General features: G+C 44.6%; 1 protein-coding gene across 11 annotated transcripts; it reads left to right on the forward strand.

The window, feature by feature from the left end:
• Positions 1 to 30,572: 30,572 nt before the first annotated feature.
• On the forward strand, positions 30,573 to 450,384 carry DCX (doublecortin). 11 transcript variants are annotated; one of them, XM_069612597.1, is made up of 9 exons: positions 30,573 to 30,654; positions 39,175 to 39,558; positions 109,334 to 109,674; positions 255,794 to 255,896; positions 315,542 to 315,655; positions 361,482 to 361,538; positions 375,127 to 375,177; positions 414,568 to 414,662; positions 448,537 to 448,982. In XM_069612597.1, exons 2-9 carry the CDS (start codon positions 39,195 to 39,197, stop codon positions 448,591 to 448,593), a joined length of 1,182 nt encoding a protein of 393 aa, XP_069468698.1. In that variant the 5' UTR covers positions 30,573 to 30,654; positions 39,175 to 39,194; the 3' UTR covers positions 448,594 to 448,982. The 11 variants fall into 11 exon arrangements, with proteins under 11 accessions (XP_069468698.1, XP_069468697.1, XP_069468699.1 ...); XM_069612596.1 differs by having other exon boundaries at positions 255,794 to 255,902; positions 448,537 to 448,732; XM_069612598.1 differs by having other exon boundaries at positions 255,794 to 255,902; positions 375,133 to 375,177; positions 448,537 to 448,732.
• The last annotated feature ends 126,332 nt before the right edge of the window (positions 450,385 to 576,716 follow it).

Here is a 576,716-nt window from a genome sequence, read left to right on the forward strand (position 1 = left end):
TTTATTTATTCAATGTTATCCTATGTACTGCACGGCCCTCTCCAGTTTCCCCCCACACTTTTCCCCTTCTCCCTACCCAGCATTTGCATAATCTCAATGTCACCTGGCCTAGTAGGATCGTTATCTCTGTCTTCCTTCTGTTTCACCTCCCTTGCCTCATCGCACTTTGAAACACTTGTGTATAGGAGCGTTATAAATGCCGTATCATATCATATCGACCTCTATCAAATATGTTAATCTCAAATTTGGGATTTATGTCCCTTCGAGCTCAACTTTTGCACATATGGTTGCTTGATGTTGAAGGCTAAAACATCTCATACCTGCCCACTACTAGGTATCCTGGGTTCGAGATATGATATGCACATGGCAGGGAAAACTGCCCCTGCTCAAGTTAAATTATTCTACGGTCTGTGTGGAGGGATGGGTTGGTTCCCAGATTTTGACCAATGCTCCAATTTTGAAACTTTCTAGGGAGCTTTTATGCGCCAGCTGGCTAAACATGAATGGCTTTGCAACTATGATCACCTCTCCTCCCTAAACAGTTACCAAAGCGTTGTGCGAGTGGTACACCGGTATATGAAACCCAAACTGTATCTGGAGCTTTGTCTACGACTGCGTATTAACCAACTGCAAGTGCTGACTACATGTGGCCCCAAAATGAACTTTCTCCCTGAAGCTAGATACTGTAGGATGTGTAGAATTGAGGCCAATTTGGAGTCTGCTAAGCATGTCCTTTCGAAATGCCCAAGATGGGGAACCCTTTACATGATAGCATTGGGACATCTTCTCTATAACTTGAATGCTATTAAGAGTGAGGAGTATTGGGTGCTCTGAGTAAATGCGGCCTCTATGCCTGTCCTCTTTGCCTTATATAAGGTCTGGAGGAGTATTTTCCCCTGCCTCTGTTAGTTTGGTGCAGGGAGGTTAAATGGCTATGGCTGAGGGTTCAGGTGTTTCAGTGCGTTTTCCTTAAATTAAACGGTTCCCGGTTAATAGTGGGTGAAATAATGCTGTGTGTACCTCTGTAGTAGCATCTATAACAGGGGAAGTTTATCTGCTGAAGATAAATACAAATTTGTTTCCGCTCAGTGTGGGACTCTGATTTTCCTCTGCGGCAGCTAGATGAATTGTAAACCACAAATGTAATTTGAAATGTAGATAGGTAAAATGAAGATAGGTAAAGGGTTTTAAGTTTTCATTTTTTTTTTGGTTCTAGTTTTCTTTTTAATTTCTTTTAGATTGAGTATTGTGATAATATGTATTTTGTCTGAAGGAATTTTTGCTAATTGTGTGAATATTCATATTTGTGTTAATAATAATAATAACTCTATTGATTGTAAAGGTTCAGTTTTGAACTATTATACAATTAAATTAAATAAATAAAATATTTATCTGGGATTGCTTTCAATAGTTTGGAGGGATAGTTAGTTTGATCGCTTTTATCTATTCCTTCCCATTGAACGCTTCTTTCTCTTCACTTGTGTAGGTTGGGCTGGCTCTGGTTCTGCTGTGGGTGTATTTGCTATTTCTAGGTGGGCATCAGGAACCACTAAGATAGATGAACGCAAGGTCGCTAATGAGCATGTTCCTCTCCATGATGGTGGGAGATGCATGTATGCCCGCTGGCTGCAGGCCCAGAAGATGTCCATGAGAGTGGCTGTGCCTCTTCTGAGATCAGGAATGAACAGTGTCTTGTTGCACTTGCTGTTGGTTCATACAGGAACAGTCGCATGTCCTCAGAAACAAAACTCATATTCGTCTGCTGCTTGCACTTTTACTGGAGTTTCTTTTCTATCAATCCACGTTAATTTTAACAGATATGTTAACCATGTGGTGAGACAGTTCTTGTTTATGTTCCAGATGATCTCTTGATCAACTCCCACCAATCCCCGTGTTGCACGGCTTACTACTTCCTCCTCCCATCTGTTAGATATGAACAACACTCTGTCCATTTTCAGCAAAGGGCATGCCTTGCACTGAGGATCTTTATCATCTTTTGCACATTTTTCCTCATCTTTGTCCATCAATACAACTTGTACTCCGTGCCCTTGGAACATGCTCTGTACCCTACACAGTGCTAAATGGACTAATTTCTGGATATCTAGGGGTGGCATCTCAGGGTGGCATTTATTGGGGTACTAACATTTTGGGTGCCCCTGATGCATGCGGGATGAGAGAGCAAAAACACAACAGCTCCAAATTGATCTCTGCTTCCCCACTGAGCGCATCTGACTGTACCATAAACTACTTAATTCTGGATGGTGTACATCAGTCATTGTGTTAAATACTTCCCCGTTATATTGGTCATATTCCTTCCCTTCTTCAACACCTTTTTTGACTAATGGCTTCCATTGCCATGTAATTGTATTAAGAATCTGGATTATTTTTATATTTACTAACTCATTTTGAAAGCATCATTTTGAACAGTACCATATACAAAACTTTCATCTTCTGTACACCCTATGATGTACCCCCTTTATATGTTCCTACCATGTAAACTGACTTAGAGAATATATGCTTAACCGTAACATAAATCCTAAACATATGTACAATATAGACATTATTACATGATGCTAGTGATGAGAAATCTGCAGGGGTGAGAAGAATGAGACAACAATGCAATATTCATATAATTTCTCATGTTGCACTATATCAAAACAAGCACTTTGTACCACTGGAAAAATATGGTCCTAAAAGGAAAACACATCATTTAGTTGAACTTTTATTTACACAGGATGACAAGAGCTAGTGACTTTATTCAGATGGGCACTGCGAATCTAGCAAAGGGATACCAGTATGGGGAGCCTACTGAACATCACAACGGTGTACCAATACTGCAACTCCTTAACTTTTACAGAAGACGGCATGGTGTAGACCACACTGTAAGGTCTGTTGAAGTACGGCTCACTCCATCTGTGGACAAAATTGAAAATGTAGATGGTGTCTCCAGGCAGCAGATGTAGTGGTGGTGAACTTGCCGTTTCTGTCACTGTGCTATCTTTCACTTATGCTCTTCTTGGCACTATCTGTCAAGAAAGAACTTTATGCATTTTGTTAACTGATGCAAAAATCCTGTAAATTCGTATCCTAAAACAGCCGCAGCCCTGTAAGCATCAGATGCACTGCGTGTAGGCGAAAATGGTATGTGCATTCTCCTCCCTGTCACTTTTACATGAGGTGAGAGGTAATGGTCCTTGTAGGGCTACGTCCTCAAACTGAACTAGCTCCATCCCCATTCCCATTGAGCTCTATGGGGGCTCGAATGGGAAAGGGGAATGGTTCCCGGAATGGGGAATTACCGGGTCCTCCAAGGTTGGAATGACCCGGTAAATCCCCATTCCGGGAACCCGGACCCGGTATGCGGTAAGAGGGTAGCCATGGTGCTAAAAGCACCATGGCTACCTCCTACCTCGTAATGAGGCCCTGAGTCTTACAATTGTGATGGATATAATACATCTACAATCACTATCGTTTTGCATAGCATGTTTTTATTTAGATTTTTACTAAATAATGTCATCTTTGCTTATCATATTGTTTGTTGACTTTTCACGTCATATCTCCACAAGTAGATTTATTTTGTAATTTATGAAAGTCAAAAATTCACAATAAATTGCAACGTGTTATATGATGAGAACTGGAAAACTATGTGTATAGGAGTCCAGACATTGCACCCTGTTCTCAAAACTGATCTTCACAACTTAACCACCAGAATGTGTGATCTTGGACAACTCATTTAATTTCATACTGATTAATCTGTCAGTCCCTAATATTTGAAAATGTTCAGCCCTTAAAATCCCACTCATTGTTTAATGAGTTATATTGGTATTTCATATATAGAATGATTGACCATTGTTATATAGCAAACCACCATTTATTTATTGGCTCCCTTATGGCAGCACCATTTGAAAATCATGACCCTCTTCTAATCTCAGTCTCTGTTCAGGAACATGCACATTCCTGGTAGCTTCTAATCTGTATTTTCTATCTATGCTGTGGTATGTGTACCTTTCTCATTGCTTCCAATCTGTCTCCAATATTCATGCTTCAGCACGTGTACATTTTGTGAGGCTACTAATCTGACTTATGTGTCTATGCTAGAGAATGTGTACCTTTTTAATATGATGACTGATCTATACCCTGCATCTGTACTACAGCCCATAGAGATTTCTTGTGGCTGCTTTTAAGTTGTGTTGCGTGTGTGGGATGTTTTTACCCATACATCCAAGCCCTACCATAAAACTGTGCCTTACGGGCATTGAAAACATCATGATGGCCAGAACTCCCCAGAGAGTGCACAGGGAAAACATGAAGAATAGGCTGCCACCCATTTTTGCCTATGTTGTGAGCACAGGAGGGCACTGCCTAAAACCACCATTGGGCTACACACACAGTAGCCTGGAACCATTGGGAATGGCAAAGCTGATTGCCAAAAGCAACCCAGAACTGTGGGGAATTCATTTACTTAATGTCAAAAATGGATGCAATACTGGTGCTCACCACTATCAGAAAGCCGGCGTTTTAAAACCACCAGACTTTTGTGTAAAACTGAACAAATGAACCCAAACCAGGCCAAGGAAAGACTTGCTAAGAGGTGGATACAATGTAAAACTATATTCTGAAATGACTTGAAGGGAGTAATTGTTTAATGTATATATAAAAAATAGCTGGGGATGGCTGCAGTTTAAGTGAATTTTGGTTCAAAGCCACTAAAATCGAAATGTTTAGAATAAATGAGTGACCTACTTGTGAGTGTCACATAGGTTGCAATTGTTTAAATGTCATAGTCTTGAACTTAGAATCAGCATTCTAGCTGCATGTGCAAAAATTGTCAGTTTGATTTGAATGTAGAAAACTGGGAACTAAAGTGACATTTAGCTGAATTCTGCCTGACAACTACCCCCGACAGGAGTTGAACTGGCTCAACAACTCTTCCTAGGCGGGGCTGCATTCTTCTGCCCCTGGCAAAAGGAGATGACACCTCTCTGATTGGATTAGGGGAGGAGCACCTGGGGAATGCAGGAAGTTCAACAAAGCCCTGTCCTGAACTCAGGCAAATGTTATATTGGGGGGGTCGTAAAATGGCTTCCTCTTGGGAGAAACTGGGAGGGGCAGTGCCGGTGAGAGCAAGCTGAGCTTGGGGGAAGTGGATAAACCATTAATTCCACCATGTGCTTTGGAAAACCACACCCCTTTGGGGCCAGAGCATGATTTTAAAAAAGATGGATAATTCACAGTGCGGACTTGTCAAAATTATATAAATAACATAATCATTCTTGTGATTTTTCTGTGCACATTTTAAGAGGTGTTAGGACCCTGTGGTATGTTCTTGGGGATAGTAGCGGAAAAAAACATTGTTACGTCAAATGTATGCATGTCAAAAATCAGACACTTTATCATCTGAAACCCATATCGCTGGGGCACATTTGTGTAAAATCTGGAAAGGTTTAGAGGTCGTTATCTGGATGAAAAGGGGAAGAATTCTGTCATAAGTGGACACGACATCGTACAAAGACAGGGATCAGATGGTTTGTTGCTACGGAAAATATGTTAACTGGACCTATAATATTAGAAAAATGGTACATAGATAAATATGTATTTGGGTCAGAAATAGATTTGTGTGCAATTTGACAAGGGGAGGTTCCTCTGACCATAAACCCTACAGCATCACTCTGACACTCCATTTCTTTCCCCCAATCAAGGGAGAGAGGAAAGCTTGGCCAATGATAAGTGAGAGGGGCAGGCTTAGCTAGGCCCAGGCACACACCCATTTTCAAAACACATAAAAAGGAACATTGAAACCCAGGTAGAGACATTCACTTTCCACTTTCTTGCGGGACGCTTTGCCGGGAGACTTCAGACTTAACATCCAGAGATCCAGGCTTCAAATCCATCAATCTCCAGAGACCAGAAATTAACTCAAGAATTTGTAGCAGAGAGGCCTGAATCCACAAGCTGAATCCTCTTCAGCAGGCATCAAAACCAACCAAACTATTCAACAGCCGGGCGAGCTGTTTGAATTCGTTGCCAAGAACTTTTGCAAGAACCTGTAGCAGTATCCAGAAAGCAGTGCTGTATCCAGAACCAGAGAGAACCAGAGACCAGATCGATGTGAAGAACTGCTAGCAGAAGTCCAGCCAATCCTGACCCGATCGGTGACGAAGTCGCATTCCTGTCCAAAATCTAGTGTGAGTACCCAGCTAGCACTGTGCCAAAACCAATCGCTTAGTTTAAAATAATCTAATCCAAACTATTTTAGCCTATTAGAACTGCCTCCTAGAATCGTGTCATTCTGTCATCTTTAAAACTGAAAACTGCCATCTGTCATTCTGAGCTTTAAAATTTCAAATCCGAAAAAACTACCTTTACTAAATCGGCCGTATCTCCGGAACCGTTTGTGCGAGTAGCGAGTTTTAACTGTCATCTTAAAGCTAAGATTCTAAGATTTGCAACGAGCCTAGACTTCCTACTCCTTATAGTGCCTCCGTAATTGCGCTCGACGCACGAGACTAAATTTGCCGCGATTTGACATTTTGCTTAATTTCAGCCACGTGTAAAAATATTTGTCCTTGCTTTCCTTGCTGAAATTCGTGTGCAACCTGACAATCATTCATAGAGCATTGCTAAAGTGATCCTGAATTAGTTTAAGTATCTCTCACTCACCCTGAACCTCCTATAGGGAATTAAAAGCAATTTGAGTATATTTTTCACTTCATTGCCACCACATTTAAAAGGATTTTACCTGTGTTTAAAACTCCTACCTGTTTTCCTCTAAGCTTGCTAGGGGGGAAATGAATTATATTTGATTGCATTCCTGAGAACTGTGTGCTTTCCTCCCATCTCTTTACCTTGCATAGAGGGGGGGTGAATTGTCAAAGAAAAGTGATTACATTGTCTTTTGTTGAAGTCATATCAAGTTTATTTTCTGTACGGCATTTTCATTCATCATTGCATTGTCCTTGAAGCCATAAAAGCATTCTCAGCTACTTTATCCTGTCTATATCAACTTCTAAGCCATTATAAAGAGTGTACCACTATAACATTATCCACTGTTGATCACTATCATCTTCACAAGTGTGCTATCAATTATCAATTTATTTATAAAACTGTGATAGATATATATTGTTTAATTTTCAAATAAACCTTTTAATTTGCAAAACAAACCTACTTCTTGGCTCAGTGGGGTCAGGGGGATTCTAAGAGAGGGGTGTTATATAAGGGTTGTCATCCAGAGTAAACGAACTGGACATAAAAATATATCAATAAGGGTTTCCCTCAGCATCCCAGACTAGGCATTGACTTAGCTGTAGTGTTGAATTGAATCCGCTTACTCGTAGCCGGAGATTCTGGATTAGATTTACCACTTGTGCAGCTTAATACAGTGTGCCAACTGACTGGATACACATGTCCGGTTAGATCACCACGCTGTGTTACGCTGTAAAGCACTCCTCAAAGGAACGCTCTAAGGAAACGGTCTGTTTTGCAAAATAAAATACAAACTTCTGTAAGTCAGGAAGGAAATCAATCTCCAGAATGACGACCTTGGTAGATATGAAGATAGCTAGGGAGCACCTCTTACATAAACTGTTTGTGAGAGGTGAATGGTCTGAACAGGACCAACATGTATGGGTGCAGGTGATCACACAACAGGTCACTACAACTGGGTCAGATATGTGGAGAGATCAGGGTCCCTTACATGTGGCCCTGAGTGACCTATATATGGCTCCTAAGGCCAAAGATGAACAAAATAAGATTGCCAGGATAGCAGCATATTTGTATCTATATATGGGAGCCATGCAGGACAAATGTGCTGAAGGCCAAGATCTGGCAAATAGGCAACAGATGGCGTTAGAAAAGGCCCAATTTGACCTGGTCTCTTCTGAGCAGAGGCTGCACAGAAGCCAGGAGTCATAAAACGAGAGTAGACAATACATCATTAAAATGAAGGAGGATATGGATATCCTACAACAGGAAAAGGCTGACCAGGATACCAGAATTCTGGCTTTACAGAAGGAGCACCAAGACAGTTTGGACTCCTTACTGCAGAGCCAGAAAAGGCTGGAGCAACAGATAGATTTCAACAGGGCATCCACAAAGCAGGTAGCCATCCTGCAAAGCCAATTGGATAGAGAAAAAGAGGAGAGCAATACATTGATTTTGAAAGACCTGGACACCCAGACAGAATTTCAGGAAGAGCGCCAGAAAGCTGCTGCCTTTCAAAGGCAGAGGGACGACCTGGCGGCACAGATGCAGGCTCTTAGTCAGGAAAGGGACACCTTAGGCCAGGAAGTCTGCCAATTAAAAGAAAAAATTGAAGAAAATCACCTGGTCCTCCAGGGGTTGGGTGACCTCCAAAAAGAGCATCACAACTTGCTAGAGCACACCAGGAGGGTGGAAGATGCTCTGGCAAGAAAGGAACAGGCCAGTAGGGATGGGACTCAGGAGGCAACCCTCCTGCAGCAGAGACTGGCCCAGTACTCCAGGACCAATCAGGAGGCACAGAGAGAAAATGAGGCTATCTGTCAGCACAATGATAGGCTCCAGCAACAGGTAGCCATGCAGGAGAGACTGATAGAGTCTAGTAAGGCCTTAACTGAGGAACTGAAAGCGCAGGCTCTTGCATTGCATCAGGGAACAGGGGCTAATAGAGATGAGGTTCGCTGGGAAAGGGAAACGCCTGAGCATAACCTCAGGAGCCCTAGTACCAGAGGCCTTCATCTCTCCCAGTGCCTGGACTCTGCCACCCCCATGTCCCCTGGTGCACATGAGCACAGGGCCATAGGGATGGCAGATTACTATCCAGCCAAAAGGATGGGGCTCATAGGCCAGTACCACCTAGGAATGGATGGGCGGGCATCTGGGTATGGGCACCTAACTACAGTGCAATTTAGTGGGGAACCCCAGGAGAGTAGGCCCACTAAGGGCATCCTGAAAACCTCTGCCCAGTTAGGTCAGTGGGGGGTGTACCCATTAAATCCTGGTAGCAAGGAGGGATCTGAAGACTCCTCTGAGCGTCACAGGACACAGGAGACCAGGTCCCCAAATTCTGCCAGCTATTCCCAGGCTCGCATAATCCAGGAAAACCTGGAATATCAGACGGGCACCTCTGGGAGCAGTGCTTCTGAATCAGAGGATGAATGGACCAGGGTTGCCCGAACCAAAAAGGCCAATAAGGTGAAAAGGGCCTTGCTTAAGGACCCCTTAAAACAGATTAAGGCAATCAGGAGTGTCATCACACCTTATCATAAGAACGTCAAGTATTCTGTTTGGGAACACTTGGAGCTCTATGAGCAAATGATGGAGACTTTCCATTTGAAGGACAGCAGTAGCTGCATCCAGTACGTCAAATTGACATTCTCCCCTGAATACTCCAGTTTCTTTGCGGGGCTGGAGGACCAAAACCATTCAAGATGGTCCACATATAGGGCGGCCATCTTGAAACATTTTTCTGTACATAGAAATCCCCAAGAGACTCGCAAGGCAGCCTACAATTTGCAATGTGGGGCGGATCAGGCCCCACAAGAATTTGTGCAAGAATTGAAGCGTGCCTTTGCGCAGACCACCAGAAGGGTGCGCACGGACAGCAGAGAATTCATCAACATATTTTTCTATGCTCTTCCCAAGTACATAATGACCCAGCTCGTGAGAAATTTTCACGAGAAAAGATCTTTAGACTGGGTCATTGAGCAAGCCACCCGGATCTATGAGGTGCAGAAGCCCATAGAAAATAAAAGTAATGCGCAGAAAAAACCCAAAACCAACAGCACCCCTGCTGCTGCCAAGGTGGCAGAGGTAAAGGTTGCCCCCGTTTTAGATTTGGAGATGGGGGGGGCCTAAAAACCTGCCTGCGCCAAATAATTCACAGCCTAGAAGGCCCTCGGGCCAGTCATAGACAGGGAGTCGAGGAGGTAGTCCCACAAATGGGGTCCCTCGCTCCCCTGATTATGTAAGTCCCTGCTACAAGGGAAACCGACCCATCCTGGGTTATGTGTGGACTCCTCCAGCCCAAGGGGGGGGAATCCAGCCAAGTGCCTAACCCGGGGAACTTCCCTCCTAACTTCCCCCAGGAGGGCAGAAATTTACCATATCCTGGGCAGAACTTTTTCCCCAGGTATCCACCCAATTTCCAACCCCAAAACCATCCATCCTTCTTTCCCCAATTCCCTGAGCACAGACAACCTAATCCGGGAGAGGGGAGGCCAAGGGTGGAGGGGTACCCAAATCTTCCCAACCCAGGGTATTACCAGAGAAGGGATAGCTACCCTTCCCGGGATCAGCCCAGGGGAGAAAACCGGACCCCGTATCAGCCTGAGCGGGTTTCCCAGTTAGAGCACCAGGTTCAGAACATGGCAAAGGATTTGGGCCGCATGCTGAGGGCCCAACAGAACCCTCAGATGGGCATGCCGGCACAGAATGCCCCAAACTCTTGGCCTGGTGCTCCAGAACAATGACGGGGGCAGCACCCCGATAACCCACCGGTTCCCAGGGAGAAGGCACAAGAGGAAGGGGGGTGTAAAGCCTTGGAGGAAGCTTCCTTCCCAACTTGTAAACAGCCCCTGGAAAACCAGGAACCGGAAACAAAATCTCCTACCCCTGAAAGTCTGCCACCCAAGGAGCAGAGAGGAGGTAGGAGAAACAAAGGACCCAAACAGACCCACTTTGTGGAGGAGGTACAGGTCTTCCAATTTGAGGGAGAGGGATCCTCGGAAGATCCTGGGAATAGGATCTTCTCCTTCAGAGATGGGGGAACTCCTCCCAAGGAAAAATGGGTCCCAAGGGATTCCAACCTAGACTGGGTAGATGTGGGGATTGAGCTGTCACCACCCATCATTCTATCCCAGAACCAGCAAACCAAAAACCCCTGGTTCAAACCCATCCTGGTGACTGCCTCCCAAAAGGCAGGGGCGGCCCAGAACCGGAACCAGGGGAGCCTAAAACCGAATCAATAGACTGGGTGGATGTGGGGATTTTGCTGTCGCCGCCCATTATTCTATCCCAGAACCAACAATACCAAAACCCCATGGGTCAAACCCATGCTGATGGCTGCCTCCAAAAAGGGGGGGGCGGGCAGCCCAGAACCCGAAACCATTTCCAGTTGCCAACGTTTTCTTTCAGATTCCCCAGGCTCTCCACAGAATTCTGCCCAAATCTCTTCTCTCGCCATGTCAAAAACCAGAAAGTTAGCCCAAAAATGTGCATTATCTGTGCCCCCTTGAGGAGAAGGAGGGAAGATACTATGCCTCGGTACAAGTACAGGGGCAGGGTACATTTTTGGCACTGGTGGACACTGGATCCCAAGCTACCCTTCTGTCCAATAGGGCCTTTGATTAACTGAATTCAGGTAGGGGGGAGAAGTACCAAATTCCCCTCACCTCTCTTCCTGGACAACTGCAGAACTTTGACGGGAAGGAAATTCCGGTCGAGGGGACTGCAGACTTGGACATTAAAATTGGGCGACACAAGGTGAAACACCCGGTCATAGTAGTAATTCCAGAGGGCACCCCTTGTTTACTAGGGAATGACCTCCTAAGAAGGTTGTCACCCCTAATAGATTGTGTAAACACGGTCCTCTGGACCCAGACTAGCCGACCAATAAAATTAAAACAGAGTGTCAACCATGTTAGTTTAAACGGCACCTGCCACATGGTTGAACAAAAATCTGACCAAGTAGAATTTCACTTCCAGAACAACCAAATTCCAGACGTGACAGTAATAGCAGTAGGACAACAGACTGGTGATGGGGGGTTCTCTCTATTTCTGAAAATCAACCTCCTTCCAGTTTAAGGTGGTATTCCACACTGGAAGTAAATACTCTGAAATTCTTTACCAATCCACAATCTGACACTACCACGCCTATAGTCCAGAAAGATGTGAAATCAGCTCAGAACCTGGCTGATATTCAGCAAATTGGAGAGCAGTTGTTCATCCCTGTTCAGTTAAATGATGGGAAGGACTCTGTTCTCGCTCGAATGTGTGTGAACAACGGTAGGAGCTTCATCAGCAAAGCCATGTTCCGCCAACTACCAAAAGATCCAGCCATTCCCACATTCAAACTGATAGACAAATGGGAAATGGACCTGGAAGCACCTAATTCCAAACATCTCCTGCCAAGCAGGTGTATGCTCAAAATCTCCATTGGCAACAAGAGCATAGTCCATAATTGTTGGGTCGTGCGAGACATCACTGCCGCCCTTTACTTAGGCGGTGACATTCTCAATCGCTTTGCCATTAGTTTGGACCTAATAAACGTCAAAGCTTGGTCCCGATTAGCGGATAATCCCATGGGCTTTCTTGATCCAGAAAAAGCATTTAGGTCAGCTCAATTGCTACCTTATGCAGTTGAAATTCAGATTAAAGAGGAAGTCACCATCCCAGAAAGGACCCGACAATTCTCCCTGGAAGTGAAAGTTAAAAGAGGAGAAAAATTGAAAAACCCTGATGCCTATATTCATCTAAATGCTTCTCTCCAACAGCAAGGGTTAGGGGTAAACCCAACACCATTAGTCAACATAGAACATGACACCATTCCAATAGAGGTGGATAACAGCGACTTAAAGAGTATTACTCTAGCCACAGGCACCATTATTGGAATGGCAGTTGATGACCAACATTTCTCCATTGATTGACAGTGACAGTGAGGACAATACAACACCAGACAGGATTTTCACCCGGCATGGGGGTAACTTCCTGGTGCACACTTCTTGCCCTTATGGTAAGGAAGATGTGACTTGTGACTTTAGGAGGGATGAGGAGATTTTCCAGGTCCATGAGGGCTGCCTTTCCCACCTGAAGCCTCCGGTCCAAATCAGCACTCTGACAAGGGTCTTCTCCACCCAGCTGGAGGAGGCCGCTGAGATAGCCAAACCAGAAGTCTTTCCAGGCTTCAGGCAGATGGTGGAAGAGAGAGTCAACCTAGCTGATGCCTGCGTGACTCTGGAACAGAAGCAAAAGTTGAAACAAGTTTTCTTGGATTTCCAAGATCTCTTTGCAGTAGACTCATATGACTGTGGTCGCACCGACATCCACACCAAAACAATTCCCACGGACCCTGGAATGACTCCAGTGTTTGTGAAGCCATATCGTTTGCCTCTCGCATCCATGGAGTCCCTTACTGAAATAATTAAGAACCTTGAGTCCCGGGGAATAATCCGTCCAGTACACAGCACCTTCAATAATCCGGTGCTGGGAATATTGAAGTCAAACGGCCAGTGGAGACTCTGCGCCGACCTTAGGGAGCGCAACAAATGGGTCCATACTTCCCGTGGGCCTCTCCCCTACATTGACCAAGGGCTGGCCCAGATTCAGGGGTCACAGGTATTCACTGCAATAGACCTGACCAATGGATACTGGACCGTGTCTGTCAGTAGGGAGGACCAATACAAACTGGCTTTTACCTTTGGGGGCCAGCAGTACACATGGACCCGGACTCCCTTTGGAGACCTCAACTCCGGCAATGAATTCAACATTTTCCTACATAAGGCCATGCCCGACCTGGGTGCGAGGGGTAACCTGGCTTATGTAGATGATGTCCTCGTCAAAAGTTCTTCTGTGGAAGAACACATAGCGGAGATCCGTTATGTTCTGACGCAGTTGAGGGCCGCCGGAGCAAAACTTTCCTTTCCGAAAGCACAGTGGTGTAGAACCCGTGTTAATTTCTTGGGGCATGAGATTACTCCTCAGGGTCTCTGTCCCCAAGAAAAGAAAGTGGAAGTACTTCAGAAACTGAAGGATCCCACAACTCTGCGGGAACTAAGGAGCCTCCTTGGACTGACTAATTACAGCAGAAAGTTCATTGAGGGCTACGCAGAGATCACCAGACCCCTGATTCATCTTTTGAAGGGGGGGTCAAGTGGGAATGGGGTCCAGAACAATCCGAGGTAGTAAGACAACTCAAGAGAAGCCTCTCACAAGCGCCTTGCCTAGCTAACCCTGTCAGAAACAAGGAGTTCTTCCTGGAGACAGGGTTTTCTAATACGTGCTTGACGGCAGTATTATACCAAAAGCGTGACAAGGTCAATAAAGTAATCTCCTATGCGAGCAAAACTTTATTCTCTGGAGGAAAAATTCAACGATTGTGAGAAGGCACTCCTGGCAACGATGTGGGCATTGAAGAATTACCGCCCGTTTATCAAGGGGGAACACATCATAGTGGAGACTCCACACCAGCCTCTGCAATATCTCCAAAGTGACAGAATCCGGGCCGGAAATGTGAGTAATTCCCGAATTACTTCCTGGTTTCTGTCAATGCAAGGCTTTCCTGTGGAGGTCAGATATGGCCAAAACAAGAAGAGTCCCCTCGCGCAAGGTCTGGCTGACTTGCATGATTGTGCCAGAGAAAACTGTCTCGAGGACGAAAGTCTAAAAATCAAGCACAACATGGAGGCATACCTTAATTCCCCACACAAAGGGCCTCATTACACGGAAGGCGGTGGTCCAGGGTGCTATTAGCTTACCCTGTCAGAAACAGCTATTAGCACCCTGGACCATGCCGGTAAATTACCGGCACCGCCTTGGCGGAAAGGGGATTTACCGCCCCATTCCAAGGTTGGTGGGGCGGTAAATCCCCCTTCCGCCATTGCCCTTCCCCATTCCCATTTCTGCCCCATAGGGCTCTATGGGAATGGGGAAGGCGCTAATTACGGCACCGCAATTTTGCGGTGCCGTAATTAGCTCCGAGGTCCCTTAGCGGGTTGGTTTTTAACGCCTGCAAAAAGCAGGCGTTAAAACACCAACCCGCTAAGGGACCTCGTAGTAAGGCGGTAATGGTTAACGGCCACCGTTACCATTAACGGTGGCCGTTAACCATTACCGCCTTCCGTGTAATGAGGCCCAAAGTCTTTGAAGAAGACAAGTGTGAGGGAATGTCCACTGTCTATGTGGATGGATGCTCTTACCATGTTGACAACAACGGGGAGAAAGAACTGGTGGCTGGTGTAGGAAATGCATGGGTGAAGGAGTTTCCAGAACCCTCCGCTGGGTACAAAATTGGTCCCCGAAGTAGTCAGGTGGCAGAATTGATGGCTGTGCATCAAGCCATCCTCACTGCTGTCCAACATCAACTCCACGAACTGGTCATAATCACAGATTCGGATTATGTACGGAACGGGTTAGTGGAGCACCTGGTTAATTGGAAAACCAGAGGCATGTTATGTGCTAATAACAAACCTTTGAAACATGGGAAGTTAATTAAAAACATTGATGACCTGGTCTCCTCGAATGGGGTGACCATCTACTGGAAAAAGATCAAGGGTCATTCCAAAGTAGAGGGACCAGGCAAAACTGGAAATGACTTAGCTGATCAGCTGGCCACAACTGGGGCCATCCAAGGGGATCTAATAGAAATAGAGTCCCTGTGGGGGAAATCCAGGTCCCTGCTATCACTAGATCCCAGACAAATGCTCACAATGATCTTTCAACTGCACAATGGAGTAAGGAGACCCCTGATGCTGATTTGATTACAGCTCAGAAGGGGGATCCAATAATTGGTAAATTTTACCAACACATTGAGGACCCTGAGAACTTTCCCCTGACGGATACCGATTACATTGGGTAAGAGGACCTAAGAGTGTTGATGAAATGTCCAAAAAGGTTCCAAATCCAAGACGGTTTGTTGGTAAGGAAATCCCAAGCTGGCCATGATCAGTGGGTGGTCCCTACCTCATTCCGAAGCCTGATGTTAAGTCACGCCCATGATGCGGCCACTGCCGGTCATAGTGGGTTTCACACAACACTGGAAATCTTAAGAGAGGTTGCATACTGGCCACACATGGGGCAGGACCTCGACCAATACTTGAAGGGGTGTCTTGTGTGTGCAAAATTTCAGCCATCATCCCTCACATGCCGGGCGCCTCTCCAAAAGAGGGGGATTACACTGCCATGGTCAGATTTGCAAATCGACTTCGTAGGCCCTGTAATTCGCTTGTCTAAAGGAAACAAGTACATGTTGACCGTCACATGCTTGTTTACCAAGTGGGTGGAATGTCTCCCGGCCCCAAATTGCAAGGCAGAAACAGCAACTGCCCTGATGATTAACCACATCTTTTCCCGTTTTGGTCTACCTCAAAGGATTGAGTCAGACAGAGGTAGCCATTTCACCAGCGAGGTAATGACAAAGACGTGGGAGATACTGGGGGTCAAAAGGAAGCTACATATTGCTTACAGGCCAGCTTCTTCTGGAGCAGTAGAGAGATACAACCGAACCATTGTGAGCATCTTAAAAAAGTTTGTGGCAGATTCTGGGCCAAGCTGGGATATCCGATTACCTCTGGTCCTAATGGCCATCAGATCTACCCCTTCATCCGCAACTAAAATGTCACCATTTGAGTTGATGACCGGACGCAAGATGGTGCTTCCCCAGCATTTGCTCTACAGGACCCAAGAGCAGACACTGATAAATACCTCCACAACTCATGAGTATGTGGAGAATTTAAGGAAACACCTCCAGCATGCTTGTGCCTATGCTCAGCGGAATCTAGAAAGATCAGCTGATAGCATGAAAACCCACTACGACCTGAAGACCACCAGGAAGGAATATACTGTGGGAGACCGGGTCTATCTATACAATTTCCAAAGGAACCAGGCCAAACAGCGAAAATGTTTGCCTACGTGGAAGGGACCGTTTGAAATTATAGACAAAATCTCCTCTGTAGCCTATAAGATCTGCATCCCAAAAGGTAGTCTGGCGGAAGGGGAAGACAAGTGGGTACATATAAATCAGCTAAAGTGTTGCCATCCCAGGCACACTCTGCAGCAACTGGAGGAGTCCTCTGCAATACCAGAGGGGACCGCTCCAGATTAATTCAGTTCCAACCTAAAATATCCCACAGATAGTCTCTAAAATATTATGAATCTTAGCGGAGATCCTTTATGTTCTGACGCAGTTGAGGGCCGCCGGAGCAAAACTTTCCTTTCAGAAAGCACAGTGGTGTAGAACCCGTGTTAATTTCTTGGGGCATGAGATTACTCCTCAGGGTCTCTGTCCCCAAGAAAAGAAAGTGGAAGTACTTCAGAAACTGAAGGATCCCACAACTCTGCGGGAACTAAGGAGCCTCCTTGGACTGACTAATTACAGCAGAAAGTTCATTGAGGGCTACGCAGAGATCGCCAGACCCCTGATTCATCTTTTGAAGGGGGGGTCAAGTGGGAATGGGGTCCAGAACAATCCGAGGTAGTAAGACAACTCAAGAGAAGCCTCTCACAAGCGCCTTGCCTAGCTAACCCTGTCAGAAACAAGGAGTTCTTCCTGGAGACAGGGTTTTCTAATACGTGCTTGACGGCAGTATTATACCAAAAGCGTGACAAGGTCAATAAAGTAATCTCCTATGCGAGCAAAACTTTATTCTCTGGAGGAAAAATTCAACGATTGTGAGAAGGCAAAAAGGAAACAAGTACATGTTGACCGTCACATCCCAAAAGGTAGTCTGGCGGAAGGGGAAGACAAGTGGGTACATATAAATCAGCTAAAGTGTTGCCATCCCAGGCACACTCTGCAGCAACTGGAGGAGTCCTCTGCAATACCAGAGGGGACCGCTCCAGATTAATTCAGTTCCAACCTAAAATATCCCACAGATAGTCTCTAAAATATTATGAATCTTGTAAAAATGCTTCCTGTTCTATCTTGGTTTTTAAAACAAGACTGAAAAATGTAACCGGATGTATAAAATGTATGTGTTCGCCACACCATTAATAGTGGTGGAGAAATGTCTATGAATAGGTATTGCCGCTCTTGCTTTATCATCCTAGGAGAGATGAAACCACAGAGACTGACCAAGGAGAACGGCCCAGAGACCGGGAGCAAAGATCCGAGGGTCCCGGGGTACTTCCAAATGTTCCCATCAGAACAGGCGAGGAGAACCGATCGATCCAACCGGATGGAGGAAAAGATGCTGAACTGTGCCATCTACGGAACTGGAAGAAGATGAGGCGAACATCCCAGATCTTGCAAGTTCCATCAGTGAAAGTTCAGAATGGCCATCGCAAGAGGGGGGGCTTGTGGGATGTTTTTACCCATGCATCCAAGCCCTACCATAAAACTGTGCATTACGGGCATTGAAAACATCATGATGGCCAGAACTCCCCAGAGAGTGCACAGGGAAATCATGAAGAATAGGCTGCCACCCATTTTTGCCTATGTTGTGAGCACAGGAGGGCACTGCCTAAAACCACCATTGGGCTACACACACAGTAGCCTGAAACCATTGGGAATGGCAATGCTGATTGCCAAAAGCAACCCAGAACTGTGGGGAATTCATTTTCTTAATGTCAAAAATGGATGCAATACTGGTGCTCACCACTATCAGAAAGCCGGCGTTTTAAAACCACCAGACTTTTGTGTAAAACTGAACAAATGAACCCAAACCAGTCCAAGGAAAGACTTGCTAAGAGGTGGATACAATGTAAAACTATATTCTGAAATCACTTGAAGGAAGTAATTGTTTAATGTATATATAAAAAAAATAGCTGGGGATATCAGCAGCTTAAGTGAATTTGGGTTTAAAGCCACTAAAATCGAAATGTTTAGAATAAATGAGTGACCTACTTGTGAGTATCACATAGGTTGCAATTGTTTAAATGTCATAGTTTTTAACTTAAAATGAGCATTCTAGCTGCATGTGCAAAAATTGTCAGTTTGATTTGAATGTAGAAAACTGGGAACTAAAGTGACATTTAGCTGAATTCTGCCTGACAACTACCCCCAACAGGAGTTGAACTGGCTCAACAACTCTTCCCAGACCTGGCTGCATTCTGCTGCCCCTGCCAAAATGAGATGACACCTCTCTGATTGGATTAGGGGAGGAGCACCTGGGGACTGCAGGAAGTTGAACAAAGCCCTGTCCTGGACTCAGGCAAATGTTATATTGGGGGGTCGTAAAATGGCTTCCTCTTGGGAGAAACTGGGAGGGGCAGTGCCGGTGAGAGCAAGCTGAGCTTGGGGGAAGTGGATAAACCAGAAATTCCACCATGTGCTTGGGAAAACCACACCCCTTTGGGGCCAGAGCATGATTTTAAAAAAGATGGATAATTCACAGTGCGGACTTGTCAAAATTATATAAATAACATAATCATTCTTGTGATTTTTCTGTGCACATTTTAAGAGCTGTTAGGACACTGTGGTATGTTCTTGGGGATAGTAGCAGAAAAAAAGGTTGTTACACCAAATGTATGCATGTTAAAAATCTGACACTTTATCATCTGAAACCCATATCCCTGGTGCACATTTGTGTAAAATCTGGAAGGGTTTAGAGGTCGTTATCTGGATGAAAAGGGGAAGAATTCTGTCATAAGTGGACACGACATCGTACAAAGACAGGGATCGGATGGTTTGGTGCTACAGAAAATATGTTAACTGGTCCTATAATATTAGAAAAATGGTACATAGATAAATATGTATTTGGGTCAGAAATAGATGTGTGTGCAATTTGACAAGGGGAGGGTTCCTCTGACCATAAAACCTACAGCATCACTCTGACGCTCCATTTCTTTCCCCCAATCAAGGGAGAGAGGAAAGTTTGACCAATGATAAGTGAGAGGGGCAGGCTTAGCTAGGCCCAGGCACACACCCATTTTCAAAACACATAAAAAGGAACATTGAAACCCAGGTAGAGACATTCACGTTCCACTTTCTTGCGGGACGCTTTGCCGGGAGACTTCAGACTTCACATCCAGAGATCCAGACTTCAAATCCATCAATCTCCAGAGACCAGAAATTAACTCCAGAATTTGTAGCAGAGAGGCCTGAATCCACAAGCTGAATCCTCTTCAGCAGGCCTCAAAACCAACCAAACTATTCAACAGCCGGGCGAGCTGTTTGAATTCTTTGCCAAGAACTTTTGCAAGAACCTGTAGCAGTATCCAGAAAGCAGTGCTGTATCCGGAACCAGAGAGAACCAGAGACCATATCGCTGTGAAGAACCGGTAGCGGATGTCCTGCCAATCCTGACCCGATCGGTGACGAAGTCGCATTCCTGTCCAAAATCTAGTTTGAGTACCCAGCTAGCACTGTGCCAAAACCAATCTCTTAGTTTAAAATAATCTAATCCAAACTATTTTAGCCTATTAGAACTGCCTCCTAGAATCGTGTCATTCTGTCATCTTTAAAACTGAAAACTGTCATCTGTCATTCTAAGCTTTAAAATTTCAAATCCGAAAAACTACCTTTACTAAATCGGCCGTATCTCCGGAACCGTTTGTGCTAGGGGCAAGTCATCTTAAAGCTAAGATTCTAAGCTTTCCAACGAGCCTAGAACCAACTTCCTACTCCTTACAGTGCCTCCGTAATTGTGCTCGACGCACGCGACTAAATTTGCTGCGATTTGACATTTTGCTTAATTTCAGCCATGTGTAAAAATATTTGTCCTTGCTTTCCTTGCTGAAATTCGTGTGCAACCTGACAATCTTTCATAGAGCATTGCTAAAGTGATCCTGAATTAGTTTAAGTATCTCTCACTCACCCTGAACCTCCTATAGGGAATTAAAAGCAATTTGAGTATATTTTTCACTTCATTGCCACCACATTTAAAAGGATTTTGCCTGTGTTTAAAACTCCTACCTGTTTTCCTCTAAGCTTGCTAGGGGGGAACTGATTTATATTTGATTGCATTCCTGAGACCTGTGTGCTTTCCTCCCATCTCTCTACCTTGCATAGAGGGGGGGGTGAATTGTCAAAGAAAAGTGATTACATTGTCTTTTGTTGAAGACATATCACGTTTATTTTCTGTACGGCATTTTCATTCATCATTGCATTGTCCTTGAAGCCATAAAAACATTCTCAGCTACTTTATCCTCTCTATATCAACTTCTAAGCCATTAAAAAGAGTGTACCACTATAACATTATCCATTGTTGATCACTATCATCTTCACAAGTGTGCTATCAATTATCAATTTATTTATAAAAGTGTGATAGATATATATTGTTTAATTTTCAAATAAACCTTTTAATTTGCAAAACAAACCTACTTCTTGGCTCAGTGGGGTCAAGGGGATTCTAAGAGAGGGGTGTTATATAAGGGTTGTCATCCAGAGTAAACGAACTGGACATAAAAATATATCAATAAGGGTTTCCCTCAGCATCCCAGACTAGGCATTGACTTAGCTGTAGTGTTGAATTGAATTCGCTTACACGTGTGTGTTTAGTCTAGAACACAAGTACCTCATTGTGAACTTCTAATGTTGCCCTTGAAATGCCAATTGGTGGTTATTCACCATGTTTATTCTAATCTCTTCCAGGGCAAGATGTAAAGCTATGGGTTGTGCGTGTGATGGCGGGGTGTAGACTGCACCCAGGGATTCTTGAGGTTTCTTGATTTTTTTTTACTTCACAGGGGTGCACATGTGTCTATGCCCATGGCCTCAAAATCCGACAAGATGAAGCTGAAGAATAACATTGCTTGTCAAATGTGAGGGAGCAAGTGATCACATATCATAGGATTATATAGGAATATAGCCCACAACTGAGGGCTGTACTCGTTGCTGTAAGCCTTCTCCAGGGGTTATAGGTTTGAGATACAGTCAAGCATGAATAATAATGTGTATAACATAGAGTGGACTATATAGTCCTTGGCTGAAGTGCTTGTAATGCTGTCAGAAGATTTAATTGTATCTATTTATTTAATGAAAAGTACAGGCACATGAATGTTTGCAAAACATTTAAACATTGATTCACAGAGCAGAGAACCATTGTCCTTAACAATAGGTGAGAGGATGGGGATATAAGACCAGATGATGCAGTGGAAGTGGAAACATGATCTAGGGTCAAAGACAGTATAGATATAGAAACAGGACAGTGGAGGAAGTGCTAAGTTTCAGGATGAAGGGGTGCAGGAAAAGTGCCAGTGGTTGTTGTAGAGAGCTAGGAGAGAGGAGAACAGGGAGATGTGGTGCCGTAGAATGGTATGAGAATTGTTCTACAGAAAGGAGGAGAGCTAGGAGGTTGGATTTAAATGTAGATAGAGTGGGAGTGGTGCAGAGAAGGAGAGGAAGAGGATTCCAAGTAAGGGAGCGAGGAGAGGATGAGAGCAGAAATAAGCAGGAGTGCGAGGGGCACCAGTGGTGACAAGGAGAGGAGCCGAGGATGATCATAGGGAGCAACGGAGAGAGAAGGGCATGAGATGGGCCGATAGGTAGGGTGGGGCAAGTCTGTGTATAGTTTTGCAGATGATGAGAATGAGTTTAAACTTTGCCCTCTGTCGCATAGATAACCAGGCTAACTGACGACGGGCTAAGAATTTGGAGGTGAAGTGGGTATGGTTGAAGAGTGTACAAACAAAGTTGAGGTCTTTGTCAAGAGATGAAAAAGTATAGTTGGGAAGGCCATAGAGTAGACTGCCACAGTAGTCAGATCGACAGAGTGGTAAAGAGGAGATTAGGTGCTTAGCAGTGTTGAAGGAAACATTGCTTCTTTTTCGGATGTTGATCAGATTAAGTCTGGCCGTAGGTGCAGATTTGGAGATGAGCAGAGAGGAGTTGTGAGACGGGTCAAAGACGACACCAAGGCTGCAAGCAGAAGAAGATTAGGGAAGGTAGTCAGGAGAGAAGAATAGAAGAGGGGGAGAGGAAGAGATAGGCTGTTTGGATGGGAAGAAGAGAACTTCAGGATTAGTGGAGTTGGGCATGAGCACATGGGATGCCAACCAGTATTTGATGGGGCAGGGACAGACATTGGGCCTCATTACGAGGTTGGAGGTAGCCATGGCGCTATTAGCACCATGGCTGCCTCCAAACTCGTTCCGACTCCGCCCTGGTGAATGGAGCAATTACCGGTCCATTCCAAGGTTGGCGGGACCGGTAATTCCCCATTCACCAGGGCCATTCCCCATTCCCATTTGAGCCCCCATAGGGCTCAATGAGAATGCGGAAGGCGCTAATAACGGTACTGCAAATTGAGGTACCCTTATTAGCTCTAGAGTCCCTTTGCGGGTCCCGTCCTTAACGCCTGAAAAAACCAGGCATTAAGGAAGGACCCACAAAGGGAACTCGTATTAGGGCGGTAAGAGATTACCGGCATCGGTGCCAGTAATCCCTTACCGCCCACCTCGTAATGAGGCCCATTGCTTTACCTTAGGTCGTCAGACAAGGTGGGCAAGGAGAAGAATATCTGAGTGTCATCAGCAAAGAGTTGATATGAGAAGCCATAGGAGGAGAGCAAGGTGCCAAGAGCAGAGGTATGGAGAGTGAAGGGAAGTGGACCCAGGACTGACCCTTGGGAAACATCAACATTAAGGGTGGGTGAGAGGGGAAGTAAGACTGTTCCAGGAAAGCTGAAAGTGGCTAGGGGTGAGATATGAAGGACTCTATGTGATCACTGCACCACTCGTAACTGCGCCGATGAAAATGTCGATGCCATTTACTGTGCAGTGCAGTGATCAAATAGATCACATTACCCATGTCCCCCGGACCGCATTCCCCTACCCAACCCCAACCCCACCCCTCTTACCTTTATGATGGCACACTTCTGTGTGTGCCGCTGAGTCCCCGCTATCTCTGTGGCGCTCTTAAGTGGGTTGGAGCTGACGTGCAGAGTTATTTATTTATTTTAACTTTCTTGTCCCCCGCTTACCATAACGCCCCTGAAACTACCGCTCTGCCCCAGTAATGGGAGTCAGTATTTTGTGCTTCTCCAAAGTCGCAGTAACTGCAGGGGCGCAGTACTGTGGGTGGCATTTTTGTATATTTCCCACAAAATGTATATGGGCTGCTGTTCCAAAATGCTGATGTTTCTTCTCTTACCCTCTCTGTTTTACCAATAATATACTTCATTTCATCAGTCACACAACCTCCGATATACTCTACAATCTGATTTCCAAGCTCTGCACTCTACTGAGTCAGCTCTCCTCAATGTTAGCAAGTGCATCTCTTCTTTTTTTTTTTTTAACTTTGGTTTTATTGGTAATTTTTCAGAAAAAGAAACAATGACAACACCGGGAGCAATATGAATATCACATTTAACATCATCATCAAACCCCTGTGGTCTCCTTCCCCTCTCTCCCCCCTCTCCTCCCTCCTCATCTCCACCCCTCCCCCAGATTAGTGTCCCATCGAAAAACCAATCGCAGGAGTCATCATCAGTACTCGTAGTTCGGTGCCTTGGAGCTGTGCCATGTGTTCCCGTAAATGCTGGCCTAGACAGATCCGCTGTCTCCCGGGCCGTGGGTTACACCATTGTCCTTGAGTGGCACTCTCTGGGCTCCATCGCCCTCACGCCCCATGTTGTTCACATAATGTCAGTGAGCATCCCACCCCCATGCCTGGTAAACCCCATACCAATTTGCCTGGAAGGTGCTCGATTCATTGTTTACCATGGCCGTCAGTTTGTCCATGAGGACCATGTTCTTAAGTTTTTTTAGCCAGTCTTCCTTAGAGGGGGTCTCTGGGCTTTTCCACCTTTGCGCTAGGGCCACTCTTCCTGCTTGCAACATGGTCTCCCACATTCTTGGGTACCTATATGTTTCCGCCTCCTCCGGTGGGAGGCCCAACAACATCGTCAATGGATTGAGTGGGAGTAGTTCCTCGGTGACCTACGCCATCCATCCCCGTACCTTCTCCCAGAACCCCTGTACCTTAGGGCAGAACCACCACATGTGACCCCTTGTTCCCACTTGGCCACATCCTCTTGGGGAGCCTCCGGGAGGTCACCCGGCTGGAGTTGGGCTATCTTTTCCCTCAGGGACTTTTCCTGGGCCTCCCTCTCCCTCTTTTTCTGGGCTCCCATTCTAATGAGGACACCGCGTAAGGTCGCCTTAAAGGCATCCCACAGCACGTGTGTGCCCACCTCGCCATTGTCGTTCAACTCGAAGTACTCCGAGATGGCATCCTGCACTTCCTGTGCTAGAACTTCGTCCTTCAGCAGGGAGTCATTACATTTCCATCGTCCTCTACTGCCACTCCGCCATCCCCCTACTATGGTGGTATGGACCAAGTCGTGGTCGGACCAAGGAACCAGGTCAACCCTGTGGCCAGAGACATGTGGAAGAAGGGGTTCGTCTACCAGGATGTAGTCTATACGGGAGTATGATGTGTTGATTGATGAGTAGTATGTGAAGGAGGGGAGCCCTGTCCTGGGAGTCGGAATGGTGTCCACCAGGCCCAGCTCCGCGTTGACCCTCTGGAATGTACGGGCCATGGTTTCATCTGCAGCCCTAGTGGGCTGGGGCCCCAAGCATTTTCTATCCGCGGTTGGGTCTAGGACCATATTGAAATCCCCCCCACCACCAACATCCCGTGAACAAACAATTTCAATCTGTCCTTCACTCCCTCCCAGAATTGCGCCTGGCCTTCATTGGGGCCGTACACAACTGCCAGAGTCACAGGGGAGCCCAGCAAAGAGCCCTTTTCCAGCAGATATCGACCCTCTGGGCCCTTCACCGTGGCTTCCACTTCAAAGCAAACATCCCTTGCTAGCAGTATGGCTACCCCCCTTTTCTTGGTTCTGTGGGATGTGCTGGCTGAGGACCTCCCCGAGTCCGCCCCCTCACAATTTTGGTTTCTTCCCCTGAGCCCAGTGTGTTTCCTGAAGAAAGAGCAGGTCAAGCTTTGCCCTCCTGAATTCCCTGCAGAGTAAAGATCTCTTGGTTGGGGTGTTCAACCCCTGCACATTAAGAGAACCCACGCCCAGGGCAGGCAGATCATCAGCCATTGTCTAGGATCAACATCTTACTGGATAGCTGACTCATGGCACTTTTCCTTTCCAGCTCCTTTTGTGTTATAACCTGATCTCCCTTGCCCCCTCCCCCCGCCCCCCAGGTGGGCCTTAAACCTGTCCCCAACTGCCCCCTGGTCCCTCCTCCGAACTGAATACCCCCAACTATTCCTTCAACCCCCAACCCCCACCCCGGCGTCCAGCCAAATAGTTCCACCATTGCTGGTAATTGGCCGGACCACCAGCCTACCGACTCCGGCTGGGCTAATGTCGGAAATCACTCCTCCTTGAGCCCTCCCTTTTCCCCCCGCCCCCTCACCAAGCCCCCTCCCCCAGGTAACCGACATACTTGCTGTTCTGGGTGGCCCCTTACGTCCTTGGACCCCGTGGTCCTGGAAGTCAACTCGTCTTTGAGCCAGGCCTGACGTTGTGACCGTGAACTAAGTTCTTTGCCCGGTTTCCCCGAACCCTTTTTCACTTCCAGATTGGTGTTTCAGCTACCAGACTACCCCAGGCCCGACCGGCCCGCTCCTCCGTGTCCGGGGTCGGCGTCCTCCCTGTCCGTCGTCGGGGACGGCAGGTTCAGTTTCTTAAATTTCCGTGGACCTGTCTTCTTTCTCCTCTCTCCTTGTGCCCTGCATTCCCTAGCTCCTTCCGCTGCGAATCCCGTGGGTTCGCTTCGCGGGGACGGGTCCGACACATACTCTTGGATGGTTCCACTTATGTCCTCCTCTGTAATCAGGGTCGACCGTTGACCCTCGTACTCGAACGAGAGGGAGAAGGGGTACCCCCATCTATAGCGCACCCCCTTCTCTTTTAGCATTTGTGTTAGAGGGCGGCACATCCTGCGTTTGGCCAGCGTATATGAAGAGAGGTCCTGGAAAATGGACACTTGTGCATTGTTATAGGTTATCTCCCGTGTCTTTCTGGCCTCCTCCAGAACCTTCGCTTTCTCAGTGTAATAATGAAAGCGGACCAGAATTGGCCGGGGGCCCCCAGCTCTGCCCCCCGCTCTGTGGACCCGATCAAACGTTGGTTCGGTCGTCATCTCGTCCGAGAAAAGGAGGGTGATGATGTCCCTCACCACCCGGTTCAATTCTCTTTCCGTTTCTCCCTCCGACTCTGGCACCCCAAAGATTCTGAGGTTGTTCCTCCGTTCCCTATTTTCAAAGTCGTCCATTTGCCCGGCCCTCTCTTTGTCTCTTTTTTCTAGAGCAGCTATTCTCAGGGAAATGTCCATCTCTTGTGTCGTTGCTGAGGCCTGGTTGGTCTCCAGCTGCAACAGTCTGTCCTCGACCTTGTCCACCCTACAGTCCATGTTCTCCATTTTCTGGGCAATGTCCGCCCGCATGTCGCTGATCTCCTGCAGGACCGAGGCAAAGCCCTTTTCCATTGTAAGGGTGGGCGGGGGCGAGGTCTCTGGCTGGGACATTCTAGTCGTCCGATCCAGGCCGCTAATCTCCCTTCTGGCGTCCTGGTATCGGTACTCCTGGGGGGTTTGGCGCCAGCTCATCCGATATCCCTTTCTCTCCCTCTGGCCAGTGGTCCTCGGGGGCCAATAGCGATGACCCTGCTTGGAGACTGCCCTCTCTCCTTTGGGCAAACCCGCTCCGTGGGGATCTATCTTTGAGCTGGCACACGCCCCACCGGCCTCCGGTGGGGACCTCATACTCTCTACACGCCCTTTTCCCGCTGCTTGTGGTCGTCTGTCCCTGTGGTGGGGAGGTGGCGACGATGTGTATCAAATTGTGATAGGATGAGGGTCCAGGCTAGGCCCCCGGGGAAGGGGGGGCGCAGCGCCCACGGCGTGCTGGTTAGGTACTATCGGCCATGTTTTCTTCAGAGTTCGTCTCCAGGCAGGCACTCGCCCTGGGAAGGAGCCCAGGGGCCACCACCTGTATAAGTCTCTCACCTTCCTCACCAGCCGTGTCCCGCTATTGTCTGCTGTACACCGCTCTGATGGCCCTCGCCAGGGTCCGTTGGACGGGGCCTCTGCGCCCCTGTTGTTCGACTCCATGTTGTTCGGGAGCTCGGGTCAAGCGGGCTTCCTCTCCTCTGGCGGGTCCGGGACCGCGGCTCGAGTCGCCTCCGCCTGGTGCTTCCGCTCCGTGCTGGTACCGTCCTCATGTGCCGCGGGGCCCGGACGGTGGAGTCCCCGCCGGAGCGCCGGCGTGCTCTGTGACCAGGGTAGGGTGGAGAGGTCAGGAGCGCTTGCAGGCCTCTATGGCTACTGCGTACCACGACTCCCCGTGCAGCTCCGGAGGTGGGCGGGGCCTCTCGTGGATTCTCGCGTTGGGCTGCGAGGCCTCATTCTTGGACATCCAAGGGTCTTTCGGCGTCGCTCTTTCACCCGGTGGGGTCCCCCGGGGTTCACCGCCACTGAGAACCGCAGATGTTTCGTGGGGAGATCGCGGGGGGGGCGCAATCCCTCAACACGGCCCAGTTTCGGCGGGAGCAGCGTCTTCAGGCAGCCATCGCCTGTGCGCCCCCTGGTGGCCTCAAGTGCATCTCTTCTGCTCCTCATGCTAACTGTTCATGTATCCTTGTTCTTCACAACCTCTCTGCCGCCTTCGATACCATCAACCGTTCTGACCTTCTCTCAACTTAATCTATCCTAGGCATCATGGACGAGACCCTCTCTTTGTTTACTTCATATGAAAATATAGCGCAGTTAGGGGTAGCGCATTGACTATAATGACACGCCAAACACACTAGTCTTTGGTAACACACATAACACTCTGTGTAATAAAGTCTATTTATCTGCTAGGCAGTCTTTATCTCTAGTAGTGCTTGGAGGAAACATTCAATTAATTGTCGAATCAGGTGAATTTTGAGTGTTTGTGATCCTGTGAAGTTCCCAATCTTTTCAGGGGATTTATCCGGGAATCTTTCAGGTCACCAAGGGGTAACAATGGTAGCCCTGTAATGGGGTTCTGGCTGCCGCCATCTCCCACAGGACTCTTAGACATGCTGTACTAGGTCTTGGAGGGCTTCTGCATGGCTCCCGGCATGCTCAACTTTTTTTAATTGCCAGCATTCTTTCACTGGAAATAGAAATAACATGTATATTATTCTCGAGATGCTCCCAACGGTGGCATCATTGGGGCTAGTGGAGAGTAGGTGTGAGCAAAGGGATGTTTTAGGCGGCGTAGGAGGGGTTTGTTCAGGGGTCACTAAAGTTTTAGCTCAGTGATCTTTAAAAATGTGCAGCCACTTTTGGGGACGTTTGTTCAGCCTTAGTCTCTAGACACTGATGGCATTGAATAAAGGTGCGCATGGGCTAAACCAGGAGTGCACAACTGATTTTGCTGGAGGGCCGAATATACCCTCCAAGTCCTATACAGGGGTCCACAGTAACCATGGGAATAAGCGGTTGGTAGGGTTATCGGTGTGATGATTTGAGTGATAAAATCTTGGGTTTTAAGAATGACTTTTTATTTATTACTTTTTTACTGTAACACATGATACTTTGCCTTTTAATACCATTCACACGTTCATTTATTTGCATTACGCGACTGAAATTATGTTTTAAATGGAAGTAAAACTGCACATGTCATGATGCAAAGTCAGAAAATGGACCACCGATGGCTCCAAACCTGATATGACATACTTAGTGACTGGCGACTTCAAGCCAGGCAACACTTCATCATTAAACTCATGTGCCCTGGAGGGCCTTAAAGAATGCCCTGATGGGCCACATTTGGCCCCTGGGCCACAGGGTGTGCACCCTTGGGCTAGACAGTGATAGAATAGAAGGTTGCCCAGGTCAATACCAGTGATTATGATTAATACAAAACCTTCCATCAACACTTTTTTGTTTGATTTTGTCTCCTTGCATGAGGGTGTGTAGTTTAGCGAGGGGTACCTTTCTCGCATGGCCAAAGGGATCCACGGTTCATGTCACTGATGAGGCCCAACGAGGATGAAACAAGTATGGAGTTGCTTATTTTTCTATGCCAAGGGTACGTGGCCTAGTAGTTTAGCCTGGGGCAGGGCAAAGACTGATGTGGCTACTGTGTAGATGGTTTCCACCTGTAATGGCACAGATTGGCTAAGAAAACAATCCGATGGTATTACCGTATACCAGAACCTTTCCGCACCGACAAAGTACAATGGGACTCCATGAAATGGGGATTTACCGCCATTACCGGCACTCATAATCCAGATGTAATTCTGCCATAGTGAGCGCCGGTAACAGTATTACCATTTGCCGGTATCCTAGTGGTATCACCGCCAAGATACCAGCATACTTGCAATGAGGCCCAATATCACTTCAGGTTGCTCCGAGCAATTCCAGTAGTTATGATTACTGTAGTTCAAAACCTTCCACCCATCACTTTTGGCGTTTAGTCAATGTTTCTAAGCACACTTGCAGGGTCTGGTAATGCATAGTACTGGTTTCTGCACAGCAGATTTGCATATTTTGGTAATTATACGAGCAAAACTGTGTAAGGGAAATAAGCATTTTTTAGATCTGCCTGCTGCCATGTGAAGTACGCTTGCACAGAAGGCTTGGGGATTTTGCATTCAATATTACGCTGCTTTAAACATCAGATACTATGCACAGTTGTAACAAAGGCAAATGTGCAGAAGGCCTTCTGCCTATTAAAACCCTTTAATCCTAAATTGTGTGCACAGGACTGGCCATGCCTTTCGTGCCGCAAAAGTCGTTCTGAAATACTCATGTTTAAAGAACAAGAAAGGCACAATGAGAGCGTGTGTGTGTGTGAGAGAGAGACATTTTAATAGGGCGTGACTCATGCTCTTATCTGTTCCCTTCAGTATGACTGGTCAGTGCAACAACTGTAAATCACAGGCGTGAGGTAATCGCTCCATCGCCGAGGGCGAGGCACTCACTGGTGTCTTCACACTCATGCTGGCAGCTGGCCCGCCGGCGCTAGGACCCGGGAGACACCGCGCGCACCCTGGCAGGATTTTCTCGCTTGGAGCACGGACAACAAAGGCAGATTGAGCCTGGTTCCCTTTCTGTGCGCATCTCCTCCTCCCCGAAAGCAGCAAACCGGTGAGTACCGCTGGGCGGAGGGTGCCCAGGCACGCGCCAGGCTGTGCGCCCCCATCAGCACAGTGCCAGGTGCCTCACTGAAGGGGGAACACGAGATTGGGGCGAGCATTAGAATGCAGTCCGAGGAAGAGATAGCCTGCCACAAACAGGGGTTCAGCTGTCAGACCACCCCCTTCACAGGTTCATAGACAAAGCCACATCTAGGTGGGATGGATGGTGGTGTCTGACAGACAGGTCTTAACTCCTAAACTGCATGTTTCGTTCAATTATCCAATGCGTTTTACCGTCGTGGTTCGCAGAATTGCGACTAAAATGGGCGTTTGAATGCTCAATGAACGCCCGCTTATTGCATCTTGGACTGTGCCCCCAATTCTAATCCTACTGACCAAAATTGGGGTGGATAGGGTGCAATAGACGCCTTTTATCTTGATTTCGGGGGTGCCTGCGCGGTGCAGAACAATGAAAGGTGGGCTTGCCCTGCACGCTGCTTTCCCGCACACTCACTCCCTTGCTCGCAGTGCTGGCGGTGCGTGCGCGACGCCCGGCGCTCATTTCCATACACTGCCTGCTCAGTGACAGCCCGGTCAATTAAATGACTTCTCCGGGGCCGGCGAACGTTCATTTCCTCTCGCTGCTGGCTATCCCCAAATTATACATGAATCATGAGACCCCGTACCGGGTGCGTGCAGGAACCCCCCACCCCTGTGCGTGCATGTATGTGTGCTGCCACCTCTGTGAAAGGCTGGGTGGGGAGGGGTTTGGGTGGTGGCGTGCACGGAGGGTGCTGTTTCGGGTGGCGAGGCCATTGTACGAGAGATTGTCGCAGAACCCCTGGCACCCCTTCCCCCCATGGCTCTTAAGAAATGACACAGGGTTATTATAATGTCTCAATGCAATGAGTAGGTTCGGTTTTATTCCAATGTGCACTCTGGACTGACGGGGGCTGAATAGATAATTCGTGTCATAAAATGGTCATTTGGCACCAGTTTGCGCGTTTTTGCTTTCCTTGACGTGTGTTTGCGATGAGAGTAACATGAAAATGTTCCCCATTTGTGAATCCAGTTCTACATTGTGAAATCTGTATAAAAAAAAAAACATTAGCACTGATTTTTTTTTTTTACTGAGTTGCATATAGTTGTCACCAGTGCGCATTATTCATAGTACCCAATCTGATTTGCGGTGTGTAGCCTGCTTGGTCTCCTGAAACCGGCTCCCCCGTTGCACGTGCACTATGGAAAGCCGAGAACATGTGCCTGTATATAATGAGGTGCTTTATATCTGAAAATAAAGGCAGCCTTCCCGGGAATGTGCTGCGCCGGTCCTTGTGACGCCCGTCGGGGGCTTGTCCACGTCGCCATGTGTGGCAATGAACGCCCCGCGGTCCTGCTGAATGACTTGGCGGTGGGGGGGTGGGGCGTTTCGCGGGAGAGCACAGCGTCCCCGCAGCTACAGACTCCCAGGGCCACCTCCCTTTCTCCCCGCTGTGCGCAGTCATTGTGGGGGTGCGAGACTGACTGACTGACACATGTGAACGCGCGCGTGGCACTCAGACATTCCCAGCCAGCCCATGTGCCCCATCCATGGTATCGGCCTGGGTCCTCCTGCGTCAGGTGGCACGGGCTGCTTTGCTGTCGGCCCGCACGCCTTTTCTTTGTGTGGTGGGGGTGTTTGCTGCAGCTGGCACGCAGTACAACAGGCGCAGCAGCGCATGGAGGGTGGGCAGGTCGCGCCACCCCACCTCGCCCCCCCCCAGGAATTAGGGTGGTTGATCGACTGCCTTATGGTATAGGGAACATGGAAAATGTCCACAGGAGCGAAGGCAGCCATCTTCTCAGCTTTTTCCTTTTAGGAATGGGAAACAGATAGATATTGTCCAAATGTCCATCTAGGTTTGCCCTCGTCGAGCCAAGAAGGTTTCCAATTGCACTGACCCCTTTTCATAACCCTGGTTTACACGACTACCTAATCTATGGTGTAAACTGAAGTGTTATCCTGCCAGGCTCGGACTGGCCTATAGGGCAATAGGGCAATGCCCGAACCAAAACGGCAACATTCTAGTGTGCTCCAGTTTTTGGGGGTCAAAGTGGCCCACCTTTTTGGCCCATGTGGGCCAGTTTGATAAGTGTATTCACCATGCAACTAGTAGTTTTGACCATTGTTGCTGAATAAATATTCTTTAAAATGCACAATTTGCATCACATTTCACCAACAACATCCCCCTTGGGTACTACACAAAAAGTCTGTCACAAAAGGAATGAATTGCCATTTGCAACTTGGGGCCGCTTTTTCAATAGTGCCTGAGACAGATGTGTGCCCCAGTCTAACCCTGGATATGCATGAAGCGTTTTGCCAGGCAGAGCAGGTGCATCTCAACTCTTTCCCTACTCTTGGGTTTCCTAGCGACAATGCACTCTCTCCCTACTCTTGGGTTTCCTAGCGACAATGCACTCTCTCCCTACTCTTGGGTTCCCTAGTGGCAATGCACTCTCTCTCTACTCTTGGGTTTCCTAGTGGCAATGCACTCTCTCTGTACTCTTGGGTTTCCTAGTGGCAATGCACTCTCTCCCTACTCTTGGGTTTCCTAGTGGTAATGCACTCTCTCTCTACACTTGGGTTTCCTAGTGACAATGCACTCTCTCCCTCCTCTTGGGTTTCCTAGCGACAATGCACTCTCTCCCTACTCTTGGGTTCCCTAGTGGCAATGCACTCGCTCCCTACTCTTGGGTTTCCTAGTGGCAATGCACTCTCTCTCTACTCTTGGGTTTCCTAATGGCAATGCACTCTCTCCCTACTCTTGGGTTTCCTAGTGGTAATGCACTCTCTCTCTACTCTTGGGTTTCCTAGTGACAATGCACTCTCTCCCTCCTCTTGGGTTTCCTAGTGGCAATGCACTCTCTCTCTACTGTTGGGTTTCCTAGTGGCAATGCACTCTCTCCCTACTCTTGGGTTTCCTAGTGGCAATGCACTCTCTCCCTACTCTTGGGTTTCCTAGTGGCAATGCACTCTTTCTCTACTCTTGGGTTTCCTAGTGGCAATGCACTCTCTCCCTCCTCTTGGGTTTCCTAGTGGCAATGCACTCTCTCTCTACTCTTGGGTTTCCTAGTGGCAATGCACTCTCTCTCTACTCTTGGGTTTCCTAGTGACAATGCACTCTCGCCCTACTCTTGGGTTTCCTAGTGGCAATGCTCTCTCACCCTACTCTTGGGTTCCCTAATGACAATGCACATAATTGCCAGGGGCTGGCACTGAAATGTGGTACGTTGTCACCTATATGCATGCTAGAAGGATATGCTGCTTCTACATGGCACTCACTGCACCTATGTGTAAGAAGGGCTGCTGTTGCCCTTCTGTCAAGCAATGTGCATTGTGGTCCGTGTAGTACTGATTATCAATCAGGGAATAAGGGCCATTTAGTAAGCATGCGACCAATGTCTTGTTGGGACCCCTTATTCTGAGAACTGCTTGCGCCCACTTGCAGCAAGCGTTTAAAGTGGCGACTAAGGCGCTTTGTGCTACGGTATCATGCATTTTACAACATCGTGGTGCACGTAGGTAGTGAGATTTGTCGATATTAGTTCGCGCACGTGATGGATCCCCATAAGTGACTGGTTATGTGTCCTTCCCCAAAACACCTGTGTTGTCAGTTTTTGTGTGTGGTATGTCTCTAAACTTTGCATACTGTGGCTCTCCTGATATTTTGAACTGCACCCCCCATTATCCCTTACCATTGAACATGCTGGCAATGGCTGATTGGAGTTGTAGTCCAAAATATCTGGAGATCCAAAGGTTGCAGACCACAGCTTTGAGCTAATGGTGTGATGTACACTAGTCCGTTGCCCTCAGGCGGCCCTTCTTTGGGTGCCAATTCATGCTGTGTGCTACGTGTGAGGTGCGGTGACAAGGTTTGGTGCTGACAGCTTTCAGTATGTGCTGACACAATGCCCTTTCTGTCAGACTGTGGTCTGTCAAAACTGGGTTGCCCTCAATGTAGACCCTCAAAATGGGCTTGGGTTGCACGTTTGTGTGTGCACCATTCGGGTATTAATTGTGTTAATAGAGTTGAGTATACCGTTTCATATCAAGAGTTTTGATACATGTATGTATATGGTTTGGTATGTGTAGCCATATTGAGGGTTTGCGATTCTACATGTTCTGGACAATCACTCATTTGTCTCTATGGTCGTCTTGTGGACCTGTGCAATCCCGTGAGTTGTCCTATTGTGTGGGGGGCAGTTACCAACCTTTGCATCCATTGCTTAAAGCGTCCTTAGCTACAGATGACTGCATGCATTAGTGTTTCATTGGCACCAGGAAATGATGCGGACGGTCCCACGCTTAAGTCATTTTGGCTTAGGGAGAGATGGGATATGCACCAAACCATTCCAGTCCATAAACATTTTCAAATATTTGTATTTTTTTGCCAAAATATTCTGGCCCTGTAGTTTACCAATAGAGATTACAGCCCCAGGTCAACTCCCTTCCCCTGTAAGTTTCCGTTGGGTTCAGAAAGGATCTTTAAAAACCAGTGTGGACTGAAGAGTCAGATGTTATGACCACATGTCTTTGAAGGAGCACGCGCACGCGCACCCAAGCCCTGAGATCTGTCAATGGCTGGGGTGAGAAGTCATGCATTCTACCACCAGTGGTGAGAAGTCATGCATTCTACCACCAGGGATCCCCTAGGTTAGAGTTGGGAAGCAATGTTGCTGTCAACACCAGCTTGGTGGTAGCAACCACCCCACCAGGCCTGCATCATTGGCAAGATGATGGTTGGAATAACTACTACCGATGGGGACACTGCTGTATCCGCATTATTATTACTACTTCTGGTCCAGCACCTCTATCGCAAGTCAGGGCTGGACTGGGAACTAAAAGAGGCCCTGGAAATAATTACTGGGGACCAAAAGAGGCCCTGGAAATAAAGTTCAAAGTGGCCCCATATGACACATTTTCAGCAAGCCCAATGCTTTTCCTATGAGAAAATTTGGAAATACCACAGAAAAGAGGCCCAGGGTGCAGAGGCCCACCGGGAAATCTCCAGAGTTCCCTATAGGCCAGTCCACCCCTGTCGCAAGTTAGTAATCGCTATAACATAATTCCTCATTTGCAGCACGCCGGGGCAGGCTGCCGAACGTCCGACCCCTGGGGACACTTAGTACCAATGGAAGAGCATGCAAGCTCTAAAGACAATACAATTAGGCTACTGTATTACACGTAAATACTTCTTTTCGGTGTAAAAACCATAAAGTAAAAAATGCATATTAAAACACAGTCATACATTCCTAATCCATTCTCAAGCTAAAAAGGTAATTCATTTTTCAGTAAACATCATACATCAATTAGATAAAATCAGATTCAAATGAAACAGATTTTTAGCATCTTAACTAGTGGAAAGCAAGCGCGCAACCTCTCAAAGTTAAATAAAAAGAGAACAAGCAGTCTATTCAACGTACTTTTGATAGGGGATCACAATTACTGCCACACGCCTCCCTCTTCCCCAATATCTTCATTCTTACCAATCAAGCCTTATGGGTGTAACGGGCTACTGGGAATACAACCTGATGCGCAGTTGAACCCTTGAAGAACTTTACTGCTTCAGCGGTGGAATGTACCCAAGACTCCCGGAGCAATGGTCTTAAAGAATGACCTCTCGGTACTCTCAACCTTCCACAAAAAAACAAGAAATGCAAAAAAGTTTCCATAGTGGAATCACATAGGGGGCATATACCTGATCCCCCCTGACCCAAGATTTAGAAAAACTGGGTAGAGGGTAATGTTCCCACCCTAAATCGGACATGCAGAGCTCTTTCAGATACTGGGCACATATAACCAAGACAACCCTCAAAGCCATAATCTGCCTTCCCCTGTACATTACCACATGCTCCTGTGGTGGCCACGTGGCGGTGTGGTGGCGGTGTGGTGGCTTTGCAGTATCAGAATTAATTATAATTCAGGCTTCCAGTGTTCCATTTTTATACATAAATACAGACGGAAATCAATGTGCTTTCTGTCTGTATTTATTTATAAAAATTGAAAGACAGGTCTTTCTGTCTGGTTCTCTATGATGTCACTCATACATCGCAGGCCAATCACATTGCAGGTTGGCAGCCCGGAGAGTGTAAATGGTGTATACAGATAGCATTAAAGTTCTTCACATTGCTGACAGCATATATCTTAAGACAGCAGCAGTCACAGGAGCAACCATTTGTTGGTATGGAAACAATTGAGTTAGCATTTCTTTCCTATATGGCTGCATGTGTGCTTAGAATAAATGCAGAAAAATACTGGTTGTGAATTATCTTTTTATATGACAAAAAATAAATGTGGATAAATACTGACGGAAATGGCAGAAAAATAAATACCATGAAACCGGAAGCCTTAAATATAATATGCTATTTCGACAACCTCCAAGCACAGAATGAAGACCAATGCATCTTAATCACAGGAGCACTACTTTGGAAGGACAGAGCCAGTTTAACATGGAGTTGTCCACAGCTAAACCAGATACTTTAACCTGGCTGCCAAGAAACATATTTGTAGGAGTCAGAACAGGCATCCCAACCAAACACTGTCTCTCCTGGAACAGGCAAGCAGTACAAATTGTCCAGGGAGAAGGTAAGATATGTTTAGTTGAAGGAAGTGTATTTTAATTTGAAAAGATTTAGCTCGTAAATCAAGCATGGCCTAACTAGCGCAGATACCTGATTCATTGCAACGCCACAGTGCTTCCTCACTTTCTGGCTGCTGAAATGTGTGCGCCATAAATCACGGGAGAGGAATCTTCCCTTCCCAAAAGAATCCATTAACCTTTGCAGAGCCATTTGGGAATCTTTGTAAAGTGCCAGCTGACATGGAGGCCTCTGGAGAATTTGAACGCAAATCAGGATCTCTGTCATAACGCCAAGCCAAGAGAGCCAAGTGGAGCTATAGACCGGATCAGTGGTAGTTAGGTTTGGCTCACAAAGGCCTATGTTGATCTCAGAATGGTATAGACTTTGTTTTATGAAGCAGACTATGTACCATACAGAGTTCAGACTGGGTGTGATGGTCATCTTTGGAAATTGAAGGACTGCACTGCTGAGGGTGCTGACCTCACACTATTGGGGTGGGCAATTTCCTGTTGTTTCTCAGTGAAACATCAAACTGCAATAAAATACTGATATGCAAGAAAAATGTTCATATCTTTTCAATGTTTGTTTTCTCTCAGGATCTTCCTTCATATGCAGTATCTAATCTTTTTTCTATGATGCAAAACTGCCCACAGTTGTCTTTTACTGCACATTTTCACCCACATTTCCACAAGAAAATGCATGCGGTAGGTTTGGGTGAGGCAATATGGGTTGGTGAAAGGGTAGGGGGTGGGCGTATTAGTGTGTGTGAAGTTTCTCACCTACAATTTGTTGCAAGAAATCAGTAAAAACTTAGCAGCAAAAAATATGTAGTGAAAATGTGGGCAGTAAAAATGCAAAGAACCTCACATAGCTAAGTACTCAAAATGTCAATATTTCGCATTGGTCGTCTGCTTAATGTGACATGTAGTGAGACGGGGAACACAAGGAAGGAAATTGTCAGGGTATCGCCTCCTATGGTGACTTTCTCAATACTGTCTGAATACTCCCTCAGGTGCATAATCCAATGTCAAAACTATATACCAGGGTCTTTGGTTTGTTATCAATGCCAACAAGAAAGCTGTCTTTAAGAAATGAGGCATTGGTTCTTGAATTTCTTTCTTGGATTCTTTGTGAACCACTAATAAACACCTTGTTTCTGTAAAAGCTGTATATCATGAACGTTGAAATAATTACACCTGGAAACTTCCAGCTCATTAGAACTCTTTGTATTCATGTGGCGATCACTTGGTATTATAATTTTAAGGTAGGAGATGTTCACGTTTGGGGCAATGTATCTTAGTGAAATTTAATCGTTTGATGCTATTTGGTACCACATATCGTTTAAAAAAAAGTTAATTAACTTAACAGCCAGAGTATGCATAAACAATTTCACTGATGTGCATTGTGAACAGAGGATAGCACCGGGGCAATGTGCTGGACCATGCAGAACAACAGAGGTTTGAATCCCGGATCTGTGCTTAGAAACCGAACTCAGGTTTGGTATTAGGCATCTTATAAAAAAACGATTAAATTAAATGATTTCATATTCTGTTTGTGGATACACCAAATTTCTTTAGAGACCTGCAGCTCTGCAGATGTTTGGGAACACGACTTACGCGATCACCAACTCTTCATCAGGCTTGCTAGAGTTTATGGAAGTTGTGGATTGAAACCTCTGTGGAGCCAAAGGTTGCAGACCCCTGATCTAGGACATATTTATTTATTTGCATTTGTATAGCACACTTACAGCCCAGAGGAATCAAAGCACATACCGACTGCATCACTGATACAGAATGTGCAGTTTGGTGCATCAATGACCACACCATACCCCATTCTCCATATTCACTGCAATAGATGTCCACGCTCCAATGCAGAGATGTTGAAAACTCTTTTTGAATTTCTTTTTTAGGTCTTTGGTGGTCACCAGACATGGAACTGGACTTTTCTCACTTTGATGAAAGGGACAAGTCCTCCCGAAGCACGCGAGCCTCACGCATGAATGGCTTGCCAAGCCCCACCCATAGTGCCCACTGTAGCTTCTATCGGACCAGGACCTTGCAGGCACTGAGCAATGAGAAGAAAGCCAAGAAGGTCCGCTTCTATCGCAACGGAGACCGGTACTTCAAGGGGATCGTGTATGCAGTGTCGTCTGACCGCTTCCGAAGCTTTGATGCCTTGCTGGCGGATCTGACCAGGTCTCTGTCCGATAACATTAACCTGCCTCAGGGAGTTCGCTACATCTACACCATCGATGGCATGAACAAGATTTGCAGTATGGATGAACTGGAAGAAGGTAATAACTCTCTACGGAATAACCAATCAGTGAGCGGTATTAGTACAATTGCAAACTTCTCCTTAATCATTCACACTATCCTCTCATTCTACACTTGCAGGCATTTCTCACACCAATGATTGTATTGGCACACACAAAATGTATAAAGTGCAACTGCTTCTTGGAAAGGGTGATGCCTTTTCAGTAATCTTCCCTTACCCATAGGGGCACCCCGGGACTGTTCTGTTTATTTTCTGAAGTTCCATGTAGGATATCTATATGGTCTGAACTACTGTTGTGCTCTCCTATTAGGTAGGCCCTTCTCTGGTACTCCCCCACACACCTATACAAAGTATCTTCTGGGTTTCTGTTGTAAGGCAAGTACTGTACATTTGGAATATAGTGTCAGGGAACCCATGGCCAGCAACCAATCACACCGGGTAGCCTCTCTAATTCTACTTGGTAAAAGATTAACAAATCCATCTTTGCCAACAGAATTGATGGCCTGGTTGCTTGCAGGCATCACATATTGTGTTCCCACCAAAGTAGAGATTGTCGATTGGCATCAATCCTTTTAATGGTTATCCCTGCAGTATTCCAGCAAATGTTATGTGCTACTGTTTTCCGATGTTGTGTAGTATTGCATGCCAGAGAACACGGTAAAAGCTGGGTAGTCTGTATGCACCTCAATCAATGTTACTTTCATTTGGAGCAGTTCTTGATTGGGAATAGTAGGCAAAATGCTCCGAGGAGGCAGTGACTGAATTCGATTTAAGTTTTATAGCCCCGTTCTAGGGCCATAATGGGAGTTATGGGCCCTGTGGATCTACTTAAAGGCACAAACACATTGAGGGATTTGCTTAAGGGTTACATGCCCATATAGGCAGGTTTGATATTACAACTGACATATTCTCTTCCTCTTACATGACAAAGACAAAAAGAGTCACAAGGGCATAATTGGTGGATGCAAGTCACGCCTTCCAATTTCTACATTACAGGTGGTTATGGTTCGCTACTTCCTGGGGTTAATTCCCACTCAGCATTGGTGTAGGGGCCTGAGGAAAGTATACAAACTCTGCCTTTGGGGAATTGGCAGCATGTAGCTGTGCACAGGGCTGTTTATGACACATAAATCTGCCTGGGCAGTCATAGGGACTGACTGAAGATACACTCAATACTGGTAGTTGGCTTGGAATGTGGCAATCCAAACAATCTGCGGGATACACCAGTTCATATAGCCCGCAGATCATCCAATTAGAACTCTTTATGTATTTTCCAAGAACTATAATTGAGCTGTACATACGCGGTCTACGGACTGTACAGGGCCTTGAAGAGCGATTTATAGCGCCAAGCACAGCAAAAGCATTTAGCAAGCCTAAAGGTCACATAATACCTGGTATGGATTGAGGGTGGGGTTTATAAAGATATTGTAACCTGCATCAATATTTAATACTATATTGTATGGTTACTCACTGTGTGGACTTTTGATGTTTTGGACTTCAACTCCCATGGTCTCTAGCCAGCATAGGCACTGGTGAAGGATCCTGGTTCCTGTTGTCAAAAACATCTGGAAGGTCACATAATGAGTATACTGAGGGTATATAGTATATATATAAGTATTAGCACCAAAAGCTACCTGAGCCATCACAGAGAATTGGCTAGGTGTATTTAAGTGACGCTGGTAGACTTAGATTTGAATTGTGTTGGGGTAACCGTGTCCCTGGTGCACTGAAGACAATTACCTTTTATAACTAAACTCTGAATGATTAAAGTGCAAATTCGGTTGGTTGCAGCGTCCTTGGCAAAGACCCGTGCCCAAGACCCTGATGAAGTTATAATTTTTAAAAGACCACTGTGACCCTGCGCCTAACCAATAATATCATGAGAACATGTGTTTTATATAAGAGTCATACTATATAACTTTGCTAAGTAAATCTGTATTGAATATACATCATCCATTAGTCAAATGCTATTACAGAGGTGTACCCCAACATGAGCGTCAACTAGAACAAGCAAACCATGCATTATAGTGCAAATCTCCCTTCTTGGTTACTTGACCTACAAGCTATTATCTACAAGCTGACATGTGTTTCGACCACAGGTGGTTTTCATGGCTGCACATCCAAATACAAGCACAATTGATACAAAAGTGAATTGAGCGGCTCTGTAGGTAAGCTCTGCCACTGAAATTATTGCATCTTGATCTCCTCACAAGCCTTAAAGATGTGTTTCGTTGGTCTTTATTTTATTAAGAGACATCCTTAGATTCTCCAAGCAGATCATGGTTTAGGCTTTGTCAACCCTACCTGTCTTAGTAGCCCGCTAGACATGGCCGTCTTCAAGCCGTAGGTGCTATACATGGTGGGTGAACTCCCTGACCTGTCCCAGAAGGTGGAAGGTGCCTCAGCAAGTAAACACACACAGTGAACCCATTCACAGACTTCTCCTTTAAAAACCAACTCTAAACCTCAATGCCAGTCAAAACATTTGGATAATCATTGTTCCCAATCTCATCTTGTGTTTGTTCACTAGCATGTCACTAGCATGTCACTAGCATGTTTATTCACCAAAGCTTTCTTTCTAGATAGACATTGATTTGCATCACTTGTACCCTGTTTGATCCTTGAATATGTTACTTTTTACACATTTACAGGCTATTGCGAAGTTTGCCTTCAAACTAATAATACGCTTGACTTTCAAGAGGTTTCAAATTCCAAATGCAATCATTAATTTGAAACAATTACATGTTTTAATTTGGGTCATAGTTTACCAAAACCAGTACAATGGGAAAAAATGCATTTGTAAAGATGGTGCATAGGAATACTCTGTCCCAAGAATGGGGGAGAAGGAGCAAGAGATTTGACTTGCACATAGTTGGTATCATCAGGCTGCAGCTCTCGGTACTGGACAACTCGCCCAGAGGCCCAGGAATGTCTTGTCACTACTGTGAGTACCTGGATACCAGTTGTTCTCAGGGGTACTGGAGGAGAATTCCATATGAACGAACTAAAATTCACTGTGTGGTCTTCACAGAATTGGCCCTGTATTTCTCCTTTGGTTGACTAAGAAGGTGGGTGTCCAAGGTCTCGGTTATCTTTTAAGGTGAGGAACCCACGATAGGGTTACCATAGACACGGGCATGAGCGGAAGATCTAATTTGTAGAAGCCATTATATCTTGTAAAGGTCTTCATTGTGGGCAGTCATTCTACCTCCAATTGCAAGTACAGGGGACTAAGACATTGGCCTCATTGATGGATCACCAGTTTCTGGATAACAAGCTTTGCCATTTTGACCTCAGTACTCTCATATTAAAGTCGTAAATTATTATGTTTTCATCTGTCTGCTGATAAAGCAGCCATCATCTTAACCCAAGTAACGTTTTGATAGTTTAAACAGAAAAGGTGCTGACATTTAGTATTTGAACATCCATTTGTAGAACATTTGGTTAGAACACTTCAGAGCATAGCATGTGTATTGGTTACGATTCATCCACAAGTGTAATCCTTGTCTGCTTCTATCTTAAGCTTCGATTCTAGGAGGGCTGGTGGTCAATTTCCTGACTGCTCATAATAGCACAGAGCTACAAGTATATGTCCACATAACCGAAATTAACGCACCTATCTCCCACTATAAATGAACTTCAAACTGTCCATTGGCCAACTAAGCACTATCCAGTTGGATGCTTTGATTTAACTAGCCGCTTATGTATGAAAAGCAACTTGAGTTCTAAAATATTTGGTAACTCGCCCGCAGATCTGTTAAAACCGTTGATAAATGCTCTAGTGGGCTTGTGATGGCACTGCCTTTTGGCAAACACTCATTATGGTTTATCAGTAGATGCTGAAATGCCAAAGTCAGAGTGGGTAGTGGTTTTGGGTGGCAACAATCATTTGGAAGATTCCCTTAAAATACAGACAAGCTAACCTTCCCAAAATCAGCCAATCCCAACAATGAATATGTGGGATGTAACACTTACTATTTTCACTCTGGATGTGTATACCAGCCAAGGCGTTCAAAATGCAAGAGCCACCTGCATTTGCTTTAGTTCTGAGCAATCTAAAGGTTATAGTGCACTGCATGTCTCCTTCTTCCACTTACCTGTGCTCGGACAGTGACACGGCATCCACTCTTAGCCTTGTAGCCCATAGTTGCAAGCTATGCCATTTTATTGAAGTCCCAAATCCATTGTTAAAAGTCCTTGATTCGTTTGGGCTGTTAATTTAGTCTAGTGAGTCTTTGACAGGTGGTAAAGCCTGCTGCTGCAGACTTTCAGCATGTCTTTCATAGTTAATCTGATATGGTGAAAATCGTTAGCAATGTGATTGCTTGCCAAATAATTCCTGACCAAATATCCTGTCTCATGGTTGAGCATCTCTGTCCCCATGTTAAAGAGTAGCGTTCAGAGCAATAACCGTCAAATTAATGGAACTGAAACCACCCTTCCGGTGCCGCCTGAAAAAGAAAGGGGCTTCTTGTTTGCTAAAAGTCTTGCAATGAATATTGCAGATAGTTTTGTCATGTGTGCAAATCACAGAGGAGTGATAAGAAGGCACTTTGTGATTGCAGACTACAGAAAGGCAGTGACATTTCTGATAGCAGACACACCAGAGCCCTCATGCCATGTGTAGACACAATAGACAACCAATGGGATTGCACTCAAAATCTCCAAAGGAGCACTTACGAGACTTGTGTATCAGTTTTGAAATATTTAGCTAAAACTAGTTTGGATGTTGATTGAGTGAGTAACTACAATAGTTGCAGATGGGTTTAAGAATCTTGCCTGGTGCCCCAAGTGCTAGTTTTCTTAATATGATCCTACTCCTATTGGCCTTCACTGCACATTTCCCCCTTCTTCCTGATTCAACTTTCTCACTCATCAGTTTGCCAGTCTGTCAAGGCCAGAATAATGTGATCCTCTGTCATTAAGGCAGCCATATTTGACTAGTGATGATGTCTGTTATTTCCAGTCCACAGCTGATGTTATGTGGAGATCAGACCAGTATATTATGGTATCTATTGTCCATGCACTTAAGGATTGGTGTACTTAATTTCCCCACTCTATGCTATTGTTTTTTTTTATATTTAAAAGAGCAATTATTTAAGCGAACATGCAACAGCACAGTTTTGAAAATAGGTCACTGTAATTAGGCTAAGTAGTATTTTGTGTTTTAAGATTTCAGAATACCCAAGGTCCCTTTTAGGGCTTCTCAAATGAGACAACCTGGCTGTTTAAAAGGAAGAGAAGTCTGACATGTACTACGTGTGAACAGATAGCATTTTATAAAGTATAGAAAGCAAGTATGTTAGTAACATTTAACTTTGTCAAGTAGATGAAAGATGTGGATGTCTTAATTTCTGAGATTGTCTGTCAGCAGACACTTAGACCCATTAACTCTGGGACAAGGTAAGAGAAATTCAAATTACACAGCTTTGCAAGATGTGTATTTCCAATGTTATTATTTACTCTTTTATGTGTTACTAGACAGCAAAGAAATCATTTGACTTTATAGACCAAGGGAGGGTCTGGGGATAATGACCCATCCCCGGGGTCAGTAATGCTGATAGTTAATGGAGTTACATAATACAAAAGAGAGTTTTGATTGTGATGAATAAATGTATATCGACAAACTATTTATACATTTCATTTAATGAATATGGAACTAGCACAAATAAACATTACACATTGTGTCTTTCATTGCAGTATGTTAGTTCAGGGGAATTGCACTGCACATTCTCTCCTGCCTTGCACACAGCTGAAGACAATTATATTGTGCTGCTTGATGGGCTGTTGCTCAATTGAGAATTTTTGGAATGAAAACTATGGGGGTCATTACTGTTTTGTCGGTCCGGAAAGAATTGCTGGTAAAATTGCTGGTAAGACCAGCAATTTTACCAGACCGACAAAACACAGGTTTTGAGGTAAATCAGGCCCCTATCAGCAAATAAATGCCAGAATTCCCGGCACCGGTATTAGCAGTGCCGATAATCCTGGCAATCCGCTCCATGGAGTCCACTGGGACTCCATGGAATCGGCATTTACTGCCATTACCGGCACCTACAGCATGATGTGATATGATATAAAAGACCTAGAACATCCAAGTAATACTGGTATATCAGGCGCCGGTAACATAAGTGCAGTTTGCCGGTATCCCGCCGGAATGACCAGCGGGATACTGGCAAACTTGTAATAAGGGCCTACACCTGAGAGTGCGAAGTTCATTCTGAGCATTCGAATTGGCTACAATGGAATCTGTATGCTAATAATTCTTAAAGACTGTGCTAAGTATTAAAATGCAATAGAGGGAATAAACATGTAACACCTGATATATTGAACTTTGCAAACAGAAAACAGAAGATAACAATGTTTAGTCAATCAATATTGTTTCCAAGCAATATGATGTCTGGCTACTCAGAAATACAGAATTTCTGGGAAAAAGGCAATCCTTAATTCAGCCATCCAGGATTTTGTAGCTATAAATAATCTTCAAAGGAGATTGCTGCCTTGCACATTGACAGTCATGTCGTAGGCGATCTTTTGTCCTTTGTCAAATAGCCTGACAGGGTGAGGTCAGCCAGAAAGGAAGCATGGAAAAACACGTAGACGCGTAAAACAAGAGACAGTTGGAAAACATTTCAAGGATAGAGCAGGACAAATTGTATCAGATTTAAGTATTCTTGTCAGAGTCCCAAACACATATCCCTTTCTTCCAAGATTTCTGCTGAGTGTTAGTTTCAGGATTTTTGTGCCCTCATTACCCTTGAGCAAGCTCGTCCTTTTTGAATATACTTGCATAATGGCCTGGCACTTAATTTAAATCCCAACATTTTTAGTTGTATTTCCACCCCTACAAATATATACATTACTTTACTGGGGTAGACCTCTAAGATCACCCCAATGCAGGGAAACAAATAAGAAACAGGTGTGAATATCATAATTGTCTAGACGATATGGAAAATGAACATTATGGCATTATATTTACAGAAGTAATACTGGCATGACAAATAACTAAATACAAACACAGTGTCTACGGCGTTGAAGGCAAGCGTCCCCAAACAGCACGATCCTCCCCGCAATGAGAGACAATGAAGGACTCTCCCAAAATGGGAATAAGGCCAAGACAGAGTGCGGGTGAGCGTAAATGGGAGTTTATCAATCAGAATTGGGCATGCAAAGAACTCTGCAAACTCCGAGAGCGCTCTGTCTGACAATAGCAAAGACAGGCGTATATATTTACAAAAAACGTCATCAAAACCTACATACTATAGGGGGCACAAGTTCATTGGGATTGGGTGGCGACGACTAACTATAGGTGCTGCTGTGATGTGGTTGGCTTTGGCTGGAAGACGTCACTGGGCGCCCTCGTGGGTTGGGCTGGGCCTGGCCGGGTGGCGGAGTTCATCCAGGCGGTGTTGTGGGGCCGTCGTGACCAGTGGCAGAGATGAATGCCTCTTCCTGACTTATTAGCCCTATGCCATGCACACCGCAGTCATTCAAACATTTCTAGTACTATCTTCTTCAGTAAATCTTACAATAGGTTATGCAACAGGTTAATGCAACACAGGAGGAATGCACCTTGTGAGGGGACTGGAGGCAATACGTCAGGGCATGGTTACCAGTGTCCTGTTGACCGGGGCCATAGGTCGAGGGGCTAAGATTCAGGGCCTGGCACGGGCGGTACATGTCTTTCTGCCTTGTTAGAGGTTGTTATGGATGTTCCGCTGTGTGTTGTCAAGGTGTTGGGCGTCTTTATTGCACAGGGCCATAAGTCTGAGGTGGTCTGGTGGGCTGTGAGGTTTACGAGGGGGGCGCGTACGTTCAGGCAGGGGTTTACTGCTGTGCTGTAAATAATGCAGGTGGCGGGTGGTGGCCTTGGGCGCTACAGAGGGGGTTACAAGTCTTTGAAGCTCCAGGCTAGTTTGGGGGAGGTAAAGCAGCGCGGCGCGGTCTCTGCTCTCGTGCCTTTGGCAGTCTTCACAGGGTGGGAGGGGGAATGGCCTTGCAAATATTTCACAAAGGTATCTCCCTCGTGTGTTGCTGAATACAAATAAAAGGCATTGCAAATATTTGAACACTTTCTATAATACTTATTTAAAATCACGACAAAACATGCTTTTAACCTTTGCTGGGTGCGTTTTGATTATACCTAGATCGAGCATTATATTTGTACATTACACTCTAGCAGCTACAGTGTTTCAGTTACATGCATATACATTCGCGGTAAATGAGGTAGTGGTTAGATCAGTGGGGTACACGAAAAACGATCCGCCACCGTTTGTGACGGTGGCGGCATATGAGAGGCTCAGACATTCACACATGATACGTGCACTCTCGCGCATTCTGTAATGAGTTCATAGTATAGTTGCATCCGCTTTCTCGTGTACTCTAGCAGCATTAGCTTTAGTTATGGCGCGAGCCCATGGGGTGTAAGTATCTCAGCAATACGTGTAACAAGTAGATTCTTGGTGTGTTCCTTTGTTATTAGCATCCAACTGCAATGGTGTGTGTTCATTGTTGCTTATATCATGGGGGCATGATCTCTTTTAGTTATGCCTCTTACAGGCTCATATAATGTAAGGGATTATATGAGAGGAAAGCATCCCTTGCAAGTAGTTTAAACATGAATATACGAGGATTGTCGGGCCTGTGACGCCTAAGCTTGCTGGCCGGGTCATGCTGGGAGCGAGGATACGATACACTACGAAAGGTGACTGTTACAATGTTAGTACATTACACTGGCTCATGTCCTTCTGGTTCGTGGGAACGGGCTCGCAGCGGATCTACCAGGGTGCTGCGGCAACAGAGATGTTCTCCAAGGGTGGGGGCCGCGCTACAGCGCACTGAGCTCAAACCATTTTTACTGGGCAGAGAATGGTTTCTGGGCCTAACTAAATTTGTGTTGTGATCAATAGATGTGGGCATTCGATACGTGCGGACAATTAATACGTGCGGGCAATGTCTCCAGTGGGCGCGCCCTCCATCACCTGGGCCCGGGTGGCACGAGGAGACGCCCAAGAGAGCCACAGTCCTCACCTGGGGAGAAAGTGCAGGCGAGGGGGGTCGTCTTGGACCAGTCCTCCCCTACATTTCCCCCCTTTCGTTACTTAAGTAACGAATTCTTTAAATCTTCTATTCTCCTACATTCTGCCTCGTCCATCACTGCCTCATCCCATGCCGGAGTTCCTTTGATGGGCATCCATGCTCTGCACACTGCTCTTAAGCTCTCACCTCTCCGGGCATATTCATCTGGGGTACATGTTAGATATATGCACCCACCATCTGCTTCTAAATCTACCCAAACTTCCTCATACCATTCTAGTATACGAGGCTCTTTGATGGTGGTGTGCCACAACTTATCTACAATATCTTTATCGTGGTATGTGGGCACCAGTTGGTACCTGGGTGAATTATCTATTCCTGTTTGTACTTGTGCTTCTTGCATTGTTTTCATTGTACCGTGTGAATTGCCCATTGTCACCATCATCATTGCACCGTTTGGTACTGCGTTAGCACAGACTCGAAGACCCACCTGGCACAGGCAAAAAAGTAGAAGGAGGAACACAACAGCTGGTATTAAAAATTTCACAGTTGTTCCAAGCCATGAGGGAACCCAGGAGAAGATGTTGTCAAACCAGGTGCTCGCTTCTGCTCCACCTTCCATTTTCATTTTTTCTCCTAGGTTGTGGACTGCTTCGATTACATGGGACAGGGAGCCATTCTCTGCGTCTTCGGAAGGTACGAAAGTGCAGCAGGCACTTCCTATTTTTCGGCAAACACCACCGTCCATCGCTGTCAACAGGTCCAGGACATACCTGTTCTGCATTGTCATTAGTTGTAAAGCCCTTAGTTCGACTCTGATGATATTGAATCCTTCTTCAGTGTCGTTTGCCAGCTGAATCAGTTCCCAGCGTGTTATCTGAAGCCATTTTGCATTTGCCCTTGCTTGGACACTTGAGACTAGTGAGGCAAAGAATGTTTCTGCTGAGCTGAATAATCGATATTTGTCTGGGATCTGGGCCAATAGTTCTGATGATGCTTTTGATATGTAATTTGATGCTCGTCTTTTGCGGGCCAGCACTTTTCCCTTGCTTCCAGAAGACAGGACGTATATTTGTGACTCTGCAGTGGGTTGAGCCACACTCTGCGTGCGTCCCGGTGTCCTTTTGCTCCCATCGATGTGGCTTTCTGGTATCACCATCAGTGCCGAGTGTAGAGTGGCCATTGAGCAGCTGCCACTCCATGACTGGGGGAGGTGTAGGTATGCTTGTTTGCCGCACACCCAGTACGTGTCCATGAGGGCCGCAGTCCCTTTCTTTAAGTCTGGGATGGTGAGGGTCTTGTTGCAGTTCTTGTTTGCTCCCATGGGGGTTCTCCCTTCCCCTTTAAAGCACAGGTTATAGTCCATTTCGCTCTGTAGTTTGAATGGCTTTTCAATGGCAGTTACCCAAGTTAGCTTCGAGATGTGTTCTCTCCATACCGGTGTACACGTTTCCTCTATCCACTGTAATTTATCCGGCGCCACACCTCTTAGTGCTTCCGCTTTGCACAGCACTTCTTCATCCTTCTGCTTATTGTCAGAAAAAAGTGTCCCTTCTATCACAAAAAATGGTTCTTTCAAACATACCACTCCTGTCGTTTTTGGGTAACAGGTCTTCTCGTTCTGCAGCATTCGAAAAGTCACTTCATGTGCCTGGAAGGTGTTCTTAATCCTGCACAGCGTGAGATGAAGGAGACATTGGGCATCCACGATAGGCAACTCTTTGGGTAGCAATACTTTGGGTGTACCTGATGCATGGGGGATGAGGGAACAGACATAACAGCTTTCGTTTGTAGTCTGTTTAGCTGTGGCACTCATGTCTGCATACCACTTATTTGTTTGGTGGGGGTGTCGTGGGTCTTCCATCTTATCTAGACCTAGCCCATAATACTCATCGTACTTCTTCCTCCCTGTTTCTCTCTTTCGTCTGATGTTCTTGTTACTTATGTACTTTCCACCCCCCGGAGCAGCGGGCAAACCAGACCCCCCTTTCTCATTCCCGCCCCCCTGGGCCCATTCATCATATAGTATTTCGTGCATTTCTAGTAGTTTTTCGTTTTCTTTCCTGACGCTATCTGGCAGATTGTTTTTTGGAATGTGGGCAAGTTTGCTGGTGGGGGTGTCATACAACCATGATATGGCAGACGGGTTTCGATCGTTGAGACTATGGGCATTGTAACTGGATACCCCTGGTGGAGGTACTGTGTTGTTCTGCATTTCACCATGTGGTTTTTCTCTTTGTGTGGTTACAATACTTGATGGTGTGGTATGATACCCCCAGACAAGTTTAGTTCCGTCCCATATCAAAAAATCACCTTCCCTGGTATTGACATCCGCAGTTGTATTGGGCCCGGTGGTACTGTTACTTGGTCCAGTAGTGTTATTACTCCCTCCCCCCTCGTACATCTCGATAGAGATGAACGCTATAAACCAATATGTAACCAAGCCAAACATCATCATAAAAAACAATGTGATGCATACTGATAATCCACACTCATACGAATATCTACATCTTTCATATACTAATTCTCTCATTCTACTAATTCTATCCGTTGCAGGCTGCCCGTTAGATGCCATGGAAGCTCCTGTTTGAAATATAAAAGTGCATTAAGTGCATGCATGTAAACGTTTTGCTGGCACCATCTGTGCCAATACATTTGACGGGGAATGGAAGCGGGTGGGGGTGCGGGGGAGGGGTGTTCACAGACAAGGGTATATACAAGTTATAATATTACTATTTCACTAATTATACATCACTCACCTAGATAAAAAAAAAGAAATCTCACGTACACACTCTTACTCTCTTTTTTTTTTTTTTTTTTGATATTCTTGTCAGGCATTATTTTCATTCAATCTCAGTGCTGACATTATTCCATTCAGGTCCAGCGGTAATACACACTCACACTCACGCAAGCAGATATTTAGACATCTTACTCATTTGCATCGTTTGCTGTTGTCTGTGCCTCCTCGTCTATTTCCTCGTGTACATTGCTGTATGCTTTGCGGACATCGGTTAAGTGCACCCAATATCTCAAACCCTTCACCTTTACGGCTGTGGGTGTGCAAAATATTACTTCGTATGGGCCATGAAATCGTGGTGCATTCCACCGACGCACGAAGCTTCTGACATAAATTGAATCACCTGGCATTAACTGTAGCTGTTGCTCTGGCTCCGTGACAGATCCTGTTACATTTCCCTCTTCTCTAGTGAAGGGTGGGGACAGTTGCTTTGATATTGCGCGCGCTGCCCTTGTTAATTTTCTTAGGTAGTCTGTGAACTCTTCCCCCAATATTGCGGCGCTTCTGTGAGCATCTGAGTGTTCACGCAGTGGAGAGTGTGCTGTGTTCATTCGTCTCCCAGTCACGATCTCGTGTGGGGACAAGTGGTGGTCTTTACTTGGTTGATTTCTCAACTCAAATAGGGCCAGGGGTAAGCAGTAAATCCAATTTTTCTTTAATGAGAAGCATAGTTTTGATAATCTGCCCTTTAATAGGCCGTTCATCTTTTCCACTACGCCATTACTTTGTGGATGATAAATCGAACATAATTTATGTGTGATACCCAATAACGTGGTAACTTCCTTGAAAAGTTCATTCACAAAGTGAGAGCCGTTGTCTGAGCGTATTACGTCACAGATTCCCCAGCGCGGGAACACTTCCCTTACTAGGAACTTGGCGGCGCTTTTTGCATCAGGTCGCGCACATGGTCCCGCTTCCACCCACCTTGAAAATGGGCACACTACCACGATCATGTACCGCGAGCCATTACACCTTTCCCCCATGTCTGCATAATCTATATGCAGTTCTCTGAAGGGGCCAATGGGTTTGGGAATTGTTCCCCGGAGTGTGCGTAATGTCATTCCTGAGTTGTATATTTGGCATGTTGTACATTCCATTGTCAATCGAGACACATGTTCCTGGAGACAGGGCACAAACCATTCTTCCTGTATCTCTGCTGCGATGTGCTGCTTAGTGTTGTGTGCGGGGAAGTGTAACTGTTGAAATGCAACTTCTAGCAATTGCAGTGGCATTACCACTTTCCCTGAGTTATTTTGCCGCCATAGTAGGTCTGTCCCTGATTGGCTGCATCCCCGTTTTGTCCATGTTAGTTTTTCTTCTGCACTAGCTTCTTCCTGTAATTCTAGTATTTGTGATAGGGACATCATGTTATATCCTTCTGACAGTTCTTTAGTTGTTGTGTTCTTGATCATGAACTCACCGGTGTCGTATTTCTGAAAATAGGAAGCCTCCTTGGCGGCAGCGTCTGCTGCCGCGTTCCCTAAAGACACAACATCTGAGTTGGAGGTATGGGCCTGGCACTTCACTATTGCTACGGCAGTAGGGTTTTGTAGGGCCTCTATTAATTCTTTTAACAATTCTGCATGTTGTACTGGTGTTCCATCTGCCCTTCTGAAACCCCTACGGCCCCATCTTGCTAGACCTCCATGTACGGTCGTTGTCATGTAAGCTGAGTCTGTGTATATTGTGACTGCACAGCCCTTTGCTGCGTGTAGTGCTTCTATGAGCGCAACCAGTTCTGCTGCCTGTGCAGAGTAATGCGACGGGAGGCGGTACTGTACTAATGTCTCAAACTCTCCTTCCTCTAATCTCACTACCGCCATGCCAACGTGTTTTTCTCCCGTGTCCATATCAATTGATGCGGACCCATCCACAAAGTACACTTCCCCCTCGCTGAGAGCGTTTTCACACACCACTGTGCCCTCCCCTCCTTCTCCTGTGTAGGTTGCGCAGTCGTGATTTTGCATGTCTTCTACTGTGCACGCTTCTGTAATGAATGTGGCGGGGTTCACTGTTTTACATCTCACTATGTGAATGTTGGCGCTGGACAATATGATTTCGTATGCTGTTGCCCGCTGTGTAGTCAGTGTGCTTTTTGATTTTCAAGTATTGCAAATAATGAGTGCTCCACAAACAATGTCACAGGGCATCCCATTACTATTGTGGCACTTTTTTCAATCGCAAATGCGGCTGCTGCGAGCGATTGTTCGCACGCGAAATGACCCTGCATCACGGCATCTAAAGTACCACTATAGTAAGCTAGGGGCTTGTGTCCTAAGGATGTCTTTTGTGTCAACACCGCTGTCATAAGTGTTCCTTTGCAATGGGAAAATAGGTAAAATTCGTGTCCATAATCAGGGTTTGCTAGTACTGGAGCGCTTGAAATTAGTTCTTTCAGTGTTTTGAACGATGTGTGCATTTCATCTGACCATTTTATTTTTACATTCTCCTGTTGTGCTTCTTTCAGTGCTTGTAGGAGGGGCCGGGTGTATGCTGCATAGTCTAGTATCCATGCTCGGCAGTAATTGCACATCCCCAAAAATTTCTGCATATCTTTTACTGTTGTGGGTTCTCCTACCGATCTTATTGCCTCTACCCTGTCGGGAATTATTCTTTTTCCATCTTTCGATATGAGCTGTCCCAGGTATAGGACCTCAGGCAGACAATACTGTAGCTTCTCCTTGTCTACTTTGTATCCTTTGTTGGCCAGTAAAGTCAGGAGCGTTGTTGAATCTTTTCTACACGTTTCTTTGTCTTGTGCACACACCAATAAATCGTCCACATACTGAATAATCGTACTCTCTACTGATAGGTTCCCCAAGTCTTCATGCAATATGCGATTGAATATGCTCGGGCTCTCACAGTATCCCTGTGGCAGTCTGCAATGTTCATTTCTTTTTCCCCCCAGTGTGAACGCTGTAAGGTATCTGCTCTCTTCAGCCAGAGGTATTGAGAAAAATGCGTTTTTCAAGTCCACCACTGTAAAATGTGATGCTGTTTTTGGGATACTGCATAGTATGGATGCAGGGTTCGGGACTAGAGGGAACTCTTTTTGTATTACATCATTGAGGGGGCGTAAATCCTGTATCATCCGCCAAGATCCCCCCTTTGCTTTTTTGATTGGATAAATACATGTGTTACATGGGGAGTTTGAAGGCACTATTATTCCTTGTACTAGTAGTGCATTTATCGTCTCTTTTATCCCTTCTTCAGCTTCACGGGACAATGGATACTGTTTAACTCTTGGTAAGATAGCTCCTTGTTTTAGGGTTATTCTCACAGGTTGTACTCCATGCAACAGTCCTACATCATGTGGGCCTGTTGTCCATAAATTGTTTGGTACTAGCCTCATGTCGTCATCAAAAAATGACGGTGGTGTTCCTACCACTGCCATCAATTGGACGGGGATTTCTCTGGCTTGGATCAAAATGTCACAGGGCATCGCTATTTCCATTACTATCTCACCATCTACTTCTGTGTCTGAGAAGAGATCCTCATCTGTTACCTCGCGTAGGGCAAGGTTGGCGTTTGTACACAGTACGGTGCGCCACTCACATCCTTCTCTGTCCATTCCAATCACAGCGATCCGTTTCGTTGATACCTGCACAGCGTGCAAATCCAACGACACCACCGATCCTGGTGTTGCATTCGGACACACTATGGGGCGGAAGAGGAATTCTGCTGGAATCCTCCAATCCATGTTTTTTAGTTCTGGGACTATGAGGGCCAAAGTCTTTAGCCCTGCAATAAACATCTCTTCCTTTTGTGGCAGCCCTCGTATCTCCTGTGTGGTCGTGTGTGCTTGCACTACCAACATTGCGCGCAAGGGACATATCCCGGGTGTAGAACACACTATTCCTCCTTCGGTAAATGATATGGTCATGTTAAGTTTACTCATAAGATCCCTCCCCAGCAAATTTATCGGGGACTGTTCATAATACAATAAGGGTGCTTTTACGGTTTTGCCCCCTATGGTCACATCCAAAGCTTCTGTATAAGGAACTTCAATTACAGCCCCAGAGAACCCCTGCGTCTCTAACTTCCTGTTAGATAACGGGAATCGGCCCTCTCTGACACATGATTTCTCCGCTCCCGAATCAACCATGAATATAAATTGCCTGTCTCCTATCTGCGCCCCCACCAATGGTTCCTCTGCTGCACTGTGGGTGGTAGATAGAACTGGACACGCAAGTGTTCTCTGTGGGCTGTCCTATGCGGGGTGTCTCATGGCCCCCCCTTCATTAAATACGTTACCTGAGACCACTGACATGCCGTTATAAGGTGCTGGTGCGGGGGCTCCGTTAGCTGCTGTCGCGAAAGGGTTGCCTGGTGTATATTGCATGCTGTCGTTGTTAGGCATGTTTTGTGGGTGGTTCTGTGTTCTGTATTGGGGTCCCTGTTGCTGGCTCGTATTACCCTGGCTTGGGTCTCTCAGTTGCTGCTGTCCCATCGGAAGGCCATATGGGCTTCCCGGATGGGGATGGCCATACTGTTCCACCTCCTGGAACCCGTTGTTTTGTCTACTTCTGCACTCCCTGGAGTAATGTCCCCATCGCCCACAGTTCCAGCAACTCCCCTGGGGGCCCCGGGGACCCTGCCATCCACTTCCTCCCATTCCTCCGTACCCCTGTGGTCCACCTCCTCTTCTACTCCTGTACCCACCTCGTCCCCCTCGAGGGGTCCACTCTTGCCACTGCAGACCTCCACCCTGCTCTTGCTCGTTCCACTGCCGCTGTCCTGTTCCTGCCCAATTAGTTGCCATCCTTCCTTGTATCGCTATCAGCCCCTCCTCTTCCTCATCTCCCTCCCTACTGTGTGGGAGTGCGGCTACTGCTGCTGCAACCTTCACTAACTTTGACTGTACTAACTTCGCCTCGTCTGCCAATCTTTTCTGCGCCACCTCCTTCTCCCTCTCCTTTATTCTTTTACAATGGTGTACTATTATGCTTTGAATTTCTGGCCATCCCTTTGCTTCAATACCTGCTATCTTGTCAAGTGCCTTCTGCACTTCCTTTGGGAGCCCTCTTTTTATAATGAAGTAAAATAAAGATGTTGATTGATACCAGGGCGTGCCCGTTTCTGCTCTCCACATCTCTTGGACCCGAAAAATGTAATCCATAGCCTCTTCCCCATCATTCATTGCACACTGCATCACTGACTGTAAGTCTGGTGTGTCTGGGAATGTTTCGCGTAAGGCGTCCCACACCCTGGCACGCACCGTGTTAAAGGATGCCCCATCATGGCGGTCGCACTCTAACGTTACTCCCGGGAAACCGGCTTTAACCCATACCCTCTCGGCCTGGTCACCTACCGCTGATACCAGTAGATTTTTCACATCTCCTATGGCTAGGGGTACCCCGGCAGTATGTTTCTCGAAGGCGTATATCCACTTACTTGCCCCTCCTGACAACGGGGGCAGTAACTTCAATAAATTTGCCTTATCCATCTGTGCCCACGGGATATAGTTAGGCCTCCCTCCTCCCCTGTGTATTAATGGGAGCTGTAGTTTTCCTTTTGTCGTCCCGTCCGGACCTGGTTGATCTGGTGCTGTCCCTAGTGATGCCATTTTTCCCACTCTGTTCCTTAGTCGCCCCGTCCACTCATCGTCCAGGGTTCTCAGTGAACACGTCCCTTCCCCTCCTTCGCTTCCCCCTCCTATCGCCATACTCAACCTGTCACTTTCTTCTACCTCGTCCCTTATGTCACACAGCAATTCCTCTCTAATTCCCCCCGCCTTTCTTCGCTTGCGCTATCTCCCTCTCCGGGTCCTACTTCTATTATTCGCGTCGGTTCTTCCTCAATTCTGAACAAAATCTCGCCTTTTTTCCACCCCTCTTCGGGCTTTCTATTTTCGCCTAGAGCTCTCGACGTGCGCCCTGATCTAGGTGCATCTAGTGCTGTCCGTTCACATATGTCTTTTATCCTCGAGAGCTCATCCTTTGCTATCGTCAGTCTTGATTCTAAATCATCTGTGAGCTTCTCTATGTCCACCCTTTGTGTACCCCCCTGGCCTCGCTCCCTTGTACTTTCATAAGGTGGGGGTGCAGTGGGCCGGTGGGGTGTGGTAGTTGTCGGGGGAGGTACATACGTTGGGTCACTGTATCCTTCTGCGGGTACAGGTTTCTTTAATATCGGGTATAAACTTATTACCTCCACTGGTGGTGTGACACCTGGCAATTCTTTGGTATCTTTCTGCAATATCAGTGGATTGTCTGTAGTAGATGGGAGATCAGGATTTGGTGCTGGCGCTTTAGGGGGTGGCACCTCTTTGAATAACCGCCAAAGATCTAATATTTCCCTCCTATTCTGCAGCTGTTTCCCTCGGTACTTCAAGAAAATGCATGTCATCACCATATCTAGGACGCTTTTGTCAAATGACCCTCCCTCTGGCCATATCTGAGGTAGCCCCTCTCCTTTCAGCTCGGTTACCCATTGGTCGTGGTATTTCTTGATCCGCTCCGCGTGCCCTGGAAGGCTTTTACAAATATGTGATAATGGTGTTTCAGGCCCCATCTTTGTGTGCTCCCCTGGTGCTTATGTGTCTCTGTATCTCTACACCTCCAATGGTACTATAGTATAGATATTACTTTTTGTATTCTGCTCCACTTCCAGTGTTATGCTCGCTTGGGCTCTCCCTCCCTTAATTATTCGATACAAAAACTGTCTGTACACAATTTCTACTTTGTTCTCTTCGGGGGACACATACAAGAGCAATCCATCATTTATTTTGACACTATTAACCCAGAAATCAAAGGGTACCCACTCACGTCACTTTCTCAGCGTTGCTTCAAAAAGAGTTTTTATCCGGTCACACTTACCATAACCATTCGACAATTATACATTTATAGCCGTTTTACACATTCGTAACATCAAAGTCGTCCCTTGACACATACGAGGTGCACACACCTCTTGGTAACACTCCGTACACCAGTCACGCTGCCCTCCCTTTCCTCCCTAGCCGGCTGTCCCTGTCTATCTTGCTCAGCACATGTGCATATATTTATAGGTTTTAACCTTCTCTCTCCCCCCCTAGTAGGACCCTTGTTCTCTTATTTTTCTCCCAAGTTTGTGCTAATTCCGTTGTTATTCTCCCCCTGCCCCTAAAGAAAAAGAAAAAGAAGTAGTAGCGATCACTAATATATTCTCAGTGCCCCCTTTTGCTGAACACTTTTATCTTGTATTTCACTTCGTCATATATTCCCAGCACTAGTCAATATAGCACTATGCGGCGCCGCCTTCCACCCCCTTTCGGAGCTAGGTTCCCGTCACTTCTATCTCTTTTTTCACCTCGTAATCCTAATGGCCATATGCAAAGAAAAAGAAAGAAAATTTTAGAGTAATCCTTAGTATATCTTCGTACCCCCTTCTCGTTCCCTGTCCTACCCTTCTCTCCCCACTCCCTTTACAATCGCTCACACTCAGTACTCACGTGCCCGTCTTGAACCGATAGTCTCCGAAACTGGGTCCGTCCAGGCAGTGTCACCGGTAACTCAACGGTCAGCCCCTGGCTCCGGCGAGCGGCACTCAAAGGGGATTTTTTTCCAATCGGGATCCCGTACCCTTTCTCATTGAGTGCGCACTTCTTAGTGTGCCGGTCGCCGTTGGCGGGCAGCCTCCCGGAGCCGGCTCACCGTGCGTATCCCTTTTCGACCGGAGATTCTCGTGCCAAACGGGGACGGTTATAAGGAGTTTAGGAATAAAATCACGCTATCGGGGTCACCACTGAAGGCAAGCGTCCCCAAACAGCACGATCCTCCCCGCAATGAGAGACAATGAAGGACTCTCCCAAAATGGGAATAAGGCCAAGACAGAGTGCGGGTGAGCGTAAATGGGAGTTTATCAATCAGAATTGGGCATGCAAAGAACTCTGCAAACTCCGAGAGCGCTCTGTCTGACAATAGCAAAGACAGGCGTATATATTTACAAAAAACGTCATCAAAACCTACATACTATAGGGGGCACAAGTTCATTGGGATTGGGTGGCGACGACTAACTATAGGTGCTGCTGTGATGTGGTTGGCTTTGGCTGGAAGACGTCACTGGGCGCCCTCGTGGGTTGGGCTGGGCCTGGCCGGGTGGCGGAGTTCATCCAGGCGGTGTTGTGGGGCCGTCGTGACCAGTGGCAGAGATGAATGCCTCTTCCTGACTTATTAGCCCTATGCCATGCACACCGCAGTCATTCAAACATTTCTAGTACTATCTTCTTCAGTAAATCTTACAATAGGTTATGCAACAGGTTAATGCAACACAGGAGGAATGCACCTTGTGAGGGGACTGGAGGCAATACGTCAGGGCATGGTTACCAGTGTCCTGTTGACCGGGGCCATAGGTCGAGGGGCTAAGATTCAGGGCCTGGCACGGGCGGTACATGTCTTTCTGCCTTGTTAGAGGTTGTTATGGATGTTCCGCTGTGTGTTGTCAAGGTGTTGGGCGTCTTTATTGCACAGGGCCATAAGTCTGAGGTGGTCTGGTGGGCTGTGAGGTTTACGAGGGGGGCGCGTACGTTCAGGCAGGGGTTTACTGCTGTGCTGTAAATAATGCAGGTGGCGGGTGGTGGCCTTGGGCGCTACAGAGGGGGTTACAAGTCTTTGAAGCTCCAGGCTAGTTTGGGGGAGGTAAAGCAGCGCGGCGCGGTCTCTGCTCTCGTGCCTTTGGCAGTCTTCACAGGGTGGGAGGGGGAATGGCCTTGCAAATATTTCACAAAGGTATCTCCCTCGTGTGTTGCTGAATACAAATAAAAGGCATTGCAAATATTTGAACACTTTCTATAATACTTATTTAAAATCACGACAAAACATGCTTTTAACCTTTGCTGGGTGCGTTTTGATTATACCTAGATCGAGCATTATATTTGTACATTACACTCTAGCAGCTACAGTGTTTCAGTTACATGCATATACATTCGCGGTAAATGAGGTAGTGGTTAGATCAGTGGGGTACACGAAAAACGATCCGCCACCGTTTGTGACGGTGGCGGCATATGAGAGGCTCAGACATTCACACATGATACGTGCACTCTCGCGCATTCTGTAATGAGTTCATAGTATAGTTGCATCCGCTTTCTCGTGTACTCTAGCAGCATTAGCTTTAGTTATGGCGCGAGCCCATGGGGTGTAAGTATCTCAGCAATACGTGTAACAAGTAGATTCTTGGTGTGTTCCTTTGTTATTAGCATCCAACTGCAATGGTGTGTGTTCATTGTTGCTTATATCATGGGGGCATGATCTCTTTTAGTTATGCCTCTTACAGGCTCATATAATGTAAGGGATTATATGAGAGGAAAGCATCCCTTGCAAGTAGTTTAAACATGAATATACGAGGATTGTCGGGCCTGTGACGCCTAAGCTTGCTGGCCGGGTCATGCTGGGAGCGAGGATACGATACACTACGGAAGGTGACTGTTACAATGTTAGTACATTACACTGGCTCATGTCCTTCTGGTTCGTGGGAACGGGCTCGCAGCGGATCTACCAGGGTGCTGCGGCAACAGAGATGTTCTCCAAGGGTGGGGGCCGCGCTACAGCGCACTGAGCTCACACCATTTTTACTGGGCAGAGAATGGTTTCTGGGCCTAACTAAATTTGTGTTGTGATCAATAGATGTGGGCATTCGATACGTGCGGGCAATGTCTCCAGTGGGCGCGCCCTCCATCACCTGGGCCCGGGTGGCACGAGGAGACGCCCAAGAGAGCCACAGTCCTCACCTGGGGAGAAAGTGCAGGCGAGGGGGGTCGTCTTGGACCAGTCCTCCCCTACAGCGTGCACCCTCTTACTTCATGTCCGAGAGGTAGTGAATAGCAATAACTTTTACAATACAGAAAGTCAAGCATTAACCCATACAGGTTGGCTGATGGTAACTTCCTGTGTGGGAGATGGCAAATTCTCCGAGGTGCAGGAAGAATTCTTGCACACAGGGGAGGTGAGATGCCCAGGTTCTTGGTACATTGTCTCATAACGTTCTCCTGTCTCTGAGGATCAGCGAGGAATCATTCTCGCACCAGCAGCCACTTTATAGATGTTGAGGTGATACATACTTTTCTCTGTTTCTAAGAGGCTCATCTTGCGGCCGCAGAGCAGTGGGAGAGGGGAGGGCAAAGAAGCCTACCTCAAGGTTAAGAAAGTATATTTCCAGTTGAGTCCAATGACTTCCCTTTGGCAAGTGGAAATATGGTGACCACAAAGCAAACCCCTGTCTGCTCCAGAATGCAAGGGCTGATAGTACTGCCTCATACCCATTTTCCCCACTGTACGAGATCTTGTACATCCCACCACACACCCACCTTACAACATTGTCACTTCCTACCCATTCCCAAATGGTCTGGCCCAAATGATTCAGCCACTTCTAATGGGGGCCTCTGTACCTTCCTCCCCATAAACCTGCTCCCCTGCCCGCCTGCCTACATTCCCTTTCCTCCCTGCAGATTTACAACATACCCCATTACCTGCATGTATGTCCGTAACTCCTCTTTGGTCCATTCTCCTTAATCATCCATCCCTGCGGCAAACATAGAGAGGGGACTTAACACTCTCCACTTCCAGGATGTCTTTGGACAGTCTTTTCGGTGACTGCCCATCTCCCTATTCCAATTTGATGAGTCAGATTTCAACTAAGGTATGTAAATCTGAAATAAACCCACAGTGATCACATGCCTTCACCTGCTTCCATATGGAGTCATTGTTAAAGATTACTCAAGTAAGGTGCTCCTCTTTGGGTTGAGAGTTGTATGATGCGTTGCAACTAAGACCTCTTTTTTGATGCCAACTGCAGTGTATCCAAAGGGTCTGATTCACAGAGCATTTTCCAATGGGGTTGCCCCATTATAAAACATTTCTGTGAATCAGGCCCAATGTCTAGTTGGCACATCAAAGCCCAGGCAAAGCAGGCAGCCAACCAACTATGCAATGTGCCTATTCCTACCCCATTTCTGGGTGTAAAGATGGTGCAAACCGGTGGCTCAGGTGGCATTGCCCTTCGTGGATTCGACATCTAACTAGGTGGACCTTTAATGTTGCAGGAAAGGAATAGTTATTGGGAAAGTCACCAGCAAGGCCTGTGCTGAATCGATTATGTGTGCCAGGGCATAAACCAATGTTATTACCATTCATGAACCCACAGCATCTGAAAGGCTACCATATGGGACCCTGCACCACTGATCTGTTCATGCTACTCAAATGCATACTTCCCCAGTTTGTGTGAGCCATGCAAGGGCATGTGTGTTTGTGTGTGTGCACGTGTGTGTGTGTGTGTGTGTGTGAATATGAATGAGTGTGTGATTGTTTTATGACTGTTCACAGGCTCATTCATCTCCCCCTCACACACTCCCCAACATACACTAATCAGCTCACTGTCAAAGAGAGAGTCCTATTTGAGATAAGTTTAATTCAGCCTGTCTTCTGATTTTCTGAAATGACTAAGGGGAAGGCTTTATGGCAGGGATAAGCCATTTGTGATCCCTTGCCTGCCTCTGTTATCAACTGGCAACTGGAATATCCAGGGATGGTCTACCGGTAGACTCAGCTCATCTCCTGGTCATCCACCATCATCGCCATTTTATGCAGGCTTTGTCTGGCAAGGCCAGCCATATCCGTTCTCCATTCTAGAAATAGTGACATCAGATTTTGCCTCTGTTATCAACTGGCAACTGGAATATCCAGGGATGGTCTACCGGTAGACTCAGCTCATCTCCTGGTCATCCACCATCATCGCCATCTTATGCAGGCTTTGTCTGGCAAGGCCAGCCATATCCGTTCTCCATTCTAGAAATAGTGACATCAGATTTTCCATTTAGCTGCACTCCAAAGGCCTGACAAAATGGAGGAATCCATGCAAGCCAACTGGTACATCCACAATCACCGGACATGCATCTAAGACACAAGAGGGGAGGCAGCCATTCTGGTCCATGTTGCCCGTTCTGCCCAAGAAACCTATTTACGAAATACTCCACAATTGCCTTGAAATTCACAATTATAAATAGAAATATTTTACTCATTATCATGATTTCAATTGGATACCTCAGGATAAACTGAAAATGCGGAATTAGGATCAATCTGATAAGATTGCTAAATGTTTTTTTTATTTAATTATTCATTATCTTTTTTAGAGCCGCCATAGCTGGCTATTTGAAATGCAAGGCATACATGTAACAAGACAATACATAGTTAAGAAAATGTCATCAAATTAAAATTCATCATGATAGTCATACATATTAGTCATAAAGTGCAATGTGAAAATGTGCAATAGTTCTAATCATGCATTCCACCACAATCGGACCCTGCCTATGTGTGTTGCAATGCACACAGTGCAATACTTATACAGTTATTCAAAACACATTATGTAAAAAACCTTAAATACAAATTCTATAAATTGTAAAAAAAAAAAAACTTTTCATTGATGTGACAACAACCATCATCACACATGTAGCACAACTAGATATCTTGCACATCTCTAATTCCTTTATCAGGGGCTATTTCCATATTTCCATATTTCCATATTTGTATTTACTGAATGCACATATATAGGATCACAAGCATTAGATGGCTGCTACAGACAATCCAGTAAAAGTGTGCTACTTTACAAAGAGGCCTTATTTACAGCACCATATTCTCATCGCCCTTGATAGATGAAAGCACATATTAGGTATGGCTAGCAAGCACCTGATTCACAGCGATGCCGGAGATACACTTGAATAACTATGCACAGTGAAAGCGTAACTTAAGCATGGGTCTAACCAGGTTGGTAGATGGTGGGATGAACCAATCAGTTCACTCCATTCGCACCTATTCCATAGGAGAGGACCTGCCTTGCAATGATCCAGGCACAGAGGAAACCAAGCTCACAGAATGTAGCAGATTCACAAGAGTAGGTCCAGCAATGTCTTCAATTATCCCTGATCCATATCTGGTCCATGAGTTCAGTGTGCATTTCAGTATGGAACTACCCTAGATGCAGTCCTCATGACCAGATACATGCATCATACAGTATATTATGCAATGGTGAGTTATGTTAATGGTTTTTATGTAGTTCAGATGCCGCCCATAAATACATCTAGATGCTGACACCGTTGAAGAGGCAACTCATAAACATGTTGAGGGACCTAGGTGTTTATGTATTCCCTAGGTCTTTTGGGCTTCACGAAACCTTGCACTGTTCCCAGAGGCTATTCCAAAGGATGGCAATGTCCATTGAAATTGCTCATCCACCAAATTGTCTACGTCTGGTCTTAAGGATTTTACGTTTTCTGTAAATGCTGACAAAACAGGTGACTTTAAAATATATATATGTTCCAATTATTTGTCTATAATATTGTTCTTTATATATGGGTGATTGACAATTAAGGCTGGACGAACTTCCGCAAAAGTGTCCCGTGAATGTTTGCATGTCAGAGAGCCAAAGGTTCTGTTTCCTGCGGTCACTTTTGGGAGTTCGGAACCGGCCTCCACCACATACTAGAAGCACCACAATGTCTCCCTCCTCCCACCACTCCTTTCCATTGCTTTACTCTTCCGGAGCACCCCAATAATAACATACACGTTTTTCTATTTCCAGTGCAAGTGCCCCAGAATTAGAAGAATGTCCCACTGCCCTGCAGGCTCCTGGCATGGCCCCAAGAGGGACATGGGGCATAGATTGGAACCCTATGGCGGATGGAGGCAATCTGCCCTCCTGGAAGCACTTCACGGTTACCCCTGAGTGACCTAGACCATACCCAGGAGTAGCCCTGGAAGAGTGTGAGATGTACAAAGGAGCAAAAACACCCGAAATGTGGCTGAACCAGTGAGATTCATCCCCTGATCAATTTTCTCACAGAAATATAACCCATCAATAAGATGCTGAACAGCATCTTAGCATGAACTGGTTGCATTGTGGCATCTTTCACAAAAGCAAAATGTACTCTGCACAACATGTACCTTTTTGCTAAGTCTCTATGCAAAATGTACATTTTTGCTAAGTCAAAAAGAATTTGTATAGTATGCTCATTTCCAATATGTTACACATGAAAACGTTAATGAATATGCAAAAATATGCATGCTGTACTCTTGGACAGGCTCAAATGCATACATGGTCCAATCTGTTAAAAAAACATTGTATGCATGAATTTTCCTTAATGCCTTCTTGCCATGCCTCCTTTGCCCCTATTCTTCTGTGCCCGATCAGTACCATAGATTCAAGCTAAACCTGAAACCAGTAGACCTCCACTTGTGATTTGAACTTTTCCACTATAGAATAAGTGAAGTCTCTGGGGCTTCTTTGCAGTCTCTAGGTGCTGAGGTAGGTCACCAACTCCTATGCAGGAGGAGCACCAGGAGCTGCTTCTGCTCTGTCACTGTGGAGCCCTCTCCTTCGCATCTACCACTTCCGGCAGCTTCCGCGGTTCACGCTTCAAGACTCGCGAGAACTCAACATTGCTGAGTCTCACAGGTACTTCTACATACCTCACCTTGATAACCCGACAAATGTTTTATTTCATCATATAGTCATTATACTTCACTGGTCTTCTATGCTCTACCTTGGATGGTCCTGCCCCTTTTGCACTCACCAACCAGCATGTGGATTGCTTCAAACGTCACTTCCGGCAGCTCAGACCCAGTCTTACATTCTCTGTGGGGTACCCTCTGTGCCTTCGACTCTGGTTCCCCTGCTGCCTCATGGTCATGGTGTTCTCGAGTGCTTATCCCCTCTCGTGCTTGGCTGATGCCTCTTAAACATTGCCACGCATTCCATGTTCCATGTGCAGCCATCTTTGATGCGGACATGGCTGGTTCCTCTGTGTACTACTTTGATTGGCCAACTGAGCATGGATCCCGTCAGTTGATCTTTGAGCGGCAATCGACTTTTTTATCCAGTCCCGCTCGCTGATCTCGACTTTGGGCCGCTCTCCACTGATCGTTCCATTTCTTCATCTGGGCCTTGCTGTTCTTTATTCTCCATTCTACATCTTCCATATTCACATCTTCATCTTCCCTTATGCTAGCCAACCATGGAGGTAAAAGCATTGACGGAAGGGTGACACTTGGGTGACGCCATTGGGGGTCAAGCGGTGAGCTGCAATGGCTTCTTTGACCATTTTCAGAGGATCCATTCTGGATGCTGTGGCCAGCTGTATTGCTCCTTTGATAAACCGGTGTGCTCTTTCTACCAGCCCATTGGCCTGGGGGTGGTAGAGCGCGGGCTTTCACAAACCTTTCCTTTATGGCTTTGAATGCTTCCTTCTGCCCCTGTGACCATGTAAACATGACTCCTTTCTTGGGCAGATCTCTCTACATTTTGGTGACTTCTGAGAAGTTGGGAAGAAACTTTGCGTAATATTCAGAAATCCCCAAACCGGATGTTAACTTATCCTTGTTGGCAGGTTCTGGAGCTTTTACAATGGCCTGTACAAGGTTTTGCTTGGGACTGATCCTTGACAGGATATCCTGTACCCTAGGTATTCCACTTCCTTGGCCCTTAGCACGCATTTATCGAACCTTAGCTTCACCCCTGCATCTTGTAACTTGTTGAGGACTTTTCTTAGTGCGATATTGTGCGTACGCTCATCTTCAGCATAAACCAGTATATCGTCTTGGAAATACGAGATGTTTCCCATGTCCCGCAGCAACGAATACATCATCTGCTGGAATGCAGATGCCGCTGATGATAGACCGAATGGCATCCTGGTGAACTGATAGGTGCTGAACGGGCCAATGAATGCCCTTAGGGGCATATATTATTTATGCAAATGTATTTGGTGATAAGAATCCCTCATGTCCAGCTTGGAAAATACTTTGGCCTCCTTCATCACTAGTATCAGTTAATTTGTGCTGGGGTGAGAATAGCTGTCAGTAATGACCTCTAAATTGAGGCTGCGGAGGTCTATGCATGATCTCAAATCCTCTGGATTCTGTTTTTTTATTAGCACCACTGGACTTAACCACTCCAATGCTTCGACCTCTTCAATGGTGCCATTTATTCGAGTTTCGAATATAGCAGGTTTATAGCTGTTGCTGGCTCCGGACGCACCTTGTGCTTTATGGGGACTGCGTCTGTTTTTACCATTAGCTTGTGCAGGTAATTCTTGATTCTTCCCGGCCCTTTGGAAAACAACTTGGGGAAATCTTCTTTCAACACCGGCACCCCTCTTGCATTGATCGCTGGGATCCAGCTTACTCTTCAGTCTGACTTGATTGTTCCACCCCAGGACTGCTGGACCTTCTTTGGCCAAATAAACTCTGGTCCTGTTTTCCCTCCCTTTAAACTCTACGATGATGTTGATATATCCCAACAAACTTACTGAGGTGCCTCCAAATATGGTGGGCTTGTGTTGGTGCTGAGTACTTCCACTTTGTCGCTTCCCACCATCTCTTTATACGCTTGGATGGGTAATATTATTCGATCAGAGACTGAAACAGCCATCACTCTCTTTTCCATCCCATCCACCGTGATGACACAATGGGGCTTTTCTCTTCTGCGAGCTGTTGAACATTATGACTGTGGGTCTTCCTTCTTCTTCGGACGACTGTCTCCTCACCTTCTTCCACATGTACGGAAGTTCTTTCTCCATGATAAACTCATCTTGCAGTTTCCTGCTATTCGTGTGTACCATAAGCATGTCACAAATCATACTTTCAGCATTATTCCCAAAATTGCAAGGGCCGCCAACTCACGTAACTTTGTGACATAGTCACCCACTGGTTCAGAAAACCGTAGAACCTAATCCTATGTAGTACAGTGTTTTCCTTGCTGGCGATCTTCTTACAATCCTCATGAAAGCTTTCATGTACACATCATCATTCTCCCCCACCACAACTTTGGGCGTAAGACTTGCAAACACTCTTCGTCCCTCTACTCCCAATGCATTTAGGAGCATTGATCTGTGCCTCACAGCTGTGCAGTCTGCGCCTCCCAGCGCATCAACATATTTCGTAAATAGGGGGTCCCATAGAGGCCATCGGAATCGTAGGCCTACCTGGAGTTTGCAGAAAAGGCTGGGGTGGGATCGCACCTTTCATGGTGGGTCGCAGGGTTTCCGGCACTTCTTGTCGCCAATTATGTTGTATAATACTCAGGTCTTGTGCTGAGATGTACCCTTTTCTTTAATGGTGTGAACTTATAGTGACATATATACATACAATTACAGGAGGCAGTTAACTTCACTGCCTGATATTGTCCAAGTCGCTGGGGCTTCTTTGTAGTCTCTGGGTGCTGAGGTAGGTCGCCAGCTCCTATGCAGGAGGAGCGTCTGGAGCTGATTCTGCTCCATCGCTCTGGAGCCCTGTCCTTCGTGGCTACCGCTTTCGGCAGCTTCTGCGCTTCTCGCTTGGCATTAACAAGTCTTGCAAGTAGTTCTACACACCTGATTTGAGTGGTGAAGAAATGTAGCAAGTTAGTGTGTGGATACAAAACAGGTAAAGTGCGCGTTATGGGTCAATGGGATAAACACAGAGATTAGGGCATTACAATACTACGATTTGCGTTTATCACGTTATAGTCCTCTAGTTGTGACATCACATCTCAGGGTTTATCGTCTATTCTGTGGCATTTGATTTAGCCAGTGCTTATTTTGTGGGAGTGTTTGCCAGTGCTGAGCCCTGGCACATATTTTTTAGCCCAAGCACTTATTGTCTCAGACTCACTTTAATTATGAAGTGGTAATAGTCAGTGCATCCATCAAGCATAATGAGCAGAAGCCAGGTGTAGTGTAACCACAAATGCCAACACTGTGGGGAGCAGCTATGGGTGGTGGAGCAGTGGTGGGGACTGGCCATCCGCCATGTCACAGGAGTGCTACAAATTATTTGGGGCCTGGAACTTATTTTTTTTTACAAATTAAGCACTGACAGCTGACATTAGTTGTTGGCCAGACGGGATGCTCACTGGTGACAGCTGTAGTGTCCGGGTCCAGGCTGAGGACAAGCACACATTAACTAGTGGACAACTGCACGTTCCAAAAACAAACGACAGCCTTTCTTAACACTTAGGGCGTCAACTGAGAACATGCCCAATCCAACAACAGGGAACACTCAAGAGCAGGATTTATTTATTGGTAGAAAGAGTAAGATTTCCATTTGCCAACTTGAGTTGCATCATCGAGGAAGATAGCCTAGGAAAGAGAAAGTAACCGAACACACATGGGTAATATCAATGTGATAAGAAAGAGGAGTGTCCCCAATCCCTAAAAGCGGAGGTTGATAGGCACACTACGGAATCTTTCAAAAGGAGAGTCCCCTCTGTCATTTTTGTATTGTATAGTTTCACTAGCCCTATCAAGTATATTTCCATGACACTGTAAGCCACCTCAGCGTATTGTGGCGCTATTAAGTATTTAGCCTACAAAGAGATTCCGATTGACTAATAATTCCCGTTTAGGGTGATTTGCTCGAATACATTTGCTCAAAGGAGAATTCATCGAATGTTTGGCTGTTGACAGGTTTATTTTAACGCATATATATGGAGGGAGAGACCCCCCCTCAGCCTCCCCTTAGTCCTCTTACATTAATTATTTTCTTAAACCCACCCCCACATATAAATGTGCCAAAATCCATTGCAATAAATGTGACAGATTTTCCTTCAACGCAATGTATTGCGATAATACCTTCCATTCCCATGATTTTTGCATAATATAGCGAAGCCTTCAATATTTATCAATGGTTTTCGTACTATACTCTACTTATGACCTCACCATTGAACTTGACTAGAACAACAACACCACAATTCACCAGTGATCTGCAATTAGAGGCCTGGGCAGAGTGCTCAGCCAATCAAAGTGTTTGGAATGCAGGCTGTATTAACCAGTACAAGTCCATACCTGGAGTAGACTCAGTGCCACACGTCCCTGCCTCTTGCCACCATTCCCGAGCATGCCTTGCCCAGCAGCCACCCGCACACCCTTCAGCATCGTGATCCCAGGATGCAAGTCCTTATCCAATTAAAACAAACTTGCCTGAGCTACCTGTGATGCTGCTTGGATGTGCTGAAGTCCTTCATCTGTGTTGATGAAGTCACCTTAATCAACACAGAACGCAAACATAAACAGAATGCTGCGGCATTGCAGATGCCCCAGGTATGTTTTTTTTAAATGTGTTTGATTGCAAAAACTATTTGTGCCCGGGCCTTGGGTTTAGGGTTCCATTGATGAAAATACCGGGGGTGACAGCCTAACCTTGCCACTAACGGCATCTCCAGCCGCGTTAAAGGACTTTGACTTTGCTCGGTGGCTTAACGTGGGTGGCAGGACATTACCGTGAAGATCGGACCACTGTTCTGGTAATTTTTCCCTCATCGATTGTTGGAGAGAAATAGTGCCAATGCAGTTCCCACAAGATGACCTCTGTTTAGGGAAGGAGCGCAAGACTTTGTGAAGCAAATGCGCATAGAAGACAAATAATGGAAAGAGGATTAAAAGAAAAGGGTATCGCCCACTTTTACAATCTTTTTTACCAAATATTTTACTACTTTTGGACTGCAAATGTACAGATGCTAAGTTTCGGTAAGGTGTATAGAAAGGGGGCGGCTGGAAGGCCGGTGCGGGGTGCCCCTGTTTTTTGGTGGTAGAAAATGTGGTAAAATCTCACAAGAAATTTGGGCGAAATATAATTCGGCAAAAATACATCGGGAAATCATCATAGATCCAAGAAAGGGGGTAATGCTGGAACACGTAGAGTGCCAGAAAAAGGAACACAAATATCCGAGGTCATAAAAACGATAATTGCACAAATAGACAAAAAGGAGAGCAGAGAAGATGAAAAGACACACAGAAAGAAGATCAAAGTCAATTGTGCAAGAAGTTAGACACAGGAAGGGAGATCATCAGAGAACGATTAAATAGAGGGAAGAAAGATCGGATAGTAAAAGGGGAGACAGAGAAGCAGTAAAAGGTGAATGCCACAGGGTGAAAAAAATGAGGTGAAAGAAAGTGTCAGCAGGGCTTCAGTAGAGACAGGATGTACAGGATATGAAATGCCCTTTAATCTAGTGTAGGTCAGATGAGATGCTGCAAGTCACCTAGGAGATCTTATCCCTTTAAAGGCACTTGACCTGTGGCCTAAAGCTGTATATGGCCACAGACCTGTTTGGTGACTTACAATATCTTTACAACGCACAACTGGTGGCTATTTACCCTGTATCTAATTTACCTTCGGGGTACATGATTGTGTATACATTCTATGGGTGGGTTCTGATAGCATGACCATAAACCCCAAGGCGAAGGTACGCCTTACAAGCCCTGGAAGACATATATTCCGAAATAATCCGCAACCCAGTGGATAGCTTGTTTACGAACAGATCGCGTGGGGGCACCTAACCTCTTTATATTGCGCCTGTTTCATACCGAATGCTCTGGTTAGCTGCACTGCAAGCAGATCCCTTTGTGATGTCCCCTGGGGTGCCAGTGTGCTGCTGCCAGTCCAGTCAGGAAGTTGAGGGCATGGCTCTTAAGGGTCCGTCTGCCAGCATTGACTGGGCCATCTGCTCTGCACTGGGAGGCAGCGGAAGCCGCGCCTTCTGCCAGTCACTGTCTTCAGCATCCCTGCTTGCAGCCTGGTGAGGCGTGGAGGACCGGAGATATGGCACAGGACAGCCACCAAAGCTTGCAATACACAGCCAGGATGCCTTCCTTCTCCACGATGCTGTCATGTGCTCACAGTTACAAAGTAACGTGGCAAACGATCAGTCTGCTTCGCCTCGTCTTTCAAGTCTGCTTATTTAAGAAAACAAAAAATCCATCGGTGTCGCCATGGTTTCGAGCCCTGCGCATTAGTTCAAAATCATACATTGTCGCTTCATGAACATAGTTTTCAAAACTCATGGCAGGCACCTCTCCAGGATCCAGGCAGTGACGTTCACATTATACCCACACTGGAGATCATCAGTCTGTCCTCTCCGTGGTTGGAGAATTGAAGTATGTTCACCAAACACTATCAAATTTATGGTGCGTATAAACATATGTATGACAAACGTTTTCTGTCTGAAATGTGAGTTGAATACTCAATTTCAGCTAAGAAGTAAACACGACACAGTGCCACCCAGTAGCCATCGCTGGAAGTTCACCTCCAGCTCTGAAATACCGAGCAATGCATTATGGGTATGTACATTGGCTCAAAATTATACATTTTTGCTTCATGTAAAATGCGTCTTTGTCCTATAGCATATTGTTATTTTTAGAGATACCGTTTCCACCTCAAGACTGAAGTTCTCAAAGATGCAGGGAACTACACATGTGTTTCATCCTCATTGGGGATCGTCAGTGCTGCGCCATCCTTGTGATGGCATCTTTGGGGCATGTTTAGCAAGCACCATCAATGTTATGGTGAGTTTAAATAATGTATAGTGCTGGACTGGAGGTGAAATTCCAGTGATGGCTAACGGGTGGCACTATGCCATGCGTGCTTGCGGGCTGAAATGGCACACTCTTTTGCAAATCCATCATAACTTTGTTTGTGTTTTGTAAACTTGGCAGATAAGAGGGAGAGCCTCGATGAATCTGAATCTCCCCGAACACAAACCACAGAACTTTACAGTGATTCCTTCTCTGAGTGGGGAAGCAAGGGAGCCGAAGCCGGACCGCAGGCATTTGACAAAATGTCATCCGTCTCCTAATTAATTTGGGCCGCAGGTTTGGCATTGACTGCAGGTTGGCAAGCAGGCTGTCATAGCAGTATAGAAATCCCATAACGAAGGTGAGCGGTTACTAAAGCGTGCATGAAATTGGCAATCAGAAAATAATGTTAGCAAACTCATTAAACAAAAACACCTTTGCTCCAAATGTATATATTGTGGCGACGCAGTCAGTTACCACCTGCCCTTCACTTCCTAGGTCAACATGCGTGCCCCTAGGCGAATCCTCAATGAGCGGCTTTCCCCTAACATTAAATGGGTTGTGGTAGCCTCAAAACAGAACAGACTTGCCAAATTATGCCCTCATAACTGGAATTCTGAGAATCGAGCTAGCGCCCGAAAGGCCTTTGCCTCGAACCTGACCATGTGAACTTCCGAACAGCCCTGTAGATGCCCTTGTTTGCTGCCAGAACCTGGTTCCTCATCTCTTTCTCTCTTACCCTCTCCTTCTTTCTACATAGCTTGAGGAGAACCATCTTCAGTTCTGGAAGCACCTCAAGACCTTCCTCTTTGCTTCTGCCTTCACTCTTCTACTCCCCTGCTGATCTTTGTCTGCTTGGCATCGGGCACCTGGCAACCCTCTGATTTCAGGCCCAGATCTCTGCCCACCAAGCTGCACACCCGCACGGCCTCCTGGCAACCCTTGCATTTGGGTCTGTATCTGCAACCCTACAGTCCCCTTCCTGCACTTATTAGACACTCGTCTGTGCCTTATTCTTGCGCTCAGCGGTGTTGCTAGGTCTGGAAAAGACCAGGGGCTAAGCTGATGTTGGAACTGTCGGGACTGGGGGCTAGCTAGCCTTTTGGTTGTAGCTCCTGAGATTCTATCCGGGGCTACAACCAAATGACCAGGGGCTATAGCCCTCTTAGCCCCCCCTAGCAACGCCTCTGCTTGCGCTTACAACCTGCTGGCCACACTACTTTTTGTTTCTTATCACCTGTTCAGCACTTTCCACTAATCCCCCGCCCCTTGCACCTTCCCCCTTCCCTCTCACCTGCACTCCAGCATTCTCAATGTCACAGGGCCTAGTAAGATCGTTGTTTTGTCCTCCCTTGATCCCCTCCCTTGCCGAGTCGCACTCTGAAACACTTGTGTATGGGCGCGATACAAATAAAATATCATATCATATCATATGAAACCAGCACTATTTAAAATCAATACATAAACAGGAAATAGATTTTCAGATCTAAGGCAATCCCTTTGAGGTACATGAAAAAAAAACTAAAAGCCACATCCTCTGAAATGATACAATCTCTTATTGAGCACTAAAATCTGAAAACTATAAGCACCATGACATACATGTATTGTATTTATTTTATTTCTAAAATGTATAGAGTGCAGCCAGACCCAAAGGTAATGGTCCGCTGCAGAGTTAAAAACACATGTAGAATAAACAAGCCTCAACACAACTCCAGTGAGAAAGGAAACAAAGCAGCATAACTCATTATTGAAGATAAGCAGGAGAAAATGAATACGCCTTAAGAGCTTTGCGAAGGGTCATACGATAAGGAAGGAGACGGGCTGCTGATGCAGAATAAGCTTGGATAGAGTCGTCGGTAGACTTAAGATGAGGTATACAACGACAGGGAATCCAGCTACTGGAATTCTCCATATTTCTGTTGTTTAGGCATTAGCCGGATTGGATGCTGATTTTTGCCAAGGCACTGGGCTGGAGGTCCACACAGAATTATGATTTTGAAACATTATGAGCCCTGAGGATGTGCTGTAGGCACGAAACATGTGCAGGTTGATCTAGCAGCACACTGCACGTAAAGATCACTTCGGATAAGTAACACTGTGTCATGTCTTGATGACATGAATACATGTGTGAGCACCTCTGAATCACAAGCCTGATTCTCTTTGTTGTGTTGGCCTGCCCCAGGAGAAGTGGCAGACACTTCAAAATCCAGTAGCAGATTGTTGGCTATCCCGCATAAACAATCTATAATCTCACGTTTAAACTCAAGGGCTGCATGGCATCGCTCAGCTGCCTCCTACCTGTGGCCTTTGTTTAGAAGAGGGAATGGTTCATCTCCAAGGAATTCTGGACCACCTGCAGACCTTCATGCTCCTGCAGCTTGATAAGCAGGCTGGCCGAGAACCTCAGCCTTAGAAGTAGTGTAACAGGCCTTGAATGCTGCACCCACGTGAAGGGAGAGTCAATGAAGTGAAATACATATGAGGCCAATGTTCTCAAAATTTCGAGTGTCTGAATAATACAGACTCCAAAGGGGCATTCAAGTATGCTGACAAGACTAATTAAAAGGCATTACCACCGTCCAGGTGAAATAGAACAAGTGGTTGGACCGTGCAACAAAAATCTAAGAGAGGGAACAAGAAGGTATAATCTTTCTAAGAAGAGTCATCGGAAACACGGAAGGATTTGGGTAAATGAGAAATATCCAATTTGAAATATTAATTTGACTCTAGAGTGAAACTGAGAGACTTCACAGAGGACACTAGGTTAGGAAGAATCCAAAAAGTGGAGAGCTGAGACAAACACAGTTAGAAAAGTGTACTTTAGTGAAAAAAGGAGGAGAAGGGACCAAGGGAAATCCAGTCTCAAGAGTTTTAGGAGGCTTACATTTTAAGGAAAAAAGAGGACGCCTCAATGGCTAAGCGGCAGTTCCGCAAACGGAGGATGTGCGCTGGCGAGAACGTCCTGAGATAGAGCTGGGTGCCATCATCGTACTGGTATACTTCGAGGCACAACCTGGCGAGTAGATTTCCCAGAGGGCCTATGCAAATCTCAAACAACATGGGAGACAGAGGGATCCCTGAGTAACCCCGCAATGCATGGGTACGGACTTGACGCAGCCCAGCCCACCTGCACAACCTGAGAACAATTGCTAAGAAATTATGTGAACCAGGCCGGGAATGGCCCAGCCAAACTCTGGTGGCGGAATAAAATGTTTATCTAATGCTCATGGCATTCTTTGACACCTCCATTATCCAGTATACACAAATCAAAAGCCAAGGCAAGGGCATCTGGAAAAGAGGGAAACTGAGGTTAAACCGGGCAATACAAGATACATATTAACAAATCAAACCCTTGTTTCCTATATTGTGACATATAGCTGGTAACTGAACAGGTTATCAAGCATTTCCTTTATTCCGTTACTATCAACAACGTTATGTTACTAATAACAAACACCTTGAATTATGTAAAAAGTGACTCTCTGTTCATGGAGTATATTTATTAAGGTAGTGGGGGTCATTGTATCGCTGCACCATGTTGTTGAAAACAACACGGTTTTGGGAGGATAGCTCTGGGGCAACATGCTCGCCATGGCAGCAAGACAACATGAAGCAACACAGGTTCGATCCTCGGGTCCGCGCTTAGAAACATTTGAGTATTAAGCCCCTCATGAATTTACAATTAAGGAAATGCTTGGTTAACTGTTCAGTTCCCTGTATGTGCAAACACACTGATATGAGGCCTATATGATTGTAATAGACAGGCAACATTGGCTGCCAGGGTTCTATTTACTTTCATACATCTGAAATACACAAAGCATTGGACACCATCTGTAGGATAACAGTATCGGTACTATATCAACGCCGTAGTCCCTCGATAAACCATGTAGGGAGAGGCGATGGGCACATTGATCTGCTGAGCCTTTTTCCTGAATTTTAGAATTCACACTTAATGCCCCTTAGGATGACAGTATCTGCACGACATGACTTTCAGCCAGACCCTTCTCACAAATGGCGGCTCTATCAGAAATGCTTCACACAATGTCCTGCATTGCGGATACAAGCTCGCTTTTCATCTCTTTTTTATCAAATCAAATGGGCGTGGACGCTGCCCAGCCGCAGACAAGCAGACATATTTCCATCAGTGCCAATCCCTGCAGCGGAAAATAGGACTGGCTGGAATATTTGGGCAGAGTGATATGTGGTGTCTGAAAACAGAAACATTGTGCAAAGTTAGGCGGAAAATAACTTGCACTTAAAAGTTAAAACAGCTCAGCTCAAAACGAAGAAAGGAAAGATAAGTCAATGCAGCCAATCAGCTTGCTCGGAGTGTGAGCAAGCTACCTTTCATCCTCTTCAGCCTTTGTCTTCATGACAAAATAGGTAAACAAGGAAAACATTACTGGCTAGGAGCAGTGGGATACAGGTCAAGTAAGGTGATGAAACCGAGTTAGAAGAGTACTTGAGGATGAGTCATATTCAAATGTTCAGGAAGTATATAGCTTCACACATGCAAATAGGAAAGTGTAAAGGAGGAGGTGCTCAGGCCAGATGGGCGGGTAGGATTTGTGTGCGCCCTACTAGGGAAGCTGGTTATTTATGTGGAAAGATATTTGTGCTGGAAACAACCAGTGTTACTGTCAGAGGTTCATGTGGAATTGAGCACGTCACATACCTTATTGTGTGTGTGGGCGGTAGTTCTGGAAAATTCTCTGGAGACAGCGTCTCTTTGCGTACTTCGCTAGAGAAGAAGTTAACGTAGGGTCTCCTGAGTGTGGAAAGGCTCTGGTCAGGTGGTGCTTTTTCATCAACCACTATTTGAAGCCAGTTGCCATGTTTAGGCCCCGGTAGATGCAGAACTGGCCATGGCAGGGACTGATCAATGTACAGCCAGCTTGTGGCTAGTTTGGCTCATGGTGGAACACCCATGAACGGTCCTTCATCCATTACATGAAGTTGCCTTTGAGGTCAGCAGAGCACAGTCAAGGATTAGCCACATTGTGGTTGGTTGGTTAGTTGTTTTTCAACAGTTTGAGCAGAACTGACCAGGGATGTGAAGAGAGACAAGACAGGAATCAGGACAAGGCAGAGCTACACATGCTGTGCTGCATGACAGATGCATGTATTGCACCCATCACATAAAAGAAACTGCATTTCTGAACTGCCCCTTTGAACTGACACACAACATTTTTTTAGCACCCAGGTCAGGCGCTGCAGCCAATCAGCTTGCTCGGAGTGTGAGCAAGCTACCTTTCATCCTCTTCAGCCTCATCCTCCTGAGATGTGGGTTGCCTCTCTTAGAGTGAGGTCACGATCAGCATGGTTGCATCAATAGGTGCCACTGATTGAGGTGTTGGCAGTGCTATCTGGTTTCCTAGCTAAGGTTTCTGCTCAGTCTATGCTGCCCCTTTGTTTTGTACCCTTGCTACTTCCCCCCTGTGGTGCGTGGAGGCGTGCATCTGTGTCGGGCCTTTCATTTCCTCCGGGTCGGTGCTCTCCTATCAGCTTCTGTTGGTCTGTCACCCCCTCCCCAAGCGTGTGGATGGATCTAAGTGAACAAAGAAGGGCATGTTTGGAAGATCATTAATCCGCACCCCCCCTCCAGAAGAGGCCTGGAGCTGGCCGGGTGTAACAGGCTTGACCTAGTGGTTATGAACGTGCTATTAGCTGCCAATGCCATGGCTGGGTCTGGTTGTTTTCCCTGTAGTGGCAATACTGTCCGTGGTTCTAGTGGTCATAATGCTGCTGGTGGCTGCCAAGTCTGGGAGTGGGGGGAAGGTCCCCCCAAGTTCCATTGGCACACACCAACATAGTCTTTAGCTTTAATGCTTAACACCACACAGATAATACACTTCTTGTTAGTGTGATACTAGTGGTTGTGGACACAGATATGGCAAAGGGCCAGGTCCTTGTAAAATGGAGCTGCTCGAAGCTCTCTGGGCTCTAACTGCTAGGTAAGCCAATCAGGGTCAGACTGGTCTTATGTCCTCCACTTGCTGCTGCTGCTAATGGACTTTTCTCTGTTCAATGCCATACTCTACTTCCACTGATGATGCATCCTATAGCAGCCACGTGATTACTCTGCAGAGATTAAAGGTCTTGTATACAAGTAGCGGATATAGTCAGACATGCTGGTCAGGAAGACCAGCCAGCAGAGTCTCAGACAATACTGCTGGGTAGAAAATTGGAACCTTCAGTTGTACAAGAGGCAGAGCATACCTACTCCCCCCAGTGTTGTGATCTCTAATGGGAGTCAATGATTGTCCATGTTGTGCACTTGACACTCTATTTTGGATACCACGGCAGAGATACATGCTTTGATATGTATGATATTCAATGTGTCTCGGGAGGATAGCTCAGCGGCAATGTGCTCGCCTTGGAAGCAAGACCACACAGAGCAACACAGGTTCGATCCCCGGAACCACGCTTAGAAACCTCTGGGAATTAAGCGTGTTATAAATAACCTATCATATCATATGATTTACACTTAGGCTCTAAAACACAGGTATTCCGATTGTGGCTCACCAGGTGTTTTGTACTAATACTGTGCATTAGCCCTATCCAGAACAGTCAGTGGTGAAGGGTCATGGAAGTTGTAGTGCAAGACATCTGGAAGACAACAAATTGAGTACTGATTCTCTAGAACAGACTTCTGCAACCGTTGGATCTCCAAATGTGTTGGACGAGCTGGGAGGCGAAGCTGGCCTCCCCAGAATGCCCACACAAAAGGTCTCGGCCAGTTTTTGCTGGCGATGTGGCATGACCACCACCACATCGGGCCTTCCCCCTTTGGCCCTTTCCTTCAACTTCATTGCAAGGTAAGCCCTCCTCGCAGCTATCATCATATGCATCGGCTCCGAAATACTGTTGTAGTGTTCACTTTGTCTTCTGCCATATTCTGACTGTACTTTCCTACTGATTGTTCTTTACCAAACTTTTTTAACTTTGCCCACCTCCCACGTCAGATGGTTTGCACCCTTCCCACCACTACCTCACCTGATCCCGCATCGAACTTACCCTACCCAACCTTACATACTACATGCCTCATTTGTCCCACTCTAAGCGGTTGTTGTTATGCATCCTAACCTTGCCTGAAAAACACTGGTCTCAACCATTCAGCCCTTTGCTACTCTGATCCCTACTTAACTACTTACACGCTGGTCTCAATTTGTAGCTTGGCGATGTATTTGTTCACCTACTTGTCTTTACCTACATGATCAGTCTCTGCATTTGTCTCACAGCCCGTGCTGTATACCGTACTTATCATGTCTACAACTTGCTGGATTTGACTTGCAACTCTGTGCTGTATACTGTACTTATCATGTCTACAACCTGTTGGATTTGACTCACAGTCCGTGCTGTGAACTTAAATCATTGTATCTGGAACATGCTTGATTTGGAATGAAACTAGCGCCTAGATGCCCGAGGGTTTTGTCCGTTGTTATAAATGTAAAAATAAATAAATAAATACTACAACTCCCATCGGTCCGAGCCAGCGAAGTCAATGGTGGTGCAGTTTAGAACAGCTGAAGATCTCTGTAGCAAGTCCATGCTCTATCTGTTACAGGGGTCTGCAACCTGCAGCTCTCCAGATGTTTGGAAATACAACTTCCGGTGATCCTTCGCCATTGACTACGATGGGAATTGTAGTCCACAACATCTGAAGTGCCAAAGGATGCAGACCCCTGGTTCTAAAGCATCGCCTCGCTCCAGATCTGACATCCTAATCACCGTCCCCCCCCCACCCTCTAAGCACCTTCTAAACATCCCAGAACCTTCTATCATGGCCAGGGGCAACATTGGGATGATCGGGCGTGATTGCACGAGCAGGCATGTGTGCCAGGCTAATCCAATGCAGCAAGAGGAAGTGCCCTCTGCCCTCTGAGCGCGAGGCATATACAGTAAGACACAAATGCGTCAGGTATGTACAGTGTGCATGCTACAAGCACACAGTGTCTCTCTAGAACAACTAATTCACGCGAAACCACCTTCCACAAAGATGAATAAGGGCATTGGGCACTGCTTGGGCGATAGGGGGTAGGCAGTGCGTGTGTTAACGCTTCCAGTCCCATTTCCGCAGGAGCAGGTGGTCGCTGGTGCTACTACATTTCTTCTCCTCTTCTCTTCCCCTCCCCCACACCCGCCTCGGCCTCATCCCTCCCTCCCGCTTCCTTACCAGTGTGACAACAGCCTTGGAAAGCAGTGCTGCTGTGGACTGTCAGAGTGGGGGATAGGAGGGTGGGGTGTGCAAGGATTATATCTTTTTTTTTTTTTTTTACAAAGGTGACATTCAAATAATATTTCAGTGGTGGGGGAGAAGCGTCTGCTGGGGAAGCATTGTCATTTAAAAGACATTAGTCAATTACCGGACTCTTAGGCGCTGTCATGGAAACAAGAAGTGGGCTATGTTGGCGGAAAAACGCGCGGCCGCCGGATACATGCGCGGCGCCGCGTGTGCAGCTTTTTACTCAGAGCCATTTTGGAATTAAAAGCTGTAGCCTACTGTAAGGGGCTTTGTTTAAAAAGGGGGCTGCACCCATTCTGTTTTCCACATACAGAATTCTGAAGAACCATGGATTATTTATTTTATTTTTTCATTTCCAGGAGCGCGCATAATGGCGTCGAGAATAAAAAAAAAGAACAAAGTAAGCATGAGATTTATGTCTGCAGCGTGAAGATATTTTCTAACAAACGGACACTGCCGAGGCCTGCACGTTTGCTAGGAATAGAAACTGGCGAGGGTTTCATTGTCCAAACTATCCGCCTGCCAACATGTACAGTAGGGCTAAGAATAGCGCTGCATTGGCTGAACTCTGGAGGCACGGGCTGCACCTGGAAACAGAGCCCAGCCGTGTTTGATATTCGCCATGGTTACTCACACAAGGCATATGCCTTCCCACCAGCACTAACACTGAGCAGGCCACCAAGCGCCCCGGCAGGTACCCTTACTCCGAAACCAGAGCCTGCGGAGGCAGTGTCAGGGGGGCCTAAACCCAGAGAAAACGTCACAGGCCCAGCGTTTAAGCGGGATTTACTTTGAAGCAGCCGTTAATATTGCAATAAAAAAAGCACCATCGGCGCCTGCCGAGTGCACGCAGTTGTTCTTTCTGTCGGGTGCTTCCGCTGCCAACTGTTCTGAACTTGTTGGGCTTCTAGCCAGGGTCAGGGATGGGGAGTTGGGGGCGGGGGGGAGAACACCTCCATATGTGGAATGATTCATTCCTATGAAAGCCTTCAAGTTGAACGTGTAAACGGAGAGTGCAGCGGGTAATGTGTGCTATAGAGCAAATGGATGCTGTAGCCGTGTAAACAGTTTCAAGGAAGCGCTATAATTCATCTATCAATGAAGGAAAGTGTCATAATATATATGGTACTGTTACTGAACAGTGACACTTCATCTCTCAGAAATGCATTGATCTGTTTATGGGCCTAATGGGGAAACCTCTGATGCCGGTTGAAGCCCTACACCAAGGGTCTGCAATTTGCGGCTCTCCAGATGTATTGGACTACGACTCCCATGAATCCTCCCGGTTGACTATGCCCTTGTAGAGCTAAAAGAAGTTGTTGTGCAAAACATCTGGCGAGATAAAGGTTTGCAGACTCCTGCCCTAGATAATTTGGGTCATTTAAGCAGGGGCCGTAGTAACCATCGATATTCTACTTGCACCTACGAGTAGGCATAAGAAGAAAGGATAGCCCCAGAAAAAAAACTGTTCCTCTATGTGCATAACCACACTGAAGACCAGCTTGACCAGCCTATAAATCTGTTTCTGGTCTACAGAAACAAGACTAAAATATTACTGTCGACAGTGTGGATGTATAGTTTATGCAGTCACATTCCAGAGCCTAATGAAGGCATTCAATGATCTATCTGATAATGCAGACAATAATGTGTTACACAGCACGGTTCGGTTTCTTTGCTTCGGTTTAGTACACTAACTTGTACCGTAACACCTTCATTCAGTCCCAATGTTGCTTGATTTGACACTTAACCTCTTCTTCGAAAGGATTTCCTCCGTAAAATGGGTTTGAGTAAAATATTGTGCACATAAACTCTAATATTGTATCCAGCTGTCTCATTTAAATATTGCAGTACATAAATATATATGAGCGGGTGGTCTTCGACCAGATAACAATGTACCTTGAGGATAATGGCCTTGGAGATCCACTGCAATCTGGCTTCCATAGTAAACACTCCACTGAGACTGCACTCATTCATGTCTTCACCTTACTCTCTAATGCTTTCTATTTTAAAATCTCTTCTATACTCATCCTTTTGGAACTTTTTGCTGCTTTTGACACTGTCAGTCACTCCCCTCTACTCCTCACTCCCCAGGATATTGGGTTTCGGAAATCTGCTGTTTCCTGGATGGCCTCCTACATGGAAGGTCATCCTATAAAATCTCTTGGAATTTGCAAACCTCTGACCGTTCCTTCATCCTGTCGTTGTCCCCCAAGTATCGGTTCTTGGAGCTCTGTTCTTCACCTTATGTACCTCTGCCCTATGAAGACTTATCTCATCCTTTGGCTTACACTAACACCTTTTTGGTGATGACACTCAAAACATTTCTCCTTTCCCTCCTTCACCACAGCCATCTTGGAACAGTCTCAGTGCAATTCGTCACTGGATAGCTCTTCGCTTCCTCATGCGGAACTCTTCAAAAACAGAAGTCATCTTTCTCCCAGATTCCAGTGCCACCTGCCCCTCACCTATGCGGCATACGCTAACAGGAACAAAGCCCGCTTTGAAGTAGTAAAGCATTGTACCAAACACTCACCTTACACCGAGGTACCGGCAACTCAGGAAAAGTGTGACAGAATCAATACATTTTTTATTGAAAATATAGACAAAATCCGAGAGAACATTAAATCAACCTGTCACAGCATTAGAGTCCCCTACACCCGGCATACACACTGCCCCTCTGGACCAAATTCACTTTTTTCTCTCCTCGGGATCTCTGAAAAATGACAGCCTCACTCAGACCTACTTTTTACTCTAACAGTATAGTTCCAGACTCCATCATTAAACAATTGACAGGCCCGGCACTCAATGCACGTCCCAGCATCACCTATGCCTCCCTCACAGAAGGATCATTCACAGACACCCTCAAGACTGTTCTCATATGACCTCTTTTGAACAAAACAACCCTAGATCCAGAAGACCTGGCCAACCATAGGCCCTTTACGAAGCTCCAGTTTATTGGCAAAATCCTGGAAAAAGTAATTGTGTAACAACTAGGGGTCAGAATCCAACAACTCCACCTCCTAAATGACTATCAGTCAGAGTTCACCTCAAAATGTAGCATCATGACAGCCTCCATCCAGGTCCCGGAAGATGCTCTCCAAGTCATGGATAAGATGACTCGTGCCTCCTCGTCCTCCTTGACCTCTTGGCTGCACTTGACACGATTGGCCCCTGCATCCTTCTCTCCCTCCTTGCGTACAGGATGGGATTCTCTGGCACTGTCCTCAATTGGTTTACCTCCTACCTCTCAGGCAGACACTAGTCTATCCAGATCAATTTTTTGCATCCTTACTGCCTCCAGGTCTCCTGCGGTGTCCCCTCAAGTCTCCATCCTCGAACAAATCCTTTTTAACCTTTATTTAGAGCCTCTGGGTACTCTCCTCAAAGATGCCAATATAGGCATCCAACAATACGCAGACGATACTCAATTGTACATGAGAGTCAATAGGGCACAGGACATCATTCAGCTCTGAGATTACCTAGCCATCATCCAGTCCTGGATGTCGACTGCCTTCCTCAAACTAAACCCATTCAAGACTGAATGCCTCCTCATCAGTCTTTTCCAACAATGGCTCGATGATATGCGCGGTTACCAGTCATTTGGTCGACAACCAAATGGTCGAATGACCATTTGGTCGACACCAAATGGTCGAAATCCAAATGGTCGATTTTATTTTTTTTAACATTTTTTTTTTGTTTACATTTTTTTTTTTGGAGGTTTCCCCCCCAACCCCCCTTTTTATATACAAATTTTTTTTTAACCAAACAAAACGAAAAAAAATATATAAATAAATAAAAAAAAATTTCGACCATTTTTTTTCGACCATTTGGTTTCGACCAAATGGTAATTCGATCTTTTTTTTTCGCCGAAATGAGCGGACACCGATATGCGCCTAGAAGGATTTGATCCACAATTCTCAGACTCAGCAAAATCCTTAGGATTCACCATTGAAAGCAATCGTCCTTCCAGAAACACATAGCCAAGAAGGCTAAAATAGCCTGGTTCAGAATCTCTACCCTTTGAAAAATCAAACCCTTCATCCCACCGCAGGACTTCCAGCCTGTAGTGCAGGCCCTTGTGATCTCGCACATCGATGGGGCAAATGATTTCCCAACAGAGCTCCTAGCTGCTCACTTGGCTCTCCTAAAAGCAGGCCACAACGCTGCAGCACGTCTCATTACAGGAACAGGGAAATTTGACCGAATTACCCCCATCCTACGGAATTTACATTGGCTTCTACTCTAAGCCAGGATACTGTTCAGGACTGCATGTATCATCTAGAAAGCAGCCACGAGTTGCACACCAGTGTACATGGCACAAACAATATTTCTCTTGACATGCGCCCACCCTCTGGGACTCTATCCCGGTATCGGCTCAGAATGCCCCAAAAATTCTCCAATTTTGCAAATCTCTTAAAACAGGACTCTTTCAACAACAATACCTGACCAAGTACTAATTCCAATGGTTGCACATACGGATACCCAGATCTCACAGTACTGCACTACTGTGAAAAGATGCTGCTCTCGAGCTAGGTCAGCGCTTTAAACAATAAAATAAAAATAGAAAAATACTCTAACAATGAATGGTCTTGCTTTGCAGTACCGATATGATTGTATCTCAGTTTACTCACAATCTCATTTGCTCTGATCCTCCACTGCACTCAACCTCACTGTCCCATACACACACCATGCCTCCACTCGCTTCTGCTCTTTCTCCCTACTCTCCTCTCCCCACTAGAGATGCTGCCCATAACAATCAAAGGATCTCTTCAAAGCTTGGATTAAACCTCACTTACTTGCTAAAGAGGAAGTTCCCCCTGCCCTCTTCCCCATTATCCTACTTGACCCCAACAATGCCTCCAGTGATGCTTAATAATGTAAGTTTGTAAATTTAATTAGTACTCTTCTTTAGTTTGAAGCACTTGCCCCCTTAGGTTAATGTTACCTTTGTAAGGCACCTGCTTTTTTGTATCCATTTTGTTTCTGTTTGTTTTGCTTGTCCCTGGTATATATCCTCATTTTATACACTTTCATAAACTGGCTCACTACTTGTTCTTATCTTTATGCTATTGTACAGGCGGGCTACGTGGGAATGCTTCCGCCATCTGTAAATGTGTTACTATAATTGATCAAAATTGACATCCCTGTTCTTCAAATAAATACAAATAAAAAATATTTGCGCCATCTGTACTTTTAAGATGGTGCCTGAAACAGTCACTTTAGACCAAGATTTGAGGTGGTCAAGTTTTTGTAAAATGGTATTGCAAGGTGGGACACATTATTTTGTGAACTTGTTGATCTAATGTGTATCGGTTACACCGAAGCTGCAGCTCCTAAGTCTCAGGCAAATCTCAATACGAGTCTTCCTACTGTAAGAGTCATATTGAGCGTGATCTAGATACTGAGCAGACCAGTTTTTAAAAGTAGGACATTTATACAAATCCTGTTACAAATCATCCTCCTGTTTTTTCCCTTCCGATGTCCCTTGCCCCCCTTGCACACCACCTTTATCGTTTCCCTATTTTTTTTACAGGGAAACTAAATGCTCTTACAATGAATTGCTAGCCCCATATGAATCTTGTTGACAAAAGAGCCTCCATTTTTCCTAAATTTTAAGTTAGATCTTGATTGGTAAGAAAACATTGTAGCAATGCTTACGTTTAGAGGCTGCCCATTTCTAGTTGATATTTCTATCCTCTTCTGTATTTACTTGCAGAGTGACTTTATTCCTGTGAAACTTGTGAGTATTGAATTACATTCCCAATACACTAAAATGATTCACTTTAATGGATTGTATCTTAGAGGTATTATATTTTGTGAATATACGCAAACAGTGTTTTCAGTCCTGAAGAAGACTTGGCCATTAATGAAGGGCCTATCAGCCTGATCCCTAAATTGGCAGGTGTAAAGATGTTTGTAATTGTGTAACAAAACCAAATTGTGATGGGGAACTGGTTTGAACACGTGATGTAAATGGCCATAGTTGACATTTATAGATTATGTTCTGTAATCTGGTCTGATTTTTCTGTGAGATGGTACATTGTTTTGTTTTAAGCAAATATGTGTACTATTTTATCTTTCTTGTTTGTGTCTAAGTATGTTCACTCTAGGGTTAATTATGTGAAATAATTTCATTTAACTCGCAACAAATGTATATATTACAGGTTTTTTTTATTTTATATAAAAAAAATGATATTTTCTATTTGGGTGTCATTGAAAAAACACTGCCTTGAATGTGTGCTATGTTAATTATGATATACGTGAGACTTAAATTGTGTACCTTTGGGAACTACGCAGCAGCAACACACCCGCCATCGTTCAACTCACACTGCAGAAATATTAATCCACATCATTCACTCCGTTTTCAGCTCACGAGCGCACAGGGATGATATCACACAAGCATTGCTAAGGAACACCGATGCATAACATAGAAAACACATTACAACACATTCATCCCCGTACAGAACAACGAGGGAGAAAGTAGAAAACACACTAATGTAATTTACAAAGTCAAAGAGCAAAACACAAAGACTCAAGAGATCAGTTAAAAACGCTCATGCGCATGACCTGGCAAGGCTGAAACACTCACCCACACATACGGAGGTATACACTTGCTTCCCATATCTCGCACCCACTCACTGGAACGCCCTACCTCCCGCAAATCCATGAAAACCATCCTCTTCACATAAGGTGCGTCGCATCAGTTGAATACCTATCATGTGTCCCACTGCATAAGCTGTAATGTAATGACCAATTGTACCAGTCGGAATATCAGTATTATGCCTTGTAGTATTCATAGTGTGCCATTGAATGCTACTATTCCTGTGCCCTTGTAACTAAGCTCTTGCAAGTAACAGCGCCTCAATGCTCTTGGGCTGCTTGCGCGCTATATAAATATAAATAAATAAATAAATAAATACAGGCCCAGACATTTGCACAAGAATGCCCACATCTGCCCTTTAACATATGTAAAGAACTGCATCCTCAAACTCACATATGTGCACATAGTCATACAGACACAATTTCACTGAGGCATACACACACTCACATATCCATGTATTGACACACAGGCTTAAATAGGGTTCAAGTTCAAATAGAGGGTTTCACACCTCAACTGGCATCATCAGTGAATTCACTTAGGTTTATCGTGTATAGCAATATAGCCTGCCGCCAAAATATCAATAAATAGGAGCATGCCTTTTCTTTCAGATTTGGACTTCTGGATCATAGTTCCGGCCCTTTCACACCTGGACAGTCGTAATGCCATCCTCAGTGTGGTCGATACCACACAACTTGCTCCTGCCAAAGGTGCTGTGGTGAACTGGACTCAGCACACCACAGCACGCTTAATAAACATAAACAAATTATTTCTCCAAACTTAAGGCAATTACATTGGCTGGCCATGCATTTGTATTTGTATTTCTTTATTTATAACGCGCAGACCATCAGGCCCGGGGGCATCAGGGCGCAATTTGTACAGGGTTGCAAGAAAAGAACATACAGGCAGATAGATTACAATAAAAGTATACCAATACAACATAATAACAATCTTAATAATTACATATATTACACATGGTACAGTGTCCCTAGGCTCTGCAGAGGAAGTATCCCTGAGGTAGTTGGGAAGGTAGCAGACCGGAAATCGTGCTGGGGAACAGGCAGGCTGAGTAAGTAGGACAGATGTCTAACACAACTATTGCTGGTCAAAGAGCCAAGATTTGGTTTTATTCTTGAAGGTGTTGAAGGAGTCTTCAGCTCTGATGGCAGCGGGGAGGGTGTTCCAAAGTTTGGAGGCTAGGACAGGGAAGCTAGTGCCTCCCGCTTTTTGGAGCTTAAACCTAGGGATAGTAAGGCAGTGAGTCTGAGCAGTTCTTAGTGGACAGGCAGTGGAGTGGCACGAAAGCCGACTGCAGAGATAGATCGGAGCCTTGTTGGCTAGGCATTTGTGCGTGAGGGCAAGCGTTTTTAGGGAAATTCTCTGCTTCACGGGTAACCACTTTAGGCTAGTTCTGGCTTCTGAGATGTGGTGTTTACGAGGGATGTTCAGGGCCGCTCGAATTGCATTGTTCTGGGTGGTTTGGAGTTTGGACAGGTTTTCTTGGCTGGTGCCTAAGTATAGAGCACTGCAGTAATCTATTTTTGCCATGATAAGTGTTCTCGCTAGTGTGACGCTATTGTGGGTGGTGAGGAATGGTCTGCAGGCTGAAATGAGTTTGCACGTGTAGGCAGAGGTGGACCTGACTGCATTAGTTTGTCTTGACAAGGATAAGGTGGAATCCAGGTAAAAGCCTAATGTTTTAGTGTCTTTCGAGACTTGTATGGAGTTGCCGTCTATGATGAATGACTGATAGGATGGCTCAAGTTTGCTCAGGCGTTGTGATGTACCCAGGATAAGTAGCTCCGTCTTATCGTCGTTCAGACATAGCTGGTGCTGGGCCATCCAGGCTTGGATGACCAAGTAGACGTCATTGAGGGCCTTGGTGTCAGCAAGATAATCACCAGAGATGGGAATGAGTATCTGGGTGTCGTCCGCATAGTTGGTGTAGGAGACACCCAGATAATCAAGCACATCAAAGAGTGGTTTCGTAAAGATATTGTAAAGAGTAGGTGACACGCAAGAACCCTGAGCAACACCGCAATGAATAGGGGAGGGATCTGCGGCAGCGGAAGGTGCAAAGACCCTCATCGATCTGTTGCTCAGGAAGGATTTGATCCAGGCCGCTGCGGAGGGAGAGAAGTTGGCAGCAGAGTGGAGGTGCCTGCAAAGGATCTGGTGGTTAACCAAATCAAATGCGGCGGAAAGGTCGAGGAGTAATAGCATTGCTAATTTGCCCTTGTCCTTCAGGACTTCGATCTGGGTTTTTAGGTCTAATAGAGCTGTTTCGGTCCCATGTCTGGGCCGAAATCCGGATTGTCGTAGACCTAACAGATTGTTTGATTCAAGGTAGTTTTGGATCTGCAGGTAAGCTGCACGGTCCAGTATCTTCAGCAGAAATGGTACTGTAGTAATAGGTCGGAAGTTCGTGGGTATGCTTGGGTCAAGGGAAGGTTTTTTTAATAGCGGGATCACCCAGGCGTCTTTAAGGTTGTCCGGGACAATACCTGTTTCAAAGGATGAGTTAATGAAGGCTGTAATGAATGGGGCTGTCATGGGCGGAGTCCTTAATGATGGGAGCTGGGCACGGGTCACCTTGGCAGTTGGATGGTTTCATCCTGAGGATGATGTTTTCTACTTCGGTGACAGTGAGCGGTGCGAAGGTGAAAGGTTTGATGTTAGTAGAGTTGGAGAGGGTGGGCCTAGTAGGGGAGAGTGAGCGGTTGTCATGCCTCAGGCAGTCCTGCTTTTCTTTTCTTTTAGATTGGAGCATAGAGATTTTGTTTAGGAGGGCTGCTTGAATGTTAGCACACCATTTGCTGTCTTTTGTGCAAGTGTCTGGGGGGAGACTGGGGTTTCGAGCTCTTTTAGGACTCTAAAGAGTTCCTTGGAATTAGAGTCGGCTTGCATGATACGATTATTAAGCGATTCATTTTTAGCAATGATGATGGCGTCTTTATAAGTGAGGGAGGCGAGGAGGAAGCCGTCTTTATGCTCATCAGATGGGTGGCTTTTCCAACGGTTTTCCGCGCAGCGTTTGGCTTTGCGGAGGATTCTTAGCTGTGGAGTGAACCATGAGTTGAGATGTGCTCGTGGTTTAGCCTTCCTAGGTTTGATTGGTGCTATAGTGTCAATAGCCGTGAGCATCGTTTGGTTGTAGATGTCTGCTAGGGAGGTGGGATCACAGCAGGCGTTGGTCGCCGCATTAAGAGAATGGAGTAACAGTGGGAGGAGTTGTTCTCTTGTTATATTTTCTTTATTGCGGGTGGGGAGGGCTGGGGCCCTCCCCACCCAGCCAGAATACAGTCCAATACAGCATGCATCACATCAAGGGCCGTGAACACCCAGACACTAGCCTGCCTCGCTAGAAAAGCCTCCAGTAAACTCATCTAAGAGCTGCACATTCTCTGGGATTGAGACCAAATTGGTCTGCAAGTTGAAAACAGAATTAGGCACTTGTGTATTATGCCTGTAGGAGAGATTGTGAGCTAAAGAATGTTTGGAGCATATGCTGTGTATAGTGTAGTACATGGGTACTGACATTTAGTATTGGGGACAACAAGGGGGGTGACATTGGGAACAAACAGCTAGTATAGGAGTGAATTCAGTGGGCTAGATCTGTCAGGCCACAGGCTCTGAGCATACTGTGAAGTGCAGCAGGTGCACAAACATCGCTGACTGATCCCAGCAATATACCGCAACATTGAGAGCTAACACCTGTGCTTTGCAAGGCAGAGCATGCAGCGCATTGAGCCTTCAGAATAAACGTGCATTGTCTTGAGCAGAAAGAGATGAAGGAAGAATAAAAAACATTGTGAGGAGGTGTTATGCCAAATACTGTCCAGAGATCATTTAAGCCTGGGCTGGAAAGTTAGACGAGTGGAAGGGGGCAGGACAGGTGGTATGACAGATGACAGCTGACGCTGTGAAAGAGGCTGGAAAATGATGAAGAAAACATGATAACATAGGTTAAGAGACAGTTCCCACTGAAAACCTTAAAAGAGGCAGTAACGAGGAAGAAGGGCTTCTGATGGGCTTGCTGGTGGTTCCTGGTTGATCCTTCGGGCTTTCTGTGGTTTTCCTGGGTTCTGCTAGTTCTTTCGGGGCTGCTGGCTGGCTGAAAGGAGGAGCAATCCTGCATAGCTTTCTCTGGAGACTGGTGTAGCTGTGGAACAGAGTTCAGCATTTCGAATCTGGGGCAGTGTCCTGGCAGAGATGGGCTGATCGCACTTGGTGGCAAAAGGGCCTGATGAGTTAAGGGTGAGCCGATCATTACGAAAAAAGGGCCTAGTGTGAGTATATAAATAGGTCCACAGTCAATTAGGACTCCCTTTTGCAGGGTATTATGATTGGCAAAGTGTCGGACTGGGCACAGAAGGCAAAACCTTTTTAAACCTTCTGGTACCAAAGGATTAACAAAGGAGCCAAAATCCAAAGTATTATCTGGTGGTTCTTTCATGCACACAGAGGGGAGTCACAATGTCATAATCTTGATACCAACCCAAAATTATCTAAGGGTTAGGGGAGAACTGACACTGATCATAATGCAAAGTTTGGATTTGTTAGGTCACTAACGCCCAGCTCTTAGTTTAAAGTAATCAATCCTATAAGTGATAGCTTAATTGGATGTATTTAATTGGTTCTAGACCAAAGTGAAATAGCAAAATTCTTTTTTTTACAAAATATGATTATTTATGAAGTGTCGCGAAGTACAATTAGCTACAGAAAGTACCAACATACTCCATTTGCAGGCACATGCTATTGTTTCTCCCTTCCCTTGGCTTTCTCATGGCACAGTTAGAGTATGGATGTGAGTGTTATACTATCATGAGTGTGGTTCAATTGTTACAAGGATTCAATTGGTACAATCCTTTCTAACTGCAACACAAATACATTTGCCCAATCTTTCTCAAGGGTTCATCAATTGCCATTTATACATACACGTTTACATACATAGTTGTACATTCTGTTTTGAGCAACTAGGTTCCAAAACATTTGAAAACAGTATATCTATAGTATTCAGGTTGACGACTGATGAAAAGTCAATCTTATCATTATCAGTTTCTATTCCAAAGGGTTGTTATCCCTTCGCTCCTTATGGTGCTTCTTAGTAGGGTTGCCACATGGTCCCAATGTTGTGGATTCACCACGGTTTCTTCAAATGTTTTTATTGCTCATCCTGAGGATCTCCTTCATGTTTGTTTGTTTTATTCATTTATAATGTGCACCAGCCCCGAAGGTAATAGGGCGCAGCAGTACAGGATATGCGAGGCATAGGTTACGTCGTTACATAGTTATAGTAATATGTAGTTCCTTTTTAATTTCCTTCTTAAGGATAGGTCTTGTATTAGATGCTAGAAGCCTTGTCTGGCTGGTTTTCCTTCAGGATGGCGGTGTTCTGCTGATTGCCCCTCCTCTCTTCTTCAGCTTGTATTCATAATGCATTTGCTTTCATATCCAAAGTGCCAGTTAGGATGTTTCAGGTTAGAGGGAAACCCTTTATGTTTAAAGTGCTATGCTGTAATGCTTATTGATGTACAGTGTGTTTCCCTGTTTTCTCACATGTGCTAAATTTAATGATTATTGATGCAGCGTGTGTTTTTCTGACAGATAATAACTGAATATATACATAAAAGAGTCTAACTGTGAACGTGTGTGGTGGTTACTTATTGTGTCTGGATTGTCTCTGGGTTGCACATAGAGTTAAAAAGTGCATATACAATAAAATGCACAGTACTAGGTCTGTAGATGTCTAGCTGAGATCCTGTGGTAAAGCTGTGGTAAAAAGAGAAGTGTCTGGATTTCCCTTACATGCCCAAGCCAATTGCATCAATATCCCAGTTTCAATTACAACCTCTCTGATACTCCTTCAGTTCAGGAAAGGGCTAAAGACTTTGCTCATTAAGGAATTCCTTGGAGAAATCGCACATCCCTTACTTTCCAACTGTGGGAAACCATCCTCTGACCAATGCTACAGGTCCAACCTACTGCCATTCTATATGTTGGATGTGAAACCCTCCTTTGTTCATTGTATAGCACTCTGTTGCTCCTCAGCTAGGGTTACACTTTGTTAAACACATAGATACATCTTGGGGTGTAGAACCAGTGAATAGTTGATTGGTGTATGGATTAGTTTACTAAGTATTCAGTGCTCTTGCTTGCAGAACAGGGCAAGTAGTGCAGGAATTGGCTGCTATTATACAGGCCAGGGTGACTCCTTTGCAGAGAGTAAACACAATTTAACATGTCAGTTAAAGGGGGAAAATGGGGTGCATGCAGTGGCTCAAATAAGTTGACTCGGGGGGAACGTCAAGGTTCAGGATCCACCCAGCAGCAAATCTGGATTGGGGTAGAAGGCCATGTCTGATAGTTATGTTGGAGTTGGCCCATGGACAAACTCAAAATTACCCCCACAATGCTGTCAGCCCATGTACCTGACTCTAAAATGGCCAATGTGCAGGGCTTGGACTTAGGTAGTAAACTGTATACTAGACAGGTATTTAGCTAATTACTTTGTCAAACACTAGAACAGTTCATATTCATACACTGATGCCACAGAGGCAAACCCTACGTTTGCATAATGAGGAGTTCCCTGCCCAAGCACAAATAAAATGCAAAAATGCAAACAATGTTCTACTCCATACTAAGGATCCAAGATTGTTTTAAACTGACAAGAGATCCATACGAGAGTGAAATATCTCTCTTGTAAACCTAAACATGCTGACCAGCCCATTGAATGGTCCCTGATGTTATGTTTGCTGGGGGCTACCAGGAAGATGAACCCAATATGGCGGAAACCTTTGAATTTTAGCCTGTTAATAGCCAAAGAGCAATCTTGATGCAGTGGAAAAGTACTGCCCCACCAACAAAAGCGGAATGGGACAGAGACATGATTTGGACAAGTGATACGGAAGAACTATATGTAGACTCAGTACTGCCCACCTCCAGGCCTAGGAATATATGGGCAAGGTACAAACAATACCTAATAGACAAATCAGAAGCTGATGATCACAATTAATATAGTCATAATGTATGTTTATGTTATTGATCTCTGAATGTACTGTGTTATATATCCGTTTCTTTGTGTGCAACAATAAATAAATGGTTAAAAAAAACATGGGAGTACGTCTTAATAGCTGTGCCCTGTTATTCTTTTTTTCAAGCATCATTAGTTTAATGAAATTGCCATTATTTTGGCAGAATGGACATGAGCTGTGGCCTAATTTATGTAAAGATATACCAAGCTACTCCTCAATATCATATTATACCACCTGTTTTCTTTGTGATTTGTAGTGAAGTTTCAGAAACAATAGCAATAACGCCTGTTTAATCTGAGTGCCTAGCGGGGATACAGAGTGATAGGAAGATGGACGAAGATGGAGCCATTTTAAGATTGCAGCCACAGGTCAATGTCTGCACATAATTACTAAAGAGAGTCAGCTTTGTAGCTCTCAGTAAGCACATTTCAGATTGCAAGTGAGTCACTGGGACTGCCTTAAAATTCAAGAGTAAATTTTGACTCTCAACGGATAGAGTAGGTAGTGAGGAGCTGGGTCATGAATGCTCTTTGAGAGAATAGTCGGTATGAATTAGCTGCTCTTATTTAATAACATGGGTAGAAGTTTTGCCCATGGTCAATTTATATAATTAGGCATTTATTATAACTTGTGTGCATAAAAAGTTGTGTGTAATGAAGTAGATTTTCCATATAGTTAACAATATTTCTCATTGGATTCCTTGAAAAATAATATAATTTCTGTACAATGCAATGTGATTCAATGCAGAAATAGAGGCCTTTACTGCTTAATCACATTATTATTCATATTAGTGAATTAAGAGTATTATGATAACTGGAAGTAGTAGCACTCAACAGTAGTAGTAGTATAGTTATCATTATTGTTTTAGAGCAAGCGTCTGCAACAGCTCTCCAGATTTCTAGACCTCATGATCCCTCAGAATGTACTATGTTGACTGGGGCTGATGCGACTTGTAGTATAAAACATTTGTAGAGACAGAGTTTCAGACCTTTGTCATAATTGACGTGTTGCCTGTTTCTTCATTCCCTTATATTGAATCTTCAGAAACAGGGTGTCTTTTGTTCAATCCCTCTCGTTTCTCAATCTTTGTTCAACCATGGTTAATTTCACCATCCTCACTTGGAATTTTCCCTTGCCCATGAGGTGACGTCCCTGCCCTTCATTCACGAAGGAACCTCTCAGTTAACTACCCATGTGTCTAAATTAGCTGACACATATGAATATGAACCATTCTAAATTTGCCACATGGAACCCCTCTTTCCCCATTTCTGACATTTACTCTGTTGTCCATGCTTTGGTTATTTCTAGGTTGCACAGTGGCACACCAATATTCCTTTTTGCTTCAATCTAGTCTTGTCTGTGATTCATATGGTAACACATAGGTCCCTCGCCCCTGTTCCACAGATAGGCCAAGAAGCAGGCTGCTGTGCAGAAATAATGTATATTTATTAATGAATAGGAAAATGTATATTTGTACAAAATCACAAATCATGCCTCTTCACTCGTGACCCAAGTCTTTTATTTCCTATTAGTCACTTTTTACACAAATTGAAAACACTAGTTGGTTCAGGATAACGCAGATCACAAACTCTTTATCACCACAACATGTATAGTCAAAACACGTTGTCTGGGGGTTCATTTATAATAGCATGTAACACCTTGAAACATGACAAGATCATAAGCTTTACACTCTACTTTATATGACGTTTAATTTAAATAATATGCAATCCTTTTCTATTGATAAAATCAATTTCACACATGCAGTGCTCTGTCTTTTTAATCGCCCTGCACATTTGGAAATGCTAGTAGTTTTGTTTAACTTAATCACATGTAGAAAGAATGTTGACTGGTACTGCACTCTTAGCAATGCTGGCAGTCTTATAGCACAACAAACCTTTCAGAACAAACACTTTTTATTTATATTTGAAACCCTTTTTCTTTCGCCACTATGCAAGGCAAAATTTCCCTTCTTTCAGAAGTCACTTTCTCCCTTTCAGTTGAAGGTATGCTTTTAAATCATTGACGCCACACTGTTTAACTTTGGAAGACCCGGTTTTGTACCAGCACAGAAAAACCTAGTATTCAGTTGATCATTTGGAACCCGTCTGCTTTAAGGCAGGGTTCATAGGGAATGGGAAGCAGCAGGGAATTTCGTTTTTAATGCACCCCTCCCTTTAGGGAATATTGAGGTGGGCAAACATAAATCGGAGTACCCAATTTCTTTACAGGCTATGGGCCTCATCACAAGGATGGTGCTAAGGGATTACCGGCACCGGTAAGGGCACCGGCGCCGGTAATCCCGTAGCGCCATACTACGAGGTCCCTCAGTGGGTCCCGTCCTTAACGTGTGGCCAGACCAAACATTAAGGAAGGGACCCGCTGAGGGACTTCAGGGCAAATAACGGTACCGCTAATATGGGGGCTCACATGGGAATGGGGAAGGGCCTTGGTGAATGGGGAATTACCGCCCTGCCAACCTTGGAATGGGGCGGTAACTCCCCCATTCACCAAGGCGGACTCGGTAAAATACCGGCGGCAACCATGGCGCTAATAGCGCCATGGTTACCGCCGTCCGTGTAATGAGGCCCAATATACACTGGAAGAAATGTTGTTAATTTCAACAAAATCACCCTTTGTAATTTGGCTATGTGGGAATTAATTCTATTATTGTTTAGTACTAATATTAAAGATCTACTTTGTGTACCCACCCAATTAATAATAATGGGAAAACTATTCAATCAAACTGATCCCCACCAGACTTGATTTGGTTGTCACATTTACTTACATAAATATTTCTGTGTTTGCGCTCAGGAAAAAGGACATCAAGGCTCAGGCTCTCTTTTAGGTACAGGACAGGGACTATCAGAATCCAACATCAGTCATGGCTCCAGGGTCAATCCCTCTATTTTGCCTCTGCTTGGTCAAAGATACCAGCCTCTGTCCCCTCTCCCGATTTCCTCCAGCAATCATATCGGCAGTTTGAAACCACACCATTTCAGGCTTTCTACCCAATTTCCATTGTGCATCTCCCTACATCACCTAAACCACATCACAAAAATGTTTACATTTTGAGATGCCATCTTATTGACTCTTGATAGGGATTGGACAACTATTTTCCGTCCCTTTACTCAAGGCAGAGCATCCTTTCTTTGAATGGCCCAGGCAGTTGCCAAGCCAGCATTATGTGAGGGATAAGGCCACCTACCTGAATTTACATGTTTACTCATTTCAATTTTGCACTTTAAACCTCTAAAGTGGCAAACATTTTTAATTTACAGTTAAGCATAAAAATATATATACATGACTGAAACCATCTGCCCATATGGGAACTAATGAAACGAGTCCCATGAAGGCACAGAGTTACAGGTTCAAACAAGGGTTTTTCTTTATTTATTGAAGACTTATAACAGTTATCAACCCAGAACTTTCTATACAAATAATATAATTTAATAAGCTATCATCACCCAAAATCTCTGCTTCATGACATTTTATCGGAAGTCATAACCACATTTCAGTTTGTAATTCTTGTTTATGAGAGTTTCATCAACATATAGACCTGTTCATCAGCTTTTTAATGATAACTGAACCATTATTGTGTGACTTATGGGAAAATTAATAAAATATGATTGTCCTTCTAAACTAATGGCAATCTCTAAACATATATGTTGATTTAGACTTCTATTGCACATTAGGTTTCGTTTCCCCACTCAACATGAGATCTGGACATACGCTTTCATCATTGGTCTTGCCTGCAATTAATCCATTAGCATTCTTTCTCCCAGAGCTAATGGATCATTTGTTGCTTATCTTTGAGAGCACACACCAACCCACCATAAATTCCTTCTTGGTCAATGCTGTGGCTTCAAAAGATGTTAGACATCAATTTTAGATAGAAGATAGGGGAAGGTCACTGTTGGAGTGTTCAGAACAGAAACTGAAGCTATTTCTCCTGAATAGAAAACAAAGCCATTTCTCCTGAACAGAAACTGATGACAATTGTCCTGAAGAGAAACTCACAATTTTGCATGTTACAATTTATTTTACACAGGAGGCCTTTTAATACTTCACCTCAAATCATATGCAGATTTCTCCTCTGCCATGCCATCAAGGTTCATCTTAAATTATACTTAATATCAAACCAGCACAGGCACTGGACTTTCACGGTAAACAGTTCCCTTCATTGCCAGATGCAAATGCTCTATCTTCGTGAATTGTGTCTTTTTTATTTTTTATACAATATTGAAAGGAAGGACCCTGATTTGAATTCTTTGTCATTCACACACATTTTAAACACTTAATTTTAGTCTTCCTTCTCACACTTTCTTTCAAACCAGTTGTGACAAGCCATCCATGTCCTTAATATAAATCTTTAATTGTACTTCTGGGGTGTCGTTTCATTTTCCATATTCCTGGTTTCAATCTGCAGAATGCACACATTTTACATGGTCTCTCTATTTTATTAAAATGAACAGCGTTTTCCTGTTTTGCAGTTTAAAAATTAATTTCTGGCCTTTCAGTCTGCCAGTCAAAATTGTGTTTTCATGTTTCCAATACAGTATTTCTGCATTTTTAGGCCCTGTAAGAGGATTCAATTCAACACTACAGCTAAGTCAATGCCTAGTCTGGGATACTGAATGGAAACCCTTATTGATATATCTTTACGTCCAGTTCATGCGTTCTGGATGACTACCCCTATATAACACCCCTCTCTTGGAATCCCCCTGACCCCACTGAGCCAAGAAGTAATTCTGTTTTGCAAGTTAAAAGGTTTATTTGAGAATTTAAACAATATATATATATATATATATATCACACTTTATTATAAATTAATAATTGAATATCACACTGAATCTGAGCAGTAATCAATAATGGATAGTCTGGCACTAGCACACTTGTGAATAAGAATAGAAGAATAAGGTGGTAGAGAATGCTTTATATAAGTTCAGATGGATGTAATGTTGAATGAAATGCAATACAGAAAATACTCAATATGATTTCAACAAAACAATGTAATCACTTTTCTCTGGCAATCCCCTCCCCCCTTTATGCAATGCAAGGAAACGGAAGGAAAGCACACAGTTCTCAGAAATGCAATCAAATGTAATTCAGTTCACCCCAGCAAGCTTAGACTACAGAAGTTTGAAACACAGGCCCAAAATGCTTTTATATGTGCTGGCAATGAAGTGAAAAATATGCTAAAATGCTTTTAATTCCCTCTAGAGGTTCAGGGTGAGTGGTATCTAGTTAATATTAGTCCAGGCTCACTCTAGCAATGATTCAGGGATGGTTCTTAAGAGGCAAACGAATTTTTAGCAAGGAAAGCAAGGAAGCTGCTGTTTTCACACGTGGAGAAATTTGCAAATTGCGGTAAAATTCGCGAGTGCGTTTTCCGCGATTGCCGCAAAAGTATAGGGAACAGGAATGCGGTTCCAGGTTCGTTGAAAAGCCAAGATTCCCAGCTTTCAGAGGAAAGTTGCTGCAAGTCTCTAAGACAAACGGTCACAGAGATATGAGCGATATGGTAAAGGTTGTTTTTCAGATTTGAAATTTTAAAGTTTAAAACGACAGGTTACAGCGTGCAGCTAAAAATGACAGGTGACAGTTAGGAGACAGTTCTGGTTAGATTAAAATAGATTGAATTATATTATTTTAACTAAGAGATTGGTTCTGCACAGTTCTGCTAGGTACTCACAATATATTTAGAAATAGAATGGGCCTCGCCACGGATCTGGTCAGGTTTTCTTCACTCGCCACGGACGGTCTCTGTGCACAGCGTCTGGGTCAGCTCTACTCTGCTGGTCTGGTCTGGGTCTTTGGTTCTGATCAGGTCTGTGGGTCCGGATACAGCGGTCTCCGGTTCAGCTGGTCTCTCTCTGGATACAACACTGCTCTCTGGCAAATGGCAAGAGTTCTTGCAAAGAATTCAAACAACTCGCCTGGCTGTGAATAGTGGCAATGATTTGAGGCCTGCTAAAGAGGGATTTAGCTTGTAGTTGACCTCTCTGCTACAAATTCTGAAGTAAAGTCTTGGTCTCTGAAGGTGGATAGATTGAAGTCTCTATGTTGGCTCTCTGGAGGTTGATGTTGTATGGATTTTCCCGGCAGAGCGTCCCGCAGCAGATGGAATTGAATGTCCCTATCTGTCCTGACTGTCTGCTTTTATGTGTTTTGAAAATGGGTGGAGAGGCTAGCTTCCTAGGCCCTACCCCTCTCCACTTGTCATTGGCCACTTCATCCTCTTCCCCTTGATTGGGGGAATGAAATGAAGTGTCATCATGATGAGGTCTGTTTATGGTACAGAGAACCCACCCCTGTCAAATTACACACAATCTATATTTTGACCCAAAAGACATATTTGCACAGGTACACATTTGTTTAAAATTACATGCACCCATCACATATCACAGGAGGTATACCCTGTCCAAATCTGCTCTTCCTGGGAGCTTGCATTGAGAAATGGCAACATATTTCACTTTTTAACTGCTTTCGCAATATCAGACATTAACCCAAATTTACACACATGTGCGCAAGGAGTATGGACATTAAGTGATGAAGTGTCAGATTTTTAACATGCATACATTTTAAGTAATACCCTCTTAACTGCTAGTTTGCCCCCAGATCATGCCATCGGTTCTAAAAACCTCTTAAAATGTGGGCAGAAAAATCACAAGAATTATGGTATCATTTAAATAATTATGACAAGTCCGTACTATGAGTTATTCATCTTTTTCTAAAACCATATTCTGGCTACAGGGGTGTGGTTTCCCCCCAGCACAAGGTTGAATTTCTGGTTTTTCCAGTTCTGCCAAGCCAGCTTGCTCTCACAGGCAGTGCTCCTCCCCTTTCCTTCCAGGAGGAAGCCACTTTTACGGCCCCCATAATAAAACATTTGCCTGAGTCAGGACAGGGCTTTGTTCAATTTCCTGCAGAGCCCTGGTAATTCAATCAGAGAAGTGTCATATCCCTTTTGGTGGGAGCAGCAAAAGGCAGCTAGGCCTGGGAACACAGCTGTTGTGCAAGTCTCAACTCCTGTCGGGGGTAGCTGGTGGGCAGAATTCAGTTCCTTAAGCCAGGCCCCAGCTAATGTCACTTTTAGTTACCCAGTTTTCTGCATTCAAATAAAACTAACCATTTTTTTTACATATGGAGCTAAAATGCTGATTCTAAGTTTAAAACTATGACATTTAAACAATTGCAACCTATGTGACACTCAAAAGTAGGTCACTCATTTCTTTTAAACATTTAGATTTTTAGTGTCTTTCAGTCCAAATTTACTTAAACTGCTGAAATCCACAGCTTAGCCAGTCTTGTTATAAACCTTCAAGTCACTTCAGAATATAACTTTACATTGTATCCACCTCTCAGTAAGTCTTTCTTCGGCCTGCTTTGGGTTCATTTATTCAGTTTTACACAAAAAAAAAGTCTGGTGTTGTTTTAAAACGCCGGCTTTCGGATAGTGGTGAGTACTGGTAATGCACCCATTTTTGGGATTTAAGAAAATGAATTCCCCACAATTCTAGGTTGCTTTTGGCAATCAGCATTGCCATTCCCAATGGTTTCAGACTACTGTGTGGGTAGTCCAATGGTGGTTTTAGGCAGTGCCCTTCTGTGCCCATAACATCGGCAAAAATGAGTGGCAGCCTATTCTTCATGCATTTCCCTGTGCATTTTCTGGGAAGCTCTGGCCATCATGTTTTCCATGTCAGTACTGCATAGTTTTGAGGTAGGGCTTGGATGCATGGGTAAAAACATCCCACAGCCCAACGTAGCCAAATGCAATTTCCATTTTTGCTGTGGCCTGTATTTGAACCCCACAATAGAGGTTTGATCACAGCACCCCTATTCCTTCAGCTCTGGAATGGTGGCTCCCTTTTATTTTTTGTATCCAATTGAAGCTTGCCTTCTTCTGGCACATCTGGTCTCCCTGGCAGAGAACCTTCAGATCACTGATGGTTCTAGTATCACTCACACCAAGGTTATCTACAGACAGTAAATTACTAAATGTAGATTAACCCCATTCTCTTACCAGGCCCTCTGTGCTGCTTCTGTGGCCCTTTGGAAATTCCTTTTCATGGACATTAGGTCTTACATTTTTTATTTTGTATGTGTTGTCTTGATTTGATTTTTTATGCCATTTTGTACCATCGCCTTTGACCCCTTCAGGTAGGGTACATTGATAAAATAATATATAAATAAAGTAATAAATAATAATAATATTAACAACAATAAAAATGATATCAGTAAATGCAATATTAATTAAACTAGTTACAATACTGTGAGGAGTCAGGAATTAAACTTGGACACAAGTTAGCCAGGTGTTTGGTTAAATATTTTTGCTGAAAAGAAAAAGGGGTTGGGAAAATGCCTTTAACCCTGGGAGGTTTGGAAAAGTGTTCACAAAAAGAAGAAAAACTGTCTTTCGACATACAAGTTCTGCAAGGGAATGGATCCTTGATCCAGAGGAGGGCTCCCTTCCCCTGGATTCTCCTTGATCCTCTGAAGATTCACTTTCAACAGTTCCTTGTGCCTTTTTTGGCTCACAACATTATATTTGAAGTTCACATCCAACAGTTCATTGTGCCTTTCTTGGTTCACAACAACATATATCTGAAGTTCACATTCAACAGTTCCTTATGCCTTTCTTGGTCCACAACAATGTTGACATAAGAACCTTGTCATGGCTTTGTAATTGAATCTCTCATGAACATCTGGTACATGCAATCCTTTCCTCGTCCTGATGCTCCTTCTCAGGACCTCTTTTACAAAACAACAGAGTTCTTTACTCTTATTAAACAACACAATTCTAATTTCCTGGTATATTCCCCAGCCAGGACTTTCTAGGTTCATACTCTTGTGATGGTTGCTGGTGTACTCTCCTGCCAGGACTGCTTAGGTTCACATGGGCTTCCTGCCCTTTCCCATAGTTGCACACTCACTTTATTTGCAAATACATCTTTTGGATACATATTCCGGTCTTGGGTTTTCCTTTCTTCACACATTTTGCATTCATCTTCTTCTAGGGGCTTTATTTACAATGTGCTTCCCCTTCTAATACCAAATAAATGTTCTCTGTCTCTCATTTGTTGGTGATTCATTCTGTTGCTTTTGGCATACCCCTTCTTCTTTCCAGTACGTTGGCCATTCAGGGACATGAAGTCTGGGGTCTGGAATTTGTTTGAATGTCTTGAAAGGACATTTTCAGTAGTCTTAAATGGAAAATGATTCTTGGAAAAATGGTAAGTGGAATGTGAAAGAGTGATCACCCTTTTCTGCAATGGAAAACGAGTCGGCGTATAACAATAATCTGTGAGGTTATTAGCTATAGGAGGGTTCTTTTCATAAGAAAATGGGGGATACCATGTTTCCCCCAATGAAGCAATGACATCTTCCCGGAGGTCGTCTCCCCCCGTATGATCCTTCCTCATACAGTCAACCCCAGGGTCAAGATCAGGTAGCAGCTGCTGCCCCCTAGCCACATGGGAAGAGGTCACCACTAGGAAATCAGTGATGCCTCCATCAGGTGAATCGCAATAGCTAGATCAAAACCAGAGTTTTATTGATCACCTTACTGGAGGTTGTGTGTCTCATATTATGCTTATATGGATTGTTCTGTTGTCATGACCAATTTCCCGGATCATCCTGTGTTGCTTATTCTCTTCCCAGTTGGAATATGGTGTCAGTTTCACTAAGTAAAATCACATCAGCAATATGACCTGGGTGAACTAGTCTCATTATACTAAAAGGAGACCATTTACCATTACAAAGTTAAGGCGGGCCATCAGTATAAAAACATACCTAGGAGGTACTAATAGAAACACATGTTAAAGGTTCGATGTGTTAATATCCCTGCAAAAATATCATCATACGAGAATACCGCCATATTTTTGCCGATATATTAAGCCATGGAACCAGCAGGTGACAACCCTGCAGCCCCTATAATTTTTTTAATGGAGCGGGGAAACCCCTGCAACCCCTGGTCCCATTAACCCCATAAATGATCCCCACTAATAATATTGCCTATGGCCTTACCCCACAACCATATATATGCCAATATTATTGGTGGGGATAATATTACCTGATAGCATGGTAAATAAGCATATACTTTATAACACATATATATTTGCGGGGAACTTTTGATTATTCACTTATGGTCTATTTAAGTATAGTCATGGAAAATAATACAGTATTACAGTCTGCTGCGGAGGACGATATCGGTCACTTTATGTCATAAGTCAGATAGATGCACCTGCACCTCACCTCAGGGGTTTGGACATTAGAATAATAGGATGTACATGTACAAACTAGAGTAGACCTCTGCCAAAGTACTCTAGTGCTACCAGAGCAGGGGCCTATATTCTGCGGCTCTCCTGATGATTTTGACTATGATTCCACGTTCCCTCACGGTTGACTATGCTGGCTATAGCTGAAGGAAGTTTTAGTCCCAAAACATCTGGAAATCGCAGACCTCTGATAGAGCAGCCCGCCCTTTGAAAGCCTAATATTTTGAAACTGAGAGAAACAAATGACAAACATTGGAATTGTGCAGTGGAAGGCATAAAGACTTCCTTAAATACTCAATATACTCGCACTATGATCACACTCATTCACTCCCACTCACTCGCTCGCTCACTTTGACACTCCACTTTCTAGTCATATTCAAAATATTGAAAGCAGCTTTTGGCTCAAATGGCACCTATACAGTATTTACCCAAATCATTGTTATGGATGGAATCTGTACTGTGACTCACGTAAAATAATATAACACCCCTTCCCTGTTCATGTGATACAGAAATCTCACATGCTCAGCACAATTCACGTAGAAAATTCACAAAGCAATGTAACAAAATGTTTAATGAACATATTGTCAGGCCAATTTAACCTCTTTTCCTCCAGCTACTCGAGGTGATCAGCTGAGGAAAATTGTTTTCAGCAGAGGTTCTTAAGAGGTTTTCATCCATTACTTTCCCAAATTCTTTCCTTGGTTATTTTATAAATGTGGAGGGGGTGACAACCCTTCTGGACCCTCTTAGAACTGTACCAGAAATCCTTTTTGTCTAGGCTGTTACAAGCAGGTACAGAAGGTTCTGCACATCATGTGCTAATTGCTATCTGAGGGGAGACAGTGACTCGAGAGTGGGATTCCACCAAGATGTCTCATGAATAAGCAATGTTATTGCGCTGTCATCTATGTCACTTTCTCCACACCAGTCACGTGTCAGTAGTGGCTTTTTGATCAGATGTAGATTAAGAGGGAAGGGGATTTAACGAGACAACCCATGAAGGTTCAGAGACTCGGTGCGAGACTATGGACTATGGCAAAACCTAACTCCCTATGTGGTTTCCTGATGTGTTGAGATCTTTAACTGCACCAAGAGTCACTTGAAAACAAGAACTACTAATGACGAATTTCATTCAACATGAGCCAAAGTATGACTTCCCTTACCTCATATGGACCAGAATCATTCTTTGCAAACTTGAACCCCGACCAAGCCAATAGTAGGCTGGTGGATAAGCTGCAATCCTTCTTCTGTGGTTTCCACGCAAACATCATTGTGATTGGGCAGCCAATGGTCCATATAAAGCTACGTATTATTCTCATCACAATGATTTCTATCATTTCACCTCAGTAATGATGCATATGATCCATCAGTGCCTATGGGTTGAGTACGGGTATTTATATTTGGTATGACGTCCTTTGGCCGACACCAGTTTTTTGGATGGGTGTTTTGCCGCTGGGGTTTTACCGAAAATTACCATCAACATTTTTTTGGGGTGGGAGGTTGGGGAAGGTTAAATAAAGGGTTGGGGGAAGGGACATATAAAAAATAATTAAATCAAGGAGGGTTTGGAAGGAACCCCCACCCTCAAAACTACTGTAAACAAAATTTCTATGACATTCTACGTCAAAACTCACACAGCAAAACACCCGTCTGAAAAAAGGGGGCTGGCGAAATTACATGGAACCTTATATTCCCCTTCCCCCTCCCTCATAGAGATTAGAGTACCTGAGCCGGAGCGGAGCCAGTGGTAATGCATGATGGATTTAGTCGATGTCCTGGAATGGTCCAGGTTGGCTGAGCCCGTTCCCCAATAGACTGCCTTTGCCCAATGGCGACCTTTCTATTATAGTATATTCATAAGCACACGTTTATTGGTTATTGGAGGAGATTGGTGCACTGATGGCATGCAGGTAAGGAGGAAGCGGGTGGGGGATGACGAGGATGAGGTTTAATTTCACTCACAGGGCTCGATGGAGGTTCTGGGGAGGTACCCTGCACAGAGAGCTGGCGGATGGCTTGGCAGGTCAGGCTTTGTGGTTATACCTTGGCCCTAACCATTCAGGATGGCACCATTGTGGTTCAGGGGCTGTGGCTCTGTCTACTACAAATACAGAGGGCTGTCAGTGTGGCCCATGGGTGTCCTCAGCATGTAGGGGGCTGTGAAGGGGCCTCCATGGTGCATGTTTGGAGCGTGAAAGGAAGGCCTGGGAAAGCCACATTCGGAAAACCGTGCCTGCGCTCACACACCATGGAGCCAATGTCCCAGATTGCCTAGTTCTTGCTTCAACTCCCAGCTGTCCTACAGCTGAGTGCGCCTAGTTTTTTTAGATAGGAGAACCGAAGCACAGATTTCACCAAAGGATAGACTGGAGAAGTCCCTGTCATGCATGACTGAGGAAGCAAATCCCACCGACGAGAGAATACTTGGCTTGTTGCTCTACTTGAAACCCCAGATGAAATATCCCATCAGCTGATCGGATAATCACAGCAACTAATCAGCAGGAGAGCTAATCGCCTCCCAGACACACAGTTTGTTTGAAATGGCCACCATTCCTGGATACTAAGAATCGTGGAAAAAACTGGCATAAATAAATAAGTAAATAAATAGTAGCTCATGGCATCCTCTGGTCTCAATGAAACTGTTGTACGTGCAGGGGCTTCCCCGCATGAACTGCCCCGCATGAACTGCGCAGGCAACCGTGATATTTAGCATATACCTGTTCTATGGATTAGCACCATTACGAATCACATCAAATGTTCCCCATGCAGACTTTTAGGTGGTGCACCATTTTAAACAGTGCTTATCTGCACTCCTTATCCATACACATATAGACTTATTCTGCACATGTTAACAGCAGCGTTATCAAGAGGCCTTGGGAATGGTTTATTACACTCGAAACAGGGTCATTTGTTTAATGTGTACACAGAGGTCACACCATGAACCTAGCGCAGGGTCTTGAGTCGGTGCCAGTCTCCTCTTATTTTCCTTATTGTCCGTGCCCATTTCTCTTCCCCTCTTTGCATTACTCTTTCTTGTTCCTTCCTTTCTTTTTATCACCCTTTATCTTCCTTTCTGTCCTTCCTCCCTTTGAGGTCCTTCTTTCTTTGAGAATGAAAGAGGGGCTGAGAGAGACAGATGGGAAGGGAGGGGAAGTTTGGCACGTGCTCTGGGGGACATGCTGAGGCCACAGTTTGGCCCGTGCTGCTCCTCTGCCACCTATGGCCCCCTACCCCACTGATGGGGTACATGGAGGCTTGGGTATCTCCATTGTAATACAATATCGGCAAGTAAATATTTGTAAATTAAGAGAAGTGTTATTTGTAGTGTGCTTAATCCCCAGAGGTTTACATGCGCAGACCCGGGGATTGATCCTTTCGAGTCATGTGGCGCAAACTTTGCACCCCCTCAAGTTCATTGCCAGCCAAAAGCATAGAGCCAACAGAAATTATTCTTATGATACTGCCCATAATATGTTATTGCCTGGAGAGTATGGGTCAATTGCACTTTGGACTTGTATTTGGCTATATACGGTCAAACCTAGACAGAAAGAAGCAATGGTGAGCTGCCCTATGAGAGCTCGGAGGAAGGGGAGTTCCAGGTTATTGTGGTTGGAATATACTCAGGAGTAGTACGTGCAAAATGACCCCTAGCTATTCCCTGAAGAGTTCCTTCCGGATCTGCAGAAGCATTGGAGCAGTCTGATTGTGACCGGGATGGGGTTCCAGAAGGCTTGGATGTAGCAAGAGAAGACTTGCTTCCTGGTTTTCTCTTTGAATTCCAGTTTAGTCTCCGGCCTCGTAATGGTCTGGCTTCTAGCGGAGCGCTTCCAATTGATCCCGAACGTTTTGTGTTTAGGTGTGTTTGTGGTTGGGTACTTGCTTTATGTGAGGCATGCATGGTGTTCCCCATTGTCATATGCAGTTGCAACTAGACGAAAACAGAGCCAGGGGGAGACACGTGTACCCCCTGCCTCTTACCCCAACCTGCTCACAGAGCGATGATGCGGCCAAACGTCAAACATTTATTGACATTTCAGTGCGATACAGCACAGCACTTATAGTCAGATGTGCCAACAGGATGAAATCAAAGCATGTTGTTCTGCATCTCTGGATATGTGCAGTTGTTTAGAAATTAATAATTTGAAGGGCATGGGGGAAATCCCACCCACAAAACACCAACGCCCTACTAAAAAAATGTGTAAGCAGATTTGGTTGTTTATGCATTTTACCATCAAACTATGCAATTTCTTTGTAATCAAGTTTTTTTTCAGCTTTAGAAAACCTCACTTCAATCATTCTATATCATATCAATACTGTCCTCTGTGGAAGTCTGTTAAACGATATGGACTGACAGGGCTTTGGTGAACCTTCCCTGCTGAAGGATCTATATAAAGACTGTTATTGAAGTATATTGTTAAATTTCTTTCTCTATTGATCCGAACAAATTCTGTTTAGAAATGTACACAGTTAGATTAATTACTCAATGTTTGATTGCCTGCTTAACTTATTTATTTACAGGGGAAAGCTATGTTTGTTCATCTGACAACTTTTTCAAGAAAGTGGAATACACTAAGAATGTCAACCCCAACTGGTCCGTCAACGTTAAGACATCTGCCAACCTCAAAGCCCCCCAATCCCTCGGCACTAGCAACAGTGGCCAGGGCCGTGAGAGCAAGGAGTTTGTCCGTCCCAAACTGGTGACCATCATCCGCAGTGGGGTCAAACCACGAAAAGCTGTACGTGTGCTTCTGAACAAGAAGACGGCACATTCGTTTGAGCAAGTCCTCACTGATATCACCGAAGCTATCAAGCTGGAGACTGGGATTGTGAAGAAGCTGTACACTCTCGATGGGAAGCAGGTATGAGTAACTCTTTACTACGCGCATGCGTAAATGAGTATAAACATTCTATGGTTAACTGATCATGTGTAATGAGTTTGCTTTTCAATTATTGTTACCTACAGAATTGCAATATAGTATTGACTTGACTAACTATAAAGGATTCTGCACTACATGTAAGCATTTGTTTTTAAATATGTATCTGTCAAACTTGTTTATTTTGGTTCCAAATGTAGGCAAATAGGTGAACACACCATACACATTTTTGTTAGAAAATTTTGAACGGAGGATAGCACAGCGGCGACGTGCTGGCCTTGGAAGCAAGACCATGCATAGCAACAGCGGTTCAAAACCCGGTCTTAGAAACCGAACTCAGGTTTTAAGCACATTATAAAAAACCAATTGAATAATAAAAAGATATTTCTATATCATCATCACCACCTCCTTATCCCTGGTACTCTCAATGTAGCCACTAGTATGACAGATTATAATCTGATGTACATTGGCTGTTCTACAGGATTAGCTGTTCCTATGTTGGGGTGCTTCAACATTCCTGTATTTTACATTCCATTGTAGTCTGATGTGGTATAATATGTTGCGCTTTGCCACAACGCTTATAATACTCAGAACAAAAACACAAACATTTGGGGGACACATTCTACTGCTTGTGTGGGGGAGGAGGAGTGCAAACCTAAATTTCATGATAGAAAAAGGATTGTATTACTTTCCTGAAACTATGAAGTGGGCATAGTGGGCTGGTGGAGATCAACATGTATATTGGGTATATTATGTATGAAGCATTTGGCTCTTTATCCATTTATTTTAAAATTTGAACATAGTCAATAGCTGCAGACAGGCCCAATGCACTGAACAGTTACAAGCAAGCCATAGGAAAATGCAGGGGAACAAACCTGGAGTGAAAATATTGCTAGAAACATGAGGAAGAGAAGCGATTAAACAATTGCAATTGGGTGAAGTGATTTAGAACAGTCAATTAATTGCAACAATTTGTGTTGGAGAGGACTGAAACATGCTAAGGAAGTGATAAAGGTAGAGTGAAGCCAGGGGTTGTGACCATAACTCTATATTTAAGGGCTTAATGGCATGTCAAGCCAAGGTGTGGGCATCAAGGGATGAGATCTACAGGATGGGATGTGGGGATTAGGTAGTTGCACAGACAATTAACATTAGTGACTAATGTTAAATGCAGACCCGTAAAGGTACAAACAGCAGGGTCTGCTGAGAAGAAAGAATGTGATTATTACTTATTCAAAATGACATGGGAGGGATGTTTAGCGGTCTCTTTCAATCAGCATACAGTGCCTTTGTTTGCACATACAGCTGGTGTGTTTGCTAGATGTGTCCATTGCTGGATGGGAGGAGTATTAAGATAGGCTTTCTAAGGTGTATGTGTTGGTGATTTATATTTCTCACATTGTAAAGAGGTGGTTTCCGGGCCACCACCCCTCTTAATTTAGGAAGGACTTGACCAATGCTGCATTGTGTGGTGGAAGTTGTGCCTTCTCACTGTGATTCTTTCACTCTTCGTGCTATCCAAATAGATGACTGTCAAGCTGGTTGTACCCTAGCAACATTGACAATATCAGAAGCATTTAATTTATGGTGGGCTTTCTGCAAAACAGAGGATAGGAACACAGTGACCTGGCTTTTCCCTGACCGTATCAGGTAATCCAAAATATATATAAACACAATTGGTCAGGGTGGGCCCGAACATAACCCCAGAAAAGAACACAGTGACAATTCAGAAGCCTTTTTCAAACCACAAGGATCATTCTTGTGTATTTTTTACAAAATATATAGTTATATAGAGTCGAACTGACCTATGCGCTGGTACCCTCAAGGATAGACTATTGTAACAGTCTCCGGTTGGTCTACCCAATAACCTCACCAAACATGCACAGGCTATTCAGAACAAAGCAGCCAGACTCCTCCTGAAACTTAAACCTGGGAACCAAGCCAGGCCGGCACACCTCTCCCTACACTGGAGTACTACTGGATTGAGCATTGACTTCAGACATGCCTGCCTTTTCCACAGAGTGTATTGGAACAATGGACCACTTTATCTCAAGCAGAAGGAAAATAATTGCCCTCCTCTCAGGCACGTACAATCCCCAGGCAGTAAAACCCTTCTTGTTATCCCCCGTAGGGAAAATAAATCGAGAGACAGAGTTTAGGTTGCAGCTGGACCACCCCCCCTTCCACTCCCACATGTACAGCATTCTAAGCATCCATGTGCATATGGAGTGTTGAGCTTCATGAACCTTTTCTCTGATTCAGACACGCCTGAATGTCATTCATTATGCACTTGCCCAATGTACTATGCTCTTCTGCCTGCACCCCTTACTTACCACTTAACCAATCTGAATGCTTCCAAAGCCTGTGAACGATCAATCTCCCTTGTCCCTTCCTTTTGCCTTCGAGGTTCTAAGACATGCTCTGTGCCTTATAAAAGCCAATCAAATAAATAAATAAATAAATAAGCTACAGCCTATCTATACTGAATCATACATGCACACACATGCTGGCACATTAAAATGCACACACAAATGCATGCACGCCTGGCACATACACATGGCACATGCACACGCAAGCACGCAAGCACACGCAAATGTACACACAAATGCATCCATAGATGCACATATGCACAAAAGCATGCACACACACACACACACACGTGATATAGGTAACAAACAATATGAACTTTTCAGGCTTTAGACAATGGAGAATCTATACCAGTTGTTACCCAGTCATTTTATCGTGAACATTACAGAGTGGTACATAACAGAGCAGGGAATAACACTGAAAAACACCAAAACAATTCAATAAATATATAAAGGGTAGTGGGGTAATGGTTTACAATGAGTCAGGATGGGGTTGGTGTATCGTTTTAAGAGTAGAAAATCACGGGGGCTGGGGGAACCCCCAAATTAAAGAAAAAAGAAATTAGTGTTTTGACCGTGTTAAAATATACCACTCTGTAATTGTGGTCGGTAAAATCACATATAACTTACCAGTGATGTTATATATACCAAATGGATACACAGTTGCTCATTAAATATATATATATATATATATATATATGTTATTTGCAATGATTCAGTATTTACATTTGCCATATACCACTGTCATATTCATCTTTCCTGAATCCTTAATTGAAGTGTTAAGTAAAGACTGTACCAACGATGTTAAACCTGAAGAGCACTGACAGAACAGAAATAAAAGCTGGAAATATGTAAATTCCCCTGCCTTGAATTTAAACATATCAGGTGCCTTATCAGCCGCTGGCAGGCTGAAGGATTACATGTAAATGAAGTGTCTCCAAGGCTTGCATTAGAATGCAAACACTGGGAACCCAGAATGAAATTCTGGCATCCTTGAGACCCCTTCATTGAGGATTAGAAAGAAGAGTCGACACCTCTTCATGCTGGGTAGAAGTTCCGGCGTCTCTCTGCCGGAGCTGCGTCTAATGGGATGCATCAGCCCCAGGCTTGCTAGCACTGCACATTTTACAGCTTTGGAAAGACCCAGTCACATGGGTCACTGTGTTTAGTCTGCAAATTACAAAATGGAAACTGAAATCTCCAGAACGTTTCAATGTAAATAAACTCAGTTGACTTTTGCAAACCTTCTATTGCAAATAACATTTGACTCGTTTGACGTATCTGGCTTAAATGTTGCCAAAGGAATTGCCTGGGACGGGCCCCCGAACTGTGAAATTTGGGGTAAATTTGTCCATTTCAAACGATATTAAGGGCCCGATTCACAGAAGTGGCGCAATCGCATTGAGAAATGCTCTGTGAATCAGGCCCTTACAATTGAAAAAAAAAACAGTTTTTGTACTTAGCCCATTCAGCATAGTGTAGACACACACAAAGTAAACACCACAGGACGGAAGTGCAGATGTGCCTTTTAGTGTTGTGGGGCAAATCCGTCCTCATTCTTTTTTGATTTGATGCAGGAGGAGCAAGGAAGTGGCCACTGGGCCAGCATAATTGCATATCTGCCGCCACAGTGCTCTGCAGCACTCAGGCTTTTCCACAACATAACGCAGTTTTATTTGTTGGCTGGATGTGAAGCCTTCTTGCGTTAATCACGTGGGAGTTCCAAAATAATGATATTTGGGCAACTGAAAAGGTTGTTTTGACATCCGGGAATATATGTGCAGCAGATGCGTTGCTAAGGGGGACCTGGGGGGCTAAAGCCCTGGGTCTTTTGGTTGTAGCCCCGGATAGAAGCTCAGGGACTACAATCAAAAGGCTAGCTAGCCCCAAATCCCGCCAGTCCGGACATGAGCTTAGCCCCTGATCTTATCCAGACTTAGCAACATTTCTGGTGTGGAGTATGAGGGGAGACCAAGTCATTAGTTTGCCATTTTGGGGAAGTCTAGAGGGGCCTTTTTCAATCAGATATTTTTTGACTACTGCAGATGAATTGCGAGATTCAAGCTGCAATTGAAGAGCGTCCCAGGAATAAATTGGGAAAAAGTTATATTAGATGACGGAAGAGGGTCAGGGGGCACTTTGAATTTAGTAGGAAGGTGGGGACAGCAAAAAAGGAGGAGCGGTGCAAATGTAGAGTTGGGGGGACCTGGAAGACATTTACATTTGGAGGCAATTTCATCCTACCTTGTTAAGATGGTTCTGCTGGTACCGTTCTCGTGGTAAGAGAAGTATAGTAGTTGTCATGATTAAAGTTGCCCAGGAAAATTCCCCAGGAATTTCTCTGGGGAAAATCTTCTAAGAGTGAAATGTGGGTAGGGGGCAAAAAAAGGGGAAACACTGGCCAGTGAGTGATGGTGTTTAACTCTTATAGGTTTGAAGTAGCAAGTGGCCACGGTGTACGGCTATTGCAAGCAGTCTTTTACCTGAATCATTGCAAAGTGGCGGGGACATAGTCGAAGGTCATGGTGAGTGAGCCACGTTTTTTCACCCTAATAGGTACAAAGAGGGCGGACTGTAGCCAAAGGCCATGGCCAATGGGACATTATTACTTACTACTAAATCAGATAGCGGCCACAGCTATTGGACATGGCCAGTGGTCCACAGTATTTTACCATAATTGATGGAAAGGTATGCAGCCATGGCTGAATGATGTTGTCACTAGCCATGGCCAGTGGGTCATGGTTATTTACAATGAAGAGCATATGCACTTCAGTCTTCATCCATGGCCACTGGCCATGGAGGAAGCTCATGGCCAGCGAGCCATGGTCTTTTATCAAAATTAGTAGAACGTGATGGGTAAGATTGTTTCCCCCTCCAACACCCGTGTATTTCATGTGCAATTAAGTTGTCCTACAATTTCAAAATTGAATTTATATAATCAAAGCTGTCATTGGCTAAGTCATATATGATATTATGTCTAATGTCATATGTTGGATGCCATAGGTGATGTAATCAGTGATGTCATACAGGATATTATTAGTGATGTCGCCCATGATGGCATCAGTGATGTCACTTATGATCTTATTAGTGATGTCACCAGTGATGCCATCAGTGATATAAGCTCTGATGTCATCATTGTGGTCAAATGCTGTGCAACAGGGGGCAGCAAGCTAAGGTGGCTTTGCCTGAATTGTCTGCTGAACTTCACGGGTTTTGTTGTGTTAAATTCTCACCTTAACGTCCCTGCAACTAAAGTTTTTTCCCTGAATTTCAAAGGTTCTGTTACAATGGATTGTTCACCTTAACGCCCCGACAACTAAAGTATTTTCCCCGAATTTCAAAGGTTTTGCTACAATTTATTGCTCACCTTAACGTCGCTGCAACTAAAGTGTTTTCCCTGAATACACATACATATACAGCATTCAATTTACAATTACTGTAATATATGCAGTCAAAAACTATAATTGCTGAATCCAATAAAAGTATTCTGGGTGAAAGTAATTAGCAAAAGTGTTGGTGGTAGTAGCTGTGAGATATAGTCACTAGAAAATAGTGACTTCTCATTAGAAAATGAAAAGTAGTGAAAAAACATTAAAATGCTGTTTTCAGTCTAGTCACATGAATTTTCGCTTAGAGAAAAAGTGCAGATTTGAACAGCCATCGCATGATAAATGCTGGGCGATTTGGACCAAACAACACATACTTTAAGAAACTGGATCAAGCATGCACCCCATAGCAATTCATTTTACATGCTCCACGCTATACACACAATACTGGAAATGTCCAATCTTATAATTAAATGTTCTGTAAATGAGTAGTACCATTGCTGTGTCTATAACTAAATATTTACTTTCTAATCTTCATTTCTTTTCTAACTGATTTTTTTTTTTCATATTACTACCCGGCGTGGGACAATCAGATTGTAACAATCAATCTGATTGGCCCTCGCCGGGTCTTTACTAGCCTGACAATGCCTTATCTGCTGTTGTGTCCCTCGATATTCCATCCCTTTCTCCTACTGGCTGCCATGGAAAGGGAGAAGGTATTACGTGTAGTCCCTTCTCCCTGTTCCCTGGTGGCCATTTTTTTCTTTCATTTTTAATTCCCACCTTGGAAAGGGAGAAGGGACTATGTCTAATCTCTTATCTCTGTTCCATGGCGGCCATCCTCTTTGTTTACTTTTTTCATTTTTCAACGACTGCCATTGAAGGGTAGTAGGAACTATGTATAGTCCCTTACCCTCTTTCCGTGTTGGACATCTTTTCATTTTTATCTTTTTTCAGTTGCTAGAGATGGCAGGTGTCTCGCAACTTTAAAAGTACACTATTAGTACCCTGGTTGTATAGGGCGGGGTACTAATAGCAATAAGCCACTCTTCAGGCACCCAGTGGGGCTTGTGGCCGGCCCCTACTTTGTGCAGGCAGTGACCTGAGAGCAGGGTCAGGCCAGAGCCCTGGGTGGGACTCGGGTTGGCCGAGCCCCAGCGGGCTCGCCCAGCTCTATCCAGGAGTACGCAAGCACCTCACAATTTACCTGTGGGACCCTCAAATAATGGTGCATTTCCATTCTGGGAAACTTTATTCTGTGCTTCCTTGGCATATTCAGTCCTCTCAGAGGGGACTTGAATCTGAGCTATCGCATATATTGTTGAGTATAATCACTGCCCCTTCAAACAAGTGCCATTTACTTTGTCAAATCACAGATAGAGATATATATAAGCCTGTCCATAACCACCCACCAATGATAAAACCCCTTGCTCCAGGGCCTGCCTTTCAACCAAAAGTTTAGCTACACCACCAGTCAATTAGCTTTCCAGTTATGTTCATAGCACAGATGTGAAATCCAAGTCCTGGAGGGGATTGCCACACCAGGACGTTAACTGGAACTCTTTCACTGCTCAATTGACGGAGAGCCAAAATTCTTTCAGGCAACCACCAGGGGAGCTGTATTTACTACACACACAATATGCAAAACCCCACATACTGCACATACTCTCAGCATCAGGACAACTTCCTGCAACTCTCCTGTCAATTATCTAGCCATTGTAGAATATGCACCTTTTAGTTGTAGCACATGGGGTGATTGGCCAGACAAAATGGAAAATATGCCATCACCAACTATTAGCAGGACACGTGCAAGGGGATAATGGGTCTGTAACACAGGACGCTATTGCTAAGTATACAGGTTACCTAATCTAAGGAAAGATGGCCAGATACTGAGCATGGCAGTCTTTTATGGGAAAGCACATTGACCATTTCACTAAAATTAGGCCAACCTCTCCTTCAATATCACTGTGGTCACTGTACTCAATACCCTCTGATGTCCACCACCAAATGGCCCTTGTCAGAACAATGGAGTTGGTTAAAAAATAGTTCAATATTGATGCCAAGCATTGCACAAATGGGTTGTTGCTGTGTATGCCTGTGTCCAGAAAGCATAGGTAGATTACGGTGCAGGAGAGTTTTAATTGAATTGCAGTGCAAATACATGTTTGTTTGTTTGTTTGTTTTATTATTTATAATGAGCGAGCATACCCAGGGGTATGAGGGTGCAGCCTTTACAAGAATTTGCGAAGCTTGGTTACAGGTGATAGAGTGTACATAGTGACAATAGGCTACACCAATATTATATACATTTCAACAGTGAAGTACAGAGATATTATATACATATAAACAAGTGGGCACACGTGGTTACATTGTGTGCGGGTAGCATGAAAATGGGCCTGGCAGTGGAGGTAGTGTCTTTGGCGTATCTATATTATATACATATAAACAAGTGGCACATGTGGTTACATTTTGTGCGGGTAGCATGAAAATGGGCCTGGCAGTGGAGATAGTGTCTTTGGCGTCCTACGTTTTCAGCCATGAGACAACCTTGGATCGGAAGTTCTGGTAGGGCAAGTCCACTCTGAGATTAGGCGGCAGGGAATTTCACAGTTTGGCTGCTTTCACTAGGAAGCTGTTGCCACCTATGGTGGCGCGTTTAAAGTTGGGGACAGAGAGACAGTCTTTGTTAGCAGTTCTGGTGGGTCCCAGGGAGGACTGTCTATGGAATCTATTGATCAGGTAGGTAGGGGCAGCGTTATTGAGGGATTTGTGTGTGAGCGATGCAGTTTTTAAGAGAATTTTGTTGTTGATGGAGAGCCAGTTATTCTGTAGGTTAGATCCAGAGATATGCTCTCTTCTGGAAAGGCCCAAAGCCGCTCTGAGATCATTGTTCTGAAGGGTTTGTAGTTTGCTGGTGGTAGCCTTGGAGGATCCTAGGTAGAGGGCGTTACAATAGTCCAGGCAGGACAGTGTAAGGGCTCTAGCGAGGGTAAGGCAACTAATGTTGGACAGAAATGGTTTAGCTGTGTGGATTAATTTGCAAGTATAGGCTGTGGAGGACGCCAGGGAGCTCACCTGTCTTCTGAAGGAGAAATTAGAATCCAAGTAAAAACCCAAAGTTTTGACCTCTTGTCCAACCCTGATGTTGTTACCATCGATCATGAAGGAGTTGACGAGTTGTAAGCAGGGCCAAGTATCTTTAAACTGGCCGTGGTGCCTAGGGTGATGAGTTCAGTTTTATCATCATTCAGGCATAGTCCATGTGTGGCCAACCATTCCTGGATGATGATGTACACTCTGTTTAGCAAGGCCAAATCCTTTCCATAATCTCCAGAAAGCGGAAGGAGGATTTGGGTATCATCTGCATAGTTAATGTAGGTGATACCGAGATGATCCAAATCATCGAAAAGGGGCTTTGTAAATATGTTGTACAATGTGGGAGAGACACAGGAACCCTGTGGGATGCCACATGTGATTGGTATAGGGTCTGCCACCGCAGAGGTGAGAAGACCCTCATGGTTCTACCGTTGAGAAAAGAGATAATCCAGGTGATGGCCTCAGTGGAGAAATGAGCTGATGTGTGGAGATGTGTGCAGAGGACAGAGTGATCGACCAGGTCGAAAGCTGCAGACAGATCTAGGAGGAGGAGTAGGGCAACTTGGCCGTTGTCTCTAAGTGTATCGATCTGAGCTTTCAAGTCTATGAGAGCAGTTTCAGTCCTGTGTTGAGGGCGGAACCCTGATTGTCTGGAACCTAGTTCTTCCAGGTACTTCTTAATTTGTACATAGGCAACCTATTCCAGGATTTTTAGTACAAAGGGGACGAGTGTGGTTTTTTTTAGTAGAGGAAGTACCCAGGATTGTTTCAGATTAGTGGGTTAGAGCCAGTGGTGAAGGAGGCATTAATTAGTTTTGTGATGAAGGGGGAGAGGTCACGGGCAGCATCCTTGATAAGCTGTGCCGGGCACAGGTCTCCCTGACAGTTGGAGGCTTTAAGAGATAAGATAATTTTTTCTACTTCAAGAATCGTAACTTTAGAGAAGTTGAAGCCAGTGAGATCTGTAGGCATAGGCTTAAATAGTGTTTTTGAGGGGAGAGTGTCATTGAGGGATGCTTTTTACGGGCGATTTTACTTTGAAGGGTCGCAATTTTATTTGCTAGGCCTTTTTGCATTTCTGAGCACCAGTTTTTGTCTTTGGAGCAGGTGTCAGGGGGTGTTATGGGCGTTTCTACTTCTTTAAGGATGGCGAATAGTTCATTCATGTTTGATTTAACCTGGGATATGCGAGAGTTGTAGGACGTTTGTTTAACCAGGTAGATTTATTTTTTATAAAGTGTAGTTAGTTTGGAGAGTTTAAGTTTATTTGTGGCTGAGGGGGATTTTTTCCAAGCGGCCTCGCAGTTCCTTTTGTCTGTCTTAAATTTTAAGGAATGGTGTGTACCATTTGTTTGGGTGTGTATTTGGTTTACTTGGTCTCAGTTTGAGAGGGGCAATTTGGTCCAGTGAGGTGGCCATGATCTTATTATATTCTTCAACCAGGGTCTCTGGGTCCATGTTGTCTGGGAGTGTGTTGAGTGTGGGAAGTAGGTGCAGGATGAGTCTTTCAGCTGTCATGGGGTGTGTGTAATGGTAATAATTAAGGTGGAGGTTGGAGGGTGGACTACGCAGGCTCTCCCGCCGAAAAAGTGTTGAAATCAAATTTGATTAATTCTCCTCGATGAAATCACATAGACCCGCCTTAACTATTACTCTTGCTGAATTATGTATTTGAAATCTACAACAATCGTAGCTGCCAGTGTCAAAGCCCAGGCTCATTTGTTCAGACTAAACAATGCAGAATGGGCACACATATGGTGGCATCCTGTGTTTGATTTAGCAGTCTGATAGACGTGAACCATGACCTGTTGCAGCGGCAATAATTTTTGTCATATTCTAGCTTATCCGATCCATCCATGGTTGACTGAATCACCTAGCTAGCATTGTGGGATGAACATACAGCCCAAGGATGACAGAGATTGAGAGGCCATGCAAGGCCCTATTATGAGAATGGAGCTGGGTGATGTTGATATCTATTGGAAGATGCAGGCCAGTTCAAAACTTTGACTTCTGACAAATGGTGTCAAAATGGAAAGCCATTCAACTGAAGGATAGTGTGCCTCAGAACTGTCATATTGCTAAGTGGGTCCAATGGATTCCAAAAAGACATGTGGTGCTGCAGATGCTGATTTCGTGTAATCTTGGAAACGGCCCATTTTGACAGATTCAAAACTGCAGCAGTACACATGGGAAAAGATGCCTTGAAATCCTGTGCATTTTAAAAATACAAAGGAGGAATTGTGCCTTACATTTAAAAAATGAAGCCAAGTGACACTTTCCAGAAATAAACAGATATTTAAATGGACAGCCCTACTTATTTGAGAAGTGAACACCAATTTCCTATGTTAACTGTGGCCAATGGGTGAATAATATCAAAAGTGAACTTATATATTTTTAAATATTGTATTGTAGTTATAAACAGCAGAACCAGATGTGATACAACATGTCATGGTGAACACATCTTTTCAATTTAAAATACTATTCTGTTAGAATTATGTATGTAACTGTTTTCCCCACTGAACTGAAAGCACTGTGCCTCTGAAACTTTGACCTCAAGACCTTTGGGCTGGGCCTACCAGGCAAATCAGGCCTGGATTTCAGTTTAAAATACAAAGAACTATAAAGAACTAGATCAGCTGGCTGTAGATAAACTGGCCAAATGACCATTAAGGAATAACATGAGCCAGGCAGATTTCCTGGTCATATGACAATGAAGAAATGGAATTTAAGAGAAGGTGGGGGCAATTGTGAAACTAAGGGGCACATGTGAAGCATTGGCTGATTAACATAGGATTACATTTCCTTAATAAAAAGAGCATTGTGTGTTCCACTGAGCTCGTCCTGGACTCATATCAAAGGGGATTAGAAGCCCGTTGGTACCATGTAAATATTAATTCTGTGTGATGTGTGCAATTTGAGTTATGAAAAGAATTATGATTCTGTCATTCTCATAATTTTGAGAAACTGGAAAATTGGTAGAGTGTTAGATTGTGAAATTATTATGTGAATTGTGGAGTGTCAAGGTTTTCACTGGTGCAGCACAGTATCAAAGCCTGAAAAATTGTAGCTCCTCCCAGGAAGGACGTGCCAAAATAAGGTTAGTATTTTATGACTCACCATAAAATATAGAACTCAAAAATATATTTGTGCCTGCAGTTATCTGAAAAGTTATGGTAGCTGCCATGTTGGGAAATTTTAAGAACACTGAAAAAAAACCCAACTGTCATTTTGGGATGATGAATCTTTCTCCTCCGTCAGCCTCCATCATCCACATCTCTCAACTCTTTGTCCTATCAGCAGGCAGTGGGGTGTATTGATGGGATGGGAGGGAGAGAGCCAGCCAATCCATACTGTGGGAATTATTATAATAGGTGAGTGTCATCAGCTCTATATGAGATCCGTTTTCAATCTGAGAGGGACTTTTCCACTTTATTCCTGGATGTAGTCTACTTCTGAACAACTAGCAGAGAGGCAAGGAGAGCTACCAAGGCAATCAGCGTAAACCTTGTCAGGACAAAAGCTGTTCATGTGACAAGGCCTTTAACCTTGCATAGGAGACAGAGACTGGGAAATCTAGAAGCTAGCTGTGCCTGTCATTTGAAGAGCCAGGGGAAGACTGAATTCTGGGGACTATCCTTTACTGAAGCCTTTGACCAGAATTGTGCTGTCCTCAGAAGAGCCCAGCTGTTTCCCTCGATGCACATAACCAAGGCCTCTGATGTAAGTAGATTAATCCGAATGGAAACACAAGTGTGGGGGGAGTCTGCCAACCTTAATCTCCATTTCGCATTGTGGGTAAGGGAGCGAAACTGGGTAAACTCTTGGCACATTTTATCAAAAAGATAACTCTATTAATTGCCCTATAGCAAAACACCCTATCCTATTAAATTGAATTGTGTTGGGAACTGCCTACCTTAACTCTTTACCTTTCTCTGGGGGTAAGGGGTGAAATTGAGTGGACCCTTAGCACATTTAAAGTTAAACCAATGAATTCCCATATAGGAAAATCACAGGATGATTGTTGTTAGAGTTCGAAACTAGCAAAGTTCATGCCCAGTGTGTTAGAGCCGATAGAGACAATAAGTACTTGGGTGACTATTTTCCTGAAACCCCTGACTTCTATACTTGTCCATAATCCCAAAAACAAGTAACCCTAAGACTCTTCCTTTCAAGTGAATGTAGAGTGTGTAAAACACATTTTCCCATTAATTTTAAACATTAATCCCAAAGCATTGCATTTCCCTTGTATTAGTGGTGCAAAACGAAATTTCCCATGTATTCCCATTTATTCTCAAACCAGAATCCCTAAGCCTTGCATTTCACTTTATTGCGTGTTGAAAAGTGATTTCTTTCCCCAGAGAATTCATTCCCAAATCTTGTCTTTCAAATAAAAAGCCAAAACAGTGTTTCCATTGCACTCCCACTCCCTGTAGCTTGCCTTCACACCAAAGGGGTCATATTTGCTTGATGCCTGGAGGGTGGGGTTGCTGGGAGGAAAGAGCATGGTAACAAACTAAGCAATTACTGTGTGTTTTACATTTTTTTATGCATTCAATTGCAAGATATCTGATGTAAAGTGCTGACTGCCATCACCAAATTGTACCCGTGTGTTGCAGTAACTGAAAGTCCATTAGAAATATAGATCAGTCAATTGGTGCAAGTAATTTGGATATTGTGTAGTGCCACAGCATTGGTGGCTGATGCTTTTGTGACTGTTCTATTATTCTTTGTAAAAACTTAAATAAAATATATTCTTACTATACATTGGCCTGGTTCCTAGCTTGTTGGTGGTAAAGAGGGGATTTGCTGAATGGTACTATATAGGTTGGAGGCCTCACTAAAGTTCAACCCGCAAAGAGCTTTGTTATACGCCACCTTGCTTGGGGGGGAAAGGAGCTCCCTGAGTTGAGAATGATTGTCCAATAAATCGTAACAGTATGCCTATCACGGCCATTATTTGTCTGACTGTTGCTACGTAGTGCTGGTCAGTCTTTGGTGTGCATATAATGGCCATGTTTTATTTCTGGTCAAAGAGAGGTGCTTCTCGCTTCAGTCAATATTTGGTGACTATTGTACCAGTGTGGGACCCAGTGTAGATGCACCATGTTAACCATTCTACGCACTGCAACTTCTTTCTGGTTCCTCCCCTGCTGCTTTTACTAAGAGGAACAAGGCTCGCGACTGATCACACAAACACACCTACTCCCTCCTTCATGTACAGTGAGTCCGCTTTTTGCCCATGCACCCTCCCTCACATGATGCCTTCATGAACGCCGCACCAGGAATTCCAAGCTGCGTTGCAGGAGCACCCACTACCGGTATGTAAAGAACTGCCGGCCATGTTTTATTTCTGGTCAAAGAGAGGTGCTTCTCGCTTCAGTCAATATTTGGTGACTATTGTACCAGTGTGGGACCCAGTGTAGATGCACCATGTTAACCATTCTACGCACTGCAACTTCTTTCTGGTTCCTCCCCTGCTGCTTTTACTAAGAGGAACAAGGCTTGCGACTGATCACACAAACACACCTACTCCCTCCTTCATGTACAGTGAGTCCGCTTTTTGCCCATGCACCCTCCCTCACATGATGCCTTCATGAACGCCGCACCAGGAATTCCAAGCTGCGTTGCAGGAGCACCCACTACCGGTATGTAAAGAACTGCCGTACAGGGTCTTCACTCCCCACCCCACTATGGGCTCACGTTGGGCTCACTGTAACATAGAGATGGACCTCCAGTCCCCATTTCACTGGGCAGATGCTTACACTTCTGTAAGTAGGAGAATTGCCCTACGTGTGTCCACTCATAGACCATGCTAATGCGGTCCTCACCAATGAGCTTATTGTGATCTGCCACATGCACAAGGTTCGTGGAGGACTTTACATCTTTAGAGACCGCGTTGTCACGTTCATAATTATACCCCAGCTGACTCTGATCAAACTCCTGCTGCTGTAAGCTTCCTGGCAGATAGCCTGACTCTTCAAATTCTTCAAAGCCCTGTTAAGATGTTGTTGTTCTATACTGGTGATGCTTGCCAAAAAGAACTGCCTGAAAGATCCTAGAATCTGTAAAATCCCAACACTTTAACGCCCAGAGGGAGAAAAAACAGATGCCACCAAGACCACAGACAATGGAAACATGACGCTAATGTCTCTGTAGTGATCCATGGAGTTCACCAGCCTTGGGATAGAAAAGAGGAGCTGCGCGAGGTCGCCGTGTGGCTAAATTGCTAACTTTTGTAGATGACACAATGTGGTTTCAAATTATAGCTGGCTGTATCTCCCAACGACATATATTGTACATTTTATGATATATTTGAGAGCAGTTGTTCAGTAATGCCCCGTTTATGCGTCACATCCTGGCTTCAATAATCTGTTGTTCACTGGATCAAGTAAAACGTTGTGCAGCCATTCCTACGGGAGATGCTCCTGCCCCAATATAATGCTTCATGGAAAACTCAGAGCTGCTTCAAGGATCTCGATCGGCACGTCCTAAGAAAGGATGCTTAGTGAGGTCACTTGTCCTATCCATTTGGATTTGGTGGCCGGGACCTGCCAATGTGGTCTGTGATCAGTCATGGTCACGTTCTCTGGCTGTGACATCAGGCCGGCAAAAGTGCACTACTAGCCTAGGTCTGTTTCGCTTCTATGTGGACTATAGCTACTCACCCCTGTAGTCCATCGTTCTTGCAGTTTGTAAGCTGAAGCGCCTTTTCTCTAGGGTGATCCGAGGCTAACTCAGGATCTCCTCTATAGGAGATAGCTCAGTGGCAACGTGCTCGCCTTGGAAACAAGACAAATCGAAGCAACACAGGTTCAATCCCCCGGGTCTGCGCTTAGAAACCTCTGGTTAATAAGTGCCTTATAAATACGCAACTAAGACGAAAACAATTCCTATAACAGCCCCTCGATGCCCCCGGGCTGTGTGCGCGCTTTAAAAATGCAAATAAATAAATAAGCAGTGCATGGACCGAGAAATTGAAGTCATGAAGATAACTTCTAGATCTTTGAGAATAAATCGGCTTTAAAGCCCTCGCTTAAGCCATTGGGCCATGTATCTTTCCTAGGTCGATACCGACTGGCATTCTGGCAGTCGGGGACATACTGACGTTACATCCTGGAATGAGAATATCTATTTTTACAGCGTTTAGAAGTCTCAGGAATATGGCATGAAGCGCTATATGAAGACGACCTTTTGGTATTAGATGTGTGTGGTGCATCAATTGACAGTGAATTGAGTGTCACGGTTTGATCATAGGACAGTCCATCAATATTGATGGGCATGCGATCAAAGTAATAACCCATGAGCCTCTGCTCTTTGCCGGACCCCTCCCTACCCACCCCCTGTCTAATGGATTCTGAAAAGACACCGAGCGACAGCACGAGCACTCCCCTCGACAGCTGGAAATGACAAGTGTCATTGATTTATTTTCCGCACGCCCTTTCGGTTTTACGGAGCAGCGCTCCGTAGTGCAGCCTCCCACCAACGCCTCTATTTTTAAATCTTCATCAGAGTTTAGGGCTGGCAGGGGTTTTATGGCACGTGCTTTTAATTCCTTGCAAGACAAAGTGCCCTCGTGCCGAGACAGAGCAAGACGCCTGCATGCTAATCTTTCCTTTTCTTCAGTACAGTAAGGGGGGGTTTTGCTGCAGGATGGAGCCCCACCCTTTCTAGATACCATGTGCTTCCCTTCCCTCGGCCTTGCCTATCATGGCAGCTGCAGAACCTGGTTGCTAAGTAACAGGCGCTGTCTCACAAAAGCGCTCAGCTGGAGAAGCTAGGCCTGTCAGGTCCCAGCAGCTGAGCAAAATCGATCCTACATTTTGCAAATAACCTGCACGCTTATCGGGAATATAGGAAAACATGTTCTGGCCAAAATAAAAATAAAATGTATCCGAATACATTTGAATGGACCTGTGTGCTAGATTTTAGTTCAATTTAAAACAAGCATTGGCAAATGGAATAATTGGGGGTGGGGGGAGGGGGTTCTGTACAGAGCATGTTTCCTGAATGCTGCCATCATTGGAGCATTAGTACTGACATCCCATCCTCGGATTCAAATCCTGGGGATGTCCAAATCAGTATGTATAGTTCCATTTTGCAAACATGTTCATATCTGCAGATAATGCTGTCATTTGGCAGGTATTGTCCTATGTAGAAGTACTAACAGGATATGGCAGGTATGACCACCAAGTGACCAATTTATCTCACCATTTGGCAGGTGATGCCATCTCATACGGATGTCCTCTCACAATATGCCACATTTTCCAGACACGTGCCCTGGTACTCACAACATGTCCTACATTTGAGGGATCAAAAGCCAGGCCACCCCATCATGTGCCATGCATTAATGTGGTACATTTATTTACCTGGGTTTTATAATATGCCTCACATAGACTTCCTTGATTCAGAGCACCAACAGGGAATGGATGGGGGGAGGTAGGCAAGCTGTGGGTGCAGAAGCAGTGGGTAGCAGGTGTGCAATGGTCGGTGCTATAAGAAACAGGCAACCTTCACAGCATCATCATCATGATCATACCATGACAATCAATCACCTTCAATAAATATTAGTTATTAAACAAGAGGGGTAATACCCCTAACGACATAACAAGGTGAAGCAGTATTATAATACAATGGGCCACATTGCGAGTATGGAGGTATGGCTACCCCCATACCGGGTACCAGGTCCGGGTTCCTGGAATGGGGAATTACCGGGCAATTCTGACCTTGGAGGGCCCGGTAATTCCCTTTCCCGGGACCCGAACTCGGTACATCCCCTATAGGGCTCAATGGGAATGGGGAGGATGCTAACAACGGGCCCAATGGGAATGGGGAGGATGCTAACAACGGGCCCGTTAATGACAGGCCCGTTGTAAGCATCCTGGTCTGCTAGCGGGTCCCGCTAAGATGCCTGGTTTTACCAGACGTCCCCGAGCAGACCTCGTAATGAGGCGGTAGAGGGTTAACGGCGCCGGCAGCTCTACCGGTGCTGTTAACCCTCTTTCGCCTGGGTCGTAATGAGGCCCAATGTATCTTAATGGATCTTTCAGGAACAACATTGATTAAATGCAGCACAAATTAGTGCACAGTCCTTTTGAGCGTGCTGTAGTGATATGCGGCACATTGGCGGGTGCCTGCTCATATGGGTAAAGATGTACTGCAGACCCCATATTCATGAAATCCTTGGTATCTCTATTGAAGCTGCAAACAATGGAGGTACAATTAGACAACTCTGACTACTTCTCTTATTTTCTGGAACGAAATCCAGCCCCAAGTGAAATGAGCTTTCACTGCTTACTCCTTTCACATATGTCGTTAGGGGTATTACCCCTCTTGTTCAATATCTCCTCGCCTTATTTGTTTCCCGCTTCCTGTTCTACTTTGTATCTCTGCTCTGGGTGTGAGTGTAGAGGTGTGTTAAAAACAACAGAGGTGTATGACTTTGCTTTAGTGGCAACACTCATAAGACAATGCAACATTGACCAGATCTACTGATATGTTCTATTTTATGACAGATTAATTGTATCTTATATATGATCATTTTTATTTGTCTGTTTTCACAATAAAGGTTTTTGATAACAAAACAAAAATAATGCTCTAAAATTACGTAGGCGACTAGATGCCATTCAGTGAACAGAGGATAGCACAGGGGCAACTGCTGGTCTTGGAATCAAGACCATGCAGAGCAACAGAGGTTCGAATCCCTGATCTGCGCTTAGAAACCCAACGGAGGTATTAAACGTGTTATAAAAAACCAATACAATAAATATAAGTAAGTCTGTACTTAAAAAGGTACCTAGTATGCTGTAAATCCAAATCCAGTTCTCACTGCTGCAGCTTTGAGACAGTAAAGCTCTGTTCCTCAACCTCACTCACATATCATATACTTATCTGAGCCGGTGCAAACATTCAGCCTTTTTGGTAGCCACCTTCTTTGCCACGGGGCTATCATTTATGCTCCTTTGGCCAATCGTGTGTCCTACTGGACCCCCTGTTGGTGGCCCTTAGATGTCCACCTAGTGCTGCCATTTGTGGAGCAGATGCTGTTCTAATGCATTGCCATCTAAAAACTTGGAATATCGGCTCTGCCGGGACATTGATCTGAGATAGAACACATCCCCCCCAGTGGAGTAACTTTGCTGAAAATATTCGGGGCAGAGGGGCATCACATCTAAATGAAAGGGGACCCTGCTAAATGAGTGGGCCAAAATGGTGTGCCACAAAAGTTGGGAGGGACAAACACCCTTGTTCCACCCCCTAACATTATGCCCATGCCCTCCCCTAAACACTAAATGTGGTCAGACAGCAGCGGTTTCAGCAAAAACAAGATTCAAATACACCTTACCAGGATGGCCATCTACTGCATCCCAGAGGCTTCGCCCAACAAAGCTCCATATGTGGAAACTCCAAATTCAGTAGACAATTGGGGGTTAATGACCAGTAGCAGTTCCACCACTGTATGATCTATAAACCTTATTCGCCCAGGCATTTTTGAACACTAAAAACAAAATGCCAAGATAGTACCATACATCGATTTGTGATACATCTATCTATTCATGTCCACTTATTCCTTGTCCCCGGTGCCTGTTCCATTTACTCCCCTCCACAACCTGGTCAGAATATCGCCAAAATTAACTGCATTACAAGAAGCTCACTGCTTCCCGTCAAATCTGATTTCTTATCTAGTGTATGTTTTTTTGTGATCAAAAGAGCATTGGTCAGACTGTATAGATAAAATAAATAAATGGATGGTTATCGTTATTTACGTTTCATAAGGCAACTGCAATCACAGTGGATTTGCAATACTTAATCACCAGATGGCACAGAATTACCCAGGAAATTAGAGAGCAAAGCTTTTTAATCTTTCACCATGTTTCATCCTACAAGTTCCTCGCATTGACTATATCTTCGCTCATTGGCAAGGGCAGCTAAATGTTTGCAACTCCTCACAAAGATGGTGCCAAAGTCAGGCATAGAGTAGCAGATGGCTTGCACCCCACACAAAGATGGACACCAAGAAGAATTCTGAGCCTGGACTCGCAGTCACTGGATGTGCTAATGTACACAAACTTAAAAGTATGATATGGATGGATACTGAGTGAAACAATAGTCTGCACATCTTATTTCTAATGGAAACTGGCTCTTCCGCTCCTAATAGGCTTTGCTTAATACCCAAAGGCTATTTATTAATTCACCTTAATAGCACAAACAAGAATGTTGCAAGTTTAGAAATTATTTTTCAAAATCATCATAATCTTTGGTAATTCAGTGTTTTCACTGGGACACACCTCCTTGTTATCCCAAACATATTCCACCGATTCCCTATCTACTCACCAGCAACTCAGCCCAAGTATCTCTCCTATCACTCCCACGCCCTCACAACTAAACAAAGCCCTAGTGAATGCCAGATCTATTCCTTCACACGCCCTCGAAATTGCTGACCTCATCACAAGTACCTCTACAAAGGTAGTCCCCCAAATTCTTTGTTTAAGGGGGGGTCAGTGTCCAAAACGGGAGACAAAATTAAAGCACTATACTTAAACAAGACAACTGACTTCCCCGTTCAATGTCTAAACAGACCCGGCATGGTGATTTATATAAATATTTTGGTTGTAGCTTTCACCTTCAAACTAGGTGAGCCAAATTCTATCATATACTTAGTCAAGGGAAAAAAGCTGTCCCATTCATACATAAACACTAAAACATTACCATTTTTAAATAAGTCCATACGAATTTATTAATAATTAAGACCAATTAAAACAGTTTAGAAAGAGAGAGAGTGAGACACCACGTTAAATCACTAATACATAATCTTCTCAATCAATTCTTAAAAAACAGTATCATCTGCATGGGGTTGGTTGCATAAATGGACACCACTATATACACTTAAGCAGTTTACAGATATCAGACTTTCTCATTTTCCAAGTCTATTGTAATGTGTCGACATGTTTCGGCCTTTTATGAAGATTTAAACACTATCCCTAGTGTCTATATACCCAATTGTTCTTTACGGCCTTCTTCAGGACAGACAATTTCTTTCCAAATGATGGTCACCTCTTTCAAATCCCCCGTAACAGGTTTAGCACATTCTAAAAACAAACATACACACATTTTAAGACAACGGTTCCATTCCCTTTAACAAATATATATATATTTTCTTTTTACTATTTTTTTTTAAAAAAATGTCAATTTCTTAAACGTTTTGAAACCAACTCATTGCACATTTGGCTAAATTCCATTCGCAAACAACCTTATGAATTTAACATTTTTCTATACATCTATCACCATGCCTTTACTTACATCCTTGATGGACATGAGCTCAGGGCTAGCTTAATCATAGCCGTTGCTGGGTATTATTCCAAAAACCAGATATTCACAAATCAACTCGGTGTATTCGGATCTCCCCACCTGTATTAGGAACCTGTTTCATAATAAACAAGGGGATCTAATTTACTCAATCTGAATGTAGCAACTACAAAAGACTTAAAACCTTTGTTAATGGCCTTTTACTATATTAACTTTATGTGCACCTCTTTATGCATACACGTTTATAAGGTTGCAACTGTTTCCCTGAAACACTACATATACCAGCCGGGTCAAATACCGGCACCAAGCATCAAAAACTTACTTAGTTACTGCTTGGTTATAGTCTTAGTGGGCTGCCACAGTCATTGGAACACACTTGTGCAGACACACTTGGGACATGCCCTACTTGCTTTGCCAATGTTGACACCATCAGAGTTGGTTTCAATGCGTTTATGAAATGAACATTTTTTAAAAAAAAAATAGTAAAAAGAAAAAATATATATATTTGTTCAAGGGAATGGAGCCGTCTTAAAATGTGTGTATGTTTGTTTTTAGAATGTGCTAAACCTGTTACGGGGGATTTGAAAGAAGTGACCATCATTTGGAAAAAAATTGTCTGTCCTGAAGAAGGCCGTAAATAACAATTGGGTATATAGACACTAGGGATAGTGTTTAAATCTTCATAAAAGGCCGAAACATGTTGACACATGACAATAGACTTGGAAAATAAGAGAGTGTGATATCTGTAAACTGCTTAAGTGTATATAGTGGTGTCCATTTATGCAACCAACCCCATGCAGATGATACTGTTTTTTAAGAATTGATTGAGAAGATTATGTATTAGTGATTTAACGTGGTGTTTTACTCTCTGTCTTTTTAAACTTTTTAAATTGGTCTTAATAATTAATAAATTCATATGGACTTATTTAAAAATGATAATGTTTTCGTGTTTATGTATGAATGGGATGATTTTTTTCCCTTGACAAAGTATATGATATGAATTTGGCTCACCTAGTTTCAAGGTAAAAGCTACAACCAAAATATTTATATAAATCACCATGCCGGGTCTGTTTAGACATTGAGCAGGGAAGTCAGTTGTCTTGTTTAAGTATAGTGTCCTCATCACAGCCAACAATCTCGACTTACTAGCTATTTCAGAATCATGGCTCCATGCTGCCTCTGGCCCATCCCTATTGCTGGCAATACAACCCGACTACACCATCTTTCGCAAAGACAGAGTAGAATCAAGGGGTAATGGGGTCACCCTTATAGCTAGAAATTCACTATCTCTCAGAGAAGTCAGTAATACTACTTTCTCTACTTGTGACATCCTGATAACTAAGCTCAACATCTCCCACACATCCACAGTGGCCATCTACCTGGTCTACCACGTCCCTGGCCCCATCCTCTCCTCCTCCGAAGATATCCTTCATCTTCTCTCTAACCCCAAACCTACCTCAAAAACCCTCCTGCTGGGCAACATCAACCTTGGCTTGAACGATCTAGAGGACTCAATTGCACTTTCCCTTGCAAACTAACTATTGGAGCTGGGCTTTGCGCAACATATCCTCATCCCCGCACACTCCAAAGGCAGAACCCTCTATTGGATTGCTGACACGATATGATATGATATGGCATTTATAACGCGCCTATACACAAGTGTTTCAAGGCGTGACGAGACAAGGGAGGGGGAACATAGGAAAGACAGAGACAACGATCTTACTAAGCCAGGTGTCATTCAGATCGCGCTGGGGAAGGGAGAAGGGGAAAAGTGTTGTGGGGAAGGGGGAGGTGACAGTGCAGTACATGGGATAAACAGAATAAATAAAAGCAATAAGTAAAATGTACAGCCAGCTGGTGGCAAGTGCAGACATCAGGTGTCAAGTGCTGGTAGGGAACTGTAGGGATACAGAAAACAGCCCCCAAGTTCAGGGGTTGCTAGGGAGACAGTGCTGGTGTGCAACTGGTGGGGGAGGGGACCTGGGCTGAGATCAGAGGGTGGCCAGGTAACAAGTGCAGTTTCAGTTTAAGCCAGGAGTTCAGCAGGGGAGAGGATGTGAGAAAGCAGAAGCAAAGAGGAAGGTTTTGAGGTGCTTCCTCAAGTTTCAGGGAGGTAGGGATGCTGTTCCAGAGGGAGGCCCCAGTCAAAGAAAGAGATCTACCACCAACTCGTTGCTTGGAGAAGCGACTGACCCTGAGGTAGTTGGAGGCGGATGAGCGAAGAGCTAGAGAAGGAAGATATTTAGGAAGAGAGAGTTGAAGGTATTGTGGCCCCAGGCCCCAGAAGGCCTTGTGGACAATGCAGAGGGTTTTGAACTTAATCCTCGCAACCACTGGGAGCCAGTGCAGAGATTTCAGTCCTGGAGAAATCCCTGGGCTTCAGGTCAAGGACAAGTCTCGCAGTCCTGTTTTGGATGAGTTGCAGAGAACAGAGAGTAAAAGCAGGCAGATTTAGAAAGAAGCTGTTGCTGTAGTCCAGCCTAGAGAGAACCAGAGCTCTAGAGACAGTGAGCTTCTGGGGGAACGAGAGTAAAGGAAGAATATCTCTGAGCTACATGAGCTATAATATCAGAGTTGCAGCCTTCACGCTACCAGTCAGGACCACCCCATCAGCGCCTCCCCCTTCAGTGACTCGCAGTACGAAACACATGACAAAACCCGCATCCGGCCTCTGGCTGATGAGTTAGTTCACATGCCCACTGGTTTCTATGACCCAGCCACACCCTGGCCGATACCTACAATACTACCCTCGCTCACGCGATGAACCCTCTAGCCCCTCTTAGCCAGAGGAAAGCTAAAGCAGTCCTGCACCATAACCCTTGGTTTTCATCTGAACTTAAAACACTTTGCCTCCTTAAACAACAGGCAGACTCCAAGGTGTACCTCAACCCCATTGATCAGAACAAAGCACACTTCATCCTTACAGCCAGCACCTATAAAAAAGCAATCCTTCTGCCTGAAAAAATGGCACATAACTCATGAATTGAGAAAGCGAAATCCAGTACAAGGGAGCTTTTCGCTATCATGCACGAACTTGATTCGCCAGTACATGCACCCTCGAACTGCACTCAGGACAGCACCTGGTGAACTAATATTCATAATTCCCTATTACTTAAAATATAAACTCTCCAAAAAATGATTACCTGTAAAAATAACTCCTTCTTGAGAACCATGGCACCTGATGCCTTTAGCAAACCAGTTCCCCTCCTTGGCACTCCCCGTTCTGCTTCAAATCAATCACTGACTTGGAAGTCATTCAAATTATCAAAGGCCTAAAACCCTCCCGTTGTCAGAGAGACATCTGTCCAGAAACTGTCATTAAGGACTGTACTGAAACACTTGTATCATTCCACTTGACCTTCACCAACTCCTCATATACCTTAGGTTCTGTATCCACCAACCTTAAGGATGCATGGTTCTACCCATTATTAAAAAAGCCCACCGCGTGTGAGGACTCCCAGTTGGAAGGTCCTGCACTTTCTTGAAGCATTCCCCTCTTCAAAGCATTTCTACTGCTGTGCTGCGCGTCCATCGGGTTGACGTCTTATTCAGCAACACTTGCTTTGCCTGGACTGAAAGAAACAGAAAAAGGTCTTGCCTTAGCCTTGGCTCCACCTCCAAGCGAGCACGTCTCGCACAGCTGCTACTTAATCCCACGTCACAGCGCACCCACGCGCGCACCCGCAGGAGACTTATTGAATGCTCCCTTACAGCCTGACCACCGGCATGCCACCTATTCTGGAGACCCGAGTAAAATTGAGAGAATTGGGACGTGATAATGCATTGAGAAAAGCTTTTCTCCAAACTCGGCTCACGACATTACTACCATGTGTTGGTCGTATTTCTACTCAGCGCTCACGCTCAGTCTCTGATGATATTCAATTGTGCCCAACGGAGGGAACAACATCTGAGGTCGAGGGAAATACTGGTCAATTGCTCCCTAGGCCCCAAATTGATCCTGTTTCTATGGAGACTTACACTGTAGTACAACCGTCTGGCCCTACGGTCTCTGACTCCTTTCAAACTGTAGCCCCTGATATCACACATCATGAAAGTAGTTTGCATGGCGCCCCTACGGATACCACACTAACAGCGGCTTGTCTTGCAGGTGATCTACGGCTTGCGGTAGCCCTTTTACCAGGGGATTCAATGCCACAACCTTTCCTATGCACTGTCCTGGCTCAACAAAAATGGAGACAGGCTCATGCTCATCTGACAATGATTGGAGAAATTGAGGAGGAGGATATTGACTTCATGAACCTCACTAACCGAACAGATGAACTCTCCAATGAAGTTTTATATATTTGCTCAAATACTGGTGATTTAATTCAGCTTGAACCAGGTAATAAAAGTCACTTTAGCACAAACTGTGAGACCATGTCACCTGTGTTGCCCCACATTGAAATACCTATAGTGGAACCAACAGCTTCCCCCATAAAGGATATAAGCCCTCCTATAGAATCTATTGACGAATCAGTCTCATTTATAGCGCCCACTGCCAGGCAACCACGATTTGATGAGGGTGCTCGAGTGTCCGACTTCTACTTGAACCCAGTTTACAGGGAGAGATGCTCTTTTCCGGAGGCCTTGAACAACCCGTTGGCTGCCATGAACACAGCCTTGTTAGCTGTGGCTAAATTATACGAAGGTCTGGATTTGAAAGTTTCTAAACAGACTGCGTGTCTTGAACAACTGCTCTCATTACACTCAAAAATTAAGTTCCAGCCTAAACCACCCGCTCAAGTTCGTGAACCATTGAGCCCCAAACTTACACAAACAGAACATACGCAAAAATGTGAAACTGATTCCATCACCACTGCTGCTGTGCAGTTGTTCTCACAATCCAACATACCTAGTGTGCCGGTGAGAAATCAATCTTCCACTACTATGGGGGAAGCAAATTCCACTGTCAACATTCCTAAAACATCAGAGGATACAGTCACTGCCGCAGCGATGGTACCTATTGCTGCAACCTTTTCTGTGGCTGCTGCCAACCTTAAAACAAATCAGCTCTCTCATACTTCAGTCCCAAAAAATGTATTTGAGGTCTCTAGTTTGCCAGCTGCTAAATCTAACACTTCACGACCACGCAAAAAGAGGAAAGTGCAACTAGCCAAACCCAAAATATGTACCCCGAAACCATCAATGGGGCGAAAACGGAAAAATCTAGTGGACTCGTTTATGGATCAGGCGCAAGTTTCTACGTCTGACCCTGGTCCCCAGGTTCTAGAGCTAGTCCCAACGTTTGCGGCGACAGTGCCGCACAAACCATTGGACGATTTAGTGCAAATGGTAGAATGCAGCAATGAACAACGAGTCTCTCAGCCAAAAGCCTCAGAAATCCCCTCCTAGTTTCCCCCTGTCGTTGCTGCAATAGCCCTAGCCAAGTCCCCGAATCAAACTTCCACTATTCAGAGCGCAGCTATCTTGGTTGCGATTCAGACACAAAAACAGAAATCCATCGATTCATATCTGAAGCTCCTTCCAAACAAGCCCCCACAGATGGTAAGGCACGAACACTGTGATACCCATCAACCAATGATTTTGGGCTGCCGGGCAGATGTACAGCTATTACAATCTGATACCTTACAAGGCCCACAAGGGCCTATCCATACAGTTCAGAGTTCAGTAGCCATTGATGCCCCTAAAAAGGTGATTGTCCTACAAATACATTACAGGATGAAAGCAGAGCCTCAGTTGAGGCGTATCTGGCACAGAACTTCAGTGCTAACTCACAGGAGAAGCATGTACAACCACTGCTGTCAGTTCTCCCAGCCCCAACTTCTAACTTGGCCCCAGTCTCTCGACAAGAGATACGGGAGGAAATTAAAGCATCCATTGAAGCCTTTGTTCATCAGTCAACTGAGTCTAATCAACAGATAATGACGGAAAAAGGGTTTCCCTCACTCAAGCCCTTATTAAAGGGGCCTCAACTGGCCACTGTCATTTACTAGGACAGGAGGGCCCGTTCCCCAGCAAGGTTACCAATGCCGACAAGGGAACGACCTGCCCAGACTAAGGCAAAACAAGAGCAATCATATCATTGTTTCATTATCAAATGTCGAGAAACACCATTCAAGTCCTATGATCTAAATCGGTCTAGTATTCTTAATATCTGTGTAGAAATTCCAGCTCTATCGGCTATTTCATCTCTGTATATTAAGCAGATCGAGTTCATAAATCATACTGATCTGTCTGTAGCTCGATTATACATTCGGTCATCCTTGGTGGCTGAGACCTTGTGGCAGGCCAGAATGGTTTTGTTTGACTTGGGGTTCAGCTTAACACAAGAATCCCTGCCCGGTCCTACTACACTACAGGGCCATATGTCTCAAATTTTCACATCAGCTTGCAATAGTGCCCCCCACCAAGAGTTAGCGGATCATATCAGACCTGCATAACTATGCCCAGATACACAAATCTTGCGTGTGGTCTCCTGGAACACCCGAGGGCACACCCACCTCAATTCCACGACCATCAGGGACCTGGTTGATATTGATGTTGTTGCCCTCCAGGAAACCTGGCTCTTACTGCCACCGACTTGGGACTCACATACCATATTGTTTACACCAGCTGAAAAAGGTGCCTTTGGTAGACCTAAAGGTGGACTAATAATAGCGGTAAAAAATAAATGTGGGTTAGACCTGACCACTTGCAAGTCTCCATTATTATCATTTCAAGTGGCAAAACTTTCTAACAACTACCAAAAAATAGCAATTGTCAATATATATTGGTGTACCAATACGGTGAAATCAGAGGATTTTTTCAATCAGTTTGTGGAAATATTAGATGCATTAGCCCTTGAGGTCGGACTAATGTACATTGTAGTATTAGGCGATCTTAATCTGCATTTTATTACAGAGGGGGCTACTGCACTAGCGGGAGATGAAATGATATGGTCTTCAATTATGGCGGAGCGCAACTTCCTGATGCTAAATGGAAGTGTCAAGGGTGATTGCCCCACCGAGGCCACCTGGCAAAGAGGCGCCCAGCATGCCATAATAGACTATATGTATATTAATGCAAAGGTTTTTAACTATGTTCAAAACTTGGAGGTTATTCAGACAGATCTAAGTGATCATCACAAACTAAAATTGTCATTGCAGATTGGTCAAACCGAAACGATACAGTGGACGAATACAAATATAGCAGATGTTGTTGTGAATAATGGGAGAAACTGATTGAATTAGGATAGAGAGAAATTACAAAACCTAGATTACAATCTAAGGAAAATGTATCAGAGCCATGGTCTCCTAGTTAAAGATTATACAATTGCCATGCAGATGTTTACACAAGTTGTTAGTGGCAATGGGTTGATTAAACAACGACATAGTCATGCCTATGATTCGGAAATAAAATATCAAAAAGCTGACCTAAGATATGAAATTCGACAATTACAGAAGTCAAACAAAATTGATACTGTTGAAAAAAATTAGATCAGCAAAGCAGAGATATAAAAAATGGCTCAAAACAAGAAGAGCTAAGCTTTATGAACAGGAGGGGGCATCTATGCTGAAGGAACTTGTCTCGAAATCCACAGCCGGTATATGGGCTCTGCTTAATCATACCTCTGATACCCCTCAACTCGTTGCCCAGATAAACTCAATATCATCTGAGACATGGCAGCTGTACTTTCAAAACCTATATCTCACTCCTTTCCCTGACATGCGATTGTGTCTCCATTCGATCACAGCCCCTGGAGAATTTCTATTTGACATTGATCATATTAAACTCTGCATTACAAAACTGAGTTCCTTCCGTGCAATAGGTCCTGATGGCCTGCATAACGTTATGTTAAAAATGCATAAAGATGAATGGGCAGGTATTCTCTATCGTATCTTTAATCAAGTATTCAAATGTGGCTCTATCCCGGAGACTTGGAAAAAATCCATCATTCTTCCCATCTTAAAAAAAGGCAATCGGGAGAATCCCAGGTCCTATATACCAATAGCGCTATTAGACTGCCCGGGTAATTATTTGCCAGGCTGCTTTTAAAAAAATTCAATACTTGGTTGCAGGATAAAAACCTTTGAGATCCATTCCTAACAGGGTTTCTGCAAGGCATAGGTACTGGAGTAAATATCATCACTTTATTAAGCCTCATTCAGAGAGCCTATCAACGGAAACAGCCCTTGTATCTCGCTTTTATTGATTTTCAAATGGCTTTTGATGCTGTTCCAAGAGAGCTATTGTATAAGAAATTGGCTGATGCTAATTGCCCATGGTACATTCTGAAATGGATAATCCAACTGCACACCAACACCTCAATCCAGGTCAGACTAACCAATGACGGATTATTAACATCTCCGATCGCTACCGCCAGAGGCCTAAAGCAAGGTGCTTATTAGCTTCGGCCTTATTTAACTTCTTTCTTTCCAATATCAATCAAACCTTTGCTAAACTGATATCTGACTCTCCAAAAATCATGAGGGTTCAGATTCAATGGTTATTATATGCCGACGACATGGTACTAATGTTGCATACCCCTAAAGGCTTGCGACATCTATTAGGTGCCCTGGATGTATATACCAAAGCAAAGGGCATAACCATCAATATTGCAAAGACAAATATCATTCAATTTGGTACCAGGAAACAAAGTCTTGCACAGCTATATTGGCCACTCCAAAATTGTAAGATCACTGTTACTAATGTTTATGTGTATCTGGGCATGATTATATGCAATCAGTGCGCTCCTGACCAGTACATTAAACAAGGGCTTCACAAACTGCAAATGTCCATCTAGCAAGCCCGTATCATTAAAGCAAAATACTGTAAATTTTCCTTATTACCAATACTCACCTATTTCAAACTAAAAGTGGTGCCTGTTATTCTCTATGGTGCTGAGACCCAGAAAATAATGTCATACTCTTACTGGGCCCTCAGGGAAGGTCGCTTCTGGAGGCAGGTCTTAAATTTGCCAAACTCACAACCTCTACCACTCTTAAGATATGAGTTGGGCCTAATCTCAGTCTATGCGCTCTACAAATGGAAATTGTGTGCATTGAATCGCAAATGCTTACTGAATCAATTTACAACAGGGACTACCAACATCATTTCCACATATTTAATGAGTTCAATGGATACTTTTCCGAAAATATGGCGCTTAAAAATTCAATCAATTCTAGAAAAAGCCCAGATAGACCCAACCTTGTTAACGGAAAATCCAAGCAAAAAATCTGGGAAGCGGACTGGATCCATACACGTCTTGCATGTACCAACTATAAAATCTTTGAGGCTAATCCATTTGAACTGAAGCGTTACAACACTGTGGCTGATTACATGGTGGGGTCCCCTAACCCTAGCCAGCGGAATGGCTTAATGAGATTTAGGCTAAACCTGTGGTTGACAAACGACGTGTTGGAAAGATGCAGCAATGTTGACATTGCTCTGCTTTGTCGGTTTTGTAAACAACAGGCAGAAACTCTTAAGCACTTATGCTCAGAATGCGATAAATTGCTTTCAGTCCGTTGTGTTCACTTCAAGCCTTTATTCACGGACCAACAGGTCTTGACTCCAGAAGACCTATGGGACCTATTATTCCATATCAAAAGAAAGACAGTAAGACATGCTATTGTAAACTACTTGCATCAACTAAACATACCAAAGTATGCAGTGCCAAAATGATGATTGCTTTAAATCTGTTGTAATCTTTGTTGAAACTTGTAAATGAGCATTGTTTTATTCTTTTATGTAAAAATTACTTCACTTTGTTCATGTATTACTTTTAATTTTGTATGTAATTTAAGTTGAAAGGTCTCGAATTTTTTTTCGCGACCGAAACAACTATAAATAAAAATAAAAAAAATTAAAAAAAGCCCACCGTGACCTCATCATCCCCACCAACTACCATCCCATTACCATTGTTCCCTTCCTGCTACACATTTTAGACTGCATTGTGTATCTCCAGATCCAAAGCTTCCTTGAAATCCACAACCTCCAGGGCCTGTGCCAATCTGGCTTCTGCCCCAGCCATGGCACTGAATCGGCCCTATTGGACCTAAAGATTCAATTGGATGAAATCAAAGATGCCATCCTCCTGCTGCTTGACTTGTCTGCAGCCTTTGACCGCGTGGATCACCAAATCCTGTTCCGACCCCTGGCCTCCGCGGCACACTTCTCACCAAGCACCATCTCTTGGATATCATCCTTCCTTTCTGAACGTACTATGAGGGTGTTCTCAACTCAGCAGCCTGTCCAGCCACGGTCATGTGGGGAATCTTGCAAGGTTCCTGCGTGTCCCGACACGCCACAACATGTTTACAAAGTAATTACCTACAAAAACTATGCAGACACGCAGATCCTGGTTTCCCTCAAAGGAAACTATGCCACGACTCGCTCAATCTTCCTTCAATCTGTCACACCATCCAGACGTGGATGGCCTCCCACCATCTGTGTCTTAATGATGAAAAAGATGGAAATCCTATTGGTCTGGTCTCACACCACTTTCAACAAACATAGCCCTGCCTACAAATTCTTCAACATTGATGGCATCCACATTGTGGTCTCTAGCAGTATCAAGACCTTCGGTGTCTACCTGGACGCTATTCTCTCCCTCTCAAGACAGCTTAATGCAATTGCCTCTTTGGAAGTCCACACCTCTGAACTAATCAATGCCTACAGACCCTTCCTGACCTCTGAAAGTTGTGTAACCTTAGACAGGCTCGAGACTGGATTACTGCAATGCTTTATGGGCTGGGACCTCTAGAATCTTTCGGAATAACGCCCTCAGAACGGCTCTCAGCATCCTAAGCGAGAGCACATCTCTGCAGCAAGAAAAGGTGTATCATCTTCAAATCTGCTAGCCATTATGCACAAATCTCTCCCAAACACAACACCAAGATATCTCTCACAAAAATTCCCCAAATATCATTCCACCAGACCCACACACTCTGCTTACTCCCACCAGTTGACAATCCAGAGATTTTGAAGAATCAGATCTGACAGGGACAGCTTCCCAGTAACTGTCTCCAAGAACTGGAACGCCCTTCCTCTGCATCTAAGATCTGAACAATCTTACTGGACCTTCAGAAAACATCTCAAGACCTTACTGTTCTCCACCAACGTGCCTTTCATCTAAGCTATTGTGCCTATACAACTTCCCCAAACATGCTCCTAACCAGTTTACTAAGATCCTATTGTTTATCATAACTCATGATATGTATGCAATCTTTTTGTCCACACATAACCCGAGCCTTAATGCCTCCGTGTGGTGCATTTAACAAATGCAAACACATAAATAAATAAATAAATAAATAAATAAATAAATAAATAAATAAATAAATAGGCATGTAAAATACACACAGGTAAGGCCCAGATTTGTCCAACTCCAGGCCTTGAAGGGCAGAAACATGACAGGGTACCCCACATTAATATTTATGCAATGCATTTGCATACAATGATTCTTAATGTACGGACATTATTTCTCATGAACATTAATTAGAGATATCCTGAAAACTTTCACGATTCCCAACCTGGAGGCCTGGTGGTGGACAACCCTGAGGTAAGCAGTCATTATCGAGCATCGATACACTTACTTGAGTATTATTATACCTCCCCTTAATTACAACAAAGCAATATTTGCAGTACAAATTACTGATTAACTATTATCTTTGACCATCAAACAAGTGTTTGATTACAGGCAATTTTGACATCTGGGGTGAACTTCTTAAGGACATGTATGTATCGGAATTGCTGATCATGCTGGCTGACATGGGTTTTACTTACCATACGTTCTGTGCACTCTCAAGGTCATGCACTTGATTGGATTATATCCCAAAATGTGTAATCTATTATATCATCACCCACTAAATTTGACCTTTTTGATCACTTTGCAGATCATTTCAAGCTGATACTGCAAGCAAATCAGACCAGTAATAAAACTACAATGTATACAAGGACCATAAAACCAACTAAAAGCTTAAAGGCAGATTTATTTGTCTCCAAAAATAAAACAGGCCTTACTGGTATGGATTTATCCACTGATCTATCAGGTAGAATTGAACGTTTAAATAGACTGCTAACAGATATTACAATGACTTTTCGTCCACTATAAATACTAAAAGTCACAGGAAAACACCTGCATTAATGCTGGCATACCCTGGAATCTCAATGCTACACACTTTTAGGAAAGCTAAAAGGAAAGGGTTTAAAACACATTCTGGTGCTGACAAACACAGTTTCCATGCTGTTCATAAGGTTTGTAAAATGGCCATTGTTCAAGCCAAGAAAACCTTCTTTTCAAATGAAATTAAGTTGGCGAAACATGTGAATAAACACATTGTTCAAACACTTCAAGATTGGGAAAAAAAGCTTCACCCAAACCCTCTAAACCTATTGCAAATGGATGGATTCAACAAATTCACAGTTTCTCAATGAGTACATTACATAAATTAGATACTCAACCAAGAACATAAATCCTAATGAGATTTCTACTTGACTCTAAAAGAACAACCTTCTCAAAAAATGTCTGCTTGATTTTCAGAAGATTACTCAAGTTGAGTTTAGAAACATAGGTGATAACATGAGCCCTAGTTCATGTCTCGGGCATCCATGTCCTTTTAGCATTGTTCAGGAATGTGTGGAGGTCCACTTGCCATTGCTAACATCATTTGTTATTGAATCTTGGATCACGGCTTTATAACATCCTTCTTAAAGCAATACTTGGTTACTCCCCTTCTGAAGAAAATAACTCTTGACCATGTTACATCATATAACTAGCTCAGATCTAACACACCATTTCTCATAAAAGATCTAGCAAAATTGTCATAACGCAACTTCATTCCTTTGTTGAATCTCATGGCCTCTTGGCAGAACGTCAAACAGGATTCTGACTGGTTGAGGAACTGAAACTGCACTTGAAGTGGTCCACAATAAACTTTATGGACCATCAACAGTCAACAAATACACTTACGTATCATGCTTGCCCTTGATCAGGGGTGTCGAATAAACCAGTGATTTAGTTCAAATCCGTTCTCACAGAATGGATCAGCCGCGTTACTGAAGTGGGTACACATCTAGGTCTACCCCAACACACTTTGGGGTCCTTCAAGGATGGGCTTTGTCTCCTCTATCATTTGCCAGCCTTTTCATGATCTCTTTGACACACTGAAGTTGGGCTTTCATTGTTAGGTGGACTATTCCCAGCTTTTTTAAAGTTGACTAGTGATATTACACACGATAGTGATCACTTAGCGGCCATTTTTGAAATAACTAAATATTGAATGCAGTCGGACTGACTGAGTTTAAACTGTTGCAAAACACAGCCTTGTTCATGATACATTCACGTTACATACACTGAGAGAGTTACAACTGGGAATAGATTTATTTGATACCTGATTCACGACCTATACCAATTGTTTCAGAATTAAAGACTGTTGGTTATTGTGTACACCTATTTACATATGTCCCCGCAGATAAATAATTCAGTGCTTACAAATCCTAGTTATTACATAAGATTGTTTAAACAAGGCAAACCTTATCTTATTGATGAGCAGCATGGTAGTATTCCTAGGGCAATTATTGGAACGAAACTTGATTATGCTAATGCAGGAGTCTGCAACCTGTGGCTCTCTATATATATTGGGCTATGCCTCCCACGATCCCTGGCCATTGGCCTAGGTGGCTGGAACTGATGGGAGTTGTAGTCCAAACCCCCTGGGGAGCCAAAGGTTGCAGATCCCTCTGCTAATGCAGTCTCTGTGGGTGCTCATAAAGATTGAATTCAGAAGTCACAACACATTCAAAGCGGTGTCACAAATATAGTTTTTAATGCAGCTCGTAGTGATCATGTGACTCCAATCCTCTGCCAGTATCATTGGCTCCTGGCTGCAGATGAAATAGATTTGAAGGTGTCTGATAGGGTTTATGTATGCCTGAACCAACTGCCACCCAGGTATCAGACGTTTAGGGTCAATTTCCACCAACCTACTCGGATGCTCTGTTTATGTTTTGTTTTTTTAACCCTTACAACGCTAAATTTTAATCTAACATCAGCTGGTGGCAAAGGGCAAAAGTCTGCAATGCGCGTTTATAATCCCTGTGCTCTTATCCAACTATCAAAGTATACATATAGAATAGAAAGAAAGTTTGTTTCACTTCTATATATCATTCTGAACCAAATGGAGCTTGTGTGGTGGCATTTCACAAGACCAGTTAATCAGTCTTTTTATATATTTGGGTTTTAGCACTGTGTAAGAATTAAGATAACATATCCTAACACATTTCCATGGAGCTGTATTCTACGTAGAACAGTAAGACATATAGTGGAATTACGTTGACGATACACTAAGGATTTTATGAATCATAATAATAAATAATAAGCAATTCCACAGAAAAAGTAAATTTTGGTAGATGCACCAATACATGGATCTGAAGTTGGGTACAGAAGATGTGGTGGTTTACGTCTGTGTTACACACTAAACTAGCCATACCAATGTCACTAGCAAACACATTTAGAATAAATGAATATGGACGCCATGTTTCTTGAAGAAATGCAGTCACCCTGATCTTGGCCAATCAGCAGATAGATTTGATAGAGGTTTTAATTAGGATTCGATCAGGACATTGAGTAGGCAGTTCTGGTGGTGCAGTGGGTGGCTGCTAGACTAAGGCTGCTATTGGGCGAAACAGCACCTAATGTAATTGTATTGTATTGTTATTTTTATAACACCTATACACAGACAAATGTTTCAAAGTGCTCAAAAAGCAGATTACTAATGCCCCTGATGCCTTTCCTGTATCTAGCATAAATTCGAGTCCTTTAAGCATTTCTATGACGTGGGCACAGTTTATATGGTTGCTGTTTTGTTTACTGTGAACTTTGTTTTTGTGTGCCTATACATTGAACAAAAAAGAAATAGAAATAGATAATTTCAATTCAGCACGAACAGGACGTGTTCTTTGTTGACTACAATCGGCACATAACAGCCACAGCAAAACCGTATTGAAATGTGTTCTTTCATTTCTTAACAATAAACTACTGTAAGCGCCTGATCACAAAACAACTGCTGTCCTTGGACACTTGTAGTCTATGAATAATGTTTACATGCTGGAGGGCCTTGCATGGGCTGTGCTAACAAATGGCGGCCTGTCTCCCCGAGGAGCTGGCTGTGGTCCTGAATGGCGGAGTGAATTGAAGCCACAAGCCCTGGAGAGGAAACAGAAGCAACAGCACACGTGACTAGCCTTGGCTTCCATCTTGGCATCTCTCAGTGTGGGCGGGCCAAGGACTATGATCATTGCGCTGCTTCGTTCACTTGGGATAACACACGCAATTGTTCTTATGAAGTTTTGGGGCATTCCCTCTGCGAGGGAATGAATGGAGAAGGTCTCTCCATGTTAATGATTGGTCAACTTTATTTTAGTTCTGTGGTGTATATATTGTAATGACTGGGGCTCTCGACGGCCATTAATGTGACCATGTCCTTCTGTGCAGCAAAGGTTGAACGCAGCCAAACACATGCACATGAATAAAACCCAGACTGCTACACGTCCTTCGGCATGGAGTAAACGAAAAAGAGCATCATTCAAGATTTACAACAGAAAAAAAGGTCCATTGTGAAGCAGGAGAGAGTGACATACTTTGAGGGCAAAGTACACCTACAAAACATGTCGCTATTTATAATAGCGTTTACTTGATGGTTTGTTACAAGGAAATCAATTAAGATGAAGAATGTGTCAGGGTGAGTGTAGAAAACGCATACCAGACCATGCTTTCCTTTGTTTAGCCAATCATAAATTGCAGAATCCAGTCTCTAACCCCCAGTAGCAGCCTGTATTCCATGCTCATCCTTTATCCTTCTCAGTGTTTTCACTAGCCAATGAGCAAGCTTGGAATGGGGGTTATAACCTTCAGGAAAGGCACCTTCCTAGCTTCCCTTTGTGATGTGCATTCGCTGGGCACATGTCGAGGAGACATGGACTTGCTCTGTCACAGGAAGCTCAGGGTGGGGCTTCCCTCATCACCTCTTCACATGCTCTTTTGGGATTAGATTTTACCATCAGGCTCTATTGTTTGCCAGGTGACATTTGACCTTATTATTGGCCCTCATTTTTGGTTTGGTCCCACTAACTTGGGCAGTGGTCGCCTATACCACAATAGAGCCCTCTATATGTACGTATTAAGTCTATTAAGCTCAAAGCTTTTCATTTATATGATTATTTGGAACCTCTCAGTGTTTAATTAGATTAAAATAACCGATGAAATTAATTGGTGATGTCACGCTGCCAATAGTCTCATCCCAGAGGCTGCAGTTTAAACGTGCCTTGAACCAGGATGAAAGACTGTATACTGGGGATAGACAGGTTGTCATTCTCTTCCATACCTGTTCACTAGCACACATCTCTAGAAAGCCAGCCAATCAGCTCCTTTGACCGCTGGGCGGCAACTGACAATACAAGCCCACGTTCAGAATGAACTAGATAGAAAACCCTTGTGTGCCATCCAGTCTTCTCCCCTCTGTCCCCACCTCACCCTGCACGCCTTGTTCCCTGCTACTGTGCCAGAAAGCCGCCGCGCCATTTCCTCCTCCTCCTAATAAATGCCACCATGGAAAGAGAGGCGGGGCATGCCCGAGTGCCCCTTTCGCACAGCCAAGGCATTCATCATGGATTGGGGGCTTCTCTTTGACGATAGAGCGCACACGTGCGCTGGCCCTTTCCCCAAAGGCTGCCAGTTTTTGGCCATAAAGCCCTCTATGAAGCGTATGCATTGCTCAGGCCTGCAAAGTTCCGGCTGGCAGATCGTTAGCAGCCGAGCCTGCCCCGGAGAGCTTAGCTGAATACAACATTAGATCCCTGATATTGTGCAGAAGCAGAGCACACAAAACATTGCTTTATCTAACAATAAAAGCATGCATTCTTTACTTCCGGAAAATCCCGCTTTACTGTTTGTTATGTCTGGACCCAGGGCACAGGACCCAGGCCCAGAGTTGCTGGGAGGATACCCAGCCGACGTACAGAGATCACCCTTTAAGACCGTGGGCACACGGTCGGATCATGCCCGGGGGCACCCAGGTCATCACAACATGCATAGCCAGAGTTGCCCAGCAGGAGCACCGGCACACAGTTGCAGAGGCTCTGCAGCTCACAACTGGATGGGGACAGTGTTTCCCAACAGGGGCACCGTCGTAGTGGAGGGCCTGGTAGCAGCGCCAGCAGCTCATTGTAAATGATGACACGCAGGAGTCGGCTGATTCGGACTGATGAGCGGGAAACCCTTTTATTACATTGGTCACATGGTCACAGACATGTGACATCAGCACAAGCACAGGGTCCAGGCCCATAGTTGCTGGGGAGACACTCAGCCAACGTACACAAGTGCAGGGGTCACCCTGTGAGACCGTGGGCACACGGTCTGACCGTGGTCTGGGCACACCCAGACCATCAGAACATATATAGCTGGCGTTTCCCAGCAGGGGCACAGGTACACGGTTGCAGAGTTGCCCACCAGGCAGGGTCGGACTGGGACAAGAAATAGGCCCGGTCACCCATAAAAAAGTGGCCACCCCTCACCTCACGACCCTTGAACTCTGATGACACCACTGGAATTGATGTCATTTGACCCCACCTCAAAGTGACATTCCGGGAAGCGATGAAACACAGCCTTTCACCCCTTGACAAAACAGGAAGTGGCATCAAATAGCATTGTTCATAAGTACACTAAATTGCTGTGAATCCAAGCAGACGTCCAAGGCCAAATGTTGTTATTGTATAGCACTTACGCTTAAACTCTTTTTTACAGAACAAATATGCATACAATATCACACAACCTGTATTGGTACTCATTTATCGACCTAAGAAGGAAGAAAGGTTTTTTGGAAAGAAAAAAAAAATTGAATTTGTTTTTTCCAAACCGGCTAAGGCATAGCCAAAAACCGGCCCACACTGCCCAGGGCTGATTACGGCCCGGCCACGGGCCGAAAGGCCGAGGGGCCAATCCGACCCTGCCAGCAGGGGCTCTGCAGCCGACAACTGGATGGTGACAGAGTTGCCCAGCAGTTGCCCCGTCATGGTGTAGGGCCCTGTGCCTGGGAATGCAGCGCCAGCAGCACGCTGTAAATGATGACACATCAGGCAGGAGTCGGGTGATTCTGACTGATGAGCGGGAAACCGCTCATCCCTTTTATTACATGGGTCATGTGGTCACAGATATGTGACATCATCACAAGCCCTTAGCAGGGACGTGTTATTCCTTAAAGGGGTACAACACTGTTCTCACTACGGCGACCATGCCAATCCCTGGCTTCTCATGTTCACCCTCCCAAGCTGGCACCCCTCTCCTTCTCCTCCTTTGTAGCTACTATGCCTCATTCTCCACCTCTCACTCAAACTCCTCCACTGGTGTTTTTTCCCACACCACCAGTGCCTCAACTGCCCCGTCCCATGATATTTAATTAATAAATACGCTTAGTTTCGTCTTATTTCCTTGCCACTCCTAATGGAAATAGAAAAAGGGCTATCATTTTCCAGCTCTTCTTACATTTTCCATAGTGGCCATTTTAGTTTGGGCATTCATTTATCTTCATGAAAGAATGCTCGTTCTCAGATGCTTTTCTTCAGAAATGAAGCTATTGCAATTAGCATCACGTGCGTCACTTGCTGTGGGTGCTAATGGCAATAACGCCTTCTGTGGTGGACTGTATTAGGCAAATATGGCACACTACCTGCGTTGAAGGGCCTAACTTCTATTAGACATATCATCTGGAGCAGCAGGCCTCTACTGGGGAAGATGAGACCTACATAGCAGGCCTTATTGCCTAACTAGAGGAAGAGATAGCTTTCATTTCCATAAATACCCGACTCATCGGTGCACTGAATAGAAAATGTAACAAGCCATACCTCTTTCATGACACTTTAGGAACTCTCGTCATTTTCATCCCATTTAAGACCTTGCATGATAATTACACCTCTGTAGCTATCAGTAGAAAAGCAGAGAAGTAGATGCGGTGTAAGTATTGTAACAAAAAATTAAAAAAATGAATTCTACCATGTAAAAGCACAGTACCATGCAAAAGCACAGTTCCTTCCCCAATTCTCACTCACTGAGAAGAATTCCCTAGTCTTCTGGTTTTAGTCTACCACTATGTGACATCTTGCTTCAGATCCCACCAAAACTCTATGCAGTGTCTTGATAGACCTTGAAAATAAGGGTTAAAAGTAACTGTAAAACAAGCCTTGGCCATGCAAACAGATTTGGTTTTTGTGAAAGAATGGGAAAGGCATTTTCCAGTCACTGACGTAGTCAAAATCACTGACCTTCAATGGTAGTGGATGCAAAATGGTGCGAGTACCTGATCATATAATAGCAGTGCCTGGCAAATGCCTAAAACTTATACACAAGCCAAAATTCTTGGCTTTGCCAATGCTTGTGTTTAACAGGGTTTCCACGCAGAACATGCATAGTGCTTATAAATCGAGTGGCTGAAGGCAGACCTAGTTCGGACATTCTTATTACCCAAGTATTGCCTTTACAATTAAGTTGTTAACTTTCAGAAGACTGCTTTAAGAAAACACTGGCAGTCACTTCGAGCTCAAAGTTTGATCATAAGGATTAATAAATCTAGCTCAAAGAGATCCTAGGAGGATGTGTTTTGGGTGGGGAAGTTTACGAAGTTGATGGGAATGGCAAAAGGGATTAACATGGCCATTGGCAGTAAATGGGTGGGTAAATAACCAAACAGCTCATACAAGCTGTGTGTCCCAAATCATATGCCATTTCTCCCTAGCTGTACTCTAATGCAATAGTTGCAGCTTATAGGTGTCACTAAAGTGCCACCTAATAACCAACACAAGTCAGATAGACATTAAACACCAGTACAGCGGCAGCCATACTTACTGAGTATGTTAGACGTGCATGTAATCTCAGCATTTCAGCAATTGGCAGATCTGAGACTTAAACCATGCAGCATGTGTCCCTTGACTGGCACCACAACACAGGCATTTGTCCATCGTGGTCACCCTTCTGCTGCAGAGAGAAACAGCTGGCAGATTCCCTTGGCAGAGAGCTACATGTTTGAAAGAGCCGCCTGATGCCAAGTCTCATAGAAGGCTTGGCAAATGCCCAAGTAGAATTGTTTGATATCAGATGTGATTATAAGCAGTCGCACATCCTGGTATTCAGGGCTGATGAATACCTCAGTTTGAAAAGTTAGATGCTGTACCCACACACTAAGTGAAGGGCATTATTGAGGATGCCTAACGTGCCTGAAATCAGTCTAACCAATGGTGGGTTCGTCAGTCCCAATAAGTCAAACAATTTTGAGCTGCAAGCCAAAATGATTTGAAAGATTCAAACCCTGATATGATAGACTTCAGTAGCTATAAAGGGCACTAGGGACTGTATCTGCTACCTTACAGCCCCCCGCCCTATGCACTTAATTAGAACCTGCCACCCCGGCGGCACTTACTTGAGCTATGCTTTGCACTCTCCCTCTCCCTCCCCCTGGCACTTCTCCTCTCTCTTCCACCTGCACTTGCACGATCGGAACAGGGTCGGACTAGGCCATAAAATTGACTCGGGCACCAATGAAAAAGTGTCCCACAGTTATGATATGATATGGCATATATGACGCGCCTATACACAAAGGGCTGTTCATTCCTTTTGTGACACAGTTTGAATATTAACCCGGGGGATGTTTTTTTGATAAAGTGTGATGCAAATTGAGATTTTTAAAGAATATTTATTCATCAACGCTGGTCAAAACTACTAGCTGTAGAGTGAATTAACTCATCTACTGACCCAAATTGGCCAAAAAACGGGTCAATTTTGACCCAAAAAACTGGCCTACACAAGCATTTTGTATTTTTGGTTTCGGCCATGGGCCTATTGCCCAATAGGCCAGTCCGGGCCTGGATCTGAATGACACAAGGCCTAGTAAGACCGTTTGTTTTGTCTCCCCTTTTTGTCTTGTCGCGCCTTGAAACACTTGTGTTCAGGTGCGTTATAAATGACATATCATACCCCTATCTGTCACCACCCAGCAGCTTTTACTGCTTTTATTACTGACGGTTTTATTTATTTTTTGTTTCATTTTATTTTTTTCTAATTTGTAGGTTTTGCTCAGATTCATATCAAATGTGCTTTTATAATTGGATCTTTTAAATATTTTCTTTATTCTTTTGTACTATTCAAACATGTTTATTGTGTAGTATAGCACCCTCTGGGCCCTTTTTGGACAAAGTCTGTGCATTATTAAATACTTTAAAGTCAAACTAAAAAGCAAAATAAATACAATAGCTCAGAATTTATGGTTGCCTTGGATTTGGCCAGGTTAAAACCAATTCATAACAACATTTGGAATTGGAATGCTGTGTTAAAATCTCTTCCTTAGCCAGATGTATATGGGTTTCATGGTCCAAATGGATTCAAACCAGTTTCTAAATGTTTAGGAGCACGATTTCAGTCGTGCACTGTAAGACTTCAACCCCTATTCATAAGTTAGCCTTTGGGACCATCCAAGCAGCGGTCACTCCATGAACTGCTACGTGAACTCCACGTATTTTTCATGGCACCTGGTTACATTTGAAAAAGTCCATAATAATTCTCAGAAATCATTAAATAATAGAGCTTTATACACCGAGGCAGGGGTTGTTATTGTGGGAAAATAACCCGCCGCTGTAAGTTAGTGAATGGTCATCATCCCAAGCGATAATGACTCCGCCCGACCTCTATAAGGCCATAAGCACATGATGGTAATAGCAGTAAAGGGTTTGGAGTTGTGGTGGTGAAGTAAACTATGTAAAATGTAAAAGTGAGCAAAGCACACAAAACGTCTTATTAAATGAAATGCAGTTTTATTTTGTGATATTGAAATATACGGGTTGTCTTTATGATTGCAAACTTAGTTGTACTGGAATAGTTTTAGAAGGAGCTTGTATTAGGTGCAATGTTAAAGAGAACAGATTTTCTTTTAAAACAAATTGAAAGCATTGTTTCCGGTTTGATTTTACACGTTGCTGTGTCTAGTTAGGTTGGACTGTACAATTGAAAGTAATCTTGTTTGACTATAGCTCTGAATTTTTGGGATAGCAGACATGCTTTCTGTTGTTTCGTTATCTACTTCTGAAGTCACAATGTCAAATGCAGCCGATACCATTAGTTATTGACTGCATTCAAAACATTCTGATTGGCTGAGACAAGGGCAATAACAATTTCCTTGTGGTAACATGTTTTTTTGCCTTTTTCAATCGACCCTCTAATTACTAAATGCTAAGCTTAATTATCAAATGCAGCCTCATCTGATATTAATCATGCAACTGGGCCAAAAGCGGTGTAATGTTTTACAATGTTCATAGGTCATGTTCAAGCTTCTCTTGCTCGCCTTACGGATGCTGATATGTAATAGTTATGACGCCAGGCTACTGGAGTGTGGTTATAACTGCTACAGGAGGTCAGTGGACTAATGCATCCCCCACAGAGATGTCCTGAAACTCATAGGCTTGAATCCTGGCACACTCACTTAACGTCTCATCTTTCCAAGGTCGATGCATGAATATTACTGAGTTTGTTAGAAGTAACATGCAGGGGTGGACTGGCCTATAGGGAATTTTGGAGATTTCCCCGGTAGGCCTCTGCACCCTGGGTGACAGCTATGTTTGTGTATGTGATAGACGCATACTTGTTCTATGACCTCTGTAACGTCCAGCCCAGTAAACTGGACCACACCCGACTGTGTGGTCATGGAATATCTAAAAAAAATATAGATGTGTGTTTTCCTTTTTGTATACACTGATAATGCACTGCTAGCAATGGATGTATGTAAAAAAAAGTTTATTTGTAAAATGAGATCATTTTCCCCTAGAAAACACACAGTGCAAGCCTAAAATGGCACTAAGTCTCTGCATGATTATCATGTCTGGAATTTAGAGAAGAGTGGCTCCTTGATTGACTAATCACCGCCCGGCACCTTATAATTATCCTTATTATCGTGCTTATGCCATCAGTAGAACAGAGTCTCCCAGTAGCCTACTAATTTCCCTTTGACCATTCAAAGGGTTCGTTAGCATGTTAATCACACACCTCTTCCCGGGACCCACCAGCGCTGCAATGGATGATGTAACCAGGCGACGACTGAAACCTTTGTTTGAGCGACGGTCGCGCCGCCGCTGCCGCCAACAAAGAATTCTCAGCTTTAGCAAATCACTCTAGCTACGTTCATGAAATCCGAAAGGAAAATTGGATGTTGCTTCTAAAAAATTAACATTATCTCCTAGATCAGAAATTAGCATTCTACGCCGCAAGTCTCCTAGCAATTAACATTTGTCTTCGAAGCCGCATCATGGTCCAGTCTTGATTTATGGGCATCATTATCGACAAATGCGCTAATGGTATCATGGTGCACCTCTACCCGGCCATGCTATCATAATCTTTAATTTCTACGTGTAGATCTCATTGATCGGAGAATCTGGCTGCTGGTGTAATAGGGCAACTCTAGGGTGGCGCATCGAGCAACACCATCATAGCGGCTCCCGGAGATGCCAAATGATCCCCAAAAAAACTTTACCTTTGGCCCTTTTGCACTGGTGTGGGAGTCTATGTGGCATTTCGCCTGGGGGAGTGTGCCCAATTACTCTGTGCACAGGACCTGCTGAGCGGATCCATCATAAAACATTCGGTGGGATTAAAACAGGCGTGGCTACAGAAAGATTTCTCCATTTTCATGTGGTCATATCACAACCATTATCAGCATTTTAAAGAGACTATCGTGTGTAATTCACAGATGTCTTTACTTCATTTAACACACAATATAGATGTTGTCATTGAAGTTTGAATGCGCATTGCTTTTATTGATTGATGTGTTGCTCTCTTGAAAAAGCTACATTTTATTAAACATATCAAAACGTATTTTTTTATTGATATTTCTTGTTTTCCCTCTATCAGATTTACGCCATTTTCCTTTAATTGATAAAATGTCATCCTATTAAAGATCATAGGTGTTTATTGGTTAAAGATACATGTTGACAAATGTCTTTGTAAAATGCAAGAAATTTGCACATTTTGTAAATTATAACAGAGCACTTTCTCACAAAACATTATACAAGTTTAAGGAAGCCTTCAAACACAACAGGCTTTCTAGTTTGACCCACTGAAACCAAATCCTGATGTCCAAGAAAAAATAATAAGCACCCATTACCAAGTGTTGGTTATGTTCCCCAACAAAGGTTGTGATTGTTTGTAACACGAAAGAACAATGGACAGAAGGTTTTGAATCAATTTTCATGACGGGCATCACTCGAGTCAACCCTCCAAGCCCTCATTGTTCAGCAAAAGGGAATGGAAACATATACAAATCATGGTTGGTCCCACCCCGAAAGTGGCTTTCCAGCCCAGACTGCTGGACCAGCAGCCCCAGAGAATGTGGTCAACTCAACACTGCATCAAATACACCGTGGCCAAGTGCATCGGCCTGTTACCTCAGGAAGCACCCAGGTGGTTAGATGTAAAGGTGTGGGGTAGCAGAGGATTTGGGGTGTACAGGTGAGCCGGGGAGTGGGGATCCCATGAGGGGGGGATTAGGCTTGAGTGTAGCAATCTTGCTGGTGAGCAGTTCTTTAAAGAGCAGGGTCCTCAGGTCCTTCCTTAAGTGTGTAATGGAGGTGATCAGTGTTATCTGCAGTGATAACTTGTTCTAGTACAGGGTGGAACAGGTGTTTCCTGTTTTTTTGTGTGCCTCCTGTAATTCTTTGTTTCAAGCCTGGCAATGTTGTGGCTCGTGGTGGTGAGTTGGCCTCCAGAGTTGGGGGAGCCATCTTTTCGTTCAACTGAAGAAAATCATTATGGGCTTAATTCAGAGAAGCGTTTTATAATGGCAAAACCCCATGTGAAAATACTCTGTGAATCAGGGCCTATGTGCAAAACAGTGCCCATTGGAACCGGCCAGTGTTATTTTTGCGAATGCCGAGCAGCAGAATGCAAATGGAAGTTAGACATGGAATGTTTTGAGGTCTCTGCAAACTCTTGACTTTGGTTCCCAAACCAATGGTGAAGTTCTATAGTTTTCTGCACATACAGCTGAGGGTGTGGGCCTTCTTATCCATCACTCTCATGACCAATGTTTTGCGGTTATCATCCTAACCATGGCGTAAACGTGGCCGGAGGAACATGGGGCCAGCTGATGCATGATGTGTGAAATCCTAGACCAGGATTAGAACAAAAGTGCCCCATTGGTAACGTATGTATAAAGGCCCAGTGCTTCCCAAAAGGCCATCGTTGAGGCTCACATTTTTAAGAAGCACTTTTTAAGGACATAGCAGTGTAATTTTCTGACATTGTGATCTTCTGCTCTTAAAATCTCCTCCGGGTCTAGGCTTAAAGATTCTTCTATAGCAGTTAGCTCCCTTATGTTTCTGCAAGCCCTCAATTATTTTCCAAATGGGGAACTGAGGTACCCATAAGATCTTTGCAATGAGACCCCACCCTTTGCTGAGAAGCCAGGCTGCACCAACCAGATGAGATTCTTCCCTTCCAATGACTGTTGATATAATATAAGAGCCGGCGGTCAGACAAATACCCACTGCCAACGGACCAGAGAACCAACGCTTGTCTATGTAACGTTTGCCTTTTGTTGTAAATAGAAAATGTTCCACACAAGTCTTCTGACATCAATGCAGGGCGGGTCCAAGAAGTCAGAAATTGCTTCCTTCCTACTGCTTTCTGGTTCGGATATCCTAAAGCATTGCCTGGCCAGGTCTAGGGGTATAGTATGTAGCTTTATGGACATAAGGCCTGACTCACAGAACACTTTCTTAAGGAATTGCACCATTATAAGATGCTTCTGTGAATTAGGCCCATAATGTGATTACTGGATTGGGCTCCTCAAAATACCCAGATGGGGATGCATGTGCCCGCCCACTGCGTTATGGCCACCATTTGTAACAACGGCAACCAGGTGTGAGATATAAATCGAAGCTCAGGATCGGGCTCGGCATTGACCCCCGAGGTTGATAGATGGCGCATACGATTCCCAACACTGCCTTGCCAATGAGACTTTAGCTACTGCCAGAGGTGACAAATGACGGTGGAGCTTGGAGGATAATTTCTCTAGGGACTTGAGCATGAGCAAATCCTCCAAAGTGATGACTTCTATGACTAATCTATATTAAATCTCCTGCTGAGCGACGCTGAGAAGACTGGCTCAGCTAAAGGTGAATGTGTGCATCTGCATGCTAGGCCGGCAAGTGTAGGAACACTGCATGGTGTCCTGCACGGGGCACAGGCTCTATATGAATTATAAGTAATTATATTATTATAATAAAAAAGAACAATAATCTTCTATATATATATATTTGTGAAAGTGTGTTTGTATGTTCGGGGTTGGCTCCAGCCCCATAACCGTTGGTGGGCTGGGGTCTGGTCCTGTGCTCTCAGTATAGGCGATTTTGCGATTGTTGTCTCCAGCCCTACAACAGTTAGTCTGCTGAAATGTTGGCCTATGGTCGGCATACCAGCCTGGGGTGTACTGGCGATAGTGAAATGTGACCAACCCACCCATTCAGCCTGCACACTGGTGGAGAAGGGTCTGGCTCTGTGCTATCAGTATAGGCGATTTCAGGAGATTTTTTAGTAATAGGAGGTGATGACACAATAAGACATACACAAGGCTATAGCAGACCCCCACATGCATGTCCGCTACAGACCTGGGCAATGCCGGGTGGTACCGCTAGTAAAAATATAGTTTGCTATGATCAACCTCGAAAGGATGACAGAGTGAACTAGTCCTTGTCTGAGGGCCGGAAGTGTTTCCTGAGGAAAACCTTAGAATATAAATGTGTCTGTTCTGAAGGAGGCATATCAACAAACACATACTTGAATGTACCAGTTAGGAGTGATAGTGTTAAAAGTACTAATGCATTATATGCTTATGTGGGACTTTCTAATATATGCTATCCACTTTTTAATGCTCTAAATAACAGATCTTCCTATTACTCATCTAAAAAGGCACGCTACTGCAGAAGATGAGGCTGGGCCTATTTCAAAATGCCCCAGTATTAGAAAAATACATAAACACATTGGGAGGGCAGAATGTATACACAGTGAAACTCAGCTGTGAATTTAACTAAATCTTCTATCAGTCCCTGAAAACCCTCCATCTCCTGCCTCCACTCTTTCTGCTGTGAACACTATTATTAACCAATCCCAACCTTGCTCAGGGAAAGACTGTGACAAGTGGAGTAGCCAGATTTTCACTGTAAGGTGGGCTTGTACTATACTTAATTGGAGTATTTCCTTTCCCAAGCTCCTGTGACTGGGACACAGTTGGAACATTTATAGGCTATCTTCACTACATTGTAAATAACAGATGTTACTACTACTCAACTAAATGGCCCTCCTTTTATTGGCTGTTTAAGGATGAAAAGCAGATATAATCTTGCCAGAATTCGAAGAGATGTATACAGGTACAGCCAAGATTTCTGGAGGTAAACATATATGTGAACTTGGCCCAAATGTATGAATCCTTTAAATAGGTTTCCATCCCCTGATCCCCTAGCACCTCCTGACATTGGTTCATGCAAGGGCCTCATCTCCCGCTGGTACTTTGATGTCTCGTCTGGAACATGCATGCATTTCTTCTATGGTGGCTGCAAGGGCAACGAAAACAATTTTCTTCAAGAGACGGACTGCATCAGCGAGTGTATAGATGTTCATGGAGTTATTCCAGAAAAATCCGTAACCAAGAGTCCCTCAAATACACATGCAGTTCCAGATCTTGGTTCATCAGAGAAAATCGTGAAAGAAGCGAATAAAAATGACAAAATCCACTCAAAAGACAAAGCTGACGGAGGATCCCACCCAGCTCCAGAAACAGGAGCTGTGCTACCTCTGGCCTTAGGCTTGGCCATCACTGCCCTGCTGTTGCTAATGGTTATATGCCGGCTACGCTTAGTAAGACAGAAACTGAAAAAAGCCCGCCCCCTGACCTCGGAGGAGTCAGACTACCTCATAAATGGCATGTATCTGTAGGAAACAACTTGTGGGTCTCCTTCCTTTTCTCCTTTGCAGTTTCCCAAATGTATTATATCAAAGTCCTCCATTGCTTGCCAGTTAGCCATATGCCACATGCAACTCATGCAGACATAAGTCATTGTTTTCTCTTCTGCCGCAGAATAATCTATGAGCAAAATAACAGCAGAGTATGACATTTTAAAGGTAATAAGTCAGACGAACCACTGCCCAATTAGATTTTATACAACTACTTAATTAACATTCTGCCATTTTGCATCACTCTGTAGTTTATGCATTTATATCTACAAGTAATGGCATGAAATACGATGTGAGCCAAAAGCCAAGACTGATCGATTATATTACCCATTGGCAAGTGAGAACCTGAGATCCTGCATAATGGGTCTAACACTTCAAAGACTAAGAGACATTCCAGAAGATGTGTGATAAAGGCACATACAGGTAGTCATTTTGACACAGAATGAATCTTGCTTTTATGCATAACATATTTAATATTTGCAGTACCAAACTGTGACAGTTTATTGAGAATCCACCTTCAACACAGGGAGTTCCTTCCCGCCCCGCCCGATTAAGGTATCACACATCAAACAGTTTAATGCCAGTTCTTTGTTCAGCCCTATTTCAGATTCATCTGATGCCCCTTGGATCCATCCCCCTGTGCCACCAATGAGCCAAGAACCAAGCTGGTGTACAGAAAATATATGTATATTGATTGGAATTATAAGTAATGGAGATTGCATTAAAACTACACACAACACCTTCTCTGTGGCTCACAATTAAAACACAATTCACAATACTTTATACAGATTTCAATTCAAAGAATAATCAACACTGGTCAATTAACAAAATCAATGTACATATGCAGTGCTGTGCAATTTCGATTTTCCTGTGCGCTTAAAAAGGCTAGCATTAGCATATGGCAATTATTCTTTTACCCACACCTTTGCTTTAAAATAAACACAGGGTGATTTAGCAGTTTGTTTTCAGAACCCCCTCACTTAAAGGCCTGTGTTGGGGAAGTTAGACAGTGAACTGGGGATGATTTAGGAATTTTGGATTTTCAGGCCCCCTCCACTTAAAGGCCTGTGTTGAGGAAGTAGGATGGGAAAACGGGGATGATTTAGGAATTTTGGATTTTCAGACCCCCTCCAATTAAAGGCCTGCATTGGGGAAGTTGGATGGTAAAATGGGGATGATTTACGAATGTTTGATTTGCAGCTCCTCTACACTTAAAGGCCTGTGTTGAGGAAGTTGTCAGGTTAGGGATTGTTTTAGTTTAGGTACAAGGACACCTCTCTTCCTTAAATAGGTTGGGGTCAACAGGACAAATAAGATTACCCAATTAAATTACAAGCTATAGTTTTCGCGTACACTGGGAATTATCTTTGTTAATTTCAAATGTTAACAAAACATCACGCTGGAGTGTTTTACTAAATGGGAATTCATTAAATTATATTCAGTAAAATTTGCTAAGCATCTATCCAGTTTTGACCCCCCCCCATCCACTATTAAGGGAAAGACTTTAAGGCAAGCAGATTGCCCCACCTTTTGGTTTCAAATGGTTCAATTCTACTTACATTGAAAACCTCTGTTTAAAGTTCAAGAAAGCCATCTGCATTTCAGGACCCTCTTGGAGGATAGGGCAGGTGTCTGGTCACACCATTCTCAAGCTTTTCTCCATAGAGCCCAGTCTGCATTTCCGTCTCCCCAGCAATAGACAGCTCCAGCCCTCTTCCCGCTCCACCCAGATGCAATTTCAACAAATCTACTTTGGCGTTTCCTTGCAGCTGTCAGGTGGTAATGTTTAGCAGCTCTCCCCTTCTCTCATGGTACATCCACTTTATATACCACTGATGACACCATCAAGATTTCAATATTGGGCAGTGCCCTGCAAGCATTCTCGTAACCAGGATTGGACAGTTGCCCTTCTCTCTCCCTCCAATCCAACCTCTCTCTAAGGATTGGTTTATGAGTCTAGAACAGAAATATGACAACTCTCATTTGAAATGTCCCTCTTTTTCATGTCAACTTTTTGGCAAAAAGTAGTTATATGGAAAACTTCGTAATTTACTAGTAACTTCCATATTCCATAACACATATATATATAGTATATATTCCCCTTCAGATAATCATGGGGGGTTTAATAAAATGACAGCCAAGTCCACACCATGTTGCATGGGCATATGGTAATTTTCTGTAATTTATACAAAAAGCTTAATAGTTATGAACATGCAATTTACTCTCCAAATACCTCATTTTTTGCCCCACCAGTTTACCAACTCTTAAGTTTGGGACATTTTCAAAGCAGCTCACATTTTAGCTAGAACCACATTTTAGTTTGCCCTAAGTCGCAGATGGATTTATTTAAACAAAATTGCCTGGATTCTATCTTAAAAATGACACATAAATAAATGCAATGCTACTTGTGGTTGATGAGAACAATGTGTCAGCTATGATAGTCTTTGTAAACTAATGTGAAATCTTCATGTGTATGCAAATCAGTGCTCTCCTGTATCCAGGATATTTGCCATTCCTGGCCAGCAAGTGACCTGTTATCTGAAGTTGACCACCATTTCTAACTGCAAACCTTCTATTTTCTTGTATTTTTTCAGCGTTCAACTTCCCTTGATAGCAAAGCTCCACCCACATTCCAGTCACACACTGGCTAGGCCATTTGTTATACTGTTGTTTCAAGTTGGTGAGCTGCAGGTCATAAATAGCGGGGATGCTCGAGGTTCAAAAGAATTCTCTTTCCAGACCAGATGGCCAACAAGCCTGCAGTGGGGTAGTCCTTTGTGACGTCTGCCCAACAACAAGCAAAAGGATCTGCCTCAGCCCTAAGTGAAATTTACATGTGACCCATGGAAACAAAGACGCTTTTCTTTTCAATTGTTGCTGGTATTTTGAATGTTGACGCATGATATACATTACATCTTGTCAACAAACACTAGGGCCCTCATTAGGACTCCGGCGGAAAACCATGGTGCTATTAGCACCATGGTCGATGCCAGAGTCCGCCATGGCGGAATGGGGAATTACCACCACATTCCAAGGTTGGCGGGGCAGTAATTCCCCATGCCACCATTGCCCTTCCCCATTCCCATTTTTGCCCCATAGGGCATAATGGGAATGGGGAAGGTGGTATGTACGGTATCGCAAATTGCGGTACCATACTTACCTCGAGAGTCCCTTTGCGGGCCCCTACTTTAACGGCTGGTCTAGACCAGCCGTTAAGGTCAGGTCCCGCAAAGGGATCTCGTAATCAGGCGTTAAGGGTTTAACGGCTCCGACACCTTCTACAGCGCCGTTTCCCCTTAACGCCAGGGTCCTAATGAGGGCCTAGGTCTTTTCGCTGACATTGTTATGTTAGCAGGAGAACATTTTTCTCATGGCTTGCTTTAAAACTGAAAACGTACATGCAAAGCCATTTTAGCGTCTTGTTTGAAAATCCTGCTTTTCATGCAAAAGGGGCCTTTGAATTTCTCTGTGAATTAAAGAATGCTTTTCCTTTTGTAATGACAGATAGGCCTTTTCCACATAGCATTTCCTTGTGTTGCTTGCAGAAGCCCCCACAGTCTACCTTAATAGGCCAATTTTCGGTGTGGACTATTTTTTATGGCGAGCAGGTCATTTTTCCAGTGGGCCATTCAGTTCTGTTTGTTGGGACCTTTGATTAAACCCCCTAAACCAAAATAACTCTAACATATTTTTTATTTTTTTTATTTAATTTTTTATTGGTTTATACAAACTTTTAAAACAGCAAAAAAGACAAAAGACACTCATATCTCACAAGCTATTCCATTTCTTACAGCAGAAAAGAAACTCATGCAGTAAGTTTCAATTCGGCCCCAAGATCCCTAGTTACATCGATATGTTTACCCAAACCCATAATCCAAGTGCAGATTTCATTTCACAAGACGATCTTTTAGTTCTTTGAGAAAGATTGATAGGTCAAACATTAGTTTTCGATTTGACCCATTAAACATCATTTTCCACCAATCCTCAGCACTGTATGTTTGGTCTTTACAGATGGTTGAGCCAAGGGTCCGTGCTCGTAGATTGCGTAGTTTTGGGCAAAATAAAGTTAAGTGCTTAAGTGTCTCAGTACTTAATTCACAAAAACGACAAGTCAGATTTTCGTCAGAGTTTTGTGTTTATTGCAGCAGATAAGGTCCCACTGCGGTCCAGCCTGATTTTGATGTTGGTATTAGTGTGAAGTTCCCTGATGGCTTCAATAAGGCTTGGGGGACAGTTCCAAGCACTTTGTTTTTTCCACAGGATTCCACGTCAACACTATCAAAGGCGAGAGAAAAGTCCATCACTGCTACATAGACTTTAGTGTTGGTTCTAATGGCTTCCATATTGAACAAGTTCAAAAGTAAAATATTAAGGCCACATCCTACACCTCTCACAAAGCCAGCTTGTCTAGGATCCACATGCTTACTTTCGATTGATCACTTAAGCAACACTTGTTGTAATTGAGTCGTGTAGATCTTGCGTAAGACATCAAGAAGGGCAATAGGCCTATAGTCTTTCGGATTGGCCCGATTGCCCTTTTTGAAGATAGGGACGATAATTGCGCTTTTTCACGATGTAGGGGTGGCGTGTTTGGTTGTTATTCTTTCAAATAAAGTCATACAAAAGTCTGCCCATGCCTCTGGGTTGCGCTTGATGGTATAGTTAGTGAGCCCATCGGATCCTGGGGCTGTCGACGCTCGCTCTTTATTTATTGAGCATTAGATGTCAACTCAATCAAACTCTAGATCCCAATGGTCAAGTTCGTGAGCTCTCCAGTCATCAGTACTCTCATTCTTGCTGAACATGTCAGTATAGTGTTCCACCCAAGACACTTCCGAGATCATGGACGCCTAAAGCGCATCTTGCGATGCAGATTTGTTATTAATTAGCCTCCAGAAGTCTGAAGAGTTTTTATTCGCCATCTTGGCCAGCATTTCCTCAGAGTTATTCTGGAGTAAGACTGCATTATGAGCCTTACACCAGTTTTTATATGTTTGTTTGCCATGTTTCTTGAGTGCAAGGTAAACTCCAGTGTCCGTTCTTGAAATGTTTCTTATCTCACATCGCATTGTTCTTTTCCTCTGTTGAACTTGAATATCATATTTGTGTTTATGAACGAAGTTCCGCTGTTTCAGGCCCTGTTTGTGTTCTGAGAAATGCGTTAACAGATGTCGATATTCCGTCACGCCTGTTTCATAGTGGAGCCTATTGACAATGTTGTTCACATCTTCGTCTTTGAGGTCAAGTCTTATTCGGCCAGCATGAAAAGCCACAGGATGCGGCTGCATCGATTGGGCTGGCATTCTTGATGAATTAAAGCTCAACTTCACCATGCCGTGGTCACTATGTTCAATTCTTGTAACTTCTAGATGAGTGGCTCGAATGTGGACTGATTCTGAAACAAAGATGTAATCGAGAGTTGAACATTGATCAAGTCTTCTCCATGTTGGATTCGCAGGAGTATCACCTCCCAAGGTGCCATTTGACATGGCCATCTTTCTGCAGTCCATTTCAAGTCCCCATCTACGGACGGCCTGAACTTGAGCATTTGCTCCTCTTTTCTTTGCATTTTTGCAATTGTTCTGGCTCACCCAGTCAATGTTCAGGACACCACAAATTATTAGTTCTGCAGAACTGCAATTCTCAAACAGTGCGTCTACTGTTGCGGTGACCTGGTCAATAAAGGCCAAGGAAACCGGGGCAGCATGGTTCCAGTATAGGTTGATGATATTCAGAATCTCAGGATCGCCTCTAACTAATCATGATGTGGCGACCTTAGCAACCTGTATATATGGCGAGATGTTGGTGAATTCAAGTATTCTCAGTCCAGAAGATTTCCTTACAGAGATCAGTAACCCAGCCATAGGTCTTCCTTTGAGATTTTTTAAGGCTAGGTTTAGGACTAGTGCAAAGTCTTGTAAACTGGGACATTCCGTTACCCACTTTTCCTGTAAACTGACCAGATCAAGGTCATGCAGCCATGGTGTTTGAAACAAATGGATAAAACCTCTTGTGTTCCATGATCCTAAAATGAGTACAGGCTGGTTGACGGATCCTTGGCATTATTTTGCTGATCTGTTGTCTAGCACTGACGAAATCCAGGACCAGTTATTCTGTTTGTTTGAAGATTCAAAGTGCGATGCAGTATTTCATGTGGCAGTCGAGGATCCACCTAGTCCCTCAACGGTTATTTGTATTTGCTCACCAAGCTAGGCTTTGAAAGTTGCTTCTTCTTTTTGAGTGTTCATGTCCACAGGTGCCGACGGTAGATTAATTACAGTAAGTGGGGACATGACCTCTCTATGCGAGTCGCTGCCAGGGGTTCTTCGCAGTGACTTGTGTTTATCAGAGTTTGAACTATGACTGGCTCTTAAGAGTTCCTTCGGTACCTTGTAGATGTCAAAGCCAAGGGATAGCAGGACTGGTCCTGCTTCAAGCAAGATAGTGCTAATTATTTTTGACTCCATGTGCAGGATCACTTTATCGTTTCGAGTTTCGTTGTAGAATTCCACAATTTTCAGATCATCTGAGACGATAGCCCTCAAACAGCTGTGTCACATTTTGTGAATTTAGGATTAGCTCATCAAAGTCTTCTACTCGTTCCAAAATCAGTTTGTGATAGGCATTGGGCCTCATTATGAGTATGGAGGTAGCCATGCTGCTAAAAGCGGCATGGCTACCCCCATACTGGGTACCAGGTCTTGGAGGGCCCGGTACATCCCCATTCCCATTTGAGCCCCCATAGGGCTCAATGGGAATGGGGAGGATGCTAACAACGGGCCTGTTAATGACGAGCCCGTTGTTAGCCTCCTGGTCTGCTAGCGGGTCCCGCTAAGGACGCATGGTCTGACCAGGCATTCCTTAGCGGGACCCACTGCAGACCTCATAATATGGTGGCCCGGAATGAACGGTGCCGGACCCTTACCAGCACTGTTCATTCCGTGGCCGCCTGGGCCGTAATGAGGCCCATTGTATTTTATATCACCACTTGTGTAGTTGGGGCTGGTCCTTTGAGGCCCATGCTTGCCCTTCGTTTTGTGCATAAGTAAATGTCTGTTAGCTGGGGCTTGTAGACTGTGCTGGGGTTCTTGTGTCTTCTTAGAGTTGCACTGTATGCCAGGCCAGTTATTCAGTGTACAACTTCTTAGAGTAGCTGTAATGCCCGACATGGCTAGTTGTTCTCTTTTTTCTTCCATTGTCAGAAAGGGGGAGCTTACTATTTCTTTCTCGCTTATAGCGAGACAAGTTGATTGAACCAACATGCAAGTTCTTGGATGTCTGTTTTCATTGGGTGCACTTGGAGCCTCAATATCGACCGTCTTTGGAGGATCAACAGCGGGTAAGTCCTTGGCCCGTTCCTCCGCAGAGGTTGGCTCATTTGTTGAAGCTATATCCTCGTCATTTGTATTTGTATTTTTTTTTATATATAGCGCCTTACTCCAAGGTGCTTATATAGCGCCTTACTCCAAGGCGCTTCATAGGTAGGCAGTCATCATAGGTAGACAGATTGATCAGGTCGATGGAGTCTTCCTTGGCACCATCCATTTCAGTAAATGCATAATTTTGTGTGTCCTCGTCTTAAACAAATCTTTTTTTTAGGTTACGTGTTTCCTTAGTCAAATTATTGGTATTCACCGTTACATTGAATGTTTTTATGTTGCATAGAAATTTTCTTGAGTTGTTTCCACGCCTCATTTTTTAACAGGTTGATTTTTGTTTTTTTTTGTCAGCGAGCTACTTTGGGGAGCCTTTGACAGAACCTTTTTATCTAAACTAGGATTACCTTTGAAAATATCAAACAGATCTGGCCGCTTGTTTTCACCATTGTGGACAGAGCAGAGTGGTTCGGTACCATTACTCACGTAAATGGTTGCACTGACAACCTTTGAGGTTGAAGATGAAGCAATTTGTGGATTCTGGAGTGCTAGGTTGCTGGTTGAGAGACTGTTTGCTAGCGCCTCAGTGAATGATGTGGAGTCAGGGATTGTGTGCTTGTTGACTACCCTAGAGTGAGTTTGTGATGATATAGGGATTTGAAGATTCTTTTCAGTGGTGCCAGGTGCGACGATTAGACCTTTCTGATCCTCAATACGTGGGTCATTTACAAATGCAGCTGGAAGTACTCCGGAAACAGGGTCTGGACTAGGTAATAAGTTTGTGCCAAGGGTAATCTTCGACAACTGTGTTGCATTTTTGCCAATAGTTTCTTTTCTTACATTGCCGGAGTCAAGGGGAGCAATTCCGGCTGCTTGATGTACAGTAATTGGTGAGTGTGCTTCGTGAAAAGATTCCACACACCTTTTCCTAAAGAGGCCCAGTTCCTCTTTTGCCACCTCAGCTAATAGTTTTTTTTTCCACGTTATTGATTTTCATTTGTTCTGTGATTGTGTTTAGTAATAACTCAATTGTATTATTTAAAGTACGTCGGTCATCCTTTAGATGGATGCTATTGTTGTCGATGTCAAGAGGTTTTGTATTGAGTACAGAGATCAAGGTGGAGAGATCTTTAATATTCTCATTGATATGTTCGTACATTTTAGTGAACTGCGCAATTGTTATGGCCATGGAGGCCATAATTGTTGATTGTAGATCTCTTGCCCAGTTAGCATTGCCCTTACTCATCGTTTCCTTGGTCACTCCTATAGACCTCTGCCGCTGATAGTGTTTAGATTTCCTGATTTTTGGATAGGGGTGTTCCATCAGGGAAGAGTCGGCTGAAGAACAGTCAGATGATGATGACCTCGAGCTTCTCGCTCCAGACTATGTAGTTGGAGACACCCTGGTGTTTCCGAAACCACTCTTCTTGACTTGGTTGCCCCATATCGTTTCTTTTGTCTGGGAGCATCTTGGACTAAGAGAGCTGCTCTCCATAGCTCTTCTGCACTTAGCTGAACCCTCCATTCTTAAGAAGGGAGACCCTTGAATTACAGATTGATTATCAGTTTCTTTTAGGGGGTTTTGCTTCCCAGTTCCCTGTGTTTCGTTTAACGTGTTTTTCTGAAGTCGGTCCTTATTAATCCGGGTTAGATCCTCCAGCAGCTTATTCACAACATCCAGGGAATTACGTCTATTTTCAGAGACATAGGGGGCCTGTTTAATGCCTTTATGTTTTTGTTGATCAAACGACTGCAAGTTCTGCAAGTTCAGGACAGTCGTATCATGGGACAAGGCAAAAACGTCCTCTTCTTCTGTTTGCTCGAAATTATCATTGGCACCAGAATGCTCAGCCACACAGCCCATGGAGCTCGCACTAGCACTGTAGTACATGGACCGCCTCGGCAATGCATCAACCGAGGGGCAAGGCGTAGGCTTCCCATAAGGCTGAGTCGGTGGGCACACAGGTCCATAGAAGCCACATGGCAGTAGTTTGTATGCCTGCCAAGCCAACACCTGCAGCTGGGCAATTACAAGTGGGCGTGGCGAATGGCGTGGCAAATGGCAAGAGGAAGGAGACTCAATTAGGGGGTCAACATGAGAGTGCCCACTGGAGGTGAGCTGCCTAACTCCTCCCTCACCCCGGGCCATTGGTTGTTGTAAGTCTGAATGCTCGGAATATTCAGAATGGTCAATGTTGCACAGAGGACCATCTTCATGCGTATGCTCATTATGGAGGCCATCGGACAAGCGAGGTATGATATCAAGCAACGGGGGAAGCGGACGAGGTAAGAACATCTCGGGCGCACCTTCCGTGATGGAACTGGCTGGACTTACTGCACACACAGGCGTATTGAGAGGTGATGATTCTTCCACAGATTGCAGCCGCTTTAGCTGGGCTTGTGTCTTTGAGAGCAGCGTTGTTTTTGTTCCTTCTCGTGGAGGGCCGCTCATATTTGCAGTACGTAACAACTCGGCTAAGCTCTCCTCGGGCTCAGGGTCACGAGCACACAGGAGCAGGCTCCCAGGGTAGCCAACAGCTGGCAGCAAAAGAGGGGTGGGGTCTCATTTCTTTTCGATATCGTGCTGCAGTACTTCCTCTGTCCTCCAACAACGCAAACACTGTCTCACTGTGAGAATGGCTAGAGGAACGGACCTAGAAAGCAATGAGTATGATTGTGTCAAGCCGCACTGCCTCACAGTATCGTACACAGCCGCTTCCGACACAAACATATTTTGTGTGCATCCGACACACACATGTGCATCAACAGCTGCCAAGAACAGATCTGAAAAATCTTAACCAGAATTGCAGGTTCAGACCACTTAGTAGTTACCAAAATATATACCCTTGATACAGATTTTAGGCAAGTGTAGATATTTTACAGTGCAAGTACAGCGTTTATGTAGAAAAGACAGTGCACTATAGCATCTTTATTTTAAATTCAGGTTAGGTCAGACAAAGCAGAAACATTGAGTCCCCAGGAGATGATGCCAACATTGTTTTGATAATATTCAAATTGAAGTTAATATTTGGGGTAACCTCCTTGACTGTCAGTGCCTCTCTATCGGCAGGAAAAGCCACTTAATAGCGGTAACACTGCTCTTTTGGTGCTATTAGTGGCAAGCAAACTCAATGAATACAATCTCCACATGGACATTGATCAAGAGGGCACTGGAACCTCATTTTACATTGGCTGCATCCTGCTTCCCATTGATTAACTACTCCCCCCTTAGGTAACTTTCCTCAGAAGCCTAATATTCAACTGCATGCCACTTGATCTTGGATTACATCATTGCGGTTCCCCCACTATGAAAAAGCACTTTTATCCAGCATAGATTTTAATGTTGTACTAGGATGATCTATTATTTTTGAGATTTATTCCTAGTTGTGTGATGGATAGTTATTTCTGAGCCACAGTAAAAAGGGTTGTTTTGTATCCTTTTGTTTGGTTAGCTTTTCAGTGTTCCTAAATAATACAAACTCACTATTCTTATTATTCCCTCTATCGGCCAGGGTCAATGCGTTTGTCTTGTAAGCAAGACAGCACAGCACAACACAGGTTCAAATCCTGATCCCACGCTTAGAAACCACTCGTTGGTATTAGGCGTGTTATAAAAGAACAATTATAATTCTCCTCTTCCACCTCTAGGTGGCTAGTGACCTCCTCAATTTATCACTGACAATGTGCAATCATAGTTCTGTATTGGCTTTACTTGTTTTGTCTCAAGACAATACCAATATTCGTTTTAATGCTTCATGTCTACCCTGATCTTCCTCTCCACTCTTTTCCTTTTTTGTCTGCTCAATTCCCCTGTTTCTGTATAACACAACTCACCTGCTTGTCATGATGCTATCATTATATCTTAAATGTGCTTCAAGAACTGTTCTGGTTTTATAGTGGATTCTAATGGGCTGTTATACACAAACCCTGCAGCGGTGGAAGTGTAATTTTGCACGGTATTAGTAGAAGAACAAAAACTGCCTCAGTGAAGAAGAGAAGAGGAAGTGCTTAGGGTGCATACACAGAGGTAGGCAAAATCAAAGTGCATTGGTGTTTTCTACCCCCAAATTCAAACATATCTCATATATTCTATTGCTAACGTAGCGAATTTAAAATGGCTGAAATCCTTCCTCACAAATCGAACAGAAAGAATCTACCGCCCTTCACATCAACGTCCAAAAACAAAAATCATCTGGAACCATGGACTAACCACCTACAACTATGCAGACGATACACAAATGATCATCAAGGTATCAACAACTCAAGACCCGAGCGACATTCTCAACAAGTGCCTCACAGACATATACAGCTGGATGACAACTAACAATCTCAAATTAAACCCTGACAAAACGGAAATAGCGATCGCTCCACCAGAGGAAACCACAACCAACTCACAGCTGGACTGGCCACCAAGCATGGGAACTCAACTGGAGACATCAAATGTGGTAGAAAACCTGGGAATAGTATTGAACAACAGACTCCCATTGGAACCAGAAGTCAACGCTATTACAAAAAAATGCTTCTATCTCCTTAGATTAATCAGAGGGATTCTGCCTTTTCTCTACTTCCCGCACAGAACCCTTGCAATAACCTCGCTGATTTTATGAAGAATCACCATGCAAGCAACCTATGCATTGGAATGCCAGAATGGCTCACCAAAAAACTCAAGCGCATTCAAAACACTGCAGCGAAGGATACTCCTAAGATTAAACATAAGAGACCACATCACACCAGCGCTAAGAAGCTTACACTGCCCCCCAGATTCTTTTGCCCTCTGCAATGCCCATAAATCACTACACAGACAAGGAGCCAAATACCTTCAGGTAAAAATCAACCTCTGCGATCCAGGAAGAGACCTATCATCTAGCGACGATCTCCAAATCAAAAGGAAACAATACAAACAAAGTAAATTTGGAGGACGAGCATCTTACGCCTAATTGGCAATCTATGGAACAAAATGCCAAAGGAAATCAGGACAATGGAAGACCATCTCAGATTCAGAAAATGACTGAAAACCTGTCTGTTCAACTTCCAATCACCAGCACAAGTGGACACCCCCAATGAAACAACAGGGACCGAAAAATAAACCACCAACTACTAACCTCCCGCTTCTGACTCCTCTCCAGCATACCCACACCAACCTCACACAATCCTCTGGATCAGCCTAGTCTTCACAGAAACACACAACCCACCCAAAAATCACAAAATACAAAGAAACATTAAATCACTGGACTCAATATCCCCAGTGCACACAACCAAAACATGCCGGGAGGTGTGACATGCACTCTGGCCTGCTCTTACTGCTTCCGCAGGCACCAGCGGAGAGGCACACTTTCCGTCTCACTCCCTCTCCCCCCTCTGACCTACACAGCCCTTCTCTTGAAGGAAAGTGGGGGTGCCAGCAGACCATGCTAATGGTGGTAGTGTGCAGTACAAGACAAGTTTAAATAATATAATATAACTTAGAGGAATTTGTGGGAGTGGGCAGTGTGTTGAGCTTGGAGGGGTTGTGGGGGTTGCCATTGTAATGCACTTGGAAGAATAGGAGGGCACCATTGTGCTGCAATTCGATGAGCTCTGAGGACATGCCTGGAAAAATTTTAAGAGGAGCCAGTGTATTAACCGCCCTGCTCCTGCTCTCTTCAACATGCTATACACACCCTATGAGCCAGTCAAACCACACACAGGCACACACCCAAAACAGCCAACATTTCCATGCAACAAACAATCCCAGACACTGGATCTTACCATATGGATTCAACAAACCAAAGCGCCCAATCATAACTACCAGCCAATTACACAAGAAATACACAAATCACACACACAGGATAACAAACATGTGCATACAACTAACAACACAGACACCTGACCCTACCCTTACAGATACACCTAGCCAGTGTGCATCACCATAACTACCAGCCACACTACACATGTAACACACAAACACTTTCCCAACATAACAAACACTTGCACACAACAAACATCCCAGACACAGGCCCGTTCCCTTATGGATACAACAAGTGAGTGTGCATGATCAAACTACCAGCCAAACCACACATGAAAGAGGCAAACACACCGCCATTATAACAAACATTTGCATGCAACAAACAACCATACTCTGGGCCTTATCCTTACGGATACAACAAGCCAGTGTCCACCATCAACTCATCAGCAAGTCAAAAAGCACATATGTCAGTTGCTCTTGGTTCTGGACCTATGCTATCACCGTTCCCTCACTAATTTTCTCCACCCTCTTTCTTGCAGAGCCACGTGAGCACCTGGAGACCATAGCAATGGTAACGGTGCGTCGTATAAGACAAGTTAACATAACATAACATATACATGGATGACTTGTCTTTTTTAAAGGCACTTTATGTGCTTTGTCATGCTCTATGTCTAGCACATAGATAGGAACAGAGTGGTCAATTTGTTTCGTTTCAATTAGGTACATTAGCTTCCAGAATATCCATATTCTATACTATACATTTTTTTAAAATATACCATTTGAAGCCTAAAGAACCTGTTTTTGATCAATGACTTTGTGCTTTTAGATGGAATCTTTGTACCGCCATGGTAATGCATCTCAATCGCTGTCTACCAGATACAAACTGCTGCAGGTTTGTTCCCCCTCCTGCTCCTTCGATTCTCTCGCTCTCATACAGAACCTGCCGCTGTGCACCATCTCCACCATGCTTCTGCAATAAGTTCCTCACCAGAAGCGCAAGTCGACAGACACCACAGATGTCACAGGTGCATTAGATTGACATTATAAACTGCCTGCAGGGGCCCCCCACTAATTCCCCAGACTAACACCCGCAGACCAACTACCATCCTTGCCATCAGACCTCAAGCAACTCAACATGCCATCACAACCCTAGAAAAGCACGCTAGTGGGACAGGCATACGAGGCTCCACTGTGGGCAGTATATGTCTCTGCATTCTCGGCAAATAATACCTGCCAATATATGGCGCTCACGGCACTACTGGTCTGCACACCTCAACACAGCAGGTTTTTTATCTCATCCCTCATACCCAACCCCCTCTTTTTCAGATCCACCAGAGTATCTGGAGACCCTTCAAATGGCGGCAGCACACAGAACAAATCCCAGTCACATATCATGCTGAAACCTGCAGTTTTATGCTAGAATTTGACACTTGTGTCTAGAAAAGAAGATTGAACTCTGTGACATTGGTTAGGATTTCAGAGCATACTCAGGAATTGGCAGAATCCTGCCTAATTACACCCATAAGGGGAGCTTTCGAAAGGCCGTTTGACAAGCACATAATCTTCCAAACACTGAATCGGCACCACATTGGGGGAACACTGCTATGGTAATGGGACACGTCGAGGAGAAGCCTGTTCCCAGCAGAGCCACCCTAGAATATACCATGTCCTCAAATTTGGTGTAGATACGGGTGACAAACCTTTGCGGCTAAGCCTATCAGTACAAGCTGTTTCTCATTGACTTCCCGGATAGAAGTCATCATGACCCGCGTTCTCCTGTCAGAGACAGGGAATGGTTGAAAGTCCTCTCCAGACTCCACTCCCTCCATTCTGGGTACACACCTTCTGGATGTTTATGCTAAATTCAGGGCCCAAGCTCAAGGTTGGCTCCTAAAGTTCCTGGAGCACAACTGGGCATTAGGGTTTTTGCAAAACATCCTTTTCTGAGATGGAGGACAGAGCCATCCAGTCATGAGTAGGCCCAGGAAGCTCTTAAAAGGTAGCTAAATAAGCTAAATATTTGCCTCAAAGATCGGTGCGCAACCAACAATTACAACTTGAAATACATGCCATTCTAATTCAGACCCCAACCCCCATGGGTACGTGAACTGGGGAGTGTAAATATTTAATATAACCAGGTAAGATGTGGCAGAGCCAATCATATGGTTGAGATTGTGCCCATTAACTGGTAGTATTGGCCCAAATTCCGATCCTTACGACCAGGTCAGGACACCTTCCTATGTCTCTGTTCACTTACCTTTTTCTTCCTCCTGTCGTCCCGGCTGTCTACGCCCACTCTTCCCTTGTTTTATGTTGTATTTTCAGTCTGCTGGTAGCTTCTGTGCACATCACAATGGCAACTCAAAGGCGGGGCTGGTGGGGGGAGGTTGCACTTTCCAGAGGGTGCTCACTTCCCATTTGTCCGTGGCAGTCAGCTTTGGCTGCCTTTTTTTTCTCTCTTTCGAGCTGGGCAAGGTCCAAACGCGTTGCATTAAGTGCTTACCCTTCTTCAAATGTGTGACACTTCTGGGCTTTATCGTGTATCGTGTGTTTAAAACCTCAAGCCCTCGTTTACACCTCTGCTTTGCTCGGGGTATTAACATGAGCTTGTGGGCCTTTTACACCAAGTATATCACACGGTTTTGGAGAAAAAGGAGCTACTTTAGCAGCCAGGAAGTACGATGGTGCAAATCAGATGGCCCAGAATGAGGGCATCACTGGTGGTATTTGCGCCAATTCCGAGCCCTCTGACCAGCCCAGTGTACCTCTTTATGCCTCAGTCTATTACCTTGACTTTCCCGCAGCAGCTCTGGCTGCCTTTGTCCGCTCTGCCCCTGGCTCCAACACGTCTTCCGCCCTGCCGCTGGCTCCAACACCTCTTCCGCTCTGCCCCTGGCTCCAACACCTCTTCTGTATTGCCGCTGGCTCCGGTACACCACTTCCGCCCTGCCACTGGCTTCAACTCCTCTTCTGCTATTCCCCTGGCTCCAACACCTCTTCTACCCTGCCGCTGGCTCCAGTACACCTCTTCTGCCCTGCCACTGGCCCCAACACCTCTTCTGCTCTGCCCCTGGCTCCAACACCTCTTCTACCCTGCCGCTGGCTCCAGTACACCTCTTCTGCCCTGCCACTGGCCCCAACTCCTCTTCTGCTATTCCCCTGACTCCAACACCTCTTCTACCCTGCCGCTGGCTCCAGTACACCTCTTCTGCCCTGCCACTGGCCCCAACTCCTCTTCTGCTATTCCCCTGACTCCAACACCTCTTCTACCATGCCGCTGGCTCCAGTACACCGCTTCTGCCCTGCCACTGGCTTCAACTCCTCTTCTGCTATTCCCCTGGCTCCAACACCTCTTCTGCCCTGCCGCTGGCTCCAGTACACCTCTTTTGCTCTGCCCCTGGCTCCAACAACTCTTCTGTATTGCCGCTGGCTCCAGTACACCTCTTCTGCCCTGCCACTGGCCCCAACTCCTCTTCTGCTATTCCCCTGGCTCCAACACCTCTTCTACCCTGCCGCTGGGTCCAGTACACCTGTTCTGCCCTGCCACTGGCCCCAACACCTCTTCTGCTCTGGCCCTGGCTCCAACACCTCATCCGCCCTGCCACTGGCTCCAGTCCACCTTTCCCTAATAGGAGTCTCCTTCTTTCCAGATGAAGATCCCTTTTCCTATGTCCGTGTCGGCCATCATTGGCTATCTCCCATTGCAGACGATCAAGCTGTAATCGAATTGAACTTGACACTTGCTCTCATATATATTAGTATATGGAGTCCTCACAGCCAATCAGAATGCTTAGAGTGCAGCCAATAACTACTGGTATGTACTACATTCTGAACATTCTTTCTTCATAAGCCTACAGCAAAACAACAATGCAATATTCAGTTGAGACTTATTTCCGTAAAACTCTCTGCTCTGCTAGGACCTTTTTTGGGTGCAACATGCTATTTAATATATGCAGGAGAAAGGTAAAACATTGGAAAATGCTTTTACTTTCTTATAGAGAAACCGTTAACTTTTACATGACACCTAATGCATGCCCATGTTAAACCTGTTCAAGGTTGCAATTCAAATTCTTAACTTATACTAACACCCATGTTATTTAAATACGGCAAAATAAAACCACATTTAATTTACTGACTGAGTCTATTTACCTTACTCACTGTTAAAGTAACATTATTCATCTCACCACAACTCCAAAACGTGTATTGCTGCTGCCGCTGCCACTTGGGAGCTAGTCTTGGGAGGATAGCTCAGGGGCAACGTGCTTGCCTTGGAAGCAAGAAGACCCGGAACAACCCAGACATGGAACAACCCAGATTCGATCCCCGGGTCCATGCTTAGAAACCTCTGGATATTAAGCACGATATAAATAACCTATCATATCACTCTGTGCTGATAGCCTTAACCTTAGGAGGGGCCATAATCACTTGGGATAATGACCCTTCCCCAACGTTGGGCTCTCATCTTCACCTTGAGCCACAACTTGGTGGCAGGTCAGTAAAGTGCAATAAGGATCCCTCACTCTGTCTATAAAGCTATATCATTGGAAAATTTTGTAAGTGTCTTTCTTGCCCGGGTACTAATTGCCTATTGCTCATAGTGGCAGGTTACACCAGCGTGTTCAATGCGCCCAGTTCTTGTTAACTCTCTTTTAAAAGGTGTGTTAAAAATAATATAATTAAAACGCAGTCAAAAACTAATCTAATATATAAATATTCCAACTAAAAATGTAATTAAAATAGATCAGTGCAGCTAACCCTCAAGTTATTTTGAAAGAAATCAATGATTGTTCTGTTTTCATGAATTGTAATAAATCATTCTAATGGCAAGATTTCAATATAATAATGTTGCAAAAATCAACAAAGTGTTCCCTCTATTATGTCTTCCATTCAGGTTACTTATAAAGAAATAATCTAACTCCAAACGTCTGTAACTGATGATGTGATTCTAAACATGTAAACTAGCATCGCCTACTGGGGAAAAGCAGTATTATTAATGATCCTGTCATTGACGTTTCGCAGGGAGGATATAGATCGGTCAAATGAATTCGGGAACCCCTGTCTTGATGGTGATTTTTGGAACCTACAAGAACTTAGCCCTAGGTACTCCCAACCACTTGGAGCCTTTGGTAGCAGGCATTAGGCATAGTAACTCCATGTGAGAATCAACTCTAGCTGGGCCGGGAGGATAGCTCATGGGCAATGTGTTTGTTTTCGAAGCAAGGCAATGCAGAAAACAGAGGTTCGGATCATGGACCCGCGGTTAGAGACTAGTCTACGGTGTTAAGCGCGTTATAAAAGATTGATTCATTAATTAGTTGCATCACAAAGGAAAATATCCAGTTTCTGCACCCCCACTGCAGACAGCTGATACGAGCTAACTGAAGGCGAGATCTTCATTCTGTTTGTAAATATCTAAATATGGGAACTATACATTTCCAACCTCCTTTGGGAGCAACAGAGCACTATACAAAGCCTAGAAGCTTACAGGGAGGATGTGGGGCCAGCAGAGGCAGTTGGGATGGGTGGACATGCAGTGGGGCATGGGGGACTTCTGGAGAGAGGGAGTACGGTTGAGTGGAGTGATTATGGAGATGTTCCTGGAAACGTAGAGCCTGAAGTGAAAGGTGGAGGGGGACTGTGTTATCTCCACTGGTGACTTGTTTGTTTCAGAGGCAAGGCGTGCTGTAGGAAAAGTCCCATTTCCTTCTTCTTTCCGTCCTGCAGTCCTTTGTTTCCAGGCTGCCTAAGTCATGGCTTCTAGCGGGTTTCTCTGCCAGGCAGAGTGGTGCTTTGGTTGTGACTGCTTTGTAGGTGATGCAGGCTTCCTTGAACGTGATGCATGCTATAAGGGGCAGCCAGTGAAGCTCGTTGAGCATCAAATGAATCAATACAAAAGGGCAAAAGTGAGCTGCAATGCAGTCCCGGCCTCAACAACTAACAAGCTGTGTGTAAGCTGCGATCTTCTGAAATAACCAAGCAGACATGATGCCTCAGATGTGCACTCCCCGAAGGCAGGCACCGGGGAAACACTTCCCTCAGACTGGATGGATGCAAGGTCTTCAAGCACTGTCATACCGTAAATCAGGGATTACAGACGGTATCCTCCCCAGGGAGCCTATGATTCTGCCTTCAGAGCTGTCATTACAGGAGGCCATCCTCAGGGACGGTCCCTTGCCATACACGCCAGTGAATGTAAAGTATGTGTGCTTCCACAATACCCTTGAAACACCTACGTTAGGCGCTTTGTCATAGGACACCCAGTATCAGGCAGCTCATAATACGTTTCCTAGAATGCCCGCTGCCCATATTGCCCCAGTGAAGCAACTTGCATTTGAATGCTGTCATGTGAGAATGCAGCCTCCTACACTAACAAAAGACTATGTCTGGAGGCAGGTGCTTGAGACATTGCCCACAAACAAGGCCACTAAAAATGTCACTGTTGGTGGAATCCCTACGGTGCACTGCTTACTGGCCAGGTGGTGACTCTTCTCACCCAATCAGGCATGCTCAGTGGTGAGTGGCATAAAGGCTTCTGCTGAAACCAGAGACTGTCTTATGTGTTAAGGCATGTTACATAATCGTTTTTACTGGACTGAGCTGCTGTCAGTGGCATACTAGTATATATTGGATCCAATTGCTGTCATATGTATTTTGGACATCTACGTAGTTTCTACAGTGACAAGCTAGTTGGTTATACACACACATACATACACCCCATATCCATTGTTCGAAAACTCATATGGCCTAACTGGATCCAAGTGGAAATCATTTGTAACTGATTAAGTGTCATTTCCACGAGGATGCCCAATGCCTCGGCCTGTTCCTTGATTCTAGGCTGCAAAACCATGCCATTATTGTGCTCCAGTCACTGAATACAGAGAGCCCAATTTCTCGTTGGTGCCTTGTGCGCATCAAGGAATCAGAGTGCGCATGGGTGGGTGGTGTGGTCAGTGCAGGATCATTCATGCATGACTTGTATTAGACACCCTTGCCCTAGTGCTGGACCAATAGGAGGCATTGCCCTTCCTCGCCGACTTGCACATCACTTTGCTACTGTAACTGCATATACCATCCAAAGGTATAATCGAAAGCTCTGCAGGGACTTGCGATACGTCTTAAAATACACACTCAGATGAATAGATAGGAAACAACTTTCAGTGGGAGTAGCTAGTTTAACTTAATGCTCCAAAATATTCTAGCAATATTTTATATATGACGCTTACATTTTCCTTCTCCTTTTATCTGGCCATCTATTTCATAAGACCGCTTGTAGTTGCTTTCTCATGCTTCTCCCTAGATCAGGGGTCTGCAACCTTTGGCTCTCCGGATGTTGTGGACTACAATTCCCACGATCCCTTGCCATTGATGATGATGGCTGGGGATGATGGGAGTTGCAGTACAAAACATCTGGAGGGTCAAAGTTTGCAGACCCCTGCCCTAGATAAGGGTCCATGCAGAGCCATCACCCTCCAGTGAGTGTGATGTTCCGAATGCCCACACCATGGCATGAATGGCCTCTTGAAGCTGCTCCCCTGACCTACATTAAAAAGAGATAAAAGCAGCAGGTGTGGTCTTCCTAATAAGGTGAGTGAGTCAAGAATGAAAGGACCTCTTGGCAATGGCCTGCAATGCTGCGTGAATGAGGATCATCTCAGTGATGCCTGCGCAGATAGTGGCGGGTATGTTCCTGTTGGGAGTGGTGCTAAAGTTAGATGGCATTCTGAAAATAGATATTTTATTCAAAGCCATCCTGTATTTCTATGTGTATGCTTATGCTTGATAAGATTGACGCCTCGACCAAAAGTGTAGAGAAGACTGATTCTATATGTGTGCGCATACTTCTAATAAAAAGCTACCACACCACATGTATCTAACTAAGTCCTTTAGTTGCAGACCAAGATAGGGTTTTGTTCCAATGCATTTCTTATAATAACATCCTCCATCAGAGATATGTCTCTATGTTTCTTTAAAAAAAAAAGAAAAACTTTAGATTCTCAAGGCGTCAGGGTGCAAAGACCCTGAAATCAAATGCATGCCCAGTGAAAATCCCCCAAAGTCTCTCTTCTGTGCTCGAAAGAACACTACTGGACATTTCTACATACATGTCGTTCAGTCGTTCAATACATTTATAATAGAAGTATCTGCACACATATTGAAATGAATTCATTTTGAAGCAGTCTTTTCTGCATGGGTTCACCCAGTTTCTGAGGATCTCTGTGACTGTGAGCCTCGGGAGGATAGCTCAGGGGCAACTTGCTCGCCTTGGAAACAAGATGACACGGAGCACCAAAGGTTCGATCCCTCGGGCCGGCGCTTAGAAACCTCTGGGTATTAAGTGCGTTATAAATAACCTATCATAACAATACTTCGAAAAAAGAACTTCAAATCCCAAAATACCTATTTTCTGTTTTTGCCCCCACTTATTTATTTACTTAACTAACCCTCCCCACAACCCCACATATATATTTGGTAAAAAGGGGGTCTCGAATTTCTGTATTTTTGAATTCGAAACTTTGGGCATTATCTATTTTGGTATCATCCCGTTTCTGACAGGTATATGCCAGGAGTTACACGTGCAGGAGGGCACTGGTGTGAACCAAATATCTTTTGAACTAACAATAAACAATTGTTCACCATTGTTGAATGACCCGGTGGTGGCCACTTTCCACATTTTTAGCTTGAATCAGAAGTGCCATACAGAGGTCAGGCAAGCAGCGGAGGCACTCCTACTTCAGGGTGCCTTCCATAGTTGTAATGAATATGTGGGTAGTGGCAAGCAAGGTGTTGCAGGGTCAATGTGTGCAGACACAAACAGGAGACTCTGCATGTTGGCCTTGCACTAGAGGAATACTTCTACTGATTGAACAGCGTTGATGCCGGGGCAGAGAACATTCCAGTGTTCAGCAGCCAGTAGAGAGTGGGAGCTGAAGACAAAGGCAGTGACTGCAAAGGTGGTGGGCAGACATTGGTTAGGGTTAGAGAGGGAAGAGCCAGTGCAGAAGGATACATTGAGATGGATCCAGCTAGGTAGTGGAGGGCTGGGCTGTGGGTCGATTTGAAGACAAGAAGTAGAAACACAAAGGGGGGGAATTGCGTACAAGGAGCCACCCGGTGTGCAATGGTATGCTCAGCTGGTAGATAATCTAGGTAAATTGTAGGCTGTGTGTGGCAAAGTGGAGTGAGCATTTTATTGAGGGGGGGTGAAAGAGTATGGGGGGCCTAAGAGTAGGTACGCGTTGTAGCCAATTTTACTGAGGACTATGGTGGGGAATAGAGCTGTGGGAAAGTGGTGGGTGAGGTGTGGCTGATTAGACCATATTTAGAATGCTGGTCCTGCTGCAGTGGCAGTGATGAAGTGATGTACTTCAAGGTGCCTGTCAAAATGGTCCTCAAGGGTGGTGGCTTAAGAAGGTCAGTAGCAAAGGAGATTGAGTTAAGTGACCTCTGCGGCTTCCAGATTGGAGGATGCATTTGCCTCCAGAATGCTGATATTGAGCATAATTACAAATATTATCATTTTAAAGTGAATGGAATCTTTTTATGATTCTAGACACAATTCTCTGCTGTCTAAAGTGAACTATGAGGAAAGGCTCTTCAGAGAAAATTGACTAAGCTCAGACATTGGACACCTTGCAGACTGCTTTGGCGAAGTTGTGCCCATAAAGTGCACAGACGCATAAAATGGCAGTGCTTTATTGTGACTTATTCTAAAAGGAAGGTCCCCGAGAAAATAAATAAGACGGATCCCAGGATGTCAAGAACATCTAACAAGCAAGCCTACCATGTCTTGTGATGCTTAATTGCACTGTGCAGTAATCTTTGCTTTCAGTGCAAGAAAGGTACAGTGCTCCACATGCATACATCAATAGTGATGCCACATCACCTGTTAGCCCCCTCTATTTAAATACATCTGCGCATGCAATCATTTTTGCCCAATAGTATATATTTGATCAAAGACACTGTCATGTACCGTACATAAATCCCCTGCAGCAATGCTCTTGTGCAATTATATCACAGACCCGATGCATGATCAGTGTTCTAGATGGACATCCCAATATGTTTCAGTCTACACGTATTCTGCTGATCTTCTGCAGGGGGACATTGGTATTGGGAGTCTAGGTAAAAGGAACACACAATTACCTAAGTATTGCATGTATGTCGTTGTAGATCTATAAGTCAGAATGCTTTTATGCCAGTCTTAAGATCTTTCCCCTCTTGTATCATGTGCCCTTTTAGGGAGGGATCTGTATGGGTGAACATATATGTTACTTTTACAATCCATAATTAAGGAATACACAATCATTATGTGTTTGAGGGAATTTTTCCTCTCCCTATTACATGTCGATTTGTCTTGTTAACATGGCACATTTAGCAGCTTTTTTAAAGTTCATGTTTGCTTTTCTAATTGCTCTTTTAAAGGGAGCACAACGCACCTCTTTGTTCTCCCCTTTCTACTCTCGACACCCCTTTTCCTACCTGTGTGCTGTGTTTATATCTGTCGAGAAGTGACCTGGAACGAAAGGACAACGATCAAAAATATACTCAAGTGTTGGAACCAGTGAACAAGCATCACTAAAAAATTGTAGGACACAATAAAGAGAATGCTTGTGACAAAGGGCCTGTTGGCAACTTTTGTCGACTTTCGATGGTGATACAAGCACACCTCAAATTCACGAGAAATACCTCGAAAAAAATCAAATCACATTATTCTGAATTATGCAACCTAAATTAAATGTATTTTATTTTATTTTATCTTTTTATAATGCGCCGGAGCCCACAGACATCAGGTCTCAAAAGGATTTGCTAAGGCAAAGAGATCATAACAAATAACTCCCCAAACACGCAATGTGAATATCTCCCTCTTCCTCATGGTAGAGCGGCATTGCAATAGCTGTTCTTGGAATTGACACCGTGTACCAGTGATGGAACTAATTTGTTATTCTATAAAAACTGCTTCCTTCCTGCCACGAGAGCCAGGATTTAGATATCAGTCAATTAAACTGAAATGCCTTGAGGGTGGCTAGCTTCCAACTCTGCTACATATGGTAACATTAGGCACGGATGGCCAGAACCAAGTGCAGGACGCGAGCTCGGGAAACACAAAATGATCTAAATCCTTCTCCATTCATAGTGAGCACAGACAATTTGCCTGAGTGCTTTTATCATCAGGATAGCACAGAAGTAGCAAAGAATAGTGATTTAGTTAATGGTGGTTTGAGTTGTGTGAGATATGTCATATTTTCTTACACCAGCACTTTTCAAAATGTCTTTGCTTAATTTGAATTCGGCCAGTTGTGGCTGTGGTGCTTGGCACTGCAGCTAGTTGTGTATTATGCTTGCCAATTGCCTTTAGCGGTTTGTTTTTCCTGCAGTGGAGTGTCACATGGTGGCAACAGAGCTGTGCACTTGAAGGAATAGGCCTGTTTAGCTTAGAAGCCGCAATGCCAGGCTTGGACTGACCTGGCGGGCGTTAGGGTCATGCCCGAAGGGCCAGGACTGGCATATTCTGGACCTGTTTTGTGGACCATTGTGAGCAAGTTTGGTGATGTAGATTTGAGCAATGTGTTTAGACCTCTGTGCCTGATAATGCAGAATTTTCTACAAATGTTCTCAATATATTCAAATAGGAAGTTGTGACTAGTGAGGAACTGTTATTTGTGAATGTGGTTCACGTTTTATTTTATGCCTGGGCATATTCTTGATCCCGGTTTAAGCCTCTATAATGTTGTCGGCACAAGTCACTTTGTCCGGTTACATGTGATTTAATTAAATAAAAAAACAACTAATGAAATTTTAAGCAACTAAAACCAAAACAACTAATTTATTTTTCATTGTCTTTGGGATGGGGGTGGGTCAGGGGGGGTTCCCTCGCAAAGCCAAATCCCCCTTTTTTTAGTAATACTTTTCCTTTTCCCCCACCCCCAAAACCAATATTCCTACTCACAGCTCAATTTTTAGTTTTTTCCAAAATTCGTTATTTTCGTTCTCCTTGTTTTTTCATTTGTTAAAATGTCATTAATTGTTTTCTATTCAATATAATCACTGCATAACACCTCTTCCCAGCCCAAAAGCAGGACTGGTTGTGCTGCCTTGAGGCCCTCATTAATATTGGTTAGATTAATTTAAATAAGTGCAAAATAATGCAGTCTTTACTAACAGTCACCACGACTGAGTGGAATTTTGTTGGGTTTGGCGTAATCTGGAAAGACGGTTTTAAACAAAGGTTCATTTTTGCAATGTGGGTTTGTTGTACTACGGAGGAGGCCAAATCCACATTTCAGAGCACAAGTAGCTTCCATATCCGTTGGTAGAGGAGATACGGAAGGTAGCCACAATAGGGCAAGTCCACAGACAAAGATAAATAGGTACAAGGACACAGACCAGTGGCCGCTCACTCCCTGCCAGACCCAGATGTAACTACCACTCCCTGGAACGCTCATTCTGACACACACTGAACATTCCATGCTAACATCACAGCCACGGCGCCACCGGATACAGGAGACCACAACATTCATGTTTCTTTCTCCCCAACCAATCAAATTGGGGAAAACCCCATTCTCATCCATGCAGAAAATTACCACCTTGCGGTTTACTGAGAAGTGAATAAGCTCACTTTGATTACTCTGAGTTCAACAATTTAAGGACAAATGATGAACTGGTAAATCTGCAATTTGTTTTATTCTTTTTTACGACAACGTCTCCATTCCTGTGCCCTTCTCACAGATATGTGGATGCCAATTGGCAAGGCAGAAGATGCCTTGAATCGATTTCTGAACAGTGGCCTCTAAAGCGCGCGCGCTGCCACAAAAGAACCCCATTACCTCCCTGTAACCCTCTGTGTCTATCTATTTTGGTGGTGCCCCTACACTATCTTGGCCCATATACCACCGCTGCACTAATCTCACCCCCATGCCTGTTCACCCTCACCTGACTCTGACAGCACCATCTCTCCTAGGGCTCAAGTCAAGGATAGATGCGGGTGGACGGAGTCCCCCCACTTTTTTGACACCAGATTCCATAGTCATGTTAATGAGTCCCCCACTACCGTGAGGAACGGTATGTCACATGCCAGTGGCATCTTACGTGATGGCGTAATGCCAGAGGCCTTTGTGAATGTCGCCCTTCTCTCAGGGGCCTCCACAACTAGAAGGGCGGTCTTGTATTTGAAAAACCCCATCCAGGCACTGATTTCAACTTGGAATGTTGACCTGTGACTCGGGGACAACACTGAGTAAAGGCAAAGCTCCAATGTCCACCGCTATCCCGTGCGCACCCCTTTCAGGAAAGCGGGCGGGCATAGACTACCTTACAACCCCCACCCTGGACAATACATTTCAATTTGACAAAAACATAACACTTGAATTTCCAGTGCCCATCAGACACAATTAGGAATCAAAATACGAGAGGAAATGTAAATTGCACTTGAAGGTCAAGGGGGATATATACATATAGGGTAAGCGAAAAATCAGTAAATAAATGCAAAGTGCACCAAAACCCCACTTTTGAATAGCACAAAAGTAACACCTGAATTCCGGCAATCAATTGAGCTACTTTATCACCAAAATAGTTATTTGCATCGGATCACCTACTTGAAAACATTTTTATTTTATTTTATTGTGTTGCTTATTGCGTCAACCTAGCCCAAGAGCAGTGGGGGGCTTTGAACGGGCAGTGTGCCAGCATTAGGCTTAGCACTTTGTAGAGTAGTGCAGTACTGTTGGTGGAAAGCAGGAGGGATGATTTTTCGTCTGGCAGGCATTGTGGAAAGAAGCATGTTTTTAGTGTTTTGTGGAACTGGAGGATGGTCGGGGCATTTTGAGCCTCTGCGCGGATTTAGTTTCAGATGGTCAAGGCTTATGAGTATTCTCATCATGGGTCACCCTAGACTCCAAGCTGTTGAAAGTTTGCGCTAGTGCTCGTATTAGCACTAGGGCACACTTTGACCTGGTGCAAAAATGCATTGAAAATGTACACCGTGCAACTTTGCACTTGCACCGTTCCAAAGTTTCTGTAATCTGACCCCATTTATATTGATGTTTCATGGGAGGCTGCTTCGTAGGTGATACATTCTGTTTGAATATGATCCTAGCGGGGAGGGGGTTCCAGTGACGCGTGCACAGTGTTGGAGTGGTACGGTCGATTTTGTAGGTATCTGTATGAATGAGGAGGGCTGTGGCTTGGTGGACTCATAGGGTTCACTAACTGATGTATTAACTCACACGCTTCACTAACTAATGTATGGACTCACCGGGTTCACTAACTAATGTATGGAGTCACACAGTTCACTAAATAATGTTTGGAGTCACACGGTTCACTAACTAATGTATGGACTCACTCGGTTCACTAACTAATGTATGGACTCACACGGTTCACTAACTAATGTATGGACTCACACGTTCACTAGCTAATGTATGGATTTACACAGTTCACTAACTAATGTATGGACTCACAGGGTTCACTAACTAATGCATGGACTCACACGGTTCACTAACTAATGTTTGGATTCACACGGTTCACTAGCTAATGTATGGACTCAGGGTTTACTAACTAATGTATGGACTTATATGGTTACTAGGTAATGTATGGACTCACACAGTTCACTAACTAATGTATGGACTCACAGGGTTCACTAACTAATGCATGGATTCACACGGTTCACTAGCTAATGTATGGACTCACACAGTTCACTAACTAATGAATGGACTCACATGGTTCACTCACTAATGTATAACTTGCATGGTTCACTAGCTAATGTGTGGACTTACACAGTTCACTAGTTAATGTATGGACTCACATGGTTCACTAGCTAATGTATGGGCTCACAGGGTTCCCTAACTAATGTATAGAGTCACATGTTTCACTAGCTAATGTATGGACTCACAGGGTTCACTAACTTACGTTTGGAGTAACACGGTTCACTAGCTAATGTATGGACTCAGGGTTTACTAACTAATGTATGGACTTACATGGTTCACTAGGTAATGTATGGACTCACACAGTTCACTAACTAATGTATGGACTCACAGGGTTCACTAACTAATGCATGGACTCACACGGTTCACTAACTAATTTATGGACTCACACAGTTCACTAGCTGATGTATGGACTCACACAGTTCACTAACTAATGTATGGACTCACAAGGTTCACTAACTAATATATGGACTCACACGGTTCACCAACTAATGTATGGACTCACATGGTTCACTAGCTAATGTATGGACTCACAGGGTTCACTAACTAATGTATGGACTCACATGTTTCACTAGCTAATGTATGGACTCACAGGGTTCACTAACTTACGTTTGGAGTAACACGGTTCACTAGCTAATGTATGGACTCAGGGTTTACTAACTAATGTATGGACTTACATGGTTCACTAGGTAATGTATGGACTCACACAGTTCACTAACTAATGTATGGACTCACAGGGTTCACTAACTAATGCATGGACTCACACGGTTCACTAACTAATTTATGGACTCACACAGTTCACTAGCTGATGTATGGACTCACACAGTTCACTAACTAATGTATGGACTCACAAGGTTCACTAACTAATGTATGGACTTACAAGGTTCACTAACTAATGCATGGACTCACACGGCTCACTAACTAATGTATGGACTTACAAGGTTCACTAACTAATGGATGGATTTACAAGGTTCACTAACTAATGTATGGACGCACAAGGTTCACTAACTAATATATGGACTTACAAGGTTCACTAACTAATGTATAGACTCACACGGTTCACTAACTAATGTATGGACTCACACAGTTCACTAGCTGATGTATGGACTCACACAGTTCACTAATAAATGTATGGACTCACAAGGTTCACTAACTAATGTATGGACTCACAGGGTTCACTAAGTAATGCATGGACTCACAGGGTTTACTAACGAATTCATGGCCTCACAGGGTTCACTAACTAATGCATGGACTCACAGGGTTTACTAACTAATGCATGGACTCACAGGGTTTACTAACTAATGCATGGACACACACTGTTTGCTAACATATGCATTTACTCACATGGTGTTTACCTATCCACTACTGAGAAGATGTTTGCTTGGGGAACAACTAATCTTGAAATTCAAAAAAGGTGGCTTTAAACCTTTTCAAATAAAGAAGTGCAGATAATATTAGTACAGGGAAAAGCACAACATGGAACATGCTCACAATAGGTATGCAAAGAGCATAGCCCCAAAACGAGAGACTATTGCCATTAGAATCATTATCAAGGAGAGACAAAACAGTGCAGTCAGAGAAAAGAAGAAAATAAGTTTGGGAGGTGTTGCTCAAGCCTATTTATTCTGAGGAAAACAGAACCCTCAAACTGTATATTGAAATAATATTGCAAGGCACTTTGTGATACATGACCTTATAAATGCCCCCATCCTGCGCCCTTTCAACTCCAAATGTCCATGGACCTCCTCAAAGACTTTCCCAATCCTTATAGCTGAAGCCTGGGGGCATGTTAACCTGTATATAGGTTTCACATTTTGCTTTCATGGACAAGAGAAGGGAACCCCAAATGTAGAGTGAATGCTTTGACACATATCAACACGCGGCAAGTTGTGAAGACAATTCTTTGTGAGTGAGATGCGCTGTCTCCAAACATTTTCGATGCTAAGAGGGATTTTTCATCTCGAAACAGCCGATGCCGATATTTACTGACAACTGTGGATAGCCTTAAAGTGGATTCTGAGGCGAGCTGACAGCTAGATAGACTTGAGGACTGGGATGGAATGACATTTGCTCAAAGCCCAGGAGGAAAAGAAGCAGCCCGATTCTGAGCTATTTCCAGGGCCTGGAGCAGAGCCAAGAGAGAGGGAACATAGCCACGATGCAGCACGATTCAAGCACCGGAAGGAGCCCCTCGCGACCGCATGCAGAGGGGTCCATTTCATTTCCAAAGACAAAGTCTAATCCTCAATAATGCCCAGGACACCCTTCACTGCTTACAGCAGGGCATATCTAACTTGTGATCATGATAACTGCCTTCTGCTGTGACTTCAATAATGTCCTCTTGCAAGTTGGATTTATACATACATGCTAAACATAGTTACGGCCTCCTAGTGGTTCTGCTTTTCATCAGCACTGACACCTGTCATTGGGAAAGTACTCCTCTGTTTTGTTATTGCTTCCAATAGTTAAATCTAACCATATTTTGAAATCTACTTCCTTAGCTCTATAGATTCTAGATAAAAAACGAGTTGGTCGGAATGCCTGTCTCCTAATGTGAAAAAAGGAGAAACTACACAAGCATGCGTCTCTCGACTAAGAACTCACTACTAAAATCATGCATCCTTACATCTTCCACAATCCTGCAGATGACCTCCTAGCTCTAGTCTACTTAACAGATTCAGATCATAGCCATCTTCTATAATGCTTAGTCTCTCCAGCCATAAATGGCCATTCACACTTAGACTATCCCGGAGAATATGGTCAATCATGATCAGAGTGTACAGCACTAAATGCACAAGCATGCTTATCTTGCGGTGAATATATGGCTAACTATGCTCACACTCTCCAGTATTATGTGGCCAATCATCTACGTTCAGACACTCTAGGTGCACATGCCAGCCATGCGTAGACTCTACTCTCAAGCTCTTGAGCAGCAGGTGGCCAATCATGCTCAAACTCTCCAGATGATATCAAATGGTGGGTGATTGACATTGTCTAAGAGAGTAACAATGTTGAGCAGCTACCTTTAACCAAAGAATCGATATGGGACCATCAGATCCACACTCATATCCTTGGACCCAATGAACAATTGGAAATTTAATTCACCACTCAACTATCCAAATGTGTCCAACTCCCTCTAGACAATGCCACTATGTTGTTATCCGCTAACCAGAGTATAGTTCTTCCATTTATGAGATTCTGCATACTATCTCAGTGCCCTTATGCACATATGTTCTCTCTAACTTACTAGTGGACATTTATATACCTGATGTGTCAGATCTAGTCCTATTTTTATGGAGGACTAAGGTCACAATATGGAGGCTTACGCCAGTCCTTTTTCCCTTTGTATGTATATTTTAAATGCAAAAGAACCCCTTTTTCCCTAGAGAGGTTCAATTTCTTTATTGACTTGCCCTATGTGTCTTCAACTACATTGTATTTGTTATTCGTTTTGAGACGTTTACTTTCAGTTTTTTATTCCATGCTGCCTCTACTGATATGGGGATTTTCGGCGTCACTACCATGACCCCATGACACCCCAGCACGTATACGGCATGTCATTATCTCATGTCTGCAAAGTGCATAAAATGTACTCTGCAACTGGAGCTTTGGTTTCCATAGTTGCCGTCAGTGATCAGGTCCTGTTTACCCAGTAACACTGCTCGGTACTAGGTTAGTCCAGCCAATATGTTCTGCTGTAGTTCAGCTTGTTTCCTTTTATCCTCTACTTCAAGCCTTGGGTCATAAAATACTGATACCAAGCACTTTCCTCTTTTTTTCTCATAGTTATAAATATCCATTGTCGGGGTGATTATCTCGGGATCGGCATAGCCGTCCGCGGACCTCCGGGCTGGGAGGCCCCAACTCATCCCGTGTTTCCCAAAAGGAGTATGAGACACACACAAGGAGCAAGGTGGTTCTGCTGTTTATTATAACAACGGCAGGGATGGGTCTTGGATCGTACGCGTCCGTCCGGACTCTCACCCTTAGTGGGGTTTGCAGGCCCTTTTTACAGCAATATGACGCGCTATCTGCGTCACCTGGAAAGTTAGCAAAAAACCTATTGCCACTCCGGATTGGTTCCCCGAGTGGCAGGGTTAGTATAGGGTACATATGGAGAAGGATATTGGTGGTTAAGGATGAGTCAGGTGGTATACTTGGGCTGTCCCTACTATTAGATACTTGAAAATTGCTACAAGGGGACCCTCTGATGATTGGCTAATACTACTGGCGTCAGTGATGAGCCCCCCTGTGTTCTGATTGGTTCTCCCGCGAGCCCCCAAGCCTGGGACCATCATCATTTCTAGCTCACGGTGTACCTGTCATTAGCAACAATGTGCAACTATGTGTTTGTGCAGGCAACGTACAGGTATGCTCATGGACTTGTGAGCAGGTCGTTCCCATCGCCGTAGGTGTCCATCTTGCCGCTTCGTTGTTGCAACCTGTGTCCCAGACGTGGGACCCAGGTGACTTTCTGTCTCGTGGTTCTGGCACCTTGTCAGATTGGCTTGGTCACGTGTGGAGAGACCGTAGTTGGAGCAGAATCCTGCACATTAGATTTGTATTTCGTTTCTGTGGGCTTGGCTTTTTTACAGGTGTAACCTTGGCGCCGGGCTGGTAGCATGCGAGTTGCAACATCGTGGCGTTGGCTATGAGCTTTCTCTCGTATACATGATGGTGTTGTCACAGGGCGAGTGGTGGGAGAAACGTCAGCAAGCGTATACACGAGCTCTTCAGGAGTCTTGCGTTTCTGCATTACTATAAAAAAAAGCCTATGTGAAAAATAACAACGATGCACGTCAGTGGGTGTGTCAGTTCCCTACGTCATAGCACTGAATATGTTCTTCGTGTAGGATGGTGTGCGAGTGACCAGTGTGCATGGTGGCACGTGTGTTCTTGGCAGTTGGCTAGGTCGTTATGGCATCTCTAACGATGTGGATACTTGTGGCTGTTGTCTTAGTCGAGTTCATCCATGCCGCAGGTGTCGGCCTGAGTTGGACAGGCTGGTGGGCATACCCTTATGTTCCTCAACCAGGGTATTTTGTCATTTGGTAGATAGACGAACTCGTCCGTGGGGGGCGCCTGGGCCGTGATCCTCTAGGCCATGGTCTTGATGAGATTGGGGGGAGCATGTTTTCCCATTCTCCCACTTCACCATGACTAAAGTATATCACCTATAAAATAAGCCTCCACTAGTCTTGTGTCAATCAGGTATTCTGCTTCACTTCCTGAGAAATAGCTACATTGTATTTTCCTATATGAACCCTTGTAGTTATTAACAAATCATATTTAAAATTATTTTGTTTGATACACTAACTAGGTATTCGACTTATAACATGCACTACGGTGCAAGTATCCATATCAAGACATGAGCGGCATGGTACTTTTTTCATAATGAACTATTATTAAGTTATTTGACAACCCTTCAGTTTTCGGGTTCTAATATTTATTCTTTCTTCTATGCAGAACCAATTATGTATACTTTGCTGGTTGGGGCAAAGTAATAATTGAGGCTAACAAGAATAATCAGGTCTACGGTTTGTCCACTTTTAGGTAGCAAAGATATAGAAAAGATTGGTAAGCTTTTGTCTTGTTTTGATCCTGGCCTTAATACGACCTCAAGCTATGTCAGTTTTAAACATGCCTTTATCTCGTAATTAACAGGGTCTTATGGTCCTGAAGAAGGCGATATGTTCATTGGCCCCCGAAAAGTATCACTACGTTGACCCATCCGCCACACCCAGCCACTACACGTCAATTGATTAATTTTATTTATTTATTTTATTTTTATTTATTGTGCATTTGTAAGGCGCTTATACATCAAGAATCTGTGTTTCAAAGCGCCCAAAGAGCAACAGGTAGGAAAGATGGGAACGAAAGGCAAATATAATAACAATGAAGAGAAACAAAGAGCTGGTCCTACTAGGCCTTGTGAGCATTCAGAAAGTGCAAGTGCAGAGTGAGAGAAGGGAAGAGGGAGGGGGGTAAGTGCTAGAAGTTCCATGGAAGGAAGTGCTAGGGAGTAAGTTGCAAGCAACTGTTAAGTGTCTGGCAGAGATCACTTGGTAAGAGTAGTCAACAGCCAATACAATAAATGCAGGCCTGTGAGACAGCATAGGCCAGTGGATGCCCAAAGGCAAGTGTTCAAGATTGAGTCATTAACAGACCCAGTCATTATGATTAATTCAAAAGAACTCTGACCATAACTTCTCAAGTTTTCACAATTAAATTCTACACTGTACTTGATTTATATATAATCTTTTAAAATATGCTGCTGCATTTACTGTACTCTTATTCTTCTTTGACTATCATGAGTTTGTGTTTGTTGTACTTATTGTTTGTCTGAAACGTATTATTCTCTTTAATACACAATATATGTCTTATCTCTATGCTGTATTATTTGTGGTTTTGTCAACAATTTTTTTAGTAAAGTGAGTTATAATCTTTATCAAGAAATTAATTGAATAACTACCCTGTATGATAACCTGCAAACATTGTATCAATTTAATTCCGACTTCTCTTCTATTGCCAGGTCAAATTTGAATCTACAAGCAGTATAGATACATTGAAGCAATTTATTAGAGTAATTGTCATCCGCCAACCCACCCTGTGCTGTCATTTATTGGACTTTTCAGTTCCTGGACGTGTAGAAGTTTAGTTCCTCCAGTGTTTTCTCCGTGTGGTTAAAGTGGGCAGTTGCCGTGGACCCCTTCAAGTTCAGGTGCAGAAAATCTTGCAGGTGCACTTTGGTGCCTGAAGCATACCCTGTGGCCAATGACCGCGTGCAGAATGATTGGGGCATGGACAACCTGGCCACTGGCTGTGGCCACCAAGGATGGCAATGGGGTGAAAGTGGGCATGGCAGTCAGGGACCGACTATGTTGTTAAACATTTCAACATTGGGATAGGCATGAATGGGGGAAACCAATTCTGCTTGTGGCTACAGCCTGAAGTGCTGGACAGATTTACAGCAAACTTGCACAAGGAGCATCACCAAACACCTAAAAGCATGCTTTTGCAATAATGCCCTCTGTTTTATTGTATCCAAAGTGTCAAAATGTAGGTACGAATAATAGTGATACAACTTTTGTCCATTGCCAGTGGGCCTGGCTCCCCGCAAGGACACATTTCTACTCTGATTTGCAGATTGGGGCCTTCAGCATGGCTGAGCCCATGCCATATGGACTATGGACAATGGCTACAAGCCATTAACACTGGTCCTCAGAGGTATTCTTCCTTTCCTCTCCTTCCCCCAGAAGCTCACTGTCTCCAGAGCTCTGGGTCTCTCCATGCTGGACTATTGTAACAGCCTCTCTCTAAATCTGCCCGCTTCTACTCTCCGCCCTTTGCAAATTATCCAAAACAGAACTGCGAGACTTGTCCTTGGCCTCAAGCCCATGGATCGTATCTCTCCAGGACTGAAATCTTTGCACTGGCTCCCAGTGGCTGCGAGGATTAAGTTCAAAACCCTCTGCATCGTCCACAAGACCTTCTGGGGCCTGGGGCCTTAATACCTTCAACGAGCTCTTCCTAAATACCTTCCTTCTCGAGCTCTTCGCTCATCTGCCTCCAATTCCCTCAGGGTCAGTCGCTTCTCCAATCAATGAGCTGGTGGTAGATCTCTCTCTTCGGCTGGGGCCTCCCGCTGGAACAGCCTCCCTGCCTCCCTGAAACTTGAGGAGAATCGTCTTCGGTTCCGCAAGCACCTCAAAACGTTTCTCTTCTCGTCTGCTTTTTCTCCTCTTCTCCCCTGCTGATTCCCTGGCTGTCACGGGAACTGCACTGGTTACCTGGCCACCTCTGATTCTCGGGCCCAGATCCACTCCCCCGCTAGTCGGTTCCTGACAATCCCTGCACTTGGTGACTGTTTCTGTATCCCTAAGGTCCCACTACCTGCACTTGACACTGACGTCTGCACTTACCTCTTTCACTTGCCACATGCTGGCAGCACTTCATTATTGTTTACGTATTGTTATTTATTTTTTGTTCTTTATCCCATGTACTGCACTTTCCTCTTTCACTCACCCCCCGCACACAACTTCTCCTCCATCTCCTCCCTTGCACTTGCGCGATCTGAATGATATCTGGCCTAGTAGGATCGTTGTCTGTCTTCCGCTGTTTCCCCCTCCCTTGCCTCATCGCGCCTTGAAACACTTGTGTATAGGCGCGTTATAGATGCCATATCATATCATATCAGGTATAGTGGACACTGGACCAGGATGCAGGCTATATGCAGTGGATAATGATGGTGATTTGGGGACGCTGTGTTCATGATTGAGCCTCATGTCGTTGGCAATTCAACTAGGACTTGCAGCCCCAGCATGCGCTGCTGGAAGTGAAACACATCAGTATGCGCTGCAAAAAATATGCTTGATAAATGAGGTTTATTTATAATCCTTTCATATATGTTGAAAGAGGAATTATTATTAACTTATAAACAGTGCTGTTACATCCTGACACATTTTCTCTTTATAAAAACCAAAACAATTCTGTGAAACAGCTTTGTTAAATGGATGTTATGGGTACATTGCACTAATAAAAACCTACGAAATTCACTGAAACAACTTTGCTAAAGGCACAATTTGATTAAATTGCACTAATAAAAACCTATGAAATTCATTGGAAGAACTTCGTTAAAGACGTTATGGTTACAAGTTAAAATTAAACAAAAACAATTCACTAGTTATGGTAAGCTATGCAACCATAACACGCGCCACCACCATGCACTACTAACATCAAAGATGACATCACAAATGGCATAATCAATGACATCACTGCTGACATCACTCCTCTGTAACAATCCTGATGGAAAGTCCCTCTCAAAGGGTTTTGTTTAGAGTGTAGCTAGCAACATTTGAATGGTGATCGATCAGGAGGCCTCTCATGAACTACTTCATATATCTCAAAATGTTCTTCTTGAACCAGAAATGTTCTACTGAGGTTTTGTTGTTAGTACAGAAATCTAATATTGCATAGACATACGCAATGGCTGCCGCATGGACCATAGAAGTATAGTATTCTTAATCTGGTATGATTGACCAGTAGAATCACTAATCCAAGCCTAACAGAATCTTGACTAATATTAAACTTGGAATCAACCGCTACCAATACAATTACTACACACATGTGTTAGTACAGAGAGTGTATGTAGCACATTAATGTATAGAAATCTGAGGCACATACAAGGAAACAAATACTATCATCACAACATGAAACTAAGATAACAGTCCTTCTTCATGTATAAAAATGGTATTATCTGCCTGGGGCATGCTTATTGTTCCATGTATGTATGTGCACCATGAGCTCAGGAGAAACCCTAAGGAAAGTAACTTAAGAATATAGCACACGGTTAAGGTTTACATATACAGCACCTTTAGAGAATGTCTATCATGTTTTTAATAAAGAGCGGGCAGATCAAGTCCTCTGCTTAAAATTGTTACTGTCACGGAACAAAAACAACTTCCCAGGATATGCGTTGACATAAGTAATGTCATCTTTAATGTCCTGTGTGTTAGTCTTAGCAGTGCAGTGCATAGCTTACCATAGCTGGCAAATTCCGTTGGTTTTTCATTTTTATCTTGCAACAATAACATCTCTAACAAAGTGTTTTCAATTAACATATATATGTATATATATATTCACAGAAAAAACCTTAGTTAAGGTGCTGTTAAGTTGCGCAGATTTAACGCAACAAAACCCTTGAAATTCAGCAGATGTGGGAAGTCATGACCAGTTTAACACGGTGTCCCCCATAATGATATATCCCCCATAATGCCATTTTGTATGTCATTGTTTCTCCTTTCTCTTCTAATATGTATGTGTTCATGGGCTTTTCAATGGGAACACGCCAAGTTTAGCTGGTCATGACTTCCCACATCCGCTGAATTTCAAGGGTTTTGTTGCGATCCATCTGCACAACTTAACTGCACCATAACTAAGGTTGAATGATGAATATAGTATATTTCGTTTAGGATATTTATTGGAAATTAGTGGTATAGATATGCTGAAATGTATGTTATGAAATATGAAAGCGAGAAATTGATTTACAATCAGTGTAAATTGATTTTATTTATTTTTTGTTCATAGTTTTTTTTTAGAGTTTTCATGGGTGTTAGGCGTTTAGTAAAGGTTTGGATGAAAAAGTATTGGTACTTATGTAAGATTAGCTTGTCTAGGCAGCAAAATAGCTTTATACAATTAGTAGCAATTGCATGGGCAACTATTAAAAGGTGTGTGCATAGTGTGGTTGAGGTAGGCAAGAGAGATAATTTACAGCTTCTCTGTTCGCTCCGCCACGCTCTGGAACAATCTCCCACTCCCACTGCGCGAAGAACCCCCCTTTCCAGCTATTCCGAAGACCCACAGAAATTTCACTTGCTTAATTTACCACAGATCATCCGACTCTTATGTTTACTACCTTACATTATTAGTTACTACTTGTTATTACCTGATATCTACCCTCACTGCCTGTAACAGCACCTAGATGCCCACAGGCTGTTATGCGCCGCTATAAATGCCAAAAAGAAATTTAGAATAAAAAATAAAATAAGGGACTATTTTTCTTTTTTTTTTAAAGCATATCCTATGTTTCTTTTTTTTTTTAAAGCATATCATGTGTGGTTAGGCAGCTTCAACAACATTTATAGGCCTAGAATAGTGTGAACAATTTCCTTATTGCAAATCAAGACATATATATATATATATTTATATATATATATATATTTATATATATATATATATATATATATATATATATATATATATATATATATATATATAAATATATCAGTGAAAAAACTTTGTTAAAAGGGACATTATGTTTAAGTTGCGCTACTAAAAACCTATGAAATTCAGTGAAAAAACTTTGTTAAAAGGGACGTTATGGTTAAGTTGCGCTACTAAAAACCTATCAAATTCAGTAAAAAAACTTTGTTAAAGGGACGTTATGGTTCAAAGTAAAACCGAAGCACCCCTGAAATTCGGCAGTTATGGTAAGGTAAGCAACCATAACTCGCGCCACCGTGCACTGCTAACACTAACACCCAGGACATCAAAGATGACATCACAAATGTCATTGATAACATCACTGATGACATCACATGTGCATTTACTTTTCATGAAAACTCTGTAGGAGGGATTCTTATAATGTTGACCAAAAAGTGTGAAGGACCATTTCAATAAATATCATGAGCTAATTAGTGCATTAAGCAATGCATTGATATAAATAGCATAGCAAATTCACTGAATTTCATAGGTTTTTAGTAGCGCAACTTAACCATAACGTCCCTTTAACAAAGTTTTTTTACTGAATTTCATATGTTTTTAGTAGCACAACTTAACCATAATATCCCTGACTTTATATACATGTAACATAGAACATACTGAACCCCTAGCTAGTGATTTCGATGTCCGAGTACTACCGCCATGTCCGCGGACATATCGAAAATCTGAGCGTGGTGAATGTAAATTTAAATAGTGTGCCCCATTTCCCCTTTGAGGTTGGCTCTGAAAAGAGCCGTTTTTTGGGGTTTTTTTTGCAGATGCTTGACAGACACCTGTTATTTTGTATTTTTATTTTTTTAATTTTTTTACTTTACTCCTAAAATCTTCACATAACCTTCTCCAAAGCAACCCTTACATTCCAAAACAGAATGGCATTTCCCATAAAAGACAAGGAAATGTCATCTTCTTTAAAATAAACAGCATTACTGGAATCAATATTCTCATTATTACAGAAGAACATACCAGCTCTAAGCATGAAGGCACACATGCCTCGGTTGATTACACACCTAGCATTGTTTTGCTGAGGACAAAAAACTGAACTATTGTCCCATATTGCCCTAGGTACTAATCCAGAAAAAATGACTTTGGCATTTGGAAGGATGTTCATTACTGCTTGAACCAAGTGTTCCAAATCTGCCAACAAAGTAGGGGCACTGACATAGCCCAAATGGAAAGCACCATAGTGCAAAACTACCACATGGGGACTGTTGATCCTGCCCATATCTTCACAAACTTGTACAATTCCCTGTACATTTCAATCAGGCACAGTGCTCCACACCGCCTCCACTCCTTTAACATCAAAATTCTTTGCAACATGCCTGCATTGAGCATACTGTTGTAAACCATGCACAAACATATCTCCGAGCACCAACACCCTGACTTTCTCCACTTCTGCCATCTTCACTACACACAGTATCTTTGAACACAAATCCACAACCTCAACATCTGATTGGCTGATCCCTACAGTCTTCTTTCCATGCTGGATTTGCTGGAAAACCCCGGATGTAGCACGCCCTGTCCGCAGACCGCATAACTCTTAGACAGCCCTTCTACCATTTCCACTTCATTCTCTGTGCCATTCCCTCATTGGATACAGCTAACCAGGAACACAATACGGAGTCTGTCCTCAGAACACCCCCATTTTGTTTATTTTCGAACATTTCAGGACACCGCGAGTGTTCTTAGAAGACATTCAACTTTGCCAGCGAACAATACGGACAACGTCCTCAGAACACCCCCATTTTCTTTATGTACGAACATTTCAGGACACCGCGAGTGTTCTTAGAACACTTTCAGCTTGACAACGAACAATACAGACAACGTCTTCAGGACACCACCTGCGAACATTCCAGGACCCCACGAGTCTTCTTAGAACACTTTCAACTTGACACCGAATCCATTCTGTTTATTTATGAACATTTCAGAACAGCCGTGTTGTCCGCAGAAAAATCGAACACAACAAAAGTGTCTAGCACATAAAAAAACAGAACATTGAACCTATCTCAGACTCCCCCACCATCCCCAAACATTCTTACACACCAACACACTCCACTAAATACAATTTTTAATCCAAGTTTTACCGCGCTCTCCGCGGTTGTCCGTGAATGCAAGATGGCGGGCACCACAGAAAATCTGACGCGCTTCACGCACCACGCCGTCCAATCAGCGAACACGTCGCATGTCCGCGTACATCATGCAAGCCGCTCGGCCAATCAGGGCACTGTCCGCGGAGCGAACCCAGAAGTCCGTCCGCGGAGCGAACAGAGATATCACTAATTTGTTTGCCTTACATTTTGGTCATTTTAAAAAAAACTACTGGACGGATTTACACCAAATTTGCAAAAGCACGCTTTCGGGACCAAGCCCCCGCTCCTGCCACAAATTTGGTGTAAATCCGTCCAGCGGTTTGGGCTGTAGGCATGTGCAAAGTTTTTTCCCATTATGTCTATGGGAAAGAACAAAAGTTTTGGGACACCCCCCTATAACTTTGCCTCCCCTGGACCAAACGTCTCCAAACTTTTTCAGAGTGGGCCATATACTTTTTTTGCAAAGTTTGGTGAGGATTCGTCCAGAGGGAGCGAAGTTAAAAGCCACCCAAAAAATGCTCTTCCTATAGAAACACCAACTTAACCAACTTAACCATAACTACATGGACGCTACCGCGTCCATGTAATATATATATATAGATCTACATTGATATTATTTACTTTGCAAATTCATAAAAGCCTTATCGCACAATCTTAGTTAAAGTTAAGAGGGCTATGTTACAAGTCACTGTCACCTAAATAATACAAGAGATGATTATCAGGGTGGGTTTTACTCTCTTCAGGATTCATTTAAAAATAAAACCTTAAATCTAAATAGAGTTCAAATACAGATGGAAACATGTAATGTGGCAGTTCAAAAAGAAGGGAAATTGCCAGGATATATGCAAAGTAGCATTGCCACGCACCGTGGTAATTGCCTCGGAAGACAGCCTTTTAAATGCGATTATGAATAAAAGATTATCCTGCCGCTCTCCGCCAGCGCAGAGGCTTAGCGCGCGCGGAAGCAGCTCTGCCGAGTCAGCATCCTCTGCTAGCTGCCACAGAAAAGCAAGCAGATCATTACAGGCAGATTTGCTACAGTCACCTACAAATCTGATTTATGGCGGGCGGGAAAGAGCATACAGAGGAGAACACCAACCGCCTGGTTGCCAGGGGCTGTATAAATTGTAATTAAAAGCATTTAATTTCTGCTTATCTTCATTAAGAACATCATCTCGCCTTGACAAAGAAAAAAAAAGCTTCAATGCGATTTCCATGGTTCCCAAAAACATGATTTTAAACATTTTGGGACTTGTGTGCCAGAGGATTAACAATCCAGTTGAGCACGTTGGCTTCCGCAGAGTTGGTAATGCGTGTATGCGGTGCCGGTGTGGCACACACTCAGGGATGTCATGTATCGATTGCCAGGGGTCACAACTGCGACCCCTGAGGTCTACCTTGCTACACATGCGGTCTCCCTTGCTACCCCTAAAAAAACTAAAAGTTTTTTTTGTTTTCTTTGATGGAAGCTCCTCGGCTGGGGAGCCGTGACCCTAAATAAGAAAGAATAGAAATAACAAATAATTTGTCTTTCTGGAATTCTATAGAATAATTGCTAGACTCATCAAAGGTTTATTTCAGGCACACTTCAGGGGGTGAGTCACTGATTTATTCTGTTATTAAATAACTCAAAATCACAATGCAGACAAAAACCTCCAAAAAGTATATAGCGTAGAATAAGCATCCATTTTGGACTATGTATTTTGCTTTTTGCAAGTTGCAGTTATAGCATGTTTTTTTCTGCTGTTGTTTCTGTTATGATCATTTCAAGAAATTCCATCTCGGTGTCCTCGGTCACTTGACAAAATCCTTGTGCCTAAAAGCTTGTGTACAGTGTAGAAATGTTTGACCATGGCCCATAAAGTGGCCCTTGATTTCATTGTGCCACAATGAACGCCTTGTTGTAATGTGTCTTTCTTTCCTGTTTCCATAGCATGCTGTTCAGGATTTGTGTTTGCATTTATGAGGTAAAAAGTGCCTAGAGCATGGGATGCCATGTGGGGCCAACCTCTGAAGCCTGAAAAGTAGATCCACGCAGGCTTGACACTTGGCCAACTTTGCACCAGACCTGCAGATGAACTGGCCTGCTGTTAAATCTGTTACCAGTTTAATGGTATCCACTACAGAGTGTAATCTGCTTTCTGACTTTGAGAGCATTCAGCCACATAATTACTAATTTTACTATAGCGGTAAGATATCTATAGCTGGTAAGATAGCTCAGGGGGTGGGGCCTCAATACAGCGATGTCTATGTGATTGGCAGGTTGCAGGTTTGAATCCCGACAAGGCCAACTCAGCCATTCATCCTTCTGAGGTTGATAAATGAGTACCAACGCAGGTTGGGTGATATTGTATGTATATTTGTTCTATATAAAGTGCCTAAGTGTAAGTGCTACATAATAACACATCATTACCATTTGGCCTTGGATGTCTGCTTGCATTCACAGTAATTTGGTAATATGGGCCTATACACACTGATATTAACGATATTTATGGGGATCCATTCTTGTGTGAAATGTATATCACATTACAGTGATATTGTACCCATAATTTTTAGGAACAATGCAATGTCATGCCACTTCCTGTTTTGTCAAGGAGTGAAAGATCGTGTTCCATCGGTTCCTGTGATGTCACTTCAGGGTGGGATCAAATGACATCACTTCCTGTGATGTCATCAGAGGTCAAGGGTCATGTGATGTCACTTCCGCTACCCCTGGCATGTCAGTGAAAGGACGTCCCTGCGCACAAACCATGTGTGTCCCTGGGAAAATGGCGTGACCAAACAAAATGGCTGCAAACTAATTCCACAACGACAGGAAAGTGGACATAAACAGACCATATGCAGCATTTTACCAAATGAGATTGACAGAAATAATGGAATATCCACCTTTTGGAGAGGAGACTTTGGAAAAGCGCTTACATCAAAGCTAATATGACTGAAAGCTTCCATCCGCAGAGAAAGGCCAGGCCTCCAGTTTCATATCTGTCAACTCACGTTAAACCCGCGTCCCCGTACAGAGCGCCCGCTTCCGCTCGGTGTAGGCAGGCAGAGCTGCCTGCTGACTTTCTCTGCTTCCGTCCGGGTAGACGCCTACAGAGCCAGGCATGTTGTCACAGTTGTTGCATTCCACGGGTGGGGACGTTAAAACATCCCCCAGAAATCACGTCAACAAACTCGTTTTAGCTCGCGAGGAACAGGTGAAAATGTCGCGTTCTTCTTGGCATGCAAGAGGCAATTGCTAGAGCCCTCCACAACATTCCAAAGCATCAACATTCACAGGGGTCCTGAGCCAGAAAGTTACACAAACCACAGCCGTGCAATCCCAAACTTAATGAGAGGTCAGTTAGGCCAATGGGGCGTCACAGGGCACATTTGTTTTGCCTTAGCAGCTATAGTGATGTATCATACCTATATGGCAGGTCGGAGTCTAAAAAGATGTGTGTGCGTTTGTGCAAGTATGTGGAATTTATATATTTGTGTGTGGTTTGTTGATACGTATGTGTACACTTGTACACATGCATCTCTGAGTTTGTGTGCATGTGCGTGCATAATCCTGAACACACATGTACATGACTGTGTGGGTGCAAACTTGCCTGCACGTGTGTGGGTCGATGAGTGCGTGTGTGCATATGATGCTGTGTGAGTATGTGTGTGTTGGTGTCAGGTGTAGTGGAGATGTGAATGCACGTACCTATTGCTCTGACTCTCTTGGCAGCTGAGCCCACATTTAGTTCCACCTGAAATTCCCATGCATGCATAGTTAGGGTACCATTTGCCTGCTTTTGCCTGAGAGCTGATAGTTTGTGAGTAGCCGCCATTTTATGTAACTGACATCTCATTAGTCTTTCTTAACTATGCCTGGGTGTAGATCTTTAGTAGGTGCATTGGGCAGCCTTTCTCCTGTTCTATACTTGTGCATGATGTGGATCCAGTTGCATACTGATGCCTTCTTCTGAGAGCAGTTATCGCTTTACCGCCGGCCATATAGTAAGGAATTGAATTATTGATAACATGTCACGTGCACAAAACATAGCATCTTGAGAGCATGCAAGACAAGAGGTTGAGGGACCTGGACATCAACATAAGGATGGGGATGGGGCGGTCGCAAAGAAGATGAAGGGGAATAGGATGAACATCCAAGTGGGTGCACGAATATTCAGAAGGCAATACAGCACTCACGTTAGGCCTTGTAATGTGTTGAAACGTTTGCTTCTTTTTAATTATTATAACTTGATAATAATCCTTTAACTAATGTATATTACGCAATCTAGTAGGTTTGTTTGTTTGTTTTATTTGCTTATAAAGCGTGCGAAACCCAGGGGTATCTGGGCGCATTTCTTAGGTACATAGTTGCAGACAAGTAATTACAAGGTACAAAATGCAATACAGTATTGTACAGGATGACAGATGCGAGAATTTACAGGATTTACAAGTGATTGCATGGAAATATGATAACAATATACAATAGAATATACAATAATATACAAATGCACTGATTATGCAGGTGCCTGTTCAGGTTGGGCTAAGGCAGGGGGAATTCAGCTGAGCAGTCAGTTGGTGATTGTTTCGGTCCTATGCTAACGGCAAGGTCAGGGGGTCGCAGGACAGCGGAGGTAGTGATCAGTTTGAGAGTGAGAAGAGCCAGGTTTTTCTTTTCTTTTGTTCGGAAATGAGAGGAACACTGGGTCAGCCTTAGAGCCGGTGGAAGATTTTTCCAGGTCTTAGTTGCGTGCACTGGGAAGCTAGAGCCCCCAGCTTTACTGAGCCTGAATTTTGGAATGTTTAGACAAAGAGCGTAGTTGGATCTAGTGGGTCTAGAGGATTCTTTTCTGGAAAATGTATTAGTAAGGTACTTGGGTGCTGAGTTGTTGAGGCATTTGTGGGTGATCATGAGCGTTCTGAAGGTAATCCTATCTTGGATGGGGAGCCATTTGGAATTGCGACGGGTTTGAGCAATGTGGTTGGATCGAGGAATGTTAAGAGCTGCTCATATAGCATTATTTTGCATTACCTGTAACTTATGCAGGTTTCTCTGACTAGTACCCAGATAGAGAGTATTGCAATAGTCGTGTTTGGACAATATGAGGGCTCTTGCCAGGGTCAGACAACTGTCGGTGTTGAGGAAGGGTCTACAGGCATTTATTAGTTTGATTGTGTAGGCCGTAGAGGATGAGGTGGAATTAATTTGTTTTTGGAGGATAAGTGTCGAGTCTAAGTAGAAACCTAAGGTCTTTGCTTCTTTGTCAACTTTGATGTGGTTACCATCGATAGTGAATGAAGAGTATTTAGGGCCTAGTTTGTTGAGTCTTAGTTTGAAGCCAATGGGAAGGATCTTGGTTTTGTAGTCGTTAAGTGTCCTGTGCTGTGCAGTCTAATCTAAAACACCTTTTCAAGCCAATCTATAAATACTAAGCCTTCATCATGTCTCTTCCCTTAGTAAGAGGTGGCTTTCATGTGGATGACTACTCTGTCACACTAGGAGAGGCTTGGCTGGGAATGGCCACACCTTTCCCAGTGAATGGGGGAGGAAGCCAGGCAGTAACTTATTTACAAATGAAGCAGCCTTTACTTCCGTTAATATACTTTGATTTAGAAATCCAGGCACTGCTTGGACCCAGCCATCCTCTGAAGGTGAGGCCCACAAAAATGTGTTATTTACAGGCGCATGTCATAAACACTGTGAATCATGATGCCGTCAGTGTACTCGTGCACACACGTGTTGCCGTGCATGTGCATTACACATTTCTGTGCAAGTTATTTTGCACTGACATTTTCAGTGCTTGTGCTTGGTTATGTGCACATGCACATGATGCACTGATGATGGTGTGCTGCTCCATGTTCTACGCATGCACACGCCAAGAACATGTTTCACCCACAAACACATGTTTGTGTGGACCTCACTGTAAGTGCAGGGGCTCAGCTATTAGTAACAGTCTTGCCAATGCCCTTGATTTCTGAAACTTTGGACAAGGCTCTGTGCTCCAGGAGTTTGCTAGCATGTATTCCATTACCCTGCATTTCTTCTACATTACCGACCCAATGGACTGCAACTGAATATCTGAGCTGCCTTCGTGCTAGCTCCAACACTGCTATTATGTATATAGGTGATTTATGTAGTGCATACCTTTCTGCAAAGCAACGCATCGCTGTACAATGATGTGAGCTGAGCGTAGCGGGGTGATTGTCTAGTTGGTCCATGGCTCTCATTTGGCTGTGAAGTGTTCCTTGAAGAGCAAGGTCTTCCGATCATTCCTGAACCGCAGGAGAACGGGAGCCAGCCTGATGTTAGCTGGAAGGTTGTTTCATAGCCTAGGAGTGTTGCAAGAGAATGCTTGTGTTCTGGTCTTCTTGCTCTTCTTGGATTCCAGTATAATAATATCTTGGCTCCTGGTGTTGCGTTGATGGGGATGGGGAACTTTGCGGCAAGGTAGGATGTTGACATGGACAACAGAGCATTGTAGGGGATGCAGGCCGTCCTGAAGTAGTGCATGCTTGGATGGGTTACCAGTGTAGTTCCTTGAGAGTGGGGGAAACAGGGTCTAATGTCTTTAGTCTGAGAATGAGGCATACTGTCGTGCCCCGGACAGCTTTCAGGGGGGCAGAGTGATGGCTGAGCCACCTGCCAGGAGGGCATTGCCACTATCCAGGTTGCAGAGCACAGGGTCTGGACGACAGATAGATCTGAAGTCGGTGACGGGTGTGAAGGGTTTGATTTGGTGCAGGAGCTAGAGCTGGAACCATGCTGTTTGTTTCTTCAAGGTAATATGTGCTTTGAAAATAAGGACACAGTCAATAGTGAAGCAAGAAACATTTTACTAGGAGCAAGTTGGGGGAGAAGCCTTCAGTATCCACATAAGTCTGCTAATTTTGAACTTGCATGTATTTGGTGGCACCCCAAAGGAGGACGGACTCTGTTTTGGTAGGGTGTATTTCAGGTAGGCACTTAACATCCAGGCTTGAATGGTGGAGAGGCATTTTTTCAATTGGTGACTGTTGTCAAGACCGTTGACCTTCAGGTATAGCTGCATGACATCAACATACTGGTGGATTGTGACACTGAATTTGGCAAAGAGTGCCCCCAGTGGTTTAATATTGAAGGTGAGGTTGAAGATGACAGGAGAGAGGATGGGGCCTTGTATAACTCTGCAGGTCACTGGGCATTGCTGAGATCCGCAGGTGTGCATCTGGTTGAGCTGGTGTCTGTTTATTAGGTAGGAGCCAAACTACTGAAGGACTTAAATTCCAATGCGGGAGGACAGGGTGCTGAGTAGTGCTTTGTACTAGACCGCTTTGAATGCAGAGAGATTGACTAGGACTAGGAGGTATGGGTCACCTTTGTCCATGATGATAAGTGTCTTGTCAAAGAACTGGTTATTGGCAGTCTTGGTACTGCATCATGGTTAGACTAGTATTGTTGAAGTCGTTTGTGTTGGGCAATCTTTTCATGTAGTTGGAGCATGACAGTCTTCTTGATGATCTTGCCGATGAAGGGTAGATGCTAATGAGTAAATAGTTTGTTAGGTCATCCGGATCAAGCACGTGTTTCTTTAGTATGGGTAGTACCAAAGCAGTTTTCAATGCAGTTTTCTCGGAGGCAACATGCTCACCTTGGAAGCAAGATGGCACAGATCGACACAGGTTCGATCCCCGGGTCAGCGCTTAGAAACCTCTGGGTATTAAGTGCGTTATAAATAATCTATCATATCATGTCATATATGTGAAGATGTTTTGCATGAGTGAGGCATTGATAATATGGAGTAGAGGAATGAGAGCATTTCCTACGATGTCCATCAAGATGGAGGCTGGGATGATGTAGTTGTAAGCTGTTGCCTTGAGTGATGCGTGGGCGTTTGTGAATTCTTCCAATGTTAGGGTCTTGAATCCTGTCCATTTTAGGACATGGCATTAGTGGTAGGGCATGAGTGCCTATGCTGGGTAGGGTGTCATCAATGTGGTGACAGATCTTGTGGACCTTGCCTCTGAAGAACATGTTAATTGTATTGCATTGCTCCATGGATTCCAGCACTGTGGGGGCTGTTAGGGGCCAATGTAGTGTTTGATGGTCTTGAGGAGGCTATTCTCTTGCTGGTGTTGAGGCTCCTGTGGGCAGAACAGAGGCTTTTCAAGGTGTTGCGATCTTCCTGTAGTTGTGTGTTTTTCCACATCTTTTCATGTTTGAGGATGACATGTTTACTGTTGGTGAGTTCTTGTTTATGCCAGAGTTTGGCTGCCTTGGTTTTGTTGGTTCCTAGTTCATTTGTGCCTGGATGTTGGCAGAGTCAGTTGGAGCGCAGTTGTGATGATTGAGGAGGGTGTTTACATTGGATGAAGGAGTGAGTGTGGAAGCCAGGTTGGTGACCTTTTCGTTCCAGGCATCCAAGGGGAAATGTTTAAATGAGTGTCAAGGTGTCTTTGTAGATTTCTATACATGCAGGGTTCTGTGTGCTGGAGCTAAGGTATGGCTGAATGGTCAGTCCAGTTGAGTTGTCAAGGTTGGAGGTGGTTGACATCTGGGGATGAGGTGAATACCAGTTCGAGAGTGCTGCCTTTCATCTAGGTGGGATTAGTGATGAGTGTGTGATGTGGAATGTGCTTAAGAGATCGAGGTTATTTCATTTGGCTGCTTGCATTCCTGGCAAAGAGAGAGGCTCCTAGGAAGACTTTCTTAGTGATTGATCTTAGGGTCACCCCTTCCAAAGCCATATGAAGAAGGGGTTGGTACTGCAAGTTCTGTCCTTTACGCTTCGTCTTGCAAAATGGGATGCTTCAAAGTTGGGTAGAATTATGATTTAACATGTTTGGATCCACAGAGGTAGGCAGAGGGCAGGGCATCACTCCTCCAAGCAGGGTACAGTAGCTATCCCCATGCAGTGTGAGTTCTTCCTTGGGTCAAATGAGGAAGCTATTCTCCTTCTGCTGCCTTTCTTCGACCCTGGAGGACCCTTCTCCTTCACATCGTGTGGCCAGGAGGCCTTGTGATTCCATTCTCTGACTCTCTATGGAAGGTAAGCCCATTGTGGCTTATAATGTACTGAACGCTTTGCTGGGAGAATTTTGAGCTCCATATTCCATCTGGATCATCAATTTGACTTTTATGGATTATGTAGCCTGCTGCTACGTTGTGCCCCTCACTGCTTTACATCGTGTGCTGTACATTATGTGCATTTGCTCAATGAGCCCTGTGTTACTGAAGACCTCAACAACATGGCCGACCCCTTCCTCGTGGCTCCAAGTGCCTCCCTGCAGCCCTGCCTGCCTGCATATGATTGGTGCAGCTGTCCCTCATTTGCACCAATCGGGCGAGCCGGCAGGCGAATGCCGGCCTGCCTCCAAGGCTCGATTCTAAGGCTCCTGTTCCTTTCCTGTTTCTTTCTTCTGCTGCCTTTCTTCGACCCTGGAGGACCCTTCTCCTTCACATCGTGTGGCCAAGAGGCCTTGTGATTCCATTCCCTGACTCTCTATGGAAGGTAAACCCATTGTGGCTTATAATGTACTGAACGCTTTCCTGGGAGAATTTTGAGGTCCATATTCCATCTGGATCATCAATTTGACTTTTATGGATTATGTAGCCTGCTGCTACGTTGTGCCCCTCACTGCTTTACATCGTGTGCTGTACATTATGTGCACTTGCTCAATGAGCCCTGTGTTACTGAAGGCCTCTCCAACATGGCTAACCCCTTCCTCGTGGCTCCCGGGAGGATAGCTCAGCGGCAGCGTGCGCGTCTTGGAAGCAAGACGACACGAAGCAACAACAGGTTCGATCCCCGGGTCCGCGCTTAGAAACCTCTGGGTGTTTAAGCGCGTTATAAATACGTAACTAAGATAAAAAAAAATACGCAACTAAGAAAAACAAACAATTCCTGTAACAGCGCCTCGATGCCTGCGGGCTGTGTGAGCGCTTTATAAATGTAAAAATAAAAATAAAATAATAAGTGCCTCCATGCAGCCCTGCATGCCTGCATATGATTGGTGCAGCTGTCCCTCATTTGCACCAATCGGGCGAGCCGGCAGGCGAATGCCGGCCTGCCTCCAAGGCTCGATTCTAAGGTTCCTGTTCGTTTCCTGTTCAGTGACGGTTCTGTGGTGAGCCCCACCCCCCGCTCATGCCCCGTGTTGTCTCCTGTCTCCCCCCACACCCCCCGCTCATGCCCTGTGTTGTCTCCTGTCTTCCCCCACCCCCCCGCTCATGCCCCGTGTTGTCTCCTGCCTCCCCCCACCCCCTGCTCATGCCCCGTGTTGTCTCCTATCTCCCCCCACCCCCCGCTCATGCCCCGTGTGGTCTCCTGTCTAACCCCACCCCCCGCTCATGCCCCGTGTGGTCTCTTGTCTCCCCCCACCCCCGTTCATGCCCCGTGCGGTCTCTTGTCTCCCCCCCACCCCCCGCTCTTGCCCCGTGTGGTCTCTTGTCTCCCCCCACCCCCCGTTCATGCCCTGTGTGGTCTCTTGTCTCCCCCCTGCTCATGCCCCGTGTGGTCTCTTGTCTTGTCCCCCCCACCCCCGCTCATGCCCCGTGTGGTGTCTTGTCTCCCCCCACCCCCCGCTCATGCCCCGTGTGGTCTCTTGTCTCCCTTCACCCCCCGCTCTTGCCCCGTGTGGTCTCTTGTCTCCCCCCACCCCCCGCTCATGCCCTGTGTGGTCTCTTGTCTACCCCCCACCCCCCGCTCATGCCCCGTGTGGTCTCCTGTCTTGTCTCCCTCACCCCCGCTCATGCCCCGTGTGGTGTCTTGTCTCCCCCCATCCCCTGCTCATGCCCCGTGTGGTCTCTTGTCTCCCCCCACCCCCCGCTCATGCCCCGTGTGGTCTCTTGTCTCCCCCCCACCCCCCGCTCATGCCCCGTGTGGTCTCTTGTCTCCCCCCCACCCCCGCTCATGCCCTGTGTGGTCTCCTGTCTCCCCCCACCCCCCGACCATGCCCCGTGAGGTATCCTGTCTTCCCCCCATGCCCCTTGTGGTCTCCTGTCCCCCCACCCCCACACTCATGCCCTGTGTGTTTTTCCTGTCTTCCCCCCACCCCCCGCTCATGCCCCGTGTGGTCTCCTGTCTCCCCCACCCCCCGCCCGTGCCCCGTGTGGTCTCCTGTCTTCCCCCACCCCCCTCTCATGCCCCCTGAGGTCTCCTGTCTTCCCCCCACCCCCCGCGCATGCCCCGTGCGGTCTCCTGTCTTCCCCCTCCCCCCGCCCATGCCCCTTGTGGTCTCCTGTCTCCCCCCCACCCCCCGCTCATGCCCGTGTGTTTCTCCTGTCTTCCCCCCACCCCCTGACCATGCCCCGTGAGGTATCCTGTCTTCCCCCCACCCCCCGCCCATGCCCCTTGTGGTCTCCTGTCCCCCCACCCCCACACTCATGCCCCGTGTGTTTTTCCTGTCTTCCCCCCACCCCCCGCTCATGCCCCGTATGGTCTCCTGTCTCCCCCAACCCTTGCCCGTGCCCCGTGTGGTCTCCTGTCTTCCCCCACCCCCCTCTCATGCCCCCTAAGGTCTCCTGTCTTCCCCCCAACCCACGCTCATGCCCCGTGCGGTCTCCTGTCTTCCCCCTCCCCCCGCCCATGCCCCTTGTGGTCTCCTGTCTTCCCCCGACCCCCCGCTTATGCCCGTGTGTTTCTCCTGTCTTCCCCCACCCCCCGCTCATGCCCCGTGTGTTTCTCCTGTCTTCCCCCACCCCCTGCTCACGCCCCGTGCGGTCTCCTGTCTTCCACCCACCCCACGCTCACGCCCCGTGTGTTTTACTGTGATCCATCAGATTTTGATCCCCTCCTCTTCTACTACCTTCCTACTCCCCTTCCTACCTATTTTCTCCCTCCTCTCAGCCTTTCCCCTCCTAGCACTTACTCCTGTCATCTGTTCCCTGACTTTTGATAGCAGCTTGTCTGTCTCCCCTCGTCCTCCCGTGTTTTTTCTCCCTCCCCCACCCCTGCTTTTTAAATTTGTCACTAACAAATTTGGTCAGTAGCGTGCCTTGTTCTTCTCCTTCGCCCCCTCATATCCCACCGTGCCCCCCCTACCAACCCTTCTCTTGTATACCTCCTGCACTACATCAATTATCGTCAGACATAGTAATGTTACTGCATGCTTTGTTTCTCCCTCTTTTCCATTACCTCTTGCCTTACTTGTTCCTATGCACTTGCACTATCAGAAATGTCGACAGGCCTAGTATGATAGTTATTTTTCACATTCTGTATTGCTTCAAGGACTTTAACTGAATGTAACTGTATTTTCCTATGTTCCCTCCCTCCTTGAAGCGCTTTGAAACACATTGTGTATAGGCGCTATATAAATAAACAATCAATCAATCAATCGGTTTGGTGAAATTATAATTGTAGAACAGATGGTGGAAGAGGTAGTTCCTCTGTGCTGAATTCAGTGTTACCCAGTAAGGTGAAGCCTGACGGCAGGGGTCAATGCCAATCATGCACTGAACCATCATGAACATCATCTTACTCAAGGAGGTAACATGCTCTTTGGGGTAGAGTGGGATAACTGAAGACCAAACGCTACACATCCCAGCCCCCATGGATACACATGATGACATATTCACTGGTTCCGAACATCCATGTTGGTATGGGAAGACTAAAACTTGATGACACTTTCATTATCAAGCAAGCCACAAACATCGGCCAGTGCAATTTATCATGACAGGATTTATACCACCTGTCTTGCTAAATTGCAAACAAATAAATACAAAAATAACTTCTCTACCCCAAATAAAGGGGTAGAAATATCATTGGGACAGCAGTGGCTCTTGTTGCTTTTGTTGCAAGAGGAGAACAGTGTACATCTGTGTAGTGGCACAGCAGTGCATGTGTTTGTAAATGTGCAAAGCACGCACACGTGTGAGTCCCCACAACCTCTCATTCCAAAGTCAGCACAGGAACTAATAGAGTAAATCTTATCCCTGCTAAGACCAAATGGACCGTCCCAAGCATCGCTCCATGTTCAACCTTCACAGGCATGCCGCATCGTGCCGCTCCAATGAGTTCCCAACACTTAGTTATGATTTTCACTAGCATAATGGCTGAAATAATTCAAAAGTAGTAGCAAAGCCATGAAAGTAAACTATTTTATAGGAGCACTGTTAAGCACTGGTATCTGGACTTTCCATCGAAAATGAATTCATCAAATTCATTTCCATCTAATTTTATTCATTGAAAATACTTTCAATCAAAATGCATTTTCATTTAATAAAATTTGATGGATTTCGATGGAAAGTTTTTTTAATAGGATTAGAATTAGGGTTATGGTTAATTTGTGGTTACATTAAGGGTTAGATTAAGGGTTAGATTTAGGGTTAGGCTTAGAGTTGGGGTTAGGGTTAGGCTTAGAGTTGGGGTTAGGGTTAGAGTTAGGGTTAGGGTTAGATTTGGGGTTAGATTAAGGGTTAGATTAGGGGTTAGATTAGGGGTTAGAGTTAGGGTTAGGGCTAGGGTTAAGGAGGGGTGGGCGTGGGATTTGGAGGGTTTGGGCAGAATCCCCCACCAATATACAAAAAAACAGCACTGGACAGCTCCATGAAACGTTTTAACGTAGAAAATAAATGCATCGAAATGCTATCTTTCTCATTTAAAAGTACATATCCATGGAAATTGTCCATTGCTAATTTCGTTGGACATGTACTTTTAATGTAAAACATAGAATTTCGATGCATTTACTTTCAATGAATATTTTTCGATGCATTGTCTTTTCTATGCAAAGACCATAAACCTTAAACACCAGAGTGCATGTATGAATGTATGTTGCTGCAAATCAAATGTACTTGTGAGCAACAATCATGTTCTATCAGCGATGCTTGGAACAGCCTGACCTCCACCACTGTAGGCAAAGCTTTCTCAGACGGTGTCCGGAAGCCATTTTAAATGTTAGTCGTGAATGGTACCCGTCTTTACTTCCGTTCTGCCTCTTCCTTCCTCCGCCTCTCTGGTCTGCCAGGAACCCCTCGTCCACCCTGGCTGCATTTGCTACTCTGAAAACTCTTTGCCCATGGAACACTACAAATAAATAAATGATTATTGTAAAAAGCAATTTCCAACATTTTTGACCTTTTGTTGCAAAATTGATTTCACACACACACGCACGTGCACCCTCTGCTTGCCGCACTGAGGTCAAAGAGGCGCCCCCAAGACTGCCATCTGTTTGGGTATGGCTTGCAGTTTAATTTTCAGCTGTTCATTCCAGGTCAAAGTTCATGCACGACTACATAAGCGACATCATTGTGTCTGCGTGAGATTCTTTTATAACTGCAATGAAATCTATGGATATTATTCCGATCTGGCATTTGGACAACTGTGTTCTCATGAAGGACAGCCCTCTGAAAACAGCCCCCCAGATGTCTCAAGAAAACAGGGCGCTTCATAATAGAAACCGTCGCTTGTGTTTCTTTTTCATTTCGCAAGGAATCAACAGGCATCCTATGTATACCTAAGAATAAGCTAAGTGTGGACGCAGGGGTCCACCTGCTTCAAGGGTCTCTTACATTTTACAGTTATCGTGTGCAGGGTCAGCTCTCAAAGTTGCTTCCAGGTGTACGTTATGCCTGCACCTATACAAATCATAATATAGGTATTGCTCCATTAGTCAAAGTGTGGAATTAACATAAGCAAATATAAGTAGGCGCATGCTTGGTTTAAATGAATATAAATATTATACATTACAGTAACAATTGTGCAACACTACAGTACTCAATTGTGATGCAGTAAATATCCCAAACCAGAGGCGTTGCTAAGGGGGGGCATTAGCGGGCTATAGCCCTGGCTCTTTTGGTTGTAGCCCCGGATAGAATCTCAGGGTCTACAACCAAAAGGTTAGCTAGCCCCGAGTCCCGACAATCTCAACATTAGTGTAGCCGCGGATCTTTTCCAGACCTAGCAACACCCCTGTCCCAAACTGCTCCATATCGTGACATTTTTTCACCATATGGAATGTGACATCTACAACGACAACTGTCTTCATCGGGAAAGTGGCAATGAGACACTAGGACACACTCCTTCCGGCTGACGGTCATCTTGCCGTGGCCCACTTTAACGCCCTCATTCTTTTCCTGGACTGTTTAGTAAGGTGCTCCCCATCGCCTTCCAAAACGTACTTCTTGGTTCCCTGCAAACACCCTGTTCCACGTTCCACGTTGGCCACACCCCCATCTTCCAAACATTACCGGCTGCTACTGTTTTCCCCATGTGCAACACTCTCCACTGATATTTAAGGTATTTACAAGATGTCCCCCCAATCTCCGGGGTTTAGGCTGATCTGCCAAAGGGAGCCCCAGGCAGTGAGACCTTGAAGATGCGGCTACAGACAGTAAATTGGTCAGCGTCAAACTCAGTGTGAAAATTGACCCGCTCCTCTCTGGGTGCGCGGTCATCGTGTTGCGGCCCACTTACCAAGATTATTCTTTTGATGACCCATTTCTTACTGTACTGCCCTGGCCCACGCCTCTCCAAATCTACATCCTGGCCACCTGCTCTTCTCTATCCACCAGCGACATGTACGTCGGCTAACATCTACCCAGCAACTCAGCACAATGAAAATGATTGGCCTTCTTCATATGTTGTCACCCATGATACCGTCGGTCAAGTCCTCTGCTTGTTCTGGTGTCCTGTTACTGTTCTTTTGTCTCCCAATGTGCTTCCCCCATTACCACAGATGATACACTCCATCTTGTCCTGCTCCCAACAAAGACCCTAAACCCTTGGTTTTTCATGGCTACAATAGGAGCAGAGGGTGGAGGGTCACTTATCACACCCCCATGCTGGGTGCACATCCTCGTGCCTATGGCAATCTATGGGATTTGAAGCAGCACATTCTGATCATTTCTTGCTGCCTGATGTAGGTTCGTTCTTCCAGGCGTACTTCCCGTACTTTCTCTGTATCACTATAGGCAAGTCTAAGTCATGGTCTCTGACCTTTGCCTCGCCAGATATTTCGGACTACAGCTCCCATCAGCTCTAGCCAGCATAGTCAATGGTGAGGGATCATGGGAGCACTAGTCCAAAGCTTCGAGAGAGCCCAAGGTTGCAGACTCCTGGAAATAATAGGACTTTTTAAAAATAACAATCCTGAATAGACCCTTATTTGAATGTAACAAAGGTATTTTCATGTCTCTGGTTATAGCATGGTTATCACGTTCTTACATTTGACAAGTGTTCATATTCCCTCTTATCTCCAGTATATAATAAGAGGTCATTTACCCAACCCGGCTCACTTTACTACCACTTTTTGAAACTACCTCATTGCATCTCTAAACAGCCAAAGGAGCAAAGATACGGGCAGATGTGGAAGGGATGTGGGGCTTAGAACGGATGCTTTCTCCGTCACACCAAGAGCCACAATGGATCCTTTGTGGGCAGAATGTTAAACAAAAGAGGCCTATTTGTTTACGCATGGCAACATCCTTGCAAATGAAATGGATATCACCAGGTTGCAATCCAAGTTATTGGTAAACCTGCCACTGATGAGAGCTCGTATGCCAAGAAATTAGGTGTCCTGATCCTTTCCAACTTCATAGAAACAACAGGACCTTCCAAAACGGGAATGTATTAAACTTATGCCCATGACTTAAAGACATGCTTTGATAAATGTTCCACTTCAGGAAGTATAGACCTGAAGATACATGTTGATACTTAAAGATATTCCAAGCCTCAGTACACATCTGAAAAAATATATACTCCCAGATTTGGTAAGCTTGACATTTTGAATTCTAGCAGCAGGCTTAACAGGACCTGACAATGTACTAGAGATTTACTTAATACATATTTGATTACATTTTAATAAGGGACATCGTAGTGCACTTGAAGGCTCTTAAATCCATCTTCCACGGTATCATGGACATTAAAGGGCACTGAATAGTAGTATGTCATGCCTTGTAATGCTCGGAATCAATAGATTCACACATGAGGGCTTCCAACGCATAAGAAGGCAGTATGAAGATGGAATACCCCCACGAGGAACCCTATAATTCATGAAAAAACTAAAAGGGAAAATGAGGTGCATGCTTTATGGAGCTCAGGGACACCTTCACACAGTGCAGCACACGACGCAAAGTGGAAGCTCTAGTTAACGCACGCTCCGCTGCCCACCAAGGGTTGCGCTTAATGATGTGTAGCTCATTGATCCCGAAAGGGACAGGGCAATAGGTCATTCTTTGTCATTGATAGGTTATTCAGATATATTTCTAAAATACTGAAATATGATTAGAAAAAAAAATTCAAAAATGACTGAGCGGAATCTTTGCAATGACCCTTATCGGCATAGAGATCACAAGCAGCGTCAACGCGGGGTGAAGTGCTGCACTCTGTCGCATCATTGGCCAGGTACTTTTCATCTTGCTAAATTCGTAATGTTTTTACTTTATTTGTATTCTTTTTGTTATACTTTTGGAGACATGAAGATGACCAAGTATTTAAAGAAGCATCAACCTTCTTATCTTGGAAAAAAGTTGCTGAGATGATCTTGGGTGCAACCTGCTTGTCTAGTCGTTGAAACCTTTAAAACCTTTAGGCCCTTTTCTGCTGCAGGCTTCCGTTCTGGAATTCTCCTTCTCCATTCGTACGAGTTTCTTTAAACCTTTAAAAACCTCTTTAGCTTACGTTCTGTCCCTTATTCCTCTTCTTGCCTATTATGGGGATATTTACCTCACGTACATTCGAATAACCTCCGCAGTGAGATACGAAGTAGGTTACTGATAGCGACTGACTTTCTCTTCTCTTTCCAGAAGTGAATCAGGTGTAAATCAAATGTCCTCCCTGTAACTTTTTTGTGCATGAATAATCTCTCTCCAGGAATAAGTCAGGAGTAATTCAGAATGACTACAATTACCTTGGGACTATGTTCCACCTCCGCGTTGGGCCATAAATTAGGAAAGGGTCCTTATCCCAAGCTATAATGAACGCTCAAGAGGTCAATAGTGCTAATAACAAATAGTATTAATGGCAATATAGGATTTGTAGTGTTAGTGGTGTTGAAGTACAAAATATTATTTTTAATCTTCATCAAAGGAAATAGAAATATATTACCAAAATAAATGTGGTTTGTTTTGTAGCATTTAAATAGAAAGGCTATGTTGATATGATAAGCATTTCATTTGTAAACCTGGTAGAAATGGACCACGTTTAATATTAGTACGCGTTAAATGTATTGTTAATTTCTATTTTCTGTTTCTATTTATGCCACGAGCGGCACTGCTACCAGTAGTTTTCACATTGCACGACCCAAACAGTAGGCAGAAATCTTGTATCAAACGCATCTCTCAGTTTAAAACAATAGTGTTTTCTGTTTTTTACGAAATATAGAGAGACTGTCAATTTTTCAGAGATCAGATGGAAGATGATTCCATAACTTAAGGTAACATAAGGTAAGTGTGGTGTGGGCAGGGCGTACAACCATTACTGTACTCCAGTAAAGCCCCACCACTCGTATTACCTATTATTATCTAGCCTAATTGTGTAAGGTACCCTTTCTAACACTCAGTCTTAGTGTGTAAGTTAGCTATACTTTAGATGGAGCCTAAATTACATACAGTAGCCATACGCCATACCCACACTGCTGGTATAGCCTTTATACTCCACTGCTGCAATCTGAGATATGACTGCTCTGTGCCCTGTAGTTGGCCATTGTGTTCCGCATCACAACTAGTTTGTGTTGTACATTGTCACACCCTCTAGCAGCCTTCATGGGGCGATACTCGTGGGAAGCACAACCATTGCTGAGACCAGCCAAGCCATTCTTACACTACTACTGCTATGTAAACGATGCTAACATAGTTAGCCTATGTACTGAATTGTGCTACCCTCCATAGTCAGCCATTGTGATAACATGCACAGTTGGCCATTGTACAGAATTGTGGAAGGAAATGTGCTGCATCTACATGTATACTAGGAGGCAACATCATGCAGGATTTAGATGTATTTTGCAGGAAATCAATGTTTTGTGCTTGGAGGTATTTTGGGGGTAGGAAATGTGTGCAATAGACATTTTGGGAAGATTAGCAAGGTGTTGCACTTTGATAGAATTGCAAAGAAAATGCCACGCATCACATTTAGATAGAATTGTGAAGGTTAATAATTGTGAAGGTTAACCATGTGTCACATTTAGATAGAATTGTGAAATTAGCCATGCGTCACATTTAGATAGAATTGTGAAAATTAGTCATGTGCCACTTTTAGATAGAATTGAGAAATTAGTTATGCGTCACATTTAAATTGAATTGTTCAGATTAGCCATAGAAGAACTTTGAGAGTACCCAATGTACTAACCACCCCTCTCCTGCTTCTCTCCTTCACACCGCCCTTGTAATATACACACCAATTGGCTAGCCAAACTACACACAAAAGCACACCCAGCATAACTAACACTCACATAAAACAACAACGCTGGGCCCTGGACCTTACAGAACAAGCCAGTGTGCACAACCATAATGCAAATTACCAGCCCATATAACACATAAAACACACACACCCAACATAACAGATATTGACACACAATAAACAACCCAGTCATTGGACATCACCCTTACGGATACACAAGCCAGTGCACTCAACCACAACCTCAAATGCCAGCCAATTTACACGTAAAACACACAAACACACACCCAACATAGCAGACTTTCACTTTCAACAAATATCCCAGGCATGGCCCTCTTCCTACCGGATACAATCAGCTAGTGCTCGCAATCAACCCCTCTGCAACCCAACACACACAGACTCCAGTTTCTCCTGGTTCTGGACCTATCCTATCCCTCTACCCTCACTAACTAACCCTGTACTCTTTCTTGCAGGGCTACGTGAGTGCCCGGAAACTGCCGCTCAGTGGTAGTGGTGCACAGTGTAATTCAACATAACATAACATAGCATAACTTGGCTGTCAACACAGCACTAGATCTGATCTGCCGAATGCTCTGATACGCTTCAAAGAAAGTGAATATGTATATTGAAAAGAATGGGAGAAATGCAGGACCCCTGAGGCACCCCAGATTCCCCTGGGTCTGATCACAGAAGCGCCATCACAGTGAAGAATAGTATCACAAGAAAAATGATCATGATGGGAATTAGAAACACCCTTCAGGTTAACTGTATTATTACATTTTTTAAATATAACATATTTAAAAACATATTTAAACATATTTAAAAACAACATATTTAAAAACAACATGTTATATGTTATACTATTATATTATACAACATAAATATGTTAAACAACATATTTAAAAACAAAAACATGTTAATTATCAATCTTCATCATATAAAAAAGGTAGAGAATCAAAGACATTCAATACAAATATTACACATTGTTGGGAACATATAAGAAAACCAGGAGACACACTGCTCAACATAAATGACACATATATGTGAAAATAGCATCAAATATAAAAAACACACGTGTGGAGTTGCAATATGTTACCCTACTCAGGAATCGATAAACAGGTATCAGTGTGATGAGTTTGGTTTGCAGATTGAATCACATTGTTATAGAGAAACCATATTGCTGTTCCATGACATCATCCTAACAATTGCGGCATGCTAGAACTTAAACCACAAAATGAATTATTTAATAATGGGTTCACTTAGCATTGTGCGAGAAAATATATGTCGACCTGAAGTGTCATTGAGGCGCTGTTACTTGCAATAACTTCGTTACATGGTACAGGCATGGTAGCGATTGTTGACACATTGTGAATACAACAAGACATCATACTGTTACAGATATTGCATTTGGTCATATAATACAACATACATGAAAAGTATTCGTGCTGATGTGTCTGGCCTTATGTGAAGGGGGTAGTTTTCAGCGTTTTGCGGAAGGTGGTGAGGGAGGCCTCACCTCGGATAGTGGGTGGTAGGGCATTCCAGTGAGTGGGCGCGAGATAAGGGAAGCTGGATCCGCCCGCTTTTACTCTTTTTACATAGTGGCACATAGCCCCGAGAGCTATTCATATGCTCTCTGTCTTGGTGTTGTGGCCATTCCTGTGATTACAACCATCTCTACAAAACAATAGAATACAAATTACTGTGACCAGATCACATCACGTGTCTATCTAATCAAATTACTGTCTAATATATACTTTATGGTACTTTATGACGCCATTTGTGTGACATGAGCAATTACCTTGCGGTATGGTCATGCTGGGCCCCTCCTGTTCCAGGATCCTGGCAGTTCTTTATCTGTTATGGCTTCCTGTTCCCCAAACAGGTTGAAATCCAAATTGGAAATAACCCAGTAGCCGATAAGATTCCATATGGGCTTGAATTTGATTGATCCAATATTTGGAGCAAAAAAGGAGAGTAAGTAATTGGGTGATACTTAGCACAATTTTGGGGATCCAGCAAGGGTTTCTTTAGCTTAGTGGGGACCGAGCCCTCTCTAAATGAGGAAGTAACAATGCAACAAATATTTGGCCCAAGAACAGTCTTTAATGGTGGAGGTGGAACAAGGGTCCACTCGGCACATTCGGGGAGTAAATTACTTAAGGACCTTCTTGTTGTTTGATTCTGAAAACGAGTGGAAATTAAACACCGGTGACTTACTGACTTACTCTAATATATAATACATACATATATATATATATCATATATCTTATAGTGTGGCGGTCACCGCACCACAGTTAAGGTGAGTGATATGATCCATAGGAAATGTAACAATTCTATTGCTAATAACTTTTGACTTGCATAACGGACTTGGCTGATATTTTCCAAACAAAAGGTTTGTCAAGTGCCCACTGGACTGGACATTATGGGAATGTTTAGTTAAAAAATGAAAATCGTATTTAGAAAGCAAAAAATCCACTGTTTTTAACCTACTCCCTTTCATTTTCCCATATAGAAAAAGTCAAAATATTATCAAGTCAAAGCGCAGAAACCGGTGGAGGGAATTGGACCAAATAAGAAACAATTTGGGCACAAAGTGTTTACTTAATCTCAATGACAGGTTTGGGGTTATTCCGTTCAGTACTTTTTAAAATATTTGATGGGGAAATGTGTGCCCCTTGTCCCAAAAATATAGCTATATCGCACAAGGTGCTTTTGCAGCAGAGAGTCCTTTTAGAAATGAAAACCTGCCATTTGTTTTTTGCTCGATATTTGGGAAAGCGAAAATGAAAAGTGCAAAAAAAGCTATTTGGAGGAGGAAAAAAAGTTGCACTTGCATTAGGCTAGAGGTGGGGAGGTTGAAAGAGGACATCATATGAAGTTGGGGGTGGTTTGGGGAGCCAGTTAAGATGTTTTCACATTATCAGTGGAATACATTTTCTCTCTGAGAAAATGAATAGGAATAAGTAGAAGGCAGTGTGCTTTTGCCTTCTGAATAACATTTTTCATTTTTTAATGGATCTTTCCCGAAAAATCCAGTCTGTGGTCTGGAGGGGTCATGACAAACTCTATGCTTGGAAAATATTAGCCAAATCCTTCTTGCAAGTCAAAGGTTATTAGCAATCCAATTTTCGGATTTCCTATGGCTCATAGAAATCACCTTAATATATCAGAGTTATGGTGTTTTTCCATTTTTAGCTTTTACTTTGCTCCATCCTATTGGATGTGTCTGTCTCCCAGAGAGGGGGGGGCTGTTGGGAAATGGCACTGTTTCATGCATGCAGAGAAAATAATAAGCAGCTCTCAGATACCTTAGGGTTCATAGCGCTATATAAATGCCAAATTATTATTATTATTTATTATTGAAAGTTTTCTGTTGTTTTTCATCTTCTTCTGAAGTCAGTTGTTAGGAATGCAGTTGACACCAGTAGTTAATCAGGCCAATTGGAGTTACATCTGGGAATTTCAAACTGTTTTGCCTAATTGTCATGTGATCTTCTAAACGTAAACTGGGTTGATGTGCCAATCTTTCTAGTGTGAGACTTGTTTGTAGCCTTCAAAATGACCAATCATGACTTAGTGCACCAAAGATTTAGACAACATGCATACATTCCACAAGAGAGGGTGCAATATGTGGCTATGGTCTTCCATGCATTGAACAATAACACAACACCGCATATCACATGATTATCCAATCAATCTATATATTGTCTACTTTAATTAAATCATTGCAATAGCCATTCAGTGTTTACACAAAAATGTAATGACTTACTCTGCATGTATTTAAAATGGTGTATTTTGCTTAAATAAAAACAACCTGCCAATATATGTTTCCTACCTCTGGGCATGTTTCCAAGGCAGTTAAAAGAGAACATAAATATGCAAAAATAAGAGTATTTAGAGATTTATATGTCTGAAGGTAATCCAAAAAATCAATAAATGCAATTTCCACTTATAATCATATCATTTGTTCTAAGAATGACCTAATGACATGGAAAACATTTCATATAAGAAATTATGGGACTGTCTCTAATTTGTGGGGGCAGACCCCTAATTATCTCAGCCCAAACTGGGTCCACCATTTGAGGAACGAGTGCACCTTTTGTACTTGAAGCAAGAGTATCATACAAACATCCGGGGAGCAGTTCGATGCACGACAGGTCCCAATGAACGACATCAATTGATACATTTGTGTGCAGTTGAGCAAGAGTTATAACACTCCTAGATATTTTATTACCACCTGCGGCTCGAACATGATTGACCAAAACATTTACAAAGAAGTTCCATTTTTTCACTGTTAATTTTTTCTCATTGGTCACCGACAATCTTTAATACCATCTTCTGATCGTGTTCGAAGTCCGCCTTTGCTGGCAATTGCTCTGTGGTGGTTGTGACATCATGGCACAATAGAACATTCACATATAACACAATTCATTACTTAGTAACATCTGGCCTAGTACCCTTTAAACTTAAGTGGGATTGCACATGGTCTGCTCGGATATTTTAGCAATACGAGGTAGGGCTGAACAAGCAGGTTCTCCTTTAAATACCAATTGAGATTTCATCAGCTCCTGGCTCCTCTTAAGGCATTCTAATTTATGCAACCACCACTCTAACACGTGCAGCCTCTAGTTTCACCCTGAGAAAACAATTGAACACCTAACACCCTAGCCTTTATATCCTTTAAATTTTCCTATGTGTGTATGTCTTATAAATATTATTCCTACTTTACCGTGGGATTCCAGGACAGGCCCCCCTCTGCATGCCACCCCCCAGCCATCAATATGGCACTCGCAATATGAATCCTTCATGATTGTGCGGCCCTTGTGACCACCCCAACATTTTGTATTCAACTCTGGGCTCCCTTCTATAGTTCCTGTTACTCAGTGTGTGCTAGGCAGTCTGAACTAAATGACTGTATGAATCAGTGCATGACTGTGAAGAATCGGCAAATGCAAAGTCAGGTTTTTCATTAATTTGAGTTGAAGATTGCATTTTGAACAGAACTCATATGTTTGTGGCTCAAAGTGGAGGTTATTGGTAAGCACGAGCCCTGGGTTTCTGTATGATTTTATTGACAGCAGTGGTGATGTTCAGTGGCTGGGCTAGTCAAGAGGAATGGTGTTTGAGGAAAGGATACTGACAGACAGTGTTTCTTCATTTTATTTTGATAGTATTCATGTTTTGATGTTATCACTCGGCACATTGTGCTAGCGTAAAAAAAAGGGGGAGTCCACAAAACCCATGTTTGCCATGTTGCAGTTGCGTGAAGTTAATGTAAGCAAAGCTAGATGATGTGCATTAGAGCAATTATTGGGAATATGGTTCTTTTCACTCGCTGGAAGTTGTCAATGTGGCATGAAATTCCTACAACAATAATCACTTTGGCTGTCCATGTACCAAGCACTTAGAAATCAGAAAACACTAAATTGTCCTCTTCCTTTCTGAATCCCAATCCTACATGACTGTGATCATTCATACATTTTAAGAAACATTTTGTGCATGAAAACAGAGTGCGGTAACATGTTAACTAACAAGATATGTGCCGTATTTCATTCCAACATTGTTACACAATGCAGATAAAAGTGAGCTGCTTTTTTAAAATAAAAGATTATCCAACACCTATAAGCTATAATATAAAAATAATTATATGATCCACCAACGAGAGAAACTTGAATCCGTGGCTTATACTGCTGACAAACCTCTTCAAACTGCAAACGAGATTTGCTTCACCTGAAATCAGTCCTTGTAAAAATCTGTTTCTGGATTATATACAAGTAAATAAAAAAATAAAAAAAAAAATAAATAATTATAATGCACTGCAAGTCAGGAAATGAATAAATTGCCTTTGGCATATTCATTCCAACATGTTGCCCACTGTGTCGAAAGTTATGTTCCTTTTGTTTTGATAAAGCAGTGTGTTAGGCTACACAGAAAGAGAGCATGTATATGAGATAGAAAGTTGATCGTATCACATTACAAATGCCAGTGACAAGTACCACAGGGCTATACGTGAAGTCCTCCTGTAGAAGCCGTTGGGGCAGTAGCTGGCATGGCCTTTAATTTGGTGGGGAACTGCCCAGTAGTTTACTTTATTTTAGGTTTTTGTCTTGTAAGGCCCTCTTCTATGTGCTTATAAATTGGTGTGAGTATGCGTAAATGCTATTAAATGATCGATTGATTGATAGGTTATTTATCCTAAGTATTGCACTAGGAGTGTGGCAGTGCAGCCTATTGGGGTTGCCATTGTGAGCTACCACTTGGGAGTGTCTGCTTTTTATGATATTAGAAGAATCAAGTTGTACAGTATTTGGCTTATTTGACTATTGAAGCAGAAGACGGCCCAGGATTTAGAACCCATAGAAGGTACACATACATCCTCCTTTCCATAGGAAATCATTAGGTGCCAGAGGTGAAAGGCCTAACTTGCTCAACGAGCCAAGCTTAGGGCAGCGCTTCAGCATTTCTGCACCATGAGCCACTCTCTTCCCACCCAGCTGCAGGAAATATAACTCAGGTGGTGTGCATGGCATACCACGAGCTGTGGATCGGAGGCGCTGCTTGAATTGGCTACTGTTCTTCATGCCCACACATGTGAGGGGCCTCACACTTGACAACAACACCACAGTAGATGTTTGCTTAGCAACAGAATATTTTATTGCTGCCTTCATTTACAGACACCAGACCAGGGGTGGACGGGGAACCAAAAGAGGCCCTGGAAATAATTACCAAAGAGGCCCTGGAAATAATGCTCAAAGTGGCCCCATATTACACATTTTCAGCAAGCCCAATGATTTTCCTATAAGGACATTTGGAAATACCACACAAAAGAGGCGGAGGGTGCAGAGGCCTACCAGGAAATCTCCAGAGTTCCCTATAGGCCAGTACGCCCCAGTGCACTGTATGTGTAGGACACACAGACTGCCTCAGTACACTGTATGGGCCTCATTACGACCCAGGCGGTAAGTTACCGCCTGGGTCGTACCCTTACCACCATGGTGGATGGCGGATTTACCGCCCCATTCCAAGGTGAGTGGGGCAGTAAATCCCCATTTCCCATTTTACCCTTCCCCATTCCCATTTTTGCCCCATAGGGCATAATGGGGATGGGGAAGGCGGTAATTACGCCACCGTAAATTACGGTAAATTACGGTGGCGTAATTAGCACCATGGTCCCTTAGCGCCATGGATTTTAACGCCTGCAAAAAGCAGGTGTTAAAATCACCATGGCGCTAAGGGACCTTGTAATCAGGCGTTAAGGGTCGGCGCCGTTTACGGCGCTGTTAACCCCTTAACGCCGGACTCGTAATGAGGTCCTATGTGTAGGACGCACTGACTGCCTCAGTCCACTGTATGCGTAGCACGCACTGACTGCCTCAGTCCACTGTATGTGTAGCACACACTGACTGCCTCAGTCCACTGTATGTGTTGGACGCACTGACTGCCTCAGTCCACTGTATGCGTAGCACGCACTGACTGCCTCAGTCCACTGTATGTGTAGCACGCACTGACTGCCTCAGTCCACCGTATGCATAGCATGCACTGACTGCCTCAGTCCACTTTATGCGTAGCACGCACTGATTGCCTCAGTCCACTGTATGTGTAGGACACACTGATTGCCTCAGTCCACTGTATGTGTAGCACGCACTGACTTCCTCAGTCCACTGTATGTGTGGCACGCACTGACTGCCTCAGTCCTCAGTCCACTTATGTGTAGTATGTGTAGCGCGCACTGACTGCCTCAGTCCTCTAGCACACACTGACTGCCTCAGTTCACTGTATGTGTAGCATGCATTGACTGCTTCAGTCCACTGTATGTGTAGCACACACTGGCTGCCTCAGTACACTTTATGTGTAGCATGCACTCACTGCCTCAGTCCGCTGTATGTTTAGCACACACTGACTGCCTCAGTCCACTGTGTGTGTAGCACACACTGACTGCCTCTGTCCACTGTATGTGGAGCACACACTGACTGCTCAGTCCACTGTATGTACAACACACTGACTGCCTCAGTCCACTGTATGTGTAGCACACACTGACTGCCTCAGTCCACTGTATGTGTAGCACGCACTGACTGCCTCAGTCCACTGTATGTGTAGCACACACTGACTGCCTCAGTCCTCAGTGTAGCACACACTGGCTGCCCCAGTCCACTGCATGTGTAGCACACACTAACTGCCTCAGTCCACACACTGACTGCCTCAGTCCACTGTATGTGTAGCACGCATTGACTGCCTCAGTCCACTGCATGTGTAGCACGCACTGACTGCCTCAGTCCACTGTATGTGTAGCACGCACTGACTGCCTCAGTCCACTGCATGTGTAGCACGCACTGACTGCCTCAGTCCTCAGTGTAGCACACACTGGCTGCCTCAGTCCACTGCATGTGTAGCACGCACTGACTGCCTCAGTCCTCAGTGTAGCACATACTGACTGCCTCAGTCCACTGTATGTGTAGCACGCACTGACTGCCTCAGTCCACTGCATGTGTAGCACGCACTGACTGCCTCAGTCCTCAGTGTAGCACACACTGGCTGCCTCAGTCCACTGCATGTGTAGCACGCACTGACTGCCTCAGTCCACTGTATGTGTAGCACACACTGACTGCCTCAGTCCTCAGTGTAGCACACACTGACTGCCTCTGTCCACTGTATGTGTAGCACACACTAACTGCCTCAGTCCACACACTGACTGCCTCAGTCCACTGTATGTGTAGCACGCACTGACTGCCTCAGTCCACTGTATGTGTAGCACACACTGACTGCCTCAGTCCTCAGTGTAGCACACACTGACTGCCTCAGTCCACTGTATGTGTAGCACACACTGACATTTGTTAGGGAAACTAATAGATTAATACAAAACTCCCAATTTACAAACCTTGTTTCCCAGATGCATCGACGTCCACAAAAAGTACCTTTTTCACCATGTGCAAAATGTTTGTTCATTTCGGAGCTCGATATTAGCAGGATACGAACTGGCGCCTTATGCAGCTGATGCTCTGCATGCAGCAGAATATAACGGGGCGCAACGACTAGGTTGAAAGGAAGGGAAGTGGAACATTGAGGACACCCTTAAAATAGCAGCGTTGAATGGAGCGAAAGACAGGTGTTGGTAATTAGGGAACCGTCCACGTCAGGAGACTTTGCCTCCAAGGCATTAGTGATGTACACAACACGGGGGCACTTCCGTGAACCGTGTTACCTTAGTTGTAAGTTGCCGTTCTTCCCAACTGGCATAAATAAGGGTTTACAATTAGGGAAAAAATACATCCACGCTTACTTAGGGATCCTGTTTTCGAGGACTTTTTGAAGGACAGGGATAAGTAGAAGGTTCTCTATGTTAGCCCTGGCCAAAAGCAAGATACCTGCTCATTCCTCAGTCTCTCCCTCAGCCAATCAGATAGCAGAGCATGCTGAGTGCTTGTTCTGACATCTGTGTGCAGCCTGCTGGTTCGAATCCCAGCTGCGTCAACTCAGCCCTTTATCCTCCTTCGGTTGATGAATTGAGTACCAGGCAGTGGGATAATGTCTCCACGCTTAGGTTCCTGCGGGTTTTGGAGCGCTATATAAAACTAGATATTATTATTCCGAAATGTGCTTTTCTGATTCAAATACTTTTACAATCATATGCTATGTCACACTCACATCGTATGCATATTAAACCCATTCATTGAAATAGAATCTATACATTGTCAAAATTCAAAAAGAAAATGACATGTTTTCATCGCATGATAGACACAGAGGACTTCAAACATGGCTCCTAATGCATGGACGAACCCTACCCTGCTGTCTCGGGAAGATAGCTCAGGGGCAACCTGCTCGCCCTGGAAGCAAAATGACACGAAGCAAACACAGGTTTGATCTCTGGGTCTGAGCTTAGAAACCTCTGGGTATTAAGCGCATTATAAATAACCTATCATATCACTGACACTGAAAAGCAATCAGGCAGAAAGTAGGAGGGTGTTGGAGGAAGACAGGATGGCGGAGGAGGAAGCTATGCAAAGAACTCCAGACGGAAAGTAGGAGGAAGCTTCGATGCTAGGGAGGAGGTCTGGCAAGAAAGCGCGGTGGCCTGGTTGTAAAGGAATGCTGGCAGTGTGTGTCCCCGTACAGACTGTTAGCTGGAGAAGAGGGAGAAATGGGGGCAGAAACCAGAGACAGCACCTTGCTCAAAACACAGTCCAAAGGAGAAGGGTGGACTGAGCACGAAATGTGGCCCTGGAAATGCTTTTTGGAATGGCCCCATATGACACTATGCAAGCAAGCCTACCCCTCCGCCCCCGCCCACCCTCTCCCCCGAATAGGGTTATCCCACAAGAATATTTGTTAAAAAAGAGGTCATAATAGTGAATTTTAAAGCACATCTTTCCCAATTTAGAGAGCAAAAAGTAATTAATCATAACAACAAATTGACAATTGTTAAATGTCAGACATAATATACTGGAAGTCTATACAACCTAATGATTTACTTCAAAGGGGGGTGTCAGATGAGGAAGGAAGGGGTGCGTGCATTGCAGACAGGGTACCAGAAGCAGAGATAACTACGTACATACACAATGGAGGTGCAGGGTCCCACCGAGAATTCTCCCGAGTTCCCAGTAGGCCAGTCCACTGCTGAGACGGGAGGGTCTAGTGTTGGAAAAGACCAGGGGGAGCACCCCCCAATACACCTTGTGATGATTCACGGGATCTCGTCATTTCTCCCCAGTGGGGAGCCCTTCCCTGCGAGGCTAGGGAGGTGATCCTGCTATGCAACATTCTCCCTAATGGTGGTGGTAAGTGGGACATCTCAGGGAGAGAATCCCCTCTTGGGGACAAGGACTTCCATCCCATCAAGGATCTCACTAAACCCATTCATGAGGAGCCACTAAATCCATCCCAGCTTCATAAAAATCATCCCAAAGAAGTCACTGTTATTATAACATCACACAAATAACCAACAAAAAGACAAACATACTGAGAAGAAGAAGACAATGGGGGTCATTCCGAGTAGGACGGTAAGGGTTAATGGTCACCGGTAACGAGACCGGTGCCGGTAAACCCTTGCCGCCCTACTACGAGTTCCCTTTGTGGGTCCTTCCTTAACGCCTGCTTTTAGGCGACCCGCAAAGGGTCTCCGGGGTCAATAACGGTACCGTAATTTACGGTACCGTTATTGCTGCCTTCCCCCTTCCCATTGAGCCCTATCGGGGCACAAATGGGAATGGGGAATGGCCCTGGTGAATGGGGAATTCCCGGTCCCTCTGACCTCAGAATGGACTGGTAATTACTCCATTCACCAGGCCGGAGTTTGGACGAGTTCGGAGGCAGTCCTGCCGCAAATAGCGGTGTGGTTACCTCCGAACGCGGAATGAGGCCCAATGCAAGAAATGAAGATTACTCAATGGTTGAAAGCCAACCATACTGGATGAAGAAGACTAAGCGGGTAACAAGGAATGCTCAGGGAAGCGAGACTACGGGCTACATGTCTACACTCGGGCGGACCGGCACTTTCCAATAAAAAGGAAAGAAGAACCTACGTACAATGTTGGTGGAGCCCAGGAGTTCCAAATCTAGAGAAAGCGAGAAATCAGGAGAGTCTGCTGGGAGGTCCTCGGCCAAGAGGACGCTGGCAACCAAGAAGAAAAGGAGACACGGAGAGGGCAGGGGGCCAATTCGAATATGCCCATGGAGAGGTGAGGCGGTGGCGTGTCCCATAGGAGGTGGACTGTCTGGTCCTCAACTATACTGAATCATCAGTCATACAGGCTCTGCGGAGCCGCATTTTGAAACAGGAAGAAAGAAGAGACGCTAGAAGGGTTCAAGCTGCAAGAAAGAGCCCGACCCCACAGAAAGAACCAGTGAGGTCAACCCGACAGAACAAAGGTATCATGAGCGCCGGGAGACCCAGGAGGGGAGCAGGGCGGGAAGAGTAGAACAGGACTCCTCATACTCGTTCCAGTCATTGTGAATACTTTAAAGAAAGTGAAGAGTAACAATGGACTCATCATAATGGTGCCAGTGGTTGTGAATATCTTAAAGAAAGTGAAGAGTATAAAGGGACCATCATACTCGCCCCCGTGGTTGTGAATACCTTAAAGCTCCATGGCTGCCTCCAAACTCGTAATGACCCCCGAAGTGTCATATGCTCTGAGTACACAAACCGCTTGTAGTTTCACCCCTTCCTGACCATTCCAAAACCTGCTCCTTCACATTCTTCCTTTAACATTGTAAGATGACATCATAGAAAATCAGAAAGGTATTAGAGGTTTGTAATATATTTCATCAGCACGAGGATGATGTGTATTGTTGTAATGCAGCACACATATACGTCACGCAGGTTCAGCGACAGGTCCCCTGCCTCCACTACCCAACAGACCCCAGACATTGCCTGACCTGTAATGGCCTCATTGTCAGTTGCCCACACACAGAGCCCCCTTCTCCTCCAGCCTTCTTAAGCATCTCAGCCCAGTGATTCCATATCATTGCAAGTCCCATTAATAGGTCTCTTTTCCAGGTCTGGGGTTTCATTTAACCAACACGTGCACTCTGGGGCGTCTAGTCTTTATTACCTTCAGATAAGCAAACTGGACGTAAACAATTACAAAAAAGTCCAGGACTGCAGATACTGTGTTATGGTGACATTGTATTTATTTTATAGGGGGATTTAATAATACAGGCACACAGCTGGTTCACAATTGGTCCACAGCTGGGTGAGTGAACGATTAATCTGGTGCCACTACATTTAATTTTCTTTTTCACTGCAATACAAGGACAGAGTCTTACCCCCACACCTGTCCACCCTCCCTTTCATTACCATGCAGGCAATACTGATGTGCTCGCTTCTGTATGGCAAGATTAGATAAACAGGAAATTGAAATTTAAAAAAATGGCATGGCATTGATCGAATCACGGTGGTTTAAGTATTTATGCACTGAAACACAGCTAGATAGAGCGGAGTGTGTTTTAGTTACTTGCATTGACTGGTGTTGGCGGTGGGACTGTTTTGCATGCGACACCTGATAAGCATATAAATCATCCCTGAGGCGCGCAGCACCATGAGAGGAGCGCAGCAAGGATTGCACAGTCTGGGCAGTTGTTTTAATTACTTGCATTGAATGGTGTTGGCGGTGGGACTGTTTTGCATGTGACACCTGATAAGCATATAAATCATCCCTGAGGCGTGGAGCACCATGATTGGAGTGCAGCAAGGATTGCACAGTCTGGGCAGTGTGTTTTAATTACTTGCATTGACTGGTGTTGGCGGTGGGACTGTTTTGCATGCGACACCTGATAAGCATATAAATCATCCCTGAAGCGCGGAGCACCATGAGTGGAGTGCAGCAAGGAGTGCACAGTCTGGGCAGTGCGTTCTAGTTACTTCCAGTATTTTTGCTTTGCCTTGACTGGTGTTGGCGGTGGGACTGTTTTGCATGTGACACCTGATAAGCATATAAATCATCCCTGAGGCGCAGAGCACCATGAGCTGAGTGCAGAAAGGAGTGCACAGTCTGGGCAGTGTGTTCTACTTACTTCCAGTGTTTTTGCTTTGCCTTGACTGGTGTTGGCGGTGGGAATGTTTTGCATGCGAGACCTGATAAGCATATAAATCATCCCTGAGGTGCGGAGCACCGTGAGCGGAGTGCTGGGAGGATTGTCCAGTCTGTGCAGTCCTGCGAGGACGGGCCAGGAATAAATTTGCTGTGTCGGACAAAATGCACGACTTAAGAAGGTGCAGGAGCCCCTCCTACAAAACGCAGAGAAGGCAAAGATGGAGCTTGCTCTGGCGCTACCTCTTCCAGTGTCTCCCATTGAGGCTGCGGATTAACCATCTGGGTTCCCTGCAAAGTCTAAGCGACGTTTGGTTCTTCGGTTGGCATTGAGCAGTTAAGCTGTCTGCTGCATGGCCTTCTCATGATAATCGGCAGCTATTAACCTAATCTTTATCACCATTGGAATATATGCACCCCTCAGACGGGGTTCACTCTCAGCAGGGGGCCCCAACCATCTTGTTGAAATGGGCCCCCAGATACCTTTTCCATCGGGCCTGCACCCCTCCACTCTTCAAGGGGACGCTTGAGCACATCACAAGTCCATCACACAACCATGGCCTAAATTTAGCTCCAACCCTGCTGGATATGTCAGCAAGGATTACACATGTATTGGCACTTCTGAATTCAGACTCCCTTCTCCTCAGCCACCTTTCCGATTGTTTACACTGATCTTTTCTCAGAGAAAAGACCAGCATACCGCAGGGGTGTTGCTAGGTCTGGAAAAGACCCGGGGGTACGCTAATGTCGGAAGCTAGCCTTTTGGTAGTAGCTCCTGTGATTCTATCCGGGGCTATAACCAAAAGACCAGGGGCTAGATCCCCTTAGCACCCCCCTAGCAACGCCTCTGGCACACCATATCACGCACACACACGGTTCTCATTACACCTGCTAAAGCAAGCTGTATTTGTTCTTATTAAATCGCAGTTTTACACACCTTGGGGAAGATGCATTCCACTTAAAGGGCACCGAATAGGCGCTGTATGCGCTACACTGCTTACTGCACGCCCCACCTACACCCGAGCCCTGGATGCGGTGACATTTAGGACTCCACTTGAGCGTAACGCAACATCCGCAGTCGCTGTTTACGACTCTCCCAGGTATACGTGGAATAGCAGCGTGCAGGGCGGAAGCTGTGACAAGAATGCAAATCCTGTCACCATTGGTACCGAGCCCAGTGACCAGTCGGGAGGCCAGTCTCTGGGTAGCAGTTAGCGATGCGGCGCCAGCAGAGCTTTCTGCCTCCAGGAATCCCCAGGGCAACTCGACCGAACGTGGGATCATCTACAAATGAAACGGGCCTGTTACAGCGGCGCGCGGACGTGAGAGCACTGCCAAGCAGTTGCCCTTCTCGCTATAGAAATGCGGCCGCTTCTGCAGGGCCAGGCGGATGCCATTTTACACCTCGCGCCGCGCACGGCTCCCAACGCACCTTTATACGGTCAGAAGGTCTTTTATCCTGTGTTTCTGCCCGTCTGCGATTCGGTGCATTTTTGTTCAGTTCCGATGAGCAATTGAAAATCCATGTTAAGGATTTTAAAAATGGTGCAATCCATTTTGGTTTTCTGAATGATGGAAAATATGCAAATAACCTTCATGGTGCATTAATTTTCCTCATGCACGTTCATTGTGGCTAGCAGCTGGAAAAAAAAACCCTGTATGTTACACCTCTTTGGGGCAAACATCACGCCCAGCCATTTTGAAAGTAAATGCGGAGACCAAGGTGCTGAGGACAGGAGGTCGAAGGGGGCAATTGCCCCCTTAGTTCTTTAGCAACGGGGGCAGGATCCTCTCTTTGTCCCTGCAGTGATGCGTACAGTTTTCAGTTTCTGACTGCACATTCCTAATGAGACCATGCCCTCATTAAGAGTTGCCGGTACACAGTAAAAGTGCCAGTGATAACGTGTACCGGCACTTTTAGCAGACCGGCCAACTACAACTATGCCGGTAGAGGTGACGGATTTATCTCCAGCTAACAGCTGGAGACAAATCTGACCCCTATCGGCAAAATAATGACTGTATTACCGACACGGTAATACCGTTGCCGGTAACTGCAGCACAATCCCCCTTGGAGTCCTATGGGACACCATGGAAATGGGTACTTACTGTGAATACCGGCACTTGTAGTAAGGTTATTACCATTTGTCGGTTTCCAGCTGTGTTACACTAGGAAACCGCCATACCCGTAAAGAGGCCCTATGTGGCATGAAATGAAACCATATAGGCGTAGAAGTCATGCCCATGTATTGATATGTTAGTAATACAGTTATTTTGAGAAGTATCAGATATCAACCTACAATGTCGAATTCTATACAAGTTGAGTGCATACTAAAACAGAAACCTACAAAGGAGGCTCAGCAGGTTAAGTGGCTGTTGCTGTGATTTTATATGTTCAGATCTTTCTGTAAATCCTATGGAATTTTCCTGTTTTCCTTCTAAAAATTGTGCTGTAAATTGCATCGCTTTGACCTGGGGAGGAGTCTGGACCCCTTGCGTCGCTCAGTCATTTTTTCATATTCACGGCAGTAGTGGGGAGATTTCTGACCCCGTAGTAAAAATCAAAGGTTGGTACCCCAGAATGGCAGGAGAGCTAATGCTTAGCAGAGATTCTCTTTTCTAAAGTGTGAGCAATACTAAAGAAACCGTGAGTTTTAAAACAACACTTTTCATCCAAAAACACAGGATAGTGCAAAAAGCTCTCCTCCCTGCAATTTTCCTCATTTAATTATTTAATTGATGAGCTTTTATACTGTGTCCAATCACCACTGTAGTGGTCTCAAAGCGCCTATCCTTGACTGAGACTTTAGGTTGTACTGTGTCAACACCCAGGCATCGCAAGACCTTAGCCTGCGGGAGAATAGGAGGATAAGACAGAAGCTTGAGCTGAGGGAAAGGGTGAGTGTAGAGATTAAAATAAATGTGTAGTCGAGATGCATGAGATGTTCTCGGGCTACCCTAAGTATAGTGAAGGCATGATTCACAGGATCACAGCTGGGTTGGGCCAGTGCTTAATTTGTACAAAAATAAGTGCCAGTGCCCTAAAAATATTGTCCCCATAATGCCCGGCGTGGCGCCGCCTGCAGTGCGTGCGCGGCACCGCCCTCAGCGCGGTGGCAGAGCCACCATCAACACGGGTGCGCCGGCCGCGCCAGTTCAGTGCTAGACCTACCACCACCAGCCCATCACAATGCTGCTGCTCCATGTCACAAGTTTGGTGCAGCAACTGCTGGCACAGGCTAGTAGTAAATACGCAACTAAGACGTGCTCCTCCTGTAACTGCGCCTCGATGCCCCCGGGCTGTGTGAGCGCTTTAAAAATGCAAATAAATAAAAAAGCATTCTGTTTCAGACACTGTTGCTCTGTATTTGTCATTACCCCTTCTGCTCCATCTGACAGTCTGTTAAAGTACACCAAGTATTGTTAATCGGTTACCTCCAGGAAGAGCACCGTCCCCTCAGCCCGTTCCTCAGTCATCTCATCCGAATGTTTTGTGGAATCAATTTACTCTCGAGCCCTTATCAGTCATCACATCTCATAAATGCATCCCCCTTCACCCTTCCTTCAAGCATGAGCATGATGTTGTATAACTTGGAAAAAGTCATTTCTGCGCGACATTGTTGTGAAATCAACGGCCTGTGCTACTTCTGCTTCAGGGCCTTTTCCCACCTTAACACATATTAAAAAACTAAATATGTTTTGTCACCCAATATTCAGGAGCCAGAGGAGAATGCATGTTCGGATATCTCCTTCCCACTGACATGTTCATGACATACTTCAATAAACTGCAGGGTGTAACAGACACCCACCTCCCTATCTGAGGATTCCTATCTGAGGATTGCATGTGCTCTCATTCAGAGCACATGCTCGGAGCGTATTGTACCCAGGTTAAGGGGCCACATCTGGTGTATAAACCGCACATCAGGATAGAAAACATGCGCTGGAATTATGTAAAAAAATGGCAGCAAAAGACGGTTGAGAATTATACACGAATACCCAACTAGTGCTTTTATTTATGACGACAGATTAGTGGGCACGTGCACCATGTTTGACCCTGTCTAGTTTCCATGTGTGTATCTTTATGCCTGAAATGACATTTCAGAAGTTCGTCTTTGCATGGGCTTTTCTCGCGAAGTGCAGCCGGTTCGGTTTCGGCCCTATATGTGCACCGTTCCGGGTCCCTTCGCTGAAGCTCGTTTGTGAACTAATGAGGGCGATAATATTAAAAGGAAGAACGGAAACATCCAGGCACAAATTCACATTTCATGTTTCGCTCAGATGAATGCTATCCAGGGTCGGACTGCGGCATAAAATTGTCTCAAGTCGGGCTCAGCACCAATGAAAAAGTGGCCAAAGTTGCAAACAACATTTCATTCCTTTTGTGACAGACACTAGTGGGACTACGTTGCCGCCCGGGCCCCGCCAGATCCTGGGCTTTGCCCTGCCTTGGCTCAATCACTTAGGCTACCTTCCATGGGGCCACCACCGCCACAGCCATGCTGAGCCTGATGATGACAAAAATAGGTGCGCGGCGCAGCGGCCCCACGGAAGTTAAGATTTTAAAAGAAAAAACGTATATTTGGGTGTCTGGGGCCCATCACTTTCGCCTCCCAGGCCCAGCCAGCCATGGCCTGCAACCTGCAAGCACGAGAGAGATCGAGATCAGAATGACAAATCCCAATGATTTATAATCAAAGCAAAGCAAAGTGGAAGAACAAACAAATCAATTGCATGTGCGCTGGCCCCGCATGAGTTCCGGTGCCCAAAAACGAGTGCCAGTGTTGGGCACCGGCAACCACCCCCACAAATTAAGCACTGGGTTGGGCCCTGCCTCTTAAAGCTATGGAGAAGTTGGCAGCATTGTCCAACAGGTATGTTTTGCTAATGTATAAGACATTGTGAAAGAAGTAGAGGAACTTGAAAGTGGAGAAAGGAGGAAAAACTGGTAGCATTGTCCTTTCTCCTACTTTTCATACTTTGTAGTGCAAATTGTATGAATGCTGCCTGCAGTTTATGCATGGAAGGCACTAGTTACAATGGATTCCTATGGAATCCAGCTGCTTATAGGAAGTGTAAAAAGGAGGAGAATTCCCTTGGAATCTTTAGGAATCCAATTAATTACTGCCAGCGTTAAAATGTGATGCTGTCGATAATTCATGTGGATTTGCAAGGCAGAGTGGACGGGCATGGCAGAAGCAGTAATTCAAGTCCGTGCACCTGCACTGTCATACAAATCAATGAAAATCTGGTGTATGTAAAAAAGAGTGCAAAGGGTTAGCACTCGCTTTGTAAGCATGCTTTTTACATTAAACCGGAATAAAAATGCCATACTGTTGTTAGTCTTAAAAGAACGCAGAAGTGTCATTGTACAAATTCACTGCACTATATAAGTAAGGAATGGTGCAGGTTAAAATCCTGTGCAGGTCAGAGGAGAAACTTGTCAGCTCTGCTTCAGTGCGATACATAGATGTGTAGATGGAAAGTATAGGAAACAGGTGTGTGTCCCACCATGAGCTTCGAAGCATCATTGGTGACAGCAAAAAATATGCTAGAGTTGTAGATGAACTCACCTGTATCCCCTTGTGGGAAGCAACCCTTTGTTGATATCTACCCCAGCTACCATTCCATGTTTAATACACCTAGCTACAATTCCATGTTTAGTACACCCAGCTACAGTTCCATGTTTAGTACATGCCATCCTATGCTGATTCCTACAAAAGGTTTCCTCAAGAACCACATCAGATAGAATGAAAAGGCGAGTCATGGAGGAACTACACAATACATGTGTAAAAAAAGCTTGTACACTTCGCACTCTCTCCCACATCTGTAAGGTCCCACTAACCATAACATAACTGGAAGAAATATATTTTCGCTTGTCAACATTCCTCATCTCCCTCATTTTACACCTGCCACTCAACAAATATAAGGATTACCTGACCACCTACTACTCACACTGACCTCCCTCATGCCCCTTCTAATCCCACTTCACTCCAGTTGTACAAATGCAGATGACCTTTGAAGCCCCACCCTCTAGCACCACTCACTATCCTCCCTCCCAGCGCATATTACTACCACTGGCAAAGATGGAGGAGACCAGAGTTGTGAAGTACGTCTATGATTGACAGAGCAGCATACTAGGCAAGGTGTCTGGATGGTTGCAGGTCCGCTGTCGAGCACGACATTCATCACGCTGTCTGAGGAGGAGGAGGAGGAGGAGGAGCAAGACACACCCGCCCTTCCTCTGCTACGCTCCGGTATGCAGTGAAGAAGGCCAAGGAAATTAATATATTACTGCTGTGATCTCAAAGCATTGCCATACCGACCATGTTTCGATTCAGATATAGTGCAGGATAGCCTTCAATGAAAGCCAAGCACCACATTTCTGCATGTATTTCCTCTCCGACACATCATTCTTCTCTATACTAGACATGGATTTTCATACCTTGTTATGATATGATAGGTTATTTATAATGCGCTCAATACCCAGAGGTTTCTGAGCGCACACCCAGGGATCGAACCTGTGTTGGCTCGTGTCGTTTTGCTTCAAAGGCGAGCACGTTGCCGCTGAACTATCCTCCCAGGACAAAGGGAGGTTAACTGATGGCGTTGAAGATCCCAAACCTTACTTCATTCATGACCATTTGGATCTCATAGATCCTGAAAATAAATCAATACAAATTCTAAACTCTTTAATTCCTCTGACAGATGATCCATGGGCAGATGCCGCATTCTCTTGTCTCCAGAACATTTTCATACCCGAGAGTTTAAATGTAATGCAACTTGTCTCTTAAGGATGAATTGATTGTTTTCACAAGATGGCTCTTGGCAATGGTATGTTGAACTGAGAGCTGCACATAGAGATGTCCTTCATTGAGACACATTAAAGGTATAATGGTCCATGCTTTATTTACACAACTAATCATTATGCCTCAACACTGCACTAAAGGTATCCACACCTGTATTGTATTGTATTGTATTGTATTTACCATTCATATAGCACCCATTCCCCATTTGTATGGCCTCAATGCGCTTTGTGGTTGGAACACCCTAAATGACTGAAGTCCATGTGCAGGAGGTTCTAAGAGTTTAAATTAAAGATGCTTGCGTTCTTTTTTGCCGGGTTAGGATTTAGGTGGGCTAGCTAGGCTCCCATAGGCATTTGGAGGTCAGGCACATGGGTGGGTGCTGTTGGTGGTTTAGGATAGAGTTCTAGTGCTGAAGATTCAATGTGTGCTCAGCTAAACTGTTTTTATTTTCTTTGGGGGTCGCTGTATACTAATGGCAGAAGTGTTGAGGCACGTCATGGGATTCAGTGTGGATGGCTATGTGTGCTTCTAGACCAGAATAGCATAGCCATAGCTGCATTCTAGTGTGTATGAATGGTTGACCGTGACTGTGGCCTGTGTCCACAGATGTGGTGTAAGGTATACTTACCATAGGTTTGGCTGGAGTTCGACTGCAGTGTTTTTTCTTGGTCCGTTGCGATTGGCTGGTCTCGCTATTCGTGGTCTCCCTGGAATGAACGTCTGAGCAGTGGGAGAGGGCAAGGAGGGATAATAGGCTGGGGGTTGAGTGGAGGATGTTAGTTTGTTACGGTATGCCTCTGTGAATTCTACCGACATCCGTTGGATATTGGTGTGTAGGGGTGTTGTTGTGTTTGGGAAGGAGGAGGTTGTCACGGTCTGCCGCTGCAAACGCTGCCGGCATCCGTGGGGTTTTGGTGGATAGGAGTGTTGTTGTATATGGGTCAGCATTTTTGTGTGCCTATTGAGAATGTATAGTGGGGGTGGTTTAAAGTTGAGGGAGGAAAATGCCAGGTTTTGAGGGCCTTTCTGAATGCCAGGTGATTGTCAATATTGCAGCTGTGCAGGGGTAGGGAGTTCCAGATGATAGGCGCTTGGATGGAGAAAGAGGATCCACCGAATCTGGAGCAGTTGTACTGTGGAACTACTAGGACAGATACTGTGCCAGATCTGAGTGTCCTTGAGGGGTGGAAGTGGGTGACTTTGTCTTGAAGGAATTCTGGCCCTGTGTTGTGGATGGCCCGGTAGGTGATGCACATGGCTTAAAGGTAGTGCGTCGGCCAGTAGGGAGCCAATGGAGGACTATTAGTGTATGGCTGATGTGTTCTCTGGGAGGTAGGTTAATGAGCAGGCGGGCTGCAGCATTTGGGATTCTTTGCCGTTTCCTTAGTTGAAACGCTGGTGCAGCTAGGTAAAGGCAGTTTGCATAGTCAAAGTGGAAGAGGATGATGGAGAGGATGACAGAGAAACTGTGCCGATAGGTGAGGTAAGGGAAGATAGGCCTTAGGATGCATAGGTGGAAGAAACAGGTTCTGGAGATGGAGTTGACTTGTTGGGAGAGGGATAAATCTGGGTCCAGTGTGCATTGAAGGTTTTTCATCGAGGTGGAAGTTGCCGGTGGGGGGGCTTGGGATTGTTGCCAGGGAATAGGTTGGGGGAGGAGCAATATTTTCCCGCAGACAAGGATTTCAGTTTTCCCAGGATTGAGGATGAGATGGTTGGTCATCATCCAGTAGTCAATATTCAAAAGGCATGATGACCGATCTAGATAGTTGGGGCCTGCCGGTTTTGGTATTTTAAGGATGATCTGCGTGTCATCTGAGTAGTTGTAGCAGGTAAGATTGTGGGCGCACATGAGTGCAGGCAAAGGGTTTAGATAGATGTAGTTTGAAGTTTAGTTTATTTGTAGTTTGAAGTTTTGTTTATTTGTAAAGCGTACCAGGCCCAAAGGCAACCGGGCACATAATCTAGAAGAGCAGGGGAGATAGTGATGCTCCTTGTTGGACCCCTTTTGTTACTGATCGTGAGGTGGAGGTGAACAGGTGGAGGAGCATCATTTGTGTACGATTAGAGATGAAAGAGGAGAACCAAGAGAGGGCTATGTCTTTGATTCCTACTGAGTGTAGCCTGTCTAGGAGGATGGTGTGGGTCGATGGTATCAAAGTGAAGAAGGATGAGCACCACATAGCCTTCTGCATCTGCTGGTCTTTTTAGGTCATCCCCGATGGACACTAAGGAGGATTCTGTTCCTCTGAGCGATCTGAAGCCAGATTGTGCAGGGTCCAGTAGGTTGTTAGCTTCAGTAAAATGGCTGAGCTGCTTATATGCTGTGCGGTCTATGTGTTTGGCCATGAACAGGGTGTTGGATTTAGGCCGTTAGTTCTGGGGGAGGAGTGGCTCGAGTGTAGGTTTTTTGAGCAGGGGTTTGATGTAGGAGGTTTTTAGGGCTTCTGGGAAAGTTTGCAATGTTAGGGAGTGGTTGAGGATTGAGCGTGAAATCCTGGTTGAGGCTAGGATGTTTTTAAGGGGGGGGGGTGGGCAGGGGTCCACAGGGGAGCCTGATGGGCGTCATTGTGCTAGGAGCCAGAGGAACTCCTGGTGTGTGATTAGAGTGAAAGATGTGAAAGTTTGTATCAAAGGGGGGGTTTCAACAGGATTACGGCTGTGGGTGGTGGCATGTGTGTGAATTTAGAGATGATGGCAGAGTGTCTGTCGATGTGTTCTAATAAGGTGTCACATAGGGATTGGGAGATAGGTAGGGGGTGGTTAGAGCAGGTCATTGATTCGGAATTCGGAATTGATTCTATGCAGTTCCTTGCTTGGGTTCTGAGGGTTTAAGATTCTGTTCCCATAGAATGCTTTCTTGGTTTTTCTGATTTCTAGTGTGTATGCCCTGGTTAGTCTTGCTAGTGCAGTTTTGTTCTGGGCCGTAGGGATGATCCTCTAGGTCCGTTCCAGCCAGTGCTTGAAGGTTTTTAGTGATTTGAGGTTGGTGGTGTACTACCTGGGCGTGGGTCTTGATCTCTGAGAGGACCGTTTAGTTGGAGTGAGGGGTGTAAGGGCATGCGAGAGCCAGAGGTCAAAGAGTTGGATGGGGGCTGGCCCTTCCTGGAGGGATAGTGTTGGGAGAGAGGAGGAAGTTGGCTAAATCTGGGTTGATAACAACTCAATTCCATAGTGGAATGAGAGGTTTGGGTGTCGGTGGAGGTTAGGCATGAACTTGGGTGTGAGCCACAATGGTCGGTGGTACAGAGAAGAAGATTGCTGAGTGATAAGTTCATGATAGGGGACGTGGGGGCATTGTGTAAATATTTGCAGTGCTAAACATTGCATCACGGCTGTGACCCCTAGTGTGGGTGTGTGCGGGGATGCATTGTGTCAGGTTGAATGTTTCTAGGTTGTCTGTGAGAGATTGGGACATGGGGTTTGAGGGTCTCCTAGGATGGTAAGTGTTGGATGGAGATTGAGGATGGTTGTCAGAGCATTTCAGAGTGTGTTTGTGAAGCTTTTGTTGTAGCCAGGGGGTCTGTAGATAAGTAGGAAACTGTGTGAGGCGGAGGGTGAGACTTGGAGTTTTGCCAGAAGGGATTCATAGTCTGCGGTGGTGGCTGAGGTGTCCTTAATTATTAGTGGGAATTGGTGTTTGTGTATTATCCCAAGTCATCCACCCCTTGCGGGCTCGTAATCATCAGCAAAGCAGGTCTCTGTGATGAAAAGGAAGTCTGGATTTTTCTCTGTAATGAGGTCAAAGATGTGGATTTTGTTTTTAGAGACTGACCTGACATTGATGGGGGCGCAAGTGAGTTGGTGCAGTATGTTTACAAGTGCTGGGCAGGCCAGGTTGGGAATGGTAGGAGGAGCAGAAGTGGGGAGGGTGTGACCAAGGGTGCATCCTGGTATAGGGGGTGTTTGGGGTGCGTAGGGGCAAAGGCTTGGTTGGTGGATGGAGTGGGCAGGAGGAGTGGGGAATCGGAGTCGGACCAAGGGGGATGGGTGAGGAGGGGAATAGGGCTAGGACCGGGTAGGGTCCCGGTGTGGAGGTTTGGGCCCTATAGTGAGGTGGCAGGGTTTGGGATCTGAGATGGAGAATGGGAGAAGCGAGGAGGGGCCAGGCAGAGTCTTGGATTGGGCCTTTCTTTGACTTTCGGTCAGCTCATGTGGTATGGGTGAGAGTTGGGGGGGCTGTGGAGGTTGTGGCTTTTTCCAGGGCTGCCCTTGCTGCTATAAGAAAAGGGAAGCGTGGGTTGGGGGCAGGGGTGCTATGTTGCTTGGGCGAGGTGCAAGCACATGGTGCAGGTGAGTAGTTAGCGGGAGATTTGGGGTGAAAATGTTTGTTTACCTGGGTCGCTGGGCGGTCCAGAATATTCCAGGGGTCAATGTTTTCTGCTCCTCCTCTACATCTTGCCGCTCTTAGAGATCTACTTGGAGGGTTTAGCAAGTGGGAGGTGGCAGGCTGGAAAGATGGGCTGTGCGTTCAGGAAGGCTGATTTAGGGTTTCGATTCTCATCAGGACTGTTGGTGTTCCAGCATGTGGCTCTGATTTGGCAAGTGTGTGGCATGGTGTCTAACCTGTGGAAAGGGTACATCAGATTATGTAACTGAGTAGGGGGGGCACGTCCAACTGGGCACATCCAACTGGTGTACCAACCTAGATGTGTACTTACCTGGACCTGGGCAGCTACTCAGGGTATTTGGAGAGGGTTTGGGGCACCTGGATAGAAGGGGGGGTTGTGCCTAAAAGGGGGTACCACAGTAGACAGTAAAACATAGCAGTTCATAGATCTGCGACACCTGAATGGCGGGAGAAACACTTTAGTGGGGATACTACAGTAGACGGTAAAATACAGCAACATCTAGATTTGGTACACCTCGAGAGAGGCCTAAATGGGTCTACACCAGTAGACAATAAAATACAGTGGCACCTGGATCTGGACAACCTGGTTAATGGTAGAAATGCCTAAATGGGCCTACAACAGTAGACAATAAATTACAGTACCAACTAAGTTTGGGAAACCTGTGCCGCGGGAGGAACGCCTTAATGGGAATACAACAGTATACAATAGAATAGAGTAGCAGCTAGATTTGGGACACCTGGATAGAGGGAGAGATCCCTAAATGGGCATACAGCAGTAGACAGTAAAATACAACAGTGGCTAGTTTTGGGACACCTGGATAGCGCCTAAACGGGCCTACATCCATAGACAGTGAAATACAGTAGCACCTAGATTTGGTCACCTGGATAGTGGGAGAAACGCCTAAATGGATATCCAACAGTAGACAGTAAAATACAGCGGCGCCTAGATTTGGGACACCGGTATAGTGGGAGAAACGCTTAAATGGGCCTAAAGCCGTAGACAGTGAAATAGAGTACCACCTAGATTTGGGACACCTGGACAGTGGGAGAAATCCCTAAGTGGGGACACAACAGTAGACATCAAAAAACAGTAGCACCTAGAATTTGGGGCACATGGATAGAGGGAGAGACGCCTAAATGGGCATACAACAGTAGACGATAAAAATGCTGTAGTGCCTAGATTTGTAAGTTACTTGAGGCAGAACTAGAGTATGTTTCCGGTGGATGTACTGGGGGACAGTGTTCAGACTCTGGTGAGTCCAAGAGCAAAGGAAGAAGTAATTCAGACTGAGGCGGGAGGATGAATAAGGATTCATCAAGTTAGGTGGTAAGATGGGTATGTAAGACTACCCTTTCTAGGCTAGACAATGGGATGCAAAGGTACCCAAACGAATATCCAACGAGCTCGATGGCAGCCCAAAAGGGTTGGAGAACTGGGCTTCATGTTAAAAAAAAGATACAACAATTATAAATTATCAGAGCAACATGAAAGCAAGAGCTTCACACATTTTTAATAACAGCACAATACATTTGTAAATAGGCAGGAGAAGTTGACTAAAGAGCAATTGCGGGGCATGCAGGAATGGTGAAATAAGCTGCTGGATTGTGCCACGGGGGTCCCAGATCTGTGCCCCTTCTCATGGCTCCATGTCTGATGTACAGTGAAGAGGAGGTTGAAAATGTGGTCCTTGGGCTAACCATCATGACGTGTTTCATGTGCCAGTCCTGTAATGGTCCCTGATAAACTCTGCCTGATGGACACATGGGTCACTACATTTATTAACGATATCTAAGACACTAAAAAACATTGGGCCTCATTACGACCATGCCGATCTGGAAACAAGAGTGCCGGTAAGCTTCCCGGCACCCTTGTATCCGGACCAGCAAATTACAATTTTGGCTGCCAGGGCCGCTGCACCCGACAGGTCTGACCATGCCGTGCACAGTGGCCCCGGTACGCACAATCATCACGGAAGCATCAGCACCGTTAGTAATGGTGCTGATGCTTCAGTGAACCCATTCCTATGGAGTCCACGATAGAAAAGTTCAATGGTTGACGTGATGAATGCATTAAAGATGGCAGAAGTTTCCAAGAATAGCAATTTTGTGTGATTATCTTTATATCACACCTTCATCTTGGACCGCAGTGACCATGGCAAAGTCCTAAGAGGGGTCAAGAAGTCACAATGTTCTTCTTGTGTGGCCATCAACTTGGAGCAAAATGAGCTATGCTGACGATACCCAAATCCTTATTCCCCTCTCCGGGAACCACACACAGGACACTGTCGAATTAAACTGTATATATGAAACCTTCCAAATCTGGATGGCCTCACACAACCTCTGTCTGAATGATGAGAAAACTAAACTGCTCATTGGAGCCCCTGCCCATCTCGCCAAGCTTGACGCAACCTTCAGCCACTTTAACATCGAAGGCCACACTATCCCGGTAGCCACATCTGTAAAAACATTGGGGGTCTATCTCGACGCATTGTTCACCATGAGACGCCAATCACACCGCCTCTACCAGCAGACAATTTCCGCAATCACCAGGCACCGGAAGTTCTGTTGCCAGTGATTGTAGCATCCCCATCCCATGGAGTCCTACTGGACTCCATGGGAACAGGGATTTACCTGCATATCCGCCACCTGTAAAATCCCGGTAATATCAGGATATCGGGCAGCGGAGACGGTACAGTAGTCCCCAGATATCCCGCCACAATTACCATCAGGAGACCGGGGGACTTGTAATGAGCCCCAAATTCTTTCCAGTAAGTCCACATTTCCCCCTTCTCGGCTGTCACTGGTTAGAGAGCTTGGATTTAATATTATGAGAGCATTCCTGCTAGTCTTGCTGTCGAGTTATACAAACAGTAACATGAAAAAAGCATAGCCTTGACTTTCAAAATCGATAGAGCTCCAGCCCTGCTCGCTCTATCAGATCATGTCACTGCCTATTTACTATATTTCTAAATAACTCTGAGCCTGAACACTATGCTTGGAAGAGTGTAATCTTGCCCCAACCAGCATAGACGAGCAGCAGCAACAAAGCATGTGCTAGTGGCTGGAAAAGGCAACACCATGTGCAAGATTCCAGCCTACGAGATCATAGTACTTTTAAAGGTACTGATGCAGGTTCAAAACTTGGTTTTATTTCTTTAATTTCTCTACAAGGATAAATGTCATTTCTGACTAGTGATGTATATCGCATGCCCCCAACTGGTCACCCTGCCAAAAGAGAGCAGCGGCCACACATTTCACGTCACTGACTTTGATGAAAAGATTAGTTATTTTACACTCATAGTCTAGAGTCTAGACAATTCCAGAGTAATGGTCCAGTCACAGGTAAGTACACGCCTCCACATTGTAATGCATTTATTAATAAAGTTAAAATAAAATACCCAAACATGTAATAATATTTTAATGTTATTGGGTCATACAACCTGTATGCAACACTCTTATCAATGACATAACAACTGATTTAAAAAAATGCTTCCCAGAAGATTGAAAATGAAAAACGTGTGCCCATTATGATATGACATGATATGATATGGCATTTATAACGCGCCTATACACAAGTGTTTCAAGGAGCGGCAGGGCATGGGGGGAACGGAGGGAGGACAGACAACGATCCTACTAGGCCAGGTGTCATTCAGATCGTGCAAGTGCATGGGAAGGGGAGGGAGAAGTGCGCGGGGGGAAGGGAGAGGGAAAAGTGCCGTACATGGGAAAGCGGAATAAATAGACATAAATAGGATAAATAAGATAAATAAAACAGCCAGCTAGTGGCAAGTGCAAGGAAGTGTAGACATAAGTGCTGGTAGGGGGACTGAAGGGATACTGAAAACGGTCCCCAAGTGCAGGGGTTGCCAGGGAGGCAGTGCAGGTGGGCAATTGATGGGGCCTGGGCCAGAGATCAGAAAGGGTGGCCAGGTAACCAGTGCAGTTTCAGTCAGGAATTCAGCAGGGGAGTGGTGGGGAGAAAGCAGAAGCAAAGTGAAAAGTTTTGAGGTGTTTCCGGAACCGGAGATGGTTCTCCTTGAGTTTCAGGGAGGCAGGAAGGCTGTTCCAGAGAGAGGCCCCTGCCGAACAGAGTGATCTGCCACCAACTCGTTGCTTGGAGAAGCGACTGACCCTGAGGGAGTTGGAGACAGATGAGCGAAGAGCTCGAGAAAGAAGATATTTAGGGAGAGAGAGTTGAAGGTACTGCGGCCCCAGACCCCAGAAGTCCTTGTGTACAATGCAGAGGGTTTTGAACTTAATCCTTGCAGTCACTGGGAGCTAGTGCAGAGATTTCAGTCCTGGAGAGATACGATCCATGGGCTTGAGGCCAAGGACAAGTCTTGCAGTCCTGTTCTGGATAAGTTGTAGAGGGCGGAGAGTGGAGGCAGGCAGATTTAGATAGAGGCTGTTACAGTAGTCCAGTTTAGATAGGACCAGGGTTCCGGAGACAGAGAGCTTCTGGGGGAAGGAGAGGAATGGAAGAATACCTCTGAGGAGGTGCAGCTGGTAATGTGACTTTTTAGAGACGTCAGAGATGTGAGTGCATTTCGAGCGTTTTTTCTGTGCCTCCATTGGAACACATGAGGTGTTCCTGCTTCAACATGGCCGCCAACCTCCTCCTTGCCAAGAAGGCGACCACATGACATCCATGAGAGCCCCCATTGGCCAACTGCAACTACAGAAGACCAATCAGGCGCTGGCAGGCAAACGCCGGCCCCCTCATCCAAAGGATCCTCATCACAAGGAACTTTTCCTGTCTGGAGCCTGTACCAGCATTATTTCATAGGACCACCGAGGTGCAGGAGCCCTCAACACTGCAGGAGCAGTGGGCTAGCCCTCCACCAGAGTACATCCACCCTAAGGTAGGCTCCCTGCCTATTTTTAGCCCCCTGGGCTCGAAAATCCCACCCACTGAAAAGTGCTCCTTCTAGCCCCATAATTACACATGAGCAGTGTAAATTATATTTTTATTGAAAAAACGACCTAAAAAGTGCATTTCAAGCGTTTTTTCTGTGCCTCCATTGGAACACATGAGATGTTCCTGCTTCAACATGGCCGCCAACCTCCTCCTTGCCAAGAAGGCGACCACATGACATCCAGGAGAGCCCCCCATTGGCCAACTGCAACTACAGAAGGCCAATCAGGCCCCAGCAGGCAAATGCCGGCCCCCTCATCCAAAGGATCTTCATCACAAGGAACTGGAGCCTGTCCGGAGGTACCTGAGGCCTGGGCTAAGGACTGCCCATTTTCTGGTAAGCCTGCCCTGACCCTACAGCTTACCCACACCTCCCAGGAACCTAACCTTTCCACCTAATCCCTTCATGCGGTACACCTCGTGGGTGCCTCTGCTTTTCACTGACTTTGTACAATTGCTTGCTATCACCTGGTCTATTGTTGATATAGAATATCTCACTATACTATTTATTGCATTTACCAGTATTGCTTATCCACTTGTAATGTATCCTCTTGTGCAGCCAAATGCTACCTATTATGCCCCGCCACCATTTAGCCACTGCCTGCCACACTTAGAAAATCGAAATTAGGCATTGTATTTTGTTGAACTGCTACCTATTATGCAATGCCACCATTTAGCCGCTGCCTGCCCCACTTAGAAAATCGAATTTAGGCATTGTATTTTGTTGAACTACCACCTGTTATGCCCTTCCACCATTTAGCCTCTGCCTGCCCTACTTAGAAAATCGAATTTAGGCATTGTATTTTGTTGAACTGCTACCTATTATGCCCTGACACCATTTAGCCACAACCTGCCCCACTTAGAAAATGGAATTTTGTCATTGTATTTTGTTGAACTGCTACCTATTATGCCCTGCCACCATTTAGCCTCTGCCTGTCCCACTTAGAAAATCGAATTTAGGCATTGTACTTTGTTGAATTGTGACCCACTTGTGACCTGCCTCTGAACTACCTAGCACTAGTCGCACGATCCCTCTGTCATTTCTGTCACATACCAGCAGCACACACCAGCTGCACACACACACACACACACAAACACACACAGCCACTCTCCACGATCATGATGCCCAAAAATGCACCTCGCAATCGTAGCATAGTTTCACTCTCCCACACTCTCCCTGCCACACTCTGCTCAGCCAGCCTAACAGCCATCCTTATAGCCCTCACTATAATGGCCTCTACGCCTCCCCACATATTCCCAGCACTCCTCACCCAGCGCCCGGCACTAAATTCACATGCCGCAGCACCAGACTACAACATCACACAGGCTCGGCCACCTAGCCTAGCCACCAGACTCCGCAATCTCAGAAATCGATCACTTCCTAGGTATTTACTCTGCTCACCCACACCCATCACAACTAGAAACACCAGATTAGGCACCCGCACTGCACCACTACCCCATGCTAAAATGAGCATAGGCACTACCCCTCTCCCCCACCACCCCAACATGCCTCTACACTACTTCACACTAAACTCCTCACTACCACACACCACAACAAGCACACTTCACCGCATACTAGTACAAACAAAAACATCAAAGGCACACAACACCCACCTCTTAAATGTGCACTACTGAACGTACCCTCCCTACCTGCACATGCCCTCGAGATAAATGATCTACTATCCACACTTAATCTGGACTTACTTTGCATCACCAAATCCTGGCTTAATGATGCCTCCTGCCCAGCCATCGCACTAGCCCTACCCACAGGCTACACCATCCTTAGGCAAGATAGATGTGATAAGATTGGAGGGGGAGTCGCCCTTATCCACAAAGACTCACTCTCCATCAGATTAGCAGACCATAGTACATGGGGTGGTAATGCTGATATCCTATCAGCCAAGCTTACGCTCTCCCCCAATAATCTAATCAACATCCACAACCTATACAGACCTCCCGGACTCCCAGCTGACTTCCAAGAGCACCTCTTCCATCGACTCAGCAACAACATTAAAAAGTCCTCCAGAATCCTTCTATTAGGAGACTTAAATTTAGGATACAATGATACTAAGGATAAATCCGCGCAACCCTAGCTAAAGAACTCGCAGACTTAGGTTTCTCCCAAAGAGTCCTCACCCCTACTCACTCCAAAGGCCGCCCCCTTGACTGGGTCATGGATCACAACTGTACATCCAACATTACCTCAAACACTGCACATGCATCCAATTCCTCACCCCCACCAACCCTAAACCTAAGACTCTCGCCCACGAACCACTTGCCACAATAAGAAGTTCTAAAAAACTCAACGCAGACAACATGCGTCCCCACCTTAAAAGCCCCTGCCTAGCACCACCTTTCTCTCAGGACCCAAATATACTATCAGCTATCTTCAATGATACTCTCACTAATGCCATAAACTCTATAGCCCCACTTGACAGCAAGAAGGAAAAAAAATCATTTCATTGCAACTCTCAGTTCTCGGAAGAACTCCAAACCCTCCGAGCTCAAAAGCGCCAGTCGCTTAAAAACTGACAAATGGATCCGAGTGATCTAAATAAGAGCCTCTTCAAACAAATAGCCCTCCAATATAAAAAAGCCATTTTAGCAGCAAAATCCAACTCCTTCAATGATAGGATCTCAAAGGCCAACTCCCAAGCTAAAGAACTATTTGCAGTCTTTAATGAATTAGTCACTCCTCTGGCTACCGCTGATGAGATAACTAAAGACAAAGCCTGGTGTGCCAGCATTCAGTCTGCCATGCTCAATAAAATAAAACTCCTCCAGAACAAAATCCAAAACCACTGCAAAGCCCTCCCAAACCAAAAAAACCAACCGCCCTACACAAGACAAGTGTAGTAATCTCAATCACGCTCAATTCTCCTTCAGAAACGTCACTGCACCCGAGGTCCTTAATCTCATCAAAAACCTCAAACCATTCCTCTGCAAAGCAGACATTTGCCCTCCCAAAATCATCAAGGAATGCGCCAATGACCTAGCACCCCTGATTACTGCCTTCATTAACGCATATTTCCAAACAGGAACTGTCCCAAACAATCTCAAGGAAGCCTGGGTGCGGCCACTTCTAAAAAAGGCCACACTTGACCCAGCGCAACCCAACAACTACAGACCGATAACAACCGTCCCGTTCCTCCTAAAAATCCTGGACAAAGCAGCTCACATCCAGATCCAATCATACATAGAAGCTAACTCCATACTAGGCAAAAGACAATCTGGCTTCCGTGTCGGGCATGGAACAGAATCTGCCTTATTAGATCTAAAAAATCAAATCTCACAGATCATGGACAAAGGCAAACCTGCCTTGCTCCTTCTCCTCGATCTATCCGCTGCTTTTGACCTGGTAGATCACCAAACACTCACCACCCACATCACCCATGCAGCCCATTTCTCTAATCAAGCAGCATCCTGGATCACTTCCTTCCTTGAAGGAAAAGCCATGAAGGTCTACTCCGACACAGCTAACGCAGATCCTACCACTATAAACTGCGGTGCCCCCAAGGATCTTGTACAGCCCCCACCCTCTATAACCTCTTCACAAAACCCCTCCTCGACCTACTTGACTCCATGGGTGTTGCATATACAAACTATGCAGACGACACTCAAGTACTTTTACCCCTATCTGGACTCTATCACCAAGACGCCACGGCCCTTCACAACATCTATGCCACTATCCAAGCTTGGATGGCAATCAATGGCCTCTGTCTTAATGGGGAGAAGACTGAAATTCTCATCCTGGGCCAGACAAACACATTACCGAAACTAAGCCCCCAATACAACAACTTCAACATAGACAACTCAACCATCTCCGTATCATCCTCTGTCAAGACTCTAGGTGTTCACATTGATGCAAATCTATCGATAAACAAACAAGTCAACGCCATAGCCTCTGCATCAGCGTTCAGCACCAAACTCAATGCCATTAAACCCTACTTATCCACCCCCAACCGCTTGGCCATAGCTAGAGCAACTATTGGAGCCAAACTCGATTATTGCAACACCCTTCTAGCTGTCACCTCCGCCAAAAACATTCACAGACTGCAAACCACACAAAACAATGCCCTCAGAGCCGCCATGAGCATCCCTAGAAGAGACCATATATCCCACGCCAGACGTGGCGCACGGTGGCTCCAGGTCAAAGACCGTATTACTCTGAAAATCCTCACCATCACTCACAGGTGCATCAACAAAACCGCTCCAGCATACCTACCTGAAGCAATATCAAGGACCACATCCACTCACGCCACCAGAGCTCAGTACACCAACCAGCTACACATACCACGCATAAAGAGACCCACAGCGGGAGGTCTAGGCTTCTCCTATATTGCACCGAAACTCTGGAACTCACTCTCTGCCACCCTTAGAGCTGAAACTTCCATCTCTGTCTTCCGCAACAACCTCAAGGCCACTCTCCTCGACTAGCAAGTGGAGGACTGCCTCCTCCACTTCTGCCATGTATATTGTAATATAACACAAATGTAATATAACTATATTGTAACATAACACAAATGTAATATAACTATATTGTAACCTGTATATATACTGCTAATGACTATGTAACTATATTGCAACCTGTATATATATTGCTAATGACCATGTAACTAAGCTTTGTACTGTAACAAGTGCCACAATGTCCTCGGGCTGTTGTGCGCTATATAAATATGAATAAAACAAAACAAACAAACAAATCCTAGAGGTGACATATTTATTTCTTAGCTGTTTATTGAGCATCATATTTTTTAACACTTCACTTACAATCATTGTATTTCATTAGGCCTTTTGTTTGTGTTTTATCGCATTGAGAGCTTTAACTGTGTGGCCCGTGGGTGCAATTAGACATAGCTGGCCTTTTGAATAATACGTCTGTTCTGTGTGTCCTTTCTGAGCTCCTTAATTCAAAACACCTGCCTTGTCCCACCCCTTTGTCCAGAGGGTAGACAGGAGTGTTTAATGTGTTGAGTTTCATTGTTTCCCTGTTAGGACACTTGAATTAACCGTCTTAGTTTTCTCTCCCTAGGCTAGAGTATGGGCTTTGACCTGGGAGAGTCAGTTTGTCGGCCTGGCCCTGAAGAAGCCCTACTATTATTTAATTCATCATTCAAAGCAATTGACAAAGATGTTGCTATGCAAAGTGTGAGAATGTATGCAGGATTTATTAATATTTCTTCTTATGGATCTGAGAAAATTCTATGTGAATTGCCTGTTTAAACTGTGTTTTCCCTTTCCAGTGTATCCTGCCAAATGATTGGTTGCTCTTTACTTTTTCTCAATAAATTGACAATCTGTAGTTCTATTAAGTAATTAATAAGTCAAATATGCTTTCGACATTGAATGTAACAGTTGTCTCATTATGTTTTTACTTCAAAATAACACAGTGGACAATAATACGCAGGTAGACACTTTTGAAATTAGTCATACACGAGAAACATGTTTGACGTGGTTTAATGTAGATCTTCTGGAACCTCGTGAAAGGTGACTCACAAATATTTACATGTCAACCCTGTGAAACAAGATTGCCCCATCACTCTTAGCGGTGACATGGGGTATCCACCACTTGTGGTGGAACGGATGTACCCCAGAGTTTCCTAGAGATCTTAGCTGTGCTCTTTTGCTATCAATGCTGTGGACCGGCATTGGTAATCCAGCCAGATGGTTTTGTCTAAAATGAGAGTTGTTTCCTTTCCTTTTTCCTGCTATGAGACAGGAAGAAGCCATGATCCCATATAATTTCCCCTAGCCCTCAGAAGCTCACTTACTTGTGTGCCAGAATTAGGTTTTTCTTTTTCTAGCTCTGGCTGTCCACACAGTGGAGTGGGTCATGTTTTAAGCTGCCATGAGTAATAGTATTATTTGGTCCCCTGCAAGACCCCTCCGCTCCAACCTTCACTGGTCAGATCACCAAAACTATTTGGTAATTCAACAAACTAAGCTACACAAAATTCTCAATCTTCTGTTTGCTTGATGTAGGTTGAGCAGAACTACTGCACATTTAAATAGCACCGGGATAACTGTGCACACCCATTAATGTGATGAGTTTATTCCAAATGTAATCATTTAGGTAGGGATGTTTAGTAGTCGATTTTCTAGCACTAACATACAATATTGACTTGCTCTTGTCTTTAGTCTCTTACTAAAATCAAGTATTTGCCCAGCCAATCTGTTCTTGCTATTTTCTCACCATGCCCTAAGCCTTTCCTATCTAGTAGCATAATGAAGCATTCGGATTAATTAACATTTCCGAAGACTTTAAATGCTCCTATTGGGAATAATGCTTTGTGGACATAATCTTCTGCTGGGGTTTCCTGCTGGTCTTGACTAATTCTTAACTGCAGTAGGCCTAGCCGAGGGATATAAATGCTTCTACAGAACTAATATATTGATTCTGTCATTGTTCCTAAACAAGTTAAATCGTGCATTAAAAGCAACAGACGTTAGCTTAAAATACATATTACATTTCTATAAATAGGACTAAACTCGGTCCGTTTGCTGATGGACTAGGTCAGCATTCATAAGCATTTGTAGTCAAAAAAATCTGGAGCACAAAAGGTTGGGTACCCCATTGGTAAGGTGTTGCTGGACATTTCAACATCATTCACTATATAGCGCTTTGAAGCGCTTGATGTGTACTGTTCACACAGTTTGCTGTAACGGTCTGGATGTTGAGTATTTACTGCTGCAGTTAGTATTTTTCAATGTTTTAAGTGCCCCAATACAGTGTGGCTCCACCAATAGGCGCTATATAAAAGATATTAAAACGTTCATAAATGCATAACTTGCTATAAAATGATATACCACATGTAATACAATACCACGACACAGTATAATAATAAACTTTATTGTATTTTAACATGCAAAACTATTATGAAGTCCCACTAAATCTAGGACTGCAGTTAGGGATAGTGCTATGCACCAAATATCACCCTCGATATTCGATTTGTTGTAACACCTGTCGACTCGTTTTGTAAGCCATTAAGTTCAAGCAATTGATTCTATGTTCATTCATACCCATTTTATTCCGTGGAGTTTTTTGCTGACATTTTCTGGACGAAAATACCAATTGAATTTTTATTTATTTTATTTAGCGGTCCTCCGCAAGCACCCCTGCCTTTTTATTCCCTATACTCCAACCCCCACATATGCTCCTACCCACCCCCCATATTTTTCGATTAATTTTCTTCAGCAAACATTTTTCGTTAAAAATCTCCACCAAAAAAAATGAACGAATGAACGACGTATCAAGCAATTTGACTACTTTTTTCAAAACGAGCGTACTAATTTAGATAGTTGGTTGGCTAGTCCGGTTATCAATTGATGTTTCTTAACAGTGTCAAGTATTCAATGCTCTGCCATTGAGGACAGAGAACTATATTATCACTTCTTGTGCTAGATTCTGGGGGTCAAAGGGTAGGCATTGTGGTGAACTGATGGCTCTGCACGTCACAGTGAATAAACACCGGATTTCCTTCTTTTTTCAGGTGACCTGCCTGCACGACTTTTTTGGTGAGGATGATGTGTTTATTGCTTGTGGCCCCGAGAAATTTCGCTATGCACAAGATGATTTTTCCTTGGACGACAATGGTAAGGGTTAGTTAATTATTTTTAAAATCTTACCCTGTCTTGCTTTTGTAATTTACATTACTGTACCCAGCCTTCCCTATGATTGTGCTGTTCACTTTAACCCTTTTTAGTTCTGGCTATTAGGTGGCGCTGAAAGTGCTATCTAAACTGAATATATTGTAATTAAAATCAGAGCTTAAACATAAGAGCTTCAAATATGGGCTTTGAATGAGGGTATGTAATGCTTTCCCAATGGAGATGACATTTGAGTGATACACAGTTGTTAGGTTATTGAATCTCTCCCATTCCCTGCCCCTAGTCAAGCTAATCCCTATGATTAATCTGATCAATTCCTGCCCATCTCAGAACTCTGTGAGCTCTTCCATGTAGGCAGCCATCTTGGATAACTGTCTCTAAGGAACCTCTTTTGAAACAATTTGAAACTAGCAGCCATCGGCCATCTTTGAATAGGAAACATACATTCTTTTTTAAAATAGCTAAAGTAATTTCCAATACTTTCGACAACAGAAATTATTTCTGTCCTTTCTTCGTTTCATTTCCTTGTTTTTTAAATATAGCTAGGGCTGCTGCTTGTCCTTTTTAAATCAGCTTTAATATGCATAATTCTCTTGCAACACAAAATAAGAAATGTTGTGATACAAGTCATGTAGTGCCGAACCCTTACTAGCTCAATGATTGCCTCTGTTAGCTGAGAAGGGTCACGCAGATGCTTGCCCCCCATGGTCCCGCAATCTGACTGGTTGTGCTCGGCTTCACAAATAAATTGGCTGTCTCATCCCACCTCTATTTCTGTCCTTTGATGCATTCCCCCTCTCTGTTGTTTTCCTTCCCCGCCGCTTTTAAACCAACGGTAAAGTGTTAAAATAAGAAACTTGCAATAAGACATGAAACCCCACAGTGCACACGTCAGAGAGAATCTCAGGGTCTTCAGCCCTGAGATCCTTTCCGACGTGAGCACTGTGCTCTGTGTGTTCATGGAATTTTGTTCACATTCAGGATTTCTAACTCCCCGCTACCGGCATGCGCCACGTTGCCCATGGCGGGGAGCTAGAAATCCGAAGTTCATACAAAATCCCATGCACACACTGAGGACAGTGCTCACGTGAGCAACGTTCTCTGTGTTTACAGGATTTTGCTCACATTTAGGATTTCTCGCTCCCTGCTGCCGACAATGTGGTGCATGCCAGCAGTGGGGAGCTAGAAATCTGAAGTGCGAGCAGAAACCTACGAACTAACAGAGGACAGTGCTCACGTATTTTGAGCACTGTCTTCTGTGTATTTGCGGGATTTTGTACACAAATCACATTGTAAATTGAAATGACAGATATATAATTAATGATGTGAACCAAAAATAATATGACAGTAACTTTGTTTTCCCTATTTAGAACAGAAGAATACAAGTATATGAATGCAAAATTATGTCAGCCTAATAAAATCTTGTATGTGTTATGCAGCTTTTCAGTCAAGACATAAAGACAAACAAAAACAACACTGTATGGCAATGCTATCTGTTAGTAAACATGGGCCTGATTTGAAACATTGTTTTTCAATGGTAAAATCAATGCCAACGCTTCTAGAATAAATTAACTGCTTGTAGAAGTGCCTTCTTACCTCTTGGGTACTGTCATTTAAACATTCCACCTACTTGAGAAAAGGTAAGCAAACAGTTCTGTTGGTTTAGGGCAATTTTGACCTTGCTGCGTGGCTCCCTTTTTCTCAGCAAGCGAGTCTGTCAGCTAGGGTGGCTTTTCACCTATTCAGAAGCGCAAAGACCACAAAGCAGAGATGCAAGGTGTGGCTGGTGTGTATTGCAGGCAGGGCAGCCCCCGGGACCTGTTTGCAAGTTACGCTTGATTTTGTGTGTCATTGACTAGCCACCTCTTAGATTGATACATAGAGCTTAAATGTTCATCTTCTCCTCGCCACCCGGTGAGCAATGTGCCCCCTCACACTCTCTTCCAATACCCTCCATGGGACAGTAGAACAGAATGCCACTAAGTGTGCGGGCTCAGCTCCCAGAAAGTATTTCCGGTTCAACCAAAGGTGGCAATTCTGTGATGAAGCTAGGCTTTATGCCAGTTACCTGCACTAACAAAATCTGGTGAGACTTGTGTGTCTCCCAATTGCCCCCTTCCCCCTAAATCTTATTGGCTTGCTTGTGCAGCAGTGGTCTTTGGTGGTCTTTGGTGTAGCGCTTTCCTGGAAGGGACACTCTTGGGTTGCTTTTGTTCCAGTCAGCAAGCTTCGTTAGCCAATCCGGAGATTTTCCAGTGTGTTAGGCTAATGTCCAACCCACTTAACACCAGGACAGGAATGCCCAACAACCAACATTGGACATTTTTAAGTGCAGGTAGACAGTATGGCCAGATGCGCTTAGGATGTGACGATGATGGGTGAAGTGCTAGAGTGGAGGCAGAGGAAGTGAAGGACAGAGGTAGGTTAGAGGCGAGGGAAAAATGTTTTTGCTAGCTAGGATCTATGGCTGTGTAGAGTGAATGCTGCTGACTGAGTACATGAATGCAATCTATAGGTCACATGTTTGAATCCCATTGAGGTGGAATCAGGATTTCATCCATCTGTGATTGACCAGAATTTAGGCAACCACGTTTCTGGATTTATTTTCTTTTTAGTAGCGCAGAGCTGACACCTGTGTTTTTCTTGCAGGCGCAGCAGCAAATGCACTTTTGGTTGCTAGCTTATCTTGTGCATGCTTCCATTTGATGCATTTTGTTGCATCTCTTCGGTGTGTGTGAGTAAAGTATGTTGGCGATGACACAAAGCTTGTAGGTGTTTGGTTATTTGCCCACGCATTGATGATCATGTATATGAAGTATTAGGCATTTTGCAGGCACTGCTATTAGATGCCCACAGTAGCCCAAACTGTTGGCATTGTCAGTGCTTGTTTTTCTACCAGTGTATTTGTACAGCGCACGTTTCCACCCAAAGCTTTTTCTTGGGGCTATTGACAGTTTTCGAAGTGTACAGAAAGAAGTAGTGGAACTATATTCCCTACTGGCCTGCCCCCGCTCCCCACAAACCACATCGCCACGCAGCCTCCCACGCTCAATACAAACACCAAAACACATGGGCCTGCAGTTTAGCGGAACGTTCAGTGCAGTGCACTGAAAGTGCAAGTTTCAACTGCTTCCTACACTTTTATTTTAAAACAAAACCATTCCGGAACGGTTTCTTTTTAAATTAAAAGTGTAGAAACAGTAAAACCTAATTAAAAGAAGTAGAGAAGCACTGCTCCCGACCGCTCCTGCCCACTCTGACCACTGGATATTGACAGATAACAGGCCTTTATGTTTATTTTATCTCTCTACATGTTCAGATGTGATCTCAAGTGGACTTCACGATGTGTTTCTTAGATTTATGAGTGTATTATTTATGTATTACATTTTGTTAATTAGCTCAAACACTTTGCAGAACTTAAGTCATCTTTTTTTTGGAAAGCCATGAACAATAATAACACAGGTCCAAAATGGCCTACTGCCTCTGCATCACAGTGACTACCAAAGTCCCACCCTATATGGTCAACAAAGCCTTACCTTATAAGGAACTCATACAACATTCTATTGGTTGCGGAACCATTGATAGGGGGAATTCCAAGCCAGGCAGGGCTAGACATGTTTCTTACCTGCAGCTCACTTGAATGGAAATAATCCTAACTATTGCACGATAACCTAAGCATAGAATTACTTTACACTCAAATTGTCCTTTTACATTCATGGCTGAAAACTGCACATAAGCCCTCATTGTATATAGTCTCCAGGATGGTTTAATACCAATACATATACCATGATGACGGAGCATCGCGATTCTAGAAACAGACACCATTATACATTCTCTTTTCTTCATTTCTTCATTGTATAACGGGAATACAAAAAGAGGAGAACATTATGGCCCCCATAATGTTCTACTGCCCTCCACCAATCCTAGTGCCTGCTCCACGGTAAGTGCGTTTTGAGTCTTTCCATGTCCTAGCCTTGTCGCGGCGTCAGAATTACAGTCTATCAAACACTACTGGACGGGTGAATGTGGAGGGATAGAGCTTACATCCGTATGTCAATAAAATCTCGACTCTCCCACATCCTGACTCATGGCACAGCAGAGTCAATAAAATCTCGACTCTCCCACATCCTGACTCATGGCACAGCAGAGCATAGAGGAGCACAGACCAATGTGCACTGGCTTCCATGGCACCACTCGCTGAATAGGCACCAACAAGAGAAGTCTCCCCCTGCTTTGGACATCACCCATCCCGCCCACAAAGCCAGGGTTGGGTGAGTAACAGGATAGAGGTTCTTTCCCCAGGTGATAAACAACTGAGGTGAATACATCCATAAATCACTAGTATGGTCTTCATAACAACACAGGTGTCTTGCAAAGTACCAGAAAAACACCAGGCAATTCTGCATATCGAATAATCTTGGTAAGAAATAAGATATCACTGATCCTGAGAGAAATGACCTATTAAATCCAGTGCTGATATATCCAAGACATCATACACATGAGCATGGCTCATTTTGCTGATACAGTCTCTAGAGAAAGTAAATAATTGTCCTTGAATAAGGATAGGACTAAGTTCACATCCCATTGATATTTATTATACCACCTAGAGGGCTTTGAAACTCGAATCCCCTTTAGCAGATGTTCAGCTGAGATGTGCTCCACTTCAAGAGTGCAGTCTACTAAAACATGTTGGAAAGACATGGCCGGTACAAGTAACTGTATGATAAGAGTATATCAGCTACTTTAGCAAATACATTTACCACCTGTGTCAGCTCTGCTGAAACCAGATCAGGACTCTTTTTGTCAAACCTGTGCCACCAGGACGTCCAGGTGGGATGGTAGGAAATGAGAGGTTTAGTGACCCAGGAATTACAGAACAAGTCTGCAGCTGATATTGAAACTGCTGGGAGATGCCAACTATCCCGGATAGGAACAATACCATCAGATTGGAGTGCCCATGATTCTGACAGATGTTGAATGTCCTGCAATATCACCTAGAGAATTATGTGGAGAATTATGGGGAAATGTGCCAAGAGCTCCAGGGAAAGATGACAGCAAACCCCATTGCTGTTCCCAAAATGCATGGATCTGATTTTATTATTTTCTGATTTAGAAGGAAGTGTAGAATTACCTTCCCTAGAGGAAACCTGAGATAAAACATTTGCGCTCAGCTTGATAATATCCTGATTGTTGTCCTCAGCTTCGCCTTACACCAAGACATATTTCCTCTCTGTGGAAAGAAGTATTGGCACGACCTGGTAGCCTGCTGGAATTCTCTCTGATTGTTGAAATTGTTTGACAGGGACGGTCCTGGATTACTGACGCTGTGTCTGGGGATACACCACCTCCTACACCCTGTCCTAGAAGTAACTATAGGGACGAACATTTTATTCAATGATATCTTTGTCCAGTGCACTGTCGGACATCACATATTATCGCAGGACCTTGACCAATCACTAAACAATCATCTGGAGGTATTGCATGCACGTCTGCCATCCCGCTCGATTTGGGATTTATCTTAAGCAGAAAGCTCTTTATTCTTTCATGGCGAATGATGCTTTATCTTGACATATGAAGACGGTTGCATGTTGAGCCCAATCTCTGAGAGACTCTTTGTCTACTTATCCGCCTTGGATCTGGCCACCTCTGGCATGTCTGAAATATACATGAGGGGGCAAGATAGATTGAGTATTCTGCCTTATCAGTTAAACATTGACTTACCCATAACTTTTCCAGGTTATTTCCCCTGTCTTGGCAGAAACGCCAATAGGTTTGGATCAATCACAGGTGTTTCTTCTCATTTGTCTCATAGGGAATGCCTAGGGCATTCAGACCTCATCTGTGCTCTGGACGGGCTCTCCAGTTTGGAATGAACCCTGGCCTTGGAATGCTTTACCACATGGCATACGGGGGATCACTCAGAGGAATTAAGTTGTTATAGATTTTGTTCTCAGATACTTTTACACAAACATACCATTCTTAACTCAGAATAGCGGGATCGCCCGCACAAATGCTACAATATGCGAGTCACTGGCTCATTTGCCTTATTTACATAATTACATTAAAATCCAAAATATAATTTTACATTTAGTTGATAGAGCTTAAGTCTCTAGGACATTCCCCTCAAATGGTACAAGTAGAAATATGATTGCATATGTCAAATTCAAAAGGCATTTTGTTTCTACTTTACAAAATATTTAATGGCATCTCCAGTTCCACTGGCCTGAAACATCTGGTGTCATATAATGTTAGTTCTTTTGCATTCGAGAGCTGGGCCATATATGACTTGCGAGAATGCCGGCATCATGGGACCGGTGTCGAAGGTTCTTTGAAATCACTGCTAGCAAGGGCTATTTATGACTCAGTCCCACCCCCTTCAGTGATCCCAGGATCTGACTGCCTCTTATAACAGACTCTAGATCTCGCCAGGTTTGAGGCCTTACCTTCTGGAAAGGCCTGGCCAATCAAAAGATCAGATTACGTGGAAGAGGGATCACTATAGAGCCTATTTTTTGTATATTGAACAGTGTGTAGCCTAAGCTCACAGACAAATGAAAGTTGAAAATGGGGTGCATTTGTTTTGCTTGCAAGTCTTGTTCCCAGAAGAAAAGATCCATGCCAGGCACAGCCATGAGCCTTTATGGTCAGTTGGAAAAGGTTGTGTTTGCACTTTTCTCATGGGAAAGCTTTCCCCATGTCCTGTAACTTTTCTGTTGTTGCAGTTAGACCTTTACGGCCAAAGTGGCTTTATTTACCAAGGGAGCCTTTAAAAGTAATTTTATTTTCCATATTGCAATTGTAACCTAAAATAGAACAACATTTTAACTTTTTCTTTGCAATCAAACTCCTGCCCAATGCTTATATTTTTGATATTTCTGCATGTCTCTTTCTACAGCTGATCCCCAGTCCTGTAAATGTACTCAATGCAAGGCTCACATGTGATTTGCACTCTTTTATGAAATTATTTGCATTTCACCTGAGATTGGGCAGTTCCCCAATTAATGAAGAATAGTTGGATTTCACTACACCACCATGAACACCACCAACCACAACTCTTTCAGGCTACAGCAGTCACACCAAATATGTTGGTATAATTCCTGATTGGCACACCCACTAGATTACATGCCCAATCTCAAGAGTGGGAGTTTATGTGGTTTGTTTGTCAGGAGTATAGGTTGTGAAGGAATCATGAAAAAGGACATCAGATTCCAAATGCAAAACAATCAAGTTTATTAACTTAAATGTCAGGATGGAAAAAGGGCTAACTTGCAATCTACTTAGGTGGGACTTCCCTTCCTGAATAAAACTAAGGAAAGTCTGAGTCAAAGAGTTCATTTTAGGAATCTGTCTGTGTCCAAAATCTATGGTTGCCCTCACCACTAATCTATACAACATGTAGGGATGTCAGTAACCAAGAGAAAATAGTGCTCAACATAACGTTCTGAGCTTCTTCCAGCTCGCAGCTTCCTTTCAGCTCCCTTTCCAAAGTACAAAACAGTTCCAAACAGAAAAGGCTCTCAAGATTCCCTTTCTTGAACTTAAGATGCAATAGTCTTTTCAGGCCTCTGGTTCTCCTTCCCCAAGTCAGTACTCGGAGTTCCTTCCCCAAGTTCCAAATGCCCCAGTTCAAGAAAGACACATCATATCTTTGTCTTGCTCAGTTTAGTTATTGTTGTTTTTAAGTACACAGTTCAAAATGAAACACACAATATCCTTCTTTTCACGGTTTGGTTAAGTGTTGGTTTCAAATCATATTATATTTCAGCACACTGTGGTTGGTTTAATTTTATATTCACTTTAGCAGTTCAATGTATGACGGTTTGCATGACTTTTTCAATTCACTGTTCAATAATTAGAACTTTGGCTTCAGGTTTGTTTTCCCGTCATCTATTGTTAAATAATTGCTTGTTTCACTTTATATGAATGGGTCAATGCTCAGAGACCTTCAAAAACGTGTTTCTTGCCACACTTGGCCACTCCGATACAACATATTCTCCTTTGTTTAGTAGCTAACAAATAAAACTATTTATTTCACTTTAATTGAATAGTTTAGTGTTTCTGAGACTTTCAGAAATGTGTTCATGGCCACACCGACCACTCCAATAAAAAGTAATGATCTTTTTTTGATAATGGTCAAATATAACTGTTTGTTTCACTTTACTTGAGCGATTCAATGTTCGGAGACCTTTGAAAATGTGCTTCTTGCCACACGCAACCACTCCAATACAAAGTAATTCCATTTGTTTGATAATGGACAAATATAACTGTTTGTTTCACTTTAATATAAATACTTTATTGTGATACAATCCAGAAATTGGACTTTACACAACTCCTACATTTCTCATATACATAATAAGCAAGAACGTAAACAATAAATATGGAAAGATTAAGATAAATAAAACAAAATACAACATAGATAACAAGCTACAATTTAAAACAGATAACTTATGATCTTTAAAGATCTAAGAGGCATTCAACTATCATTGAATAAGTGTAAGGGTATGTTGTGGTCAGCAATTTATGGGCATTTACAAAACCATAGTTTCACACAGCCACAAAATCAGAGTAATATTCCGGCTTCCAGATGTATTTGTATTTATACCTAGAGTAGAGGCTTGATGTGGGTCCATACCCTGAAGAGTGCTAGCTGAAGGCTTAAGGAGACTGTATTTAGACAGCCATACCAGACATCTTCTTCTTTTATTGCCTCGTAATTGTGCACCCATTTTTCATATGCACCCATATATATAGGGCCCAGTTTTGTGCAGAGCGTTAGGACATGTCTGGTGGATTCTAGTGCTCCTGCACCCTGACAGATTTGACAGATCCTGGCCTCTCGGGGGATATTCAATCGAGGGCCAGTAATAGTAAGAACCGGTAACTGATTTGTTCTTAATTGCAATAAGAACCGTCTAACTTCTGGGTCCGGAGATAGCAGTAAATAGGCCTGAGTCTTTAGATATCTGAGTGACGTGTGAAACTGCCTCATACCCACCAAGCGAGGATAAGTGGTCAGTATTCATACACCAATCCCACTTATTCAGTTTATCTTCAAATGCTTTTTTTTGGTGAACATATGGCAGGTGTTTCAATTTTTTCATAGGGCCAGGCAATTTCTTCAAATAGTGATTCATTCAGCACTTTATATGATCTACCTCGTGGATGTTTTTCCGAATCATAGCTTTGCCCTGCCAACCTGAGCAATTTGCAGCAGGAGTTTGCATGGGCTTTCAGATAAAAAGAGCCTTGCGCCCGTAGTGCCATCCCTCTCAGGGAAATGAGCCCCAGTTCTAATCTTAAATATTGTACTGAGCAGGAAGGTCCCAGGTCAAAAACAGTACGCCAATAGTGGCCTTCTAAAATGTTGAGCCAAGTTAGGTCTTGCATGGATAATGCCTCCAGGCCGTATAAGATTGTGGGTACAAAGCATTGCTGGTACAATTTCAGGATACCGGCCATGCAAAATCCTGCAGTACCTTTTGCAAATCTATAGGCCTGGAGGGTGAGCAAATTGGCTCTCCGTTTTTTATTTCTTATTATTGCTTCGTAGTCGGACAGAGCTTTGAAATCCAAACCCAGGTATGGATATTGCTCCACCACTGCTATTGTTCCCACATTAGTATCAATACCGGTTCGTTTACGACCTTTTCTTGCAATAGTCATTATTTTTGTTTTTTCGCAATTCATGACCAGTCCCAACTATGTGGAGTATATCAATAACTCATTTAGTAGGTTCTTAAACCAGACATCTTGCGGTCAAAGAAGATCAGATCATCCGCATAGAGCATTCCCGTAATTGGTGTTTCGCTCAATTTGGGTGGACAATTTGACTTTGATGACATACGGTTCAATAGGGTGGCTATATAGATATTATACAGCATGGGCGCAGTTACGCAGCCCTGCTTAACTCCCATATTAATGCAGATCTCCTCTGTGACCTCACCCTGGTCATTAAGTCGAACCCTAGTAGTGGTGTTACTATGTAATGCTATCAGTGTGTTTAGAATCCACCTAGGGCAATCCATGCCTTTCAATTTAGAACACAGGATGTCCCGGCCCACCAGGTCAAAAGCACTAGAAAAGTCTGCAAAGACAATATATAGCGTAGCTTCCTTACAGCTCATGGTATTGTGAATTAACTGATCAAGGACCCTAATGTTATGGGTAGTGCTTGCCCCTGGCATAAAGCCCATTTGTGCATAATTCAGGATCTGTTTTTTAGTGACCCAGTTTTCTATTTCTTTGAGAACCAAAGTATTAAAGATTTTGCAAGTTACATCTAGCATAGAAAGTAGGCAGTTGAGGTTCGCTCCCCCTTTTTATATACTGGTATAAGCACATATTTTTTCCAGGAGGATGGAATTTGGCAGGTTCTACACATTCTAGAGAACAACGTGAGCAATATCTGCGCCCAGTTATGTGGGTCCTTTTTCAATACAGCGTTAGCTAGGCCATTTGGACCTGGGGCATTTGAGGCTTTTAGATTCATTATGGTCTGTTTTATAGTCTTATAACTAAGGGGGAGAGGCCAGTTCTTTACCCCTGCCAAACTGTGTGTATCGATCACATTTCCTCTATAGAATTTTTTAGAGATATATTCTACTCATTTTTCCCCTGCAATGGGATTTAAGACTTTCTGCTTCTGTTCTCCCCCCGCCTGGGCCAGTATTTGCCAAATTCTGCGGCTATCTTTGCTACATAGGGCTTCTGCAAACTTCTGCCATTGGGTTCTTTTTTGTGTCTGGTGATACCTTCTTAGCCAACTACGATATTTTCGTTTTATCTCAAGGGTCTCATGGTTGACAGAGCCCTCATCAGCTTTTGCTGTTCCATGTACTCTTAGGGCTCTTAAGTCTCGGCACATAGCACGTTTCTGGTCTCTTATGTTTACATCAAATGCAAGAGTGCCCCCCCTCTTCCAGATTAACCCCGGGGTAGGGCTACCTTTGAAAAGTGAATGAGTTAAATGTGTAATCCAACATTCAATTGCCTTGGGACTCGTTCCCCACATCAGTTGTTTAATATTCGTGTGGTTGGGGTAGGAGATTGCATTCATTTTATCAATATTTCGCTGGGTCCATCTGATCTTATTACCAGCATGGTTAGGTACCATTTCCCTGCAAATACAATCAACAACCATGTCCCCACAACTCTCCACACATAGCGTGAGGGTTCCATGATCGCTATAATCATTCAATTTAATACTTAGTTGCATGACATACAACTTTAATTGACCGATTCAATATTTGGAGACATTTGAAAACGTGCTTCTTGCCACACATGACCACTCGGATGCAAATTAATCTCCGAAAATGCTCAAGTTCACACAGAAGCACCAGGTTTCTCAATCGTCAGAAACTTGCTGGTCACTTTAAATGTTTGTACTGCAGCGTGGATCACTCGGCCCTCTTCCTTTCGTATGAGGGCTCCAGTTCCTGCCCCTCAGACACTCCTGGGTTGGTGCTCCACCACAGGGGAACAAGCACGATGAGTAGAAATGAAAAGGGCAGCCTCCCACTTCGGCTCCATGCACCTTTCCCAGACTGTTCCAGGGAGTGCCCACTCCCACGCCATGCTGTAGGGTCCATTGAAGCCTGCTCTGGGGTCCTGGTCCTTCTCTTGTCATTTGCCAATGTCTCTCCTGCTGCTGGGCAAGGCTCCATTTATACACCTGCAGCCCCTTGACAGGTTGCAGGTGTGGATGAGTATTAAACCTTGCCTGACCGAAATTAAAGGGACATGCAAGCCCGAAATTTAAGGGATATGCCTTACCTTCACTGCTCTTAGTAGGCATCTTCCTTGTCCCAATACTAAAATGGTAAAAGAGCATAGATTCATTGCTCTTAGTTGCCTCTTCTTCGTCCCAGTACTGTCAAGAGTCAATTCTGGGGAAATGAGGGGAGCTGGCTTACAATAGCCCATAAAGGTTGAGGAAGAGCTGGGTTGGTTATTACTCGGGAACGGGAGATACAATGTCTCACCCAAGAGCACCCCACTCCCTGGCCCAAAGTACCCTCACGCAGGGGATCCTTCGCCGCTTCTCTGCCCGAGGGTCAGGTCCAATAGTGATGATCTTTCCCTGGCAAACTGCGCAGAGGATCCAAGGGATCCATGTGTGAGAATACCCTCAGGTTTCTCACAAGTGCCATGTGTATATGATGTTATATTCTAGGTTGCCATCTGCGTAATTACGTAGCAAATAAGGATTTTTAAATCATCATTTAACAATATTTCATCACAAGACTTTTGAAGAATTTAAGGTAGCTGCTCATGAGACAAAAACATGTGACAGTGTTTTAATTTAGCTCTGTGAAGAATGCTCACCTCCTTTTCTAAAGTTCTAGAATAATATTATTTTTTGCATTGGTGGGATGGTTTGTGAAAAACTCAAACAGCTAAAATCTCCAGGATGCTCACAAGGACCAACTTTACAGGTTTTTCCTGAGGTTCTACATTTGAGGATGTACTGGGTTCAACCCTACTTCTATGTATATATAAAATAAGGTGAGTGTAAACTCCAGACAGTTGATTGATGGCTTTTTTAAGAGACAGGAGCTGTTCTGAGATTATTGGGGAAGGGTATTTTAGCTAGGATAGTATAAGTTATAATTGTATTAAATCAACAATAGGGCCGGGGTAGTGTTATACAATTAGGTAAATTTATTTGGGGGGACGGGTTACATGATTTGTGGATGATTAGGGGTGTGAATTGTGGGTGGTGGGGCAGTACATACCATGTGTATTTTATAAGCACAGGAGAAGGTCATGCACTAACAACCACACATAATTATTGTCCTGCTCTCACATACTCTCCAGGGTAAATCACAGCAGCCATTTACATGCTAGCTCTACATGTGTGGCTAGCAGGGACTTGGCCACCCCTATCTACCTTTGGATTTCCTTCCCCTGAGGGTGTTCACCTGCAGCGTGTTGAGACCATACCAATGAGAAAAGGTGCTGCACAAATGCTGATTACATTGCATTACATGCATTTAGTCAACAGAGGAAAAGGGAAAAGCACTGTAAACCCCACATGCATTTAGGAGGTGTCGGAGAAGGCCAAATCACTGAGATTTAGTGTGAGTTTTACAGGTGGGGAAGACCAAAGCACTCAAAACCACATGTGCCTTTATGGGGTGAACATATCCAAATCACTGAGAACCTGACATGCATTTATGGAAAGGAAGAGGTGAAATAAAGCAATATATCTGAATCTGATGCACTACCCAAATGTGGTAGGGGATGGAGCCAGTGTCGGGAAAGGAATGTATCTATTGGACGTTATTAACCTGCTACAGTAGCAACTGTCAGTTTTGCAGACGCCCAGATAGACAATCCAAAGCAACAGATCGCAACCTCTGCAAAAACCAGGCCCATCTGTCTCTAAAGAATATGGTGCAATGGGAAGAAACAGCATATGGAAGGCAGCATTTGCACATCCATCAGGTATAAGAGGATGAGTTCAGGAGGATGAGGAGGAAGATAAGTGCCTACCAACTGAGGCAAAAAAATGGGAGAAGAGATGACATTAGCTCAGCAACAAAACGAGCAACCAATGGATGAAGAAGAGGTAATTCCTAAAAAATCCTCACCTCTGATTTCCTCTGAACCAGATGCAAATAAATAGAATGACAAAGATGATGTCAATCCCCTGATTTAAGATCCAGACTAAACTTTGACAATATCAAGAAGGAGCAGGTATTTTCAAACCCATGAAAAAGCTAAGGAAAATAGGGCAAGTTGCCACCCCTCAACTGTGGGTAATGGACACATTTGCATCACAATCAGGCACTATTACACCAGAGAACTTGCCGATTTCCATATTTTACCACTGTTTGAGTCAGTCACAAAATATTACAAAAGATACAAAATGTTCTTGTATATTTGATGACAACCTTGGGGCAATGATGGTGATAGATTTACTGTCCTATTACATTGTTGGAAGATATGGGATTTGATATGTTGGCCATGGTGAGCCCCTCTGGGATATTCAAAGTTGACACACTTTACTTGAACCTCAGTATCATGCCTCTGCAAGCATTGTGTATAATCAGAGACAATGGTACTGGATCACCATGGGGTTGGGAAACTCAGACCAACAATGGCCATGCAGACCACAAATCAAGGCACTGATTCCATGACCATCACCAAACACTGGCTGACCTTCCTTTGTAGCTCTCACCAGAAAATCTCAGGACAGCAGTTGCCAAATGCCATTCACCAGCAGGTCACCTTATGTATAAAAAGGTTTGACAGCAGGCCCCAGAGGGGAGTTGATCTCTGAGAGGCAGCAAAGGAGCGTGTGACACATTTGCTTACTCAGAGTTTACAAGTGGGCTTTGTGGCAGCTTACAGTGGATCTAATATTCTGGCTGCCCTGATTATAGGCAAAACCATGCAGGTGCCCATTCCTCCCTTCTGTGGTGACCCACATTATGCAACAGCACACACTAGATGAGATGGTAAGTGCAGCCCAGATGATCTGCACCCACATTAGCTGCTCCTGCAGTACCCATAAATATATCAGAAAAGTCACAGTAATGCTGCCAGCTCCCTTACAACCAGCTAAACATCACAATGCTGACTCAGTGGAATTCAACCACCTGAAATGCTGGCACATCTGTGAGAACAGTTCAAAGCACTGATAAAATACTACAATAGGCAGAGTCAGCAACTGGATGCTGCCCACATAACACCTACACCGTTGCAAATGTTGGACAATATTTGTTCTTTGCTGTAGCTTTTTGAAGAGTACATCCATTGGGTTATCATACAATCTACATTACTCAGCAAGGTGCTGCCACAGGTGTATCTGTTGGCATTAGATCTATCCAACATAAAGTATGAGGTCTATGGCAGTGCAGATGCAGGGCAACTTGCTTGGACTTTGCTCTTAATCATCCGACCAAACTCATGCTTCTTTGGGTTAAAAACGAATATGGAGTACGTAACTGATCGAGGTTGTGGGTCAGGCTCCTAGAACAATGTGGCTTGATGTATATATCAGAGTCCCCAAGAGAATTAAGAGGGCTCTTGGAAGATGAGATATTTGATATCTATGTTTATAACACATGCCAACTGGCTATGGATCCACTGCAATTCTAGCTTGGCAAGTGGTCACTGTGGCAATCTGTACTGGTTACATTAGCTGTGGAAAGCTTAAGCTGTGCAGAAGTTTAGAACTTCTGACCACATGAGATACCGCGTTGACACACATGAGAGCTTACTTTCATAAACACTCATAAGGATCTTATTGCAGAAGAAGCGTAATGTAATGAAACATCGGGACCATCACTTGACATTACACACTGCAGATACCTCAGATGATGGAGATTTGTGTGCAAGTAAGCTGAAGTCACACAGAAGAAAAGGCTTTGGGAGAGGTAGTGGAGACTTTTACTGTGACAGTACTGGTTTAGGGCCTTGCAAAGTTAAATGCTCGTTTTTCATTCATCTTCGTTTTATTTGGCTCGACCAATCAGTGTAGTCACTCTCTGAGTCCTAGTACTGCATTTATAATCTGGAGTTTCTGCTCTAATTTATTTGGTTCTACCAACGAGTGCAGCTGCTCTCTTAGTCCGAGTACAGCATTCACAAAATGAAACTTCTGCCTCAGTTAATATGCCGGCAGAGTCACTTGGTGAGTCCTAGTACAGCACACACAATTTAGAGATTCTGCCTCCATTTATTTATCTTCATCAACCAGTGGAGCCACTCTTTGAGTCCCACGACCATGCTTAAAATCTGGACATTCTGCCTCAATCGATCTGAGTCTGTATACCAGTGGAATGACAAATTCCTTTTTCTGCCCTCTCCCACTGCACCATGTCCTCCCTTTTCTATCCTCTTGCCAGGTCATATCTAACAGAGTAGATTGGTGCAGAAGAGTGAGAAACATCCCTTAACTGACATAGGTCATTCAACACACACCCCCACACAGGATGTGCCTATATCCCTCTTCACTGCGTCTCACATGTGCAGCCCAAATGGGCCACACTCTGAATTCTATCCTTGCAGTCGGCATCACCACTGGAGGAGGGTGCCCAAGTGCTTTTGTGGCACATGATGTGTGCTTCTTGAACACATCATGGCGCCACAACCGATAGTGCATGCTCCTCAAAGAGGTGCCCAGACTGCTCTAATTTGGGTTACCACATTGAATTGTCTTTTGGCAGAGGTTGCTTTTTATGCTGCCAGCCTCCCCCATGACAGGCACAGCATATGGCAAGCTGAAGTAGTCCCAAACCTATAACTAGGTAGGTGGCCAGGGATGTCCTTGGTGGGGATGTATTCTGACCCGATTATACCCTCTTGGGCAGGCAGTTCTTCAATGACCCCCAATGACCTCAACCTAAATCATCAGTTGGGAGACCATATCACCGCCTTTAGTCTTTGATATCACCCAGCTGCACCCCTGTGTTACATCTCCCTGCTGCTCCTGTAGGGCCACCTCCTGCCCTGCCACCTCCAAGGTCAAGGTATTTGCCAGATTGGTTGCCACGTCCTTCCCCTCATGCTCCACCTGAGCATCCTCAGTCACTGTCCTCCTCTCCTCAACCAGGTTCTCCCCCTCCTCATGCTCAGCTTCAAACTCACACCCCACTTTTCAGGCTCTTTCCCTCCATAACTACCTCAAACTCTAATGCTTAGTTTGCAGAATAGTCCTGTGCGTCGCCGTTTCCCCACAGAACTGCCTGCAAAAAAAAGGATATGTTGCCTAAGGTTTCACTTTAAAATACACAAGTGTGCTTAATGTGCCTAAGATGTCAATGTGCAAAACACAAATCAAGTGACAATGACATACAAAGGAATTCACAAAAGATTAATTTGATGGGAAAGGGTTAATAAAACACACAAACAACAACAGCAGGAAAGGTAAAAATAAGTGCACAACACAGAAAGACTTCTCGGGTCACTTATAAAGGTTTTGCTGCAAACACAGGAAAGGAAAGGGGTCAGGAAACTTTTTTGTTGCTTAATTTTGGAATGACAGAAAGGGAAAGCAGAACAGGGGAAGAAAAAGAAAAAACACTTTTAGATTTTTAACCTTTTTTATTTACATTGCAGTAGGCGTAAAAAGGGAACATTAGAAGGTGAGCCCACACACACACACACACACACACACACACACACACACACACACACACACACACACACACACACACACACACACACACACACACACACACACACACACACACACACACACACACACACACACACACACACACACACACACACACACACACACACACACACACACACACACACACACACACACACACACACACACACACACACACACACACACACACACACACACACCCCCCCCCCCCCCCCCCCCCCCCCCCCCCAATGCCCCCAAGGCACCCTTGAACCCACTGAAAGCACTCGAACACTCTGACAAAGACATTTGGTATGAGTCTGTCCTGTCCACTCTTAAGTTGATAAGCAAACAAAACCCACAAAGTAAGCAGGAAGCAAGCTGGGCCTTTTAAAAACCTCCCCATCCTTGTTTTTAATAATGATTGGCTGGTGGAACTGCCCTCTCGAGATTCCGATCTTCCAATTGGACATCATGTGGTGAGCCTCCCTCCTTTCAAGAGACACGGCGCGGTTCCACCTTTTGGAAAACCCACTGGAATCACACAGTGTGTGTCAAAAATGCCCTGAAATTCATGCCCATCCCACGGGGCACATTGTGGGACGTTTGAGCTTACTTAGCTATTATAAAAGTCAGACATTATCCAACCTGACATGATTCAACTGTCCAAAGCTTAATTGTCCATAGTTGGTGGTGCTGTAAATATATTCCCGAGGAGAAAAATGTGCAGGAAACGTGATTATATTTGTATGCAAAATTGGAACATAATTTAATTTCATCACAAAGTGACATCTGATCTGAAAAATGTTTATAACGTTGTAGGTTTGCATTGGTTTATTGAAAACACCTTTAATTACTTGCATCCATTAAAACATGTCCATTCCTCTAAGCTACTCTTGAGAATGACAATTTTGAGCGATTGTTTCTGTGATTTATAATTTGAAAAATCTAGTTAATGAAGTAGAAAGGACATTGATCTATAATTTTGCCAATACACCACATTGCAGAGATTTTAAATATATTTTTTTTTGCCTGCAGGGAATAAGTCCAGACATCTTCTATCTTCAGCAGTGAAGGCACCAGTTTGTGTAATGTTTCGCTGTTCTCGCAGATGCCTGAGAATTAGGCAATCAAAGTCACAAACAGGTGTCTAATTATAAATAACAAGTCTGTCCACCCCCTTAGCTCTCCTCCACAAAGATAGCTACTAAACACTGCATTGATTGTTGATAAAGTGTTCTAATGCGCACTTTATCATTGCAGTGGCGATTACATCATACACTGTATACGTTTAAGCACTAGAATGTGGAGTGTATTTTGATTTTGCCATTATAACACCTGGAATAGTCTGAATGCAATAGAACGAAAGTCTGTAAAGTCCTACTCAATTCGGCACTTGCGGGAAAGTCAATGAGGACCCGCATTCTATACACATGTGGGTGGAGGCATTCCGTACACTTTAAGAGCAGTCACCACCACTGGCATAAAGTGGCATGGGGGAACGTCAATGAGGAGCCATAGTCTATACACATGTGGAAGGAGGCAGTTTGTGCACTTTAAGAGCAGTCACCAGCACTGGCATAAAGTGGCATGGGGGAACGTCAATGAGGAGCCATAGTCTATAAACATGTGGAAGGAGGCAGTCCGTGCACTTTAAGAGCAGTCACCACCACTGGCATAAAGTGGCTTGGGGGAACGTCAATGAGGAGTCATAGTCTATACACATGTGGAAGGAGGCAGTCTGTGCACTTTAAGAGCAGTCACCAGCACTGGCATAAAGTGGCTTGAGGGAAGTCAATGACGACCCACATTCTATACACATGTGGGAGAAGGCAGTCCGTGCAACTGCCATGGAGTTTCCCTCCCAGTGCCAGGGCCTTTTTTGGTATTTTTGGTATTTCGCCATTCAATGCCTTCTAACGTTTTCTGTTTCATTAACCCCTTAAGTGCCAAGGACGAGACATCTCATCCTTGGCAACAGGGAGGTAATCCCAAGGACGAGATATCTCGCCCTTGGCACTTAAGGGGCTAAGAGCAGTCAGCAGCATTGGCATAAAGTGGCTTGGGATAAAGTCAATGAGGACCCATATTCTATGCACATGTGGAAGGAGGCAGTCCGTACACTTTAAGAGCGGTCACCAGCACTGGCATAAAGTGGCTTGGGGGAAAGTCAATGAGGACCCATATTCTATACACATGTGGGCGGCGGCATTCTGTGCACTTTAAGAGCAGTCACCAGCACTGGCATAAAGTGGCTTGGGGAAAAGTCAATGAGGACCCATATTCTATACACATGTGGGCGGAGGCATTCCGTGCACTTTAAGAGCAGTCTGGGATAAAGTGGCTTGGGGGAAAGTCAATGAGGACCCACATTCTATACACCTGTGGGCGGAGGCATTCCGTGCACTTTAAGAGCAGTCACCAGCACTGGCATAAAGTGGCTTGGGGGAAAGTCAATGAGGACCCACATTCTATACACATGTGGGCAGAGGCATTCCGTGCACTTTAAGAGCAGTCACCAGCACTGCCATAAAGTGGCTTGGTGGAAAGTCAATGAGGACCCACATTCTATACACATGTGGAAGGAGGCAGGCCGTCCACTTTAATAGCAGTCACCAGCACTGGCATAAAGTGGCTTGGGGGAAAGTCAATGAGGACCCACATTCTATAAACATGTGGAAGGAGGCATTTCGTGCACTTTAAGAGCAGTCACCAGCACTGGCATAAAGTGGCTTGGGGGAAAGTCAATGAGAACCCGCATTCTATACACATGTGGGAGGAGGCAGTCTGTGCACTTTAAGAGCAGTCACCAGCACTGGCCTAAAGTGGTTTGGGGAAAGTCAATGAGGACCCGCATTCTATACACATGTGGAAGGAGGCAGGCTGTACACTGCTTGGGGGAAAGTCAATGAGGACCCCTATTCTATACACATGTGGAAGGAGGCAGTCTGTGCACTTTAAGAGCAGTCACCAGCAATGGCATAAAGTGGCTTGGGGGAAGTCAATGAGGACCCGCATTCTATACACATGTGGAAGGAGGCAGGCTGTACACTGCTTGGGGGAAAGTCAATGAGGACCCCTATTCTATACACATGTGGAAGGAGGCAGTCCGTGCACTTTAAGAGCAGTCACCAGCACTGGCATAAAGTGGCTTGGGGGAAAGTCAATGAGGACCCACATTCTGTACAATTGTGGGCGGAGGCATTCTGTGCACTTTAAGAGCAGTCACCAGCACTGGCATAAAGTGGCTTGGGGGAAAGTCAATGAGGACCCGCATTCTATACACATGTGGAAGGAGGCATTCCGTGCACTTTAAGAGCAGTCACCAGCACTGGCATAAAGTGGCTTGGGGGAAAGTCAATGAGGACCCGCATTCTATACACATGTGAGAGGATGCAGTCTGTGCACTTTAAGAGCAGTCACCAGCACTGGAATAAAGTGGTTTGGGGAAAGTCAATGAGGACCCGCATTCTATACACATGTGGAAGGAGGCAGGCTGTACACTGCTTGGGGGAAAGTCAATGAGGACCCACATTCTATACACATGTGGGCGGAGGCATTCCATGCACTTTAAGAGCAGTCACCAGCACTGGCATAAAGTGGCTTGGGGGAAAGTCAATGAGGACCCACATTCTATACACATGTGGGCAGAGGCATTCCATGCACTTTAAGAGCAGTCACCAGCACTGGCATAAAGTGGATTGGGGGAAAGTCAATGAGGACCCACATTCTATACACATGTGGGTGGAGGCATTCCGTGCACTTTAAGAGCAGCAGTCACCAGCACTGGCATAAAGTGGCTTGGGGGAAAGTCAATGAGGACCCACATTCTATACACATGTGGAAGGAGGCAGGCCGTGCACTTTAAAAGCAGTCACCAGTACTGGCATAAAGTGGCTTGGGGGAAAGGCAATGAAAGCCTGCATTCTATACACATGTGGGAGGAGGCAGTCTGTGCACTTTAAGAGCAGTCACCAGCACTGGCAAAAAGTGCCTTGGGGGAAGTCAATGAGGACCCGCATTCTATACACATGTGGAAGGAGGCAGGTTGTACACTGCTTGGGGGAAAGTCAATGAGGACCCCTATTCTATACACATGTGGAAGGAGACAGTCCGTGCACTTTAAGAGCAGTCACCAGCAATGGCATAAAGTGGCTTGGGGGAAGTCAATGAGGACCCGCATTCTATACACACGTGGAAGGAGGCAGGCTATACACTGCTTGGGGGAAAGTCAATGAGGACCCCTATTCTATACACATGTGGAAGGAGGCAGTCCGTGCACTTTAAGAGCGGTCACCAGCACTGGCCTAAAGTGGCTTGGGGGAAAGTCAATGAGGACCCACGTTCTATACACATGTGGGCGGAGGCATTCTGTGCACTTTAAGAGCAGTCACCAGCACTGGCATAAAGTGGTTTGGGGAAAGTCAATGAGGACCCGCATTCTATACACATGTGGAAGGAGGCAGGCTGTACACTGCTTGGGGGAAAGTAAATGAGGACCCCTATTCTATACACATGTGGAAGGAGGCAGTCCGTGCACTTTAAGAGCGGTCACCAGCACTGGCATAAAGTGGCTTGGGGGAAAGTCAATGAGGACCCACGTTCTATACACATGTGGGCGGAGGCATTCTGTGCACTTTAAGAGCAGTCACCAGCACTGGCATAAAGTGGTTTGGGGAAAGTCAATGAGGACCCGCATTCTATACACATGTGGAAGGAGGCAGGCTGTACACTGCTTGGGGGAAAGTAAATGAGGACCCCTATTCTATACACATGTGGAAGTAGGCAGTCCGTGCACTTTAAAAGCGGTCACCAGCACTGGCATAAAGTGGCTTGGGGCAATGCTTATTGCTCATTGAAAGCGCCCTCCTACTGCTGTTCACAATATCTGCTTAGCAGGGTCCCAAGGAGCTACATAATGTATAATGTTTATGTTCAAAAGCTGAATTTGGGAATATCATTTGTGACTAAGTAAGCGCATGAAGTGGCGAGATTTCGCGAGCTTTGTATTATTTATAAATGGCTATGAACCCAGAGGGTTTTTTCAGACCAGGTAATATTGCTGCTGCATGCAGTCATTGTATGCAAGAACCATCAATTCTGCTCTCAGAGATATTTAATAATTGAACTCCCGCGCCTATCCGCCTCTTCTAACAAATCTTTGCTTTCGCTGGCCTGAAACACTCCGCACACAAAATTGCATGAAATCAATGAAATATTTGTCTTAAAAAAGCTTCTAAATTGAGTTAAGGGTAGGGAGACATTTACAATGAGTATAACAGCTACAAACTGGAGCCGTGAGAAAGAGGGATTGTTCCAATAATGGTAACACGACCCGCCTAGACATATATGTCTCATTAGTTCACTAGCAACCAGCAGGACTTTTCTAAAGTGAAGCCTGATGTCTGCATTATATTGTATTCCTCTCATGAGTTATTTAAGAACATTTAGCAAATAAAGCACAGATATCTGATAATATATGTACATTTCTAAGCCTCAATAAATTCCCATTTAATCCAAACCATGGGTGGGATAGTGGATAGGCGGCTTTTGGCCATGTGCAGCTGTCGTGAGCAGGCCAATCATCACCAGTCATCTGTGTATTGTACTGTCATAATTATGGTCTGGCTGTGTTTGACCGATTTCTTTTTGATCGTGTCAAATTGACCGCATTTTGTCTACTTGGGGCCCAATTTAAACGCACATTCATTTTTCTTTTTTTTTTAAAATGTGTTCCCCTCTTCCAATTAAAAGGAAGCGGGGACACAACCGCACCCCAAAATTAAAGAATATCAACATGGGGAGCGCAGGACATCCCCGCTACCCCCACTCTCCAGGGTTGGTATTTTGCAATATATGCGACCAAATTGCCCCAAAGGCCAAACCACCCATGCAAAATTCGATCAAATTGGTCATTAGGTCAATTGTTTTAGGTCAAATAGGCTAATGTCATATAACGTTCAATTGATAACTTGTTCAATTCTTGCTACCAATATTTTGCTCTGACATGTACTATGCTCTGTGGCTCCCAAGCTTGCCTTATATAAAAATATATAATAATATTTGTGCTACCAATGATAACAATAACATACTTGTGCCATCTAACGTAAAAGATCTGGCCCACAGCGACCATGGACAGCGCTGGGCGGATATCCCTCTGCCCGTTGTGTATCAGTCACCTCTGGTAAATGTAGGTCTCCGCCGATGGAAGATGCCAGCCCCTGAGTGGCTCTGCTGTGCTGTGCCCATGGGCGTAGAGAGGATTTTTTTATAGGGTCGTATTGTCCCGGAAATTGATAACAGTACTGAAAAAGGGTAACAGCGTCAAGGTGAAACATCAACCTGCCTTGGGCAGTTTCTATGGTGTTAACCTAGGTGGTATATTGGGGGGGTGGTCGCACCTTGGGTTCTCCAATGGCTACCAGAAGGTGGCAGAGCCAAACGGGTAATGGTCAACCCTCCCAGTTCTATGTTATTAAACAGACTTTTTTAAATGTGTTTTTAACAAAAAAAAATCCTTCCTTTCCGAATGGTTTCATTTTTTATTTTGCCCCCCCACAATCCCTCTCCCCTATTCATTTAACATTATTCCCTACCCACCTACACCTTACATACCCTTACCCACTACCCCATATATTTTTTGATTAGTTTATTCAAGAACAAAAAATCAGTAAAAAACCCATCGAAAAAAGTTGTACCTACCCCAAATGGAGGCTACCAAAATGGCCCCTTCATTAAGGTTACATGAAAGGGGTCTGTACACAGATCACACTGTCACCTCATGGAGAATGAGACAGACACGCCTGTGACATGCAGGGAAACGAACTTCTCAGCCAAGAGGAGATGGCTAACATTTGAAATTTGTCCTCGGACAATATTTCCACCAGGGAGAGGTTTTTCTGGTCATGTAATGAACAACACGGTCTAGGCTCACAGATCTTATTATGCTTTAATCTGGGTCTAAATCCTATTGCCCTGTCCAGCACCAAAGACATTTTCCTTCACCAAATCGAGAATAGAAAAAACTCATTGCACAACATACTACACCAGGTCACAAGAATATTTTATTTTCGCTTTTAACAGGTACTTTTAAATCACTGCTACACAGGATTCCAACAGCCCAAAACATCGGCAAACAGAAAAAAAGTACTACTTACTCAACAGCTGTTAAAATCACTTCTCGTCAAGCGACATAATCCATCCAACCCCCTGCAGACACCCCATCCGCACCCACCAGTAAATAAACCGAGCATTCAAATAAGGAACGGTCCCACTTTCTGGAAGAAGCTATCATACTCGCTCCCTTTTCCAAATGATGACTTGATTTTGCTTTACCAGTATTTACATCCTCGTTTTTTGGTTCCACTTTGGCAATGGGTACTTCATCCATTCATTTCCGTTGCACAGAACTCCAATTCCTTGCTGTTAGTGACACGCTCAGGTTTATCAAAGCAACCACTAGGCTCGCATCTGCTTTACTGAATAGGCTGTTATTATCTAATTCCTATGGGAAAACTGATTTTTATTCATAGTGAATTAATGATTATTATTATTATTATTATTATTATTATTATTATTATTATTATTATTATTATTATTATTATTCGGCGCTTTACAAAAGTATACAATTATACAGATACACAATGGAAGGCTTTCAGGAGGTATACACCAGTAAAGAGGCATTACGGAGGGCTTTTCAGAGGTAACAACAGAACAGGTATACAGCAGAGGGTAGGGTACAGAGTGGTGCAGAGGAGAGTTGTACAGGGTGGTGGGAGCAGAAGGGTGGACAGCGTCTAGCGAGGGTTCTGTGTCCGTTCATTGACAGTAGTTTTTTGATAGATATTTGCCAGAAAAAAATCAATTTTTACAACCATCCCTTCACCCATTACTATTAACGCCATCCCTATCTCCCCACCCCTTTTAGCGCCTTCCACCTCTTTTATCCCCCTACCTCAATATATATTTTGATGAGTTTTTTCAATGGAATATTTTCAGCAAAAATGCCATCTAAAAAACTACTGTTAATGAAAGGACACAATACCCTAGCGAGTCAGGTGGTGTGAGGGTTGACCTGATAGCCTATGTGTTGATGAGGAGAGGTGGGTCTTGAGTTCTTTTCTGAGTTATAGGAGCATGGGGCGAGTCTGATGCCAACCCAGAAGAGGTTCCATAGTCTTGGGGTGTTGGCATAGAAGGCTTGTTTCCTGGTCCTTCCCTTTTAGCAGCAGAGGATTTGAAGTCTGCCTGTGTGCTGACTTCTGGTGGTGCACTGTCTGCTGGAGATGCAGAGTTTCTCCACAAGGTGGCTGGGTCAACTTGAGGGGGACTGACTTATAGATGATGCAGAAAACCTTGAAGGTGATTTGTGCATGCAGTGGTAGCCATTGGGTGATGATGAGGGCATGGCTGATGTGGTTTTATCTGTGTAGACCTTTGATGAGGTGTGTGGCCGCATGTAGGACACTTCTCAGGACACAAGAGAGGACAACGGGAGGCCTTTGAGGAGGGCATTGCCCCAATCTAGGTGGCATAGAACCAGTGCTTGATGCAGAAAACCTTGAAGGTGATTTGTGCATGCAGTGGTAGCCATTGGGTGATGATGAGGGCATGGCTGATGTGGTTTTATCTGTGTAGACCTTTGATGAGGTGTGTGGCCGCATGTAGGACACTTCTCAGGACACAAGAGAGGACAACGGGAGGCCTTTGAGGAGGGCATTGCCCCAATCTAGGTGGCATAGAACCAGTGCTTGAATGGTGGACCTAATTCTGTCCTGTGGGAGGAAGGGCTTGACTTTCCACAGGAGGGCGAGTTGATACCAAGCTGTCTGAGTTTTCTTAGCTATGCGTGTCTTTAAGGAGAGGTGTTTTTCGATGTGGAACCCAATGGACTTGATGCCGGAAGTGAGCTTGGGTGTGAATCCCCCAGGGTTCATGGATGATAGCCAGGTCGGCATGTCTCCGTTTTTGGTGTTGTTGGTGAGGAGTAGGAATTCAGTCTTGAAGGGTTGAGCTTCAAGTATGCAGTGGACATCCAAGACTGGACCAGCGAGAGCAGGTTTTGATCCTTTGGATGCCCTCGATGGAGTTGATCTTGAGGTATAGCTGCTATGTTTCAGTGCCTCTGTAAAGTATTCTGGTATGCTTCTATTGTAGGAATGTCCTCTTAGTGGATTCAGGGCCCATGCCATGGAATGTGCAGTGGGTAAGTTGCATCCTACATTACTTCGGCAGCCACTGTAGCTTGTGGAGGGCCAAGATAATGTGTTTCCATCTTTGGAATCTTGGGGAGGTCTTGCTGAAGCATTTTGGTATTTCTGTGCACAGATTAGTTATTAAGTATTCCTGTGGGCCCTGGTAGAGGTTGTTGGCAAACTCTGTCCTGGATATAACTATGGTGGTGACCATCATGGCTTTGCGGGGGAAGGTTAGATACAGCACAATACAATAGGTACTTCAGGGTTGAAAGAAGCAACTTCTAATGACAGATTTCCTATGGGATTTGAGTTGTGCGGGGACAAACCAGGGAAATGCTGGTGGTTTTGTTTGTTGCAGTCAGTGGTGGGCACATTACCATTTCTTCCAGGAAGGCTATAGCCATGGTGTCAGTTGGTGAGATGCTGTAAATCATTGTTTCCCTTTCGATTGAGGTAAGTTTGTGTTTATCTGTCGTCATTGTCATCTATGTGTTGACTTGAGAGAGGCATGAGCTAAGATATGATTTATTTGAGGGTCAGTTGTGGGTATTTTTGTAAAATATTTCCGTACTGCCCACATTGTTGGCGCATGTAAGCATAGGTTCTTAGGCAGATCCAAAAGAATAACCATGTACATTTTGAAGAGAAGTGGTGAAAGTATGGATACTTGCGGTACTCCACAGATGATGATACCGGGGTGTAATCTGAAACGAGGCGTATGTGTGGTCTCTCTCCTGTTCTTGAGGAATGTAATAATTCATTATACTGCAGTTGCATAAAATCATAGGTTCCTAAGTAATTTCATCAGGATTTTGTGGCTATTGATATTGACCATTGTGGAGATCTCCAAAACGAGGAGCATTGTGTATATTTCAGGGTTGTTTTTTTAGAGTGAGCCAGAAGGAGAGTGACTTTTTCGTTCTCCTCATTGGCCTGAATCTGTGTAAGTGATTGTTGGATTCTACATGATCTCATAGAGTTCCATACATGCCTTTCTCCGGCATTTTAATGGTAGCGTGTGTGTTGGAGATGGAGTGGTAGCTTACTGGGTTGTTGAGTTCCACTGCCACCTTTTGAGTAGGGGATCAAGCAAACCAGTTTTTAAGGCTTACGTTATGATGCCAGATTCTAGAGATGAAAAGAGGAATGGCTGGAATAGCGAGTGAGTGCGGGCTGTTAGATTATGGCTTTGTAGATGTTTTGGGGGCATTGGTCTTCATGTAATCCTGCTGAGCGGATGGTGTTGTCTGTGGCTATGACGTATTGTACATAGAAATGGCTGAAGGCTCCTGGGTCTGGTGTTCACTGTTTGCTTTGTGTTGCTTTTAACGCTGTGTTAAATTATGTTAGACGCATCTTGTCAAAGTGGACTTGGATCTGTTGAATTTCGAATTTTGTCACTGAAGAGTGCTGAGATGGAGTTGCAGAGTCATTTTGAACACATCCTTCTTGTTGTTTCATGCAGACTTTATGTGTTGTGTATAGTGAGCTTTTTTTGCTTTCCTCATTTAGCGATTGCCAGGTTCTCTAAGAATACAAGGCTGTTTGAAGGGGGTCTGTAGATGCGAAAGAACCTCGTTGATTGACAACATCTTTCCTGTATGAACCGCAAATGACATGTACCTGGAACCGCACCACGAGGCCTCTGGGCTGTTATTGCTCTATACAAATGAAATAAATAAATGGTGGTTGTGTGAGAGGAGGAACATTGTCAGGGAGTGATTCACAGTCTGTATTGACTTCTGATGGAGATATTTTAATGTCAGTAGTACACAAATCTTGGGATATTGAGCTGCCCTCCTCTTGCAAATAACAACATTGACAATTAAGAAGCAGTGAGTGGATCTGACAAAGGGTTTCTCAGGATGTCTTGTGATGTGTGTAAGAATCCAATCTATTTTCTAATAGTTTTTCCATGTTGCTGGAATCTTTTAGTGGAGCTGGTGGTACACAATCTGATACTGGTCTTTATTTTGGATTTATAAAGGGATTATCAAAGCAATTTAGATAATCTAATGTATGGGTAATGCATTTAAACTGGTGGGCGTGGATAGACAATGTTGAATGGATACTAGGGAAATGGGAACCATGCATAATCACTTCCCTTCCTATGTTCGCTTTCCTCCTTTGGTCTATTGAAAATAATCAGATATATATGCGCATGCTTGTGCTTGATACCCTGTCATGCTTTAGGTGCAGCTGGTATTAAGGAAATTGTCAAATGAGCTAGAATAATTGCAGAACATTGCAATTAGGGTGCAGAAGAGTGACAGTGCTTGTTATACTCTACGAAGTAATTAGTTGTAATTGTCTTAATATTTTTGGTGAAACACCATAGATAATCATCAAAATGTGATTGACGTATTCCATCATGCCACATGTCTGTGGGAGATATGCAAAAGATTATCAGAGAGAAATGCAAAACACTGCTGAAAATGCCACCTGGATTTTCACTGACAAATGGGATGCCTGTTTGGAAATGCTTGTGATTGCTATTCCAATCACAAGCATTTAGGATATGTGTTATGAACAGACCTGTTCCACCTTTGGTTATGTGATATTTTAAGAACAATTAAAAGCACATGTTGAAAAATACATTTGCAATGAAAACAAAGTGGCATAGTGTTCATAGGATTTCAGCTCATCCACAAAATTCCCTGAACGTGTGCCACAGTGTCTTTCTTTCTTTCTTTCTTTCTTTCTTTCTTTCTTTCTTTCTTTCTTTCTTTCTTTCTTTCTTTCTTTCTTTCTTTCTTTCTTTCTGTGTTTATATAGCGCTGCAGCCCGCAAGCATCAGAGCGCATTACATGAAGACACGGACTAAGTAATTGGACAACAAGGAAAAGTGATTTTATTGTTTAAAGGTTAAGTTAGCAGTGGTTTATGTGAAGAGTAGGGTCTTCATTTTTTTTTTTAACAATGGAGGTTTGTTTCAGCTCTTAGTGTCGCTGGTAGTTTATTCCATTTGGTTGTTGCTATACCCAGAAAGGCCCTACCTAGACCTTTTGTGCTTTTGGTTGACACAGCTTGTAATAGATCTTTGTTTGTGGATCAGAGATTTCAATTTGGTTCACATCTCTTGAATTGCTTCTCAAGATATGTTGGTGCATTTCCATAAAGGTAGCGATGGACCAGTGTCAGTGATTTGAATGTTATAAGTTCTTCTATGGCTAGCCAGTGAAGGTCTCTCCTCTCTCCTGTGATGTGATATGATATGCTATGAGATGGCATTTGTAACACGCCTATACACAAGTGTTTCAAGGCGCGTGCCTTGAAACAAGTGTGCTCTCTCTTGGTTCTGCTGGTTATGGTTCTTACAACGTTTCGTCGGAGGGCTTTCTACTAGTTGTAGCAGATTGTAGTTCTGTACATGTCTTGCTTTATTTCCTGTACAGATTGTATGTGCTTGCATGGACCACGCTGATTCCTTTTTGAGGATAAACCACCAGAAACAGTTATGATGTTATTTCAATGTTCGCTTACTCTCCATATTTATTTGCACACTTTATTTCTAAATGTACAGAATGAAACATACACCACTAAAGTGGCGGAGGCAGTAGTGGCTATTTCTAGGGAAGAGGCAGGTCTTGATGGCGCTATGGAATGTCAAGTGATGCTGCAATTTCCTGATGAGTTGTGGTAAGGGATTCCAGAAATTGGCCGCTAGCATGGAGAAAGAACGACAGCAGGCCAGGAGCACAGATTTTACATTTTGTAATAGAAAAAGGTGTGCCATATTGGCAAAACCCCTGGTGGGTATTTTATAGCAGTACTGGTGGCCACCAAGACCAGTGCAGGGCAACATGTGTGAGGAGATGTGATTGAATTTGAGAAGTATGAGGTGGAAAAAGAAAGTAGCACTTTTCACCTTTCTATCCTGTAGATGTTTGAGCGCGGGGGAGCAACATCGAGGCTGGTGCTGTGGTACACTAGAGTCTGGAGGGGAATATGTGGACTCCCAATTAAGGGGCCGATTCATGGAACAAACGTACGCCGAAAATCTTGGCGTCAGCAGGCGCAAGCAGGCGCAAGCATGAAAAAACAGGCGCCTGCGCACGCGTGCGATTCATGGAAGTGCCTGCACGTGTTTTCCTTGGGATGTGCGCCAAACCCGAGCGTGGTGCACACGTCATTGCAACAGCTCATACACCGTGCGCGACGCGCATAGGGAAAGCGCACAACGTCCGCGCACACACCAAAAAGGGGGCGGGACACGGGGCGTAACACGCGGAATGGGGAACAACGCGTGAAAAAGAAGGCATAACTGGGGAAGTACTGCTGGGAAGTACACGGAACGCCCACACGCACGCGAACCACACGTATTCATGGAATCGAATAGGCCAAACCCACGCACAGGCAAAGACACGCACAGGCCTAAACACGTCCGCCACACAAAGGGAGGCGGTAGCGTCCCTGCGCATTACAAAGTGTGCACAAACAAAAAGCATGTATATACAGCTATGATGAATGTCCCATCCTGTGACCCCCTAGGATAAATGACGTGCACGCAACACACAGGCACCCCATGAAAAGAAGAAAAAGAGACAAGCGCCCCCAGTAGCTCACGTGCGTGCAAAAATGACACATGTAGTACGGTGTGGCAGCCAGGAACCCAAAAAAAACATACGCGATCAACAGGCAGGCCAGTAAAAAGGGGTACGCGACAAACACGGACACCCGCTGTGTGAAAAATAGCGTGTGCGTGTATTTCGGGGGTGCGTGGGATGTTTCACATGCGATAGGCCCTGTGTGAGTGGGGTACATGTATTACTGGGGTTCGCGGGAAGTTTTACACGCGATTGGCCCAGTGCGAGTGGGGTACGTAAATTCCTGGGGTTTGCGGAAAGTTTCACACGCGATTGGCCCTGTGCGAGTGGGGTACATGTATTACTGGGGTTCGCGGGAAGTTTTACACGCGAAAGGACCCTGTGCGAGTGGGGTACGTGTATTACTGGGGTGCGCAGGAAGTTTCACACGCGATTGGCCCTGTGCGAGTGGGGTACGTGTATTACTGGGGTTCGCGGGAAGTTTTACACGTGAAAGGGCCCTGTGCGAGTGGGGTACGTGTATTACTGGGGTGCGTGGGAAGTTTTACACGCGAAAGGGCCCTGTACGTGTATTACTGGGGTGCGTGGGAAGTATTACACGCGATTGGCCCTGTGCGAGTGGGGTACCACTCACCGTCTGCCTTGTGTGTAGAAGAACGCATAGCCGACAACCACCCGCTGTGAAGTAATAGCGTGTGAACCCCAACGGTTGGAAAACACACGCCCACACCCCACGAAAAGCACGTACAGAGCAATAGAAAGCCACGTGGGATCTTCAACCCATGCCAGGGCAACGCCTGTGCGCGATGCGTCACAGACGCGCTTACGCGCTGAGGGCCTTTGGTCCAATGAAATCGCGTAGGTGTGCTGACGCGCTAATGCGCTAAGGGCCTTTCCTCGGATTTCACACTGACATGCACTTTTTTCACGTGCCAATTCACTCCGTATCAAGCTGGCCACGCGTACACACACGGACGACCACGCTCCTGCCCTGAAGGCCATCTGCTGCTGCCTGACTGCCTGCTGCCCACGTGCCCTGCTATTTGGTGCCTGCACGTCAGCCAGGGTTCCAGTTACTGTGTCCACCCCTGCTGGAACAGAAGACTCCCGACTGGGATACCATCGTTCCACAGCCCAGCCCCAGGACCCAGTTGCCCACCCACGCCTGCCTCGGGGGTCGCCATGTCGGGGCAAACACCATCTGAGACCACTGGCAACCCCTAGCCAGAGAGGCAGAGGGCCACCAGCTACAGTGTGAAGGAAGTTGGTGTCCTGGTGAAGTATGTCCTGGGGCATTATGATGCCCTCTTCTGAACATCACGCGCCAACAAGGAAGGACGGGAGAGGATCTGGGACGACGTAGTGGTTGCCATCAACGCGGAGGGGGTGGCAACCCGCGACATCAAGCACGTCAAGAAGCGCTGGGAGGACTTCAGGTCCAGGACCCTCCACAAGGCCCGGCGCCTCGCGGAGGGCGGCCGGGTCAGCATGAGTGACATCCAGATGAGGGTCCTGGAACACGTATGCCCAGTGCTCCACGCCCGGATCCTTCAGAGGAAGACCCATCTGCAGTTCAGCGGTAAGTTGCCAAGCATTGGTGTGCGAGACAGGGCATGTTGCAGTGTGCTGGTAGTCTGATACTTGCCTGTATGTGTGACATGGGCCATGTATGGATGTGTGTGTGCAGGGACATCATGGTCATGCATGTGAGACCAGTAATGTGCGAACCACATGGTTGCTGCATGAGTTCCAATGCTACATGGGGAGCTGTATGGCAAATGCACACATGAAAGCATGCCAGTGTCTGTTCTTGCACATGGTGGGGTTGTGAGGGATGGGTGCTACTGTCATGTACATGTATGGTGCACATGTGTGTGTGTCTGAGAAGTGTGTCTGTGACTTCGATACGCCATGGATTCATGACACATGTCCGTGATGATGTGTAGATTCACTCATGCAGTGCTTTCACCGTTGTATGCACTGTGTCTATCCACTGTGTCTGTGGTGTACAAGGCATGATGCATAACCCTCTGGTGATGTGTGTGCATGGGATCAGTGTGGGCCAGGATGCATGTGAGTTTGAAGGCAACATTTTGATTAATAGAGGCCCGATGTTAATAGAGGATGCTGATGTTGATTGCAGGCGCCATGCCTGTTTATGCATGTGTGTTACATGCATTCACCCATGTGTTGTGGAGGGACAGGATGGAAGTGACGTTAGCCACTGCCACTCATGTGTTATTGCTTCCTGTCTAGGGGAATATTGTACTGTACCCTGATGCTTGTGTTCTATGTCTCCCTCTACGCAGCGTCAAGTGAAGAAGAGGGCGGAGACGGCGCTGTGGAGCCAAGTGGTGGGGATGCCTCCACTGGGGAAGGCCCAGCCACCTTCCCAGGACTTGCCATCATCCGGGAGCAAGAGGGCTGGTGCCACGTCTGCCACTAAGGCTGTGGCAGAAGGGCCGGGTGAGCCCCCACAGGGGCTTGCAATGGCGGAAGATGGTACGGAGACATCCAGGTTGGTGGTCTCCACAGAGGAGGAGGAGCCCGCTACTGAGCCGCACATGGGGCCTTGTGGGGGTAGTACCACTGGTGCAAGTGGTGCAGTCCAGGGCCAAGGTCGGGAGGCAGCACAGGTCACCGCGGAGGGGCCTGTGCATGTCCCTGTCCTTGACCCTGTGACTGCACCACCATGCACCGGCAGGGAGGCCCCGTCCCAGGCCCGTCCGCAGGTAGGGGAGAGTGCCATGTCATCTGCCTCTCCACTACCTGCGGACGAGGGGTCCCATGAACGTATGGGCTCTGTCCTGATTGGTGTTGCGTTGTGCACGCGTGACATTCGTGATGACGTGCATTCTTCCTGGGCAGAGAACGCATGCCATCACGAAGAGCAGCGTCGCAGCGTGGCACTGTTGGGAGGGGCCCTAGTTGGTGGGTTCCTACATGTGACGTGCACTCTGGCGGATCTCTCCTCCTCTGTGAAGACTATGCGCCATTCGCTCTCCCTGCCGTCTTCCGGCCCGGATTCCACCAGGACCCACTGTGGACCTGGCCTGACCAACACAGCCAGCTTGGTGGAGATCCCATCCCTGCCACAGTCGGGAGTCGGCGGTCCAGCAGGGATGGACACCACAACTGGAGACCAGCTGATGGAGGATGTGCAGGCATCATCGGACAGGGCACATGGACAGTAGCAGCAGCAGGAGCAGGCTCTAGGTGGGAGCAATGATGGCTTGGGGCCATCGACATCAGGGGGGCAGGCATCGGCCAGAGGGCAGGAGGACCCTGGAATGGATGTGTCTTCCATGTGGCTGCGGTTGGGCCAGCGTATAGGTGCGGAGCGGTGGCGAGCAGAAGAGGCGCGGCTCACCATGGTCAGGGCGGAGTACTCCATGCGTCGGGCGTTGAGGCGGGCAGAGTGCCTCGAGGCGACTCGCAGGGAGTTGGAACAGGCCATGAGTGCCCCCCTGCGAGACCTCGGGGCCAGGGCAGAGGCCCACCTTCGGGTCATCGACATGGAGTTCGATGATGCCCTGGCCCGGGGCACCACAGAGTGAGCCGCAGGACTTGCCCGCCGCCATTGTATATAGTTAGATAGTGTTAGGTTTCCTTTTCTTTTTTTTTTATTTTGTTTGCGCTTGGACAATGCACCACGTTTTTGTATATAGTTTTTTATTAGGTAGTATTTTTGGTAGGTTTCATTTCATCAGTTGGGCTCATGGACCCTGGATTGTTCATTTGTACATAGTTCAAATTGAATTACTCTCATTTTTTTTATTTTCACCATGGAGCAATGGATTTCACTTTCTTTTTTCCCTTGGATTTGCTTTGTTGGACTGTGACTTTGGTCACCATTTCTTTTGGATTTCTTTGGATTATGATTTCTTGTTTTTTATTCTTTTACGGACATGCAGCATTTCTTTAATTATTCCCATTGTTGTGTGTTTTCTTTTAATTACATTCATGTTGTGTTTAATACATTCTTTACTTCATACTTCGATGTGTGCTATTATCTCATTGGTTTCATGCATGTCATGATATGGGTTTTCACATTCACTTGCACCCATTGTGTGTGTGTGTGACCGACATGTGTTCATTTACATACTTGCCTTTGGGGTTGTGTCATGTAATTGCCTTTTCTATGTGGGTGGATGCAATACTTGGTTGGGTCTTTGGGCTGGGGAGGCGGGCCATAAGGGCCATGATTGAGGATCGTCGTGACGTGGGGGCAGGGGGACATGAGTGGGGGCCTGCTGGCAGGTGCCCTGCACTGCTGGGGGATGGGGGTGCAGGGGGACATGAGTGGGACATGAGTGGGGGCCTGCTGGCAGGTGCCCTGCACTGCTGGGGGGTGGGGGTGCAGGGGGACATGAGCGGGACATGAGTCGGGGCCTGCTGGCAGGTGCCCTGCACTGCTGGGGGGTGGGGCGCAGGGGGACATGAGTGGGGGCCTGCTGGCAGGTGCCCTGAACTGCTTGGGGGTGGGGGTGCAGGGGGACATGAGTGGGACATGAGTGGGGGCCTGCTGGCAGGTGCCCTGCACTGCTGGGGGGGATGCAGGGGGACATGAGTGGGACATGAGTGGGGGCCTGCTGGCAGGTGCCCCGCAGTGCTGGGGGTTGGGGGTGCTGGGGGACATGAGTTGGTGATCAGTAGTGCAAGCTGACATGTGGCTTGGCTGGGGGGCATGCCCATGGTGGATTGGCTGCCTGCGGGACATGACCAGGGGTGCAGGGTAGTCCCCTGTGGTGTGGGCCGTGGAGGGTGTAGAGGGAACACCTGGGAGGACCCACGCTGCCAATTCACATGTAGGACTCCCTGTGCACCCCAGAAATACACATACCCTGCTCAAATCGCATGTGAGACTTCACGCGAATCCCAGTTATACACGTACCCCACTCGCACTGGGCCAATCACGTGTGAAACTTCCCACGCACCCCCAGAAATACACGTACCCTGCTCAAATCGCGTGTGACACATCACGCGAACCCCATTTATACACGTCCCATGCTCGCACAGGGCCAATCGAGTGTGAAACTTCCCGCGCACCCCAGTGATACACGTACCCCACTCGCACAGGGCGTATCGCGTGTGAAACTTTCCGCGAACCCCAGTAATACACGTACCCCACTCGCGCAGGCCCTTTCGCGTGTGAAACTTCCCGCGAACCCCAGTAATACACGTACCCCACTCGCACAGGGCCTATCGCGTGTGAAACTTCCCACGAACCCCAGTAATACACGTACCTCACTTGCACAGGGCCAATCGCGTGTGAAACTTCCCGCGAACCCCAGTAATACACGTACCCCACTCGCACAGGCCCTTTCATGGGTGAAACTTCCCGCAAACCACAGTAATACATGTACCCCACTCGCACAGGGCCAATCACGTGTGAAACTTTCCACGCACCCCCCTAAATACACGTACCCTGCTCAAATCACGTGTGAGACTTCTCGCGAACCCAGTTATACACGTACCCCGCTCGCACTGGGCCAATCGCGTGTGAAACTTCCCATGCACCCCCAGAAATACACGTACCCTGCTCAAATCGTGTGTGAGACTTCACGCGAACCCCAGTTATACACGTACCCCGCTCGCACAGGGCCAATCGCGTGTGATACTTCCCGTGCACCCCAGTAATACACGTTCCCCGCTTGACGTGTGCTGTGTGGCGGCCATGTACACTGGTACAGGGTTAGTGCAGCCCTTTGCGCTGGATTGGGGATTTTGATGGCTTTTCCCTGCGCGAGGGGCGTTCTTGGGGGCGTAACTGGCACTGCTGCAGGGTCGCTGTGCCACTGTGCGCCACGGCTGGTTTTGGTAGCTAAAATCCATGAATATGCTGTGCGTGGAAATGGATTTTAGCGCACGCGGCTTGCGCAGAGATTCGCACGCGCACACTGTGCGCCAGCCGCGTGCGCCACTTGTGCACTAAATTCTATGAATTACCCCCTAAGTGTTGTACCATAATTTATGAAATGATAAATCTCACAATAGCACAGAATCCTTCTTCGGGCCAATTCGGTTCCTTCATTCCCCATGCAGTGCCAGACCTGGCCTTATGATACTGCAAGCACAGTAATAGCAAGCTACAAAAATGCTATCTTTGCCATGAACCAGAAATCAAACGGGGCAAATTGCTGTACCAGATTGGGACCGTGGGGACATAGGTGGTATCCAGGGCTTGCAATGGACTAATTGCACTTGTGCCTGTGGAACATGTCTTTAATACTATCCTAAGGGCCCGATTTACAAAAATGTTTTAACATGGGAAAGTCCCAATGAGAACATGTTTTTATATCAGGCCCTAAATATGGTAAATACTGACCTGGAGCTCCAACACTCACCCCTGTGCTCATTAATACCCCACCTCTGTGTTATGTTTTGTGCGTCTTCCAGGAGAACAACCTTCACCAGACTAGATGGGTCTTGCCAGGTTGGTGTAGAGTTGTCTTTACCCTTAACCAAAGTATGGACCATGTTGGTGGGGGCCAAATCTTTAGGTGAAGAGTAGTTCATAAAATATGACCTTGCAACATGATGTTGTTTTAAAATGTATATTGCCTTGTGAGACCATCCTGCCAGTATCCTTGGCTACTAGAGATGTTGCTGTCTTATGTGATAGAATTTTCCAGACACAATGGGACCCGTCAAACAGCTCAGTATCAAGATAGCTTGAGAGTTAAAGCATCACTGAGACTCTTGAATTAATAGTCATCTCATAATATTCCCAAACACTGTTCTCACTCTACATTACCATCAAAGACTGTTTAGGTGCAATCTTGAAATGTGATTCACAAGAGGTATTGCAGGAGATTTGTCATGGTTTTTATGCTGTTTTTTTATGCTGTCATAATTTGCCTGCTAAATCCTTTCCATGTAATTGGTCGTCCAGGCGGGTAATGGGAAGAGGTGCAAATGGCAGTGAAGGGACGTGATAGGAGGTACCTGGGGTGCGGGTGGGGTGACCTCCCTGTAAAGGAAATGAAAATACCAGGGCTGCTGCTGCTGGGGTGTTTGCCTCCACTATAAAAATACTGCATTATTCCAAAGAGCGCTGGACACCCTCGGCTCACGACCTCTGCAAATCAGCGGATTGTTTTCTTTAACTCTAGGACTTTACTGATGGGAGAATCGGGTTACCAGCTCATAATATGCGAACAAGTACTGAACGCCCTCCTGGGCATCATGTTGGATGCCATAGGTGCTACACTTCCTAAGATCTTGTGACTGTCGCCTCCTCTTCTTTTGGCATTCAGATGGGTGTGATAGCATTTCAAGTTTATATTTGGCAGTGCATCAACCTGTCAGAGTTGAATTTGAAGGCAGCAGTGATGTGTCATGCAGTGACTGTCAGCAAATTGGCACACTGCGGTGCCACAAAGGCAAGGTGGCGAATAGGTGGCAGGTCGTATATGTTTAATTTATGAGGGATTTAATCTGGATGTGGCCATGTACTAAAATTAATTTTCACAATACTACCACATGGGCAGTATATATATGTAGCTCCATATCTGCTAAAGTTTCCACCAAAGTCTCTCATATCTCGCTCTGTCACTCACATTACAATGCGATGCCATTGCTGTCCTATGTGTCCCATATCTGCAGTTCCTTCTCTTCTAAAGTTTCCACCAAAGTCTCTCATATCTTGCTCTGTCACATTGCAACACAATGCCATTACCTGTCTATGTGTCCTATATCTGTAGCTCCATATCTTCTAAAGTTTCCATCAAAGTCTTTCATATCTCGCTCCGTCACTCACATTACATTGTAATGTCATTACTGTCCCATGTGTCCTATATATGTAGCTCCATATCGTCTAAGGTTTCCATCAAAGTCTTTCATATCTCGCTCCGTCACTCACATTACAATGCGATGTCATTACTGTCCCATGTGTCCTATATCTGTAGCTCCATATCTTCTATGGTTTCCATCAAAGTCTTTCATAACTCGCTCCGTCACTCACATTACAATGCAATGTCATTACTGTCCCATGTGTCGTATATCTGTAGCTCCATATCTTCTAAGGTTTCCATCAAAGTCTTTCATATCTCGCTCCGTCACTCACATTACAATGCGATGCCATTGCTGTCCGATGTGTCCCATATCTGCAGTTCCTTCTCTTCTAAAGTTTCCACCAAAGTCTCTCATATCTTGCTCTGTCACATTGCAACACAATGCCATTACCTGTCTATGTGTCCTATATCTGTAGCTACATATCTTCTAAAGTTTCCATCAAAGTCTTTCATATCTCGCTCCGTCACTCACATTACAATGCGATGTCATTACTGTCCCATGTGTCCTATATCTGTAGCTCCATATCTTCTAAGGTTTCCATCAAAGTCTTTCATATCTCGCTCCGTCACTCACATTACAATGCGATGTCATTACTGTCCCATGTGTCCTATATCTGTAGCTTCATATCTTCTAAGGTTTCCATCAAAGTCTTTCATAACTCGCTCCGTCACTCACATTACAATGCGATGTCATTACTGTCCCATGTGTCCTATATCTGTAGCTCCATATCTTCTAAGGTTGCCATCAAAGTCTTTCATATCTCGCTCCGTCACTCACATTACAATGCGATGTCATTACTGTCCCATGTGTCCTATATCTGTAGCTCCATATCTTCTAAGGTTTCCATCAAAGTCTTTCATATCTCGCTCCGTCACTCACATTACAATGCGATGTCATTACTGTCCCATGTGTCCTATATCTGTAGCTCCATATCTTCTAAGGTTTCCATCAAAGTCTTTCATATCTCGCTCCGTCACTCACATTACAATGCGATGTCATTACTGTCCCATGTGTCCTATATCTGTAGCTCCATATCTTCTAAGGTTTCCATCAAAGTCTTTCATATCTCGCTCTGTTACTCACATTACAATGTGATGTCATTACTGTCCTATGTGTCCCATATCTGCAGTTCCTTCTCTTCTAAAGTTTCCATTCAAGTCTCTCATATCTCGCTCTGTTACTCACATTACAATGTGATGTAATTACTGTCCTATGTGTCCTATCTCTGTAGCTCCTTATCTTCTAAAGTCTGCATCTAAATTCTCTCACAGCGCTCTCTGTCACTCACATTGCAATCCTATGTCGTTACTATTGTTACTATTGGTACTGCCACGTGGTTGCTGAGAGTGCATTTCACCAATAATGGCCATTAAAGGGCCCATCTCGGTGAAATTAAAAACAGAAAAATGTATTTCCGTCCCTGTTTGGTGGATTAAATGCTAGTGTGACAGCCACGGTTTAACCCACAGATTTCAAATTTACACACAAAAAAACCATGTCATTGGGCCTCATTACGAGTTTGGAGGTAGCCATGCCGTTTTCCGTGGCATGGCTACCCCCAAACTGGGTACCGGGTCCTGAAAATAGGGAATTACCAGGCCATGCCGACTTTGGTTGGCAGGCCCGGTAATTCCCATTCTCGGGACCGGGACCCAGTACATCCCTATTCCCATTTGAGCCCCAATAGAGCTCAATGGGAATAGAGAGGATGCTAACAACGGGCCCGTTAATGACGGGCCTGTTGTTAGCATCCTGGTCTGCTCGCGGGTGCCGCTAAGGACGTCTGGTCTGACCAGACGTCCTTAGCGGGACCATCTGCAGACCTTGCAATGTGGTGGCCCGGAATGAACGGTGACGGTCCCTTACCAGTACCGTTCATTCCACGGCCACCAGGGTCGTAATGGCCCCCATTGTCATAAATGACCCTGTTATGATTTGTGCCTCCCCCTATCCCTCATTATTTGCGTGAATATGCAAAGAGGAACAAAAGAGCACGTGAATGAGCGCATGTTAGATGCACTAATTCAGACGCCCTTTGCAAATTGGGATGCTACTTTTTTTGGACCAAGTCTCCTCAAAAAAGATTAAGAGAATTGAGCTTATACAACCAGGCAAGGTTACAAACTGACTATTAATTCATATTATTATCGATCTGGCCAGAGCAATCATCAAGTCCTGGCAAAAAAAGGGATTACAAACTTAGCTGAGATGCAGTGTCTCCCAAGTACCATCAGCATAATCACAGAGAGTTTTAAAGTCCTTTATTTTATTCATTTATAAAGGGCACCACAGCCCGTGGGCATCGATGCTCTGTTACAGAGTATAGTAGAATGCTTGAAAAATTTCAGCTACGGGTTATGCATAGTTACATGGGTTATACATAGTTGCATGACAACAGGAGGTTTTAGGTGAACAACCAAGTTTTGAGAGCTTTCCGTAACGCATAGTGAGAGGGTTCTGCTGAGAGAAATGGGTCCTGCATTGGGCCTGGCATCACTTTCTCATCTGAATTTTCCTTCCTTAGGAGCTGTTCCATAATGTCTTACTCCAAACATTGTATCACTTCTGCTGGCTTAAGCATGATTTCTAATCATTTGGAAGTGCTTAGAAGCGGTGCAACTCAGCTTCGATGAGGTTCATCTATGTAGGGTTCCCCTCTTAGTACAATTGCTCAGCTTCTGTCGGGACTTAGTGACGAACACCGCCCATGTATCTTCACTTATCATGCAGCAGAGCTTGCTTGGATATTTGAAAAGATTGTTTCAAAAAAGAAAATGCAGTTCTTGTACAAAGAGACCTCTTTACTAAAGTGATATCTTAGTTTGGTCTTTTTATAAAGCTTCCACCTCCAGGTCTTGTTGAATAGGCCCACGCACAAGGTTTCTCACTCAAATTGTCACATCCACAAGGATGTGAGCAGAACTCACAACACTTCCCCGGCCGGCATAGGCAAGACCTCAATCGGATTGCGCTGCCCCCAGTCTCACTTGTGTGTACCTTTCCCCAGTGGGCTCTGAGACAGCTGAAAGGCAGCAACTATTGAAATCAAACTGCAATGCTGCTAGAAGGCACCACATAATATAACATTTCTAAATATTTGTCATTTTTAATTGCTAGTTATTTAATATTACTGGATAGTTAGAAACAAACAGGTAACACTGCACGGGAATGCACATGCAGTATGCATGCAGAAAAACAAGTACATGCCCAACTGGTAGGTGTAACATTTTATAGATGTACAGTATAAACTAACAGAAACACATGTAAGTTCTGCCACTCAATGAACACACTCATAATTGCTTTGCCCAAATATTGCCAGGGATATACTTGCTATATATGTTCCCTGCCATGCCAGCATCTGCCCTGTAAGGAAACTAATTTTCCCCTGGACTGCCCTGTGGGAAATTAGTTGCGCCCAAATATTACCAGCATTGGCCTCTGCAAGAACCCATCTGTGATGGCCTTTTCCAAAGATGTGTGCATTTGCCCATCTAAGGACTCATCTTTGATTGCTTTGCCCAAAAATGCCAGCATTGGCCACTTTTAATAGATACTTTTGATGGCTTTTCCCCCAAGTGCCAATATTCTACCCTAGAAGGACACTCATGTGATGGCTGTGTCCCAACATTACAGCATTCACCCCTGTAAGGATACAACTCTGAACATAGACTGCCCTGTAGGGACTTACCTTGCCAAAATATTACCAGCTTTTGCCCCTATAAGGAACCACCTGCGATGGCTTTGCCTCAAAATGACAGCATTTTCCCCTTTAAGTACTCACCTGTGATGGCTTTGCCTCAAAATTCCAGCATTTTCCCCTGTAATGGCTTTGTCCCGACACTCCAGCGTTTGTTCTTGTAAGGACACATGATGGCTTTGCCCAACATGCCAGCGTGTGCTCCTTCAAGGATACATCTTTGATGGCTTTCGACCAACATACCAACATTTCTTTTTTTTTTCTTTTTTTTTTACATAATATGTTCATAGCCAAAAATGGCTTTACATATACAAAACACACTTCATAAACCTGGTTTTACACTTTCCCTTCAAACCAGAAAAATAACAAAAATGTATACATATATATATATTCCATCAGATAGCTCCTTTAAAATTGTTAAAATAGTCTCATAAAATCTCATCATGTGAACGATCAAGTTAATATCATTCCCTTCCATCAGTCTTTGCCATGTTGTTTCAATCTCCTCTGTTAGACAAGAGTTCCTATATTTTAAACAGTATTTAACACGCAATTTACATAGACTTTCACAATCACATATCAACTGTTTGGCCGTTTCGATCTTTTCCATCCCACATAGTCTACATAATCTTAATCTTTTCTCGTTGCCAGGTTTTGCACCTAATAATCTCCATGGTGTTGCATCTGTTAAACTTAAACATAAGATACAATCTAACTATGGACTGATTAGGAAGGCATATTGGTATTTAGGTTTAAACGCGACAATAGACCAATGTTCTAAAAATAGGCCACTAGTAAATTTTCTGGCGAGAGAGATCATATCTCTTTCTTTAGCGGTACCATAACTCTCGTCTTGTAATAACCTTTTCATCTTTGCATCTCGCGGCATTGCCCTTAGCCCATTTCGCATAAGTACAGAGCATACAAAGTTTTGAAATGTCTATCTTGCTTACCATGCTCAAAGTTTTTCATCAATTCCCTCACAAAGGTATTCATTGTCAGCATACTTAACTTCACATATAACATAGCAGATTTATATTCTAAAATATCTCGTGCATATCTAAAATCACATTCCAATAAAATATATTCACATGATACTGACGACGGTAGTCTAAAAAGCCATTTTAAAATGTTTCCTTCCAAGTTACATATGTCATTTACATTCTTGCTTGCCCATACCTCTGCTGCATATAATAGGCATGATATTATTTTACTGCAGTAAAGCAATAAGATCGTATTTACCGAAAACCCACCCTGCCTACATATGAATTGACTGAGGGCACCTGCTATCTTTAAACATTTTAAGTTTTATCTCACACCAATGCAATTTCCATGACAACTTTTGGTCTATTAAGACTCCCAGATATCTATAGCATTCAACCTTTTCAATGACTTAATTTTTCACCATCCATTTATATTTATTGTAGCGGGATAGTTTTGTGGTACCTAAAAAGGACATTGCCTTTGTTTTTGCTATGCTAATTACCAAGTTATTCTTTTCCGAGAATTGTGTCAGACAATTTAACTTAATTTGGAGCCCTACTGGTGTGTAATCCAACAAAACCAAATCATCAGCATACCCTAACCAGGCTACGTATGTCTTACCCAACTTCACTGCATCTGTAGCAACATTATCCATCTCATTCATACAGTCGGCCAAGTAAAGATTAAATAGCGTGGTAGCTAGATTGTATCCTTGCTTCACCCCACATACTGTTGTAATTGCCTCCGACAATCGTCCTTCCCCATCAAGTCGAATTGTAACTGACGTTTCCGAAAATAGCAGCTGTATCATGTATAGTAACCCTGGCGGGATTCCCCATTTTGTTACTTTAATCCATAATTTCTCCCTCACAATGGAGTCAAATGCTGCGGAGAAGTCGATAAAAACAGCATACACTGGTAATTTTCACACGTCCCAGGAATACTCAACTGCTGACACTAAATTTATGATATTATGAATTGCGGAAGATTTAGCACGAAACCCGGCTTGATAGATCGGCAAGACCTCGTTCTCTGCTATCCATTGATTCAGATCTTCCAGCAAGACCTTCACAAATATTTTTGCAGGAATGTCTAGCATGGCTAGCATTCGGTAATTTTTGGGATCTTTCCACTCTCCCTTTTTATGGATGGGGAGAATAATACTGTCTCGCCAGGATTCTGGGATTATCCCATGTTTACCAATCCATGAGAACAAGATGTTGAGTGCTTTTGCCCATGCTCCGGGTGCCCGCCGCAACAGTGCATTGCAGGTTCCATCGGGGCCCGTGGCTCTGGAGGTGTGTCATTTGACTATCATCCTTTCTAAGGAAACCTCTGAGAAATGTCCCTGCCATTGCGATTGACTAACTTTAAATCCTTCTTCTTTGACTGCATGTGACCGTAGGGTGTATTTTACATGCTGAGTCCAGTCCCTTTCAGGCACACTATTGACTGGTAGGGCCTCATTCCGAGTAGGGCGGTAAGGGATACCGGGCACCGTTAAGGGGACTGGTGCCGGTAATCCCTTACCACCTTACTACGAGGTCCCTTAGCGGGTCCCTCCTTTAACGCCTGGTCTGACCAGGCGTTATGGACGGGACCCGTTAAGGAACTTCAGAGCTAATAACCGTACCACAATTTGTGGTACAGCTATTAGCGCCTTCCCCATTCCCATTGAGCCCTATAGGGGCTCAAATGCGAATGGGAATGGCTTTTTTAATGGGGACTTACCGGTCCCGCAAAGGTCGGACTACACCGGTAAGTACCCATTGAACGAGACTGGTGCCGGTACCGTTATTGGAGGCAGTCATGGCGCAAATAGCGCCATGACTACCTCCAATCTCGGAATGAGGCCCGTAATGTTCTTGTTTTTGCTCCATTTATTGCTTTCCATATGCCCAGATGATTGTTACTTCTAGCTTGGGAGGCAATCTTCAGCCAGATATTTTTTGATATTTTTTTTGTGTGTGTTCGTAGCCACATACCATATTGTTTTTTTACCCATTTTATCTGTTCCGTGGCATCGTTCACCTGGGAGGTTGCTATACGTTTAATTAGTTTCCTTAGTGCATTTTTGGCCTTATTAATTTCCACATCATAGGTATTATGCTTGTCATGCGAGAGGTTCCATCTTTCACTATTACTGCGATACTTCTGTTTCAGAATAGAGACTTCTTTGATTTCATTCACTAGGTTTTCAAATTTACCTATGACATCCTGTGAGCTTACATCTTGACTGTTATCCATCCCAGACCGGAACACTTCGAGTTCCTTTATCACAATTAAATTCACTTTTTCCAATTTAGTGGGATTCCAGATTATCCTATTTGTGGCGTTGTTAACCTCGATATTGCCGCCCATATGGTATGAAGTCGCTATTTTCGGGTTTTCCAGCATCACATATAGTGGTAGATGGACACTCTCCTCACGACACCCAACAGCCATGTCATTGATCAAATCATTGGCCCTTTCATTTACAATGATGTAGTATATGGTTGTTAAACTGCCCCCACAAACACGAATTGCACTCCGCTTAGCATCCCCTTTGGAGTGGCCATTTAGCATTATCAATTGATATTTCAAAATCAAATTACTCCATGGTTTGGCAAATTTATTAGAGACTCCATTTTCAATTGGCCCAGAACCTCGCTCCTCGGCTTTATTAACATCAGGGAGAACTATCTTTGTGTTGAAATCTCCAGCTATTATAATAGGCAGCTCCACTTCACATTCTTTATTAATATTCGACATTCTCTCCACATTTGCTTTATTGTGAGTTCCGTTGCGAGGATTATATATATTTATTAGTATTAGGCTCGGGCACTGGAAGATACCAATATTTCTCCATGTAAGAATAAGCACTCTATTACACTAAGTATAGATATAGAAGATGGACTTTTGTTCACCTGGCACTTATGTAACAGTGTGAAAACCCTAACGTGCACACGTTTTTCAGGATTACAAAATATTCACTGTAAATAAGGGCTTTATTTATGTACTCTTTGTCAAATTATACCATGCTCTGTGATGGTCACATCACTATCTCAAGATGTTTTGGAATTTTACAAACAGTAACTAAATAATGCCCAAATAGCTAGGTTTTAGGTGAACAACCAAGTTTTGAGAGCTTTCCGGAACGTATAATGAGAGGGTTTTGCTCTGAGAGAATTGGGTCCTGGATTGGGTCTGGCAACACTTTCTCATCTGAATTATCCTTTCTTAGGATAATACCTTTGAATTCTGAAAAAAATATGCAAGTTAGAATTGGCACAGTATTACATTGAGAATAGAGATAGTAAACAGACTTATGTTCAACGCAATAATCATAAGTACGTTGACTATGCCTGTTTAATGTAATAATGTCCAAACCGTACCTTTTTACTCACCATCCTCGGCTTCTCTCACTACATGCCCCTTGGTTACCTCTACATGTATGACAAGGTCACACAGCAGCCCTACTATCACCACATGCTGCACTCCCTCCTCACAAATGGGTTCACTCTGCCCAGAGGATTGATTGGTAGCTGTGATTTTTCTATGCAATCCAATGGCTTTCCACATACTCGGCATGAACAGAGAGTGAAATATAGCATGAAGCTCAACAGCTTAGCTTTGGCTGCCTAATAAATAATTATTGTATCAGAGAATCGCACACACATGCCAGGGAGCTGCTGAAATTCTGCTCAATATGATAGCATGCCAGCAGTGCTACTCAAGCCATGACTGCTCAAACTGCCAGTTGTGCTGCTCAACCATGCTAGCTGCATGTAACCTGGTGTACGTTACAAAACATGGTCAGTGAGCAGATGTTACAGACTGAGGCCTCTGGCATAACACAAAGGCCCACATATCTAACACACTGGTATACACCAATAAATCAAAGCAATACACAAGTGTGCACACATGTGAATGTACACACACATACACACACTCGTACGGACGCACACAGGCAAAAAACGGCATAAACTCGCAGGTTCACATCCCACAGGCAGGAACAGACCCAGGAATACAAATCTACACGCCAGACACATGTACACATGTACACATGTACTAATTAGACTCCTGCTCAATCACTTTATCTGGCAGCCACAGTGCTGGAGTCCATTGCGTTACAGTCCAGAGCCCACAGGTGGCATGGAAAAGTAGAGGAGGAAGAGCTTCTGCATCCCAGTACGTAGACACTTTAGAGAGAAGCAGGGCTTTAAGATGGGCTCCTGAGCCGCAACACTGCTGGGTCTCACCATGACTAGCCCCAACCATGCCGACCTCTCAGGCAGCCGTTTAGCCAAGCGATGCACGGTTACACGGCTGCCTGCAGGTGTCAGCATTTCAGATTCTGAATTTTGGAAATGCTGACACCTGAAGTCATTCGTTTAACTGAGCAGGGCTGACTCTTTATTCAGAAACAAGTGGAGGGCTGGGGTGGTCAGCCTCTCCTGTTGATTCTGAGCAAAGAGCTAACATGCAGTAGGAAGCCCATTAATCGTGCTTTGTTAAAGGGCTTGCACTGTGTGGTAGCACTTTACTCAGAAACAAAGGCAGAGGCTGGCCAACCCGGCCTTCCTCCTGTTTCAAAATAAAGAGATATTACGCAGCAGGCAGCCGATTGCATTTAAGGAGCTGTGCGGTTAAAGGGTGGCCTGGAAGGGTCAGCGACCACCGCCGACATTTCTTTAACCACGGCTCCTTGAATGCAAGGGCTGGAGGGGCTCGTGTTGGGAGGGCATGACCTAAGCACTCGTACTTAGGTCACACTCCCTTACGAGAGCCCCCCTCCAGAGGCACCAGCAAGGGGTGGCCCCGGCCACCCTTATAAAAATGCTGGCCCTCCCACCGGCCCGCATGCCGGTTATGTGTTTGTTTTTTTTGTGCCACCCCAAGATATCCAGTGACCTCATCAGGGCACCACTATGAAAAATGTCTGGGGGAGCCACTGTCCCCTCCCCCTCAATTTACCACCACACTTAAAGCATTGGGGAGACGGGTGAAAAAATGTGTCACACTCTTCTCTTAAAAGAGAATGAGCAACCACACAACACTGCATTCCCATCACCCATAGTGCTGATTCAAAACAGCAGACCACATCAACATCCATAGCTATGCCGGTTTCCCGGGTGGCCAGTATGACGCGGCCAGTATGACGTTTCAAAAGAGACCTCATTGTGGTGCTGCTGTCGTTCAACGTGTCTGTTTTAGCCACAGTCGGGAACGTGGGCTGATGCTCCTGCTCTTTGAAGAAAGAAGTATTGCTTGAATAAGGGACAGCCTGTCTACCACTGTTCAGACTTCACGGCTGAATATGCCATTTTTGCAAATACCCCAGGGTGTCACTGTCTCCTCCTGCACACAGCTCAGGAGCAAAAGAGCCACACATAATCAGATGCATTTTGAAAAGAGGTTTAATTGCTGTTGCTAATTATACAGGATTTTGGAATGCTTAAGTAGCCGAACAAAGTGTCTTATTTTAAATCCTAATTATTCCCATGTCGCCTCCCTAGAGCGTTGTACTAAAGTCTGGCATTATGTCTTCACTTTTCTGTGAAGGCGTGACCTCACGGCAAACTCCACAGCAGGCAGCCTGGAAGTAAAGCAAAGATGGCGGTCTGCCAGGGGGAGATTGCTGTGCCATTACCCTGCAGAAAGGGTCGGCTTCCTAAAAAAGCAACAAACACATATAGGTCAGACGGGTTACTTCCAGTTGACCAGGCTGCCTGACTGTGTTCCACTTTTGCATTGGTCTATGTGGTTTAATTTCTCTGCATTTCGCTACTGGCCATCGATTTTATTCACGGACGCAGAAGGGTCGCTGGGAACAGCTTGGAAACGCAACGGCCCAACACAGATGATACTGGTGCAGCCTGTCGGCCTGTGCCGTAGCCGCTAAATGACTCCACACACCTCCTGACACGTGTGCCAAGAAGTGTTTACCTGCTCCAATCAAACTAGATCTTGTCCAGCAACCCTAAATGCGGCTGCACTCCTGCTGGGGCACATGGTGAGAAGAGCACTCCTGCTCCCAGAGGCGTAGCTGGGGGGGTGAGGCTGAGGGGGCTATAGCCCCGGGTCCTTTTGTTGTAGCCCCGGGTGGAAACTCAGGGGCTACAGCCAAAAGGCTAGCTATCCCGAGTCTAGACAGTCCCGACATTAGCATAGCCCCGGATCATTTCCAGACCTAGCAACACCTCTGCCTGCTCCAATCACAAAATTTACTCTTTTTTAGTAGTTCAAAAAGCTGGTTGATTCATATCATTTGTGCAGTGCGTCAAAAGGCCTGGCTGGGCTGTCTCTAGGAACTGACCGTCCATCCCGATTTCATAGATAGAGAGTAGGCAGGGAAAAGTCAACGGCTAGTGTTTGAGTGCTTGGCTTAGGTTAATAGACAGAAAGCGTTCCTTGAGATGTTTTGAAGGTTCGAGGTTTAGGGGAAAGTGTTTGTAACTCTGGTTGGCCTGGAAAAAAATAGTTGATTTCAGCCTATAGACACAAACCTGCCTGTTGTGGTGGTGGTGGTCTACGGGTTTGTTAGAGTATATTCAGTTTCCCCAGGGGATAGATACACTTGAAGATTTCCAAAAGGTTAACACTCTTAAAGGCAGGGACGTCATTTCACCAAAATGCCAGGGGTAGCGGAGGTGCCATCACATGGCACTTGACCTCTGAAGACATCACAGGAAATGATGTCATTCGACCCCACCCCATACAATAATGGACCGCCATTTGTATCGTTAATATCAGTGTGCATAGGGCCATATTACCAAATTACTGTGAATGCAAGCAGACATCCAAAGCCAAATCATAATGGTAAGCCCTTTATATAGAACAAATATACATAGGTATATATCACACAACCAGTGTTGGTACTCCTTTATCGACCTCCGAAGGATGAAAGGCTGTTTGCCTTGCCGGGATTCGAATCTGCAACCTGTGGATCACAAACACATGGCAGCAGCGAGCGCTCAACCCACTGAGCTATAGTAAAATGAGCAATTACATGTCTGAATGTTCTCAAAGTCAGAAAGCAAATTACACTCTGTAGTGAATATCATTAAACTGGTAACTGAGATTTGACAGCAGGCCAGTTCATCTGCAGGTCTAGTGCAAAGTTGGCCGCATGTCAAGCCTGCATGCATCTACGTTTCAGGCTTCAGAGGTTGGCAAAATAGGGAAAGCAGCGCACTCACACGACATCACTAACTCTGGGCGCTTGTTACCTCATACATGCAAACAGCATGCCAAGGAGATATGAAAGATATACACATTAGAATAAAGCATTAATTGTGGCACAATGATATCTGCTTGATGTGCTATGGTCAAATATTTCTACATTGTAAACAAGCTTTTAGGCACAAGGATTTTATCAAGTGATCGAGGACGCCAAGATGGAATGTCGTGTGATGATCGTAACAGAAACAACGGCAGAAAAAAATATGCCATAACTGCAACTTGCGAAAAGCAAAATACATAGTCCAAAATAGATGCTTATTCTACTCTAAATGATTTTTGGAAGTTTATGTCTGCATTGTGAATCTGTGGTGTTTAAATACAGACTAAATAAGTGACTCATCCCCCTGAAGTGTGCCTAAAATAAACCTTTAGGGCCCGATTCATGGAATTATTTGCAGGGAAAATAGGGTACTAGCGCCAAAATGTGCACACATCCGCGTTCGTCGATTCATGGAATCGAATGCGCAGTACTTTTCCAGGACTTGATTGGAGTTTGCGCAAGCTCGGCACGTCTCTGCGAGCCGTCAAGACACCATGCAGACCTTGGGCGAGGGCTGCACAGATGGCGGAGTAGGGGGCTGAACATGGAAAATGGGGAAGAACATGCAAAGAAGTGGGCATTACAAGGGATGGGTCGCAGGCAGTCCCTCACACCCCGCAATTGTGCAGCATGCGACGTATTCATGGAGTCGATCATGCAACCTCTCGGCAGGGAATTGGCCACGCAAGTCCTTCATACTATCCACTGCCCAAAGGCAGGCAAAAGTACATTTGCGGATAGGATTCGCAGTGCGGAGGTGGGTTTGCAAGTCGGATTTATGGGTGCATGTACGCAAACGGGGTTCTGATCTTACTTAGGGATGCGCGTAAGCAGTGTAGCGGGTGCAGGAACTGTTTACGGGGGTTTGCACGCAGATTGTTCGAGTTTAGACTGAGTTACGATTTTTTATATGCATGGTGTCTGGGTGCTGCCAACAGTTATCGGGGACCATGCGCAGAGTCCCCGAGAAGCAGGCCTGCTTGTGTGAGACCCTATGCACTGTTTGACGTGTGTGTGTATTCACACCTGTGGGAGCATGCAAAGGTAGCTGTTCTGGCAGTTTATGCTTTGCGGGTGGGCGTGTCAAGGGCGTTCTGGCTGTGACTTTTCCCAGTGAATTTCATGAATACGCGGGCATGCATTTTTTCTTCTGTGCACAGGCTCGTGCAGTGTTCTTCTCAGCGCGTGGCCCTTGCAGGATTTCTGTGCACATTACATGAATCGGGCCCTTCATGAGTCTAGCAATTTTTACAAATTATTGTTAAGTGTTGAGCCCCTTGTTTTATAATGAGAGCCATTCCAGAAACTCGGGAGCTTCCATTAAATATTGTTTTTTTTTTTTTAAAATCTATTTTTTTCTTTTTTGAGGTGTAGCAAGGGAGACCTCGGGGTCTGTCGACCCCCAAATAACCTCCCCGTTTAAGGGCAAAGAACACTACCTTGATATTTCCATACTCTTTTTCAAGAAAAAGCAAAAGTAATTTCGAAATATATATACTGATTCTGTAGCCCACCTGATGTTTTGGACTTCAAATTGTCAGTGGTAAAGGATCTTGGGATTGTAGCCCAAAACATCTGGGGGACCACATAAGTAACCATGTAACTATCCCTTATATCTAGGGAAGATTTTGGAGCAAGCAGTCATTTAACTACAAGCTCTGGAAGAACTTCTAAAAAACTGGTGCGTGGTTAATTTCTGGGTAAATCTCGCGATGGGTTTCTGGCTCTCTCACAATGATCCTTTTTTCAATTGGGCTGCTCGAACCTTGGGTCTAATCTTGGGCGCTTTTCAGTTTTGGTCAGGCAGGCAGAGACATCTTGGACTGATTCATCAAGTTGGTTTGAGTTTGGTTAGCAAGTCAGAGCCCTTGACACTCCTGAAGGGGGTTTGACTCTATATAAAAGACCCTGCCTACTGCCTGTCCTTTGTGGGGTTTCCTTGGCTGCGAGAGAAGGTGTACAAAGAACAAGCTCACACTTGGAGGGTGTTGGTGGGGTTTTCAATCTGCTTTGAATAGAGCTTTGAGGAGTTTTGGTGTCAGTGTTTTTTTTGTCTAGTTTGTTGGTCTCTGGAAGGTATTTGTCATTCATTTGTGTGCTCCTTTGTCTTAGCATTTGTTGAGTGTGTTGTTAGTATGTTAAGGGTACAGTGAGCTAAAACTTGGTTGTAGACCCTCCTGAGTGGAAGAGATTCCATATAACAGGGTATTTGACCCATGTTCATCTGGTTAGAGGGGCTGCCACACTCCTTTGTAATGTGTGTTAGTTTGGATATATGTGATATAATCGAAGCAGAAAAGTCTGCCATAGAATTTTTCGAAGTGGAAAACTTTGCATAATCAAAATAACGGATCCTGCTCCCTCGCTACCAGAGACCCCCACTCCCAACTTAACTTGCTTGTTGCCACTTACCTTCTCTCCCGTCCGGTCCGCCTGTCGACCTTCCCCCTGCGACGTATGTCTCCTACCCTTAAAATGGGTAGTGATTGCAGTTGCAGTGTCCTTTCCATTTTTTTAAAAAACTTTATTGTTCCTCTCGGCACTACTTCCTTAGAATGTGGGTGACACCTGCACACCCCCCAAATCCCACTATAACAAACATGTGGAGTGGGTGACACCCCTGCAACCCCCATTTGATATAGTTGGATTCAGTATTTGTTTCTATGTCGAAGGCGCATTTTTTGTGCATTCAGCATTTTGCCTTCAACATTTTTGGCCAATTCGATTTGTTTGCCATATATCAAAAAGGAAAATATATGTTGCCTTTCTTCTGTCCTCTTCCTTTATTTTCTTTCCTCTAATAAACATTCCCTTAATACCCTCAAAAAACATAAAAACACACAAACATAGTCTACCCTATCCCAGATTACTTCTGTGTGTTTGCTACTGTTGTCACATCATATCCCCACTTGCTAATGTGTTGGTTGTGTTGGCTTGTCCTGTAGTGTTTTTTGTCTAGCAGAGGGCTTACTTGTTCTCATTCTTGGATCTCAGTTTTGGCTTCTCTGGCGTTTTTAGCTTCTCTCAGATTGCTCAGTTTGTTGGCCAGTCCTCTGAGTTTCTTGGCAGACTAATTCATGATGTGGTGGGAGGAGAAGAGAAGGTGTAGCTGGATTTCCTGTTGCAGGAGAAGGATGAATTCCCCTGATTGATGAGGAGCAGAAGGACCTCAGGCTGTTGACTGGTACTAGTTCACAGACCTGGACATTCATCATTGCCTTTTTCTGATTCCACAGGGAATTCTGAGGCATCAGGGAAAGCCTCAGGAGAAGGGCTGGGAGAGGAATCAAGGCTGGGTCATTGCAAGAGGAAAATGAGGCAGGGACTTTGGTGGAGGCTCCCACGGAGGCTGTGGACGTGGGTACCCTTATAGAGGGCCCCAAATGAGGTAGGGTCAGTGGAGAAGCATGAGGTCATGTTACTTATGTGGAAGGAGGTGAAAACTGCAGCAAGCACCCTGGAGGACGAGTATGGGATGTCACCTGTCTGTCTGGTTGTCAATGAGGAGGTCATGGTTTCCACCTAGCAAGGGGAGGGTGCTGAAAAGGAGGACGATATCCATCAGGAGGAGTCTCAAGGGCAGGATAAGATTAGGGAGGTTATGCAGCAGGTAGTGGACTTACCTGAAGGGGATAAAAAGGAGACATAGAAGGTAGTTGAGGAGGAGCCTCGACCTGCACCTGCCTTTGTGCATGGGGCAAGGCAGGCATAGATGGAAGGTGGAGTTCCAGATAACAACAAACTATAACCCTGCACAAAGCCCAAATGGTTCTAGGTGTGAAGGTATTTTGCCATGCCAAACAGGAATACTGTCAGGAGAGGAAGAGAATGAGGTCTTCTGCTGTGTGGGGGGCTGTGGGAAGAAGGCGAGGCATGGGCAGGAAGGGAAGGCCCTAGGGATGTCAGCCATGAGAAATCATGTTTGCCAGCGGCATACAGAAATGTAATGGAACAAATGAGTCCCGTCTCCCCTGCATACACAAATATCCCAGATGCTACCAGCCCAGCTGCTTTTGTGGTGACAAAATAGGTCTTAATATGTCCAGGGCTAGGGTGCAGCATAGTGCCAAAACCCTTGCTCCCTCTGCTCCCGGCCAGTTGGTGCCAGTGGCACTGGTAGCAGCACACCTCTGACAGTGCCCACATTTTGGCAGAACCCTCTGGACTATGTAATGAGGCAAGCTTCTCGTAACTGTTACCTGCATTGCATAGCGCATGTAGGGTGGGAGGATCTAGAATATTCCTCTAGGTCCCTGTTCATTTTGGAAGGAATTAGGCTTTCAAGGCCGAGGGATTGGCCTCAAGGAAAATCCCTTCATAGAAGATTGGTAGCAGTATGTGTGAGATCATGAAACCTTTAGTGGGAGGCAACACTCTATGGGACAGATAGAGAACATTAGTTCCTGTGATGTCATCAGGGGGGTCAAGTGTTGTGTAATGCAACTTCTGCTACCCCTGGCATTATGGTGAAATGATGTCCCTGAGACCAGCATTCTCAGATATGTTGGGGATCATGTGCGGAAGTCCTAGGCCTCTCTACGATTTCAAGTGAGGCGATTGTAGAGGAAGATGTTGTCAAGGAACTGGAGAATGAAGGGGGGACCGGTACCCTGCAAAAGCTGGATTGTAGTGGAAATATAGTGGATTTTGGTATTAACATCACGTATGCAGTAAGACTCCCATTTTAGAAGTTTGATGCTATTTTGAAATTGAGACCTAGTGCCACAGCTAGTAAGTCTCTTGTTTGCAGCCCTGGCAGCCTTGCAGAAGGTCTATTCAATCGAAGATACACAGTTCTCCATTGTCATTATGTCACATATCATTAGTGCATGTAACCTAGAAGGAATGTGCCCTGCAAGGCTAAGAGAGGGCCGCAGTCGATTTTTGAAGTGCTATCCCATGGGAAGGAGGGCGAGGGCTTCAGGCCTTCGCTCTCCCAGTTTCTAAGTTATAGTGGCCCCGGAGCCCCAAGCCCCAGACACCCACATGTGAATGCACTGACCAGCTCAAGACCCATGGCCATAAACTTGTAAAGTGGCTGATCGATCAGGAAGATCAGAGAGCAGTGACAGGCTGCCCCCACCGTCGGTTCATGTGATTTGTGCTGCGAGGTGCCAGGGGAGAGGGTAACCAATTTAAGCTGCGGGTGGGAAAGTTGTGGAGGTGCCAACGTGTCTGGGATTGGAGCAGGGGTTCACATAGTTCGGAAGAATTTATCAAAACCTCAAAAGTATCCGCCTTGCTCTTGTCCCTGGTATCAGGTGCACTGTAGTGCTATGAAAATAACAAATTGTTTAACTAACTTGCCAATTAGATCCTTTGTACCCGATCACGGAAGAGGAAGCTCCCCACGTGGAAGAAGATGGAGAGAAGATGCTGGGACCAATCGCCTGGCATCCCGTATCGTGCAGGCTATATGTGTATATGGGCGCACCAACCAGCTCCCTGGATTTGTAACCTATGTGATTAACATCATTTATGACGCTGTGTATTTTTATATCCTACTGTTAATGCTGTTTTCGCCAGAGCGCACCGTGGAAGCAGAGTTCTTTGCTGACAGGTACTTGTATATTTGTGAGATTAAATCTTTTTCTCCTAGCAAGAGGTGTGCTGGGCCTTTTTCCATAGTGGGATGTATTTTTTCAGGTGTGAGGGTTTACACTACAAATTGATGCTGTTGGCGTGGTCTTTTCTTGACATGATGAGAGAAATGACGGTGAGTGTTCTGTGTGGAAAGGTAGTATCCGCTCGATTGCGTGTAGGTGGAAGAAGCACTTCTTTACTACTGCTTTGACTTGCGGTTTGAGCGTTAAGTCGTTGTCCAATAATATTCCAAGGTTTTTACAGTCCTTATTTTGCAGCAGTAACTCTGCTGATGACCGCAAGGCTCACCTTACTTTAGAAATATTAACTTAGTTATTCTGTATGAAATGTGATTTACTGTTGGTTTTGTTTTTGATGTATGACCTATTTATTCTTGTATATACATTTGTCTCCGTCATTTATTCACATGATTCTAGTATAAATGTTTTAATATACATGACTATGTTTCATATATTGTTTCATGTCATTCACCTAATAACGTTGTTTGTCATGTTGAAGGTCCAGTGACAAAGATATCTCTGGCAGAGGGGCAGCCCTTGTTGAAAGAAATCTTTCAGGGAAATGTCTTGGCTACTTCTTGAATGCAAAGACATATGTTCTGCTGTTTCCATGTATGCTTCTAAAATAAGATCAATCATAATTCAATCAGTAGCAGTAGATGTGAACCGCATACCGAACATTCCGATTGGCTCAGATAAAGTCAATAATGATTCTATGTCTTTTCATCGAAAAGGATTAATTTAAATATTTTTCCATCCCCGTTTAGGACCCTTAAAAACCCACACAATCGCTGAACATTTTTTTGTTAGAAAATATTCGATTGAAAATGTTTAGATTAAACATTTTTGGATGAAAAGACTGGATATCGTCAATAATGACTTGTATGTGTTCATAAGATAGTATTTGTTTTGGATGGCCGTGTGACAGAAACTGCCATACTCAGCCTGGCAGATAATCACTTACGGTATATGGAACCTGGGCACATGGCACAGACAGATTTGCCCTTGTGACATGGGGGGCTTTTCCTGACAGATATTGAGCCAACCACTTAACAGTGAGTGTCCTCTTTACTACACAACTGAACTCAGTGGTGGCTATTGGTTTGCATATGTCATCTGTTTTCTCTTGGCTGGCTTCATTAGTCAGGTGTATGACTCAAGTTGTTCAACGCATGCGTCAGAGGGCATCAATTTGTACGTTCACTTTCAAGTTTAAGTTTGTATCAGCGCCTAGTTGCCTATGGTCTTTGCGTGCTTTATAAATAAATAAATAAGTAGCAGACATGATCTGAAGTCCCACGAATACGCAAAGGAATCACAGATTTATGTGTATATTTCAGTGGTTACACTGAGGCCAAATTCTTGCCTCGGTCATTATTGTGAACATTATTAAATGTTGGAAAGTAAATGGTAACAATCCTGATATTGCAACATTTTCGATCACTGAATCTGAGATTGGGTTAGATTTTGCCAAAGAAACTATTAGTAAAGGAGTGCAAAAGTCACCCTGTAGCCAAAGTGTACAGCGGTGGGGTATTATTTAACCAGAGTCAAAGTACGCAATCTACTTTTGCAGGTGATTTGCAAAATTCAGGATCTTCTTTTCAGAGTACTCCAAATGAATGCCCACTCTGGTAAACCATGAATTTGGAATGATCTCAGTACGTTTGGTTTACTCAAAATCACTAGTGCAGAATGTGGCTACATTTACCATTCAGAGAACATGCTGCTCTGCTCAAGCTACATTTATAGCTCAAGCGCCCAGGCAAGATTATCGTACCTCCACAGTACCATATCCTTGTAGACTGAGCGAGCGGTCATTATTGCATGATAATAACCTCACCTCGTGCCATCGTTTCGGGGATGGTCCTTGTCCCAAGCAATAATGCCTCCTCCCAAACTCTATAAGACTTCTAGCACAAAGTGGAACAGGCAAAATAGGTTTTGGAGTTGTGTTGGTGAAATAAAACATGTTAGATTAGTAGCTACTAAAGAGCACAAAATGTGTTAGAAAATAAAATGTGTGTTTTATTTTGAAAAATGTAACTACTTTGTAAGCATTTAAATGTGTACATTTGTTTGAACTGAACAGTATTATCTTGAGCTTGCATTACAAGCAATGTGAAAGAATTGTTCTTTGCAAAATTGAAAACATTGTTCCAAGTTTCAACATTCATTTTGCCTGTCACATTGAAGCAGCAGTGAAAAGATATTCTGCAAGAGAAGCAATGTCTTGTTGAAATATATATTGCTGGGAAATTGCATTGATGTTTCTTGAATACAGAGAAATGCTTTCTGTTGTTTCCCTTGCTGATTTTAAAGCCAGAATGTCTGGAAAGCAGTCAATAATAATAGATTTTGGGCCTCATTACACGGTAGGCGGTGAGCCATGGCGCTATTAGCGCCATGGCTCATGCCGGTAAAATACCGGCACCGCCTTGGCGGAAAGGGGATTTACCGCCCCATTCCAAGGTTGGAGGGGCGGTAAATCCCCCTTCCGCCATTGCCCTTCCCCATTCCCATTTCTGCCCCATAGGGCTCTATGGGAATGGGGAAGGCGCTAATTACGGCACCGCAATTTTGGAGTGCCGTAATTAGCTCCGAGGTCCCTAAGCGGGTTGGATTTTAACGCCTGCAAAAAGCAGGCGTTAAATCCCCCAACCCACAAAGGGACCTCGTAGTAAGGCGGTAGGGATTTACCGGTACCGGTATTTTACCGGTACCGGTAAATCCCTACCGCCATCCGTGTAATGAGGCCCATTGTCTGCATTCTGAACATTCTGATTGGCTGAGAGAGAAGGTCAATAATGACCTCCATGTACTAATTAACCAATAACACCTACATGTGGGGCATTATAGGGTCAATCGCTCAGGCCTTAACATGAACCCCGGCACATTACCAGACCCGATAATACACTGCATCGAGGGTTTTATTGCTATTAGCTTACTGGAGTGCTAATAGTTTATTTTTAATTTGCAAATTGACACAGTGGACAATTCTCAACTTTAAAAAATTACAAAACAAGATGGCCGCAAAAAGGTTAAGGGAGAATGGAACTACAGGTAGCCCCTTCTTCCTTTCCATGGTGACCAGTGCCGGGGCAGGCAGGCGCTGGAAACCCGAGTTTTCCAGGCACCAGCCAGGGAAGAGGCAGCTGCAGGTAAATGGGGCAGGTTTTGGGGTGAGGGGAAGTGTGTGGGCGTGAGGTGGTGCATGAGACATTCATGACACTGATTTCTTCCATCTTGTCGGTCTGTCATTTTACTTTCATGTTTTATCATTTTGATCATGGTGAAATGATCAGATATGTTTTGTAACACATTTGCAGGCTTCCTTCAAGGATAAAGCATAAGCGAACAAAGAGAACCTTAAGTAGAACCTTGTTCCAATGAGCTTGTGCTATTCTAATGAGACTGTGGACTCTTCTTTCCAACAGAGTGCAGAGTTATGAAACCGAACCCCCCAACAGCTAAACCAGCTCCCCCAGGGCAGAAGTCTTTTGCCAAGAGCCCGGCACCAGTGCGACGCAGCAAGTCTCCAGCTGACTCAGGTACACGCTTGGATGGTGTATGGGGTTTGGGTATTGCCAGTATATGCCACCTTCGTCCTCACCTAATAGAAAATCTATTAAAGTCTGCAACAGGGACAATCTCTCAAGAACGTGTCTTTAACCTAGGTAGATAGGTAATATACAGCACTGGAAAAGTCCCTCAAACTCCATGGTTTCATGTACATATTATGACAATATTGCCATAATACGAACTGTGAGCACATGACCAAAACACAACCATCGGTGACCGATCAGCATTTCCTGCCCCCCCAACCTTGCTGCAATTCTTATTTCTTGTTTGAAAATGTACTCGCGTTGGTTTGAACTAGGTAGAGGAACAGGGCAGGGATGCCCTCTCTCAGCGATTCTCTTTGCCCTCTCTGTAGAGCCCCTAGCCCAGAACCTAAGAGAGGACCCTCAGGTCAAAGGACTCAAACTGTGGCCCGCGGAGTAAATTAGGCTGCCTCCAGAGTTTCGGATGACTTTGATATCAGCCTTTCCTCCATTCCACTTGGAAAGGACCAATCAGAAAGCTGCAGCCACCCCCTGCCCTCTAGCAACCTTAAATCCGGCACCAACTCACTCCGTCCAAACCATTGCCTCTTCTGAACAAACCTGATGGTCACTCATTCGGGTGCCTTGAGGCAAGGGGGCAATAATCAATGGCAACATCTTCTAGACAAATACCATGTGGTCCTGTTAGGACATGGATATGAGCAAAGACCAGAACTTCTCCTCGTCACCCGTAATGCCATCCATCACAATGAACATCACGCCACATAACCCTCAAACACCCTGCAAGCAGACACCAGCAGCCCTAACAGCTGCGCACACATCCCACTCACCCACATCTAAAGAAAACAAGCTCCCTCATTAGCATGAGGACACACTCTACAATACTCCATCTGACGCACAACACTGAATGCAACACCTTACACTGCTTCAATTCCCTCTGCATTACAGAGGCACAGCTTGCCATGACAGTTTACCATAATGTCCTCACCCCATTGGTTGTAGCATGCAACGGACACTCCTTCTAGACTATCCCCTTCGACACACTAAAGCAAGACGCCATTATGTAGTCCCTTCTCCCTAATTCCTTGGTGGCCATTTGTTTTGCTTTTTTTTCTCGAGTTGAGAAACATTGCAATTAATACCAGGTACAACATACTAATGGCAATATGACCATCCGAGGGGGGGTATTACTGGTCGAGTAATGCCCCTGGTGCTCCATTAAAGGGCTCGCTTCACTCAGTTGCTAACTATGGCCCGGGGGCTTTACCCGACTTGTAATGTCCCCCTCCTCGCGTCAAATTGCCTCATTAACGTCACGCCCCCAACGAATATGAGCTCCCTTGTGTTCTACAAAGTCAGTGCATTTTTTTTTATCACCTTTATAAGATAATTCCATCATTCTGGTCGTAAGAGTTTTAAACTGAGGCATAGATAACAGTGCCAGTATAATAGACATTATGGAGTCTAATATTTCCCTGATGCAGAAATATGTAGAACAAATACATATTTAAACTTTTAGGAAGTTTTCCCTGGTGCAATGTCTCCTGTGAAAATCACACTGCACTGGTGCAAGAGTTATTTCTTGCAAACTCAGGGTCAGTTATTGAGCAAGAAAGTTCTAGGGTACCACTAGTAGGGGCTCATCTGCGGACGACACACTGGCCCTACACCCGCACATATATCCCCATCATGAAGAGAGGACAAGAGAGGACTGGACGGGAAGAAGCCCCAATGACATGACTTGCCACCTGAAGTAGCATCACAACTTTCCCTGGCGCAGGTACATATCTGAGCCCCCCCTCGATTGCTAAAATAACAGGTCTTACTATTATCTGTCTCATGGGGCTTATTTCATTGATGTCACGTAGGTAAGGGGGCTGAGTGAGGCCTGCCATGATTAGAACCGGTGGCGTGTGGGTTAAACATAGCGAACACCTCTGACCGACCTGGAATTCGGATGCCACATTGTCATGCTGATCGTTCCCAGCCTTTTGTCAAACATTTTGACAACAACCATCAAGATGATGCCAAACACTCCTCCATTCCAACCCACATTAACCATGGATGGATGGTCATTGGTCTTCTTTAATAGCGGCAAGACAAAGCTTGCCAATATCAACACGGTGGTTACAATACGGAAATGCATCCTTCATCCTGGTTAATTCATAATTGACTAAATGGCACTGAAAATAATGAGTGTGTTTTTCGATGCCCAACTTGACATGTCTTGTGACATACATGTTATAAGCAGCTCATCTAGTTATTAGATCATGCTACTCAAGCAACTTTGTGCAAGAAAATCAAATAGCTTTCATAGGCAGTGGTGATTATTTTAACTCTTTATATTCTGGTGCATCTGGAAATATTCTTCAGCTTCTCCAGGTTTTATAAAATAATAAGATCAGCAAAGGCCTTTTCGGCTACGGTGGCGCACGTCCCACAGCGCCAGCCTGTAGACTTTCCTGAAAGTTCCCCTCTAGGTCTGCCACTGGGCAATGCCCTGTGTGTATGCAATTCAGCTCTAAAGCATGCTCTTTGCTGCAGGCAATTTCCTTTGTCTTATAGGGCGGCAATATTGTATATATAGCGTTAGCAATCCAATACTGACTGCCCTCAAGGAGGTAGACAACAACAAGCACGTTTCACCCTCATTAAGGATCATCAGTGAGGTGGTCTAACAGGCTTGTGATTGGAGCAGCGGGGTACAGAGATTACAGTTCAAGTAGAATGCTTTTTTAGGAGAATGTTTGATCCCCGTTATACCATTGATAGTGTTTGCTAAAATAATACGGGTCGGCCCGCTACTAACAGTCCTACTTTTGCACATATGGCCCCTGTTCTGATTCAATTACACTGGTTCCCAGTTAGTTCCAGAATCATTGACTCATCAAAGTGTCTACAGTAGTGCCACTAAAAATGTAAAGTCAAAATGTATTCCTGACCTCTCAGGCAAGATACTCCCTCCACGATTTTATTTCAAATCAGCAGGAGGGGATAAAAGTACATTGTTCCAGGGAGTGTTGATCTTGGGGTGTCTTACACTTCTTTGAAGACTTGAATCCAACATTGCAAGTTTGAAAAAAGACTTGGGGGATATATTCTTAGTTTTGGCTATTACCAAATTGCATTGAACTGAACAACGGAACACCAGCGATGGACTGAGCACGGCCGAGACTCATCATCCCATATATATATATATAAAATCAGAACTATATTTGGAATTCACTCCAACAGTATAGATATCGTCAAGAGCCTAACAGGGCCTGAATTTCTCACCGGTAATCTTTTACTTTGAGAACTGTATTCAATTGAAAGCACCAAGATGATTCACAATAGATGGTTTATGCATATTTGTGATACAGTATCACCCCAGTACTGTATCCTGAGACCAACCACATTTGTTAATACGCCCAAACCCTAAGGTATCATGGCGTAGGTTACAGAAAGAAGGCATGACATGCTGGTTACAGGGAAGTAAAACATCATGCAGATTACATAAAGAGCACACTACACTGGGTTAGTGATAGCAGAACAGATAGTTACATATGAGGATACATATATACACTCATAATAAAATAGTCACATTTGGTTACATTTGGTTACACTATATGCAACAAGAACAGGTTGCAAATGTTTTAGTGTTGACTGCTGCCTAATAGGGTGGTTAGAATGTATTAAATAACCACGTTTTTATGAGTTTCTTAAATTGGATGTGGGAAAGCTCGCTGCTGATACTGGTGGGGGGTGTATTCCATAATCTAGGGGCTGCAACAGTGAAGCAAGAATCTCTGGTTCTTGAACTCTTGAAGTGAGGGACACATAATAAGGGACCTCATTCCGAGTTTGAAGGCAGCCATGGCGCTGTTAGCGCCATGGCTGTCTCCAAACCTGGATCCGGGTCCGGTCTGGTTGAATGGGGACTAACCGGGACATTCTGACCTGTGCGGACCCGGTAAGTCCCCATTCAACCAACCATTCCCCATTCCCATTGAGCCCCCATAGGGCTCAATGGGAATGGGGAAGGCGCTAATTACGGGCCGGCAAATAGCGGGCCCGTTATTAGCGCCCTGGTCCCTTAGCGGGACCCGCAAAGGACGTGGGGTGAGACCACACCTCCTTTGCGGGTCCTGCTAAGGGAACTCGGAATTGGGCAGTAAGGGTTTACCGGCACGGGGTTCCTTACCAGTGACCGTTAACCCTTACCTCCCAACTCGGAATGAGGCCCAAAGTCTCATTGTTTGATCTAAGGAGCCTAGAGGGTGTGTTACGCGTAAAGCAGGCACTCTGGTAGGCAGGGCATTTTGGGCGATACATTTGTGAGTGGTAGTGAGTGTTTTATGGAGGATCCTGGCTTGGATGGGGAGCCAATGACACCCTCTCCTGGATTGTGAAATGTGATCACTTTCTTTCATTCCTAAGGCTGCTCTGAGGGTCTTATTTTGTAGTAGTTGTAGTTTGGTCAGATTTGTCTTGGTTGAGCCTAGCAGGAGTATGTTACAATAATCCAGTTTAGACATGATGAGGGCTCTAGCAAGTGTGATGCAGTTAGGTGTGGAGAGGAATTGCCGACTGAGGGAAATGAGTTTGGCTGTAGAGGCTTTGGAGGAAGCTAGGGAATTGATGTGTTTAGTCATGGTGAGACTTGAGTCTAAATAAACCCCTAAGGTTTTCACATGGTTGGAGATTGGAATGGGGGTATCCTCTATGATAATAGCGGTATAGTCTTGGGGCAGTTTTTTCAACTGGGATTGTGAGCCAATAATGAGAATCTCAGTCTTTTCGCGGTTGAGGCAGAGACTATTGGTAGGCATCCAATTCTGGATAAGGGAGTATATATTGTTTATGGTATTGGAGTCCTGGTCTTTGTTACCCGTGATTGGGATAACTATCTCTGTATCGTCAACAAAGTTGGTGTAGATGATACCATGGCATCCAGTGCTGAGAATAACAGTTTAGTATCGCATTATATAATGTGCCAGAGATGCAGGATACTTGTGAGGAGTTGCTGCGTTTAGGTTTGGGTAGTTTGGATTTCAATGGGGCAGCTTCATCAATAGCTGTTTTTAAACATGTATGATAGAAGTGTTCAATGGTACATGGATTTGTGATGTTTTAGGTTGATCTTGTAGTAATTTATTAATAATAGTGGTGAGTTTCTCTTGTGTAAGCTGGCATAAGTTTCTTATTAGTAGTGGGATGGGTGGCGGGGACGGAGCTTCTTGGGATTTGTTGGTCGATATATTAAATCGGATTGGAAAGTAGTCTGACCAAAAGGTGTTACTGATGTTTTCCAGGGTTACTTCAGTGTTCAATGTTAGTGTCCAATCAAGCATTCTCCCTTTGGTATGGGTGAGTGCATTCACAATTTGTGTAAACTGCATATCTTGTAGTGCAGTATGGAAGGCTGTGGCTTTATGATCCTGAGAGTCATTGAATCCTAGGTTTATGTCTCCTCAGAGTGAGTTTAATCTTTGGTTTGAGCAGAGGAGTAATGAGTAACGGGATGTCAATATCTGGATGATTGGCAGAGCTGGGTCTCTGTAAAATAAGAGGCGGTTGATAGTGGTTTTGGGGTCTATGGTTAATTTGAGAGAAAGGAGCTTGTAGCCCTCTATTCTATCATTACTACTGATTCTGAGGTGAAGGGAGGATTTGGCAATAATGGCTACTCCACCCCCCAATGTATCTTGTCGGTCAGTTCTGAGTATGGTGTAGACGGGGGGAGGGGAGATAGCTAATGACAATAGCGGACCTGAAGCTGGCTGTAGACATGTTTCGAGTAATGCTATCAAATCTAGATAGTGTTCCAGGATGAGGTCATGTACTTCAGTGGCATATGCACCTAGTGAACACACATTTAAAAGTGCTCCTTTAAGGTTATTGTTGGAGGAGGCATTGTACGGATCAGATATTAGGCATGGGCTAACAGGAGATGTATTGGCCGGTGACATTGGTATTAGCCTTGAAAAGACCAGTGAGGGTCGAAACATGTGTAAGCAGTTTTCTCCCTGTTTTTCTTTGTCACATTAAAACTAACCATGGATTAATGATACTTTATCGGTTACTATGATTATTCAAGGTGAAGATTCATGTGAACATTTTCTGCATCTATGACTTCCTACAGGTTTGGTGCATCTAACTTCCACTACAGTTAGACTTATCCCGATAGGCACACATGATACTCATGCTTTTTCTTAAACTTATGTGGGGATACCCACTACTTGTGTGCTTGCAGCAAAGTCAGAGCTCTATTTATCATTGAATTCTAGGCACAGCTAGAGAAGCGTTGTTGTTCCCATACCTTGCTGAAAGATATTGCAGTAGACTACAGATAGGAGGCAATAGGATGTGAGGAGAGACACAAAGCTTTTGGATGTTAATTGGCTGTTTAGGCATCCTACTGGCCTCTCGTGGCTATGCTAATGATGGCCTTTCCCATCCGCTAACTGCCCCACCCAAACTAAATCACTCAAAGCTAGCTTTATCATGCATTAGCATTGAACTTTGTGCCGTAAAGGGCCTGTCATTGCTTTTTCTCTGCAGTTTTCTTGGAGTTAACGGCTTAATTGCAACTGTAAATGAGCTCCTGGTGTAATATAAATGGGTATCCAGGCATTGTTTCGAAAACATAGTTTCGAATGACAACATTTTTGCAAAAAAAGCATCGAAAAAATGCATTTATTTTGTAGGTAAAGTTTTTTTTTTTACTAAAATGCTAAAACAAAACTGGAGTTGGGGTGGACCCCCCATTAAAAAAAACTTTGGCATTCGAAAATATGGCATTCAAAACTATCACTAGGAACCATATAAATGCCTAATCAAGTATGCCTTCAACCACCTAATTGATGAGCAATTTGTGTCTCCTCACATCTGTTTCTTGCTCTGGTGTCCTGTTAAAAACAAACATTGGCAAATCCAGTTCTTTCTTGTATTTAGGTATGAGATCAGCATTTGCCAGCCTCTTACATCATATGAACAGGTGCTCAAACCATTGTTCAGCTTTTGTCATAGCATGGTTAGGTATTGCCTTTGTGGCAATACCTGACAAGCCTATCAATTCCTACACTAGAGTCAAAACTCTTGGGGTCTCATCACGACTTTGGCGGTAACCCTTAAATCTGGCGGTAGCGCTATTAACGCCGGATTTAAGGGTCCGCCAAAGCAGGACTTTGGCGGATTTCTCCCCAGCTCTGAGCTGGGGGGAAATCCGCCAAAAATTCGCACTATTACCGCCGGCGGGAAATTCGCCGGCGGTATCAGCGCGAAATTTCCCCATTGAGCCCAATGGGGAATGGGGCATTCCCGAATGGGCTCAATGGGGAATGGGGATTAACATTACCGCCGAACTCGTGATCCGGCGCTATTAGCGCCGGGGAGTTCGGCGGTAGGGCTAATACCGCCCGCGCTAATAGCGTTACCGTTACCGCCCAAGTCGTGATGAGGCCCTTGGTGTTATCAATGCTTTTTCAGAATACTGTCTATTTGCGATAGGATAAAGGTTAAAAGTCTGAGTGTTTTTTATTATTAGTTTTTAGCAATAAAATAATTCAGTTAATTTTGTTTCTGAAAGTAAGATCGTCTAATCAGATCCCACTTTAATAATGTTTCTTGCCAAGAATCATAATGCAACCATGTACCTTCCTGTGACAGTCTACTGACTTCTTCAGCAGCTTCCCTGAAATGGCAGCAGGGCAGGTTAAAGGTCACATGGGATCCCTCTTCAGGTTGCCAGTGGTGGGACCTGGCACAGACTGTCCTTACATGTTAGCCAGCCAAGAGAACAGACTCTGCTTTATTTTATTTCTTTATTCGGAAAATGGTAATTTCCATCAAAGAACTCATCATTAGCAACACTGACAGATATTTTTTAACTTATGGAAAATGATACTGGACATGGATGGAGTCAGGGAAAGGGACCGAAGCAGGACATAAAGTCAGTGCAGGGCATGAAGTCGAGCTGTCTTCGTGAGGTATGTCAGGAAAGGGATGTTTGCCTAATCCTGAGGCTTTCTACATTCCACACATTGCTTTCCTCCCCTCTCTCCCATCATCCAGAGTCTGTGCGGGCCACCTGCTAATTCCCTACCCCTCCTCAGACAAATCAAACTTCCTTGTTTTAATAGCCTGGGAATATTTACTGGCTTCATACAGGATGCTAACTTGTGAACTGCAATTTACAAATAGATAACTGCATTAACCAACTGAGGTACCATGTAAATTCTACTCAAATTATCTATTTCATGGCCTTACCTATCTAAGCATAGGTGAAAACAGGGCAGGTATATCAGAAATGTAATTCTGGAGGAGAAAGTGGAGTGAAATGAAAGAGTAATGCAATGTATTGCAACTGGGTTTTGTATGGTGCAGCCTCTTGGAAGTTCAAACATGATGGAGGCTTTTAATTAATCATAGTCACTAACATTGCTCTGGGCAGCTTTCCTTCCATACCATTATTTTTTAGCCCATCTGCCCCATTACAGAAGCGAGGCAGCCAGATGCAAGCCGGCCGTTGCCTGCTTCTAGGTTGCCCCAAGAAATGCTTGTTTGTAAGGCTTTATTTAAACGTTTCTATTCACCTCTTTTATTTAGTTTTGGTGGAAAGCAATTTCATTAAATTACAAGGCTTAGCCTGTGTGTTGCCCACCTGTGATGTCACTTCCTGTGATGTCACTTTCCATGATATCATTCTGGGTTGAAATGTGCGCTATATGGCTCGCCCCCACCACACAACGCCATGTATAAGTACATTTTAAATTTGGTACGCCTGCCTTGCAGTGCATTTCAAATTAGGTTTCCCCTACACATGAGTACAATAAATATGCTTTTTTAAGGTATACGTATTCAAGATTTTGATCTTTGATTCAATTGAGGTATATGTGGTTAATATTTTGTACATTCCCAAAACACCCAGAATTCCGAGAAAATGAACCAAGTGTTGCAAATAACCTCCTAAACTGTCATATTCCCTCTGTATTTAATGATCCTACAACTGTCCAATGATAGTATACTTGTGCTATATAATACATTATGTATATATATATTGTGTTCACTTCTCCTCAAACCTATTTAAAGCTAAATAATATCCTGCCGTATGAAAGGATATCGTATAAATATTCGGAAAAAACCGAACAGTAGAATTGTTTCATTTTTGTCTGTACAAAAATGACATACAGCTGAAAAATTCCAACAGTTCTACCATACCTGATGGTTATAGCGAACAAGGGAAGTGGGAGTTGCGGAGCGGGGTCCCCCACACCCTTTTTCGGTATAATGGCAACAGGGGTGAGGGTGTCCCCCGCTTCTAAAACAATAACGTACATTTTTTTTTAAAAAAGGACCCTGCGGCGCTGGTTCCCATCCATGTAAGTGAATGGAACTGGCCTCACAGGGAGACGGCAGCACCCAGCGAATTGTGCCGCCAAAAGGTAAGTAAGGGGGTCAGGGTGAGCGTAGTTACAGAAGGGGCATTTTGGTGTGGGGGTGATGTTCATGATTATTTCGTTTTCGAAATGTTCAGATTCGAAATAATCATGGACAACCGTGTCAGAGGGCCGTGTTGTGAACAGAATCCATCAGTGCAGTGTTGCAATCATTTTCTGTGTACAGTGATGGCTCCTGTGAAAGGAATGAATACTGCTAACGCGGCGGCATCAGGATGCCTGCGTAAAACCCCGCCTATAACACAGTTCAGCACTGCCCTGAATGCTAATGGCGCAACGAGCTTGCTGCATCTCCATAATGAATAATCGCCATGGCAACGCTGCATCACGTGACAGCTTCCACGCACGCTGGGCGCCCACCCTTACCTTTGTTCGAGTAAAGCAGAACACTAGTAAAATGGTGCCGGAAAAAAAACTGCCTCAGGGAAATGTTCTGCCCAAAGCGAGAACTGGGAGATAAAGGGAGTGTGGATGGTAAATGCGGAGCTTGCACTCCTCTGGCACCAGTGCAGGGCGCCATGACATCACCCCATGAAGGGCCTTGGCTGCGCTCTGCACCTACCCGAGCCAAGCTTTTGTGCACGTTTGATTCAGAAGCAGATCTTTATGGCTCTCGGCCTCCCTTCTGCCCTCTTTTCATTGGTCGGCCATTCAAGTCCCACTACTCTTTGGAGAAGCCGAGCTCCTCTAGGCCATAGCCACAGTCCCTCTTGGCAGAATCGAGCCATCTTCTTTATCACTGAGATGTTCCATTGTGTCTGTTGGCTCTGTATGCCCTCGAGGAGCTATGGACGGAACTAATAGAATCTATAGAGGAACCGGAGGCCACACATCAACCCCAGATTGTCATAGTATTGGAATAGTCTGGCACATTAATAAACACCACTTGTTGTATAGGCACCTTACAAATGACAAATAAATACATTGTTGCTATAGACATTTTGAAAGTGTGTCAGTTCTGTAACCCACAGTTGTTCACATGTATAAATAAACAACAATGCCCTGCTGCTGTGCCATTCCCTCCCTGCCACTCCTTGGAAAAAGCATGGCTGCTGTGTTCAGCTTGCAGCACCCGGGCATATGAAGAATAAAGGGTGGATTGAAAGGGGAAGAGACCTGCCGTCCAATCAGTGAATTTGGGGCACTGGTTTCTATGGGAGCAGCCAATAGGGATCAAGGGGTTGGGCATTATACAAGGGGGAACAGAGAGCAGTAGAGCTTCTTGAATGATGGAGGCGATTCACAGACAAAGGGTGAGGAGGGAGCAGTGAGATGTAGTAGAAAGCAGTACAGTCTCAACCAGGAAGACATGTGTAAATGCACTATCATGCCATCTGTGGTCTGGTGCCTTCACAGGCGTTTAAATGTAGTCTAATGCACATGCATATCTTGCACATGCATGTGTTCCACATTTATTTCTTGCACATCATTTATTTCTTGCAAGCCACATAAGAACCGCAACAACAAAGCAAACCACACATAGCCTCGGACAACAGCACATGAAGGTTACCACCCGAAAAACCTACCTAAACTCAGCGAACGGGTAATCGAACTGAATGCCGCTAACAGCACATCGCAGCTCGCTGGCTCTCACTCCCGCTCAGTCCCACTAACTTACCCTACCCTCTTGCTTTTCAGATACACCAGGGTGCCAGGGGTCCACTCCGGTGGTGACAGTGCACGGTATAAATATCCTTTAACATAACATACATATCTTGCACATGCATCTATTTACTACATATGCATGTTTTGGAGATACAGATCTTACCCATACATATGCTGCTCATGCTTTGGTTCACATGCATCTCTTGAACATGTCTGATTTGCATATGCATTCATGCACATATTTTACAGCCATGTCTTGCATAAAAATATCTTGAACATGCATTACTTGGAAATGCATAATCTGCACATGCATGTCTTACAAATGCATGTTTTACACATGTTTGTCTTGCACATTCATGTCTTGCAAATGAAAATCACACACTTGCATGTCTTTCATATGCATTCCTTGTGCACACGCCTTTTACAGGAACGCTTGGCACATTCACTCGTTGTGTGTGCATTATGTTATCAAGTATTTGTATTGCAACCATCACCACCATAGTGGCCTTACGGCGCCTGGCCTTGTCTGGAAGGTGGCATACTGTGGCCCTTTTGGGGTGCCACCAGACCTCAGCCTGTGGAAAGGAAGGGGAGGTATGTGGAGGAGGGTGACTAGAAAGAGAAACTAGCGAAAACTAGACAATAGAATGAGTCAGAGGGGATATGGTTGTGGTGCATGTTTCTCAAATGTGATGTTATTGGTAAGCATGAGTGTAGCACTCAGGAAAGTGCAGCTCGGATTAGAGCAGAGTTCTATTGGCAAGGCAATGTCTAGAACCGACGAAGCATGGTACTAGATGTAGTCAGATGATGAGTGGTTAGACAAGTTTATTTGTCAATCTATGTAGAGATGGGTGTTATAATGTTGTATGGCAGCTCATGACCTGTACCACATGTAATGTAACATACAATTAGAGGGGAGTGGATACAGCACGCGTACGGGCAGGCGAGGGGATACTACCAATAGATATGCAAATCTTGCCTACATTCTTGAAACACAACTTAAAACTAGTCGTATGACAGTCTGCTGAATCACCATGCAAATGTCAGAATCCCAATGAAATCTACAGCCCCGTGCATGATGGAAGGTCGAACGAGCTCCCAGCGGTTCAATAAAAAAGCAAACATGGTCCCATGACCATTCAAGTGTAGTCATCTCTGTTTTCTCAACGGTCCACCTTGCCTAGTCAGACAGGAAGGGGATCTGTCAGGGCCCACCCAGAGATACACCTGGGAGGATATGCATACGTGTGGAACCTTGAGTAGACCATGGATCAGCTGGGCAAGGGACAGAGGAAGATCTGACACTACAGACGTAGAGAGAGGACTATTGTGAGTGGACTTGTGCTCCAGGACTCCCAGTGCTCTAATCTCTGCCTGGGTTCATGGAGGTAGAAATGAATCTCTTGAAGGCATTCACCAATGACAACATGGTCAATGGTTCTAAACGAAGGTAGTAGACATGTGCCAGGCACTCCACTGGCAGTCCTCACTCCGCTATCATGCAGGTAAACACAGTCTCTTTTGCATAGTGGGGGGTCTGATTCTTTCAAATATACTCTTACTGAAATTGGGCAGATACACAGTATATAGTACACCATAGCATGCCAGTCCATGCCATACGATGCCAAGCTAGGCAAGCCTTACCATACAATTCCAAAGCATATCATACCATGTCAAAACCATACAATAACATACTACCAAACCAAACGACACTGTACCAGATCAGACCGTTCCATGCCGTGCTACGCCTTATCATGTCAGGCCATAACAGACCATATCATCACACCACAAAGCGCCTTGTCATCCTGCACCGTACCATACAATACTATGCTATTATATGCGATACCTTACTTCACCTTACCCTATCATATCATAAAAGTAATGGATTCGTGAACATTTTATGTTTAGTGTTCATTTGTACAGGCGGGTAGTTTATGTGTTAGGTGCAGCCTTCAGGTCAAACAGAGGTCCAGCGTACACTTCACAAGTGCGAATCCCGGGACAGGGCTGACTCAGCCTTTCATCCTTCAGAGGTCGATACACTGGGTACGATTAAATGGTGTCATGATAGCACCTGTTTTTACAGCTCTTAGAAGCGGAAGGAATCTGGCATTAAGCACTATCTAAGAGACCACACATTCGTGTCAATGAAATGGCTGACTGCGGGGTATGTATTCTTTGACGGGGGCTGTGCCGCTTCCCTTGCCCAATGGACACTCGCGTTCGAGTGCTGCATTCATGGCACGAGGCTGCAGCTGGGTCTGGAATGCTTCAGCTTGAATTCTACACCATAAATCATTCATGCCGCGGTGCTCTCGAGGACTCCCGCTGTAGAACTGCGGGGAATAGATGTTGCATTTTAAACCCCGCTCCCCTCCTCCGCTTGTTTGACAGTGGATTGCCTGGCAGTGAGCTAAGCTAAGGCAGCCTCTGATCCGATCAGTGAGCGGCTGTTTCCGGCGCCTCGTCCCACCCTCCCCTTAATAGAAGGGTTGCAGTCGAGAAACAAAGCGTCTATACGAGGCTGCATAATGAACCCCCATCGATCCAGGGAGCCAATCTGTTTGAACAAGGGGCCCCTCCCCAGCCTTGCTGTAAGGGCAGCAGCTGGCTGGGGATTGGGGACAGGAACGCTGTGTCACCACCCACCCACAGTCCCCAACACCAGCAGAACAAAAGGAAGAGCTATTTTTATGCATCTGTTGTTCTTCCGTTTTATATAAACTTGATTTCCTTTATAAAATTCACCATTCGCTCCAGATCACCACAGTTTTATATCTAAAGTTTCCTTGTACATGTAGTTTTTTGTTCTATCGAAACTGGAGTGTGTGGTGTTGATGTCCCCACCCCCCACCACCTCTCCCACCTGATTCCGCGTATTGATCCACAGTCAATTAACTGAGTCCCAATGAGCAGGGTGATTAGGAGTGGACTGGCCAATGGGGAGCTCTGGAAATTTGCCAGTAGGCCTCTGCACCCTGATCCTCTTTTATCTGGGCCTGGGCTTGCTGAAAACATGCTTTATGGGGCCACTTCGAAACTTATTTCCAAGGCCTCTTTTGGTTCCCAGTCCACCCCTCAGGGTGATACACAATACAGACTAGTATTAAAGTGTAGGGTGACCAGATTTAGAAAATTGAAAACCGGGACAGGACACAAATATAAAAGTAGGACTAGCAACGCCATCCCATTCAACCTCCGGCCCACTGGGAAGGTTGCACATTAAAATAAATACACATTCCAGGACTTCTCTACTGCCATATAAAATGCAGATTCAGATGTGACACTAAGCATGTGAAAACCAAAAGAGCCTTTGTCATGCTTGTTATCAAAGGCTTTGAAAGTACCGTTTCTAAAGCACCCTCGTGGCACAATCCGTATTTGCAGGGGTAGTGAATAGAAAGGTTGGGGGTTCGAGCCTCCCCTCGGGTGGAAGAGGCAAATGTGATAACTGAAAGCAAGAACACTGTTCATTATCAATGAATGGCAACTTATTGCATCCCTGCAGTGGTCACCAACCCTTTCCTAAAAGCGAAACAGGTTTTTAAATTAAAAAAAAACTCTCTACACAGCGGACCTAATTCCGGGACGGGAAGGGACATCTGGTCACCCTGTTTAAGTGGCAAGATCAAGTTACTGGTGCTCTGTGCAGTACAGTGATGGAAATTTGTCGGCTCTCACATGTATGCTAATATGGAGTCTGATTTACTTTCAGTAGGCATGAACATTACATAGCTGCCAGGCATTTAATTGGACTAATTTACATGGAAAGCTATCCAGTTGTCCCATGTCAGAAGTAAGTGACCCCTTTTCATTTTTTTCTGGTATCATTGATTTTCCCATTATAACTGCAGAACTACAATTCCCAGAATGCAAAGAAGAAGAAAAACAGTCTGGGGTGAGCAGCCAATGATGGACATTGTGGAGCATTAGAGCATCAGTGATTATCAAGTTGCGGTGTGATATGTGAAAGTGGGATATATTTAGGATGGCAAGCTGACAGTACCAATTTCCTCGGGACACTCCCATTCACTTATGTTCATATCGGTTTAAGTCATGCAGGGTCCTGGCATTATGATATCATATGATCTGGCATTTATAACGTGCCTGTGCACAAGTGTTTCTAGGCGTGATAAGACAAGGAGGGTGAAACAAAGGGTGGAAAAAATAACGATCTTACTAGGCCTTGTGTCATTCAGATCGCGCAAGTGTGTGGCAGCGGGCTGGGGAGAAGTGCCAGGGGGAAGGGGAAAGGGGAAGAGCAGTTAACTCACAAGTGCAGCCAGCGGGTGGCTCATGGTGCAGAGAGAAGGGACTGTAGGGCTGCAGATACAGACCCTTAAGTGATGGGGAGCACGGAGGCAATGCGAGGGCAACCGGACATGCAGGAGCCTGGGCCCGAGTTCAGAGGGTGACTATGTGACCAGTGTGCAGAGCAGTCAAGTGCATTAGAAGGGGAGAGGAAGAGAGAAAGCGGAAGCAAAAAGGAAGGTCTTGGTTGCTTACGGAACTGGAGGTGGTGCTGCTCAAGCTTGAGAGAGGCAGGGAGGCTGTTACAGAGGGAGGCCCCTGCTGAGGAGATAGATCTGCCCACAACCCTCTGCTTGGAGAAGCATCTGACCCTCAGAGATTGGAGGTGGATGAGCAGAGAGCTCGAGAAGGAAGATGTTTTGGAAGATAAAGTTGGAGGTAGAGCGCTCCCAGACCCTAGAAAGCATTGTGTATGATGCAGAGGGTCTTGAACTTGATCCTTGCAGCCACAGAGAGTCAGTGAAGAGATTTCAGAGCTGGATAGATATGATCCCTGGGCTTGGGGCCAAGGACAAGTCTCGCAGTCCTGTTCTGGATAATTTGTAAAGGTAGAAGAGTAGAGGCAGGAAGATTTAGAAAGAGGCTTTTGCAATAGTCTAACCTAGAGAGGACCCAGAGCTCTGGAGACAGTGAGCTTCTGGGGGAAGGAGAAGAAAGGAAGAATACCTTAGGAGTGCAGTTGGAAGTGTGACTTCTTAGAGATGTGAGGAGAGAGGTAGAGGGTGGAGTTGAAGATGACACCAATGTTCTTAGTGTAGCAGTTTATTAGGTGGTCACACTCAACTCAGGTAGTTACCCCCCCAGCAAGGTGGCATCCACCAAAAGCGCTTCTACGGATTAAACATTAGTGAGGCCTCCAAACCGTCTCAAATAAACCCTAACAAATACCATATGTACAACTAATAAGCTAGAAACCAGGTCAGTTTATAGTAAGAATACATATATATTTATTTAAGGTTTGACAAAGACTAGCAACAAACATCAACCACCAATGCTGTGGCACTACACAATTTCACAACTCCAAATGACTTTCCATTATTAAAATAACATTTTGAAATATGCAGTCCCAACTTACATCAGATTTAATTGCAAATTAACCAGTAGAAAACATTCACCATACAATGGACAAACTGTTTTGACTTTATTTTTAGAAAGGCAATGTTTGAGAAAGAAACTGAATGGAAAAATATTTTTTTAGGCTGTTATTTGAAAGGCAAGGTTGGAAAAAAGGAAATCAAATGGGGAACTCGTTTTTTAAAACTTTTTTTTAAAAGGCAAGGTGGGGAAAAGGAACTCAAATGGGGAAATCCTTTTTCAACACACATTCACATGAGAAACAATGATATGATATGATATGATATGGTATGGCATATGGCATATGGCATGAATACTTGGTAATTCCAGTTTGGGATGCAAGGGAATAAATGGGGAATTTCGTTTTCCACCCTCTACATTCACTTGAATAGCAGCGTTTTAGGGCTACTTATTTTGGGATTATTGGCAACCCCCTTTGGTACAGAAGACAGGGGCTTCAGAAAGGTAGAGTCACCCAAGCACTTTATTGTCTATACTGGCTCTAACACATTGGGCATGTACTTTGTTAGTCTCCAATTCTAACAACACTCATCCCATGATTTTCTGTATGGGAATTAATTGATTTAACTTACAATTCAATACACTAAGGATCTACACATCTTCCTCCCTCCCAACAATTTAATGGGAATGATTAAGGTATGCTGTTCCCAACGCAATTCAGTTTAAATGGATAGGCTGATTTTCAATAGTGGAATTAATTTAGATTGGATTTAATGAAATGTGACATGGGTCTTCCCAGTACAACCCCATACCCACTATGAAAGATGGAGATTAAGGCTGGCAGTCCTCCCCACACATTTGATGGCTTTGGGATATATCTACTTACATGGGAGGCCTTGGTTATGTGGCATCCACGGAAACAGCAGGGTTCCTCGGAGGACAGCACAGATCTGGTCAAGGGCTTCACGCAAGGATTTTCTCCTGCACCCAGACTTCCTCTGCACTTCTAATGGGGGTCCTAGCTAGCTTCTAGATTTCCCTATCACTGTCTCCAATGCAAAGATTGAGGACTTTCTGCTAGTTGTTCCTCGCAAGAGTCCGACAGCAGGCAAACCTCCCGGATTAAAGTGAAAAAGCTCTGTTCTGATGCAAAATCGTCCTCTTATAGGGCTGATGACACTCCTACATTTTCATAATTCCCATGGTAAGGATTGGCTAACACTCTCCCTACACTTCCCACTAAGACGCCCACTGGCTGCTGATAGGACCAGGAGTTCGGGAGATGTGTATAATGTACGCTGAGGGATGAAGAAAAATACATTATTTCAAAATGACAGGTGGGTTTGACCTTTTTGGGTTCTGAGAATCTAACAACATGGCAGCTATGCAAATTTTTCAGATAACTACATTAATCTCTATATTTTCGAATTCTGCATTTAATGGCGAGTCAGAAAATACAAATTTTATTTTGGCACGCTCTTCCTGGGCAGAGCTATCATTTTCCAAGCTTGGTAGCTGTGCCGTAATAGTTACAACTCTGACACTACATATTTCCAACATTAATGCCACCATCTACCACTTCATCAATGTTCCAGTTCCTCAGACTTATGAAAATGCAAGATTCATAATTTTGATCATAACTTAAGTTACATGGTCCCAACTGGCTCTTTATCCCCTTTAAAATGAGTCGGGGTGAGCTCAGGGAAGCACACAATGTTCTTTTTATTCAAGAACATATATTCAATATTAATCAATGGCACTGCATAATAGGTGCTCCTAGTTTCACTCTTATGGCCCCCACCAATTCTTAGGTTTCTATTTCTCCTTATACATGTGATCAGCCATCTGCTCGGGCCAATGTTTATTCTACCCTCTTCTCCTGAGTTTCAAAGGGTCTTTGTTCAGAGCTATAGCACACTTTATGGGGAACCTGACCTTAAAGGTAACTTCTGTTGGTTATGTTATCAGTATCACCATAGTACCAATCTCTCTTGCAACATTTGTTATATTTTTAACTGAAGCTCCAACCCTGTTTCCTTGATAAACCCAGCACAAAGGTCTGGGGTCACAGTTCCAGATACACCCAGTTCAGTTACATGTACAATTCTGAAAAATATCATTTAAATGTAAGAAACATATTTACGGGGGCGTGGCTTGGAGCGCCACTGATGCGGTCGCTCCATTAAAGCCTCCTGTGGATGACCCGCCGCTGCCGCAAATATTATGCAGTTCCACTCTAGCTCCGAGACCGCCAGTGCCATCTGAGGTGACCGGAACCACTCGGGCACAACATGGCCCAGGCTGACTGAATAACGCACGTGCATTATGCCTGAATTCGACTCGCAAACCCTGCACCTGATGCCAGCCGTGAAATTCAAGATGGCGGACGCCCACGAAGCTCAGCGTAGAGAACAGCCCAAGCTAGGAGGAGCTGCCGGAGAGCCGAGAGGTTGGATACACTGACTCCCGAGAACGCGAGCAGCCGCGGATCCACTGTCAGCAACCTTCCTGGCACCAGGAGAAGGCTGAGCTGCCCGTGAGTGAGAGCCGCGGCGGCATTCACCGCTGCGCAGCCTTTGGGAGTCTTCCCATACCCGGAGTTCCGATGAGGGCGGCCAGCATTTGAGGTGCTTCCCCGCCGATGAGAGGTGCCGGCACTTAACAGAACGGGCCCCGGAGCCGCTCACCAAGGACTACAACGCACCCGAGTGGGGGCTCCTCCCATCCTTCTAAGGCACGGAGCACATCGACGCCAGCCCGGCTTGCTCCAGCGCACAGCACGCTAGTGTGCCCTCGGCTAAGCCCTAACCTGATACAAACTCCTACCCCCCGAAGCCTTCCTGGGGCGCCCCGGCCCACACTTTTGACCAGCTCACTGACCCAACCTGTAACGAAGCTACGAACCTCGGGCTCCTCACGGCAGCCACTACTGGACACATGCAGTCACTCAGTCAGTCAACCCACAAGCATTCGCAGGATTCGATCTCTGGAGGGACCCGCCAGGAGGGTTCCCCGACAAGGCCTCCTTCACGCTTTTGGGCCCCCCCAGGCTGCCACCAGGATTGTCTCAACGCAATCCCTCCGATACAGCTACCATGTCCAGACAAACAAAGGGCGGTAAAGCCACAGATATTCCCACTATGTTCGCAGGGGTGGACAAAGGCAAGAAACTGGACCCTCTCAAACAGACCCCACAGAAACAGACAGAGGAAAAAGACGCCTTGGCTACCAGAGGGGACCTGGTGGCCTTCATGGCGGGCATTAAGTCTGAATTTCGCTCCTGCCTAGCCGAACTCACATCCAAAGTAGAGCAGACTGACCAAAGGGTAATGGAGGTTGAGCAGAGGCTGGGGGAGATCGAGGACCGCTCACAAGCCCACACTGCCTCCCTCGGACAAATCCAGCAATCCATCAATGTCCTACAGGGCAAATATGAGATCCTAGAGTTCATACAAGAGGACCTCGAAAACAGGGCGCGTCGCAATAATCTTCGGATCCGAGGGGTCCCATCCTCTGTCCCCGACAACAAGCTAGCGGAATACGTGGGGGATTTCTTTCAAGCCCTGCTCCCAGATTTAGACAAATCCCAACTGCTGTTAGATTGAACCCACCGACTGCGCCCACGTCGGGGAGTAGACTCCGACCCTCCCCCAGATGTGATCACGAGGGTTCACTTCTTCACAACTAAGGAGGCTATTTCAGCGATTAGCCGTACGTGAGATGACCTCTCGTTCCAAGGCAACTCCCTGCAGATCTACCAAGACCTTTCATTGCTCACTCTACAGAAACGGAGGGCGCTCCGGCCCTTAGCACTCTTTCTCCAAGACCGGCGCTACAGTTCTCTTACCAAGGCTCTGTCCGACGCATCAGCCATTTGGAAGACGCAAATAGAATCATGCACCCAACCTCACCTAGGGATACCCCTCACCGAATCGTGAAAAACCCGGGGACTCTGAACCTCCCCCCTCCCCAAAGCCCAGGCGATCTTCTTGGTCAAAGATCCAGCGAAACAACAGGAGGAGATAACTGGGGATGGAGCTCTCTTCAGAGAGCTAAGCTACATTGCCCACAACTTGATCACCTACACCCACTCTGGAACCACAAGCTCACTTTCGAATAAATAGAGCTCTTCGACGGTGGCGGCGGGCCACAACCACGGCTCATACCCACTCCGAGGATAGGTCCAACACTGAATCCTTGGAAACCAACTTTGTTTCCTTTACTGGCCCAGTTGGCCGAGGGTGCGCACACACACACAATGTCAGCCCACCCGTTAGTTATGATTACGCCCCCGAGTTGGGGGCGCATGTCAAAACCCCAAGTGCAGGATGACACACTTCTAACTCGCATCAGGAATGGCAGTTGACCCATCCCCTCTCGGCTCCCCCCTCCCACTCCCCCTGCTCGATTCACAGCGGCAGACCACCAAACGCACCTGCTGCCTTCAGACGTTGCTCGGCTCCGCTCCCGTGGCTACCCCATCCAGTTCTTTGCCTCCGGAGGAATTAAAAAAGGGGGCACTGCAATCCTTTTTCGGAAGGACCTAAACCCGCAGATTATGGAGACAAAAACTTGTTCAGAGGGCCGCTATATAGCAGTCAAATGTCTTTTGCTGGGAGACCTATATACTTTTATTTCGGTGTACGCCCCCAACGCTGGGCAATCACATTTCTATGACTCACTGGGGTGCTCCCTCTCACCCTTCATAGAAGGCCAAACGATAATTGGAGGAGACTTTAACAGCGTTCCTGACCCCACAAAGGATAGATCGCACCCCCCAACCCCGAGCGACTTTTCTCAGGCACTGAGCCTCCTCAGGATGTTTCGATCATTAGAGGTGGTTGACGCCTGGCGGGTACTTCACCCCACCGAAAGGAACTTCTCCTTTTATTCAGGCGTCCACCGATCCTTCTCAAGGATTGACCTCCTCCTAACCTCCCCTCAGACTCTAGCGTTTGTCAAGGAGGTAACCATCGGGGCAAAGGCCCTATCAGACCATGCCCCAGTAATCTTGGAAATCTGGGTCCAGAACACAAAAGCTGACTGCCCACGCAGATGGACTTTATACGACCCGATCCTCAATGAGATGGCAACGAGAGACAAGATCGCGAAAGCCATCAAGACTTTCTTTGAAGAGAACCCTGCCTCTGACACCTCGGTAGTGAACACTTGGGATGCCATGAAAGCAGTGATCAGAGGCACCCTGATCGCCCAAGGTGCGGCCTACCACCGGAATAGGCGACAAACCCAGATGGCCCTGCAAGAAGATCTAAGGGCCGCAGAACAAGCCCTCAAAAGGAAGGGCTGGTCCCCTAGGGCACAGAAAGTCTTGCGGATTGCCAGAAAGAATTATGCGGAACAGACCGCCCTTCTCATGGCTGGGGCCAAACAATCATATTACGCATCGAATACAAGGCAAATAAATTCCTGGTGGTCAAATTAGCCAAGCCAAGGCGAACGAACACTATCGCGGGCCTACGTGACCACAACAGAGTCATCCATTTCTCAGAGGCCAAAAAGCAACAATTGGCGGTGGACTACCTCACCAAGATCATGACAGCCACCCCACGAAATCAACCACAACAAATGGAATACCTAGATAAAGCTGCGCTGCCCCAACTCTCTGACACGATAAGGGAGAAGCTGGAGGCGCCCATTACAGAAGAAGAGATTGGGGAGGCCATCAAGACTCTCAAATCACGAGCCCCGGGCCCAGATGGTTTCCCGGCTAGGTTCTATAAACTATTTAGGCCCCAACTGGTTCCCCCCTGGCCACGCTCTTCAACTCCTTCAGAGATACTGGATCTGTGACGCCCTCGATGCAGAAATCGACCACCATCCTCCTACCTAAACCGGGGAAAGATCCAAGGGACTTGACCTCATAAAAGCCTGATTGTACTACTGAACATTGATGCAAACCTATACTCTAAAATCCTTGCGAACCGCCTGGGTCCCGTCCTACCTGAGATCATCCAGCCAGACCAGGCTGGTTTCATCTTACACCGGGCAGCTCGGGATAATATTCGGAGAACTCTTAACCTGGTGGACCTTGCCACCCGAAACTCCCAGAAATTCGTCATAATGGCTCTGGATGCGACCAAGGCCTTCGACAGGGTGGACTGGACATTTATGAAAAACACCTTGGGGGCCTTCGGCTTTGGCTCAATATTTCAATCAATGGTACTAGCTAACTATGCAGGTCTGAAGACATTTCTAAGAATCAATGGACACACCTCGGCCCCGATCCCCCTGACCTGCGGGACTAGGCAGGGCTGCCCATTGTCCCCACTGCTTTTTGCCCTGACCATGGAGTCTTTTGTCCAAAGAATCAGGCTGAATAGTCTGATCAAAGGCCCGATGGTCAGCTCTCTGCAACATAAAATAGCTCTGTACGCTGATGATGTCTTGCTCATGATTTCGGAAGCCAGCTCATCCCTGCGACACGTACTGGAAGAAATAACTAACCATGGAGAGGTCTCCGGCTTCTCAGTGAACTTCACTAAATCTATGGCTCTAAGCATTGACCTCACCCCAGGAGAACGGGAACCATTGGCTGCAATGTGCCCAATCACATGGGAAAGAAGGGCGATCCCTTATCTTGGGGTATATATCCCATCAGACCCGAAAGACACTTACAAGGCAAACTTCCCCCGGCTGTTCGGGGAATTGAAAGGGGACCTGAAACGCTGAACATCACAAGAGATCTCGCTGCTAGGGTGCATCACAGCGTGCAAGATGAACCTCCTTCCGAGGTTCCTCTATGCCTGTGCCTCCCTCCCCGTGGCAATCCCCGCCCCAGCCCTCCGGAACCTGCAGAGGAAGATGTTGAAATTTATCTGGAGAGGTAAGAAGGCGAGAATTCCTCTGAAAATGCTTTTAGGGGGCTCAAAATTTCGAGGCCTGGGAGTCCCAGACCTGCAGGCCTACAGGGTGGCAGCCCAATTAGCACAGATCCACACATGGCAGATAATTACAAACCGTCCCAGATGGGTGGAGCTGGAGCAGTCACGAACACCACTACCACTGCGCTTCTTGCCACACATCCCACCCCCTCTCCGTGCACATTGGGGAGCCCTCCTCCTGGCAACTAATCGCACTCTGAGGTCCTGGGACTGGGCGCTGCAGTGGAAAGGGATTCCAAGGGGCCTGAGCCCTCAATCCCCGATCTTCTTTAACCCGGCCTACTCGCCTGGCGCGAGCCCCCGTAACTTCCAAAATTGGATAAATGGCGGCCTTAAAACTATAGACCAGCTATACGGAGAGGGGACACCCCTAACATTCGAACAATGTAAAGAAAAATTTCAACTCCAGGAACGGGACAGGTACACTTATATTCAATTACGTAATTGGTGTACACACCACCAAACTCAGCGGGCAGCTACACGACCCCCTACCGCCCTGGAACTAACGCTCAGGGACCTCCCGGTGCGCGGGAGAATACCCACCCTGTACAGGCGGTTCTTAGGGGACTTCCTGAGCACAAGAACACGCTGCATGGTCCAGTGGGAAGCAGACCTAGGTCACCCGATAGAAGACCAGACCTGGGTGGACATCTGGACTCGGACGCACACCTCTTCTATCTGCATCACTAACAGGGAAAGCGCCTACAAAGTCATGCTACGGTGGTACTATCCACCCCTCCGACTGCAACACATGAACCCCCAAGTGGATTACCATTGCTGGAGGGGGTGCGGCCATCCGGGCTCCTTTTTCCACATGTGGTGGACTTGTCCACGGATTCAGCAATTTTGGAAGACATGCCTAGAGACCATTGCACGAATCACTGGGTCAGCGATCCCGCTAGAACCAGAGCCCGTCCTGTTGGGAGCCCCGATCCCCACGATCTACCCACGGGCCGGCAACAGAGCAAAACTGCTGACCCAATGCCTACTAGCCGTGAAAACGACCCTGGCCCGCGCATGGAAGGCCCCGGAGGGCCCCTCCTTGGCCCAGTGGTGGACGAAGCTCTGGGACATTCTGGTAGCGGAAAAGGTCACAGCGGAAAAGAACCCTCCACAGATTTCAGAACGTCTGGGCCCCGGTCCTAGAATACGACCAGCGATTCCCGGCCCTAACCTATAAACCCATTAATGCCCGTTGGACCCTGAGAGATCGGGGAAATCCCGAAAGAGACACATAAAGACTGGGGAGCGGGACAGACGGCTGAGCTGGACGGAGCCCTGGCCGGAGGTTGGGGGTGGAGGGGTGGAGGGGTGCATGGGAGCGCGTGGGGGTTAACATGCTCAAAATGCTGCAATGATGTTATAAACTGTTGTATAATTGTCATCCTGCCTTGATTTAAAATAAACAAAGTTAAAAAGAAACATATTCACACATGACATTTTGTATTGCATCCAATCTTGCTGGCAAGAAATAAACTCTTTCTTTATAGAATGCTTGAACAGAAATAAGTCCTCTCTTGTTAATATTTACACAGATAGGCCATTGTTACATAAGAAACCAGTGTTCACATTTACATCAAACAAAATAGGCCTTTCTCTTTACATGCTGTGATTTTATATGATGAATTTAAGTCTCTTTATTCCTGAAAATGCAGTCTGTCATTCAACTTTATTTCTTAAATGTAAGGCATCATTCCTCTTTTTTATCTTTCAAATACACAGTATTTCAAATGTATTTATTTCCTTCCATGTGCACTTCTGCAAACTTAAATCTGTCACATGAGTCTTTACATGAAGTCAGCATCTGCAGTGCCACATGTCTTTTTGGAATCCATTTTACAAAGTTAACGATATTCCAGTTCTCAGGTGCACTTTTCTTCAGCCGAGTGTCTGTACATTCTAACAAAATGGAGGGTGGCCCATTCTCGCTTTTTCACTAGGCCATATAATAATAACAATAATAATTTAGTATTTATATAGTGCTACAAACCCTTAGGTATCTGAGTGCTACTTATTATTGCCCCGGTGTGTCGTGCTTTTTTATCGACCTCGGAAGGATGAAAGGCTGAGTTTGGCCTTGCCGGGATTTGATCCTGCGTCAGCAGGCTCTGCACACATGTCAAAGCAAGCACTCTACTCGCTGTGCTATCAGACCGGATATGTCAACATCACTGTTTTGTACTTGCTTTTATATTTCAATGGAACTCCACACTTCAGATTCACTCTCACAATGGTGCCTAGCATGACCTCCCCATCTCTGTCGCCCTGGGTCTGTCTTTTTACCCCACATTAGCCTTACAGGAAGGAGCAGGAAGAAGGCCCTGAGTGGGCGGCCAGAGAGACAGAGGAAACGAGGGATCAAGTGTCCCAACGTGGAGGATATCAGTCTTACTGGCATTAAGGCAGAGATCATTGGTGGCACACCATTCATGAATTGCGGCCAGGCAGTCTGGTATGAGAGGAGGAGCAGAGGTGGCTGAGGGGAGTCTGAAAGAGAGCAGAGTGCCATCCACACAACATTGAAAATTGGAGCAGAAAGTAGCGATGCAGTGGGCAAGAGGTGCCAGGTAGTGGTTGAAGAGCCAGGGAGGGAGGTTAGACCCCTGGGGAACACCACAAGTAGAGAGAGAGACACGTTTTCATTTTCACAGTGTGTACCAGCACCAGAATGCAATGCCATCTCATTGAGCCATCAAACTGTATCTGTCAGGGAAGCTTAGCACTAGTAGGTCCAACAGGAACATAATTCAACATCCCCACATCATGGGACATAAGCCAGGGATAGCTGTGGGAAATGAGGTACATTAAGCAGTGGTTGTGTTGCTTTGTCAATCAGCTGGCTAGTGCCAGCGCATAAGTTGGGCTATTTTTTCAAGCTTTCAAGAGGTTTCCATAGCTTGCACTGCCAAACAAGTGATACTTTTGGAAAGAAAGTGTAAAAAAAGATAGGGTGAAAAAATGCTCAGTTTTATAGAGTTAACATGATATGTGCACAAACCAAACTGACAACATATACAGTATCATGCAAACATACTGTGCAAAAGAGAGTAAGATTGCAGCTCTGTTTCCCAATCCTGAATGGAAAACTACTATCAACAGTAGGAAAAGTAATACATCTATAAATATATTCTCTTGATTATACACTGTATTATCAAGACTGAAAGAAACATTGCATGATGGGATAATCTGCTTGTTGTTACTGTTTCACACAGCATGCTAATGTATGTACCCCTCCTTCTTCTAATCACCGAACATTTAAAACTTTGAAGGGGCAGCCCTCAGACCACAACCACTCCCAGGCATCCACTCCCTGCTGTGTCTCCAGCGATGTAACATTTATCTCACTGTTATGTACTTAAGTGCACAACAAACGAAGTGTGGCCCACACAATCTGGTGTGAACCTCTTACTTGATTTCATGGACAGCTTCTGTGCATGCACTCTGAAAAGAGGCCTCCGGGTGTGTTGCTGAGATGAGGGGAGCAGGCAAGGAATGAGAAAGATTAGGTATAGCCAGAAGAGCATGTGGGATTCTGCATGGGGAACACATGGGTTTATAAACCCTTCCTGAACCCAAGGTAATCAGTGATATGATATAGACCATCAGAGAGAGAATTCCATAGATGTTCTGTCGCATGGACTGTCTTCCTTGGAACTAGGTACTCGAAGGACAAAACACGAGGCCCTGTGCCATTTAGTGGCCCGCAGGTTGTACAAGCCATTTTAAACTGAACCCTGCCTCCTCCAGGCAACCAGTGCAGACTTTCCAGGGTGGGGCCTACACAATGCCTCCTGCTGAGCCCCATCAGTAATCTGGCGGCATGGTTTCCACAGACTGGAAACGCCTAATATGGGAAGTTTACCCCAGAGCGCCCGGAAAAGGCGATTCCTACAGCTGCAGTGTGTCTGGTGCATGGGCAATGTCTTTTGGTTTACCTAGCAACTTTGCCATATTCCAGATTTTGGTGAAATGGCAGAATTCCAACACTGACTATGGCCAGATTGGGACTTTTATTAGAAATCCAACTATTAGTTGGTGGTTTTACTTAGACATTGACTGACGTTTTGCTTGTCACTGAAGTAAATTACCACCAAGGTGTTAGCCATGGAAATATTTCTACTTTCTAAAAATTAGTGGCATGCCACGTTTATAGGTTCAACAAATGACTTCCTCTTGCAGAAGTCCTATCCAGTATGGAATTTCCGAAACCCTGCCCACCTGAGGCCAGGAAGGGCAGGTTAAAGCTTCATTAAAATAAGATGTACATGTTTCATACCTTGGTAGGAGATGTCCCAATAAGCGTGCATCTGGGGCAATTCAAGTACTCTTAATTGGCGAGGAATTTAGGTGGAGAAACAAGTGTGTGATTAAGATAGACATGTATGTCTTCGGTTTATTTTAATAGTGTCAGGTGCAGCTCTATTTTGTAAACCTTTTTATTCCAGAGTATGTATATGGAAGGGCATAGATTCAGGAAGGCCAAGGCCGATTTTCAACTTTGAGCATGTCCTGCTTACACTCTGCATCGCCATTTCATAGTCTCAAAGGACATTTATTTCTTGCCTTGACACAGGGCTAGTGCTCCATGAAGACACTATGGGCCGGATTCATGGAATGTTTTGCACGGTTGAAAGTGACTTTGCAACTGCTGAAAAGTGACTTTGCACTGACTTGGCACTCCAAAAATTGTGCTGGAAAAATGACTATGCACTGACTTTGCACTGACCTTGCACTGCAAAAATACACTTTGCACAATTCCATGAATCAGGGTTTGTGTCAGCAGTGCAAAGTCACCTTTCATCAGTGCAAAGTCACTTAGAACTGTGCAAAAAATGCCATGAATTGGACCCTCTGAGTGCTATGGTAACATTGTGGCCCTAACACATCAAATTTGAACCTTTTGTCCAGAGGGAGTCCGTAGGTTGCAGATAAATCCTTGTACCAGTCCTTTGGTCGACTCCTGTCCTCTCTTTGTGTTCCTCCCCTTTTTAGTTTGCGCTATTAGGTGTCGCTTGCGACACCTACAAGCCCATAATATTGCATTTGAGTACCGATTCCAGTACAGATAGGGTGGAATGGCATATGATGAGAGACACAAAGGAATGACATATGAGTAGGCACACAGTGTGTAGGTGTTGTTTGGTTATGAGCCCACCCATTGCCTGCCCATGGCCATGCTAATCCCTATGGCCATTCCCACCCATTCCTGTCTCTCCCCGCCCAAAACTCCTCCTCATGAAAACGATTTGAGCTCTGAGCTTGTTTTAATGAAGCCATTCGATTTGTTGATAGTTGTACGTGCAATGTGCTGACAACAGGGGAGTTGCTAGGTCTGGAAAAGACCCGGGGCTAAGCTGATGTCAGAACTGTCGGTACTGGGTGCTAGTTAGCCTTTTGGCTGTAGTTCCTGAGATTCTATCCGGGGCTACAACCAAAAGACCAGGGGCTATAGCCCTCTTAGCCCCCCCTAGCAACGCCTCTGGCTGACAAGCTGACGTAAGGCACAGAGTGCCTGTTTTCTTTTTATTTTTCACAAGAAACTTGCTTAACTGTCCAGGTGGTTTGCTGCATGCAGTGGTTTGCACGCTGAGGCGGAAATGACTTGAGAGAAATAGCTGTGGAGGATTATACAAGAAGGTGACTACAATGTACTTGTAACTCAAAACAATAGGTGCCTAGATAACCTCTTCTTCTCTGTAAAGGTGACCCTTTCAGAAACAACACGAACACCTTTATTTATAATCCGCCATAGTAATTTGTAGTACAGTTTGCCTGCGAGTCCAACATCAAGGGAAACACATTACACGGCGGGGTGAATTACAGATTTGTTCCACACCAAATAAAATGGTGATCTGACAGGCCTGGAAGTTCTATTCCTGCGTGAAAACTTCTAATCCGCTTCAGAGTCGTAACATCGAAAACGTTAGGTGGAGGCACGGGCACTCCTAAGAACACTAGTGGGTGATAGTTGTGGGTTCAACACTGACAGAAATAAAGTGTATGTTCAGCTCTTTGCTGTGTTATGTTCCACTTGGGTGCGGCCAAGAGGAGGGCCACAGAGTAGCAACGTTCTGAGTGAGCGACTATAATGCTTCGATAGAAAGGACCTGATACACAGCACCCAATTTAATGATATTAACAGAACCACCCATTTCCAGAAAATACTGGGCAGAGATTGCCAAATTAAATTCCTTGAAATTACCCCGGCGCAGTCCATTTAGAGATAGGAAATCCTGCTTCTGTCTCCACAGGTACTCAACATGGGGCCGAAAAGAGAAACGGTAGCCATCAGGTACCAATGAAATGCCCCCATATTTGTTTAACATTACTGCCCTGAAAGTACGTGTGGAGTGTGGTGGTTAGTCCCCATTTTGGAGTACCTTACGACTCATAACTCAGGCAAAACCTGAAAAATCTGCGTGCGAACCCCCGTAAACCATTCCTGCTCCACACAACACTGCGTACACACATCGGATACCCGGTTGCATACACTCACCCGTAAATCCGACATGCAACCCCACCTCCATGCCTCGATTCCTATGTGCAAGTGTGCTTACACCTGCCTTGGGGTGGCAGAGAAATGGAGTGATTTGTGTGGGCATTTCGCAGGTGAGAGGTTGCGAGGTCACATCCATGAATAAGCTTTGTCCTGCAGAATCTGTGGGCGTGCTATGGATGTACCTTGCAACACCCACTTTTTCCCTCATTCTTCCCCATTTTCCGTGTTCGCCCCCTACTCCGCCCTCTGCGCAGGCCTCGCCCACGCACTGTGTGGTGTCTCAAGCAAGGCACTCGACCGCTCGCAGAGATGTGCTGAGCCTGCGCGAACTCCATGCAAGTCCCGGAAAATTCCATGACTCTGTTGATTCCATGAATCAACAAATGGGAATTTGCGCACAAAATGGCACGCAAATCTCTGATTTTGCAAGCAAATGATTTCTTGAATCGCCCCCTGAGTGTTCATCCCTGGGTGAAACGAAACAGCCTAAAATGAACTGACGGAGTGCCAGTTGTAATCAAATGTCAGTACTGCAAGATTTAAAGTATCCTGACCCGCTCCCCCAATCCTCCCCCACACCACTACTTTAAACACAGCTCGAGAGCTGGCCATTGCAGTCAATAATTGTGGTCATCTAAGCCAGGTTTTCAGGAACTATTCTCTGCAGGCAATGTGAGTTGGGAAAATGCTGCAATTATCACATATAGCCAATTATGTATAGGATAGCTATGAAATGAAATCCTAGCAAGTGGTAAGGGCAGAAGTGGTTTCTTGGTGGTCTGTTCATTTTAGTTTGGATTTTTTTCGGTGTTGCTTTTGACACCTATAAGCCAATCCTATTGCATTGGAGTACATATAGGGAGGATTGACATATGAGGAGTGACACAGCATCTCTAGGTGTTGTTTGGTTACGTACCTACAAATTGCGTGTCCATGGCAATGCTAATCCCTATAGCCATTCCCACCCATTCCCGCCTCCGCCCACCCAAAACACCTCCTCATGGGAACTCTTTAAGCTTGCTTTGATCGAATTCAAAGTGCATGCCAGTGTTTGTTCAAAGCTGTCTTCTGAGAGTTAATTACTTAATTGGAGTTGCAAACATGCTACTGGTCTAATGAAAATGTGTGTGTCCTTCAATGGAGTGCTGTTAAAAACAAGCATTGGCAAAACCACCGAAGTCCTGTTTACAACAAGCATTGGTAAAGCCAACATTTATAGCTTGTGCAAACGTTTTATGCTTTTGCCAAGTACTGCTATTAGATGCCCAGGTGCTCACACCATTTTGCACCTGCTACGAACAATGGGAAGCTAATAGCACTACGGCTGTGCATGGCAAGTGCCTTTTCCATGCGACACAAAAGCCCAAACTGTTGGCATTGCCAATGCTTGTTTGTACAGCAATCAATGCTTTCTAGGTAGATTCAATCTGAGCAAATCTCATGCATAGAGCGTGTCTGACAAAAGATAGCCTTTGGACACTCTTGAAATGCACTGTTTACTTCTCCCTGGATGCATGTTTTCTAATCTGGCCCCAGATGTGATTGCCCCGGGCGTTATGGGATAGGGCTCTTTGTTTTGTTCATGAGGGCACCAGCCACATAGACACTTTCTCTTTTATTTTGCAAGTTTGTCTTTACTGAACATTCCACAGGAGAAGAATACACACCCAGCCAATTGATAAAGAACAGAACACCTGAATAAAAACATGCCCCAGATATCCTCACCAAGCCAAGAGGCAATGCATGTATTTCTGCTTACACATCTACCTAAAAAGAAAGACATACTGTTTACATATAAAATGATTCTACATCGTAAACATAAAGAATTATACAGAGATTCTACCCTTGAAGTAGGAAGGATCAATCGCCCCCGTGTTTGGTAGTTGGGTTACGGCAGGTTATTTGCTATATATAAAGTTTACATTTTTAGATTTGTATTACAAGGAAAGCTCTGACATTGGTTCAATGCGAGCTGGTCAAATCTGTTTCGTCCACGTAGTTGTTGTAGTTTTTTTCTTTTTTACACAACGATTTTGCCACAAATATATGTGGGGTAGACGGCCGGCAACAACCTCCTTACCTCCCCCACATTAATTATTCTCCTAAACCCACCCTCCACATATATTTGCGACAAAATACTGATGAAAACATTTAAATGAAATCTACTTCGACGAATTCTACTGCAGCAAAATCCCCCAATTCCTCAAGCAATCGCACCAGCTGCACACATATTGAGTGCACCCAAGCACCCTATGATACCCTACTCCCTCGACTGACCCGGACTGCGGTCCCTGAGGGCGTTCAACCCACAAGTGCTTTGCGGTCATACCAATGATATATAGAGCGCTATATAAATGGCCAATAACATAACATAACTATCCCCTGAAATTGATATGGCTGATAAAGTATAGGCTATTGTAGCATAGTACTGTATGTCACTCACACACCTTTTCTCTTTCCTCGTGCTGCTCACCTTGTTGCCAATCCTCTATGGCATCTTTTAGGAGCAACATTGAAGCCTGGCTTTTCAAGAATACTTTTTCTAATTCTAAGGAGTGGATTTTGCTTTTCTCTTGATCCGCCAATAGAATGTTTTTGGAGTTTTTGGACTGATTTTCCCCATTAGTGAATCTACGCAACCATACATTGATGTGAAAAGGGATGTACAATGTGTAATGTGCAGTCCGCATTGCCCATTACATTGTGTCATTGCAAAACTGCCATTACACATTGTTCTGTTTTCCCAATGTGTGCCTTTCTTTATCACCCCACCAGAATTCCCTGCTGCCAGAATTCCTTTGGTGATTGGCTGAGATGAGGATGGTTGCATCATTTGGAAGAAAACAAGGGACAGGGAAATTTTTATGTCTTTTGCTGTTGACTGCTAATGCCATTGCTCTGGCTAACTAATGTTTGAATCACAGCAGTAAACTACAGTATCCATGTTCTCTCACCAAGCATAAGATATTTACTGATACACATTTACACTATTTGTTTTCACAAGTAAAGGATTGTATGTATTAAAGACATTCTAAGTATATGTATGTGATACTAGCATGAAACATGTCAGTGGGCCTGCCCCGAGAATCCTTTTTGAGTGGGTGAGCAGTTTCCCATTTTGTGCCTGACCTGGGCGCCAACATTGCGAAGGTTTCGAAACATGTATAGCCCAGTGGCTACCATCACATATGCCCAGCAACAAAAGCTCTCTAGCCCAGAAAAAGTCATATCTTCAAACGGCCCCTGGCCACTGCTGCTACATGTTTGCAATGGTTGCTGCTTAAAAACTGCCGATTAGAAAAAGCAACAGTTTATTTTCTTAGACCTGGTAAACTCGATCATGTTACTTATAGCACTGAGCATTTATGTAGTGTGTGCCGCGAAGTGAATTATCCCTGACACTGCAAGAATAAGTGCCATTAGTACCCATTTCAATTGTGCTAATTTGATCGATCTGGGAGGGAGGAACTACTTAGACAGCCCTTGAGGATGACTTTGGAGCTAAATAATGAAATGGCGACATATTGAAAATAATGTACTCGCCCGCTATCATGACCTAGGAAGTCAATTGACCAAATGATGCTCCTGAGTTTACAAATTATTGACTCTTTAACAAATAGTAGTGCTCTGGGGAGTAACATGACAGTCTACTATTGGAGACATTCTAAACTGTAATGTTTGATGCTGCCCAGCGTTTCTGCCACATCTCAAACCTTCCCGGGTACTCGCTCACCACGCCGCTGCACTGGCCGCCATCATCCCACTCCCTTGCTTCCTCTGCCCTCTCGCCCGCTCCATTCCCCGTCTGCTCTTGCCCAGCCATCTATGCAACATTTGATTGTCTGCAGCCACTCTCCTTTCTCCCTTCTTGTCTGTTTCCACTTCCTTGCGTCACTGGGTTAGATGGTCACGCCAGTGGCGCTCTCTGCAGGCCCGGCCTCACTTCCTGGTTCAACCACCTTATAGTCCCCCAGTTCCCTGACCACCTCTGGACACACCGTCAATTCTGGGTGCTTTTATAGTGCGGGATACACCAGCTTGTGATGGCCCTGTGCCGGCGTTGATGCCCAAGTGAACAGATCTCGTGTAGCCCACCCCGTGGACCGTAAAGCTATAATATTAGTAACTTGTTTTAAAAAAGCGCGTGGCAGCATATTTTGGTGGCAACACCCAGTGGCACCCCCAGAGATCTTTCATAGGGGTGGTCTGATGAGATCACTGGAAATCTTGGGGTCGTACACCAAAACAAACACCCAAGAGGCAGGCAGGCCGGTGGGGTGGGGTGGGATCAGCATTTTTATAAGGATGGCTGTTGCCCCCCTTGGCCACATCTTGGTGGCGCCTCTGGCAACACGACACATCACAGATTATGTGTGACTGTTTCTCAAATCAATCCATTCAACATTCAGACATTGAACTCACACCTCAGGCTATTAGTATTTGATGGGTGATGGTGGAATTTGTGAATACAAATAGTGCTCTTTGTTATGTTCAGAATGGGCAATGGCGGCTATTGAAAAGATACCATCTTTCTTATGTTTGATCAACTTTACAAAGTATTGCCTGCAGCTTGATTGAGCTTCCCTCTTTGCCACCGAGGCCTGTGACACCAGTAAATAAAGGGTTCCTCTGCCAGCATCAATCGTCTGTTCTTTTTGAAAAAAGGAAACATCCTACAGTTGTCCTCTTTACCAGATAACCAATTGCCCCAATATTATGTTATGTTATTTGGCATTTATATAGCCCTCCATATATCATTGGTATGACCTCAAAGCGCTGGGAGGTTGAATGCCCTGGGGGACCGTGGTTCAGGTCAGTTGAAAGAGTAGGGTGTCGAAGAGTGCTTGTGTGCACCAGTTAAGTATGTATCTGATGTGATTGCTTGATGTTATCTGCATTCTAGCATTAGGTGTGGTGGTATTGGTATCGGTTCAATGGGTTCAGTCTGGCGGGTCGACACCAAGACTGGGTTCTTGCTGCGTTAGGCCTGTGGGGCGCTTATGTATGCAGTTAGGCTGGTTTTCTCGTGGGATATAGCTGCGTTTTATTAGAATGATGAGGTGTTCATGGGGTGGTATTCGTATGTGAGCAGCTAGGCCGAATTGATCAAGGGGTGTAGCTGCACTCTAATTGTAGGTGTAGAGTAATTAACAATTGCCCCACTGGGCAATTTGCCATGAGTTTACATTTGGTCAATGCATGTGATACTAGATAAGATTGATTTTATTTGGGAGGGCGCCATCCATAGACCAGATTTTGTGACCAGATCACTACTCTTATATAATCAAACATACCTTCCCTTGATCATGCTTAACCATAATCACTGTGCCTGTTTTATCTCCTTCTGCACCCTGTTTCAATGCCTATTTTATTTTAAATATCCTATACCAACCGAAGCGCGGCATCAGGCAAATATGCTTCCACTCTTACCAAGCTTCGACTGCATGACGCATTATGCAGGGACATCAAGTCAGACACCTTCGAAGGGTGGAGGAGGTGACATCACACACTTACCAGTGGCAGTTGAAGGCATGGGCAGACTGGGCATGGAATAGGTCCTTGCTCTCAAGGGGGCTTTGCAGTCTTTGCACACCACCAGAGCGGTGATGAGATGATGTTACCATTCCCTATCAAATCGAGCCCCTCATTGGGCCACACAAACTCATTTGTATCACTCACTTTGTTAACAACAGACCATTTAAATGGGGAGTTCTTTATCAGTGGTAAATCACTGCGACAACCATTCTCTCTGACAAGTCCCACAATAAATGTGAATGTTGGGTGATAAGAACAGTGATCAGCCACATATGTTTCTGAAAGTCTAAACACTTCTTGAGTTTTCTTTGCAAATCCTTACCTTCCTACATAACAGCAAAATATTGAACGGTCTCTCTTATTTGTCCAATGTGTGCTAGTTTGACACACACACATACACTGCTTTTTATTCACATCATATACAATAGCAAGCAGCATGCCTGTATCAAACAATGACTACAAGCAGGTGAGGTTTAGATTTAGAAATTGTTGATTAAAAACAAAAAGAATTACATTGGCACCAATTCCTTTGAATGAAGATGGGGAAAAGGACACTATAATCATATTAACTTTGTTAAACCTATTTCCTAAAGGATTTATGTGCTAGTTAGGTTGATTTTTTGATTGCTTTGTGTACTTTTCGAGTAACCCCTATCAAATGGATCATGCCTGAAACAGTATCCCATAGTTTCAATGATGGAAATTATTTTAAAGTAATTTACTTCAAAGTGATTTCTTCAAATTACTTCGAAATATATATGCAGTTGTGGGAAAAGGGATAAACACATGAAGAAGTGAGTCAGTTCACATTGTACATTATTCAAAAAAAGCCTCACCCATTGTAGTGCTCTCCAACTAATAATAACAGTGGCCATTCGTATATTACACACCACAGAATGATATGTCTCTTGGCTTACTCATGGCAACACTGCGTAGTGTAACTTCCTATGATGACGTTGAGTAACAAAGGATGATGTCACTCCATGTGATGTCATTTCCTGTGATTTAACTTCCGGATACATATGTTACATGTAAATTGGGGGGAGCTCATATTTGTTTCCCCTCACATGCATTGCAAATCTGAGAACCGGCATTGCGCCTGATGACACCAGACAGAGCAATATGCTCGGACCTTTAAACTCAGCAAAGTCACAGGAAAGGACATAACATGACTATTTACTTAGGTGACATCCCAGCAAATGATATCACTGCTTTAAACAAAAACTCCAATTTTGTGTCATTGACATATTAGCAAAAAGCTCCTATAGAAGAGAAAATAATATTTTTGTTAACACCAAGATGCGAACTATGATGCTACCATAATACGGGTGCAGCCATTATTAAACAGAAGTGCACCCCAAAGAGCAATCATATGAGTTGGGCACTGCCTCCATATTCCAGTATGGTCAGTTACTGCTACGTTATGCCAGTTAAAGCGTCACATGTCAGGCGCAGTCACACGTGCAAAGTACAGCCTCCCATGTCCATGCACGGCTCTCATACTGTATGGCAATTGAGCTTCAAATGACTAAAACAGAAATATTATTCCAGGTAAAGTCTAATATGCCGGTGCAATCATCACATGCAATATACAGCCTTGCAAGCCCAAGTGCAGCCGTCATATGCCAAGTGCTGCCTGAAATGACTCGGGACTGCATATTCACGTCACTTACTGCACCTCAGGCTTCCCAGTCCTGTCCTCCTCCTAGTCTGTGCACCAGAGTTCTCACCCCTAATCCCGCCGTTTCCAATGATTGGAAAAAAGGCGGCTATTGGATTCCTACTGGGCGAGGACAGGCAGAGCTAGTGCAAAGGGCAGGTGCTCTGACTCGTTCTCCTGGTCACTTCTGGGGTGGGAGGGACAGAAATGGTTTGGAACAACAGAGAGTAAACCTAGCGCTTAGAGAGCCTTGTCTCCGTTCTGCACCTGACTCCGAGACTTCTACCACAAGGATCACAGCAGTGGCATCATGAGTAGACACAACGGTAGCAGACACTACCCCTGCTGGCCTCCAAATGTTGTGCTTGAATTGTGTGTCATAACCACATGGCAAAAGGCAGCAAGCCTACTAAAGAAACACAGATCATTTGAGGTAAATGTCTGAATGGCCACAGCTGGCCCTATGGTACGGAGCAGCTTGAGACATATGTGTCATAGTAGTCTTGTCTTTCGATTGGTGATCTAGTAGAGTTGTCTTTCTATTGGTGATTGCTGTAGGCCGATTGAGTCTGGTGTGTCACTTAAGGGGCATTGCACAGAGCAGTTTGTCTTAGCATGTCAAGAGAAGGAGCTGATTTTGGTTCTTAGGCACCTTGGTGAATGAAGTAATCCAGTGACAGCTGGTGTACCCTTGTAGGAACAAATTAATGTGCTGTTACACCCCGTTCCAAGAGCTGGAACGCGGGGTACTGGCCCAGCGATCCAAGCTTTGTGCCGTTAACGAGAGCTCTGCAGCGTTAACCTCAGTTCCAGCCCTTGGAGTGGGGTGTTAATGCCATTAGCACCCCGGGTTACGAAAGCGCTAACCTGGGGTGCTAAAATAAAAGGTATTTTCATTCACTGAACGGGACAAGATGGCCGCCATGGAAAGGGAACTGGAGCTCCGTATGGAGCCCCAGTTCCCTTTCCATGGCAGCCAGTGGGGCGCTGAGGATGACGGGGCAGCTGTGGCACTGGCTGCAGCCGACACAAAAAGTTAAGTGGGGGGTAGGAGGGTGCTATTTGGTTAAAAAAAATGGAAGGGTGGGGAAGGATGGTGACCTGCAGCGGGGGAGGCAGCCTGTGGTCCCATGGAACACGGGCTGAGATCAGAGATTTCAGCCTGCATTCTGCAGAACCTGATTGGCTGCGCCCCTGCCCGGGTGCTAATATGACTTCGGGTCCCATAGAACCTAATAAAAGCCACAACAGAGCCTGACCTCACCCACCCGATTAATGAAGATCTGCTTGCCCAATAGCTGAGCATTATTCTGAAGTCCTCCAGAAGCATCAATCTTGTGATTAATACAGAATAACCTGAAGAGCACATGCTCATCCACCAGTAACTAGCTTTACGCAGATGCTCTGCTGGTCATTTGATCCCAATTAAGAGGACCTGGGGGTTGGCTTACCATAGCATTGTATGGTAAGTGTGGCTGGTAGGCCAGATTCTTAAGGGATCCTGCAAAGAGTGCATCACAATTTCCAAACCTACAGTTAATTCCTGGCCCCACTGCCAAGGCTGCTGTCTTTCAACAGAGAACAATATTTATGTGTCTCTGGACTTGGGGGAATGTAACATATACCAACGCCACTCCACGACAGTGCAGCAGCAGACTCTTGCCTATAAATATTGTTGGAACATAAAGATTACCTATAAGTGCAAAAGTGCAACCAAGAAAGGAGGTGATTGAGGGCAACATTTGAGGTTTCCTCGAGAAGGCTCTTTAACTTGGGTAAAACCCTGGATGCTTTTTTTGGTATGTGTGATTGAGCAATCAAGTCCAAGCATTCGGAAGTGGAGTGGAGGCTGGAGATAGAGGGACCCCTTCTGAATGAATGATGAAGGTCGTCTTAGGGCCACAGGTACCTGCTCTTCATTATATTATAAAAAGGTTTACTCCTAATTATGAATTGTTAGAAGAAACTAAAAACTGAAAGAATCTTGAAGGAAGACAATCTATACCTCCCGACATCTCTATCTTGGATCCATTGTTTTAAAGGTACCTACTTAGAACAACTTAGTACCTACGTAACACTACTGCTAATAATACTCACATGTCTACTGTCAGCAAAATACTAGATTTAAACTGTGTTCTTATAAATGGGAATTCAGCAAGTCATTCATCGCTTTCAGCCTCTGCCCAATGCCAGCCCTTGCCTTAGGCGCCCACTGGCCGTGTGCTATCACAGGCGTGCACTTATTTATTGGCAGTCAACCGCTCACCAAATGATCTCTGCCGGTCACTTAACAGCATGCAACTTACTCCCTAGCACTTCCCTCCTGTTACTCCTAGCACGGACCCCCGCACCCTCACCCCTCTCTCTCTCTGCACTTGCAGGCTCTGAATGCTCACAAGGCCCAGCAGGACCGCCTCTCTCTTTCATTGTTATATTTGCCTTTCATTCCCATGTTTCCTCCCTGTTCCCCTTTGGGTGCTTTGAAACACAATTTACTTGATGTTTAAGCAGCTTACAAATGCACAATAAAATAAAATAAATGTAATTCAATATGAGGAACTGGATATATTCTGTACATCAAAAACATGTTTGCTATAGGCCGGTCGGACTGCATTAATGTACCTCCTACCTCCAATCTATGACATCTTATCCTATTCTCTAAATGGACAAGGATTGGTTAGGCAGCCATTATCTATATGCAACATGTACAGATATGTCTAGGTGACTCTCCCACTCTACCTTGTAAAATGTTTTTACAAAAAATTCATTTTAAAAACTGAGCCTCCTATTGATGTATTGCACCCAGTCAAAGAAGGCAAGTCTGCTCATTTTATGAAACGGAATCCAACCTTGGGTATTCTAAGAGATGTGAATCACCTGCTTACATTGTTCCGTGATCTAAGTATTGAAATCCTTGTCACAAAACCCACACTTTGGGCAGGCTATACATTAGACCAAGTATTCTCCACCTCGTTGGAATTGCAGGTTGATACACCAATTCCTAGTATTTGGACTGATCATTATAGTTTTTCATATAGAATCAAAGAGATGCCAGTCAAGTCACCCAATATTAATAAAACAGTTAACGCCACTTTGAGAGATTGGACATCTAAAGAAAAGATTAATTTGATTAATCAGTTAACACTAATCAACAATTAATGTTAAGCTCCATTAAAAGCATCTATTCGAAAATCATATACTACGAAGAATGATTGGTTTAGGCAGGAAGTCAATATATAAACGAGGAAAACTAGAAATGCTGAAAGAATATGGAGAGCGTCCAGCCTACCTGCAAATGATTTAATTTATAAGATACGACTATTTATTTATTAATCAACCACCTTAAAAGCAAAGAAAACATACCTCAGTAATTAAATAGATGATGTACAAAATGCATCCAAAGAGCTATATATAGATTTTAACAATGTCAAGAATTCCAGCTCATGCTCTCCTCCGACTCCTCTTTCACAACAGTTAGTTGACATCTTATCATTATTTTAGCAGATAAAGTTGAGAAAATTGGCACAGATTTTATGGTCAATCATGCTATGTTACATTCTACCGACAAGTCAAGAACAAATCTCATATCAACCACACTACTTTTAAAGTTATCGAGCATTCAGAGATCAACTCTCTTAAAGTCACCTTGATGTCCAGGTTGTCTGGCAGACATACTTCCCCCTAAATATAAAAGGTAATGATTCACCATGCTAGCAGAATGTATTTTTGGATTGTTTAATGCCTTGTTAATGTCCACCTTTGTTCTCGATATATAGAAAAATGTCATGGCAAAACCATTCACTGGAAAAAATGTTCCCTGTACGCTACAGAACCAAGGCATTTTCATCCAATTTCCCAAGTTGCCTTTTTAAACCCATCAACTTGAAAATCCTGCAAATTTCACAACTTACAGATTTCATAGAATCTTCACATGTGCTGTACCCATGTCATCTGGTCTTCTGCGCTGGCTGTAGCACAGAACTAGTGTCTACCTCTATGTTGGATCTTATTCTGAATAAGACACTCTTATTACTTAACTTTTCCCACCCCTTTTAATATGGTGGACCATGTGATCCTGCTAGACAGACCGATTCTGTCTGTATTGGGGGAACAGTGCTGACATGGATTGCTTCCTATCTATCTGTTAACACTGTTCCATTAAGCTGCGCTCATATTGCTCCTATCTGAGGATTCTGCCGTGGCGTGCTCCTCAGGGCTCGTTCCTGTAATCCAGTTCAACTAATATCACACCCAGTTAACCACACAGAAAAAAAGGCTTTTAATTAATTCTGCAGAAGATACCCAGATTTGGGTCCAATTGTTTGGAGAATGTGACCTTTCATTCACACTCTTAAGGGAATGTCTTGAAGAAATAAAACTTCACGTGGATAATAACTCATTAAAGATGACTCCCGATACTGGTTTTGGCAGTCAATGCATGTTCCAACCAGTGGAAATCTTCCTTTAGGCCAAACGATTTTGGAGAATGTCCATCACCATCTTCCACAGTTGGAAATCTGGGTATAACGTTCGATGATGAATTGTTAGTAGAGGCCCACATTTCAAATGTGGTAAAGTCCAGTTTTTTATCAACTATAAAGACTAAAACTGTTTTTGAAAAACTTGCATTTATCTCAACTGGTCACCAGGACAAATGCATTTGTCTCCTGAAGCCTTGGAAACTATATCTACCTTTTAGTGGACCTCTTATCTCCTGGGTTGGTCTCTCTGCATTGGTGCTCAGTAAAAGTGGATTATGCTTAAGGCTAAGTGTTTGATTCACAAACTGTTCATCTGCACGCTCAGAACCTTCTGCCCAACAGATTATAACTTTATCAATACAAAGGACTATTTGTATCGAAGGTATCTTAGAATGGTTACCCACTCACTACTCCTAATTTCAGGCTGTGTACATTTGGAGGTAAGACTTTCTCCTATCGGGCAGTCTTAAACTGGAACACTCTTCAAAAAGGACTATGGGGGGTCATTACGACCATGGTGGTAGGGAGTTAACGGGGCCGGTAGAGCTACTGGCCCCGTTAACCCCCTACCGCCTCATTACGAGGTCTCCTCGCGGGATAAGCTAAGGACACCTGATTTTACCAGGCGTCCTTAGCGGGTCCTGCGAGCAGACCAGCATGCTAACAACGGGCGCGTCGCTAGCATGCTCCCCATTCCCATTGAGCCCTATGGGGGCTCGAATTGGAATGGGGATGTACAGGCCCTGGGTTCCTGGAATGGGGAAAAACTGGGCCCTCCAAGGTCGGAATGGCCCGGTATTGCCCCATTCCAGGAACCCGGACCCGGTACCCGGAATGGGGGTAGCCATGCCGCAAATAGCGGCATGGCTACCTCTATGGCCGTAATGACCCCCTATGCCAGGAACATCAATTAATCCCTTTCAGAGAAAAAGAAAAAGCCTGGCTTTTAGGAATTAAACTATTATTAGTTCCCTGCTGTCTTATGGTTCAGCTCAGGTATAGCACCAGGATGCCTTCTGGTAACATATGCACTTTATGAAACTCTACAACAATACAATAGAAAATAATACAATTAATAAAATGCCCTGACAGAGATATGGCTTTCAGACAATTTGATCAGAGGTATGTACAGAAAAAAGAATCTTGATGATTGAAAACAGACAGTTGTAAGGTTAATCTGTTGAAGATGTGTCTATATTCAATCACTGGATCCTTCTAAATTTCATGAAAGATTTCTTGGTACAAATGCTGAGTAAGAAAAGCAAAGTCTTCCGGTTCTAGTCTTGACACAGTCTTTTTTGCTGATCAGCAGGCGGTCAAGGTGCTGAGATAAATTGACATTGGCAATAATGTTGGTGTATGAACTTGTGTTTCATCTAACGTGTTGTTCTGAGATTCGTGATCTCTCATGGTCTAAGCCGTTTTGCTGACCTAGCGGAGAACTGGGTCTAAATGACAAAATATATTTCAAAACAGCCAAGTACCATTCAAAATTAGCATAGAATGAACAAATTATCTTGCGTTCGAGACTCTTGACTGGTTGTATAGTCTCGGTTGTCAAACATTCGTTCTGGTTCCTCAAGCTGAGTCTTTGGCTGATTTTGTATTGTTCTGAGTTTTGTATATTCAACTAGTTGGAAAGTGTTTCCATCGCCTCCATATTCTGCTACCAGCCTTGGTCCTGGTTGTGGCAAAACATTATCGGCACTACTGCCACAGTTTACAGACTGGGCTCCCAGCATAAATCCCAGTGCATCCTTCCAAGGGCCCAACATCACACAGCAAGGCTCATCCTGACTGTCAGGTGCTTTGCATAGACCAGGCCAGCACTGAAGGCACTCCTGGGGATTTTGTCTATCATACAAAAGCCCCTCAATGGCTGCACCTTTAATATATTTTGCCCCTATCTGCCAATGAACAACATGAGATTGTCACCTCAGAACCGGAATACCATTTCCAGAACCAAGTACAGTAAATATGGGGACACAACTCTTTACACCCCAGGCTTAAAGCTGTGGCACTTAGAACCTGAGTAATACTCCCTATAACCTCAGAGGTTTAAGTACACTTTTCCCCAAGTTTCTGATATCCTAGATGACTAAAAAAACCTCCTGGCAGATCTGCCCATAATCACCAGCCATGCAGTCGCCATACGCCTAAACCTGACATTACCAACCCGCTTAATTCTGGGATCTCACTTATCTTCCATTGACGACTCTTTCTCTCAGACTGGACAAAACATCCATGTCTCCTCAAAAAACTTCACCTTAGAAAATTGCTGATAGGTACTTCCTTCTATGCCACAGTTTAGGCCCCCAATAGAGAGCTAAGGCAGCTACTCAGTGACACAGTGTGCTCCATAAAACGCCATACAAATGCACAAATACATATCTAGTATATAGTGAAGTGGATGACAAGTCTATTTTCTTGCATATATATATATATATATATATATATATATATCATTTTGATCAGACTTTGCGAAGCAAGTAATTTAGTGCTTCATCATTACATTTTGCAGCAATATATCTTCCTTTGGCCCTTGAATGGTATCTGTTCGGGCTTGAACCAGCATGATTGCAAGGGATATTAGGCACGTCACATGGGATTTTTTTGGTTAAGGAGGGATGTGATGAAATGGTCATTACATCTATATTAAGATACTATGACATAGTCATTCTCCATACCTATGGTGGTATGAGTAACCATGGAGCAGCATCCTGCTTATTTATTTGCACCTCAAGGGTTGTTGGCGTCAGTTATGCCTGAGAAAGCCATTCTTCACAAACGGCTGTTGCATGCATTCTCCCCCCTCCTGTATATCCCCCTGCTGCGTTTCCCCGCTCCTTACGCTGCAACTTCTGTACCCTCTTCTATGTTCCCTTCACCCCCACTCGGTTGCTCCTAGTTTTACCCGGTTGTAGACCACTGTTGCCATCCTCCTCCTTTCACCGCTGGGTCCCTTTTTGTACGCTATACCCACGTTATTAACTCCTCCCCTTCCAGTAGTTTTACCTTTTACTCTGTAAAGTGCTCTGTTGCTTTCCAAAGCTAAGTTTGTGTGAAAATATCCAAAACGAAATCAAATGTATAGATATTCATTGTCACAACATCTGAAAAGTGACATAATCTCTTTACCACCTCATATCAGGTTTCTGATGTCACACAGAAAGCGATATACATATATCACTCTAGCTCTGACGTCTCATTACTCATGGTATACTTGTTTTACATGGCCCGTTTTACCGTTCCCATGGCAGGTGGGTCTGTTACAGAAACAGAGCAGTGGTAACCACTTGAGAGACAGCTTGAGTCATTACTGGCTCCCATCGTCGGCAGCAACCTCAGATACTAGCCCGATATTTCGGGGTATTGTGCGATCACACAATCTGCATTTGTGTAATCAGAAGTACTGAAGCAAGAACATCACCTGCTGGTTTTTCAAGTCGGTGCCTGTGTATGTGTGGTAGAACAGAAAACAAACAGCCTATAGCAATATCGTATCAGTTCCTTCCATGACATCACTAATTACTCACACGATGCCTTATCTCTGTGCTGTCTTGATGCAATCTGATGTTGCACTTTTAGCAGCAGGTTATTATTATGTTTGAAAAGTTATGTTCCAGTAATTGTATTTATTGAAGGTATAACTTTGCAAGATTCAGCCCATGCAAATAAAGGCTAAATAACACATTGAACTGTAGCACAACTCGTATCAACTTTGATCCTGTTGGAAACAGCCACACTTGTATTTGGAGCTTCTTTTGTATACCCACCTGGCAGGCAGTGTGGCCTGCTGTCTTGTGGCTTCCAAAGGGAAAGCCTGTCCTCTGGGGTGCCCTCCTTTTGTCCCCAGGTGCCCTTTTTGTATCTGTCTCACTGGAAGCCTGAGACATTGACATGTATAATCCAGTGAACCACACGAAGCTGCTTGAAGATAACCCCTTGCAACTATTGTAAGATGTTACATGATAGATCTTCTCCCTTTCAAATTCTCAATTCAGGTGCCACACGTCTTACACTTGATCCCTTGTATCCAATGTCCTTTCATCCTTAGATAGAAACCATTAACAATTGTGGCCAATGTTCTGTGTTGGTGAGGCTCTGAGGGCCAACATTGCTCCCCCTCTATACGTAAAAGTCCCTGGGATCGACTCCGTTCACTGCTGCCTCGATTAGAGGTGCGTACAACAGCTTTGAGGCGATGAATGTGCCCATTGTCTTAATCAAGGACATCTGGCTTGAGCAAGTGCCATGGTATATTGGGGCACTTTCCTGTGCCCGTACATCTGTCTGTTGGCTAAACAATAAACTTCTGTCTTTTCTGCATTTAATTTCAGACGGTTATGACACATCCAATTGCCCACCTCGTGTAGACAGACCGCCAGCTTGGACGGGTGAGAATATTTTCCCTTGCTCATCCTTACCAAAATGTGCATGTCGTCTACATAGTTGAAAATGTAAAATTGCGCATGGATTATGTTGACAAGTGGGGGCACAGACACTGAATATTTTTGCAGACAGGGCTGTCCCTTGTGGAATCCTGCAGTCAGATACTCAGGCTCATGTTTGGAAAGTTGTAAATCCCACTCTCTCGGATTATCCCACAGGACAAGATAGAACCCAACATTCTCTAATGCCCACCTGAAAAGGACTTCAGAAAATGGTGCCATCAGCAGAGTTGAATGGTCCCTGCGGGTCTAGGAGCATGGTCTGCGCACGCAAACCGCCATGTACATCCTTACTGCTGACATAACCATGATGGCCCACAAGACCGGGGTACTAAAGCATTGTTTTTCTGTTCCAAAACGCTGCGTTCCGGAGCAAACAAAAAGAAAAACGGTCAAAAAATGGCCACTGTGGAAGGGAAAACGGAGTCAGTTTTCCTTTTCCATGGCAGCCATCAGGAGTGGACGCGCTGGGGACAAAAGTGATGCCAGCGCGTGCGCTCCTGAAAACGGGGGTACGTGGGGTTGGGATGGCAGGGAGGGGATTGTTTGCAGGGTTGTGGGGAGGAAGAAAGAAAACACTTACCTGAATCCCCAGTGGGGCAAGATGGCAGCCTCCAGCCGTGTGTAGGCTCGGAGCGGGGATTGCCCCGTTTCAAACCTCCTCACCTTAAAACCTTCCTCTTTGCTTCTGCTTTCTCTCCCCCCTCTCCCATGCTGAATTCCTGGCTGAAGCTGCACTGGTTACCTGGCGACCCTTCTGATCTCAGGCCCAGGCCCCACCAGCTGCACACCTGCACTGCCTTCCTGGCAACACACGCACCTAGGGACGTTTTTCTGCATCCCTTACAGTCCCCCTACCTGTAAATCATGTCTGCACTTACCAGCCGGCCGCTCTCTTATTTATCTTATTTTTTCTAGTATCCCATGTACTGCACTTTCCCCTCCCCCTTCCCTCATGCACTTTCCCCTCCCCATGCACTTGCGCGATCTGAATGACACCCGGCCTAGTAAGATCGTTGTCTGTCTTCCCTCTGTTCCCCCTCCCTTGCCGCGTCACGCCTTGAAACACTTGTGTATAGGCGCGTTAGAAATGCCATATCATCTCATATCTCATTAGCTGAGGGGCTGCCTCGCCCCAAGCTGGGAACAAAGGAAAGGAATCCCGGGTGAGGGATTCCCCGTCCGGGAAAACCACAGGGAGGACCAATCAGATTGTTTGTTACGTTCTGATTGACCCTCTCTGGGTGCTAATTATAAATGTATTAATGTAAATTTACACACTGCCACATCATGTTCGTTTGCGAATATCCAGTCCTGTTTTTATATCTGCTTCAAAGCGATACTGCAAATACCAGAATGCATAGAAAAAGAAGAAGAGAATTGAGACACTTCCCTTGGAGAGCTGCCATGGATCTGCTGTGTGGAGCATGACTTCTGGTTCAGTCATTGCTCATGCCAGACTTCTTGCGGTGGTGTGTGTGAGGTGTGCCCCCTCTCCTTACAGGGATAGGGGAGAGGAAGCGCGCTGACTTTGAAATACAAGGCACTCTTTTTTTCTTCCAAGGGCATCATCTAGCATGCTGCCAGTAACTACTAATTGGGTGCCCTAACGGCCTGTACCAAGCATGGTAAGCACACTCTCTGCAGAAGTCAAATGGAGGCCACCTTCGAATAGCATTCGTCTCTGACATAAAAGGCAGCAAAGCGTGATATTCTGCTTGTCTGGCAGGCAGCTCACCCTGCCATAGGTGAAAATGTGAAACACATGCCACGAAAAGCAGACGGGGAAAGCTTGTAATTTATGTTGCCTGCGTTTATGCTTCCCTAGTCGCCATTTTATGTTCATGCGATGCGTAATTGCCAAGATTTGCATGTCTACTTTAAATAGGCTAGATTTAGTGGGAACGCCGTAAAAACACACTGGGACCAGGCAGTGTTGTGGAGACACAGCTGTGTTATGATCAGTGTGGGAAACATATTAGGGTATTGAAAAACGTGGATTGAGTCGCTCCCGCACTCAGAAAAGGCATCACACCAAAGACACACAAGATCGGAAGTAAACAGACAATATCCACAATGTCAGGGGCAGCTGATTGTAGCGCAGGGCTCACCGGTCATGATCAATAGAGCACGGTGACTTCTTGATTGCTTCATTGATCCCCTTAAATTACAAGCTAACATGGTAGGAGGAAGGGTTGACCAAGGGTTTGGTGAGGCCCTCTTGCCCTTCATTGCACTGTGCCAGCATCACCTTGATTGGGAGACTCAAAAATTCCCGCTCTGAGTTGATGTGTGGAGGGCATAGATATGTTGATGTGACCCAACAAATGCTCCTGGGCTAAGCTCAATCTTGCTGTTGGTCCATTGCACATGCCATGAGGTTATCTCTGGAGACTGAACACTGAAAATCTTGCAAAGAGTATAGGACATCTTCCACTGGTACTTGGGGAGCTGAACAATGATCCCATCTTGTAGACTTTAGTCAGATGACGTCTGTGCGCATCCCTGGTAATGTGAGCTGCAGTATGGCATTCCCATCACAATAACCACTGCCTGAAACCTTCCTTATTTCATATTAATTTGGTTTTCGGCTTTCTCTAATGTGCTATATTCACAAAGGTACCGCTGGAGAGATTGTGCCTACATAGGCCAGGCAGACTGGTTGCCCCAGAACCAGAGCTTCCTATTTAGAGTCACATTGATTGTTTTATGTTTATGGGGCCTTTCATTTTATTCAAAATTACTCCATGTTTTGATGTTACAGTGGCCTCGATTTTCCTATATCCAGGTAGAATAGTTTATGTTATATCAAACATTTATCTATAACACTTCAAGTCTGACTCCTCCTGCTTCTAATCACTGTAAATATAGGTATTATTCTGAAATTGTAATAGTATTGGACCATATCTGCGCGAGGACCATAAAAAAGCTGTGGGTTTTAGCACCTTGCTTAGCAATTTATCTGGATAAGTGCAATCGCCACATGTTTCTTCATTTTTGCTGGAATCTTGTGTTGACAAAACAGATTCTGGTTAGATATGGTATGTTGTCTCCCAAACAAGCCATATGCAGATTCTATAAAGAGAAGGATCAATCTGAAACCCTAAAACATCCTATGGTTTTCTCTCCTCCAATACAAGGTTTAAGATGGAACACTGTAAACAAATTCTCTGGTTTGTTTGCCTTGGGTGAGGAGGAATTGATTTGGAAATGTTGTTTGGCTGGTCATACGACATCCACAGTAGTTGTGTTGATTGGCTTTTTCTAAAACCTCTGAAGCTTGAACTACAACCATGCTTATTCCACCTGCACTGTAGCAGTTAAACTGTGCGATTGTGGTTTTTATTCCTAATTCTCTGCTTTGAATTGGCAGAGTGGAAGTGGTTTTATTTGGTTGGCTTGCTTCATTTATTGTTCATGTGTTGTGGTCATGAAGGATTAATTTGAAGAAATTTGCATTCATACTTTTTTAATTTTCATAACATTTTTTATTTTTTTATTTAAAGGACTATTTTAAACCAAAAAAACATTAATACAAAATAGTATTGTATTTACCAAACTTAGAAGGATGAAGTGTTGATTCAGCCCTACTGAAATATGAACTTGGAAATACAGGCTGGCACATGTCAGAGCTGAGCTATCCAATTGTGCAACAGTATGCTGTCCAATCAACTTGGCACTTAAAAAGAAACTTTTATTAGGATGTTATGTTATGTTATGTTATGTTATGTTATGTTATGTTATGTTATGTTATAAGGTACTTATATAGCGCACCGTCACCAACGGAATTGGTCCCCAGGCTCTCTGGCGTATCTGTAAACAGGAAGTAGGTGGGTAGGGTTAGTAGGGAGGAGGGGAGTAGGGGAGTGGGAGAATTGGTGTGCTGTTGGCAGCTTCAGCTCGGTATACACCGAGTGCTGGGTTTTGGTGCAAGTATCGGGTCAGGCGAGACCTTGTGTGCTGTAGGTGCTGTTTGTGTATTGGTTATGCGGTGTGGTAAAGTGCATGTGGATTGCTGGGAGAGAAATGGTTGTGTGACTTTTGTGTGGGTTGAGTATGCAGAACATTGAGGGTTGGGTTAGTGGGGTGTCCAGCCAACACCTTCTCCTGTCCACTTCAGTTCTTTTTAAACAAAATATAACAGTACTATGATCATGTTTACTAGTGGGGCATCAAATATTCCTTGTACTTCTAAGCACTGTTATAATTAAGCTTTAAAGACCTACCCCCGACCGCCATACTGGGAGTTATAGACCCTGAAGATCACGTTAAGGCCTGAGCGCAGCAAGGTCGTTTAACAGGTCTCAGGGCCATATCTCCCAGGATATGGCCTGATGGCGCAGCCTATAAATCTATTATGGTCCTTAAAATTAAAATAATTTTTAAAGAAATCAGCAATCTTGCTGGAGTGGTCGCTGGGAACTGGCTAGTTCCCTGCAACCACATATGAGGTGGCAGGGGCAAGGCTTAGAAAAAGGCGAGCTGTGTCTGCCAGGTGCTTCCCATTTAAGACTGGCTGTCAGATGATGCCCCCACCAAGAAGGTGAGGCCTGGGGAAGGGTGGTGGGTGATTTAATGTGCCCGGGCTGCGTCTTTCAGCTGCTGGGCATGGGCATGCAGATGAGACGCACTGACAGGGGGCCTCCGCCCCCCACCCTAATCAGGTAAGAAGCTTGGGGATGAGAGCGGTGTGATTTAGGTTGCCCGGGCCACATCTGTCTGGTCAACTGGTCAACCCAGGGCAAGGAGGACAGCTGTGCTGGCAGTGTGGCTGTCAACGCGGCACTCCTGTCAGAGCGGGAGCCCCACGCAGGGAGTCATGGCTGCATGGCTCTCAGTGTAGTGCTCCCTCTCATCACAGGAGTGCTTTGAGAGAGATGGCTGCTCTCAGCTCAGAGTTCTGTGATGAGAGCTCTTCACTGGCATATGATAACAGCACCTTCACATGTGAGACTGCAACTCACATACTGGTGACATTGCTAAGAATTAAGAGCCATGGCATGGTCTAAGCCCAAAAACGCCTGGGTAATTTGAGTCTTGGCATAGCAGTACCTGGACATGTTAGGCTACATGACTCACAAAGCGTTGTAAGAAGCATATACTGGCACAAACTACAGTACTGTGACATTTGAGGCTGCATTTGGCATATATCAGTGCTTGAATAAGAGAGGCAAAATCTTGCATATTTACCTGCCATGATGGGCTATAAATGACATAATATAGTACATGCCCATTTGGCACCTGGGAAGGGTGCTCAGCCAATCAGGTGGCTGGAACAGTGGGAGAGAATACACAGAGTTTGCCCACTGTTTCCGGCCACCCGTGGACCTTCCACGGGAGGTGTCCTTTTTTTTTTTTTTTTTTCCAAAGTTATTTTTATTATTTTCAACGTAACAAGTCATGCTGAGGTTAAGATCATTACATGCATGTCGGCTTGTTAGAACGTATAGATAGGAGAACATTACTTTGCGTGCTTTAGTCTAAGCTAATCTTGCGTTCTCTTCATTAATAAAAGCAAAAGAAATAATAACAGTAACAACTACAACAGGATGGGGGGGAGGAAAAAGGGAAAGAAGGGGGGGGGGGCAAGAGACAAGGAGCAGTTTTCACAAGGAGCTGATTTTACACATGAACAGGTTACTATCTGTTTCGCCAAGGAGTCTGTTTCAAGGGTTCGGAGTGGCACTTTCACTGGATTCTGCTGGGGTGCTTTGGTGTCAGGTCTTCCAAGTCCGGGGAACTCGGTTTATCGTTCGTGGCATTTCGGAGAACTGGGAGAACTCAGTTGCTTGTCTGGCTTAGGGCTGTGTTTTCTTTTTCAGTCTTGGGTTTCCATCCAGCGTAAGCTAGGTGGCTGCCTTGTCACCCCGGGGAATTGCTGCGCATAGTCCAGAAAGGGCGCCCATGTGCATTCAAATTTGGGTTTACTGCCTGACCTGATGGCTGTGACTTTCTCCGCTGCAGCGATTTCCCAGCATTTAGACCACCACATCTGTGTGGATGGACCCTCCGGGTTTTTCCAGAGTCTGGCGATGGAGATTTTGGCGGCTGTCAAGAGGTGGGAGCATAGGTCTGCCATGTTGCCGGTTAGAGGGAATTGGCCTTCTCCTGTCGACCCCAGAAGCACAATCCCTGGGTCCCAGGGGATGTTGAGTCCGGTGATTGTCTTAATTTGTTCCAGGATGTTTTCCCAAAATAGGGCGGCTTTGGGGCAGGACCAGAGGAGGTGGAATAGAGTCCCGCGGTCCGGGCATCCCCTCCAGCATTGCGCTGGGATAGCCGGGTTGCATTTGTTGAGGAATGACGGGGTTCTGTACCACCTATAGCAAACTTTAAACGCACATTCTTTGTTCGTTACGCATTTCGAGCTTTTCAGAGCGCGGGACCAGATGTGTTGCCATTCCTCCAGCTCAATCGGTCTCCCGATGTCCTCTTCCCATTTCACCATATATGGCTCTTTTTTTCCGGGGTCTGTTCTGTCTAGGATTTTGTACAGGGCTGATATTTTCCCCTTAGGGGGGGTTGTCAAGAGGGAGTGTTCCAGTGCTGTTAGCTCCCTGCTGCCTAGTTTCCTAACCAGAGGGTGCGATAGCCAGTGCCTCAGCTGGGAGTAGCGGAACCTTTCTGTTTCCTGGATCTTGAACTTTGTTTTGCACTCTTCGAAGTTCAGGGGGAGGCCGTTTTCGAAGAAATCGGAGATCGTTTCTAAGCCGCCGGCTCGCCACTCCGTGAACTGGTTTGGTGTGATTCCGGGGGAGAAGTCAGGGTTGTTCCAAATTGGCGTAAGTGGACCCATTGTGCTCCTGCATTTCCACCGGCGTGCAGCCGCCCTCCAGCTGGCAACTGTGTTTCTTGTTGCTGATAGGGGGCCAAGGTCCCTGGCCCCCCCGAGCTCCCTGGAGTGGGGCAAGGATTCCAGTGGGGTCTGACACCAATCTTCCTCCAGAGTTAACCACCGGGGTCGGTTGGTTGGAAGCTTCCAGGCAAAGGCCGGGGCTAGTTGGGCTGCGAGGCAATATCTTGACACGTCTGGGACCCCTAGGCCACCCAGGGCAGTGCTTCGGAGCATAATGCGTTTTGGGATGCGGGATTTCTTTCCGCCCAGACTAAATTCAACACCTCCCTTTGCAGTTTTTGCAGGGCCTTTTCCCGGATCGACACCGGCAGGGCTTGGGCGTGGTATAGCAGCCGTGGCGTGAGATTCATTTTTATCGCAGTCGTTCGGCCGAACCAGGAGATTTCCTGTTTTTTCCAGCGGTTAATGTCCTTTCTCAGGTCTCTGAAGAGTGCCGGGAAATTGGTCTTGTACAGTTTCTCTGTTTTATTGGGTATCTGCACCCCCAGGTAGTTGAAGCTGCTACCGGCCCAGGGAATTTGGAACTCCTCTTCGAGATGAGCCTTGGTCTTTCTTGGGATGTTAATGCCCAGTGCGATGGATTTAGAGATGTTTATTGTGAATCCCGAGGCTGCTCGGAATTCTTCGAGTGTTTGCCATAGGGCTCTTATTGACTCTTCCGGACTGGTGAGTGTGAGGAGCACATCGTCTGCGTAGAGCGCAATTTTGTAGGATTCTTTTTTGTACGTTAGGCCTGATATTGATGCATTTCGGCGGACCCTTTCAGCGAATGGTTCCATAGATAGGGCAAATATAAGTGGGGAAAGAGGGCATCCCTGTCTTGTGCCTCTAGTTATGTTTATTCTACTGGATTTTGTCCCGTTGAGGCGAAGGTTTGTAGAGGGTTTTTGGTAGATGGCCAGAACCCATTTTGCGAAGTTTGGGCCAAAGCCGAAGTACTCTAGTGTGTTCCTAATATAGCCCCAGTCGAGCATGTGGAAAGCTTTATGCGCATCTAAGGAGAGGACTGCCAGTTTTGTGCCCAGTCTGTTCGCTGATTCAATGATGTTGATGGTTCTGCGAATGTTGTCTTGGGTACCCCGACCCGGGATGAATCCGGTCTGGTCCGGGTGGATGAGCTCTGGAAGGAAAGGGGATAGCCTATTTGCTAAGATTTTTGCGAATATCTTCGCGTCGTTGTTTAGGAGCGAGATGGGCCTGTACGATGAACATTGTGTTTGGTCTTTTCCTGGTTTAGGGATCAGCACTGTTATTGACTCGTTCATGGAGGGGGACGTGAAGCCGGTGGATAGGAATGAGTTGAATAGATTTGCCAGCTGTGGGGCTAGCAGGTGAGCGAATTTTTTGTAGAATTTTGCTGTAAACCCATCTGGGCCAGGTGTTGTGTTCTTCAGGCGGCGGATCGTCTCGCTCACTTCCTCCTCTGAGATAGGGCCCTCTAAGTTCGCTAGGGATGGAGGTGGCTGTTTCTTTGGTGCTAGGGTCAAGAATTGGGTAATGGCTGAGGTGGCTATTGGGGGCCCTGCCATGATTTCCTCGTGGTGTTGCACCATTAACCCGAGTTTTTCGGGGTCCCGGTGGAATAAGGTGCCGTTCCTGTCTTGCAGAGATTGGATATGGTTCCTGGTTTGTAACTTTTTCGGTTTGTATGCTAAGAGTTTGTTCGCTTTGTTACTGTTCAGGTAATAGTATTGTTTGGTATAAGTTAATGCTTTGGCGGCTCGGTCCGCCAGGTGGATCTCGAGCTCCCTTTTAGTTTTCTTGAGTTCTTGGTGCGTTGTTTTCTTGTAGCAGGCTTTGAGTTTGTCTTCTAGGGCTGTGAGTTTTTGCTCGAGCTTTTGTTGCTTGAGTAGGTTTTGGCGCTTGAGTCTGGCTGTTAGGTCCATTGCGACCCCTCGGATCACCGGCTTCATGGCGTCCCACACCGTGGCTGTTGAGGAGTCGGGGGTCGTGTTCTCTGAGAAGTAATTCCGAATTGCCTCCGCGAGGTCCGAGCTAGCCGATATATCTGTCAGGATGTAATCTTGCAGTTTCCATTGCCTCTGCGTAGGCTCAGGGGCCCCGTGGATAGACACCACCATCGTGACTGGAGCATGGTCCGATATTGCGATTGGTCCGATTTGAATCTTCTCCACGCAGGGGGCCAGGTTATTCGTAGCGAGCAGGAGGTCGATGCGTGAGTAGCCTTTGTGCACGTGCGAAAAGAAGGTCCCTTTCCCCTTGGTTGTGGAATCTCCATATGTCGATTGTTTCAGTTTCCCGCAAGAATTTCGCCAAGGCGAGAGATTTGCGGAAGTCCTCCCTCGAGGCTGGAAGCGTCTTATCCATCGTCGGATCCGGGGGGAGGTGTCCTTTTAAAAAAACATTTTTTTTATGTGGGTAGGCCTCCCTGGTGCCTCCCAACCTCCCCACCCTCCATTCACCCCCAAAACAAAGCATACCCTTTCCCCACCCCTCACTGCCTCCCAACTTTCCTGTTGGTCCGGAGCTTTCTGCTCTGTTCCCTGCGCTCCTCACGCCCACGTACGGCACCATAGAAATGGAAAAGGACTTTGTCCCCTTTCCTATCGTGGCAGACATCTTTTTTTTTTTTTTGTGAGATTGGCATTGCGCAATACGTGCAGCCAATCTCCCGAAAAAGATAAAATAAACAAATGGCTATCATCCCTTTGTCCAGTGGCAAGCATGGCCGGTAATGGCTCACAGCCTCACTGATTTATTCAGGCCTGCCTGGGCTTGGGTTGGCAGGCCGTTACCGGCGCTGTGTCCGCACCCGACATGGGGGTGATTGCCAATAGTGAGGTTGTACTGCAAAATGAGGGCATATGTGTTTGTTTAGCGCTTACATAATTTCATCTACGGTCGCATTGGCACCTTATATAATTTAATCATAGTTATAGGAGACCAAACAGCACGGTATACGGCAGCTGGTTTAAGGCATTGGCGATATCCTTTTGGCCTCATACAATTTCACGTATTGATTCAGCATCTGGACCTTAGACTTGAAATCAAATCTCATGATGTAGCTTCCCCCACCTTTGATGTATGCCTTTTACACTGACTGCCAAAGTAGAAGATAATTCACAATAATTAAGCACGAAGCCCCGAGCTGAGGGGGGGGAGGGGCATTACCATTTCAGGTAATGCCCCGGCGCCCATAGTTACAGACCTGAGCGAATCATTGGCCCGGGGCCTAATTGGTTTTTTAAGGTTTTGCAACTTAAAAGAAAGACAAAAAAGATGTCTGCCAAGGATGGGGTGAGAAAGAAATAAGCAGTCTCTTCCTGCTTTCCATGACGGCGAGTCGTGCCGGGAACAGTAGTGTTCCCGGCGCAGGAGAAGGATTAGGAAGGTAAGTTGGATGTGGGTGGGAGGGTGTGAAAGCTGTGGAAAAGGGGGTGAGTGGAGGCGGGAGGGGCACATGGGAAACACTCACCTCGTTACCTGGCAGGGAAGATGGCCTTCCACAGTGAGGAGGCCTGGATCGGCGCGATTACCGTTTGGTAATGTCCCCGTTCTGAGTTTGCTCATTGCCTGGAAGTCCTAAACCCGCCCCACCGGGTAGTTATTATATTTAGTGCAGTCATCAGGACTTGAATTCGTTTCTAATTTGGCCCCCACGTGCACTTCCCTAGAGTTGACCACTTTATACTACCTTGCTTTTCTCAAGATGTCTCTTCTATTTACACAGGCCTACCCAGAACGAGTGTCAAGCATTTTGTGTCAGTTCTAGGAGCATACTATCATCAGTGTGATGTAACAATTGATAGAGACGTTCCTAGTTTGTGGTTCATTATTTAAGGATTTTAAATGGCATCAAAGACGGCGAGGTAGTTGTGGGAAAATAGTTATAGTTCTAATCAATAACCTCAGCTCTTGGTTTGTGGTATAGATAGCGAACAGTGGCTCTTCCTACTGTCTTGCATCTCACAACTGATGTTGCAGGGTGGCAAGTTAGTCGGAGACGTGTCTACGTTCTTTTGTCTATTCCTATTGCGTTTCTACTTGCCAAAACTGAGCTCCATCTGGTAAGCCAAACAAAATTACTCAGTGGAGAAAAGGGACAAAGTTATCAGTCATCTTAAAAAACTTCTCTGAGGGTGGAGACATGTCTGTGGCCTTACAATAGGGTTTTGGATATCCAATAGGTCACTATTTATAGGAAGACTATGTTATGTGTCTTCTGTGCTTACCTACACCCTCTACTCCCATCGATCTAATTTTCTTTTGTTCTTCACTAGAACAACTTGTGTTTTTGGTCGCAGCCACAAAAAGCAAGGGAGAACCCTGCACCCACCCTCGCCTGTTCTCACCCCACTTTCCATATACCTTACTTCAAGCCCCCATCTACCCTTTCACAGCAAATAAATGCAGAAACAAAATTGCATTAAAACATTTTGTTATTTTGACCCACAACCAACATGGTAAGTACCTTTTATAATATCCCCTTTTAAGTTGGGTCAAATAAATAGGATGATTGGAAGCACTGTGCACCTAGACATTGCACTTTCTCTTAGCCTACAAACATGCCTTATGGAAACCACTCAAGCTGCTTGAGGCTACTGCTATTTGAGCTACAGTGAGCTTGGCCCTGCCCTTCCTTCTTAGAGAAGTGTTCAGACCCAGTGTGCATGTGTTCAGTGTGCAGTGCCATGCACAGTAAAGGACCACTAGCCCTATGAACAAAAGAGCATCCTCCACCTGTATGCAGGAACTGTGCATGGCAGAACACAGCCTATACAGAGTGCCAGGGGAGCTCTGGGGCATGTGGCTGCCTCGTCACCTGTGGGAAGCCTGAAGAATCCTTCCAGTCTCCCCAATGTGGATCATTCATTTCCAAGGTTGGGGTTCAGAAGCTTGACATTTGAACATGTGGAAGAGGGCTGGGGCCACCGTATTCAGTCTTTGATTGTAATCCACATTTATAGCATGCCACGTGCAGAATGATCTGCGTCACGTTGCAAGCCACTGTTCTACCAGTAGAATCCAGTGATAAACAGAAGTTCCCTGCAAAGAAGCTTGAGCAGAACAAACAAAATAACCAGGTTTTGATTGCCTTTGGAAATTTCAGCAATTATTCCATTTCCCCGTGTCTTCTGTAATAGTGTATTCCAGATATCTCCTCTCTGAGAGAAAGTAGATGGAGGAATAATAAGTAGTATCTTATCCTGGAAGGTAATGTGCATGGAGGAGTATATCTGTGGATTTTATTCTGTAGATCTAAGGGAGCAAGGCTGTGTGGGCATTTAAATGCCAAACATAATTTTTTAAAATCATTTCTTTTTCTTGCCGGCAACCAATGAAGAGACCGTCACCAGGTATAGTCCCGGGAGATCAGACAAACTGATGCACTTTGAAGCTTTTCCAGTTGAGAAAGCTACTGAGATGAAATACCAGTATATAAATCATTACAATAATCAATTTTCAGACTGATCAGAGAACCATACACATATATCCTCATAAAATGGGCTATCATCAAAAGCCCCTCAAACTTCATAATTTCAGAGGAGCAGTCTTCAGCAATGCCAATTTTAGGTTACATGTTTTGTTTCCTTTTCCTGTTTTCAATTTCCTCTTAATGTTAGCATTTGGGCTTTTTTTAATCATGTTTGTGACCTCTGTCTCTTTGATCAATAGCTGACCTCTGCTTGTTCAATTGGTTATTATTGCTCTACTAAAAAGAAAAATCAAAGACAATTTAGTGCCGCTTAAAATTGTTAGCTTCCAAATACTTTACCTTCTTCGCATAAATACTTTACCTTCTTCGCATGGGTTGAAGCCACAGGTGAGGTTATTTCTGGCCTTTTCTTCTTATGATTGCTCAGGGTCGCAAGGCTGATTTACAAGTTCTATGACTAGAATCAAATGTACAGAATATAATTACAGCAATCGTGATACCTGTGTATATGTATTCATGTATGTGTATATAGATAGAATAAGAATGACGTGATAGAAACAAACATTGATTGTTCTTTTTTTTTTTTTAAAGTTGTAATTCACAAATACAATCGAGTGTTTGTTTAATAGGTTTTTCAATTTAAGACTACCAGGAAGGGAATCATCTTGTTTTGTGCAAAGTAACTGTTATTTATAAACAAATAAATAGTTGAATTCATTATTCAAAAATAGTGAGAAGCAATCAAGATATTGAGGCCTGAATTTCATGTCACAATAAGTAAAATTGAGTTGGGTTTTCAGAATAGCCGAATTTATGCAAAGAATATCTACAGAAATGTATTAATTATATATATTTTCATTCAAATTCATTGTTAGAACTGTAAAACATCCCATTGATTTTCACCATTTGGTTGACAGACAAGTTTGTCCCTTTTATAAATAGGAATAATTCACATTTGTAACTTATCGCAAAACAAATTGCTCAACATTGTCTATGTTAAATTTTAACTAAAATATTAGATTATTTTTCAGTTTGTTGAGGTATGACTTTTGAGGAATCCTCTGAATAAAATCCATATCATTTGTTAATATTTCAAAGAGGTTTTTATTTGTTTAAACTTTACAGTCTAATTCATATTCCAAATATATGGACTTTAAAGTGGAGTCACATAATGTATATACTCACATCTTTAATGTAAGTGAATATATGGCATAAAACACAAGGCTTTGGCTCTCAAAATTCCCCTAGTCACTTTACCTTTTATCAAATTTTTGAAAAAGCTGCAGGTACCTGTGGCTCCCGAAGCTCATCTTGCACAACGGATGGACCTGGTAAGCGATCTGCTTTTTAAGACTCCAGCTGTCTTTTGTCCTTGGCATCATTGTTTGTTCTTAGTGGTGTACTACAATGTGCATGATGTTGTGGTGAGTTATGGCATCTTAAAGTCGCTTCCCACTCTGTCCCTCGTCATATGTTTGCCTCACTTCTTACCATCATATATTTCATCCTACAATCTTTACACACATATGTGTGATCCACCTTTTTTATCTACTTAAAAGTTATCTCAAATAGTCTTGTGTTAGCACATAATTTTATTGCAAACCATTGAACCGGTAAGAGTGTGCAACAGTGCAATATCATCATCATATCACAATAAGAAATAGAATACTCACCTAGAAAAATGTAGTAAAGAAAGACTAAGGGCCTGATTCACAGAGCAGTTTCCTATGGGACTGCACCATTATAAAACACTTCTGTTATTCAGGCCCTAAATCAAGCAATAGAGCAATGGATATTCACCAAAATGTTTCTAACTGAAGCTCTAAATCCATGCAAAATCCAATTAAGAATGTACTGCTTTCCACAAATTAATTATTAATCCATATTTCTACTCAGTCTTCAAAAACATGAATGAATACTATACATATATGTTATTTCAATAAATATAAATGAAATACCTACAATAACAAAAATAAAAGTAAGTTACAATTCCAAGCAGTAAAAACATTCGCCGCATTTCCACTTTGGCATTTTACTGCACCGGAAAACTAAGAATTTGGCATTAAAGTGGAGGAGTTACTTCCAACCAAGTGCTGGGGGTAAATCCTCCATGTAAATGTCAAAACCTAAAGGAATTAACAAAGCTGATCGATGCATGTGGTAATTACTCCAAATCCACCATGGAGTCTTATAGACTCCATGAATGAGAACTGATACAAATCTCATACTGCCTCACCTAATCTGGATGTAATTTCGCTGACACAAGTGTTTGTGTTAGTAATCTAGTTTTGCAGTAATTTGCACAAAATTACCACCATTCTCATCATGAGGCCTATTATGATGGCTCATTAAAATAATTTAGACTAAACAGTAAATAAGGTCAGCAGTACCTCGCAGATCATCATGATCCACAAGTAAAGTCCTACTGATAGGAAATAATTTAATAATAAGTTATAACAACTAACTATACTCAATATGGTCCTCTTCCAACAGTTCAAATTTGAATTGTAAAGTAGAACATGGGAAAATCTTTCTGCTACTGGAGATGTGGTTCACCATAAATATATCTGTCTAAATCTTTGACGGTGAAAAGATACAAGCTCCTCTAATTTGTATTTTATGATTACACGTAATACACATAACTAAATGAGTCCACATTTCCAGAGAACATTTAGTGAACCTATTTTTAAAGCACTTTACTTACTTAAATTGGCAGATGGTCTTCAATTTCAACTGAGTAATGTATGCATACATCTTTTTAGAATGAGCGATATCATGGTTGACTCAACCTTCAACAAAGTAGAGCATTATTTGTCTCCAAATCATTATCCATCAAATTAAGACATTACACAAAGGCAAATGTTGGAGGTTTCAATGATGGCATTCTTCTCCTGACCCACACACATATAAATAAGAGTTTATCGATTGATCTAATGAAACTATCAGGGCACTTAAATAAAATGATAAGAGAGTGGGTATAGAACTAGAGAGGTCATCCTTTTTGCATTGACACATTTTCCACCATTGAAATAAAAGTGGACATCAACTCTTGATACAAGTTTGAATTTTAGAATTGATTTCTTCACTATTAAATGCTACAGAATTTGGATCATACATTAGTCAAATGCAAGTACAAATATTGTTTTACAATGCATTGCTATTTGAGATCCAATCCCGTTAAATTCTCCCTAATCAGTGTACAAAAAATGGCAATATATTGAACTTGTCTATGTTCAGCTTACACCCTTGCACTTAAGAATCATAACCAATTTCTAAATGATGTTAAAGAAGTGCCACATATTCTAAATATAAGAGTAGGTCATTGACATAAGCTGGTACCTTTGCCTCTGTATGTTTACAACCACACCTTTAATGAGTGAATTTGATCCTACCCACTCCAAGTTAGGATCTAATGTTAAAAGAATAGAACTACAGAAAGATGACTACTGCTCCTAGTTATTCTTAACAAAGTAAAATATGGATAATCCACCCATTAACAAATTGGCAAGATTTGAGATTATTATAAAGCAAATTTATTATGGAACGAAAATTTGGTCTAAATCTATCCCATCTTAATGAAGCTCTTAAAATCACCATCTCAAACAATCAGAAACTTTCTCTGCATCCCTGTCAATCGTGGCATTTTCCCTGGAGGTCTTTTCAACAAAACTAATAGTGGAACATTATGTTTGATGAGGATCCCCAAACATGTATAAAACCTGTTTGTTACATATTATTTATGAAGAGTATGAAATGTTCCAATCTAATCACCAGCAAATTTGCAAAATGTTTTCAATTATGATGTTTCTCTACCAGGTTTGTGAATGTTCAAAATGGTAGGCTCTGGGAAATTGCATGCTACCTTCCTCATACAAAGGGGTTATATAAAACAGTAAATCTAGAAGTGAGTAAAGGCAAAATTGAGAGAAGCACTGATGTTCCATCTGTACCTGGAGCCTCACCTTTATTTAGCTGAACATGAATAATCTCTAAAACTGAAAAGGGGGCTCCCAAAGTTTCATGCATACTATTGCATGCTAATGGCTTCTTAATGCGACTAAGAATTTAAATATCTTCAGTCAGATGAACCACTTCCTTTATCCTATTTTACGATCATATTTTCCTTCCTCCAGGCAGCAATCTTCTTTCTCTTGTTCCATAGATCTATTTTTACCTCCATTAGAGGTTGCATTAATTCTAAGAAGCGTGCCACTGGATCTGAGAGTACATTTAGTATCATAATCTATAGTGGCATGGAGCAGCTTATTCATATTATCCCTACCAATAATATTAAGTACATTGATTCAAGATTTTTAACATTCATAAGAGTCTGGTGGGACCTAGTTGCCCAGATCCTATATTTGTTAGCTACATTTCCAAGTACAAACTTTCATAAGGGGCGCCTGGAAGCGTCCCATAAACTTGAGAAATCTGAGCCTTCACATTCATTAATACAGACAGCCTTCTGTAAACCCAGTAAAGTTATCATCTTTCAAGAAACCATCATTTTCTTAAAACCCACTTCATCCCAATCAAACATACACGTCACTAGAGCACAGTCAGAAACACATTTAATATTTGACTGGGTGAAAACTTTGCTTGTAAAAATGCAATCCAATTTAGACCAAGAATCATTGGCAGTGGATCAGAAATTTAATTCATGATACTCCAGCTTGCGGTGTCTTCCAAAATCAAAGTTACGAGAAGGTTCTATAAATCTAAATAATTATTTATGAACCTAGTGAAACATTAGCTTACATTTACATTTTCTATAAAAAAATAAATCCAGAGGCATATTCCAATCCACAGCTATAACAAATAAATGTAGTCTTTATGTGCTCTACACCTTTGTAGGTTAGGCCAACATTTGAAATTATTCATATTGGGTCAAGCTATGTTTGATATGTTCACATGTGTTTATCAACCAGCAAATAAAAAAAACTCCATCCATTTTGTAGTGTTATTTCTCTTGGTTCAAACGGAGCTGAATTGCACTTACTTCTACTCTTTGCGATTGTGATGTATGAAAAGAAGCTCCATATATCCCTGTCATCAAATGCTTTGAAATTCAATATTACATGCAATGAAGCCTTACAGAGCTAATACTGCCACCCCTCCAGAGCCCCTCCAGAGCCTGCCATCTGCAGGAAAAAGGAAGCATTGCACACCATCTTCAGACAGCTGAGTCTCCTGAATTAAGGCAATTTAGGCCTTTAAATTCTGAAGTTGCGACCCACATGACTTTTAATAGCAATTCCCAAATGCTAAATGTTCCATGTAACCAAATCTATAATAGAGATGAGGAGGAACCAAATACTCAACAAATAAACGAATAAGAACCAGCCACTTTTAATCCCTAAAACAGCCAAACACTTTGAACAAAAGGGTGGGAGTAGAAATACTCCCAACATAGCTTGGGAAAAAATTGACACATAGAAGAAGTTGATGTCGTGCTTCCACATCTTCACGGATATGACAAGATTGATGGTACCAACAGAGAAGTGCCCCCGGAAGAGATCTTATACTCCTAGGTGAATTACTAAGCACAAATAAGTATGGATACCAAAAACAATATTGTTTTTAGAGTTAAATATATTTTAATTGCCTAGCAGATACCCCACTGGCAATGGGCATTACATTTTTACATGCTAAAAATTATTTTACTCCCAACTTCAAACAATAGGAAAACTATACTTCTACTCCAAAATCCTATCCGCGTTCCTTTGTATATGTGATGGTGGTGAGTGTTATATGCTCCCTATTTTCCTTATCCCTATTCTATGTGAGAATGTTAGCATGTCCACTACAGGGGTGTTGACCTATTTAATACATTTTCAACTCCTGCATGAGCAAAACAATTGTTTCTCATCATATGAATTTGTCTTCATATGAATTGTTTACACCGCTGTGAATGGAACATCGTCTGCTTCCTTAGTAAGCCAGTGACCCTTTTTGAATGTACACTGTTTGTTTGCTTTTGTGCTTGATTTGGGATGTCGGATTATCATTTTTAACTGGAGGATGGCCCGGTGAAATAATATCATTTTTTGAAGAAAATTTAATTGTGATGTAATTGTAACTGGTCATTTATAATGTACTTAATACCAAGAGGTTTCAATGGGCAGCCTCGGGAATCGAACCTGTGCTGCTCCGCATCATCTTGCATCCAAGGCGAGTGCATTTCCCCTGAGCTATCCTCCCACGAGACTATCCAGAAAGAGGATAGTCTCTGTCTAGGTATTATATATGAGTTTCAGAACCTGAGGCCATAGGTTGTCTAGTTTGCTGATCAAATTGATTGGAATTGAAATTACATGCCCCCCTGTTGGACATACCACGTTGACTTTGAGATATTGGAAGTATTTGTGCATTTCATGTTCCTTGACGGGCAGTATTTTTGTGATGGCCTCTCCATCTGAACACAAGAAGAAGTTAAATCTCTCACTATTTCTTTCTAAGTCTGTTTGTCCTCTTATATGACTCGAGAGCTTAGATACAACTCTTACATAACCCAGGTGTGTGTGTGCTATATAAACAAAAGTCAGATATTTCCACGAGGGAGAGAGGCGTTGTCCACCTTTCACCAAAGCACATTTTGAAAGACGTCCCTGCAGGCAGAGGTGCTGAGGTGACACGCGTTTCTCCTCAAGGCCCCTCTGTCTATTATCTTCTTCAGTTTCTGTTAACACAGATCAGCTGACAGCCTGATCAAAAAGAGGGGGGTTAAGAGGGAAGAGACTTGGATTCTAAATAAGCCCCTCTTCATAAAAAAAGAAAGAAAATTAAGCCCATCTTCATGAAGAGATGAATGGCTCGCTCCCTGACTTGGTGGACCAGAGCCAATCATTCTGACACCGACTTTGAAATGTCCTTAATTGAATAGCTTGGTTTAAGTAATTTAGAAAGGGAAATCCAGCACTGAATACATGACACAAACAATATACACATACGTGTTAGGCATAAAAGGCTATATAGTATTATGCCTATCTATCTATCTATCTATCTATCTATCTATCTATCTATCTATCTATCTATCTATCTATCTATCTATCTATCTATCTATCTATCTTTCTTTCCAATCCCAGCGGTTAAGGCAAAGACACGAGACTCTTAACTTTTAAAGTCAAATGAATCTTTGAAAATGAGTATGTATCAATGTTTGTCAAACATAGCCTATGCTGGAGGTCCACTCCTCCCCATTTTCCTTAAAAAGCAACAGGGTCTGCCTATTTGGAGCACAGCTGTCTACGTGTATTATTGCTGACTAACCAATAACGTATTATAATCAATATTAATATCAGCACCCACTATCAGATTCTCACCACTGACAGGAATCAAGGTGAGCTGAATATCAAGCAAGATGCGTTGGGTGCCCACATTGAGAACATAAACATTAGCCAGAGTCAATGTATGTCAGTCTGCTTTATAATGTGATGCAATTAACACCCTGGGCAACTGTCTCTGCCAATCAGAATACTGCTACATTGGCAGCTCTGAGGCTGACAAAGCATTGGTAGATGGCGATATTGGCTGGTATAAGTCATCTGGCAAAACATGCTAATGTTTCTCCTTTCTCTCACCTTGTCTTCAACAGAACCGTCTTTCCTCATTGATGGAATTTTCAAATAGCAATAATGTGCCCCTTCTTGGGCCATCATCAGGTGGTAGCATCCCATGGCCATTGTTAAAGGCCCTTTCTTTGCTCTGGCCTATTAACATGAGACGAGGGCCATTAAGAGCCAGCAATGGCCCTCAGAACACGGCATTATTGCTTAATTAGAAAGCTCGGAATGCAGGAGGTATTTTCTGGCGGCATTGCCCATGTTCTGAGCTTTTAAAAGGCTACTTTCTCATTTGTTTGCTCCCCATGCCCCCCTGATTTCCTTATAGAGTTTTTTAGCCCCCTTTTCATTGTGGTCATCTATGATTGGATGTGCTTTTCTTCAATTAAAAAAAATCTCATCTGCTAGTTTTTTTTAGTCAAAAATAACCAATCCTTTTCAAAAGTATTAGCACACTCAATTTGCCCTGAGGATGATCGTGATAATCCTCACTACTGCCCAGTAACTGAGGATTCTGGAATGCAGGCAGCAAAGGCAGCAGCTTAACCCTGTAGCTCCTGGCCCTCTTCTGCATCTATCATTATAAAGTGATCATGAACTCAAAGAAGAAGATTGAGACTGCTGAAAATCTGGTTCCTAAGAAGTCTAAGCAAACCCTAGAGATGGATGAGATCCCAAGCCCTCAGGATATTTATTCTCTTCTGATGAAAGTAGCCAAGTATGTTGCAGAGGTGAAATCTACTATGTCGGATCTCAGTTTGATGGTTTCTCAAATGGACACCCGGGTCTCTACCTTAGAGAGTGGCTTCAATGCTATAAGCACTGAAATTGCTGGCAGCTTCAGAGCATATAATAATCTGAAAGATGAGTTGCAGAAAGAAAAAGGAAATACTCTGGAGCTGGATTTGAAGTTGGGAGGCAAAAATATAAGACTTGTGGGGATTGAAGAGGAGGCAGAGAAAAACAAGGAGGATTTGTCAAACTTGGTGAGAGACATATTGAAGAAGTGTTTCAATTTTGATCGCATCACCATAGGAGACATTGATCAGGTGTACAGAGTTGGAAGAAGAGGCGATCTGAAACCCAGGCAGATCCTGATCACTGTTATGAGCACCAGGATGAAGAAAGATATTCTGAAAGCTGCAAGAGACAAAATGAGTGCCTATTTCAATGGTTGCCTAATTTCCATCTGTCCGGATTACCCAAAGGAAACCCTGGTGATTAGGAGGTCGTTCAAAAGTGATATAGACAAGGCTCGGCTTTTGGGAGTTATGGCGCTTCTGAATAGAGCCAACCTCTTGTCTCTATATCTACCCGAGGGCGTGAAAGTTACTTCAGATCCTAACGAGGCTGTAACTTGGCTGGACTCCTGAAAGCCTCATCTAACACAAAGCTTTAGTCTAAAAGGGATGTCATCTGTCCCTCTCCCACTGGTATTTTTTATGTTTTCATTTTTTTTTATTTTCATTTATATTATAAAGATGTAACATTTCAAGAATTGAAGACAAAATGGCGCCGGCCAGTCAATACCGTTAAACGTTTTGGATTTCGTTTGGAACGCTTACCTGAGTTTTGTGTATCTAAAGTAGCATGCAAGGATGATTAGAAAAAAGGACCCTGTGGCGTACAGCTGGCCGTGATGACATCAGCGATCTGGACCTCTGCATATGAGGCTTGTATTAACAAAAGTTACCCGATTGTGACGCTTGACTACCACGTCTATTTACTACGAGCTGAAATCAGTTGACTTCATCTTCTAGATACATACCCAGCTTCAAAAAGATGACTTAGTTGAAAAGCATGGGGGATCGAATCGTGAGTGTTTGCAATGTATTCGGATGATGGAGATGCTCTATGTGAACAGCCTTTTACTGGATGTTTTTTGAAAAGGGAAATAAGTGGCACAGCGAGTAGAGCGCTCGCTTTGACATCCGTGCAGAGCCTGCTAACGCAGGTTCGAATCCTGGCGGGGCCAAACTCAGCCTTTCATCCTTCCGAGGTCGATAAATGAGCACCACACACCGTGGGTAATAAGCAGCGCTCAGATACCTGAGGGTTCGTAGCGCTATATAAATAACAACAAATAACAAAAATAACAAACATTCGCTTTGTGATATCATCGTCCCAAGATGCACAGTACGGTATGATTTGGCACTGCTGGGGCAGCTTCTACATCTATCTATTGGAGTCTGAGAAGGCAGAGGTATGACTGTGGAGGGGGTTGCTCAGAATCAGACTCTCTCTTGCTCCCTGGCGATTTTGAATACATTGGCTATATGCTTTGTATCGTCTTCTAGAGGGACGTCTGAGACATGCTTTATGGATCGATTTTTTTCTAGCATATTTGTTCTTGCATAGGATATGTATGTCGAGCATCTTGAGGTGGTGGGGAGAATTTTGAAACATATTGGATTGCAGGCTATTCATCAGGAACAAATAAGAACAGATAAATAATTACTTGGCATGATAACCTTGAAATTGATCTTTGGAGTGTATATGAAAATACACAGATTCTTTTGAGTTATATTAACAAATGTATAGTGAGAAATTTAATGGATTATGAACGATGGAATACAAGTTCCTGAAGGATTTAACGGAAAGCCTGGATGTTGATGTTTGTATTGTGTTACGCACTGATAAGTGGTAATTTATCTTGTTAAATATGTTTAGTGGTGTTTAATGCACTGCCCGGGTTGGGAATGCTGGTCGGGACTGTGGGTGAGCATATTTGTTTGCATTGATCATCCTTATACTTGTTGCTTCTAATGCTGGGATGCAGTCAGTTAATTTAGACTGAGACATGCTTATCAATTGATTTATCTGTCACTGATCATGGGGCAAGGGAATGGGACGGGAGGATGGTTTGAGCTTTTATGTCCATTCTCTCGACCGTTTTAGATCTCCGAGTTATGTTTCCATGAATTTCCAAGATTTAAGCTTCAGGAAGTATGATGCTCACTTCCGCCTTTTATGCTTGATAACATATGAAATGATAGTTGGTAAGGGGTGTGGGTGTTAGGAGGGGTCTGGCCAATTGACAATTTTGGGTATGCCGGGTATGGACTATTCAAATTATCCATCTTTCTATCTTCGGAGCAGTTATGTGGGGGTGTAATCTAGTTGGAGGGGCCATGTGTGGATTACTCGCCAATATGTATTGATGAAAAAGCTTGCTGAACGAATAGGGGGCGGTTATGTTGTTCCCAATAGAATCATATGCTTTTTCAATGGACGATTCTCTCTTGTGCTCATGGTGGGATTGGGATGATGGTTAATTGGTTGGGTTCTCTTTGGTTTAATCAGGTGTATGCTAGATATGGTATGGCTGGGATTTGGTTGGTCGGTGGGTTGGATCGGTTCTAGGGGCATTGATGGACATCATCAGGATGGGAGTGAATTGAATAGGGTTCGGATACTCATATGATCTGGATTTATGGAGTTGAATTTGTTTCTTTTTTTTCGTATGTAAGCATGATTATTATACCAGTGTGGGGGGAGGGTGTGGGGTGATGTTTCATTTTAAAATTCAAGATTTTTTTAGTTCAAATTATTTAGGATAGGCGCCTAGGACATGGGTCCTCTTGTTATGTACTGTTCGTCTCAGGCTGTACAGCTGTTGCTGTTGTTCTGTTTTTACTTCAGAGGGAGGGAACTTGGGGCTTATTTGTACATGTTTTATTTTGAGTCTAGTATCCTTTTTGGTTGTGTTGAATTTGGTGTGCATAAAATACATTGGGCAAATATAACCATGGAAGATTTGAATGTTGTCACATGGAATGTGAATGGATTAAACAATGTGATTAAAAGAAAGGAGATCGTGAGCTCTCTGGATGACTGGAAGAGTGATATATGCCTTCTGCAGGAGACACATCTTGTGCATGGGGAACATGAAAAACTGGGAAAAGGGTGGATTGGAAAGGTTTATGGTTCCTCTTATAATTCGAAAACTAGAGGTGTAGCAATCTTAATACGTCAGAACGCTCCACTGCAAGTTCTGAAAGTGAGATCAGATCAGGAAGGTCGGATAGTTGCATTATTGATTAATATTCAAGGAACCAGGGTAATTATATGCAATATATGCGCACCATCAGTCGATGATGGAAATTGTTTTAGGAAGGATGCACACATTAATCAACACTTAGGTTCAAAGGATATTGTCTTGGAAGGAGATTTTAATGTGATACTGGATCATGGTTTGGATAAAAGTAAATGCAGGCTACTAGGAAACAGAGATAATAACTATCTGTCTTTGATTGACTTGTTGATGGAACACAATTTGAAAGACAATTGGAGGCTCGATCACCTGAAAGCCAGAGAATATAGTTTCTACTCTGGGGCGTATGAGGTTTATTCCAGGATTGACATGCTGTTGACGGCTGGGAGGTTGGCCGAAAATTACAGAATGAGCAGAATTGGCAATATTCTTCTGTCCGATCATGTGCATGTCATGATGCACTTGGAATTGGATTTCATGATACACAGAACTTATAGTTGGAGAATGAATACTTTGCTTCTACATGATGAAGGATTGTTGGAGACACGTACTACTGGGATAGATTTTTTCATGAAAGAAAATCACAATGGAGAAGTATGAGCACAAACAGTATGGGAGGCGTTTAAATGCACTGTAAGAGGGATTATAATGGGCTTATCAAGTGGGCAGAAAAAAAAAATATGAGAGGGAGAGATTGGAATTGGACTCCAAGATTTGGGATTTATCAAGGGAAGTTATGGCGAATCCAGGACAGTATGAAAAGAGGAACGTTTTGCAGAGGCTGACAAAGGACCTTAAGGCCCTGATTGCAGATAGGGCAGAGAAGAATCTATACCATCAAAAGTGTATGTACTATGAGAAGGGTGAAAAATGCAATCAGTGGCTGGTATATAGGTTGAGGAAGAGGAATTCAGAAAGATCCATTACTGCAATTCGGGATGAGGATGGTGGGCTCACTTTCCAACCGACAAGAATCAATTAAATCTTCCATAAATTTTACAGTGAACTAAATCAAAATGAGCATAGTATCCACGGGGATGGTGTACAGTTCCTGCAAGATCTACAGATTCCTGAAATAACTCGGATTGACTCTCAGAAGCTGGAGGGAGACATTTCAGTAGAGGAGATTAAAAGAGCGATTGGTAAGCTAAATTCAGGGAAGTCAACGGGGCCGGATGGGCTCCCGATGGAATTTTATAGACTACTACCTGATTCAGCCTTGGTACTGCTTAAGGATATGTTTGAGGCTTCATTGGTCTCTGGCTTTTTACCTCCTACCACTAGACATGCAACGATCTCAGTTTTCTAAAAGAGGGGTAAAGATGAAACTCTCCCATCAAGCTACAGGCCAATTAGTTTGATCAATACTGACAATACAATTCTGTCAAAAGTGCTGGAGAACCTACTTCCAAGTTTGATTAATTGGAATCAATCAGGCTTTGTTAAGGGCAGCCGAACTTCAAGTAATATCAGGAATTTAATTCAAGCCATGTCTAATGCAAGAGACTCTGAGGAAGACATTGTAGTGCTTTCGCTAGATGCGGAAAAAGCATTTGACAGTGTGAACTGGGATTATCTGTTTCTGGTGCTTCAAAGGATGGGGTTTAGAGAGAGGTTTGTGTCTTGGATCGAGCTATTGTATGCCGATCCTACTGTGGATATTAATACAAATGGCTTAAGGTCAGGATCTTTTATACTAAAAGGAAGAATGAGGCAGGGCTGCACACTCTCGCCTCTTTTATTTGTTATTGCTATGGAGCCCTTAGTGGTGGCTTTGAGGCGTGCCTGTAGATTGCTGGGAGTGAAATGCTGGGGCTTAGAGCAAAGGTTGTGGCTATATGCTGTTGACCTGCTTCTGCTACTCAGAAACTTGGAGTATTCGATATCAACGCTTATGGAGATTCTGTCTGAGTTTTATCAATTGACAGGCTACAGAATAAATTGGTCTAAATCCGAGGTATTGCCACTAACGCTGTCCTGTGATAGAAATCTTATGACTTCTTATGGTTTCAAATGGTGTGCAGAAAGAATGAGGTACTTGGGGGTTTGGTTGACACCTAATATCATGGATTATGCAAGTGAGAATTTGAGTGTGGTCTGCTTCTGATTTTAAGGTTGATTTGGAGCAATGGGATTGTTAAATCTCTTGCTGTGGGGAAAGGTTAACGCTTTGACGATGACTGCGGCTCCAAGGATCAATTATGTATTGAGTATGCTTCCACTGACTATTAATCCCAGATTTTGGAAGGAATTGGACCGGCTGGTACAAGAATTCAATTTGAAGCTATGGAAATTGCAACTTCCACTAGAGAAGGGCGATTTAGTAGTTCCCAATTTTAGGGTTTACCACCTATTGTTCATGTCACACCTTTTTGTACCTTTTCTTAAGAAGGATTCAGATGAATGGGTGGAAGCTGAGGCTAGCTGCAATGGACCTCTTTCGCCTAGAGAACTTTAATTGACGGCTTCTGGACCAAGTAGCATGAAGAAGCCGGTGACTTAATTTTTAAGAGTCTTGTGGAGGAAGCTGTGTGAGCTGTGGAAGAAGGATGCTTTACTGGACCCAACGTCTTCGGTATGGATGAATCCTAGAATCAAGATCTATGGGAAATCTATCTTCTGGCCGGATTGGTTCTTGAGCGGAGTAAGGTGGGTTGCTCATCTTCAGGAAAAATGGAATGTTATACAACCGAAAACTCAAGAAAGTTGTGGGAGTAGTGGAATTGGAATCTGGGCTAGACTTAGATCTTTTCAGAAGTGACCACAAACCAGGTGATGGAGGATTGGCCAGCAGAATCTATCATCAAATTGTTGCAGGGTACAAAGGAAATGATTGTCCAAAGGATGATTGGAGCGGTTGCATTGGTTGTGAAATCTCGACCGAGCAATGGTCAAATATATGCCAGAATGTTAGACGTTGCTCATTAAGCCTTGGTGAAAGGTCACATCAGATCAACATTCTAAATACAATCTATTGGATGCCAGAATGGTTGTGGAGAAGAGGGATGGCTTATAGCATTGACTGTTGGGCAGGTTCACAAGGTGGGGACATTGGAGCATATGCTATGGGACTGCTTGAGGGTGAGTGAATGTTGGACATAGTTTGGTACAATTTGTGAGGAAGTGCTTGTGGAAAAAAATGACTTCAAAACTTTGGTGTTGGGATCTGATGAGCTATTGGAGGATTTGACTACATGCCAAAAGGAATGGTTATTCCATGGTGCAATGGTTGGGAAGAAACTAATTATAGCTAGTTGGAAATCTACTATACCAGTGAAATTGGATGCTTGGATTAAGGAGATGCATGGGTTGGCAGATGTTGAGAAAGTCATTTATAGGAGGGAAAGTACATTATCCCTGTTTGAGAAGGTTTGGGGGAGATTTCTATTGCTGTACTAGATTGAAGTTTTTCATTGTATATATTAAAGTTGATGGGTGGATAAGTGGGTGGGGGAGGAGGGAAAGGAATTGATGGATTCTAGGTAATTTGAAATAGGAATTGATTGGCTATTAATGTGTATATATTGCAATTGTGAGAATGGATGTCGACATCTTCTTGTATATATATATATGTACATTTTGTATATTTGGAAAATAATAAATAAATATATATATATATTTTAAACTACTGCCCAGTAACGCAGCTCTGCACTGTGGATCGTTATATTTATAAAGACACCAATTGGATCATTTACATGAATTATAACTTGTATAGTTCTTTTACATCCTCTCTATGAATCAATGGTTACCTCATCTTTACGTCTGATGCATAGAACTATTTCTCAAAATCAGTCACTTCCCACCATCTTCCAATTGGACTGCAGTTAATGTATAGCTTTCATTTGTGAAGCTCTAAACAAACCTATTAACCTAATGACACTCTAAGTTATTCAGGGAAATAGATTTTGTTAAATGTTCAATGGAATAAAAAAGGAAAACAAAACGGAAACAGAAATACTTAAACTGTGCTGGCTTCACAAACCATGCAGAAGGCAGATTAGCTAGATCCCCAGTGATGGACATAAAAGAAATCCTAACGGGCTAGTGTTTAACAGTAGCAATCATATTAATGAGAGTGAACAATTGATATAATGAAAACAAAAGTAGCAAATATTAGTGATTCCTAAATATGAACTTTTGCTTACAAATTATGATGAGGAAGTAAAAGAAGACCCATGGCTGAACAAAATATGAAAACGTAAGAAATAAAGTTTTTAACAAGTTTTAGTAAAACATTGCAGGCTTTCAACATATTCCTTACAATTATTGTTTTAATGTTTTATATGTATTAATGATGCAACACATACAAGAATATTAACAAACGTCTTTTTTTTTTAAACGAAAGGTAGTAACTTGCAGTTTCTTTGGATAATGATTGTAAGGTGCTTGGTATTAAATGATTCTGGATAGAAGGTGCCTTTTTCAAGGAGGGTTGCAAGTGTGTAGAAATAAATTAATGTAGGTCTCAGTCATGATTTATGGGCTTTCTGAATCCATTCAATATCACCTTTCTGACACACATGTTTTTAAAAAAAATAATTGGCCATTGTTGATAATTGACCATTCTTCTGTTCTGGCTTTATTTCTAGTTTATTAGCATGTCATTGCTGTTATCGATATCCCATCTTATATACTAGCATGAAGCTTATCATTGCTTCATTAGCTGCATTTTAAATAATGTTTTCCTGACTGGGCATGAGAAACTGTACTGACCTAAGGCAGCCTCAGGTGGGTAGACCAAGTATCATGTCTCCCACTCCTGAATGTTGCTTTCCTCGAACCTGCCCTATACACCCTATTGCCTTTAATGCAATGCTCGAACCCCAAATATGCTGTAACAGGTGTTATGGTCCCTTACCCTCGTTATGCACTCTCTGCTGCAACTCAGGCCTATAGCTCGGACATGGGCTAATAACACCTCTTACAGCCCTCTCCCCCTGTGCTGTGTGCTTTGCCCTGTAAGCTGCTATGCCAGGACTAAAAGATAGTTCAAATATGTTTTGTGGAATCTTGCAATCCAAGATACAACGTCACTACAACAGTGGGGGCTTTGGTACATGTTTGTTTATTTAGGTTTTTTGTATCATGGTTGATACACAACAATTTCTTCAGAGCACATCTGGAAACTAATGGGACAGAGAAGGGTATGCCCAGATTGAGGCACTTGTAATACGTATCGTAGGCATGGGTGAGCACGAGACCGATGACGTACAAAGGCATAACATGTTCTGTAACTATGTCACATACCTGTTATTTCAAACCAATATTTAAATAGTTATAGTTATGTCTTTAGTTGGTTAACACCTCATGAATCAATTTGGGACAGCTCGTTGTAAGAAGTACGACCAGGCACAGGCCCGTGCCTTGCTGGGCAGCTCCACCACCACGCGGCTACCTATCATCTGCAGCCATGGTGGTGGAGCTGCCCCCTGATAGTGGGCATTCACTGGTCATTCTCTCATTTATCGGAGCTTTATGCTCTCCCAAGATGACGCATGCCTTTTCTGCATGAAGAAAGAGGCTCATTCCAGCCCGTGTCCCGACGTCATGCTCCGATAAACGATTGCTTTTTTCAAATGCCCAATGGTGGGGAGCCGGCCAGCGAAGCTGGCTCCCGTGGTAAAGATCCATGCTGTCTGTGCCATTGCTAGAATGACAAGGCACAGGACTGTGCCTCGTTGACCAGCTCCATAACCACGCGGCTACATACCATCCTTAGCCATGGTGGTGGAGCTGCCACCTGATCATGGGCCTTTACTGGCCATTCTCGCATTCATCTGAGCTTTATGCTCCCCCAAGATGGTGGATGTCTTTTCCGCATGAAAGAAAGGGGCTCATTCCAGCCTGTGTCCCAACATCGTGCTCCGTTTGGCGGATGCCTTTTTCAATTACCCAATGGTGGGGAGCCAGCCTGCGAAGATGGCCCACGTGGAAAGGATCTTTGCTGTCTGGGCCATTACTAGAATGACCAGGCACAGGACCGTGCCTTGCTGGGCAGCTCCACCACCACGCGGCTATCTACCATCTGCAGCCATGGTGGTGGAGCTTCCCCCTGATAGTGGGCATTCACTGTTCATTCCCTCATTTATCTGAGCTTTATGCACCCCCAAGATGACGCATGCCTTTTCTGCATGAAGAAAGAGGCTCATTCCAGCATGTGTTCCGACGTCGTGCTCCGATAGGTGGATGCTTTTTTCAATTGCCCAATGGCAGGGAGCCACCCGGCGAAGCTGGCTCCCATGGAAAGGATCTGTGCTGTCTGTGCCATTGCTAGAATGACAAGGCAAAGGACCGTGCCTCGCTGAGCAGCTCCATCAGCACGCGGCTACATACCGTCCTTAGTCATGGTGGTGGAGCTGCCACCTGATCGTGGGCCTTCACTTGCCATTCTCGCATTCAGCTGAGCTTTATGCCCCCCAAGATGGTGGATGTCTTTTCCGCATGAAAGAAAGGGGCTCATTCCAGCCTGTGTCCCAACATCGTGCTCCGATTGGCGGATGCCTTTTTCAATTACCCAATGGTGGGGAGCCGGCCTGCAAAGCTGGCCCATGTGGAAAGGATCCTTGCTGTCTGGGCCGTTACTAGAATGACCAGGCACAGGACCATTCCTAGCTGAGCAGCTCCACCACCAAGCAGCTGCATACCACCCTTAGCCATGGTGGTGGAGTTGCCCCCTGATCGTGGGCCTTCACTGGTCATTCTCTCATTCATCCGAGCTTTATGCTCCATCAGGATGGTGGATGCCTTTTCCGCATGAAGAAAGGGGCTTGTTCCAGCCCATGTCACAACGTCATGCTGCGGTTGTCGGATCCCTTTTTCAATTGCTCAATGGTGGGGAGCCGGCAGGTGAAGCTGTCCCCCGTGGATAGGACCCCGTTAAAGGATTCTTCCTGTTTGGGCCTGTCCTGGCATGGAGGGGCTTGGCTCTACGGTCAGGTCTGTGAGGAGTCACCTGCTTCACCATCCATCCTGCCGATTGCATCTCCTCTTGGCAGGTAAGTCACCCCCCCTCCCCTTCCTCCTTTCCTTCCTCCCACTCTTCCAACTTCCTTCCCCCTCACCCCGACCCACTGCTCCTTGCCCTATGTCCCCTCTGAAATTGGAGTCGTCTCCTGTGGCTCGCCTCCGCTTTTCTTCTTGGCCCCATTACGTGTCACCGTCCCCTCCTGTGCTCCTGTTCCTGGCGCTGCCATCCTGCTTCTCCCCCCGCCACCGCCCCTGGCTCACAAATCCTCATGCCTGCCCTGCCATTGGTCCCCGACAGTCAATGATGGTTGCCATCGTCCTTTCACTTGGGTTGGCTGCCAGTTTGCTTTTGCAGTTCTCGTCTAATCAATGGGCTCCTTCCTGAAATCATGCCTGTAGCCGCCTCTCACCCACTATCGAGACTCGCCATGTTTTATTCTCACCGACTGCGACTGCTGCCTTCTTCAGGTCTGTTCTTCCCCAGCCTGCGCTGTTTCCCGCTCCTTCACCCACCTGTAAACACCATCTGACCTTGCATCCTGCAATTGCTTTATCTTAGCCAGCTGCAATTCTCTAATCGACTTTGCATCTGTGCTGTGTTGTAACTTACCATCTGCAACCTCTGGGTGGCTTTTCATCTGTGCTGTGTTGTACCTTACCTACCTGCAACCAATGAGTGATTTGTTATCCAGAGGCATGGCTACGTAGCCACAGTTCTTTGATACCTGCCTTGCCGTAATTGCATGCTGGCCCCTTATTCGAGGCATTTCTATGGTGCACTTGCCAATTCTCAGTTGTATTTGCTTGCCTATATCCCTGATGAAGCCCCTCATCCCTTGAGGTGCAGCTTTTCCAGGCTACAGACCTCCCTACCTGCTTTTCACAACTGTATATCTGCTCTCCCCGTTAATGCAGTTCACATGTGCCTGCACTTTGTTAACTTGTTTTGTTTTAATGTATCTCTCACCTCCTCCCCCTCTATGTTCAGCACTTGCACATTCCAAATCGTCTCACGACCTAGTCAGAATGTTTTGTTTGTCTTCTTCCCCTCTACCCCCTTCCTGCACTTCCACTCCTCCCCCTCTCGCCTGTGCTCATTCTTTAGCACTTGCACATTCCGAATGCTTCAAGACCTTTTAAGAACGTTTTTGTTTTATCCCCTGTTCCTCTTCCTTATCTCCCCCTTGTCTTGATGCACCTTGAAACACAATTATGCTGTATAGTGTGCATTACAAATAACCAATAAATAAATAGATAAAGACTGTTTTAAGTATTTCAGACATTTGAAGTGGTTTTCTTCTTGTGTTAGGTTAAGGCGATCGGCTTTCATCAGTAGGCTTGTCTCTTGGGCTGGAGTTAATGTAGTAGGCATGATTTTGATGATGGAAGTTGTCTCTTGAGGGCATACTGTGTTAGGCTTGCTCGACAGCCTTCATTCACCTACGGACCCACCGCTGGGTAATTCATTTTGAAGTATTCTTGATCTAATCAGGAGCAAATGGAGGGACCTCTTTATTCCAGCTATGTGGTTTTCTGAATGTAAGTCCATCGTTATTGATGCATTGCTTATTTATAAGTCTACCACATACCTAAAAAAAAGTGTATTCTTCACAAACAGCTGTGAGTCACCACCTCATGCCAGAGAACTCCTTGTCTTGTCAAACTCCTATAGAATCTGATTCACTAACATTCTCTAAGGGGGCAGATTTTGCACGCATGCTGAATTTGCAGGTAAATGGGCGGGAGAGTGGCTGTCACATCCCAGAGTTCACTGTACCTACTTTCCCTGTTTCAGTTCCTGGTCATAGAAAAGAGAAATGAACAAGTGGGTTTTCCCAAATTCCTGCTTGCATTCCCATCACCCTGTTAGATATGTTCATTGAATGCATGAACTTTCCATCCTGCATCTATCTGAAACATACATACAAATAAAAAATTGACATTTGCATGGTAACCTGAGGCTCTTCACACCAGATGCGCACCGCTCAGCCTTGTAGTGTGTGGGGGTTGTGCTGGTGGAAATAAGAGGTGCATGCATATGCAAGCATTGGGAACACACTTGACTCCTACACATGCATGGACAGGCTGTGGAACCTATGCATACCCAGCCAGTCCTTCTCCTTCGAGATCCAGGGGACCTGAAGGAACACAATGGTAGAAACATCTTGGCCCTTTCATTCTTCAAACACAGCTTTGCCCTGGAGTGGCCAAGCTTAGGAAAAGGGAGGACTACAACGCCCATACCGGTACCATGAAGGACTTCATTACGAAGATTTACCCGTGGCAAATCTACCAAACTCAAATACAGTTACTGCCGTTGGCCTCCAGATTCTGAGCTCGTATTATTCAACAGTATGAAGTATATTGGGCTGTGGAAGAACTACTGTGAGTGGTAATTTTGCTTCCAAACATAATACATTTTGACAAAAAGCAACATATTCATAAATGAAATCATATCCAAAGAGTATTATAAATAAGGTTTAAGAATGTCCAAATTGTTGGTTCTTTTAAATATATTTCTGAGGCTTGTGAATCTGCTTATTTTTCCATACTTTTCATATGCTGCCATCTAGTGTTTAATGTGGAGTATTACATATTGTTTTCCTATTCAAATTAGAAAAGGGGGCATCAACAAGGACATTCCTGTCACACTATTGCTATACACCGTGTACAGGCATCAGGATCCCTCATGTGTCGAGATCCTCAAATAGTTTTTTCTCTACCATTGTGCTGGAAGCATATATGCAGAGTTCTACTTTATTGAGCATTTCTGCTATCAAATTTCAACAGAGAATTAAGGCTGAAGATGGTTAGCTTCTTCGAAATCAAGTTAAGAGATGGAACTGAGGTGACCCAATGATTATGTGTGACTACACTGCACCAAAAAGTACCCTGTAGAGAGTGTGGGGGATTATACTTTTCATACACATGCCTCAAAATCTCCATAATATTCAATTTAACAGCTCACCTCTACTCTTTGACTCCCTTGGAAAATACCCCTTTTAAGCTTGATCCAAGTTGGAATACTAAGTTCCATTGGAAGGACCTGTAATAGTTGCCTTCTAAAGGGCCAGGAGGAGGTTCAGTGCAGTAAGGAACAGTAAAGACAGACACAAGTGATCACAGTTCAGGGTGTTTATTAAACTGTATAGATAGGTGAGAAAAATGCCTAATCTAGACCTAAATCTAAGATGGGAGCAAGCTACGACCATCAAACGATAATAAGGCCGTCCTAGTGGCGTCTTGCCAAATAAAAAGGGCCTATACTAAAAAAGCACTATTGCCAATTCTTATCGCTAAGTTACAAAAGAGTGTGGGATAGTGTTCACAAGAAAAGAAAAAAGCGTTCACAAAATGATGTCAGGATGTTATAGCTGGGGTCCCCCCCACGTTTTTAGCACGGGACAAGGCGGGACTCTCGAGCACAGCACACTCCTGGGCTTCTCCAGCACAAGGTTACAGTTCCTTTCTGAGGTATCAGGACCTTCGGCCTCTTTTCTACAATGTATCTTGCCACTGAGGGCATGATGCATCAACAATAACAAAACAAAAGTTCCTTTCCGTAATCTTTTATGTTGGGTGTTGACTCCTCGCACCTGGATCCCCCTCAACTATGCTCCAATACTCTTGAAAGTTAGCCTCTCTCCATTAGGTTCACTACGGTCTTTCACTCAAAATATTTTCACCTACAGTATTTACGAGTCTCAATGTTTTTTTAAACAAGTTTTCACTGTGGACGTCCCTCAGCCCGGTTTACTCTTGTCAACACAATGTTCATGGGGTTATCGTGCTTCACTCTGCTTTGCAGGCATCCATCAGCCAGGTTCACATTTGCCAGGTGCACAATTCGCTTTGCTTAATTACAATGCAGGATTCACTTCCCTTAGCTTTCCTCTTGATTACAGGTCAAAAGTTTTCAACTGTACAAGGGGTTTTACTCGACCCTTATATGATCACTTTGACCTCCTACATCAGCCCCTCCTAGGGACTCATGGTATCTGTAGTTTTAACAAAAGGGGACCAACCATTCCAACCAAAGGGGAATAAGCACCCACGTGGTGCCAAACCACTCTGCAGCTGGTCTTTCCCTGCGTTTTTAAAGGTTCTGTGACAGATAATGTATTTGTTGAAATCATGTTACCATTTGCAACCTTCTCTCAAAACAGCTCTGTCTGTTATTGAACTCCTTGGCATTTCATATCTCCAGAGTGTAGGACGGTACCAAGGTAGCAAGTGCCTCTCTCCGCCTTGGTCATCAGTGTGGGAAGGCTCCGAGCACCGTTGACATCTGTTACACCACATGGAAGCTGTTGATCCCAGTTTTATAATTCCTCTTTCGGAGGCTTTGCGGTTCTGGGTCAAAAAGTGCAATGGCACTTCCCTCCTTATCATCCTTTGAAGTCTTGCCGGCTTTTTTCTCCTCTTGAACTGCCATCCTGCAACTGCCGCTTCCTCATGCGTTTTGCCTTGCTCAAAGTGTGCTCTCGTCCTCCAACTTTTATCCCTGTGGAGAAGGTATAGGGATGTCAGGGGCATAATTATTGTCAATTGCCTAACTCTGCCTGACCCTTGTGTTGGAACATGTCAGGTAAATGGCCCTGGTGTTATTCCGTTGTCTTTCATAGTATTAGAACGTGTCCATATCGGGAAGGGGGGGTAGAGCTTCTGAATATCCTACAGGATAGGATGAGGAAAAGGTGTTATAAGGAAGGGGGTACCGTGTCTCACCATTGGTGTCCCATTTCCACTCTCCGGGGACCCCCCCATCCAGTTGACTTCCGCACTGGTCCACCCCCAGGAACTGGATCCAATAGCGATGGCCGTGTCCTGGCCACCTGGATGACAGATGGCCGGGGACTAGTGGTTGAGACACCTTCAGGTTTCTCATAGTGCTGAGCTTGGTGGCTCTTTAAAGCAAGACCCATGAAAGACATCGTAATGAAGCACTGAGACGCATGTGCCATGCAGGCTGAGTGATCTCAATCCGAGACCACTGCTAACACAACAGACCACAATGTTATAAATAAACTGTTGGTTTTGAGAGTGATACCGATGAGCATCACATTGAAGAAACTGTAAATGTTTCTTTACAGCTGGCTCCTAGCTCTATGGGGAAAACATCAAGTTGTGCTGTGGAGACAACTGTTGGTGTCCACAAGGATGCACAACACAAATCAAAGCCCATAACAAAAATGGACGAAACATGCCCCAAGCCGAGCACCGAACACTCGGTACTGGTGCCGAAAAAACATATAAGGCATGCTCCAAGTCCAGTGTTGAACACTCGGCATCCAGATATGGTAGGAGCACCCATAACCTCCTAACCTACTGAGGGTTGGAGTCTATATCTACTTAAAAGGGAGGCAGGCAGATTTGGGATGCAGACTCATGAATCAGAGGAGGATACTAATTGTATTCAAGATATAGATCAGGAATAGAAACTTGTCTCCCAGAGCATTCCACACCATTCCTAATAAATCAGGTAATTACCAAACAAGTCCATCCTTGTATAGAAAAGAAATACAAACGGACACCCAGAAAATCACCTTACATAAGGGCTGAACTAACCCCAGATTCCCTGGTTGTCACAAAGCTAGGAAAAGGTCTGGAGTACCATTATCTAACAATGAATACCCACTGGAATGACAAAGCCAAAAAATATTGACCCTAGGGAGAAAAGTAGCCTCATCTGCATCATATGAGGAACACATTGCCAGTATTGCAGCATTGATCGTGATGCACAACATAGCCCAATGCAACGAGATTGATGAACAAATTAAAAGGTCCCCTAAGCCACTAAGAACTGGTATGGGCAAAATACAAAACAACTGAAAACAATCAGTGAATACCATTGTTAAACATTCACTAGAATCAGCAGGCAAGGCTTGGCCAACTAGTTGTACAGCTTAAATGTTCAGGGTATAAACCCAAGACATAGGCAAATTTGCTGGAAAAGCCAGTAGAAGGGTTTGTAACGCAGTGGATGATGTTCTTGAAAAGACCAAAAAAGAACAGGCTACACTAAAAAGCCTAAGTCAGATCATAGTCAGATCATATCAGCAGATGGGTTCCTTAGCTAATAGTTATACATTTTGGGCTCATCCATTCACTCAGTCCATGAGTCATTACACTTACACATTGGGAAAAACATGGTTCTCTAAGATCAGGAACAGACTAATCAAACGGCTCAGGAACAGAGCGACAACACAAACATAGCAGAGGCCGCGATAGAGGGCGGACTCCAAGAAGGGCATTCTTGACTGCTAAACAATGGCTTCACAGTAGAGTCCCCTCCCATGTTGCCCACTAGGGGGACCAATAACAACTTATAAGTATGAATGGCGGAGGATAACATCAGACAAGGAGTTTTTAAGCACAACATGGCGGGATATTGCATGGAGCTTCTAACCAAATTGCTCAAATTACCTCCACGATACAGAAAAATGAATTGCAACCCTCTGGTTCTGCCCCAAGAAGAGATAGAAGCACTCGCCCTAAAATGAATGATCAAACCAACAGCTCAGGATTCAGGATCAGGTAAACAAAGTTAATTACCCTCTATACATCTTTGTCCTCAAGAAAGACAAAATATGAAGTCCGGTATTAGACCTATGGCCAGCAAACAAATATGGCAAACCTCAGAAATTCAGAATGAATACCCTCCAAGAAATCATTTCACTGCTAAAAAGGGGAGTCTATATGGCAACACTGGATATGAAAGATGAATACTTTCATGTTTCAATTTTCCCAGGACATTAAAACATCTCTGTTTCAAAGTAGACAAAAGACATCCCCAGTTTAAGGTCCTCCCTTTTGCAAGTGCATCAGCATTTGTGTGTTCACCAAAGTACTCGTAGTGATGGTAGCACACTTGCAGTGCAATGGCATTCCAGTGTACCCTTTTCTGAATGGCTTGCTAATAGCAGGGGAGAGCCCAGAAAATTGCCTCCTACACACACAGGAAACAGTAAATATCCTGCATAGTCTAGGCAAATTTTTACATCAATGAGAACAAGTCAAGTCTTGTTCCAAGACAAAATATATAATTGTTTGGGGACCTTCTAAACATTCTAAAAGCAATGGCTTACCCATCACAGGAGGGAATGCAAGCACTAAAAGTTCAAATCCCTTGTTGCAAGGACTGTCGCCAGAAACCTCTGGGCATGATGGCGTCATGTACCTTTATCGTTCCTCGTGTCCAACCAAACCGATGCCGAATAACGCAGTGGCTCATGAAACAATAGTCTCAAGAGACATGCAAGCAGGACGTTCTAGTGGTTGTCTTGAAAAAGGTAATGAGAGCTCCTCACTGGTGGACAGAGGGGAACATGCCAAAAGGGAGACCCTTTGTCAGTCTGCCAGCGCAAGTAACCATAACAACAGATGCATTACTGGACAGTTTTGCAGTGCATTTTCAAAACCTCACTGCTCAGGGAATGTGGTTGAGCCAACAAGCCAAATGGCACATTAACTTGTTGGAGCTCCTAATGATCAAAATGCAATTTTGCATTTTGCAAACTATACTTACAGAAAAAAAATCTTTATCAACAAGGACAATACTACCAGTTTGTTTTGTTTTTTATCAACAAACAGGACAGGACACCTTCACTAGCTTTGTCTCTACTTGCACAGACTATTAGGCACTGGTGTCTGCAAAGAAATATTCACATTCAGGTACAACATGTTCCAGGGGAACTCTTTGTAGAAGAACACGATTGGCAACTCTGCACCAGTACACACAAACAGATTTATGTGATATGGGGACACCAATCATTGGACCTGTTTGCATCCAAGTACCCAGATCAGGAGTCACTAGGCAGTGTATGTAGGAGCTGGTCCGGGCTATTTGTGTATGCTTTTCCCCCAGCACTATTGCTTCACAAGGTGATACACAACCTACACCAAGAACACCTAACAGGGATATCCATTGCACCAATGTGGGTTAGACATCATTAGCTGCCACCTGCTGAACATGTGTCTGTGCCCTTCAATCAAATATTGTCACACGCATACCTGCTAACACAGCAGCAACTGCAAATTACCCAGGTGCTCAGACAACCAATGTGGTAAATTAGGTCCTGAGGTCATAGAGTTCAGTCATTTGCAATGGCCCAGAAGATATAAGGATATATCGAGGAAGGCGCAAAAACCAAACACTAGACATTGTTCATGGCTCAACATGGCTACCTCGCCCTAGCCATCTGCACCTGACATTTCCACATTTGAGTGTAACTGGTTTAAACAGCGCCTTGATACCTGAGGGTTTTGTGTGATTAATAAATGTAAAAATAAATAAATAGAATAAATACATTTTTATTTCAATAAGAGGAAGCGGTTTGTAGTCTTGTGTCTCCAGGAACACATTAGTCCCATAAACCGGTCACCAGCAGAGACATTGTTATCTAACTGCTTTATTTACTTGACTGTGGTCTAGTATTCAATTTACTCAAGGTACACTTGGTAGCATTAGCAGCATAAACATCACAACACAAGCTATCTTGGGGGAAGGTGCCTGCAGTCAAGGCCTTCATGTAGGCCGCAAAATGCATATACCCACCGGTGACACATTCACCACCTATTGGGATTCAAATATAAACCCATGAAAATGATTATGTTCCCTATTTGAACCAATACATAAAGCTCCTTTAAAGGAACATTGATATAAGTTTGCCTTTCATATTGCTGTCATGCCAATTAGAAGATTAAGTGAGCTGCAGGCATTGTTGATCTCAGAACAGTGATACCACAAAATGTAGGGCAAATGCCGACTGTGATTCTGATTTGGTTAAAACCAAAACACGTCTCATCTCCAAAAGCAGGCAACTCGCCTGCTTTATGGATACAACTACTGTGGTTGAGGGCAGAATTTGTTTTAAAGAGAGACAACAAAGGACTGCTGTGGATTTTGCCACTCGCAGACACTACAAGGCTGTGAGAGAGGACAGAAAGGAATAGAGTTGAATTTCTAGATATCCCTTCCTCCTACCCAAATCTGTCCCTGTGTAGCGCTGGTGTATCGCCTACAAATAGGAGACAGAATAAGAAAATAAACTATTCACTTCTAGTTGTTGTTAATAACATTCAGCCTTGTTGAAGTCATGCTCCTCAACCACTCTCTTCCACTATGTGTCTGTATTGGAAGAGACGAATAGCCAGGTTTACACTCGGTAGTGTAGTGGTTGGGTGTGTACACATCCACTGGGTTATAAAAACTTTAATGACAGCGTGTATGTTGTGGTCGCTTTCTTCAGGACAGTCTTATGGTTTTCAACTAGGAGGTAGGTCTGATTAGCACATACCAATAGTTGGGTTTCGAGCAAAGAAGAAGGTGGGAGAGTTACTTTACCACCCGCTTAGTGTGTCTTTTGGCTGGGACAGACGGGTGACCCTGTGTAACGGAAAACAAAAATATGTACAAGTCACAGTTTGGTTAATAACTGCCAATCATGGCTTTCGAATGAACAGTTCTATTAGTACTATTCAAACTTTAAATACACAACACAAGATATGATTGATTCTTGTCTTTTATCATAATTCGCAATCTGGTGTTAGTCTATGTTCCATTTACTATTTTCCCAACGGGGATCCCCACTTTGTATTTTTTACCTGCTGGTGTTATTTGTAGTCTATGTATGCCATTTGCAGTGTATTATTCAACAGAGCCCTGGTGTATACAATGTCTATAACATATATATATACATCATATCGCGTTGGCGACCATTAAAGGTCACTGACCTGATTGTAACAGTTGACTTGACATGGTGTTTTCATCTGAGCTCATGTGGAAAAGATTCCTACGGTAAATTGTGTCCTCGGTGGTCAGAGGTGGAGTCCTGACCTGGCAAAAAGTGAGCTGGGGTTAGTAAGCACCCTATATGCATGTCCTGGTCTTTTTAGTCTCATACATTTCGACCAATTGTAGAGCGGGGAGCGGGAAAAGCAGCCCGGAGCCGAAAAGTGTGTGTCATGATGCCCGCTCCCGGGGAGCCGGTTCAAGCCCGGCGTCCCTGAAAGCGGACATCCAGTCCCCAAGGAAGGACCCAGCAACCCCATATAGGGGCCCTTTAGACAGCGTCCTGGCGCCTATGGCGCCAGGCTCATAAAAGACATCAGTCCTGGTGCCATAGGCGCCAGGCTCATTATGGGAATGCTTGGGTGCACTTAACTGATGCAGACCATGCTGCAGGATCCCGGCCTCCTTGAGGCCTGAAAGGAACTACTTTACCTGTGGGACTAATTTGCCATCCGGGCGTAGTCGGGGAAGGATACATACCTGATTGGAGGAAGGATACATACCTGGAACTTCTTCCAAGGCTATTTAAACCCCACCCGAACAGCCACACGTGCTTCGCGTTGTTCTGCATCTAGCAGCTGGACGCTCACCGTGTCTGCTCCTGCATCCTGACTTCTGCCACACCTGCCAGCATCCTGGATCACCTGCAAAGGAAGAGAAGAAGAGAACAAAAGAAGGAAAAGTCCTTACCTGCTAAATCCGCATCCCGGAGACATCTCGCCGACAATCCTGAAAAGGAAGACTTTAATTTAAAAGCTCATCGCGTCGATCGCTGCAGCGCCGCATTCCACTCACCTTTACAGAGCGCCTCCATTTTCAGCAGCGATCATCTGGATTCGCAGTCACGCCCCAGCACCTAGGGAGAAAAAGACCAGAACAAAAGGTGAGAGAGAGAAGGGAATAAGTAAAGCTAAATCTCCATGTTAAGACTTACCTGTTGATTCATTCCCTCTTCATTTCGGGTCCGCGCCGCATCCTGGCATTTCCGGACCCCGGCCCCTAAGGGGAAAAAAATACATCAGCGTTAATGAGCAAATGAAAAGACATTACCAAAAAACGCTCATTAAAGACTTACTTGATTTCTACAAGGATTTCACCTCTCATCTCGGGTCGGTGCCTGTTCCCCGGCATTCCGTACCCCGGCCCCTATGGGGAAAAAGACACTAGCATTAGTACATTAATGCATGGACACAAGGGGAACCTCTTATCAAAAAACTTACCTGGAAGCCAAGCAAGTTTGGTTCTCACCAATCCGAAAATCCAGTGAAGTAACTGGATACCAACGCGCCCCTGCATCAGAAGCAGGATGGAGAGCTTGTCCTTCCAGACCCTAAGAAGGATACTTCTGCAAGCCAGACAAGCCAGATTTGGGGGCCCGGTCCAGTCCGTCTTCCGAACCCTGCGCATCACCTTAAAGAGGTCACAGCAGCGCGAACCAGGCCAGCGCCTCCGTGGGAGTCAGGTGAGCGTAACAGAACGCGAAGCCTTCCTACAAATTCCCACCCAGGCGCTATGGAAAGTTCTGAGGCTGATCAGTTGGCCCAATTACTGGGGGAATTACGGGCCAAAGTACATGCCGCTCGTCAAGAGACTAATGCCCTCAGGAGGGAATTAATAATATCAAAGGAAAGAACTGATGACCTGGCCAGACAGCTTTTGCAAGGTCAAGCTGGGCAAACTCCTCTACCCGGTTCCGGAGGGAACCCCGCTCCTGTGGTTTCCAGTAACCCTGTGCAGATTAATCTACCTGGAAACATGCCGCTGGCCCCACCCGAACGCTTTGCTGGGGACCCCAAACGATTTGCCGTATTCATGAATCAGTGTCGTTTGCACTTCCTATGCAGACCTGGGGCCTTCCCTAATGATCAGACCAAGGTAGCCTTTGTATTGTCATATCTCAGCGGCTGCGCTGCCGATTGGTCAGTTCCACTGGTTACTCAAGATGACCCGATTCTCCGTGATTTTCAAAGGTTTCAAGCAAGCATGGAAAGGTTATTTGCTCGACACTCTCAGGGGCAGGCTCTGGAAGACGGACTTCTATCCCTGCGACAGGGCAATCAGGACCTCCTATCCTATATTGCAACCTTTAATAGACTAATTGTGGAAACGGGATGGCCAGAGGATAAAAGATTCACGTTGTTTTATTGAGGCCTTCGCGGAGAACTTAAAGATGTCTTGGCCCAAGTTGTAAATCCGCCCCAAGAATGCACAGAGTATATAGACTTAGTAGTCCAATTGGATCACAGACTTCAAAACAGAAAAGCAGATCGGTCCAGGTTTGAGACCCGGGTGTTGGTCAAGACCCATGCTAATCCCAAGGGAGTTGATGTCTCTGAGCCTATGCAAATTGGAGGGGTTAAAGGACCCTTAACTCAAAAGGAACGTGAAAGGAGGTGGCAGTTTAAATTATGTCTTTATTGTGGGAATTCTGGACACTTTCTACGAGATTGCCCGGCAAAACCGCCCCGAAAGGCGGTAGGAGCCGCTGATAAAAACCATGAAAACTCTGTTTCGGGAAACGACTCTGCCCGACAAGTGTAGGGGTCCGCTTGCCGAGCTTGAAAACTAACTCTCAGACCTCGCATTTCATTGTGCCAATGGTTCTCGTAGATCCAGAACAGCCTAAGCGGTTGCATGCAATAAAGGCATACATCGATAGGGGGCTATTGGAAACTATGTGGATCGTGAATTGGTCTCTAGGATTAACCTCCCTCTCCGTCCTAACACCAGCAAAGATGTCATCACCACAGTCGATGGAACTGAAATTGCCTCTGGATCGGTAACACATTCCATTACTGAGGTGACTCTTATTGGTCCCGACGGCCATCGGGAGGGTGTTGTGTTTGATGTAATCAAGGCTCCACAGTTTCAGGTTCTTCTTGAAATCCCTTGGTTAGAGACACATAATCCTCGAATTGATTGGCGAGCTAAGAAAATAACCTTCCCGAATTGTACACAAACCTGCTACCCAGAAAACCTGAAGATTAATCTAGCATCTGTAACCTCTGCCTCCATGCAACTACCTCCAGAATACCAAGACTTTCAGGAAGTCTTCCAAAAGGAACAGGCCAACACGTTACCTCCTCACAGATCATACGATTGCCAAATCGATCTGGTGCCCGGTGCACAACCCCCTTGTAGCAGGATTTATGCCCTTACCGAACCTGAGAATCTGCATTTGAGACAATATTTGGATCAATACATAGCTAATGGTTTTATTTGCCCGTCAAAGTCCCCGGCATCCTCGGCTTTGTTCTTGTGCCCAAAAAAGAAGGCGACCTTAGAACTTGTATCGATTACCATGCATTGAACCAGATAACGGTTAAAAACCGTTATTCTCTGCCTCTGATCCCTGAACTCCTTGACCAGGTGAAGGATGCTTGCATATACACCAAGTTAGATCTCCGGGGGGCTTATCATCTGGTACGAGTTAAAGAAGGTGACAAATGGAAAACTGCCTTTCCGTAATAAATACGGATTATTCGAGAACCAGGTGATGCCTTTCGGATTATGTAACGCGTCGGCTGCCTTCCAATACTTCATGAATGATGTCCTTCGGGAACTCATCGATGTTTGTGTTGTCATATATATCGATGACATTCTGGTGTACTCCTCTTCGGAATCTGATCACAGAAAACACGTCAGGGCAGTACTTGAAAAACTGCGCCACCACAAACTATTTGCTAAATTGGAGAAATGTGTTTTCCATACCACAGAAGTCGAGTTTCTAGGTTTCATCCTGACACCCAAAGGAGTCCGAATGGACTCAAGAAAAGTGGATGCCATCCTCAAATGGCCATCACCTAGCTCTGTAAAAGGGGTTCAAAGCATGCTCGGCTTTGCCAATTTTTATCGCAGGTTTATCCCGGAATTTTCACGCGTGGTACAACCCATTACTGCACTCTTGAGGAAAAATAAACGTTTTGAATGGTCTGAAGAAGCCGAGCAGGCCTTTCAGGATTTAAAAGCTAAGTTTACCTCCGCACCTATATTGAAACACCCGCGTCCAGATCTCCCTTATGTCGTCGAGACTGACGCATCCAGCCTAGCCATGGGAGCTGTCCTGTCCCAAAGAGATCCCGAAACCAACCAACTGCATCCCGTAGCATTTTGGTCCAGAAAATTCTCGGCACCCGAGGTTAATTATGCAATCACGGACAAAGAACTGTTAGCCATTAAGTCCGCTTTTAAAGCCTGGCGGCATTATCTGCTTGGCGCTCGACATACCATCACAGTGATCACTGATCACCGGAATTTACAGTATTTGAAAACCGCCAAGGCTCAGTCATCACGGCAGCTCCGATGGGCTTTGTTTTTTGCTGAATTTGATTTCGTGATCACCTATCGACCTGGCTGCAAGAATGGCAAAGCAGACGCCTTATCCCGAATTGGAATGGGAGAATCTGATACAAACTCAGAACCAGTACCAATAATTCCCAAACAGAGGATTCTAGGCATGACTTCGTTACAGACGCTGGAAGACATTCAAGCCAGAGTGAAACAACTCCTGGACCCTACAACCTTACAGAAATGGATAAAAAAGGGATCAGACTTTACCATAGATAATGGTTTACCTTATTTCCAAGGACGCTTATTCCTGCCACATAAGGAATTACACGAACTAGTTATTTCCGGTTATCATGATACATTAATAGAGGGACACCCTGGTATTGCCAAGGCAGAGGAAAAGGTGAAACGACAATTTTGGTGGCCCTCTTGGCGAAAAGATGTTAAATCTTTTGTGATGTCCTGTGGTGTTTGCGCCCAAAATAAAAGTCAAAAGAAAAGACCAGCCGGTTTCCTTCAACCTCTAGACATACCACCAGCACCCTGGCACACCCTATCAATGGATTTTATTACGGACCTGCCTCCTTGTTCGGGGTACAATACTATTCTGGTAATTGTGGATTTGTTTTCCAAAATGGCCCACTTTATTCCTTTGAAAGGTTTACCTTCAGCTTCTGTCCTAGCCAAAGAATTCCTCGAAAATATTGTTCGGCTACATGGATTCCCATCTATACTAATCTCTGACCGGGGAAGCCAATTCATTTCCCACTTCTGGCGCAAATGTTGTCAAATGGCGCAGATCGACGTAAGATTATCGACCAGTCACCACCCTCAGACCGATGGTCAGACCGAGAGGACAAATCAGACCCTTGAACAGTACTTACGGTGTATGTTACAGCAATCTGAAAGCAACTGGAAAGACATTCTTTGGATAGCCGAATACGCATATAATAATTCGGTACACTCTGGAACTGGCCACAGTCATTTTTATACTTTGTTTGGGCATTACCCTCGAACCTCAAACCTTGACTCACCTCAGAACCTCGGAATGCCTGCAGTAGAACATCTGCATTCTACAATTACCCAAGCCTTCAAAGAGGCAACTACGCATTTACAACAAGCCAAGAGAAAATACAAGGAGAATGCTGATCTACATCGGAGTGAAGCACCTCTGTATCAGATTGGGGATCAAGTGTGGTTAGCTACCAGACATTTACCACTCAAAGGGCCTCGAACCTTTAACCCAAAATATCTGGGACCTTATTCTATTACGGCAATAATGAACCCAGTGGCTGTTAAACTTGATTTACCAGCTAGTATGCAAATTCACCCTGTTTTTCATGTGTCACTTCTGAAACCAGTGGTACCCGGAACCCGACTACTCAAACCTCCAGAACCTATTCTAATAGATGGGGAGCCCGAATTCGAAGTGAAGAACATTTTAGACTCAAAAATGTTTAGGTCAAAACTGTTCTACCTAATTGATTGGAAGGGGTACGGACCTCAGGAGAGGTCGTGGGAACCCAGCGACCATGTGCATGCACCTCGATTAGTCAGGAAATTCCACCGACTCTTCCCAGACAAACCAAAACCCCCGGAGGGAACAACCTTGGGAGGGGCCTTGGGGGGGAATGCTGTCATGATGCCCGCTCCCGGGGAGCCGGTTCAAGCCCGGCGTCCCCAAAAGCGGACATCCAGTCCCCAAGGAAGGACCCAGCAACCCCATATAGGGGCCCTTTGGACAGTGTCCTGGTGCCTATGGCGCCAGGCTCATAAAAGACATCAGTCCTGGCGCCAGAGGCGCCAGGCTCATTATGGGAATGCTTGGGTGCACTTACCTGATGCAGACCATGCTGCAGGATCCCGGCCTCCTTGAGGCCTGAAAGGAACTACTTTACCTGTGGGACCAATTTACCATCCGGGCGTGGTCGGGGAAGGATACATACCTGATTGGAGGAAGGATACATACCTGGAACTTCTTCCAAGGCTATTTAAACCCCACCCGAACAGCCACACGTGCTTCGCGTTGTTCTGCATCTAGCAGCTGGACGCTCACCGTGTCTGCTCCTGCATCCTGACTTCTGCCACCCCTGCCAGCATCCTGGATCACCTGCAAAGGAAGCGAAGAAGAGAACAGAAGAAGGAAAAGTCCTTACCTGCTAAATCCGCATCCCAGAGACATCTCACCGACAATCCTGAAAAGGAAGACTTTAATTTAAAAGCTCATCGCGTCGATCGCTGCAGCGCCGCATTCCACTCACCTTTCCAGGGCGCCTCCATGTTCAGCAGCGATCATCCGGATTCGCAGTCACGCCCCAGCGCCTAGGGAGAAAAAGACCAGAACAAAAGGTGAGAGAGAGAAGGGAATAAGGAAAGCTAAATCTCCATGTTAAGACTTACCTGTTGATTCATTCCCTCTTCATTTCGGGTCCGTGCCGCATCCTGGCATTTCCGGACCCCGGCCCCTAAGGGGAAAAAAAGACATCAGCGTTAATGAGCGAATGAAAAGACATTACCAAAAAACGCTCATTAAAGACTTACTTGATTTCTACAAGGATTTCACCTCTCATCTCGGGTCGGTGCCTGTTCCCCGGCATTCCGTACCCCGGCCCCTATGGGGAAAAAGACACTAGCATTAGTACATTAATGCATGGACACAAGGGGAACCTCTTATCAAAAAACTTACCTGGAAGCCAAGCAAGTTTGGTTCTCACCAATCCGAAAATCCAGTGAAGTAACTGGATACCAACGCGCCCCTGCATCAGAAGCAGGATGGAGAGCTTGTCCTTCCAGACCCTAAGAAGGATACTTCTGCGAGCCAGACAAGCCAGATTTGGGGGCCCGGTTTAGTCCGTCTTCCGAACCCTGCGCATCACCTTAGAAGAGGTCACAGCAGCGCGAACCAGGCCAGCGCCTCCGTGGGAGTCAGGTGAGTGTAACAGTGTGTGACGCAAGTCACTTGCTCCCGGGCCGTACTCCCTCCGCATTTGTCCCTGTTTCTGGCCCGTGGGTGCTAGGTCTTACCTGGTTGTTGCAGGTGCTATGTGCTATAGTTCGTCCATGTACGAAAGGACATCTGCAGCATCCGTCTGCCCGGCCCGTTGTGCAATCCGTCACAGGTCATGTGACTGTAACCGAACGTATCCCGTTATATTATTTAACCTGAGCGTGCGTTCGCAATCCGCCACAGATCATGTGATGGTTGCCAGGGAAAATGTTACATTTCATTGGTTATCACAGATACGTGTTACCCGGAAGACAGGCACCTCTGTCAGTCACTGATGCCTGGCCACTACGGTCTCGGCTCACCCTGCACGTATTCTTGCGCCGGGGCCGTGTTGGATAATTGAGAACGAGTGTGTGCAATTGCTCTCACTTATACAGGCTGATGTCATTCATTGCCCAAACACATTGTGTCTGTGCCCAGAAGTTTAGCTAATCATAGCTAAAGTTTGCCAGGGGATATTCTCATTCAGCCCTAATTGGTCTGTTTTCAGACGGAAGACCCATTTTTGCTCTCTTTTTAGGAGTAAATTGGCCATGTCCCCACCTCTCCTCGGACAGGTCAATTTCTCTATTATTGTCCATCTGATTTCGTTGGCTTTATGTTTACTTAGTTTAAAGTGTTCCACCATTGGGGCATTTTCCCGTTCTGTTCTTATACACGACTGGTGCTCTTGTATGCGTTTTTTTATAGGTCTGGTGGTCACACACTTTTCGGCTCCGGGCTGCTTTTTCCGCTCCCCGCTTTACAATTGGTCTAAATTTCTGAGACTAAAAAGACCAGGACATGGAGACAGGGCGCTGACCCTAGCTCACTTTTTGCCAGGTCAGGACTCCACCTCTGACCACTGAGGACACAATTTACCGTAGGAATCTTTTCCACATGAGCCCAGATGAAAATACCATGTCAAGTCAACTGTTACAATCAGGTCAGTGACCTTTAATGGTCGCCAACGCGATATGATGTATATATATATATATATATATGTTATAGACATTGTATACACCAGGGCTCTGTTGAATAATACACTGCAAATGGCATGCGTAGACTACAAATAACACCAGCAGGTAAACATTACAAAGTGGGGATCCCCGTTGGGAAAATAGTAAATGGAACATAGACTAACACCAGATTGCGAATTATGATAAAAGACAAGAATCAATCATATCTTGTGTTGTGTATTTGAAGTTTGAATAGTACTAATAGAACTGTTCATTCGAAAGCCATGATTGGCAGTTATTAACCAAACGGTGACGTGTACATATTGTTGTTTTCTGTTACACAGGGTCACCCGTCTGTCCCAGCCAAAAGACACACTAAGGAGGTGGTAAAGTAACTCTCCCGCCTTCTTCTTTGTTTGAAACCCAACTATTGGTATGTGCTAATTAGACCTACCTCCTAGTTGAAAACCATAAGACTGTCCTGAAGAAAGCGACCACACCATACACGCTGTCGCTGAAACCGGTAGACAGTAATTGCTACAGTCTATAGATACGAATGCAATTCTCTATATATGAGCAATTTGTTACCTCACTTCATCATATGCAGTAAGAAGAACATCTAGGGAAACTCATATTGAAGTGAGGATCGTCTCTATGTTGGTTTAAAAACACAATTTGTGAGTTTTTATACGTTGTGTTTGTATTTGTGTTTCTTCTCTTTTTTAAACTTCGATGTGTGTGGTTGTTACACAATCCCGGGGTCATTAAAGTTTTTATAACCCAGTGGATGTGTACACACCCAACCACGACACTACCGAGTGTAAACCTGGCTATTTGTCTCTTCCAATACAGACACATAGTGGAAGAGAGTTGTTGAGGAGCATGACTTCAACAAGGCTGAATGTTATTAACAACAACTAGAAGTGAATAGTTTATTTTCTTATTCTGTCTCCTTTTTGTAGGCGATACACCAGCGCTACACAGGGACAGATTTGGGTAGGAGGAAGGGATATCTAGAAATTCAACTCTATCCCTTTCTGTCCTCTCTCAAAGCCTTGTAGTGTCTGCGAGTGGCAAAATCCACAGCAGTCCTTTGTTGTCTCTCTTTAAAACAAATTCTGCCCTCAACCACAGTAGTTTTATCCATAAAGCAGGCGAGTTGCCTGCTTTTGGAGATCAGACGTGTTTTGGTTTTAACCAAATTAGAATCACAGTCGGCATTTGCCCTACATTTTGTGGTATCATGTTCATAGAGTAAGGGCACTTCCCTGTTAACTCAAGCTTTTGGCTCCCCCATTTTCTGTAAATGATCTCAGAACGGTGCCTCAATACACAATCACAAGGTGGTATTAAGAACACATCTTAGGTTCTCTCCAAAAATAATTTCCAAATTGCATGTCAGTCAATCAATCAAATGGTCAACTTTCTTCCAAAACCTACAAAACACGGGAAGAAAGGTCACTACATACACTTGAACGCTGTAGGGCAGTCATGTACTCCCTCAATAGAACTAAAGAACTAAGAAAAACACGTCTATTTTTTGTTTCAGTGACAACAGGAAGGGAAGGTGATCCAGTGACAAAGACAAGGATTGCATGATTTATAATTAAGTGTATATAACTATGTTACTCACTAGCAAATATATACCTTCCTTTTACCCCTAAAAAACACCCAACACATCCCTCAAGCCCAGGGATAGTATCTCTCCAGGACTGAAATCTCTGCACTGGCTCCCTGTGGCTGCGAGGATTAAGTTCAAAACCCTCTGCATTTTCCACAAGGACTTCTGGGGCCTTGGGCCTCAATACCTTCAACTCTCTCTTCCTAAATATCTTCCTTCTCGAGCTCTCCGCTCATCCGCTTCCAACACCCTCAGGGTCATTCACTTCTCCAAGCAACGAGTTGGTGGTAGATCTCTTTCTTCTGCTGGTGCCTCCCTCTGGAACAGCCTCCCTGCCTCCGTGAAACTTGAAGAGAATCATCTCCGGTTCCGGAGGCACCTCAAAACCTTCCTCTTTGTTTCTGATTTCTCTCCTCCTCTCCCTGCTGACTTCCTGGCTGAATCTGACATTGGACTGGTTACCTGGCCACCCTCTGATCTCTGGCCCAGGTCCCCTCTCCCGCCAGTTGCACACCTGCACTGCCTTCCTGGTAACCCCGCACTTGAGGACTGTTCTGTATCCCTACTAGTCCCACTACCAGCACTTGACACCTGATGTCTGCACTTACCCTTGCACTTGCCACTTGTGGGCCGTTCTTTTACGTATTATTTATTCATCCCATGTACTGCACTTTCCACCTCCCCCACACTTTCTCTCTTCCCCTTCCAATGCACTTGCGCGATCTGAATGACACCTGGCCTAGTAGGATCGCTGTCTGTACTCCCTCTGTTCCCCCTCCCTTGCTGAAGTACCACTAGAGCAATTTGTAAAGAGGCTATATTGAGTTGTGTTCACACTTTCACATAGCACTATTCTGTAGATACTAAGGCAAGAATAGAGTCACAAGTGGTGCAAAGGGTTTTAAAACATGTATTTGCAACTGTCCTTTCAACTCACCTACCACCTTCATCAGGTACTGCTTGCTAACCTATGCAAAGCATATGAATCCAAGCAGATTCATAAGCCAAAGAAGACACACAATATTTACCTAGTAATCATCTTTCTGTGGTTTGTATGTGCATAGAATCACATGCACCCTGCCATCCTACCCTCTTGGGAGTGAAGGAACAGGTCCACTTTACAATCTAGTATGTACTCATATACGGTCAGAATTACAAACAATCTGTGGATGTCGACGCATGAGGCTCATGGGTACCTGTACATGTAGGAAAAGCATAGTGTGACAGAAAGGCCTCTGTTGATGCACCCTTTTTTATGTAGAAACTACAAATTAGAAACATAGGAACTGATAAGAAATTCATGAGCTGGATGAATACATTGACGTGTTGAAACATTAATTCCAACTGTGCCCGAAGAAGTGATACAAGTGCTAACATCTTGAACATGTTTTAATTTTATTTTCAATAGTCTTTAAATATAATTTGATCTATTGCTATGTTACCTTTAAGGAACACAAATGAATTTGGAATTCAGAATTGTATTTTTAGGAAATGCATATATTGATAGATTCAGCCATGTAGTCTTCAGATTTTGAACAACTAAGTACAGCCCTGCTCAAGCCATCACATATTTAAAAATATCTAATCGTGTGCAATAAAAGAATAGAATATATTTAAAAACAAAAACCAAAAAATATATAACTATTTTTAATACATTTAAAAGGTACTGATTTAAGAATGATTTTGCTGGTCTCGAGTACACCATAAATGCACGTTTTATCATGTGCATCCGAAATATAGACTTTGAAAATAGTCAATAATAAGTCACAAACTTTGGGTAACATGATAAACCTTATAGTCTAGCTAAATAAAATATCCAATCAGTATGGTAATCTTTCACAAGAAAGAAATTGTTTCAGTACGCACATGCAAACCCATCTAAAAATAAATCCCACTCCATTTAGAAATAAGCCTTAGCACTGCAGAAGTTAGCAGACATGTCAGAATAGCAGTTCAATATGACCTTCACTTGGGTGACAAGTCAAGCCTGTGTAGCCTGGATGCATTGTTACTGTATGGTTGGTTATGGCATCAACGGTGCTTGTATTTGAGTTTTGGCTCTCCCCTCGGTCTTTGAGAAATATTTGGATTGCCACCTCATCGTCTCCATTGCATAAATGTAGCTTGTATAATCTGTTCATCCCTCAAACCTGGCCCTGCTCAGTTATCGTGATATGTCATTGTCACATCCATGATAATTCTTTCCATGTTGTTCTTCTTCTGTCGCTTGTCAGCCACTTGTTTTTTGCACTTCTCTGTTTTTCCTTTTTCCTGTCTTTAGGAGAGAGTTCTGAAACATGTGTCTCTCCAGTTGTTTTGGACTATGACACCCATGATCCCTCTTTATTGACTATGTTGCCTAGGGCTGATGAAAGCTGTAGTCCAAAACATCTGGCCATTCAAAACATAACAGAACCCTGCTTTAAGAGATAATGTTGGTGAATAATGTCAATTCTGTTGTGAACCTTTGTAATGTATATTGATGCAGGTTTTAGAAACAAAACGCATTTGGCCTTAATATATTATTTTAACTCTGGTCTTATTTTGTGGCAGCAAATGGGACATCAAGCAGCCAACTGTCCACACCGAAATCCAAGCAGTCTCCAATCTCCACACCCACCAGCCCTGGAAGCCTGCGTAAGCACAAGGTACTGTAAGACAAGCAAAGGCAATACAATTGGATAGGATATAGTTTTCTCCCTACTTGTCTCAGCACCCCACAGCTCCATCTTCCTTCTCAACGTAATAACATATCAGGTTTATTATTGGAAAGGTAAGGACCTGCTTCCTGAAATTCCTGTAAGACTCGTATAAGGTTGTGAACCCACTAGCATTCTTGTTGGGCCCTTGTACTGTCTTTCAAGTGTTACAGGTGGCGTCTTGTCCTTAAAGTTGAAATATTTCATTAAAACATGTGTCACTTTTTGATTCTGTTACATGCATAAATAACTCTGCTCCTGTTATTTTACCTTTGTGTTTCCTGTATTTTTTACAAATGTGTTTTTGTGTCATTTTTGCGTTTTGCATTGTTTTCCATAGCAAACATTTATGAATTATTTTCTGATCAAATACCTAGAAGATTATACTGGTGACTATGAGTAACATTCACAGAAAATATTTTCTCCATATGCACTGCTTAATTTGTTCTGGGTTTAGCTGGTGGCCAACACTGTCACTCTTTTTTCAGCACTGGCACTCTTGAAGCTGCAGGTTACAGCTGAGCTGCAGAGTCCTTCCTTGGTCATGGCCTCCCCGGCCGTGCCTCGTTGTTTGCATTTTTCTTTTCTTTTAGGAGATCAGACCTGACTGCTCCCAGTACTTCACTGCGGAGCAGACAGTCACAGTCAGATCTTCTTCTTAAAAAGAAAATGGCAACAATGAGGCGGCAGTACTGCACGTCAAGGCCTCTGCAGCCACTCCACACAGTGTTTAATAGCAGGCCAGTTCAGCTGCAGAGGCCTTGGTGCACTGTGCGGCCACCTCGGTTTTGACAGAGCAGACAGTCAGATCTTCTTCCACCCAAATAAATGCCCAACAACGAGGGGATCCAGTGTCCGCACAGCGCACCTAGGCCTCTGCAGCCAAAGGCCTGCTATTAGCCACGACTCCACAGTGTTTAATAGCAGGCCAGCTCAGCTGCAGAGGCCTTGGAGCGCTGTGTGGCCACCTCGGTTTTGACAGAGAAGACAGTTAGATCTTCTTCCACCCAAATAAATGCCCAACAACGAGGCAGACAAGCAGCCGCACAGCGCCCCTAGGTCTCTGCAGCCGCTGGCCTGCTATTAGCCACGACTCCACACAGTGTTTAATAGCAGGCCAGCTCAACTGCAGAGGCCTTGGTGCACTGTGCGGCCACCTCGGTTTTGGCAGAGCAGACAGTCAGATCTTCTTCCACTGAAATAAATGCCCAACAACGAGGCGGACAAGCAGCCGCACAGCGCACCTAGGCCTCTGCAGCTGGCCTGTTTGTAATCACTCTGTGTTTAGCAGGCCAGCTGCGGAGGCCTTGCTGGCAGTGCACTGTGCAGCCGTCGGGCTGCCTTGTTGTTGACTTTTATAGTTGTTCTTTTTTTGGGGGGAGGAGATCAATGGGCATTGAATCTTTCTCCACCCCACCCCAAAATAGAGTGCTGCAGTGCTATTAAACTGCATGCAGAGACGTCTTTATGGGTGGGGGTTGGAAAATGGGGTACCTGGAGGGGGACCCACAAGATCTCCAACAGGGCTATCTGCCCAAGTGGCTCAGAGTTGTGCACACTAAAGTTGGTGAGCGACACTTAAGTTGCCTGTTTATGTGTTCTAGCAAGCAGATCCAGAGTCACAAAGGCTGCACAAATCAGCTCGGATTCTATTCATTTTAGTTTACCAGTTTTGGATGCTTATACACTGGCATTTAGATATTGCTCCTGATGTTGGCATATAAGAAAACTTAGACATGAGGGTAAAGAGATGGCCCCAGTTTACCGAATATCACCTAGTAGGGGATTACATTCTAGGTTACCAAGGACTACAGTCACCAGTTTAGCCACTTGACCACATCTGTGTAGTGGAGCCTTTCTAGTGAAGGATTGAGTGCAATGCATTTCCCAAGAGGCCAGTATTTCATAAAGGCAACTTGCGCTGGGGCACAGTCAGTCACATGTTCTCAAAGTTGCCACATCCCGATATGCTTTTGCACATTGTTCATTCAGTCTCTGCCTGAAAGAGTGATAATCAGTGAGTAAGTGGAATGGGGCACGTTTGAGCAAAATACATGTGTATTACTCAGTACATAAGTAAGATAGCTAAGCAGGTTGGCCTCTCGCTGCGGCGATGTGTGTGTAATGTGCAGGTTGCAGCGTCGAATCCCTCAAGACCAATTTACCCTTTCATCCTTCTGAGGTCAGCAAAAGTGTACAAACTTCGATTGGGTGATAATTTTATGTTAACATGTTCTAAGTACAGTGCTTTGGCGAAAGTGCTATATAACGAACAAATCATCATTATACATGTTAGTATTTCTATATGTTGCCTGGGGAGTGCGTAGCAAGGCTATATCACATAAATGCAACATGTAAAACATGGGTTAAGCTCATGAAATAATTGTATTTCTTCGTAGTGTACATGAAGCAACACAGGTTCTAACATGATGCAGTGTGATTCCATTATTGTTTTATATGTTGAACTGTAATACCTATGTACTAACATTGCGTAAGTGTTCTCATTGGGTTGCACAGCGTCAAATAGTTTTATCCACAGTTGCAAAATGTCCTGCAGTGGGGGATGGGAGGAATCAGGGTTAGAAAAACGTCACCTCAACATAGTTAGCAGACCACATCTCTTTCCAACCATTGCTTTGTTGTACACTGGACTTGTTAACCGGGACCTAATAAACACTGACCATGCCATGCTAACTGGACCTTCTGAACCAGATAAAGCTGGGCCTAATGTACTACATTTGTAATTGTAATTATTCTTTTATAACATACTTAATTCTGAACAGTTTCTAAGCCAGAGCCCGAGATTTGAATCTGTGTTGCTATGCAAGACACATGCGCTGCCCCTGAGCTATCCTCTGGGCCTATCCTCCTAGCACATTCATGCTGTGTTAACTGGGCATAATGGAATTTGGCCATGCTGCTCTAATTGGGTACATTGGATCTTGGCGCTAACTGGCAATAATGGAATTTTGACAATGCTATACTATTGCAGATTAGTGCAATGGAACCTTGGCTATACTTCTCAACCCATGTATGCTCCTTCCCCATAAACCCCACTACTAGCCCATGCCAGCCGTTACAGCAATGCCAAACATGTGACATGGAACAGGAGCAGTGTGAGGGGCTGGTAGTGCACCCATCTAGCACTGAGCTGGGCCGTGGGCACCAGTGTCCCGCTAGCCCCAGCATTAGTGAGCCAAGATGTTTTGGGCCCTGGCACTTATTTATTTTACAGATCAAGCACTGTCCATATGTGTACATTCTAAAGGAAAAGTCTGTCCATGGGTAGGACGGCCCTCCCGTCCCTTGCACACTATACAATACTAGAAAGCCAGTCAATATTCATTCAAAGTTAGGGTAGACTCTCTAGTCAACATATTAGTACACAATTGTATAGTTCAACCATAAACAAATGTTCTTGTTAACATCAAGGTTTCCACAAGTGGTTGATAATCCAAAAGGAACTGACGCGTTTCGGGGTATACACCGCTTCTTCAAGAGCAAATTCAGACTACAAGGGAAAACAAAAAACTAAATAAAGCCATATACATCTTGTGTACTATTCATGGTGAGTAAAAAATTCAATTCTATTCATTTGAAAAACATAACAAAATCAGTGATACTACCAAGATGAGGCTTATCACATTTTAAAGAATAAATATTCCATGTTTAAAGATGAAAACATGAAAATCCATCACCAAGAGCAAGCTGGATGTGAGCAAGTATTGGGGTAGATGAATCCTCATGAGTAATCTGCCATTCACCTAGCATGTGATGCCCATTCATACAGAAAGAGCCCATTCAAAAAGGAGGGGATTACTTGAGCACCTTGAACAAGGTTTCAAAAGTAAGCGAATGATGCAATGAAGAGGAAGATCTATCGGAGTGCCAATCCCTGCAATAAGTAGAGAAAGCACAAAACGTAACTCAGGCTGCTAGTAATTCCAAAAATTGCATTCCAAAATCAATATATCATGACATAATCCAGCGATTACACATCTGCAAATGTCCACATTCATCCACTTCGGGATGACCAATCACTGGTTTCCTAAACCTCTACGTGCGGTATAACGCTAATGGTTAATTATGTTCCCACGTAGCAGATATGATATGATATAGCATTTATAACGCGCCTATACACAAGTGTTTCAAGGCAAGGGGGGGGGGCAAAGGGAGGACAGACAACGATCCTACTAGGCCAGGTGTCATTCAGATTGTGCAAGTGCATGGGAAGGGGGGAAAGGAAAAGTGCATGGGAAGGGGGGAAAGGAAAAATGCGCAGGGGGAGGGTAGAGGGGAAAGTGCAGTACATGGGAAGTGGAATAATAAGACACATAAACAGCCAGCTAGTGGTCAGTGCAAGGAAGTGCAGACGTAAGGGCTGGTAGGGGGACTGAAGGGATACAGAAAAACAGTCCCCAAGTACAGGGTTTACCAGGGAGGCAGTGCAGGTGGGTAATTGACAGGGCCTGGGCCAGAGATCAGAAGGGTGGCCAGATAACCAGTGCAATTTCAGTCAGGAATTCAGCAAGGGAGGGGACGAGAGAAAGCAGAAGCAAAGAGGAAGGTTTTGAGGTGTTTCCAGAACCGGAGATGGTTCTCCTCGAGTTTCAGGGAGGCAGGAAGGCTGTTCCAGAGAGAGGCCCCTGCCGAAGAGAGGGATCTACTACCAACTCGTTGCTTGGAGAAGCGACTGACCCTAAGGGAGTTGGAGGCAGATGAGCGAAGAGCTCGAGAGGGAAGATATTTAGGAAGAGAGAGTTGAAGGTAGTGCGGCACCAGACCCCAGAAGGCCTTGTGTACAATGCAGAGGGTTTTGAACTTAATCCTCACAGCCACTGGGAGCCAGTGCATAGATTTCAGTCCGGAGAGATACAATCCCTGGGTTGAGGCCAAGGACAAGTCTCGCAGTCCTGTTCTGGATAAGTTGCAGAGGGCAGAGAGTGGAGGCAGGCAGATTTAGATAGAGGCTGTTACAGTAGTCCAGCTTGGAGAGGACCAGGTTCTGGAGACGGTTAGCTTCTGGGGGAAGGAGAGGAAAGGAAGAATACCTCTAAGGAGGTGCAGCTGGTAGTGTGACTTCTTAGAGACGTCAGAGATGTGAGGGGAGAAGGAGAGTGCAGAGTCGAAGATGACCCCGAGGTTTTTAGCCTTGCAGGTGGGAGTGGGAGGAGGGCCAAGAGAGGCCGGCCAGAGAGCTGCAGGGAAGGAGGGAGTGGGTGTGCCGATGAGTAGAATCCCAGTCTTACTGGCATTAAGGCAGAGGTCGTTGGCGGCACACCATTCCTAGATGGCAGACAGACAGTCAGAGATGAGGGAAGGAGAGGAGGAGGCCGAGGGTAGCCTGAAAATGCTCTGGGTATCATCCACATAGCACTGAAAGTTGGGGCAGAGAGCAGCGATGCGGTGGGCAAGGAGTGCCAGGTATTGGTTGAACAGCCAGGGAGAGAGGTTACACATGTAGAGAAAAAGATGTCAGAAAGGAAGGACCCAAGTTGGACCAGGGAGGGTCGGTCGGAGAGGAAAGAAGTCAGCCATGCCAGAGCCTGACCAGTGATACCCAGGTTATCACAGAGATGGTTGAGCAGGATGGCATGGTTGACAGTGTCAAAAGTAGAAGGGAGATCAAGCAAGATAAGAACGCAAGGGGTGTTAGAGTCGAGGTTGGTGAGAGGGTCTTCACGGATGTTCAGGAGAGCAGTTCTGTGCTTCTGGCAGCTCTGAAGCCAGACTGATGGTCATGAATATAACCAACAGATTCAGTGTGGAGATAGAGCTGGGAGATGGCCAGTTTCTCCAGGAGCTTTCCCAGGAAGGGTGTGATGGAGATTGGGCGATAGTTAGCTGGTTAGGAGGGATCAGCAGAGGGTTTCTTAAGAAGAGGGTGCACAAGGGAGTGCTTCAGTGGGGCAGGGAAGAATCCAGTGGTGAAGGAGTGTTTGCAGAAATCCGCCAGGGCAGGAGCCAGGGAGTCAATGTGATCCTTGATAGTTTTGGAGGAACAGGGATGAACCTGTTTCGATGAGACTTTCATAGATCAGACTTGTCTAGAAAACTCGTCTGGAGAGAAAAGGGGAAAGGCCGAGAAGGAGGGTGGAGGGGTGGCTGCAGAAGTGCCAGATAAATCCCTGTAACCAAAAGGTATGTCAAGTAAAGAGCTTGACCTCTCAACATATATTCTGATCAACACACTATTCATAACGCCGTATATTTCTCACAATGTAGAGGAAACAAATTCACTCACCCCTCCCAAAGTCTTGGAACCGCAAATTCACTAAATAGTTCCACACACGCAGTAACGAGTGTCCAAATCCAGTTCTAGCCGACTAGTAAATATATGTCTTCTGCGACCTGTCATTCACCTTCGCCGACCTACAATCTAAAACAAAGTCGAGATTAAGAAAACTGAAGAGAATTCTTAACATGTTACTCATGTACCCACACCAAAATATAGCCCCAGAGGACTGTAATAGATGATTATGCTTACCCGATCGCAAAAGCGACTCCACAGAATGTCAGGATGAAAACAGGGAATACGTCTCCTCGCTAGACGCTGTCAAACAAGCCTACTAAGAGCTGTTTTATACACGCCATGATAGGGTAATGAACTCAGTTTTACAAGAGAGACGAAAAACGGACTAACCACTCTTCCCACAGATGCACACCTCCATCTTGGACCGGGTCTGCCACCCATTCACAAGCATTAAATTCACTAGATAGTTAATCTAGTTCCCTTCTTATTGATATGGGACACCATTAACTGTAATCCTTTACTTAAAACAAAATGTTGCAAAAAATGATGGGAAAAGCTAAAAAATAACAAATAGAAAAAATGCCAGGTCAACATCCTGATGGCTGATGGGAATAGACATATCCATTCATTCTCAAATCGGTCACTCAAATGATGATATTGAAATTAAACTCTCCATTCTTATAAAGACGGTTTAAACACCTTACACGTTGAAATAGCATCTTTTGATCACTGCAACACTTTCAATATGTTCAAGTCCCTATACTTAAATATTCAGCAGTATTTATACAAGTAAGTATAACTTTAATCAACTGAAAAGATTATATTTGTTAACGCAGACGCAACAAAGCACATTCATGAAGTTAAACACTATTAGCAACTATCTAAACAGGTGCTGCTTGGTATTATTCATATTCTACCGCTCACACTGTCTAGTCAGATGTACATCTTAATTACAAAGTCATGCTGCATTTTAACACAATAGAGATCACTCAATTGGTACAAGGTATTCACAAATATAGATGCATAATTTTCAGATATCAAACAAACCCATACCAACAAAAATAACAGTACAAACAATTCAGGAAAAAAATCCTCATTGAGACCTTTAGGTTGTACAGTGTCAAGTAAATGTACCCGGTACATATCTCTCTGTTGGAGGGACTGATAATTACCCCTCCACCCTCTCCCTGGATGTTTAACTTCTTCCAGTACCTGGAATTTTAATTGGGCTACAGTATGTTGATGTTCGTAAAAGTGTCTTGCCACTGGAGATCTAGGATTATTACACCTAACGTTGGACTTGTGCTCAGTCCAACGCTCTTTCACAGGTCTCATGGTTTGGCCCACGTAAAGTTGTCCACAAGGGCATTTGATGGCATATATTACCCCTGCAGTGAGACTAGTAGCATAGTCCCTTAATTTAAACCTTTTGCCCATTTGTGGTTTGAAATAGTGCCACCTTTCAAGATGTTGTTGCAGTGACTGCAACCCAGGCAGGGGAAAGTCCCCTTTCTTTTAGTTTCCAGGAATAACTGTCGATCTTTGGGAAGTTTCTGAGCCCTCAGTAGTTTTCCTTGAGGTTTCTTCTTTTTTCAAAAGCCATCATAGGGGCTTTGGGAAAAAGTTTGTGAAGGACAGGATCGTTAAGTAGCATGTTCCAGTGTTTGTTTGATAATTTTACTTATCTGGAAGCGTTGTCTTGAAAACTTGGATATAAACAACAAAGGAACCTCCTTAGTCTAATGTTTATTACCAAGTAGCTGCGCTCTAGATACTTCACTGGATCATGACTTAGACTTGTCGAGGATCTGCAATGGGTAGCCCCAATTCTTAAATTTGTCTATCAAGATAGAGCATTCCATGTCCGGACCAGCAGGGTGTGATATTATCCTTTTCAACCTGAGGGTTTGGTTGTAGGACAAACTTTTTAGCATGGCTCTAGGATGAAAACTAGTGTAGTGTAACAAGTTGTTGGAATCTGTTGGCTTATGGTATACCATAGTAGATATGTTACCCTCCTTGATCTGTAAACTTACATCTAGGAACTGTTGTGAGGGAGAACCAACCTGTAGAGTAAATTTAATACGTGGGTGTTCTGTATTCAAATACTCATAGAACTGCATAAGTTCATCTTTTGATCCACACCATATACCATAAATATCATCAATTAATCTCTTTCATGTAAGGATGTATGAAGCCCATTTGAGGTTGTCAAGAATGTCAGCCATGGCCCCAGTATATGATAATACATTAATGTATACATTTGAGAAGGATTTCATTCTTGACCACCGTTTACCTGACATGTCCCAAAACAAGAGTCAGGCAGAGTGATGCAATGTACAATAACCACACACACCTGATGGCCCTTTACCTTCCTACAGGGATAAACGGTGGAGCATGAGAGCACACTACGAGCAAGGCCAAACGCACGAAAAAGCAGCTATTCCGGACTAGCAGTTCAAGTGGAGGAGAAAGGTGGCAAGACCTGAAAGGATGATGAGGAGGGAATTGCCCATGCCCATTTCAACTCAGACTTATAAAGCCTCCGATATGGGAATCACAAGACTGGGAAGGACAGCTGGCATGTGGTGTGACAAGAATCAATGGTGCATGGGGGCCTCCCGCATTGATAACTCAGGCGGGGAGACACGCTGGCTACTGTGGTACCATTCCTGACTCCAGAAGCAAGACAAGACAACGGGTTCAACACAGCCAGAGAGTCGAGAAAGCTGATAGCAAACCAAACTGTGTTTAGCCCAAGAGTGCAATTGGCAACATTATATGAACACAAGGAACCTATAAACAAAAAACTTGTGTGTGTTTCAACATTTGTGGACAGCCCAGAGAAGGGCCAGCTGCAGAGTGGTCCGGTGCCGCAGGAGTGCTCATTCGAAGGACTCTGGCTGACCCCTTTGTTTTGTGTTGAAACTACAAGTACCAGAAGGCCCTAGGAGAGAGCGATGTGAGGTTTCAGAGTGGTCCTATAAGGGTCAAATCCCTTGTACAATCGAATGTCTCTGACCTGTTGCCAAGAGAAAACTAGGGGAAGGGAACCCCCCCCTCGATTTCTGATCGAATTGTGAACATTGTGACCTAAACAAGTGTGAAACCAATGGAGGGATGCCAAGATAAAGCTAGGGGAAGGAAACCCCTGCTTTCCAATAGGGTTGTGAAATTGTGAATTAAGGCAAGTGTGAACCCAACGGAGGGATGTCAAGGGTAAGCTAGGGAAAAGGTAACCACGTTTTCTGAAGAGATGAAGCTAATCTTGAACTGCATTAGAAGCTCATGAAGATTGTGTTGAAATGGCTATGTGAACCCGACGGAGGGAGGCCAAGGGAAAAGCTAAAAGAAGTAAATCTTGCATCGTGATAAAACAAAGTGAACTGTGAAATTGGCAAATGTGAACCCGTTGAGGGATGAATGCGAATCAGGGTGAAGCAAGATGCATCTGAGAACATTGTGTTGATATTAAGAGTGAAAGGCCGTAGTGAACCTGACAGAGGGAGGCCCACGTTGCAAGAAGGATCTGAGCCTGGCAGAGGGAGATCCAAAGGGTGAAGAGCAATTGCTCAAGGTGCAAGATCACTGAAGGAACTTTTGTTTGTTTGTTGTTTTGGTCCAGCAGGCCTTCTAAGGCAAGAGACTTTGTAGAAAAGAGACTTGGCCCCTGAAGGTCCTAGTATCGTTGAATGGAATAGTGAACCTCATGCTGGAGAGGCCCAGGAGTGTGCTGTGCTCAGAAGTCCCGCCTTGTCCCATGCTTAAAACGGCGGGAAGGGATACCCCAGCCACACCATCCTGACTTATCATTTTGTGAACACTTCTTTCTTTTCTGGTGAACATTATCCCACACTCTTTTTGTAACTTAGTGGTAAGGATTGGCAATATTTTTTTTTAGTATTAGGACAGCCTTATTACTATTTGATTGTGGTTTCTTTTTCCCATCTTAGCTTTAGGTTTAGGCGTTTTTCTCACCCATTCATACAGTTTAATAAACAAGCTTTGAACTGTGATCACTTGTGTCTGTCTTTACTGTTGCCACCATGAGTTCCTCACACGACACAGAGAGTATGAGGGACTTTTCAGAAATGAAAATCCACTTTATTTGCTCGATGCAAGCAATTCCCCCAATAATACTGGGGGAAGATGAAATGAAAAGTGATCAAAATGTTGTCTGGAGTAGGAAAATGTGTTTACTGACATCAGGCTTGCGTTAGGAAGGGTGAAAGAGGACAGGGGTAGGGTTGGGAGTGGAGGAATCCCCCAAGATTACTCTGGTAACATTATAAGACATGCTCAGAAAAAAAAGTGTGTCACACGAACAGGAGAGTGAAAGGGAGTAATGGGAGAGGGTCAGAGAGAGGAAACACAAAAGAGGGGAATTGGTGGACCAAGAAAAGAGGAGGGAGATGCATGGTGTGTCTCAAGGAAGACTGGAAGGCATTTGAATGTCCGAGCATTTTGCCCTTACAAAAGGAATAGGCAAACATTATGTTACAATGGGAATTGTCATACTCAGGAATGATTACAGCGGGAACAGAAATAGGAGAAAACATGTCACTGGGGCAGTCTTTTAGACTTGCACAGATCACATTTACTAGGCAGGGATCAATGGGTCTTTGCAAACAAGTGGTACAATGTGTAAAATGGACACAGACGTGGCCTGCGGAATACAATGAAAAGAGCCATGGCAAATGGACCCTGAATAACTAACAGATGCACAAGAGTGAGGGAGGGGTCAACTCACCTACATTGCATGCTTTGTTGTCCCATTCCTGACTCGATCCTTAGAATTCCCAATGTTTGGAATTTACATGCACCTAGTATGTGCAGCCGGTGCATAAATCATGCACACATAATGTAGATTTAGACACACGAAGTAGATATTACAGCTTTTTTAAATTTGACTTTAGATTGTTTTTCTAATCATGTTGTTGTTGATTACATCTATGATAGGTGTGCAGATGCAAATTACTTTTCTACCAGCTTTCCGAATGTTGATAATCTCCCGGGTCCAGCCCTTATTGAAAAAAGAAATGCATAGTCTTCCAAGAAGCTTGATTCTCCCAAGCACAAACACTTGACAAGTGAAGTGACAAGCTTAATGTTCTACCAGGTCTGGGTGTGCGAGTGGAGATCATGGAAGCCATTGTGGTTATAGAGTAGGATCTGGCAGAGTGAGCTGTAGTTTAGGGAAGAATCCATTGAAGCAGTAGGATCCGGGGAAGGTAGGGCGCAGTCAAGATTAGGCATCCACGAGAAACCATTTGAGTATTGGTGGATCACAGGATCCTGTAGGAGTGCGATTTGAGAGATCCCTATAATAATAGACTCCAAGTAAATCTCTGCTTAATAATGTTTAGGAGAAGAACATGTGAAGCTGGATATTCCATGTAGACTGTGTGTCTGACCAACCACTGACAGCATTGGCACATGCAGGAATGTACTAACCACTTTCCCACATCCGTTCCGCATTCGTGAGAGCATCACAGAGGAACTTAAAGAGGTCATGACGGGCCCTTCTATATCTGCACTAATTCCATCTAACCGCCCCCACTCGCACCATCATATTGAGTAAGACAACAAAGTTAGGTTGCAACAAACTTTCTTCCATTTCTACAAAGCTAAGAGTGTGTTTACTGACCCTCTATAGCCATGTTTGATGCAGAGATAGCGGTACATATATCTCCATGTAATCAACAGTGTCTGTACGAACACCCGATGAAGGGAAAGTTCAACAGTGCAAATTAAAAATGTGTAACTCTGTACTTCAGAATCCTCAAATAGTGAGCCATAAAAGAGAGGGGACATTTAGTTAAAACATTTGGAGCAGGAAATAACATGTTGGATGGCTCTATTTAAGGCTATATAAATTGTCTGCAATGCCACATGCTTAAAATCCACCCATTTTGCAGGACCAAAAGCAGGCATGTCCCAGCAAATCCTTGGGAGGAGCAAATGGGTTTTCACAACAAGTCACATGTCCTTGTGATGAGGGCCGTGGGTCAATAAAAAGAGATGGTGGGATGGGTACCACCTGAATTTATAGCTGATGTCCGGCCAGAGGAGTGAAGCACAGGCTCAAAAGACAGGTTACGGGCCAGACAAGCTGCAGTTATCTGTATCTGGGCTGCTAAAACAGGCAAGACCTTCAGAGGGTGAAATGGGGGCCAGGAAGAAATGTTGGACTAGCAGAAGACTTTCCTGGCAATGTGATTTGAAAGAGAAGTGTTACCTACCGGGAACCTGAACTCTGCTTTCCATAAAAGTCTTCTGTTACTGAAATATTTTTTATCCTGACTCCCTATCCACGATTTTGGATTGGTGTGCCTCCAACTATCTTTGACATAATGCTAGTAAGATGGAAAGCCTTCTCATTGGGCCGCCTGCCCCCGCTTTCCTTGGGTCCGCTACACTCACCTTCCTGTGAGGCAAAAAACCTTGGTGTCGTCTTCGACTCCACTCTCCTTCTCTCCTCACATCAGGGACCTTGCCAAGAAGGCCTACTTCCAACTGCACCACCTCAGAGGTATCCTACTTTTTTTACTTTCCCACAGAAGCTCACTGTCTCCAGAGCCCTGATTCTCTCCAGGCTGGACTACTGCAATAGCCTTTCTCAATCTGCCTATCTCTACTCTTTGCCCCCTGCAACTAATCCAGAACAGGACTGTGAGACTTATCCGTGGCCTCAAGCCCAGGGACCGTATCTCTCCAGCCCAGAAATCTCTCCACTGGCCCCCGGTGGTTGCCAGGATCAGACCCTCTTTATCGTCCACAAGGCTTTCTGGGGTCAAGCTCACACTACATCCAACTCTCTCTTCCAAAATACCTTCCTTCTAGAGCCCTTTTCTCTGCTACCTTCAACTCTCTGAGGGCCAGACGCTTCTCCAGGCAGAGAGTGGGGCTAGGTCTCTTTCCCCTGCTGGTGCCCCCCTCTGCCTCTCTCAGACTTGAGCCGGACCACCTGAAGTGCCGGAAGCAGCTAAACACCCTCCTTTTCTTCTCTGCCATCTCTCTCTCACTGCCTTGCTAACTTACCTATCTGCAGCGCCGACTGGTTGCTTGGTTCCCTCAGGGTCTCACTGGGTACCAGGCCCCTTCTCGACCAGTCTTCCTTTACACTGCCTCCTGGCCTACCGCACACTTATGGGATGTAACTGTAACCCCTACAGCCCCCTTCCTCCTTGCACTTAACCAGAGCCGCGCTACCCTGGCTGCACTTACTCAGAGCCATGCTGCCCTGATCGCACTTCCACCTTTCCTCTCCTTTGCACTTCTCCCTCATCTGCCCCCTGCACTTCTATTGTCACACTTGCATGATCCGAATGACACAAGGCCTAGTAGGATCGTTTGTCCTTTCCTCCCTTTCCTGCCTATGTCTTCCCTCCCTTGTCTTGTGGCACCTTCAATCACTGGTGTACAGGTGCATTATAAATGCCTTATCATATTTTATAGCCGTTAAAAAAACACGTTTTGTGGGCCTAGTGCACAGCAAGACCAGGTTGCTGAAACCTGATGAAAATAGTTATGCAAGTTGGCAGGAACTGCAAAAATAACTCACTGCTGCGAGTGGATATATGGTACATGATTCACCTTTACTTGCATTGTAGTAATTGGCAGATGGTTTTAGAAAGACGTCTACGGGCCCGGTTTTCAATGGTTTTTCCAAGTACAAAAAGAATTTGCGCTCACTAAAAAGCAATCTTTGTATATGTTTAAACTGGGCCCAGTGACCATAAGAATAACAATAATCAGATGTTCACATAAATGCTCACGCTGTGGGCGCAGATTGTGACGTATGTGAACAGGGATAAATGTAACTGAATGAAATTCAGCATCTCCAGCAGACAGTGCACCACCAGAAGCCAGCACACGTGCTGACTTGAAGTCCGCTGCTGCGACAAGGAAAGGACCCGAAAACAAGCCTTCTTTGCCTACACACAATACTATGGAACCTCCTCCCCGTCAGCATCAGACTTGCCCCTACGCGCCTACAATTCAGAAAAGAACTCAAGATCCACCTGTAGTCCCTCCTCCTCAACACCTAGGCCATCACATTGACCCCCGCGCCACCAAACTTGCTAGAAGCCATCTGCCCCTTTCCTCCCGGCCACCCTGTACAGCTATACCCCTCCTTTGTGTCCATCAATACCCTACCCCCGCTCTATATCTGTGCTGTTGTTACCTCTCAAAGGTGCACCGTTACGCATCTGTACTGTTGTATACCTCTGTAAAGCACTCTGTTGCTTCTCGTAGCTAGGTCTGTGCTCAATAAATAGCTTAATAATAATAATAATAAAAATGGCCAGGGAGGCTTGCCTCCTCGTTTTGAATGTTTGGAATGGGAGTGGCTGGAGAAGAGATCCGGCGCAGGCAGTTTACATGAGGGCCACACCTGCAAACTCACACAGAGCATGCCATTCAACAACGGTAAGCAAATGACAGGCTGCTTTTTTTTGTAGTAACATTTTCCACCTGCTACAACTTTGGCAAACGAGCTGGAGCAATTCCCAATTTTTAGAAAACCTTTCCCTAAAAATGTTTCCCTTCCACAATGTTTTACACCACTTTCATCTGAATGTGTGTATTTGTGTGCCTTCACGTTTCTACTTCCCTGCCGGGTACTTGCTCCTGTATATGTACTTCATCCTTGAAACTAAGGCTGCTCTTATGGCCATTTTGTAGCAGAGGCCAAAGTGTAGAAAGAGGCAGTGGAACTATGTTCCCCTCTGCTTCTCCTACCCGATGCTCCCCACAACCTCACATACATCAACACTTCCCCTCCCCAAAACAAAGCCTATAGTTGTATCCTGCCTTATATTCACTCCACCCACCAACACAGTCTTTTACAACTAATATCAAGACTGAAAGAAAATACATCTTAAAAGACCATCATTACTTTCAGTCATGTCCCCCCACAGCATTTAGCTTTATCTACCCTCTCCTCTCTAGACTCCCATCATTCACACATCTTGAAGGACATGCCGAGAACTATCCCCACCCCTCTCTCCCTAACCCAGCTGTGGCTACATCAATTGCATGCAGATGATACTCAAACAGAAGCCGAATGCTGATGTCTGCGATGCAGGGCAATGTGGTGGTTTGGGATTTGGGAGTTATGTCCCAAGCAGGCTATTGAAATAATCAAAAACAAAACAGCGCATGCAAGGTAGCTCAGCAAGATTGTACACTAGCTAGAGCATTCCCATCAGGGCGCAGGTTCGAATCCCCAGTAGGATGCAAGCAGAAAACAAAATATGCCTTTGTGTGCTATCCAGGAAGAGTGCTTCTGGGGTGACAAAAAGTAAGGTTATCCCAAAATGTATAAGAACGTTGTACCCTTTAGTTCCCGCCCACTCAGACCTCTGCATTTGAAGACATGGAAACATTGGTGCTGTTTGCATGTGATTCACTGGGAGTCACTATGCAGACAACGTGTGGGTCAGTCCCAGGTTATTGCCTTACTGAAGACTTGGCGCTGCTTTTATTGTTGTCTTAAGCCATACATGAATTTACCCCATGTCCCCGGATAAGAAAATCCTAAAGAAAATGTCAAATATTGTGGCAAAGTACATTCACCCAGAAACACTGTGGCAATTCCCAAAGAAGTTGTAAGGAGTAGCTCTGAGTTACACCTGGAGAGAGGCCATTTGATTCACAAAGGAGCTCACTGGTAGCAATTCTTACTGGCACTCTTCTTTTTCCAGGAGTAATTCATGAGTAAGACAGAGTTACTCCTGTTAACTTATTTGAGCATCGAACATTCGCTATCAATGAGTAATTTAAGAGTAAGTTAATGTTATTACTGGTCATTTCTTTGTGAATTATCCCCACAGTACAGCAGATAAACACAACTGTGCAGAAAGAACAAGTATAGGTGAATTAGCACTTTTCTTTATGACATAATATAACTACCAACCATTAAGCTAGCTCATCTAACTGAAACATTCACTATGGAGATCTGTGTGTAACCTGACTTTCACAGTTTCAAATCCTGGGTCCACCAAGCCTTTCTTCTTTCAGAGCCCGATGAAATGAGGGCTATTGAGATGGGAAGGAGTAATATCAGTTATTGCACCAATCTGACACTTTGATGGTACATGTGTACATTGATAAGCAGTCACATGTATGTAAATGACGAAAAGCAATGTGTAACACAGCCACCTGCTGCTTGATATTTTTCATAATTTGGGTAAATGCATGTCGCCGTAAAACATGGCATGATTACTTCAACCACGTGGTCTAATGCTACAACCTGGAAGATTTGATACAAATTAAACAGCGTGCTGACATCACGTGGTACACAGTGGTGGACTGGGATCCAAAAGAGGCCCTGGAAATAATGTTCAAAGTGGCCCCATATTACACATTTTGAGCAAGCCCAACCCTTTTCCTGTCAGAGGATGTGAACATAAAATACAAAAGAGGCCCAGAGTGCAGAGGCCCACCGGGAAATCTCCAGAGTATCCTGCAGGCCAGTCCAGCCCTGGTGGTACACATATTTGAATGAATGAAAAACATTACTCCAGGGTAATATACTAACAATGTAGGGCCTGATTCACAGATCATTTTCCTATGGGATTGCACCATTATAAAAAGCTTCTGGGAATCAGGCCCATAGGTGCTTTCATTTGGGCAATTCTGAACATGTATGTTCCGTAAACCAACCGTGTCTTCTCCATACAAACAATTTGTCTTAGCAATCCAATACATACAACATACTAATGCAGTGAGATGCATATCATACAATATCAAAAATAAATATTGTAGTTCGCCATAACGTTCTTTATTAAAGTTTCTGAAAAGAGTATGAACGAGATCAAATGAGTTTCTAATCTTGCCCTCTTTACTACAAAACATTTAGTACAAGAACAGCCAAATCTGATAACACTGTGTGAATGCTAAAGGGGTCCAATAGGTACTGTTTACAACCAAGCCCAATGTACAGCGTGCATTTCTCTTACCAAACAGTGTATCCATTTCACCAGGGTATCTGTTGCATTCTGACTTGATGTGTTCAAATAGAGTGGACTATCAGGGTAAAATAAACATAGAAAAAATTCTCGTTGCTTCATGACAACCAACACATTACCTAAGATGAGGCATTCATGGCAGTCTGTCTAAAAGTGAACAGAACAAAACTGACTCATGTATATGAAAAGAACTGATTAAGATTGAATATCAAAGAATGGCATCTATAAAGCGGTATACACTATGGTGTTCTGAATCAGTTCCACAGGCCATACCAGGGATAACGGCCAGCAGCACAAGTTAACGTCCCAAGCAAAGCAAGGGCCATTAACGAGGGCGCTGGGACGTTAACCCCGGTATGGCCGCTGGAACGAGTTAAGAATGCCATTAGCACCCCCGGTTACCGTAGTGGTAACCCGGGGTGATAAAAAAAAGCATTTTGGAGGCCACCAGGGGGCGCAGGCAAGATGGCAGCCTGATCCTACAGCTCCCTGTGAAGCCTCGGGAAATCAGCAGAGTCATGCAGTATTAAATCTCCAAAACACAGCAGAACACGAGATTCGGGTGTGTCTGAACCCGTGAGGAGCCCACCGGTCCTTATTTGGTGTTTGGAGGCCCCCCCAAGCTTGAGATAGCTTGTGATACATTGCGGGGATTCACCCCCCCCCCCACCGGCACCAGTGGGAGAGTCGGCCGCGAGGCTCCACGCCAGCTTGAGTGGGGAGGAGCACAGCACCCCGCCGGGGCCGCACGCAAGGCGCGGGTGGTTCCCCCGGGATATCGCTGAGGAGGAGCCCTTCTAACTTCGGGCAGGCACCCCCCGTGATCCATATCGCCTTCCGCTCCAGTGGGCGAGGAGGAGAAGTGCCCCGCGGCCCTCCGGCTGGTGGGAGTGGCGTCTGTCCGCTGCGTTCCACCGTCCCCCCACGGGGACTGTGGAGCACTGGATTCGGCCAACGCGGGAGTGCGCCAGGGGCCCCTACAAGTGGCGCTACCATGGGAGATACGAACAGCAACACCCCACAGGACTCTGCTCCCTTCCAGGTGAGGCCCTCCCTCATCTCCCGGGTTGGAGCGGGTGGACACTCAGCCCGCTCTTCCCCTCTGGGACTGAACCGCAGGGGGCCAGGGTGGATGCCAACCAACACCAGCTGGGCGCACTTTGGTCCCACTGGCCGGGCCCCACCACCAGTTTGGCCCGACGTGGGAGCGTGCCCGGGGGGCCCCCCATTTTTCCACTCATTTGAGCTGCGGGCGTTGGACTGCCCACGCAAGTACATATGAGTACACCAGACTGCCTCTCAACCACCCTAGACTTGCTGAAGCCCACTCTGGGTCTCCCACACACGCCACTGTGACTGGGAGGGCCCTGGGGAGGCCCCCATTTACTCCCCCATCTGCTGAGCCACATTACAGAGGTGCTATCAGGGTTAAGAGGTGGACTACAGGCAACCCCCAGGCGATATTGCCCGCCCCTCACCATATAGGGCAGGTGCAGGGGAAATAAGAAATGACAAGGTGACTACAGGAGCAGAGAATCCTTGTCTTCTCAACCTTAAGACCCCTCGGGAAACCACAGTGAGGACTCAGGGAAAGCGCCAAATCAGCCCCAGGGAACCTGTTTGAGCCCAAGACACCACATGCGAAGGGCCCCTGACAGCTGAAAAGATTGTGAACAGCAACAGGGCCACAATAAGGACTGAGGAGAGGTGTTGATCTCGACCCCCTGGGGGTGCACGCGGAGGTGCGCCAGGTACACATCGGGGGGCAGCCCATGGCGGAAGTTGTAGAATAGACCTTGTTGGTGGGGAGAACCCACGAAACACACGAGGAAGCCAAGAACGTCTGGGGGAACAGCACCACATGAGTTGGAAAGAAACTATAGCCAAATACCAATTTACACCAGGATACCCAGATATGGAGACTGGTCCCTCCCTCACTCCAGCCCCGGACCTGCATGCTATCCATGGCAGCATCCAAACAATCTTGGATGAAAAAAGAGGGATGCGGTCCGATATGGGGGCTAAACTGGCCGACCTCACAACTAAGGTTTCAACATTGGAGGACCAAATTGAGGGGGTCGAAAACAAACAAGCCTCCACCGACCTCTTTGAGGCACAGACGGAGGCAAGATTCAAGGAGATGCGGCACCGCAAGGAGGACATCCACTGAAGGTCGCTGACATGGAGAATTGTAAGAGGAGGAATAACCTACGGATCTTCGGCCTGGTGGAGGTGAAAGGAGAGAATCAGAAAGGGCTGGAAGGCAAGGTACAGGACATCATCAGGATTGTCCTCAGAATTGATTCTGGGGAAACGACAGGATCCACCGAGTGGGCGGGGGCAGTAGAGGTCCGCGCTCTGTACTGGCGAGATTCCACTATTACAGGGACAAGGCCAAGATCTTGGAAAGGGCAAAGAACTTGAAGGATATTCAATATGGGAACTCGAGAGTGACAATTTTCCAGGACCTTTCAGTATTTACACTTCAGATGTGGAAAAAATGTTGGGCCATAACCAGATGGCTGCAGGGCAAGGGTGCTCGCTATCGCTGGGGTCACCCATTCTACCTAGCTTTTGAGTGGCAGGGCGAGAGGTACCAACTTGTAACAGAGGAAGATATCCTGAGAGGCACTGAGGACCTGGTGGGAGCCCCAAGCACATCCCAGGTTCGAAGTGGAGACGGGGGACACCACAGCCGTGCCCCACAGGGCCCTGACCTAGCTCAGAGGAACCTCAATGTTAAGGGGGCATGAAAGTTCCAGAAAACCCGACACCCCCCACAGACCACGGGGGGCCCACATGAGCTCACTCAGAATATCATGAAAAGCACCACTGTAACAAAGTTGTTTTGTGGCTTCTTTGAGGTCGTAGTGATCGAGGGGGGTTGGAGGTGCGAAGGGAAATTGGGGTTGTGAAGGGAAATTGGGGTTGTTTCACGTGTTGCCACGGTTGGCGAATGATTCTTGTTTGGTGGAGGGGGGAGGGGGGAAAAATGTGAAGTTGCATGATGGGAAAGGTGAGGAGTTATGCAGCTCGAAGTTCTCAAGCTTCACTCCCAAGCTCAAAGGACACCATGGGGCCTGCAGGAAACGAGACCCCGTGGAGGGGCTCAAAAATGAGGGGAATGAACCGCCTCCGTATGGCCGGGGGGGGTGGGAGGGGTGTAGGGCTCTTGGGGACCCCAAAAATTAAATGTTATTGGGGAGTATCCTGGAGATAAAGACGGAAGACAGGTTTTGCTGTTAGTGAAATTACCGGGGCCGGGGTAGCAACCCTGGCGGTTCGTCGACTAACTCCGACGCGAGTTGGGTGAAGGAGACGAACGTCTTGTTGGATGGGAAGGGGGAGGTATGAGGAGGGGGGAAGGGCACAGGGTAAGGGGAACAACACGTCATGGGACAACGAGTTACGAGAAGATACGGACCCAGGCGTTCACACAGCCATCTTAAAGGGCATGGGCAACGACGACCATGGTTGAAGCTCGAGTCAGCATGCTCAACGTAAAGGGCCTGAACTCTCAGAATAAGCGCTCCCTAACAAGCAATATGTTTCGTAAGCAGAAACTCCTTGTTCTCTTCTTGCAGGAAACACACTATAGGAGGGGGGCGGAATCGACGATAAAGGGGAAGGAAATAGGCAGGAATTTCTGGGCCTCACATAAGTGTTCCAAAAAGGATGGGGAGGGCATTCTCTTGGATAAATCAATGCATCTTACAGATGTGGAGACAAAAAGGGGCTTCGGGGGCAGATTCCTTGGCATAAAGGGGCTTTCTCAGGGGAGACAAATTACTCTGGCCACTATATATGCACCTAACACCGGCCAGGTTAAATTCATCCATAGGGTATTACAGGTCATGGACGAAAGGGCGGAGGGGGCAATGATTCTTGGCAGAGACTTTAACCTCATTACGGATCCCCGGCTAGACTGTTCGACCGCTAAAGGGGAAGGGACAAAGGAACCCACGAAGGAGAACCTCGCTATGAGGGATCTTCTGCAGGAGTACTTTTGGGTAGACGTCTGGCGAAAGTCTCATCAAGGGCCGGGAGGGTACACATTCTTCTCTCCCCCACACCAAACTTATACTAGAATCGACCTACTATTGGTATCAGAGGAGGGAGGAGGGATGATAAGCGACCCATCGGTTGAGTCCGTCACCTGGTCAGACCATGATCTACTTTTCATGGACTGGCGACTACAGGAAGCATCGAAGTCATACAGATGGCGTTGCAATGATACTCTCCTGAGAGATCAGGTATTTAGGGAATTCCTGCAAGGGGAGATTGAGGCCTACTTCATAACTAACGACACGCGGGAAACACCGATGGTCACAGTTTAGGAGGCTGCCAAAGCCCCTTTCCAGGGCCTCCTCATATCAGAGGGCTCTATGAAAAAGATAGAAAGCGCCCCAATTGAATCTGGGCTGCGGGAAGACTTGCGAGCCCTGAGGACACAGCTCACTAAGGGAGACATAAATCGCCCAACCCTCCTCGGGGAAATGAGTGAAAAGCGGCAAGCTCTGCATCCAGTCCTGATTGGCGAAGTGGTTAAAAAAATTAGATATGCCAAGCAGAGATACTACGAAAAGGGAGACAGAGTGGGGACCCTTCTAGCACATAGGCTTAGGGGGAACAGGGTGGACAGACGGGTTGAGGGAGTTAAGGAAGGGGGAGGTAATATTCAAACCAAAACTGAGCATATAACACAGCGGGGTTTTACCAAAAACTATACACCAAACAGGAGGGAGGGACCCCAGATGAGCTCCAAAAATATCTAGAAGATCATCCTTTCCCGCGCCTTACAGAAATAGAGAGGGAGGTCCTAGAGGGGGACATCACAGAGGAAGAGGTGGAGCAGGCCATCAAGAGACTAAAAGTAGGTAAGGTCCCAGGGGGGGTGGATAAACAGCTGATTTATTTAAACAATACCAAGCGGTTCTGATACAGCCAATAACTAAGCTGTTCAACCAGATTAGGACCCCAGAGACCATCCTGCCAACATTCTTACAAGCTTTATTACGGTCATACCAAAACCTGGTAAGGACCCTACAGATTGTGGCTCTTATAGACCCATTTCACTCTTAAATGTGGACGCAAAAATATTCACCAGAATCCTGGCCACATGCCTGTAGAGGTGCCTCCCCCAATTGACCCACCCAGACCAAGTAGGTTTTGTACTCAACAGGCAGGGCGCTGGTAGTATGCGCAAAACCTTGCACATATTGAGCTCGAGAGAGGTTAGAAAGGAGGGCGCCCTTCTCCTATCCCTGGATGTGGAAAAGGCGTTCAACAGGGTGAGCTGGTCTTTTATGAAGGGGGTCGTGTCGTCCCTGGGGATGGGGCCGCGATGGCAGGGGTGGCTCTCCGCCCTCTACTCCAATCCCTCAGCAAGGGTAGTGGTCAATGGAGGTGAATCGGCAATGTTCCAACTTGAGAGGGGAACCAGGTAGGGCTGTCCTCTATCACCCCTCATTTAAGCACTGGTGATGGAACCCTGGGGCATAGCGATTAGAGGTAACAAGAAGATCAAAGGCATTGGGATGAGGGACACAAATTGCAAAGTGAGTCTATTTGCAGACGATGTACTGCTCTACATTTCTAACCCTTCCCAGTCGGTTCCCGCACTCCTTGACAGCTTAGAGAAATATGGGGCCCTCGCAGGCTACAAGGTTAACCTGGGGAAGTTGGTTGCATTCGTGGCAGGGCAGCTCAATGAGGTGGATAGACAATATATTGCGGATCTCCCGGTTTGCACCAGTGAGGAGGGCTTTTGTCACTTGGGGGTCTAGATGCCGGACCTTTTTACAGACAACTACCCACCCCTGTGGTCCGCAATCAAACGGGATGTGGAAAGATGGGAAAAATCCGGTTTATCCTGGATGGCTCGACTCAACTCACTTAAAATGGTAATCCTCCCCAAATTACTTTACCTGTTCCAAATGCTCCCAACCCAGATACCAAGGCCATTTCTCCTCAAAATCAGACGCGCCCTCTTGCGCTCTCTCTGGGCGGGGAAGTCCCATAGAATTGCCTATGACGTACTCACAAGGCCGAAAGACGAGGGGGGGTGAACTTCCCAGACCTAGACACATACTATAAGGCAGCCCAACTGAGAATCCTGGTTGATCACTTTGCACAGGGCACAAAGAAACAATGGGTAGCCTTGGATAACAAGCTCTTTGCTCCGATTACCCTCGATGAATGGCTATGGGTCCCTAAGAGACGTATTCCGAGGAGTATCCTGAACCATCCAGTCCTGGGGGTAATGTGGTCCGTATGGAAAGAGGATGGTTACCTTAGATGGCTCACGACATGGCCCTTGCCTTTGAGCTGCATTTGGGCTCCTCCACTGATGGATAGCATTGACGAACCACTAGCTTTTCAGAAATGGTATGAGGCGGGCCTGAGCAGAGCAGGACAGCTTTGGGTTGACGGTGTGTTAATCTCCCTTAGGGACCTCAGGGCCCTCCTAGGCCTTGGCAACCTCTCTCCATTCCGATTCTTGCAACTCAAAGGGGCCCTCAATGTAAATAAATGGGGAGACACCCTTAGGAGGGACCTAACAGACTTTGAGAAATTCTTGATTACGCACAAAGGTACCAAAGGGGTAATATCCAGGCTTTACGGCCTCCTGTTACTGTCCACTCCCAGGTGCAGTGGGAAAAAGACCTAGGTACACCCATCACTGATAGGAGGTGGACCAAGATGTGTAGACAGGCTAACCACTCCACAGCGGCACCCCAGTATTGCCATCAGGCCTTGAAATTAATCCACAGATGGCATTACCCGCCGCAGAGAATATCCACAATGAGGAAGGGCTATGACCCACATTGTTGGAAGTGCCGCACTGAGCGGGGGGACTATGTACACATGTGGTGGAAATGTCGGGTGGCACAAACCTATTGGAATGAAGTCCTGTCTTGGATAAAGGAGGTGGATGGTATCGAAAGAACTCGATCCCCATGGTTGGTCCTGTTTGGCATTGTGGTTGAGGGAGGCCCGAAAGTGACACATGACCACATGCTACAGGTCATGCTGATGGCGGCTAGGTGTTGTTGGGCTCAGAGGTGGAAGGCTCACCAACCTCCAGGGGAAAAGGAGTGGGTTGTTAAACTCCACGCCATATACGACATAGAGTTCCTTACCCACTTGATTGACGAATCCAAAGCCAATATTGAGGGTCTGTGGCTCTCCTTCTTCGACAAATATGGGAGGGCAAACTGAGCTCAAAAGAATATCTCAGAGCTACCACTTGAGTTGAGGACCAACCTCACTGGACAAGGCCCCCAAGGATTGGGAGGGCCTGATGAGGAGGGGGATTCAGCCCTGGGGCCTCGGGCCCTTCGTTTTGAGCATCTACATAAGAACTGCCCATTATTCGCAATATAATGCATTGTACTGTGCTGGACCCTTGCCGTATCTGTTCTTTTATGAACCATGATGGGGGAGACAGCGGGTGGACGGGGGGATTGTAGGGGGTAAAGGTTGTGTACGTATTTGGATTCCATTTTTGACGATGTATGATTGTTTTATTAATGTCATAACCCAAATGTTTCAATAAAACTAAATTTTCAACAACAACAAAAAAGCATTTTCATTCATTGCACGGGACGCCGTTCGTGTCCCGTTCAATGAATGAAAATGATTGTCAAGAGCCCCTCCTCCCATCCCATGTCGACCAGGAAAGGAAGATATGATATGATATGGCATTTATAACGTGCCTGTAGTGAAGAGGCAGGGAAGCTGCTATGGCAGCGGCGGGTTGCGCCGCTGACACAAGCAGTTAAGAGGATTTCCGGAGGAGGGTTGGAATTAAAAATAAAAGGTTAAAAAACAGAGGGTACAGAGGGTTGGGGGAAGATGACGGGCCGCAGGGGCCGTCATCAGGTGGCTTGGAACGTGGGCTAGATCGGGAGTATCTGCCCGCGTTTCCAGACTCTTGGTTGGCTGGCTCCCAAACACAGGGTGCTAATTAACAATAAACATCAGCATCGTTTGGAACATTGTCCAGTTAAATTGACTCTCACACAGGTCCTATTTTACTGCAGCAAAACATGAAACTAACTTACCAACTATGCATTCTATTGCAATAGTATATCATGCAGTCTAACCCTTGGAAAATAAATAGGTTAATGCTTATGTTAATAATGTGATGCACAGATTATACCTACAAAAAAGGGTAGATGCTTAGATTTCAGTCTAATATACATGTTCAATTAACTTCCAGCAAACTTGCCTAGTTTAAGTTCACTTAACCATGCGTTGGGTGCTGAATGGTTGTGGTTCTGTGGTAAACACATGTTGAGGGGAGTTACAGCAGAAATTTGTGGTGTGGGTGGTATAGGGACTAATGTTTGAGAGGTTAAGGAGACAGTGTTAGACAAACGAATGAGTGAGAGCTTATGGGCTGAGGCTATGGGTTATATGGGGGTGGAATTATGAGGGCCAGGGGGTTGCTGATGGAGAAATGAGAGGGCAGTAGTTTACAGTGTGAGTACGCAGTAAGTGGCTTTTGTTATAGACTCCTGCTTGAAGCTGCAATGTGGAGTTTTCGTGAACGGTTATCATGAGAGTCTGGGATGAGCAATTACACTGAGCGGCAGCAGGGAAGGGATCCAATTAGATGCAAGAATGAGTATTTGTGGTCACTATCTAGTATGTGAGGGGGTATGGATTGAAACAGCTACATGGTGGGGCTTTGATGAGGAAACCTTTCAAGAGACTGTTGGCATATACTTTAGTAAAGAGTGATATACGGGGGGCCTCTGTAAACAGGACTGGAATAGTTAGCTATGCTGCAGGATTGGGGGCTCATGGGCTGTGCTAAGGGTCTGAACCTAGTCTCTTGGATGAGAGGCTGGAGTCTTGGTTGTACAATTGGACTGACACTGCATTGAGGGACTCGGACGCAATGATGAGTCTGAGGTCAGGGTCTGTTGTGAGAGCCTAAAGTACGGGGATATGATAAGAGGTTGAGGCATAACGTGCTGTGGTGAAGGGCTGTACTGGAAAACCAAGAGGTGAGGGGTTGCATGTAAGGGTCAAACATTTGAATCATCTGTGGAAGGTCAGCTGATTGGAATTGAGTGATGATGGAAGTGGGGCTTTAGTCAGAGATATGCCCTCAGGCTCTCGTCCCTTCTCATCTTCACCACACCCTTTTCCATTACTTTTTAATCTGTTTTTTTTACATTAATGTCATGCTATTTGTATGTAAAGGTATGTTATTGGGTCATGTATGTAGTACAGTTTCTGGAATTTACTGGGCTACTTGGAGCCTTTGGTCCTGTATGCAATGGGTGGTTTGGTTAGAGGGTTAGTTGGAAGAACACATGCTTGTGGTTGCTAAAATGGTGGTGTAAGGCAGATCAGAGAAACCATGTTGTGTATAAGCAGTGCTATATCAAGAAACATATGGTGTTATGTGTGTTGTGTGTGCAAGGTAAGATCTCTTGTCAAGTTGCTTGATGTCAATTGGCATTTGGAGTAATCATCCTGGCCTATGAGGGCACAGTCATGGGGCGTGGCATGGGCAGCAGCTGTCGTGTTGGTCAGAACATGGTGTGAAAATGTATGGGAAGAGTTTGTTGGGTGTAAATTAATACCTGCTGTACTGCAAAGAAGAGTACGGCGAGGTGGATTATGTGGGCTAGAGTTAAGGTGTCTTTGGTTAGCTAGTGCAGAAGAACATGGATGTTAGGTAGGGTACAATTCTGAGAGTTAGTTCACCATTTAAAGTTACATCAGCGCCAATACAGTATCTGCATGACAATGAAAAACCCAGACTACGACTCCAATTGGGTGAGGCTAGTTCAGTAGATATTTAATAGCAGCAGCTGGGGGCAATGACACAGGAATGCACATCAGCACGACACTAAAAATAAGTCCTAATCCTGTGTACCTGTGCCCCAGTGCATCACTATATATAGACTTTCACATACATTGCAGTCCATAACCACAGTAAAATATTGTATGACTTTATGAAGGAGGTTTTGCACACCAATTATCGAAATAGTTTTCTTATATGAAAGCAGCCAAACTCAGAGGTCTACAACTAGAAAACTCTCTACTCCTTCTTAGTGATCTCAGTGCAGCTGTGTGGGTTCGATCTAATTAAACTTGCAACCTCTCATCAGAGCTCTGTTAGAAACTAGGATAACTTATGCCAGTCTATAACAAAGCTTCTGCTGCCATTAGCAAGTGTGTGGGTGTATTATTGCTTCTGCATGCCAAAACAGAAATCCATTTTGTTAGCAAACATATATAGTTAAGATGGTGTGCTCTAACTAAACCAGGCCAGTGGAAGGATTATAACGACTAGCCTTCTTAAAAGCAGTAGATACTATTCACCATTTCTTTTTCTCATCAGTGTTCAGTTACAAAAATGTCACCTTAATCTCGATTCCTTGTTTCATTTTACTGCATTTTTCCTCACATAAACTGCATTCTGAGTCCACAACTGTGCCCACTGGTATTTTTTGCAGCTCCACATGCTAGACTTGTCTGAGGTGGGTGGTGCATGGTTCTTAAGGGCAGTTTTGTGGCAATGCATCCCTTGGGCCCAGTTGGATATAGTTGGTCTTCAATGTTGTCTGTTACTGGCTGATTGTTTGATGGTGTAATCAGTCAGTTTCCAGTTTACATTAGGTAGTGTATCGGAATTTAGTGAAGACTGAACTTGGTGAGTCGTGTTGCACTGTCACAATATGATGCTGTGTCAATGTGTTGGCCCATTTAGCTGCCCTTCCCCTGGAGCCCAGTTGCTCTGCCTCTTTGTCTGGATATTATTCTTATGCTCTCAGTGAGAACATTCAACTAAGGAAATACCATTCCGTGAGGAAAAAGAGCCTGAGCCAACGGGAGCAGAGATCGTTTTCTGTGAATCTCCAGCCAATGTGGACAGAATTTATAACATATGCACCATTTAGCAAATGCTTAGATAAAACCTGTTTGCTCCATTCGTATTATCACAATCTGTACTATCGATTTTTTTTTACTTGAGGGCAAAAAATAATCCATGTTGTTTTTTGTACTATTTGTACTGTAATCTGTTTGTTATTTCTTTCAGTTTCCATAGAACACATAGTAGATAAAACAGCCTGCTTCATGTTTGCACTAGGGACATTTGTTTTAGCTAATACAGATTGGGGCTAAACCCATTTCCTCCCTTTTGTATCATTGAAGCAGAACAATGGTGCTAAATGAGTTTGCTGTATTTTTTTGCACATGGGCAAAGTTTTGATAATTTGTCCCCAGATGAGGGAATTGAACAGGGTTCAGGTTTTTTCTTCACATAGCACTTCAATAAGGCGCCTCTTTATACTGTCTTTAGAGAATTCCATGTACAAACGGAAATGTTTTCCTACGTGTGGTATTCAATTGTGTGAAACCATGATACAATGCACTAGGCCTTGGCTGTTGGAGAGTGAGGTGGCATCGACTATGTGTGCGCGAAGGCTGCAAAATACTGAATAAATGCTACTGAATGTATTCAAATAAGGATATATATTTAAATATATTAATATATAGTGGCTGACTCAAAAGTCAAAAGCAGCACTTACATCCACCTTGGATCTATACATTGCGTTTGAGTCAAATGCATGTGATTTGCGAAAGGAAAAAAGCACAGACTACCCAAATCATTGGGCATCAAAAGTGTATGAAAGTGATGCTTTTGGCTCTAGAAGTTTAGCAGTTTTTCCAGAACGCACTAGGTTTGGATGAGACAGTGGTATGGATACAGCACAGCACAATAAACTCAATGGTCAAGGAGCTGAAGGTGGCCACATAGAATTAAACGTTCTGGATTAGAAGCAGGTGGTAACTTGAGGAACCTTACTTTTGGAAGAAGTTGTTCTAGAGGAAATGTTAGAAAGTTATAGTGGAAGGGGTGGCTATTCGACGTTTCGGTCATTCCGGCAAACCTGTGTCAATGTTCAAAACCGGACAGGGGCAAAAGGAGCCTTACAAAAGTGGTGGCCATAGAAGTTTTTGATAAGGTGTGCACAAAGTTATTCTATTACAGAACTAAAACACATTTAAATATGACTAATTCATCTGTAGTATAAACAATTAGAACATTATTTCATCATAAACTTTACAAGCGTGTTCAAGAAAAAAACACTACAAATCCACAAATGTGAAGGAATGGTCTTCCACAAAACCACATAAACATTTCTTGAAGGGGTAAACTGTCTAACATTAGAATATACATTGAAATATATTGTTATGTTTTATTTTCTTTCTTTAAATGCGCCACACATTTAATGTTGAAATGTTGCTAGTGAAGAAATCTTTGACTGTTCTGAAATCACGAGTTTCAATTTAAAAATTGCTGACAGAAAAGGAGCCAAAATGACGTAAATGCGTCTAAAGTAATCAGCAAAATGTAATGAGATTATTGGAACGAATTGGACTTTCTGAAATCCAAAATGGTGGTAATGATGAGGTAATTAGCAAATCATTGAACACATTGTTTAAATTTGGCAGTTAATAGAATGGCTTGAGAATGTTCTGATCATGACAGAGGGAGTACTTGGTTGTTGTATGATTACTTAACTCCTGTTCGATGGACGCTTAAGTTATCGTATTTGATATCGGCTATGGTACCTCAGAGCAAGCCCTACAACTGTTGGCCAGCCAGATGTTTTGGACTACCATGCCCATCAGGTTTAGTCAGCATAGTCAATGTTGAGGGATCATGGCATTTGTAGTCTGCCACATCTAGACATCTGCCGTTTGCAGTTCTGACTTAGAGAATATGGCTTTTACGCCCCGGCGGGGTGCAGACATGGCCCGTAATGTCCGGCTAACCCGAGCCATGGTAGGCCCAAGTGAAGACAGGACCTCTGCTCAGGATGTGGGGCGTTACAAGCCATGTCCGCACCCCGCCGGGACGTGAAAGCCATATTTTCTCAGCCATTTGCCCTCTTAGGGTTCATCCGGGGTGCAAATGCCTTTCTTTTTCTCCCCTCAGGAGATTCATGCTGCTTGCGCAGGCTATCTCCCAAGGGGGAGTTGGGGGTGGGAAAGAAAAAAAGATGAAAGAGAAAGGACCTAGGCTTATTAGTCTTCGGTGTGGGCTGCACACCTAATTTCCCCCAATAGGGTTAGAACATTTGTTTTTAGAATATAAATGATAGTAAAGCCATCTTTGATAAAGTTGCTTCAAAGTGCTTTTATTCTGCAAATTGCAATTCAATTCGATTTCTCATTTAGTTAACAAATGGTTAAACTTCACCAATTCGTTTTGTGCTGATACAATGGCAAAGAAAAATAACCTAGGGCTAATGCATTTCGGAATGGTAACATTCCTTCCTCAGAGCCAGGTTAAATGTACACGAGCATACAAAAAAATCTTTCTGTCAGAATATTTTGAAAAACATCAAATATATATGCATTCAGGAGAACAGGGTACCCACAATTGACAAACACGTACATGTAGACAGAGAGAAGAGAGAAGAGAACATTGTCAGTGATTTGTAAACATTACATTGCATTAATGCGTTCTTTAAAAGACTATTATCATCCAACATTCAAATTGCACTTCCGTCAAGGTTTACATTAGATCTATTACTAAGTGTCTTCTGGTCAAGTATTCTGGGGGATAAAGCAGGACATTTTCATGTTATCACTGACCTGAAACGGGTGGCTTCAGTACATGCCGTTCAAACGTTCCTTCTCAGAACCCTGCAAAATGAAATAGTATGCTGCATTTAGTCACGATCACTCGTGGTTGCTTCTAATACGTGCCTGTCTGTGTGAAAGCAGAGCGCTTACCTTGTGAGTGTGTAGCTCGCTCGAGCGAAGTAACCTCCGACTGCGGGTAGCAAGAAGGCTCTGCTTGCGTCTGCGTGTATATGTGCAATGTTGTCATGGTGATGTAAATCTCAAAATGGCGGATGGCGGGTGCATGAAGTAGCCATACTAGAGTGGGAAATTAAAAGCAGTGTTAATGCTGGTGTATGGTAACTCGATTGCATAAACACGCTGGATTACACAAATGATCCTAATAGAACTGCGATGCCCTCTGTTCTAATTGGTGAAGTAAATAAAATATAGTGCTGTGCGTTACATGAGGTAGTCAGGGGTCAAATTATGTTTTTGTGTGTGGTTTATCTGGTGGTCAATACTATTAATGTATTGTAGAAATTCGTTTAATGTTTCCCTTGTGTCCTGCCATATACCAAATATATCATCGATATACCGTACCCACACTTTGAGCTTGTCTTTTAAGTCATTGTAAATACCAGCACGGACACTAAGAAGAAGAGACAACAAAGAGAATCCTTTTGGATTGATAGACTGGAATCATTGTCACCTCGAGGAATGAACGATGAGTTCGATCTTAACTGTTTTCTATAATTGTATCTGTTTTTACAACACATTGAACTTACCTGTGTTTTAGACATGTCACTCTTGAGAATGTAAACACCTGGGAACACAGTATCCACCCATTATTATAAACCACACACAAAAACATAATTTGACCCCTGACTACCTCATGTAACGCACAGAACTATATTTTATTTACTTCACCAATCAGAACAGAGGGCATCGCAGTTCTATTAGGATAATTTGTGCAATCCAGCGTGTTTATGCAATCGAGTTACCATACACCAGCATTAACACTGCTTTTAATTGCCCACTCTAGTATGGCTACTTCATGCACCCACCATCCGCCATTTTGAGATTTACATCACCATGACAACATTACACATATACACGCAGATGCAAGCAGAGCCTTCTTACTACCCGCAGTCGGAGGTTACTTCGCTCGAGCGAGCTACACACTCAACAGGTAAGCGCTCTGCTTTCACACACACAGGCACGTATTAGAAGCAGCCACGAGTGATCCTGACTAAATGCAGCATACTATTTCATTTTGCAGCGTTCTGAGAAGGAACGTTTGAACGGCATGTACTGAAGCCACCCGTTTCAGGTCAGTGATAACATGAAAATGTCCTGCCTTATCCCCCAGAATACTTGACCAGAGGCCACTTAGTAATAGATCTAATGTAAACCTTGACGGGAGTGCAATTTGAATGTCGGATGATAATAGTCTTTTAAAGAACGCATTAATGCAATGTAATGTTTACAAATCACTGACAATGTTCTCTTCTCTTCTCTGTTCTCTCTGTCTACATGTACGTGTTTGTCAATTGTGGGTACCCTGTTCTCCTGAATGCATATATATTTGATGTTTTTCAAAATATTCTAACAGAAAGATTTTTTTGTATGCTCGTGTACATTTAACCTGGCTCTGAGGAAGGAATGTTACCATTCCGAAATGCATTAGCCCTAGGTTATTTTTCTTTGCCATTGTATCAGCACAAAACGAATTGGTGAAGTTTAACCATTCGTTAACTAAATGAGAAATCAAATTGAATTGCAATTTGCAGAATAAAAGCACTTTGAAGCAACTTTATCAAAGATGGCTTTACTGTCATTTATATTCTAAAAACAAATGTTCTAACCCTATTGGGGGAATTTAGGTGTGCAGCCCACACCGAAGGCTAATAAGCCTAGGTCCTTTCTCTTTCAGCACATAACGAGTGTCCCACACGGTGACACGGTATAATGGGCTGCACCCTTTGAAGTAAAATCTAAAAGCATACTCAACAGATACTAATCTATTCAAAATCAAAGGAAACAAGCTGTGCACCCTCTCCCATTCTTCAAAAGAAAAAAAGATGGCCACAACCATAGGAAAAAGGGACTCATTATCAGTTTGGTGGTAAATCCACCCAGATACAACGAAACTGTTTTACTGTTACCGCCACTTGGAATGACAGTATTACCTCTGGATTACAAGTGGCAGCAACAGTTGTAAATCCCCATTCCACGTTACTGCACTGGTCAACTACAAGTTTGCCAATGGGGCACCTGATTTACCTTAAGCTAAGAGCTGGAGGTAAGTTAGGCACCTTACTTGCAAAAATCGCCAATATTACTTGCGCAAGTAATACTGGCGATTTTTGCCAGTAAGACGCCTTACTTAGCTCCAGCTCTTAGCTTAAGGTAATTAAGGTGCCCCACCGGCAAACTTGTAGTTGACCAGTGCGGTAACGTGCCGTTAAACGTTATCATTGGCATGTTATTACTGCACCGGCCAACTTGTAATGAGGACTTTAAGTCCCTTTTCCATTTCTATGGCAGTGGCTGGAGCGGCAGGTGCAGCGAACCGGAGCTCAGAGGTGCAGCGAACTGGAGCTCAGAGCTCCGGTCCCGCAGGTACGTGTGTAGGGATGGAGTGGGTGAGAGGTTTTGTTTGGTGTGGGCCCCTGTTGCCTCCCAACATAAGTAAATCAAAAAATGGTGCCAGCCGCGGAAGGGCCTTGATGGCTGGAACAGCAGGCAGAGAATGTATATTCTCGCTAGCAGTTTCAGCCACGTGATTGGTCAGTGGCCCTTACCTGGTGCAAATAAATTATACCTTTGTAGAAGAGATCTCACCAGCTCTTTGTAGTGGCCATTCCGTTCAAAAGGAGTGTGGCATGCCCTACTTGTAAAGAGAACTTTTTCCAGCACTCCATATGGCTGACCACCGTCTTGTATTTCCTTGGAGATTAACACTTATTTTTCTCCATTTCTACAGGATTTGTACCTGCCTCTTTCCCTTGATGACTCTGATTCCCTTGGAGATTCGATGTGAAGAAGCACTCTTCAACGTGTCCACAGCACGACCACAGTATGATCTTCTGCAAGAGAAGAAGAAGCTGACACGTCTCCTTGGTGCTTTGTTATCAATAGGACAACCAGCTATCTGTCATTTACTTTCTATGTTTTATTCTCTCTGCCACCGTCCAACATGTCTCGACTGATCACGATAGATCTATACCGTTCACTTCTGGTACATGCGTAGGGCCACCATGCTGGCCCGCATCTCCCCGACTCCACCAGTAATGTGCCAACGATCCTCACCTTCTTACAGTTTGCAGTACATTCTCCGCAACATTGGACTTTAATAATCATGTTTGACCTGAAACTCTTTTCCTGCAAATCAATGAACAATAATAAATGGCAATTCAATTTTCTCATTAACATGCTTGCAAAAGCACTCCAAAGTATTGTGAAATCCGGTACATCCCAGTTGTTTCCCATGCCCCCTCCCCACTTTCACACTCGCATGTCATGTCTGGCGCCATTCTATGCAGGCGAGACCAGCCCACCTGGTACATGTTGCTGACACTGGCAGCGAAACCACTGAACAAATGCGCCCGGGCAAGACGGTGCAGGATCAACATAGTAACACATTTCTGTCTTTTGATACAACTCAGATCACACTCCATAATGAAATTCTCCACAGCTGTGCCATAAAATGAACCCCCGAGGGCCCAAGGGAGCAGTAGGCACGTGCAGTGCCAAGCAGGCTTCACTGAACGCTGAAAAAAGACACGTTTGATCAAAGAAAAACATCTTCGAAGCTTTGTAGAATTTCTTTGTCGGTCTTACACGAGATCTGGCACTGGAAGGTATGTTTGAAGACGGAAGCTGCAAATGACCCTGCTGCTTAAGACCTCTCTCTTACATGCATGGGGTGAGCTGATTTTAATAATGATAAAAATAAATGATGCACATGATAACATTAAACTAATTAGGAAGTGGGCAGAGATAAATGCCAAAGGTGTAAAATACCCGTCAGGTTATGACATTATCTCGCCCCCACTGGTGATTGTATCAAAAGGAATACATAGTACTCTGGTCGGGGGGAGAGGTACCACGTTGTAGACAGCTCCAAATCACAGCTTTGTAATTAATAATACTCCCAATTTCTAACAGAAAATACCCAGTTCCATGGTAATGAATGGTATTTGTCTATCCCTACTCTTCTGTAATATGAATGCCTTCTGACAGGCAGGATTGAAACCACTGTGAGAATTTAGGTTTTCAGCTCTGACACCTTTAGGTCGCCTTTTTTGTAGCAAACAAAACAATACACGTTTTATATTTGAAATAACCTTGTTTCCTGTGTTTTGGAGTACACATGCCGGATCTTTCCTTTTTTTTATAAACTTGTCATTTTCTTTCTACAGTATTCTTTAAAAACACTTTAAGAAAAAGCTAAAAAAAAGAATCAGTTTTTAGTCCATATTGTCACGTGAATATTATTCACAATGTGCATGAGACAACGAACAATTAGCTGACTATTTGTGCTGCCATTTCATATTGCTTTATGGTTGTATAATTTGCAATACTCCCTTTGTGGCTCCATTGTGTGTTTTTGTGGCTGCAGAATGAATGCTTTCTTCATTGAACACCTTGTATTGTTGAGGCGCCTACAGTAAAGGCACGCCGCCCTTAGAATGAATCGCATTCGTTCTGACCCAGATTTGCCATGTTCATCAGAGTTGAGTTACATCATAAGCAAGTTTCAGGTAGTTCTTGTGTAACGTTTTTCCCCTTTTCAATAAACACTTGCCCACATGGGCAGTACTCAAGGTCACATACTAGTACATAGTGTGATTTGAAGAGGAGGGAAGACGTGCCAGTATTGTTTGATGGAAAGAGTACTATAAAGTCAAGAGCAGAACTGAGGAGATATTTTCAGGACAAAATCACTATAAAGGAAACTTGAGTTTGTTCTCTGTGTTCATATCCTGTTCAGGTCAGAAACAAGTTCATTGTATTTCCTTTACAATATCTGTTACTTCCTAAATTATATTTAGGCTTAACTGTAAGTGACTGAATAGTTAAACAAGGCAGCCAGTTATAAAGATAGCTATCAATCCATCTGTCTGTATGCCAATGTATCGTTCTGTCTTTCCCTCGCTTGAATTCTTTGTCTCTCTTTAATGTAATTTAAAGTATGGTTGCGGCAGATCCACAGTAAACATATGTCTAGACAGACATGTTCTAACATACACAAGTGTGCAGCGAGACGTTCACAGGGTTACAATAGCTGTGATCAAAGGAAGAAGTTTGCTTCTTGAAATATTGTAGTAATGCGTATTGTGGGAGTAGACTGGCATAAGCCGGCATGGGTGGGCTCACTGTCTCCAGGCAAACCCTTGCAATATTCAGGTGAAGAGTGAGATTAAGATGTCAAAAGTAGTTGAGGGAGGGCTTAGGGTGGCATCTTTGATGAACATAAAGTACCAAAGTCTTTGAATAATAAACTGTGACAAGTGTATGTAAGGGTGGGAGAGTTTATGAACCATTGCTCTATGCATTAGCGGATGGCAATTGTATTTTGCAGGAGGAGATTGTATTTTAGATTGCTTACATGGCAGGTGGTCTTTGTTTGGAGGACTTAATAGACAAGCTGATTTCTAGGTGCTCTTCATCGTGTCAGTCTGCTCCAGGGGAAACCCGGAGAGGGAGAGATTATATCTTAACAAACTGCATTTGGTGGTAAGTTATGTTTAGAGGATTTTAGTTGATGACTGGGAACATTCCTACAATACATATTCGAAGATATTGGGATCCAAGTGCTGGCAGCATTTAAGATTGAGAGGTGACCTATAACTGTACACAGTCCCCTACTGGCAAACAATGCTGGGGCTGTCGAGATTCAGTAATGTGAACTCGTTTTGTTAATCCCAGAAGCAAAGAATTGTGGATCACGTGAAGGCAGTGAAGTTGGGTTTCCAGAATGCCAGCGTACACTTGGTTGCGATAATTGAAACTTGAGTACACCAATGTTCACATTACCAATCCTTTATATGGTAAATGTATAACTAAGTAAGGAACATGTGTGGCCCGAGCCAGCTCTACGTTCTTTTTCCATTGTCCCACAATCCTCTCTAATTAGTTAATTATCATCTGTTCTTAAGGGTAGTGGGAAGAGATTCAATAGAGCTGGATCTATGACTGAAACATTATCTACCATTGGTTCATAGATGGAATATGATTTGGGGTCTAAGATAATAGTGGTGTGAATGCATGGGTTGGTTATGTAGATACCACTCTGTCTAAATTATGGGTAGATTAGTTTGTGATGAATGGCAACACTGAATAGGTCTAAAATGCAGAGCAGATGCTATCAAAAACTCTTTAAGGATCACAAAGTTAAAAAGCAATATTCTGGCACGATGAGGATGCCAGCTGGGAGAACAGTTGTATTTCCCTCGACAAACAGAGCTTTTTTCATGGTAGCATGGGCCAAGCCTGTGTGTGACCTTCTCTGTTTTGTTTTACTATTCTTGGAATATCTTGTGTCGAAGACCACACTGCACTTACCTCAGACTAGTGTGCTTAGTCTATGGGACATAGAGGAGTTAATACAACAAGAAACAAGAGTCTTTTATTCCATTAAGGACATATTAGCCTAAAAAAGTAGACATTAAGCACTAAGTGGTTTTAAGATCAATGGATGTGTTTACCGTCTAGGCAAATTCCAAGACACGGCTACAGTGTGGAAAGATAAGATTCAAGATTTGATACACAGTACCTCTGATCCCTCAATGTTTTTCAGAGGTTGACTGGAAGTAGCTCTGCTGTTCCCAAAGCTTAACACGTCAAAGTTATGCTTTTCTATTGACACTGACGCCCATCTTGTCAAAGTCACTTCTCCCTTAGGTGCTCCAGCTAGGCCATTCAGATCTAAAGTGGTTGTACACTGTGTTACATTATTGCTTTCCACTCATTGCGTGTCAGTTCTCCAAAATAGGATGCCCTATGGGACATTTTTCTTCGGGTCACGGATGCTCGCAACAGGTTGTGTTTCAGAGAGCAGTGTTAATGTTCATAGGCCAAAGTGTTCAATTTAATGTTTTAATGTATCACATGCATTGTAGGAGGACAAACAGGCAGCGAGAGAGACAGAAAAACAGACAGATTGATAGAAAGATAGATAGATAGATAGATAGATAGATAGATAGATAGATAGATAGATAGATAGATAGATAGATAGATAGATAGATCTGGCATTGAGCTTAAACTTACGTATTAGAACTGGTGCTTCACAAACGTTCATGTTGTGATGCAATATATCTGTAGTGGCAGTTGTTATGCCTGGTACCGGCTTGGACAAAGGTCATCCTTGGCCTTCAGGCAGAGCATGATAAACAATTCCTTGTGCTGGTAAATGTCGATTCCCTGATGCTGCCATTTTCAGAGGCTATTTTCATCACATAGTATCTCCTCCTGGCAGTAACCAGGAGAGACACCTGTACACACACATTAGGCTTATTTTGTAACCCTTGCCAAGGGCAGGAATTACTACTGCAAACAAATATTTCATGAATTACTAGCTTTCATTTAAAGATGCACCTGGCACATTGCATCTGTTCCGTGGTAGGTTTTCCACATGTGTAATTCAGCAGGTTATTCTTCTTTATACAGGGTACTTTTTACCATTTTAACCAAATAATTTTGTACGTTGACGATATTTTAACCAGAAGTATTCTTATTGTCCTTACTATCTTTTGTACTGTGCTTCTTGTACAAAGTGCTGTGCACTGTTTGCCAGACTGGACACATGTGCCTCAAACAGGGATATTTTTGTTGAATGTCGTCTGTGGGACCTTATCTTCTACCACCTGCCCAAATAGACTCCTCTTCATCTCAACCACAGTCCGAAACCATCCTCATCTTAGGTTATCTTCAATAAAAACCATACAGACATCGGCTCTGCCATTTGACATAATCTGCTAACAGGAATATCAAAGCCTGTCAATCAAAGTTGATAGGATTCTAGACAAGGGTTGCTGGAGGTTAACTCACCTTTGTGTTACCAGAACCTATTTGAAAATGTGGCTGTATTCCTCAGATGCTCCAGCTTTCAGCATAATAATCTTTTAATTGATGGCCAAACGTTTGAAGTTGTCCATTTCTATGAAATCTTCCATATTATTGAACTTTACACTGCACTATATAGAAGGTTTGGGAACATTAAAGGAAAGAATATGGCTATACATAATGAGATTTGTGAATTACAAAACAATAGTCCAGCATCAAATCTCTCTACATGTTACATTTGAGCAAAAAGTTAAAACTGAGAGGAGCACTGATAAATGCAGATATAGATTTTAAATTTTCCACCCAAAAAGCACCTAAAATGGGACCAAGCTTATGGGTCTTGAATGATACACATTTTCTTTCCTCCACAGTTCAAGGTCTGGTTCACACTAGGCAGGGGAAGAATACACCACTATCCTAGCAAGCATTGGTGCTGACCGCTGAGGTGGTGATGGTGTAGTATGAATACTTTTTAATATAGCATAACATAATATAAGACAACATGCAAAGAATGCAAATATAGCATATGCTCTGACCAAATTTATTACAGCACTGGTGAGCTCCACACGCCTTTGGCAGCATGAATTTGATAGTATTCCCCTTTGCCGTCAAGGCACTTAAATACATGTGGCTGAAAGAACGACAATGAACACAAGAATGTAGCACTCTGATTGGCTACTGCTTGCTTCCATATCCCAAGGGACTTCTCTGGGGGAGAGAGCCTCAAAGAAAAGGACTCCCTTGCAGATATATCTACGTGCAAAAGGGAGGGATGGACATACCAATGACACAGCTCTCCTCCCTCGCTCACAAATATCTGAAGTGCCCGACATCCATGGGACGGTTGTGCTCCTTCGGACAGTGCCAGGAGAAGGATCATGATCTCAATTGAACTGTCAGTGGAACCCCCTGCATCTGCCCCATGCCCAACAGTTAATGGTGTCATTAACAGGTGGGAGAAGAGGTGGGTATAGGGGTATAGCTTGTGTGCAGGTGGCTTAACCTGTTCACACCGTTGTAGAAACTCCTCCCTTTCTAACAGTAAACCCTTTCAACCATCTTTGGCCATCCCCCAACCCAGACCCTTTTCCATCACTTCTTTGGACTATCACAAGGGGCTGCTTTGAGGAAACAGCAGCTACCCCCAAGCCCTTCAGTTATTGTCAAACAACTTCTGGGTTGTTGTTGGGCGTCCAGCAGGGGGTGGTTTATAATGGCACTATTGTTCAATGGGACAGGGTATTGAACATCTAGCTACTGAGTTGGGTAGTGTCCTCAGATTGGCCTTGGGACTATCTTACTGCTTCCATGATCAATATTTAACTGGGTCTCCAGCTGCTTTGGGCCATGTTGACCATAATGTCCTCTTCCATGGTCACCGGTAACACTCTCCAGGATTATCAAAGTGACTAAATTGTGACATTGTTAGATTAAAATTATATCAGGTTGCGTTCTTTAAAACGATACTCTCATCCCGGTTACCTACAACTGCTATGCACAATAGTATTTATGTGTACGTGATCAGAATCCTAGGTTTCTGCTGCGCAGTTCTCCCACACGCAGTCCCTGAAACGTCTCGAATCAACATGTTGATAACAGTAATGGTTCTGACAACTTAGAGACCTTACAATAAAAAAGGGAGCCTGATACTACGGAAGCGTATACTAAAAATGTCCTCTTTTTAAAAAGGAAAGATTTAAGCTTATCCTGTAATATTATGTCTACAAACTACCGCTTCTCAGAGAAAAGAGATCATGCAGAGTAAATACAAAATGAAACATTGATCCTACAGCCTTCCCTCGACTGAACGAGCTGAGACTTGGCTGATTATATCTGATCCCGATTTCTATACATCAAGGTAAAATAGCCGAACGAAGCAAATGCATTTTTTATAGATTGTGGTTCAGTATGGCGTGTCTTTGGTATCACTGAAATTTTATCACTGGTAAAATTGAAAACACTGTTCAATATATTTCCCAGATGTAATCACTGCATTAGGTTTAGCGGGGTTGACACTGGGACTTCACCTCCAAATGTGCCATGTTAGGTCAGCCATAGGTTCTACAGTAACTCAAACCGTAATATATACCTCTATACACAAATAAACTTGCCCATTTTCACAGCTTGGCCTTTCAGCCATTGGTCATTGTATCTGCAACATCCAGAAATTTAGATGTTTGATGGCAAGGTCACATCCCTCAACATGTACATTAACACACCATCTCCCACACACTATGGATCATAAACCACGACAAGGCGAAATACAAGAGAAACTGATCTTTGCTCTACTGTTCAACGTGTCCACTTACTAAAGAATGTGTTGGGAATTTTATGCACTTTTACAGTAGCTAACGTGTGTCCAACAGACACGCACATGCAAGGAGAAGTGTTGAATGTAAGAACCAGGGGCCTACACACAATGATGTACTGAACTCAGAAAAAGGATTTGTTGGCCTGCTATATTTGTTTAAGATTCACATGGTCTGAATAGATTGCCCCCTGGTGGCATGCTAGCTGTGCTGCATCTGCCACATTTGTTGGCATGCAAATATTTACTGAGATACAGACATCTCTTCTGCTTAAACTTTTCAGTGCCTGCCTCCCCAGCGTGCCAGCAAAACCAGACTGCATTTCAGAGTGTTTACCTGCCAATGTTAGGAGCACTCACAGGGTTAAAGTGTCACATAGTTTGAAAGTTAACAGAGATGCCTCTTCATTCCACGAGAGCTGCTCCTCAGCCATACCATCTCCCCATTACAGTGCAAGGAGATGTACCAGCCCGTTTGAAGACTGCCCCCAGTGGCACTAAATGGAAGTTGCTAAATAGCATTTGCCTGGTTCTAGAAAACAGACTATTTGCATTACGTGATGTGAGGCCAACTCTGTTAGGCAAAATAGCAATTCCGAAAACAGTAAAAGAACTGAAAAGTTGCATGGCCTTTATTTATTTTGTTAAATATTATAGATTTGCTACTCTAGCACTTTGATATGTTTTGCGTAAAATGGATCTAAGAAGCTAACACTGAAAACTGATTAAAAATGGTCCTCTAATGTGATTTCAGACAATGTGCTCTTATTAACAAAAGTCACGTTAGACAATGTATGTCATGCTTACCATATGTTAACCTGCAGAAAAATAATGACTGCTTTGATTTGTTTTCGTGCTTTTAGAAGGATCATAAAAGTATTTCATGTTTATGTTGTACAAAGAATGTATTTTAATTTAATTTGTTTTTCTTTCCTCAACAATCCATCAGCATTTCAGGCTAACAAGCACTTTTTATAAATGTGTAACAAAAAAACATTTTGGCGTTAGTTGTAAGGTTTATTATATTCGAGCAAATGTACAGCGGCCTTTTGACCGACCTTTCTCGGAATGATGGAAATTTTGATAACGTTGACCAGGCTTTTTTAAGGGTCCAAACTTAAGTTATATTAGCTGGTGTTTCCAGGAGGTGAGCTCTGTGTATTTCAGTGGAGCTTCTGGCGAGCTGTCACCTATCACAACGCACTCAGCTCTCATGCCCCACCAATGAATGACTGTTGAAGGCCCTGCTAAAGACAGCTGTGCTATCTTGGGGTTCTGTGTACCCCAACCTCGGAGGAAAGAAAATCACGTTAGGCCAAAATGTGTCATTTCATCATTCTGTACCATATCGCAGCTTTATGCCAATGACTGATTTCTTGCTTGCAATGCGCTACATGCATGTTTCCCGCTGAACCCCTGCTCTGTTCGTCGTGAGCTCCTAGCCATTTTTTGACCACCTTTTGTGCCACTTGACTTGTACAGAAACATTTTTATCGGTGTTGAAAACAACAGTAGATCCATAACCGTAGTTAGGGCCTGGCGGCTTAGCAAAGAGATGTGGAAGATGTAGTGGTTGTAGTTTTAGAGCTGTTTATCTGCCAGTGGACCGGCTCTGGGAGTAAGTGCATGGTACTGGTAAAGTACACTTCCTAGTGCCACGGTTGGGAGTTTGAACTTCCTGTATCCCCCCTTTCATGGTTGGAATTCAAAGATGTGGGTATATGCAATGCTTTATATCAAACCTTAAAGCGCTCTTCCCTTTGCTGTCTCTTTGAGCGCAGCCCTCCTCCATTCTCCCAGAAGAATGCCTTTGGCATTGTACATCACACACAGCATGTTCTTTTCTGTAGATGAACAAAGCAGAGAGAAGACATGCTTTTTTGCCTTTGATTCTCCTTCAGAAGGTAACATATTTACATGATCATTTCACCAGTACAAGACAATGCTGTGATCCTGTGTGCAAATTAGAAAGCTTGCATTAAACATGCATTTTAATAGCAAAAGCTCCCAGCATGGCTGCTACTTATTGGCATCTTGTAAACAAACCAGCTGCACAACTGCATTTTTAGGTTAACTTGTACTGATAGAAGGCCAAGACTAAGATCACTTCATGTGCTCTATACTTGGCCTGCCACATGTGATCAGACTCAATTTCCTTGATATTGATTGCAGAAAAGGACATATTTTGGGGCATTCATTTCAATCAGAAGTTGGAATTCCCTGAGAAGGAGAAATATTGTAGATTATATTAATTTACTTTCTCCAAATGCTCCTCTCTGGAGTCTGCAACTTGTGGCATGCTGGATGTTTTGGAAGTTTACTCCCATGAGCCCTAACTTTGACTATGCTGGCTAGGGCTGGTGGGAGTTGTAGCCCAAAACATCTTACCCCTCAAAAGGTGCAGAGTGTAGTCCCCTAAATAAATACTCAAATCTTTTAATTTGGAAACTCCAGATGACAGCCAAAATCTTTTTTTGTGCACAAACCATCAACTAGGCTGACAATAAAGTATTATTTTTCAAATTCAGAACTCCACAATGAGTACCTGATCACATTTCAGTTCATGTGATGCGACACCAATTACATGAAGACATAATGTTAACCTCTCTGAAAAATGAGGATGCGCTCATGATAGGATGTTCTGTGATACCATTGCATTGCATTCCAACTTATTGCACTAGGTTTCCATTTACAAAATCCGGGCAATGCATAACTTGACTTCTGGCATGCTGGTAGTTCTTATTTAATTTCACCCAAAACATAAACTTGCATTAAACAAATGTCAAACGTCATGTCATGAGTTGATTTTGTGTGCAACATAAAAAATCATTGGAATGTATGGAGGCCAAATGACATGGCTGCCAGCTGCAGAGTCTCTTCCGATCACTTTGAGGGTGTCAGTTGCGGTACAGGCAAATATCCTTGTATTCCAATGTCGCAAACATGTTTTTCATGATAATCATTTTGCTCTGACACAATCCCGTCATTGAGTTCCCACCAGTTCCCACCGCAGAGAAAATGGTCATTTCAATCTATTGTTCTTACTCTGTCATTTCTTCCTCCTTTCCATGTACATTTGCAAGATGTGTGTAACGTCATTTTCAAAAAATAAAATTTGTTTAATTACCTCTGGCTAAAGTACCTTTTCTTTTTCGCTTGGAAAGAGTTGGAGATAATGCCCGGACAGCTGCTTTAAGAGAAAGGCGATAGAAAGTGTGTGGCAAAGAAACAGATAATATAGCAATCACCCCCGTTTATGTGGGCACCGCTTGGGCCTAGGCGAGAGCTCAGGGCCATTACAAATCCTGTATGCTCCTCTAAGCGTGAACAATTGCTATTCGCACCCTGGGGGCTCACCCGGGTTGCAAATATTATTTTTTTTAAATGGGAGATGGGCTCTGTGTGTTTTGCATAAGCCCAATCTCCCATGAAAAAAAAAACTTAACAAATCGCTGCTGTCATAGTAAATAGGAACATGACTCAGTCCCTTTACTTTTTCTATTACAGTGGCGGACGCAGTTGGGAAGGAGCACTGGGATTTGAGCTAGCCCTCAACCATGAAAAGCCCTTTGAATGTGCACATTCAGAAGCTCCTTTTCCTCATGTGCACCCTTTTACAAACCAGGAGGTCTAAAGGAACATTTCACACATTCTAAAAGTGAACACTGAATCACAAACGGAGTGCTCTTTGAAATACATGAATATGGAACACATTCCCCTGTGCCAGTTTTGAAAAGGTAAAGGGGGATGAGCAATGAATAGGATGGTCAATCCTGGCTCGTTTGTGCATTGCATGTGTGCATGTCAAGTGAACATCTGGCTGGTAAGCAGTGGAGCACTGTATTTAAGGAGGGATGCCAGGGAGTAAAGGAGGGGTACAGTTGGAAGTAAAGATGAAATGGATAGGGGGAGCAAAGGAAGTGAAGGGAGCTCCAGAGAGTGGTCATTGATTGGCAAGATGCTCATTATAGCGATGGGGATTTCTGGTCCGATCTTAACTGTAGGATAAAAGGGGCAATCTGATCTGTGAGGGTGACTTGCTCCAGATCACTTGGTCAGATCACCTAATTTCTCTCTGAGTGGGCGGACCTCAACTCCTCCCTCCTGGCTTCAACCGCTTAACTCCTCCTTCTTGGAGAACTCAATATCCATCTAGACTCTCCTTCTTCCCCCTGGGTACTCTTCCGTGACCTCTGTGATTCCCTCTTCCTTTCTTCTTTTTTTCTCTTTATTTAGTATTATCTCATAAACAATACAATCAATTCATAGGTGAGTACAATTGTTAAATAATCCAGTCTTATCTATCCAACCTAAAATAATAACACACAGATCATAAGCATGCCCTCTACCCACCCTTGAGACTCAATGTATAAGACACAGCACAAACTATATAAACCACAGGACAACATAAAAACCCCTCTCCCCCTCCCCTGAACATCTATCTCCTAAATAATCAGCAATTACTGATAACTACACTATCTAACCTACCATTACCCATATACGTCCATAAAGTTTCCCCATCTTTACAAATATTCACCCTCTTGGTCGAATCTGGGGGATTGAGATTTTTCACGCTGTGGTAGTACATGCATATCTATCAACCAATTCTCAAGTTGTGGCTTTTTCCTAGTTTTTCATACCATTGGAATGTGTTTGATTGCCGTCAACAAAGCTCTATCAATCAAATACGAAGAGTTACAAGCATCTTCACTTCTACCCTCCCGTGAAAGGAAAAGAACAGCCAGAGCAGTTTGTGGAAAGGAGATACTTAGCACAACATCAATTATTTCTAATATTTCTTTCCAAAATTCTATCACCCTCCTACAATGCCATAGCACATGCACCAAAGATCCCTTCATATGCTGACAGCCCCAACAAAGATCATTATCCATCAAACCCAGTACACACATCTTCTCAGGTGTCCAATATAAGCAACCTAGACTAGTTCATGAATGTAGCGCAATTTCGAATCCATCTTGGCCTTTCCTGTTGCCTTCCATGCATTATCCCATAGTTTCACTGTAAAATCGCTCCCCAAATCTGATATCCAGGTTAGGTGTAGCTTCTCCCAAGACTCCCCTGTGCATCTATCATCAGGCATTAGCTGAATATAAGTTGATACCCTATGCGGTGGAGTGTCAAACCAATCACATATATTGGGTTTTTTGTTCATCGGACCATCCAACATTTGTTGCCTTCCAATCATTAATTGCTCTAAAGATCTATATATACCCAATTCTCTTTTGCCTGGACCATATTGCTCCACTAGCTCAACAAAAGAAGCCATTTTCTCATCCTGCCATATATTCTCAATTTTTATAATACCCTTATTAGCCCAGCTACTCCAATTTAACATTTTGTTGTCAATCTGCAAACCCTGGTTGAACCAAATAGATGCCTCTCCATACATGAACAAATCTTGCCCACATCCCAGGATCCATTCCATCAATGCGGTTCTTATCACAGCCACTGATTCCAATTTTACCCTGGGATTAGGCAACCTCCCAAATGGGTTTAAGTTTCTTCCTTCCCATAGTAAGCCAGAAAGGATCTGACCTCTTCCTCTCAAAAAAATAGTAAGAAGCCTTCTTGAGCAAAAATCCTCTATAGTATTTTTCCAGCACTGGATATCCAAAACCCCCCTCCCTAACTTGCCGAATCATGATAAAACAAGGTATTTTCATTTTTTTCCCCTCTCCCCACAAAATGTCCATAAATATTCTGTCAATGCGTGTAAGCCCCTTTTTGGTAAACCGAATAGGGAGTGATTGTATATCCTCCCCTCTCGCCTGACTCACTCTGCAGGGCATACACTTGATGTCTTGATTTCCTCTGACCTCCCACTCTCCATCCCTCTGACCACCCCTCTCTCTTGGAATGATCACTTCCTCCTCTCCTCTCATCTCTCCCTCTCTTCCTCCCAGGCCATGCCTACGTCAACACTGCCACCCACCTTCTCGGTCATCCGGTCCATGTAGCGTGTGTTAGTTGAGGCTTTTGCCGCAACCTTCTCTCCCCCCCTCAACCTCGAGCTGACTCACATCCTGACACAGCCCTGTCTATGCTCTACTTCTGTATTTCCGAGTGTCCATTTGAAGTCCAATACCAAGTGAAATTCTTGGTATGGCTTTGACCTAGCTACACTCAAATGTAAGTGTAGGGTGGCTGAGAGGAAATGGAGGGCTTCTTGTTCATCTTCTGCAAACTGGCCGGTTGCCTACTCCAAAGGCAATACCGACTCTCTATCCACACTAAGAAGAGAGCCCACATCAAAGCCCATGTCTCTGTGGCATCTAAAAACTCGGCCAAACTCTTTAAAATCTGCAAAGAGCTGGCCAACCCTGCTGCAGTCTCTACCTCTCCTGTCACTTCCCAGGACCTTTTCACAGCCATTGCCTCTCACTTTAACTCTAAAACCCAGGACATCCTGTGCACTCTCTCGTCCCCTTGTCCCCTTTCTTTCTTTGAACTCTGCCCCTCCTACAGCCACACCCCCACCCTTTTTCTCTTTATTTCCTCTCTTCTACCCTAACAAGGTCTCTAGACACATCTGATCTAGAAAGTCTTGTCAAAACAGGATAATCCCTGTTCTTCCAAAACCATTAAGGACCTCATTGAAACCCTCGGTCTGGACCTGGCTTTTTTCTGCAACCTCTGTTTCACCATTAGAGCCTTCCACCTCCCCTTTGAAGCACTCTCTTGTGTACCCTCTTCTCAAGAAACACACAGCTGACCCTTCTTGCCTGGCTAACTATTGACCAATCTCCATCACTCCCTTTTTGGGCAAACTCCTGGAAAAGCTGCCCATCTCATAGCTTAACCTTCACTCTGATTCTGTTGGTTGTCTCCACAACCATAAATCTGGCTTTAGAGCTGCCAGAAGCACAGACACCGCTCTGCTGAACATCTGTGAAGATTTGCACTCCACTCTTGACTCTAACATCCCATCTGTCCTCATCGTACTCAATCTCACTTCTGTCTTTGACACGGTCAACCACACCATCCTGCTCTACCGTCCCTGTGACTACCTGGGTATAAACGATCAGGCATTGGCCTGGCTGACTTCTTTCCTCTCTGATCGACCCGCCGAGGTCCAACTAGATCCTTCCTTTCATCTATCTCCCTTTCTACCTGCAGTTTTCCCTGTAGGAAAGAAGGAACGTCCACGTCAGGTAAGTTAATGGTTGCTTTAATGTCCTGGTCCGTCATGCCTTCAGGGAAAACACTCGGGATGGTAGGGGACACGAAGACACGACATTCACAGAAAAACACTGGGCTTCCCCACACCCATGCCCCAACTCTCAACTCCCAGCACCAACGGTCAATTCCAGAACACCATGGAGGATCACATTCCACCTCAGAGCCATGACGTCACCACACTCCACACTGAAGCCATTGCTACACTTCTCCCTCCCTTGTAAAAACACAACACAAAAACGAAGAGGGAACTGTGTCCTGCACATGTCACAGAACTCACACTCCTCACGCACACACACATGCACCAGACCTTCTACAGAAAGCGGCCGACAATGTACAGAAAACCCAGCACATGAAGAACACAAGGAAAACCTCCACAGGCTAACCGGACCAACCAAAATGCCAGCAGCCCTTGGAGTACTCCACAACCACCACAACACTCACTCACTCTTTACACACTCAGTGCAACGTCCTCCAACGTGGAAAAAGGACATCACCACCAGCAACAACAAATCTCTTGACAGGCAACCACCAGGAACGCAAAACAACAAAAAGCTGCACTACCACCTTTCCCGAGGTGTCCCTCGGGACCTCAGGCCTACCACACCCTAGCCTACCAATTTTCAGGGAACACCAACCAAACCTACAATCCTAACCAACAAATGCCCCAACTGCTTCCACTCTGGGCTGCCCCTAGAGTCTCAGACCTGCCACATCTGAGCACAAACCAGCTCAACTTCGAGCAACTACATTGCCCAACGAGTGATCCTAAAACAAAACAAAATCAAAATCTGACAACACAAACACTCACGACTACTCCTGTAGACCTGCCACACTCAAATTGTAGCCCCTGGAATCTTGCACCACACCTAACACAAACATTCCCAACCAACATCACCCACCTTCAATCCCTAGAAGGCAATTAACTGGGAACACCCTACTAGGCACAATCCAATAAGAGTAAGGACAATATCAAATAGTGGGACCCCAACATCAACAACTCAAGAAACACCTCGACAGAGCACAACCATTTCTCACCACAACAACTATTTGCGACACCAACCCCCAAAACCACAACTCCTACCCCTACATCCCTGGTGTAATATCCACCTAACACTGGTGCACTACAACTCCAATGGGACAACAACTACTGGGGCATCAACCCGATAACTCGAGAAACACCTCAACAGAGCACAACCTTGCTCACACTATAAGCCAAACCCCACACCCATGGTTATCATTTCCTTAACAGTGAAACGACAAACACTTTAATGCCCCTCAAACAACAGGCAATTAACTCCGAATAGGAGACACACCACACCTGTGTTCAACCCATCTGTGAACGAACCCCTCATCCAGGGGTAACCCTCACAACACTGCCACACGCAGATGCATGCCATCATCATGAAAAACACCACATTATGCCACATACACACAAACCAACAGTGAGCACACCACAATCCCTACACGACATTCTCATAATACTCACTCCCAATCTCGCCTCCACAATCCCCACGCTGCATTCGCACAATACTCCCAACAATCTCACCTCTCTCATGCACATTCCAGACATTTACAAGCTAACAAAACAACCCCAACAATTCCCTTGAACATATGCGTGCACCCCAAGTTAATAACTCGAAATGCTGCTAAAACTGTAGAGCACAAAATTCATTTCACTGAACTGCAGCAAATGTTCAGGAACACCCAAAAAGGATGACACAATCTACCAAGTCTACCAAATCCATACCCTCATGTCCGAAAATAGAAAAGCCCATGTCCCACCCGGCAACATGTTCAGGTCCCCACACCCTAATGTATGGAAAATGAATGCAAAAACCACATAACCAGGTGAAAGGAACATCACTCCTGGTAGAGCGTCAAAAATCCCCACCCACATGTCCAAATGCAGATGACAATGGTAATACTCCTTCTCGCCACACCCCCTATTTCAAACCAAAATTCCACCATGATCAATCAACATATTTCACCCCGAGAAACAACATTTTACTTTATAGTCCCTGGGAAACCTAAACAGGAATGGAGGCCACAACAAAACACACCACAGGATAAACACAACGGCCTTAGGGCAACATCACCCATGACTGACTTACCACCCATGGAAAACAACCTACACCTCTAAACGTCGGCCACGGCATTAAAAAAACAGATAGAAACAGGCCCTAGACACACCTACCACTAACGCAACCCTACCCAGGATCACGTTCAGCTGGATCATGGAAACTGCCCAAGGCATCGTTCAAAAATGCAAATGCTGCACTCGCAACTCCTTATCCCAGCGGGGGCTCCTCCTTCCTCTCATGACATTCCATGTCTGTCCAGGACATCCCATACCGCTCGACAGGGTCTCCGGATGTACTTCTCTTCCGCCAACGCTGTTGCTCTCTGATCTCGTGTCACACCCCTGCAACTCATTGCCCTTGCAGGTAACTCCTGATGATGCTCTCGTGGTCAAAACACTGGGCTTGCCCACACCCATCCAGCAACTCTCAACTTCCAGCACCAACGGTCACTTCCAGAAAACCATGGAGGATCACATTCCACCTCAAAGCCATGATGTCACCACGTTCCACACTGAAGCCATTACTACATTCCCCAGGGGTCTAATCTCTCACCCTGGCTCTTCAACCAATACCTGTACCTCTTGCCCACCGCATTGCCATTTTCTGCTACAAATTTCAGGGCTATGCTGATGACACTCAACTCATTTTTAGGCGCCCCTCAGCTTCCTCCTCTCATTCTCTCATCTCTGACTGCATATCTGCCATTCAGGATTGGTGTGCTTCCAATGATCTCTGCCTGAATATCAGCAAGACAGAAATCCTCCTCATTGGCACATCTTCACCCTCCTTACCTGTCACTCTCTGGCCAGCCTCCCTTGGCCTTCCTGCCTTCCTCCTACTCCCACCTGTGATGCTAAGAACCTCGGGCTCATCTTTGACTCCACGCTCTCCTTCTCTGTCCACATCCATGATGTCTCAAAAAAATCTAACTTCCTATTGCACCTCTCAGAGGTATTCTGCCCTTCCTTTCCTTCCCCCAGAAGCTCACTGTCTCTTAAGCCCTGGTTCTCTCTAGGTTGGATTATTTTAACAGCCTCTTTCTAAATCTTCCTCCCCGCCCTTTTCAACTTATCCAGAACAGCACTGCGAGACTTGTCCTTGACCTCAAGCCCTGGCATTGTATCTCTCCAGCTCGGAAATCTCTCTTTTGGCTCCCGGTGGGTACAAGGATTAAATTCAAAACCCTTTGCATTGTCCACAAGGTTTTCTGGGGCCTGGGTCCAAAATACCTTCAGCTGTCCCTCTGTAAATACCTTCCCTCCCGAGCTCTTCGCAACTCTACCTCTAACTCCATCAGGGTCAGTCGTTTTTCAAAGAAACAAGCAGGGGGTAGATCTCTGTCTTCGGCTGGGGCCTTCCTCTGGAACAGCCTTCCTGCCACTCTGAAACTAGGGGAGGACCATCTCCGATTCCAGAAGCAACTCAACACCTTCTGTTTTGCCACTGCCTTCGTTCCTCCTCTCCCTGCTGATCGGCCCAGTCTCAGCACTGTGCACCTGGTTTATCCTCTGACTTTCGGGCCCAGATACTTGCTCACCCTGCCACCCTACCGCACTGCCTCCTGGCGATCCCTTGAACTGGGGTCTGTATCTGTAAACATACAATCCCCCCCTTATATCTGCGCTTATCAAACACACCCTGTCTGTTGCCTTATACCTAGCACTTGCCACTTGCTGGCTGCACTACCACTGTTTATTGGTTTGTACTATTTATTTATTATTTTTCTGTATTCCTTTGCTCAGCACTTTCCACTTCTCCACCTTCCATGGACTTTTCCCCTTTCCCCTTTCCCATGCACTTGCGTGTTCTCAATGTTATTAGCCTAGTAAGATGGTTGTTTTTTGTACTCCCTTGTTCCCCTCCCTTACCTTGTCGCACTTTGAAACACGTGCACGCGCGTGATACAAACAAAATATCAATATCAGGGAAGAGTTTCTAGCAAGAAAAGGCCTATTGGTTTCCCCTCAGGAAGTTCTTTGTACGCAGTGTAGCAATGCCATATCTTCTTGCGGTGCATTGACCTCTGGAAAATGTATATTTCTTGGCCAGTTAGAGTGGAATGGTGTTTTGGTTTTGACTGCTTTGTAGGCGATGTGTGCTTGAAGGTGTAGTTAGTACAGCTGTTTGAGGATGGGAAGAAATCCTCCGTTTTGCGGCCAGCCATGAGTTGTGCTGCAGCATGTTGGGTGGCTTTTTACAGGGGGGTGGGGGGCGTGGCACCTAGCATGCCTGTGGGTAGGGCCCACGTCTTGAATGACTGTTCTGAATGCCGGGACGGGCATAAGGAGCTTTACTTTGTCTGAGGAGCATGAACTGGTACCCTGCTGCTGGGCTCAGCTTGGTGATGTGTGTTAAGAATTAAATGTCACAGGCAATGGTAAATTTGAGAATTCTTTTAAATGGGTAAGAACAGAGGCGAGAATCCACTGCGCTTCATTTCCATCAATCAATTCTGGACTTGAGCATGGTTGGTGGTGTTCTAGGTAAACGAATTTGGTATATGCTGGGTTGAACTTCCAGTAGTCCTTTGCCATCAAGGTTTGGATGAAGAACAGAACGTGCTTGAGTCATGCATGTAATTGAAGCAAATGACTTTTAAGTCTTAGTGGTATCTGTGTATTGGCGTATCTTAATGTCAATGCTAGTAAGGAGCTCCCTCAGGGGTTCCACGTAGAGGATAAAGAAGACAGACTTCAGGATAGAGCCTTGTGGAGCACTGCAGGTAATTAGGCAGCGCTGGTATTTGTTGGGTCCATCTGGCATAGAAATACTTTTTTTTAGCATTTCACAATGACAAGCCCATTAGGGACCAGTCAAGACGAGAGGCAGCAAAAAACGTAGCAGTCGAGATAGCCTCCCCCCTGCCAGCCACTATTGCTCCCGCTGCTCGATCCAAAAAAGCAAAAAAAAGGGGGCGAAAAACAAAGAAGCGTATGAATAAAGGAGCAGGAACCTTAACAAGCTGGATTATCCCAGATATACCTCAGGAAGCTACCAGTACGATTCTGGAAGAGCCACACCATGATATGACTGATAACTCAACTGATGATTCCTCTAATTGCTCCTCCTCATCTGGGAACGCAAGAAACGAGGAAGACGAACATCATGATCCCATAGAGACAACAGATAATGATGACTTTAACGCCAGTAAAATCTGTGTTATCAAAAATCTAAATCAGAAGAAAAGGGATAAGTGGCTCACAAGATCCGAACTTTTGATAAAACTACATCTGATCCCCCAATTGCGTGTTATACGCTCGGAAGATTTTTCCTTTGTGGAACCACTTACCGTACGAAACCCTAATGTCACAGCCCTCCATTGCTGTGTTATGGCATCAGCTAAATTAATCCGCTCTCACAAAAAAAGCCTTATGCGAGTTGGGATAGAGGTGGATGCCTGTAAAGAGAAGGAGGACCCTTGTCTCCCAAGTGGCGATCCTGCCCCACCTAAGGCTAATGGCTGCAAACCCGCCCAACCTTTGGGGAAGAAAGTTCAGATGGCGGATATTCAAAACACGTTGAAATGGCTGGCCGATTCATTACCAATGGTACTACAACAATCATGAGATTATTCCCTACTGAGCTGGAACACCCATGGCCACCAACATCTTCTCACTGACAAGGGGTCTTTATCACTCATTAATAGTTACCCCATTATATTGCTGCAAGAAACTTGGCTATTACAGCCCACGGCCATGGACGGATACACAACTCATCATACCCTGGCTAAGAAAGGACAAAGGGGGCGCCCCTATGGGGGTTTAGCCATTGGTGTGTCAAATAAAATCAAAAGTAAAAGGATTTCAGTGGAGAGCAATTATATTTGTGCTGTAGTCTTGTCCCTCAGAATAAGAGAGGTCTGGGAAGAAACACTATTAATAAATATCTACAACCCCCCGGGGGCAACACATAGAGAGCATATACAAGATGTTCTAAATGACCTTCTCAGCAATTGGAGGTTATTAAATGATAAATATCGTGTTATTGCCGCAGGGGACTTAAACTGCCGGATAAACCATGGAGGGGGCACCACTAACAACCAGAACCTAGCCAGCAAAAGCTATTGGAAACAGACATACACCGATAACGAGGGAGAATGTTGGAGTAGTTTCTTCGAATGCTGGGATCTTGAAGTAATCAATGGCAGGACAAAGAATGATAGACCCGCAAAATTCACTTGAAAAAATGGAAGGAATGGAAGTACCCTCGACTATATCTTCACGAGTGCGGAAATTGCAAACATCATCGATGATATGGTTGTGAGGGAATGTATCTGGAGCGACCATGACCCTTTGACACTTAACTTAAGATCCCATATACCAACTGAGAGAATGGCAAATCTCGGTGAGCTGATAGCCAACCACTCTTCAAATCGTATATCCTGGTCAGCACAAAATGTGATGAAGGCATCTATAGCATCGGGAGATTGGGGACTTGAACAGTCTAAATTATTCTCACAGTTGTCGCCCGAACAAATTGAAGGATGGATCAGTAATTTCTCTGGCTTGCATGGTTCCTATAAAATACGGATGATGGCAGGAAAATTGCCGCAAGAGCTAATCTATGATCGTGCCATCAGAGATCAGAAGCGCAAGCTTAGAAGGGAAATCCGGGCTATAAGAAAGGACCTGCATGCTTTTAAGGATAAAGCAGCTACAATAAGAAAGCTGAAAGCTGCTTACCAAAAATGGCTAAAAATACATAAAAGACACAGGAAATTGGAGAGATGGCAATCTACAGTTAAAACTCTATGTAGTAAGAACTCCCGCAAAATATGGTCCATTTTAGGAGATGTAAAAGGCAAGAAGATCACCAACATGGTGAACCCCATATGTAGTGACAAATGGATATCTCATCTGGAAAAACGAAATGCAGGGATTAGTAATAAGCTCTGCTCTTCCACCTCTCCTAATCCTCCCACCCCTCCTTTTAGTGTTACCATTAAGGACCTACAATGCAGAATTAAGGAATTAAATTCCTCACGAGCTCCAGGCCCTAATGGTCTATCGAATGTAGTGATGAGAAACAACTCAATGTTCTGGGCCAATCTGCTAAAAATTCTGTTTGACAAAATTATGTCTGATGGACGCATACCAACATCTTGGCAAGAGGCCATCATCATACCTGTCTTCAAAAAGGGTAGCAGGAATGACCCTGAGAATTACCGATTACTATCTATGCTTGACTGTACCGGGAAGATGTTTGCTGCTCTCATCCTTAATGAACTACAAAAATGGACTGAGGAGGCAGGCATCCTGGATCAATTTCAATGTGGTTTTAGGGCTGGCCACTCCACATCACCTAATCTTTTTATCATGAATACCCTAAGCAATAAGGCTTTAACACGCACTAATCCTCCACTATATGCACTTTATGTAGATTTTAGGGCCGCCTTTGACTCAGTTAATCGATCCCTCTTATGGGAAAAATTAAAGAATTTTGGTTGCCCCGCATCTTTATTATATTACCTTGAGCTGCTACATACCAATAACACGGTACAAGTCAGGCTGGATAATCAGGGGACAGTGACTAAACCTATCTCTTTGAAGCGAGGGGTAAAACAGGGATGTGTGACGGCCCCCATTTTATATAATCTATTCGTATCTGATGTGCCTAACTGCTTCTTGGGGATAAACAACTGCCCCCCTAAGATAGGTTCTCACCATTGTCCCATACTGGCTTATGCAGATGACCTGGTGATACTAGATCACACTTTCAGTGGAATACTCAGGTCAACCAATCAGTTATGGAAATATGCAGAATCCAACGAACTCACTATTAACCACAGCAAAACCAAATTAATGCTGTATACAGCAGGAAAGGTTGCTAGGCCTCGTATGATGGTGGGCCCAATCGAAATTGAATACACACTTTCATATAAATATCTAGGGGTAGAGTTCGACCACAAAGGAAACTACCATATGTGTATTCAGGAACGCAGATTAAAGGCTGCGCAACTTTCAGCATTAATTCATAGATTTACATATGAGCAATGTGGTTTTTCTATTTGGGCAGCCCGCCAGCTCTATCTGCAATGCCTGGTCCCTATGGTCATATATGGTTTAGAGTCTTTGATCACCATGGACCTTGGTTGGCTACAACTTGTGGAGGGGAAGTTCTGGAGAAAAGTTCTCGGTCTCCCCCAATGCATTCCCATGGCTATGATTAGGCTAGAGCTGGGCATCCTTTCTCTTAAGGCTATGGTTTTGAGGAAAAGGTTGGAATTCTACATTAGGTTCAACAACAGACCTACAACCAACCTCCTCAGGACCATTAAAGAGGATACTTCTGCGGGTAGACAGATAAAACTTGAAACCCAGATTAATACTCTGATCGAAGAAATCAGTTGGTCCCCGGAGTGGGGTAGGGAAAATGAACACCTGATTGTTAGCATGCGAAACCGCCTAAATTTATGGGACTGGCAGAGTAATTTCACACATCTGGGACGTCTGAAAAGCTATGGCTTCATCATATTTATACTTTATACCTACATGAAACCTCAGCTTTATTTAAACCTATGCCCGTCGGACCAACTGAGGCGCTTTATATTACTCTTACGCTTCAATTATTTACCAGTTCTGTCGGCTCGTGGGGCATCAATGGGCCTGACTACCGCAGCTAGGTACTGCAGAATATGTGAGTCTACATCTATGCCGGAGACGGCATGCCACGTACTAACAAAATGTAGTAGGCTAAAAACGAGACATAGGAAATATTTGAAGGAATTTGTCCATGATAATGATCAAATCACACATCCAGATTTCTGGAACCAATGTACCAATTCCCTAAATCCTAAACTGCACTTAGCACTTTTCCAGGTGTGGCGCGAGGCCACTATATATCTGAAAGCAAGCACAAGGGTGGCCATCCATATGCATAAGGGGTTCTACCTCTAGCAAAATAGTCTTACAATATTTATCTAAAACTTTATTACGGATCTGATCTGTCCAAATGTTTCTTCTTTGCCTTGAACGAACGATTGATTTGTGATGAATTTTACAGTGTCTATAATGATTTTTACTGTATATTTGAATTTATTCCTATAATGTAAGTGTTTAATGTAATTTATGTGTAAAGTTTTTTACATTCTGTATAAAACTGTATCACATTAATAAATAATAATAATAGTGAAAGGTGAACCTATGATGCATCACACAGCCAGTTCACCATTTAAATTGGATCACAGTCCCATAAAAATGCACAGCCACTTTATTGAATACTGTGACTTGCTCATTCTTCAGACCACTAATCAAAAAGATTGCACCATCTTTGTTCTTATTCCTTGTCTGATTAATTGTGAATTTGGTCCCTAATGTGTCTATCCACCCACAACACATGTGATATTTAAGACAGTGTAGCATAGCCTAAGGAGCAGATGTTCATGTCTCTGGGCGGTGCTATTGGGGCTTCACAGTTTTGGTTGCTCAGACTGGGTCTTCATGGAGGCAAAAGCCCTTGCTAACCCATGGTTACTGTGGTTAATCATGCTAATGAAATGGGATTGCTCTAAGAGTAAGTGTGATCACTTATAAAGAATATTCGTGATACCTCATAGACAGTGCATTTGAAATCAGAAGGCCTCGTGGCACTATGGCGATTGAGGTGATTCTCATTGAATCCCTCAACCAATATCGGTAGGCACAGGTCAATCTTCCAGTTTCCCAATTCATTCCTTTACATTGAATAGTGAGGGATTATAGCTATTCTCTATGGACTATGGGCCTCATTACGAGATGGGCGGTAAGGGATTACCGGCACCGGTAAGGACAACGGTGCCGGTAATTCCTTACCGCCCTACTAAGAGTTCCCTTTGCGGGTCCTCCCTTAACGCCTGGTATTTCCAGGCGTTGAGGACGGGACCCGCAAAGGGACTCTGGAGCTAATAACGGTACCGCAATTTGCGGTAACGTTATTAGCGCCTTCCCCATTCACATTGAGCCCTATGGGGGCTCAAATGGGAATGGGGAAGGGCCCTGGTGAATGGGGAATTACCGGTCCCGCCAACCTTGGAATGGACCGGTAATTACTCCTTTCACCAGGGCGGAGTCGGTAGGGTTTTGGAGGCAGCCATGGAGCTACTAGCTCCATGGCTGCCTCCAACCTCGTAATGAGGCCCTATATGTATAAATCGGTATGTACCTCTAACCGCCTTGGTACAGCCACATTGTATATTGTACTGTGTACACTATAAAATGTAAGCATTGTACAGTGCCCTACTGCTTCCCAGATAGGTTCACACTTTATAAATCCCCTACCTACATATATACATTCATTCATACATACGTCCTTACATTTGTTTTGGGACTTAACGAGCAAAAGCCTAGTTTGACGGCAAGGATGTCGATCATATAGAATACACAAGTAGAGGTTAATAGTGATCTGATGGGCGTATGAGGGTTTCTGTGGGCTGGTGAGCTGCGAGGGACCTTGACATGATCCCATCTAACCGAATCCTGTTTGACTGCATTTTCTTTTGCCTTTTTTTTTACTGGAAACTAAGAGAGAGACGTCCCATCCTCAATGCCCCTCACAACCCTTTCTATATACCTAACTCCAAACCCATCTACATATTGTTTTTAAATGTTTTATTGTATATGGTTGCGAAAAACCTTTACAATACATTCACAATGGATAAAACAAGAGAAAATGAAAGTTCAGGTTTCATAATCAAGTCATAATAAAGTCATAAAACACATTTCATATGAACAACACGGAATCCATAGATAAAAACAAATACAAAAAAACAGAAGAAGAAATTACAGAATTTATCTGACCGAAAATGGTAGGCATTTTTGTATATGTATAGTAAATAATAGGTGTGGGGTGGGGTAAGTGTAGAAGTTAGGGTAGGGGGCAAAGGCAAGGTGCCGGGGGTCTCCCCACATTTGTAATGTATTTCACTCCCTCTATGCCCTCCCCTGGCTCCGTGGGTGCTTTGAAAATGTTTTTTTACATGCTGTGTAAGTGCCTAACACGCAAACAATAAATACATGATATTAAATAAATAACATATTTTTTTTTAAATAATTTTTGTTTTTCGATAAACAAATTAGGTAATTTCTCCATTTGTTTTTTTTATTCGAAGTTTTCACAAATATCCAAACAAAACATACACAAATTAAAAACTTTATTTTTTTTTCTTTTTATTTGTGTTTAGCCAATTTAGGCTTTTACAAAGAAGCATGTAGGCAAAAAGTCTTAGACAGAAAAGAAGAGTAGAAGCGGCGAGAGGCAGTTGCCGTTTTCTTATGTTTTCTTATGTTTTGCTTGTGTTTTCATTCCTGGTTAAAGTCCATGTTGGTCAATTTCAGTTTGCTCAAAGCATATTCAAGGATCTTAGTCGCAGCAATAGTTCATCTGTTTTTTTCTCCGGAGATGAGTCGGGACCACCAGGATTCTATTTCTCAAAGATCGCTGTCCGAAAAGAGAGGAAGCAAGTAGAGTTTTCGGGCCTCTATGGTAGCTGGACAGGACATCATCAGGTGTTTTATAGTTTCCACTTGATTGCTGCCCGGGCAGAGCCTACATTCGTTTGAGTTCGATTGTAAGCGAATGTTCAGGATTTCCCTGGTCTGAAGGAGGTTTAACCTGGCTCTCATAAAGGTTCCCCTGAGTGCTTTGTTAGGGAAAATCTTGATCTACGTCATGGTTTCTTTTCTTTTTATAGGGACCAATGGGAGGTGGGTCAGAAGTTTGTTCTTGGCTACGTGCTCTAACGTAGTAGTATTGTCCAATTCATCCATTTTGTTTTTTACTTTTTGAGGGTTTGTGATCAGATCCTTTTCAGTGCAGACAATGGTAGATAGCAGGATTTTTTTTCTTTCCTTCCAGGAGTTTAGCAAGCTGCAAATACCTTCTGTGGCCTCTTTGGCATTCATTTGGTAGAGTCGTGGGCCTTCAGGCATCAAGATCTTCCTGTAAAGTTGCATGCCACTGTGCTCAACCATCGCCGACAGTGCGACTAACCCAAGTTATCGCCGAATGGCTGCAATTTCGATAGATTTTGGAAGATGTAATACCGACTTCCAAAAGAAGCCTTCCAAAAAACGTATTTTTTAAATCCAATGCTGGCACATTCCTGTCTCTGATACAACACATCAAAGTCAATCCTATATATCAGTGGCTATCACAACTACTTCAATACAGAACATACCACAGAATTAGAATGCCCACTTAATAAATAAGACCATAAAACAACACAATCAATAAAATCAGGGTTGTATATACAATGACTAAAATATAGCAATCCTTTATAATGACATTCTGGACACAATGGGCCTCATTACGACCCTGGCGGAAATCGTGGTGCAATATGCACCATGGAGCACGGCGGAAAGCTGCCGATAGCGCCATGGGGGTTGGCGGATTTACCGCCCCATTCCGACCTTGGCGGGGCGGTAAATCCCCATTCCCCATTTTACCCTTCCCCATTCCCATTTTTGCCTCATAGGGTATAATGGGAGTGGGGAAGGCGTTAATTACGCCACCGTAAAATACGGTGGCGTAATTAACAACAAGGTCCCGTAGCGCCATGGATTTCTCCGCCCGGAAAAACCAGGCGGAAAACGCTCCATGGCGCTACGGGAACTCGTAGTAGGGCGGACGGGTCCGCCGCGAATACCGCTGGCGTAAACCCACTCCGCCAGGGTCGTAATGAGGCCCAATGTGATTATGTGGTTAAGAGTCTCTACACAATTCTTTCTTTACAGAATCTACAAAAGACCAAAGACCTGATTCATGGAATTATTTGCTTGTAAACCGGGCATTTGCGTGCCGTTCTGCCTGCAAATCCCTATTCGTCAAACACGGATTTGCGGGGCAGAATGGCACGCAAATCCCTGTTTACATGCAAATAATTCCATGCATCAGGGCCTTAGTCTCTGGGAAATATATTCCTCCTTACTAAGACTTCACGCATAAGTAATACATTAAAAAGTATTCTTATAAAATTCCCCAATAAGACGGAACTACGGCCACCTTTTTATGTTCATGATGAAAATGGACAGGAGAGCTATAACTATGCATACCTTCAATGGTCTGTCTCCAGTCCTCCCTACACAGGGCCCTACTGATCAATGTTAATTTAGGCTGCAAATATTCCATACAAAGCCCAAATTCCTCAATATGTCAGTACAGACGCATCCATAATTTAGTGAAGATTGACCCATTCCTGCTTCAATCAAATGCCTCATATCGCTATGCAGTTCATTTTCTGGGGGAGACATAATTTGAACATTAAGGGGCCCTTCATGGAATACACTGTGGGGAAAATAGGGACATTGTGGGCCATTCTTCGTGCAAAACCCTCCTTCGTCGATTCACGGAATTGACTTTGCAGGACTTTTCAGGACTTTGCAGGGATTCCGCGCTGGTCTGGCACGTTGTTGTGTGCCATCGAGAGCATTTCACAAAACTCTTCTGCAGGGATTCCGCGCTGGTCTGGCACGTCGTTGTGTGCAGTCGAGAGCATTTCACAAAACTCTTCTGCAGGGATTCCGCGCTGGTCTGGCACGTCGTTGTGTGCAGTCGAGAGCATTTCACAAAACTCTTCACACTGCGTGGCTGTGGCATACACGCAGGTAAAAATAGGGGGGAATATGGATATGCCCCATTTTCCTTGTAGAATGAGGAATAATATGGGCATTTTGAGGGATGGAACATGCAAAGCAATAGCGTGCCCAATCCACAGCAAACCCAACCGAATTCATGGATTCCAATGCGTAACCTTACATCGGGGAAAGTCACACGCAAGCCCTGTGATCCATCCTCTTAATCATAGCAGGCATAAAGTTGAATGTGCAAAGGATCCAATGCGTATAAAGCGCGCAATGTACACCATACTAACTTTGCACAGCCACATTGAATACTGCAATAGTGGGAGCCATCATACATGGACACAAGGAGGAGGTTGATGCCCAGGCCCTGGATTTTTGCTACATGCACCACACTGTTTGGGATGCCTGATCACCAGGTGTATGCCAGATACCGGTTCCCATCCCATGTCATCCTAGACCTTATCAGGGAGTGGGAGCAAGAACTAGCATCACCCACCATCTGCTCCCAGGCCCTTACCCTCCCTTGAAAAGGTGCTGACAGCACTACATTTCATTGCCATATGCTCCTTCCAGCGCAACGCTGCCATAGTTGGTGGGATATCACAGGCAACACAATCCTACTGCCTCCACTATGTCTTGGCATGTATAACATCACGTGCATGTCTGAATAGGCACATATATATGCAGAGAACACTGGAGGAAAGGCATGAGGATTTCTATGTGGTGGCAAACTTTTCACAGGTACAGGAGCCATCAAGTGTACACATATTGCGCCATGCCCCCCTGAATGACAGAGCACATTTATTTATTTATTTATTTTAATTCTTGTAATGCGCCAACATGCCCGTAGCCCTCAGGGCGCACATAAAACTGGACGAACAAACAGACACACATGGCAAAGAAAGAAGAAGGGTCAAAGAGTTATTCCAGATTGAAGAAGTGGGTTTTTATGGCACGTTTGAATACAGTGTAGTCCTGAATCTGCCACATCTGGGCTGGAAGTTTGTTCCATAGAAGGGGACCTTGAGCATCAAGAGTGGTACCTCCAAATTTGGCTGTCCTGTATTTTGGGTGCTTGAGAATAGTGGCAGAGGATGAACGAAGGTTCCTCGTGTTGGGTTTAATGCTAACACGGGCTGACAAGTAAGTAGGGCTACAGAGGCTGAGGCATTTGTGGGTCATGGTCAGTATCTTGTGCGTTATCCGATGTTTAACGGGAAGCCAGTGAAGTTTTTACCTGAAAGTGGAGATGTGTGTACGACGACACTGATTGAAAATATTACGCACAGCATTATTCTGAGCCACTTGTAATGATTGGATGTTGGAGGCTGTGGTGCCCGCTAGAAAGCTGTTACAATAATCCAATCTTGAATTGATCAATGCAGTGGACAGAAGGGCACAGTTGTCTTCCGAAATGAATGGTCGAATATAGCCTATTCTTTTATTTATGAGACCGCAGCTAGATTTAATGCTGGAGACATGGGACTTCATAGAGAGTTCTTCGTCAAGAACGACGCCCAGGGTCTTGACTTTCTTCTGGACAAGAATGGTATTGTTGGCAATATGGAAACTAGCATATTTGTAGTCGAGTTTCGCCCGAGTGTTTTTGGATGCCACGATGAGGAGTTCAGTTTTTTTGTCTTTCAGGGCAAGAGAATTGCAGGCCATCCAGTCTTGTATGGCTCTGTATATTTTATTGATGGTTACTGTATCGCTGCTATAGGAGCCACTCAGCTGTATGACCACCTGAGAATCATCAGCGTAGTTCGTGTATTGCACTCCTAATTTGTTTAAGAGGTCAAGAAGGGGGCGGATATAGAGATTGAAAAGCAGAGGCGATAGACAGGAGCCCTGAGGAACTCTGCATGTCTGAGATATTGGAGAAGATTGATTATCGCCAACACAGACCCTCACCATTCTGGGACCCAGAAAGGAAGCAATCCATCTGGATGCAATTACGGAGCAGTTGGCGACCTCTTCGAGCCTTGACACCAGTAAGCTGTGATCAACTAGGTCAAAGGCTGCGGAGAGGTCTAATAACATGAGCAGAGCAGCTTGATTATTATCAGCTATGCTAGCTAAGGTGGATTTAAGATCTAGCATTGCTGTCTCGGTCCCGTGACGAGCCCTGTAGCCCGATTGACGGGTACCCAAGATGTTATATTTTTCGACATGGGCTTGTAACTGTAGGTAGGCAAGTTTGTCAATTATCTTGAGAACATATGGTACGTTGGTGATGGGCCTGTAATTGTCGTTGTTCGCTGGGTCAAGATTTTCCTTTTTCAATAAGGGAGTAATCCACGCTGATTTTAACAGTTCCGGTACCAGGCCCTCATCAAAAGAGAGATTGACCAGTTTGGTAATCCATGGGACCAGAGTTTCTAAGGACTCCTTAAGAGTACTTGTGGGGCAGTCGTCAGCAGGACAAGACGTGTCTTTAAGGTCCTTTATGATTTTGAGTACTTTATCTTCGGTGTAATGTGTGAAAGAGAATTGAGGGATATTGTTTTCGCAAATATTGGGTAGAACGGTATCTGTGGGGGTTGGCGGGGATGTTACATTGCCTAGGGCTTTATTTATTTTTTCTTTGTGAGAGTCAATCTTGAGTAAAAAGGCATTGTGTATGCTCTGACACCATTTATTGTCCTTAATGATATTGTGGAACTCCGCTAAGATTTTAAAAAGCTCCCCAGTGTTGGATTGAGCATTCACTATCCTTGCGTTATAATGTGTGGCCTTAGCTTCTGTGATAAGTTTTTTGTAATTGAGGATGGATTTTTTGTAGTTGGTTAGAGTGTTGTTGTTGGGATCCTTCCTCCAAGCTCTTTCTAGGGCTCTTTTTTCTTGTCTGGCAACAAGAATTTCATTAGTGAACCAGGTGTTCTTTGTGGTTTCATGTATCCCAAGCACTGGCATTCCATCAACGTGCAGGTCATCTGTGACACAAATGGAGTGATCATGCAAGTCAATGCCAATTTCCCTGGCAGAACTGCAGAACTCATGGCAGCTACATTTACTGCCAGTCACCACTCTACCGGGCCCTGGTATCTGAAAAATATGGCAATACCCGGCTCATTGGTGAGTATGAACTGGCACACACATGCATGCATGCATGTCACACACTGAACAACAGACCATGACAATAAGTGCCAATAACAACCACATAAACATTTTCACGGGACTGTGCCTACCCGCTAAAACTGTTCATGATGCCACACGAGCTGAGGTAAGATATAATGGTGCACATGCAGCCATAAGGGGCATAGTGGAGCTCACATTTGGGATGCTCAAGTCGCGTTTCCGCTCCCTAGACCACTCTGGTGGGGTATTGCTATATGCCTCACCAGTAGTCTGTAAAATCATTGTCGCAGCATGTGTACTGCAAATGTAGCCACATGGCATGGTGTACCAGTTTATATGCAGGTGGGACATCACCCTCAGCTACATGCACCTACCTTGCCCTTGGTTGGCCAGAGGGCACACAGAGAGGCCGAATGCAACCAGATAGTGCAAACATACTTTATGTGAAAACGTGTCCCTGTGGGGCACACACAGTGAGGCCACAGCCCATGTGCTGTTCAATGATGAATTGGGGCATATTATACATGCCCATAACAATACACTGAGAATGTGTGTCTGCTAGAGGCAAACTGTGTGTGTCCACTAGACATAATATAACATGCACCAAACACCACCACAGTCATAGCAATGGTAACAACAGAATCCATTTTGTTGACTGGAAGCCTGTTCAGATCCCAGCCTCTCCCAAATTATTCACATTGTGGAATGAACACTAACATGTGGGGAATGCAAAGGGTGGACATAGGAGCAGGTGGGAATCACGTGGCTAGAGGTGACTGGCGGGAAATACGTGTATTGTATAAGCATATACATATTGAAGTGAAAAAATCTCTTGCTTTGCAGAAGTGTCACATACAATACATTGCATATGCATGATATACAGAACATGAACTAACACTGTATTTGACACTAGGCCTCAATCCTTGGAGACTGTGTTTGAAACACAGAGCAACAATGCCTCTTCTCTTGCTTGACTATCACATTGTCATGATGCCTACCCCCGGGGACCCAGACCAAGTCCAGCAACCCCGGAAGCAGGCATCAAGTTATTCCAAGCAAGCCCAAAAATCCCTGGTAGGGGATATTTGGGTGCAGTCCTGGCGTCTATGGCGCTAGACTCATATTGAGAGTCAGTCCTGGCACCATAGGCGCCAGGCTCATAGATTAAAACTTACCTGATGCAGACCATGCTGCAAACTTACCTGATGCAGACCATGCTGCAAGAGCTCCAAGTCAAAAGAGGCTTGGAAGGGACTACTTTACCTAGGGACTATTTTTACTCGGGTGGGGCTGGGGAGGAATACTTACCTGGGACTACTTTGGAGGCTATTTAAACCACGCCCAGAGAGCAGCACACGCTTTGCATTATTCTGCATCCAGCAGCGTAACGCTCACCATGCCTGTAAGTCTGCATCCAGTCTTCTGCCACGCCCGCCTCGAGTCTGGAGCTCCTAGAAAAAGGGAGAAAGAAGGAGAAAAGGTTAGAACAAGAGCAATACCTTTGATCCTTACCTGAATTCCCAATCCGCCGCGCCTTCGAGCTGGAAGAAAGAAGTTATTTTATGGGCGTCGCCTCGCCTGCTGCAGCGTCGCGCTGAACTCACCGGCCTTCGCAGCATCTTCACATTCCACCGCATCCTTCTGCATGTTCCCGCCGCACTCCGGCACCTAAGGGGAAGACAAGAACAGCAAGGTAAGCCAAGGGAATTAACAGAGGCAATATTAGTTACCCCCCATAGACTTACCTGATTTTACCACCGGGGGTACTATTCCTCGCCGAACCCCGGCCCCTAAGGGGAAACGAAAGGACAGCAAGGTGAAACAAAGGGACAAACAAGGGGAAACCTCCTCACCACATAGACTTACCTGATTTTACCGCCAGAGGCATTATTCCCCGAGACTTCATACTTTCTCTCAGCACCTGAATAAGGGAGAAAGCAACAGGTTACATACTGACATTATTTTATCAAACTGTGTTGGATAATACAAATCCTTACCTGAATATAACCGGTTGCCACGAGGAACTCTTCGCTAGGGTCAAGCTGCAACCTGCAAGGAATCGGACAAGAGTGAAAGTCAGACATTTGAACTGTTACGAACTACATACTTACGGCGTCTTGCCGGAAATCTCAGAGTCAATATTGTTCTGGAACTCACCAATTCCTTCGGGCCAGTGAAGCAACTGGTTATCTACGCGCCCTTGCGCTCAATGCAGGATGGAGAGCTCATCTTTCCAAACCATCAGAAGAATATTCCTACGGGCCAAGCAAACGAAGCTAGGTGGGCCAGTCCAGTCCGTCATCTCGGCACTACGCGTCACATTGATGGAGACCGCAGCTGTCCAGTTCAGATCGACGCCCCTGTGGGAGCCAGGTGAACGTAACACACATCACAACCCCCAGACAATGCCAGGAACACACACGCAGACACACATACAAATATATCAAGTTACAACTTTGTACAATTAGACAAGGATGCGAGCAGTCAAATGGGGGTAGGGATGTGGACAATTGTGAAGGTCATACCCATGGGAACCAGGGCAAAGGTCCTAAACTGCCAAAATACAAGCTGAGATTTAGGACACCCGCAGCCACCAGGGTAAATTGCCATCCCATTTGATTCACCAGATGCCCAGGGATAAAGATCATACATCCTTCTTGATGGATCAGTGGGACATGCGGGAACCCCAGGCCTAAGTCTTGGGTGGAGTGCCTGAGGAAGGGGCAATAGAGAACAACAAGGTCTATAATTTGTACCAGGGAGAGCAAAGGGTGATGCTAACATCAATAAGAATGCAGCGGGGAGGACGGATGGGGGTGCATGTGTGTCTGGAATGAGAAAACAGTCACATTGTTTGCAAGGACCAGGCTGACCTCAAAGTTGTCTACAGAGCCCATGTTGATAGCCAGGTGCACATCACATGGTTAGACCCCAAGATAGGCTGGAATAATCAAAAGACTAACCAATCATTTCACAGTGACCCAAGTTGAAGAGACCATCACCCATGTGTGAAGAAGTTGGAGAAGATGAGACAGCCAATGGGAGAATGGACAATATATGAATATGAGCATGTAAGTAGGCAGTAGTCAATGAGGGTGGTAGCTGAACTGTACATGAAATGCTTCACACATGATGACTTACATGGTCATAACGTGCTGCTTGCTTTGATTAAGACAGAGAGCTCTGTGGCAGTGGACTGATAATACCCTGTCACCTTCATATTTTGTATACAAAACAAAGCTCTTGACCTTCCTGAAAAAGGGTGCACTTAGCCCTTTAGCCTAGTGGGCTGTTAATTCAATGTCGGTCTGTTGTGAGGTTACCCTGCATTGTCCACAATAAAGCACACAACACAAACAAAAAAGTCCCCGGCCACTGTAACATGTGCCCCCCTTCCTCCGACCAACAAACAAACTATGGCCGATGACGTCATGACCCAAGCACCCACGGCGGGGAGAGTTCGCACATCTGTCCACTGGCCCGGATGTCCACATTCACCGTGACCCCGCACCACCTGCATATCCTGGCCACTTCCCACCCGGAACACGAGGGGGGAACCACAATGGAGCTGAAACCAATCACATGGACCAGCTCGACTAAAAGTCACAAACATACGCCAGCCATCGTTAGAGATGACACAACAACATAGACACAACGGACCGAAACAAACGTGCTGCCGTGCACCTGGACCAGGTACACACCAAAACCACATGAAGAACACGCCCAGTGCTACGACTTAGAGGACCATGCACACTCACAGACCTGCATCGTTATTATTTTTCAAATAGGTCTGCAACCGCATCGCAGAAACGCAAGACGCCAGAAGAGTTTGTGTACATGCTTGCAGATGCTTCATGCAACTAACCCTGAAGATAAAACCATATGGACCAATGCACAGAGAACTGCACTGCACTCCTGCACCCCTAGCCTTATGGATCTTATAACGCTACATAAACCGGAGTCGATAGGCCCGGATCAGCTCGCACGAAGCCAAAGAGATGCTGAGCACACAAAACAGCCCTAAACTGGAGCCACCGCAGCTAAGGTCACAGCGTTGCAATCCACATTCTGCGCCCCTCAGTCAAGGCTACACCTACCACTGCTGCAGCTACCAGAAGCAGAAACACAAATCAAATCCCCGTAATTCTGCCTCAAACACAGTCTCTCAACACGTGACCAGGCCGACCTGATACAATGCCAAGCTTCAACAACTAAAGAAGCACTGGGGTCCCACGTGGGGGACCCAGCTTGCAACAAAAGTGCAACAACTCAGATTGCGGCAGAAATGGGCAAGGAGCGCTCTAATGGCAAGTAACAGGACCTGTCCATTGTCCACCACTGACACATAGTCACACATTGTTGCCAACACCAAGTACACCGCAAGCTCGGAACAACAATGATCCCAGGCTTGGGGACTCGCGGACGGACCAATCCGGGCACAGGGGGCTAACCACTGATGGCACCACAGCACAACCAATCAGTAACTCTCTTCATGTAACCATTTCCAAGTAGCAATTTTTAGCGACAACACAAGCGTAGCACCTGATCCCTTCTCCACCAATAATCCTTTCCAATATACTGTCCTATACTGACCCTACCACTTGGGGAGCCAACCCGGAGTTGCGGTAGGTTTGGGGATGAGCTTTCGCAGATGATGCACATTGCTACGTCACTCAGTTACAAAAGAGGCCTGCGAGCGCACTTGCATCGAGGAGTTGTCTGGAACCTACGCTCCATGAACCTGTCCCTGTCTGTTTTGTGCAATAAACAGCCGTAACCTATTGCTCTTGTGTGGGCTTCCTACTTCTTCGGGACTCGGAAGGGGTTAGGGCCTTTCCATACCTGGAGGTCTGCAGACTCTGGGTGCGGCCCTGCCAACCTTCAGAAAATTACCCTAACATGTTGGAGGCATTGCTGAGATATGAGATAGATCACAGAGAGACTGTTTGCGACAAAGTGGCCCTGCAACGCGGCCTCCTCCGCCGTTGCCTGCTTTGTAGGGCTGCAGGACCATCATGGAACTGCCAGATGACCGGACCGCGCAATCCAGAGATTGGCCGTCAGGAGCCAACTTCAGAACTATCCCGCCTGCAATTTGGCGAGGGTCTAGACGCGGTCCAGACGAGGGTAGGTGATGAGCCGATTAGGAGGGGAGTCTGCAGCCGAGCATCACTAGCAGATGTGAGCCCAATGTGAGTATGGTCCACACAACGAGCAAGATTATGTTGTGCTGGTGGAGGGAGGTATTGTAAAATAGGGTGACGGGTGGCTTTTACATTGTTGCAAAATTTAATGTATCAGTGTTCAAGTGGCATGTGAAATTGCAGTAGCGAACGGAGCAGACGTAGTCCCTTCTTTTGTTATTGAGTGTATTGGGTGGAGCAACGAGTCCCCACGTGTTAAACGGAGTGCCACGCTAATTGGTCTGGATAGCGAACACATATATGGGGGTGTGGTATTCCTATTAGTCGGCGTTGTAGTTCGGTGAATAGATGAGAATCCCTATAAATTGAGTGTTTTAGCTTGGTGAATAGACATATTCCTGCAGGAGGTAGCTAGAGGTTGTTTCAGATTGCAAAAGATAGTTGGCTGGTTAATTTCCCCTGGTCAGAGAACGTATCACACGCGAGGCGATGCAGCAGGTGCAGCTTAATTATAATAATAACAGTGATTAATGGATACTCCACTAAGGGTGTAGTGGGATGACAGCTGTGGGGAATGTGGGGATTGCTATAATGGAAATTGGTGTGCATTACATGTTCAAATTGTGTATCAGTAATATGTTGTGTTAGTTGGTGACGTCACCCGTAGGGCTTACATAGGACATTGCGTTTCATTTACAGAAAATTGGAGCCGCGGCCAGTGGCTAGTGTGGGGTAAACGTGAGGAGACGGCCGTGCATGGAGAATGCCGGAATGTCATCGATCGAAGGGGGTGCCAAGCAGCGGTGCAACCCGTGTGGGTGGGACGGTATGAACATACGCAGCACAGACTGTGAGGAAGCAGAAAGGAGGAGGGGTCAGGATACTAACAAAGGCATGCCGAACAGCAGCTACCCCAAGAAGGAGGGGCGGCTCAGGAGCACGCCGCGCTGTGTGCAAGGTTGCAGGGGACCTATTGACAGTGGAGAGTCGGGCCAGGTAACAGTGATACATATTTTAAAAAAGTCATACTATGGGATAGGAACAGACAATGGGTACGACTCATTAACAACACCACTCCAACCTATGTGTGCAACACTGCCAACGCACAGAGACAAATTAGTAAAATACAGTTTGAATGGACTAAAGGTACAGACGAAAAGATACGGATACTGTGGCCACCCAATGGTAGCTTTACAATGGAAGCACAACACTGCTAGCATATTTACACAACACATACAAAGGGAAGAAATTGGCAGGCTATTTAGAGGTTTTCAACCTTTGGAGGATGTTTCAGGGATATGTCCCGGGGATGATGAGCATGCAGGAGGTGAAGAACTAAGAGGTGAGCAAAGGGGAAGGGTGCAGTGCGCCCCAGGCCCCTCCCAGCAATATAACGGAGAACACTGAGGAGAGTGAGGAAGAGGCAGAGGAGTCAGATCCACTAAAAGAGGTCAATAAAGAGACAGAAGGGCTCTACTCGATGAGGGAGCTAAAGGAACTAACAAAGCCCAGAGAATTAACAGCTGCAGATGGTTACTCAACCCTACATATATCCCACCACCGTACTCTCCTGAGGATCACTACCAGGAAGAGTTGCATACAGGGAGCACGGTAGGTACAAAAGGGACGCAGGTGAACGTTGCCAGCGCAAAGAAAGCACAGCTCCATTTAGCGGGTATAGGGCCAGACGAATGGATAGCAGTGTAGGTGCTGTTAAAACTACAGGGGACGATAACAGGAAAGGAGGAGGAGGTGATGCAGGAAATAGACAGAGCGGAGTTAGGTTAACCACAGAGGGGGTGTGAGATAAATAACAGGGAAGAAGGGAATGCAATGAAAGAATAAGAAGCAGAGCTGGAGATGAAAATAGCAGAGTTGAAGAAGACGCAAAGCATACTCACTAAAAAACTTGAGCTACAGGAGCTGGAGAGACAGGGAGAGCTGAAGAGAGAAAAGGGTTTGAGAATGGAAGTGGCGCAACGCGGGGAAGAAGAAAGGAAAAGAGAGGAGCGTCGCATACCGAGTATTGCAGAAACAACAGCATGTTTTGAACAATGGAAGAATAGGAGAAAAGAAGAAGAAAGGGAGGAGAGTGAGCGGGAAATGACGCTCTGGAAGAAAAAGATTCTGTCACAAGGCACACGTAAGTACGAGGAGGAAAGGATAATATAAAGCATACTAGCAAGAGAGGGCGGAGATACGAGTACCAAGGATAGAGATGTAAGGATGTTGAGCCAGGTAAGTGATGCCATAATGAAAGAACTACGCAGAGCTAGAGCGGAAGTGGAGAGAGAGGGCGAACGACCAGGAGACAAAGAGTTAAGAGACAGTACTAGAACAACAAGGAGTAAGTCGAACACCCGCAGTTACGAAGGAGCCACAACATCACAAATGAGGGCAGACATAGGGGATATGGATATGTTAGTAAACATAGATTTAGAAACTTTAACAGTACGGTACCCGCATCCACGCGCAAAACTAACTTTTTGGGGGGGTTTGTAGTGATAAGGAGGAGATAGAATCATGTGGGGGACAGAGCAATGAAAGCAAAGAAGGGCTTAGTAAACTTTACATCACAAACACAGGCACTTGGTCATCCAGGAAATGCAGAACACTAGGGGAAGACAAAGCTGGACGGGAGGGTACAAGCACACAGAGCGGAGGGATACTACAAACAGCAACATCACCCACGGACACACCATATTTCAAGAGACTCAGAGACCTCCCTGGGCGCAGGAAGGAGGGATCAGCAATAGCACTCAACAAAGCCCAGACATGCCAACGCGGAGACCATATGAACACGGGGAATGCACAGCATACACGTAATAATATTGAGTTTTTTGACGATTCATCCCACATGGAGGAAGACACTCAAGACATGCATACTACACAGCATAGACGCACACCAGAGGAAATAACACCATATACACAGATGCCGCTATTGGAGAGGGGCGGGACAAGACCACGATATGTACTATTGAAACACGCAGACAAAGAAAACATTAAGTGTAGATTACCCTCCCTAAGCGGAGGGGCAGGGAAGTGGTTATATGAAATGGAAAAATTAACTGCCGGGCACAGGCTAGCAGTTGTGGGTGTCAAAGGGCTCTTAATATCAATTTTGGGTGATGATGCAGATGGCATTTGGAAGAGGGCACGATTTCCGGGGGTGAACATCAGTGACACATCACACAATGGGTCGCCATTTACAAACTGCAGACACGCGGTGTGGCAGGTCTTGAGGGTACAGTACACCGACACTTCAGACATAGGGGCGATTACCTCATGCAAGATGCGTGAGGACGAGGACCCTGTTAATTTAATCCAAGAAATTCAGGAGAAGTAGCGCTTGGAAACACGTGAGCTGTGGGACAAAACACTAGCTATATTTTTCCACATATTAGTACAGGGACTCCCAGAACACGTGCAGAAGCAATTGAAATAATTGGTGGGGAAAGAAGCAAAAGCATGGCCATAGATACAATTGACAATAGTACATCATTGCAGATTATGGCAAGAAAAGATGAAACAGAAAGAGGAAGATAGAAAGGCAGACGAGGCAGAATTGATTCAAAAGAAGCAGTAAAAATATGCACTCATAACAAGCCCCACCCCACCGGCACCAGCTCCTCCATTACAACAACCACCAATACAACAAGTGCCCATAATGGCACAACAATTGCCACCCCGCCCCCATACACAGCACAACAACAATACGCACAACCCATGGGAGGTGGGTACTCACAAATGGGCAATGGTTACATGAACAACTACAGAGGTAGAGGAGGATTCAACAGGGGAAGAGGGTTTGGACCATCGACACACCAGCCAGGGGGTAGGTTCCGAGGGTACTCCCAATATGGGCAACAGGGTTACTTGGACAGCACAGGGGGTTACCTATGGCAAGCTCAGGAGCCCCACACATGCTGGACATGTGGGTTAGTAGGACACGTATCACGAACATGCAGGGCAACGTTGGCACAACCAGGATGGGGTGAGCAAGGACAACAGGGCTACCAAGGAGGACCAAACAACTAGCACCCACAAGAAGCACTACAAGGGGGTCAGGTACAGGTGGAACAGCAAGGGGGCATACCACAACAGCTACAACAGCACCCTAACATGGTGCCCAATACACAGCAGATACAACACCAACCCGCTCAACAACAAGAACAACAATAAATGACTTTGGCACAACAACAACTTGTCCGCACTGTACAGCAACTAACACAAGTGCAAGACAACTCACAGCAACCTATGGACACAACACTACCAATGACACGAATGGGGGGAAGTAACAATAATGGGACATAACTCCTACACAGGCAATGGACAATCATTTTACCCCCAATAGACAGCCCACAGACTTCCTTGTTGTGTCCCATCCTGTCGGTAATACCTAACCCTGCGGAGAAACCACGCATAAAGCTGGCGATAGGAGACAAAACATGTTCCTTCCTAGTTGACACAGGGGCAACTAGATCCTGTAATAGGGAAGGGAAGTTCAAATTATCAGGCGATGCCATGCACACTCAAGGATTTTCTGGGGCTCGAGGGGTAGTTCCTTTTACAGATAACATCTCTTTATCTGTCGGAGATCACGACTTATCTTTGCCCTTGTTATACCCAAAACAATCACCAGTGAATATAATAGGGCGGGACATCATGAGTATATTGAACATGACCATCTCATTCACTGACAAAGGCATCATATGCTCAACACCAGCCGTACACATGCTCACAGCAAGACAGATACTTCAGGCTTGCTGTGGCAAGACAGTGGCAAGGGCAGAACCAGTGGACGCTGAGATCTTCCAATACGGGACAGACATGGCAATAGCATGGCTACTGGGGATCGAGGGTAAGGGGTGGAGGAGGCCCGTCGTCTACCTTTTCAGGCCAGAAACGCCCACAGTTAAGGGAGAAGGGGCAATAATATCAGTAGACATTGAAGGTATGGTTGCAAGAAGAGACTGGATTGCAGTTCACGCCCAAGATGGGGAAGGAAAGGCTTGTTGAGCGGTAATAGCACTGGCAGCAGGGTGTAGACTAACACAGGTGTCAGACGAGGAACTGTTCTCAGATGAAAAAAGTGTTGGAGAAATGGTGTTCCAGATGAGTGTCTATGTGTGGCTGAAAGTGACATACAAGATGGTAGCACAGAAAATGGCAATGGCACTAGAAGCACCCCTCCAGACGCAACCTGATTTTTGCAAGGAAGATTATGCCACGCTACCTGTCTCACTATAGACCACTAGTCCCTATGATGTGGGATGCATAAAAAGCATTGTAGGGGTAGAAATACAACTGAAGAAGGGAGCAATACTGCCCAGAGTAAAACAATACCCATTTTCAAAAGAAGCTGATGAAGGGATCTATGAGACAATAAGCGCCCTAGTGGAAAGGGGCATGTTGGTACCATCAGAATCACCATGCAACACTGCGGTTCACCCTGTGTGCAAGGCAAAGGGAGAGTCTTGGCGTTTCATACAAGATTTGAGACCACTTAACAACATTGTAGAGGCAGAATACCATATAGCAGCTAACCCCGCCACAATATTGTGTGGAGTACCAGCTGTGGCATCACAATTCACCATGACCGACCTCAAGAATGCATTCTCCCCAATACCCCTGCACCCAGATTCACAAGATCTGACAAGCTTCACATACCGCAACACAAAATGGAAACACACCAGGCTACCCCAGGGATACTGCGAGTCACCATCCATCTTTAACATGGTTATAATAATAATAATTCATTAATGTGTTACAGTTTATAAATACACTTTTCACATGATTACATATTATATAAACATATTCTAATAACAAACAACCATTTACATATTCAGAATTAATACTCATAATACTTACTAAAACCATATCATAATACCTAAGATACAATAAATACAATAAAATATACCATGAAACATTATCCTGTGTGCACCCTTGAATATCCATTCTACATTCAATTCCCTAAGCCTCTTGCTATACACAAGAATAATTCTCAAGCACTACAGTTGTATCAGATAAAAATACCTACTTGACTCTCAATCACTAACCACACATTGTGCAATGCTATTAAGCATTTCAAATTTGTGGAATTGAAATTCCGCCACCAGAATATTTCCTCCTTTATATGCTCTATATCATGTACATACTTCCCATAATGTCTTTTGCAGGTGTTTATCATTCTCAGGCGGCAGGTCAACACATGTTGCCCTCACTCAATTATTTCTTTGTCCTCATATAATCTACAGCATCGCTCCTCACCAGTTAGTTTATTTATTATTCCAGTGTTTTCCAGAACTGGCAGATAATTAATCCTAATAAGTAAAATAAATCATCTGAGACTAATACCTGGACATAAATTTAAATATTGTTGGGGCTTTTTGTGTGTATAAAGAATGTGTTTCACAAATTGATATTTGTTTAGTTCTTCGAGGTGAGCATAGTCATCTATCCAGTCGCCCAAGTCAATTTTCCTTGTCAAAGCAGATTTAACTGCTGGGGAAAATTTTACCTGGCGACAGCTCCAGTTTATAGTGTACAGAAAATGTTCAATACTGGTTTTTAAGAGTGACCTCTTGGGTTCCATGCACAGTTCTTGCCACAACAAGACCAGCAGTTGGTTACAAGAGGTACTGTTGAGCTTCAGAAAAAGTCCTGTCCTTCTCTTGAGCACCATTGATTTCAGAGATTGCAACCCCAGTTCAAGTCTGATGATGGCCATCAGGATACAGGTAGGGAGGCCCAATACTTTTTTCCAAAATTTACCCTCCACCACCTGTAGCCACTTAAGATCAATTTTCTGGAGGGCCTCGAGGCCATAAATCATCATAGGGGTAAAAACCTGCTGAAACAATAGTCGTGTCGCCCATATGCTTAATGCCCCATGGGTCAAAGTGAAATGATAAACCAGAGCCATGATTTGAGCTGCTCTAATTTTCCGAGCTTGAATGCAGAGCAAATGTCGTTGGTCATCTCAAACTCAATGCCCAGATATCTATAGGAAGGTGTATATAATATGACAGATTCTCTATAGGAAGGTGTATATAATATGATAGATTCTTGTACTTCAAGTCTTATATGAGCAATCTTTTCACTGGAAAAAAACATCACTTGGGGCTTTTCCAAATTGATTATCAGCTCGTTCCTCTTACTGTATAACCATAGTGCTTCCGCAGATCATTGCAGACCACTAAATGTGTGGTCAAGAATTACAAGATTGTCTGTCTATGCAAGTACCGGCCATCTATCAGCCGCTATACGAGGAGTCCAGTTATGTACCTCAAAAATCGCTTCGGGGAGGTCATAAACAAAAAGATTGTATAGCGTTGGTGCAGTAACACAACCCTGTTTAACCCCTCGATTCTGTTCAACTGGTGCAGTCATATTGCCTTGTGAGTCAAACTTTAGGCAAACCATATTATTATCATGAAGAAGTCTTAAATAATAGAGAAGACCTTGCAGACAACCACGCATTTCTAATTTAGCCCAGAGTAGCTCTCTACGTACTTAGTCAAAGGCCGCTTTAAAGTCAACAAATAAGGCATAAATAGGGGGGTTCCCCTTTTTTCTTGCATTCATGCACAAGGTATCCAAAATGAACAAGTTGTACGTGGTGGAATAACCCTGCCTGAAACTACTCTGAACATGATTAAGGAGTCCCCTCAGATCTATCCATCTTTGAAGTTTGTTTAATAAAAAACTGGCAAAAATGTTACCAGTACAGTCTAGCATGGATAATAGACTATAGTTTGCTGACTCTAGCTTGTCACTCTTTTTATGTATAGGGATTAATATTGCCTTCTGCCATGAATTTGGGATTTTTCCTTCGCAGAAGACTTTTTCGAACAGAATCTTTAGGAGCTCCACCCAGAACCTCGGGTTGTTTTTCAGTGTGTCATTAGCCAATCTGTTCGGCCCAGGTGCACTGGATGATTTTAATTCTTTTATTTTATTAATAAATTGGTCAACCGTAATAGAGAAAGTAGGATTAGGGGGCATAATCATCCTTGAGGAACTGCCTTTCTCTCCCACAGTGATATTGCGTTCCAGCAAAAATCCTTCCCATGTCTGAGCTCCGATTGGATTAATCATAGGGTTTACCCTGTTGCCCTGAGCTTCCCCCAATATTGCCCATATGTTATGGGTATTCTTAGTACATAATACACATACAGTATCCTGCCATTGCTGTGTTTATTTAAATATCTTTTTTTGCTTAATCCATGCTTTATATTTATTCTTAAGCAATCTACTCAAAGTATGATAGGACAGTATAGTGGGACATGACTTCTTGGCATTACGGATTGCTGTTCTAAGTGATCTTTTGGCATCCCTGATTTCCATATCATACCTAATATATGCATGTTCAATAGAAAATGCGGATATCCAGTTCTCAATGTTATCTATTGTCATTTCCTGGAAAATGGCTATGTCTGGATGACGCGTCTCCAGTATGGCCAAGGCAGCTTTAGCTATGTTTTTCTCAGACCAGCTAATTTGTGTGGCCACACGATTAACCCTCAAATTACCCAAAGATTTGAACGCATGTTTAGTATTCTACAGGGATACTGTCAATGAGAGTAAAGCATGGTCACTCCAATTATTATCCGACACCACAAAATCTTCAACATAGGCAGCCAATTTAGGGGTGACAAAGGTATAATCAAGAGTGCTCTTACATTTACCATTTCCCCAAGTTTCTTTACCAGGATTATCACCCAACAATCTTCCATTTATCATTTCCATATCCCAGAGTTTAAAGAATCTCAGCTGTTGCTGTCCCACCAAATCAGGTCTCCTCTGGCGCATGCTACTCTCAGCTCTTAAAAGAGGGTTACTAGAAGGCCATTTCCCTCCCCACATGTGACAAGTCCCCCATGATAACAATAAGCTTGTTCCCCTGCGTTATGGACCATTCTATCATAATCTCATGCAGGGATTCTTGAATTGCTTCATTATGGGCCGCACCAGGCGGGGAATAAAGAGTGATTAGCAAGATATTTTCTATATGATCCGCAGACTGTAATTCAAATTCCACAACGACAATAAATTCATCCAAGTTAGTCTCAATTTGGCGAGATTTGACATTATGCTTAATTCCCACAATCAACCCACCATACGGTCTCCCTCGAGGTCCCATATTAGACATGGATTGATACACTGTGGATCCATTTAGCACAACTTGAGAGGTTAACCAAGTTTCCTGCAAGCAAAAACATGGGTACTTAGTTACTGTAGACAATGAGCCAGCCTCCTGCTTGAAACAGGTGGTTAAATCCTCTGAAGTTCCAGGACATACTAGCAAATGTAATTCCTTATTGAGGACCTCTGGTAGTGCTTCCACCAGCCATTTCAAAACATTCTGAATGTCCTCTATCTGGGGAGATTTCTCTTTGGGTACCACAGACGTCACAATCTTGTTCTTGGTCTCCAGAATCATCTTCCTAGGGCAAGTGTAGTCTTCCTTTTCTGGATCTACATCCAATTGCACATCAACCTCGGCTAAATTATCTTTATGCAATCTCATCAATTGTATGGGAGATTAAAATTTACAATGCATGGCACAGACATTGGTATTCACACAACTGAGAGGTTCAATAAATTCAAAATCCTCAGATCTTAAGACTCTCAGTTGAGGAATTGAATACAATCTGGTTAGGAATTCGGTTCTCGTGAGCCAGTCAGATTCACTCTTTTGGTAGTGGTTCTTAATGATGCATATGTTCCTCTTGCTCCCTGCCTGACCAGGTTCCGCATCCTTCATTGTTAAATTAACATGTTCTCTTGTAGGGGAGGTCATACTTCTACTGCGTGAAGTAGAAGAGATCTTGTCAGGGTCTTCTTCCATAAAGGGATCAGGGAGCACAATCAAGTTTTCCTCGACCATCTTGTCTTCATTGACCTTCTCAGTGATCAACCAGCTAGTCAAGTGCCCCTCCTTTGCTAACTTTCGCTTCGTTGCCCGTATCACTTTTTTCTTAGCTTTTTGTGTAATCTTAATAGGTGCAGCAGTCACAGGAAGTGGTGAGGCCTCAACACATGGTCTCTTCCTCATAGTTACCCTTCTTGCCGATCTCCTCTGTTTACGGGAGAAAAACATCTCAGAATTACTAGGGGCATTGATTTCCTGAATAGAGTTCTCCTTATTCTCTGACTCCGCCAAACCAACGGCAATGGATAGATTTGTCTCTGCATCATCCGTCACATTGCAATTTGCCTCATTTACTGGAGCCATATTAATGGTGTTCTCAAGAATATGCCCACACATTTTTAATAATATTTTAAGTGCAAATTGCAGTGATGCTACTGAGGCTTGTAGCTCCTTTAACCCACCTGTCGTGGTATAGGAGTCACTAGTTGGTTCCATTGCTGAGTGATCTGCAAATGCCTCCAAATTGAGTGAGGCAGACAGCCTTGGAGACAAGGCATTCAAGACATGGGTCCTCATTACGACCCGGGCGGTACGGGATTACCGGTACCGGTAAGTGCACCGGTACCGGTAATCCCTTACCACCCTATTACGAGTTCCCTTTGTGGGTCCTCCCTTAATGCCTGGTTTCACCAGGTGTTAAGGACGGGACCCGCAAAGGGACTTTGGTGCTAATAACGGTACCGCAATTTGCAGTACCATTATTATCGACTTCCCCATTCCCATTGAGCCCTACGCGGGCTCAAATGGGAATGGGGAAGGGCCCTGGTGAATGGGGAATTACCGCCCCCGCCAACCTTGGAATGGGGCGGTAATAGCTCCATTCACCAGGGCGGAGTCAGTAAGGATTTGGAGGCAGCCATGGCGCTAATAGCGCCATGGTTACCTCCAAACTCCTAATGAGGCCCATGGACTTCCGGGACTCTTGACACAGCTGGAGTCATTTGCCTTTGCATTGAGAGACAAATCTCTACGATGGAGTAATTTTCGATCTCTCCATGATTGGTCTGATTCAAGGAGTGGTTGTCCAGTTCAATGGGTGGTACCACAGGTGGCTCTTGTGTCAAGTTGCCCTCTACTGGTGGGTTGGGTTGAAAAAAAGAAGTAATCGCTCCTGTTATTGCAGGGACAGGTTTTTTGGTTTTCCCTTTGCCCATCCTATTGCCCACTCCCACTGTAAGTACTTTCTCTTTCGTTCTGTGTAGATTGTAACTTATTCCTGCAGAACTGGTACTCATTATCTCTCCAGAAGTTCCCTTTAGCAGTCCCATTAACAGAGTTATACAGATGGACCTGGGGATTGTTGAACTTGAGAGCACGGTACTGCAGTATGTAGATGATATTCTCATCTGCAGCACCACTGAGAAGGAGTGCAGGAAGGACTCTGTGAAAATGCTCACAGTACTGGTCAAAAAAGGGTACAAGGTTGACAAAGAAAAACTGCAGTACTGTCAGGAACAGGTCCTATACATTGGACAGGTTATATCACAGAAAGGGAGGAACATCACACCGCAAAGGGCACAAGCAATAAAGAATACACAGCAGCCACAAAAAATAAGGGAATTGCAGCAGTTCCTTGGCCTGTGCAATTATTACAGCGCATGCGTATTTGACTACAGCACATACATAGGGCCCCTACTAGAAGCTCTCAGGGATGCCCAAAAATGAGAGATGGACAAGAGAAATGACTGATGCATTTAATGAACTGAAAGAGGCCATATCAACGGCACCAGTTCTGGGTACTCCCAACTATGAACAGGAGTTCTACATATTCTCACATTGCGATGGTGCAGTAATGAAAGCAGTAGTAACACAAAAAACAAGTATGGGACACAAACCCTAGCATTTTACAGCGGCCACCTGGACCCAGTAATGATGGGGCACATCCCATGCGAACAACACCTGGCTTCTGCAGCATTCACAGTAGAAAAATCATCCTCCATTACTATGGGTTGCTCCGCCACACTGTTCATTGAACACGCCCTTTTTGCAATTTTACATTATCCAAAAAGCACACTCACTACCCAGAGAGCAATGGGATATGAGATTATTTTGTCAAGATCTGAGTTGAAAATAGTGAGATGTACCAACGTTAACCCAGCACAGTTCATAACAGAAGAAGTAGCAGAAGGAGGATACGCACATGACTGCACCCATGCCATTGAGTACTACTCATACACCCGCAAGGTAGACGAGATTGCCCTAGAGGGAGGTGAGGTTTTGTACATTGATGGGTCCTCAACAATTGATCAAAGTGATAGCATAAGAAGGACAGGTGCAGCTGCCTTGCGATTAAGGGACGATTGGACATATGTACCAGTAAAATGTGTCAAATTACCCCATTAATATTCAGCGCAAGCAGCAGAATTGGTAGCCCCCATTTTGGCCTTAGTAGAAAGTGACAACAAAAGAGTAACAATATATTGTGACAGTGCCTATGCCACGTCTACAGTACACTCAGGATTAATAAGATGGCTCAGGAGGGGATTTAGGAGAGCAGACGGTACTCCAAGTGCAACATGCCCTCCTCCTGGGTAAACTGATAGAAGTAATAAAATACCCACAAGAGTTAGCGCTGGTGAACACACGAATAGTGAGGACCCAATATCTAGGGGTAATGAAACAGCAGATGCACATGCAAAATATGCCACATATTTTGGCGAGATGTGGGACCTCCAAGAAAAAAGAAAAAGAAAAAGGGGGAGGGGGCATGACAGATGTTAATGAAAGAGGGTTACACACACATTCCAGAAACACAGATTATGGAACTACAGGCGGCAGCCCCAATGACAGAGAAGGAGCTGTAGGTAAAAAGAGGATGCACCATCTCCCCAACATATGTACTATGGAGACACAATAACACAGGCAAAGTAGTAATTCCCCTGGCCCTACTAAAAACAGCACTGGCCCAACTATACCATCCCACCCATACAGGAAAGGAAGTCATTGCAGCACGGATAAAAGAGTCATGGTTCAAGGAACTTCACATTGCAAACTTCATCAGCAATTGCCTTACCAGCAAGCAATTTACGACCGGTCAAACGTTGCAAGTGATCAAAGGTACGATACTACGGCCTGAACAGCCCTTCATACATCTGCACATTGACTACGTTGACATGATCACCATATGCCAATGCTACCGATACATGATTGTGGTAGTGTGCCCCTTTTCAAGATGGATTGAGGCCAACCCGCACTCTCATGCACACGCATTTCAGGCAGAAAAATTTCTGTTAAGAGAGGTGTTCCCAAGGTCTGCGAGGTATTGAGATAAGATAACGGCCCAAACCCTGCAAACAAATTATTCCAGCACGTCACTGCCCTGCTTGGAATCAAACATACATTTGCCTGTGCATACCACCCACAAGCCAATGACGTCTGTGAATACCTCAATGGCCTCTTGAAAGAAGCAATTGCAGAGACGCAGCAGATAACCAAAAAGAGTTGGCTTTATTGTCTTCCCCTGGCACTATTTGAGTTGAGAAACAAGCCTGGTTCGGAAACGCCACCTACCACCCCAAGAGGTGGCAACTGGACGCCAAATGCACCTTCGACTGACCCCATCCACAAGGGCGATGTATGACTGTGAAGGAACAGATAATATTTTTGGTCAAGAAATGTATGATCATGTCACTTCTAGTGCCCCCTTTATCTCTCAACAGATTCAACACACACAGGGCAAGTCAGAGAACAACCAACATGAAACAACAAACAATGAGGAACAAACTGGACAGTGGGCGGTGAAAGAAGGAGACGCAGTTCTCCTCAGGAACTTCCATAGAAAGTGGGGCCACACACTGTCGAGAAAGTGGCACCCCGAGAGGTCAAGTTGACCGATAAGGACCTTTGGACACATATCCACGACATCAAGCCCTACAAAGCACAGACGGCGCCCCACCACTACAGCGACAGGGCCAACACTTCACCAACAGCAACAACAGACGACGGACAAGACACATCACAGGCTTCAGATACACCCAAGAACATAACCGAGCCACAGCCCATAGCACACCCCATGGTGACGAGATCACAGACACAAATGTCCCCACAGTCGCATTGATAACATTTGAACCGTAATAGTGATATCAGTACAATACAGTAGAGCGTAAATAAAGAGGATCAAAACAAACAATTGATACCAAAAAGAGACACCGACAGAGATAGTGGCAAGACGCACAACACTGTGTAAACACGTGCATGTTCTCTTCTCTTTTTGTCTTGCACATGCAGGTGTCACACATTGACACATTGTAATTATTGTATGCAAATATCTGATAAAAAATATCCGTCATTGCCCAGGCTTAAATGTTACCTCCCGTAGACCACCCAGAAGCATTATCACACCAATTTGTATACAGAATTAAAAAGCCAAATTACTCCAGGCCCAGATGGCCACGCGTATATAACAACGCATTTATACAGCTAATATTGCACTCATATCCAAACCTCCACGCAGCCTTACCTGCAATGAGAGACAGGGCGGTCAGGCCGATGTGAGAGGAGCTTTTCGCATGGGCATTGACCAACTGTTTGGTACACAGGGCTTAATTAATAAATACTAACTGTTAACGGCGCAAAATGTAGACAATTTCAGGCGGACACCTACATCATCGGAACTAAAATAGCTACAGGACGGCAGCATAAGGTAAGGTCAATATGCCAGTGGACGGAACAACTGTAATAAAAATGTTGAGGGTAATTTTGACCACTGGACTGATAACTGCCGCTGTCTGGCAGGCCTACTATGCTTTGCATGCAACCGCAAAGGTCAATACTAATATTTCCCCTACCTCAGCTGCAAGGAGCACTGTGTCAGGTGGTACTAGTAGCATGGGACAAAACATAAGGAGAGGTAAACGTAGCATTTCCCTTGATGTACATGGGGCTGACACATATCTGACAGAGTCTGCACACGTCTCTAACAACATGTAATATAAACACATGTTCAAAATTGGTAAGGACACAACTAAGGACAACTGTTACGTCTGCTCGTTGATTCCATACGCCATGAGCGCCTCCAGAACATTTGTGGCAACTGAAGTGCCGGCACCCACAGCGGAGTGCCTTCTCTATCTAGCACTGTTTCAGACACAAGGATGATTCCAAAGAAAAAAGGTGACACTGAGGTGGAAATCAAGGTCAACATACCCATACAAACATTACTTCATTAAGACATTATCATGGCCACAGGCCCCAGACAACAAACAAAACCACACCATCTAGTGATGGGCAAAGGGTCACTAGACTCACTTATGCCCCTTTGGGACCAATAAACACAGAGGCCTGTGCTGGACTCAGAGATAGAGATGTGAGCAGGAACACTTTATTTCAATTGCAGGACTGCTTTTATTTTTCAAGAACTTTCCAGGAGCTGAAAGCCTTTATTGCAGAGAACATCCTCATGTGCTGACTCAATGGGTGTTGCTCCGTAGGCCTGGTCTTCAGGTGTGGCAAGGTGTGGCAAGCAGGCTGAACCTGGTGGGTGTGGCTTCGAAAGCTCAGCTATATAAGCTGCTCCATCCTTAAGACCTGTGCTTCGCGTTCCTGTGCACTTGCGTGCAACGTGACACTCACCGTTGCTTAGACCAGTTTACTTACCTTTTAAACCAAGCGTTCTCCTGCATACTCACCTCCAGGAAACCGGTGCTTCATTGCTTCATCTGCAGACTCATCTCCTGACATCCAGTGATCTTGATCCTGATGCCGCAGCACCGCACTCCGCACCCACAAACTCGGACCCTGTGAAGAAGAAGAAAAACAAGGTTAGAACACCCGTCCTAGGGCCGAGCCGCATTTGAACCCTGCGTGCCCCCAAGTTAACAATTTACCTGATACTGTACCGCTGCAGCTTTGTTCCTCATTCCCTCCGGCTGCCGCCTCGAGCTCCACAACTTCTGCTTGGCCGGCAACATCACCTGCAAGGGAAGAAAGCAAAAGAGCAAACATCAAAAGTGGAACGGACAGCAATACAAGACAACAAACTTTACAATACAAAAACAAACAGATCAGTTAAGACAAAGGTAAACAGGAACACTTACCTGAAGTAGTGTGGCTTAGTCGCAACAGGACTGGACTACCACCTGCTAGGGACCAGTGAAGGATCTCCATCCAGATCATATAAGCACCCTTGCCAGAAGCAGCAGGACGGAGTGCTCACCAAAACTAATCAACAGGGGAACTTTCAAGGGACAGTGCATCCCACAGGTACCGTACACAATCTGGCATACTCACACCCCCTATTCTCCATGCAGGAGCAGTACCAAGCAGCATCACCTATTACCACCAGTCACCACATAGGCGCAGAGGGCAGGTGAGTGTAACAGACATTACCCATGTTCAATAATTATTGGCAACACACAGAAGGACTATGGTACATGACAGAAGGAGCAGACAAAGGAGAAACGAAAGAGGTGACACTGGACTATCTGCCATGTAAATGGAGTGCAAGTTAAGTAGGAGGTGAGCCTGGATTCTGGAAGAGACCACTGTTACTAGTATATGGCAAGGTATACACGAAGAACGGATGGGTGGCCGGAGTAGTGGGAAGCAAGACTCTAACATTGACAAAAGTTCCAGTAATGAAGGTACAGGAGGAAAATGACAGATGCTACAAGGAGTGGGAGAAGAGCGCAGGATTGCTCACATGGTTAGACAAGGAGGAGGAGCCGTTAACAATTATCCCAATAGAATCTCCCACACTATGTTACCAGCATGACGAAACTGCTGTGGTAACGAATGAAGGATGCAAACGAAGAGTGAAGCTACCTGAGGGGGGAGCTAGAACAGCAGGACGAATGGACCATTGCAGGGCCTGTGGAGCAAAAGCATACCATAGCCTACCACGATTTCGGGGCGGAGTATGTACCCTAGTAATTGGAAACGTTCCCTCCCTAGTTGTACCGCAGAAACACATTAAACTGGAACACATACCAAAATGGATGAAGGAAACAGGAGAAAGAAAAGATCAATGGAGCAAACGACCAGCACACCAAGGGGTGTCACCCCCACCAGAAGAATGCTAACTAGGGTTAAGAGGCATTGAGAACCACAGATGGGAAACTACCTATGGGACAAATCAGAAACGGCCCTCAGCGACATTCCACCGTCCCACAGATTGCTCAGTAGAGCAGCCATGTTCTTTTCTCCTCAGTAATACATCCCGGAGTGCAAGCATATGCAAATGCAAAATGGTTGCAAATTACAAGATGGGAGCTGATGATGACGGTCAACTCCTCGGTGAACGGATTCAACGCAATAAAAGTAGAACTAAGGGCAATAAGAATGGTGGCCTTGCAGAACCGATATGTGCTGGACCTTCTAACAGTGATGGAAGGAGGAGTTTGCGCAAAAATTGGAAGTTCCTGCTGCACGTTCATTCCCGCGAATGACAAAGAAAATGGCACTCTTTCAGAAGTGGTATTACGATTGGGCAAAATGCACGCAAAGATGGAAGAAGAATCAAAGGAGACTAAAATGGATGGCATCTGGTTCTCCTACATCTGGTCATTAATGCCATCATGGCTGGCGGATGGTCTCAAGGTATTAGCAGGATGCACAATACTGGGAATGGCATCTCTAATGGGGATAAAGTTATGGATGGCAAGATCAAAACGCACAGCAGAAGAAATGATCGGTATGCACATACTAATGCCAGCAGAAGATGAAATACACACAGACGTCATCATCAAGGAACGTGAACGGCTACGCCAGCAGATAGTGGAAGAAGACCTGTACCCCCCATCAATAAAGGTTGAAAATCCACTAAATCCTAAGAGCTATGTTGGGAAATGGGTTTATTGTAAACCTGGTGGTGGATGTGTGTATATGTACTGGTCATTTGAAGATCACGTGGACCGGTATGGACACCTGGCGGGTATTACAAAGGTGTGGCTAGTGAAAGGAGACAAAAGAGTGGACAATTTTGTGGTCAACAAGTCAACCAGAGGGGGGACTGAAGATGGAAAATGGGACGGTCTCTTCCCCTGACCAACGTATAAACTATGGCCGATGACGTCACAACCCAAGCACCCACGTGGGGGAAAGTTCGCACATCTGCCCACTGTCCCGGATGTCCACATTCACCGTGACCCTGCACCAACTGCACATCCTGGCCGCTTCCCACCCGTAAAACGAGGTGGGAACCACAATGGAGCTGAAACCGATCACATGGACCAGCTCAACTAAACGTCACAAACCCATGCCAGCCATCGTTAGAGATGACACGACAACATAGACACAACGAACCAAAACACACATGCCGCCGTGCACCTGGACCAGACACACACCAAAACCACATGAAGCACACACCCAGTGCTATGACTTAGAGGACCATGCACACTCACAGACATGCATCGTTATTATTTTTCATTTGAGTCAGCAACCGCATCGTAGAAACGCAAGATGCCAGAAGAGTTTGTGTACATGTTTGCAGACACTACATGCAACTAACCTTGAAGACAAAACCATATGGACCAATGTGCAGAGAACTGCACCGCTCTCCCGCACCCCTAGCCTTATGGATCTTATACCGCTACATATAACAAAACCAAAGTAGGCCCGGTAGGCCCAGATCAGCTCGCATGAAGCCAAAGAGATGCTGAGCACAAAAAACAGCCCTAAACTAGAGCCAACGCAGCCAAGGTCACAATGTTTCAATCCACATTCTGCGCCCCTCAGCCAAGGCTTCACCTGCCACTGCTGTAGCTACCAAAAGCAGAAACACAAATCAAATCCCCGTAATTCTGCTTCAAACACGGTCTCTCAACACGTGACCAGGCCGACCTGATACAATGCCAAGCTTCAACGACTAAAGAAGCACTGGGGTCCAAGTCGGGGGAACCAGCTTGAAACAAAAGTGCAACAACTCAGACCCCGGCAGCAAAGGGAAAGGAGCGCTCTAATGGCAAGTACAGAACCTGTCCATTGTCCGCTACTGACACATAGGGCCTCATTACAACCCAGGCAGTAGAGGGTTAACGGCACTTGTAGAGCTGCCAGCGACGGGCCCTCCAAGGTCGGAATGGCTCCATTCCAGGAACCCGAACCTGGTACCCGGTATGGAGGTAGCCATGCCGCTTTTAGCGGCATGGCTCCCTCCATACTCGTAATGAGGCCCATAGTCACACATTGTTGCCAACACCAGGTACATCGTGAGCTGGGAACGACAATGATCCTAGGCTTGGGGGCTCACGGATGGACCAATCCAGGCATGGGTGCTAACCACTGATGGCACCACAACACAACCAATCAGTAACTCTCTTCATGTAACCATTTCCAAGTAGCAATTTTTAGGGACAACCCAAGCGTAACACCTGATCCCTTCTCCACCAATAATCCTTTCCAATATACTGTCCTATACTGACCCTACCACTTGGGGAGCCAACCCGGAGTTGCGGTAGGTTTGGGGATGAGCTTTCGCAGATGACTCACATTGCTATGTCAGTCATTTACAAAAGGGGCCTGCGAGCCCACTTGCATTGAGATGTTTTCTGGAACCTACGCTCCATGAACCTGTCCCTGTCTGTTTTGTGCAATAACCAGCAGTAACCTATTGCTCTTGTGTGGGCCTCCTACTTCTTTGGGACTCGGAAGGGGTTAAGGCCTTCCCATAGCTGGAGGTCAGCGGACTCCGGATGCGGCCCTGCCGACCTCCAGAAAATTACCCTAACACATGCAGTCAGATCCACATGTCAGGCAAATGCAATTCAATCAACCCACACAGTGACACCTTCCCCACCTGCAACACCAACACTGCCTTCCCCCCCAGAGTGCCATGCAATGTAGGCAAGGTAACCCGTATCCTTGTCCTGGTGAGGGGACATTGTGAACACCTAATCCGTCTTCAGTTAGAATGACACTGAGAAAACTCCCAAATAGAGATAGCTGACAGTCAGGGAACCCAGGATCCCCTTGGAAGCACTCTCAATCCCACAAAATGACATTCGCTGATTAATGTGGCATCAGGACAGTGCAGTAAACACTGGCAGGGGAGCTGATGATGGAAAGTCCAAGATGACGGAATGCAAACATCTCATCAATTGCAGTGAAGACAGGATCCGGCACAAGAAAGCTGGTCAAAAAGGCAGCATTCATACAGGAAGGCTGGGCACAGAGGCAACTGGCATAAAAGAGATAAGCAGGCAAGAGAAAGGAATGAGAAAAGGAGGCCAAGGAGACTGCCACGAAAAAGGGAGTAGGGAGCAGACAAGAGGAAGGGAAGGCAGAGCTCACAGGGACAAGACTGAACGGGGATCAATGTGCAGGAAAATTAAGGGTGTGTTGAGATGCACTGAGCAGCGGTCAACAGGCAGCAAAATATCAGCCAGTGTGCTGTGCATGAAACATGGTGCCAGGGCAAACAAAAAGAGCAGGCCAAGGGTGTGTACCTGGTCTCTGTGGTGAACAATGCATGCCCCAAATGGCCTGCAATGCTGTGCTGTTCGTGGCTTTGTCTCGGGACACTACCCCCAGAAGGTACAGTAGTACCAAGAGTGGATGGCCAGCGTGGGAAGACATGACATGAACAGCTGAGTGAACAGGAAGCCACGAAACAGTCTATACACATGCAAAAACTGTAAGCAGTCACTCACTAGACTCCCATCATTATGTGTCCCAGCACTCACCCTGCCGGATGGGCCACTCTCGTGACACCTCACCAATAAATGCCCTACAGGGACAACCTCCCTCTGCAACCAGTGCCCCCCTCATTGACATGAAAAAACAGCAAGCATGCAACCACCAGCTTACCATCACCATGTGTTCCTGCAGATTTGAAGCCAGACCTGCTCACCTCAATACAAGGAAACAGAGAATACACCCTACACAGTGCCAGACTCGCTGCCACCAACAACACAAGTGCCACTGTGAGTGCCATCAACTTACCTGCACAAGGTACCCACCTGTCTCTCACCCACAGCATCTCACCTAAAACAACATTCTGGGCTTGTAAAGACATGCATTGCATAAATGTAACGACACTGGACTTCCATGTCAACTCCTGTATGGAACAAGGATATAGGCATGGACCATCTAGTGTCAACATCCAGAAGTACAAAAACCAAGTGTCCTCAACTATCAACATACCAATAGCAAAGCTCACCAACAGAGAATTGACTACTGGTTGATTTGCAGGTCGGTGTGGTGGTGGATCCAATCCACCCAGTGCCAAAGCCTGGTCTTCATTGGCCACGGCCAGCCCTGACACAGATGCATGCACCAGCATCCCAATGGCGGTGAAGTCATGATGTGCTTCATCACTACAGAATCTGTATTCACTATCACTTGTGACACATCAAGTTGCTGTGACAGTGTCTGCCTCAAGGAATCCATCTCCTCTTGGAGCAATGTCCTTGTCGATGAGAGTTCATCATGCAGTGCAGTCCTCATGCTGTCCATCTCATGGTGACGTGATCTACGAGATGTCAACATCTCACACCTCAGGGCCTTTCTATGTGCCCTGACTGACAGTGGAGCAAATAGATTACAAGTACAGCACGACATGCACCCTGGAAACAGGCGTTAGCCCCCCCCAGGATGTGGCCACAAGTGGCATCATTGTTTGCAGGCATACATGTACTGCACACCCACTGTCCAGTTTCACGTATGCCTTTGGGTCACCCCGGGATACAGGGGGGGAAAAGGACTCCAATTGAGGAGGCGATGGTTTCATGAGTTGAAATACAAGTGTCGTAGCTGATGAGAAGGATGACAGAGGGCAAGAGTGAGACAGGGCACTGAGTGATGAATGTATCACAGTGCAGGGGAGTGAGACAGAGAGATAGGAGAATCACAGTGCAAGGAGGAGACTGGCTGGTGGTGAGATGAGGAGAGACATGTAGGACATTTGTGCAGCTGAGGGCAGAGAGAAGATGGGCACGAGAGGAAGACAGACACTGAAACACAGGATTAAAAAGCAGCATAGTCAGATAGCCTGGAATCATCAAAGACGGAAAACTAGTACATGTTGGGTGTGAGCTATGACAAAAGTAGGTGATGGAGAAGGAAGGCCGCCTGTGAAAGGTTAATCAGCAGCTTCACATCACAGAAACAACTTGCAGAATTCACCATGCCATGTAAACCAAAAAGAAAACCATGTCTGTCATGCCCTACACCAACCACCCCCCTCGTTGGACACCACTGTAAATGGACCTGAGGACAATATGCAGCTGTGCAATCACCCTCCAACAGACCACACACCCTGGACGTGACTGTCCCAGTAAGTGTGCTGGATCACAGAGTACAATGGCAACATTTAACATTACACCCTAGAAATAATGTGTGTGAGAATACAAGCAAATATCGTGGCAATGACTAATACAGATATAACACAAGAGACTGTGCTCATACTAGCATGTTGACAGAGCTTTGGGTTGGGTGAATAATACTAATCTGTGCGCTCTACCCCCTTGCTTTTGCTTTTATCCTTTCTAGTCTTTTATTTGCTTTCTGACTTATCCATGCTATGTGGTGGTCAGTGGCTGCATGGCTACATAGAGAACAACATCCAACTGTTGGTCGGTCAGTTAAAATAAAGATAGTTTTTTTCGATGCAGACCTCTGCACATTCATCAATACATTAGTTGTATAATTCGATGTTGCAATAATTCGCTACTGTGTTTTGACGTCAGTGTGCAGTTCCAAACAGTGTATTAAACAGTGTGCAGTAGCAAATTATTGCAAAATTGAATTATACGATTAACGTATAGATGAATGTTCAGAGGTCTACATAGAAAAATCTTATGTTTATTGTTAGGCAGAATAATATACAGTACCCTTTGGGAACACCACACACAATTAAGACTGCAAGTGACAGTACAAATTCATCTTTGGTACAAGCCTGTACTACACAGTAATGTGGTAGCGATGGCTGAGCAGCCAGACTTATCTCAAGAGTAAAGTGAGCAGTATCAGAAGTTACACACAGGACAGCAATTGCTATTGTTCAAACAAACACTGATTGAAGGTTTCTGAGTAAAAGAATATACGTTTATTTACACATCATTTATAAAACAATTCACTAAAGTAAAGCAATACAAATAAATCACACTCTTAATACACTACACCACACCCAATAGATTCTGGACAAGTTATGCTCAAAATGAAGTGAGAGCAAAATAGCACTCCAGCAATTTAAAAGGGAGGGAAGGACAAGGTTAGACAAAAATTAAGCAGCACCAACAAGTAAGTAAGCAGGGCAATCTAGAAAAGGCAACTACAGTGAGGAAATCAAATCAAGAGGCCAGAGCCAAAGTCAATGGACCAGAGTCTTTGCAGAGGATCACACAGTTCAGAGTAGTTCACGGTTAAGTCTTTGCCAAGAGTTCGTAATGAAGTTGGTTGGAAGAAAAGTCACTTTAAAGAGTAGAGAAGGACAAGCCCTCTGATTGGTGAAAGATTTAAATAACTTTCACTGCGGTTGGACGAAACAAACAACCAGGTTAGCACAGTACCTTTAGAGAAGAAGAATGCTGTAGCTAAGGCAGATCCTGCAGGCTCACTGTTCCTGAAGCGACTTTTGGACTGACAAGAGGAGGAAGACTGGAGGGTCCTGCACTGCTCAGGGAAGAAACCAGCAGCGGAGCAAAACGACGACTAAAAGGTGCGCTCCTTAAAACCCAAGCAGGGTCCAATCCTCCTGGCTATCCGATTCACTGTAGCTGTGTACAGCAAATTCGACCAGAGGAGGAAGGCCTGGCTTGCAGTTTGGCAAACTGGTTGGTCCCACCAGCTGAAGGGGAGAAAATTCCTTGCAGATCTTCCCTGCCATCGAAGTTTGAAGATTCGGACCTGCAGCAGGGCTTCACCGGGAGGTTCAGTCATGGTAGAGGTCCTCTTCTGTCAGCTTCTCTTCTGTTCTCTTGATCCAGTGGTGACTCTGCCTTCCAAGCCCAAGAGACCTGCTTTTTATGCAGTTTTCCCCCATTCACATAGCCTGGCTGTCAATGACACAGCAGGGTGGCTGTCCTGGCGGGACAGACACCACTGCCAATCATACAGAGTGTTATATGGGTCTCCAAGGAGACCCTGTGCAGGGACTCTCAAACCACTCCCTCACATCCTGTACCCCTCAGAGATTCAGGCGCCTAAGTAGGGCTTCTGTGCAGAAGCCCGCCAAAGGACGGCGAACAAAGGAACCAAACCTGGTTTCGTGTACAGACTTAAAAAACGAGAAAGACCTTTAGATAAAGAAATGGCAAATAAACCCAGCCGGAACCGAAATAAAATAAAAGGGGTCCAGCGACTTTATAGTTTGAGGCTATTAACTTAGCCTAAAACAGTACCAAGGATATTTTCATAGACCGTGGTAGGGAAAAAAATGATAGATACCACTGCCACCAGCCAAATCTTAAGGAAAGGGGAACACAATAATGTTCCATGAGAAACAGACAAAAAGGGATATCTTTTATTATACTATTTTATTAGCACCATGGTCCATGTCGGACTCCGGCATGGTGGATGGCGGAATTACCGCCCCATTCCAAGGTGAGTGGGGCGGTAATTCCCCATTCACCATTTGCCCTTCCCCATTCCCATTTTTGCCCCATAGGGCATAATGGGAATGGGGAAAGGCGCTAAGTACGGTGCCGCAAATTGCGGCACCGTACTTAGCACCAAGGTCACTTTGCGGCATGGGTTTTAACGCCTGCAAAAAGCAGGCGTTAAAACCCGGGACCTCTTAATCAGGCGTCAAGGGTTAACGGCGCCGACGGCACCGTTAAACCCTTAACGCCTAACTTGTAATGAGGGCCAATGACTATCATCCTAAGGCTGCAACTATCTCGATTTCCAAACTGAATTCTCTGATAAACAAGAAAATAATTCAATATACAAAAAGAGGGAAGTCTAAACCCAAACTCCCTCTGCTACAAGGAATCGCTGACAAAACAAGTGTACACAAAAGAAAGGAAGAACCGAAAACAAAAGAAACTAAACCAAGCAAAAGCTCAGCCTTGCAACTGCCTCTCAAAAAACAGGGAAATGGGAAATGATTGCTACCAATCCCGTTGCTCTCCAACGCTCTCCTGAATTTTTTCAAAACACAAGGAAAACGAAAACTATCCAATGAATATGAACTCTCGGATGCGGAAATTCTTGAAGCACTGGACGAGATTCCACCGTCAGCTAAATGTAGAAAAACACTACCCTCTCAGTCCGCAAATCAGGACGTGCTAACCACACAACTCTCTCATGGCCCACTTACTGATGAAACTAGCACAACCACAGTGCCCCGCAATCAACCGGAAGCAACGGAAAAGATAGGTGACACACTGGGCCCTCCATCGCAAGAAATCTGGACAGCTCCATCGCCCACTGCCCAACAAGAACTTCCGAGAATGCTCACTCAGAACAATCACATTCCATAGAGGGCCAGGTCAAGCAACCGTCCAACACGAGACAAAAACAACACAAAGAGGCACAAGGTCGGAAACCGACCAACCCAGAGATGACCACAACTAAAAATACAAGCGAAACACAGAAGTGCGATCGCACCAGCACGGAATGCTGGACCCACTGGATCTACTCCAGCCCAAAGCATACCCTGCTCACAGAGGGATGAGCCCACAACCCTGGACGAAAGCTCATCTATCTACAGCAAACGGCCGAACGTCCTCTCAAGTTCACTCAACTGACCCATTATTGCAATCAGCCATGGGATGTGGCCCATGGAATTCTTCACCAAGGATAGCCAATCTATCAGAGGCCGGTGGTATTTCAGTCAGACGGCGGCATTCAGTCTCGAGCTCCCTAACAACAGACTGCAGATAATCGCCCCCAAAAAAGGGAAGGCCAACTGAATCTCACAAACCTGCACTAAAGGATTCTCTAAACAACAAGAGAGACATGACCACGATAATGTCAGCCATAACAATCGCTATGGCTCCATTTTACAAACTCTACGAAACCATAGGTGATACCTCGAGAGACAATACAGCTACTTTGGCAATCATACAATCGAAGCTGACATATCTGGAAAACTTCATAACGGCCATCGACCTAAAATACAATATTTCCCAAAGGAAAAGAGACAGAATTGACTTGACTCGGAAAATGGCACACCCATCACAAGCCCAAAAGCCGCTCCATTGGGGCGGCAAGAATCAAAATTAATTCAGACTCTCATGCCGAAAGGCAATGATGAAACTGCATCTATTTTTCACAGTAAAAGTAGTAAAACCAAAGTCGCACCAACTCCGGACAGAACGCATTTGAAGGCCATTTCCACGCCCACCAACAATGCTGGACAACCACAAAGGCAGGGGCAAGAGAAAAAAGCTTTCAAACTGGTGGAGAAGGAGCAAACAAACCCCCCAATTTGACACCATTTTGACGCGGATCCGCCTGCGCCCACACTGGAGTCCATGTTAACAAAGGACAATGCCATTCCAGACCCAGTGCAAACGACTGCTGTCCAAGCAATAGATCTAACTCACTCACCTAAAACAACTAGTGAATTCTTAGATACCAGCCTTCTAACCAACCTCTCTCAGCACTCTGAACGAGACCTCTACGCGGACTCTAGGCATAAGAAGGACAGTGGACAAAAGGAAACACTACAGAATACCAACCTCGTTGAGAAGTCCACAATCCAACATCCCTCAAAACCTCAAAAAAGGGACGGTCTTCCACTCCGACAATCTAGGCAGGACGAATGCCCTTCCTCATCCACAAGAACACCACGGCACGCACGGCCCACAGCTCTGATAAACAAATCTGCACAAAGAAGCCTGATGACGCAGCCGTTGATACCACACAGAGCGCCAGGAAAAACACAAGTGTTTGTTGACAATGACAAATCCACTCGCATATTCAAAATTGAGCAGATTTCAAATAGAGATAAATACATGGTCCTCAATCGCAGAACGGTGCTACAAATCACTGCATCTATATCCGAGCTACAGACTATGAAAGCGGATGACTTCAAATTAATCGAGCCATACCACAGAGATAATAAGGCAAAAGCATACCTTCATATTAAACCAGATGCAATTCAACACTTGTGTAGGAAAGCTGGAACTGAATTAAAAGCAGCCAGATTCCTCTATCTGAAATAAAAAGCTCAGCCACATCGCCCAAAAAAGGATACCAGGAAGACCACTCAGTTAGTAAGAGAAAAGACAATTCTAACTCAACGGACCATCATCATACTCGAAGAGCTGAGCTGAAGGCCCACTTCAGGGTGACTCCAGACAGGGAAAAGACCCATCACGGTGAAGAACAAACTACATCTCGAAGATCAGATCAGAAGACTCCTACGAGGAGACCAGCAGAGAACCACCATCGAAAAAACTCGACAGATGCATCGGAGGTCTTTTCAACTCGAGACCCACAATACAGAAACAGGTACAGCCCGCCCCAATCTTCTTTCCCAAGACAGCATGGATTCCAAAGAAGAGAAAGGATACGAGATCATTCCCCGCAACGAAGAAGACTCACCAGCTACAGAAACTGCAGGAATCAATTGCCGACCATCAGACACTCTGACACACCGGCCCAGACAAACAAAGACTCATCCTCGGGCAGACCATGGAACTACAAACCGAAGTAGATAGGAATTATCCAACGAAGCCAAAGAATAATCCTTTTCAAAGTCGCTGTCATTAGCCTCGTGGAACACCAGAGGCCACGCTCACCTAACTGATCCCTACAGTGAGGACCTGGGACGTTTTGACATTCTCTGTCTCCAAGAGACATGGCTTCCAGAGCAACCATCCATGGACGGATTCGCGATCGAGACTTCTCCGGCAGTCAGGGTCCTGCTAGGCCGGCCCTCGGCAGGCCTACTTATAGCCGTGAGAACAGGCCACAATCTGAAGATTGCCAAAACTATTGTGAGATCCTATGGGATACAAGCAACACTCATTGAATGGACTCACTTTTCGGAAACAACTAAGCAATGGGCAGCGACCCCCCCTTGCAGTCGTCACTACCTACTGGAACCCACAAAGAACATTGTCTATGGCCTTTTGCCAATCTATGGCCAAAACTATAGACCAATTGCAATTGAGTGGAACACCGCCCATTTCATAATATTCAGAGATCTGAATGCCAATTGTCTCCACCCAAAAGAATCTCCTTTGAAATCTGCTGCTATTATGTCAACGGAATCAAGAGGCCAAGCATGGATGACACTGATGTCGGCAAGGAATATACACAGCGCTGCATGGATCAAAGCCTAGCACCCGCAAATTCCAACCTGGGAAAGAGGTTCCACGAAGGCCACTTTGGACTACATTTTCATTTATAATGCCATGTGCCCAGAAATCGAAATCTTCAAGGTGATTAAAACGCTTCCGAGCGACCACAATATGCTCACCTTTGAATGGTCTTCTGTTTCCCAAGAAACCAACAGCTACACAACTTCGGTTGAGGCCAATCCCCAACAAACCCGACTACGCCTGACAGCCGCCAGTGTCAGAGCTATGATTCAGCAATACGCTACAATTGGAGTTGACACAACAACTGCTGAGTCACTTCTGAGACCCAACTATATTCCACTCTTGATTTAACATAAGTCCAGCCAGAAAGAGGGAAAGAGTCCTCCCATCATTTTCAACCACAATTATGATAAAGTCATAGCAGAAAAAAAAAAGCTATGAGAAAAATGAAACGCACTGCTAAAGCTGAAAATACCACACTGGGATGGGAACTTTGGGCAAATGAAAACAAAAGCTATAAATCGTGGATCAAACTACGTAGGGCATCTCTGTACCAAAATGACGCATACTACGATGAGAACGCTGTCGTCCAAAATATCAGCTGATTTCTGGGCCTTGATTAACATCTTGCAAGGCAATACAAGATCAAATATGATCAACTCCATTTCTGAATCGTCTTGGGTAGATTTCTTCACAGAGCCCTTTGCTACTCCGGCTACAAATGTGACCATGGGCCCCGACGCCAACCGGTCTCCCTGGGTTGACCTCACCACAAAAGCAGACATATATGCGTCCATTCAGAAGCTAAAAACATCTAGAGCCCCGGGACCTGACGGCCTCATGAACACTGACCTAAATAAATACATCGCTGAGTGGACAGACTTCATCAGCCTTCTGTTCAGTCACTGTAGAACCAGCAGAATGATCCCAGCGTCATGGACAAAAGCCACTGTTATCCCAATCTTTAAAAAGGGAAGCAGAGAAGACCCGGCAAACTATCGGCCCTTAGCCCTACTGGACATCATGGGCAAACTGTTTGCCACGCTTCTTCTTGAACACTTCCGTCGATGGGCCAAAACTGCTCCCTGTGAAGATCAATTCCAGTTGGGCTTCAAGAAGAATGGCGGGACAGCAGTGAACATCTTCATACTCAGTATTCTAAAGACCAAGATAAAGCAGGGCACCCCAACCGTCTATGCAGCTTTTATAGATCTGTCGCAGGCTTTTGACAAAGTGGACAGAATGCGCCTATGGAAAAAGCTAAAAGGATGGAGCTGCCCAGAAGATATCCTTCAGCCGATCATAGCTCTTCACTCGAACACCATTCTACGTGTCCGCTTGAATAAACAAGGCTCTCTCACAAAATAAATTCCTGCAGAAAGAGGAGTGAAACAAGGAGGCCCGCTGGCTCCATCCCTCTTTGTAGCATTTCTGGGAGACTTTCAAGAATCTGAAGCGACTGTTCGGAGCTTCCCACCGAAGCTGGGCAACACCGTGCTGTCCCGCATCCTCTGTGCTGACGACATGATCTTTCTAGGTCAGACCCAAATAGGTCTTCAACGTCAGTTAGACAATCTGGCAGAGTACATGGCCGCTAACAATCTTACAATAAATAATGCCAAGACAAAAATCATGATCTTCGCCAAGAATCGCCAACTGAAGAAATCAGCTCAGTCCTGGTCAGTGAGTAATTGCTGCATCGAAGTTGTCCACCATTTCAAATATTTGGGAGTTCTCATCTATGGGTCACCGCAGGAGATAAAAATGCAACTGCACCTCTGGGAGAAAGCGAAAAACCTTACCTCACAAATGAAGATGAAGATGATTGATCGCAAGTTCGGCAAATTTTCATGGATTCCCGCAATCAACTTCTACAAAGGCAAAGTAGTCCCCGCACTAACATATGGCATGTATGCCACGATTAACATGCCCAGCGCAATCTGGCCTAAGCTGGAGGGTTACATTTGGAAGACGACTCTGGGTTTACCGAACTCTATCCCGATCGCAGCGGTCAGAAGAGAGCTGGGACTACTTTAGCTGGGTGCAACGGTTAGTCTCTCCTCTCTGGCTATTTTCAGAAAGAGACTGATCCAAGACGGTCTTTCAATTTTTAACATCATTGGCAAAGAGCTGGAATCAACAAAATGTGAGGAGATTAGGAAGTGGATCACCTGTCAAGAAAAGAAATTGGAAGATGTGGCATGCTCCACAGAGGATCTGAAATGCGACCCACAAAGAATGTCCGAAAAACTGAAAAACCAAGATTGGATCACCACAGGCGAACAAACCACAGCGATCAAATTCCTAAAACATCTCCCACCAACATACAACAGGCTTAAATGTCCACTGGCCTACTGCGTAAAATTCCCAAACAGAAAGCTTCAAAGCTACTTCTTAAGAGCACAACTCAACCTGCTCCACACCAGAGAAATGATGGGGATTAGAAGTCAGGCCAGTATAACTACATGTAGACTGTGTCAATCTGAGGACGCGACAGAGACAGTTTGCCATCTTCTGTTAAACTGCCAAACTCTCAACGCTGAGCGTTTAGCCTACTTGGAACCCCTAAGGGTTAATTCTGTGTTGGTGGAAGAAGATACATGGTGGTGCCGACTTATCTCTGGGGAAAAAGCATGCTGGGCTGTAGCGGCATGCAAACTACTGGAAGCTGCCTTTACAAAAATAAATGCCAAAGACGCTGCTTGGCAAGCATGACACTACTGATCCATTGAGATACCAAAAGTACCACAAATAGTGCAGTGAAGTTCGGCTTCTTCTGACTTTGTGTCACATTTAGACTTCTTGGGCTCTAATAGCCCGCACTAACATGCAAACTACTCTGAACTGCTTGAACGGCCTGCGTTAGCCTCCATATCTACATGAAGGCAGAAGTACATTCGATTTGATTTGACTTTCCTCCTTGTAAAAATCATTTGTTTCTTTTGATTATATACAAATAAATTAATTTAAAAAAATAACTGTTGTGCAGGATGATTGTGATAAATTACAACACTAACTGAGGATCACATTTCACATTTTGAGATTGTAACAGTAGCCATTCTACAGCTTTGATCCCCACCTGATGTGGGATGGAGGTGTATAGGCTACATACGTCCATTGAAAATAAAATACATTCTGATGAAAAACAAGTGATCTCTTTGATATTCAAGAGGAAGTCTGTGGTATCTCTCAAATAGGTTGGTATTAGTTGAACCAGAGGTTGTAAAATCCTGTCCACATATTTGGACAGTGGGTCTAGAATGATATCAGTACCCGCCACGGTAGGTCTTAACGGGGGGTGAAGTTGATTTTTGTGAATCTTTGGAAGTCCATACAGGACTGGAATTATTGGATACTTTTTCAGTGGAAAGGATCTCGTTTTAACATTGATCCAATCATTGTCAAATGCTTTATTTACACAGTCCTCAATTATAACCCTGATTTGGGCAGTTGGGTCTCTGTCTAACAGAAGGTAAATACTATTATCATTCTACATGTCCTTACATTGGGTATGATAGAAACAGGAGTCCATCACTACTACTGCACCCCCTTATCTGCAGGTTTAATTGTTAATTCAAGATCTTTCGACAAAGATTCAATTTCTTTAAGTTGAGAGTCCTTAAGGTTAAATGGAACTTTTGGGTTGTACTTAATTTTCTTCAAATCATTTTCAACTTTGAATTTGAACATATTAATCACCGGATTGTCAATTGGCGGATCAAACTAACTTTTGGTTTTCATCTCTAATGTATCCTCCATAGAATCCTCATCTACTGTATCCATAGTCTGTGTGGCAAAAAATAATTTCAGTTTAATTTTATGTAATAGTAAATGAAGATTCACGTTCTCTTCAAACAAAGTAGAATTACTTGTTGGAACAAATGACAATCCTTTGTTGAGAATATTGAGTTGATTCGCAGTAAGGGATTTATTGGAAATATTCACATCTATTGACTCCCTCATTTGTTTTTCTTTTTGGACCTTGTGCCCACGTCGGGTCTTTTTTCTAAAAAAGGTACTGTTGGTGGTTATCCTGGGGCTACAGGTATTGAAGCGCCTGCTTCCCCTGAATGGTCACTTGTAGTTGGTTTCCGTGTGGGTACAGTTCTACCTGGTATTGGGTCACCTAAACTACCTTCACTAGTGTTGTCAGAACCTGATGAATTAGGGCGTGGATTAGGGAATCTACTTCTGTTTCTTTGTGCATAAAATTCCTGCCAAGAGTATACGATATCGTTGTGATAGTCAAAAGTATCCCTCTTAAATTTACGTGGCTTACGTTGCTCAATATCCTGTTTATATGAAGCAAGCTTTTGGTTGATGTCTTCTAGAATACTTTTAAGGTCCTGTTCAGATTTAAGATTTAAGTACTGGATACTACTCATAGAGCTTTTAAATCATTCCCCAACAGAACTCTCCCAGGCACCTCATTCTGGACACTGACAGGAATCCTCACTGTCATATTATTACACTGAATGAGAGCTGGCAGAATTGGAACCAACTGGACAGGGCCTCCAGAAAATTTAGTGGGACCTTTGTGTGCCTAAGCAACATCCCCAGGCTTCAAAAAGCTTTCATCCACTACTGTTCTGCTGGCCCCAGTGTCTCTCCAGGAAGGGGTATCCTGGCCATTGACAAGAACACTGTCCATATAATACTCTCTAGAGTTTTCTGGAATGGAGTTATAGACATCTAAATTATGTTTCTTACCCAGACCCATGGACTCTAAGGATACAGTTGCCTGAAGACCCAAGAGTGCTTAAGCAAATAGTTCAAAGTGGGCACTAGCCATTTGTACTTCTTCCTCCGGGGAGAAGGCTAACTAGGCAGTGCTGATCCCTGCAGGTTTACCCTTGCACCTGAGATCCCTTTGACATGGTCAGTTGACCCACAAACATAGCATTTACCAAATGCTCTCTGGAATGGGGGTTTGTTCTGACCTCCCTCTGGCTGGGCACCAGAGGATTCACTTGCCCTATTTGATTTCCCATGTGGCTTATCCTGGTTATATTTGTGGGCCTCTTCTGGATGGGAGGTATTTGAATTCTCCTTGTTAGCTTTCTTTGGCTGCTTTCCCTCATCCTTCTTCTGAGTTGCCACAGAATCCTTGAGAGTAGCCCTGTTGGCAACCCACAAGTCAGCAGCCTTAGCTAACTTCTTTGGATCCATCACTTTAGAATCAGCCAAGTGCTGTCTGAGCTCAAGAGAGCAGGCATCACAAATTGACTCCAACAAAACGAGATTTCTCATACCTTCATAAGTGTTTACTCTGTAACCCTTAACCCTTCCATCTAAATTGTTCAAACATTCACATACCCAGGTAGCCCAAGGGGTACCATCATGCTTTTTGAGGGTCCTAAACCTCTTAAGGTACTGGGAAGGGTTTTTCCCAAATCTAGCAATTAAAAGTAGCGTCACACTCTCATAATCCATGCTATCCACCTCCCCCAACTCCATCACAACATCAGATGCAACAGTGGGTAGCCTAGAGAAGAGCCAAGGAAACAACTGATTCCCTGTAATGTCTTGAATCCCATGGTTATATTCAAACATTGCCAACCAATCCAAAATAGCTTCATACATAACAACAATTTATTTATGCATACAGGTTCTCTTAGGGCTGGAAGACCTAGAAGACTCTGGGAGAGAAGAATTTTCCAAAGACAACTTTTTCATTTCTAAGGCATGATTCACCTCCATTTCTCCAAGGTTAAATTATTGATACTTTTGTTCAGTTTGAGTATTTATATGTTTAAATTCCAATTCAAGCCTCATCGTTTCTAGAACAATGTATTCAGGACTGGGTGTAGGACCTGGTAGGGCCCCAGTGGACAAAGGTTGAGGTTGCTGAGCAGACAGAGGAGCAGTGAGGCCTACATTGTGAGACACATCTGCCTCATCTAACTCATCAATAACAGACACATTATCATCCTCATCATTTTCCACATTTGCTGGAGGGGTAGGTATTTCAGACCCACTCTCCAAACATTGTTTCTCTAACAACCTTAAAATTAATTCTGACTTTTTGCCTTTAACAGAGATATTCCTATCTCTACACAGATGTTTCAGATAATCCACAGTGTAACTAAGGATGGTCTCCTGATTGTAGCTTTCCTTATCAGACATGATTAAAATTGCTTTCTTAGTTTTAGTGATGTTTAGCCTTGTGGTTAGTTGATACTAGGAAATAGCAGCACTCTAAGTGTAATCACTATACTTGATCCTCACCGCTGTACACCAGTGTTAGGCAGAATCATATTTCTCACCCTTTGGGAACACCACACACAATTAAGACTCCAAGTGACAGTACAAATTCACCTTTGGTACAAGCTAGTACTACACAGTAAAGTGGTAGCGATGGCTGAGCAGCCAGACATCTCAAAAGTAAAGTGAGCAGTATCAGAAGTTACACAAAGGACAGCAATTTACTATGGTTTAAGCAAACACTGACTCAAGGTTTCTGAGTAAAAGAATATACTTTTATTTACACAGCATTTATAAAACAATTCACTAAAGTAAAGCAGTCGAAAAAGCACACTCTTAATACACTACACCACACCAAATAGATTCTGGACAAGTTAAGCTCAAAATGAAGTGAGAGCAAAATAGCACTCCAGCAATTTAAAAGGGAGAGAAGGACAAGGTTCGACAAATATTAAGCAGCACCAACAAGTAAGCAGGGCATCTAGAAAAGGCAACTACAGTGAGGGTGAAAGGCACAGTGAGTAAAAGCAGTGGCTGCGAACTCTCAAGTGGTTAATAACCACTGAACAGGTTATCAAGTCTGTTCTTTCGAGAGAGGGGCGCCCGCTACCTTTGCAAAACTATTTTTCAAGGAACCTGGGATTGGTAACCCTAGGTCTCCTGGGGGCAACCAGGCGTGGTCTCCCTCTCACTGTGCTTAGAGAGGCATCAGCTTCACCTCACTGATGATCCCCAACAAGGGTGAAACACGTGTATGGGGTTGCTGGTGGTACTCTCGTTCAGGTTGGAATTGCCATTGCATTTCGGTGCTGGACTGCCCCTGGGCAGGACAAAGACTGATATGCAAATGGATATTTCCCATCTGTGAAAGGCACAGTGAGTAAAAGCAGTGGCTGCGAACTCTCAAGTGGTTAATAACCACTGAACAGGTTATCAAGTCTGTTCTTTCGAGAGAGGGGCGTCCGCTACCTTTGCAAAACTATTTTTCAAGGAACCTGGGATTGGTAACCCTAGGTCTCCTGGGGGCAACCAGACGTGGTCTCCCTCTCACTGTGCTTAGAGAGGCATCAGCTTCACCTCACTGATGATCCCCAACAAGGGTGAAACACGTGGATGGGGTTGCTGGTGGTACTCTCGTTCAGGTTGGAATTGCCATTGCATTTCGGTGCTAGACTGCCCCTGGGCAGGACAAAGACTGATATGCAAATGGATATTTCCCATCTGTGAAAGGCACAGTGAGTAAAAGCAGTGGCTGCGAACTCTCAAGTGGTTAATAACCACTGAACAGGTTACCAAGTCTGTTCTTTCGAGAGAGGGGCGCCCGCTACCTTTGCAAAACTACGGTGAGGAAATCAAATCAAGAGGCCGGAGCCAAAGTGAATTGACCAGAGTCTTTGCGGAGGATCACACAGTTCAGAGTAGTTCACGGTTAAGTCTTTGCCAAGAGTTCGGAATTAAGTTGGTTGGAAGAAAAGTTACTTTAAAGAGTAAAGAACGACAAGCCCCCGGATTGGCGAAAGATTTAAAACACTTTCACCGCGGTTGGACGAAACGATCAACCGGGTTAGCACAGTACCTTTAGAGCAGAAGAATGCTGTAGCTGAGGCAGACGTTCCTGGCAGATTCTGCAGGCTCACAGTTCCTGAAGCGACTGTCGGACTGACAAGAAAGAGGAAGACTGGATGGTCCTGCACTGCTCTGGGAAGAAACCAGCAGCAAGCCAGGGGTGTTGCTAGGTCTGGAAGAGATCTGGGGCTACGTTAATGTCGGGGCTGTCAGGACTTGGGGCTAGCTAGCCTTTTGGTTGTAGCTCCTGAGCTTCTATCCATGGCTACAACCAAAAGACCTGGGGCTATAGCCCCTTCAGCCCCCCACTAGCAACTCCTCTACAGTGGGGCAAAAACAATTAATAAAAGGTACGCTCCTTAAAACCCAAGCAGGGTCCGATCCTCCTGGCTATCCGGTTCACTGTAGCTGTGCACAGCAAATTCGACCAGAGGAGGGAGGCCTGGCTTGCAGTTTGGCTAACTAGTTAGTCCCACGAGCTCAAGGGGAGAAGATTCCTTGCAGATCTTCCCTGTCATGGAACTTTGAAGATTCAGACCCGCAGCAGGGCTTCACCAGGAGGTTCAGTCGTGGTAGAGGTCCTCTTCTGTCAGCTTCTCTTCAGTTCTCTCGATCCAGTGGCAACTCTGCCTTCCAAGCCCAAGAGACCTGCTTTTCATATTTATGCAGTTTTCCCCCATTCACACAGCCTGGCTGTCAATCACACAGCAGGGTGTCTGTCCTGGCAGGACAATCACCACAGCCAATCATATAGAGTGCAACATGGGTTTCCAAGGAGACCCTGTGCAGGGAGTCTCAAACCCCTCCCTCACATCCTGTCCCCCTCAGACATTCAGGCACCTAAGGAGGGCTTCTGTGCAGAAGCTCATCAAAGGACGGTGAACATAGGAACCAAACCTTGTTTGGCACGCAGAGTAAAACACGAGAAAGACCTTGACAAAAAGAAATGGAGACTAAACCCAGCCGGAACCGAAATAAAATAAAAGGGGTTCAGCGGGTTTATAGTTCGAGGCTACTAACTAAAACAGTACCAAAGCTATTTTCATAGACCGCGATAGGGAAAAAATGATAGATACCACTGCCAACAAAATAATGTTTCATGAGAAACAGACAAAAAGGGATAACTATTAACTCTTTCCAATACTCTATGAGAGATAGTTTGTACTGGGTCTGTGAATTTAAAAAGACTAAATAAATTCAATGGAAACTTTACATGTTCTGGGAGACAGTAGTCAGTCCCAGAAAATGGAGTTTGAAGTGGGAAGTCTGAAAAAGACAACCCTGTGTCACTGCACTAAAGGTGCTGTGTGACACACAGTAAAAAGATGATGCCTATGGAGTAGGTGAGGCTCCACAGTCCATGAACACATAAAAATGTACAACACATAGCCAAAAAACACACGTAAGAGTGGGAAAAATGGCTCACACTCTTATCAGGTGAAAATAATAAATCCTAGAAATCCAGCAAAGCTGCTGAGGGACTCAGTAGGTAAGGGAAATTAGCTATTCTGGAGAATGCTCCCTAACATTTATGTTGACAGAGCTTCCTTGTTGTACTTCCTTTAACACCTCACACGGAAACTGTACCTCCACATGTGTGAAAGGAGGGCCAGTGCCTGGCAGAGGGTGTGGGGGCTAGGGAGGTGAAAGTGTGCAGGACAGACCTGCCAGGGAGTGCAGTCACTAGATGAATCAGGATGACTAACAACATGGGATGTGCTATGTCACCAGCAATAGCAGCAAATCATGCATCAAGCACATATGTGTAAAAAGTCCATCTACGCATAGTTACCTGCTAATGTCATCCTCTCTTTCTCAAGCAACCATCAGAGTTGATCCCACTGGGCATGGCTGCATCTCCAGTACTGCACTCATCATTCCTTTGAGAGGGCAACAACACATCTCTCAAATAAAAAACATTTAAATACAAAAATAGTCCATCTTGGATTGGGGAAAAACAACACATGCCTCCACCCTGGACAGGGGTATTACAAAATAATAAAACTGGGTCCATCTCAATCATGGGTGTCAAAAAACCCCAAAATCAGACCAAAACCTGCATGTCAATATCCACATGAGTGATTCAAAATAAAAATAAAAATCCATGGGGTCATGGACATCAAGACAACGGTGATAGAGGAGATGGGGTGTGCTTGGCCCCCATTCTGTGGTTGATCTGCAGGTGGTTGTGGTGGTGGATCCAATCCACGCAGTGCCAAAGCCTGGTCTTCATTGGCCAGGGCCAGCCCTGACACGTATGCATGGACCAGCATCCCAATGGCAGTGAGGTCACGATGCGCTTCACTACAGAATCTGTATTGACACAGAGTTGCTCTGACAATGTCTTCCTCAAGGAATCCATCTCCTTGTGGAGCAGTGTCCTTGTGGCTGGAAGTTCATCATGCAGTGCAGTTCTCAAGCTCTCCTACGGTGACGTGATCTACGAAATGCCAACATCTCACGCCTCAGGGCCTTTCTATGTGCCTTAGCATCTGCATGCAGGGACTCCTGCAGACACCTCAGCTCAGCTGGTTGGCCATTCATGTTGGCATCCATGCCAAGTCTGTGGGAGCAGCTTGAGGACCACATGATCTGCAGCAGTTGTGCATCCCGGCCCGCTGGTGGTGTCATGTTCTCGGCCAGTCGATCCATGCCCTCTGCAATTCTATCCAACACATTGAAATGCCGGATGACGGTACGCAACATTTGCCGCTCCCACACCGTGGGCCTCATTCCAAGTTGAGCGGTAAGGGTTAACTGTCACCAGTAAGGATACCAGTGCCGTTAAACCCTTACCACCCAATTCCGAGGTCCCTTAGCGGGACCCGCAAAGGGACCAGGGCACTAATAACGGGCCTGTAATTTACGGGCCCGTAATTAGCACCTTCCCCATTCCCATTGAGCCCTATGGGAGCTCAACTGGGAATGGGGAATGGTTGGTTGAATGGGGTCTTACCGGGTCTGCACAGATCGGAATGTCACGGTAAGTCCCCATTCACCAAGACCGGACACGGACCCCCGTTTGGAGGCAGCCATGGCGCAAATAGCGCCATGGCTACCTCCGAACTCGGAATGAGGCCCTGTCTCTCCAGCCTGCACACATCCACCCCATGTGCGGGGCCCATGCGGCAAGATGCAAGGGACAGGCCTGTTGCTGCAGTGCCCCTGTTGTTGGCTGTAGATCTGCATACCTCCATTGGTTATCAGCCCCAGAACTTGACACCAACTCATGGGAGAGTGGCCTTGCAGCCGCAACTGCTGCAGACGTGTGGCCCACCACTGACTTGCCTTGTGAAGACAGGTGCACTGCCACAGACCCAACAGTCTCATCTGACCTGCCCGTTGGTCCGCTCACCTTCTTCCTCATTCCTCAGCTGGTCATCCACTTCTGTTCCTGCATCCGAATCAGCAAAAGAGTCAGAAGAGGCCGGAGAATGACTGATACTGGTCTGTAGCACCTGTGGATTTTCACGGTGCACTACACCACAGCCGCAACTGGTGGACTGACATACCACCACCTCTTCTTCCTACTCCTTATCTGTACCCGCTGCATTATCACTTGCACACGGATAGAGATTGACATTTGTAGTCAACCACCCATGCATCTGACATCGTGACTTGGCATGCTGTAAGCCACGGATATATGTCATTTGCTGACATGCAGCACCAGCCCACCCCATGTCCAGTCCATGCAGTTAGTGGACACATAGACATACAAGTGGTGGACACAATGGGGGTCATTACAAGTATGGTGGTAGGGGGTTAACGGCACCGGTAAGGATGTCCAGATACCAGGTCACATGTGGATACCGGCATACCAGGTACACGTTGCCTGAAGGAAACCACCTACGTAGCACCCCCAAATACATGTATGCGATACTCGTCCATCTCGTATCTTTAAATACACATTCATTGATGCACATTACATGCCTTAAATTGTACCATCATTACCGTGAGCCACGTAGGCGCACCACGTAGGTGTGCTGTTTAGGTGCATTGCGTCCAGCTCATGGGATGTAACTTACGCACTAAGGGCGTTTTCGGCTGCTACGGATGAGAGATGCACACCAGAGTTCCTCCTGCACGCAAACTGTTCTCTTTGCCTCCTACAGCCCTGCTTTGCCTCACTCACTCCTTATCTGGTGCTGCCTTCTTGGTGTGAGGGCCTGCTGTCCTTCTTTTGCCTGTACTCTTGTGTTGGGCCTGTGACCACCTCTTCTGTATTTGGGCCTTCCACCTCTCCCTGCCAATATGATAGCTCCACAGCACCTACTCAGGACCCAACAAAGCTATACCTGCCTCAGTGGTGCAATGTCTGGACCATCGACATCCATGGAAGAGTGCAGCACCCCCATGTCAGTGAGGCAGTGGGCTGCCACCTTCACCTCCACCGAAGTTGGCATCCTGGTGGATCGGGTCCTGGGAGACTATGATGCCCTCTTTAAACCAGCAGATCTAGGATGACATCACGGCTGCCATCAACGCAGAGCGGGGTGGCAGACCGTCCGATGAAGATGGTTTGGAAAAGTTGGGATGACCTCTAGGCCCATTCCAAGGTGGTGACAGCCCTTGCCAAAGGAGCCCATGGTAGAGGTGTGCCATGTGGGCTGCCATTGGTTCTCCCAGGTATAGCTGCATTACCTGAGAGGTTTTATCTGGACCTTTACACCCAGATCTCTGTGTGGAGAATTCACCTGAAACCTGCTGGTGAATACACATGTGGAGCAATGCTCTACAGTACAAGTATGGAATGCATGTTTGCAGATGCCCCATTCTGCATGAAGCTTGTGTGTGGTTATGAGATGGAGCATCGTGCTGCCTCATGCAAATTCTTGGCGTATGTGGTGTCAGAAATGGTATACTGCCATATGCATGGGTATTGGCTATATATTTCCTCAGTGACTTGTTGCACCAAGCACATGTTGTGTTAGATCATGGGCCAAGTGCAGGGACAGTATGGATGTGGGCATGCTATGTTGTGGGCATATGAGGGACGTGCATGATGGACACCTCCATGTGTGGCACACCTGCAAGTGCATCCATGCAGCCACATCTGCTGAGAGTCAGACATGTGCATGGATGTGTGTGAATGTCAGGTTGTTGCATTGACATCTCAGGTACAGAGATATGATGTCTCATCCCACTGAATTTGGAGCACAAGCATACGTGTGTACATGCAATATCTGCATGCTGGGCCACACAACATGAGAAAGTGATTCACAGATATGTGTGTCAGTACATGTTGCTTGCTTGCAGGTCATGCTGTCACATATACATGTTGGCGACTGTGTTTGTGTGGGCAGGAGCCCTGGTGCAGTTCCCATGCTCTTAACTGCATGTCATACTTTTGTTGGTTGGTCATGGGTATCGTGGTGTTGCATGTTTTTGTGATATGTTTGTGGCCACATAACAATACACTGTATTGACATGTGCATGTGTCATGGCTGTGAATTATCCATGTCTATGTGTGTGTGCATTGTGTGTGTGTCAGTTCCTGGTTGCAACATTTTGCATGATTGGTGATGTTAATGTTGTGTATGCCACACATGCATTGGCATTGATAACTGATGTCAATGTCTATTGTCCCATTTTCCACAGTTTCTGCAGCTCGTGAAGAGGGCGGAGGCATCGCTGTGGGGCAGAAGGGTAGGGACCAGCCACCAGACCCAAGCGCACACCCCGGCCAGCCACCATTGAGGCCGCCTCATCTGAGGGAGAGTTGGCCGGGGAGCGCAAGTAACATCAGACAGAGCTGCTGGGGTAAGGGCCCAGAAGGTTTTTCTGGCGGGGCACTCCTCACTGGCTGTGTCTCAGGGTTCAGGAACAGATGGGTCATCCAGGGAGGAAGGTTCTCGGGAGTCATCCAGGGAGATGGAGGTGTTGGTGGAGGAGGAGGCAAGTGAAGGCCAGCTCATGTGGTCTTGTGGGATCAGCCAAGAGTTTGTTCAGGCTGCATCCCTGGGTCAGGGACGTGAGGATGTGCAGTGCACCGTGGAGGTAGGTGCACAAACTCCTGCCCAGGGTCCATATGCTGTAGCAGTGCCCACCTTTGTGGATGCCTCCACCCAAACTGAGCCCCCTTTTGTGCCTGAGGAGTCCAGCCCTGAGTTGGAGCACCCTGCTGACTGGTCTGGCGAGGCAGATGGGCACGATTCTTGATGCTGTGACAGCCACTCATGACAAGCTGTCACTGCATCCCAATCGATGTGCCTCTATCTGGGCAAGCTGGCACAATCACATCTCTTGGGTGGTCTCTGTGCACTGGCACATTCAATTGCTCCCTTCTCCACTGACTCTTCTGAGTCCCATTTGTCCTCCGGGGAGCCTTCCTTGCAAGTTAACATCAAGGCCCCCTCTACACCAATCCCACCCATACTGCCCAGTCTGGTGGTAAGCACATCCCTGCCTCTAGTGGAAGTCCCATCTACTACAGAAGGGGTGGTCACTGTGCCTGCCCAGGCACCAGCACAGGGACAGGCAACAGTGGGACAGCTGGCACCTCAGGACAGTGCTGGCACTGTATCCCCCAACATGTAACATCCAGACGGGGGGTATACCAGGACAGCCTGCGCTCAGCCAGGCAGCAGCAGATCAGGATTGCCCAGAGGCAATCCTTGCAGGGCCATTCATCATCTAGGAGGCAAATCAGGCAGGACAGTTCTGACATCTGCCAGGAGGAACGGAGGAGAATCTGCACTAAGGTGTGCATCCAAATGGCGTTCAGAAGGCAACTGATGGCAGAGAGGCAGCGGCTATGGAGGCGAGCCGGTGGAGAGGTGTATTTTGAAGTGGGCTGCCATCCTGGGCTTGAAGGGATGTGGAGGAGGAAGAGAGGAGCATGTTAAGGGGCGTGCAAACCATCCAGGCAAGAACAGAGGCCCGCCTTCATGTCGAGGACGAGGGATGTGACTCTGCCCTGGAGGACGTAATGAGAGACAATTGAGCCCGCTGCCTGTGTAAAGAGTTCTTTGTGTAGATTTTCTTTTTTGACTTTCTTCATTTTTGATCCTTAGACATGTCCCCATTCCACATAGTTGTTTTTTATAGTGTAGATATTTTAAATACAGATTTAAGTTTCTTGATCACACGGTTGTTGCTATGCCTTTGTTCATGTGCTGAATTTGGTTTACTGTGGTTTTGGAATGCATTTGTTCTATGACTGTCATGTGGGCTGGGGGCCTTACTGATAATGTGTGGTATACACTCATCACTTGTGCAGTCGTTATTCAGTATGTGTGTCCCTCCCAATGCATAGCCACCCACCTGCTCACATTACCTAGCACCCAGAAGATGCTCTCATGTCATACTGCACATCTGCCACTGAAATGCTACATCTTCACATGAACGTTTTTTAAGTCTGGCTGTACACATCATCCATCTCCTTGGCTCACACACTCTCAGACAGCCTTCACATCACTCAAACACATGCCTGTTCAACTTGTGTTACTTACAGAGGCTTTGACAGCTATGCCTTCCTCCCTGAATCCCTTCACTAATTGATTTGTACATGCTAGTATGCACACACACATTACATGTGACTCTGTCCTATCAGTGATGTCTTAGACTTGTGTCTTCCCAGGTTTTTCACCTACAGCACTTTGAGGCCATTGTATGGCACATGTGGTGGACAATGATACTTCACATTGCATTACATTGCTTTACATCACGTGTACATTGTGTGTTCATAGTGTAGCTGGTGCTGTGTAACTGAGTATAATGTACCAGGGAGTCCTGTGATGAGCTATGGACATGGATTCCGCAGCAGTGCCCCCAGTTGGTCAGGCTAGGGGAGGGTGTGTGGCCTGTGTGCTTTATGTTGGAGGCAGGGTAGTGGAGTTGAGGTAAGTTGTTGGTCAACATTGGGCTGGTAGGTGTGTAATGTTGCAGGGCAAGGCTGGGGTAGTGTCAGAGGTGAGGGGGGCTGGTGGGTGATGTCAGGACTTGAGGGAGCTGCCTTGGGGTAGTGGTGGATGTCAGGGGTGTGTGTGGAGGTGGGTGTACTGTCAGGGGGATGACCGGGATACTGATGGAAGTGAGGAGGGCTGGTGGGTGGTGTTAGGACCTGGGGGGCTTTCTGGGATGGTGTCAGAGGTGCAGGGGGCCGGTTGGTGGTGTTTGGACCCGAGGGGCTGACTGGGGGTTGTGTCAGAGGTGAGGGTCTGCAGGGTGGTGTCAAGGCTGTCTGGGCGTAGTGTTGGAGGTGAGCGGGGCTCGTGTGTGGTATCACCACCTGAGGGGCTGCCTGGGGTGGTGTTGGAGGTAAGGGGGGCTAGTGGGTGGTGTCAGTACCCGAGGGGCTTCCTAGGAGTTGTGTCAGAGGTCAGAGGGCTTTTGGGTGATGGCAGGTCCTGAGGGGCTGCCTGGGGGTACTGTCAGAGGTATGGGGGACTGGTGGGTGGTGTCAGGACGTGACTGGCTGCCTTGGGGTTGCGTCGTAGATGAGGAGGGCTAGTTAGTGGGGTCAGGGCTGCCTGGGCGTACTGCTGGAGGTGAGGGGGCTGGTGATTGGTGTCAGGACCTGAGGGGCCTGCTGGGGTAGTGTCGGTGGTGAGGGGGGCTGGTGGGTGGTGTCAGGGCTGCCTGGGGGTAGTGTTGGAGGTGAGGGGGTGCAGGTGGGTGGTCTCAGGGACTCTGTGGCTGCCTGGGGGTAATGTCAGAGGTGAAGGGGGCTGGTACGTGATGTCTGGGCTTGAGGGTGCTGCTGTGCAGTAAGGGTAAATGCCAGCAGTTTGGTTGCATTGGGAGTAGGGGGATGGCCATTATTTACAGGGGGGCTTGTGTAGTTTCACAAGAATGCAGGCTTTCCTTATGGGGGGACCTTGCACAGATTTGCTCGGGTGCGGCCGTCACTTACAGGAGACCTTGCGCAGAATCGCATGGGTGCAGCCGTTACCTACATGGGTCCTCGTGCAGATTCACAGGGATGCAGACATTCCTTATGTGGGACCTCACGGAGAATCGCAGGCATGCAGCAATTTCTTACGGGGGACCTCACACAGTTCAGCTGGGGTGCAGCCTTTGCCTACAGGGGACCTTGCTCAGTTTAGCTTGGGTGCAGTCTTTACTTATGGGGGACCTCACGTAGTTTATCTGGGGTGCAGCCTTTACATACAGGGGACCACATGCAGTGTCGCCGGCGAGATGGATGTCGGGTCAGAGTTGGACGCAGAGGTTTCCAGAGTGGTTGGTCTATGGCTTTGGCTTGCGTATGGCTGCATTGTGGGCGTTCCTCACAGTTTTCTTTGCGGGTCAGGTTGCTTGCAATTTGGATTCACTTGAATACGGAGACCACGCTTTGCAAACTTTGCATGCAGTGCTGCTCGGAGTCCTTTTCAGAACAGGGAATTTGCGGGATCAATGCAGATTTTCTTGTGAATTGGGCCCTAAGTGTAAATATTTCCACTTGGCTCTTGAAACCAGAGATCTTAAACCAAGTTCATACCTGATAACAGTTATAGGCACACAATTCGGAGGGATCAGCACTCTTCTCCAAATTAAATCCTGCAAACATTCCAGTTTCTCTAAAACCCAAAACTGCACCATGTTTATTCCATACAGCAGTTTTGGGACAACTTTGCCTTAAAAAAAGTAACAATGGCTGAATAGAGAATTTACCATATTTTCTATTGATAGCCTTCATCTGGTATCCCATGCAGTCTGTGTTGCTTTTTTAAAAATTCCATTAACCGAGATGTACATGGTTTATTAAACATCGGAAACCCTAGGTATTATTAAAAGAGGTCAAATCCATGATCTTCATCTTCATAGGGTTCATTATTTTAAACATTCTATCACCATAAAGTGCAAATGCAGGAATCAGCTTTTGGAAGCCCTGCTTTGTACAATCGTATAACATAATATCATCAACATAACATCATCAGTGTAGGCCATACAAAAGTATTTACATTTTGAAATCTTTGAAGACACAAAGGCTGCAGAAGAAACTTCCTCCTCCATATCTGGCATATACAGATTGACGAGGTAGGGCGCCTAAATGCAACCCTGCATCAGCCCTGTATCAGTGTATGTCTTCTTAGTCAGCAGTCCCTTGCTCTTCAATCTCACCTGAATATTAGACAATGTGAAATGATTCAGGGTATTATGGTTGGGAAGGTTGAGGTTAAAATTTTATCATATCCAGATGATATGCTGCTTTTGCTGTCAAACCCGGAAGTGTGTGGGGATATAGTTAAAGAGATATTTAGGGAAGTAAGTGAATTGTCGGGATATAAAATTAATTGGGATAAAACTGAGATTTTTCCATTGTCTAGAACGTGTGATGATACCATTTTGCGCTCATGGAATTGTAAGTGGTCACCAGGGGGGGTTACATATTTAGGAATACATGTTATTGGAGATTTGAGTAAATTATTACAACATAATTTGGACCATGTAACTACAAACATGTCGTTATTGATAAAGAGGTGGGAGAGGTTGACGTTGACTTTATGGGCAAAAATTAATGCGATAAAAATGGTCCTCTTGCCTAAACTCCTGTATGTTATTCAATCCATCCCTTTATTGATATATAAAAAGCAATTGGTAAAAATTGATAAAATCTTCCAATCCTTTTTATGGGGACCTGGGAAAAAACCTTGTATTCCAAAGTACATACTGATGCAAAGTGTTGAAGATGGGGGATTTGGATATCCAGATTTAATGAAATATTATCGAGCATTTCTACTTAAAAAAGGTCCATATTACTTTAGGGAAATAAATGTAAAGGAACCAATTTGGTTACCTATGGAAAGGGAAATGTGTGCACCATATGGACTAGGGAACATTTATAGTATGGATAAATTGCCAAATAAACGTTTGAAACTGATACCGGTGGTAGCAACTAGACGGGTGATAGGGTCGTGGTTTAGAGAAAAAGGGCAGGGCTATGGCTTTAGCATGGATGCTTCTATATAGTATAATGAAACTTTGCAAATAAATAATGAATGTCTTAATTGGATTAGTTGGATAAATAAGGGAATTCTGAGTCTGGGAGATGTAATGGATGGAGACCAGTGTTGAGTTTTTAGGAATTGCAGTGTAGATATGGTTTAAGTCAGAGAGAAATGAATAGATACTTGGCTTTAGCTTCCATGTTTAAATTGAGGATAGATATAGCTGGTGGTTCTGTTGGGAAAAAAACAGAGATTAGCAAATTGCTGGAAGGTCAAGAATATTGTGTGCGGACTTATATACAGTGTATGCCTATTGAAAATAATCTTCAATTAGCATGGGCTACATTGAAAGAACATTGGTCACATGATGTTGGTAGGGTCATTTCTGAAATGGATTGGAGAGACATTCTGAGGGTGAATTTGAACTTGGGTGCGGACATGGGTTTGTGTTTGATTCGAATGAAAGTTGTTGGAAGGCTATATTGGACACCGGTTAGGATTTTTGAATTGGGGCTTCAATCCAATGATTTATGCTGGTGTTGTGATATTGGTAGAGGCACTCTCCTACATTTACTATGGGAATGTCCGAGAGTGCAATTGTTTTGGAGAGATGTCCTGGATAGGATTGATTTAATTTTTGGAGTAACCTTGCAAAGGTCCGCAGCAAACATAATTTTGCTCTCGCATAAAGAAAGATGCGTGCGTGCTCGGAAACATACTTGCTGGATAGACAGAGCTATAATGGTAGCGATTAAGTTCATTTTCAGAATCTGGAAAAAAAAGAAAAAAGCCTGATGTTGATGAGTGGTTAACTGAGTTACAAGTTTTATCACAGTATGATAAGATTTTGTTTGAAAATAAAGATAAAATAGGAGACTACAATAATTTGTGGGGGGCATTTATGGTTCTTTATGATTGATATATTTGGGTTGTTCTAATGGATGAGGAATATATGGGAGGAGATCGAATATGGTGGAGGTGTGTGTTTTTTTTGTTGTTTTTTTCCTTCTCATTCTTCCCACTTGTGTTGTCTTTCGTGTTGTTTTATGTATACCTGTCTAAGTATTATGTTTCACTGGATATAGTTGATTTGGTGGACTAGATGATATATGATGATTAAGATATTCGGTACATTGGTTGCGTTGAATTCATGTGAAACATTAATTACTTATGTAAAGTTGTTACTGTTTATTGCAAATTTAATAAAGTGTTTTAAAAAAAATAAAAAAAGAGAATGTGTGTGTAAAAGAACCAACAACCTTAAAGGCATCTCTAGCAGCCCCCAGTTAGCAAATTTGTGCCAAAGAAAATGTCTTTTTACTGAATCAAATGCGGCCGAAAGGTCATTTGAGGCCACAAATATATGCTCAAACGTTTTACCCCAGGCCAAGTACTGCAACAGTCTCATCATGAAACCATTCATGGAGGTTCTGTGAAGGCATCCATAATGAAGAAAGACACAGACAACAGACTTAAAGTTAAAAATAAAGTACTTCATTAAATCAATTGTCAGGAAGGTAGAAGGCCTAACCTGCCATATGCTAAGGTGGGATTTCCCTACCTGAATGAAACTAAGGAAGGTTAAAGGGCCCCATTACACGGAACGCGGTAAAACACTGCCCTTAGCGGCATGGTGCTATTAACGTGTCCACCTTGGCAAGAGGCCGCTAATTGCGACACAAGCACAGCGCCATGCCGGTAATGACCCTACCGCCATGTGGCTAAAGACCCCAAAAAGACCCTTAGCGGCACTGACGAAAGCGCTGATAGCACTTCCGACCTCCAGCAACATGCAAATAGCAGTCACCGCTATTAGCGGTCACCGTAAAATTGCAGAAAGCGTCATCGCACAGGAACGGGAAAGAGCACGGTGGCCATCTTTAAAAACACAATCCATTGCCATCCTCTGCCCCAGGACCTGTTTCCACACCAGTGCCATACCAAAGCACCAAGGATCCCCTCACAATGCCCAAGGCAATCAAGAAAACAGCAGATCGCTAGCGCAAGGAGAAATTCACAAATGAGGAGCTGCTCATGCTGACCGAGACCCTTGCTGCAAACGCAGATGTTGTATTCGCGATTGACATGCGGCGTGAGAGCCTGATTAAAGAAAAGGCCATCTGGGCAGAGGTGGCCCAGAAAGTCAGTGTGGTGGGCGCCGCCACCCACACCATTAAAGACTACAGGAAGCGGTGGGACGATCTCCGCCTCCGGATCCGCAGCATAATGTCTGCAAATCGTAAGCTAGTCATGGCCACAGGAGGTGGCGTTGATTCCCCCATCAAACTCAGGGAGTGGGAGGAGTCCTGCGCCAGCACGATTGGCGTAGAATCCATAGAGGGAGTCGGGGGCATGGAGCGTGGTGCGCCCACAACATCAGATGGAGGTGAGTGTACACATGAAACAATGCACTGTGAAAGGTGAGGCACCCCCCAAATGTGAGCCCAGAATCACCTTATGGATGTGGCCACAAACATACATGCACACAACCCTGCCCATGTGAGTGTCACACCCCAACACACACACATGCATGCATCACCACAGACACGTGCCACACAGACCCATGCATGGATGACCCACCGAACAGCCCCATGACCTGAATGCCCACTAATGAAGTCCCAATGCACAGAACAGCATGATGAGCAACCTCTGCATGAAGCACGTTGAATGCCATCCCCCTCTTTGCCCCACACAGGCTCACAGGCCGACAGCAATGAGCAGGACACTGCGACACAGGCTCCCCCTGCCAAAAAACAAGCCAGGGCACAGGAGACAGGGAACACCGCCACCACATCAAGGGGCACAGGGAGGAGTGAGCACCTGCAGAGGGGAAAACACAGCAAGAGAGCGACTGCACCAAGACTTGAAGCTATGGCTGCAACAATTGCTGCACCCACTGCTGTGATCCCCCCAACACAGGAAACACCCACAGAGGGCCCACTCTCTGCTGCCACCAGTTCGACTGGTGAGGCAGCAGCCACTGCGCTGCTGTCGGACGTGGAGGAGACTAGTGACTTGCCCTTGCAAATGCAGACCCCCAGCCCCCCAGGATCCAGAGAAGCAGGCCCACGGCCAACACCACGATCCAGTAGCCATGGCCAGTCTGGCGACGAGACCATGGCAGGGTGCTGGAGCCCACAGGTGGCCTCACCTGATGGCCGAGACATAAACCAAGGTGCAGCAGCCACCCCACGAGCTGGACACAGTGGCCATGACCTGGCCACCAAAAGGCAGCGCCAGGAGAATATTACAGTGCGTAGATGAGGCAGCCCGTCTGTGGGAGGAGTTCAGGGAGGATGCTAGGCAGTCGAGGGAGGGAATGGAAGCCTGCATCAACAGGCTTTGCGAGGAGATGGCACAACTGAGGCAGGTCCTCACCCGCTTAGCGGACGCAATGGACTGACAGTACCCACCACCACCACAGGAACAATCAGGCACCTGCTCCTCTGCAAATTCAAGGCAGACAAGCCCCCGCGCCGCTCCTTGCGCACCATGAGGCGCACACCCTCCCAACCTCCTAATGGTGGTGATGGGTATGGGAAGTAGGGCCAGCAGGATCTAGCTGGAACATGTGCAGCAGGACACCAATGTTGTGCAAGCCACACATGGGGGTGTTGTGGGGGAGGGGAGAAAGGGTGTTTTGGGAGTGTTGTGGGGGAGGGGGGAAAGGGTGTTTTGGGAGTGTTGTGGGGGTAGGGGGGAAAGGGTGTTTTGGGAGTGTTGTAGGGGTAGGGGGGAAAGGGTTTTTTGGGAGTGTTGTGGGGGGTGGGGGGAAAAGGGTGGTTGCATATTCGGGGCCATGCACTTTTTCTTCTCAAAATATGTTTAATACACTGGTGACAAGTTAAGACACAGGCTTGGACTTCATCATTGTGTATGTGAACTTTATTGGGGGACAGGGCCCATTGTGCGCTTCACCACAAACACCAGTGCACTAATACCCACATCCATCCAACAGAGTTGAACCATGTGATTCAGAATATTTGGTTGATCAGATGCTGACGCACATCGCGTCCCTCCTGGGCATCGCCTCTTGCATGACCTGCAGCCCCGTCCCCTCCCTCCTCATCCCCATCATCATCCTAATCAGGTGGTTGCATTTCAACATCAGGGGGCAGTGGCACATTCCGTCTGATACACATATTGTGCAGCATGACACATGCCAAGGTGATCTTGGCCACCTTCTCATGGCCGTACAGGAGAGCCCCACCCAACCTGCTTAGGCACCGGAACCGTGTCTTCAAAAGGCCAAATGTCTGCTCAATCACGACGCGGGTATGGGTATGTGCACAATTGTATTACGCTTCGTGCCTGTTCTGTGGGTTCCGTACAGGGGTAAGGAGCCACCTCTTCAGGAGATAGCCAGCATCACCTGCATGGACGGAACAGTGGGGACTTGTTACTGTTCACCTCAAGTGCAACCTGTACATATCACACTAATCCAATTTGCATTGTGATTGGCATCCACGAATCCCAGCATGCAAGGAGACGATCTGTGTAACTGCAATGTGAGAAGGTGAGCTAGTCCCTGCAAGTGGGCATGCACCATGCATGCCTCCACCAGTAATTGCCCCAGGAGGGTGTGGATGGGTCTTAGGTGTTCCTGGGCCCAGGCAAAATTGGTACAACACTGCTAATGTACTGCCATTCTGAAATCGATGTTGCCATGCTGTGAAGCGTCACTTCAGAAATGGTGTGGGGTGTGGTTCAGTACAATGGCTCGAGGTGACCCTTCGCATGCACTCAAGGGCACATAGCTGTAGTGATGTTATGCAGCGTAAATTTTCTAAATCGCATATTGGTGCCATGTTGCTGATTTGTGTCATATGGGGTGTGGTATGATGTGCAATGTGCATGTGGATGGATGTGTCATGTTTGGCATCTTGGATTGTTTTCAATGTTGTGCTGCTTCAAATTGCATGTTGTTTTGTTTCCGGTCAATTGTGGCATGCCTTGGTGGACATTGGCCTACATCTGTATGTCCATTTGTTCTACAGACGACAGTCCACACCCAGTTGGAGTATGCATCGCTTCCCCCCCACCAATCACAACCAGTTGGAGTATGCATCCCCCCCCCAATCACACCCCACATCACACTGCCATGTGCTTGCCCTGCTACTCACTAAGTAGCCACGAACATTGTCCGGCTAATAGCTCCATGTAGCGTGGTATCGTTGAGTTCCGCAGGACCATTGAATCATGGGTTGATCCGGGATATCGGGCACAACAATGTGTGATTATCTTATTTGAGTCACATACCATTTGGCCATTGATGGAGTGGAATTGCTTTCTGTTTCGGTGGACTTATTCATTGTAATGTGGGACCACCAATTCCACATGGGTGCAGTCAATGGCCCCGATGGAACTTGGGATGCCTGCCAGTGATTAGAAGCCAACTTTGGTGTGGGAGATCTCCTCGGCAGTCAGTGGCAGGGATATGTGTTTACTTGTGTGTTTGAGGAGGGCATCAAGCACCTGAGTCAGCGAGCGTGAGAATACTGGTTGTGAGATGCCATGCATCTGCCCTACTGTATGCTGGTAGGTGTCTCTGGCCAGGAAGTGGGGCACAGTTACCACCTTCAGTAGAGGGGGGATGGCAGTTCGGATGTCTATGAGGCTCACAATGTTGTCATGTATCATGTCCACGATGCTGGTGATGGTATCCCGGTCCAGACGGTACAGGGTGTGTATCTGCTCAGGGGTTAGGTTGAATGGACTGGCTCAGATCCTGGGGATTGCTGGCTGCCTCTGTGGTATTACTAGGTGCACTGGTGGGGCTTGCTGCGCCTGTCTCGCCCTCCTCCTGCATCTCCTCTGTGCTGCCTGTTGTTGTTGGTGCTGCAATGCAATCATGTCCTCCAGCCCATGTAATGCTGCTAGTATTGAAACCATCTTGGTGTGGGAATGGGTGTGGGAAGGGGTGTGGTGTGCTCCTTTTGTGCTGCCACAGTCTCCATTGCCTCCACCTGCGCTGATTGTGTCCACCTGTGGCAGATGGGAACACAGCTCATTTCTCTTAGCAGGTGGTTCGCGATGCCGGCATTTACGCCATGCCGGTATGGGCTTTTTGGGGCTGTTCCATGCCCCTATTAGCATGTCCGCATGGCTTGTGATGGTGTGCTAATAGCGGCATGCCACTATTTACGGGATGATGGGTCACGCGTGCGCGGACTAGCCGCTATCAGTGGCACCATTCTTAGCAGTGCCGCTAATTGCGGTTGGCCGGGTCGTATTTGGGAACGGTTTTTAATGATACGGTATTGCCTTAACGGTATCATTATTCCCTTACCGCAATCCGTGTAATGAGGCCCAAAGAGTTCAACTTAAAAGTCTGTGTCTAGAACCTATAATTGCTCTCGCATCTAAAGCTAAACAATGTTTTGGGGGTAGCAATAATAAAAGAAATAGAGTTTTAACTCAAAGTTCTGAGCTTCTGCCAGCTCGCAGCTCCCTTTCAGCTCCAAGTGTAAGGAGGTTCCACAAAAGTCTCAAGATCACCTTTCTCGAGTTCAAGATGCTACAGATCCAGACAATCCTCAGGGGTTCCTTCCCCAAGTTCCGGGCAACACAGTTAAAAAAACTAAACGTCTTGAGGCTCAGTTCTGAAGACAAGACTTGCAAGTCTCCAAGTCTCAAGGATCCATTCCCCAAGACATTAACTTTGGCACATATGCTAGTTTCAGTCTCATCACAAAGTTTAATACAACTCAAGGTCGACCTGACCCTCTTTCTGGTTTGCCGCACCAGTTCACTTACAGTGATCGTCATTAGTTTCTTTCATAATGTCCTTGGTTTTTAGCATTCAGGCTCACTGGTATGGGAGCAGTTGTCAGACCGAATGGTCCACCCATCACATATCGCGCAACCAGGATCGCTGGGCTCTCCAGGCCACACAGGTCTTTTAGCACTTGCTCCTGTGCACCAAGTCACATTCACTTAGTTCCTCTTTGTTGGCCTCTTGGCTTTATGTGCAGATTTATACTCCTCTGGCTTTTCCTTGTCAGCCTCTTGTCAGCCTCTTGGCTGGCTGAGTCACATACCTCTTGCCAGTCCTTTACCTTTGCGCGCTGCGTTCACTTTGAGAGGGTTTTGTTTGCACACCACCTTTCTATAACACTCTGTCACACTTGCACTGTTTTCCAAAGTTCATTTTTATATGGGCACCTTGGCTGTCCTCTTTATTTGCTTGGCCCATAAGGTTTTAATCCATTCACTATTTAATATGTTAAACTTCAGGGTTTCATTCAATTCAGTGTTCAATATGCCTTCATGTCGCTTAATTTCAAGTTTCCATTCAGTTCGGTATTCAAAATGCAGGACCAATACTTATTTGTGGTCGGTAAGGAGCACCCCAGTGTTCGAGCACCTTCCCAACACTCACTGTATCTCTGCATCTCCTTCCAGCGGGTCCTGTAACAACTTCTCTGCTTCTGAAGCATGGAAGTCAATTTTCTCAAGCGCCGCTTGCCTGCTGGTTGTTTCCCTCTGCACACCGGAAATTTAAATGCCTCTTGCGGACACGGACGGTATCCTCTCTTCTTCGGGCAATCTCGCAGCTCCTGCCGCTCGCTCTTTGTCACAGAGGCTCCCAGACCTGCGGCAAGTACACAGCCCACTTGCTTTGGACCCTGCAAGTCCTCCTGGATATCTGCCAGCATCATGGCTCCATCTACGGTGCATGGCTGCCTTCTCTAAATCAACATCCCCTGGTGGTCTCTTCCTCAGACCTCCCTGTTGTTCCTCATTCTGATCCCCTGGTCTCTCTTTATACACCTGCAGTCCATTGACAGGTTCAGGTGTGGATGCATCATTAGACTTGCCTGACCATAATTAAAGAGATATGCCTGATCCTCATAGCTCTTGGCAGGCATCTTTCTTCCCCGTGTACTAAAGTGGTGAAATGGTGTTGTGCTAATATCTCTTAGATGCCTCTTCCTCGTCCCAGTACTAAAGTAATGAAATGGTGCAGTGTTCATTACTCTTAGTCGCCTCTTCCTCATCCCAGTTTTGTCAAGTGTCACATGTGGGGAAATGAGGGGAACATTTTTATAGGAACCCATAAAGGTCAGGGGAGGATTAGGTCGGTCCTCAATAGGAAAAGGGGATACCAGGTTCTCCTGTGGGCATCCCACTCCCAATTCCCAAGGACCCTCTGCCCAGGTGACCCTCCCTCGCTTCTCCACCACCAGGGTCAGAATCCAAGAGTGATGACCTTTCCCTGGCCACCTGACTAAAAGATCCAGGGGAGTAGATGTGAGAATACCCTGAGGTTTCTCACAGTACAAAATACCAACTGAGGTATCTTTAATCGGCCAGTTGCCATCAACCATTCTTCTAAATGATGCCACAAGATGGATGCAAAGGTTTTCACATCTACATCCATAATCATAATTGGTCAGTAGTTGGCTGGATCACTTCGCTCTCCTCTTTTAAAAATATGGAGCACATAGGAGGTCTGACAAGAAGTGGTCAATATATATGAAAAAAACAACTGGGAGAAATAAATCATCAAAATATTAGCCCATAATTTTGGGGCTGACTTACAAATATAATTGCTAAGGCAATTTGGACCCACTACTCTAGATGAGATGTCATTTAGGATGGTATTGAGGACCAAATCATAAGTTATAATCCCTGGTGATACTCTAGCAAATTTAGAAAAAAATTGATGAGGATGAATATTACAGTTCTCCTTTTTGTATATTTGTTCAAAATGTTGTAAGAGGATTCAATTCAGCACTACAGCCAAATTAACACCTAGTCTATAATACTGAATGAAAACCCTTATTGATATATCTTTAGGTCCAGTTCATGCGTTCTGGATGACTACCCTTGTATGACACCCCTCTCTTGGAATCCCCCTGACCCCACTGAGCCAAGAAGTAGTTCTGTTTTGCAAGTTTAAAAGGTTTATTTGATAAATTAAAATATAGATATCACACTTTATAATAAATTAATAATTGAATATCACACTTAATCTGATATGGGAAATATTAACAACGGAGAATCTGGCACTAGCACACTTCTTTATAATGACTAATGAGTGGACATGAAATGAATAAGGTAGCACACTGGTAAATGGTACAACAGAAAAAGGTGGTAAAGAATGCTTTATGTAAGCTCAGGTGGATGCAATATTCAATGAATGCAGTACAGAAAATACGCAATATGATTTCAACCAAACAATGTAATCACTTTTCTCTGGCTACTCCACTCCCCCCCTCTTTATGCAATGCAAGGGAATGGGAAGAAAGCACACAGTTCTCAGAAATGCAATCAATGTAATCAGTTCAATCCCAGCAAGCTTACAGAAAACAGATAGGAGTTTTGAAAACACAGGCCCGAATGCTTTAATATGTGCTAGCAATGGATGAGAAATATGCTGGAATTGCTTTTAATTCCCTTTTCAGAGGTTCAGGGTGAGTGGTATCTAGTTAATATTAGTCCAGGCTCACACTAGCAATGATGCAGGGATAGTTAGCAGGTTAAACGAATTTCTGACAATTGGAAAGCAAACAGCAGCAGTTTTTACATGTGAAGAAATTGCAAATCGCGGTAAAATTCGCGGATGCGTGTTCCGCGATTGCGGTAAAACTATAAGGGGTAGGAATGCGGTTCTTGGTGCGATTCAAAGCTACGATTCTAAGCTTTCAAATAAAAGTTATTGCAAGTCTCTAGCTCAAACGGTCGCGGAGATATGAGCGATTGAATAAAGGTCGTTTTTGGTTTTGTAAATTTTAAACGCACACTTTTTCAAAATGACAAGTGACAAATTTTTGCAGCTAGAATGACAGGTGACAGCTAGGAGGCAGTTCTACTTAGATTAAATAGATTGAATTAGATGAATTTAACTAAGAGATGTGTTCTGAGTTTGGCTGAGTACTCACAAGAGATTTTGAACAGGAAAGCGACTTGGTCACGGACTTCAGTCTGGTCAGGTCTTTCCGGGTTCTGCTCACAGCGCCTGGTCTGGTCTCTGCTAGGCACAGCACTGCGTTCCCTCTGGTCTGGTCTCTGCTAGGCACCGGTTCTTTGGGTCTCTCTGCTCTGGATAGATTGAAGTCTCTAGTTTGGCTTTCAGGAGGTGGATGAATTTGAAGTCTGGATCTCTGGATGTTGTCTGGTCCAGCAAAGTGCGCTGCAGCAAATGGATTTTCAGCCCCCTACCTAAGTTTCAGTGGTCCATTTATATGTTCTCCAAGTGGGTGTGTGTGTCGCATCACTAGCCTTGCCCCTCTCCACTTGCCATTGGTCCAGCTTTCATCCCTTACTTGATTGGGGGAATGAAATGAAGTGTCATCATGATGAGGTCTGTTTATGATACAGAGAACCCACCCCTGTCAACTTTATACACAATCTATATCTGACCTAAAAACATATTTGCACAGGTACACATTTGATTAAAATCACATATACATGGTGTGGCTGAATTTAGCCATGTCTCTGTCCAAATGTGTTCATCCTAAGAGCTTGCATTCAAAAACGGCCACTTCTAGCACTTATTCATGTGCTGCACAACATTGGATCTTCATTAAATTTTACACAACTGTTCCTCACATATCTACCCACATACCAATGCATTTTCGTTTGTCTAGCTGAAACAGGGAGTCTGTAATATTAATAAACAATGGGGTTTTGCCCCAGAACATCACTCAAATTCGAGTTTGGCCTTGAATGAAAGGTACATTTTCTTAATTAAAGCTCTCAAAGTTATACATTTCTGTCATTTGATTACAAAGAGTTATCAGTGTTTTTGTAAAATATATATATTCCTTTCAATTCAATCCTCAGAGTGTTGAGGTCCGCCTCCAAGACTTGGGTGGGTCAGTCCTCTGGGCAGGCAGGGCTTTGTTGACATTAAACAGTTCAGAATTAACATATTCCTTTCAGAGGAAAGGGTCCTTTGTGTGGTCTCTGGGAAGCTCCCAGCCAGTCTGCCTTCTATCAATCAAGAGGTCATGTGAGATTCTAACTCCTGGTGTGAAGCTTCTAGAGGTGAGAGGGTTTCCCAGGCTTCAGGCCTCTGGGAACAGCATGTGGCTAATTTTTAATTAAAATGCAGCCTTTGAAGTCAGCTAAGTCAAATCCCTTTGTACAGCAACTGCACTCAGTTCTCCAGTCAGAGTTTAGACCGCCAGCTCCCTCTTGAGGATTTTGTTGGTACTGCATGCAATTTTGGGATTTTCTTGGATTAATGCATTCTAAACAGGAATTGTTCTTACATGGTAGTAAATCCTTGCTTAACATTGTTTTGATGGGGCTCCTTACAGTAAGATGGTTATGTGGAACCCCACAAAAAGGGTTGAATCTTTAAAGTGGTCCAATGAGTCACGATTTCAGCAACTTTTTGACATCAGTAGCAGTGGACTTTGTTAACAAAGACCTTTCTTTACACTGGTGGGAGGCAAGTTAGGTAACCATTTTGGTGTGCGCACAACTGCGCAGCTCTCCTGGATTCTGGGATGAAATGATGGGCGGCGACAGCGCATCCCCATCTTTACCCACTCCAATTATTTATTTTTGTTCTGGGGCAAAATGATGGGCAGCGACAGCTTAATCCCCATCTTCACCCCGTCTAATGATTCCACATGGGTCAAAACCCTCCACAAACCCCCCCGCCCGACTGCGCTTTGACTTGAGTCGAGGGGGAGTCGGTTGCAAGGGAGGTTTTGAACCCTGGCGCTGGTATGTCCACATTATCTTCTTCCAATTCTGTAGATGGCACAGTTCAGCATTTTCTTCTCCATCCGGTCAGATCAATCAGTTCTCCTCGCCGGTCCTGATGGGAAGATTGGGCGGTCCACTGGGCCCATTGCGTCTCTGCTCCCGGTCTCCGGATCGTCCTTCTTGGTCATCCTTCATGGTTTCATCTCTCCTAGGATGATAAAGCAAAAGCGGCAATATCTACTCATAGACGATTTTTTTCCACCACTGTTGAGATAGTGGGGCAGCATATGCATTTCATCATAACGAACCATTACATTCTTATTTTGATAAAAACAGTATAACTAAGAGACAGTTTCATACAAATCACAATATTTTAGAGACTAAATGTGGTATGTTTTAGGATTGGAACTGAATTAGTCTGATACAGTACCCGCTAGGATTCCAGAGGATTCCTCCAGTTGTTGCAGAGTGTGCCTGGGATGGCAACATTTCAACTGATTTATGTGGACCCACTTGTCTTCCCCCTCTGCCGAACCGCCTTTGGGGATGCGGATCTTGTAGGCCACAGGGGAGATCTTATCGACGATCTCAAAGGGTCCCTTCCATGTAGGCAAAAATTTGCGCTGCTTGGCCTGGTTCCTTTGGAAGTTGTATAGATAGACCCGGTCTCCCACCTGATATTCCTTCCTGGAAGTTTTCAGGTCATAATGGGTCTTCATGCTATCAGCCGATCTTTCTAGATTCCGCTGAGCATAAGCAAAAGCATGTTGGAGGTGTTTCCTTAAATTCTCTACATACTCATGAGTAGTGGAGGCATTTATCAGTGTCTGCTCTTGGGTCCTATAGAGCAAATGCTGAGGAAGCACCATCTTGCGCCCAGTCATCAACTCAAATGGTGACATTTTGGTTGCAGATGAAGGGGTAGATCTGATGGCCATTAGGACCAGAGGTAATCGGATATCCCAACTTGGCCCAGAATCTGCCACAAACTTCTTTAATATGCTCACGATTGTCCGGTTATATCTCTCTACTGCCCCAGAAGAAGCTGGCCGGTAAGCAATATGCAGCTTTCTCTTGACCCCCAGTATCTCCCACATCTTTGTCATTACTTCACTGGTGAAGTGGCTACCTCTGTCTGACTCAATCCTTTGAGGTAGACCAAAACGGGAAAAGATGTGGTTAATCATCAAGGCAGCTGCAGTTTCTGCCTTGCAGTTTGGGGCTGGGAGACATTCCACCCACTTGGTAAACAAGCATGTCACGGTCAACATGTACTTATTCCCCCTAGCCGAGCGAATCACAGGGCCTACAAAGTCGATTTGTAAATCTGACCATGGCAGTGTCATTCCCCTCTTTTGTAAAGGCGCCCGGTGTGTGAGGGATGATGGCTGAAATTGTGCACACACAAGGCAACCCTTCAAATATTGGTTGAGGTCCTGGCCCATGTGTGGCCAGTATGCAACCTCTCTTAAGATTTCCAATGTTGTGTGAAACCCCCTATGACCGGCGGTGGCCGCATCATGGGCGTGACTTAACATCAGGCTTCGGAATGAGGTAGGAACCACCCACTGATCGTGGCCAGCTTTGGATTTCCTTACCAACAAACCGTCTTGAATCCGGAACATTTTTGGACATTTCATCAACACTCTTAGGTCCTCTTTCCCAATGTAATCGGTATCCGTCAGGGGAAAGTTCTCAGGGTCCTCAAGGTGCTGGTAAAATTTACCAATAATTGGATCCCCCTTCTGAGCGGTAATCAAATCAGCATCAGGGGTCTCCTTACTCCATTGTGCAATTGAAAGGTCATTGTGAGCATTTGTCTGGGACCTAGTGATAGCAGTGACCTGGATTTCCCCCAACAGGGACTCAATCTCAATTAGATCCCCTTGGATGGCCCCGGTTTTGGCCAGCTGATCAGCTAAGTCATTTCCAGTTTTGTCTGGTCCCTCTACTTTGGAATGACCCTTGATCTTTTTCCAATAGATGGTCATCTCATTCGAGGTGACCAGATCATCAATGTTTTGGATCAACTTCCCATGTTTCAAGGGTTTGTTGTTAGCACATACCATGCCTCTGGTCTTCCAATTAACCAGGTGCTCCACGAACCCGTTCCGTACATAATCCGAATCTGTGATTATGACCAGTTCGTGGAGGTGATGCTGGACAGCAGTGAGGATGGCCTGATGCACAGCCATCAATTCTGCCACCTGACTACTTCGGGGACCAATTTTGTATCCAGCGGAGGGTTCTGGGGACTCATTCACCCATGCATTCCCTACGCCGGCCACCAGTTCTTTCTCCCCGTTGTTGTCAACATGGTAAGAGCATCCATCCACATACACAGTGGGCATTCCCTCACACTTGTCTTCTTCAAAGACTTTGTGGGGGGAATTAAGGTATGCCTCCATGTTGTCCTTTATTTTTAGACTTTCGTCCTCGAGACAGTTTTCTCTGGCACAATCATGCAAGTCAGCCAGACCTTGCGCGAGGGGACTCTTCTTGTTTTGGCCATATCTGACCTCCACAGGAAAGCCTTGCATTGACAGAATCCAGGAAGTAATTCGGGAATTACTCACATTTCCGGCCCGGATTCTGTCACTTTGGAGATATTGCAGAGGCTGGTGTGGAGTCTCCACTATGATGTGTTCCCCCTGGATAAACGGGCGGTAATTCTTCAATGCCCACACCGTTGCCAGGAGTGCCTTCTCACAATCGTTGAATTTTTCCTCCACAGAGGATAAAGTTTTGCTCGCATAGGAGATTACTTTATTGATCTTGTCATGCTTTTGATATAATACTGCCGTCAAGCACGTATTAGAGAACCCCGTCTCCAGGAAGAACTCCTTGTTTCTGACAGGGTAAGCTAGGCAAGGCGCTTGTGAGAGGCTTCTTTTGAGTTGTTTTACTGCCTCGGCTTGTTCTGGACCCCATTCCCACTTGACCCCCCCCTTCAGGAGATGAATCAGGGGTCTGGTGATCTCTGCGTAGCCCTCAATGAACTTTCTGCTGTAATTAGTCAGTCCAAGGAGGCTCCTTAGTTCCCGCAGAGTTGTGGGGTCTTTCAGTTTCTGAAGTGCTTCCACTTTCTTTTCCTGGGGACAGAGACCCTGAGGAGTAATCTCATGCCCCAAGAAATTAACACGGGTTCTACACCACTGTGCTTTCTGAAAGGAAAGTTTTGCTCCGGCGGCCCTCAACTGTGTCAGAACATAACGGATCTCCGCTATGTGTTCCTCCACAGATGAACTTTTAATGAGGACATCATCTACATAAGCCAGGTTACCCCTCGTACCCAAGTCGGGCATGGCCTTATGTAGGAAAATATTGAACTCATTACCGGAGTTAAGGTATCCGAAGGGAGTCCGGGTCCAGGTGTACTGCTGGCCCCCAAAGGTAAAAGCCAGTTTGTATTGGTCCTCCCTACTGACAGGCACGGTCCAGTATCCATTGGTCAGGTCTATTGCAGTGAATACCTGTGACCCCTGAATCTGGGCCAGCCCTTGGTCAATGTAGGGCAGAGGCCATCGGGAAGTATGGACCCGTTTGTTGAGCTCCCTAAGGTCGGCGCAGAGTCTCCACTGGCCGTTTGGCTTCAATATTCCCAGCACCGGATTATTGAAGGTGCTGTGGACTGGACGGATTATTCCCCGGGACTCAAGGTTCTTAATTATTTCAGTAAGGGACTCCATTGATGCGAGAGGCAAGCGATATTGCTTCACAAACACAGGAGTCATGCCAGGGTCCGTGGGGATTGTTGTGGTGTGGATGTCGGTGCGACCACAGTCATATGAGTCTACCGCAAAGAGATCTTGGAAATCCAAGAAAACTTGTTTCAACTTTTGCTTTTGTTCCAGAGTCACACAGGCATCAGCTAGGTTGACTCTCTCTTCCACCATCTGCCTGAAGCCTGGAAAGACTTCTGGTTTGGCTATCTCCGCGGCCTCCTCCAGCTGGGTGGAGAAGTCCCTGGTCAGAGTGCTGATTTGGACCGGAGGCTTCAGGTGGGAAAGGCAGCCCTCATGGACTTGGAAAATCACCTCATCCCTCCTGAAGTCACACGTCACATCTTCCTTACCATAGGGGCAGGAAGTGTACACCAGGAAGTTCCCCCCATGCCGGGTAAAAATCCTGTCTGGTGTTGCGTTGTCATCACTGTCACTGTCAAAACAGTCCTTGGGGATGGGTCCTAACAGTTCATTTACAAGATCAATGGAGAAATGTCGGTCATCAACCGCCATTCCAATAATGGTGCCTGCGGCTAGAGTAATAGTCTTTAAGTCGCTGTTATCCACCTCTATTAGAATGGGGTCATGTTCTATGTTGACTAATGGAGTCGGGTTTACCCCCAACCCTTGCTGTTGGAGAGAAGCATTTAGATGTATGTAAGCATCAGGGTTTTTCAACTCTTGTCCCCTTTTAACTTTCACTTCCAGGGAGAATTGTCGGGTCCTTTCTGGGATGGTGACTTCCTCTTTAACCTGAATTTCAACTGCATAAGGTAGCAATTGAGCTGACCTAAATGCTTTTTCTGGATCATCAAAGCCCATGGGATTATCCGCTAATCGGGACCAAGCTTTGAAGTTTATTAGGTCCAAACTAATGGCAAAGCGATTGAGAATGTCACTGCCTAAGTAAAAGGCGGCAGTGACGTCTCGCACGACCCAACAATTGTGGACTATGCTCTTGTTGCCAATGGAGATTTTGAGCATACACCTGCTTGGCAGGAGATGTTTGGAATTAGGTGCTTCCAGGTCCATTTCCCATTTGTCTATCAGTTTGAAGGTGGGAATGGCTGGATCTTTTGGGAGTTGGCGGAACATGGCTTCGCTGATGAAGCTCTTACCGTTGTTTACACACACTCGAGCGAGAACAGAGTCCTTCCCATCATTTAACTGAACAGGGATGAACAACTGCTCTTCAATTTGCTGAATATCAGCCAGGCTTTGAGCTGATTTCACATCTTTCTGGACTATAGGAGTGGGAGTTTCAGATTGTGGATTGGTATAGAATTTCAGAGTGTTTCCTTCCAGCGTGGAGTACCACTTTAGACTGGAAGGAAGGTTGATTTTCAGAAATAGAGAGGACCCCCCATCACCAGTCTGTTGTCCTACTGCTATTACTGTCACGTCTGGAATTTGGTTGTTCTGGAAGTGAAATTCTACTTGGTCAGATTTTTGTTCAACCATGTGGCATGTGCCGTTTAAACTAACATGGTTGGCACTCTGTTTTAATTTTATTGGTCGGCTAGTCTGGGTCCAGAGGACCTTGTTTACGCAATCTATTAGGGGTGACAACCTTCTCAGGAGGTCATTCCCTAGTAAACAAGGGGTGCCCTCTGGGGTCACAACTATGACCGGGTGTTTCAACTTGTGTCGCCCGATCTTAATGTCCAAGTCTGCCGTCCCCTCGACGGGAATTTCCTTCCCGTCAAAGTTCTGCAGTTGTCCAGGAAGAGAGGTGAGAGGAATTTGGTAATTCTCTCCCCTTCCTGCATTCAGTTCGTCAAAGGCCCTTCTGGACAGAAGGGTAGCTTGAGATCCAGTGTCCACCAGTGCTGAGATTGTACCCTGCCCCTGTACTTGTACCGGGGCATAATATCTTCCCTCCTTCTCCTCAAGGGGGCACAGATAATGTACATTTTTGGACAACTGGTGGGCTAATTTTCTGGTTTTGGACATCGCTAGCGAGGAGATTTGGGCAGAATTCTGTGGAGAGTCTTGGGAATCTGAAAGAAAAAATTTGCAACTGGAGATCAGAGCCATTGGGGGTTCCCCTGGCTCCGTTTCTGGGCCGCCCCCCCTTTTTTGGAGGCAGTCGCCAGGATGGGTTTGAACCAGGGGATTTTCTTGCTGTTGGTTCTGGGATGAGATGGTGGGCGGCGGTAGCTCAGTCTCCACATCTCCCCAGTCTGGATTTGCATCCCTAGGGACCCATTTTTCTTTGGGAGGAGTTCCCCCCTCTCTGAAGGAGAAGATCCTTTTCCCAGGATCCTCTGAGGATCCCTCTCCCTCAAATTGGAAGATCTGTACCTCCTCCTCAAACTGAGTCTGTTTGGGTCTTTTGTTTCTCCTACCCCCCCTCTGCTCCTTAGGAGGCAGACTTTCAGGGGCAAGAGATTTTGTTTCCGGTTCCTGGGTTTCCAGGGGCTGTTTACAAGTGAGGAAGGAAGCTTCCTCCAAGGCTTTACACCCCCCTTCCCTTTGTGCCTCCTCCCTGGGAACCGGTGATTTATCGGGGTGCTGCCCCCGTCATTGTTCTGGAGCACCAGGTCCAGAGTTGGGTGCGTTCTGCGCCGGCATGCTGATCTGAGGGTTCTGCTGTGCCCTCAGTATATGACCCATATCCCGCGCCATGTTTTGAACCTGGCGCTCTAACTGGGAAACCCGCTCAGGCTGATACGGGGCCCTGTTTTCTCCCCTGGGCTGATCCCGGGAAGGGTAGCTGTCCCTCCTCTGGTAGTACCCCTGGTTGGGAAGATTTTGGTACCCCTCCACCCTTGGCCTCCCCTCTCCCGGATTCAGTGGTCTGGGCTCAGGGAATTGAGGAAAGAAGGATGGATGATTTTGGGGTTGGAAGTCGGGTGGATATCTGGGGAAAAAGTTCTGCCCAGGGTTTGGTAAATTTCTGCCCTCCTGTGGGAAGTTTGGAGGGAAGTTCCCTGGGTTAGGTGCTTGTCTGGATCCCCCCCCTTGGGCTGGAGGAGTCCACACATAACCCAGGATGGGTCGATTACCTTTGTAGCGAGGACTTACATAGTCAGGAGAGCGAGGGACCCCATTTGTGGGGCTGCCTCCCTGGCTCCCTGTCTGCGACTGGCCCGAGGACCTTCTGGGCCTAGCATTATTAGGTGCAGGTAGGTTTTTAGGCCCCCCCATCTCCAAATCCAAAACGGGGGTGACCTTTACCTCTGCCACCTTGGCAGCAGCAGGGGTGCTGTTGGCTTTGGGGTTTTTCTGGGCGTTGCTTTTATTTTCTATGGGCTTCTGCACCTCATAGATGCGGGTAGCCTGTTCAATGACCCAGTCTAAAGATCTTTTCTCGTGAAAATCCCTCACGAGCTGGGTCATGATATATTTGGGCAAGGCATGGAAAAACGTGTTGATGAATTCACGGCTATCCGTGCGCACCCTTCTTGTGGTCTGTGCAAAAGCCCGCTTTAACTCCTGCACAAATTCTTGTGGGGCCTGATCCTCCCCACATTGCAAATTGTAGGCTGCCTTGCGAGCCTCTTGAGGATTTCTGTGAACAGAAAAATGTTTCAGGATGGCCGCCTTATAGGTGGACCATCTTAAATGATTCTGGTCCTCCAGCCCCGCAAAGAAACCGGAGTATTCTGGGGAGAATGTCCATTTTACATATTGAATGCAGCTTTGGCTGTCCTTCAAATGGAAAGTCTCCATCATTTGTTCAAACAACTCTAAGTGCTCCCAAACAGAATACTTAGCGTTCTTATGGTAAGGCGTGATGACGCTCCTGATCGCCTTAATCTGCTTTAAGGGGTCCTTACGCAAGGCCCTTTTTGCCTTATTGGCCTTTTTGGTTCGGGTAACCCTTGTCCATTCTTCGTCGGACTCAGAGGCACTGCTCCCAGAGGTTCCCGTCTGTTCTTCCAGGTTTTCCCGGATTCTGCGAGCCTGGGAATGGCTGGCAGAATGTGGGGACCTGGTCTCCTGTGTCCTGCGCAGTTCAGAGGAGTCTTCAGATTCCTCCTTGCTGCCAGGATTTGATGGGTACCCCCTCCACTGACCTAACTGGGCAGAGGTTTTCAGGATGCCCTTAATGGGCCTACTCTCCTGGGGTTCCCCACTGAACTGTATTGTACTTGGGTGCCCATACCCGGATGCCCACCCCTCCATTCCTGGATGGTACTGGCCTATGAGCCCCATACTCTTAGCTGGATAGTAATCTGCCATCCCTGTGGCCCTGTGCTCATGTGCGCCAGGGGACACGGGGGTGGTAGAGTCCAGGGACTGGGGAAGATGAAGGCCCCTGGTGTTAGGGCTCCTGCGGTTATGGTCAGGAGTCTCTCTTTCCCAGCGGACCTCATCTCTATCCGCCCCTGCTCCCTGTTGCAATGCAAGAGCCTGCATTTGTGCTTTCAGTTCCTCTGTTAAGGCCTTACTCGACTCTATCAGTTTCTCCAGCATCGCTACCTGCTGTTGGAGCCTATCATTGTGTTGACAGAGGGCCTCATTTTCCCTCTGTGCTTCCTGGTTGGTCCTGGAGAACTGGGCCAGTCTTTGCTGCAGGAGGGTTACCTCCTGAGCTGTGTCCCTATTGGCCTGCTCCTTTCTTGCTAGAGCATCCTCCACCCTTCTGGTGTGCTCTACCAAGTTCTGGTTTTCTTTTTGGAGGTCACCCAGCCCCTGGTGGGCCAGGTGATTTTCTTCCATTTTCCTTTTTAAATGGCAGACTTCCTGGCCTAAGGCGTCTCTTTCCTGACTAAGAGCCTGCATTTGTGCCGCCAGGTCGTCCCTCTGCCTTTGAAAGGCACCAGCTTTCTGGCGTTCCTGATCAAACTCTGCCTGGGTATCCAGGTCTTTCAGAATTAGTTTATTGCTCTCTGCCTTCACTCTATCTAGGTGGCCTTGCAGGGTGACTACCTGCTCAGCACATACCCTGTTGAAGTCCAGTTGTTGCTCCAGCTTTTTCTGGTTTTGCAGTAGGGAGTCCAAACCTTCTTGGTATTCCTTCTGCAAGGCCAGAAATCTGGTATCCTGTTCTACCTTTTCCTGTTGCAGCACATCCATATCCTTCTTTATTTTAATGATGTGCTGCCTACTATCATCTTCTGACTCCTGGCTCCTCTGCAGCCTCTGCTCAGAAGAGACCAGGTCAGATTGGACCTTCTCTAACGCCATCTGTTGCCTTTTTGCCAGATCATGGCCTTCAGCACATTTATTCTGTATGGCTCCCATGTATAAATATAAATATGCCGCTATCCTAACAATCTTGTCGTGCTCATCTTTGGCCTTAGGAGCCATATATAGTTCACTCAGGGCCACGTGTAATGGACCCTGATCTCTATATATATCTGACCCTGTTTCAGTGACCTGTTGCGTGATGGCCTGCAACCAGACCGTTTGGTCCTGGTGAGCCCATTCACCTCTCACAAATAGTTTGTGTAAGAAGTGCTCTCTGGCTATTTTCATATCTACCAAGGTCGTCATTCTAGAGATTGGTCTCTGTCCTGACTTACAGAAGTTAGTATTTTAGTTTTGCAGAACAGAACTTTTCTTGGAGTGTCCCTTTTGAGGAATGCTTCACAGCGTAATGCAGCGTGGTGATCCGACTGGATGTATGTATCCCGTCAGTTAGCACACTGTATTAAGCTGCACAAGTGGTATTCTAACCCAGAATCCCGGATACGAGCCCCCACTTTGTAAGAGGATTCAATTCAGCACTACAGCCAAATTAACACCTAGTCTATAATACTGAATGAAAACCCTTATTGATATATCTTTAGGTCCAGTTCATGCGTTCTGGATGACTACCCTTGTATGACACCCCTCTCTTGGAATCCCCCTGACCCCACTGAGCCAAGAAGTAGTTCTGTTTTGCAAGTTTAAAAGGTTTATTTGATAAATTAAAATATAGATATCACACTTTATAATAAATTAATAATTGAATATCACACTTAATCTGATATGGGAAATATTAACAACGGAGAATCTGGCACTAGCACACTTCTTTATAATGACTAATGAGTGGACATGAAATGAATAAGGTAGCACACTGGTAAATGGTACAACAGAAAAAGGTGGTAAAGAATGCTTTATGTAAGCTCAGGTGGATGCAATATTCAATGAATGCAGTACAGAAAATACGCAATATGATTTCAACCAAACAATGTAATCACTTTTCTCTGGCTACTCCACTCCCCCCCTCTTTATGCAATGCAAGGGAATGGGAAGAAAGCACACAGTTCTCAGAAATGCAATCAATGTAATCAGTTCAATCCCAGCAAGCTTACAGAAAACAGATAGGAGTTTTGAAAACACAGGCCCGAATGCTTTAATATGTGCTAGCAATGGATGAGAAATATGCTGGAATTGCTTTTAATTCCCTTTTCAGAGGTTCAGGGTGAGTGGTATCTAGTTAATATTAGTCCAGGCTCACACTAGCAATGATGCAGGGATAGTTAGCAGGTTAAACGAATTTCTGACAATTGGAAAGCAAACAGCAGCAGTTTTTACATGTGAAGAAATTGCAAATCGCGGTAAAATTCGCGGATGCGTGTTCCGCGATTGCGGTAAAACTATAAGGGGTAGGAATGCGGTTCTTGGTGCGATTCAAAGCTACGATTCTAAGCTTTCAAATAAAAGTTATTGCAAGTCTCTAGCTCAAACGGTCGCGGAGATATGAGCGATTGAATAAAGGTCGTTTTTGGTTTTGTAAATTTTAAACGCACACTTTTTCAAAATGACAAGTGACAAATTTTTGCAGCTAGAATGACAGGTGACAGCTAGGAGGCAGTTCTACTTAGATTAAATAGATTGAATTAGATAAATTTAACTAAGAGATGTGTTCTGAGTTTGGCTGAGTACTCACAAGAGATTTTGAACAGGAAAGCGACTTGGTCACGGACTTCAGTCTGGTCAGGTCTTTCCGGGTTCTGCTCACAGCGCCTGGTCTGGTCTCTGCTAGGCACAGCACTGCGTTCCCTCTGGTCTGGTCTCTGCTAGGCACCGGTTCTTTGGGTCTCTCTGCTCTGGATAGATTGAAGTCTCTAGTTTGGCTTTCAGGAGGTGGATGAATTTGAAGTCTGGATCTCTGGATGTTGTCTGGTCCAGCAAAGTGCGCTGCAGCAAATGGATTTTCAGCCCCCTACCTAAGTTTCAGTGGTCCATTTATATGTTCTCCAAGTGGGTGTGTGTGTCGCATCACTAGCCTTGCCCCTCTCCACTTGCCATTGGTCCAGCTTTCATCCCTTACTTGATTGGGGGAATGAAATGAAGTGTCATCATGATGAGGTCTGTTTATGATACAGAGAACCCACCCCTGTCAACTTTATACACAATCTATATCTGACCTAAAAACATATTTGCACAGGTACACATTTGATTAAAATCACATATACATGGTGTGGCTGAATTTAGCCATGTCTCTGTCCAAATGTGTTCATCCTAAGAGCTTGCATTCAAAAACGGCCACTTCTAGCACTTATTCATGTGCTGCACAACATTGGATCTTCATTAAATTTTACACAACTGTTCCTCACATATCTACCCACATACCAATGCATTTTCGTTTGTCTAGCTGAAACAGGGAGTCTGTAATATTAATAAACAATGGGGTTTTGCCCCAGAACATCACTCAAATTCGAGTTTGGCCTTGAATGAAAGGTACATTTTCTTAATTAAAGCTCTCAAAGTTATACATTTCTGTCATTTGATTACAAAGAGTTATCAGTGTTTTTGTAAAATATATATATTCCTTTCAATTCAATCCTCAGAGTGTTGAGGTCCGCCTCCAAGACTTGGGTGGGTCAGTCCTCTGGGCAGGCAGGGCTTTGTTGACATTAAACAGTTCAGAATTAACATATTCCTTTCAGAGGAAAGGGTCCTTTGTGTGGTCTCTGGGAAGCTCCCAGCCAGTCTGCCTTCTATCAATCAAGAGGTCATGTGAGATTCTAACTCCTGGTGTGAAGCTTCTAGAGGTGAGAGGGTTTCCCAGGCTTCAGGCCTCTGGGAACAGCATGTGGCTAATTTTTAATTAAAATGCAGCCTTTGAAGTCAGCTAAGTCAAATCCCTTTGTACAGCAACTGCACTCAGTTCTCCAGTCAGAGTTTAGACCGCCAGCTCCCTCTTGAGGATTTTGTTGGTACTGCATGCAATTTTGGGATTTTCTTGGATTAATGCATTCTAAACAGGAATTGTTCTTACATGGTAGTAAATCCTTGCTTAACATTGTTTTGATGGGGCTCCTTACAGTAAGATGGTTATGTGGAACCCCACAAAAAGGGTTGAATCTTTAAAGTGGTCCAATGAGTCACGATTTCAGCAACTTTTTGACATCAGTAGCAGTGGACTTTGTTAACAAAGACCTTTCTTTACACTGGTGGGTGGCAAGTTAGGTAACCATTTTGGTGTGCGCACAACTGCGCAGCTCTCCTGGATTCTGGGATGAAATGATGGGCGGCGACAGCGCATCCCCATCTTTACCCACTCCAATTATTTATTTTTGTTCTGGGGCAAAATGATGGGCAGCGACAGCTTAATCCCCATCTTCACCCCGTCTAATGATTCCACATGGGTCAAAACCCTCCACAATGTTCAATCCATTCAGCCTCTGAACTTGGCTTCAATTGAATCATTACCTGATAATTACTTAATTCATTCACAATTTGCCAGAAATTGCATGTGTTCCTTTCACAAAATGCACCTAACATTTTCTCTACATCTTTTTGCAGCATAATACATCGATAACTGATTAACCAACTTTTATTGTTATGTTTCTCAGTTTTAACCTCTATGAAGTAGTTAGGAAGGTAGATAGATAAATTAACAGTTCAACCAGAATTTGCAATAATAAATTAAGAGACAAATTCTCCAATTTATTGTAAACACAATAGTTAAACAATTATTAAACTCTAAATAGTTATTTGCATACAGTTAATACACTAAAATAACTATTCTAAAACAATAGTCCTGTGACAGTGTGCTTACTCTCGATGGAACGTGTAATGACTATACATAAGTTTGTTCACATAGGAAACAAGAATGGATCTTACTCTTTTTGATGGTAACAATCAATGTTAAAGTTATAAATGTACTCTCTAATCACAGATCATTAAGAGTAAGGCCCAACATGTTTCTGTTCTCTGAATAATTGAGGAACACTCTTTAGGAGGAGAAAGTGGGTCACGTTGACTATGAAGACGCTTAAGTTCGATCTTTTATTCTGTTCAGAAAATTCGCCTTGAATTCTTGTGAACTATTTATAAAGGGACACATATAAATTGTGTAATTTGTAAATACTTTAATTAGTAATAGCGATATGCTATGTTATAAGACTTGAGGAAGATAGCTTGTTACCTGCTTAAGTGTGTGGATGCGGTCCTTGTAGGAGAATTCAAATCAATAGGAACCTCCACATGGGGAGTAATTAATTGCTCCAGTCTCTGAGTCTGTGCAAAAACATATTAATTTGTATCAGGCCGCTTGTTTCCATTGTTCTTTCTCACAATTAGCTATCTCTTCAAGTATACCCATTAGATATAGTATTAAACTTACCTGGATGGAGTCAGGTAGCTACCGAATATATATTTCGTTCCTGCTTTAACTTCATATATTTTTACAAATCCGTACAGAAGGTTAATCTTCTGCGGATGTTTTGACGAGTCAGTTTTAACCTCTAAACATTTCACACTAGAATCCTTATTACTCTTCTGTATTAGCCAAATTAATTTCCTCAATGCTTTCTTAGGCTCAGCCACACAAGAATTATAACACTGAGCATGCCTACTTACTGATTTAAAAGAAGGGCCCAAATTAGCTATCGGTAAACAGTTTAACCTTTCGTTGACATAACAATGACATGTGTCATCATTAAAGGTTTTTATTTTACATTCATAAGAGCTCATATTACATCCCCGTGTCACCTTCTAATTAAAACACATTGTCAAATGATTTGACAGATAGATCCGATTTCTGCCAATGTTGACCACCAAGGCATCACTTGTCCTCATATCTCTCAGACCCAAATGTAACTTAGATTTGGCCATTAACATGTTATGGTCAATAAGCGTTGTCTTTGTGATCTTAAAATGTACACAGTGCTCCGACAGGAGATAATTCACAAACAAATAATCCAGGTTGGACTTCTCAGGACCACTATGCCAGGTTGTACAAGCAGGGATATTCCCTTCTACTTGACCAGTTAGCTTTCCCAGGCCTAGTGAATTGAATTTCTGCATCTAAGTAACTATTGGTTTCTTTCCCCGTTGGGCCATACCCATTTAGGGTATCCATATTACAAACTTGTATTTCTGCTTCTGGGCATGTACACTCTACTGTTACACTTAAGGCCCCATCTCTGCAGAAAAAAATAATTCACTAATTTCTTTATTGATCAGATGAGGTTTAATCGTTATTATAAGGAATCCCACCCAAGCCTTTCACTGTGGGGTGAAAAAACACCTTATAACCTTCTAAAGCAAGTCGATTAAGGGGCTAAGCTTCCTGAATCTCTTCAATACAATGGGTCTTTAAAACTCTCCGAATCGTGGATTCGAGAAGAAATGGGCATTACCTCTAGAATTCCAAGAGTTTAAATGTAACTGTCCACTAGCCATCAAATTTACAGGTGTTTGCAGTCGCCGACGCCAGGGTATTGGCCTGTTTGGCAAGGGTGAGAGTAGAGTCTAGGTAAAAACGAAAAGCCTGATTCATGGATTATTTGCGCCAAAAAAAATGGGATTTGTGCGCCATTCTCTCTGCAAATCCCTGTTTAACAAATGGGGATTTGCGGGCAGAATGGCGCACAAATCCCGTTTTCTTCGGCGCAAATAATGCATGAATCAGGGCCCTAGTGTTTTACCTCTTTGGCTACTTTCATAAGGTTATCATCGATGTTGAACAAGGTGTATTGTCAGATAACCTATATGTAAAGGGTCAAAAATAGTCCATAGGCGACCCTCTGCTAGAACGAACATGGCCCATTGACCTGTTCTTTGGGAAGGTACCCACTCGAGAGTCCGCAGCCACACTTTAGCGCACTGTACCTTTCACAGATGGGAAAAACCCATTAGCATATCAGTCTTTGCCCGCCCACATGGGCAGTCCAGCACTGCAATATGGCAATTCCCTCCTGAACAAGAGTACCAACAGCAACCATACACATCTTTCAGGCTTCTTGGACCTCTTCAGTGAGGTGGAGCTGTGCCTCTCTGAGCACAGTGATCAAGGGGTCCATGTCTGGATGAACCTAGAAAACTTAGGGTGACTAAACCTAAGTCCTTTTATCAATCAACAAATAGCCCATATGCGCCCCTCTGCCAGTGGGTACCTTCCCAAAGAACAGGTCATTTAGCGCCTATGGACAATTTTTTGACTATTTGTAAAGGGGCTTGCATAATTTTACACCTTGGTAATACTAGCATAATTTACAGAAATCACCAAATCTTTATGATAGTGGCATGCACATTGGAATTCATAGATACCAAGCAATCCCTCCTCTGCGGGAGGTCCAATGCAATGTTAAGGACCATCTGCTTTAGGGAGGCAGATTCTCTGAGAATCATGTCATACACTATCCCCGAGACTATCTCCAATCAAACAAGGACAATGCACCCATCATCTATACATTCTACTCTTTCAATGTCCCTGCTTGTAATTGCCCTTAGGTTTGGAATTTCTGAAAGCAGGGACAGTATATTTCCTCCATTTCATGGTATCACACCAGAGGTTCCTAACATAAACTCCCAAAGCATTGCATTTTCTTTAGACCCAAAGGGATCATCTGACATCTTATTTATTCTGCAATAATTACGACACTTTAAAGGCAACATTCCCCTGGGACTTGTGCCTCGAGGTTCTACAGATGAGAAAAGCGCTCCCCGCAAAATACGAAAGGGTTTATCTTTGCCATGAATCAGAGCCTGCCCGTGTCCCCCCGCCGGTACCTCTGTTATTGGCAGTGCCAACAACCCCACATTAGCCAAGCTGCACACAGGGGCCTGCGTATTAACCCGCTCAGCGTCATGAATTAAAACTTTCCCCAGAGGTCTCACCTATAATTCTCTATTAGTTCCACTTTCAAATTCCCCAATCCCCACATTCTGCAGAGTTTTCGTCAAAAGCAACTTATGGTGTTAAAAAAACCCCTGAAGAACAATTGACAATACAGATTGAAGTTTGCTCCGCAAATCTTAAATCAGCTGTGACGTTTAGTATCATGCCTCCTCGACCCCCGCTGCCAGGCCTTGGCCTCTCGTACCGCAATGACTAAGCGGTCTTGATCGTTCAGGTGGCCGGCACACTGTGATGAGCTCTGGTACGCCCACTTTATTTGGAGTCCTGCACCGCACAAACACAGTACCTTGCAACCGCGCGGGGGCTAAAAGGCCTTGACGCCCACAGTCACCCCTGTGCGTACTAGCAACATTCCCACAACAGGGAACCAAAGTCACTCCAGCCGTGTTGGGGCTCAATGGCACCTTTGCCTGCAGGCACCCTGGCACCGCAATCGCGGCAGAGCTCAAAGGCCATGAATGCCCACAATCACCCCGTCGCGAAGAATCAAGGCCAGTCGTCCAACACAAAAGGTGGCTCCAAAAACGTCTAATTGCGGCCATATGTCGCCGTATGTAGTACCGTCTCCCAATCAAAGCAATTTTTAAAGGCACAGTGCCGTTGAGCAATGCGGTCCCTAGAGTTAGCTTATCATCCAAAGGCAGGCGGCAAGAGGCCAGCGACTGATTCCAGCATTCAGCAGATGTGATTCAGATAAAGTCTATGGTATACGGGGCCCACTATTCACTTCGTCTGGTGTGGCTGAAGATGATAAAGTGAATTGCCCAGGGGTAGTGGGCTACCAGGACCTTCTTAGCCTGCCCTCCCACTGCGCTAACACTCACCAACACTCTCCACAGACGCTCCGCATGCGCAGAAGCAGGGGGATTTGAAGAGTAGGCTCTGCCCCCAAAAGTCAGGTCCGGAAACAAAAGCAAACACCGTGAAGGGCAGACTACTGCCTGTGGCTAGTGTACACAACGCCACACTCGCCAACACTCCACACACGCCATATATTTTCTTTTTTAACGGAAGCTCCTGGGCTGTGGCCAGCGCCATGTGGCTCTTTGTTTCTGGAGTGTCTGGCTTTCTTGTTCAGGCCTTTTAAAAACACGGGGGGTTCCACAAGCGTAACACTTTGAGCAGTGACCCTAAATAGGAAAGAATAGGAATAACAAATAATTTGTCTTTCTGGAATTCTATACAATAATTGCTAGACACATTAAAGTTTTATGTCAGGCACACTTCAAATTCACAATGCAGCCACAAACATTCAAAAAGCATTTAGAGTAGAATAAGCAATGCATGTATTTAGCTTTTCACAGGTGGCACGTATAACATGTTTGTTTCTGCTGACTCTGTTACGAACATCACAAAACATTCCATCTCTGTGTCCTTGGTCACTTTACAAAATCCCTGTGCCTAAAAGCTTCTGTACAGTGTAGAAATGTTTGACCAAAGCACATAAGGAGGCCCTTTAATTCATTGTGCCACAATTAATGCTTTGTTGTAATGTGTCTATATTTCCTCTCTCCCTGGCATGCTGTTCAGGATAATACTACTACTAATAATAATACTAATAATACTAACAATAATAAATGGTGTTTGCATGTATGAGGTAACGAGTGCCCAGAGCACAAGATGCCATGTGAGTGCACTGCTTTCCCTGTGCTACTCTAAATTCTTTAACCCTCCCAATGGTGTGCACTTTGCCAACCTCTGAAGCCTGAAAAGGAGATCCATGCAGGCTTGATATGTGGCCAACTTTGCACCAGACCTGCAGATGAACTGGCCTGCTGTTAAATCTCAGGTACCAGTTTAATGGAATCTACTACAGAGTGTTATTTGCTTTCTGACTTTGAGAACATTCAGACATGTAATTGTTCCTTTTACTATAGCCGGTATGATAGCGCAGTGGGCTGAGCGCTCGCTGCGGCGATGTGTATGTGATCTGCAGGTTGCAGTTTCAAATCATGGGAAGGCCAACTCGGTCTTTCATCCTTCTGATGTCGATACATGAGTACCAACACAGGTTGGGTGATATTGTATGTGTATCTGTTCTATATCAAGCACTTAAGTTTGTTTGTTTGTTTATTAATTTGTAATGCGCACCTGACCCGAAGCTATCAGGGCACAGAAGAACAGGAAGATACATGTATACTTTCAGCATAGTGTTACATGGGTTCGAAAAGTAGGAATGCCATGGTTCCAAGCAAAAGAACAAGAAGCCCTATGAATACAAGATTTACATACACAATTTACAAAATACATATTAATATACAAAATTATTCAAACGTTATCATATCATTTATAGGGTTAGAGAAACTAAATTATGTACATACAATAGATCATGTCTGTGGGAAAACATTTACAAAGTTAATGTGCGACAGATTCAAACGTTATCAGTTACATTATAACGATGGAGCTAATATGTCGAGGCGCTAATGCATGCTGATGAGGGGCCTTCGGATTGACAGGTTAGTGGTCATTTTCTCCGAGCCATTTAATAGTGTATCATCTGAATTTGAGAAAGGTTTGATCTGCCCTTAAGGAGGAAGGGCGAGAATTCCATAACTGCATTGCTTTGACCGGGAAGCTGCTCCCTCCAGCTTTAGTCAGTTTAAACCTAGGTACTACTAGGCGGTTTAAGTTGGCAGCCCTGGTAGGTCGGCCGGTAGTTCTTCTCTTAATTCTCTCCACAAGAAATCACAGAGCGGCTTTGTTGAGGCATTTATGAGTCAACAAAACCGCTTTGAGAATTATTTTGTCACTGATAGATAGCAATTTGATCTGCCTTCCTGTCTCAGAGATATGTTCTCTTCTTGCTATGCCCTGTGCTGTTCTCAGGGCATTGTTCTGTAAAATTTGGATCTTGTTAGTGATATGTTTGCTTGTGCCCAAATACAGTGCGTTACAGTAGTCCAACTTGGAGAGAATTAGGGCTCTAGCAAGTATAGTGCAGCTGTCTTTGGATAGAAATGGTTTACCTGCTCTGATCAGTTTACAGGTGTATGTGGTCGCCGACGCCAGGGCATTGGCCTGTATGGCAAGGGTGAGAGTGGAGTCTAGGTAAAAACCAAGTGTTTTTACCTCTTTGGCTACTTCGATACGGTTACCATCGATGTTGAACAAGGTATATTTTAGTCCATGTTTGTGGAGGTAGAGGGTAGCCCCTAGAATGAGAAGCTCAGTTTTGTCATCATTCAAGCATAGACCAAGGGCGGCCATCCATGCTTGTATGATGAGGTATATTTTATTTACTAAACCAACATCCTGGTCGTAATCCCCACAAAGTGGTATAAGGATCTGGGTATCATCCGCATAGTTAGTGTAGGTGATACCCAGACAGTCCAGATAGTTAAATAGGGGCTTAGTAAATGTATTATACATTGTGGGTGAGTCCAGGACCCCTGCACTAAGTGTTAGTGCTATATCATAAAGCATCATTATCATTTGGCCTTGTACATCTGCTTGCATTCATAGTAATTTTGCAATATGGGCCTATACACACTGATATTAACATTTGTTGATTCATACTTGTATGAAATGTATATCACATCACAGTGATATCACAACCATGTTTTTCGTAGTGTACTTAGGGACAATGCTATGTGATGCGAAGTCTTGTTTTGTCAAAGGGTGAAAGGTCATGTTCCATCGCTTCCTGTGATGTCACTTTGGTATGGGGGGTCAAATGACATTACACTCTGGGATTTATTCAGAGGTCAAGGGTCATGCGATGTCACTTCCGCTACCCCTGGCATTTTGGTGAAATAACGTCCCTGCCCTAAGTTTAATGATCCAGTCACATGTCTAACTAAATGGGTGGGCATCACTCCAGAGGCTGGCACCTCAGTTGTCGCCTAAAAAGACAACTCTTATCTCCCTGCCTAACGTCCTCCCCAGTACCATGACAAACCACTTCTTTGCCCTGTTTTTACTAAGAAGTAGCGCCAGCAGTCGAGGCCCATTTCCCGGGAGGGAGTGATTGAAGCACTGGGACAGGCGAAAAGAAGATTACCAGTAACTAATCTGGACATTACCCCAGGACTAACTTCCTGCCACTATCCTGACTAAATGAGGATGTGCACGTTTTTTTGCGAAACCTCTGTTACTTCTCATCAGTGCCACAAAGAACCAAGAAAGAGACAAATTAATGCTGTTCCAACAAGTATGTGGATGCCTATGTTGTTGCATCGCACATGTCTACCAGTAAAGTGGCTGCATCTCTTGCCATGCACTTGCCATTCTCTGGTTGATTTGGCTTGGGGCATATCAGGAACCGTGTCACTCTAGGCTTCGTATTCAGTAACTATTGCTGTGGAAGTCCACAGTGCCAGGATTCCAGGGGATGTAGCTTTGCATTTATGAACTGTCCCTAGTGTAACAAACAAGGAATCACTATCTCTGAATGGAGCTCATCCTCTCCACACACATTTAAATTGCAAGATGGACAATCAAATAATGAAGCTTGAGGAGAAAAGGATGCAGCGAGCACAATATCCCGGCTCATATGAAGATACAGGTGTGTTTTGGGGATGAAATCTGAAGTACAGATTGATTCTGTGTAGAAGTATGCCCAGATAAGATCTCTGAACTTTTATCACAACTGGTCCCCCCCCCCTCTGCAGGGAGAGGTGGCAGTCTCTAAAAAGTACCTTCGCTGAAACAATAGCTGAACAAATTTCCTCTAAACGGCTCCAGAAACCAAAGGAATATTCATGATGGAATAGGAGGATATCTACCAGAGAGAACTTCAGAAAAATGCTCCATCAATGCCAATAAATGCTTAAAAAGGGCTCTAAAAGTGTTAGCTAGCTGAAATCTGAAACACTAAGAGACCCCTTGAAAACAAATCTCTAACCAAGTTGGCTATGTTCGCTGTTGCACAGAACACTGGGTTTGGCTCTTTTGTAAATGTGGTTGTTTCATTGTGTTCTTTTAATGGGGAGTACACACCCCATGTCCCTCTCCCCTATGCTATTTCCCTCACTCCTTTTCTCAAAACCTATTACCCCAAATCCCATATAGTGTCCATGTAGTTATGGTTAAGTTGGTGTTTCCATAGGAAAAGCATTTTTTGTGTGGCTTATAACTTCGCTCCCCCTGGATGAATCCTCACCAAACTTTGCAAAAAAAGTATATGGCCCACTCTGAATTTCTTTGCAAAGTGTGGAGAGGTTTGGTCCAGGGGGTTCAAAGTTATAGGGGGGGTCCCAAAACTTTTGTTTTTTCCCAAATACATAATGGGAAAAAAACTTTGCGCACGGCTACAGCCCGAACCGCTGGACGGATTTACACCAAATTTGCGGCAGGAGCGGCGGCGTGGTCCAGAAAGCGTGCTTTTGCAGATTTGGTGTAAATCCGTCCAGTAGTTCTTAAAAAAATGACCAAAATGTAAGGCAAAATAATTAGTGATATCTGTGTTCGCTTCGCGGATGGACTTCCCTGTTCGCTCTGCAGACAGCACCCCGATTGGCCCATGGGCTTGCGTCATGTCCGCGGACATGCAATGTGTTCGCTGATTGGGCAGTGTGGTGCGTGATGCGCGTCAGATTTTCTGTCGCGCCCGCCATCTTGCATTCGCCGATGACCGCGGACAGCGCGGTGAAACTTGAATTAAAAATTGTATTTAGTGGCGTGTGTTGGTGTGTAAGAGTGTTTGGGGAGGGTGGGGGAGTATGAGATAGGTTCAATGTTGTATTCTTTTTTATGTGATAGATGCTTTTGTTGTGTTCGATTTGTCTGCGGACAACACTGCTGTTCTGGAATGTTCGTAAATAAATAGAATGGATTTGGTGTGAAGTTGAAAGTGTTCTAACACTTGTGGGGTTGGAATGTTAGCAGGGGGTGTCCTGGAGACGTTGTGTGTATTGTTCGTTGGCAAGCTGAAAGTGTTCTAAGAACACTTGCGGTGTCCTGAAATGTTCATACACAAAGAAAATGGGGGTGTCTTGAGGACGCTGTCCGTATTGCCCTCTGGCAAGTTTAATGTGTTCTAGGACCTTCCTTGTGTCCGCGGACATTAAAATGGTTGCAATACTTGAATCTATGGGTGTGACATAGTCATATACCATGCACCCAAGAGTCTATGCCCTGGCCAGAAGCTCTGCAGCATATCACAGTCATATGCCATGCACCCAAGAGTGTATGCCCTGGCCAGAAGCACCACAGCATATCACACTCAGAGTGGCTTATAACTTAGGGTCAAAAACAAATTTATAAGGAACAATGTTATAAGCCAGTATGGGTGTGATATGCTGCGATGGTTGTATTTATGATGTTATACTTACTATTTGGTTTAGTAATGGGAGTCCATGTTTTTCTTGTTCATTTCTGTGATAAAAGAAAATAGCATGTTAGTATTAGTATTTTATAAAGAGTTATTACATTGTACAATCAACATTTTTTCTTTTTTTGTTACCATCATATTTAGTCGATGACAAACGAGAGTACTGTGCAATTTGCTCAGTTTCTGTGTTTGTTGCTAAAATCATTGGGTCTGTGGGAGAAAAAAAAAATCCATGTTGGATTAAAAAAAAACATTTTCTGTTATGCTACAGTTTATGTGTTTGTTTGTTTTCAGTGTTTACTTGTTGTTTCTGGCTAATGCTTTATACATTGGATTGTTCCAGTTTTTGGGAGCAGTAAGATATTAGGTATTTGTTTGGATATTGTACAGTTTTGGAGCAGTTAGATACCAGTAGGCGTATTCTAACTGTTTATTTTTTTATATAATTTCGTGGTATTGATTTATCTGTTTGAATATTTCAAAATTTTGGGACAGTTAGATACCAATTGGCGTATTCTAACTGTCTATTTTTTGATTTATTTGAGTAGTCCTAATTTATCTGTTTAGTTGTTGTAGCATCTTTGGGCAGTTAGATAGCTTTTGGAATATTGTGACAGTTTATATTTTTTTACTACAAGTGTACTTAAGGTTTAAGTACAGTTTAGTTATAAAATTTTGGTTTTAAGAACATTAAATAAGCGTTTGTAAGATTTGCTGGTAATCTCTGCTTTAGAGTAATGGTACTATCATTACATTCAAACCATCCACATTTCTTTTTTATAAATGCAGTGTAGTGTCCTGAGTTGGTTGTGGCTCCTGCGTGGTAGATGATACCTATTGTTGTGAAGGTTTTCCTACCAAGTGATATTTGACCATGTGTGAATCCAGTCAGCTTGCAGTTGTTTTTGGTACCAACTGCATTGTAACGTAGAAGCATTAGTATTACGTATTTACTATGTGTTTGTATTACTAACGCGGAGCAATTATCTGAATTGCAGGTGGAACATAATCTACCGTGGTTTGCATTTTGTACAAGTTGCTGAAAAGGAACGGATTCACAATTAGGTATTGATATATACACAAAGCGCTCATTGGGGATTTGTTCTTGTGTCACATTGTTGCAGAGAGTGCATGTATGTTTCCACATGTATGAAATCTAGAAGATTTCATTTATAGGTATGTTTTTGTTTTCCAGTACTTGTAGTAAGTACATTAGAAATTCTTGTGGATCTTCCTGTGAGTTTATAGTGAATTTCATCATTCAAGCACAGTAGTCCAATTGTTGTCTTATTCCAAAAACACTATACATGTTGTCAGGATTGTTTGCTGCATTTCTGTGAAGTACTAACATTTGCAAACACAATGGGTCTGCACTGTGTAAGTAAATGTTCTCAACAATTGGTGGTAATTGAAATAAAATATTCATTGCTACATTTGTGGAGCAACTTACACCAACTATATTTGAGAGTTTAAATGGACCATGTAGTTCTGTATCTGACTGCTTTTTTTGGAGTTTGTCTTCCTTCTTTGAAGAAGTACCTGGTTTACTTTCCCTAATTGATTCTTTTTTGATTGTGGTACTTGATGTAGTTTTAGTTTCTTTTATTCTTTTTGGAGGATTTGCAGTGACATCCTGTTGCATTTCTGTTTGATTTAGTTTTGTTTTAAAACATTTTCCATTTTGTGGAACAGGATATGTTTGTAGATGGGGGGTGTATAGTGAATGAAGTCTATTGTATTCTAAAATGCAAGGAATATCAGCGTTTATTTTACTTGCATCAAAGTTTATTAGAAATAGACCGTCAAGTGTACGTAAGCGTGATAGTGCTACGCAGCTCATGCCATCTTTAAAGACTGTGTTACCAATGTCTATCATTGCTTTGTCTAAGGTAAGACCTTGTGATTTATGAATGGTGACTGCGTATGCAAGAGTTAGAGAAAATTGTTCTCTGCGTACATACATGTCTTTGAAGAGAAGGAATCGAGCTGTTGAGCGTCCTATTCTTTTAACTTCTGAAAGTTTGTCAAAGAGAATATTGACAAACTGAATTTTGCTGTCACTTGGGTATGTTTGAAAGCCAACAAATGTACCCAGTGCTCCATTAACTAGTCCTTGGTCTACGTCAAGGTTACGTTTCAGCATTACTCTGCAGTTTAAGGATAATTTTATATCTTTTCCAAGCCTGCTGTGTTTGAGATTGATTTTTCTAAACTGTTTAGTCTTGCTGTGGCTTGGTCACACATGGGTAGTGTCATTCCATGTACATCTAGTTTGTCTGTGGCGCTAATTTCCATTATTGGTTGCATTTCTTTACTTAACATGATTTCATTGAATTTTAAACAGCTTGCAAGAGTTGGCATTAAGGCCATACAATTGACATTGTTGTGGGCTAATTGTTCCATAACATCTGTAGCACATGTATTATCACCATAAAGTGCATGAATGTGCCGGGTTTTCAATATTGCTTCTGCTTCTCTAGAAAGTATACCAACTCTGATACTTTTTAAGATATTGGCATAAGTGAGATCTGCAGATTGGCGCATGTTTTGTGTTAACTCTCTGTATTGGAAATGTTGCCAAAGGTTGACATTTCCAATGCTGCCAACAGTTGTACGATAGAGTTTGTGTCCTAATGTTTTAAAAATAGGCTCACGTTTTACAGGTGTCAATTGAAGAAGATCTCCAAAAACAATAATGTGTTTTCCTGCAAAGAGCTCTTCATAGTTTGTTTTGAGTACTTCCTGTAATCTGAGGTGAATCAAAGCCAACATTAGGTTGGACACCATGCTCACTTCATCTATTAGTAGCATTTTCATTTGTTTTAATACTCTGCGTAGTTCCATTGCAGATTCTGCAGAAAGTTTGTAATAATCTAATTTGTTTTGGTGTTCTACTGGCAGGAGTAGTAATCGGTGTAAAGTGACACCACCTATGTTGTAGGCAACTACACCTGTGGGGGCAGTGACAATAGCTGACAGTTTGTTGTTTGTGAATTGTTGAAGGAACTTACTGATGATTTTGATTAGGAATGTTTTGCCAGAACCAGCTTCACCACTGACATACAATAGTATAGGTTTGTAATTTTGACAGGTGCATTCTTTGTTTTCTTGTTGTACACCATGTGCAATTTCTTTTGTTACTTCTTGAAAAATGCTACGTTGCTCATTGTTTAGCTTTGATTCTAGTATAGTTAAGTCTTCTTTATCTTCATACTGACACATGGTGTTTTGTACTTCTATCATAGCTAATTCTGCCTCATTTGTTACTAGTGGGTCTCCCAGTGGTTCTTGGCTTCCTGTGACAGATGGTTGACTACTGTCAGGAGTGTCCTTATCTAGTTGAGCCTGGAGTTCTTCTTCGTGTTGCTGTTCATTGTGCAACATTGTTTTGTACTGTGCAAAGTTTACATCAGTTATACTACTTTCATTTGCTTTGAAAGTGTCTTCATATGAGTCATAGTTATCTAGTATTTCTTCTTCTTTTCTCCATGGTTTAAAGAGTTGTAGCAGGGACATGTAATATACTTCTTTATGTTGAGGAGTCTTTAATGACAATTTGATATGATTAATTAAATTTAGTTTGGTGAGTTTTACTAAGCTGCCTTCACAATTTGTCACTTTGTATTTACGATTCTGTTCATCAGGTTTTATATTATTTTTGTATGTGTAGTTTTCGGCTATGTGGTATAGACTCATGGTTTCCAAAGTGGTACTCATGTTTGGGTAGTATGTGTCCAATACATAGTTTTTTAAAATGTCTTGGCTGTTGGGATCATGTTTGGCTATTATTTCTATATTTTCGTATGATTTTAGAACTCTTTTTCTAGATTTAGCTGGACCAAGACTTAGCCATACTATATTTGCAGATTTACCATACAATGCAGTACCAGTTACTCGATCAGCTGCTTCATAGGATCCACATTCTCTATGGGACAGCATTTTTATGCCCAAACTGTATAATTTCTGAGACACTGTTTTATCTGATGACAGGTCATTCCAGAGGTCTTGGAGTTCTGTCTTTTCTGATTTGGTTAAGTATGCTGTGATATATCGTGCAACTGCAGTAGAATTTTCTGCAATGTACTGCACGTCTATGTTTGCATTCCATAAGTAGGCAATGATTGCATTGTAATCATTGATATATTTTTCTTCTTCTTTTCTTTTTATGCAATATGTATTTTTAGGTGACTTACCTTTAACACTATGTCTAACTGAAGAAATGAGGTTGTTCACTTGACCTGTATTTGTGACTGGTCTAGGGAAACCAAATCGGCATTTGGTGTAGTATTTCCCTATGTTTTTGTATTTGCGACGACAATATTTGCCACATTTGTGTCTTTGGAATTGTAACATCTTTGCATGAAAATCACTATTTGTGGATTCTGATGGAATTTCACAAGTGATATATTTTTCAATAAACTGTAAAACAGTGGCATCACTGTCTTGACCAAATTTAGGAGCATCTTTAATCCATAAAAGCATGTGGATATGTGGTGCTCCTCTGGCTTGGTATTCTTTTGTCCAAAAGAAGTGTTGCGCTTCTCCAAGGGGAGGAACAGTTTTGTTACAAATAAAATGTAGCATAGCAATGAAGCGATGGTGAAAATATCGTGAAACATTAACAGGATCCTGTGAACAAAGTTCTCCAGGTGTTAGTATATCTATGATTGTTTTGTTTTCGTTTGATATGTGTAGGAAAGCATGTAAATCTTCCCATGCATATTCTGCGCAACTTAATGTAACAAACCAAGTGGGTGGGCCAAGGTTTCTGATCATACAACGTACATATCCATGACGTCGAAACCAGTACTCTTTAGTACCACGCATATTTGCTAATAGATTTGTAAGATTTGCTTGTAAAACCTCATCTTTTTGTTGAACTTTTTGTAAATAATTGTGTAGCTGTCATATTTTGAAAGTGTGATCCTGATTTTAATATGTGTGCAACTTCGTAACATAAAGTTGCTAGATCACTTTCAAAGAGTAGGTGGAATATGTATTCCACATTTTGTCGAAATCTGGGATCTTCAGAATACATTCATAATGAGCGATATTCTGATGCTGATATTTGAATAGGTCTATCATCGTATCTTCCTCCTTTGCCAGTAGGAAAGAGTAGAGGAAAAGCATGTGCTTCTATACTTTTTCCCATATTGCTGATTGGTGATCCTTTTGTTTGACGCATTTCCAGTGCATCTTCTATGGTGTCATTAGAGTGCAATGGATGAATTGTATAATGGTCTAAAGTGTTTGATATTGTAGCAGGATCTAGGAGCTCAAATTGATGAGCTTCTTGTGTCTGTTCAATTATTTCACTTTTATCTTGCAAGTTTTCTTCAATATTAACTTCTTTGTAATATTAATTGTTCTCTTTAAGATATTGTAGGGCTTCTCTAACTTTATGTAAATCTACCAGTTGTTGCCACATTTTTTTGTCTTTTGTAGGTACTCCATTTACCAAGATAATTAAAGATTGCTGCATTGGACGTTGCACTCCGAGAGTGTGCACATTTTCTTTTAGATCTAATGGTAAATACACTACTTTTCCACGAATACCTTTCACTAATTCAGAGGGAGGTAATTTTGCAGTTTTTGGTTGAAGGTGTATTATTGCTTGAAATGGGTGCACTGTTTGAATTATGGTGCTCTCATATAAATTAAGTTGTTGAAGGGGCTTTGGTAGTGGATACAATTCCAAGTTATTTGTGATAGCACGTGAAGGAGTTTGGTTGTTGTCAAGTTTTGTAGTGCAGTAACTGCAAAGTATTATGGGGTCAGTTATTTCGTATTTGTTTTCTGCTATAAGGTAGAGAGCTAATTCAAACCATTTAGAATCTTCATTGTCTTCTATTTTGTATGATAGGTCTATAGTTTTTGTGCTACTTTTATATAAAGTTCTGCGGCAACATACACACACGTGGTTTGGTACTTCAGCTGAAGTACTTTCAAATTTTAGTATTTCTTTTTTGTATGTCTGTAGTGAAAGGTTGCCATGTGCAGAATTGTTACGAAGTTGGTTGATAGCTAATTCATCTTGTAAGTGGGTTTCACTTCCAAAATATTTTGTCTTGGATATAGTAGATTTCTTCTAGGAGGTCTTTTGCTGTACCATGTAGAAGAATGTTATTTAAATTGGCTAGTACTAAAGCAGGACTTTTAGCATAGTACAGTTTATAAACTAGATTTCTTATACTTACATGATGTGTTCATATCCTTTTGATATCATGGAAGGGTGTTTTGCAAGTAGGTCCTGTAATGCAGGCCAAGGAATGTCCTTGTAGTCCTGTGTACTTGCGTATTGGACAAGCATCCATATTTTGCAGTAGTTTCCTTTTGATTTTGTCTTTGCTTTTCACATATTGATTGAGGAATTGGCGTAAAGACTTGACATTTTTTTGGGGAATGTTACACATTGACGTGCATGGCCATTTGTACACTAGATGTTCTGATTCAGTTGAATGGAGGGGTAAATCTACATTTTCAGGGCATATTTTTGTAAGGAGTTCTTCTTGTTCCATTATGGTATTATTAACTTTTTCATAACCTCGACCACTGCTATGTATGGCAATTGTATTTGTTTGCTTTTGTTTGTAGGCTTCTTCATTAAAGTATGGTTCTGTGGTTGTATTGTGACTCCATTCACCTCCACAGATATTTAAGAAGTTATTTCTGTTGACATTTCGTTTATTGAGAAGTCTTTTTTGTAATTTAGTTATTAGTTGTGTTAGTGGTTTCATTCTGTTTAACACTAAAATAAATAATTTGTTTTGAGAAGAAGTGCACTGTCTATCAACGCTTCTAAGAATACTTTCCTACGATAGGTTTGAAGTCTTGAACCTGGTTTCTCTCCTGTTTTCATAAGATTTTGAAGGACTTTGTGACAGAACATTTTGGCTAAAATACTTTTCTTGGTATGCTTACTTTGTACTATATCAAGATTTATAGAAGAATTTTTATTTGTAGTGATAGTTGATTTTCTGTTAATTGTTTTTTGGGTTGTTTTACTTTTTGATAGAGGACGGAAAGTTTTTGTACTAGAAACTTCTTCTGTTTCACTACATGACTGTATTAGCTGTTGTGTTTCAACTTTTTTTTACAGATTCTGCTATAGATGGATGTTTATGTTGGAGACTTTTCTTTTCATTTGCTCTACTTCTGCGTCCCTTTCTACGGAGTTGCTTTTTGGTAGGCATTCTTTAGGGTCTGTTGAAAAAAATACAGAAGGTATGGGTTGGGTTGTTCTGCAATGCATGTGTGGTGTGTGCATGAGTGTTTGAGTAAGGTGATAAAGATGTATGTAATGGTGTGTGATTGTGCATTGGGAAGTACAACTAGTAGGGATGGCTATTCTTGAATTAATGTGTTACTAAACTGGGGTTCATATGACAGAAAAAAGTAAGCTAGTGGTGTGGAGAAGTATAAATAGTATATCTAAAGCTATACAATTAAAACAGTTGTTTTTTCTACAACATCTAAATTCTAGCGGCTGAGTTGGGTAATTTGTGTGTCGAAAAATAGGAATTTGTGGGCCATTCTGCCAGTAAATCACTGTTTAAGACGGGGGGATTTTTGGTCAGAATGGTACAGAATCTCTATTTTTAGGCACAGAAATAGCATGAATTAAGCTTACAGTTTGAGTAATAATTCAAATATTATGGTAACATTCTACTTACTTTTTTTCTAAAATGAGCAGTTTGCTTCTTAGTTGTTCTTTGTAGTTCCAATTTGGCTGCTTCTTTTCAGGAGAATGGTCTTCACTGCAATTGTAAAAGAAAGAAATTAGTAATTTGGTTTGTATATAGCACTCTTTTTAATTTAGACATAGATTTTTTAAATTGAAATGCTCAGCGCCTTCCTTAAAACCATTAAAACTATTTTATGACTAACTGTAGGAAAGAAAATATCTTCACTATGGCTTGTTAAATTCATAATGTACCACTGTATACCACTATTCCTGCAACTAAGCTTTTCCACATAATAGTGAGCCCATGTCATAGCCTGCTTTTCCACGTAATAGTGAGTGAATGTCATAGCCTGCTTGTCCTATATAAATGTAAGTAATTATATAAACTAAAAAAAGTAAAACCAAATATGTGTTTGTACAAATTTTATTCTTTGAGATTTGATCATAGAGTGTGCATGTAATTTTGTTTGATTATATGTAGTCTATATATTTTATTTGAAAAAGATTAGTTTAACATTATTTGCGTGTGTGTGTGTGTACGAAGAAATTAAACGGTATAAAGGTTTGTAAGTCACAGTTCATTTTAGGATAATGAAAAAATGATTCTAGATTCATTTTACAGATTATACAAGGTAAAAGTCGGTTAGAAAATGTGTTCATGTACTGTATAGAAAATATGCATACTTGTAGTTTGTGTTCATGCATATGGATATGGACGAAGCTACAAGTAGAAATCTTGGAGATTTGTCTAGTATTTCTCGTAGATCGTGCTTGCCAATGGTATGAGACTTGTAATCCGAGATATTCACCGTACATTTGCAGTGCTGATCTATGATGATGCAGTTAGATTGTAGAGGTCGTGGATTTGATTGGTGGATGGTCATTTGATTTCTTAGCTACATCTAATGAGGGAATGGCACAGAGAGTGAAGTGGAAATGGGGGAAGGGCTGTCCATGTTACGATACGTTCACGGACATGGCGGTAGTTCCAGGACACCGTGTATTACATCCGGGGAATTTGGGGTGGGGAGGCATGCAAATGAGATTGAATGTAGCAAGGGATTGGTCAGAAAAGTTTAGTGAGTGTGTTGTGCTAGGAGAGGTTTCTCAGATATTCTTTTTGCTCAGAGAAGAACAGATAGCTATGGCTGAGTGTTTCAAAAAACAGATTGTGTGGATTTTGGGAGACTCGTGGATACATTGGTTGAAGGTGCATGCAGAAAGCTGTGGAGTATCTATAGATCTTGGATTCCCACATGTTGAAGTGCACTGGCATGCAGTGCTTGGAATGAAGTGGCTGGACTTGCTACCTCTCTGTGCAACTTTGAAGATAGAGGAACATCCAGACATAATTGTAATTCATTGTGGAGGGAACAGTTTAGGACATGTGTCTGGAATTTCTTTGCAATTTGCAATGAAAGAAGGACTTCAGAAGATCATGGATATGTTTCCAAACTCCAAAGTAATTGTTTCACGGATTGCGCAGAGACAAAAGTGTCTGTGTTCTTTCTCATGTGGTCCACAAATGGAGAAAGCAAGGCGTAATGTCAATAAGGCTGTTTGTGCTTTCCCAAGAGATTTTGGTATGTTCTCTTTTCACAATGAAAATATTATGTTTCGTAGTACATATATTTTTCGCAGAGATGGAGTCCATCTTACTTATGCTGGCAATCAGATTTTTCTGAGAAATGTACAAAATGCACTGCGACCTTTTTTAGAAATGCAGCATCTATTTTGAAGTAGGTGTTAAGTATTTATAATTTTTGACATACAAACACCTCCCAAAGGCTCTTTTCAGAGCCACCACTTCCTCCCAGAGAAAAAAGCAACGGTTACAATAGGGCAGCACCCCAATTTTTTTATTTTCGTGAACTATCCGCAGACTTTCAAGAAATAGATAGGGCCCTGCATTCTTTATCGTTACTTCTATTTTTTAACTGTGAAAGGCGGCTCTGAAAAGAGCCTTATTTTTTTTTGATTTTTGTTATTTTGTGTTTTTTTGGTTTTTTACACACGACACACTAGGAGAGGAGGGGAAAGGAGGGTAAAGGGGGGTACACCAACCACAGGGATAAGAAAGGGCGAGCTGAGAGAGGAAGATGTAGAGTGGGTTTTATTTGGGTAGTGAGCAGGTCTTCTTGTGCTCTGAGACGATAGTCTCAAAAGCACTCCGAAGTCGCTCCCCCCTACAGAGTACTGTGTCACAGTACATACATACAACTGTGACCCTCGAAAGGTAAGGGTCATCAGAATTCTGTATGGCCTGTGAGGCAGCTTGAGGAAGACTCTGTTCCACAGAGGTGTTCCTTGTGGTGAAAGGATCAGAAACGGAGGATGAAGTAGAGGCAATCAAGCTACTATGTTCTTTGCAAGGTACAACCTTGCGAATGGCCCCAGTGTGGAATGAGTTCAGGTGTCGCTTCATGGTCGTAGTCCCAAAGCTATACGAACCATGCCTCCCGCGACTGAGTACCATTTTGCACTTTTTGCAGGTGACACGGTTCGCACGAGCCTTAGGACCATTCCCATGAACGGTAAACAACCGCCACACCCAAGAATCACGCCGCGGGCGGCTAGTAGGGATTTCCTCTACCTCATTCTCATCATCCTCTTCTTCCTCCTCTGTATACTCACTCCTGTTCCCCTCTTCAGGCCCTTGGGGAAATGGTGGTGGTGGAGGGGGTGGGGGTGGTGCTGAGGCAGATGTAGCACCATGTGGTAATAGTCGAGCCATGGATGTCATAGGCTTGGAGATGGAAATCTCAAAATCTGCAAAGTATGCAGCAAAATGCAGTGTGCTCTGTGGAATAGTCAGAAACACAATGAGAATGCACTCTAGGGCGTGGTCTTATATAGGGGTGCTTGTGGGCGGGTCGCGGACATGCGCGCCATCCGCAAGACAGATCGAACATCAAAAAAGGTTCAAAAAGTCACAAAAACTATATGGAAAGTTAGGATTAGTATGTGGGATTTGTGGTATGGTGATTTTTAATGAGAAATATTGTGGATTACTTGGAAATGTACTTTTAAACTGTTCGGGGACACAAACAGTGTCTGCATTTAGAGCACGAGATGAGCGTGGGTGCGGTCACATGATTGTTTTGTGAGCATGTTTGCTAAGGTAGTGGCCCTCCGCAGGACACCCAATGTATGGACATTGTTTTGCGCATGCGTGTTGATGTTCTACGGACAGTGTTCGGGTCCTGAACTAATTAAAAGTGCATCACATGTAAAACGAACAGTTACGGACAGCCGTTTGTTCTTAGTACAGTTTAATTTATTTGCTAACAATACGGACAGACATAGCGTTTCAAGCACACCTCCATTTTCGTTTATTTACGAACAATTCAGGACACCACGAGTGTTCTTAGAACAGTTTCTGCTTGCTAGCGAACACTACGAACAGCCATAGTGTTCTTAAGGACACCTCCATTTTCGTTTATTTACGAACATTTCAGGACGCTACGAGTGTTCTTAGAACATTTTCAACTTGCAACAGATGTAGTGTCCCCAGGACAGTTATATTTTCGTTTCTTTACGAACATTTCCGAACAACCGCGCTGTCCGTGGACACCTAAATTGGTTTCATCACAAAGAA

Source organism: Ambystoma mexicanum, chromosome 5p (genome assembly GCF_040938575.1).
Source record: "Ambystoma mexicanum isolate Mex_15411 chromosome 5p, UKY_AmexF1_1, whole genome shotgun sequence".
Lineage (NCBI taxonomy): Eukaryota > Metazoa > Chordata > Amphibia > Caudata > Ambystomatidae > Ambystoma > Ambystoma mexicanum.

Bases quoted from the DNA above. Each gene is read 5' to 3' on its own strand.
- DCX (XM_069612596.1), top strand. From the start codon at position 39,195: ATGGAACTGGACTTTTCTCACTTTGATGAAAGGGACAAGTCCTCCCGA. The intron at 361,539-375,126 runs GTGAGAATATTT...TTTTTGAAAAAG, and splicing joins CAGACCGCCAGCTTGGACGG to CTGCAGGTACCTGTGGCTCC. The intron at 375,178-414,567 runs GTAAGCGATCTG...ATTTTGTGGCAG, and splicing joins TTGCACAACGGATGGACCTG to CAAATGGGACATCAAGCAGC.